Raw genomic sequence first — 576,716 nt, forward strand, 5'->3', positions numbered from 1 at the left:
AGAATAGAATAGAATAGAATAGAATAGAATAGAATAGAATAGAATAGAATAGAATAGAATGAAGGGAGAGAGAGAGAGAGAGAGAAAGAAAGAAAGAAAGAAAGAAAGAAAGAAAGAAAGAAAGAAAGAAAGAAAGAAAGAAAGAAAGAAAGAAAGAAAGAAAGAAAGAAAGAAAGAAAGAAAGAAAGAAAGAAAGAAAGAAAGAAAGAAAGAAAGAAAAAAGAAAGACCCACCCAACACCCAAAACCAAACCCAGCTTTGTCACCTGCCCCCCTGAAGAAAAGCAAGGCACCTACATCAAGTGGTGATTCAGCTTTCCTTAACCCCCTTTCTCACCACCTCATGCATCCCAAACCATCACAAAGTGCCACTGTGCAGGACAAGAGATAACTCCCTCAATGGGGTGGGTCACTCTAAGGCCTTTCTAATACCTACATCAAGTATCTTGTAATACTGCCATAATAGGCTGCCTTGTCCCTGTGTTCCCTGAAAAGGAAATGGGGATCTGAAGAAAATGTCACTTTAGGTATCACTACCACAGTGAAGAATTTAGTTCACTGCAGAGCACTCCAGACACAGGTGTTCATTCAAAAACATAAGTCATGCGGCTTTTAACACAGAGCTTAGGGATTAGGTTTTTCTTCTTCTGTCTGCTACCTCCTCTAGGAATCACTCTCATACAGTCTGCTTTTAATGTATTGAATAAAATCCATAAAATGCATTGGATCTGAAGGGTATGACTCAGTATCGTGGCCAAGTTCTCACTTCAGTTTAGCACAGCATACAATTAGAATTCTTTCATTAGAAACTAAGAAAAATAAAACTGGAAGATTCCATCATTTTCTGCCAGTGTTCTTTAAAGCTGTAAAAAAGAGAAAACACATGAATACGACTTAATTTGTACTTGTTCATGCACAGCTCTTGCTGTCATCTAACAGATGACAAAATTGTGAAAGAGCATGAAAAAAAGACCGTTCTTGAATAAAGCTAACTAAAGGCATTGCTCTTTTGTTAACACTGAAAGTCAATTCAGAACAGCAGCTATCACACATGGAACCAGATTCTGCAGTCTATGTTAACTTTTCTGGGGTAAATGGATATTTGAGGGATAAAAACACTGTTCTAAGCAAACCAATGGTAGGCTATGAACAAGCTTTGAGTTCATTTTATAAGATCTATTGTAGTAAAAGTTTTGTCTTCAGGATACTTTTTACTGCCATAGGGGGACACCAAGAGCTGTAGTATTACAAGAATCATTGTAATATGATGTGTAATATGTGTAGGTGCCACAATATGACACTCATATGATGTTATGAAGGCATTTGCTTTGAAAGAGGAGCATGCAGAGGTTTTGGAAATGACAAAAAGTCTGGAAGACCTAATAATCCATAGAGTACTTTCAGGGAGGGAGCAAGACTCTAGAGTAAGTGGATTGTCACCATGTTAATTTTGATGAGAGGATGACTAAGATGTGGTGACTAAGGTGATTACTAAGAGATGAGAGAGAGAGTGGTATGTTACGGAAAGAAGCTCCCTGTTAAGAAGAAAATGCCTAGAAGATTTGGAAAACTGTCAGGTTATGGGGGCTGTTTGTATTGAAGCCCTATTTTAAGAGCTTTATCTGTTGCTGCTTGAAACTTAGATGTTTAAAAAAAAAAAACCCTTTACAGTTCTGACAAACACACATTTGATATTTCTGTCTCGAGTTAACCCAAGTATTTGATCAAAAGTGTATCTTTCCAAAGCAATTCAAAATCCCATGTTTTGGCTCCTTTCTTCTCCTTTGGAAGCAAGTGTTATTCCTGCAGTAGCTCATTAAGCATGCAAGTGTCTGTGCTTCAGTTATCCCACCTTACAGTGGAGAGCCTGGCACATAATTTCACTTCCCGTGAAGTGCAGTTCACCAGCTGAGCCATTCAGGATTCTTGGTTTTTAAAAGTATCTATAGACAGAGCTGGTATCTCCAATCTATTTAAGATTCCTGGAGTAGGAATCAGAAAATCATTGGTAGTTGTGACTATGTAGGGGCTGTCAGGAATACAGTAAAACTGAAGTGTTTGCCTGCATGCCTGGAGAGCCTGCTCTTTCACTGTGTTCCCAATGTATTGTGTTCCTGGGAGAGTGGGAAGTCATGCTCATCCTTTCTGAAATATTTTAGAATAGAGGGATTTAGTGTCCTTCTGTAAATAAATTGTCTAGGCTGGAAATCATAGGCCTCTTTGGCCCTCAGCCAGGTTAAACTGTGCATGTATACCTTAACATCAACCATCATCTTGGACACCAACAGATCCTGATGTTAAAAAAAGTGAATAAATCTTACTCTCAGTTTAATAAAACACAGATGGGAAAAGCAAACTAAACAGAGAGTTAACAGCTCCATTCACTAGTCTCCTGGGCTCCATGTAATTAAATCAGAGTTGGAGGGTATGTTCCTGCTGCTGCTGTTCTGGCCAGTGTCCGTAGGGGTGATGGCCAGCAAAGAAGAAGTATCCTGTCAGAGCTGCATGTCATTTGTCAAGCTGAGAAAGAGCAGTCATCTCACTGAACAGCAAGACTTCTGGCTATCCACAGTCCCAGCAAATACACTCCAGCTCTACAGCATGACACCCGTGCTGCAGGAATTTTGCTCAGCCATGGGAACAGGCTTTAAAACTGCCTCCCAGATCCACAACATTATTTCAGAATGCTGATCTTAGTAGTGTTTTCTGGTCTCTACAATTCCATCCTCTTACTTCATTCCAGATTAGAGGGAAACTCTCTAGTTCTACACATCAAGCCTCAGTACTCTCAATCACTGCCCTGTACTACACACAGGAAATTCAGACTTGGTTTTTTTTTGTTCCTGTTTTAGATATGCATTAATATTTGTAGAGGGATCAAAGACCTGCCTTAAAGAAGGTTATACATCCAGATAATGAGATGAAACATTCTAATGGCCTTTATAATTCAGAAATTGTTAAACTAGCTCCTCTGAAACAGTGTGACAGCCATAAAGTGATATAAACTTACTTATTTTGTAGATTTTTAAACCTACAACAGGGGATGGTTATCTGGTTTTGACAGCTACTACATATACTTTTTTTAAAATTCCTGTTAGGATACTTTCCATATCACAGGAGACAAGTAAAGATAGGATTAATGTGCCTGGGTTGCTTATTCTGACATTAAAGTTCCTTAAAATTATCCAGTAGCCTTTCTTCAGAACATTTTTCTTCTTTCTCATAGTTTTTAACATTCTAGGCTTCAATCTGTTGTTTCTATGAAACTTGGTCGACTTTGTTTAATTTCCAAAACAGATTTAATGCTTCCAGAGAGAGGAAAAGGATACCGTCTTTTTCCTGCAGCTGTGCCTAAAATCTCTCACAGAACATCTTTAGAAGTATGTTTTCTTTCAAAGTCCTCTGAGACTAAGTTAACTTGAGCTGGTTTTACTGCAAATTTCGTTGGGTTTTTTTTTTTTTTTTCTTCTGATTAGCTGTATTTATTTAACCACATTTATGTGTTTCTGCTATGGTAACAGCCATAAGAGGAGTACCTTATGACCTGTGCTTTAGAAGTCACTTGCTGTTTGGAAATAGCCAGTTTAAAGAGTCTGAGGTTTGCCTGTTTTGTCTTTTTTGTTTTGTTTTGTTTTGTTTTGTTTTGTTTTTGGTTTGTTTTTTGTTGGTGGTGGTGGTGGTGATTTGGTTTGGTTTTCACTGGATCTCCTTCCCTAATGGTTCACCCATTTTTGTGTAGTTTTATGCTTATTTTGTAGAGGAAAGGCAAGAACATGAGACTTTGTCAACAGTAAATAAAACTGACCACAGAAGACACATAGATCTACACAGAATATCCACAAGCAAGATCATGTGGCACAGCACATACTCCTCTGCAAAAAAAGATTCATTATTGCTCTAAATTTAAAAAAAAAAAATGCAAACAAAAAACCTTAATGAGAAACTTTGAAAAGCAGCTTAAATTTAAGAAGCAGAAGTTTTAAGTCCCAGGTGATCAAAACAGTGCTCCTTATTCATTATCACAAACCACAGAGCAGCCGTTGGCATTCACGCTTTCTCTCGTGCTCCAGGCGCTCCAGACACTGCTGGCTTCTCCTTTCCCACCCACCTGATCCAGGCCTGGCTGTGCCTGCCATTCCCACAGCCTTCCCAGGTGACACGTCTGCTTTCCCATTTGCAGAAAGTCACAGCAACCACCTTCCTGCATGTGCCTTCCCTGAGATAACTTGAGGTGTCTAATCAGGGTAAAACACCATGCTGGTGATGGAAAGAACACTCTCTCACTAATTACCATTTGAGTGTTCTAAAATCAAGTATTATTTATTAAACTGTTATGGCAAAGTGCTAGTACCAATCAGTGGGAACTGTGGCGGTCAAAACATTGAAGTAAGAAAATTTCCAGTCTGTGTGTGGTGTGGAGAATGATGCCTCTCCATTTTCGTTCTGAAAAGAAACTGCAACCAGATTAATTAAAAAGACCTAGAACTCCCTGAAAAGCTGCTCAGCAATCACATGCAAACCCTACAAACAGAAAATATGCCTCACTTTGTCTAGTTTGGTTGGGGTTTTTACTAAGAGAACAAAGAATAAGCATTCAAATAGGTAAGGCATGCATGCTTGGGAAAAAATGCTAATAAGGAATATTAAACTTTAGGCAGTGAATTCACAAGGGAATTAACTGCTGATATTGCTTGTGGGTAACAAATACAAACATGTATTTTCAAACTTCAGTAGACAGGAAACTTAAAGTCCGGAAAATAGTGACCAGCTACACAAGTCATCCTACTTCATGTGCACATGAAAGAACTGTTTGGGAATGAGTTCTTTTAGCAGAAGTAATCACAGTTCATTTGAATTTCATATAGTAACTAACAAGCTTGTGAAATTCAGGAAAACAACCATATTAGATGAGATAGAAGAAAATATTAAAGATTTAAGGCATCTAGGGCCAGATTCACTGTTGATTCAAGCCTCTTCACGCTGTTTCAATGAAGCAAAGCAGCTGTAAACCCAACTTAGCTGGCCTGCAGCCACTGCAACTCCTAACAGCTAAAAGAAAATGAATTTTCTGTGCATCAAACCTGGCAATGGAACTGTGGTCTGTCCTGCAGCCTATCGGCTAAAGGAGCAATCACTTGTGTTACTTTGGGAAAACATTTGTGCCCCTCTTGCTCATCTCTGCCCTGCTGCCCCATGGAACTGATTCTGAGAATCTGTGGGAAAGGAGGTTGCTCTTCAGTGCTGCACTCCAAGCTCCAGGGGAACAAAGAGAATTGGCAATTCCTCTTCAGCAACAGCACACAAAAATGAAAGACAAGAGGTCTGTAAACAAAAAAATTGAGTACTATTGTAGTAAAACTGCTTCTAGTGAAGTCATTTCTTGAAGTAATTTCTTTAGTACTCTCTCTAAGACTCATTTATTTGTGGCTCCATAAGAAAGCATTATGGAAAACAGATTCTTCTTGTAAAATCTTTAGTGTGTGTGTATGTACATGCATGGATATATAAGTGTAGAAAGTGAATACTTTTTTTTTGTTTGTTTTTCAGGATAGGAACTTACTCGGTCTTTTTGGTTCCCCTGAGTAGCAGGTATGATTAAGAATTCAAGGTAGCTGGCAGCAAGGAGGTTTGACCTAATCTATCTTGACTTGGCACTCTATGCATTTAAATGCAGCAAGTCTGTGTGGAACACACTGTAGTTCACTGGGTACAGCATATCTAATTTAGTCGCATGCATGCACTGAAATGGCTGTGTGCACATGGAGATCACTTCTTTTTTTTTCAGTTTTTAGCCAAATTAGAGGATCAAAGCCATGTAAAACCTTTTGTAATGAAACTTGAAGCCACATGTAATGAAACCAGATAGTTCTTCCTTTCTGATGTAAAGTCTTTCCTGTTTTCAGACATTACTATAAACCTACATCTTGGTCCAGTCTGTAACTTGGTCCAGCTTGGATTAGCTTTGCAAACAGTTTGATGAATCTGGGATGATTTATAGCTGGAGGTAGAAACAAAATAAACAAAGAACCTAAAGTTTGGCCTGCTTTACTCTCAAAATTAAGTGTAACCGTCTACTGACTCCTTTTGGATTTTTTTGTCTGTTCAAATCCCCGAAGGAAAGCACCCCACTGTATCCTGGATCCAGCACGAAAAAGATACTGCAGTGGTAAATGTACAAGTAAGCTTCACGAATATCCTTCCCTTTTGTAGAAAATTTCCATTTAGACTTAAATGAGGGATTTATACAGAAGGAGATTGAGGAAAATATTTCCTCCTTAGTACCAAGAGCTGAATGCACTCATCTTTGTTCAGAAGACAAGAAGTACATCTATCAAAGAGCACTTTATCCATGCTATCCACTAACTTGCTCATTCACTTTTAATTCCCCTTAAAAGGAAGAAGACAAATATCAGCAGGGATCTGTTTAGCTAAAGGAAGTGTGACATTCAGAAAAATCAATAGGGGTTTGAAAAGAGAGCGTGGCTTAAACTTAGCAGTGAAAAGAATGTGAGTTATAGAAGCTCTAAGAGTTCCCATTTCCTACCTACTTCTAAGTCTAATGAGTCTAAATTCAAGATATGTCTTCAGGGAATAAGGTGATATTTGTGAATATCCTACACCTTTATTTCATAACATGGATTTTTCAAAAATGCTTCTTCACTGGGCCATATTTTTGTTCAAAAATCATGCTGGCTCTTGGTATTTCTACCTGTTGCTGCTGCACTTGCACCAGGTGACACTCTTATCTGGGCCAGGCCATCTTTGCCTTCAGCATCAGCAAGCAGAAGGGGAGCAAACCAGTCCCACAAGAACAGCTGTGCAAAATATGCCTTAAGCAAAATCTGAATGAGCAGATGCTCTGCTCCTCTGGACCGGTGTGGGTAACACTCTGTCTCACTTAAGGGAGAAGCTCAAATGAAGAACTGATTGAAGTTGTTTGTGTATTCCAGTATTTGGCCAGAAGGAATGGAATATTTGTCTTGACACACCTTCATTCCCATATAACTAGAAAATAAAAGTATAAACAGTCACAAATCTTTAAAAACATAATACTGAAGGTATCTCTGATTCTTGATTAAAAAAAAGAGTATTTTATGAATACAAATAAGATCACAGAAACGTGGCCCTACACAAATCTAAACCCACAATTCTTTCTGTTATCAAAATTTTACTCCTGAGCTAACAGGATTTCAATCTGTATCATATTACAATGCATTCAACATTTTAAATATCTTTTTTATTTAAAGGTATCCTAAGCAAGAGATCAGTGCTTATTTTACAACAGGTCATGTTTCCTATTATTATCAACAGTGTTCACTTTCAAAGGACAGATGGACAGTTGAGGCTCAGTAACATTGCCATGAAATCTATCCACACCTTGTGTAAGGTCAACCATGCACAAACCCATTTAACCAATCTTTAAAATTCACATGAATCCTTTAATTCATTCTAGATAAAAATGCTGGTTTTCATCCACTTGAGGCATGAAAATGTATATAATGGATTCAGAAAAATTCCACATAATTATCCTGGCTGGATGTGAAATTTCCTTCAATCTTTGATCTATAATGTAGTAATGTGTCAGCTCGACCAGAGTAGTTTTATGTGCAGGAAATAAGACAAGCTGAGTAGCTTCATGGTTAATTGATTAAAAGGTTCTAAAGAAGGTGCAAGATCAAAGAGCAACCTAATGGTTTTATGTTACTCTAGAGAACTGTTGGTCCACTTGTCTGACAAGACTGACCTTGGGCAATGAAGTAACAGGCAATTAAAAAAAATTGCAAAACACAGATCATATTTATCTAGTTCAGCATCCTTATTTCTGTTAGCAAGTATTAGAGGGCACACCCCAGTTCTCTTAAGACAGCTTCATTTTGTTAGCATTTTATGCTATGTGGTCTAAATATTAAGTGCATAATAAAAACAACAACAAAATGACACAAAATAAAACAAACCAAAAATCAGAAAAAAAGCCTCAGAAAGTCAGAATCATGGAATGCCATGCCATTGATTAAAAATCTATTAAGACAAACAAATATCAAACTATAGCTGAAGGAAAATTCCATGTAGAGTCCCTGGTCTGTGGAATCACTGAGTTTCCTCAGTGTCATCACTGGCACTGGGAATTGATGACACCTCGTAGCTTGCAAGATTGGCTCATCTTGAGAAGTACATTAGGGAATGGGAGCTGCTCTGAAGTAATATAATTGCTTAAAATAAAGGAGATTAAAAAAGAAATAAATAATGCATTGACTCTTATAGAATAATTTAAGAGGGCCATTCTCTAAATGACACTTTAAATGACTATACTTTCTGGTTAGGCTGTCATCACTGGGCCTTTCAAAACTCTCATGAGCACAGTTTGGTTTATGTCTCCTGAATAGGAGCACTAGAATTACATTGAGGTAAAAGAGAAATACGGAGAAAATCAGGGAGATAATGGCAAGAACTGCACACAAAAAGATTTCCACAAGCACCATAACCAGAATACAAATTTTTCTCAGTTCTGATACAGTGTGGTATTTTCTAGCCACAACCGGATAATATTTTGCTTTAATTGAACAATCAGTTTAGACACCAACACTAGTAAGAATGGATTAGGCTCAATCTGGCCCTCTATTATATTTCAGTCTGCAGTGCTTGGGCTTCTGGAAAACAGTAGTGCTTGCAAGACAGATGCGGCCTCCCCTTCATGGAGAGATGGCTTCACAAGTCAAACGCACAGTTACACTAAAAACCTCACATTTTTCTCTTCTTCTGTATCAATCTTGCTCTCCCCAAAACCAAGATACTCTTACATGTTTTCCCATGCATTTTTTAATGTGTCTATGGATAATCTTGTCTCTCCCCAGCAAATTCTCACCTCATTACAGCGAAGAAGGCCCCGTCCTCAGGCAGCACTGCCACTCTTTCCACCTTAGCAAAAAAAGAGAACTTATTCTCCGGGTATTTATCTTTCCTTCAATATCATCAGGAGACCTTGGACATGTGGCTAGAGGTATCACAAGATGCCCACCACTAGGAGCAAAATTATGAAGGCATCACTGAATCTGAAAACAACTTCTCTTGAAGGAAAACTACTCTTTTAAGAGAGACCTAGAAAAGTACTTGGATAATCTGAACTATTAGAAAGAGAGTCACAGGAAATGTCACGACACACAGCATCTTGGGGAGACTCTTCTCATCTGTAATAATAAATTAATTAACACATCTGACCAATGTGTTAATGACACCGTTCTATGCTCTACCATTAATGTCTTCTATTTACAGAACATGACTTTCAGGTCAATGATGTAGAAGTTCCCTGTTGCTCTATTTACTTAAAACAAACAAACAAACCCCTACTACTGCTCCTGCTGGCCTGCTTCACTTCACAAAGCAGAATATCCCACTTGAGCTGACCAGCTGACAGCTCTGCTAAGTGCCTGATAAGCTGCTGGTCCTGGGTCACCACTGAGTGGGAACTTCGGAGCCATGTAATGGGATTAGCTTTCCCACACCATTCCCAGAGAGCCCATTGTTGAAAGACGAATAGTTTTATTCATGGCAACAAGTCAAACACAAACCCTTGGCAAGTCAAAATAAAAAAAAATAAACAAACAAATGGAGTTTTGGCAGAATCTGGGATTTGCCCTATTTGAAATTTCTTATTAAGCTGATTAAGAAGTTGACTGATCTGGAATGGGCCACTACATTTATAATAGAGCTAAAGAGTAACCCATTAAAGACTCTTCTTTTGTTTTGATAAATGATCTTTCATTACCTCAAAGAGCTTTCTTTCTCAAAGATCCTAAATAAAAATCCCAACCCAGCAACACATACTTGGGATGAGAGGGAAAAATACTAATTGCTAAATTTCTGTGGAGGAGTCTTGAATTAGTCATTTTGTAGCTTTGCAAGTACAAAATGCAGGGATTTTTGTGATTTAAGGACATAATAATTTTCAATGTTCAAATTCCCTTTATTGGAGTATAAATGGTGCCTTGAGGGCATATAATAGCATTGAATTGGGCCTGGCAGAATCAGTTTTATTGTATTCTACTGTGTAGAAACTATTCTTTCAGTAAAATTGTCAAATGACATTTTTCAGCCTGCTCAAGTTCAGTCTTGTTATTGTAAATTACTCTGTAGTTGAGAGGTATATCCAAACATCTGTACTTAATACTGTCTTGAACCTTTTATTTTATAATCTAAAACTCCTCTTTTTGTTTTTCTCTAGCCACTTTTGTGGCTCATATTTCCAGCATAAGCACTTTTCACAACTCTTGTCTAAATCTCAATTTCATTTTCCAAATGATTAACAATACTCCAAAGAGACTTATTGGAAATGGTACTTCCTGATTTGTTTTTCTAAGTCTTCTGTGGAACTCATGTGTTCCCAGTGTCTTGTTACCAACAGATTGTAACTGAAGAGTTGATTGTCTCCTCTGCTTTTTTGGTGCTTCTATTTTTCACAGTGAATCTGTTGCCACATTTATAGTTAAAATCCTTGTACATGTGCTTTTGGACCTTACACCTCTTCAGCGTGGTGAACCTCTTACAGCTGTTAGTGGTTATGGTATCTTCACATGTTTTTTTTATGCACCAACTAAGCACCTGGGGAAATAGGACATCATGTGGAGTCTTAAAACTTCCCAAACTGAGAGACTGGGTAAACATTGCTAGAGCAGAGGCATTACTGTAGGGATTAGCAAAAAGGTTACGCTGTGAAGACATACCACTCAGCTGGAATTTAATTTGGGAAAGCTCATACAACATAGTGTGATTTTAAGTCTGAAATATCTCAGGATCTTGCAAAAATAAGAAATTTCTCTTACTAAAATATCCATTGAACTTTCAGATTGCAGAGGATTTCTTGTACCTACAGCCCACACACCAGGAACTGAAGAAATGTGGTGCTGAGCTGCAGTTAATAAGCCCAGTCAGACCTTGATGGAAGCTAATGAACTCCTACAGCTTCTCGCTGACTGGGTGGCACCATGGAGCTTTCTTGCCATCCTTTTTTTAATCATTTTGGGTCCAGGGGTGCAGTGTTGGGTAGTTGCTGGCATGAGTCCACAGGCCTTATTAACACCAGAGCTCCTGCTCAGGGCAGTGCAGGCGCACAGTGCCTCTGGACCCATGTTGGCTCTAGAAGCACTATGACATTTGGAGCTGCTCTATACCAAATTTCACAGGCTCCCAAGCACAGCTGATGCTCAAAACCCATCTCCCAGGGTTTGCTCTACTAAGTGGTCAGGAAACAGCTGTAAGACTGAAAAGGTCATAATTGCCTCAGTGTTAAGATCACCAAAGGACTTTGATGAATTGTGTATGAATGCCCACTATGACAAATTGTGTAAAGAAGAAACTGCTCATCTGTGACAACCAAACACACCCCATTCTGAATATGTCCCAGTGAATTCCTGGATTTTTGGGCATTAAGTTGAGCTACCTGACTGGAACTTGAGATGAGAGAAAGGTGGACTATTGTCTGATTAGCTCAAATTAGGAAGAGGTAAACAAGCTGGGGGAGCACTGATTATGAACATAAAGAATCCGCAAAGAAAGCCAACTCAGCAACTGTGCTGAAATCAGCTCTGATTGAGTCCAGCAGGGAGAGGACACGGCCCACTGACTCAAAAGAAGAGGACTGAGCATGGGATCAATTAGCATTAGAAACAAGGGAATCATTTAACCAATAGAATAAGAGAACTGTGTACCCAATGAGAATTAATTCCTTTGTTTGCTAAAATTTATCAGTGGGGAGAAGTTTAGAGTGACCTCATCCCCACCACTAAGAACAGAAAACCAATGAGATACTGCCTGGATCCATGGGTGGTGGTATTTTTCTATTGAGTCCCTTCACTTTTTCTATTTCCTTCTATCTCTCTCCACCTCATATTAGCTTAACTAAAATCCATACTATTGACTTCAGCTGAGTTTGCACCTTAATTTGAGTAGAAACATCTCTCTAAAAATCATAATAATCAGATCTTAACAGCAGCACTCCAGAAAATTGTATTTGTACCTGTAGAACTGAAGGAAATTGTAATATACAAAGATTTTAAAAAGTGCACACATGAAAGCTAGAATATGTCGATATGTTTGGGTCTAACAGATTCAGATAAAGAGATTTTTCTTAGCAATAAAATATCTGGTGCTTGCTTGTCAAAACAGTGGACTAATCTTTTTTTCATTTTCCTTGTGACAAGGTCCAGTGTCTGAGAGTCCTAAGAAATTAAATGCTACTGGCTGACATGTTGTTGTAAGTAAAAGACCAGTAAAACAACAAAAACTAAAGAGTAGGTTTAAATGGTCGTTGCCTCTTCAATTTAAGAACAAACTATTAAACAAATTCCTAACTACTACTATCACTATCTAAAGCCAAAACATTAAAACAATTGAGTATAAAATCACACTTTAGTGAAGAAGGTTGGTATAAAATATTATTATTTGCATCAAAGAAACAGTGTAAGTTCTGAATAGCCTCTCATGCAGCACTTATTGCCCCTGATGGATAATTAGTATTCAGCAAAACCCACAGGGCATTAAAATATTTATTCAAACTAGAATGTATCTAATCAGAATAAACAAAACAAACCAACCAACCAAAAAACCTCCTGTTTGTTACCTAATCTTCTCCCACAACTTTTCTCCACTGCTTGGGGAATGCACGCAATATTTGTCCTAACAGATACAGTCCTTTTGGGACTGTGCAAGGACACCAGTGCATTTACCACTATTTGTACCTCATTGATTGTTTTGCTTTCCAAAATTATAACACCACTGCTTTCTCAAGTCATCTTTAGAACACTGTACTAGATTGCAAGATTGAATTCCACATGAGAAGTGCTCATATACTATGAGCATTCATAGTATATATGCTAAATAATATTTTAGCACAGATGGATGCACAGAAAGGAATAATGCTGCAGGACTGAGTCTGCATTGCTCTCAAGAATCTGTTATAGCAATATATTCAGTGGGCACTGCGCTTCCTAGATTGGGCTGGTAGTGGATATGGTGACATTTCAGTTCTGTGGATGAAATTCTACACAACCAGTGGCTTATGGGAGCATTTGAGAGTCAGCCTAGAGCAGGAAACAGACTGAAATGGCCTGAAAATAGACTATAGTCCTGAAAGTTGCACCTATTTTCAGAACCAGAAAAGAAGTAAATAAATAAAGGAAATAGTAATGAAGGAGGATAACAGGAGAAAACATGGTGGGGTCTTCCATGTGGAGTCAAATTCCCATGTATAGTGTGAATCAGCTGACAGTTACAAAGCAGACTCTGGCCCACTGCAGACTGAAGTGCTTTGTATTACAGTTTAGAAAAATTGCCACAATTTAAACTAACTGCAGCTTCACAGAATGTCTAGAAAAGTTAAAACTTAAATAAGTTTGGGGCCTTAGGAACAAAGAGATGGTACTGAGACTCTGAGAAGTGACATTGTATTTTTCATTATCCAGTCAAAAAAAGCTAAAATATATGGAATGAAATAAACTTGTGCTGCTCATGATGCAACCTTGAAAAATCGTGAGCATAAGAACTATTTGACAAGAAATAAAATTAGTTAATAGCAAATACTCAACCGTCATATACATATCCTCTCAAGGTGAGGGTGAGCTGCAAGACTCCTTGTCAGGCTACTGTGAATACTAATAGTCTCCTGAGGTTCAGCAGGAGAACTCCCCATGACAGAAATCCATTGAAAACTTCTGAATATGCTGCAGTCATCCCTGGCTCGGGATGTTACTGAATGGCAAAAGGCTGAAAGCTGGGAGAAGACTCATGAGAAGTGTTATGTACAGTTGCCTCATTTTGTGTAGTCTTTCCTAAACACTCTCTTCAGCTCTCTCAGACTGAACACTCAATGAACAGACAGTATGATGCATTAATCTTTGATTTTCCCAGTGTTAACTTCAACAAAAGTTAGAATGTGCATTAGTTTTGAAATTATATTTTCTGTGAGACGGCAAGTTCACAGAATTTAAATACACAGTTCTTTTGTGAACAAAATTAACTTTCAGACTTGAAGCTGATAGGAAATGTTGTACTGGCCACTTGTCCATGCCTTGTCTCATGGCAAATAACTGACCTGGCAGGCTCTTGGGAAATTCCCTCTTTTGCCTACCATTGTGTGTATCTGTTAGTGTTTATCCTACAGAATCTACCAAATTTCCAGGCTCTTGCATTCTTATCCTTTCTGATAACACCACTACTCTTTTCAATCTACTCTTGAGGTTAGTTTCACATCCACAAGGGCATCAGCTTGAGATTCTCCAGTCAACCCACACAGGGAGCACTGCCTATGTTGGCATCCAGCAACAGCAGGGCAGCCTGTAGATGAACAGTGCAGTGAGGTACTCATTCCCCACATTTCCCTTTCCCATCCTTTCCTTTCTCTTCCTCAAAAATACACATGCTCATATTCTACTGTTTCAAGTACAGTCCACAGAGGTGTACTAAGTTGAGCAAAAGCTTTCCTCCCTTTCCCCTTGCCCCTCTTTTCCTCTATTTAATTGTGCAGTTTCTGTAGCCTCTAGTTTCTCTTACCCAGCCTCTTCTCATATCAAAATGTAGAACTATGGAAAACCAAAATGATGTCTGAATTACAGGAACTACAATCCATGAAGTCTAAAAGACATGAGTTTGAAAACATTGCTGTGCTCTGCTTACATGTCACCTCCAATAATCTCATTTGTAATTCTCCCCCCAACCTTCTACATTCACTGCATTCTTTCTCGCTGCAACTCCAGTGCACTGTCCCCACTGTCCCCTCTCCTCCCCCTACCCTACCTCCCAACTCCTTTTTTTTTTTTTCTATTACAGAGATGTTTCAATTCATCCTCTTCCAAAATCCAGTGTCAGAGCAAGAGACAGCAGGGCAGCCTTCCTCCCCAGCTTGCTACTCCTGTGTGGGCAGGGATAGAGGGGATGTTGCTGAGCCACTTTCTGAAAGCAGAAACTATGAAAACTGTTCACCACTACCTTCAATTCTATCCTCATTATTTAGTCATGGCTGTTGCCACAGCTCACCACCATCTCTACAGCCAGTACTTCTGGGCTATTACTAGTTCTGAGACACCGACTTGAATTGAGTCTTATGAACCTTAAGCCTGTCTTTCAAAACTTCTCTGCATCTTAAGCAAAGATATTTTTCCTCCCATGCCTGGACTTGTTATCTCAAGTGCCAGCTTTGCCTGCTGTGTGGGAGACATGAAATGCTTTTGTGATGCAGCGCTCCCAAGCTGTGTGTGCCTCGGAGCCTGATGCCCTCTGCAGCTCTCTGCTACGTCTGATCCAGCAAAGGGAACCTCATGGACTCTGGCAAAAGCTGAAAGTCTGTAAATGATGTGAAAGACCACCTTGCACCTAGCTACAGTTTCTGCAGAGATACATTTGGTGAGCCAGCACAGGTAGACCTCTTCCCCAGTATGTTCCCTGCAGAGCAAGCAGTACCAAGTACATTGGTTTGTTCCTGCTGTTGGGAAGAAAAAACAAACAAACAAACAAACAAAAAAGGAAGAAAGAAAATAGAAGACAATTAAGGGTGGAAATAGTCTTGTGATACCTTGTAAATTTGCTGAGGACTTTTTTGCCTTTATTCTTATTTGCATTATTCTGTCAAGGGCTATAAAGCCCAGTAAACTTGCTAAACTTGCTCGTAATTAATACTTTACATACTGCTACTGATCTATGCCCTAGAGTGGAATAAAACTGGTAAAAAATTTCCTATCAAAGAACACATTTTCTCTGACAAGTGAACTATAAAATACATTTTCATTTAACAAACTCCTCTATTTTGCCATCTTTGATAACTGAACTGAAGGAAAACTATGATTTTTCCCTTGTTTTTGTTCCTCTGAATGGAGGCTACAGAATGCAGAGCAGCTGCTATCTGAGAGGAAGCACAGAACGGAAGGAAAGAGAGGGAATCATTGCCACCGAGTGGGAAAACACAAAACTGCAGCCTGTGCCTCAACTACTTCTGGGTTTTTTTCTCTATTCAACTCTGATGAGAAAAACATGTCAATCAGCCCTCACAGCAGCACCCTGAAAATTAGGTGCAAGTTTTCAGCTTCACTTAATTATTTCCCTCAGCAAAATTTAAAGTATATTTATCCTCCTTAGAAATTCAGTAGGAAGGGGTTTTTTCAAATAATTATAGAAAAGTAATCTAGTGACTACAGTTAGAACTCATTCATGTCTGTCTTGCATTTAAGTAACATTATTCAATGAGAACGTTTTTTATTTTTCTTTAAATCAAATTCCAAGCTCACAAAAATCAGTAGGAAGAGAATAATGGCATTCTCTGCAGGGCGAAGAGAAAGGTCACACTACCAATCTTTTTTTTATTTGCATGGGGTGGCATGTATCATATTAGATAAAAGTACCTGCACTATAAAATAGTGGTGAACATTTCCCAATGCTTCCCAATGTTGTGATAAAGTAATTATCTTTTAATATCCAGCCAGTTTTTAAAAGGTAGATTCTGATTTATAACAAGAACCTTTTTTTTCTAGTTCTTTCATTTTTCTGTGATGTTGGGTACTACTTCATCTTCAGGATTACTATGTTCACAGATACATCCTTTCGTTCTGTTTCAACTTAAAAATTCTTCCACCGTTTAGTGAAGAACATAGTTAATAAAAATTTGTACTCTGGGAAAATTTAGAATATCATTGTTATGCCCTAAAGCAATAGAGAATAATATTTGGATATATCACCATGTGTTTGTCACTTTTGAGAGGCAGCAGAGCCTGGGTTCACGTCTGTACAAATCAGGCAAAAGAAGACTTTCCAAAACCCAGTGAGCCTTCTAGAGCCACTTTCAAAACATTTTGTTAGCTTTGAAATCTTGGACAATTGTGAAATTCAGAGAAGAATTCACAAATATATATCCAACTCCCCCTTTTCTTTCCCCAGTTGTTCGTCAACTACTTTTCTCTGAAACAGCAGCTTTTTCCTAAAGATTTTCGGTGAGTTAGTGGTGGTCAGCACCAGGTCATCTTTGGTACTTTTTTTGAATCTTCTTCTTAGCTGTTTAACTATTAAAATGCTCTGATTAAGACTCCTGAGAAAAATTAGGAATGAAGATTCCAGTGAACAGCAGGGAGGCAGGAAATCAAGTATCACAAAACTCTGAATTAGAGACTCAAAGAAGTGGAGGTTCCTAATTTAATTTTTGACTATACTTGTGGGAATGGATCTCTCTCCTGTAAAAAAGCAAAGTACTGTTACAGAAGTAGCTGTGCTTTTGCCAGCATGTGGGTGATGCAATGGAATAAATTGTCCTTCCTGAGCAATTGGCATCACTACAAAAAGCAAATTCAAACTGCCATTATTGATGGTGATATGAAAAGTTAGAAGAATTAGGAAAAACCGAAATCCTGACATGTCTCATTTTAATCCTAATTTCATTTCTTAAGTAGTACAGCTCACTGAAGGATGGGTACAATTGGCCTACTTTGACTCCTGGTAGTACTAGCTATCTACAGGAGACAGGAGCATTGGTTGTGTGTGGCCATGGGTAAAAGATGAATGCAAGTATAACTGAGTCATTGCAGAGCAGCTTTAAACACTTCAATACATAAAGAAAAGTGGAGGAATGATGAGTCAGCATCTTTACATCTATATGGACATAAATTTCTCATTCAATTTTCATGGAAAAACCTGAATTTCCTAATAATTTCAGATCAGCGGGATATCCTTGAGAGCAATCAAAAAACCTGGGGTAGAATTTAATTGCAGTTGTCTGTGCAACTACTTGATTATGCTCAGCCTTGCACCCTCATTCACAAATCACACCCAAAGCAGCATGTCTGCACACTGACAGTACTCTGTACCCTGTACTCTGGGATACCCACTAGGAAGCTCATTAGGTTTGTAAATTTGGGGGTCATACCTGTATGAATTTTTGTTACTCTGAAACATCAAAACCTGACCTGTGGGTCAGTCTGTTTCTTGGGACCTTGCCTCTGAGTTTTATGCAGGACTTTGATCTGCTAATCCTAGCACTTAATAATAGGCAATCAAATAACTTCTGGTGTATTACAGAAAAAAAGTAAGCAATCCAGTAGAATCAATGGGCTGTTATCCAGAATTGCTCAACTGAAGTGAGCTGTTTCACACCAATTTTCACTGAAGATAAAAGGGCAGATTCACAGGTCCATCAACTTGACAGGCACTGAACAAATCATCAGATGCAATGCTTCTCAATGAAAGTGCCTGGAGCACTCAATCTTTGCAGACAAACCTGCAAATTACAATTAGGTGTCTACAATCTGCTCTGTAGCTCACATTTATTGCCAAACACTGTAAAGTAACTCCTCTTTTATAGAGGACTATTTATAAAGGGGCAGAGTGGTTAAGTCAGGATAAAAGCTTTGTGGAATGATATTTGAAGATATCTAAGTAACACACTCCTAGAATTCAGTTTAAACTTGCATTTTTTGAGAGACCAGAGAGAATTTCTAAATTTTCTGGAGAAATGAAAGGAATTACCATATACATTGAGGAAACATGTTTTGTTCTTTTACTGCTCTTACTAGGTTGCAAGTTGCTGGCCCCCAGCTGTGGTTAAAATTGCACTTGGTTTATTAACTTCTAAAATAATCTCAAATGAAAATATATGTTTGTGTGTTATTACGTGAATATTTAGGACTATAGTAAGATGTAAAATGAGTCAATTTTAATTTTGTTGTTAATCTCTTTCTTGTATTTAGAAAAATATAACAAACAAATCAGCATAAACCACTTATTGTCTAGCAGAAAAGCTGCTACAAATAGAGAGGGAAACATTGACAATGCAAATTAATTAAATTATGACCAAAAAATAAAGTATCAACTCCCTTTCTTCTCTATTCAAAAGCCTGCACTTGTCAAGACATATTCTCCCCACAATTTCTCAACTGGCTCTGGTAACATGCCGAGTCTAAACCATGCCAAATGAATTAGCTTAACAAAGGTGTAAATATGTTCAGACAAAAAGATCTATCACGTGACTGGTTTATGAGATGTTCTTTCAATTAGCCATATTCCAATAAGCCTCAGTTTTAACTTCATAAGCCTTAGAATTCATTTGGCATTGGTGAATTCTCCTCCCCCTCAGTAATTACCTATTTAGCTGTGACTAATGAAAAAAAGAAGTCAAATTGCATATTGGTTTTATCAGAAGTTATAGGTAATTAATTAATCATTGGTTTTATTTAAACTGGTTATTATTATGAAAAAGTAAGTAATCAATGCTGAGTTAGCTTTCATTGTCATGTTCTATATGTTCAACTGAACACACAAATATAAAAGTTTCTTCTCATGACAAATACTCTTTGGAAATTATTCATATTTTTTTCTTTAGTTATTTTCAAGCATTTAGGAAGGTTTGTGGCAGTTAAATTAAAAAGAAACTTTAAATGCATAAAGAAGAAACTCATAATAACTGGAGCTGATGCTACACAAATGTACAGTAATAAACAGTGGGTCATTATACACTATTTTACATTACAAACTGGTATCATCATGATGAAGAAAAATGCTAAAATTTGTCATGTTTTGTTGATCCATACTGTGATCATACAGTATTTTTCCTCCTAAATTGTCCATCCACCAAGTATGTTTAAAATGTCACAGACTATTTCCCATTACAACTACCCGAATCAGTAGTATGAAAAGCATTTTATTGTAAATAAATATGTTTTATTATAAGTATTTTGACCCATCTTCCCTATGTCTGTAGTGAAGGAGAAAATCCAAGGCCAGTTATAATAATGAAGAAGCTACTTAAGGAGCAGGTTATCTGCAAATGGATGGGACAAGTGTAATAAACACCATTTTAAGATCGTACTGTAGGAATCAGAAGGGACTGAATGGGTGTTTAACTTTAGGACTTCTCTTTTCCTAACTCTTAAAATATCATGCCAGTTATAAAAAATATATATAAGGATATAGTTTCATCCTATTCTACTCCATGAATTTAGGATCGTTTTAGTCTGTATTTCTGCCATGTGGGAGGATCAGGGCCACCCAGAACACCAGGCTGCCTGCACTCAGGAGGCTGAGCCTTGCACACATCCAACACCCCAAGAACAGCAGGACCATTCACACTGCAGGACCTGACACTCTCTTATTTTGCACTTTTCAAGAAAATGATTGGATTCTGAACTAAGCCCTGCTCTTGCACAGAGCCTGGAGTGTTCCTTGTCCTTTTACAGCCCAGTTGTTTCTGTGCTGCCGCGAGCTCAGGGGGAGCTGCTGACTCCACGGAGCTGATCAGTGGGGTTTTCTCCGAGCTGCACAGCAGTTCATACCTCCTACTGACTTAGGAGTTGTACTACTGTCTTCCCTTGCTGTGGTCTGGTCTGTACTCACAAAACAGCCATTACAGATACATGGATAAAACGATACTAAAACATTGAACTAAAAATAAACCTTAATCAAAAATAGCAGATTTTTTTTTCTCATCCTGGAAATGATCATGCTGATTTGCATTTTTTTAGTGTGATTTGCAAAGTTCTCATGGTTTGCTTTACAATATTGGATTTTTTTCTGAGATCACTTATCAGTCCATAAAATTTTTAATAAAAAGACATCCATTTTTCTATTGCTCTCAGTATTGAGGAACAGTAAAATAATTCTGGTAAAGTGCTATGATGTCTCTTGAGTTTAGTTAAAAACACTTAGGAAAAAAAAATCCTCCTTTCTCCAATATTATTTATAGATATTTTCTTTCTGCATTTCCAAATAGTCTCTTGCCTCTTGCACTAATGCATTTCAATGGCAGGCAATTATGCAGCCCTAACTCTGCAGATGTCCTCACTTTTGACTCACCATTATTGGCAGATATAAAGTATTTATGTTGGATAAAACCAATTATGAATGCCTTCATTGCCCAAAATCTAATGCCAATGGCATTTTTCAAATAGTCTATGACTACTTTTTACCATTGTCAGTGCATTTTTTTTTTCCTGTGGAAAATCATGAGACTACTCTCACTTATCCACATTCAGTTCTGCAGTAGAAATGACAGAAGTGAGAAAGAATGTAATGGTGGAAAGCTTCCATCCCAACCAGTTTAAGCAAACCGAGGAAACATTTTGCTTGAAGATTTATTTTTGTGTGCACAAATGAATATACACATTTATAGAGGAAAGCAAGAAAGCACTCTCGTAGTTAAGTGAAAAAGTAGCCTTTTACCCAAAAGCTCATTTACCACAGTCAGATGTGCTGCTGTGTTTCCAGTGGAACTTTCAGTATTGTAGGAGTGGATTGTATACTTGGGAAGGTATTTAAAAAGTGGATAAAACCGAGTGGCTGTGTCACCTGAAAATTCACCGTTCTTATTTTAATCACAGCATACAAAGTAGGCTGAAAAAAAATTTTAAAAATTTAAAAATTAAAAAAAGAAATTAAATTAAAAAATCGATTTTTCAATCTCCTTGTCTCTCCGTCTGCAGCAAGCACGGAGGCAGTTTGAGCTGCCGGCGGCCCGTAGTTCCCCTGGCAACCGGCAGGAAGCGTCGGCGGCTCCGGGGCCCGCGGGGAGCGGGGACGGCGCTGTCCGGACCCCGGCCTGCCCGGAGTGCCCGGAGCCCGGCGCTGCCCGGATCCCGGCGCTGTCCGGCGTGCCCGGGGCCCGGCGTGCCCGGGGCCCGGCGCTGCCCGGAGCCCGGCGCTGCCCGGAGTGCCCGGAGCCCGGCGCTGCCCGGATCCCGGCGCTGTCCGGCGTGCCCGGGGCCCGGCGCTGCCCGGAGCCCGGCGCTGCCCGGAGTGCCCGGAGTGCCCGGAGCCCGGCGCTGTCCGGAGCCCGGCGCTGCCCGGCGTGCCTGGAGTGCCCGGAGTGGCCGGAGCCCGGCGTGCCCAGGCAGCGGGAGCCGGGGCCGGGACAGGGCCCAGGGCAGCGGGCGGCCCCCTCGTGCTCCCGCGGGGTCCCTGGTGTCCCACGGCGCTGCAGAGAGCCGGGCCGGGCCGGGGGCTCTGTGGGAACTCGCCGGAGCTTCTCTGCCCGAGCCTCCCGGCGGTGACGGCGCTCGACGCCCCTCATGTGTTTCTGCCCCTGCACTCCGGGAGAGCTGGCACTCAGCAGGGTAAGGGAGCAAGCTCGCCTTTCAGATCCTGCTGACCTCCATTCCGCCTGCCTTAAGTGACTTCTAGATCCCGAACTCAGGGCTGCGCTTTTCCTCCTTTGAAAGATGTCTCTTAAAAGTGCTTCTCCTATTTCTGTTTAAAGTGTCGCTCCTTTATTTGAAATCTGTCATCTGCCAGTAGATGGGTCACTTCTGTATCAAACCTCCCTTGTTTGATTCACGGCTGTGCTTCACCTGTCAGATCTCTCTACAAAACCGTGTGACCCTTCCAGCTCCGCACTGCGTGAGAGCATTCATCTCTGAAGAGTGAGACCTCCTCGTGGAAAGTACTTTTTCTGGTCAGTGCTATCTAATGTACCTTAGCATGTATTTTCATTACTTGGAAAATAGAAAAAAAAATTTAAAACATCTCAATTACTTCTAAACACTTTCCTAAGAAAAATATTTATACAAGTATTAGCAAGCCGACTGTATTATTTGTACATTTCAAAGTCTGATACAGGAAGCACTGCTTTGTGATTCATGCTGCTACTGTCAAGAACTTATCTGGTGCTTTTATAGTATGAAACGATTTTGATTCTTAATTTTCTGACAGTTAAAAATCTGTCTTCTAATGCTAATGTGAATAGAACTTTATGATAGTAAATGGACATACAAAATCACAACAAGTAATATTTCTATATTAATGTTTTCCATTTGACTTCCATTTTACAGCAAGAATAGTTCCCATAACTGTCATGTAAGTTCCTGTGAGTTCTGAAGAGATTTAATTGACTAATTGTGGTGTATTATTTCTTTCAAAAAGACTTTCAGTGGAGGCAGGCCACATTCTGGAAATGGTGGGAAAGAGAAAACAAAATGTACAGTAGGTGAAGTGATTTGAAGTACTAGATCTGATTAAATCATCAGTAAAGAAGTATTGATTTAAAGTTTCAGTTTTAGTTTTGCTTTGTATTTTAGCTGATTTGCTAATCATTATTATGTGTTGTTTCACAGCATTCAGTAAAACTTGGACACTTCATTTAATTCTTTTCACAAGTCATAGAGACAGCATATCTACACATGTGCTGGGACCTTATCACTTACCAGAAACAGAAGCAATCCTAAAGATTTCATAACGTAGATGATGACAAAGGTACCTGACTGGAAATCCTGCTCAGAGGGAAGAATTAGAATATCCAAGCTAAACAAGGAGTGCATGTGCAAGAGTATGGCAGAGATTAGGGCAGGTGGCTGACAGAGCTGAGGGTGAGAGAGTAGCATGGCAGTTCTGTCTCTCATTCATCCTGATCTCAGTATTGGCACTTAATAACATTTTTAACTAAAACAGGTGTCACCAAGAGTGATGGCTGGACAGCAAGCACACTGCTCATCCCTGAGGCAATGTTTGTTTCTGTGTGGGCTTCCTATTATTTTACTACACCATCTCTATTATACTACACCATCTCTATATGGTGTAATTGCTTTTTCACAATAGGAATCTAATGTCTTGTTTACTAATTTTTTTTCCATGCAGAATACACCACAGCAAAAATTACTGAACATTATAATATTCAAAACCAGGGTTTTCACTATTTATATTTTTATTAATATTTGAAATCTTGTAATCTCCCAGGAATCATTTATATTATTCATCATAATATCAGACTTGGTATGATAAATAAGTAAAGAACTATTATTTTTATTAGGGACACGTCAACCCAATTACGTACATTTGTAGTGATATATTGACTTACAGAAGATGTGTACTTAAATCAGTATAAAATGATGTAGACAAAGTTATTTTTGCAGTCTTTAAAAAAAAAGTGCTTTCATTCTTTCATTCTTCTTAGTGGAATTGGAATTCATTTTCTGTGTTCTTTTTTTTTTTTTTTTACATTTCTGTTCTCATCTCTTATTGATTGTGGTTTGGGTTTTGTGTCTTGAATGTACTTGCTTCATTCCTTCATCCTGGGCCTTCCACAATTGTTGCCTTCTTCTGATGTAACTGTGCCCATTTGACTCTGGGCTCTTCTGCTGAGGCCTGTGCTGCTGCTCATATTTTTGTAGGCTACTCTAAAAGTAGACTGTACCTAATTCACTTTTGCTGCAGGTCTCAAAGAACACAAGTAAAGAAGAGCAGGTTAGGAAATGTGTGCATTTGAAATATGGAGTGACAGGACTATGACAATTGTCCCATGCACTGTGTCCAATATATAAGAACGACCATCTGTTTCCTAGTGCACTTATTCAGATTTACTTGGTTGGTTGATCATGTCAGTCTTTGGGCCTGGGGATTCTAACCCTTCGTATTCTGTCTTATAGGAATGGAAATTATTTAATGTCTTTAATTTTTTTTTTTGTAGGAAGCAATGTTCTAAGAATGTCATCAGGCATCCAAATAAAAACAAAGTCTGCAGCCCAGAAAAGCAAGACATGTTCTCCAGAATCACAGCCGAAGCCTAGTGCCAAGCTGAATCCTAAAACTATTGATCCAGTATGTGTAGGTGGTGGTGGTTTTGTTTGGTTCAAATCCATCTGTGGTTTGAAGAGTGCTCCTTACTTTATGAAATGACATGCAGGACATGCTTCTTCTGGTCCTATTTTTTAAACTTTTATTAAACTTTTATTAAACTTTTTATTAATCATGCATACCTTATCTTCTTAGCTCAAATGCCTGAAGGCATTGTTTATTACATTTCTATAAAAGTGTATTTTGGTACAGTTGTGGCTTGGATGGTAACTGTTATTTTTTATGTACTATTGCCCTAAAAAGAGATTTAGAGCTAAGCATTAAAAAGAGTTGTTTTTTTCTTACTTCTAAGCTTTGGCACCTGCTGCTTTAGAGAAACTTATTTCAGTTATGCAATGAAACCAAGAATCAGGTGGCACACATTGAAGGTATTCAAGGTCTCATAAAATCTGGCAAATTAATTGCTGGTGAGCATTATTTGAAACTCACAGTTAGTGTGACTGTGTAATCCTTCAGGAAAAACTTGTGTTCTTGGGAGAGTAGTAATGAAAGGAGTTGTTTATTTCCTGGAAGACCCCGTGCCTGGAGAACTAGCATTGAATGCATGGATTATAGTTCACCACTGGGCCATAGAATTTGGCAATTAGTAGTGTCACAGGCTTTTCGGAAAGTGAATGAAATGCAGAGGTACTCTACTGATAAACAGAAGCTGAATACTTTAATGTGGGCATCTTTTTTACTTGAAATCTCTTTGCAAGTAGCTCAATGACCAAAATTAAGCCATGAACAAAATTCTGCTAATCTTAATGTAGGTTTAAACACTCAAAAGATAACAATTGAGATTTCATGGTATTTCCTTCTGAATGCTTTGTGATAAGGTGTATTATTTGGGAAGCAGCATTAAGGATCATGCTAATAAATAATATAATAGTTCATATGCATAAGAAACATATATATTATAAAAAACAAATTTGTGCAGTTTTTCCTTGCATGAAGGTCCTATTTTCCTTCTCCAGTGTGTCCTTCCTAGATTCTCACCCAGTATGAACTTCCCTGTGCATTTGCAGTGCCCTCCCACCATCTTGCCCAATATTTGGGGTTTCTCCCACATCTTGCCATCATATACTTTTGTTTATACTCAGATCAAGATGGAATTGCAGTAAAACTGCCTTCTGCATGTTACCAATATAACAACAAGAGCTTCAGGGAAGTGGGAGCTCCTTGCTCTGCTTAGGAAAGAACCTGTAAGACTTTAATATTACTATTTGCAAGAAAAAAATAGAAAAATAAAGTGATTCCATCAGGAGACCACTGATTGTACATTTTTATTCATTTTAACAACTCCCCAGACCGATGAGTCTTAAAAGCAGTTTTCAGATAAGTGTATCACTTACATGTTTTCCACTTCATAGCTGCAGTTCTTTTTTTTTGATTTGTTTTGTAATCATATGATTAAGTTAATTTTTTGGTAAACTTCAGTTTTAACACATTCATAATAGCTATAAAACATTACTGTTATAAATAAATAATGCTTTTTTTTTTCTGTCCTTGCAGTTTCGTGCTTATTCTCAACCACCATCTGCATTTGCTGCTACATATGCTAGAGGTGGCATTCCGTGCAGGTATGTTTGGTTTGGTTTTTATTTTTACTAAATATATTATGAAATACATCTCTTCATGTTTCCTCTTTTAGTTAGGTTGTTTAATTCCATTCAATTCTGGAGAAATTTCCAATACTTAACTCTTTTCAGAGCAGAAAGCAACTTTCCATGCCTTTGAAATTGTCTTCTTTTGGTTCTTTTTTTGTGCTGTATTAATATCAAAGCCACATTTTTAAAGAATAGTTAAGTATGTGCACATTTGGTTTCCTAAGCATCTTTCACAAAATATTTTTTCAGGTAATTGTATTTACTTATCCCTTCTAACAAAGATAATAAAATTAGTGCTGTTTTAATAGGTAGACCTTTCACAGCCTTAGTAGTATGATGTGTTATTGAATTTCCTATTCTGCAGTTTTCAGGCATATCAAATATTAACAGAACTACTTGCCAGTAAGTTTAGGGTATTTTAAGTTACTTAGTTATATACTTGCCTAGACAATAAACATTCTGGTGCTTTGTCACATGGATGCAGAATTTACAAAAATTTAAGCCATCATTAATAAGAAGTATATGTATATAATTGTATCAAATAATCATTAATACATAGTATTAATACATTTATTTGCATCTTAGGAGTAAATAGTAAATTCCAGTATGATTTTCCTTAAGTTTCAACTGCTTTACCTTACCCATTGCTATTTGAGGAAAAAGATTCCTTGATATACTTATCAAAATAAGTAACTTTGGAAAATGAGTATCTTCTGTGCTGGCATGAGAGGCTTCTATAATTTTTATAACTTCTATTTGCTGATTTCTTTGTGATTAGGAGCAGAATTTTGAAAACTGCCATATTATGGGATTTTAGTATAATTGCACTGTTAACCATTATACATACACACAGGTTGGACTCCATGATCCCAGAGATCTTTGCCAACTTAGTTGGTTCTGTGATCCTCTAATTTCACTAAGGAGAGCATAATGTATTGAGATGGTGTATGTAGTGTAGGAATACAACAAACCAATTGGTGATACATTTAAAGCAAATAGTGTTAGCAATAAATAATGTGTTATATATGTTATTTTGTTAAAACTTCATTCCTCATATAGGTTAGTGCATGGATCAGTAAAGCACAAACTGCAGTGGGAATGCCCTCCTGAAACTGTTCCTTTTGATCCTCTTCTTTTAACATTGGCAGAGGTAAACTCAATTTCTTGCAACATTAAGCACACAACCATTTCCTATTTGCAAATGTCATTTTTTAACAATCAAAGTTAGCTAGTTTAGGCTCAGCTTCTAGAGAAATATAAAAAAAAAAACTCCACTTGTGAGGATGTTGAATGAATGAAAATGGTCAAGAACATTGCTATTTGTAGTTCTTTAGTTAGAGCTTTCTGGGAGAGCCAGGTAGAGCTGTGTAATCTTCAAGATACTGGTCCAATGCAAGACCGCATCTCAGATGCCCATCTCTTGAATGAAATTAGTGGTTTTGCAGATTCTTTTGTAAACTAAATTGTTTTGCTTATTTTTGTGTATAACACCTACCTTTTGAAGTAAGAATGCTCTCCTCAATAGATTGAATTGGTACAGTGGAAATAGGATCCTGTAAGTAAGTGGGAGTACTATACAGTATGTTGAGGCTTCTGTTTTCTCAGAACCTTCTGTGACATTTATTACCAAATATGTTCCAGGTGTCTAAATAAATGCTGAATCCAATGTTGCAGGTAGAATAAAGTGTAAATACTGAGATGGCTTACATTATTTTTTTTCTTTTTTCCCCTGTTGTTTTCTTTTTATTTTCTTTATTTTTTCCCCTTTGTTTCTTTTTTTTCTTTTTTTTTTTAAATTCTAAACACAACTGTGAATTCCTAAAAAACTTCTTTTATGTTAAGAAAAAAGGCTTCAGACGCATGGCTTTAAATCTTTGAGTTTTGCCAGTCAGACCTTCTCTAGATGTGCATCTTTGTGCTATCTACAAATTTTTAGTGTTGCATAGAGAGGTATGTGGTGTGGGGTGTCTTTCCTTCCATAGCTCACCTTCTGTTCTTTTTTGCTTTCAGGGTACAAAACCCCTATACAGATATAGCCTGTTCTAGTTTGTGTTCTCATTGAAAAAATACTTTGGGTTGTTAGATTAAAGGTAGTGAGGTACAAATATTGATTGAATTGGCAGTATTCATAATGTAAATTTTAATATTTAATATTCTAAAAGAAAAATGAATGAGAATATTCTGTGAGCAGAGTTGTACCCAGTGGCTCCACATGGTGGAGTTAGTGTACTTTTTGTTTTGAACTGATCTGACAAAATCTAAACATGGTCTTGCTGCTGTATGGAACTTTTAAAACATGTTTTTGTTTAAAAGAAGGCTCACTATTAAGAAAACCATGTTTTACATTTGCAACAGGGACTAAGAGAGACAAAACATCCCTACACTTTTGTTTCCAAGGAGGGTTTTAAAGAATTACTTCTGGTTGAAGGTGCTGCTGAAAAAGTTATTCCCTTGTTGCCTCGTCTAGTTCCAGTCTTAAAGGCTGCATTGGTATGTCTTACTCATTATGCAGAGATTTTAATGGGTTTGATTTTTTTTTTCCTGCTGCTGGTGGGAACTACGTGGGTAATATTAATGTAATAAATCTATCGCATGGGCTTTTGGTTTGGGGGGTAGGAATGATTTCTCTTTCTGTTGTTAACTCTGCCTTGATTTATTAGCTAAATATGTCTGTAAATATAAATTAAGATGAGCAACTCCTTGTATAACTATGTGACAGCATCTATAGGAAAATTTTATGAAACTGTTCTCTTAAAGGTTTTAATATAAGCAGAAATAAATTATGTATTTGTGGGCTTTTTTATATATCCACTCAATAATGCACAAAAAATAAAAATTAGGTGAAGTAAAATGGATATGCAGGAATAAATACTCATCTATTACATGTAACAATTCCAAACATGCTACAAAGGTAAAATAGAATCACAAAGTAAGAGACCCACAAGGATCATTGGGTCCAATTCCCAGCCCTGCACAGCACCATCTCCAGAATATGTCAATGAGGAAAAAGGAAGAATACATTTATAGTGTTTGAGGTCATATTCTTAATTTTAAAAAATGTTTTTAACTCTTCTACACCATCAGAAAATAAAGTGAGATATTGGCTTTGAAGGTTATTTCTTTTGGATCTCTTTCATGTCTTTGAGAGCCCTTTTCTGGTACAGTGAGTAGCTGTCCCTTAATCTAGCTGTGTTTCAGTTCTGATTTAACAGAGATGTCTTGAAGTTTGAAAATTAATTATGATCTCAAATCAGAGATGTAACAGAAGTTCATAATTGTGTGTTATCACTATCTTTGGATAAGCTTAAAGGCAAAATTAGAAAAATTATTCTTGTCTCTTCCTCCAATTAACATTACTTTTCTGATTTTTATTGTTGCACTATTTTGGTATTATGTCTTGTTAAATCTTCTACTAGACAAGCAGTCCATGATTTCTAGTTAAAAAGAAAATGTTCAGGGCCTGGATGCTGGAGAGGAAAAATAGTTGTTTAAATAAACTTATAATTTAGTATGAGATCAAAATAAGTTGTTATGAGTTTATTTCTCTGCTAAAGGAAAAGCAGCATAACTAAACCATTAGAGAAGTCAGGTACAGAAGAACCTTCCCATGGGAGAAAAAAAGATGACAAAGAACCATAGAAGTAGATAAGATCCTGATAACTGCTGGCAGATGTAGTTGGCAAGGGACTAAAATAATTGAGGCAAAAAGTCATTGACTCCTCTGTTTGTCCAACAAAGAAAGTTATTATTATGAATTACATAGAAATTACCCAGAATTCATAACATTTTTAACTAAAATGGTGTCTCTCAATTTCAGCGTATTAGCATTTGAAAGGTTATTTCTAATATGCTGTGAAATACTGAAATTTTCATTGTAGCAAGCTTTTCTGCATGCCACATTTCTTATTTCAGCAATAGTAAATTATTAGTTTTGTTGTCTCAGAAGAAATGCAAGAGTTTTGTGGAAATTTCATGGATGCTTTGTTTTCCACTTTAAAAATATGCCTTGCCTTTAAATTTGGCATCTAGAGACTAATATTCAGTCATATTGTACTTCTGTTTCTAAACTTGTATCATTATAGCAATTAGCAATTGCTATAATGAGTTTCAGTGTTTAAAACTCCTCCATACAATCATAATGCAGAGATTGCAGTTTAGAAAAACTTACTTTGTCTGAATCTTACTCACAAGATTTCCTTTCTTTCTTCCCCTTCTAAAGGCCCATGCAGATGATGAAGTATTTGGAAGGGGATTGGATGCTTTAGTGCAATTGAGTGCTGTTGTTGGCCCATCTCTTAATGACCATCTTAAACTTCTACTCACAAATGTAAGTTTTAAATGCTGTAATAAAAAATCATTTGTATTTTCATGGCATTCTTATTGAGATGTTACTGTACTATCTGCACAGATACAGTGGAGGATACAGCAGTTCCATGAAAAGCATTATTTCATACAGTCCCCAGTGTGAGTCCTTGTTCTTTTATAATATGGTGACTTACAAAGTTCTAGCAAGGTCCAAAAACTGTTGTTAATGTAAACTGGAGAGTAATGGAAGTCTTCTCTCTACAATTTATGAAAACATGCAGATGCTTTGTTTTGGAGCAAAATTTATTGCAAAATGAGTTTTTAATTTTAAGTCTGAATATCTTAGCAAAACCATGAATGTTTCAATACATTAACAGAAGCAAATATTCCCATTCCTTTCAGATGGGAATTCTGCACAAGGAAGTTATCATTAAATAACTTTGAGTGGGATTATGAGAAGTATTTTTATTTCAAGTTATTCTGAGGACATCCTTCCTCTGTCAAACAAGCTTTTCATGGTGCCTTTTAACCTGCTTGCAAAGTATACTTTTACAGCAAAATAAAAGGACCTTTTTTGACAATCAATACAGAAGAGAGAAATTGCAGCAGGTTTTTTTTAAGAATTCTACTACAATAAATCTCTTCCAATGCACATGGAAAAAAAGTTAACTTTTCCTGTGGACAACTCTTTAAGAATTACTTTTTTTTAAGGTGGATTTTTTTTCAAATTTGTTTGGTAAAAGGAAAAGAAATATTTTTGTGGGTTAACAGGTCAGTTTCGTTTGAATTTAAGTTTCTCTTTAGTTAACTTTTTATTCCATTTGCTTTTATTGATTTCCATACTTTGACATCAGTTACAAGTTATGAAGTTATGTTTCTTTGTGGCTTCAATTTTGCAAAGGTAAGATGGAATAAAGTAACAAATATTGCCTCTTTGCATATATTGTACTATATTGTGCAACAAACCTTTTTGTTTTACTTTTCCAATAGCTTTTAAAGAGATTAATGGACAAGAAATATAGAGAAGAAGTTACTGTTGCTTTACAAAAGTTGGAGCACTGTGGTGGAAAGGTGACTTGATCAGATGTTTATTCACTAATCTACACTTTTGAATACAATTGTGTCAGAAAAGCTTTCATCTCTGGTTTTGTTGCCATGTTCTTGCTTCAGTATGACGGGGATACATACTTGGTGTTCCATTTTCTGGGACTAAATGTGTTTCTCAACAAGATTTTTACTCTTGCAAAAAGTTACTTTTTGCTGTTATTGATGATGCCTGCCTGTTCCCACTAATAGTTTATTGTTTATGCTATTTCTTGAGGGAGTGTGACACTCACATTCCAGCCCACCCTGGTTAACCCAGAGTTTGGATCTGCAATGGCTATAAATCAAAAAGATGCTTTAAGTAATAGATTGCAGAGGTTTCTTCTGTTGAACATTATTTTGACAAATGTGCTGTACATTGTGCACAAAGGAGAAAAGGAGAAAAAAATGAGGACTACTGACGTAGATGTTCTTCTAGAAGAGAAAATATTTGCTTTCTTGACTCTATGAACAGTTGTATGTGTTATATTAAATGGTAATTCATAAAGAGTAGGAATAACTTGAGGAGCAGGGACCATACAGGCAGGCCTAGCAGTACTGAGCTTGTGTGCCTTAGCCTGTAGGTGCCCAAATAATCAGTAGTTGCCTCTTCATTTTTGTGTGTGTGCTCATGTTCATTTAAGAGCAGTAGCAGTGTTTGTATTACAGACTTGAAAAACATCATGAAAAATGAAGGAGGATGAGAGTGCTTTATTTGTATAAAGTGAGACAAGAAAAGGAAAATTATGGCTTGTCTTAATGTTCTGAAAATTTAGATCTAGATAATATAATTAATCCAGTGAGTTATTAACCTCTAATTCTTCTGTCAATCCCCTGATTTCTTGTAGTCTTACCTGTTTTGTGAGTAGGTCTTTCTGTATATCTTTTAAAAATACCATAATAAGATAAAGTAAAAAAACCTGGAAATAAACTAAGTTGTGGTTACAATCAATATAATGTAATCCAACCAATTAATTTATCAAATTTATTTTCTAAATTAGTTATAAAGTATATGATTCTTACTTTTGTTGGAAATCCCTTCCAGAACATCATTCCTCTACATAAAAGTCCTTATTATTTCATATATATATTTGTGCACCCCTTTAAGGTGTGAGTTTACATGTCCCTTATTTTGGATGTTTACTCCCCATCATTAGTTATCACAATGGTGCATTTTCTCAGTTCATTATTTTCAGCCCTTTTGACAGTAAATTTCTCAGCAAATACTAACTTTTAATGTTTTTACTCTTTCTACTCTTTCTACTCTTTCTACTCTTTCTACAGTTTGATAATAGCAAAGATAACTAAGTAAAAGTTGTGAATTATGCAATTTATAAAGACTGTATGAGCACTGTCATATGTTGTAATAGTGCCCCTTATTTTGTTTAAATTTGCTTTGTTCTCTTCAACAGGCAACTGTGGCGATCATCAAATCTAAAATTCCAACCTATTGTTCTATCTACTCTTGAGCAAGGAAACTGTAGTGATATATACTGTAAGGTGAAGTCTGGAAAGAAGCTGTCTGTAAATATCACTGACGTTTATTTGGGGTGTGATATATTCTCTTAAAATAATAATTATTCCTCAGTATGATGGAGAGCAGGAGTTTGTGAATATGTAATTATGGAAGACTTCTCTTTGTATATTTGTATATGCATTTGGCTTACAATGACACTGATTAATGTGCTTTTATTTTAACAGGAGAATAAATATTGATTCTTATTTAGTTTTTAATTACAAGTTCATTTATTATATCTGCAGTGCTTAATATGTTTTGTATATTTGTGTGATGCAAAATAATTTTGTTGTAATTCCTTAAATAAAATCTAACTTGGTGCTAAATCACATATGTATAGCTGCTTTTGAAATACATAACTTCTTTTGTGACAGCACAGATGGACAGATTTAGGTTCATCGGGACGAGGTTAGACATAGAACTGTGAGCCCTCTCAGACTTCTTCAGAGTCAGCTTTTAAAGGCATGAAGCTGAACCCAGTAAACAGGAAGCATGTGGTCCAAAGCTGAACTTGCTCTGTGGATTCTCAGCATGTTGTTTTGAGAGCCTGGAGAGGCTCTGGAGAATACAGTGTAGAGGCATCAGGTTGCTTCACAGAGCCACAGCTGAGGTTTTGCTCAGCTAATTAGTAACTGTTAATTTTGAGCCTACTGAATGGGAGCTGGATGGAGGAGGCAACTTTGGAGTAGTTACACTGTGCTCCCTTCGCATTGAGTTCAGTAGCATTACAGATATGCTTGGGATTTGCTTGTGAATTCAGGTCCAGACAAGTTAATAAACTTCTGAACATGGAAGCTACGAAAAATATAAGTTAAAGACAAAAAGAAGATTGCACAATCCAGCTTACCTGGCTGTCAAGCTTTGGAGGGTACAGCATTTGTCCATTAATGTATTTGAATGCAAAATAATTCCCAATTGATTCTTGTAATAAATACTGTTCAGGGACATGTAGTATTTGTGTACACTGTCAGGGAGAGTTAACTGAAGTAACAAAATTTGCACAGAATGTTTTCCCCTAAGGAATATTCAATTCTGGCATTTAAAGTTGTTGGAAAGGATGTTTTTTGTCATAAGAAGATGCTGGTGCATAGAGTATTAATGAAAGTCTGTCATGTGAAAGCAATTTCAGAATTTTCTTTTAAATTACCACAGCCTGACTAAAATTCACTTCAGGACCGATCTCTGCCAAGATCAGAACTGTGCTAAGTCAAGATAAATGTATTTATGTTTTAAAAAAACAAAGTATTTCTTCAATAAGCATTTTTGCCAGCAGGTATTTAACAGCTCAAAAAATTGATCATGGTCCTTTTTTTCTTCATGTTTACTTTATTTTTTTTTTCTTACAAAATGTGCACATGTAGTTTACACAAACACGCTACAGCAGATTTCAGGTGTACATGTATTGTACTACTCTTATCCTACACTGGTGATAGCAGAGCAGCCTTCAACATGCCTCTAACATCCCATCTCTACACCAGAATAGATACCTGATTTATTTTTACAAAATAATTCTTGTAACTTTCTTTCTACTTCAGTAATCCCCTTTCACACTTTCTGCAGCAATGTCACAATGAAGGTTGGCCTATCTCTGATAGCATTTCACCTATTTTGAAGTATTGGCGTAGACTCTGTGGACAATATATCTTAAAAATTACATGGATGGAGGGGCAGTGTTATATTTTATATGCATACTTTCTTAGAAGAATCTTTCTAGGTTCAGAATTAAGTAGCTCCAATCTTAATGAAGAAATGATCTTAAAAAATGTAAAGCATTTATCACATATAGATGATATATAGCTGAAGTTTTCATAGTTTTCCTGGTTCTGTCTCATAGTTAAAGGTATTACAAAAAGATGAAATAGATGTTAGCCTCTAGCAGTCATTATTAGTGGAGGTTACTATGCAGTGATGTTCATTCTCAGCACTAAAGTGGGATGGCAGTTTTCAAAATTTCATTACTTTTTCTTCATTAAAGGCGGAAAGACACATACTTAGGAAAGCAGTGTTAGGATCCAGTTAAGGTTTCTTCATGAAAAATTGGAAGTCAGAAGATCCTTAATTTTAAGCAAAGAACTTCTCATACACATCCAAGAAGAATTAAAAATACAGTATGTAGGACTTCTGATATTCATGTCATGATAAATGAAGTGCAGACTTATTAGGTGAGATTGAGAGAAGCTTACTCATATTTTTTTAGGGAATAAGAATACCCATAAGCAACTTGTTTGTTTGTTTATTTGTTTGTTTTGTTTTATAACAGTTCTTGCTCTCAAGTTACCTGTTTAGTTATGTTTGGGTTTTGGTTTTTTTTTTTTTCTGAAGAGAAAAACAAGTCAAAGTTAGAAGGCAATTATAGCAACATGTGCATCGCACATTTATTATAGCATTTTAACTCAAAATATTATTCAAAAATTAGCACTACACTATAGAAATATGGGAAGAAAATGTAATGCTTCTGCATAAATTAGAAGCTAGAGATTTAAGAAGTATGTTTTAACACCTGGAGCTTAGTCCAGTACAAATGAGTAGCAAAACTAAGAATATTTATTTAATATCTGTATGATTGTATCTATTTTAACTGGGGGTTGGAATGATAAAAAAGGTGCATAATGTCAGTTGTATTTTGAGTTTGTAAGAACCTGATTTTTCAGTACAGTCCTGTTAACTCAATAGCCACTGTGGAAGTGCTAGATTTTATGTATAATTTAGAAAGGGTTTTTTTGTTGGGAAGGGTTTATAACAAAAAATTTACTTGCATAATACATTTCTCAGTGTAAAGCTGAGTAACTTTATTTATGATAAAGTGGGAAATCCATTTTTTTTAGATAATGTTGCAGAATAGCTCATATTTGTCCATTAGTTGTAGACCTAATGTCTTCATTAAATCACATTTTCAAAGAGCTGCATGGATCGCATTATATTCTCATCCTGTAAAAAAAGACAACACATAACCAAAAATCACACAGCATTACAGAGGTAGTTGGTGGATATCTATACTGAAATGTGGTAGAACATTCTAGTTAATTGCAATATTTTTTTCAGCTTGTTTGGAGAAATAGTTAGAAGAAAAAGGCTGTTTATGGGTCCATGCTTAAATAAGTTTTTCTGTATATTAATGAAACCAAAACTATTCCTATACTATGTCAAGATACAATAGCATATTAAGGAAATTAGATCTGTAACATTTCTGAGGTTATCAGTTTATATACAGGGTAACAGAATACACCTAGACCATAAATACTGATGGAATAGTTGTATCAAGTGGGAATCTGTACATGCAATTGCTAGTCCTGTGCACAGTACACAGGATCATTTTTGCAATTCTTAGGCTTGTGCTTCATAGTTAGGGTGACTAAGAAAAATGGACTGAAGTGTGCACGATTGCTGAGCCAAAATCAGTCAGTTTGACAAGCATGACCACAGCACTCTTCAGCTCCTCAATTCAGATTTTCTGTGTGTTCACACTGAAAGATGGTGACTGCTTCTAAATGCTACTTCTGCTTTCTGATTGCTTTGCATTAGGTAATTTTTTAACAAAATATTCATCTTTCCAGTTCTATATTATACCGAGGCATCACTCTCTGCTCCAGATTTTATCAGTAGGTAACTCTCAGCACAGCAATTAGCAAAAAATATTTTTCTTTTTAAGCTTTACCTTTTAGTGTATAGAAGAAAGAGTTACTTGCAGTAGCCCACATTTGTTGGCGTTTCTGGATCAACAGTTACTAGCACAAAACTATATATATATATATATATATATATATATATACACACACACACACACACATATATATATATATACACACAATACAAGAGTTTACATGCTTATTTAGCATTTGCTGGTCTCCACTGTAATGATCCCTTTCTTTAGTACTTTCTTCAGAAATGATATAGCCATCTTTAATTTTAATGAATAAAAAGACTGAATTATAGATTATTTTTGGATGTTTCATGAAAAATGTGCATCAAAAGCCCTCTTCTTAGAAAGGTTATCTCAATAGTATTCTCCACTACTGATAAATATGTGAGATTTCTGTACATTAATCTTCCAGTAACACGTGTTCAGTATCAATTTCCAATTAAATTAGTCACTGTTAAGTCTAGTGTGGTATTTGCTTTGTAGAAAATGACAAGTCTGAGTAATTAGCTTAATTTATGTTATGAAACATGCACAGTGGGGTTTTTTATCTTTGATTCTGTATGCCATCTGAAGTGATGCTGCTGTAAGGAATTATCTGTGTGCTATTTTGTACAATAAAATAACTTAAAGAAGCAATGATATTTAATTTCAAAAATGCACTATATAGGCTAATGCTTGAAAATTTTGTATAGCAAAGCTACTATATTAAATTACTGAAAGTTAAAATAAATGATCCTTTAGCTCACTGCATTGCTTTGAAACATCAATAAACTAGTGAATGTCACTGATGTAAGGTTAACAGTTTGTTTAACTTAAGTCACTTGTCATGTAATTGGTACAAATGTTTCTGTATATGCATTAGCAACTAAGCTCAGTAAATGTGCAAGCAAACAACATGCTCTGAATCTGTGAATTGTTTTGACACTTCCTAACAATTTTACTACATATGTATTATCATGAATGAAACTGGTAGTTTTCTAAAATCAACTCCATTTTTCTGAGGCTGGCTGTTTCTCTACAGAAGTCTTCCAATGCCACTCCCTTAGTCAGTCAAATTAGAAGAGTCTTCACAAGAAAATACAGGCTTGTCATAATATTTAGAACATGATAAGTTTTAGTAGCTTTTTTTGCCATCTTTAAAAAAATACCAAAAAACCAGAAAAACCCCAGATGCTTGCACTGAAATTCTTTGGCAAGTGTATCTTTTTCATTTGCCTCTTTTTTCAGTACATTTTCTACACAAATTTTCATATTAGACTTGTTAAACAGTTCCTAATTCAAGAAAAAAGGAGGTGTTAGTGCATATGAAGCATTGTCCATATGAAGCACAAACCTGGATCAATGAACTCTGGCAGACCTGACCTAAATGGTCAGGTTTATATGTTTTTTGTGGGCTGGAAATGGTTTCTTTGCTGTTTTCAGGATAGCGCTAACCATCAACACTGAGTATGGAAAGGGTTACTCCTGCAGAAAACACCTGTGCCAGGAGCCTTTTTGTCATTATCAGCAGGACCTATGTCACTCACCCTGACAGTCACCCATGCACTGTGGGTACCTTGACTGTTCTTTGTGGTGCTGCTGTGGATATGAGGCAATGCCCGAGTCAGACCATTTCCCACCAGCACCGATCAGTGAAAGGAGGCAAGTCAGGAACTGGGAAGTGCCTAGCTCTTGAGGTACCCCCACTCCTGTTTCTCAAGAATTAGATCTGCTCTTTGGTAATTTATATGAAGCCAGACAAACAGCCACCACTTTCTGGGACTCAGTGTGTCTTATCTAGGGCAGCATAGTCCATTTCTCCTGCAGAAGCAGAGACATTGCTGGAGTCTGGATGGCAGACTGACATTCAAACACGTTTGGGGTAGGGAGGGCAGGGAAATGAGGTCATACACATTCCCTGTCTAAGATAGAGGGAGAATGAGGGGAAGCACCATTCTACTCCAATCCTTCTACCCAGTGTCCAGAGAAGACAGTGCTCAAAGCCTGAATATATATATATATATAATATATATTTAATTTCCTACATAATGGTTTCAACACTTTTTGAATGGACAGGCCATTCTTTGCAATGGGACTGTGGATTAAGAGCCTTGAACCACCTGTATACCTCAGGCTATACATACAGTGCCACTGCACTGATAGCTGTGCCAAACAAGTGCTCAGCACAACAGCACAATTTTTTTAGAAAGGCAAATATGTGCAAAATGAGTATTTACGAACACAGAATCTCTTGATGCTACAAAAAAAATCTCAGGAACATACCCCAGGAACCTGAAGTAGAACCTCTGTTCAGAGATGTTTTGCTGTGTTCCTTCTTGCTTGTAAAGTAAGCATGCCACGTTTCCTTTAGTTATTGCAAAACAGGAATAAAAGGGATATACTTCTGCAACTCACTAAGTTGGAAACTCAAAGTAGAGGAATGCCAGTTCTCAGAGACTGGCAAATCTTGCCTGAGATAACCTTCAAAGAAGAGGCTCCTGCAGCCTTTTCCTGGCAGAACACACTTCAGGTCTATTTAAAGATTCAGACCTTACCTTTTTAGATCTCATACCTATCAGAATGTTAACAAAAGGTTTTCTTGCAGGTGTGTTTTAAAAGCAGCAGCCATGTTCCTTTGTAAAATATGTAATCCTGAAAAGAGTGAAGCCACATGAACTCCAGAACTGAGTTTCTTGAAGGATTTTGATTCAAACCCAGTCACTGGTGGGGTTCTGCAGGGCTCATCCTCAACCAATTCTCTTCAATAATGACCTGCATGCAGGACTCAAAGGGATACTAAGTAAATGTATGGACAGCACTAAACTAGGAGGAACTCTCAATTCACTCAAGGTCAGGGAGACCCTGCAGAGAGACCTGGACAAAACAGAGAGATGAGTGAATGACACCGTTTAGGTTTTGCCTTTTTTTCTATGTTCTCTGTATTCTTCACACACATATTTGTAGCTCTGTAGTCTATTGTATTAGAGACTGTTTTCCCAGTACTTTTCCATGTCCCTTCCCTAAGCAGAAAGACAAAACAAATTCCAGAGCTCCAAGCCCTGGGGGGTACAAGGTCCCAATCCTATTTTGGTTCTTCCTGGGAATCAAGGCTGAGAACAACTCTGTGATCCATGGAAAAAGATTCTCATTGACAAAGTACAGCTAGTGCTGAAGAGGGGGCTCCAGAGAAGGGGCTTGACCTGGGGGGGAATTGCATCACCACTTGTTCCTAATTGGTGCCTTTTACCAATTATGCTAATTTCCTAAAACCTATAAAAACTTACCCCAGGGAGGGGGAGAGGAAGGGCTTTGTGGACATCTTTCCATAACTGCTCCCGAAGGCCTTAAAATAAAGATCCCCTTTTATATTACCTCCTTACTAAAATTGTCTTGAGTTTCATTCCCAGGTTGGGCAAAACACAATCACCAACTATATGAAGTTTAACAAGGGCCAGTCCTGGAACAGAGCATTCCTGCTTGTCTGAATAGAGGGGGGAAGGTGAAGCTGGAGATGTGCACTGTGGAAAGGGACCTGGGGCTCCTGGTCAATGGGAAGTTGAACATGAGCCAGCAGTGCCCTGGCAGCCAGCTGGGCCAGCCCTGTCCTGGGGGGCATCAGGCACACCATGGCCAGCAGGGCAAGAGAGGGGATTGTCCTGCTCTGCTCTGAGCCAGGGCAGCCCCACCTTGAAAACTGCAGTTTTGCGTGCCACAGTATAAGAAAGACATAAAGATATTAGAGAGCATCCAAAGGAGCCCATGAGGATGGTGAAGGCTCTGCAGGAGAAGCTGTATGAGGAGCAGCTGAGGTCACTTGTTTTGTTCAGCCTGGAGAAGAGGAGATTGAGGGGTGATTCCACAGCAGTTACAACTTCCTGTGAGGGGAAGAGGAGCAGTAGACACTGATCTCTGCTCTGTCCACTGACAGGACCTGAGGGAATGGCCTGAAGTTGTATCAGGGAAGTTTAGGTTGGATCTTAGGAAAAGGTTCTTCACACAGAGGGTGGTTGAGCACTGGAACAGGATCCCCAGGGCAGTGGTCACAGCACCAAGACTGACAGAGTTCAAGAAGTTTGGACAATGTTCTCAGGCACATGGTGTGATTCTTGGGATATCCTACACAGGGCCAGGAATTGGACTTTATCCTGATGGGTCTCTTCCAACTCAGTATATTCTATGATTCTATGAATCCCAACCCCAAACCTCATTTCTAAAACCAAATCTCAATATAAACATGAATTACACGGTTTGAAGCACAGAAGTCTTAAAAGAAGAACAGCCTTAATTAGAAGAGAGACAAAAATCTACGTAGCAAGATACTTTTTGTGCCAAAAAAACCATAGCCACCATTGAAGTTAAAAGAAAGGGAAGGTGAGATAAGTAGCATGATGACAATTGTAGCATTCTGTAGCATTCATTGTGTCTCCATCATGTCCCAGTTTAGAGAGCATCACTCTCATGTGTATTCTGAATACTTAGAACAGGTAAATAAATCTTCTAACAGGCTTGAGAGATTGAATTCCACTGGATAAGGAGAGCAGGCAATTCCTTACTGAAGGTATTAATTTACTGTTTAAATGAATCATTCAGCCCATCACTGTAATTGCTGTCAAATGCAGATTAATGTGTCATTTAACTTCCAGAATGCTACAGACTTCAGCTGGGAAATGAATCTCATCTCTGTTTCTGATGATCACAGAGTGTTAGCAGAGGAAATGACTTTTGTTGGTATCGAACAAGACTGACAAGCTGGAACCACGGTCAGTGCAACAGAGCACTGCTGACAGATGAGACACTGCCCAGTGCCTGTTGCTAAGGATACACAGAACAGCCACAGTTGAGCTCTTGGCTGTCTTTCATCACCCAAAATCAGTGGATTAAAATCAAACAAAGTATTTCTTACTAGGTAGCTGCAATCAAAAAAGCAACTCCAATGAATAGCTACAGATGCACATAAAAATAGACTGTTTCTAGAGCATCTTTGAGCATCTAGAGATTTCTCTATTCCAAATAGGTAAAAAACTAAAAAATGCATTAAATGCATTTATCTTTACAGTGTTGTTATCTTCTGTCTCTTTATTACTCTGTTCTTGATATGGTAGATAAGAATCAATAAGCAGGGGTTAATTTGCTGGTCTCTATCAGCTTTGTATCAGTCAGTCTGCTGGGCAAGATATCAGTAGACCACTAAGACTTCTTAAATGTGTCACTGTAACAAATAGTATCAGGCTTATTGGCCACATCAATTTACATAATGTAATCAGGCCTATCATAGTCACTATGTCTAATGACGCTTTACTATACACAACAATCTTGATCTTGGGGTGTCCTGTGTAGAGACAAGAATTGGACTCAATGATCCTGGTGGGTGCCTTCCAACTGAGCCTATTCTATAATTCCATGAACCTCTTATCACGCCAAAGGCTAGTCATTCTTATTTTGTGCTCTATCATTTTTATTTCCCCTGCAAATTTTTACCTGAAATATTAACAGAATTTCCTTAAATTTATGAAAGAGCAACTTATCTTCATACCATCTACTGGTCTGAGAACAAGCTGATTTCTGAAGAGCAGAGGAGTGAAAACAGTCTTTTACTCCAGCTTCAGAAGTTCCCCATCCTGGCTCTGGGGGCCAGAAGCTGCTGGAAGAATTTCTTTCTTGTTGTCAAGAAATTGACAGCTGCTTGGGTAGCATAAAGTCTTGTGGCTGATCATAACAACCAGCGCACACCCTTGCCTTGAGAAAACTTGTCTGTCTTAACTCCTGCCATCCAACACCTTGCAAGCCTCTTACACTCTCTTTTAAGAAGGCTTCACTGCTTATAAGCACATCACAACTCACTGAGAAACCCACCGAGAAACTCACCCATGGGTGATAAATTTTCAGGCAATATTATTATTGCCATGATTATGTGCCAGTTGTGACAGAATTGTGTGGCCCAGCATAGGCAGAAGATAGAAATAAATATTTAGCTGAATGTAAAGGAACTTTTTTCCACCAAGTGTAAACAATACACTACTAAAGAGAGAAAGGATATTGGCAAAGCTGTCTAATAAGCAGTGACAGCTTGTATATAACAGCTCTTCTGCAGATTCAGGCCACAGATTTATTTACACTGTTCAGTGTTTCTGTGTAATGGTGTACATAGATACTCTACCTTGGGAAAATGCTGTCTCTGGTATTAAGATCACCCTCAGTGACTCTCCAGAAATCTGTAAACAGCTGTGATAGAAATAGCCAACAGATACACATTCAGTACTTAACACTGAATACTTACTTTCTGGCAGCTCTCGATAAATTCATCTATGGTAACTACTCCATCTTTGTTCTTGTCCATTTTCTGTATTAAAAAAAAGAAAAAGAAAAAAAACGTATGGAAGTTGGGTTTGTGTGGCCAAGCTTTGGTAGCAGGAGAGCTACAGGGCTGGCTTCTGTGAGCTGCCAGAGACTTCCCTCATGCGCAGCAGAGCCAATGCCAGCCAGCTCCAGGACCTGCTGCTGGCCAAGGCTGAGCAATCAGGAATGATAACCTCCTCAGCCCTTTGTTAGATTTTCTCTCCCCTGTTCATTTGAGGCAGGGAGTGAGAGAAACACTTTGGTGGGTGCCTGGCATCTAGACGGGGTCAACCCACCACAATATGTTTCTCCTCCCAAATTCCTGTGTGAAACAAGTCCTTTTCATTGTTCATTTCAGTTATATGTCAGCCTAGGAACAACCAGTCCAAAAGTCATAGTAAGTGGACTATGCTTAAAGAGCTTTTCTTGAAAAAACAGGGTAGGTCTGGGAAACTTGGAATGGAACCACAGAGAATAGAATGTATTACAGAATTGGAAGAATTCTCATATGTTATGAGAATGAAAATCTTTATCTGCTCACAGAGCAGTCTTTTTATCTTCTGTGTTATGTGACCTACCTGGAAAAATGTCTCCACATGTTGTCTAGGTGCATCTTCTTTGAGAACAGGATAGGTGCATTTCCCCATCATATCGTATATTGCTTTCATGATATCAAGCATTTCCTGAAGAGGAAAAAATTATATTTCTGCAATGTAATGCACATTTTCCCACCAACTCAGAAAAACTTGCACCATTTGGTGAATCCTCAGATGAGCCTCCCAGGGTGAGGGGGGCAAGGACCTGCTGACAGTGTGGGCACCCATCACCCTGAAGGGCTCCTGCACTGCCCCTTCCCTGGCCTCTTTTCCAGATGCTCTCCTACTTCTTAGACACAGCAGTGCTGCTCTTTGACTTCTGGAATGTCCACTGCTTTAACTCAGAACATAAATATTTTTTAGGATTTGCATTTTAGAATAAAATTTTGGAATTTGCCTAGTTTTTTTTTTTTTTTTTTTTTGTCTGAACAGATTCAAGAAGGAACGATTTAATTCTTAGAAATTCTAGCATCTGATTTCAGCTTTCATAGATGTATGAGTTCAATTTTAAATTATTTAAAATATGTGCAAGTTCATGGATTGTGGGAAGAATCTCCCAATATCTTATGAATAAAAAAAAGAGAAAAGAAATTGTGTAAGAGCAAGTGATTGGGAAAGCAAATCACCCCCTTACAACTTATTTTCCCTAAAGAAAATAAAAACACCCATGCACACACCTGCACTTATGCAGAGTCCTCCTTTTATATCAAAATCTTTGAATTTTGAGTGGCTTGTGAAATTTTAAATAATTATTTTAAAAGTCAATGGTAGTATGCTAAGAAATTATTCTATACATCACTCTTCTATAATGATCCTGAAGTGTTTTCTAAAGGTGTAAATTATAAGTGCAATTTATACTTTGAATCCTTGCAGGATAAAAGATGTAGAAATCTTTCTTTATAAATTCTGTTTCAAGTAAAAAATATTAGAAGCAGATTCATAAAATAAGTAACAATTATTGCCCACATACTTAATTAAATTTTGTCCAAATATCCTACCAATCTATTCTAGGAACAGTATGGGCAAATACATAGGCATAAGTTGAAGCCAACTATTTCTGTTCCTATTATGCTCAGAAATGTAATTTTTGAAGAATTCTGAACTTTTGCAATTTCTATAAAGATTTTTCCTTTTCAATGTTCAAAAATGCCTTTAAAATGAGACAATTACTTTAAGTTTTAGTGTGTCTAACTTGATAATATCTGATAACTTGTTAACACATTTAATTTGACAACGAAACCATTCTCTGAATGCAGGACTTAGCTAACAACCTTTACTTTCAGTCATTGCAGTAAGAAGTGGATCTTACCTCTTTAGTTATATATCCATCCTTATTTATATCATACAAGTTGAAAGCCCAGTTCAGTTTTTCCTGTACTGTCCCTCGGAGTAAAATTGAGAGACCCATAACAAAATCCTAAATAGACAAAAGGTCTTGGTTAGTTTGGAAATGAGCAGTTTTCCTCAAAAACTCAGAAATCCAGAATAATGCATTTATCAGAAGTGTGGAAATATGTCTTGTTTCAAATATTTTTGCTTCACTGTGAGTGCTAATGATTTCTGGATTAGCAATCTGGGAACCTTTTCCTACACTCGTAATTAATAAGTAAATTGAGTAATTTTCTATCAAGTAAACATAGTTTTCTATTAGTGGTTGTATCCTCTGAAAAGCCTAATGTCTCACATAAGCAGTTCCCGTTGAAGTGAATACCAGGAAAAAGCCATCCTCGTAGTTTAATGGTCCAAGAAAAGCTTAAATGGTAGTTAGATTAATCTAAGCACAGGAGACCAATTTGGGGAGAACTATGTCCTAAGGAACATTAAATTCTCATTAAATCTTTACCTTGTTAAAGTGGAATATGTGGTTCCCAGACTTCTTAAATCAATCTGCTACAGTCATTATTTCAAACCTCATGTATGACACTGCACACCTCAATTCTTATTATTTTTATTGGAAGTATGATAGGGAATAATAAATATATTACATGTCCATGTGCCATTTTAATGTTTTTGAGACCCACCAATGCTCTATTGCTGCAAAGCTATTCCACAGAAATGAATCAGAAGGCTTTTGAGATTATTCATATGTAGTATTTGGTTATAGATTTTTGTTTCATATTAAATACTCTCTTGACAGCACAAACCTCATAAATATTTAGTGAACATCATCCAGATTGGAGAAAATATCAACTCCCATCACCTCTCTTCTGTATTTCTCAGCATGTTAATATTTTCTAAACAGCAGCTTTTTTTTTTCCTTAATCATCTCCTCCACCTCTTTTTATTTGATAAGCAAATGAACCCATAAATTTGTGAAACTGCCTTCATAATACATTGAGCAGAATATGGCAATTGTGCACATTTAAATGTGACTTTCCACACTGCTTGCAATGACATACAGGAAGTGTTAGAGTAACCTTAAAGTAGAGACAATAAAAGCAAAAATATTTCTTATTTGCACCAGCAAGGTTTTGCACTTTGGAACAGGAACAACGGAAAAGATTACACTGAGGTTGGACATAAATTTAAAAGGCCTGGTGTACCACAAAGTCAAATAAATATACCTGATACACTGAAGTATACACAGGTATCATGGACTCAGGTTGTCTAGTAGGCACAGACAACTCTTCTGATAGCTTCAGTTTTTTTAACAATTCAATTGGCATGCTCTGAGTTTTCTTAGTCTGTCAAAAATTTCTGTCTTATTGGTATATGTGCCCTTTGGGGAAAGTGGATACATGAATCTTGAAAGAATTGTGCTCATCTTGTCTACATCTCAATGACTAATCTAGGGTCACAGGGTTAAATCTCCAAACAGTTATTTAACAATGTACTATTAAACATTAAATTGTTCAAGAAATTCAGAACAGATTTGATCACATTACAGCATTAGCAATTAACCTTTTTAATTCAGTACCATGTCTTCAAATCTTTTCTGCACAGTTTTACATTCTTGATGTAGCTTCTCCTTAAGTCCTTTGTGAAGGTCCTCAGTTGCATGATTTTTTTTTATTATATGTAAGAATTGTGAATTTATTTTGGCACAGCAACATTTAAAAATTCATTTTATCTAAAATAAATCCATTTTTCTTTTCTTGTTCAATTCTCTTTGCTCCTTTCTGTGATGCACCCCCTCTGTTGGCTGGCTTCTCAGAATTATTTCTACCCCCATTTCCAGGGCTACCCTTCTATCATCAGTTAAAAAAAAAAAAAACACCTTGACTTTATATTGTTTTTCGTGGGATAGGGATTTGTTAAAAAGCAGAGACAACTCAAAAACCTTCCAGGTATGTGCTCTAAGCATCGCAGCAGTGGGTCATCTCCTTCCATATTGCATCAACATGTTTTGGGATCACACATATTCAGAAGCATTGCTTTTGTCTGAGTGTTGTGCAGGAGTCATCTCAGGAACTAAAGAAAGGATTTTTCATAATAAGAAGTTGTGATGAGCTGGATAAGGACCAGCTAGGATGGGATGTCTTTTCTACATACTTACTTTCAAGCAACTGAAGAGCGCAGTAATAGAATCATACAGAAATGGAGTATCTGATTCAGTGGATATAGGCCAAATCCACAGGGTATTTTGGGCTAGAGCCTTGAAAGGCAAAATGCCCTGCACGGTGGAGTGCAGTGTGTGTGTCAGGAGCAGTGCAGCCATTCTGGCTGTTAAGATAATAATCCAGCGCAGAAAGCCACAGTGAAGCAGCAGTGCAGAGGGAAGCTGCTGAACTCAGGGAGCAGCTGCCCATCTTTGTGCAGGTAACCAAGTCAGTGATGCACAAATCACACACACCATTTAGCAAAGAGCATGAATACAAGTCCCCATTGCAGTATTAGAGCACCCAGATGCTGTTTTCTGTCCTGGTTTAGACATGTAATTTCTAGGGAGAGAGGAATTCTACTTTTAGAACCTGTTTTTTTTTTAAGAAAATTTCCCCATACTTGGATCCATCCTCTGAGAAAGGATCCTCCTCTCATCCTCTGTCACTGCCCACTGAGAGGGATGGTCCTACTCAGCTAAGGACCCAGTGGGGAGAGGTGCATCTGATCTAGGGTGACAGAGGAGCCTAAAACAGGAAGTCTGAGCAGAGACAACTCTAGGTTGGGTCTTTCTTCAGTCTGTGACAGTGAAGTTAGAAACACAAAAGTCTCTGCATTGGTACTTGCCTTTACTCCTTTGCACAGCTTCCTGTTTGGAACTTGCCAGTTTCCTGCAGAGCATGCTAATACCTGTTAAGACCTCCTTCTGTGCCCAATTTTGATTCTTCAAGAAAGGGGGATGTCTCACTGAAGGGTTGCAAAATGCAGCATCACAGCACCTGTACCAGAGCCTCTGTGTACTCAGAGCCTGCTGACATTTCTGTCCTGCACTACAGCTGTAGAGAATCTGGTTGTGATCTGGGATGAGCTTGTATTTGTGGGGTTTTTTTCAGCAGTGATTAATTATCTCCGAGCAAGGTTGTTGATGACTTTCTGATTGCTTTATCTCTCAGTAAATCTTTGGGGATAATGACTTCATTAATAAATTAATTAACAAGCTTATTAATGTGCTGTCTCAAATCCATAGGAAAGCTTAAAATTATTCACCTGGTCATGTGTTCCTTTATGTCTTTTTCAAGGCCAGAAGTGGGTAGGTAGGAGCCTTAATCCATTTTTAAATTTAGATTTTAGGATTTTGAAAAGGAGTCAAGTGATGTCACAGAAGTGGTGCAGGCCTGGTGTTTGTAAAACAAAGGTCACAGAGAAGGAACTGCTCCTAAAAGGAAATGTATTTCTTTGTAGCTACTTTAAACCGGATGGTGTTAAAATGCTTTTGAGATCACCACTGTACTAAGAAAAATGAGCTCATTTCCTACATGACATGGACAAACCTTTTTGTGTTGAACCCACAGAATCATGCCTGTGAACCTCATGAAATTCAGTGAGGCCAAGTTCATGGAAAAAAGAACTTCACTAACATGTCCAAAGAGTTCTGCAATAGCTGGGTCATTGGGTCTTCTGAAACTCTGCCATATTAAAGCAAAACTAGTTCATAAAACAAATTAAATTACCTAATCTCAAAATTAATACAATCACGGGATAAGGAGAGAGAAATTCAAGCACCTAATTTTATAAATTTGGTTTTTATGCTATATAAATCCTTCATTTAGAGATCCTGGCTCATTACCAAAGAGCATATAGATTTAAGGATGACAAAACTCTAAGGACTCTAAGGACACAGCAATCTCACCAAGAAATGTCAGTTGGGGAGTGCATTTAAGTTGTGCTCAGATCTAACTTTTTGTTGTTGATGGTTGAAAATTTGAGGGAAAAAGGGCAAAAAGGTAAAGCAAATTCTCTTTTTTTACCCGCAACTCCAGCTACCACAGTTTCATGGGAAATTGAGAGTGCAACGCATTAAAAAAGTCATTCTTATCAACAAAATAATTTTGCTGCCATTTCAGATTTTGATAACCATTTTTTTATACAGAACATAGCCAGAGTGCTTTTATCATAGGTAATTATATTAAATTGTATTTACTCCTACACTTTGATATAAAAAGTACTTTGGAAAGAATGATTATTTTTTCTCCAAACTTCTAAACTACTCCTCTACCTTTTCAGCTGTTTACTTTTGTTTTTTTTCTAATGGAAATTAGAAAATTAGAATAAATATTGGAATAGAAAGAAAATGGCACAGGTGCACCTAGGATTAAAAAGAGCACGGAAAAAATGAGATTATTGTATTTTGCACATTTCACAGTATCTTCATCTACATTCTGCAGCTATTTTCATGTGATTAGGAAAAAAACCCATACATTTTTTACTTCAAGAGGATGCTTTTAGAATGGCCATCATGAAGTCTGGAAGTTTAATGTTATTATAAGGACACAGAAGCAAGAGTCTTTTGACAGCAGTAGAGTTATGCTGGATTCAAAATTAGTGCAGATAATATGGAAGTCTGGATCACTCATGTCTGCCCTGATATTGAACAAAAGTTCAGCACCTCTGCTTTTATTTTCCTGATTTATTTTATTCCAAAGCTCTTTTTTGTGCACAAACCTGCACTCTGAGATAATCAAAGTGCTCCAAATCCAGTGCATTTCTTAAGGCTTTCTGTCTGAAATAAAAGTGTCAACAAATTGACAGAAAAGGTACAAAAGATTTTTTTGTTCCCATTCTTTTTAAGGATAATTGCAGAAATACTTTTCAACCACTCATTCTAAACATAATTTTTCTCAATGCACCTGCTGTTGCTGTAGCTGAAAGAGGGGAAGTTTAAGTTAGATATACAAAAAAATTCTTTACTGGGAGGGTGGTGAGGCACTGGTGCAGGTAGCCCAGTGAAGTTGTGGATCCCCCATCCCTGGAAGGGCTCAGGGCCAGGTTGGATGAGGCAACTTGGTCTACTGGGAGGTGTCCCTGTCCATGGCAAGGGGTGATCTTTAAGATCCTTTCCAACGCAAAACCATTCTATGATTCTGTGATTAGATCAGAAGAATCCTTGCACATTTAGCCTCTGTAGGGAAGACATGAGTTAATCTTCCATTCCTGCTCCTAGTTTCACATAGATTGCACTGACTTCATCTGCCTAGCAAAAGGTAGATAGGGTTCATGGGTTTTTTTAAATAAATGCAAATAATGATAAAAGCAAATCTGATCATATTCTTAGTTTAGAGTATAGATTTCTGATCACTGCACCTGATTGGCAAGTCTTCTTCCTATTACATCAATTGATTATTTTCATATTAAAAAAATTTGGTATGACCTCACAACATCATTCATTAAAATAAATCATAAAAAAATGCGCACGACATTTCATTAAATTTGAAGTGAGTGTATTTATCACAATCCAATCAAAAATTATAAGGAAATTGGTTCATTGTAATCAAAACCAAAGAAAAGATGACAATACAAACATATCCTTTTAATCTGTCTTTCTTTTAAAAATTCTACAATTTAAAATATTATCTCCTTTGCAGTATTTTGTACACTCTGTTCTCATCTAGAGTATTGCAGTAAGGTCCCTTTTTTCCATATTATATTGTGTGGATGACATCAGCCTTACCAGGGAAAGGCAGAACTGGGAAAAAAAGATTGGGCAGTTAAATGGAGGAAGAACAAATTCCCAACTCTTGTGCTTTTAAAACATTTGCTTTAAAGCCTTTTTAGGTTAGCTAAAACTTTCTGGAAACTAAGAATGAAAAATCTGATTTTGGCTGAGTCATCCCCATAACATTAGCTGTAGTTCAGAGATCTCATCTTGCAAAGGCAGAGAGCAAGAACTATTTTAGGTAACTTGTGTATAAATTGGGTTACCTTTTAAATTGACAGATTTTTAAAAAAATTATGTAGTAGCACAGTCTGGGTTACCATTGTGGAATATACAACTTCAAAGTAATGACTTTTGTTATTACATTGGAAAAACTTGAAACTTGAGTCACATCAGCTAAATTTTCCCTAATGTGAGCCAGCCACCAACCTGGACTCCATTACAAGGAATGGCAAAGTATTCAATTTTATAGAAATAAGCAATGGCATCACTTACCTCAAAACTTACAGATCCATTGTGATCAGTGTCAAATGCATTAAACAGAAAATGTGCATATGTTGTGGAATCTAAGATTTAAAGCAGAAAAAAATTTCACAGTAAGTACATTTTATTTAATAAAATTTAATTTAATTCTATTCAAACTCTTTGATACTGAGATCTATTTTGATACCATAATTTCATAGCAAGACTAGATTTTCAATGAAATTTAAACTTTCTTTCCGGCAAGAGAGGAGGAATAAGCTATAAGTGCAAAGAAACCAAAAATGAAAAATTCTGTTCTGGAATATCTCTATTCATTTTTATTCTTGTGTTTGCTAATCACTGATACCTGAGCAAATAGCAAAGATGACATATTATTGTACTCTGAAACAGCCTGTTTTAACAGGAACACTGATTGTGACAGGGATCACATGCCTGCAATGAAGACTGTGTTCATTTGCTCCCATTAAATGAGGGAAGCAGACACTGCCCTCACTGCACCACGTGTGCTGGTTTTGCTCTGCACACAGATCTGCTCCCCAGGCTGAAGCTGATCATGTCAGAAAGTTGCTGCTGCTATTGGGTGCTGTGCTCACCCACAGCTGACAGGAAATCCTCTCCTGAGAAGCAGATTCTTAAAGCTGGCTTGCTGCTGAATTCCCACGATCGTGACATTAGGGCTTGGAAAAATTGGCTGTGACTCACTAAATGGTCAGTAAGACTCTGAAAGATGACCTTAAACAAATCATCTCTTCACTATTTGCATACTTTCCAAACCTCCTCCCCAGTGCATACTGACTCATTTCAGAAACACGAGACAGCATGAATATAAATCTGTCAAGACTGTAACTTTTGTAAAGATCCATCCTTGTATTTCCACTGAATGCCTTCTAAAAGGCATAACCTGCTCCAGGAGTAATATATTGTGAGGAGAGCACTTATCCAGAGACAGCCCTCTGGATGGGAGGTAGAAGCTGCTGGGTTAAGGGAAGTCAGCTGTCCTCAGTGTTTTTCCTTCCCTCAAAACCATGCAAATTAATGAAGGATGAGGGTTTGTTTACTTTTAATACTCACTTTTCCCTTTGTACCTCATATGTTTACAATAATTTTATGCTAATTAACATCAACCTCACAAATTTTTAATAAAGGGCAAAGTGTTATGAAATCAGCATCCCCTTTGCAGTACAAACTTCTCCCTCTCATGGAAAAACCTGATCAATTCTGAAATGCCATTTTCTGATTTCTTGGCACTAAACCATTTTATCTTTTCTATCAATCTGCAAACCTTTATTTTTCACAGCCCAAAATATTGTTTTGTACTAAACTGAGCAATAGTCTGGTGACACTCAGCTGAAATGACACCTTGACTCTGAGGAAACAGATACACCAAAACTGAAAGCTTTGTGCTTCACAGGTTCAGACCAGAAGAAAATTCTCTAGTCTTATTTCAATATGTTTATTTTGTGTGATATCAGATATTCATAACAAGAAAAAACTGCCATCTTTAAAACCTGTCTGTTAACAGATTTTCAGAGAATTAAATCCCCACCACCACTATTTGAGAGAGTTATTCATTCTTCCATGTGTCCAATAACCACTGTAATTGCTTAAGCACAGCTTGGCAGAAACATTCACACTTCAGCTGAAAAATGTGCATTTGTTGACTACAGTTTTTATTTAGCATTTCAATAGTCATATTTTCTATAATCTACTGAGACTTCTGTTGTGCAACAGAATATACTATGTAAATCATCTTCAGGGAAAAAATGTGTTCTAGAGGTATAATTACTGTAAAAGGAATTTTAAATACCTTACTATTCTCTTGGCACCCATTTCTTAAAAACATCTGAAATATTCCTGGTTATTTTCTGTAGATGTACAAAAAACAGAAAGGGATTTTAATTTTGTTGCCCATACATGATACAATACTTTTTTTTTTTTTTTTTTTTTTTTTTGTAGGATGGTATATGAAAAAAAGTCCCTAGTTAAAAATTATTTTTTCTGGTAACCCCTCTGAAAAAAAAAATCAGAAATCTTTTTCAGAATTGTTTGCTCAAGCAATTCTGGTCTGAAATTTTGCCTTCAAAACCAGAGCAGGATGAGGCATGCTAGTATTTTAATTAGAGCTACTTAGTCTAATTTCCCCCTCTCCCCCCTAAATCTTGAACATTATTCATTTTAGACAAAATTTTAACTTTTTAAATGAAATACAATTTCTTTCCAAGGATCTGATATCATAACTAGTAGGCTAATTTGCTATTTTAACAGGTTGAGGTAGAAACAGCTCTTAAATTAGAATTCCCTTGAAAAACACCATCAAAGCATTTTAAACATCAGAGGCAATAAACAGCAATCATTACACATGGAAGAGTATAACTTATCAAGCTACAAGCATGATCTAATTTGTTCAGAAGTGATAAAGGAGAGTAATAATTATTCAGTGTGTGGATTCTTATCCATGACGTGCTTGGCTGAAGAAAAAATCCCAACTTTCATTTCAGGCAATCCACTGCAAAAATGCAGGGGGCATATTCATTCACCTGTATGGCAGTGAATCCAAAAAGAGGTTCCTGGAGTGCCCTTTCTGGTATAGAGAGCTTTTTACAAAGCTACTTTTGCTTTTTAAAATACATTGCTTTTGCTGCAATCCAGGGTCATTTCCTTGCCTTTGTTACTCTTGAGGCACCTTGTCCTATTTGTAATGCTCCTGTACCTGTCCTGTCCTGTCTTGGACAGTCTTGGAACTTGCTTGAGGAAGTGACTTCCTCGATGGCATTGAAAAATTTCTTCAGTTGCCCTGAAGCTTAAAATCTCATAGTTTTGTTTGTTCAGATATGAATTATGTATTGAATACATGAATTGTCATAATGATACATCGTGTTGTACCTGGTTTTCCATCACACAGACAATTGGAGCACAGACCTAGATGTTTTAATTTGGGGAAATCTTTCAAGATTCTTCTTTCCTCTTTAATACTGGGATATACATAAAATCAATATTTAAAGGCCTCAGCTGGACACATTATTTTGACAAGACATTTGAAGATTTAAGAACTCAGTCGAATTTCTTAACTAGACATCCCAGTGCAGTTTTCACCTCGTCCTCCAAACAATGCCACTGCCCTAAATGCCAGAGGAGGATCAGCATTAACACCAGGAATAGGGGTAGAAATTAGACATTTTGTACATATCCATTTTAACTACATTAATAGTTTTTCTTCTCTGCAACAACCAGATCTAATAAAGGACTAATAAAGGTCAGTCTTTTAATATTACATTTACTCTCACAATATCTTTTGACTTCACTTTTAGAACAGGTGTGCTTTCTCTTTGCCCATAAAAAATTCTGGGTGTAACAATAGGAAGTATGATAGATTTTTTCTCTTAAGTATAGTAAAGGTGTAGTAAATCACAAAGAATTGTTTTCATTACCCAAGGGTAACTAGAAAATATGATATTTCAAACTGTAATTGTTAGCTTGGTCTAAAAGTTTACAAAGAGAAACAATCAGTAGGCAGGTCAACGCTTGTAGCCTTTTATTAATTTCTATTGAGTGTACCTACTTCCTAATGATTTCAGAGATGGTAATCTGCACTGAATGCTGCTCTTTACCTTCTAGGTCTTTATTCAAAATAAAACTAATGGGGAGATATTTTGTTCCTACCAACTAATATGGGTTTTAAATGAAAAATGAAAAGAAGGATTCCCAGAGAAATACACAAATCTCAAGAGCTCTGGGAGAAGCTGAAGAGGTGGGATTGAAGGAGTGTAGGAGAATATGAAGAGGGGTAACTGAATAGAAAATGCAAGAGGAAGAAAACAGAGGAAAAAAATTCAAATGGAAAGAAATCTTAGGTTCAAGGAAAAAAACCCTAAACAGTTACACATTTTTGTGTTACCTTCATTGCACTAAAATCTTCTTAGTGGAAATGGAAATAAAAAAATAACAAACCTCCTGGAAATCAGTTAATTGAAATCAAGCTTAGCATTTAAGAGAAATCCCATAGAATTAAAGGGGGGGTTCTGCTGTTGATATGAGAGGGTACTTGCAGTGCCTCCTACAGTTCCTCCTACTGTGAAAGGGTTTTTTGAGTAAAAGAGAATGGGAAAGAATTTTTAGAAAGCTTAAAGAAAAATAACCTACTCAGAGAAACTTGCTTTTTAATGGTACCCATCACAGGTAATAAGTTCATAACAGAAGACTGACTTCATGTAGATACCATTGCATTTCATTCAGAAATAGAGATTTTAAAATGCGTCCAACTATCAAGGAAGTACCCCTTGAGTTCAGACAGAGCTTGAGGGAGCAGTCTTGTTAATTTGAACAAGAGGCTCTTTTGTCAGACTTAGGAACTAGCAGACATACTGCAGTACTAATTACGTCTGCCAAGTACTTACCTCCCTGTGGAAAGAACTGAGAGTAAATCTCTTTGAAGGTTTCTTCATTGACAACACCACTGGGGCATTCCTGGAAAAAGTAAATGACAAGAAATGAATAACATCCAATCTGGTCCACTCAGCTCATATGTTCAGGAGACCATCCACAACATGTCTGTGACTGACACATTAAAATGCATGACTTTGCACTTTCAACCAATTATTAATGCACATTATCACGCTGAAGTATCTTCCTAAAGAATTCCCATTAGACAAAATTCCTTCTATGCCATGGATCTCAACTTCATCTGAGACCTGAGTGACACACGTGGGCAGCAAGCACGGGGCTGCTGCGATTGGAGCTGTTGTTGGAGCTGTTGTGTCACCTGTGGAGCTGCAATCAGCATTTGCATGGTATGGAAATCAAGCAGGAATGGAAACACTTTGGTATTGCTGATAGAACATGCAATCACACTCTACTGGAAGAGTTCTCTTCAATTAATTAAATAAACCCTGCCATTGAAGACCTTGTTTAAACCTTGCAGATCCTTTTGCCTCTTTACACCTTTCTTATAAATTGAAATATGTAGCACAGAATATGTAGGAAGTTTCTGAATAGAGTGACTACAAAGAAAATGAAAGGAAGTGAAAGGGAAGAATAAAGAGGGTTAAACCAATGACTTATGTAAAGAGGTAGGAAAAGCAGAAGGAATACTGTAATTGTTTACTAAGTCGAGCATAAATATCCAAGACCAGAGAGCTGATTTTGAGTCCTGATTTTGCCAGACTGAGCAGAAGACTTTGGGCAATGTACTTCATTCCTTCCATGTGTTAATTCCTTTGTTAATGCAAAAAGGGGGTAAAAAGCCACGTATGCTCTTTAAAAGAAACAAAGGGAAAAAAAAAAGAATGCAAATTTAGTTTTAAGGTTCACATATTTATTTTTGACTATTATCATGCTATTTGTACTGAGGACTCAAACATATGTGCCCCTAGTCCTAAACTCAGGAAATTAATAGCTGGAAATGTAGATCAAGAGTAGTGTAACATCTTTTACCAATGTAACAACAACTTTTCCTGTGAGAAAAAATAGTATTTCAATTAGATCAAATAAGAACTACTGAGTATTCATAGTTCTGGCACCTTCTGCTAAGAAACAAATAGTGTAATCCTTAATTGAGTGCCAAATGCATGGTCTGAGAAATGCATGTCAGATCTTTAGGTCTAGGATTATCATGCCTTTATGTCAATTATCCTTAGCTAAATCATCTTTTCATCATAACTAAGCACATGCAAACCTATAGTAAGAAAGAATTCTGTTTGATCCAAAACAGAAACAAACATCTGAGTCAGAGATACAAAATTATTCGTCCCTGTGCACAGAGGCTGTCACTGATGCAGGCAGAGCTAGAGCTCAAGTCTCAATAAGATTAAATAAATACGCTGAGCCACACTGCCCTTGGAACCAAAGCCTTTGGGGAATGGGAGGAACAGTGAAATGAGCCTCACCTTTCATTAGGTGAGGAGAAACCCATAACTGAGAAGGCATCTCCCTGTCTGTCACGTCTTTGGGTATGAGGGCATTCTAAAACATCTCTCTCTCTTACCAGCTGTCCAAAAAGACTCTAGTCAGCTAGGCCACTGTCTCTGTGGCTTCTAGCAGGTTTACAAGTAACTAACAATAGAACAGGAAAATGGCCTCAAGTTCCCCCAGGGGAAGTTCAGGTTGGATATAAGGGAAAATTTTGTCACTGAAAGGGTTATCAAGCATTGGAACAGGCTGCACAGGGAAGTGCTTGAGTCACCATCCCTGAAGATATTTAAAAGCGTGTAGGTGTGGCACTTGGGGACATGGTTGAGTTGTGGATTTGGCAGTGCTGGGATGATGGTTGGACTCGATGATCTCAGACATCTTTTCAACCTTGATGATTGTATGATGTTGTGATTCTACTCTGTGGCTTGTTTTTGGGAAGCCTTCAGGAGTTTTATAAGAGCCTGCAAAAGAGCAGTATTTTTACGTGGATTCAAAGCACAATAAAGAAAACATCAGTGAATTCTTCAGATACTCATTGAAATAATATTCTAGTTATTTAATGTAGAAAATGTAAAAAAAGTATTTTACAACCTTCCCTTCCAAGCTTATAATGGTATATATGATCCATGTCATTCCCATGTCATTCCATGTTATCCCAGGACAAAGAATAAACAGCCTTTACCCTGAGGTGGCTGTGAGTGTGAAAAAACAATGCAGCATTTCGAAATTTAGAAAAAGAAGCACTGGAATTTTTCTGTTCTGCAGGTGAATTTTTTCAGACAAGAAAAAAAAGAGCTGGGTGCATTTTGAAGGAATTAAAGAGAAAACCTGTATTTTTGAATTTGTACAGGTCAGATGTTGCATTTTTGAATTTTTTTTCCTCAGAAGAATAATAAATAATGGATAAAAATAAACAATGGACAAAATGCACATTTAAGATCATCTGACTCTATGGCTTATTAAAATGTAAAACAATTTTTCCCATTTCTTTGGCTGACAAAGACATTCAAGCGATACTAATTTTGCAAAGAATGCACTCCCCTTTTTTACAAGAAATGCCAACAACTCCAACTCTTTGAGTCCTTAGTCTGAAGCTTGGAAGACTTGTGTCCCATTTCCTGACTGCATTTAAATGCTGTGATGTTAGGGGAGAATTCAGGATACTTTGCAAAAATCAATATGATTTATTATTTTTTAGTTCAAAATAAGCTGGCAGCCTTTGTTATTAGAGAAATGCATGATCAACGTACCTCTTTTAAAGGCCATCCTTCTTTTTTTCTGTTGCTTAATAAGCTCTGGTTTCACAACACTGTTTGAAAGAGTCATTGCTTGAAAAGGCAACCTACTTTCAGGTTCAGAGAATTCTGTACTTCAGAGAACTATATTTTATCACAGCCAGGAATGACATTTTGAGTTTCTCTAGCTTGTCCCTCTGTAGTTGCCTCTGTTCTTTGCCACAGCGTTGCCAGTAACATTTTACCTTTTCCATCCTTGAAGGTCTGTAGAAATGGTGTCTTAAGGGACATCCATTAAAAATCCGAGATGCTGGCCAATTACATTTACCAGAAATATCAGCTCAAACTCTTCTTTCTTTAGCATGCACCTTTCCTCTGAGGCTCTACATGACAGGGAACACTTCTGATCTTGAATAATTTCATTCTAAAAATATATGTGGCCAACATGATTTACCTCCATGACTGTACTTTTCTTGACTCATAAATCTGGCTTTATTGTGTTTATCAGGAGATTTGTGCAGTTCAGGGAAAGAGATTAAATATTGTAATTGTTAAGTATGCCTCAAGGTTTTATGTCAAGCTATTGCTACTGTACCAACTATAATTAAAAAAATCTATCTAACCTTTCATTAAACCCTTATAAAAGAGAGGAAAATAGTTAAATAGTTTGAAAGAAAAATGTGAGGCTTATTTAAACAATTTCCTATATTTTCTCTTTCCTTGATCTGAATATAATTTATTTCCTAACAGCAAATTTCTGTTTGACAATCTTTTAAAATTGCATTAATGCATTAGATTTTCCTTCTGGAGAATAAAAAGGGGGGAATGTTCAACTTGAACTCAATCCAGTTCTCTGTCTTTTAAAGAGAAAATAATATAAACTGACAAACAGACAGAGAATAATAAATATGTTTCTGCCTTTTGATGACCTCTCTTGCTTGCAATTTCGCTGCTGGGAAATTACACCTCCAGCACACGGTCTTATGAACCACTTCAAACCCTGTAAGTTATTTAGCCTCATACTCTCTAAGACAACTCTCCTTCAGTATTTTTTAAAATACTGCAGTAGGTGATTCTTCTTTACTAGCAAATCAACATCCTTTTCAGACAAGAGGCAAACCAACAAGACACAAACCCAAAGAAATAGTGAAATGCAGAAAAGAGAATGAAGGAGAAACAAACTCAAAGCTCAGACTTTTGTCTGCGTAACAATTTTGAATGATGGATAAAGCTGGAGTTTTGGCAACTTTGAATGTCTTTCAGTCACAGAATTTTGCATGAAAAATTTCCCATCCCATGCTGCATCTGCTGTTTCAGTTTTCATACTGCTTCATTTTAGATACACGTTCATGTCCATTGATTTAAATATCTTCTCTTTTTGCATGTACTTATATGCTCTATGTGCATGTGCCTTCTAGGAACGTGCCTTCAGCCTCCTTCTCATTCATGCTGTTGAATCTGATCAGATACTTCCCCCTAAGAAATGTAATTACTTCATTGATTTGATTGAATAATTTTCTATAATTCAATACATTCATTCATGAGTATTGTAGCCACTTTACTTGGGAATACTTTTAGAATTAAAGATGTATTTGCTAAATACCAACAGGGCTAAACTGAAATTTTGACCAACCTTAGAGCTGTATGCTGAGAAAAAATAAATTTGTAGTTTATTGTAAATTAAAAACCAAATAATTTTGTAATTTTGTAACTAATTTCCTTGTAGTAAATATAAATAAACTTGTCCATGCTATATTAATCATAATAAAAACCACAGAACATATATCAGAAATTATCTTTGTGAAAAGGGACTGTGTGGCATTTCTGGAGTGCTGATCACACTGCTGGCCAACATAGAAGAAACACCAAGAGCAGGGTAAAAATCCTGCAGCAGCTAATAAAAGTTAACTTACTCTAGCAGGACTTCAAAGTAGATGATGCAAACAAAATGAGGTGTCTGGAGGAGAGAAGGTTTTGAAGTTGTTAAAAAGAAAACAAGTGTAGTATGAAAAATATCTCAAAAGGTATGCTTAAAAGAGACGCCGTGCACTAGCCTGTGAAGCAGTCTCAGAAACCTAACTCAGAGAAAAACCTCTCTCTTGAAATATTTGAAATGTGGCTGAACAAAGCACTAGAAATTAAGACTGGAAAAAATTTGGGAATAGTCGGACAGTTCAAAAGACTTTTTCTCATTAATACAGATTTTAAGTATTCATAGACAACCATATTTATGCTCCTTTTCTCTTTTCTTTAAATACTTCTACAAGAACAAAAACCAGAAGATTATGTGGGGAGAAGAGAGCTGCTGTTTTCCTGCCCTAGATGTCCCCAAGAGAGCAACAAATTCACAGAGGTGGGAATACAAGCTAAGTATTGTCCATTAGGTTTTGGTAAAATTTAAAGGGGTTGCTTCAACTGTGAACTAAAAGGAAAAGCCCCATGTCTTTGTATTCTATTTTAGACAGTAATTTTTCTCATCAGCTTCTGTGAACTAGTGCCTTCTGGACTGCTGCACTGTCAGTATTTGGGCTCCTGCATTTAAACACCTCTTTTTGAAACTACCTGAAAGACAGAAACACTTCGTTTCCTTTGTATAGATGTATCACTCAACATGTCAGCACATCAAATGAGAGATTTGAGGAAATTTTTAGGAAACCAGCACACATATGAGATAATTCCAGTGACTACAGAAGAGATCCCTGCCTTGGCTCCTTTGAGTAGGCAGTGACATTATTCACCCAACTCTGAGCTCTCCTTGAGCTTTGCTGTTTGCCTGCTGTAAAAGCCAGATTGTCAAAGCACTGCGAGGATGATTGGCAGGACAGTGTCTCAAACCACTCACAAAGGATGACAATTTGTTTTATTCTATCTTTACACCTATCATTTTGGGGTCTGCCCAGGTCTATGCTGTAATGGAACAAGTCCAGACCTTACCTGCCTTTCTTCTGAAAGGCTGCTGAAGGAGCTGCTGTTCATTAATAAGAAACATGCAGAGACAAGAGGAGAAGAGACTGCTGTGGAAGGGATGGGTAAAGGACAATTTTGAACACATGTGCATCAGATGCCCAGTCAAGAGTACTGGCTCAAAGCCTTTCCTACTTTGTAGGAGAGTTGAATCCCAGTATATTAACATGTGTAAGGCACATGAAGATACTAGAACAGAAATTGTAAAAGCTCAAAATAAAAGGTGGTATGAGGGTTTTAAATTTTTATTTATTACACTACTGGAAATTAGTTCTTATGAAAAATGTAAGGCCAGAATTAATATGCTTCTCATCTGTGGAATATTGTCCCTAATATGTATAACAATATATGTTATACATGTGAATATATTTATAATCATCTATTTCTAGTTCAATGGATTTTCACTTATTTTCTCTAATAAATAACCTAGGTTATTGAAAATCAACTCAATTATATGGAAACGCAATTATATTGAAAATCACTGGTGCTTTTAACTTCAATTTTCACTTCTATATTTTGTGTTATCAGGAAAGAGACAGGTAATAATTTAACTTCCTGTCTCCTGAAATGGAATTAGTTCTTGGTTTTCTTTTTTTTTTTTTTTTAATTTCATTTCTCATGCTAGTTTCCTCAGGAGTGGGCTATAAAATATCACTTTCAAAACACCTCTTCTTTAATGAAAAATATATTTTGTTCGCATTTTTAGAAATACTTCCATGCCATCATATAGAAAGATGTTGTAACAAAAAAAGTGATGAATGATGAAATATGTGTAACCAACATTATATCTTGGATCAGATTTATTTACTTCAGGAGGGCCCAAATATCTCTTTAAGACAGTTTGCTATTTTCATTTATAGCAGAATCAATCCTTATAGATCAGAATACAAAAGAACATACTCTAGTCTTGCATCCTTGAATACAGGTGTGAGCCTAGAGAGCTAGTAGTGATGGTGGGATAGAAATATTTTCTCCAGTTTTTATAGAAGCTGTATGGGACGAAAGACATACAGAGTAATGGTTAGGCAAATGGTTAGGAATGTTTAGGGACAGCTACCTCAGAAAGTCTTTTGTCCCTACTCTTAAATCTTCTGATGAATTTGCCTATTTGGTTACCAGAGTAAAGCTTAAGCTGTTTTATAAGACTCAAAAGAAAGAAGGCAGACCCAAACAGAGAGCACTAATTTTTGGGTCTAAAGGAACAACTTTCTTTTCAATCTTTCCTCTTTAACTTAAAGTACAGTAGGATTACTTCAGCTAAAGACTCACAGAGGGAACACCTCAGGTTGTTGCATTTTCATTTCTGTCACAGGAGCTGTAAACTCATTTTATAGCTAAGTGGCAACAGTCTACATTTCTAGGAATGTTGTGGCAGTTTTGATTTGACAGCATCTCCATTGACATCCATTGGTGAAATACATGTAAAAACTCTTTTCAGGCTTTGTCTCTTCAGGTAAAACACAAAACCTGCTTCTACTTAGCCACCCATAGAAGAGATACAATAATGTTTCCCTGTGGCACAGCAAAGATGTACCAACCACATTTTAAGCCTCCCACTGGAGGATACTCTAATGAACAAAAGCTTCTTTCCACCCCCTACTTGCTATGGCAGTTTCAGAGGAAAACAAGCAGAAATAAAGGAACTGGCTCACATCCAGCATGTGTGGCTTCGCACAGTAAATAACAATCAACATTTTGGCTGCTTCCACAACTCAGCAGGCGAGGTGCCAGCAAATGCTTTTAATCAGAGCCATTCTTTGTTTAGCAATGCCCACTAACTAGTGAAATTTTTAGACTCTTATTATTAGCACTAGCAGTAAAACAACAGTAAACAACACAGCTAAAGATTTGAACTTAAAAGCTCCCCCGAATGCCCAAAACACCAAACTTCATGGATGAGTCCCAGGCATCTGAGTGGTGCTTAGTGTTCCTGCTCTTACTTGTCACTGCAAGATGGCATTTTACAATCCTGACTTGACAAATAAGCAGGAAATATAATTAAACTAAATGCAGCAGAACCCATACTTCAGCAGTGCAGCTTGTTGTAAACACTTTGGCAAACACAAGGTGCTCAGCCTCTTGGGAAAAGCTGTTTTTAGGTGAGCACTGCTTCAGTGACTTGCCTTTCACACATTCCCAAGTGAGTTCTTTTAATCAAGTCCTTTCAAATCAGCTGAAATCCTAGGTGAGAGGAGCAAGAATAGCTCCATATGAGCAAGTGCTGGTCCCTTGGGTATATTTCATTAGACCCATTCAAGTGATTGTCTTGAGCAGAATGGAGAACATTACCCATCCCTAAAAGCAATATTTTAATATAGGTCAATTCCATTCTTTAAAACCATGGGGGCATTTATTTTGTTTTTCCTGCATGATGGTGCTTTGTTTATCCTAGAAGCTCCTTGTGTCCTTGAAGAGTGGAAGATTCACTGAGGAAGAAACTGTACTAACAACCTTCTGCTAAATGTTAGTGGACTTGCACCACAGCCATATCAGAACATGGAAAAGCCTGAATACAGCTCAAGATATTTATGAAGCAGAAACAGCATGTCAGGGTGAAAAAATATTCTACATCCTGTCTTAAATGCTTATCAATCAACTGCACCTTGATACTAAGTAGTGACATCAAACCTAGTTTTCATTTTAGTAATGAAGTAAGAACACTCAGTTTTGCATTCCTGAGACACATGACTGCATGAAAGATAGTCAGGTTGAAAGTGTGTCCTAAGTCATGCTATTCCAGTATTTTTCAGAGCAGTTGTTCTTTGTTTCTTTCAAAGATGTGCAATGGTAAAATCAGACAGGTCAATATTTGGTTAGTGCTAAATACAATGAAAATACCAAGGAATTTCAGCACCTACAGCTTGCAGAAATGGCAAAGAACATGAAATTCAATGGGGACTGGTTTAGACACTCAAAATCAAACACTGTGCTCATTATTTATATTTTATATGGTAATACATTTACCCTTTAACAAAGGTTTTTGCTTTCTCCAGTACTAACAACACTTTGTCTCAGGAGAAGGGCCCCAGCAGTGCAAACAGAAGAACAAATGTGCTTACCTGCATAAATATTTATAAAACTGAGCCTGACATTAGCATAAGTTGGAGCTGGTTCACCAAGTACAGTGGAGAAAATCAGCCACAATTGAGGCAATGACGTGAATTGAGGCTACTGTGGGTGGGTGAGAGAGATACGGTCTGTGGGAAGAAATGCCTCTTCCCTGTCCACACAGTGAGGGCAATATGCCTCATCCTAGAGGAACTCTGGCACTCAGTGCCTGAGACAGGGTCCTCTCCCCAAGTATCAAAACCTCACTGTCACTTCTGCGCTAGCCCAGTCCACCAGCACAGCACACTGACACTTTCATTCTGCTGCCCAAAGGTCTCCCAGAGTGCAGGTCCTTGATAAGGGGAAGACACTTGACCACAAGAGCTCTATTGCTCATGGAAGGAGCAGAGTGGGCTTTGTGGCCATACATCTAAATCCTTTTGAGAAGGAGGGGTAAGAGTTCCATGAGACAAGGGAGGATGTATCATTACTGCTTATAAAGGAGATATTATTCCTATAATTCAAGACATGAGAAAAGCATCAGAATGGAATTCGAAGTTTAGCAAGCCATACAAACTGATAATTATTTTAGCACAGTAAAATATCTAAATAAGCTACATGAATCTCCCTTGGAATGTTCTGGAGCTTTCCTTTCCTCATATGTAGGTACTCGATACATTGCTTTTGGCAATGTAAAATTTATGGCATAAGTCAAATCATTGGAACTGAATATTCAAATAAACCTATACAAATGGTGATTGGTATTTGCTGGCATATTTTCATGAAAACACGAACAGCATAGAGAAATTAAAAAGGAGAAGATATTTCTCAGTTAAAACAGGTAACAAGAAGAATAAAAAGAGGTAACTAGAGAATCAGATACATCTAAAAAAGTCATCTGTCAATCAGTTTGGGCTTAAAAACCAGATTTTTTTCCTCATAGTTGTATCATTTCTTATGGAGGTACAGTGAGGCTGAAATTGCTGGACATAAAAACCTCATGCACAGTCTGCTAAGTTTATGGCACATTAAATTTGTCTTTGTTCCATAACCACCAATTTTGAGAACAAAATAAGAAATTAAGACTGTTATAAATCATGCTCCATTACAGGGGTGGTACAATACCTCTTTTTCAGTAAGGTAGACTGTTGTCTTGGTAGCCTGTGCATGTAAATACAGTGCTTAATGCTGACATTTTAAATCACCAGAAAAATCCTAATCATTTTGTTGTTCTGAGATTTGTAATTGCTTATAGATAGTACGTCAGATACATATACTGCTATATTCAGTCACCGAGCATTCACTTTGGAAAGTTGTTCTTGGCACTTCTCTTTTGTGAGTCCACCATGAAGCTGACACTCATAGTGTCAGAGATGCATATGGAGTAAATAATTGTTAGAAATACATAAAGTGCACATAAAGTGCTTCCTAGATCAGTGTTTTTTTCAGGCATGAGTTTACTGTGATTTCTAGTTGACAGATATGGAGCCTGGCCATTGAGGGGTAAAGTATCTCCCTCAAATACACTGCCCACACATTTCTCTCTTAATACCGAGGAATTCAGTGTTCATTTTTTCTCTCCTCTAGGGATGAACTTTGCTATCTCCAGCCCCTGGGAAAGTTCAGTTTCCCACAGCCACCAGCCCCCCCACTGGTACTCCCCACTTTGTTCCCAAGACGTGTTTGAGGAGGCTTTGATCAATGGCTGAGAAGCAATCTCTCAGATAGCCAGGGACCCTCTGAAAGGTTTTGGCTGTCAGACCAGAGACATTAAATTAGGCAGCTGTCAATGTGGAGCCCACGCAGGCCCTGAAGCACTGGTATAATGGTCTCAGGCAACCCAGACAGCTTTTTAGTGTGATAGTTAAGGCTTTTAAAGGTGTGTGGCAGTTAATAAGCCAGACAGAGAGCCAAAAGGTTGGAGTCTTTAGACTTCTAGTTTCATGCTGTGTTTACTGAATGATGCTGTCTTCTGAGTTATTGGCTCCTCTTTCTTCTCTGACACTAACCATATCTAAGATCTTTCAAGAATATTTCACAATGGAATTCATTGGGTTGAATAAATTCCATTACTTGAAAGCTAATATGAGAATCATTCACATAACTGAAGTGTAACTGCACAAATGTCCAGCTGATCTAAAGAATACAGGCTCTGTCAGACACTTTCACTCAAAGGTAAATGCAGGTTGACCCAAGACTTGTAATAAACTTCCCTGACACTGAAAGACTTGACCTTGAAGCTTTGTCACTTGTGATTTGCTATTTCATTTGAAGATTTACTAGTGTTTATTTTTAGCATAGATGTTGATCTAAAGACATTTGTAAACAGAAATTAATTCTGTTGAAATAAAGGAAGGACTTTCATCTGTTTCACTTATTTCTGACAAAACTTTTATGTTGCTAATTTGTTCACATTGATCAGAAACTTAAAAGATAAAAAAATGCAAAGATCCAAAATCATTTGGAAATTCCTGGGATCCATGACAGATACCTCAGCCCAGCACAAATAAGATTTATCTACCAAGTCTATCCAAAAGATTGAACTGCACCGTCAAGAAGTTTCACCAGAAGGTATATTTATTTCCTCTCCCCTCATTTTGCAGGCTTAGGATCCCCACTTAAAAATACATGTGCCCACATGCTGCATCCAAATTGGAGGGGAACAGAGAGACAAATTAGTACAAGATTAAATAAAGAATTATAACATTTTGTACACAAATTCTTTGAAAGTAAGAAAATTGGTAGCAAGAAAGCCAGGTAGAGGGATTTTTGAATGCTGCTGTCTCGACTAATAAATATTTTCACAGAAAAATTCTACATTAAGTTGTGTATTATAAAGTACAATGTTTATAGTAGTTACAGTTAATATGCATTGCAGCTCATGAAGAAAAGGGGATGAGCAGAGAAAGGAGAGTAAGAGGTGTCTCCTTACTAAATTTTTAAATTACAACATTATCAGAGCTGCATTGCACCAAAAGTTACTTCTCTAATGTTGGTGATTACCCAGAAACCAAAATCCAACCACTGCACATAACTCAAATACCAGGCTCTGTAGTGCTTAGCCCAGATGCTGCAAAAAAGCAACTGCAGTGAGCTGTAGCCAAAGAGGACATTTGGCCGCTCGTATTCCAGTACATAAACATTTATATTCCAAACTGAGGCACATAAAAGCTCATGTGGTAGCAAACAGCTCTTCCAGCAGATGAGTTACACTGAGCATCTGGCTGGTACAGCAGAAGGTCTGCACTGTGCTTCAAGTGTCAGCCTGGCACTTGTGAGCCCCAGGGAGAGCACACCAGAGCACAGGACAGGGTACTGCCAATGCCAAATAGGAGGGGCTCACACAAACATACAGAATAATAAAATTCCACTAAAATCTAATGCGGACTTTTTTTTTTTTTTTTTTACCAAGAAGAACTTTAGAGGCATTTGGTGCTCTGGACTGACTAGTGCTATTGGGTATTTAAGTCACAATATTTTTGTACATTTCTTAATCAGAGATTTTGCATCTACCTTTTTTAGAGATAATTCATGACCAAGCAGCCATTATTATGAAGACAGTCCTTGGTAAGCTAGATGACATTTTTTCCCTAGTGAGCATGACGTGAAGTGTCTCGTGCAAGCCATGAGATGAATAGAATTGTAGGGACTGAGGTCATTATTAACTTTCAGAAAGAAGATTTCAATCTCTGCTAGTAGCTGTGAGACTAATTGAAGCAAATATCTCTGCTGAACACCCTAAGATCTGTAAATTTGTGACGGCTGACAACTATACTCTAGGTCTGTCAAACTGTACTTCCAAATTATTTTACTTGAAAACTTTTTGAAATGTTTCAAATCTATTTACTAACACTCAAAATAAATATATGATGAATGTAAGAATTATTTATTGCTCAGATTGTTGAAAGATTTTCACATAGCCTTGTTAGAAATATGGAAGAGTTCCCTCTAAGTGCCTAACAAATGAATGCCAAATGAATGAATAATAACAAAATGCTTCCTTGGCAAGGGCTGGTTATTTTAAAGTTATTCTTCAGTCATCTAAATTTGATAAAACAATTGATCTAAGCACAACTGGAAAACAAGAACTCAACTTTAAAAAAGGGAGATTTGAACTATGTGCATTATATATGTCTACTGAAGACAGAGAAAAAAAGATTTACAGAAATTTGTCTATTGACACACAAGGTATCTAGCTTCTAGGTTTACTTGCTTGAGCTTAATTATACTGTTGTCTATAGTTTAGTTTATTAAGACAAACAAGTCACAGGAGTTTTCTAACATAGGGGAATGTTAATTTTCAGTTTGAATTACTACTATCTGATTTTCTTGTAAGATTTAGAACTTCCATTCACTTCTTTTTCCATTTTATTGGCATTTCTATGCTCAAAGTTCAGCAGCTTTGTATGCTTGAGGCACAACCTGTTCAGCTGTCATCATTATGTCTATCTGAAAAGACAAGTTGTTGGTACTTTGTATGGACAACCTCTGCATGTCCACAACACTGGTGTTCAAGCACTGCTTTGTGCAGAAGGGTCAGCACCTCTGCAGAAGCTTTCAGCACAATGGGAACATCTCATGCACTGATGCCCAGTAGAGCATCCCCTGCTTGATATTCAGAGTCACAGAGGGATGTAGCTCAAATGGTTTTAGTATTGATTCATGTTAGCCAAGAAAACCAGGTAGAAACCTTTAACTGATCTATATTTTTGTTCTAGGCTCTCTTCTGCTGGGTCAGAAATTCTGCATCTGGAAAAATCTTGCTAAGACTGCATGCTGTGAAGCCCTAAGACTTGTACAGACAGTCATCAAATCTCAAAGAAAAGCAACTGCACCGACTGCTGGTCAAATGAAAAATCTTCCTTGCTGTCCTAGGGCTCCACATGGGAGGTTGAAAAGCATATTTAAGCTCTAAGCTATTTCCCTAAGCTACAAGAACAAACTTTAGAGGACTGATGTCAGGGGCAAAATACTCTTGCATTAGCACCATTTCCACCACTCATGTTCAGTTTGGGGTTTTCCCTCTCTGTTCTGGTCTGTATTAATCTTGAGTCTGCATTTACTCATTGCAATACAAACATACAGGTTCAGTATAGAGCTGAATGTGATCACAACAAACTGAAGATCAATCTGAACTGAACTGAACAATCCTATTTTCTCTGTGAGATAGGTGACATGGCCAGTTCAGAGAAAGCTGATCCAACCTAAAATATTACTTCTTGTGGCATGAAAGCCTCTGTTTCATAATATACAATGTTCCAGAGATATAAACTAAGAGGATTATGTTGTCTTTGTCCCTTGTCATGCTTTAGAGCAGGTGGAAAAGGTTAAGTAAGAAAGCAAGGAAAATGGAATGGAGATTCAAAATCTCTGTTTTGGATCATCACAGAGGTGTTTTAACTCTTTTCAATGCCCATTTTTTCATCTCTTTAATAGTCAAATGTCTATGTTCCCTGTCAGTACAAGATTTCAATTTGTACTAAATAATTTCTAGTCAAGACATTGATTATCTTAGAAACTACATCTGAAAGACAGAAGTGAAATACAGAACTGTACATCTCTATTAGCCATAGGTCAGAGGCTGTGCAAATAGCACAGCCAAAAAGGTAAAAGTCATCCATGTGTAGGACACTGAGATACATTTCTCATACCTTCTTCCTCACCAAGTATGTTCCAATTGCAGTGAAAAAAACAAATGTATATAGTGTTCCTAGAATATCATGCATACAAATATTTAGGAAAAGTTTAATCATTCTGAAAACTTTAACTTTGGTACTCAAAATGACATTGAGATGTTTCAGCTTTTGCACAAGTTAGTTCATATCCTGCAAAATGAGTATTGTACACCCAAATTTCATCTTCATTGTTAAGCAAAAGATTGCAGGAGTAGAAAAATTATTTATACAGTGAAAATTATTTGTATTCCAGGTACTAATTCAATTCTGCTCTTCTAAATCTCAATTACTTTCACAAAATTTATAATTTTTCTTTTGTTATTTAAAAATCTAATATAAATGGGAAAATGTTCAAACACAAAACTCAAGTGCTTCAGAAAATCAATAAATTAGCTTTATCACCTCTGAAACTAGCTTCCATTAAACTTTCTGTGAGACTCACAAATGCAACACACGGTGATACAATGCTTCCATCAAATCATAACTGAAATAAAAAAATCTCTGAATAAATGATCATATTTCAACTTACGCACATAGATGGGTAGTGTGATGAGGGAACCGATCTTTGAGCTGTAACATTGTCAGATTTATTTTCTTACTATCATTCTTTGTCTCATTTGCAAAAGGCAAGAAAAGTGTCTTAGAAATTCCCAATAAATGTCAAAGGTGTGCAGCTGCCTATTTAAAGATCCAGTATGTGTCCACAGACATTTTTATGCATTTATGACTTCAATTTACATTTTCTCTGACATACAGCCAGGTAAAATTAAGGTTTGTGAAAAATCCTTCCAGTTTTTCTGGAAAAGTCTAGGAGTTTCACAGCACAAAGCTGTACAAAAATTTTTACAAGAATGACCAACCAAAATGAAAATATTATTAACATTTTAATTTAGCATAGGAGCATCTTTTGTGCAGCAAAAGCATTATCTAGGTATTTTTAAAATTGACTTTTTTAAAACTGGGAGAGATCTATCAATGGACAGAAGAGAAAGAAAGACCACATGTTGAGTCCATGCTTGATAGTCTGTACAAGTTATTGTGAAGTACTACTTGTACTAGGACTGCCACAGAGCTGTTGGTTTGAAAGGTTAATGACTGCAGCAATCACAATTTCAATTTACAAGAAATGGGATGACAAGAAGCCAAATACAAATTGGAAACGTCCCACTGTGATGGCAGCTGAGAAACAATTCATCAAAAGCACAGGAATATTGTAAAGCCAGAGTGCTGGGGACAACCTTTTCAGCCTGAGAAGGATTCAGGCCTTATATTAAGCTCATTTTTCAGGGATTGCATAGAAGCTTAAAAATGGTTAAATTACCTAATATAGACATAAGTTCTCCCTTGATTATTTTCCATATAATAGTTGTTAGGTCATCTGAAGGTGCTTATCCCACCTCCTCACATTTCCTTTAGTGTATATCCCCTTTCATTTTAAATGTTGACTTTGAGTTCTACCAAAACAGCCATTGTCCCAAAGGCAATCCAATCATCTTTGAGCATTCCCTGCAATTACACTCTACCTCTTGCTTACTCAGAGCATCAGCTCTACTACAATGTGACCTGAGACTTTCTAAAGCTTTCATGCGTTCTTTCTAAAGCTTTCAGGGTTCTGTGATTCTGTGTGTGCCCTGGTGGCCAAGAAGGCCAGTGGCATCCAGCGGTATCAGGAATAGTGTGGCCAGCAGGAGCAGGGAGGTCATTCTCCCTCTGTACTCAGCACAGGTGAGGCCACACCTTGAGCGCTGTGTCCAGTTCTGGCCCCTCAGTTTGGGAAAGACGTTGAGACGCTCGAGCACATCCAGAGGAGGCAAGGAGACTGGAGAGGGGCTGGGAACACAAACCCTGTGAGGAATGACTGAGGGAGCTGGGGGTGTTTAGCCTGGAGAAAAGGAGACTCAGGGGTGACCTTATCATTCTCTACAACTTCCTGAAAGGTGGCTGTAGTCAGGTGGGGTTGGTCTCTTTCTCCAGGCAGCAATTGACAGAATGAGAGGTCACAGTCTTAAGCTGTGCCAAGGGAAGTTTAGGTTCGATATTAGGAAAAGGTTTTTTACAGAAAGGGTGAAAAAGTATTGCAATGGTTTGCCCAGGGAGGTGGTGGAGTCACCATCCCTGGATGTGTTTAAAAAAACGTTGGATGTGGCACTCAGTGCCATGGTTTAGTTGAAGTGTTAGGGCTGGGTTGGACTTTATAATCTTGAAGGTCTCTTCCAACCTGGTTATTCTGTGTTTACGTACACACAAAGATGCTCTGTGACACCCTGTGCTCCTTCTGCCTGGATTTTTGCATGTAATTTTGTTCAGTGGAAAATCAAATTAATGATAATAAATCAAACTTTGTAATCATCAACACCTACAGAAATGCAGGCGTATTTCACTGCTTTCTCATCTGAAGTCAGAACTTTGTGTAAGCAATTTGAAGTCAGAAATTACAAATAACAGGAGGTAAGCAGTGGAAAGTTCTGTTCATCCCTATCTCAGAATAGACCTCTTAAAACTCAACAGAATTCAGGGAAATAAGCAGGCTGGAGTGAGATTCTATAGACAAAAGCTTTTCAATTAGTACAAATGTGCTGTAGGAGGCTGCTAATTTCATCTGACAGAACCACAACATCAGCAGAACTACTGTAACTTAAGCTCATGCTTTAATTTATCTTGCTTTATATACTTAAATTATCGAAGAGATAGTAAGATGGGCAAATATCAGGTGAAAAGCATAAAGCACAGAGGTAGATCTGCACAAAATTTTGATGACAACATGTTAAATATGTGTGTCTGTGTCTTTCATTAAATCTTTCCAGTAGTTTCCTTCTTAGTGGAACAAATAAATAGAATATCATAGACTCAGAGAATGTCTGGGATTGGAAGGGATCTCTGGAGATATCTGGTTGCACACTCCTGCTTATGTCCTGAAGAGGATCCCCAGGACCATGCTCAGAGAAGTAACTTTTGGATATCTTCAAGCAGGAAGATCACATAAACCAAGTGGGCAATCTGGGCTAGAGGTCAGTCACTCTCACAGTGAAAAAGTGTTTCCTGAGGTACAGAGGGAACATCCTGTGTTTCACTTTGTGCCTACTGCCTCTGGTCCTGGCACTGGGCACTACTGGTAAGAGCCTGGCTCCATCTTTACACTCCCTACTGAGCTTTCTCTTCTCCAGCCTGATCAGTCTCAGCTCTCCCAGCCTTTCCCCACAGTTCCTTAGACATGTTTGTGACCCTTTGCTGGACTCTCTCCAGTATGTCCATACTTTTGTTGCACTGGAGAGCCCAGAACAGGCTGCAGCACTTCAGATGTGGCCTCACCGGTGCTGAGTGAAGGGCTGGTGTGGCCTCCCAGGGCTCCCTGGATCTGCTGAAAATTCCTTACCTAAAGCAGAACTATTTATTCTGCATAAACAGACACATTTGCTGGCTCATGCCCAGCAAAGCAGTCAGTGCCCAGCTGGGTGGCACCCAGTGGATGTTGGTACACAAAGCAGACATGTGAAGCACACAGGCTTATGTGTGCTTGGAAATGCTGTCAGGGTAGCACTAAGCTGGGTAACAATGTGAGAAGGCAGGTGGCCTGTGGCAGGCAGAAGAGGATGATGGAGCACTGTAAGGGGGGGATGGTCTAAGCACAGACCATGGGAGGCATTGCAATGCCATTGTGGATCTGTGCTCACCAAAGCCACTCAAGATATATTCAATAAAAGGTAGATATGTGACAGGGAAGGTGAACTAATCAGCATAGACAAGATGCTCATAGAGCTGAGGCAAACAGGTCCTACCAGTTCTCTGAAGTGATTAGAGAACTGTGATCTAGCACTACATATTGCAGTAGAAACTGTTAATATGAGAAAGAAAATAAACTCTAACTCAACAAAAAACTTGAAATCATCCATTTCTGAAATCTAGTGCTTGGGCTAAAGAATACTTCTTTAAACTGATTCATCTTTATAAGAGTCACTAGCCCTGGGCATGATTTACAGCATTTTAGAACATAATTGATAAGTTTGCAATGATAACAATGCAATGCAATACACAAAACCACTGAAGTTCATGTCCATGAACTCTATCATCTAGTCAGATATGTTATACATGCAAGTCTTGAATTATCATGTACTGATAAGGAAATGAAAAATATGGATTAAAATGTATTACCATGTCTTACTATCAACATTCCTTTGATGTAAGTAGAACTTACATCTTGGAACAGAAAAGCATATGAAGAGCTGGAATTCTTCTTTTCAGAAAATGCTAAAAAAAGGTATCAATTAAAATACTTCCTTATAACATATTCTCGTTCTCCATTCTTCATTTTATGCAAAGAAATATCAAGCTTCTTAGTTTCTGAAACTCTAAAAAAATCATTCTTGGAGAAACAGACAGAAGGCTTATTTTATCCACTATACTTTGTACCTTTTTGCCTTAGATAATTAGGGACATTAGATCATGATTTGCAATGCCTGGAGAATATTGTCATTAACAGGGGAATGTTCTCTGGAACCCTGAGGAAATGAAAAGCTTTTAAGAGCAATCACTGTTAATCACTAACATGCCAACATTATATACTTGCTGGAACTGAGAATGATACAGACAGGACACATTAAGTGACTCTCTCTTGCTTGCATTTTAAGTTTTTGATAAAAATATGTGTTTAAAACATCCCTTTGCATGTCTTGCTTTCTTTATAGAATGCAGGAGAGCTAAGAACTGGAAGATTTACACTTGTACAAGCTATTGAAGACATCCTCTCTGATTCCATAATGGAGCTTCATTGTATTTTTATTAACTCATCTGAGTAGTAAATGCCATGGGCAAGAGATCGGCCCATGAGGGGTGAAAGCTAAACTACAAGGTGATAAATGCAATTAAATTCATCTTTAGCTTCAGCTTAGCAGGAGACATAGCATCTGCACAGTTTCAATACTTACAGCTGAAATTATAGATTAACATTAAACATTGAGGATTAAAAATTTGCTTTTATTAATTTTTAATATAATATTTCTTTAATATGTTCCATCCAATGTTAACTGCATTCAAAATTCCACATATTTTTTTATCAGGTAAAGGATAGTAAAATAAAGAGAGAAAAAGTATATTTTTAAGAAAACAGAGTTCAGTACTACTTACTAAAATCTTTTTGAGTTCTACTTCTCTTCTGTACTAGTCATGCATGCCTCACGAGCCAAAGCCAAGCCCAGCAGTACAGGGCAGTTGTGCACACTGGAAAATGAGTCAGACTACACCCATGTACTGGGGTCCTCAGCTGGGATCCCGGCCAAATAAAACATTGGACCTGCCACTACATCACACATTTTCGGGAGGGAAAAAAAAAATCACAATTACTCCTAGTAAAGTGATCTAAGAAGTTTATAGATTTGTGGAACTACTGAGAAGTGAGAACTGATGAAGTTATCTACAGCTGTTCACCAAATAAAAAATTCATATAGTGCAGTTGAAATCAATTACTTCTAGTGACAGCTCCTGTGAATACAAAAATCCAAATCTTTCTCCTTACTGACCAAATTTTTCAGGACTCTTCCTTTATTGCATCCTTAGACAAACAACTTCAATGCAACTTTTAATTTGTCTTTGAACAAAGTCCTACTATATAAGTTATTCTATTAAGAATAAGTAACTAACTTCTCCTACTAACTTATAATATTCTCTCCTTGGTGCTTTCTGTTTTATCTGCATCCTTTGTTCATTAAATTGTTTGATGACTTTAGACCAATGGTTTCAGAGTGATTGTTTCCTCATCTGATCAGATATGCAGTTTTAGCTACTGAAAATTATGAACTGCACTGCTAGTCACTCTTACACAGCTGAGATTGCAGTGGCACATCCCATAAACAGATTGCAAATTCAAAAAGGAAGTGCTTACATTCTTGAAACCTCTATATAGGATCTGAAGTTCCTTCTTTGTGAATTTACTCTGTGCTTCCAGGAGTTCAAGAGCTTCAGGTCTATGTCGTACTGTGGCCATTTCCATTTCATCTTCTACAGTGTCTGCAGAATACAAGAGACAGAGAAGGAAAGCTCAACAAGAAATACAGGAAGTAAAACACTTAACCCTTTCAACAAGACAGAGAAGAAAAAAGGAAAGAGGGAAGAGGGAAGGGAGGGGAGGGAAAGGGAAAGGGAAAGAAAAGAAAAAAGAAAATACATTCTCTTAAAGACTTGTTTTGCAGCTTTAATGACAAATGATGAGTCCATTTTGAACTCATGGGAAAAGGGTTTCTATCATCTGCTTCTGTGGCTGCAAAGAATAGTGAACAGCAGTGATGATCCAGTAGCCTGTGTACTATCTCATGAGTAGTAATAGCAATAAACTGCAAAGCCGACATCCTACGAGAGTATGCATGATACATTCAGTATGACTTTTCTGTTTATACAACTCTGTGACCAAAGGAAAGAATTTTATAAAACTTTAGTCCCTCCAGAAAACTGAAAATTTTCCTTCAGTTAGACAATGGATGTAAATTGACTGTATCAGGCTGGGATTTTTATTGTGAAGTTGTCTTCTGGAAAACATGTGAAATTGATGTTGCACTTCCAGCAGCAGGTCTTACTTCGAGTATCATACAACTGACCCTTTATGAGAAATATTAGTGAGGGTGAGCAGCCTAAGTGATAGTTTTAGGGAAGTAAGAATGTAGATACACACATTCAAGGTTTACAGTTGAGTGTAGACTTAAAACAATGAGGATTAGCAATGCATTTTTTCCTAGGTAGAGTTTTAAATGTGAAAATTCAATGAAACAGCTAAAGGAACTTACAATAGAGTGCCAGTCACTTGTGATCAAAAATACAAATGAGTGTGTCCATTTCTAAGTCCTGACAGCCTTAAATGTAACTTAGGTAGTACTCCAGATTAATTAGATGAAATTACTGTCTCATTTTGATTTAAGAGTTATAGGAACTACAGCAATATAACAATACAAATGCCTAATTGTCACTTCTACAATGTTGAGGATACATATTTTATTTCATTAGAATCTGGAACTCTTTATTCTCAGAATAAAGTTTTATTTGTTTCAATATTCCTAAACACATAGTATTAGAATACTCAATTAAAGTAGTATTAGGCATACATTTTCATGTATTTTGTTCTGCTATAATGTAGAAATAATAGCTTTCAGCTGCTTGGGAGAAATTTGGCATCAGAAGATACAGTTTAGCTAAACAAAAAATAAACAACCTTTAAAGAGATATTTAATAATATATAAACTATTTGGAAAAATCTTCACAAAATTTAGGGCTTTGTCCTTTCTCCTGTGAAAAATATGTTGCTGATAGCACTCTTCTCAGGAGGATGACCCCAGTGTGATGCAGGTAATTTTTTTTTTTTTTTGATAACCAAGATTCAACACTAGGTACTTAGACTAAATTGGCAAAAAAATCAACCTGAAAATAAATATAGTTGAAAGCTCACTTGTATTTTATACTGGAATGGTTACATTGGGTTTAAATGGATTTTGGTTTTAGACAGAAAAAGACTTGAAATGAGTTCTCTAAGCTCCCATTTGTAAAACATCTGGCTACCTAGAGAGACATCTACAAGCTTTTCTGGAAGCTAAATGAATACACAAAATAAATTTGAAGCTAGAGATAAAGGCCAGACCATGTGCTGAGCACAATATTTGGTACATCCTTAGTAGTAAACATTTTTATTGCCTTTAAATGATTCAGTAAGCATGTAGAAGACTGAAACAGGCTGATGATGTTAATGAAAAGTTCAGTATAACTCGACTTCTCTACTGTCTTCTAGATAGAAATAATAAAAATGCAAGATCATCATAAACTTCCTTAAAATTAGCCAGATGTGATAACTAAAATGCTATAGCATTCATGAGTCATTTGCAGGATTTTAATTTTTTCCTTTACAGTTCTAGCTACCAGGATGGAAAAGAAAAATCTATACTTTAAAATATTGGGAAAGTGTGTGAAAATCTATTTTTACTGTTTCTATTTTTATCGATTTCTAAACAATAATGATTTCTATGGCATTAGTTATTTCAGTTCTTTGGTTTATTCAGCCCAGATAAGTTAGTTACATTTTTCTTTCATAGAAATGAAATTTCATGTCAACTGAAGACCAGAAACAAGCTCACAATCCCTCATTAATGTACTAAACAAAATATTCTTACTGATTTCATTAATTAGTAGATTTCTTGTAGCTAAATAGCAAAGACATTTTTTAATATAAATATCATAGGAGATATGCTTTCAACCCTTCATTATTCATTAAAGAAAAGGATGGTAAAAACACAGCAAAAAGCAGATGTACTCTTCAAATAATTCATATCTGTAAAAAATTGTGCACATGCATTTCCCTGCACAAACTCCACATTATAATCTCCCTAGCTATTTAATAACTATTGAGCACATTTTTATTTTTCAAAACCATTGAGTTTAGTCCTACCCTAGTGTACTAGCACCTGCACATATCCAGGGAATGATGGTTTTAAGTTTAGACTTACTAGACTAGAGCACACAATGAAGTGTTCTCTTACATGCTTTTTCAATAGGAATGCTGAAATATGTTCAATACAAATGCTGAAACAGGATTTTACATTTTTATATAACCTCTGTAAGTACATATTGATAGAAGTGCAGAAATGCAAATTCAGGCTATGTATATTTCAATAAATTACTTGTTAAAAAAATATTTGCCTGATAATTTCTAAGGAATTCACATCATGTGATTGTTATTGCAAGTGGTGCTGTTTTCATTCCTAGGACATTATAATTTTGCTTCTTTCATGCTAGCAGAAATGAAATAGCACATGATATCAAAATAGAATATTAATAGTTTATATCTACAATGATAGTCTTATTCAAGATTTTCACTTGATATAATATTCTTACTTAATGTAGCACTTCATTATTGAGAGGATTACAGAGAAAATTATTGAATGCACCTTTTTTACCATTTGGTTCTCAAATAGGAAATATTTAACACTCATTTTAGTTCAACTTCTATTCTGGTTTATAGAATACTTTCAGTAAGGAAAATGTAAGTTTAACATGGTCAAGGTTGCTGAGGCTGACTCTAAATATATTTGGTTACCTGTGCATATGAAGAGCCTACATAGAAAGGTGGGAGGAATAAGGATGTGTCACTCTCCCAGCAACTTCAAACAAACAGATCAAACATTATATTAATTCTGTTTCCTTATACATATTAAGTCCATTTCCCATCCCTGGGGGTGTTCAGGTTGGATAGGACTTTGGGCAACATGGTCTTGTGCAGGAGAACTAGACTAGGTGATTTTAAAGGTCTCTCTCTTCCAACTCAAGCAAACCTGTGATTCTCTGATTCCTTTTATTGTCTAGGGCTATGTTGTTAAGATCATGCAGCTGAAAGTAACTTGTCCAGAAAGAGTTATTAACAAGTGCCCAACAGTAACTGCAGTTTTTAAGCTACCTTATTTTAAATTAAAACATATCAGCTAAAGACACCATGAAAAAAAAAAAAAAATCAGTGTAAAAAAAATCAGTGTACATCCAGAAATTTAGCCCTTTTCATCTCAAATACTTAAGAGGAAAGCAAGCACCAGAGTTTTCTCTACAGAGGAACATATGAAAGACAGTGAAGGGAGATAGCAAAAAGAAACCCTAAATCTATACCTGTGAAGCCTTGACATTTAGTAGGGGCCTGTATTTCTAGTCAAGTTGTCTTTGGTTGTCCCAGATTCACTAGACATGGGGAACTGCTCTTGCAGGCCTTTTATTTCCTGATATTGATTCATATGCTTTATCAGAAGAATATGCAGGAAGCACAGGTACAAGTCAGCTTCTAGTTTTAGGTGCTCATATTAGTGCCTAGAATTCAGTCCAATTAATCTAGATTTAATTGGATCCAGAGAGAAATTTTAAAATCTGCTATAGGAGTCAATTTATACAGGAAGGCATTGTAGTGTTATTATTATAATTAATCTCTACCTAGGAATATATTTGTATCTATGTATTGATATCTCTCTCACTCCTGCTGCCCCTCTATATTTATCTGTTACCTACTCTGGAGAGATTTTATCAAGACATTCAGTATAATATCAGTGTGCTTTTCCTGTATATCCACATTCACATTCTTTTCAATCTCATTATTGCTTTTTCTCTCAGACACCAACTTTAAGTCCTGTTCTCTAAATAGTCTGAAGTTCTGTATTCAAACCTGCAGGGCCAATCCTTTCCTCCCAGACCAGTTATAATGGTACCCCCTGTGTATTGGATAGCAAGCACACGCAGTCACATGCTTAAAAATGCCAAAAAGTTACCGCTTTCCAAATACATGGAGAGCAGGTATTAAATTTAACCCTGGAATCACTTGTCAACTAACTTGCTGATCATAAGTGCCAAGTGATAATCTTTGGTTGTCCTCTCTGCTGCAACTGCCAAGCTCCTGTGTGGCAGCCCGTGGCGCTGCTATCTTGCCATCCTACTTTGCATAGACAAATCTGTGCATCCCTAGATTTTAAACCTTGACAAACCATATGATTACTTCAGCAGATATCTTGCCTCTCAAACGAGCAGTTAATGAAAGTATAACTTCTGATGCATGCAAACCTAAAAAAAAAAAAATAAAATCAAACAAAAAAATGAAAAATAAAACTTGCTTTGAGTAACAGGAGATGTCGTTTTGGCAGCCGAGCAGGGCAAGAGCTTCATAAGTCGCTCTTTAATGCTGCGTTTGGTACTGTTCTGAGCGTAGAGGAAACCTAAAAAATATATTATCAGGACTGTTAACACAGGCTTGAGAACAATATCTGTACATGCTGCAGAGTTCATCATTAGAGCAGAATCCTGATGGGAAAAGGCCAAGCAGATTGCAGCCACCATGAATTGCAAAGGGCAACCAGAATTTTTGAACAGGACAACAAAATTGTTTTGTCTTTGTATCTTTCCAGCATCTTTCCAATACAGGGGATTTGTTTGTCTGTGTGCATCTCTTGTAATATTCTTATAACCCACCTTAAATCATCTAACAGAGAAGTGTCAGATTATTAATTTGAAAAAACAGAAGGTAAAAGAAGGCGTGTAAAAATTCAATGTTAAAATATTTTAAAGAATTTTAAGTCTATTTCATTTTGAATTTTTAGATGAAAAACAAAACCAAACCAAAATGAAATCTCAAAGATATCTTTTGTTGTCCTTTCTGGCAGACTTCTAATTCCATGGCTGAGCTTTCCCATATAATGAATTCAGCAATTGTGATAACCAATCTGGTACTTTTGCCTTTTCTGAGTAGTAAAATACCAACCATGATGTGTAGTCAGTCTTCCTTTAGTATTTGGCACTCTATATATATAAAATATAACTAATTTTTATACTCTCATTTTAAAGACTAATTTGGCTGAATAGCTAATGTTCATGTGCTCTAAAGCAGGTGAACAGCATCACCCTTATTTACTGTAATGGAAACTGCTGGAGTATCTTCTTGTGAGGCTGAACCAACCATCTTATAAAAAATAGGTGATATGAGCAAGAATTGCCTGGGTGGATATTTGCTGCAAATGGCAGACTTAACACCTGTAGAACAGCTCAGTACCTGATTTATGCTCCTGAGAGAGGCAGAGCTTGGCTGGGACATTTTGCAACTCCTGCACTTTTCATCTTGACTGCGTGCACGGAAACACTAACACTGCTCTATGATGGCTCTTGCCACAGCAGCCAGAGTGCAAAACAGATGGGGCAAAAGATGAAAGACACAACTGACAGGTCCTGTGCTAAGGGCACAGGCACCAGGATAATCTTTGGTTATCCCCCGTGCTGCAATTGCACTAAATCCTGGTGTTGGAGACATGATGTAGAACTGCTCCCAAGCCATCTTAAGTATGTGCTTGTATTTGGGAACAGCAAGCAAGAAACTTTAGGATATTAAACTTGGTAAATAAAAGGGAAAAAATATCAGTTTGTATATGAGTAAAACACTGAAGGAAATGAAAAAGACATGAGAAAAACCAGGGATGACTCAGCCACAGCCTGAAAAAAATCAACCAACTTTCCGCAGACAAATTCTGCTTCTGAGAGAGCAGCAGCTGTGGTGAATACAGAAAACAACCGTGTTTCAGCACAAGGTCAGATGGACCTAAATGACTATCTCAGGAAATGTCTAAACCTTTTAATACAAATAATAAGAATGAATACACTTTTATTCTGTAGCACCTAACCATCAGCTCAACTCAGAAACATAGTGCAGATAAATGCATAACATAGAATGCAATCTGGGATCTGATGGGATCTCAAACTTCCTATTTTTAGTTTGATCACCAAACCTGAGCCTTTAAATGGGTATCTTGCTGTCTCAGCTGGCAGTGTCTGCTGTACCACACTATGCCTGTACTGTATCTACCTGACCATGAAAGAAATCTTTTTATCTGAAAGATTTTTTAATTAGAAATTCTTCTAGCATAGACATGATGCAGAAATATCTACAGCTATATTATTTGTTTGAGTAAAGATTTGCAAAATTTACTGTACACTTATATAATTGCATAGGTCCACACCTGTGTAATTACTGATGATGTATACAATGCTTTAAAAAACCTAAAGGGATGTATTATTTCTAAATGGTTTGAAGCTAAATGACTTGAGTAAATAGACAATTTTGCTACTTTTAACACACAAAAAGCTCACGGAATTCAATGCAAACCATATGGGCTTTGCAGTAATATGATTAAGGTCAAAACCAAAATAATAGATATAGAAGAAAGTAATATCAGAAGAGTGAGTAACCGAGGAGAACAGTATAGCTCTATACTCACTTCTGGCAGCTAATTTAAAATTTTGACACTATGGTCAGGGCAGAGGTGAGAGGATTGGTTTATCTTCTCACAGTATGAGAAAACAGCATGGAAGCTTTTCATTCCCAGTGGCTGCAGTTAGTTTATTGTGCAGCTACTGCTGTTATGATCTCCTGTTCAGTACTGCAACTTTCAATGTGATTTTTCATGAGCTAAAATAAAAAAAAATACTTAATATAGAGAAAACATGCTGCACACTGAGCCTATGCTGCATCAAAACACTAAAGGTGATCATGAAGATGAAATATTTTAATAATTTCTGTGAATTCTGTACCTATTTGCCCAGTTTGAAACAGGGCAAAGGTTTTTCCTTAACCTCCAACATGAACAATAAGAAGCTAGTTAATCTAATAGATTAAAATTATTTACACAGTAGGAAACTCTTATTACCTGTCCTTTAGGTGGCTGGTCATGAAAAGAAGAGCTGTGAAGCATCAACACACTGCTAATGATTGACTGATGCTATTTCCTTCAAGCTTCTAGAATAGAATAATGGTAATTCTTAGCCTGAAAACAGATATGCAGGAGAAGCTGAATTTTGCAGATTATTTTTGTTTTTTGGTTTTGTTTTTTTTTTCTCTCGGTAATACATTGACTAGAAATGTCATCGCTCCTATTCCTAACCCAGTAAGGCACAAGGGGTCTGGGCTGGATGTGAAGGTTTTTCAAATTAAGGTTAGTTCACTGGTGCTGCTTGCTCATGGATTTAATAATCTGTTTCCCTGCAATGAAAATTAAACTGTGAGACACATTTTTCCTCAGAATTCACTGTGGGAGTGCCCTAGAACTCAACTCTGTATGACAGCACGTGGAATTGTGGGCAATTGTCCCCAGAGGCACTCATGTTTCACAAACAGTTCTGTAACTGGAGCACGGCTCACACATCCTCACATCTTGGTAGCCCTGTACTGCTACCTGTGCACAGACATGGGGCACACATCACCCTGTGGGAGTGCCTGCTATTTAGCATGATTTAGATCTGTAATTGCAACTGTTAAATTCACTAATGACTTCAACCTCCTGTACAGAGATACTTAAACTAGAGCACTGTAACTTATTAATCGAGGTTTAATATCAAAAGTACAACATGTACATTTGGCCAATGCAATCTTTTTCCAAACTGCTGCTTTTAAAAATTGTATTTGACCAAAAGCATCCAGGTTGTTGTCATGTGTCTGTCCTAGTCACTTTTTTATCACAGTGTTGGCACTGCTGGTTATCCAAAAATACAAATATATATATTTTTTTTATAAGCTAAAAATTATAAGTGATTAATAAATGATTGTATATTTCTAATCATATACATCTGCACCTAGACTATCTTAACTCAGTGTATTTAATTTTTTCAGATCCCAGCTTTAGAAAGACAGTACATATTACATATTGTCCTGTTGTTACAGAGACAGGTCAGACTACCCCAGGAAAGACCATCTAGAAAGGAGCTTTCAGAGGCAAAATATCTCCCTTCTTAAGTGTGATTGGTGTCTTTGAAAATTCTTTGTAGTCAGCATGAAAGCAAGGGCAGGTAGGCCACTTTTTGCAGCAGTGGTAGATAGATCAGAATGTCTATCTTAAACACCCACTAAGTGCACAGGATAGACCTTGCTGTTGCTGCCCTTGCCCCCAAAGCCATGCTCACCTTTCCTGCTTTCATCAAATACTCCCTGTTCAAACGAGTACCCACCTGCCTCATTGCTGCCTTCTTGTAATGGGATTTAGGTGATAAATATACACAAAAAGCATACTAGTCCAAGTCCCTAAAGGCTTTTGGGGCTGGTAATCATCCTATTTAGGAGGATGTTTCTAGTTCAAACAGTCGAAACAATTCTTCCAAAAATTTCCTCCTTGACTGTTAGTGAAGGACAAAAAAAATCACATGTAAACTATCTCTTTTTCCCCCCGCTCTTTTTTCTCTTCATGTTTTTTTTATTTCTGTTAAATTCTTTTTCTTCTCAAAGTCTCCCTCCTATATTTGGCAAAGTCAGCAGGTTAACTCACACTGTTTAAATCCAGCTCTGCTTTTGAGTCAGCAGCATTTACAATCCATGGGCCACCTCCAATGCCTTAACAGTACAGCTAAGGTCCCAGTAGAACTGAAATTTGGATTTTGTTCACCTACAGGATTTTATGTCTTCCCACGAAAAATGGGGGGAAATTCTCCTTTATATTAGTTCTGGATGTGATATTTTTGGAAGAGATTTATCATAAGACCCGAAATCTAGGCTGGACAGATAATTTTTTTTAAATACAAAATTTTGAGACAAAAGTGACAAGGACTCTGAAAACTGAAAGGGAAAAACATTAAGTGGTTTCTTGACATAATGATTTACGCTTAATTTCAGCTGTATGGTGGAATTTCTCTCAGGGCCTCAAAGGCTGGCAGCCCCACTAAACTGTTAATGGTTCATCACAGATGGAGTGGCAGGGGAAACAAAATGAAGAGCAGATTTCAAATTCACAGTTCAGGACTTGTGGAAGAGAGACAAATCAGGGTACATGTGCCTTCTGCGTAGGGAGCTTGGGAAAAGAATGAAATTATGTACAACATAAATATTTATAAGTCTCAGCCTCATTTCTTTGGAAGCACCTGCCAAGGAGCTGTGTGAGTTTTCAGTAGGCTACTTGGTAGATCATCAGCATTTTTTGTCAAGCCAGGAAAACATTTCTGACAATCTAATTTGTATGTTCACATTCATTTTATTGATTATTCCTCTACTGACCCATACTTCCTGTTTTCCATTGCAATATACACCTATCAACATCATTGACTACTAAAACCCTGTAGATCACATCAGATCACCCATGAAGGTACTGAGTTAAAAAAATGAATGGCAGCATTTTAGGGAATATCTTAGAACTCTAATTTAAAAGTCAGATTGCTCTCCTTCACTTTAAATTCTCTTGTACATACCGTTATAAATCAGTCTCCCAATGGCAGATGCAGATTAGGAACAGATAGTTACACTTCTCTACCAATAAATTAGAGATCAGAGCCAATTGGGAAGTCTGGAGGCAACAGGATTTGATTGAAAATGAAGGGCAGAGAACCAGTGATCTTGTCAAAACCAGTAACTACAGTTTGGCATTTGTAGGATTGTCAAAGGAAAAAGGATGAAAGAAGAGAGGATTAAGTAGCATCACTGGAGAGAAAAAATAGAGTAGATAAGAATCAAAGTATAAAAGTCATAAAGCAGAGAAATGGCCATACTTTCCTCCTGACAGTCTTCATTAAATTTCCCAGCTACAGCTTTATCATTCCAACCATGCCTTTCCATGATATATATGCAGCTTTTCAATCTGAAAAACTGCTTATGTTATGAACAGTTTCTATACAAATGTTCAATGTAAACACTATCTAAAACTGTTATAAACATCTCCAGGTGCATAAACACTGAAAATGGCAGAGAATTCTTCAGTGTAATACTTGAAAATGTACAAGTATGTCAAGATGTCTTAATTCATTTCATACCACTTAACACATTTGCACACACACTCTCTAAGTGTGTGTAAAATTAAGCTGTTCCCCTATGACATATTCATACCAGAATAAGGAACTCATTTAAAAGAGATCACTTGTTTTCTTTAGAAAAATCTCACTTTAAGTGGACCACGTGATCATATGAAAAAATGCACAGTAAATCAGATTTATTGCTGCATTGAACTGTGCAGTTTCCTTCCTTTCCCCCTCCCCTCTTTTGTTGTTTATTAGAAGTTTTTATCCATCTGTAAGGCATACAAATGTCACAGAACAACTTACATCAACAGAAAGTTACTTATCTTGTGGGGATCAGGAAAGAAGACAGATTGGAAGAGGTTTTTAAGACAGATGAGAGATAATTCTCTCTGTCTCTTCACAAGCAATTTGGTGCCACAGAAATAGCTAGTGATGCTGAGAAATAGCAAGTGATGCTGATGCATTGCAGATGGCTTCTGGATACAAGGAGTGAAGAAGGTGGAAACTTGAGCAGCAGTGAAATGGGCCCTAGCCCTGGGCAGACACTTCTGGACACCTCTATGGTGGTGTCCCTGGTCAGTGAAGAGCCTGAGGGCCTGGCACCAGAGATGGCACAGTGGGGGCAGTGAAAGGCCTCACCAAGCATTTAGCATTTAGCAGGTCACAAACAACAGCACAGAGCCATAAAGAAAAGCTGTGAAAGAGACTTAATTTCTACTAATTACTAGATGGAGGTTATGTGGTTTAGTGGAGATTCATTGAGTTTTCCACTGGAGGAAAACTCATTGATGCTTCAACTGAAATGAAGGATCTGTTCTAACCTGGAGGCTAAAAACCAATGGCACAGTGCCTGTGCTGTAAAATATGAAAGCAAAAAAGGAAAAACACCACTGTAAGAAGACTAGAGAAAGCAACTGAAAACAAAAAAACATTTAGTCTACCAAAAGTGAGTGACAGAAATCAAATGGATGATACGAGATCAGCTGGAATGAAAAAGTTCAGTAGAGAAAGAAGAAAAATAAAAAAGAGCAAAAAGGCTTAAGAGGAGTTAATAATTTGAATGAAAAAGTAAAGAAATTTAAATGAAAAAGAAAGAGACCTTTCAAATATTCATTACCTCTAAATTTAGCTTCTTATGTAAACTGTGTCAATGTCATTTGTGAACATGCTCAATGCTGGACTCAGACACTGACATTTGCCAAAGGGACAGCAGCTGGAGTCAGAGCAGGGATATAGGTGGCCCTGGTCTGTGGTGTCACTCTCTGGCTGCAGCCAGTGGGGTCTCTGTGCCACTCACTGCAGTGGGTGACAGTCCCAGCCACCAGGCTGGGCGCCTGTCCTGAGAAACACCTACAGCAGGCTCCAGGGTGAGTGGGAGGCTCAGTGCCAGGCTGCAGCAGACCCCAGGTGTCTGGTACCACCTGCAGGGGGGAGAAGCATCTGTGTCTCCTCCAAATCACATGTGTGGAGAGAGTTGTAACATCCCTTAACAAGCACACCAGTATTTTGTGGAGAGAAGTCTTTTCATGCTCATTAGGAAAGTTAAAGACCAAAGAGAGATACTTTTGATGAATAATTTGAGGAGGATACCTTCATAGTGTTCACACTATTATCTAATTAATATGAGTGGAAATAATTAACCTGCAGTGCTCCAGGCAGTCATTGTAATGTGCCTTTTAAATGTTTTATGGGAATTTAGGGAGAACTGCCACAAAATGGTGAAATTAAGCCAGCACACACTTTTCAGTTCTGCGGAACTAGTCAGTGAGTCAGCTATCACCTAGGTCAGTCAGGAACAGGTAATTTCCAAGCCTGCTGTCAAAGTCAACAGCAAATTTTCCATAGAATTCTGTAGGATTTCTCTGGAGTTCAAATTTTATATTCCATGCTTGAATTGCCAACATTTTTCTGCAAATTTTGTGGTTTAGCTAAAGCTGGTTTTGGCTGGGGCTGATGGTAATGTCACACCATCTTTGCACAGAAGACACCACACCTTTCTGCCATACTAAGAGTTTTCAGTTGCTAAGCTGCTAGCCTTAAGGTAAAGTGCTGCACTTTCCTGCTTTCAAAAAATTACCTTTTTGACTAAGACAAAAGGGCAGAAAAAAGTAATGAAGATGTTACTTTTCATTTTTGCAAAAAATCTAAAGAAAACAAAAGCTGTGCTACCCATTAAATGCTTCATTAAAATACTATAAACAAGAAATAGAAGAAATTGGTATCACTCCTTCCTCTTCAGCAACTAGCCTTAAAACCAAGTGTAACATTATGTTTACATTTACATTTCCTTTGTACAGAGGTGATTTTATTATAAATTATTTGATGAAGTTAGATGTAGTACACCCTACTAACAAAAAAAGTAAGAGTGGTGTTTTATTTCAAAATTTTTCTGGTTTCCTTAAGAGTGATGCAGCTACTTTTGTAGTTTTTACAACTGTGTGTACAGCTCCATGTTGAAAATCACTTCTAGGCACACAACAGACTGTCTAAATTGGTTAGAGTGTGGTGCTATAAACACCAAGGTTGTGGGTTCTTTGAATCTGTAATTAAAAACAGCTGGCATGTGAGCATGATGGATTTTAGTAAGACAGATTTGCAATCAGATTGACTATAAGTGAAAAATATATTCTTGTCAATTCCATCCCATAAGGACCATTGTGTAAAATGCAGAACTTCTAGTCAACCTTCTCATCCATCTTGACTACAGTTGCATTTGGAGACTATAATTAATTTCAGATAGGCTGAAGAATTAATGGTCTAGATAGCAGTGATCATATACTGTAACTTTTTCACTAGAGTTCTAAAATTATTAATTAAAGAAGTCTCTTTGAAGCAACAAAATTTTTAAGTGGTGAATATAAGAACACAACTGACAACAATTCCATATGCAGTTTAAAGTTTCATAAGAATCAGGAGTCATTTATTTGCTGATATATTATACACTATGATGCATTTGCACCACTTTGATATAATGTTTAAATCAGTTAAAAAAACACATTAATTTTTTTCCTCTGAGGAAAAATAAGACTTTGACTCGATGGCAGACTCCAATGAATCCCTGGCTGAGGGTCCCTAACCAGTCCTCTCTTCCTTTACACTGTTTCCCATGACTGCTTGAGAACATCTCTTTCCTTTGCAAAACTGGTTTTATTTCCTAATGCAGCTGAGAGCACGTTTCTGAAACTAATTCTTTCTCAATGCCTGGAGTAGTAATGTATTTGGGTGGGACTGAGAACAAATGCTTAACCTGGGCCAGTGGGAGCCTACCTTGCAGTCGAGTTCACATAACGCTGACGTGATCTTGTTTTCTATATCACATAGCTGGAGAGAAGGGGCAGTGTTATTAAAAGAAGAGAAAATAAGTTTTCCTGCTATTCCTTGCAAAAGAAAAAAGTTGGGGTATTCCAAGATACTTTCTGAGATGAGAAATTGCATTTATTGTCCTCTTTATTCAAGAATGTTTTGAAAGGCATCTATTCTATTTCAGCCAAAGGAGACCATGCATAGCAAAACCATGAAAAGATGAACTAGCAACAGCCTGAAAAATGTTAGATGATTATACACTACCATAACAATGAGATTTATCTAACATGTGAAATATATAAAAAAAAATCAAAAAATCTATTTCTTTTTGTATTTCTATGAATTACAAAGTTTCCAAGACTGGTTAATTCACAGATCATTATGAGGGCAATTGGAGAAAAGGCCTTTGGATGTCTCCTGCCAAAAATCCTAATAAATTACTTCCTTGAACAAGGAAATGTGAAATCTGGCTTAAATAAGGACTTTGAAACCTTTGCAAAAAACATCAGGAGAAAAGTTTCAACTGAAACTTTCCATCCTAAATGCTTTGCTAACTATTGTAAAGGACATAAAGAAGGACTAACACCGAAAGATAAAATAAACATCACTTACTGAACAAGAGTTTAAACTTTTAGGTTTTGGACAGCTCTTTAAAGATGCTCTTCTCCATGAACCAACAATTGCATGCACAGGCACAAACACAAACACTGACTGCAGCATGCTAATGCTGATAGCAAGTCTTCCCTGTAGCAATTCAGAACACAAGATAAAAGAAATACAATGCTGCAACAAGTCGTGTTTCGTTACTTCCTCCTGACCTTGTAACTATTAAAACATGCAGTTTCCTGTGGTTGAAATATTTTTTCAAGTGCTCAATTTCTTCTTTTTCCTGCAGCTCCAATTTCTCCATATGAACTTCATCATTTAGTTCTCATTCGTCTTGTATTGATTACATTCCTAGTTCTAGTATCTCCTGCACTCTGTTCAAAATCTGCTACAAAGATAAAATTCCTGCCGTGACACAAACGTTTCATTCTGACATGGAGTTAGTGCTTGCTGCTCTGTGACATAGATAGACATCTCTTCTAAACTTGTTCCTCCAGCAGTAATACTCCTTTCTCATCTTGAGGAAACTCTCCACACTTTAAATATATGTAACTCACTTAGAGTAGTTACCTTATTATAAGGTTGATGTCTTTGTTTGTTCTTTTAGCGATGAGTTTTTCATCACCCAATTCTCTGAATTTCTAGCTAAGACTTTCAGAATTTCTATTTATACCTGTGCATGCACAAGGAAATAAAAAACTGGACCATGTTCTACTCTTCCCCATCCCTTTAAACTCTTCTATTTGTGCACTGAGCTACAACTAGATCAAATTTTCAGAGAAAAGTAAAGAACTGTGGATGACATAAATAAGGGCATTTAAGGAATGCATTGCTTTGTATTTTACTTGTATTATATCTCTGCTTTTATCAATGACTCCTTATCTATCTACTTGTCACTTAGGTCCTGCTATGTGTGGGAGGACAAGAAATATTCACATGAGACTTACTGTAGTAAATCCAAGCTGACTCTGATCCCTAGGCAATAATCTCAAACAGGATGATTATAAAGCTTTTTTCAAAAGCTTGAAACAATCACTAGAAAGAACAAAAGAAAGATCTGCGGCAGCTACTGAACAGGAAGAAGTGCTTAATTTTAACTTCAGGCAAAGAGTCTTTGCAGTGCTCTGTCATGAGCTGCAAGAAGCAAATTCTTACACTGAGACTGAACTTTCAACTGCGCAGGAGGAACAAGTGCTGGGACCCCAGCTTTGATGGCTCTAATTCTTGTGCTTTGAGTCAGTTATTTCCAAGCAAGTTGTACTTTGATGATCCTTGTGGGTCTTTTCCAACTCAGGATATTTTTTGATTCAGCTTGTTGAAAAGGGTGTTGTATCTCATTTTTCTCTTGCTTACTTGATGTCAATTGGAAAGAAATATATCTAACTTTTGAATGTGAGAGATCCTGGTGTAAGTCAGCTGTGACTTATGTGCTGTACATAAAATCCCTATGTGTTTTTCATTTCCTATTCCTGAATGCCTTTCTAATTAGTATTCAAAATTTTTAGCTAAACCAGTGTAAACCATGTGTGACAACATGTGTTAACTTGTGCTGGAAGGAGTGACCAAAGGAACACCAATTGATGAGTCAATAAATGTGGGAGAAAGAGTAAGTAGGAAGTCCACTGAGTGCTGCAACACTCCCATACAGGAAACAAGGAGGCAAACTTCCAGTAGAGAAACCACCTGCCCCAAAGGTCCAATCATGAATAAAATAAAAAAAAATCTGCCAAGTCCCTTTAGAGCAAGGGTTATTGATTTGGGAGTTCTGCCAGGGCAACTCTGTTCAGTTCAGAGGCTCCCCAGAGATCTGACAAACCACACTCTTGCCATGCTAGAATAAATTGCCCTACTGGATACTGGTTTTTATCAGACTTAAAAGCACACAAATCTACTTGCTAAATTTTTTACAGAAGGCTCTGATAGGTGGTTGGGTTTTTTTTAGTTTCCTTTTCCAAACCACTTCCAATCTTGACTGCAATTAAATAAAATATTTTGGACATTTTTATTATCATAGTTTGGCAATTGTCCTCAAGCTGCTTTCTTGTCTTCCAATAGCCCATCCACACAGGGATATTGGCCATCTTGGGAATCTGGAAACTGTTGCCAGGAATAAACTGAAATTTCTTTTTTAGTTTCTCAAGACTTCAAATAATTTCTTTCCCAGTGGAACACAAAGAAGCTTTGTTTTAAAGAAACAATTTCAGATTATTTCTTCAGAATCTGTACAACATATCACTTCAGACTAATTGCCTTAGTGAACTCTTTAAAGTGCGAAATATGGAGACTTCCTAATAAGTCCCAGATAATGCAAATTAGGCAAAAACAAAAAAGGAGAGAAACAACAATATTCTTTATGGATTTTTACATAAGCATGCACAAACCCATACAGCACAGCTGTCTAATGCCAGTGTCTTGGAGCCTTGCTGTCCAAAATGATATATGCAAAATTTAGTGGTATTTGTTGCTCAATTTAAAATCAGGTGATCAGACAGAGATATAACCACATTCATATATGGATAAATATATATATAAATAGTTATATAAATTCTCAGAAAAAAATACATCATACTGAGAAAAATCTGGAATGACTACATATATTTTATTAATTTTTAACTGATACACTAATTAAGACATGACCAAATAAATATTATAGGTAGATATGCAAATATGTAGCAATTTCTTAAAAAGAACAAAATAGAAAGAATAACCTTACAGCCCTTGGCATAAAATTATGTTTGAATAAAGCTCTCATTTTTTGGTCTAAGCTAACTTCAGCAAAAGAAGTACTCCATTTCTTATTATGACCCTTAGATTTTCACGCAGTAAAAAGTACATTTCTTCTGAGAAGGTTCCTCAGTGCCTAACAGCTAAGAGGTGAAAATCTATGGAAGAAAGATATGAGCAGCAGTAAGCTGCTCAATTCTCAGTCCTTTCTGCTTGTGGAATTTAACTTCAAGGAACATCTAAATACAGAAAATAGTTCATTGTAGGTCTTGTTTTACACAGAATATGGTGTGATTTTAACTCAATGGAAAAAATCCTGAATTCTCTTGGACAGAATTCACATTCCAAAAGATTAACACACTATTAGAGGCCATTTGCTTTGGTGTTCTGTACTAGCAGTCATTCATCAAACCGTGGTCGGTTAGTGTAGAGCCTGGAATGCATTAATTCCTGTGTCAAAGTTCTGTAACTAAAAAGGCCCATAAGCACTGAACAGTCCAAAAACAAATCAGTAATAGAGTGTCTCAAGGTGTTCCATTTTGTGATCCAATGCATAAGCTGATAAATTAATATATATTGTTGATCTATTGAAATGAAGTAAAATAGATAAGAGGTGGATTTTAGAAATGAGCTAAAATCAGAAGCAATGACTTGGCAAACCAGAGTACAGAAAATGAGCTATGAATAGAGTAAGTAGCTTGTAAAAATTTACAGAGACAGCTTTGGAAGAGAAACACTAGAACTAGTATCAATGATTAAAGAATGGGAAGCAGAGATAAAACAAGAGAGTAGAGAAAAATGTGCATAAAAAGTATCTTTTCATTTCTAGTGTTGAACACATATTGCCAAAATTATGTTTCTGAATTTTTAATACAGAGCGCTACCAATACTTACAGGAATACCAACAATTCTCATTTTATCTAATGGGAATTAAGAATAATGAAAGCAATTTGGTGAAAGAAGCAGTGGGAAGGGAAGGACCCTTTTCAAATTCCTTCTCAAAAGCCCATGTACATCCAATTAATGCAAATTTATTTACAGACAGAATTTAAAAGAGAAATCCATAATTAATCAGAATTCCTTCCCATGATTTTAGAATAATATTGAGCTAGAAAGCACATTCCCAATTGCAGCATTTTTTGCAAAAGTTTCTGTCTCTTTTGGTAACCGGCTTCAAGAGAGCAGCTTCTCTAGGCTGGATTTCTCTACTTTTAAATAAAAGTACCCACCTGAGTATTTATTTTTAAAAGAGAAAAAGTTATATTAGGTATTTAAAAAATATAACAGGCACAAAACCACAAACTCATATTTTCTAAAAAATGGCTAATTCAACAGTTTTCAAAGGTCTGCTAGGAGATAAAGAAGAAAATGCTGTTGTTTGCCTATAGAATTAGGACACTGGGGACACAGAAAAAGAAACAGATTTATTTAGAAAGGAACAGGAATAATTTCAGATATTATTTCAGATATTATTTCTAATATAAGTATTTAATGATAGTTTTTTTCTAATATAAGTATTTAATGATAATTTTTGTGACTTACATGCACATTTTCTTATTAAGAAATCAAAAACTAGTCTCCACTAGTTTTGGCATCCTCAGAAGTGAGAAAAAAAAACCAATAAAAGCAGTAATAAAAACCACAGAATAAACATACTGAAAGAGGAAAAAAAATTGAACAAAGCAAGCTGATCTTTTTATATATAAGTGGAATTTTTAAATTGATGCTGTTAACCATAGGCTGTTACACCAGGAATGTTTGAATGAAAGCCTTATCCTCTGAATAGGACAGGAATCTCTCAGAAAATGCCTGTTTGGGTGACCTGTGCCACAAAGATATTTATTTTAGCCAGCTCAGAAAAGTAGAGCAGCACTCTCACTCTTCATTTTCTTTCAGATCACTTAGGCTTGGGGAAGAAGATTTGGGGGAATTGTCACTCTGCACAGTCAAACTGATTTGAGTGGCTGCACTCCACTAGGCAGTGACACAGAGGCTGGTACCATTCTGTCTGCAATTACCTGAAGAAAATCTGTGCTCTGAAACTTCAGGAAATTATTGAGTTTCAGGAAGAGGGACAGCAGGAAGATTTTTCTTTGAGATCTCTTAATAAAAACACTTGGACTGACTGAGAAAAAAGGATACCTAATGAACCATCAGCAATATTTTTGGTGACTGTTTGGAATAAATGTTTAATGATGGATATATTAGTGACAGCTAATTAAGCTTTTTAAGAAAAAATCTGTAGGCATTTGGTATTGCTTTTGTTTTAGCCATGTAACAATCTTCTTCAAAATTTCATTTCTATTTATAATTAGTCATTTTTAGAAGATCTTTAGACTCTTTAATACGGTATTCGCAACCTATAGAACTTTTATTATTGCTACCTAAATTAAAAAAATAAATTAAAAATAAAGAGGGAACAGGACAAAGAACATTGAGAAAGCAACCTGATGATCCATTGTTCAGTATCTCAGAATCAATAAGCACTTTACTACAGCCACTCTGTTACAGTATAGCTTAATGTGTTCTTGAGATCAAACCTGGCTATTTTCAGGGTGCAATATACTGCAAATTAGCATCTGCCATTTTCTTTCTCTCCTTGAGTAGCCAGTGACACAACCATTATGGCAGTTAATTCAGAAATAAAACCTCATTACTCAACACATGTATATATCTTTAGACATGTGAACAAAATGCTATTGAAACTGTTTTTATTAGTGCGGTTTGTTTTTGAGACTGAAATAATAGATGTGAGGGGACAATAACCACCCCAGAATGAAAAATGTCTGTAAGAAAGCAGTGGATAACAATCTCCCCTGCTGGCAAAGCTGTAGCCAGAAGTGATGGAGCCTTTAGGGTCCTGCTGATATTGGGGTTGTTACAGGTTCTTCTGACAGACAGGACCACTGCCTGATAAACTTAAAATAGATATGTGATAATTTCTTTACTTAAAGAGTTGTTAAATATTAAAACAGGCTGCCCAGAGAAGTGTTGGAGTCACCATCCCTGGAGGGATTCAGGACATGTAAACGTGGCTCTTAGGGACACAGTTTAGTGCTGGACCTAGCAGTGCTGGATGGACTCAATGTTCTTGGAGGAGTTCTATGATTTGGTTAGCAGATAGAAAATACTTGCACTGAAGTGAACAAGTATTTAGATTTATATACAGAAAATTCATTTCTAATGTCTCCTCAGTTCTGAGTCAACCATTTTTTGAAACCACCCTGTTCAGAAGAATATTTAGCTTTTAATTATGACTGCAGGGCAGCTGTATCAAAGGAATAAAAGCTTATTTTTAAATGAAACCATTTTTACTGGTGTATTTTGAAGTTGGAATGCAATTTTTCTATGTGTGATTTTTTTAATATACATATTCTTTAAAATATTTTTAAAATATTCACCTGGTGAATTAATTAACACAGACTTTGTAAAAGCATTATTTGCTGTAGTTGTTAAACATTCCTTATACAAATTTGTGTAACTAAAATATATCATTTGGCATTTGCTATTTTCATCTCATCCCTTCAGACAATGATGCTACTAAACAAGATGTTGCATCACTTGCATAAAAACCTTTCCTAAAGTGTCTTTAGGATACAATATACACTAAGGGAATTCATAACAATAGCAAAAATGTTATTTTTTCCCTCAAATTAGTGGTTCATAGCTTTTAGACTGTGAGCTTTTTTAGAGTGGCAAAAACTTTGTCATTTCACTTATATGCTGCAGGGCTCATTACAGCTGAATAAATGAAATTCTTAGAACTGCTTAATTAAAACTGTCTTCACTGCACAGTGTGTGTCTAAAAGGGCTCCACTGCATTCTTTAAGAGGTGGTTCCAACTGAAAACACTGTATTTCAAAAAAAGTCAGTAATTATTTCAAAATAATTAGTTAAGAAAAAATTACGCACAAGCTTATCTTAGAGATGGAGATTCCACCTCTTGGAAGGCACATTTAACACTTGCTACAACAGAAGCCCAAGCCTAATACAATCCTCTGAAATATTGTCAGGATTAGTTGAAACCTCTCATAGTATGAAGTCTGTAGCAATGCTCTGACCTTAATGAAGAACCATTCAAGAATAAATCAAAACCTGCAAGTAGCACACATGGCTCCTTCCCTTATGATGTTTTCCCAAAAACAACAGTAATGCGAGGAGCATAAAGCCAACAGTGGCAACAGCAGAAAGTGAATGAATGAATGAATGAATGAATGAATGAATGAATGAATGAATGAATGAATGAATGAATGAAAGAAAGAAAGAACTGGCAGTTACTTCTACTATGGAAGAGATACATCAAAGTATTGCTCTTTAGCTAAAAGTTACTCTTTAGCATTATGGTCCTTCAGAGCACACTCAAACTCTCCACAAACACAGCACAAGGTTCTTCACCAGGTTGTGCTGATTCTACTCAATCAGAAGAGCTAGACCATCCTAGGACACTTCAGGATAAATTTGTTTGAATAGTTTTGACAGAAGTGGACACAGGAAAGATAGAAATTAAGGGAGCAGCAGTCCTGTTCCTTCATGGAAATAGTTGGGATAAAAAAAAAAAAAAAAACAGTTCTGAATTAAACCTTATGAGGATAATCATGGTTCTGTACATATGAACAACTGAACTGAAAAATGTTTCAATTGATTTGATGAAACTATCAATCTAATGACATTCAAAAAACTCAAAGATGATGTGTATGTATAGGCTAAAAGGAATGCTGAATATTACCCAGACCACTCATGATAAACTCAGTGAAAATCATGTCAAGGATTAAAACATACTTTTTTCCTGAAGAAGTAAACAAATACTTGAATTTTATAAATTCAATCTCATACAAGGCAGAAATATTGTCTTGCTGGCTTGGGGGCAGAATGCACATTGCCTTTTAGGATTAAGGTCTGGGTTGGTAATGAGATCTCACCTTCCTTTTGACCTTAAAATTGGAAAGACATCAGGAAATATATTCTGGAAATTTAGGCCAGTTAGCCATGTTATTCTCTAGCCTCTTCCTTGTCAACTGAGCATTACTATTTATCTATCCATATTTCTTCAGAAAGATACTGAAATCTGCTGGCACAGATTCTGGTCTTATTGAAATGTTTTTTACTCTATTTACTGTTAGTTCCTTCCAGATAGCAAATCCAGGGGAATATATGTTGAGGTATGTGGAAAGCTATCCTGGTCCTCTTTTATTGCTGGCTATTTGGAATACACACTGTGTTTTGAGAACAGAACTATTTCCAGTCTAAACCTCCCTTATGAAAGCTGCAATCCAATAATCAAAACCACCTGCAGCTGTGTTTTTTTTCAGTAACACCACTGTGCAGAAAGAAACACAGCAGGAAAATGTTTTACCTTTTGTAAAAGGTAACCTTTTATATTACCTTTACCTTTGTTGCAACCAAAAGAGAGAAAGAACCTACATGCCATATGCACATATTAGCAGTATTGTGCTACTTAAAATTGAAAGGCCCATCCTGGAAGATCCTCCATGCTTACCTAAAACAGCTTCTTTTCCCAGACAGAATACCAAATTAGTCTAAATTATTTCATTAAAAATGTCAAAATGGGACTCTGATAGACTTTGAACCCTCCACAGAAAAATTTTGCCTTTCAGATTGCTCCTGGGTGTTTTCCATTACATTTCTTTCTGTACTCCAATACGAATCACACTAATGATCTGAAATGAAAATTCGTCCCAGGGAACATCTGATTAAAATGTCAAATATTGAGGAACAATGATTCATCAGCAATCATAAATTTATAATACTGATGGCAGATGAAATGGTATCATTTTCCAGAAAGCAATATAATCTCCAAGAACAGGTGGATTTGAAGGCATTCCTAAGATTGAATTATGTGGACAGAAACTATATGGGAGAGCACGTGGAAGTGACCTTTGTTCTGATTGACTTTTATGTTACACAAAAAAGTTCATGGAGAATGAGTCATCTTCACTGACTTGGTAGATTATCATCATCTGGGCATCACCATTACATATCCTTGTCTGTGTAACAGAAATTGCTGAAATCACTCCTAACAACTACAAGTTGCATAAAAAATGTGCAGGTGCTGGGCAGATATGAACTACTGCAGTTACAATGAAGTTACCAAGGCTATGCTAGTTTGGATTTGGTTGCTAAAATGCAGTTACATTAGAGAATTGAAACTATATCATGCTTGAGCAGTGGATAAAAAAGGAAGCAAAAAGAGCATTCCAAGATGCATAAAATAACATTTTCATTGTGGAGATTTTGCTTTAGCTGCTCAAACATGATAGCTAGTAAGGTAGTTTTGCAAGTCATTTAATACCACTTACAAGATAAATCATTTGCATTTTTGTGCAAATAATAATGCAGGCATTTGTTTTAGCACTTCTGCTGAAAAAATGTTGATGAAGAAAGACTGCAAAAAAAAAAAACCAAAAACCAAATATTCATTATGTGTCATTAATATTGTAAATACTTCTGTGCTGAGTTTATTGATGATATCCAAAAAAGGGGGTCAAAATATAACTTTCTATATGGCATAAATGATTGATCTTGGTAAGATTAAAAGGCTTTTCTGTCCAAAATCTACTTGTGAAAATCACATCCTAACACCTGCAAGTTACATGAAATAATCTCACAGATCGCAAGATCAAAATAACTGTTCTAATGAAAGGTTTGGGAAGAACTGTGAGCACACTGGAGACAGGATTAGAACTCAAAGAGATTTTGACAGGCCAGAGGAAAAACAAATTCTGTTGAGAGAAGAGCAAGGTGCTCCCTGAAGAAAGAATGACCTGGCAAAATCAGTAAAACTTCAAGTATGGCTTTAGAGCAATGGCAGAGAACAGCTTTTCAAGGACACAGACCTGTAGAAGTGAGTTCACAATGAGCATCAGGAGTGAAATGGCCTCTGATAGAAGGACCTTGGAAAAGCAGGGTGTTTTTTTTCCTCTAAGGAGGATAAGACTGAAGGGAACCTATACAACAATCTTCACTCTGTGCAAAGTTGTCACAAAACCCAGAAGCATATTCTAATGCCTGTTGGGTCACAACAGCATGTAATAATCTTAAATTTTAGAAAAGATATATAGTAAGGGTTGGGACTTTTTTAAATCATTCTATTATAAGCAATCAGATTTCTTAGGCATATTATGGACTCAACATAGCTTTAATTGTTCCAAAACATTTGTCAGAAATGGCTAAAACCTTAAACTAGGTAACAGAATAAATGATCACCTGACAGCATCACCACCTTTGTTTCTATAATAAGTGACAGTTCCCTATGGAGAGAAAATGACCCCCCATAAATAATAAATCCCTTTCCTTCTTTAAGTACAGCTTATCAAGGAGCTTCAGTTGGCTGAAGCCAAAACCACACAACTATGAATCATGTCAATCTTCACCTACATCAGATAATTTATTATTTGAGCCTAATCTAATTAACACTTGCCTAAAGATCCTGTTACCAAAAGCTGTCTAAAATTAAAATATTTCTGGTTTTTCTTCTCATTTTGGGTGTCTTCCTAATCAGCATCAGGAAAAAAAAAAGTGTTAACAACCCAAATGAAGACAAAAAGACACATTTTGGTAACTGCATTTTAAAAGTCTGTACACTATTTTCTTCAGTATGTATTTCTGTGCCTCTGTAAAGAATAGCCACTTAGGAATCAGAACTGCCTGTAAGTCTGATGAGGCAGAAGATCTGTGGCAAGATCAAGTGTGCAGTTTCAATTATTAAAACAACATTCCTTCTGGCTTGTAGCAACATTAGTGCTGCCTCCTCCAGGGTAAAGGATAGAAAAAGCAGCTATTTACTGGTGTTTGAGCTCTGTAATGTTTCTCTTTGGCACTTAAAAAATCTAATTTCCTGTGAGTGGGTCTTATGTTATCATCCATCACAACCCTTTTGTTTTGGCTCCTCACTAATATTGCCCATAACAGCTTGGACTGATGACTGTGGTCCTTCCCAAGTACAGAGGCTTGGACCCAAATCAGGACAGACACTGGTCTAACAGCATGCTTTAGGGCAGAGCCAGCAACACAGCCATTTTCTCTCCTCAGTTCTCAGGCTTTAGTGACAGATCTTCTTTATCTAATTTTAGGGCACCTGGAGTGTAACTCTACTGCTGTCACCAGACTTTATCATTAGTAATTCAAAAGCACTGAAAACTGAATAAAAGCATCTTTCAACTGAACTTTAAAATCACCCAGTTATTTGATTGTTTGGACACATTCATGGGGAAGTATACACCAGAAATGTTGTGTTTATAATAGGCAGAGATACTATTTTTTCACTTGTCTTCCTATACATTTCTTACGACTCACAATCGGCGTTTTGATATGAGATCTGTGCTCAGAAAAATAAGAAAAAGATGAGCAAAACTATGAAGAGTTTAAGTACAAAATGCATGCAAACCCAGTCAATTCTACTTAGTTCTGAAAGATGAGCCCAGATACACATAAAATTTATTTCATCAAAAAGGTATTCAAAAAAATGTTTGGTACCACTAGTGCTTGTTTTAAGTCAGCAGAACAAAACACTGCTTTCAGAAGCAGTATCTATTCTACATTAAAAGTAGTGGTATCTATTCTACATTAAAACAAGTCTGAACCCTAAATTTATTTGCAGTAGAAACTGTCCCCTATAATATCTAATGAGAACTAATGGAAGAAGGTAAGGCATCTGAGCTAGCACTATCAGAAGTCACATGCCAAGATAAACATTTTCACTGTGGGATAATCAGTGTTTCTGTTAATAAGCTCTTCCTAGTAACTATATGTCTCATACAAAGCCCCAAAGTAATAAATTTCAATCAATATGTCTCTGCAACTTCAAGCTTTTCTCAGCTCTGAGATAATTACAACTCTCTGCTCCTTTAGAAAGAACATTTCTTGAGAAAAAACAATTTCACTCAGAATGTGGCCCTTGTGATCTAAGAAATCCTAAATCATCTGGGCAGCAAATATGTGAAAGAAAAAAAGCAAAACAAAATATTGCAAAAGTGCTGCCATGGGAGCTTTATGATTTACATTAAAGCTTTGCTATCAAATTCACACCTGGTGTGTAACACAAAATGGATACCTAAAGATGATGAGGCATTCGGATATGAAACACACTTAAACAATTCAGCTTTATGCCTCTGCTTTTCTGCATAAAAAGCAAGCTCCTATACTCATCAACAACCAAAGCTTAAAATACACAGGGATTGAGCTATATTCAGGCAGAGGTTACCTAAAATATTATCCTACTCATTTTACAATTTTGAGAACTAAGCAACAGAAATTATGAATCATGCCTTTAAAGAGAAACTTAATTGAATGGAAAAAAACTTGTGTGCTGCAGGAGGTTCTTACAATGTACTCTCCACAAACTCTCCCAACTGTAAAGAGGTGATAAACACATTGATCAGGCATAGTTAGGTGAATTGAAATTTGGGTGGCAGCCCATGCATTTGTTTCAAATACCCAATTAATTGCATGTTGGAGAGAAAATAGGAGTAAGTTAAGCGATAATGAAAAGGCTACAGGTGCATGGATTTGGTCAACTAACAGATCTAAGAAGTTTTGGCATAAAAACACCTGTGGCAACTTCTTTAATGGCTGTTGCCGGGGAGACACAAAAAAAGAAAGGGGAACAATTTTGGGGTATTAAAAAAGATGAAAGCAGTATATGTGACTGCCACTCTGCAGTTACCATCTCGGTAGTTGAGAGCCAAGTTTATAAGAATAACAACAAGCCAGAATGTTTCTGAGATCTGTGTGAAAAAGCAACCCTTTCTTTGTTCTTACAGGTCCCTTCTTGTCGGGCAGGAAAGACAAACAGATGTTTCACTGGAGCCTATGAAGGTCATTCAAGAATAGAACAACTCATTATGTTAAGAAGGGGGTATATGATGCTTTCCTTTTGTTGTTTTTATTAGCAGCATTAAGACATTTAACCAGGAAAATAATACTTCTTCATGGTATACTTGCAAATGTTGCAGTCATTTGACATTTAGATTAACCAACTATCTGAGTTTCTGAAACTTCCTGCTCACAAAGACAGTATCAGATTAACAGACATCCTTATCAAGGATGTTTATATTTATGTCTCTCCTTCTTCTCCATCACAATTTTTTGAACCAATTGTTTTAACTCTTTTAATGTGCAAATTTTTCTTCACAGCTCTTCATATGAGTACTGAGACAATACCTTGTAGCAAATATTACCATCAAAATAACAAGGCTTTTACAAAATATTCTGATGCAATAAACAGTAGCAGTCTAAATAACCTAACAACAGGAAAGGTGATCGGGACAAAGGATCTCCTTATTTTGAAGTGACAAAGAAAGTAAAAATCTGCATGTATTACTTGATCATAAAATGGCCATCAGCAATTGATCTGAAAGTGATCACGACAGAAGAATGATTTAGAAAAAGTTTAAAAAAGTTTTTGGTATCAAGCAGAAACACTCAATGATAGAATGCAAAATTCTGCTCAGTCATGTGTGTCAAAGATGCACTGAAGATGGAATAGTGGAAGACAAAAATTCTCAGGATAACCTGAACTTGTTTAGCACAGTTAAAGCAATACCAAGAAAGAATATGTCTCTTGTCAGCAAATATATCAAAAATGCAAACTTGAGAACTGGAAATAATGCTCTGTGAGCCAAAGAATATTAGAACAAATGCATACGAAATGACTGCAAACACGTTGAAGCTGGATACTAACAAAATTTTTATGTACCATGAAACCTGGACTCCTTCAACTGCTCTAGGAAGCTCAGGAATATATCTAGTTTCAAGGTAAATGTTTGGTGACACAGCACAAAAGATTATATGATTCAGTGACTGAGTATTTACCCAGGTTTTTATTTCCACTTGTGCTTGGTTTAACTGGCAAGGCTGTGACAGCAGTGCAGTGGCAGCAGGACCCTATGCCTGAGCAGGAGGATATTTCCTGAAGGAAGCTTCAGCCTGTGGAGAGACCAAGCTGGAGGTGCAGATCACAGGAAGGAGACCCAGAAAAGGGAGGAGCACAGAAAAAGTGTGAGGAGGAAGGAGCTAGAAAGGGAAACTGTTATGGACTGACTGCAACCCCTCATTCCCCTTCTCCCTGTGCTGCTGCCATGGAAGAGGAAGTAATAAAAAAGCCAGCGTCCTGTCTTTATGTTTTCCCATGAGCTTTTCCATCACATTTTCCCTCCATTCTGTTAAACGGACACTCCTAACAAATTACTGATCATTGGATCTCACTAGGCATTTCCAACTACATGTTCTTTTATGTAACAAAGTGACTGCTTGGTTATTGATCAGTAACAGCTCTACAACTGTTTTCCTTCGGCTACTTGCTCCATCACAGACTGCTTTTAGACTGCACAGAAGTCTAAAACGTCATTAGTTATGTAAGTGCAGAACACCAACAGTTTAGACTGAGGTGTCCGGAGGTATATGGAAGATTAGAGAAATAAAGGAAAGGGAAGGGAAACACTGCTCATAAGTCAGCCTGAAATAAGATGAGAGTGATGTGAATGAAGTCATCTTCCCTTGGTATGCTCTATTTCACTTTTAAGAAAGAGAAAAGCAACCCTTTATCTCATCTTGCTGTTAGGGGAGGAACCATGAAATTTGATACGCTGGGCCAGAAACAACAAAGTATTGGTTAGGAAATCAGAATGCAAACTACAGTATGGTCTGAGCTGGAAAAACCATGCTGTAGCACTGCAGCAAACCAGAGCTTCTAAAAATCTCTGTTTAGTTCTTGTAGAATGTGTAAGGAAACATTGCTTAGGGAATCCAGGAGATTCAGTCTTGTAGTTATAGAAAATAATCACTGGTTCTACAAGAAAATATGCAAAGATGAGTACCATAACTTATAAGTCAAGGGTTTGTATCTCTTGCCTAAAGTTTTGCCTCTGGAAAGGAATCAACAAATAATCCTCCTGAATCTCTCCTAATATCCTCCATTGATTTTTTAGTGCAAGTTCTATCAGGATTATATTTAAGAGAGGATAAAAGCAGCCAGCCAGAACCAAATCCTATCATAACTGCTTGAGGATTTGTTGAAGCACCTGAACGCTGTTCTCTCCTAACACCCCAGGAGACCACATTATGAGCATTAAGTTCCTTTAGAAAGTGTTGATGTTATAAAAAAATTCTGAAATACCAGCTAACTTAAAAGAATATTTCATCTTCCTATTTCATTTGGTTGACTTTTATAGCCAGCAATCATCACAGTTTTGGTACATCTCCCTTTGCTGATAACTCCTTAAGCTGTTATTTTTGGCTTACTTACCAAAAAACATTGTTAAAATGTAAATCTGGTTTTCAGTCTCCAGATGCTGTCTCAGGATAATGTTCACCAGACAGTGAGCATTAGTAGTGAGAGGTAAGGTCTCCCACAGCCTGGTTTCCTAGGCCTTATGACCAAAGCAAAGTCTCCCAAAAGCCTCAATTGCTAAACCTCTACCATTTTCCAGGGCACTAGTTTGACCAGCATTTTGGTTTACAATTAACCTCCTCTGGATTAAACAACAGTTACAGCATGTAGTATGTGCCACCTGTAAAAACCTCCAATACACTTTATCCTGTCTCTAGGTATCTCATCAAATATTTTTTTAAAAAGTGAAAAATTATTTCTTCAACAAAAAATTTTTCCTTTCTACTTGAATCAGAGTTGTGGGAATAATGCATGGTTCTTATTTTCTCTCTGATATTAATTTTTACCCCTCAACAAAATCTGTCTCATCCACTCTCCCTCTACAAAACACTGGATCTAAAAACATCTTTTACAACTTTCACTCACGTTCATCAGATATCTTTCTCAGATGATCAAAGATTACATGTGGCAACACTCAAAATTGTTCAAAAATACTTTCACATTAATAAGTTGAATCAAAGCGTGACCATCCTTTGTTAGCTTGTTTCCCAATATGGAGGTAGAAAGTGGAGTACAAATGGAGTTTTCAGTCTGACACAGTTACAAGTAAAGAGTTCAAATTCTCAAAGTGAGTTTGGAAATTATACATAGTTATATTCCCTAAATCACCATGGTAATTATTGTGACCCAGAACAAGTACCTTAATTTTAAAGTAATTTTAATTATGAACATTGGTGAATTGCAGAGGTTTGGGAGAGAAACTGGGGCAAAGCTTTGCCATCTCCCTGGTGCAATGCAGGTGCTCCAGAAGAATTCTGTTAGAATGTGTCAGGACAGGAGTCTTTCTTAAGTCTTGGTGTCTTGGGGTATATTGTCCAGTTAGCACTTTGCAACATTTACAAATCCTTTAGCACCTTTCAGTGAACTTGATTCACTAAAGCACAGTGTTGGATTATGGTTTGGCCAAAATATGGTTTGTCAAAATAACCTATTGTTTGTAAAAATGTCTAACTAAGAACTTGCTGGGTCTAAATACTCACACAAAGTGATACTATCGTTATGGGTATGTAAAGTCCTGAGGTAATACCAGACAAAGTACTTAGCAAACAACAAAAGTTGACCTTTTTTTTCTTTTTTTGTAACTACTTTTACTTATATTTAATTTTACATACTGTTGGGTTTTTTCCACTGGCTGTTTTTGAAAGTTGTACATCTACTGCAGCTTCATTTCAGCCAAAAATGTGTACATTATGCTGAGGCTTTAGCTTTTAAATTGTTGGTTAGCTGAACTGACGGTCTAAGAGGAACTCTTTGGCTGTCTCGTTAGATGTAAATAGGACTTTGAGGATGTAGGTTTCCTGTTATAACTTCAAATTTGTTTATCTAAGCAGCTTTTCCTTTTAGTTAGGGAACATAACTCAAATACCTTTTAGGAAAAAGCACATGTCATAAACCTGTTGAAAATATAATAAAGACTGTGTCCCTTACATCTATCCTGTGTTATGTTTAACTAATATTCAGATTATTTTTCCACAATTAAACTGAGCAGTTTAGTGTAGTGGTCTTGTTAATAATGAATGAACTCTTCAGTAAAAGAAATCCTTGAGAGTTACAGTTCAGTTTGCACATTTTTGGGGGAGTTTAGCATCCCATCCCATTTCTTGTCTTAGTGGTGATACAAAACATGTCTATCTACCAACAAAGGATTCACTCCTATCTTTCCTCATTAGCAGAGGATTTCTATTCAAATCCTTACAGAATTAAAAGAAAAAAAATAGATAACCATCTCATATTTCCATGAACATATAATGTAGTAAAACATGCAGAGGGGTATTTACCAAAGAACCAGTGATACACAGTTACACATCACTCCTATCTCCAGAACCTCAGCCTCACACAGTAGGCATAAGACACTGCTTAATTACACAGCCCAACAGCCCAGCCTCTCTTCACACTGTCTTTTTTATTCCAGCTTGACTGGGAGGTTTTCTCCCAGTTTTTATTGTACCATCTACTTTGAAATTTCAGAGATTCATTGTGTCTCTGGCCCTGACTGAAAATCTTCTGTCTCAATAAGCCATACACTCAGAGTACTCTGCTTTTACCAGTCAGATACAAATGGAGCACAAGATAACCTACAAGGAATCTGCTCTGCTCTGCTCTGGCATCAGGATATCAGCTATGAAACCACATAAAACAGACACAATGAAAAAATCTCCTTCCAGCTTGTGTGAAGATAAGCATAACAGACGTGCCGGAAATTACAGTAATACAGAATATTCCTGATTGTATCTTTCACCTGCAGGAACAGGTATCCCAAACACTGGGAAATAAAGGATAAATTTCTTGCATCATCACTGACTTTGACAGTGATCTTGGTGAAACATCACTCCTTGAGTTTTATAAGAGATATACATGAGAATAATAAGCGACACTCCATTTGTCTGCTGTGTCTGTTGTTTTAAAGCAAAGAATACAGAGGTGAACATATTAGAAAATCAAATCAGTAGGCACCTGCCAGTCAGTAAAAAACAGTAATTAAAAAGAAGTCAGTAATAAAAAGAAGTCAGTAGTAAAGCCAGTGAGGATCTTGGAATGAAAGACAGTAGGAGTGGTAAAAATTAATGCTAAGAAAACTCTGTGTCTAACTTTTACTGAGGAATGCAGTTAACTTGACAAATATTTTATAAAATCTAAAATGGCTCAAAAAATCACACATCCAACTTAGTAAACAAGTCAAGAGAAACAATATTTACAATTTTCTTACTGGCATGAGGGTACAGCGCTGTCAGTAGAAATCTGTCTCATTTTAGTCCTACCATGCCCTGGAACACAGTTTACATCTGCAGTAACTTAACAGGGCATTAGAATTTATGTGAGCCCTATGTGTCTTTTCTCTTATACTAGAAAAAAAAAAAAATCCCCTGCTAAAAACCCCAAAAATTCCACCATCAACAAAAAGCCCAGACAAAAAGCTGTCTGATCTGAGAGCAGACAGCAATTCTGGCATGAGGTGAAGAAGGGAAATTGGAAATGACAGTTTTCATTAGACCAAGTCAGAAAAAAATTAAATTGCTCATGATATAAAAATTAAATGACTGAGGTAATTTAAAGCAAGAGAACAAATTTGCAAAAAATTAGAGTAGAGCTACAGAAAGTTTCTCACTGGCCACAGATAAAGTCCTTATTAACACAGCAATGGGTGAGAAGGCTGTGAACCTACAAAAATCTCCTCCACAACTACAGAGATCCAAGAAAGCACCAGTAACATTGACCACCATTTCCAGTGAGGAATTTCAAGAAGACATGACACCTTCAAGTTTAAAAGAGATGACCTAAAGGAATTTTTACATAGAAAGTGAGGACTGGTGTTTATGGTAGAAGAGGGTGGGAATTTCTCTACTAGAAATGGAGAAACACAAAAGGTTAAATTCAAATTTAAGTCATAGAGGCTCAGAGAGGGAGCAGGTTATCGATCTCAAGTTACAGAACAGGGGGAGAAGGGAAGTTTTACATCATTTTTTTGTACAATGGATTGTATGGATAAATGAACCAATAAACATTAAATCATCCCAACAAGGTAAGTGACAAAATCCATGCAAGTAGAGATGATAAAGTTCATATGACTGAATTTTACATATAGTTGTATCAAGAGGTTCTGAACCCAATAGGTGCTAAGATTAATACACTATTTTGTAACAGGCTGTTAATGAAGCTGTTTCCAAGGGAACCAGACTAAATATTGAAATTACTTTACATTATCAGTTATTTCCCTTTGAAATAGAACATGAGATGTAATTGCTACTCCAAAAAGTCTGAAAAGTAGATGTAACGTTTTAGTGAATGAGCTGAAATTTTATAGAAATATATTACTTTCTATGATATCTCTGATAGGCAGCTGAAGAGAGAGTATTGCAAAAACCCAAGGTTACTAATCAAATGCTGACACCAAAGCATTTTTTTATGTTTTAAGAAATGCATATTGCCATGCAGAATAGGACCTGTGTAAAGGCTAGGAGATGCATTGTAATATGTTTTGGATAATCTGCTTGCTGGAGTAATGGGATACAATGTTAGCATGGCACACTGAAAGAAGCCACCTTCAGAATAAACAGTGGATAAATTAAATTGTCTGGGATTTGTTTGGGATGGAATCTAAGGAAATTAAGCAGTTCAGAGAAGGAGTTTTTTTCCCCTATGAAAAACTCAGTTGTCTCCAAAACTGTGGCATACTCAGATGTATGCCAGGCAGTCTGGCACTTCTATCAGAGCTTTGTGGAGTTCTGCTTCCATTGCAGAAGGGTTATTTCCCCATGTAGAACTCAAGCCCCTTTATGGGAACATAAAACCCTTTCAGAGTGTTGAATGTAATCTTCAGGATTTCTAAATCTGAGAAAGTATCTTGTGACTCCCACATCAGTATTTTCTTCTAAAACACCATTCTAACAGAAGCCAATGACAATATAGCAACATAAAAATACAAAGCCTTGAGGGATGGCTAATTATAGCAAGTTTATATTTTATTTAGGTGGGGTTTTTGTATTTATATACAATTCGGCCTTAAAATAATGTTTCATTCATGTACTCATGCCTCATAATTCCCAGTTAGTTTGGATTATTACATTTTAATAATGAATTTAAGGGGGTTTTTATCTCTGATCAGTAATATTAAGATTATAAGTAGTTAATAGGATAATATTACAGAGAACTACAAGACTGGGTATTTTACAACTTGCAGAATTGAAGGAAAAATTGTTGGAAAGGTAAGTCTTCAAGTTGACTATAGAAATTCTGATGAAATTACATTGGGAAAAAAAAAAGAGTGGCAAGCTAGAAGTCATTTCCTTGAATAATTTGTTGTCAGAGATGCCAAAACTGCTTAAGGTTCTGCCAAATACAAGATTACCCACGTTGAATTTCAACAGTTGTCCTCAGCTGCTGAGAACCAAGAAATGATGTGCTCATGCTCCTTCTCAGTCTCACCAGATGGAACTGTTTAATTAAGTTTTGAGGAAAAAAAAGGGGTTTTGGTTTGCCAAGGATATGAAATGGAATAAGGCCTTATCTAGATGAAGGCTCCCTTTGGCACAGACTGATATGACATTGTCATGAACTTCTGAGGCTGCCAAAATATTAGTGACAATACCACAAATACCAGAGTGATATTTTTGAAAGATCAGACTGACAAATATCTATTATTTTCAGTGAACCTTCATTAACCTTGAATATATATATATGTAGAACACATTCTTTTATTCATCCCAGCATTTATGAAATCATTGTCATTAAGCCTTTAAGTACAACCAAATGCTGCAAGTAATTTTTAGGATGAGAGATTTCTATGAATCTTCCACAAGTGAAAAGGAAAGTTTAGATTCAGAAAAAAAAATATATATAGTAGGAGAGAAATTTCAGAAGTGATGAAAAAGTAGCACCTCAAAAACACCTAGTAATTGCTCACACCTGCTCCAGAGGTGATAATAGTTCTTTTTAAGCACTCCTTAGGCTGTCAGAGTGACTCACAAAAAAGCCAGGAGCCATTCTGAAGGCATTCCTTACTTTTCTCCCTAGCTCTACAGCAGAACACAGCTATACAGAGCTCAAATAATTTATTACATTCTCTAACAGGAAGAATCACCTCAGTTAGACAGCATTTGTGTACCAACAAGAGAAAAATAGTAACCCACAACAATTCCATTACCTAATTTGATTTTTACTATGGAAGAGCCAGTCTGACTCTGCATATTAATACAGTGCATTTTTAACATGGTTTGTTGGAGATCCATAAATTTCCTCAGCAATCCAGCCATTACCTCATCGCTAGCGCAGCCATGTGCTCAGAGTTCTGCAGGATTTATTTATGTTTTTCAACTCAGAAATAGCAAGGATGGATTTGCAGAGCTTCTTTTTGCATCCATGAAACAACAGCAGGGTCCATATATCACTCTGGTAATTGTTGGGAAAGGTTGATTTTATAATGATGACTAATGTACATTTCTGGGTACACTGGAAGTGGCATCAGACTGGGTTTAAATACGAGGTTTCTTATAATCAATGTGTCTTGCAAACTTCCCTTACTTTTTGTGCCATAATACAGGGACACCACATGCTACTGATGAGAAGTCTCTGAGTTGATTTTCACTTATGCTTATTCATACCTGTCATCTTCACTACTGATCATTTTCTAGGTAAACCCAAGACAACACCATAAATCAGATTGAATGGCTAATCATGTATTTGACCCTACCAGGTAATAATTTCTCTCATTCTATTCTAGCTTTCAGTTTTTCTAACTTTAAACAAAGTTCACTCAACTGATTTTTAAGTGTTGAGACTTTAATGGAAATAATTGTCTTTTAATTTACACATTCCTGTGATTGTTTTTCTGGAAAGAGGAAATGCGCCTAGCACCCTGCAGCATGAAAGTCTTTGTAAATTATATATTTAGAAATCTAATGGTCAGGAATTTTCAAGCGAGGAAGTTTTAAACCCCTAAAAAGGATCTAAGTCAGAGCTGAGGCATAATATTACCAACACCAGTGCCATGGGAAAACCTTTGTTATCAGTTTTTAGGACAGACAATGTTACAGTCTCATTTGGCAGTAAAAGTTCAAGCAAAATATTTTTATAAAGACCGGTCAGAAAAGCATATGTAATTTCATGTTTGGTTTACTCTGGTCCCAACTGAAAATGTCAGTCTGACATCCAGCTTTTCTCCTTCAACAAGGGTTTTTTTAAGTATACAGGAAGAACAATGCTGGAAAATTATACAGTTCTACTCTCTACATCAGTCTCCAACACTTTCTCAATCTCTAACACCAGTCTTTGCAGGCATAATAGATCTGTGGAGATCAGACCAATTTCACAAAGCCAGGAGCTGGACAGGAGTCCTAGTGTTGGTTTATTCTTTTCTACACTGATTCCTGTAATGTAATAGAAATGCGTAAGATGCCAACTCTTTAGTGCAATTAGGCAACTTGTGAGGAGAAAAGGTAGAGTTTACTGTCTTTGAAAAGCTGGATAATGGTGAACATCTGCTTGTTTACCAAAAGGGATCTAAACACAAGGGAATTATGATGGCTTCACATTCTAAAGCTTGATAAAGCTTCTTTTAGTAAGTTAGGTTGGAACCTTTGGCTACAAGAAAATTCCAAAGTTTAGTTGACTCTGAATGAGGGTAACTGAGTTCTCTCTCAAATAGATGAGCTTTCTCTTGCTCACTGACAAATATTACTGATAAACATCTTCTTTTTAGAAAAGAACTGAAAGCCTGGCAGTCAAGATAACTTTTACCTTGGCAGCTGTAGCTAGAGTAACCTCCAGGCCTGAAAAATACCCATTGCTTCAGAAGAATTGCTCATATTCCTTTTCCTCTCAGCAATTTTGTACAGCTTTTTCACCATTTATCTTGGAAACAATAGGAACTTATTCCAAGGGAAAAGTTTGTTTCTTGGTAAATCAATCAATTTTGCTGGCCTTTCTCAAAGAAGAACTTCTAAAATATACTACTTTTCAATTTTTCACTGTTATAAGTGTTTGTATAAAAATATGTATCATATATTCATTTATCTCTGTTATTTATGGAGATAGTCAAAGTTGCACCACACATAATTACCACAATATTGTAAATTTCCTTGAATAATTTTTTCAATGAACAGCACCTATAAATAAATTGGAAAAATTAGCTTCATCTGTATAATTACCAGTAAATCTATCAATATTTTAAAGAAGGTAAATATTTGTGCCTTGGTCAGCAACTTTACTTACTCATTTTTTAAACAAACAAAAAATCCAACATTACCTTACCACAGAAGACTGTGAGGTTTCATAATAAGAAATAAAGTATTGAATAAATGTAAAGCACTACAGCTCAGTCAACTCATAGATAACCTTGAAAAACACATTTCTATGTGCTTTCAGTGCAGCAGACAATCATCATTCTGAGATAATAATTTCCTTCGAGCAGTAGGTAACAGTCCAAGTACTACATAAGGTCTCCAGACCATTCCTCTCCTGGGAATGGAGACATCACTCCTTTACTGTGGCAGAGAGGGTGCCAAAACCAGCTGCCTTTGCTGAGATATTCTTCTCTGCTAGCATGTGATCAAGGAAAGCTTAAAGATTGCAGAATGAGCCTAGAGGTGATTTTACTACAAATGAATTGCCCAGAAAGGTAGATTTCTTCACAACTATTAAAATAGTCAGCCACTGTGATGCAGCAGTTTGCCTACGGGATTTGCTTCAACCAAAGATGTCTTTCAATACATGTGCCTGTAAAAAAACCCAGCAAGCAAACAAAACCATGCAAAGCAAAATGAAAAACATAATCAAAACAAAATGGCAAATAATATTTTGCGCCTCATTCTAATAATGCAATTTTTGCAATGGATAAATTTGTGCATCATCTGAAAAGGAGACTGAAAGTCCTTTGACATTTGATTTTTTTCTCCTAGCCAAAAAATTCTATATTATTATTAATAGGTCTTATTAAACTAACAGTAGCAAGCAGACAATTTCACTCTGCAAAGAACAGAGAGGTAGATGCTGACCTTTCTACTCTTTGAAAAACAGTAATTTATCCATATTGCCTGAAGATCACTGTTTTGCTGATAGCAATAGGAAGGGCACATTCTGAATTTCTTATGTATTCTAAACACCTGATAGCTTTAACTATAAAGAATATAATCAAGGTTCTTCATGAAGAAATGGAAATTGGCAGAAAATGAAGGACAAGCCCTGAGTAGCTATACATTATAAATGTATTCTGTGAACTCTCACAACTGTGTGCTCTTGTCAAAAATAGCTTTCACATGAAATAGGTATTCAGAAAAATAACCAGCATATGGTTCACTGCTTTCATTTGAATGTGACAGGCAAAATGCCTCAGCGTGTATTAACCTAATTTAAAATATTGTTGAAGAAGGAATAATAAGAGAGAGGTTTTTTAGCCTGAAGTTCATTTCGATTACACTGAAAATATTATTCATAGTCTCTGCTGTCTGAAATTTGCTTTGCTGATGATGTGTACATTGCACTGAGTGTATTTTAAATACGCATAGGGAAAGGGGAGAAAAGAGGTTGTCTGTCTCCAGAGCAACATGCCCTGCTAACACGCCAAGCACAGTCATAGCCACAGCTCCCAGGCCAGTGGTCTGGTAGATGACTGTCCCATGGAGCCAGTATCAGACCACAGGTTAAAGTGAGGTCAGATGGAGCTTTAAATGAGGACAGGGCTGCTGTGTCCATCCAGCCTGTGAACACAGCTATCAGAAGGCAAGGCACCACCACTGCAGTACCCAACTTAGAGAAAACAGGAAGATCTAATCCAATAAATATTGGCAGAAATTGTACCTTTTAGTTTGCTTTGACAGTTACCATTATTTTTCAATTAATTACACCAGTTTAGTTGTGGAGATTAACAATTAGTCATAGTTTCTTTCCTTCCTTTTTAATTAGAGTCCCTAGAGGTGTTTCAAGAATTTGTGGGCAAATATTGTCTTGGTGGCTAACATTTACAATACTTAGATCATTCTTGCTCTAGGAAGTGTTTCATTATTACAATGTACAACCACAAAATAAATCACCATTAAAGAGCTCTGCAGGCAACCTTCAAATCATTTTGACTCAACTTCATTTTAAACAGATTTTTGAAATATAGTCTTAAATATGGGACTGTCATGTGATATTTTTGACATACACTTGACAAACAGTCCTGCTTTCCTTCTTTAAGCCTATTACACATCCACTGCATATCACAAATTCACACCTTCATAATCCAGTATCTTATCATATAGTCATAATAATTTTGAAGGAGAATCACTTTAGTTAATCCCAGCCAGTCCTTCTCATGAATCTGTCCCCTTCAGCAATGGTTGTAAATCACAAAAGTTTGAATTCATTTTTGCTATTTAATTTTTAATGTCCTACTACTTCTAGGAGGGTAAGGGAAAAAAATTAAAACATGTAGCATCAAAGAACAGTATTTTATTCATTGATTGAAATAAAACACTATCTATTACCATAACATCAAGAAATGCATTTTTAAAAGTTAAAATTAACTCTCACTTTAGCATAACTACTTGGTCTGTAACGTGTTGGTTAATGCAGAAGACAAGAAATAAGGCAACACCGAGCCACTCAGAGGTTGCTCCCATTCTCCTCTCACTCCAAGAGACAAACACAGCATTGCTGAGGATTGCAGGATGACAGATGTGGTGATTGAAGTGAAAAAAATCTAAGCTTTCAATTCTAATTTAAAATAGCATTTTCAGAGATACTTCCTATCCTGTTGAAAGACAAATATCTGACTGGTGTCAAACACACCAACTGACAGACTCTAAGAGAAATACAGTTATTGAAATGCTCAGTTATTGAGCATTTAGTGCTGGCTGATCTTCCACAAAACAAGCTGAATCAGCTGAAAATATGGTCACATACCGGCCTTTTTGGTGGTGGGGAACTAAGGGTGTGAAGTATGTGTGTGCAGGAAAATTTGCAATTAAAATAAAAAAATTTTTGCAGACGAAAACAGTTTTTGGAAAATCCCAACATCTACTGCAAGAAAATAATCACAGTACTATGAAAAGCAAATACGTAGTATATTTGCCTTCTTCATTACACACAGAGCATGACCACCTTAATTTGTTAAATATATCATTTTACATGATTAATTTTCCACACCTAATGGACATTTGCACATCTAAAGATATGATAATTCAAGGAAGATTAATGATTTCCCCAAAGCATACCCAGTCTGGAGCCCATTTTAATTATCATGAAACCACCATAGATACAAATAACTCAGGTTGCCCTCTGTTGTCATTGTAAAGCAATGTTTTGGAAATAGGATGTTTACTACCTGGAAAAGTAGATGTGCCAGAAGAAACATAGACATATCTGTCAGTATGAAAAACCAGAGTGCAACGTCCTTATAGAAGGACAGGAAATTCAGATACCCAACTTTTATCTACTTTGAGGCCTTAAACATCCCTCTGTGTCTTAACATATGTACTAGCTTAGCAGAATTCTTTTAAAAGAGCTTTCTGCCCTACTAAAATATTAAGGCAGAGAGACATGGGTGAAAATTTCAAAAGAGATGGGTTATCACATGAATGGTTTTCAGTGACAATGTGTCCACTATTGAGCTTCTCTGGATCCCAGCTTTAAGAGAGCTTGGCACTTTTGTCTGCTTTTAAACCTTCCACGCACTCTTGAAAAGTGCAAACTACTTTGGATGACAAGAAGATACATTTAGGGTAAGAATATAGAGATTTACTCCTTTTTTTTTGCAAGCATTGGGAATGAACAACATGATTCAAGTGTAAAATATTTATCAAATAGTAAAATGGGTATTAAAAAAGATAATCAGAAAGCATCAAGTCAGGTGAAGGCTTACTATATTCCATCAGTTCACATTCCAATCAGCCCATGAATTCCTGAGTTTTAGTTCCATGAAAAGTTTGTGTTTTCAGTTTCTCCGCACAACCATAAAAGAAAAATAAGCAAAACCTCAATTCTAACTTGTTAGCTTTCTTCTGCTTTCTGCTTTGCATAATGAACCAAGAAGACCTTTAGCAAAAATCCTCTATATGATTTTTCAGGAACTAAGGTTTCAGCTTAGAGAAATGTTTAGCAAAAAGACCACAAGTGAAAAGAAAGCAACAGAAAATATGAATATTACTTTTCTTTTAAAATGTACAGCTAGAGATAACACAGGGTTCCAACAATTTTCAAAATTACACTCCCTTAACCATTCTCAAATACATTGCAAAGCAAGAATTTATGAACTCAATTATCATGGGATTAAAGTAATAAAACTATTATTAAGTTAATTTTTCCTCAGAAATATACAACTGTGTAGTACAGTAGTAACACACTGTGAATCACTTGGTGTTAAATAATGCTTCATACTTCCTGCAGGGTAAGACTAGTCTTTATTGAAACATGAATGAGGGAGATTGTTCATAAACCAAGACTATAAAAACTGTTCTCTCAGTGTGAAGTAATTTATTGTACTTTCCAAGCAGCTTCCTGGATATCTGAGTGTGCTACACTTCACATCAAACCATGTGACTTAGACATGTCTGGATTCATCTCCATGAAGAGATTGATTATGCAACTTAAAAACATAAAATCACATCAAAAAGTAAAGGATTTTATGTTGAGGATAAACAGCATGCAAAGAATCACTAGTGCTTAAACAACATTATCAAATGAAGGTGTCTAAACTGGGTCACAAAGATCAATATCAAGGAACTGAATCGATGTGGCCTAATTTGCTGACAAGTTTCCTCTGAGATCTGCCCCAAAACTCATAGTTCAAGTCTTCTAAAATACAGAGCATCTTCATTTGTAATCCTCCTTTACCAGGCTTCCTTGTTTGAAACCAGTTGGTTTTCAAGCATTCCCTTATCATCCAATACAGTGAATAACTATACTTCCCTGGATAAATGGCAAGCACAGAAAATCCTAAATGTTTAAATTTTTGATATTGTATCTGCCCTCCCCATCTCATGTTTGTTCTTGTTTTTATCCACTCTTAAAAGGCTGCTAACATCATCAGGTCCTCAACAAACCGTGCTGCGATTAACAAATTAACCTATTATAGTTCTAAGCCCTCCTTAAAAATGTGCATCCATTGCAATGTTTCTGGGCATGGCTGACCTATTTGTACAGCACAAACTCTCATGCTTAGTCATGTTGTTGCACTCAACATTTGCCACCTCCTCAACACTCAAGAAGACTGGAGAACCCACTCTGTTCTGCTTCCAATTCACGTGGGCATTGCACTGAATCTCCCCTCTCTCCCAGCCATCAGAGACCCCAGACTGGGATGCCATGCAGAGTGCAGAAAGTACGAGCTGCCATAAACATTTACCTGCTGCTACTTGCTCCTTCCCAGCAGCAGAGAACTCTAAATAAGACTGCTGCTCCCTGTGTTGCCAGCCTTTTCTCTGGCTGCTTCTGAAGTGGTATAAAGAGAAATAGCCCTGAACTGTAAATCCTCTAAGCATAAAATTTAATTTTTAAAATAATAACCAATAGAATTGTTGCAACTACTCTATCTTGTTATACAAATAACACAAAATTGCACCATTTAAAAAAATTAAGAAGAGCAAGAATTTGCTACTCAGGATTTTACTTAATTATAATACCTCAGATACTTCTATTCAAGCATTCATCTAAGAGATACATACAAGTTTTACCTAGCATGGATAAAAGAGATCTGAATAAAAACTTTTAATGACATTATTTTCAGCAATTTTGTCTCCATTCAGAAAAAAAGCTGGAAGCACAAATTCATGGTAATATATGGGTACACAATGAAGCATCCATTTATTGGTAATACACAGAAGTTCTCTGCTTCTATAAAAACAGCCTACACTTTTGTGTTGGTTGCTCCATTTGGAACGATGTTTTGTGCTCAGTATTCTGAGAGAGTAAACTGATGGGCATATGTAAATCTGTTATACACTTGAAGCTCTATATTTGCTATCATCCATTTGACTTCTTTGACTGAGAAAAACAAGTAGAAAAGTCACAGTTTTCGGATCTACCCAAGGATCAGGGCTGAATCCAATCCCAAAATGATTATTGCAAGTTAACTGATTTGGCTCCATTTAGTGACTTCAGTAATGAGGACAAAAGACTGCCCAGAGGGAGAAATAACTGAAGCAATGTAAGGCATATACTTATTATTGAAATATAAAAGAGAAAAATTTATTTGCAGAGCATCATTACTGAAATATAACAAGAAAAACCCTATATACAACATTAAACTAAGAAAAAAAAATCTTCCAAACTATTTATAATTTATTTTACAATTTTAAATTCAAATTAATTATATTTCTTATGTATGGGAAAAATTGAATCCATAGGAAAATGCCACACTTTAATAACAAAAAAGCACCTCATGCTGAAATTAAAAATGCATTTTATTACAAATTTGTTTTATTTAAAAACTGTTCACATGAGTAAGAGACTGAGAAATAAGCCCTGTATTTGAAATATTTCAAACAACCATCTACGGTATTTTTTAAATTTTCAGCCTGTGAAATATGGCAAATTCATCTACCTGCACTTAGTACACCATAAATTTAAATCTAAAATTATTTCCCATACATATTTCATTGCATATATGAATAAATGCATTCTATGCACTATGTATCTCATAAAGGAGTGTATACTTCTCTATACATATACACATATGAGTTCAAAGAAATACATTACTCATAATAAACAAAGAAGAAACAACAAGGTTTGTATTAAGAAGAACAGGTAATATGAAGCATTTGTAACTGCAGGTTGTGTATAAGAGTACAACATAAGGTACTCACTGTGCTACAGTCAAAATCTTATTGTAATTTATTCTAAACCAGCTTTTTATTGGAATATGAAATGAGACGACCTGCTTTCTCAACAAGAAAATACATGTTATTACTAGTAAAAAACAAGGCTCGGATACTGACTTATGCAAACACCTTTCTATCTAGATTCAGAGTGATTTGTGGTTTAAAATGTCTCAACAGTTTGAAGCTATTATCACTCACCATGTTCAAGTTTCAAACCTGGGTTTTGACAATGAAATTAAGAGAAATCTGTTGATGCCTGTCTCTCAATACTAATCATATGGCCTCACCACTTTAGCACTGGATGCCACTTTTTCAACCTACTCATTCTCACAACAACCTGTGAGTTAACCAGTATAATTTTTACCATTTTCTACATTTTTTAAGGTTAAAAAGGAAAGAATTCACAATGAGAGTTCCTGAATGCCAGCCCAGCTATTTATTTATGATTCTTTTAATTATATAATTGCAGTTACTGACAATTGGTACCTGTCTGACAGGGAAATAATAAAGAAACTTATAAGCAATTCAAACTACAGAAGAAATATAGGGCAATGCTGATTGCAGATTAGCTAACAGTCTAAGGATATTAATCACAAGTATTCTTATAAAAAGGAACTAGCAGAAAGTATGTCAATATAAAGAATACCACTGCTCTACCACTTGTAGAAAGTGATACCTTTCTCCAGGAGTGTTATTTCACATCAAGTGGGATGTTCATCTGTTACTGTCTTAAAGGAAGAAATTCAGATAATTTCTTCATAAATATAAATTTGCCAGACAAATGTTAACATACACATTTTGCCTTAGCTCAAATTTCACCATGACATGTAAAACCCAGAACAGTCTTTTACTGAGAAACAAAGAAATATAAAATATTTACAGTACAGGAAGGATTCAGATCAAACTGCTAAGACACAGGTTAAACATTATTGTTGCATTTTTCAGATATATGTAGGCTGACACTAGCCCCTCTGTCACTATGACTATCTGAACAATCACAGCTTAGTAAGGTGTTCCCATTAGTTCACCCAGAAATTCAGAATTCAGCTTTGAGCAGGGAATGCTACATTTCCTCTCCTTGCTCAGCAGTACACTCTCAAATGTAACATGATTGACATACAACATACAGAAATCTAAAATTTCTAAATTTCTCCAGTTCCACTCTGCCACTTCAAGCCCAACAGTTTTAGCTGCAAGGAACAAGCCTCCTTTGGGAGCATCACAAACCAGTCACTAAAGTGTTGCATTTTGTTTTGGTTTGACTCATTTCAGTGATCAATATCCTTCCTCCTAATTTATGAAATCTGTGTTGTCTAAGCAAGGATTTTTTTTTCATTATGATGTAACTTATTCTTTCTTGAGTGATTAGTGGAAGACTGGAAATGTTCTCAAAATAAGGGCAGATATCTATCAGAAATAGTCAAGGTCTCTTCATCTATATATAGTCAAAAATCGGTCAAATGCACATATGGAATCTATAAACCTACTTACAAGCAATTATAAATTAATCAATCTCAACTGCATCCGACCATTTTAACATGAAAATATACATTATTTAGCACTAGCATAATTTACAGACATTGATCAGTAATAGCTTTTTAAAAAAGAAACATTAAATTGACCTATTTGTACCTATGTCAGACCTTCTATGTTATAATTGTTTTCTTGAGTTATCTTCTCTGTTAAAAATTACTTGCTGTCAAAATTTTGTACACAAAGTATTTTATTTTGATTATTCCTCTTTCTTCATGAAATATACACAAATGCATACACACATGCAATCAAACTATTATTGGCCTATTTCTAAAAGTTCACCAACTAGACTTTGGAAGGGCATATTTCACTTCTATAAACAGAATGGTCTCATTTGTGCTTCTTCATACTGTTCTAGTAACATGAAGCAGATATACAGATGAGACTGCAAAATGAGATTTATGGCTGCTTTTGCAGTTTTTCCCCAAGGTAATTCTGTAAGTATTTTCATTATGAGCTAAAATGCATACTAGACAATAAAATTGTAGCAGAATATCTCCAAATTATGCAATCATTTTTGCATTACATAGAACAGATGCAGTTGCTTTGTAAATTTCAATGTTTCAAATAGGTCTACACATAATCAGATACAAAAGTCCTTACAAAATCACTGAGTATTTTAAATATCTCATTAATATAAAAGGCCAAAGAATTTTGATCAAAAAAATGCATCAAAAATGGAACAAATAATTTAAGATTCCAAAGACCAAAGATGACTGCATTATTTCTAATCAGTACATTATTATGGATTTTTTTTTCATTCGGTCATTCCATCATTGTGTATATTGAATCTTGTTCTACAGATTTTTAGGCAATGATTATGCCTGTCTGCAAATATCTTATTCCAACAGCAAGGCCTTCTAGATTCTCAGCACTGAAGTACATTAGAGAGTAGGCAATGCTTTTCTCTCCACACCTATATTCAGCTGAACAGAAGCATATTTTGTCATATCAAATTTTTGTTATCTTAAAATGAATTATTTTATCCAGAGCTACATTTTAAAAGCAGCTTGGGCATGGAGCAGTGGCAGAGTGCACAGGGAAAATGCTTAATGTGGGCATTCTGTGGGAAGCTCCTGGTGTCCATACTCAGAGATGCGAGGTGGTTAGATGCAGGCTTTGCTGCAGGTACCAAATATATGTCAGCAACCTTTATTTTGGGTGCCTGTATTTAGATTCTGGGAGAAGTACCTCCATTCCTTTCAAAATACATGGATTTTGGCCAGAAACAGCCAAGACATATCTGGAAAAATAACTTCCTTCAGATGAATACTCAGAATTATAGAGGCTTCAAATGATGCTTAAAAGTAACTGTACCTCTGCAAAGATGAATACAAGGGGAAATTTCTCTACGTGCACATAGTCAGTCTAAAATGACTATTAGTATGAATACTTTCTAGAAAAAAAAATCAAGACTGCAAAGCAGAGGATCTAATGAAGGGAAGGCTTCTCCTAGAACAGTGTAGCCAAAAGGAGCCCCACCCAAGTTAGAAGGCAAATATCCTGTATGAGCCTGAACCAGAGAGGGTCTGTGAACTCCCACATGAAGAGATAGGTCATATGTTATCCTTACAGAAATATTTCTGGCAATATTTGTATCAGCTCTTAAGTATTTCTCACCATTTTTCACACAGCATCTAGATTTTTAATTCACACTGATGTGGATCTAAAGTGACCTATTCCACAGTGATTTAGTTGATCTGGATGTTAAAATTCCCTGAAGATGTCCATGGAAAGCAGCTGATTAAAAGATCTTCATTAACCAACAGGTCCTTCCTCAAAACTTTTACATAAATTGTCCCATTTCATTCCTGATAAAAGCTTGATTTCTCTAATTTTGACATGAAAGAATGATTTTTGCTGTTCTTTACCAAGCACATTACTTTACACTTTTATGTGATTCGCACATCATGTCATTAGGTCCAGGTAGAAAAACCACTGAACTAAAAGGAAAGCAAAACAAAGTCAAAAATTCACTTTCAATATAATAATGTTAAGGTTAATCAAGACATTGCTTTCCAAACACAACCATTCTCCCAAGCCTGGAGAAGTCTACTTTTTGAGGATAGGTGAAAAGTAAATAGAACATCATCTACTACCCTGAGGCTGGGTATTAACATGGTCTCAAGTTTCACTAAGTTTCACAGCCTGTTTTGCATTCAACATAAGCATAGAGAAATGTATTGATATAAATGAGCATATTGAAATTCACACCTCAGTTTTCACATCTGTTTGGATCAAGGTTGGATTTAAAGCAGCAACTCAATGCAGTTTCACACCTGGTCTTCTGAAATAACTCTTCTTCTGAAATAACTCTCTGAAATAACTCTTCTCTGCTGTGCAATCTATCTATACTTCTACAGACTGACTCTCCTTTAGAGACTGTGCATCCAGAATGTCTATCAAGGTTTACAAGGAGACCTGGGTTACTCAGAATAAAGTAGTTCTGTCAATTCTGCATTGTCTGGAGATGAAAAAATACAATCAGGAGGTGGTCATTTCACCACATGTTAACTGAACATCTTTCTCTGTTATAAGCAGCTGCTGAGGAAAGGCAATGGGACAGGTACTGCTGCATGGCATATTTTTGCCATTCTGTTTATTGTGGAATTATGCTACATTGCACCCCGTTTGGCTGAGAGAAGTTATACAGGAGAGGGAGCAGCATAGGAGACTGTTGGAAGCTGGACTTGTAACAACACAGCTTTAAGTGGATGGAGAGGACGTTCAAATTAGGATCATTCATGTCAGCCACATGCAGAGAAGGAGAAGACTCCCATGATTTTTAGTGTTCTTTTCCTTAGAAAATATGATGCAATAGAGACTTTCTCAGCAGCATGTCTTTCCCTATATCATACGGGTGAGAGTCATACTGCACTTGAGAAAATATTTTAAACCTTACTGGTTTTGCTAAGCTGTAAGGGTAACTAACAGTATGTTAACACAGATGGTTGCAGACAGACCAAACATCATCTCTGTGCTTTTAAGTATCTGAACTATGAAAGAGGCCACATTTTAGCAGTTTGTGTGACAGAACAGATAAATTCACTAACATGATTTTTGGACTGGAGGTGACTTCTGTCCATCCAGATTAGATAAAATAGAAAAAGAAGATCTCTCTTTACCTGCATAGAGCAGATATATCCTAAGGCAGTAAACTACCTCTATTAAAAACTACCTCTATTTACCCCCTGAACCGATTTCCACTTTGTAGCTAAAGCAACAAATTACTTACTCACAAAGCTGACTTTGCAACCCAATATGTTCATTGATAACAGCAAGTGAACTGGTCCTTTCTTTGCATCACAGCAGGCGAAACTAAGGATCAAATATTTTTACCTACTCTTGATAGCCTATTGAGTTTAAAGACATACAGACACCAGTGAGTCCTACTAACCAAAAAACATGGAGTTCACAGGATATTCACATGCCAAACATGACATTTATATCTGAATAAGCACTTGAAAGATAACAACAAGCTCTGGAGACTGTAAGAGATTAGTGTAAGGCATGAGAAATGAATAAAGGAGTCTAAAAAGATTGCAACAATGGCTGATTCTATTCAGACATAAAAGAACAACATTTCTGTAAGAGACATTATTTCAAGATACAATCAGTGCATGATGTAGGAAAAGGAATAGAGTTTGTCCTTTCAGAGACTTTGACTTATGCAGTTCCCTGACTTTTTAAAAGTTGCTCACACATGTTTAGATAATCTCTCTGCATAGCTACTACTTAAGAGCTGTTCTGGACACAGAAATGCAAAGTGAATCCTTCATTTTGCCTTCTCTCACCTCCAAGTTTCTGGTGGATGAATTCCCTCTAAGCCTGGCCCTGTTCTGATCCATTGCCTCAGTTTGATCTCCCTCCTCTCCTCCCCAAGATAATGGTCAGTGTCAAACCACTCTCAAAGTAATGGAAGGAGGGGAAAAGGGAGTTTCAATCTCTCCTAGCAAAAGTTGTATTGATTCAATTCTGTCCTTTTAACTGAAATAGCTGGCTGCCTCCAGTGAAGCCAGTTTTATCTTCATTCTGGTCTGTTTTCTACTTATTGGAAAGTAGAGAATGGATGAATCAGAGTAACCTAGTCCCTAGTTTGAGACAAAGGATAAAATCAGCTTTCTCTCTGTCCTGCCAATTGTTGAACACTGTAATGATATAGGTTAGGCTCAATGATGTCAAAGGTCTTTTCCAACCTAGTTAATTCTGTTTATTCAGTAAAACTCAGTTTATTCAGTAAAACTAAGCAGATTGACTGGGCTCTCCTGTTTTGTCATGGAGATGAGGGCAAGTCAGGCTCTTCTTCACCATAACTGCACTAAAATCAGTGGACCTGCAGCAAGTTAGGAGCAAAGGATTTGTCCTTTATCTGTCTTCTCTGCCCTGCAATGGCAAACATCAGGCATGCTGTCATTTCTTTCACTGATATTTGCAGCATAAGTCAATGTATCAGGGATGTTTAGACAAGCATGTTAAGAAACCAGAAAGCTTAATGATGGGAACAGATTTGTTTCAGCATATGACCCATGACCTGCCTGCACGTGGTAGATGGGAAAGACTCATTGCTTATTTTGGTTTCCAGACCAACGCTGGCATTTAAATGTGCTCCTCCTTGGATATGAACAGAAAACCTTTCCTTGCATTCAGTAGGTGAACAACAAATCATTAGTTCTGAATACACCATAAAAAATACTCTTTAACCATTGGGGGCAGAATTGTTCTTTAATGTAGTGGTGGTACCCAAACATGGAAAAGTTGACCAACACATAGCCTCAGGGGAACTGGAAATCCCTCAAGTCACCAGAGTTACTCACACTGCAATTATAAATAAATCAGCTACCTCATAAAGTTTAATCTTTTAACATAAAGGGATTGGTTTATGTTGCTGGGTACTTTTGAGTGAAATTATTATCATGTGAGGAAATGCCATGACACTAATGGGTGCATTTGAACAAAAAGGTGTGCTTTAATTGATAGATCATCTTGAAATTATTATTATTATTAAAATTGGTGTAATTTGTACCAGGAGGATTTTTTAAAAAGTGATCTAATAGAGCTGAAATCACATAAAATATTTTCCCACAAACTAAATGGCAATACCAGTGAGAAATCAGGAAAAGGCTCGAACTCTACATATGATAAAAAACCCAATATTGCATTTCAATATTTTTTCTCTATTTGTTACCATATGTAATAAAACTGAAGTTAATCCATAACCATGATGATTTTTACATGTTGCAAATGTTACACATCCAGAGTATTAAAAAACCCAAAAGTGAGCACTGCTATGAGAAGTAAATTATTCATTGTTTAGAACTGAAAAAGTAATTTCATAACCAATGCATTCTATAGTAACAAAGCAAATATATATTCTCACCATATACAGTTTGAAAGATGATTTATTTCAGTAGTTCAGTAACTATATAAGTGCTAAAGATTTCAAATTTTATCAGCACTCTGAACAATTTTATGAGGCGATTATGTGAATCTACATCCATCAAAGATCCTATTCTATGATGAAAAGTTAATGATTCAGAGAACTGGAGTGCTCCCCTTGGCTGTGTGATTCTGACCAAAAGCAGTTACCCAGCAAAAAGGATTGGTTTGGGCTGACATGAGCAAACATAATGACAAAAGCAAGTATTTTTTGAGCAAGGGCTTCAGTGACTGAGTAGACATTTTGTGCAAAACTTGAAAAGTTGACAGCAAAAAATCTCAGTTATAACTGACCTGAAATAGCTTATTTCTATAAAACGTGAAAACCCCCTCATTTTTATAGAAATAAAAGTCCTAATACGTGAATGTGAAGCCCTCTTTGGGAGTAGATGAAATGATATGACCCATAAAATAGAGAGCAGACAAGATAGTGAGCAAGCAACAGGAATTTTAAAACATATATTAATGATATATATTTTAAATACATTTTATGTTGGCATCTATGCTTTTTTTTAAAGATGTAGAGCAGGCTTGATCCTAAAGCTCATCCTGTAATAACAGTGTCTTGCATTTATCTGTGAAACAGACTTTTAAAACACAGATACTTACACAGAAGAAAACTCTAATTGCATCATAAATCAGAAGAGCAAAGCAGTTTTTAAACATGAACTGAACTAAAATCTATCAAGTTCAGTAGCAATGAACAGCTTTCAGAGAAAACTGACAGGTGTTTTGTTCACTATTTTAGTCTTTTTTAATGAACATCCTCTCACAGTTGTAAATTCATTGCAAAATAAAAATCTTACGCTAGCATCTACTTCTATTTTCAATAACAAAGCAAAAGCAACAGAAGCAAACCAGGGTTTTTGGTCTGTTACTTTTACTTTTTTCATTTCACAGTTTTTATAGCTGAAGCTCTCTATTTTAGCAGATCAGACACCAAACCTACTAACAGCACAAACTGTGAGCGACCACTTTACCTTCTGAAAAATCAATCAGTCCCAGCAAATGAAGCAGCTTCAGAGATGCAAAAATAATCACAACAATACCCACTGTTTGTAGTCCCTCCGACTCCCACTCGAGAGTCAACATTCTTCCAACAGGCAAATCATTCCAGTCTTCACACGGGTTTGCAATCAGAGGGAAATTAGAGGATTTTACCAAGAGTTTGCTTTGAAGAAATTTGCAGTGGTGTAAAGCACCACTATACCAAGCAGTGGCAGCTCAGCAGCCACTCTAGCTGAGATAAAATATCAGATAAAGCCCCGCATCTCATGCTTCTCTGAGCATTTGCTTTCATCAGTAGCGAGTCCTCCTAGAAGGCAGAGGTGGACCACGAACCTCTGGGTATGACATTGTATCCGTGGAGCAGCGTTACTGAGAGCTGCTGGAGGAACATCTGAGCCGAGGAGGGGACTTGGCTGTGTCAGTGCCAAGAAGAAAAGCTCTCTGGAAACTTGCACGAGGGAGCACGCTGCTCTCAGCGCTCCCAGACCCAGATGCTGCAATTCTGCCCAGCTCCACAGCCTGTCCCCAGCTCCTCTCTGCACCGTGTTTGTTAAGTTTGAGAAATGACAGCTTGCTAAAGACAGACATCTGTTTTCACGTGCTGAATGCTGCATGTCAGAAAACTACCGCCCTCTGCATTAGAAAGAACAACGATCAGAGAAACGCTGCCCCTTCCTCCTCTTCTTAAGCATCACCAGAGTGTAATTAAATCTTCACTGAAAGTGAAAAGAGAAATTAAAGAAATACACATAGCATGATCTGTGCCGCCAGCTAGCAAAATACAGTGCTGTCAAGGAGACATGCACTGCCCAAACTCCTGATCTATAGCCAGGAAGAATGCATTCTTTATTGATTAAGAAACAAAACAGTGCTTTTCTGTTTCAGGACATGAACCTAGAAGTGCTGAACCCCAAACTCTGATATACATTAATGGGTATTCAGCATTTTCCTGGGAAGATCTTACCCAGGCTACACATCAGGGGAAACGAATCCCAGCTGATATATTAGAGAGTTTGTATAAAACTAATTGTCCTGTGTATTGATGTGATTACCAAGAGGATACCCAGTGTGAAGAATACACTCTAAAGAATATTTATACAGCACATGCATAAACAAGGTGATGCCAAAATGCTTACCCTTGTGCACATCCTAAAAATTTAAATAAATCCTGTCCCTTGCTATACAAAGCACAACAATAAGGTGAAGGGAAGGCTCAGAAAAAAAGGTATTTTAGACATTATTAATAATTAAAATATATGTTCTAGCACTAAAAAAATTACATAAATGATGTCAAGTATCAACTACTCAGGTTATTAAGGTCTTTTGACTAGAAAAAAAATTTGCTAACTATCAAGAAGTTTAGGTATTTCTATTTTTGTCCAAAAAGTCAATATAACTTTAAATTAGCATAGCAAGTTGTAACATTAACAATCTATTTTTTATGGGCCGCCATGTAGAGAAACAAAAATGTAATCTACAGTTTATTATCAGCTTTTGTTTTTGGTTTTCTTTGAAGGCTGTACACATTGAAGGACAATATAAACGGAACTCTAGAAGTTATATATTTTTATTCATTCAAAAGTGCATGTGTGAGCTTCAGTTAATTTTAAGTTATATCTGGTCAATGTATTTGCAAGAATATTCTTTGATTTTACACTTCTGGGTATTTATTACTAGAATGTTGTGAGTTCTGTATTGTTTATATATGCTTTCAGTCTGAGTGTCAGTTCACTTTCCCATTAACCTGTAAAACTAAAACAGGGTCTTAAGAGGAAAGCACAGTAAAAATAAATCAAACCAAATAAACTATCCCACATTTGCACCTTCCATATATGTCACTATTTTTTACCTCATATTCCATATTAATGATTCAATAAATTTTCCTGTTAAGTTCTTCTCCTCTTAAAAGTAAAGTAATTTTTTTTTTCCTCTTTACAATTTCTAGGTACTCCATATAACCTCCTTTTAAGGCTCTGACATGTTAATCTTGACCTCATTCTCATCTCTGGTTTCTATTTTTTCCTTGAGGTTATTCCTACTTAGGCTTTTCTTTTTCTCAAATTTGTGTTCTTTTGCTTCAATGACAAAGCATGAACAAATGTTTACAATATTGCAGAAAAAATAATCCTAATATAATGCCACACTCACACTACAGCAGTGAAAGAGGCCTTGTTATCTCTAGTAAATGGTCTCAGGCAAATAATTAAAATGGTGACATCTGTCAGTCCACATTCCCCTTTCATGCATTAGGTTCAGGCTACCTTGTGTTCTTGAGCTGTCCACTTTGGGAGCAGAGGCCCTTCTACTCCACCCATGAAGGTGCCAACCCACTTAGAAGTGAAAGCCACCCAGCAAGATGTGGTCCCTGACATAGCCAAGGTTTTGTTCTCTGCTTTTACACAAGAAGAAAAGCCTGGACCTCTTAAAAAAGATGAAAGAGAGAAAAATCATGAATTTGATGAGTTTTAGGGGCCAATTCTACCTGCACAGCAAATGAGTTACAGAACAATATTTAAATTTTAAAAAAAGGAAAAAGAAAAAAAAAAGCTGAGAACAACCACTTGAATTAATGTAACTGATTACTGACTTCAGAGAATACCTCCTTAAAAAAGGAAATAGATTTTCCTGTTGTTTCTCATGATAGTTCTCTAAGTTAGGGGAACCATACACTGAATTTGTGAGTCTCCAAGCCATAACCTAGAAAGTAAAGCAGCAAGGATAAGAAACAATGTGGAAAGGAGAAGGAAGTGATACATGGAATCTTTCCTGCAATATGACATGCAACAGATAAAAACATCAATATTACTGAGAGATGTGAATTCTTCTGGAAGAAGTTCAATTTAAAAAATTCTATGCCCCAAAACCTTTGAAAATTTAATCAATCTTGAATAAGGAGATAATAACATTCTGTTATACATACAGCAACTCTTTGCATGCTTATCCTTCCAAATTTAAACTCCATTGCAATTTCTCCTACACACTTTTTTTTTTTTTATAATTTGAAAAGAAATTTTTGTCTGACACATTCTTATGTGCTGCCTGTATTGCCTGTACAAACAAATTTTAAAAGTTGTTGAAAGGAAAAGAATTTTTCCATTACGTATCCCTCCTAGATACGAATGGAAATACCATTTTTTACATAAAATTGATACCTTAAATTATCCAAGCACTGCTCTGGCTTGTTCTCTTTCCCTAAATCCAGCTTTCATTTTTGACTTTGCAAGGCATTCTGCTGGTGATTGCGCAATACATTTAAGTTTGCAGAAACTTCCTTGTGATTCTTCACTAGGTTGCATGGAGGGAAAAAGAAAAGTACTAGAATTTTTTATGAAGCTATCCCATCTAAACATTGCATCTTCCACTGTCCTTAAATTCTTCTCCATTAAGATTTGAAGCAGACAATGAAGGAGATGCAGTGAGGTGGCCCTGTATGTTAGGGAGAGTCTTGATTATCTAGAGTTTAATGATGATGACAATTGGTGGACTGTTTATGGGTGTGAATCAGGGGAAAGGCTAGGAGGGTAGTTACCATGGTGAGAGTCTGCTACAGACCTCCTTAGGATGAAGGTCTAAGGTCTTAGGATCAGGATGAAGAGACACACAAAATATTCTGTAAGCAGCTGGGAGAAGTACTGTGATTGCTAGCCCTTGTTCTCATGGAGGACCTTAACTTGCCAAATGTCTCCTGGAAATACAACACAGCAGCGAGCAGACAGTCTAGAAGGCTCCTGGTGTCTGGCAGATAACTTCCTGACACAGCTGGTGAGGAAGCTGATGAGGGCAGATGTCCCACTGGACCTGCTGAGTAATGGGGTGCTTGCAGGCCATCTCAGGGACAGCAATTGTGAAAGAGAAATTCTCATAAAACAATTTCCAAAATTGTGAAATTCTCAGAAAACTCTGGAGGACCCTCAGCAGAAAAGCCATCTTGGACTTCTGGACAGACACTGGCTTGATAAGGTTGAGAAAATCCTGTTGGAGGCAGTCCTAAAGGGCAAAGGAGTCCAGGGAGGCTGGAAGTGCCCTAAGCAAGCACTATCACAGTCACAGGAGTAGGCTGCTCCCTATGTGCTAAAAGATGAGCCAGGGGAAAGATGATTGCCTTAGTTGAGCAGAGAGCTTCAGCTGGAACTCAAGACCCCTGCATAAAAACAAGTACAAATTTTTCTCTCCTAAGGAAATATGCAAGAGGAACCTGTGCTAAAGTGCTGTAGGAGACATACATTACTTGGAAGCACAGACCTCAAGTGAGTTTTTAACTGGACAGAGTAGATATGTCTACACTAGTGGCATCTACAAGAATGATCCAGTTCTGGAGTCCCAACATTTTTCCACAAACAATCCCAACTAATTACTGGCTACTCTAATAATTTTAAATAGAATCACTTATGTGGGGAATGCAAATAATATAAAAAGGACACCTTAAATAAGACAGTGTATTATGCACTAAGTACATTTTGTAATAGACTGCCACATGCTGGTAGAATACCATCAATTTTCCCTAAGAAAAAAAACACTGAAAAATATTATTTATAAAGCTAAGATATAGGAAATTAAATTTTATTAATTTCAAAGTTGACTAAGAACAGAGAAAATCTGCCATTTAAAAACAACCAATTCCATCTAATGTAACACATCAAAAGAAGTAGCACATGCTTAAGAATAACAACAGAATGCTAAGAACTGAACAACCAAGGAATAAAACAATTTTAAATTCTAAAAATACTTAAATAATACTCAAATAAGAATTCAATTACTAGCAAATAAGGATATAAAATTTTCCTACAACTTCATATGGTTACCTAGTCCTTTCAAAATTATCTGCTATTATCACATTTCTTTTATACCAATCCCAGTCAGTACCTGGTTTTGGATTATACCTGTCATTGTAATTAGCACAATGTAAATGTAGTAAAATGACATACATTTTCTTTTAATTCCCATAATTATCTTCCTTAATTCTCTTAAATAACTTTTATTTTAATGTTGACAATAAATTTTTACTGGAATTTTTTTCAAATTTCTTTCTTTCTTCTTTCATCTTTTCAAATTTCTTTTGACTCTTACAGAGATCCTACCTTATCCCTAGTACACTGAAATATTTAATGTCTTTTCACTACATTTTCTTTTTAACATCTGCTTGTAAACAGTATCAATCTTTTCAGACTTTTCTCTTTATACTGAGAATGATTTTCATTTCTGTGCAGACATTCTGGATTTGCAGTTGTCTAATGTACAGTGGGGCTGACCAAAACTGAACCATTTTCAAGGCAAGGATGTATTACTATTCATTAATTGAATCTAAACATTGCATCTTCCACTGTCCTTAAATTCTTCTCCATTAAGATTTGAAGCAGACAATGAAGGAGATGCAGTGAGGTGGCCCTGTTTTTTTTATTAATTGACTTGAATTTCACTGCCTTCCTAGGTGTTAAAATTGGCACAGTGTTACAATTAATGTGTGTGTGTGTGTGTCTTAATTGGCTGGGAGTAATAGTTCATTAGACTCTATTTGATATTTTCCCCTAATGTATCTGAAAAGGGAAACTGCAGATGAGTTAGAAATAGAAACAAAATTTGGAAGTAATAATTAGCTGCCCTTCTTTCCATCTTCTTTCCATACTCTCTTCTTCCAGAGGGACATGTTAGACATCCAGAAGAGAATGAAATGGTCAAATAAACACAGAAAGGGCACCTACAAACAGGTCAGATAAACGGCATATCTTCAGCTTCTTGTTCATGCCAAATCTGAGCTTATTAGAAAAGTTATCTGGTGGATAATGAACTTAATCCTCCTATTATTAAGCCAGTGAGAAATTCACTCACAGGCAATAAACTGTCGTTTTCTACACAGAAAAGTTTCTATCTTTGATCTGCAGAAGAAAACTATGTCTCCTAGAAAGCATTTCAAGAACCAGGAGAAGGAATCAATTTACACATACCTTTTTAAGAATTAGTCTCAGGGTAAAATAATTTTGAGTGTAACACCTCCTTTGTAGGCTGCTACAGCTAATCACAGAACATCATGTAACTTTCATAAAATGTTTAGAAAAAATGAAGCTAATGTATGGAATCACATTGTTCATCTCACCAGCGCTGCAGCTGCTCAGGAGCCCAATATTGCACCAGCAGATTACTAATCCAGGCAGAATTGCAGGGAAACATTTGCTAGCTAGAAGAGCAAGGTAGAGTCTAATTATGAAAGATTAAATTTGTCAGGCTTCATATATCATCTTTAATATTTACACTAAGTGCACTAGATCTTTAATGACTGCTAGTGAATACAGGCTGAGAAAGGAAAAATTCAAAATCTGAACAGGCCAGATAAATTTCACTGGTTTGTAATCAAGGAAGAAAATATGACATCCAAGCTTCTAAAGGTTCAGTCTCAGAAGTAAATTACACTAATACAATATTGTAGTTATAGCTGTATAAAGGTTGTAGGCTATGGCAGGGGATTTCATTTCTTTTTTTCCTCTCTTCATTTTCACCTTATGACTCTCACTTGCTTCTAAGCTTTTGTTCTTGCTTTGATCTATATCAAAGGGCTGCTGCCATTACTGATCTGAAAACAGGAGCTGCAAGGAATGCCACGAGAAAACCATTGCCAAGTCCCTTCCTAACATAGCACAGGTGGATTTATTTGTCAAAAAATCTAATTGATACAGCATGTTTTACAAATATGTATAAAATACTTAGTGTACAAGTGGATGTAAATTAAATGGAATTTCCATGGGAGCAACAGTAGCATTTTAATTTATTAAGCTTTAGCAAAGAATTACAGAGCAGCTGTATGTTTCCTAAATGAGGTTAAATTACATTTAGTAATAGTTTGTAATCAAATTCTGGTTTGTTTTATTGCAAAGCCCACTGGCTTGTTTGACAAATGAAATTACCTCTAAATTATGCAACTGTGTCTTCAGCCTACAGACCTGGGGTTTTTTTTATATTAAATCATAATTGCTGCAGCAGGAATGGCCACTACCAAATTTCTAAGCACAAACGTATATCTACACAGGAGAAGTGCAATATAATGGAACTTCTAAGGGCCAATCACACCCAACTACTTTGCTAGCTATAGAAACCCACCTTCCTCTAAGATATGCTTTTCCTGCTTAAAAGAAAACTTTTTTTTTTTCCGGTACAACCCTTGTCTTCTCCAGTCTTTTCAAATTTGGAACAAACATGACAAGTCATGTCTAACTTGCTGAGTTTCTTTCACTAGTATTTTTGTAATTATACATTGAAGCAAGAGGGCACCATTATCAATCACTTCATTCATGCAAATAAAAAACTACTGAGAGACCAACAGATCAAGCTGGTAGAAATGATGGAACAGAGTAGCAGCATTCACAGCTCCATATTCAGTCATTTTCTGTTAGCCAAATTATGACTATATCCACTCACGTGTGCCCATACATCTAGGAAGCCATGTACTTATGGGCTGTGCAGTTTGATGACCTCAGATGAGTTCCTAAGGAAAGAGAAGGTGTTTTCTGTGGTGATGAATGAGAAAATAAATGAACCATGTATGCCAGTAATAAAAGCTGATATTCTAGTAACAAACAGGAATATTCATCACCAAGCCTCCAACTCAACTATCAATTTAAAATCGTCAACCTATCCTCTGCAACACCTCTGTTTCAAAACAGATGTTTCTGGCTCTCTATGGTTCAGTGAATGGTTAGCAACTACACCAAAGGGGAAAAATAATACTATAAAGGAAAAAAAAAAACAAAAAACAAACCCACAATCATAAGAACATTACTATTGTGCAGCTGGTTTTTTTTTTGTATTGCACCTTTCTCTGACATAAAATAACCCATGCACAATAAATGTTCTATTTCTCTCCTTGGCTTTTCCAAAGGTGAAGCACTGTATTTCACCATAGCAACCAGAAAGTATTATAAATTAAGGCTGAAGAGGCTGACATATTTCCACATTTGATGTACTTGTTTAAAAAATGAGTGTATTTGTCCTGTAAAGATGAGCTATTACATGGTTGCAGCACATTAAAGAAATGTCTGTAATCCTGATTTAGTCCTTTAGCTCTATATAGACTTGTACCACAGATTAAATATGCACAGCTTTGACTACAGCTCTGCAACACATGGTTACCATTCCAAATTATGCAATATTCAGAATTAGTCCATATCACCTTGTGAGAGACTGGAATGTTAATGGTTAATGACTCAAAACTATTGACCTTTTGCAAAAAGTGCAGAGTGCTTTGCTGACCATATGCAAAGTAGCCACCCCTGTGCAGAGGGGTGCACACCCACCCACCACCGGAGGATGGCCATGACAAACTGACCTTTGTTAGCAACAGCTGGGTTTTGAGCCAGGAATAGGAAGAGACCAATGAGAAGGTCCTGCAAGGCTAGTTACTGCTTTTTATCATGTTGGTGTCCTCCCTTTCACAAATTACTCAGAAGTGAAAAATCCTATCCAGGGAGGTACCAGGACATTAACACTTAGACCTGAGGGTATTCATCCCTTCCGATGGGGCATTGCTGGCTCAGCCAGACATGGGAGCTGTCCTGTCTTGGAAGGTGCCATAAACCATCAGTGACACCCGAAGTGCCCTGTGATCCACAGTGTTACATCAGACAGTGCAAAACATTCCCACCTGACCCTGAGTGTACATTAACCCACTGAAATTTGTGTTCTGCAGGCTTCCCCCATCTCCAATGGATCAAGACTTGGACCATCACTTCAACCAACAGGCATCAAAATTGCAACAATCAAATCTCAGTCATGGATCCAGCTGTGGTAATATCTGTCTATTCTCATACTTTCTTTTAACTTCTACATTTTCTTAAATTTTATTTTTAAGATGTTATATTACCATTATTATTATAACCAAAATGACTACATAGCTCCTTTCCATTACAGCCAAATTGTTCTAAAAAAAACCCTACATACATTTATTTATAAATATACATATAGTCAGTTTTGTTTCACTCTAATAAATTCCAAGAGATATATTAACAAGAACATGGGTTATCCTTGCCTTCTGTGGTGGGTTGTAACATGGACACTGAAGACTTTTTCTTTTCTTTAGTGTAGGGCCTGAAATTCACCTACATACAGGTGACTTCTGATAAACAGGTTTACTCCTGATAAATGGTAGTAGGAGAAAGAAAAAGAAATGGATGAGGATACAGGGATATACATGCATATAATTTCCACATTGAAAGGTAAAGGAACTTTTATTTTCTTTTTTTATTCCCTCTTTTTAAAATTTCTGATCTTTTTCTTTTCATTCAGAGCTTTCACTCTGAATCTCAAAAGCTTCTTAAGCCTTTTAATTCTGCCATTAAAAGTATAAGTAAGGCAGAGTACTAACAGCTCAGGAAATTGAAAGCTTTTGTGAACTGGACTCCCATTATTCCACAAAAGAGAGAGAGTAAAAAAAAACATCGTATGGCGAAGGGGTTGAAAGAAATGGCATAACTTGATGTTTTTCAGCACATAACACAGTGGCTCACAGCCCTATTCCAATGCAGGAACATACAATGATATTTGAGGATCCATAGAATGCAATGGAAATTTTTCTGCTGCAGCAATTTTGCTGTTCTGGTAAACTGGAAAGCAGCTTTAGGATAAAACCAAACCCTGAAAGGAACATTGAGCTTACAATGACTTATCATTCAGTAAGTTAAAGGAAGGTTGCAGATATTCCCTGAGGAATCATTATAATGCCCAACTAAGCACAGCCCCCCCATGAGACTCCTGTAGATGCTGAAATGAGGGAAACAACAAAATACAGAAACACACAATCTTGAAACATACAGAAACTTTCAACAAAACTTCAGACACCACTTTTGATGGTTTTATGCTGCTGCAGGGATCAAATTTTTCTTTAGTAGCTTTTCAGGGTTTACTGCACCTTCTATACAATCCATGCTTATAGCTTAGATAGGCAGATATTCCACTATGTTCAGCAAATTTTTGGCTCAAATGAGAAATTCATTTCCACATGCTTCTTGACAAGCACACGGTGAAACCCAAATGCCATAAACTAGATGCCTTCGTGTCTTCCTCCTGATAAACAAACATGATTTGGAGCTGGCTGGATTTCTACTTCTCTGCCATTTTTAAGATGAAGAATATTTTTACTGTCATTAATACTTCAGGAATCATTCTCCCCCCCCAATAATCATCTGCACACCAGGCTATGAATTTTAATTCCTTTAATCTCCTCAGAAGCAATTTCCGTAGCTTCCAAACACGTTGCTCTTTTCTGAACTCATTCTAATTAGGCAAAACAGTTATATAGAAAAAATTTAGTAACTAGTTTTTAGGTATTCAATTAGTGATGAACAACATTCTATAATGACAGGCCAACCACAGCCTTAGCATTTCATTAACAACCTCTCCTCATGAAAATAATATGAATTATTTAAAAACATCATGTCTTGTTTATCCCTCAAAAGCAAATAAACTTGAGCATCCCTTCACTTTCAGAAGCTGGAATTTCAGCTGAGGTACCCCAGAAGTGTGCCCAGACCTCAGCCCATTCCCTCGCTGCAACTGGTGTTTGTTTTGGGCAATGTGTATTTTCAAACTTATTCTTTGCCAATAGGACAGTGACACATGCTGTCTTCCACTGGAGCACACTGAGAATAATTAGGCTGCTCTGGGGCTGCTTGAACAGGTCTGACAGTTTGCTGCCCTGGACCCAGCATGCTGTCACTTCTGTGCTTGCTTTGGTGCTTAGCTGATACTGCGTGAGCTTTCAAGGATAATCTTAAATGAGACAAAATACAAATTGACAGAAAAACCCCAAACAAACAAAAATCAGAGCTTTTGTCCCAAATTACCTTGCAAGCAGTGCTCATTTCACTTTTGAGTACTGATCTCATGGTTGTAGCAATGCTACAACTGGCACTGCTGTGCAGGCTCAAGACAAAAGCCACACTCTAATGGTGAAAGACCAAGCAAGTAAGGAAATGAATCCTGGGAGGGTCTTAACTGACATAATCAGCACAAAGATATTGCCAGAAGTAATCAAAACTTGCTGTCACATCAGACACGCGCCCAGAGGTGCAGCAGTCAAGCAGCAGCAGCATTTCTTCCTGGGTGGGAGTCAGTGAGAAACACAGTCCCTGAGCTCACAGACAGTATCAAAACACAGTTCAGTCCAGCTCTGCATGTTTAATGTGGTTTGTGATCAATTCTGATTTACAATTCTTACCATAAGTATACAGGATGTGCTCACAGAACCAGTACCTCTGAAAGATACTCCTTAGATTTTCTGATTTGGATCCCAGCTGAAGGAATAAGTTAATATTATTTTATATGATGTTCAGCCAACTGGTAAATTCCCTTGGTGAATTCAAGTCTAGTACATTTTTCCTTCCTAGTGAATTACACCATCTAACACACCAGAAGAGATACACGAGGTATCTGCTCTGAGGCACAAACCAACAGAATGCACTGGCTGTCTGGCTCCCTCACTGCCAGAAGATTGTTTTCGTTCACTTTTAATTGTTTGGGGGAAAGGGAATGCAACTGCAATAAAGGTTAAGCAACACTTGCTGCCTTATTTGTTGAACTGAGTTTCTCTTTTAGCAGAGTGAGGGAATTACTGATCCCCAAAGAAGTTTCTCAGTGGTATTAAGTTAAGAACTATAAATCTTTTTTTTGTAGCTGGAGAAGAAAATTTAAAATAGTTAAACAATTTGAATAAATACAGTCATTTCTCCCCATTCCAAATTCCACTATACAATGGACTGTATTGGAAGACATTCTCTATGGATAATTAAGTTTAAGAAACATATTTCTCAAGATTTTTCTCAAAAAGATTCCTTACTCATTCAAGATACTGTCTATTTTTCCCCAAGGTACTATTTAAACAGTGTATCTCTGAAGGAGGTAAGGAATAAAAGGATGGGATGGCAAAAAACTAAGGTAGTTCTTTATTCTTCAGGGACATATAGCAGCAAAAGGCCACTTGAAAAAAGCAAAACACAGAAGTAAAGGAACAGTCACCACAACCTCAGCCTCTCTGCAACTGCCAATCTCCAGTGAAAACCAACTTAACATACTCTAGGCACAAAGGAATGGTGTTCAGCTCACTTCTGCATTTCTAAACTTCCTGGTGGTTAAATCAGTATATTTGAGAATATGCCTTGTGCTGACAGCAGTAAGTGTGAGTAGAAATTCTCAGACAGGATGACAAATTTTATCCCACTTATGGAAGAGGAAAAGAGTCATGGACATGCTCAAGAGTCTGGCAATCCAGCTGCCAGACCCTAGCTGCATCCCTATCCCCAGTCTTAATCATTTGTTCAATGATCTCTGCAGTACAGCTTTCCTGAAGCAAATGAAGAAAAGGCAGTACCACCACACAGGAACGTCTAAGGCTTTAGGGCAATCTGTAGCATTTTACAGCAAGAGCTGTTTTGCAAAGAATAAATACATTTAAATGAGACATGCAGTCACAGGCATAGTTGCACATTTCTCTATGCACATTTGTCAAGTGTCTCCCCCAGACAGGAATTTAAGCTGCCTGTGCTCAAGGCCAGCCTGCTGGGGGAATGAGAACTGCTTGGGAAGCTGTGACTACTCATGAGGATGCTTAAGACCTGGAAGAAATCACACTCTTTCTCTCAGCAGTTGCATTTACACTGACACAGGTGCTCATGCTCCCATTCAAGGCTAAATTGTAACAAAAAAAAAAAAAAAATCTTCTACAAAAAAGTTTACACATGGAATACATGAAAATATCTTCTACTTCATAATAACCTTTAATACAGAAACAAATAGGTCATGAATGTTTGAGAAGGGAGATCTAAGCCCTATTAACCAACAGCTGTGCTTATAAGGTGAACACAAACTACTTGCACACAACTCGCAGTCTGTTTGTACATACCATAACAGACAGAAGCTAATAAATACCCTTTTCATTTTTGGAATGCTGGTCTACTGCAGAATAAATACCAAAGAAGATTTATATTGCTATTTCACTGCAATATCTTGAGAACTTAGGTCTATAAAATATTACACCACTTTCATCAGTCTGCCATCTTTTATCTATTGTTTTCTTTTCCTTCAGAGCTAAGAACAGCCGTTTCCATGCAGCTGTAATCATTCTAGCTGTGCATCCAGGACTCTATAAAACTTATATTCTACATCTGTTAAATCTCTTTATATTGCCTCCCAAGTTGCAAATAAATAGCAAATACCAATGATTCTAAATTCAATGGCACAGAAACACCACTGTGTTTGGTTTTTCTTCCTTCTACCACCACTCTTTCTTTTATCTGTTTGCAGACCACAATCCCCCCCAATTAAATCCTTTTTATGTTAATAGTTAAAACCGGTTTGGTTTCCAATTCTGTACATTTGTGGACAAATCAGACACCCCTGCTGACCCATCAGCAGTTCTGCTTGTGCTTTTTTAATTCTGTTGTTCCGTTCTGCTGGTTAGCAAACTAAAAGTGATTATGCTTTACAATGTAGTACTGCAGGAAAGTAACAGAAAAACAGCTTAAAGAAGTTCAGCTGAAAAACCTCCAACAGACTAGCACAAACCAATGAAGATCATGCAACTTTGTAATATTTGGTGATCTTACTTTTATTTTAAAAAACATTGATTGTGCTCACCCTCTGGAATTGCTAAGTATAAGTGAAGCATATCCTACCCTTTTCAATAGTCTCTTTCTCATTTGTCAGTACCTGCCGTGATGGACAGTTGACGAAACTCTTTAAGTAAAAAAAATTAAAATAGAAGCCCTTTCTTCTTAGTTACCAGAGTTACTAAATTTTGTCTCTAGACAATTAGCTTACAAATCCCACAAATGTGATAGTTTGTCTACCTAAAATCAGCGTGTACATATTGAAGCATATATAAATCCAATATTGAGTCAGCAATGTTTACTAGCACTGCAGTAAACTCAAACTCTAAACTCACTAGCTCTGCAGTAGCACTGCACTATCCTCTTCCAGTGATGAGCTACTGCTATTCTTCTTCTGAATAAACTCTGACTCCAGAACGTACCACTTGCCAGTGTGGAAAATTGACATTGACCCTCCTATAAGGGGGGCTTATAAAGTTATAGAGGACCTCCTATAAAGTAGTTTTTTCCTTAAGGGGTCTTTGCAATAAAGAAGAATCAATCTGTCTAAAAAGACAGACAAAATCAAGTTAGTTTCTCAGCCATGCTTCATCTGTCACTGCCTTGGTTGGTTTTCACAGCTTTGCACAGTGAAGACTGCAGCACAGAGTCTAAAATTCTCACTTCAAATAGAACTAGCAGAAGAAAGTAAGATTTCCTCTTTACTTGGAAGATGAAACAGCTTTAATTAAGTAAAAAAAAAAAAAAAGCTAAGAGGCCTTATTCTAATCTAGTTTGTTTCATATTAATAAAGCAAAGTAAGGAAAACCCAGGTGTGGTTTTACATCTTATTCTGTACATGTTCATCTCTGCTAAGATAGCTGCAGTGCAGTTGTGGCTTTAGGGCTATCTGTAGCATTTTACAGCATGAGCTGTTTAGCAAAGACAGAAGTATTAAGCCATTGTGTCAAGGCATTATGTCCTTCCCAGTTCATATATTCTGCTAGGCAAGTACTGCAACAGCAAAGAAGTTTTGTTTGGTACTTTATTAGCCACCTGCTAATAAGAAAATTAGTTCTATATGTAGCAAGGTGCTGTTGCTGAATACCAGTTCTGAGAATGGTATTTCTGCTGCTACTCCCAAAGATAACTGATAGGAAAAAGAATAACTGTTTTTTTGTTTTACTCTTGCATACAGAATATTACAATGAGGATCCTTTGATGCTATGCTGTTTCAAACATTAAATACAAATTAGGAAATACCAGCTTGCGTTGCTAATACATGGGCAGAGTGAACCAGGCAGCCAGTAATTGCTGACTGAAGACTGTTGGAAAATGATGCAAAAAGTAAAAAAAATAAAAATAAAAGCTCTTCTCCTAGAGATTTGTCACCTTCCCCAGGGCATTCACTATTCCACTGGGGATGAAAACTGCTTTTCTCCCTTAACAGAAGCAGTGGGAAACAAGTGGTATCTGGACTAATTTCACCCTCCCATCAAGTACAATTATGGTGGGTCACTGATTTCTTACTGGCCCTCTCAGAAATAAAAAATAAAAAAGAAAGCTTAAATATACCAGGCTATTTCTGATAGCATTACTTGTTAATATTGATATACTCTCTGCCTTTTACTTCAACTAAGTATGGTTTGATCCAACTTTGTACTAATGTAAGGTCTCCAACTTCCAACCAAGAACATTCTTGCAGAGGTCTGGGCACAGCTGCTGATATATACAAAAGCACATTCAAAAGACAATTGTCTAATCAGCTGGAATTTTTTCTCATTAATATCCAATCTCCCAGCACATTTAGCATGCATCCTGGCATGTTTTATTAGGCTATTATTTCTTTTTCTAGTACGGTTATTTAAGTCCAGAATGCAGCATGGTCAATATAGTAGGAAAGATTATTTTCTATAATGGCTTAGTGGCTTTCTTTTATACACCCTTTCATCCATTCCAGCAAGTTTATTGCCAAACTGCCTTAAATTTTATGAGGCATTTAACTAAACAAAGGCAGAACAGAAACTTGATCATGGTGTTGTGAAGAGAAATCCTGCCCTGACCACTCACTCTACAAACACTGAACCAACCTGGAACTGTGCAAAGCTTTGAATACTCTTTTCCTTTTCTCTATATTCTTATTACTAATATAATTAAAGTGCAGTAACCCCAGCTGTTTTAGTAGCAGCATATCTATACTTAAAGAAATGCATTTTTTTCTGCTGCTGCATTATACTGACAATTTTCATAAATAATCATACATTTTTAAATAGCTTTATTTCACTGTCTTATGCAGTAGGAAAAATGAGCTTAAGAAAAATAAATATATTTTAAATTATGCATTACTTCTAATCATTCCCACTGCATCTTTATATCAAAACCAATTGCCAATGAATGAAATATCCCTGAGAAAATGTAATATATTTGATAAATAAAAAGAAAATCACAGTTATTAATAAATTCTATCTGAAAGGTTTTTTCAGCTGTTTAGCTGCATCTTATAATTCCTTTCTTGTAAGTGTTGATTGGTATCTTGCTGTAACCTGACATGTGAACATTCATAACCCTTTTCCTCTTTCAGACATACCCTGCCTGTGTGGATCATCCTTGTTCTGCTAAGTTTCATGCTGGGTACCACAGGCAGAGAAGCAGGATCGTTGCTATTGGTGCTCTCTTGAAAGCAGGTATGGTATGTTTGACTTGTTGATCTTTAGAAAAATCAAAGTTTTCAAACACTGCTTTTTGCTCAGAGCCCACTCCAGAGTTCTCATCACGTCATTTTGAACCTCAGGACTTCTCTGCTCAATTGCCTCAAAATTGGAGACAGCACTAAGATACATTTAGGATGATAAATGGGACATGATAGAAAAGCTCAAAAAGTTATTCTGATTAAAAGTGTAAAAAGTGCGAGCAATCCAACTCTGAGGGCATTTATTTCCCTATTTCATTTTTCTGAATATCTCAAAGAAAATCTTTAAAGTGTATGAATTCCTGCACATCAGTAAGCATCAGAAATGACTTTGCTATTGTTTCAATTGAATTAATGTTTTTACCTGCTTCAGTTAAATATTGTGCCATCAACACATATCTTCACAAAACACATGCTTATATGGGCTGTATGAATTAGTTTCTGATTATTAACAAAAGCTTGGTATCTAATTAATTTAAATATCATGAATTTGTAATCTAGTGTATATCTCCAGATACCAACAAATCTGAAATAAATTTTAACCATAATAATATCTAAATTAATTAATATGGTATTGATGATTTAAATGACAATGCTGAAATGTTTCATCTGTCTCTTAAAAGATCTTTTGGCTGTTACTGTAAATTATTTATTAATATTCTAATAAAAAATAAACAGTATTATTATTCATTGACTACATAATGTATGAGTCCTATCTCCTAATGAAACTTTATGTTCACTCTGAACTTTTGCTATGCCAACTATGGAATGCATCTTAAATTCAGGTTCTCATATGAGATAAGAATAGTTTCCTCCCAGTAAATTGCATAATTTATATAGTTTTAAAAGACAGTTATAAATAGAAATTACCTGACTGACCAGAGAACATCTATAATAGATGTGTTGATATTTTAGCAAGAAATACAAGATTTCCAATACACAGGCAGAATTGGCAGAGAGGCCTGTCATCTCTGTAATAACATGGAAACTATTTTTTACCCACTGGAACAAGAGAAGAACGCGTGCACCCATCTCTATTCTGGGTTATGATTTCCTTCAGTAATCAATTACAATGTTTTCTAATGGTTCATCTTTGGTTAATATTACTCAGAAGTGTAGTGATTTGAAACAGCATTTCTTATTTAAACAAAAAGACGACCTTTTTCCAAAGAAAACATTACTGATATTCTGTTAAAGATTTTCTTGCAATCCAGTAGCACTCTCTCAATGTTGTCTGAGAGCAGATGCATTAAATTTCAGATGAGCATTTTGCTGAGGGAAGGGGAAAAGAAAATTTGCTGTTGAAAAGGGCTTCAGGTAGAGTGCCATAGCTTATGAATAGTGATCTGCAGCACTGGTCGTTGTGGTGGGAGCTGTCAAGAAGTTCCTCAGAGGAAAAAGCAGTATCCAAAAAGATTATATGGTTTACTAGAACTTCAATAGGTAAAAGAAAGAAACTTAAAAATGTCATGATTAATGATACTGAAAGTTGCAGATAAATCTGAACGTATGAGTACCTTTGAAATTTATTGCCTATATAAACTAACTTGCCTCAAAGGAAAAGCATAGCATATCAGCCTGACACAAGAGTAGGAATGATTTTAAGAAATTGCAATGATGTGTTGTTATCACAACTGACTTGATAGTGAGAAAAGAAAGGAGACAGCTTTAGTGGCTGCAATAGGATCTTCTAACTGATGTGAAACACACACCTAACCTTCAACATGACAAGGTGTTAATGAAGACCACAAATCTCTCTTGATCTTTATGACATACCAGGAGACTCACAAATCCATGCCAAAACCTTAGACTGTCTCATCAGCGAAGCCAAATGATTATCCAATATATACGACAAGCCAAAGTAAGTATACTTCATAACTCTCCTTCTGATACTTACTGTGATTTTTAAAAAGCCAGTCAGGATCCAATTAACCCTATTTATTAGTAAAATAATTATAAAGAGTAAATTTGGGGACTCTCTGGCAGCAAGAAGCCAGACACAAGCAAAACTTAAAGTATCATTGTTCACATGACTTCAAGTAATTGACAGGTGCTTTGACTGACTCCAATAATGCATAAGGCACCAGGAGTCTCTTTGTCTCCACAGAGGATGGAAAAAGTCAATCACTAAAATTTCCTTTAATTGGGTATTACAGTAGTCAAGCAGTCCAGCTGAAAATCATGATAATACACTATGTACATTGCTTTTATTTGTACATTGTTTTTTTTCACCATGATGTTGAGGGGAAATCTTGCTGAAAAACAAAGCCAAAATATCTAATGATCAAAATGTACAATTCATCAAGTGAAAGTACATTATACCCCTATGCATTCAATACTCATTCATAAAAAAATAGTTGTAGTTTGAGTTACTTCAATGGAGTGCATCATGACTTTATTTTTTCAAGGCAAGGGCTGTGCTTGCTACATATCTAGCCATTGAACCCTCCTGCTGGATTATGAACTAAAAGAACGTTTCAAACCTGCCATCTGTGCTTTGACCTTACAAAGTTCCCACCATTAACCTGCTTTCCTTGTTGAAACTTAGCAGTTCCCTTGGAAGGTGCCACTGCAGGAGCCACAGCAGGACAGGAGCATCACCACCGGAGGCCGCTCCTGGCAGCCACTGAAGCCTTTTGTACAGTTATGGGTGTGAAACCAGCATCCTGCAGAGTTTTGTCACATGCTACAGCACAGCTACAGATTCACAACTGAACAAAATTAAATAGCCCAAACAACATAACTAATTAGGGTGATTAATTAACAGCACAGAGCCAGGCTCATAAGTGCACTTTAAGGCTTTGATGGCCTCACCTGGGATGTCCCACCCAATTCCATGGGTCCAACAGGTCCAGTTCAGCTCAAGCTAGGGCATCTTGCCTGAAGTGCATCATTGGAGTACCCGTATCTGTCCTCATCTCCTACCTGTTAGAAATGTCCCTGTCTCTCTCTCTCCTCCAGTTCATGACTGGACTTCCTGGGTTGACCTCCTAAACCTGACTCATTACATCAGCTTCTTTGGTGACATGTGGATGGTTGACAGTGACTTTTTCATCAGCACCTCCCCTGTTCAGCACCTGTTGGAACATGATCCATTCCATTAGAGCACTGCCCATGCTGGGAATAGCATCTGCTCCTGGCTTACCTCCTTTATGGAAGCAGCCCATCCCTTTCAATCCCTGATGCTTGTTTGAACTTCCTTTTCATAGTGCCAAAACTGCTTCCTACCACCCCACTTATTTTTAGGAAAAAAAAAAAAAAAGAAAGAAAAAAGTGAGTTCTCTCTGGTAAACCCATCAGCTCACGTCTGCAAAACCAGAGATTGATGAAGAATGAAAAATTTAAGTCTATTAATGGAAAGTAGTTAAGAAGCAACACTTCCTACAGTCACAGGCCAGCTTTATTTTTCTGTAAGAAGTATGAGATATGAAGTTAATGTCCTGAAAACATGAAGGAAAATGGAGGCTTAAAAGCACACATACAGTTTCTTGCTGTTACAATACAGAGGTGAGATTTTGGAGAATAATCCTACAACACATCTCTTTATACTGGTATTGTAGACCATAAAAATTTACACCTGTAAATTCATTAACACCCTCAGGAGATGCTAGCACACTTTGAACAAAGTAAATTTCCCTAGGAAACCCCAAAACACTCCATATCAAACCCATCTCATTATGAATAGATGCCTGTGAGGTAACACCATTCTTTCCTCTCTGCAGTTCATTGGCATTCTCTACCACCCACAGACCACTCTTTCTGCTCTCTTGATCAAGCAAAGCTGCTTCTGCCTATTCCTGCTGTCAAACACAGCTCTTCAGCTTGCACTCAGTCAAACCAAAACACACTAACAGCTTCATAGACTCAGCTTGCAGGAATGCATGCTGACATGCTTCAAAACACATCCTATGCTGCTCAAGAGATAGAAGGGTATTAAATACAGTTTCTGAACAGTCTCTGTCCACACCAGCCCTCAGGCTAGAAAAGCTTTCCCTGTGCCAAGGGTGGTATGAAGACAGTGGGGCTGTTATGAGCAGCTCTGATCTACCAGAAGAAACACCAGCAGAGAGAGCACAGGTGACACCAAGGGGTGCTGGTAATGGTTGGATGCTGGAGGTCAGCTTCTGCTACAGAATTAAGGGCAGCATCCAGGGCCATTGATCTCAGAAAGTGCTGGTTGCTAAATTAACTGCCAAACTTGACAACAGCAAGTATGTTTTGCTAGTTTCCTACAACTGCACGTAAAATCCTCTTCTAAATGAATACAAGAGAATTAATTAATGATGAAATTCATTTTACCCAGTGAAAAGCAGAATTGTCTCACATTTAGAGTATGAACACAATTAAGTTTAAACAGAACTTTCAAAATTCATTCTTATGAAACAAGACACTAGAAATTATGTTGGCTGCTGTGAAGAATGGAGATATGTTTCTGCTTTGTACTAGCAAAATGAGTCTAGATTCTATCAGAAGTTTGCATGTTACGAAAATATTAAGAAACAAATACACCAGTTCCCTACCAGATTAAGGGTCTCCACTGTGCTCACTTCTGTTATCAGTTCCTTGTACTAGAGGATCCAACACCGGATGCAGCACTCTAGATACAGTGTAATGAAGCTAACAGTCATGTTCCTCAATCTACTGACTGGCTGTGACCCTTCCTGTGAATGCCCCCAGCCCAGACTTACTCATCAGCAATGAACCAGTCAGCACATTCAGCTTGCTGCATACCAGGACCTCCAGATGCTCTCCAGCAGAGCTGTTCCACAGATTCCTTCTTAAGCACAGGATTTGACATTTCTCTTAATTGCATTTCATGAAACTCCTGCTGGGCCATTCCTCCAGCCTGTGCAGGTCTCTCTGGAGAGTGTCTCTCCCAGTTTTGGCATCACCTGCAATCCTGTTGAGAGCACATGTCTTTGCAGGTTATTGATAGAGCTGTGAAACAGGACAGGTTTCAGGAGAGACTCTTGACTCTCCTTGCCATCAGCCTCCAGGCAGAGCACAACCCATTTTATCCACTAAGCCTACTGATCCAAATAGGCTTTTTGTTCATCCAGCTCACTGTCCACCAAACTGTGATTTCCTTGATAAAATATTTCATGTGCAAGCACACTTTCAGATACAGTTACCTACAGACAGAAAGGAGCAGAAATACAGAGCTGCTGAATTCTGTGCCTGGCTGCATTGTTAGAAGTTTAAGTGCAACTTGGAGAATGTCACAGTGATGCATTACTGCCTGAAGACCTGCAGGATCAAGGGTTTATCTGAAAAATCTGACAAAGTCCTTCAGTAGAAAGTGTTTCCAAGACCATTCCCCTAAGCTGTGTTTTTCTGCAATCTACATAATAAGTCCTAGTCCAAGATGCAGTTTTTGTTAGAAAAAACCTTCTAATTTTCAAAGAAATTCACAATCACTCTATTTTTTTTAATTACAGCTCTCTTATTGACATGTTTTACAATGATCTTTGGAGATCAGCTACATTACAGGAGGATAAAAGAGAAGTGGGACCTAATGTTTCATTATACTTAAAGTACTTCTAGAGGTTCAAGATACATGAACAGAATAATTTCCATTCCACAGAGTAGCACGATGAAGTAATTTGCTGCTGAGTAAATTAAGTATGTGACTGAAACTCCCAAAATATTAAAAAGAATCATGATCAAAACAGACCAAAATCAAAAGCACATATTAATGAGGCAAGATATTTATATATTTGGAAATGCTACAAAAGATGCTAGCTAATTATATTTAATCCAAAATTTTAAAGTTTAAAATTACAAAAGCAAAGTTATTATCAATTCATGTAAAGATGAAACTAATCGCCACTCCCACAAATCAACTGTAGTTGATAAAAAAATTATGTTAGAAAATTAAAAGTATAGCAAAGAATATATTTTTCACTTGTTGAAGGCTATTACCTAAAAAAAAAATTGTTGTTCTAACTTGTTTTGAACTTTGTTTACCATGCAATGTAAAAAAAAATCTCTCCTATTCACTGCCATGAGAGGTTCTGTTTGTGACTCATAACCCCTTCTTGTCATTGCCCTAGTTTAAGAAGAATAAAATTAAAAAATGAATTTATTTCTTCCTTTGTTATTTTCCCAAGCTGAGTCCTTTCTCTGAAGTACCGAAGGAGTCTATGCCTACCAATTTTTAACACATCAGTCTTCTTTTCTCTGACAGCATTTTTTTCTGTCTGCTTTTGCTTTTAGTTTATTGACTCTTCTCAAAATCTCAAGAACGATATGTTGAAGACTGATGGTGCAAGACTGGTAGCTTTCTGTTCCACATTTTTTCCCTACAAATTTCCACATTATTTCCATAAAGCTGCTTAACACTGCAGTGCTTATCTATTAACCACAGGATGTGTGAGGTACATGCACATCTCTAACAAGTGATGTAGAAGCACCTGGTTCTGGTATTGCTAAGCAAAAAGAGTACAGAGCATGATAACTGTCTCTTTGTTACATCCCTCCAAAAACACCTTCAAGAGAAATAGCCAAGCCGACTTTTAAAATGCACAAGGGTTTCCAACAAGATTGTCCATTTGGGGAAAAAATACACTCCAAATAGTTTAGTTGTGTCTGCTCTTTTAATTCTTAGTCCACGGCTAATGTTACATGAATAAGAAGAATGGGCACAGATTCTGTAACACTGATTAACTGAACAAATAAAGTCAACTCCTTTTATCAATTATGTAGATTCATTGATTGTCAGTGTTAGTCAAGAGAAGATTGTGGCTCAGTCTTTTCCTCATTTTTATTTTCCCAGTGAACACATAGCAAAACAGAGCATGGAGTACAGACTCCAGTAAAAAAGTAAGATTTACTTTTCCAAGTGACTCAGCTGGTCATAGTTTTAGAAACTATAATCAGCACCACAAAAGAATCAAATCTACAGATCCCCAAAGGCCATTTACGTGTAAGCATTACTCATATAATGGGACATTTGAATAGAGTGTAGACTGGCTTTTCTCCCTTAAGACTGCAAGATGTAAGATGCAAGACTGCAATTAAGACTAAAAAGAGAAATAAACCCAAAACCATTTTAACATTTAAACATTACAAAATCTTAATGCAATTGATCCAAATTATGAGCTAAGACAAGACTAATGGCAAGAGTCATAAGACAAATACAAATATATAAAAATTCATATTACATTGCATTAGCTGAAGGGATTTAAATAGCAGTATCAAATAACTGCATTCCCCAATTCCTTGTCTTCTTATCTTGCCATTAAAAATAGCCTTTATTCTCACTCCAAAAATGATCCAAAGGACATAATAATAGTAATATTTTGCAATCATTGTTTCAGAACATACTCTAGTATGCTTTCAGTTACATCCACAGAAGCTATAGCATGTGTTTATTATTTGCAAAATCCTGGTCCTAACACTATTACAAAAAAAAAGAAAAAAAAAAAAGAAAAAGAAAAAAAATTGAGCTTCCCCATAATGGCAGGAAACAGTTACCATTTATAAGCTTGAAAGAGGAAAGCTTTCTTATTTATCTCAAGTGCTTAATTAACAGTAGAGTAAATAAATAGTAAGAAACAGTAATTCAGGAAAACTTGGTTTCAACTGACTGAAACCCCACAACACATTGAAAAAAATAATTCAAATACAATCTTAGCTTTTCAACATACAAAAAGTCTCCAATTTCTTCATCAATTTGTTTTAGCTTAAGCTAAGTTTCCCCTTTAGTGTTCTGTTGGATTAGGAAGAGACATGCCTATAGACTGAAAGCTGTTCCTAGTTTTATACAACTTTGAACTTGAGGCTTGCAAACTATCAGAATAGTGATTTGTTTTTACAAACTAAAATGTCCCAAGCATCAGATTTGTTTTTCCTTTTAGGACAGATAAAATTTATTAAATCATCATGCCTAGCATGAAGTTTATTAAAATTAGGAATTTGATTGAATACCACTCTTCAAGTATCTTGCTTTATTGTATCAGTGTTCAGAGAAAACAGGTTTAGAGCCATAATAGCAGCCTAGGTAGTCCCACACTATCACATGTGAGCTGCAGGAGCAGCAGTGAAGGTACTGAGTATGATCTAGCTACAGATTTTTAATCTGCAAGTATCACCATCAAACTGTTTAAACTCCTCCCCACAGCCTCAAGGAAGCAGCGTGTGGCAGCCTTAGAATGATGGTTGCCAACTTCTCCTGTGGTGTAATTTCTTTCTTTTCATCATTGTCAGATCAACATTTTCCCAAGTGAACAGTATGGCTTAAACAAAAAAAAAAAAAAAAAAAAAAAAAAAAAAAAAAAAAAAATAGCTCAGCTGAGCCAGAATTTTCTTTCTTTTTCTTTCATTATTACATTTTTACATAGGCAGACAACTACTAAAGACCAACTTTATGCAAAATAAAATCATTCAGTACTACTGTATATCCTCTTTGCTTCAGAAAACCAGAAAAAAGAGAAGGACATACCTGACATAGGTGAGTTATAAAACTAAATGGGAAACTTCCAAATATTTGGCGAAGCATTTTTTTCTAAGAAAAGTATTAAAAAAGGGAAGAGATCATCAGAATAGGATTCTCCATCAGGGATGATTGCTCATGGAGTAAAATACAGCTTTTATACTGTTAAATCCCTCATCATCAAAAGATTAAAAACTAGTTACAAAATTATTGACTTCAAAATTCAGAGAAATGTAGCACCAAAGTAAGCATCGTTCATTGCCACCACATGCTCAACAATCCTTTTAATGAATTGAAGAAACTCCTCCTTAAAAATTTGGGATTTATTTTTTTCCTGCCTTTTTTAGAAAACTGTCTTGAAACTTCACTTCCCAGCATAAGCCCTCACGGAGAGTTTAACCTATTATTTGTACCAGCTTACCTCAGACACATCAGACACATTTTTTTTTCCTCTTTTGGTCTCATCTCAGTCCTGCTTTCTGTTCTGCTGTGCTAGCTTCCAGAAGAGAGTTCTCCATCTCCCCTGCTGTCCAAGTACCTTCATTACACTTCTGCCACTTTGAATTCACCTCTCAATCTCTATCCCCATAAGCAGCATGACATAAATCAAAATGAGCTGTCACAGGCTCTGATCCTTGCATGAAGCAGGCCCCATGCCCAATAGGCACAGCCTCAGATATAAAAGGGCAGGAGTTATACCCACAAGTCTTACAAATTCAGCAGGAACACCAACCCTTCAAAGCCTTCCTCATCCCTCACTTCAGCAGCAGCTGAAGTGTAGCTGCAGCTACACTTGTCATGCCAGCATGCACTTCAGTCAAGTTCACCTCAGTTTGAGTATTAATGTAAAACTAAAAAAAAAACCAAACTAACCCCCCCCAAAAAAACCAAAAACAACCTCACCAGCCAAAAAAATAAACCAACCAACCCAGAATACCAGTAATTGAAATACCTAATAGTGCTTGTCAACTTGTACAAAATAACCCATTCTCATAGAGATTGTGGTACTACAGTTTTGAAACCAGGATGCTCCCTATCTCTTTTCTGCCTCTATTGCTGCAGCTTACCAGTCACTTCAAGGGGAGAGACCTGCTTTCAAACCCAACCAGTATTTCAGGCAAAGCAAGGATCACCTTCAGGCCACCTACCATACTGACATGCAAATTTTAGGATGCCTGCCTGCTGTTCATCTTCCTTTCTGCACTTAAGGCACCCCAAACCAACAAAAACAAGGTACACAATGCCCCTCAGAATTTATTAGGTCAGAAAAAAAAATAAGTAAGTGAGACATAAATTCATAGGCACTAGGTTGTTTAAATATTGTAAGTTTTTCTAGACTGGATGTGAAACTGCCTTCCACCTGGGCTGTGAACAGTGCTAATTTGAAGCAAAACACACCCACAAAACACACCCCTTACCCCCACACCCTCCTTCCCCAAGCAAACAGAAAAGAGAATTACCCAACACATTTTGGAGATTCTTGGGGAAAAGTAAAATGATTTTGAGAGGTCTGTCGCACAAATGCAGAGTCTGGCAAAGACTGAGGAAAGCTACTGAGGAAAGCTGTTTAGAACTCAAATGTTTTTGCCTTTTCAATCCAATATTCCCGTGGTTTTGAGCATGACTGTAATAGGCAGGATACATCTGCTCACTATCATCTGTAGTATTTCCTATTCATGGCAAGAACAGATGGAGCCTCAGTAATCCTCAGAAGATCTTATTGATCTATGTTTTGGAATAACATCAAAACCAGAATACACAGTATTTCATTGATGGAAAAAACCTCAGTTACTGACAAAAACAAAAGACCAAGACACAGAAGACAGTTTTAAAAGAACTTCATCTTTTTCTGCAGTTATTTATCCCACTAGGGTCTAAAACTTTATTGAAAGAATTTTACATTTTATTTCTAGGGGTTTTTTTAACACAGTTATTTGAGTTTGAGGTTTTTTTTCTTGGATGGTTTATGTTACAGCTGTACAACAGCAGGGCAGGCAACTAACCACCTTCAGAGCACATTACTATTTTTAAATAGAAATGGTTAACCAAAGCAGAGAATAATCTCCTTTGCTTAGTATTTGTAGGTTTATGCCCTTCACTTTCTGTCACTTACTGACATCAGCAAATACTTTTTTTCCAAGCAGCTTAGATATAAGTTATCCCTAGAGCAGTTCAGGGAATGAAGTGCAATCCAACCCACCTGAACTCTTCTGCCTCCTTTCTGCCCTTTTTTTTTTTCAGAAGTCACTTTTCCCCAGCACAGTACTTTCATCTCCCACAAATTAATGAGCTAAGTGAAGGAGAAACCATTTCTGCCCTCAAGTCCCGTATATGGGAGCACCAGGTTGCCAATTTACCATCTGCCCATTGCAGATTCTACATTTTCCAAGCAAGAGAAACACACAGCCTGTGTTTAGACATAGAACCCAGCTAAATAAATTATCATTCTGCCAATGCATACCAGCAAACCTCCAAGCAGAGCCTGCTGACTGTGTCTCATAATATGTTCCTAAGAGCCTTGCTACAGTCAATAAAAGGCACGTGAAGAACGATGACTATGTTTCCACTGAGAGAAATTTATAAATGATAGTCAGTAAAATTTCAACCCAGCATTTATGGTAACCTTTAAAGATAATCTAGGATATCAATTTCCTATAGAGTCACAAGTCAGAATGCAAGCACTTAGCTTAGATGTAATATTTAAGCAAACCCTGCTTCGAGTTTTCTACTTTGTGAACCTATATAGAATAAACAGCATATATTCTGAAATGCATAATTGGAAGAAAAGTTGGAATTTCTGGCTTTTGTTCAGTAACTGTTCCTGTTGCTCAGATGAAATAGCAGATATAGCTTGCCTACGGAAAACAGCTTTCCAAAGTATCAAGGTTCTTAACAAAGTACAAGCTAAGTAGAGTCTTGAAAGTAGCTACCACTAGACAGAGAAACATAAAAAAAGAAATCTTTAAATAACAGAGTACATATTTAATGGTTCTGCAATCAGGAATTCATGAACAGGTCATTTACTTAGAATGTAAACTTGGATGCCACATCACATAAATACACCACAAAGGCCAAGATCATTCCTTAGGGATAAAAATTTTGAAAATCCAAAGCCAGAGTGAAATAGCTGCTCATCTCTTTTTACTGAAAGCACTGAAGAAGCACATACTGATAGAAAGTTATCTATCTGCCCAAGGTTTTCCCCAGTCCTTTACTTAATTCCTAATCCAAGACTGAAAGAGCTGAAACTTCCAATGTCTAACTCTATCAGTCTATCCTAGATAAGTTAGAACCCTTTCTTTAAAGGTGAGCAGGATTTGCTACCCATAGAAGCATAGTACCCATAGTTGCATCTCCTTTCAACAAAACCTCTCCATGCTGTTCACAAGCAACTGCACATAAATCTTCATCCACTGCACTTCCCAAGTCACCCTTCACTCCCCCATTTTGCTCATGTCTGTTTTCAGGTTTTGGGAAAACTGATTTAGAGTTTTGTTTAGTTCTTGCTGTTTAACATCAAGAAGCTGTTAAAAGCATAGGGATCATTGGTTGCAACTCAGTTACTACTTCCCATTTTATCACACAGTAGTTAAAATGGATTTTGCAATTTTCAGAGTTCCCTGTATGTTTGCATACACAGAAATCTTTTTAGTATTAGCCTTGAACTATGCAAAGTAATTTTTATTAACTCATAAACAATGATTCCTGGGAAGACTTGAGTCCTATTGAGACTTTTCTTTCTGAGTCTTAAGTAACTTCAAAAATGGAAACAAGCTTACATAAAAAGGTGCTATCTAACAATTTAAGAAAATATTAGGCTCTAAAATTTAGATACAAGTTAGTTGTGTTTCAAAATGCTTTGTGCTTACTTCATGGGATGATCTGGCTTGCTTCATCTCTGAGGATGTGAACAAACACCACCACCAAATCAGCTATAAATGTGGTACCCAGAATAATGAACACTTTTAGAAAGATTCTTTCTGTACTCTGAGATGAGCTTTTTTCAATACTACAATAGCTATTAAAATTTAAGAACCTGGCCTTTCAAATAAACAATACTTGCAGGAATTGTACATAGGCCTTCCAAGTAGTGTATTAATCTAAGTAGCAACCAATAGCCACAGTTAACAACAGCTACTGTTCCCAGAAGCATGAAAAATATAATCCTATAGAAATCTATTCAAAAGGCAAGAAGTATGCTTTGCCACTGCCTTTATTGCTATAAGAAAACACATGTTGACAATTATTACTCTCCAAAGGCTTTTCAACAATCTTTATGAAGCTAGCTGATCTCAGTCAAATTATTAGTTAACAAATCCATTTATTAAAAGAAAAAAAAAAAGAAAAGAGAGAGAGAAAAGCAAAAGAGCAAAAGTCACTATGTAAATCATAATTAATGGGTTTGGAGGCTTATTTGCTGCTTCATTTTGAATCCAGTCCAGGATCTACTAAATGAACAAGTATCTCTGTCCTCAAAAGATTTTGAGTCAGAACATCTATCTCTGCTCTGGCCTACCCTAGCAAGGTCCAAGGAGAGAAGCCCAGGATGTTTTCTTCTCCTCTTTATCTTTTTACCTGACAAACGTGTCAGTTCCATCTAATTAATGAGGACTTCTTAAAAATAGGTACTCTGGAATATGCAAGGACCCAGGGCTCTTCCTTCCATTTCAGTGACACTTTCACTAGACCAGCACCATGTCTTTGTTCATCTTTCTTCTTCTGGTCTAGCAAGTCTGACAATTTGGGCTGCACCAACCAACCCCTTTACTGTCAGCCCTCGAGTTTAAGCATCTGTGGGATGCAGGAGATTCCACAGCATACACAGTACAACTGGGCAGAAGTACCCACAGCCTGAAACGGAAAGAATTCCAAGTCTCAATTTGAACTGCCTTTCGTCTCCAACTGACACCATAAAGCATCTAATGGGTAGCATTATAGATCTGAAAATGAGATCCATGAATGTTCTGCATGTCATTAATAAAATAAAAAATATGTGTGTGTGTGTGTGCTTATCCACATGCATCCAATCTCCTTTTCTAAGGTGACATGTGAAGCCCACATGCAAGGTTTAGAAGTTGAGTTTTGCACAGACGCATCTGCATGTGCCCAGGTCTCTTGTTGGATCAGAGTTATCACTGATCTTTTTATTTTTTTCCCTCTGCAGTTTCAGTTAAATTAGACAACCATCTAAATACCACATTGTATAACTACAATTTCCCAAAAAAAAAAAAAAACCAAAAAAAAACCCCAAAATACCTAAAAGGAATTTATTATCATGAGCAAGCTCATTGACATCTCCTGTAAGAGAGTATGAAATTAAAGAAAATATTAAATATGTCTTACTTTAGTGACAAAGACCCAGCAAAAAATTAAGCTTGTTTCTGTCAATATTAATTGCACTTCTTTCACATGTTGGCACTTGTTTAAAAACTGCGACTCTCGGGTCAACAGTGCAGTCTGGTATGTTTTAGAGCTATTCTTAAGAATTTCCAGACATCTCATGGTTAGTACAAGAAAGCACATAATAATTACAGTAATTTCCCATAGAAAAAGAGAGGCTTCTGTCTAACAGAAATTCTACCACACAGTACAGATTTGCACCCTACTGCAGTTTGAAACTTCATTTCTATAAAGTATTTGGAGTTTCAATTTCTTTTTCTCCAGATACCAACAGCATCAGGGAGTTGTTTTGTAGAAGGGCCAAAAGAAAAAGCACTTCTTCCTTCCTTTTTTTTTTTTTTCAGCTAGGGCTTCCTTTACACATGTGCAGAACACCTAGTATTCCTCACTAATATTGGTTACAAGTCAGGTGAGCAGATGAAAATTTCGAGCATGCAAACAACAACAAACTCATTCCATTTATCCAGAGAGAATAGTACAAGCTTAAAGACTCAGCTTTTTAAAACAACTTAAAATACAAAAATATAAAATTCACATTGCAATTTCCTCACTTTCAGTACCACTTAAAACATTGGCTTTGTCCAATAAGCAATTGATACTTTTTTTGACTTAAAAAAAAATGCTTTAGCAAAAAAAGATAAAATCCCAGAGAAATTATTTTCATTTAAAATTATCTTCAGTGGAGCATCTGCCTGATTTAAAAGAAATAATTCTCATATATTTAACTTAGTATTTGGGAAACACTATCTATTGAAACTGAGTGCAGGCTTTCGGCTTAGAACTGAATGAAGCTGGCTGCAGTAGTTGTTTGATTCCCCTCTACCCACAGAGAGACATGTTTTTTGTTCTTGGTTTTTGTTTGTAATCCCAGAAAATAAAAATAATTCTGGATAGCAACCCAGTCTTTAGCTCCTTCTTATTTTGCAACCAGAAAATTTGTGCTGTTCCATATTGTTTTTGCTTCATCCTTCAAACGAAAAATGAGATGTTGGAACCCTCCTGCCTCCCGCTTCCCATGAGAATACTCCTCCTCTTTCCAGTTGGCTGCAGCATTCCTTTCAGTAGCCAGCATGTTCCACAGATAGCTATAAATTTTAACTGGAAATACTTAGTCCCAAACAAATTTATATCAAATGACTTTTGCATAATTAGACTTCCTCAGGCACACATCCAAATAAGCAAATGGGAATAAATCAAGTAATTCCATTTTCCCCAAACTGAAATACAATCGTTTTCATAAACTGAAGTTATTAATTCCTTAATGCAATAATATAAAACTTAATTTTAGTCATCTGTGATTGTTTCAAGTATATATTATATCTTTACTACTACAGATTGAATGAGATTCATTTAATCTTCATTGTTACAATCCCAAGTCATTAACCTAAACTAGGAAGGTGTGAAATTAATGTTGCAACAGCCTCAAATTTCAGTATGCTGAGGGACTTTTTTAAAAGCAGCAGAGCATAGGTTAATTGCTTCAAGAGAGTTGAAAAAATATATTTAGCCAGATTACTCAACGATCTTTTTATTTTAAAAAATAGTGTCATTTAATCCAGTTATTCAACTTTTGCCAACAATTTCACAGTTTAGCATAAAATTTGCAATTTAATTAAATGCTAATAAAATACATCACTCGCATCACCTGCAGACTAGGATGTGGGTGTCTCAATTACTTCAGTATTTACAGCTCACTGAGTTGTGAAGGACAAATGGAAACTTTTTCCCATTACTAAACAGCACTATTTGAGAACTAGAACTGGAGGAAGATATGAATGTTCCAAAATTGGAATAATAAACAGAGGCAGAATGAATATATCATTGTTCTCTTATGATAAAGGGAAAGAAAAAAAACCCCAACAACTCCGTTCTCATTAATCATTAGGACATATTTTAAATTGAGAAAGTGAGCATTTTAAGAAAAAGAAAACCTGATTTTTGTTGTGCTATTAATCAGTTCATGTCCCATACAGATCTTAATCTCCTATTTCTTCCAATTTTTACACACTTTTGTAAGGCAACCTGTAGGTGGCCTGTTAGAATTATTAATGGCTTTCCTTGCCCAGGTTTATTACTATTTTTTTTTGTCACTAAAATATACAATAGCTCATCAGTAGCCTGATGAAGTTCACAGGTATCCTTGGCATTTTTCCTTCAAGGTCTGAGAAGGTATGAGAAAAGCCTGTTCTATACCAAAATATCTTCAATGTCCACTAAATTAATGAAAAAAATCAGGAAGGCTGCAGTCCAAGGTTCATGCTTTACCCATGTAATCTTCCTTCTTTTGCTCTGATGACAGCAGTTTATAGTTTCTACAGCTACAGATACCAGTATCTGCATTCAATGGTAGTAATTTGGGATATTATTTCATTCAGTCTGAGTTCATCATGCATATCCTGGGCATTACTTTTCTTTATTCACTATCTCAAAAGACAACATGTATTCTTAAACAGCTACCACTTCAGAAAACAGAGTTTAAGCACTGCTTTCTCCAGCTGCAAGGACCAGACATTGGCCATTGGCATGGCAAGCACATGATGGATGGCACAGCCCCACAGGAAGGGCTTGAGGCTGCTGTCAAGCCAATCTCACTATCCTAGGGCCCCTCTGAGGGGGCTCAAGCATGGCTGAATGAGCCAGAGACCACAAGGTGATGCAACTGCAGGTAGTTTGCACCATGTCTGCTTCTGGCTGCTATTCAAGTGGCCAACAGTGTAATGTAACTGAAGCAATTATGGTTTAGAGTTATTTCTCTAAACTGGCTTTCCTAGTACACAGGACTGCTCTAACAACAGACCAGGTTAGTCCTCTGTACAGTGTCTAGAGGAGGGGAGGTGTCTGGAATGTTCAGAGAAGTCAGGGAGCTGCAGGCCAATGGGCACATGAGCTGCAGGTCAGTTGTGACAGGAACAGAAGAAAATGCTGCAGCAGACTGATGTGTCTACATGGGGCAGGGCAGCAGTTGCAGAGGAAGTTCAAAATAAAGAAATCATAAACCAGAAAGACAGCAATAACCTTGTAGGTATTTATGGACATCCTTCCAAGGTGTTAAGCCAACACAGGGAAAAATACCCATAACGCTTGCATGTTAAATAAAAAGAAAAGTAGAGAAGAAAAATTAACAAGCAAAACCCCACTGATCTCTCTTAAAAAAAAATCTTTATTTTTATGTAAGCATGTGTAAGGTATTACTTGTGCGTCTGCATCCAGCCTGGGAAAAACACTTCACCAAAGTCAAAGAGGCTTTGCCCCCAGTTCTTTGTACTAATGACCAGTGTACTTCAGATCAGCTGAACAGCAGCTGTTGGCAAGACTTTAGAAGAGATCTGAGCTTTTATGTAGAGCTGCAAGAAAAATCCTTAAACACCACCTTATTTGTATAGAACTTGGGATCTTCCTAAAACCTATGAAATACTTTCTGTTGTTGACTCATTACCCAAGTGCTGCACTTAGCTGAAGCAGGGGCGTGTAATGCACAGTTAAAGCTGTCCCTACCAGGCTGCCGTTACAGCTCAGTTTTGAAGCCCATCTTGACCAATATTCATTGTACTTTCTCTTCTCTCTGCTGTACTTTCTATACATCCCTACTTGAACAAGTTCCTCAACTTCTCTTTGGAAACAGGCTCATTCTCAAAGCCCATATCTATGCTAGTATCTAAAAAAAAAAAAAAAAAGATCAGTAGATCAGAATTCCACAGGTTTGATAATGTTAAAAGGAAAGCACAGGAGATAAAGTCAGAATTTTTTTCATTCTTCATGTGACAAGAGACTAAAATGGCAAGACAATGATATAAAAATGACTGCTTAACAATAAATAATGGACAAACATCACAGTGCACTATCTACTGCTCCTCCAAGTGATTTGGGTGCTATTAGAACTCTTCAGGCTAGTTCGATTTTTCAGTATCTGATGGCACATAAAGGGCACAAATTGAACCTTTATCCCAGAGAAAGAAAACAGTTCAGTAGTCCGATGACTGGAAGAAGACACTAAGGAAATGGCAACTGGGAACTTTCAAGGAGACAAAGGGAAGCAAATAGTTTATGTATATTCCCAGAGAAGAGTACTTTAATAAGCAAATTAAGCATTCAAAAAATGGGTAGAATAATGATCAGAAAATGGAGACTAGAACAGGGCATTGTAGACATAGCACTGAGAAAAAACATAAAAACAAAAGCTGTATAAATATACCACAGAGATTAAAACAGTGAGACAGCATACAAGAAAATAGAAAATAAATATAGATTTTTTTTTTGTATTTTTACCTAGTCTGGCTAGTAATATTAAGTTGTTTTTTTTTATTCTTAACCCTTTTTACTCCTTCCCTTTTCCCTTGGTTTGCAATCAAACAAGACAAGAGCATGAACAAAATCTGATGCGCTTACATACTTCTATTTTTGTGGAAGAAGAAAAAGTGCATTTTCTTCACAGGTTTTTCATATGGCTTTTCCCAACTGGGAAACATGAACTACAAGGATCAGATTTTGATCTCTATGGCTTCACATGAAAAATGGAAGAATCAGAAAAAAAAAAAATCATTATTTAAAGTTGAAGTATAGTGTCCCATTCCCTCTTTTTCACAGCATTTTTCAGCTTCCATGTTAAAATGTGTTTGAAGGCTCTACATTGTCAGACTGCAAAGGTTTTATCACCATACATGCACACAGTCCATGACATCCCATGACAGAGATGTCTATCCTAGCATGCTACGTGAGAATGCAATGCACAGAATGGATGACAGAGGAGAAAGCCAAACAGGCTGGAGGATGATGATTTCCACTCAGGAGCAAATTCCAGTAAATAAGCACAGAAATATGTAACAACTGCAACAGTAGGAACAACAGATTGTGATAAACAAGTTGATTTCTTCCTTATGCCACTACTACTCTAAACAATGATTCAGACCGTTTTTTAATAAATATTTGTAAAATAAATTATTTCTAAGGTTTTATTCTGATTAAATTATCCCAAAAATCTTGGACCATCAATTTTGCATGAGCTTGACAGTAACTCATAAGATATTCATATGTATGTTTTCATTAGTTAATTGAGCTTATCATAAGGGAGAAAATATTAAAATTTAATAGAAACTACAGTGTGGCAAAGTCAAGGCAGAGCAGAAAGTGTTACAGCTATGGAATCAAACTCTTTCAGAAAGACTACGTTTTTATCTGAAAAAAAGTATCACTCATATGCTTAAAAAATTTAAGACAAGGAGAAATCTTTTACCTTGAGGAGTTCTCACGGCAGTAGAGTCAGTAAATCTGAAGACAAAGCATGCAAAAATTGCAAGGGCAATTTTATGGACCGAGCTGTGCAGCAGGAAGACATAATAATCTCTGAATAAGGTCAAACCAGGATATTTCTGCCACGTAAAACTTATGCCCTGCTAATCTCTTGAATATTTAAAATAAGTCAATAAAACAGTGGTATGGGGACAAAAAGGAGCAATTAAAATAAAATCCCAGCCTTATGGAGTCTTTAATATTTCAGAATAATTAGATTAATATCAAAAATTTAAAAAATTGAGAAGAATTAGTTATCAATTCCAAGATTTTTACATATAACACTGCAGAAGTCATGATTGGTAGTATATCTGAGATTATTATATCTGTTAAAATGTCCTATTTAGAAGTGAAAAAAGGCTAAAGTGAGCTTCAGTTTGTTTTGTTTTCCCTTGGTAAAATCTCTAGGCAAGAAACCTGTGTGGCCAGTAAGAATTTTATTGAATATATTTAAAAATTTTATTTATTGTGACTTATCTTGCAAATACCAGTTTTATTTTCAAGGATTTTCTGAAAACCAACAAGCAATAAAATATCAGCATTAAAAAAAAAGCTATTAAAACATTTGCATTAAGTAACCAAAATTGAATAATTAAGGTCACAAAAGAAGATTGACTCAATAAATCAATGTATTAAAAATTATTTAATTACGCCCCAAATCAACACATTCTACATCAATCTTGGGGTCAAGAGAAGAACGAATTACATAACATTAATAAGGATTAAAAAACTGAAGCATTGTTTTCCTTTAATCTAAAATCCCAGACAGTATTCTAGCCAGAGCAGTAATCCTGACCTAAAGGACACAAACTGCCTTTCTATTTCTTTTGCTCAAGTGTGGTTTCCCAGAGCAAGCAGTGTAATCAATTAAGCTGGTCTTAAAGCACCCAAAATAGCTATTCCAGCTCAGCACTTCAGAACTTTCTGCTCACATTTCTGCTCAGGAATGAATAATCTCTTGCTTCCCCTTGTACACTGCAACGCTAAGCACATATGAAGGACTCACCTGGGGTGACAAATAAACTACCCTTGAAGTATAATATGTCAGATTTTAGGGATTTTCCTTTAACTTTTATCGTGATTAATGACTTTCAAGTGTCAGTTGTGAGCTTTCTGGGAGATATTCAAGCTGTAACATAAATTATGTACCTATATTTCCATAATTGGTTGTAACATCAAAGACATCAAATGAACCTGATACCCCTGACAGACCTCTGTCCTGACACATATGAGTCACAGGAATTTGAAGTAACCTCAAGGGTTAACCAGGCAGCATCACTATTTACTTCTTCTCAGTAGTTTTATCAATGTTTCAATAAATGTATGGAGTGGCTGCTGTATGGAGTATGTATGTACCCAGTGCCTTGGTTGTGCACAGAATTAAAAATAATCATCTAAGGAAATAGCTGTAGGACCTTACCTACATGAAAGTATTTTACAACACAAAATGCATTCTTTTGGGTAAAAATCCAATTTTCTCTGGGGTCACAGTTTCCTCTTTCCTGCTAAAAGCAGCATTTCAATAAGCAGATTGTATTGTGAGATGCTATTTCCTCTGTTTCACATCCTCAGCTTTTGCAGTAGGGATCATGAACATTTCTGGCAGTAGGAGGAAACCCAAAGGCTTACAGGGACTATCAGCAAGACTTATATACATACATACATGTGTATACGTGTATTGTATATGTGTGTGTGTATGTGTGCGTGTGTGTGTGTTTAGAAAAGAAGAGGAAGGGTGCAGGAGGATTCCTGGTCCAAAGAGCTTGCAATTTAGATGTTATACTTGACCACCCAAACGGGTTTTGCTCCTGCAGCTGGACGGTGCCCAGCCCTGCCACAGCAGGGCAGCTGTTCTGCTCCAGCACCAGTCACAGCTCGCTTCTCAAGCAAAGCAGTGCAACAGATGCCATGGTAATGATTTTTTGCAGCACAGCTGTGTAGGCCAAGCTCATCTACCTCTAACTTTGCTGTACATGACTCTGTAAAATCCAGTCATGGTGAGAAATGTATGCAGCTAAAAAAATATATTGTAGAAAACAAAAGGAAACAGTGACAGAATTATAAAAGCAGATTAATACAGTAGAAGTCATGTGACTTGCCAGCTGGTTACTCAAATATGATGTGGCCACGACACAAAAGATAAGACTTCCTTCCCAAAGGGGAGCTTTGAAGAGGTTTTACAGATTATCTTCAAATCAGGAGTTAGAATATTCAGTAAAATAAGAAATACATAGGAAATCAGTTCCTAGAGTCCTTTACTGCAATTTCCAAAGAGAGTTGCAGTTCATAGAGTTGTTTTAGCTATGGTGACCTTGCACTATGTGTAATGCTTCAGCAAAAACCATTCTAGACATTTTCCCAGAAATAAATTAAATTCTTTCTGATCTAAAAAGCACCTAAGATATGGAAAAAGTTTGGAGATGCTAAAGGGTGGTATCTTTTCCTTAAAGTCTTGCTGGTTTTTCAAAAAATAAAAAAAAACAATTCAGTGAGAACAGAGATTTTTAGGCACAGATTTAAAGGCATAGTATCTCTGGCAGTTTGTAATCTCCTGGTGAGGAAGCTTAATTTTCCACTCTGAGTATCACACATTCTTCAAAGGAGTAATATATGCCTAAACCTTAAATTTCATCACGGTGATAACAATATTTGTCAGAGCCACGTACAATTATATATAGTATTTAATACAAAGTGACACTGGGCTTATTCTCCTGGTGATTATAGATGGAATGTTTTGTTAGAAAGTACTGATTAGCACAAGTTTGAAGTGCAGTGCTTTCTGGAAAACAGGCTGAACTTAAGATTCACTAGCAGTTGTATTTAAGTTTTTTAAAGTATAAAAATAGATGAAAAACATAAAATAGGAAAACGGGAAAAAACAACACCAACAAGTTTCACATGGAGCTTTGACAAGTGAAACATCTGCAATTTTAGTTTAAAATGCTTCTTATATATTTCAGGTATAAACATCTCATTTTCCGTATGCATGATTAGCACTCAAGGCTGTGATATGAAAAATTGGCAAAAAGTTAAAAAAAAACACAGCAAGTTGTACTTCTTCATGCATTATACAGTTACGTTGTAGAACTCCTTGTCAAAAAACAGTTGTACAGATTAAAAAGTTACAAAAGATTAGAAAAAGCAACCCTCCAGGCACATTAAATGCAGAGAGATGGTATTTTCTGACTTTTGAATTCCCATGATATCCAGTATTCCAGTCCCAAACTGGAATATGTGAGTGCCAGAAAGATAATTTTTGTGGTTTTCTTACACCTTCCTTAAACACTGCCAAGGCCACTCACAGAGACTGGATTCAAAGTGACAGGAATCTTAGACATTAACTCCTATAATACCCCCTATATTCCTAAATGAAACCTAAAACCAGGACTAATTAAATTATTGTTTTCTATGCATTATGTGTTCACAATAGGATGGTAAATGTTAAAGATATTTGCAAGCTTAATTTCAAGATGCAGAAAAGATAGATTTAGGTAACAGAAAACTAGGATCCCCTTGTGGAAAAGAGAGAGAACACCTGGAGTCAGATCATATCTGTACCCTCAGTCTGACCTTTTCATCTTAAGCTTTTCATCAAATTTTCATATTTTTAGATGATCTCTTTACCAGCTCCAAATTTCCTACGGAGAAGAACAGTGGGAAAACAGCCAGCTTTTACTTGGTTTATGACTTCACCTTTCTAATCTGATCTTTTCCCTTGGTATTGTCTTTAGAAAAAATATTCTGAAGGGTTAAGCAATTCTTAAATGCAAAAGCATCTCTCCTTCTACTCAAGAATAGATGTAACAAGTCAAAAATACGATAGAGTGAAAATACACTTGTGATCTATAGGATAGTATCCAGATTGCCCAGCTCAGTTGTCACAACAAATTTGATGTGTAAATTCAAGACACTAATTAGAGTCTCTGCACTGCAAAAGAGCTGATTAAGTGGTTCTGCTGCACTTAATTCTGCTGCAAAAAAGCTATTGCCATTCCTCCCCCTCTTCTCCCTGTGTGACCCTACCTGCTCTCTGTTATTAGCTCTGGCATTGTAGAGTAAACTTATTTAACCATCAAGACAAAGGGGGTGAGGAGGAGAAGAAAAAGAAAAATCACTTCACTGTGCTATTGCAATGGGCCTTGCTAAAACAGGCAAGAGCCTCATCTCTGGTAGAGTAGGAAAAAGTTGATTATAAAAAGAAACTTACATTTTTTTGAATATACATTTAAAAATACTCCACTGAAGAGTCTAGCAGGCATATTTTAGAGACATTTGAACAGAAGACTCATTAGAGAGGGTGAGTTCAGATCAGAGGCCTCAGACAAGTACATGACTGACAAAGAAATGAGTCAGTAGTCACTGAGAATAACTAAAAAGTCCCTTAAAAACAAGTGCAATAAATCCTATTAATAAAAGTATGCTATGATACATTCAAACATATTCTTACTTGAATTGCTTGCAAATACATATAAAAATGATCATTAAAATAAATAAAAATAAAACTAATCACTACTTTATTAATCCTGTGGATTTATTACTCTTAGTTGGGAAGATTTTCCCCTCATAATATTTTTACTACTGTCAATGTAATGTTAATTCTATTTTCTAATCTATTTTTAAAAAGATCCATAAATTAAATGTTTAGTAGTGTCTTAGAAAATTTTATATTTTTGGAAAAAAAAAATCTTAAAAAATCTATTACTTCTGAATCCCTATTGTTTCACCAAAAGATATTCTACAAGAAAGTTTCATACTTAACATTTAAAGGGCAAAATGTCACAAGTCCTTCAAAAGCATACACATTTAAGGAAAAATAGATAAGAAAATAAAAGGCCAAGTAGCAGAACTGCAGAGAAGGTTCCAAAAAGCAGATTGAACTATGCACTGCACAAACTGACCCCACTCTGTCAACTGTGACGAGCTGTGGGAGAATTCCCTACTGGATTACTCTGACAAGCTTTAGTCAAATAAAGACAGAGAGAAAATTAGGCCAAGCTGAGAGTATGACAAGAAAATTAGTAAGCTCAGAAAGTATGATGTGTGATCAAGGCTGGGCTTAAGGAGAGAAAAAAGAAGATATGTGGAAACCAGCTTGAATACTGCTCCCATATCTAAGGGACTGTGAGAAGTAATTGGTTTACTCTTCAGTAAAGAAAACCTGGTTTAGGTACTGGGAACCTGCCTACCCTGTGAGCTATTCAATTAATCCAGGGCAAGGAAAACACATAAACCAGGGAAAGTGTTGAACTGTGAGCAAGCAAGGCTCTGAAAACCAGATATTATTCTTGATACTCCTCTGCACAAGTACTGTCCACCAGTCTCGAAACTACACAACAATCCTTTCTGCTTTTCTTGACAATGACTCCAGCCACAGAGTTCTGATGTTCTAAACTGAAACTGTCCTAATAGTCTAGAGTTACCTCAAGAAAGTCAAAAGAATTGAGGAAGGATGGGGAAATCAAAGCCTCTTCATAAAGAAAAGCATTCATTATGAAAAAGAGAGTAGTAGAAATGTATTAAAAAAAATTAAATGTATTAAAAAAAATTAAAAAACCTGCATTTCCAGATGAGTATTAGAAGACAAATTTTAGATTCCTCTATTCTTACATGTGTCTCACTTCATGTCCAGCATATTGGAGAGAAACATATTGTAACATATTTCAATTTCCAATGCATCTTTGTTTTCTTCAAAAGAGAATCAATAGGTTATAGCCACTTTTATTAATAATTTACCATGCCGCTCTTCACAGGGACTGTTATTATCCTCTTTTCAATTTCAGTGGCCAAACAGACTTCAAGTGAAATTTGACTGATGAAAAAATCCACAAAACTTTACATGTATTGTTTCATAATATGTTCTGTGGTCATCTTGAGAACAACTTCCAGCTAAGAACTCAAATTAAAAATCAAGGAACAAGTTTTAATAATAGATAATAAGCATCAGCCTTTTGTCTACAGAGATAAACACATCTTTATCCTGGAATAAAACAAGGAGTCATGAAATAAACCAGTTCTTCCATCATAGCCACCAGCTGTGAACCCGGGAATGACGAATTTCTGCAGGAAAAATCTTCAGGTTAAATAGTGGGGAAAAAAATAAATCCTGGCAGCAATGAATTCCCAAGTCTATTGAAAACTTGCACTGATTCTATAGAATCACAGAATGCCTTGGGTTAGAAGTGACCTTAAAGATCATCCATTTCCCTTCCCCCTGCCATGGATATGGACACCTTCCACTAGTCCAGGTTGCTCAAAGCAATCCAACCTGGCCTTGAACACTTCTAAAGTTGGGGCAGCTACAACTCCTCTGGGCAGCCTGTTCCAGTGCCTCGCCACCAACAGAGTGAAGAATTTCTTCCATGTACCCAGTATAAATCTGCTCTCTTTCAGACATTATCCCTTGTTTTATAACTACACACCCTTGAAAAAGTCTCCCTCCAGCTTTCAACTCAATAAAGTCTTTATAAGGCTCCACTTGTTTAATCCTAAGGTAGTTTATAATACTTCACTGAAAGGTAAAATAAAGTTAAGAAATTTTAAGATCTCTGCAACTGTAACAGCTACTTTTATTTCTGCATTGTCAAATTTTAAAACACTATATTGCTTCTGTAGATATTTTTTCACAAATTATGCACATCTGTGTAGTTGACCAAAAAAAAAAATCAAAACTAAAGAGCAAGATCATTCTTAGTCTTCTGTGGGAGTCCAAGAGGATTAAGGGGATTTATTGAGAAGAAAGAGGCAGCTGCAGCTCTGATGCCCATTCAGACAGGGAAAGACAGGGAGCCCAGAGCAAAGTGCACCTTGCTCTCAGAAAGGTCCACAAGCTGAGACCCCAGCTATAAATGTCTCTGCCTTATGCAGCAGAACTGCTGTCTGATTTTTCTTAAGGGCAATGCACACTTACAAAACCAAAATTAAGTTGTGACATTGCTCAGTATTTACTTCACTGAGCATTGAGGCGGTTTTATTCCCTTTCTGAGTGATTAACAGAGAAGCCATTAATTGTGAAGGACAATAAGAATTGCACACCTGAGCCCATGATTACAGGGCTACAATGCCCGGCACCGATACACATGATGAGAATTTTTAACTACTGATACTTTACTACCTTTAAAATAGTTTAACATTTTTCTAAGGTGATCCAAAGCCTTAGTAAGTACTTCTGAGAATACAACAACAATGACCCCTGCAACAGTATGAAACCTCACAGCTAAATGACAAAGAAGAAAGGCAAATAAACTGTACTGCATCTGTTTGATGTTGAATGGGAGACTACTGATCATCCTTTTAAGGGATCAGACCAATTGTTTGGGTTGCAATGTATTATTCTCTGAGTATCTGAAATGTTACAGAATATTTTAAAAAAGAAGGTCTAATCTTGAAGTAATTTTTCCAAAGAGGAATACAAGCATATTTTAGGCTTTTCTTACATGAAGGAAGAGTGTAACTTGCTCACAACAGACAATGAATTAGTAAAAAACTAATATCCCAGACTAAGTTGTCAGATCCCATCCGATTTTGCATGTTCCATCACATGCTATAATTCTTGTTTCTTTTTGCTATGAATGGTGTACAACCTGGAGGTTTTCAGACAGCTAGATGCATCTTGCCACTAGGCAAGGTGTTCGTATGGAATTCTAAAACTCTGCATTGGTTGAGCAGCACAGCAACATCCCTGATGTTCAAATTGCAAATAGTCTGCCTTTTTTTTTTTTTTTTTCTTTAAATCTGAGCTAGGAGTCTTTTCTTTGTTCGTCTCAAGCCATACTTTTTTTTACTAGGGGAAAAAAGAAACAAGCTCCAGCTTTTCATACATAATTAAACAGTCAAAATCAGAAATTCTGAGGCTGCTCCTTTCTGTTAGATGGTTTCCATCTCAGAACCACTGCCAGCTCTTTGCTACACTCTTGACAGTCAACCTTGCACACCTTCTTGGCAAGAACAGGGGAAATACATACACTTCCTTCTAGCCCTTTGATCTGATAATTCTAGCAAAAGAAATTTTAACCCTCCATTACACACAAGGTACAAAATATCTAAAAACTTGTTCATTGTGTAAATCCAGTTTAGTACACAAGATTGAAACAATTTTAACGTAAAATGTGTCATGGCTGGCACATGAGAAATTCTTATTATGCTGCATATAATGACTTCTCCCAGCTGACTACTCACATATGGAACACCTATGGAAATGATAATGTAATTAAATGTATTTAAAATGCTTCTAGAACAATGTTAACTAATATAAGTGTGCTTTTTACTTGGCAATTACAATATAATAAAAGCATACACACTCCCAGATAAGATCTTAGCTAAAACTGACAACTTAAGAAGACATAATCTGTTTATAGGTGAAATTTATACACTAACCAAAACAATATAAACAATGTAAACAGATATTTTCTGAAGAACATTTGTTGTACTCCAATTAAATCCTTTTAAAGAAGATTTAAATTTAATTAGAGCAGCCTGAGCATGCAAACAAATATTCTGATATTTTAACATTTTCTTAAGAACTAGAAAAAAGTAGAAAAACTAGCAAAAATCAGGTAAAGAAGCAAATTCTTGGAGTATTTCTAGTTCACACACACCCAGCTGCAGCACAGCAAGTTATTCTTCCTTCCTCCCTCCCACAGCTCCACCATCAATGCTCTCTACAGCCTTGCTTCTGAATTGCCAGCTCTACTTCCTTTTCACCAAATGACTTCTCTGCCACAACAACTCAAATTATTTCCATATATTAAACTTCTGAGAATACTTGGTTTGAAGCCAGAGTACTGAAACCCACATTTCTTATGTATTCAGAATCTGCTGCATTTTGAGACCAGGGGGAGGTTTTTAAACCTGAGTTGCCCTGGTATCCACCAAGACAAGTCACATAAAGCCAGAGAATCACACTGAACACTCAGGTTCACTAAGCTGAGTCAAAGTTTAGCTGAACAGTCCAACACCAAGAACTGAAGAGGAAATATTTCCAATCCTATCCTTCTTCAGGGCTCAAGGCATTAGCAAGATGCCATACAGATGGCTGCAGCCTGAATAGCTGCTCCATACAATACATGTTTATATAAACTGTTCCATTAGAAGGTAATACAGAGGTTACTTCTTTTTTTTTTTCCCATGGGAGATTTAGCCCATCCCACCCTTCCCCAATGCATACTAATAAGGAGCAAGATTTGAGAGCTGCAGAGTATCATCTTTTCCTCTACAGCAAAAATTCAAGCCTATTTTACCCATTTTCCAAAAACATGACAACTTCTGGCAGGACTCAGCCAACCTCTGGTCCAGCCACAGACTGAAAAATGCACCAATTTCACTCACCTCAGACACTGGAGGACTCTCTCCTGCCTCTGTGCAGCACTGTGCCTGGCTGAAGCCAGGCTGGCCCCTGCAGACTGCTGGGATCCCCAGACACCAGAGCACACCTGTGAGCCACAACCCCAGCCCAGGTGCAGCCCAGAGCAAAGCATGAATCAGGCAGCAGGTGCTCCCAGTTGTCCTCTGATACACCTGTTGACTCTCAGCATTGTCTGCTTCATACAGCACAAAGAAAAAGATTTTTTCAGAGTAACTTTTGCATTTTTCCCCCCTAAATTATCACTGATTGTAAGAGTAACAGGGAAAAAGTATTTTTTTTCTTTCATTGCAAAGAAGTGTCTGGTAACATTGAGATTCCTAAATTTCACTAGAATTGCTTACAGCATTTTTGTTCCAAAAATATTCAATATGGATGTAATGGATTCCCACTGATGTCTATGACTGAAAGAAATAAATAGTTAGGCCCAAGAATATTCCTAGATGCCTATACTAGAAGGTTTTAAAAGCTTTCCAAAGCCTTCTCTAAACTTTCCTGTATTCTTTCTTGCCATATCCTACCTGTAATACAGAAATTGCTTTGAAAAGTGTTATTGGTAGTGTTGGGTTTTTTCCCCACAGATCTCTCATTGGAACTGTCACTTATAATTCTGTTGGGTTTTCTTAACACATGATACATCCAATCCTTTTTAAATTAAACTTAAAATTCCCATTCAGTTTTCCTAGAAAGGAATGAATTCTTGATTTAAAAATTTAAATCTGGGAGAATGTCCCTCTTTCAAATTTAAATACAATAAACAGTGACTTTCTTCACATCTTCCTTTATGCTGAAACCTTCCCCATGCTGCTAATAATTTCTATTACCCTTCACTGACTATTTATTTTCCTGCTACCATCTCATAGTTTTACTATTTTCACCAATATCTTCTTGTAACATTCTAACAAAGCCATATGAAAATGATGCCTGTACTCTGGGGAACAAGTTCAAATTCTTATTATCCTCCCTTCAACAAATATTTACCAGACAAAGAAGAAAGAAATTCTAAAAAGAAATCCTACTACAATTTAGTTGCAATCATATTTCATTTTAAAAAATTAAAGATTTTTAAAGAAACATAGATTTGCCTCTGCTTAAATTTGATCTTCAAGTGCAAGATTTAATAGGCTCAAGATTCAATTAAATCATGGTATTTTGCTCATTCTTTTGCATTCTGAAGAGCGGCGAGGAGGAACTGAAACATGATATAAAAACAAATGGCAAAATCAGTTTGTGAAGGCAGATTAAGAAAAAGTATAAGTGTAAGAAAGAGTAAGTTATAAGCTATTCAAAAGGAAAATAATTATAGTATTATTTTTATATATTTCTCAACAGATATATGTGAAATATAATCTAAAAAGAACAGTATTTTTTTTGTGGAGAGTACAAAAATTCCCCAGAATTTATTTACAATATTATAGCAATATTTATTTTATTTACAACTAATAAGAAACACACAATCTACTAATAATTATAGCTAAAATAATTGCATCCATTAAAATTAATATAGATATGAATTATGATAAGCAATGTGTTTCAGAAAGTAGATGCATAGAATTATCAAGGCTATCCTCACAGTTCTTTTTCTAGTAATACATTTGAAAAAAAGTATTAACTAGTATTAGAAAAAATCTTTAAAGCACTGTCCATGTAAACACATGGACAATGGAGATCCTGATGTGAAGGCATTTAAAATAAAACAGATGCAAACAAATCACCAATATCTTTAAAAAATATCCTACTAAAAAGTGACATGTCGATCCTTGACCCCAAACCACAGAATTCCCGACTTCCAGGGTTCCAGGGCAGTTTTCACAGATTTCATTCATCAGAATCTAGATTTAGACATGTCATTTTAAAATCAAGCTGAAATATGTATTCAGACCAGGCCAAAATAATAATAATAATAATAATAATAATAATAATAATAATAATAATAATAATAATAATAAAGGTATGCAAATCTGATTAGAGAACTTTGTGAGAGGTTTCAATTACTTCAGAGTATCTGCACAAAGAGCAGGCACACAGCACCTCACTGCAGGCTGACATTCCATTTCTGGGTAAACCTCAGAGGTGTCTAGGCAGGTGAAAAAGCAGAGAAGCAAGGAGAAGACAGGGCAGTCTGGAGCAGTCAGGGTCTTGACACTGGGTGTGGAGAAAGCTCATTTTAGGTGCTGTATTAGTTATTGCTTCATTCATGCTGAGAAAGCCACGTACAGTGCTGTGGCAGTCTCTGCTTATGACCACTGGTGTCTCTCTCCCTGTCACCTCCTCAACAGGCTCATTTGCTCAAAACAATAAACAAAAATAATTTTTAAAAAATGCTCTGTCTGAAACGTAGGGGAGGTTTTCACAGCTGCCTGAAGCTGACACCAGTGAGGTCCCCAAGGCAGTAATTAGCTGGGGGATGTAGAGGGTAGCAAGATCTGCACACAGAGACTGTCCAAGGCAGACATCGGAGAAGCCAGCCCCAGCACTCTGGTATCCTGGCAAGGCAGAAATTGAAATGATACAGGCAACAGCCCTATTTATTTCATTAATGCCTGAAAAACATGGAAAGTGAGAAGTAAACAAGGTGGTTTCATGTTTAATCATCCCCTCATCTGTATTGTTATTCATATCACACTGGGGGTTTGCAAAAAAATTTGCATGCAGAATCTTGCACTAGTAGCAGACTGTAGCAAATGTGGGCATTTTAACTTCTTCTTTTAAGAGAATTTTATTTTTACAGTCTGTATTAATAAATTTGAAATAAAATGTTAATCAGAGCTTGAAGAGACAAGAAAGTAATTTCAAAACCATACAGACATTTAAGTTTACAAAAGATGCTGAAGAATAATCTTTTCCCTGTTAACTCTCTTTGTGCTGAGGACTATCTGCTCCCATTCCCTCATTCACTCTCTGGTGACCCACCATACTCTCCCCTTATCCAGTGTTTAACAGGCTTGTTCATCTTATTTTTCCTTCAAGAAATCCTATATAGCTAAGTCTTTCTGCACAGAACTCTGCCTAGAAATACAGTTAATTAAAGGAAAATCCACAGTCAGAATGAACATGACATTTACACACACCTCTTTCTTTTATTAGCCTCCATTTTTAATGTCTCCTTTTTTATAGTTGTCCTTGCTATATGTAAAGGCAGCAATCTCCCCTTGTCTGGGACTGTAGCTCATTCTATCAGTGTATTCTCCCTAGAAAAGCAAGAATGTGCTATTGGTTCAATACAAATACTGCTGTGACAATAGTTATGACCATGACAGGAATATACTCTTATTTAATATGTTAAGATGAATGGACAGCTGAATAATGAAATGGTTCTTTTTTTTTAAATAACACTCCAAATAATTAAATATAAATAAATAAATAGCAAGAATTATAATTTAATCAAAATTAAACCTCTTCCACCTCTAATTTACATGCATTACAGTAAAATAATATGTTTAAAGAATACTACATAGGCTGCAGTATCATGCATTCATGTGATGAAGTGTCAGAATTAAATCTCCCATAGAACTCTAAGGCAGGTACTTTGGGCATATGAGTGCTGATACAATCTTTAATTACAAGATTTCATTATTTGCTTTCATGACCTTTTTCATTACATTTACAGAAAGGATGATACTCATTAAATGAAGAGTTATATAATGTTTTCTTTCCCCATGTTTATCCAGTCTATGGTCTCACAACTAATTTGTTGCACACTATTTAAGGCCTGCTCTGAAGGAGGAGAGCAATGTTTCCCTCATTAGTTTGTGTAGAGTTCATCATGTTAGGACCTCAGTGCTTCATAAACATCACCAAACTTACTTTTATAAAATCTCTATGACAAAATTGCTCCTATTTTGCAATAGAAACACTGAAGCAAAGGGAACTTCATACCGACTAACCATCAAAAAAGGGGACAGCTAGTGCCATTCACATTGGATTATGGCTCTCCAGCATTGTAATCTGAACTCAAGCAGCATTTCCAATCTAGACCTCAGAGTTTGCTGCACACCAGTATTCAGACAGCAAGAGAGAGCTGATTCAGTCTAGGCAGGGCAGTGCTGCTGCCCCCCAACTGAAACCGCTGCTCCTCTGAAAGTTGTGAGTGAGCACGAAGCAGCCTGGACTCCCTCACCCCGAGTGGCCTCAGCTTGGTGCAGCAGGGGTGGATCTGGATGGCAGAACACTTGGTGCCAAGTGGATGTTGTTCCTGGGCACAACTTCATTCATGTGTTTGACAGGATTTTTACTCTGAACTACACGCAGCATTTCCCAGAACTGAATATTCATTCGTGTCAGGAATACATATTTTACTTACACACGTCTGAGAGCAATACAGCTGTGAAAGCAAAACTGCTCCATGGGGAAGCAGGAATAGAAGGTTCACTCCTGAACCACAGTCCTGATTTGAGCTAAAATGCTACTGTATACACAACATGTAGATAACACTGGGACAACCAACAGAAATCCCACTTTCTTTCCAAAAGTGACACCAGTGGCATTGTTCATACTCTTTCCTACTTTGCAAAGTAGTCCCATTAGAAGATGGGACTCTCTTCTTTTTTTTTTTTTTTTTTCCCATTTTCAAGGTAAAGCAAAAAGCTTGAGAAAAAAGGGTTGTTTTAATCTGTTCTGGAGTAGTGCCACACAATCAAACATAGAAGAGCCACAGAGGGAGAACAGGAAAGATGAATCTCTAACAGCATTGTCAGAATGCTCTAGCAGAAGCAAAAGAGGTTCTCATTCTTACTATGCAGTGCCTATAAAATTGCACAAGTATCTTTCTGAACAGACAGCAAAAGAAAACTGAAATACATAGAGTTTTTCCCCCTATCTTATTAATCTCTTTATAATGAAATTTAAATATATATGTCACAAGAATGGTGAAACCCTTCCTCTAAGTCAGTGGAAAAAAATTCCTATTGACAATTATGGGGCCAAAATTTAACTGCAAGATTAAAATATGGACAACGCCCAACACAATCAGTGAAACTCCAGAGTAAATCTTCAGATCAATGTGAAAACAATCACCTAAGAACTAGGATGACTTACACAGTTCAAGTAATAAATCTTTGTAACTTTCATACAGACAAGAAATTAAACAGAAAGTATTTTCAATTAATTTCAATTTTCTATAAAAGAATTAAATTAAATAAGGGCATATTTTTCCTATTGTTGCTTTAATTTCAGCAGATGTTTTCTCATAAATCAGGAAAATCATACACAATATTATCTATCACTCATGCTAGTAATAGGATTTTGCAAGGGCTGGCTGAAGCCCTTATAAAGTATATCATTGCTGCTCTCTGCTGGTCAAGGAAACTATTCCTTTATTTAAAACCTTGTAGAGGAAATTCTTCAGTGAATTGCAATGGAAACATATCACATGAATAGGAAGAACTTTTATGGCATTTAAAATAACCATCTCGGTTATCACAATGATTTGTTTTCATTGTTTGTATTCCTGAGGCCACCAAAATTGGTAATAAACTCCACCTTCAAAGGCATTTCAATTCATAGGTGTACACATCTCAAGTGACTTTTGCTTGTGCTCCTGAAGGGTGATGAATGGAACAGCACAGAGTGTTTGTGGTGCAAGATGTGAAGAGAGCAAAGGAAACATTTAAGACCACTGGAAGATTATGCCTATTTAACAAAATATATTACCCAGCATGTAGCTAACACACGAGCAAATGTCCTATCAAAACCCACCTTAATTCTTTGCCTCAGCTAAAGTGGGAAAGGATTTTATGAATAAAAAACCCAAACACATGTAAGTTTCCTACAGTTTCTAGTTTCAAGCACCATTAAGACTTTACTGGACTGCTTAATTTCTATTTGAATTATGATATAAATAGAAGTCTCACTTTTGGAGATCTGAGCCAGGTAGTCCTTAATTAAGTGGTCCCACTGGGTAACTATGGTTTAATATGAATTGAGGTTTCAAAAGCTGCTCCAAAATAAACAACATCAATTTACCATATTGTGAAAATAATTTTCTCCTTTCATAAAGATGTATTACATGGTAGGCGACATTAATTTTAAAATTTGCTCAGCTATGAGATGAAAATTATACCAAATCAGTATACAAAAAAGTATCTTTTCCCAAATCACATCAAACAGTACTTAGCAAGAAACACAATCCAGTTTGTTCAGTTTATCAAACAATTTATTTAGCAAAATACAGCAATATGAATAATTTATTTGTTCTGATTGAAAACTCATGTTTTCCTCAATGAATTATTTCAGCATTTTTACATAGAGACATTTAGCCATAATCTGGGATCACAAAAATTGAATCAGCTTGGAACATAGAACATTAAAAGAAAATTCTAGCTAAAGAATTTATTTCCAAACAGCTTAGAGAGCTTTACTTGAGGTCAATGCACTTCATTTTGTGACAACATAAATAAGATGGAGAAAAAAAAAAAATTCTGTGTCTCCTTTCTAAAACTAAGTAGCTTACAAAACCTACTGAAGCAACAGTCCAATACATTGCTGCAGAAAGAAATCTCAGGGCTTTTTGTACAAACACATATGCATAGTATAAAAACCTATCTATTCCAGAAACATTAACAGCAGACAGCACAGAAATCAAAATATATTAATGATGTCTCTAAAGACAGAAACAATCTGGGACCCACGACTAAAGAAATGATGTCTCTCTTTGTAGCCTTACAGCTGAAACCAGCCAGAGATGTTAATTCAGGCGCCTCGACCCATGCATACAGATACCTTCACATCCAACTAATAAACAAGTGATATTTTACTACCAAGCTTTACTCCTCATGACATTTGCCATTCTACCTCTCACCTCAAGCTGATAAACCATTTTGTCTCACTGAAGTCTGAGCTCAGTGTGAAGCAGAAAGATGAACAAATTGCACTGTGCTCTGGGTTAGACTCAGTAGTTTTAAATGAGTACTCCAGGAGACATAATGAAAGAACTCAAATGCTTTTGCTATTATCACTATCTGTAATGATTTACTTTGTGACTGATTATCTCCATCTTATTCAGAGGTATGGTAACCATTTCAAATTTATGTGTGGAGAGAATGAAAGTATGCTGAGATGAGAAATGTAACTAAAGGGAATTGAAAAAAGAGGGAAAGCTTGCTGTCGTGCTGTTAAGTGTTATTTATCATATGTTCCCAGGGTGTCTTTGGGATAAAAATACAAAGCTCTCAGTGGAAATTCAATTCCTCCAAACATTATAAACAAAAGTTTAAAACTTCCAGGGTGCCTGGGGTGAAACAGTGATAAGCTGAAGCTTCAGTAGGGATCTCAGACACCTTTGATATCCTCTCTGCTCCAACACACTTAGGACATTGCCTAGGGTGAGAACAAAGTGACAGTGAGTGACAATGGGCTTTCCTTGCTCCTTTCTAGGAGCCAAGCACTTGCCCAGAGAAATACACTTTGCACAAAGGGGCACCCTGGCATTTCCTATCCCTCCACACCCACTGCTGATGTAAGGCTCGTGAGGTTTTGCACAAGTTTTGAAGGACTTAGCAGACTCTGGTGAGAGACTCTGAACTTAGGGTCAACTTATCAAAGGTACACTCAGCACTGGCCATGAAGGAATCCACTGCTGGCAGCCAAGGGATATGTGCAGATTGCTTCAGGACCAAGCACAAACATGTCAAGGGCTCCCAACAACACTGATCTCACCAGCGACCCTTGGGCAGGGAGGAAGTTTCCTTGAGTGAAATTGGTGAGGATGCAAAAAGTAATCAAATGGCTTGTATGCACAGCAGTCCTGTGACTGTGATTGGCAATATGGATGTGAATTGTCTCTTACAACCTGCAAAATATGAACACAAACCGTTCCATATCACTTGACCTCACTGCTCAGGCAATCAAGATGGTCTAAGCCTGAAATTTCTGAACTGTTTTACTGTATACTGCTATTATGGTCAAGATGCGCTACCCTGGCTAAGTTAAAAGACTTAAAATTTAATAACTTAAATGTCAAGTGTTCTACTTAAAGATACCAAAGAAGAGAACATAGCAATGTTTGCAACACATAACATGAGACTTATAATACTGGGGTAGACAAAACCATCTTGCCTCTAAATGTAAGTTCCCACAGGGTAATGCTCACTTTATCTTATGTGCTGGTACTGCAAGGAAAAAAAATACATAAGATGTCATTTTATTTACATCTGCAATTGTTTCTGGCTTATCTGCAAGAGAACAAACAGAACTGTACAACTGCTGCAGGTTAGGGCTGAAAAGCCTCAAGTGCTCTAATACGCTGTAACTCTCAGCACACTCTCTTTAACAGATGATACCAAAAGTGAAGAAATAACATGCTGCAAATTTTCTCTCCACCTCAGCCCTCACTACAATGTAGAAATTAAGGGTTTTTTTGACATTTTCCATCTTTTAACACTATCTGAACTTAAGACTTTGAAAAATGCAACTTAGAAAAACACTGAGCTAAAAATGGGAGCTTTTCTCTAATGCATTCTCTTCTTTTCTCTCTGAGGACAAACCAGCTGGGTTATTCACTTAATATCCCAATAAACTCAGACTTCTAACACTGCAGCTAAGAAAAACCATTTGGATGCAGTGGCTTTTATCCCAATGCATCATTTTAAGCCAAAAAAGCAAACTACACATCATACCTTCCTTTAAGAAAAAAACCTTTGGAAGTGGCCTATAACTCCAATTCTTCGTTCTACTGGTGAGAAATGAACCACCAGAGAAGCCCTGCAGACTGAGGGGCAGAAGGTGAATTCTTGCTACCTACAAGGCACAGAAAAACTATTTTCCCTTTGACTGAAACAGCACAAGAAACAAAAAACTGACCAATAAATTTAAGAGTAGTCAGTAAAAACATGACAGCCACTGGCCTACCTTGATATGAAAATTGGCTGAGTCTCACCAACAAAAGCAGTCCTGGATGTGGTGCTCAGAAGCTGTTAATATTTTGCAACAGCTATCAGAATGTATTAGTGTAAAAGTCATGTAGACAGGGATTATACTAAGGTTAGTAACTAGAAAGTAAGTAACTTGAATTATATGCATTAATTCCAACACACAAAGAGATGTTTAAAAAAATTTGCCATTGAACGGACTATGTATTTATTTCTTCCTTCATGATGTTTTCACAGTGTGATTTTTAAGATTCAGTGATGTTAGTAAGGCATTTTTCTTTTATCTGTTCTCTGAGGTTCCTTAGCACATCAGAGAAAATAATGAGAGTTTTTTGGTATTGTTTCTTGTTAGTATTACACATACCTGTTTCCTTCCTCAATTTTAGCCTCTTTGTGTAAAATTAAAGCAAAAATATCACAGAGAAAAGAAACAAACAGAAGAACAAAGAATTGAGGAGCTATCTGGCATAAATAACTCCTACACAGTTATGGTACTACTGGCAAAGACTGTGGGTTGCTGCAGCTCAGATGTGATAGGATGAAGCTGTGCATTCACACAGTGTTATGTGATGCAGGCCCCAGCTGCTGTTTATGGAAAAGCTAAAGCTGCCTTACCCTTCTCTGGCTCAATAAATCAGAGCCTGAGTTAGACTTATAAAAAAGAAAAAAAATATTTTTGAGGCAGCAGGCATAGTTACACAGCAAGTTCGCCAAGTCTTCAAGTCTAAAAGGAATAAACAATGAGAAACTCTTCCCCAAGAACATTTGTTTTAACCCTTTTTATCTGATTGTGTAGCAATTCGACACTTATAATACTTATAAAAGTCCTGTCCTTTACCATCTCAGCATTCATTTCACTCCATACACTTGTAAACTGAGGAGGTTGTGTTTTAAAACATACTGACTTTTGCAGTGCCAGGTTCTCAAAATTCTGTTTAAGAAATAATATTTGATTAAAAAATATATAATCATTTCTACAAGATTCTCAAGCACTGCAGGAATCCAAAATCAAAAGAAAACCTCATGCTCCATACATGTATAAAGAGGCTTGCTTTTATATAATTAGTGTGAACATCTATTACTTTGGATTGAGCAATGTTTTCAATATTGATTACTTCTTTTTCTCATTTTAACTTTTCAATAAATAACTTTAGTAGTTTCCCTGAGCCTGGGAGCTTTAACAATAAAAAAATTTAAAACACTAAAAATGAGAAATACTAAAATTGTTACCTCAGAAACAGAGTCCTGAGTATATTTCACAGGATAGAGAAAAGTTTACACTCTTTCCACAGACATTAGCATTCACAGAGCAAACTTTAAATGTTCAGCTTTCCTTTCCATCCAGTTCTTGGCTTCTGTACTGAAGATGACAACATTTCTAGTTAGGAAACAGGTGTCCATTTGGAGTTGGACTGACAATGCCACTGCTTTCACATGGGCAACTGCAAATATTTTATGTATTCAAGTGCTTCTAAAATATAAGATTGCAACTAACCCACTTCATTTTCAAGCCTTTCTGTCTTTAATTGCTATTAGCATGATAAGCATGTGCCTTTTGAGAGACATTTAGCAGTCAAGCACTGGAGATCAAGAGCTTGTTCTTGCTGCTTGTGTCTGCCCCAGCCTTTAAGAAAGGCTGACCTTCAGTGCCTGCACCCCTGCTGGCTCCCAGCCTCCCTCACACCTGGGCTGCAGGACAGCCCAAGACCAGTTAGACCTCAGTCAATCTTCCCTCTTAAACCTAGTAGCAGGGAATCATCCCTTTAGGTGGAAAAAATTATGTTGGTTTTATGTAAAACTTCTGTACTGCATTCACCTGAGCAAAGCAAGAGCTGGATCAGATCCACTTGCTCAGCTGAAAAACAATTAGAGTGCTGCAGTTCTCTCCCTCAAGCTGCAAAAAGAGCTCATTTTCATTCCAATCTCTACAGTGGTGCTTTAATTGTTCCTAACTTACTGTAAAATTGTTCCTAACTTACTGTAAAAGTCAGTAGAAAATGTTGTACTACTGTAACTAAATATAAAATCTTTTAAATGAGCAACTACCAAACTATATACTTTAGGGTGTATCACTTTCTGCAGTATTTCTTGGCTCCATATCTTTAGCTTAGGGCAATATGTACATTTTCTTATGGTTCAGCTTCCTGCAAGATGGCAAACAGTAACTCATTTATTTTGTTAAAGCTCCAAGCGACAGCTCTGCCAAGACCAATAAAGAGCACACTTACAGTTAATATGTTTTTCTGTGTTATCTATAAATGTTGTCTATATTGCAGCCTTTGCAGTGCCATAAATAAGTGATTCTCTATTAAAAATGTATCCTGCCAGATCTTGAAAGTTTTCTTCTAATTAAAAGAATAACAAGTCTAAGAAAATACTAATGCTTCTGACTTTGAATGCATGGCTGTACAGAGAAAATAGGTCTAAGACTTGCTAGCTAATTTGTTTTCCTAAAGGAAAAGAATTCAAATTGCAATGTGAAAAAAAATGCCATGGTTATAAAGCCCTCACACTACTGTAGAGGGATATGAATTAATATATAGCCTAAAGACAAAACCTTTTATTGCCTTAATTGCACAGAAACGAGTAAGATTCACTTTAAAATGTGCCTTAGGGCTCCTGTAAGTCTTGGTCTTACAAAATCAACCCTAATCACAAAACCAGAACATTTTGCTCTCCACCAAAATACCGAAGCTTTATGGAAAGACAAAACAATTTGTAATCATTCAAGGCTTTCAAATCCAAGTCAACTTCAGGAAGTAAATACACAACAGAAAAGTTAAACTACAAAGGCGCTGGAGAGCTTATAAGGAGTAGTGTTCTAGAGAAATTAATCTTCAAGCTTTTTAGTTTCTGAGGAAAACCTGCACTCATTCAAAGCCATTGACTTCAAGGTTCACTTTAAGCGAATTGTGTCCTTGTCTTGTAATCAGGGATGAGCCGTGCATGGTTTTCCTGACATGAAATATTTCTTAGAACTGTATCAAAAGTGATGCCTTGTTCAGATTACCTGTATGAATACTTAACATATTAACATTCTGCTGTTCAGCAGTGAGCTGAATATCAAAAGGACATTCTCTAGAGAGACTGGGTGCAATTTAGAAATGTGCATCTTCTAGTAGATTAGAAAACATGTTGTCTTCAGTAGAGATAAAACAAATAAATTTCTTTGAAGTCTCTATTAAGAATAAATTTTGAATTCAATTGCATGAAAAATTTTTATATTTGAGAGATATTTTCTCATTATTTTGCTTTTTAGAAGCTAAAAATCAGACAGGAGGTGAACTGTTTTTAATAAAGTGTAGATAAGTCTTTTAAAATCTGAACCTCAATGGCTTTTAGCAAGGGAGACACTTTTTTATATTCTTTTGCGCCCAAAATAATTTTGTGAAAATTAAAAGTATAATTAAAGTGTTGACTTTTCTATTAAATTCAGCTTAATTTGAAATTCTTTATATGAGATCTATGAGTGAAAAAAAGATTTTGGAAAGACAAGGCTGGGGTTTTCTCACCAGAAATCCTTCCCTAGATAGAAAAAAAAAATATATATATATATAAAAATATATAAATATATGAATAAGAGAATTATTGTTTATGAATGTAAAAAATATAGTAATTCTTCAAAGATTACCAGTATAATTTATCCCTGCATCCATTCCTTTCTTCATCATTTAGTATACCTGGAAGCAAAGCTGCTCTAAGGAGACAATACAAAACAAGTGGAAAGAGTTTATATAAAGAGAAACTTATGATACAGATATGGAAGTAGAACATTTATAAGTTACTTGCTCTGCAGCTCAGTTTTAGGGATTTATGTAACTGTGACTTCAAATCAATTCTACCTGGCTTTGAAACACAAAGAAACTAATGTTTGGTTTTTGATGTTTTGATTCTTTTTCCTAACTAAAATTTATTTCCTCATTCAACACCCTCTATCCCCCAGGTCCAGCAGGGATCATGGACAAATATACACCAAGAAGAGCATGTTAAAGATGTTAAAAATGGAGGTGATCAGGATTAGTACTAAGGGTGACAGAAGCATTTTACATCTGTGTAAAACACAGTGAAGTCAGACTCATGGTCTAATGGTACTTATTCCTCCATTAAATACCTTATTTTTCTTTTCAGATGTCATTCAAGGAATGGCAGGTCACTGATAATTAAGCTAGTATTTGATTTAAAACACTGAAGTGAGTGACTATCAGAAAGAGTTCTTGATATTGAAAAGGTTCCAGTTAATTGCCGCAGATGACCTGTGCTTCACAAGAAACATCTGATGCTGGCACAAGAATGGGAATGGTCTGGTGCTACAGGAATGTGAAAGGTTATGAAAAGTTCTCGTAGCTACCACTTAATTCTCCTTTCTAACACAGTTCTCTGAGAAGGAAAACAGCTCAATAAATCAAATTAGCAAGTTCTTCATTATTTGTACTTCACTGATCTTCTATTTATTGTCCCTACATACTATCAGATGAAAAAGAATTTTAACACATTTCATAATTACAGAATGTAGACAATGAATGCTACAGTTTGTGTAGCATTTATTATTGTGTGGAATTGTGGTTAATTAAAGTACAAAATATGTCCACAGATCCATATGAATGTAGCTGAAAGATAATCTGATGGATCAAATATAATTTCATTTAATGAATTATAAAATCAATTTACATGTTGGTAATTTCTGACTCTATTTCTTTAAAATCCCCTTTAAGCAGTGGGATGCTGTCTGTGGGTAAGATACAATAATTGCTCCTTCTCTTAATCTATAATACCATTTTAGCTCTAATATTAGTTCCAAGAAAGTTGTTGACAGCTTGAAGAGAGATTGGAAGACAGCAAGAATATGTATGGCTTAGAAGAAGATTTAAGGACTATGAAGTTTGACCTAGCAGGAAACACTAAAGTACTGGATAACCTAGAAAAGATATTGGAAGGACACTGGGTTGGTATTAAAAAAAAAAATTGCCATTGGGGGTGTATGAAAAAAAAAAAATCGGCATGTAAACCAAGGGCATTCTTTAAATCCTAAATCATAACAAAAGAAACACTTGCCTTAGAGCTGAACATGTAAAAGCTCAGTTTTCACAATACAGACTAATTTTCTAAAGTCAAACATAGTGAGTCACTAGGACTGCTGAATCTTTACACAATCATTTCCCTGGAAAGAGGCAAGAGCATTGTCTTATCCTTCCCTTTATTCTCTAGTTCACCTGGTTTTGTTGAACAGTAATCAGCAGTATAATTTCAACTAGGGTCACAGTTGTATTAAACTAGTTCTTAAAGAAACTCTGCAATTTTGTAGATACAGATGAAAATGTGCCTGAATTTTCAAATATTGTCAACAGAAGTCTGCAAAAGAAGGATGCAAGTGAAAAACTTGTATGACCTTACTTGTCTTAAAAAATTGCTCTGGCTGTCACTGTCATGGATCTTTAGATTAACAAAGATGTTTATTCTAGAATGATGACCTAATGCAACCCAATTCTTTTATAAATCCATTTACTAACAGCTTGCTATTCGAAAGTATTAAATGTTGTACTGTTTTCTCCCTTCCCTCTTGTCTTCTTGTCTATCCTTTTTTTTTTTTTTTGTAATGTGTAGTAAAGCTGGACTCATGAGCCAAAAATGATTGCTGTGAAATTCCAAAACAATATAATATGAAGGATCTAATGACCTTGTCAGCAGCATGATTTGAATGACATTTTCTCTAAGTAATATTTATATGCAGCTGGATAGAGACTACTAAAGAAGTCACAGAAGCCATCACAATTCATGCAGATGATTATATCTTGACAGGTGTAATCATTCAGCCTTGCTTGCTCTCTTCTCAGGCTAAGCTCATCACCACTGCAGTTTCCCTGCTACCAGAATGCAGGCAAACATCCCTGCATACACTGTCCTGTGCAAGTGTGGCTGTAACACCTTGCTCAAAAGTATACTGGGTATTCTTAGTACTCTGAAAAGTCAAAAAGAGTCCATGAAACCCGGGGGAGGAAAAAGTTTAAATAGCTTCATGCACTTCTCCACAGTTTGGATTGAGGTTGATTTTGATAGTGGACATGTCAAATAGAGAAGAAAAGCTCCTTATGTAATACCTTCCAGTGATTTTATTGGTAACACAAGAAAAGTCTCTAAAACATCAGTTTGTGAAATTTCACGTGTAAGAGCTTCAGTCAACGTAAAGAATAATGAAAATTTCATTAAGCAACTCAGTAAGCAGCAGTGCAACCTGAGCTTTATATTTACTAGACATTTTTACTAATATCAATGAAATTTCATTGTTCCAAAGCATATTACTGCAGCTCAGATGTACTATTGAACAGCTGCATTACATCTTGTTGGAGTAATTATAGAAAACTGTCCTTATCAATGTGTGATGTTCAGCTTAGTAAACATATACCAGTGTGATTTCACACAGCAGATGCAGCTTTGCAAACACGTAGTTAAGTCAGCCTTGAAAATATGTCAGTAAACTTTTTCCTACACAATGCAGACACATTTGAAAGCATATTTTAACACAAGGATTAAAGTAATTTTAAAATTGTTGTAAAATAAATTATGTTCTAGGAAGTGTATCTACAAAACACAAAGATGCAGGACTTTCCTAGTTTTCAAAATCACCTCTATTCAAGATGTCTTTCTCATGCCTTCAATTATTTTTCTTTACCAACAGGAGCCTGGAATACTTGAGACCCTTAATGCTGCAGATTTAACTTTGTGAAACCTGATCAACTTGTGACTCCTCTTATTTTTTCCTGCATAAATGTCAGTTCTCAACAACTGCATCTCTGGGGTCAGTAGGTCATACACAATGAAACTGTTTCAAAAAACAGACAACAGATGCCAGATAATGGTAGAGTGGGGATGAAATAGTAGGGGATTTAGCAATCAACCCCTATCAAAACTATTCAAGCATCCCCTGAGATCATACCTGTTGCAGCTTCAGTTTTCATACAGGTTATAGCTCTAAATAAAGAATGGGGGGCAAGTGAATTAGTGTGATTTGTCAAAGAGCATCAGTTGATAAAACAAAACCCTTTGAATTAAAAATCCTTTTGAGTTTTGTAAGTCAGACACTCAGGTAGAATAAATGAATGCAGAAAACTATAGTAAAACATAGCTAATTGATGAATTCTTGACAATGAAGAGTTCCCACAAATATAAGTATGTTGAGAACATGACCTTTAAGGCCAATATTGTACAGCAAAACAGTTGCAAAATTCTGGTATTCATGGAAACCCACCTCTTTTGCAGTGCAGAGCTAAGTACAAAATACTTGGAGGTAAAACACACAAATATATGCTAGGATTTTAAACTACGTCAGAATTTGCAAATCTTCATATTAGAAATGTATTTAAGTATTGATGCTGAATGGAAATTTACTGATAACACTGCTAATAAAATTAGAACGGTGGCTTTCTAAAGATTATCATTATTTAAAGAACTTGATTAAAAATTTTTTACTTCTCTGCGCTTTCTGTGTTCAGATCAAAGTCATTAATGCTGCTTCCACTTTAAAAGAATGTTGTAAAGAATAGTTAATGTCCATAAACAAAATCGAAAAATCTTTGTAATTTCCAACCATAAAACTGATCCTTGTGGTAATGACAAAGATGAAAACTTGAGTTACTCAGTACCTTCTTTGTCTTGGTGTTTCCTGATCCCATCTGTTCAATGGCCCTATGGTCCCAGGGGCCAGTGCCAAAGTGAAGTTTACAGCTCACGACAGAAGACATGCAGTCCAGAGGGAAGCTAATGAATCTAACCTCCATTGCATCACTCCATGGAATTGCCTGGGAAGTTTCCAAAGCTAAGCTAAGGAGAAGCTGAAAGCACTGCTTTTATTCAGTCTGAAGCAGAAAAGGCGAAGGAGAGCATAACTGAAGCCTTCAATTGCCCAGTGGGTGCCAAGAAAGGACGAGAGCTAACTGATGCGGTGGTCTTCAGGGCGGTCAGGACAAGGGTGAAGGCAAGGAGAAATCTTGACTCTATGTTTCAGAAGGCTGGTTTATTATATTATGATATATATTATATTAAAAAAGACCATACTAAAACTATACTAAAAAAACAGAGAAAAAAGACGCATCAGAAGGCGAAACAGGAATAGAATAGAATGAATAACAAAATTCTGAGACTCCCAGAGAGTCCGAGAGCTGCTGCTTCCTTGATTGGTCAGCAAATAGAAACGTCTCACATTGACCGATCAAGAAAGCACCTGCTACATTCCACACTAACAAATAACAATTTGTTTACACTTGAAGCTGAAGCCCTTCAGCTTCTCAGGAGAAGAAAATCCTAACAAAGGGATTTTCATAAAATATTATAACTACAGCTTACAAGGTGTAACAAGGAAAATTCTGATTGCTTGGAAGGAAAAAATTGTCCACTATGAGGCTGCTCTGACACTGAGACAGACAGCCCAGAGGGGTTTGGACGTACTCAGACCTTAACTGAACAAGGTCCCAACCAACTTTGTTTTAGGAAGCTGGTCCAATATTGAGCATCAGGTTGGACAAGATAATCTCTAGAGGCTCTGTCCAACCAAAGATGTTCTATGATTCTCAGATTTTATGAAATGCAAGCTTAGCTACTGCCCCATTTTTCTAGGACAAAAGGTTACACAAAAAATCAATAGGGTTTTTTTTTTTTTTAAATGATGTATTGGTTTCAGCTGAATAACAGTATAACAGTTGTGTCTCCTGTGTAAAAAAATTCAAATGCAAATTTCAGTTTGTGAAGCTTCTGGTTCATCTGGAAGAGAGCTTCTGTTCTACAGCTGTTAAGTCAGGAAGTTCTGCTCCTGAAGTGTTGCACATGTGGTCAACTACTCCAATATTAAAAGAAACTTGATCCCTTTCAGTCCATGTTTTTATTATTCACACTGCCTTTACCCAGAGTGTACATACATAAATAAGTAGAAGAAGCCAAGGTCTGGTAGGGGCAAGCAAAAGATCAGATTAAAACAAGAAACAGTCAATAAATTGAAAAAAATCTTAAAGAGCAAGCTGTCACAATGTGCTTGCTCATAGTAGGAAGAGGAAAATAACATCTGCTTAACAGTAAAGCATCTCTAAATAAAGCTTTTGGGTAGCTCAGTTGGCAGCTGATGTGAGCCCTGACATCTTAAGCACCAAGACATGGTGCAGCAGTGTAAATGGACTGATTGCGTGTGTAATTATCTCAGATGGATACAATAATGCTGCAAAATTCTTTTACTTTGGAGACCTCAAAGTCACTCATTTTTACATCTATTGAACAGACCATACCAGTTTGGCATCTCTGTGCTTCAGTATGGACAACCCTAATTTTCTTTGCTCTGAAACCTGTAGTAAAAAATAGCTATGGTGATGTTCAGATTAGCAGTATAAAGGAGGCAGAAGGGCCTGGACTGTACTTGTATCTAAAAACCAAATATCTTTTGATATTTAACTTTGGCTTTGACTAAGGACCAAAGGGAAAGCTTTTAGTGACTAGTAATGAATCCATATTAGGAGCATAAAGTTAACTCTGTGGCTTTTTAAGATATTTCTGATTATTTTTCATATTCCCCCAAAACATAAAATACCTTAAATTTCTCCTATTTGCCATTTGCATGGCTTCCTTTTACAGAGCTGTATATATCTGAGTTTCTCAGGGTACTGTCTTGTTTCTCTGGAAAGAATTTTTATCTATGTACAAATTAAGGATAATGTCCCCATGTTCTAGAAAGACTTGTAATGAAGCTGGAGCATGAAAAGTCACTCTGACCATCGAGGATTGCTGGGCACCTCACACTCCTGCATGGGCTTGTGTCAGCTTGGCAGAGCACTTACAGTTAGTTCAGAGGTTTGTAAAAATGTGGATGATGCAGAACATGCACTTCAGTTCTACAGACACTGCAGCTTCACTCAGGGAGGAGTTTCCTACTTACCTCTGTATGAAGTGCTCTGTCAGGTCATATGACTGCCAAGAGGTGAAAACACTTCAAACTGATCAATCAATGCAATACTGAAAAGCATGAAAAACGTGATAGAACTTAAAGAAATAGTAGCAATAAAATTATGTGAAATGGTCTTAAAAAAAAGCTGAACACATCCAGGATGCTGTGAGGAAAATTAGGTCCAGATTTCTTTGGTCAAATAATTAAATCAAAGCTTAAGTACAAAAGAAGTTCCATGAAAGAGGAGATAGACCAACAGTGTCCAATATAATTTAAAAATTTCTGGCTTCCTTATCCATGAGAAATTCCATAAGTAACTGAATATTTTTCTCAAGAGCATTAAAATCTAATTTCCATTGATATTGTACAACCAAGTCACAAAACAATCACTAATCAATACTATTAAAACTGCACTTCATTTTCTGTTTTAAAGCACTAACAACTAAGCAGTTGTATGAAAAGGGAATTAATGTTCAGAAAGTTTAAGCTTCTTGGAGCTTCACCAGCAAAGTAGAAGTGTCAGAATACCACAAAATCCCATAAGGATTTGCAATTAGTATATGCTGGACATTATGGTGACACATTTGAATATTAGGAGGTGTTTACAATTTAGAAGGGTCTCAAAGCCCTCAGATATTTACTGGTGACTACATACACTTCAGTACAGAGTACATGTGTGGTTTTGACTTGTCAGTAGATGCATGGGAGAGATGTATCTAAACTCCACCAGATCTGAATGAATTCAACAGTATAAAGAAGAAGAGATGAATGTTAACTTGGAACTAATGCCCAGGAGACTAAAAATAAAACAAAGCAGAGACCAAGGTCAGAATAAATGGAGCAATATCCTTGATTTAAACTCTATTGAAAAGTCCCCCAGCCACAAACAATTTTGATTGATTAACAATATCTAATCTACTGGAGGTCAGCCACTTAGCTAGTTAATTTTATTTATCTGTATTTGCCACTAGAATAAAGTGTTTGTGACATCCAACATGCTTTAAGCAAAAGTCTGTCTTTACCAACTTGAAGGTAAGGCCATCTTGAAAACTGAAAGCCCAAATGTAACTATTATGGGTGGAGGGGCTGTATGAAATGAAAAACTTTCTGTAATAGGAGCACCTATTCTAAAGGCTACAGGTGGATATCAATAATGTGAACGGAGAGAGCTCAGACCAAAGGAATATCCAGTCACATACAACCAGCAGAGTTAAAAAGTTTGAACACTTACCTCTTGGAACTAAAGAAAATGTTTGGTGGTAAAATACTTGATGTAACCACATAAGCAATTTTTGAAGTTTGAAGAATAAAACAAAAGAAGTAGTGAGGAGAAAGAGCAACACTGAATGAATACAGGAAAAGATGACACAAGCAGAGCAGGCAGCTGCAATATGAGTAAATGTAACAAAATAGAGAAATGGCTTTGAGAGAACAAAGAAGAAAAATTTGATATTATCTGAAAAAGCCAAGTAAACCTCTTTTCAAAAGAGCAGAAATAGTAACTTCCTTAGAGTCAGTTGAGGAAAGGCAGTTTTCCACAGAGATGTCACCGCTACAATTTCAAGTATGAAGCAAGAAATGAGGAAACAAGTCACATTGTTCTATTTTCAGTTGCATCTCGGAACACGGACACATTTAGGGAACAATTCCCATACTAATGCCTTCAGGGAAAGCAAGTTGTACAAATTGTTCAGATTAAGCAGTAGGAAGTCAGAGTTTCAATGTACAACTCGATGCTTCACATCACTACACACGTGCGAGGATGACACTTGACATGGCATTTAAGGAGGACAAAACCTGGCTGCATTAAGCCAATCTGTCTTGCCAAGACTACATCTTTATATAAATCTAGTCAATTGATATTGACTGACTCATCAGAAAAGTAAGTCACACACTTCCCAGGTACGTGACTTTCCACTGGCTGTGGGAGAGAAAGGTGAGTCTCCTCTGAGCGCTGGTACATCTGCTTCCCCAATTTAATGATCAGTGTCTCCACAGATGCTCACAGACCTGTTTAAGGAAGCCACTGGTAAGAAAATGACTCAGTCTTGCATTCCTTACCCAGACCAAACAAATCCAGGGTACTCAACAAATGAAAAAAGGGCCAAAAATGAGTCAAGGAAGGAAATTATTTTCCTAACTGGAAGACTTTTGGATGTTTTACTATTTATGCTTAGATATTTAAAAAACTAGATTTGTGGGCCCTAACTCTTTGTAGCATCTTCTCCTCCCTCCAAATTAATAAAATTATAAGTCTATGATCTATCTTTTTCAATATGCCTAAATGACATACTGAAAAACTACATTGACCTCACAATTACCCATAATGATTTATGATTTTGTTTTCATTTCAAAGAACATTAATCTACTTCAGTTATAGGATATCCAGATTATCTGGAATTAAGTTTAGCTTTTAAATGTCACATGGACTTCTGCCATACATTTTAGTATTTGACTCTTGAGCTTTAGTTCCTGTGTACTGCAAGGAACACACTGTACAAACACTAACTGCTGAGAGGTTTCTAAGTTTTTTAAATACAAGAGTCAAAATCAGAGATGTAATGCAAGTCATGAATGTATGCAAGGTATTTTCTCTTCTTCCTGACAGTCAATAAGCATACTTCTAATACCTGTTTTAAGTCAACAGTCATATGTTCATAAAGGACTTTGCGCTTTGCTTGTTTTCTTGTTCTACTCATGAGCTTCTCCAGCTGCTACCCACACTGCACAGCTGGCCACTGGCCTCAGTGTGCCAGACCAACAGCCGTGAAGGCAATATTATTCATAACCATATTCACCAGAAATAAAAATTGTCTTGAAATTGAACTACAATGTCCTATATGTAAGGCTTACAATTATAACTACATTTCTAAAAGCAGATGAAACCTCTGAACATCTTAATTACAATTATTAGAAGGTCCCATTGAAGGGAAGTTTTTTGAGCTCTGAGAAACTTTGGTGCAGATGAAGTTTGAATGACATGATTCCTGATAAAATATTGTGCAGAGAAATAAATTTTTCACAGTGTTGCAGACATAATCTACATATTTCTTCAGAATTTGTCCCCTTTACATAAAAAGTTGTTAGGTACATGGCTGCAGAGGCAGATCATTTTAGTTGCATAGATTTTCTGTAAAAGGATTTGCTAGCTAATAGATCTGGCTAATTAAGCACTGTCAAATATGCCATGGGTCAAGGACACAGTTGTAAAAATATCCTAGCCTAGAACCATCTATGAATTTACTCCAATGTGCATTAGGTCAGTAATATTTTGTTGACATAACATAAAATAAACCATGAAATGATGCGAAAAAGAGGAAAACAGATGGTTAACAATGGATTGCTGGTCACAAAATCCAACAGCTTGACAGATGACATATTGTATGTATCCTGCCAATTTGGGAATATTGCCTGGACTGGTGCTAAAACTGTTCATGGCTTGGGATATTTTATTCCTTTTGCTTTGCTTTCTCCTTTTTTGTCACTTGGAAACTGACTGAAATTCTTGACATAGAAGAAAGAGAAGCACAAACAAAATAGATACACAGCATCTCACTTGTGCAAGATCATTATACAGTCAACAGTATTCTATCATTTACAAGAAATTTAGGAATCCCAAAGTTCTTGCAGGAAAAATTCATGAGGAAAAGTTCATGGTCAAAGATCCAGCCTGACTTTAAGGGGTAGATGAGATCAGAGTTACTAGTGAGTTAAGATATAGATTTCTGAAAATCAAAAGAACTTTCTTCCTTTTTTTTAATGACTATTTTTTAATTTAGTTATTGATGTTGAAGAGAAGCAGGAAGCATTTCAGTCCAATCTCCTTGAAATTTTTCTCTTGAATAGGTCCCAAATTGTTATTCAACCTAGAAAAGTTCAGACTGCATTTCAGAAAAACTGGTGCAGTGAGTGTATCAGTCTGTTGGTCTGAAGGGAAATTGGTTGAGATCCAGATTCAGTTTACAAAGGATGAAAAAAGAATTCCTATTCCTCCATTTGATTTGTGAAAAGTAAGCAATTTTTCCAGCACAGCATTGTATATTTGGTTACATTTTCCCAAGCCATCTTTCATACCTGATACTTCATCAATTCTGTTACCAGTAGAGGTAAAAGAATACAAACATTAAAACCTAGCAAAACAATGCTCTCTATAAACACCAAAATCTCTATCTTGTACAACTAAAAATATTATTTCAGCTTCCTAGCAGCTCAACTCTGGAATTTTAATCCTACCATAAGGTTGACTATCTCTGAATCAAAAAATACCCCTTTTTATGTGCCATGTGATTCTCAGGTTCAGGTTTATTTGAGCTGATTAACAGATAATTAGCACTTGGCACAAATGCTTGATTAAGACTCGCAACCATCCAAAGTTGGATATGCAGAGCTAAATGTTCACTCCTGTCATCAGATTCTATTTACTACCAACCAAATGCTGTGGTTTATATATGATGCATATGGATGGATTTGGTATTGACTCTGTAAAGCGAGTTCAGCATTGAAATAAGAGGGGCTAATGTAGAATAATGGAAACTTGTGTATCAGAAATTGGTAGACCATAGAAAAAACACACCAAATTAAACCTAAATAGGTCATGTGGAATATGCCCTATCTATTGCTGATTTCAAAGAGAGGAAAACACATGCATGCATAATTTCATGCACTTTTTAATAAGGAAAAAAGAACAAAATATACAATTTTTAATAAACTGAATTCTAAACTTTTTATTACTAGGATGTTCTTTTATAGCCTTAGTTATTGGCCTAGCTATTGGCTATAACTTAGTTATAGCCTTAGTTATTTTATAGCCTTATTATCTACACAGGAATTTGAATAGCTTATGTTTTCCCTTCAAGACTTTGCTGCATTTTGCTTTGTTTTTGTATTAAATCCATTATGAAATATTACATAAAGCTGACTTTGCCACCAATTTTAAATCTTCAATTATACACTTAAATCTTCCAAATTAAAAATAAAATGCTAACAACAAATAGTTACTCATTTGTTACCACATTTCATTCCGTATCCATATTTGGAAAACCAAACACAGATTTTATGAATAATAAAATCATTAAAAAATAAAATTGAACTTAGGACAACCTTTCTGCCAAATATAATCTAAATGAGGAAAAATTCAGGAAAACATAACAAACATAAAAAGGTTTCAACTTATGAGGTAGTATTTGGTGTTCTTGAGACGTTCTTGAAAACAATAGGGTTGCATTTCTTGGGACCATCTAAGTACACATGCATTTAGAGCTCCTGGATAAACTATCTAAAAATAGCAAAGTAGATAGCCAGTCAGCAAGGCATTAACTCTTGTTCAATTCCTTCTAATATTTATAGCTTTTGAATTGGAAAGGGCACAACAAGAATTGTGTTCCTATAGTCACCTTTTCTTTTGTTCCTTTTCCTTGTGTATGTTGACATTCCTTTCCAAAACAGCAACTTCCTTCAAATAAAAGAAGCACTTTCAATTTCTTTGCATGTTTCCAATTTTCAGTAACAATTTCCTTCAGCTTTATCCAAACCCATATGAAAGATACACTAAGTTAAGCCTTAAGCTGCACTTTCTGAATTATTGAGTAAAATATCCCACATAAAAGACCCATGGAGAGCTGCATAACAGCAATTAATGAGAGAGGTTTTTCTTTATATGGTTCAGTGGCCCCCAAGATTTAGTATTTCTTCTAGACACAGTAGAATAGTTTCTGCTGCAGACTATGGCTCCAAAATAGTAACTACATTATTTCTGGAATAAAAACTAAAATGTCAAATTGACATGAACTGTAATCATATTTTACTATATTTCACATTTTTGTCTCAACAAAATATACTTCATTTAGCATATGCAAACACTACAATAATAAATACAAAGCACAGGATTTAGGAGTCCGTGCATGAAGAACTCAATATGACAAATATTATATTCAACAGCTTTAGCAGCCAGTAATGTGTACCTCCTACCTAATACCTACAAAATATCTATAATATTAGGAACATCATTTGTTTCCTCAAGAGAATATTGAAAGGCTTCATGGGAAAAAGATAATTCTGAAGGACCTCTCACATCCTAACCAGAATTTTTGTCCTTTATTTGCACTGAAATATATATTTGTCTACAAATCAGTATTGAACATATGAGATTAGTAAACCATAACATTTAGAAATCTTTCTGTGCTGAAAAAAGTAGCCCACTGTGTAAAGAATTAGCAGGTATGCATTTAAACTGTGGGACTGCTACTGCAATTCTTTTATATGATCAGGTCTCTTTGGTTTAGCGTTTTTCTGTTCAGACAAGACAAGTACAAACACTTGTGCTTAACAAAATATGATTTTTCCTAGTACACATTTTGCCATCCATATCATACTGTCATGTTAAATCACATTTTTCTCCTTTCCGATGCAATCTCAAACTGGTTATATTGCTTTTAGTTTTAAACTTAGAGTCACTGTTTAAGCAGAGTGGGAAAATAATCCCAGGATATAGAGTATCAGGCTAAATTTACCAAAGGATTTTGCCTTTGCTTTTTATTTAGAAAATATTCATTTAGTCACAGAAAATTAAAGACAGTGAAATTCTGGATTTTCTACCTTCCACCTTCTTACTTTCCTCTCTCTATACTGTTCACAGGTACACCAAGTCATTCCAGGCTGATAAGAACAAATACTGAAAGAATTCCCAACTTCAGAACAGTGCTATCAATGGCACTGGGAACACAGTGACATTTTCTGCAACCTAGAACAGATACACTTAAGAAGGAAGAAAAAATACTGTGCTTGTCTTAATTGTGTACAAGTCCAAAATACACACTTTTATCTGAAGATGTCAATAAATCTATTATTTAGAACTAAAATTGTGCTGCACTTTAGAAACTGCTTTTGGAAGGGGCATGATATATGCAACCAAAAAAACTGTCAAAAAACCCAGAGATGTCTTTTTAGTTTAAAGGGCCATGAAAATAAGAGACAGGCTACAACTTGTTTTGTTCTACAAGCTTGCTGAATCTTCATAAAGCTGAATACATGAGAAAAATGCTAATTGTCAGTTAGACTAAACTGCTGAAAAAATTTTCTGTGCTTTAAGGTAGAAAACAGCCCAAAATCAGATCATGCAAACAAGAAATATATAATGGTTGTGCCAAGAGAAGACAGATGAAAATTAGCTATTAAAAACCAAATGGGATTGTTGGGCAACAGAAGAAGATTGACATATGCAGTCCAGCAATTGCATTTCAATTTCTGTAATGGATAATTATATGTTAGGCTCTAAAGGAGCTTCCTTTATAAAACAATCTCTTTATAATCCATTATGTATACCTCACAAGGCATACAAGGAAAAAACTCTCCTTTTTCTTGCAACGACTCAGCAATTACCTCTATATAGATATCCTGGAATTAAAATACTGCTCCACACAGTGGAGCCCTTATCAGTTTTTATTTCAGTCAGTCATAATTTACTATGACATCTTTGAAAACTGCATTAGCTTTAAATAACAGTCACACGTGTTGAGATTTTAACTGGAATGCTGAATGCTGAAAACAAACTAGTAACTCCAAAGTTACAATCACCACCCCCAAAATTTTGGTGGCATTTTTGCATTTTCATATCCATTTCTTCTTCCTGAAATAGAACTGCCAGGAACAGAACCTCAGTGGACATGTATTTGCTTCCCAGAAAGGGTACTTAGAGTAAATTCTAGGGGAAGTCCTGGCTTAACTTCTTCTGTTGATGGTGGTAAATCAGAGCTGCTGGATATCTTCTGCTCCTAAGACCACCCTCATCTACAGTCTTCCCAGGATCCAGTTTGGCTCTATTAACTTGTTTAATTCAAAGCCCTGCCTTTGAACACCCTTAAAGGAAATATCTAACTAGCTAAGGGGCTGCAATCAGATCAAAACCTTAAAAAGGAGGAAGTTTTCCAAAGAGTTTCCATGTGTATGCCTGTTACATGCAAAATGCACAGCCCATCCTGTTACAGTGCACAACAAGCTGTTGGGAAACCACAATGTCAGAATTTGCTCATACAAATTCTTTTGGGGACAAACTTAACATTATTTACTTCTGCCATGAAAAAAATGCTTCCTATGAGAAATAATTGACTTTTGCAGCTGCTGTAGTCCCACTGTCCCAGGTGATCTACTAAAGACTCCAAAAAGCCAACATGTGAACTGCTTACATTTCTACACTAGAAAAGCCTGGGCAGTTATAAATTCCTCTCCAATTCTGCTTGGGAGAACAGTTCCAAGCTGTCCAACAAAAAATAATTAATCCCAGTGTAAATACTGACAACTAATAACAATGCTGCTGCTGTTGTAAAATACTGTCCAAAAATATAACTAGCAAAGGTCTAATCCAGAGATGAAAGTAAAAGAGACTTGCTAGCCAGGTGTAGTCAGCCAGAGCTGACTCTGTATTGCAGTGCTGCTGCTGGACAGCAGCAGGAATTGGTGAGGAATGGAAAGCAGAGACCTCGTGGCTTGGATTACCTTGGCAGTTTCATCTCCACATCTGGTTTGCCACATCAGCACCATGCTTTCCTGGTATCACCTCACTGCTGCTTTGTACTGATGGAAAAGGACACATAGCACATTTTAAACAGAACAGGATTACAAATAGTTACATTAATTCAGAAGAAGTTAAAAAGTATCCTATGCTGAACTAGCTACTCAAAAAGGATGAATTGGATATTGCATATTCAAGCAAAGAACAGTCTGAATTCAGATGGCACCTCAGTAAAAAAGGAATTATAACAATAGAACAACTGAATTGTAGCAGATTATAGCAAGAAGGATTATGTCCCTTAAGTTCAAAATGTAGTGGGAACTCTGGTATGATATTAGAAAATCTATACTCTCTATGGCATGTTTCCTATCCAGACAAATGGAAGGCAGCAAATGCAGCACCAACTCCTAAGACAAGCCTGGAGAATTAGTAATACCAGCATATACTGCTTCTCTGAGCTCTGTACACCACTGCCAGAGACAGGCTCCCAGCCAAGAGGGTTCTTCACAGTGACACAAATACTAGTTTTGAGTATAACTGTTTTTCTCATTGAAAGCCTGAGTTCAAATTCTCTCCTTCCTAATGCTTGCTTGGCATGGTTTGAAAGTTATGCTTTTTTCCTGCTGAGACTGATAAGCAGACTGTGAAAAGGAAACCTGTTCTGCCTATGCACTCCATCACCAGCGTGTGTTCTACAGACAGTAGCTCCCAGACGACAAACTGTGGGCTATAGTCCTGTCACTAAGCACTTATTCCCAAATTCTTGGCAATCATTGCCCAAAATAAATGTCAGAGGTAAACACAAGTTTAAACGGCCATGAAAACAAAAAAGACCATTACATCTCTAAGGTGTCCAGTGATCATATTCATGAGTCTGCGGCTGCAAATCCACAACATTTGAGGTCATCTCAGAATAAAATTAATCAAACCCTGTATTAGAAAAGGATTTGTGCTTGGATCACATCCGCTGTTGTAAAAGGCTGTAGACAATGTGAATTGAATTGAGGACTGTGGGATTTGAAAACTGGTAAGTCATGTTCCACAAGTGTTATTTAAACTGGGCAGCCAGTACAGATGTGATTTAAGGCAAAGTCCATCAAGATTTATACTATAGAACTAGAATTTCAAAGGAAAGCATGGGAAGAACACGAATACCCACAGATATAAACAAAAAAACCCTGTATAATGCAACAGATAATAAAGAAGTCTCAGAGGAGACTGGAATTTGCAAAGGCATATCTCATCTCAAAGTTACTTAGTTGCTCTGAGCAGTAGGTATACAAAACTATTATACTAAATGTAACTATTTGGGATGTAGGTAAGAGTATTCCCAAATGGATTATGGATGTCATTATCTATATTCTTAATGTCTTTGCACACTGAAGAGAGAGCCATAGGCTTACAGATAAATACTGGACACTAATTCAGTAAGCTGTGTCCCTAAAGCCATCTGCTTGTTATACCTTGGGAGATCTCTAGCTGAAGCTCAATTACAACTTCATATGTTTGAGGAATAAAAACTTTTCACTTGCTAACTTTTACCTTTCATTTGCTGCTAAACAATCTTCCATTCTCTTTAAAGGAATTGTCAGGACACAAATTCACTGCAGGGTATAGAGCATAAACTTGGAATATGCTGCAGTACAATGCCATAACAAAGAATTTCTTCATGGAAAGGATTGTCAAGGATTGGAACAGGCTGCCCAGGGAAGTGATGGAGTCATCATCCCTGGAACTGTTCAAAAACAACTGGATGAGGCTTTTAGTACTATGGTTTAGTTGATATGGTGGTATTCAGTCAAAGATTGGACTCAATGATCTTGGAGGTCTTCTCCAACCTTAATGATTCTATGACTCTATAAAACTAGCTAAGCCACTACCATCCTGATATTCCTCAATGTCTTAGGATCTTTCAGCATCTGAAAGCAGTCCCAAGAAAGATGGCACCTAGCAGTTGGAAAGTTCATGAAGCAATCTTAGTAGTAATATTATAGTAATACTAACACAGAGAATTCCTTTTGCCCTTCACCGGGAAACTGTTAACTGCTTCCATCTGAGTTGCACTACCAGGACACTGGTGAGGGACACCTGGCGATATGGAAAACTCAAATGATCAGACACATCATAAAATGGAGGTATTTCCTAAACTTACACTACAACATATTTCCTAAACTTATATTACAACATATATTGTAAGTTAGAAAAGAAGTTCATGTAGTAAAACAAATTCATTCTTCAAGAAATGAACCATTAACTACCAATTAATAAAAATAAATAGTGTAAATAAAATATTGGTCCTCTTTAGGGTCAAGGTGGATGCTGTTTGACACCTGAGAGTGTGTACTGTAAATGTCTGCTTCCTCTTGAAGTGTGCTCCCTCTTGGTTCCTACCAGGAATATTAACTACTTCCTGGTTAGGGAATCTTCCCCAGAGAGAACTAGCACAGTCTGGAGAAATACCAAAGTACACACTTTCATTTCAGTGGCATATTGCACACACTTTCCTTAACCTCAAAGCAAGATGTCACAGGACTGAAAAAGAGATATACTGCTTCCATGAGCACAAGGACTCTATAACAATGATCTGTCCTTAAAAGCATGGCATTACAAAACACAGCTGCAGGCAAGATGGATTCACTACCTGTTGAATTGTGCCATTCACTAGGATGGCTCCTCACAGCCACGTCTGCTGCTGAAAAATATATGAGTCTAAAGCAGGTCAGGTGGTGGACTCGGAGCGAGGCAATCATTCCCTTCAATGATTATTTGAGAAAAGGCCTGGAACTGACAAACTATCTGATGGATGAGGGGGGATGCCTTTCACCTTTTATCTTCCCAGCAAGGGCACTGCTCAAGGACTTGAATTACTTGCCAATTATAGCTCACTTTCAAGAAACAGGCTGAGGTCAAGACTCTAAACAGCTTCAGCTGGGTTCAAATAACAGTGTACTTGGTTACTGAGACCATCATATTTTAAACAATGGAAAATACTACCAAAATAACTAAAGAGTTTCATTATTGTTCTTCAATTATAATAGAAAATCCCTCCATTCACAAGAAAAACAAAAAAATGAAATTTGCTTTAGTCCAAATAGTGATACTGACAGTGTTGAACATGGTACTTGGAACTCCAGTCCTACACTTTCTTATTCTATGCATCCACATAACAAAGAGATATCCAAAAGTTTTAGTGAATATAGAAAATATACCAGTATTGAATGTGGTACATTACCACTTCCATAAATATTCACTAGAGAGATTTAGAAAAATAAAAATCTGTGAACGAAAAGTTCCACTTTATAATTTTTCCTGACTGCAAAATCTCTCTTTACAAACTAAGAGTTGTGATACTGCAGGTTTATAACCAGAAGGAAAATATCCAGATTACTGGAACAAAGTAAAAATAAAAATAAAAGAGATAAAAATGGGAGGAAGATCCAAACATGAAAAAAACAGTGTACATCTTTATACTCACCTATATGCATAAAGGCAAGCAACTACAGATAATTGTTTTCTAAATGTTAGTTTGATAACTTCAAACCAAATGGAACAGTTCTGAAGCAGCACTCTTAATCCAACATGTTTTTATTATTTTATGGTAGGAAAATTTAAGATTAATAAAACCGCAGGAGATGATGCACTTGTATTAATCCATATCAGACCTCACAACAGAAGGTCACATCTTTAGTATGGTTATTTCAAATGTAAAAAAAAAAAAAAAAAAAAAAAACTACCAAAGTTTTTCCAATGTGCTCTTCCAAAAAAAAAAAAACAACCAAAAAAACCACAAAAACTACCAGAAAACCACCAAAATCAAAACAAAAAAGTGCAAATAATTTCACCCATATCTTTATTTCTGTGTAGAATCATTGATGTGAATATCTCTATTTTGCAAAAAAAGAATAAGATGGGCTAATTATTGTTCAGCTCTATTAATGGTAAAATATCAAGTATGGGCAAGGCAGGGACATTGTCTTACCTCTCATCTGTCAGAGATCAATCTTGAGTTCTCTGCTCAGTCTGAATATCAATTCCCCAAGAAAATTTTTTAAAAATTAAAAAGATTTGGAAAGAGCCACAAAACATTCTGAATGTAGAAAACAAATGGTACAAGTGCTAAAGTAGCTTTACTTAGTTTCTGAAAGAAAAAAGTGAAGTTCCTAAACACAGATTAAGTTAATCTACAAAGGATATTGTGAGTAATCTTTAGCTTGGGTTTTTACTATGAGATTTACCTTTTAAATAGGAATGTTTTGAGGCTAACAATTTTTGGCTTAGTCCAAAAAATCTAGTATTCAAAAAGTGAGTTTATTATAATAATCCTGTAAGATAATGGTAAGGAAGCAAATAGAAACATTAGTAGCATTTAAAGTATAACTTTTAACAGATTATGACAATTTTTGTAATAATGACTCAAAGGTGAGCCATGTTCTCACTGAATGGGTCAGCAATAGAGTTGACTGAGAATACTTTCCTGTCTTAATGACTTCTTCATTATCGCTGAACTAATAAATCAAATTTTATTGTGAGCAAGTGAACTACATTTTGTCATATCTCAATTGTCAACTTGCAAACCAACAATTTCAGCATCCTATTCTTCCTTCCATTATACCCTTTTACTCCTGAGAATAATTACTCTTGTTCTGGTAACCTGATTCATCTCAGACTACTTATCTAGCCATAAAATTGGCCAGAATGTGAACTCTGAGCTCTGTGCTGAGTAAGGGACAAACTAATGCAATTTAGATTGAAGTTGAATAAATATACCTAATGAACAGAATAATTTTTGTCTGAATGTATTAAAAAATTAGAAAAATCAAACTGTGCATAATTCCTTTTATCATCAGCTGCAGGTTACAAGTGAAGTAATGCAGACCTCTGATGGACCTCTTATCAGGGATCTTATTAGGTGTTCAGTGGCAAACTTGATATTTGAAGGTAAGGTACTCTCACTGTCTTGCAAACATAAATTTAAATCTCAGGCTTCAAAGTAGGTAACCCAGATGGCATAATAATATAATTCCAAAATTTACCATGTATATCCTCAGGCTAAATAAAATTTGACTCAGTATGGAAAAAAAAAAGTTCTTTCTAATGAAAAAGTAGTCAAGGACTTTACTGAGATGATAGATTACTTTCCATGAGGACAGACTACATTCTCCTATAGAGAAGAACATGGTCTTATTCTCCAAGGGATGCAATACTCATTGCACTTGAATATTATGGATTATCTGCAGAAATTCTGGCTTTCCAGAAATATCAAGTTCACTAAACAAGATAAATGTCTGTCTGCTTTTTAGGTGCAGCTGTTAAGAATGGGATGTCACCATCAGAGAAATTTCTGCAGGCAGCATGTTGGTTCTGTTGTTATTCAAAGTTCCTCAGACACAGACAAGAAGTGGCTGTATATAGATTACTTTTTTCCACCAGCAGAAACTGTCTTTTTTGGTTATCTAGAGACACCCCATCACTTTGTAGAGAGGCTGTTAGAAAAAAATGCTGAGTATGAGCTTCTAGTACCAAAAAAATAGATCAAATAGTGGATGTACAAAAGTCTTTTCTGATGTACCTGCAGCAGCTGGTGAGCATTGCTGACATAATATCATAATGCTTCTGACCAATAAAGGAATTGTCCTTAATGTTCAACACAACTCACTTCTCTGGTAATCCTTTTTCTTTTCTATTTCAGATGTTTGGTTTATTCTCTGTATTAGAATTTGGTTTTAGTAATGAGAGTTAAACTGATAATCACATTTCTTCTGATTAAAATTAGACAGTATTCCCTACAATAACTGGTAAAACCACTGATAAATAAATACCTGATTAATAAACATGTATTTATCTGATCTCCTCTCCTTTTCTTTCGTTATCTCACATCATCAACAATAAGAAAATAGTTCTTGCAGTCCACTTTGCATGATTGAAATTTTGTCTGTTTACAGAAGAACATTTTTTTGACCATTGATCCAATAAAGAAACCGTGCTTAGAGAACCACATACCTCTAGAAATACCTCTGGGAAAAAAGACTGCAGAAAGGAAAAACAGAGTTGGTGTGTCTGATTAAATCATCTGCCTCGTTAGATCTAGGCAGCATTCAGTCTGGCTGAACTGAACTTTTTATCAGGTGCTGAACAATTAATCACCAGAGAAATAGGTCAGATAACTAAAGGAAGAACTCTCCCATAAAAAAAAAATAAACAAAATAACAATGGCTAAACCACAAGAACTTCTCTAAACTTCAAGAAGATGTACAATTACTTTGCATGCAAAAGAGACTGACATTCTACAGCTGACGAATATTTTGAGTGAAGATTACTGAAGGTAAAACCAGCCAAAAACATAAAATAAAAATTAGAAATTCTGTAGGAAGATGCATTAGATAGCCAAAATGTTGCAAGCTTGCAATAAAGAGAGAAGCTTACATTAAAAACTCACTTTTCTTCAGTGGTATAATATCTACATTACTTATAAATGTGAGAGCAAGAGTGAACATATTGAAAAAAGGGAAATAACAAAATGAATTGACACACTTAAAACTCCCATAGGAAACTAATACTTTTTTAATGCTAATTATAAAATGCTAAGTTTACAAAAAAGCACTGTATTGATAACTCAGAGTGTAGGACTCCATCCATCTATTTCTTTGGCATCCTTTCAATTACATCATTTATCTGCTTTGGTCTCTGTAGATGTAAAGCACTAGACATGCACATTATTATTGAGTGTGACTGTCAGTGTTGAGAAAAAACACTCTTCAGACACTGACCCGGGAACACCAGGTTTTTCAGCAACAATGGACCCGAAGCCTTCAGAAGATGACTCAGAGATGACAGGGCATCTCAGAGATGGGCAGGCATCCAAATGCTGAAGGCACCTATAAAAAATTCTCATGGCTAGCAAGTTGCTTTTCTTTACTGACTATGTCTCATTTTTCTAAGACTGTTTACAGTTGAAGTTGAAGCTTCTAGTATGAAAAATGGGAAGAGCTTTTCTCTTATTCCTTCTGCCCAGTAGTGGCTTGGTGACCAGTCATGCAGGATGCACAACCTGGTCAGATGCTCACTTGCACATAATTCCAAGCAAACTACAGTACATGCTGCTGTCTACAAATGACTTGCTAGTGCTGCTTGAACTACATATTTAATCAAGAAAAAGTTCACTGGAGCTTTGTGTTAAAGATTTCTATTTACTGCTCACTCATCCCCATATGAGAAGTTGTTCCAACAACTGTTTTGATTCAGTTTATCTCGTAATTTATGAAGACTTAATTGAACAATTACTTCTAAGAAATGCCTGAAATTATCAATATTAAAATTTCTATCATATTTTTGCTTTTTGCCCACTGTCAGCTCTGACTAATCATTTCACATGAGTCCATGTTTGCTTCCATACTTCACAATTATGTGCATAACTCTCTTTGACATCCAGACAGATTTAAGAAAAGAAAAATGGCATAAAAGCCCCTATGTTTATTACATGCTATTTGCTGGATGAAATGCCAGTCATTATGAATCTTCTGAAATGAATATCAAAGAAAATCTTGACAGAGCACTGCAACGAGCTGCTCAGAGAGCTCAAGGAGTCTCCTTCATTGGAAGTGGTCAAAGACTGCCTGCATGTGACCCCATGCAACTTTCCCCATGTGAACCTGCTTAGCAGGGGGTTGGACTAAATGATCTCCAGAGGCTCCTTCCAACCCAACCTTTCTGTGATTCTGAGATATTACTCCTTTTCCATCCATGAAGAACAGTGTGAGGAGGGACATCACTGTGGAAATGCTGACATTCCCAGCAGATCATAGCCTAGATGGCAAAACCACTCCAGAGGCTGCTGTAGTTTCAGAGCAACCACAAGTAACTCCCACTTCATTTCCAGTCATATACAGTCCTTGTCAAAAATTGTTATAAATATCACAAGCAACTACCTTTGTGTCTGTGGTTTTGCTTCTTTTCCCAGCTGATGAATGGGAAGTTGTTAATAGCCAAGGTTACTAAAATGGGATTAGAAGCTGCTTTGATGAGGAGGAATCAAGTGTTTCAGTAACTTAGCTCGATTATTGCAATTTTAGCTGCAAAGTTCTACTGCTGCCACCCTAGGACTCCTAACCAAGGATTTTAGATAGAGACCAATAACAGAGATATGGAACCCACATTTTACAGTAATATATATGGCCACTTCCATGCCATTCTTTTCTATTATATGTTCTAACTGCAGTTAGACATTTCCTAAAAAGCAAGGTATTCCTATTGAAATATTTTTGATCAGTCATCAAATTCAGATTTCTTCTCTGAACCTTATTCCTAATGGTGTAGGTTTCAATGCATACCTTGACGAAGAGGAGTCCATTTTTCTGTTTATTTAATTAATAAGTGATTTAGGTCTTGAAAAGCGATCCAGGTTTTCCAAGAAACTTTAGGACAAAGTCATTTTAACTTAGGAATGGGGCTGATAACTTAACTTAGGAATAGGTTTATGATGCCTGAACCTCTCTGTCCCCAACACTTTACCCAGAGAAACAGACATAGAAGGAAGATACTCAAAAAGAAAACTTCTTCCATTTCTTCTTCAAGTTCATATAATCCTTATACATGTAGATCTCAAAGTACCTTTCAGAAAAGTACTAAAAATATACTGAAATCCTATAAATCAATATCTTGACTATGACATAATCTCAATATGGTAACCTCTTGTACATATAGCTACTCAATTCTTGTATCTCACTGTGCTTATGAATGACTTTAGGAAAAACTTGCCTTACAAGAAAAACTAATTTTAAATTAATATTAAGGCATATCAAAGAAAAAAAAAATCCTGATTAGGTATCAATGCATTACTCTTTACACCTAATAAATTATTGTTTTAAAAAAACAGTAAAGTTTATCAAGAAGAACATAACCTAATTCATGAAGAGTTAAACATTTAACCTAGGGACAAAGCCTGTGCAATCCACAGCCCATGAGAGTGAATAAATCTATTCTGCTACTCATCACTTCAGGAGCTGTCATACAATATTCAAAACAACTATTTGAAAATACTTCTCTAACAACAGTAAAGCCACTCAGCAGTTAAAGGCAACTGGGCAAAACCACAGAAAGCATACTGCAATCTAAGTGAGTGCAATGCATCATAAAATAATGTTTAACTGAGAGATAAAGTCTCTGGAACCCACAACCTACTAAAGTGTATAAATCTGTTCTGCTACTTATCACTTTTAGAGCTGTCATACAATATTAAAAACATCTATTTGAAAATACTTCTTCTACAACAACACAATCACTCAGCAGTTGGAGGCAATTGGACAAAACCACAGAAAGCATACTGTTATCTGAGTGACTGCAGCAGAACTACAAGCAAGTATATAAAATATTTACTCTGGAAATACTTTATTATTTTAAAAAAGAATGAAAATAATTGCATACTATTATTATGATAAACATCATCTCAACTGAAGAGTCTGAAGGAAGCAGAATATTTCTTACACTAGTTATTATGACAGTGAACAGAGTGCTCTTGATTTACATCATTGCACCTGATTCTTCTAAATTCACAAAATGTCACCAAGTTCAGAATCATGGCAATTCAGTGTAATGTCAGTTATCTTCAGGTTCTTGTTACCATGACAGGGACATAACAGGACTCTGAAATCTCAGTATCTACCAAAGCTTCAGAATGACTTTTAGCATCCTGTATTGGGTGCACTGTGTTAGAGATTATTACTGACTCTGGACTCCAGGTATATATAGGATGCATTTTATATCCCGCAAACTATTAAATTGTGGAAAAAAAAAAAAGGTTTTGTTGGGACATATTAACCTCTGTGAAAAAGAAAGAAGGGATATAGAAGGGATATAAAACACCCAAACTCAGAAAACTACAAGTTTCCTTATAAAACCCAACATTTTCAGAAAGCTGAGACCAACTTCCTCACTGATTTCCAGAAAAGTACATGGATAGCCTGACTATACTTGATTTTTTAGCATTCTTTTTAAAAACTTCTCTAACGTTTACACACTTTCACAATGTATACATTTTCCCTTCAAGAGTGGAAATTAATAGCCTTGATAATTATTAACATAATAAAAAGTTCTTCAATTCTTTAGTAAAAGTATAAAAATCTTCCTTTTTTTCTTATTTGAATCAGTTGAGATCTTTAAATCACAAGTTTAAGGAAAAAAATGGGGAAGAAATCTGCACTGGTCCTGAACTAAGAGGAAAAAAAAATTCTTCAGTCTGTGAAATTCAGCTAACTCCCATTAACACACACCATTATTTATATCTGTTACTTGATTCTCATGCAACATGCCTTTTATGTCATTCACAGAAGTAGAACATCACAGAGGAATGGGGCATATATGTCTCCCAGTGGTTTCCTCTAGCTGGCATGCTGGAAACCTGTCCTGCACTAGGCAGGAAGAAACTTTCAGACTCTGTTCACACACAGACTCCCAGACTTCTGGTGACTGAGGCAGGCAAAACAGAAATTTTTCTTACAGAATTAATACAACCACCTTCAGACATCTTCACTATATTTTGAATTCTCTTTCCATTATCAGCTTCTCCAGCCACAGCAACAAGTAGAGACAACGATCAAATTAGGTATTTTAGAGGGAACCCAAACAGATGTGGCAATCAGACTCGACAGAGCACACCCAAGCGTGCCAAAAAACCTAAACTGTAAATATAGATCTCTTCCCTCCCCCCCCCCCCGCCCCCCAGTCTTTGCAGCCTCTAATGCTGGAAATAACTTTTATGATAACATTTATCTTGTTAATTGGCATTTCCATTTAAAACTTCAATTTAAACAAAGAACAAAAAGAAAATCAAAAGTACATACATTTAAGGGAATCTCTATGTTGTTATTTAAACTGGATATAATGTACTCGAACACAGACATAAAACCTTTATAAAAGTGCACTTGATCTCTGCAGGGCTTTAAGATCCTATAACAAGATTCTAGCAAGTCCATGCAAGACAGCAACACAGGCAGAGAAACAGCTGTATCTTCCTCATTTAAAATCACTTGAAAGGAAGACTGTGTTTCTTGAAATGGTTACATAAACAGGACTACTTCAGACGTTTTCATAGGAGAAAATTTTGCTTAACCATAATTTTTGTTACGAAACCATAATTAGTGAACAAAGTTGTCCTTTTCACAGGTGTATGTACATATACTGTATGCAAATGCCAGCCTACAGGAAGATTTGAGAATACAATATTCTTTCAACAGTTGAGAAACAGACCCCTTCAGACAGTAAACTAATAAAACACCAGGATGTAATGATTGTCATTACCTTATCAACCATACTGCAAGTGCTGCTTTTTTTAGTCTAACTCATATGGTAAGAATAACAGCTCTCTTAGAAATAAGGTAAAAATAATCAATATTCCACTATTCCACATGTAAAAAGCACATGTAAAATAAAGTCATCTTGCTTTTAATTTTTACTGTTTTATAAAGAAACAATAGTGCTAATAGAGGGGGGGATCTGTCTAAGAAAAACAAAGCATCAAACAATAAAATTTGCACAATTGCTCTTAGTGAATGTTAAGTTGTTTAGTTTGAATCTGAGGATTGTAGCTCTTCCTCAAGCACAGTTTAAAATGTTAACAGTAAATTAAACATTCAACAGGTTTTTAAATACTATAAAAGAGGTATCTTGATCTTATAACAATTCTAGTAGAGATGATGCTAACGTGAATACATGACAAAACAATTCTGATTACAAGACAGTTTGAAGGCAATATGATCACCTGTAATCATACTAAAATCTGCTTTACCCTCCACTACTTTAAATGAGCAGATTTAGAACAGGACAAAGAGATTCAGACTTTAACCCCTAAGTTTATACTGGCAGTTCTCTGGACACCAGTTTATTTCTCCTACAAAATTAAACCACCACAACCAACATCCACAACAGACAGCCACTGATGTGCACGTCGCTCTCGAGGTGATTCGGGTAGTGCCTCACATCAGTTCACAGGTGCTCCTGCCTCGCTGCAAGAGAATAACCAGAACAGAAAAATGACGAGCCGCTGAAAAGCACTCCCTTACCTTCTAAACCCGCTTCAATCAGCCCAAACTGTTCCAACACTTTTACAAAAAGCACAATCACGATCAACACCGCTATCATTTCGAGCCCTTCCAAGTTCATGGTGAGTTAGGTCATGGTCTGACCACCGCCACCGAGGAAAGTGTTCTTCTGCCCGGCTTTCTTTGCAAAGCCATTAAACTAGGCGCGGAAGGCTCCTGCGAGGGAAGGGGGCGAGTGGGAGGGGAGCGGCAGGGAGCACATCCCGGCTGCCCCAGCGGAGCCAGGGGAGGCGGGCGGCTCAGCTCCGGCCTGCCGGCGCTGCCCGGCTCGGCACGGCCCGGCTCGGCACGGCCATGCGGGCAGCGGGGCCGGCCGGCGGACACACCCCGGCAGCGCCCGGCAAAGGGCCCCGCGAGAGGCCGGCGCTGCCCGGCTCGGCCCGGCGGGAGAGCCGCTCCGGGCTGGCGGCGCTGCCGGCGGCGGGCGCGGAGCCGTTGCTGCGGTAACGCGGGGAGCGGGGCGAGCCGGGCACGGACACGGACACGGGAACTGGCACAGCCCCGAGCACGGACACAGCCCCGGACACTGGCACAGCCCCGGGCACGGACACAACCCCGGGCACTGACACGGGCACGGACACAGCCCCGGACACGGACACGGGCACGGACACAGCCCCGGACACGGGCACAGCCCTGGGCAAGGGCACAGCCCCAGGCACTGACACGGGCACAGCCCCGGGCACGGGCACAGCCCCGGGCAAGGGCACAGCCCCAGGCACTGACACGGGCAGGGGCACAGCCCCGGGCACTGACACGGGCAGGGGCACAGCCCCGGGCACTGACACGGGCACGGACACAGCTCGGCGCTGGAGCGGGCTCGGGGTGGCACCGCTGCCTCTGGAAGGGGCGGGACAGGCAGCGAGGGCACGAGTCCCATCCCCGCTCCCAGCTGTGGCCAGCTCCGGCCGGAGGATGTGTCTGTGGGGCACTTGCCAAATTCTGTCAGTTCCTCCGGGTAAAACAGCTGCCTCGGCAGGATGACATTCCACCTGTTGCATGAGGCAAGTAATACACAAACATTGTATATGTAACAGCAAGCTAGGAATCCTTTTTTTTTTTTTTTGTTGTTCTTGTTGTTTGGTTTGTTGGGGGAGTTGTAATTATAGCAAAAAAAAAAAACAACAAAACAAGCTGTCTCTTTAAGGCTTATTCTTTAAGCTGATTCTTTAAGGCTTATTCTGTGGGCTGATTCGGAAAACAAAAATTGAAAAGAAAACTAAAGAATCATAGTCTGAACCACAGAATGGTTTGGTTTGGAAGGGACCTTAAAGATCATCTAGTTCCAGTCTCCTCACCACAAGCAAGGGAGCACCTACTACCAGACCAGATTGTTCAAAGCCTCACCCAGCATGGCTGTGAACATTTCCAGGGATGGGGCAAGAAAAAGGAGAAGCAAGCTAATTTTTTATTGTTTCTCACTTCAGTAATATTTTCTAAACAAAGTCCTTTCCATGGAAAACATTCCCAGTGAAATACAGGAATGCTGACCACAGGACTGAAATGGTATCTTGTACCGCTAACAGCCACTGGCCTATCTGCAACAGTCTGCAGTTCTGGCATTGTCACATGCAGTGTATTCATGGTTAAGGATCTACTCTTTAAATCCCTTAAAAATTTAACATCTAAGAAGAAATTTACAATAGAAAAACAGCACCTCTATTGCAGCAAAAACTGAGCAGAGGAACAATTGCAACTAATTTAATCCTGTCTGGTAAAGCACTGTCCCCCTCATGGTTGAAATCAATTACTGCCGAGAGCTCAGTTTTCTTTCTTTCCTTAGATAAGATTAAAAAAAATTCATTGTGTTATGTGAGAACTGGCAGAAACTTCTAGGTCCCCCAGGTATACTTGCATTATAATGGGTGTTGTCATTACTGAAAACAGTGGAATGAACTGAGAGTAATGGCACTAACAGATAGACTGTAGGTACCATTTTTTTGTACAGTGGATAGATAAAACCTTACAGCGTAATGTTCACATGTAACTATTCTATGATTTTACTCAGGATTGGGCTCCCTGAAGCTGGTTAAACTCTTTCTGTCATAAAATCTATGTTTCACCACTCCATCCTAAATATTTCAGCTCTGCAGTCAGCTTTTCCTTAGGAATCTTTGCTTTTACTTGCTCCAAACTTTCTCCTTATGCTCTTTTTTTTTTTTTTTCTCTCATTCAATATTCGTTCCAAACAAGGCTAAATGTCTTCTCCCTCTAAGCCATCTTATCAATCACTGTGAGGAAAGTAGGTCCAGCTTTCCTTCAATGTGGAACTAAAATAGACTATCAGCATCAGGAACACAACATCTGCAATCTTGTATGCCTTCACCCAAAAGGTGGATACAACTTGGGTTTGGGTACGTGCAGCTTCATCACCTGAAAGGACACACTCCTTTTAATTAATAGGTTTTGGTAATATTGGTCTGCTGAAAATTTAAAAATGAAAACACTTTTTAAAGGACTTTTTTAAAGGTACTTTGTGACAGTTCCACTTACTCAGGGCTGAAAGCGAAGAAGTGGAAAGCAGAGCTTGTGGTGGCGGTGCTGCAAAGCTGGCAGCTGCCATTGCCCTGCAGACTGGAACCCCATGGCTGGCAGTGACCAGACAAACACACGTGTCAGGGATCTGCCTCCTCAGGTATCAGCAAACTGCAGAGTGTTTCTCAGAGGTGTAGGTGTACTGAACCTATGGCCAATTATGACTCTTCTTCCAAGAAACAGAGGAGAAATGAGGAATTAGTATGATGGCTACAGTTTTACAGGTAGATGCCGAAGCACAGTAAGAATGATAATCTCCAGGGAAGGCAAGGTTTTTGCAAGAAAGCTGTGACTAAACTTCTGTTTCTCAAGTGCTCTGAACCAGCCATGATGATGCTTTTTTCCTCTCCTTTTTGATATGACTGTAGGTAATCTAATGAGGAGTTTAATTCACCTTCGCTCATTAAGTCATTGCTTTTGAGAAAAACAAAATGTTTTTATAGGACCTTACAGTAGTTCTCCTGTAGGAACACAAAACAGCATAGAGCTATCTCTCATCTTCACCTTCTTACCTGCTTAAAAATGGACCTGACTCAATGATAGGTAGGGTTACAAACTTCTTGACATTATTTCTCTCTCCAAGTACCTTGCCAAAATCAGTGATGTGGCGTATTGTTTTATTTTTTGCTCTCCATAGAGACAAAAAAAAAAAGTGATCTCATTTTACCTATACAGTTCTATCTAAACATGACAGGAAGAATGAAGCTAACAATTGTAAGTATTGACACCCCTTTTTTTTTTTTCTTCTCTTGCCTAACTACAAAAACTGTAATGTATTGTAGAATTAGGCTTTAAAAAAGTGTATTACTAGGAATGCAGGAAATAGAAATGGGAGGAGAGATACTAAGTCATAAATTACATGCTGTATAGGTTTTTATACACAAGAGCATGAAGGCTTGTTTTTCTTATGTGTAACTACAAATTAAAGGTTTCAGTCTTAAAGTATTATAAATGCTGTCTCCTTTTCATCAAAGCATTTTGCAGCATTATATTTTACTGTGAGAGTAAATATATTAAATTGAAGTCATTGGTTATTTTTTTCAGCTAGGAGCATATCTAAATGGTCACTTCTCATCTTGTGATGGAGCTATAAACCACAACACAATGACTCCATTTACTTTACCATGACTAAGATCCTTGATACCATTAATCTTAACTGCTATTGCTTAATACTATATATCATGAAATGTTAATGTTAAAAAAAAGACCCAATCCATTTAAACTGAAAATGATGAGTTGGTCTACAGATGGAGTCCCTGTAATGGTTACATTTCTTCCCAACACTTCATTTTCTTACACTCTAGTGTTCATTTGGATGCTGGTAAACCACTCCCAGATTTTCACCATGGCTTCCAGGAGGACAATCACTAATCTCTGATATTCCTTACCACCTCTCAAAATAGTTTATGGGAGTCTGGCCTGCAGAAATCAAAGTCCATTGGATTTTGTTTAAAACATAAAAGATTAGTGATCAGAGCTAAACTTGATGGCCTTGGATAAAGCAGTGGGGGCTGCACATGTGCAATACCAGATTTGGGAAAGGCTATAATTAGTGGGGGAAAGTTAATGATAGAGTTAATTGGCAGAGCTGGGTGGAGAAGTCAATGCACTGCAAGAGAAAAATAAAAAGGATTACCAGTGTGTCTCCCATGCCACATATAAAGTCTGAGAACAAAACCTGAGATAGAGGACACAATTTCTTGGTTTTGATCAGGAAAAACTTAAATAATACTTCCTTTTAATGGTAAAAATCATGATGTAAAGCCAGAGCAATCTAATGATTCCTTTATAAGCAATGTCCCTCCAACTTATTATGAAGATTGATAATATTTTTGCTTATTTTTAATAAGAACAGCTTTGAATAAATATTCCAACATCCAATAGAATCATTAAAATATGTATTCCATGTACATACATTTAAAAGAAGATCATAGTTTTTTAATCCTAAAAGGGGAAAATGCACTCTTTCTTTCCAAAGAAGAAAATGGACTGGAAAATCTCAATGTATCATAAATTCAAATACTTTATTATCTTAGCAGCTAGCTGTTATTACACTGTAGTCTCCCTTTTTCTCACTCTTTTAAATTTACTACTAGCAATATAAATTAAGAGAATGAACTAAGACATTATTTTTTAAAATTAAAAATATAAAACCTAGTAAATCTTCCAGCTCATCAAATCACTGAAAAAAACCAGAAATAAGGTACAAACTTGTCTCTTTTAATTTAACACTTTTTCTTAGTAATTATTTAATGAATCTGAAAAACAGTGAGAAAATGCTATGATGTATTCAGCCACTCTAAATGTTAACTCTGATAAGGGCCAACACTGCAACTTTCCCTATAGGCATTAAGCCAGCATGACTTCAATAGTTTTCCCAGATTATACACAGGTAAAAAAAGATCACAGCATTCTGACATCACAGTGCCTTATTTCTACCTTTTCACAGCTTTTATCTGAGTTTACATCCTGAACTGTGTCCAATGTTTTCCAGCTGTCACAATGCAAGGAGCTGCCACAGTTGTATTGACGATGTTTATGTCATGTCAGAAGATTGCTTCCCCGTCCCACACAGGCAGCCGTAGTTACTGAGCTGCCCCTAAAGCAGCTCAGACCCTAAAGCAGGCTCAGACCCCTAAAGCAGGTCAGACCCATGGCAGCAGGCAGCAATAATTCCATGGGCTGGCATGGAGGTTGTATCTCATGAAAATTGTCTCCCTTGGTGGGAGCAGGGCGGGGCATGATGTAGTCATGGAGCAGAAGTTCTGTCTCCTCACACTGGGTGCATAGTTAGATGGCAATACAAAAATCCTGTGCTTTTACAGAACTGATTGAAATAGAAAAAGTTATGCACAGCAATTACTCACAAGCAGGCTTTTCAAAGACTGGCAGAAAACATCTTTACATGCTGACTGAGATGTAGTTCCAGTGAAAAAGTATACCAGAAGATCTAGATAATATCATAACATCACTCCAGTTTTGGGTTGCTATAAATGTCAGAAGCAGCACAAAATCTGTCAATACATCACTTATTCTTTAGAATTTTTAGAATATTATGTGGGTATTCTGGAGCCCTTAATATGGAATTATGTTTCAAGTTTATCCTTTTCCATGCACTGAAAATATGGCTCCCTGAATCTGGTAGTGTATATTTCTGGAAACTATAACACTCACTGTGACCATGAACAATGTCATTGGAAGACAGAAATTTTCTCATCACATACCATTCTGGTAACTCCATCTTTGCTACAGGGGTTTAAACCTCATTAAAAATAAAAAAAAAAAACTTCAGAAATTTTCAATGCCCTAAAAATGTCACACAACTGTATTTTAAAGCTGTCTGTGGAAAATGAGGATGAAAAATACTTGGCTATTGCAATTCCAACAGTTCAACTGTTTCTTGTGATTTGTTTGTGCTACTTCTTTATTAACAAGAAATTTTTTCAAGTGTTTGCACTTGAGGGAACATACTGATCATTTTCCAAACTACAGAAAAATTCCTAGACTTTCAAAGTCACACAGAATGACAGGAGAGTTACCAATTGACATTTGTAACACTCTGATGCATCTTCAACAAAGAACTAATGTGGGCAGCTTAATTCTGATTTTTGAGATAGTCACAGCACGTCAAGCGATGGTGCTTTATGAAACTGTGCCACTCACAGCTGTGGGATGCCTGCACAGGTGGTAGCAGGCCTCCAGCAGCTTATTTCACCATGGTCCATCAGGCCTGGTGGTACACACAACCCACACGTGCGGTGCACTTCAGAGATTGTGTAATTCTGCCAAGGTGTAAGCGTGTGAGTTAACACTCATGACAGAAGTGCTTTCATTGAAACATTCCTAGACATGTCAGTCCTGCAGTCTTGTAACCTGGGTAGCACCTCTTACTCAATTCTCCCTTCCTACTTAAAAGTCTAGTGTATATTTAATGCCTTCAGAGCAACAGCTCTCAGATTCAGAGTTTCTTCCCTGCCCAGCAACTAAAACTTTAATGCAGGCTTCATGGGTTTGCTCCTCAGCTATTGTGACCTTCTCTTTCTGTCTTTGTCCAGTGCTGTCTTGCTCCTCTTTATCCACTTAGGATACTGCCACAAAATTAGTCTTTCTTGCTTACTACTCCAACAATTTCAGTCTTCCCTTTGCATTTCTAGTGGATCCATTTCACATGCAAAATATCTGCTGTCACCTTCAAGGCCAGTCTTAACATACTACTGCCATACCTAGTCACTGTTGACTTTTAGAGAATATTGAACTTTTAATCCACCCAAGTAATCATTTTAACCTTACTTGTTCATAAATTAGACCTTATTCATAAGAAATGTTTCTGCCTTTAATACAGTCCCTTAATATTCTGAAACATTTTTATAACTGCATGTGGATGCTGACATTTTTGAAGCCACAGCTATGGAAAGGGGGTGAGAAATTAATGAGAAAATGTAGTAAAATTTTCATCCAGATAGCAAAGGGAGAACACACATCTTAAATAATTAGAAATATCATTAATAATTAGAAATAAATTCTGTGGTTTGCTATCTCTTTTGCTACAGTTTATTGGAAAACTGTCAGGCTTTCTGCAGACTTTAGCAGTGAACATTACATAAGTTGACTTTATCACAAATATGATTAGGAAATTTATCTGTAGCCTTAAAATAAAGAGACAGAAGAGTTCCTCCAGTTCAGCTGATGCAGCATGTGGATGTTCTCCAGACTTTTCCTCCTAATCCCTTGCTGGTTCATTAGCAGCTCACTGCAGACAAGAGACTTACGCCAATCAACAGTAAAAGTCCCAGGAAAGCCTAGCTCATATGTCCATGGAAAACAACTTGAGAGTTTGGAGAAAGCATTTTTCATAGTTCTGCTTTTAAAAACCCAGAGAACCACAAAACAAGACAGAACCAACAAGCCAGGGAAATCTGAAGCCGATGTGTATAGAACCCTTCAGGCTGACTTAAACCCTAGAGTGCTGTTAGTCCGAAGAGCAAGCTCCTACTTTGCCCAGAAGTTTTTATTAAGACAAATGACAGAACAAAAGAGTGACGAGTTCTTTTTGTTTGTTTGTTTTTCAGACAGGTTATACTAAGCCAACCATCATATATTAAATAAATAAGGCAAGCTGACAGACACTCAGTTTCCAGTTCTGCCCTATTACCTACTTGGAGCACTATGAAGGACACCAACAAGCTTCTTCCTAACAATTTGGCAGTCTTTAAATTTATCTCCTGCAGATCTCTACCATGTATAAAGCTGATACAGAGATATCCACGTGTCTAAGCAAAGCCTGTTTTAGGTTCAGTCACAATTTTGCTGGGAGTGTTGGTTTGGGAGGGAGGTGATGCTAAGCCATCTTATTACAGAGACTCACGAGGGGTGCATTAGGGTGCCTGAAGCACCATGGGGGATTGCAACATTTTTCTCATGGCCAATAAAATACTTAACTATATCAACCATATATTAATAGGATTCTTTACCTCATTGATAGTTCATGACTATTAATGATTGTTTTAAACCATCTGATGAGGACACATGGATGGACTTTTTGTGTGAAGAGCTACACAGAAACACACACTTGGGTGAGCTGTCTCAGCACACAGTCCAAACTACATCAGTGGCATGTGTGGTCTTTACAGCACACATTTGAAGAACATTAGTGCAGCAATCCAGAAAGACATAAAGCACTGACATTTTTAAATTAAAAGAACAGAAGATTTCTGTGCATTGAGCATTGAGACTTAAATGTTGCTAAATTCAGCAGAAATAGTCTTAAATTAACAGGCAGGGAATTCTTCTTGTTATTTAATTTTTTTCTCCCTTGCCTGTCTTTATGCAGTATAAATGCCTGTATCACCACTTTGTTCCTCCTTATTGCACTATTTTGTTTCCAGGGAATATTTTTCTTTATAAAGTGGTCATTTGCATATAAAAATGTGTATTATTACAGATTCATAATTCCATTGGTTCTTTAGTCCTCATTTCTTTACTCCTCTGTGCTATTTGAAAGGTACTTTTATTTAAATTCATATTTGCTGCACTGGAAAGATTAGGTCTTGATTTAAGCCTTCTCCACTTCAGTCTGTAAGGTGAATGTGTTTATGTGAGAGCCAGTAACCTTCCAAAATGGTCTGAAAATTTCTGGAGCAAAGACAAACCCAGTGGAGACACAAAGAACAAACAAGACACTGAAATTTATTTACGTATTAATTTTTGTATGCATCAAGAGACGGTTGCTGTTTAATTTTAATCTCTTACAAGAATTTCTCTAAAAGGTCCTTTGTTTATAAGCAATATATAATGAAGAGAGCTTTGAATGTTCCAGGGAGTTCAGCAATGTAAAATAACATGAAATACGACATGTAACCCATCTCATTTGTCAAAACAAACAAAAACCAAGTGGGACACATGCAAAGCTTCACTACAGTTAGGTATTTATTTCTTTTGCTTTCTCTGAATACCTCATTGATTATTTGATAGATGGCCAATCCCCACTGAGTAAAAGAGCCCACATTTTCTCCTCGTCTTTTGAAAACATAAAAGGCCTTACTCAAGTAGCAAGGTTGAGCACCTTAAGGACAGGCATCAGAGGATGCATCAGGTGCATGATGGCCCAGTAAAAATCTTTCATGCAGCTGTACATCAGTTTACATGACAGAGAAAGGATTCATTTCCACAGGCTTTCAGGTGATTAAAATATTCTGCAGAGTAAAACAAACAAACAAAATTGATTGCTTCCCTTCATATTGAAGATTTAAAAATGTAATTGACGCAAGTAGACTGTGTCTGTGTTCTCTGTCTGGAAAAGTACTAATGCTAAAATTGTGCTAGATGGGTTAAAACCAAAATAATTTAAAGACTTCTAGACAAATCTTTTGAGATCACCTTCAAAACCAGTAAAGTCTGAAACTAAATGGCAATGAAGGAAGAGCAGTATGGAAGGAAAGAAGGAAAAGAGATTCTGAAACACTTTCTTTTCCTCAAGCTTGGAACCAGATAAAATTGAAATGGCATCCTAAGATTGCAACATGGAAATTAATTGTAGAATGTAAATTAGACTTATCCATGAATATCAGAAGTTCTCCCGTCAGAGGACAGGAGAATTGTGCAATGAAATACATGCATACAATGTGGTAGTGGCTGGAGGTATACGTCTTATATTCCCTTTGCATTATCTGTATGCTCCTCCTTTGTCACTTCAGGTTGGGTTTCTTCCCTCTGAGAAATATCCCTCTGATCTGTTTGCAGTGTTTTGCATCAGAAAAGAAAACCTGAGCTCTGTATTCAAAGCAAACAGCAGGGTCTGGCAAAGGAAACCCTTGAGAGCAGAGGTACTTGTCAGTAGAAGACTTTTCCACAGAAATGCAATGCAGCAACACTGATGGCTGGAGGCAGTCCACAACTTCTTTTCAGTCTTGCTACATATGAGGAAGGCAGACCATAGAAAGATGGCAAGATGAGTTTGTTTCTGTTTCCCAGCATCCACCTGCTCCACAATGTAGGCTAGACTTCCTCAGGGAAAGTAGGGACCCCACAGTATCCAAATGTGTATATTCCACCTCCCGGGAATAGAATCAGGCTCTGGATTTTTCCCATGGTTCTATCTCTAGAAATGTTACAAATCTAAAGCCATGACTTTTTGGTGCGTGTTTTGAAATCTACCTGACGTGGCCTGTGTACTTACTGTATTTAATTGCTGGAGGAGTTTCAGGTCTCTAGTTTCAGAGCAGTATTTTCATCTCATTGCTTGCAGAACTATTCATTTAAGTATAATTTCTCTTGATGTCCTCTGGCTTTCTGTATCCTTGCCTATTTTGTCCTGCCATTTCCAGTCACTAACATCGTGCGTAATTCCATAGCTTCCTCTTTTGAACAAAGTTCTCACTGCTGTCCTTTGTCCCCAGCACTAGCAAATTGAAACATGAACATCAAATTACAAAGAGAAAGTTTGCTTCTTCCAGTTTCTATTCTGCACTGTTACTACACTAGAGACTACCTTGCAGTTGAGCCACAGATCACCGTGTTTTGACAATCCAGTTGTGTGTCAAATGAGTTATCTCAAACCAGTTCTTTATCCATGTCACCATGTATCCATTTAAACTACCTCTTCCCATCTCATATCTCATTACAAAAGTGAAATATCCGTGTAATCTTTTCTATACTGTCAAACCAGAAATACTGGTACAGTAAAACAAAGCATCCTCTTTGAATTTATCAAAATACAGAAACATACATTTACTTCTCAGTGAATAACATTGGTATGAAATGCATGTGGTGTTCTACCCAGTCAGTATTGGGATTCTGTTCTACTGTCTATGCTCCACTATATTTCCATGTATCATCCTCAACACATGACCTGTGAAAGCCCAACAAAAATCTTTGCTGTGCCTTTCAGCCATGACCTATTTTAAGAGTTCTGTCATTTCTACATAGGGACGTACAATATGGTGGTTTTGACTACAGGAAAAACTGAACTTCCAGCATGGGGTTTTTTCACAGATCCACATATCCTTCTAGATTGTATCCTTCCTAGGTGGTCTTCCAACATGCTAGTTAAGACTAGAAAGCACAGGATAAAACACTTCTAACAAGAAAGCCCAGGAGGTAGCTTTTTTGCTTAATAATAGATTTAACCCACCTGCCAACCCCTGTAAACATAATGGAGTAATTTGTCTGATAAATGGAGGTAAAATACCAAAAAAGTATTTGATGAACTCTTCACAAAGGACCCAGAATTACTTTTAAAACTATGTTATATTCCCTATAACTTCTAAGCCATGAATCATAGGTACAAAAGTCTGTGGAGTCTTGGAGTATGATCTAAATATTTATGTGTCTATACTAACAATATTAAGTTTGTGATGTCAGAGTAATGCTGATCCTTCTCCTCAATGAGATGTTAATTAACGTACTTAATAGTTGCTTAATATTAGTGGCTTTCAAAAGTCATCACTAGGCATTTCACAGCTTGTAATTTGAAAAAAAACCAATAAATTAACAGTAAAGGAACAAAACTTTTGTTTAAGACCCAATAATTAATGAAGTATGAAAACTTTTGAGATAGGCCTACAAACTGATGTTCTGCAGACTGGGAAGGTGTAGTGGGTAACCCAAAATGTCATTGCATTCCATAGCTGTGTGTGCTTAAAATTGCTATAGCCTCTCTAGGACACTGGCAAAGGTAAAGGAAGTGGGGTGGTACCACAGGCTAAGCTTTGAAGGCTGCTTGGGCAGGCAGCTCGTGCCCCTCTCCCACAAGCTTTTTACCTCACTGGGCTCTTGGTCTTTGCTTTGGCAGAGCTCTCTGGCCACATGGTTTGGCTCTGGGTTTCTTGCTGTAGGCCAAGGCACTGCTTTTCCTTTTTGGGTTCTTTTTTCATTGGTTTCGTCCCACTTTGAGAGACTGCAGTTCTGGGGTTTGAGCTGCTTGCACCCCCACTCCAACTTGCCATCAGCCCCCACTCCAGGGGAGAATAATTCCCCAGCCCAGCCACCTTGCCTTGCCTGCTCCTGTTGTCTCCAAGTTGCCACAAGGACAGCGAATCCCTTCTGAGGGTTTCTAGTCCTTGGCCTGGAGAATACCAGTCGGAGCTCCAGCTGGGAAGAGGGCAGAGCTGAATGAAAGAGTGACACCTTCTCTCCCTTTGTCCTTGGACCCGCACCCTTGGCTGAGGAGCACGATCCTGGCAGGGGATGTGCCTGGTGGGTTTGGGTCTCTGCTCTGGGGAGTCCGCCAGACTCAGCAGTTTTGTATCTGGTGGTTATCTCTTGACTCTTGCTGTTCTTTATAATGGTAAACTGTTATTTTTTTCACTGACATCTACTTGTTTTTTTTTTTTTCCTTTTTGGTGGAAAGGAATTGGTTGAACCTATAAAGAGAGGCAACTCAGTCCAGAGCTGTCCTTTAAATTGTCTTAAACTAAGACAGAAGATTATCAGACTGTCCTTGGCTTGATGTTTTTTATATATATGGGGAGAATTTTCAATGATCCAGAATAAATTCTTAGACATTTTGAAAAACTGCGAGATTTGCAGAGTTGTTCCTCATTCTGATGACTTACATTGGTGAAACTTGTTCTGTGCAGGAAGCTTTGAATCTGTCCTATTCCCAAATGACTACTTCATATTGTTACAAAGTAGTGGAAGTGTTAAGCTAAAGATTTAATGTAATAGTTATCTGAAACTAGAGCTGTATTTTAGCAATCACTATCAGAGGTTCTGCCGAGAGTTACATTCATACAGAACTTACACTTCAAGGTCCACAATCAGGATCACTGCAGCTGAATGAACCCATCGAAAACATGGCCTATCCTAGACAACAATAACACCACTCCCCCATATTTACCTGCCATATAGAAGACTTAAAATATAGCAAAAAATGTTACGTGGGAAGCATCAACTAAAAAAAATGTCAAAGATTTTTTTCCAAGAATGGAGACCCAGTTGTACAATTTTCAGAGATCTTAGAAATCCACCTTGTCCAGTCTCTTGCATTGCGATTTAGTGATTTTTTAAATTTAAAAAAAATTTAAAAATTAGAGCACACACCCCTGAACTCTAATACTTTATCACTCTCTAGAAATTGAACTCAACACCAACCCAGTGTTTTCCCCATTATTTTTTCTTCCATTTGATCCAACTTAATTCTTGTCTATTCATACTTCTCTGTGAACCAATTCCTCACAGAAGCAGATCTGGGGTAAAAAAATTAAACTGAAGCTACTAGAATTCTTTGAAGCATCATTTAATTTTCATATTTTCATATTATCCTACATATGATGCTTGGGTATATTTAAATATTTTTAACTAGAAAACTGAATATCTAAGATGTTCTTTTTCTTTTTAAAACAGTTTTTTTTAAAAAAATGGAAAACAAAACAAACAAAAAAGTGTTTGGGAAATGCATTTTCCTTACATAAAAATATAGAATTTCAGAACCATCCAGCATAATTTCTAAATTATTCCACAGCTGTGGGAAACTTAACTTTCATTCACACTGACTATTGACTACTTTGCTTTTATAATATACTTTTATAATGTACTCCTTCTTCATTTCAGTTAGGGCTTCCCTAGGCATTGACTGTGTTTTTATATACATTCAGAATGTCATCCCAGGTGTATGATATCCTAACTGATAAAATAACACAAAACATCTAAGCTTTATAACTAAATGAAGTATGATTGAACTGAAAAATCTGGTGTGCATATGATTTCTATTTAATCAGGAAACCATTGAATACCACTTTTTCTATAAACTCATTTGGCCCTTCAAATTCAGATCAGCTTCAGCCAGAAAAAATCATCCAAGGTGTACAGTGCTTAGTCCAGATCAGCATATATCCCAGACTCATGAATGCACACTATGGTGATGTCCACTGAAAAAAAAAAAATTTAAAAAGCAGTGTCTGGAGACTCACAGGCTGTTTGTCCATGAACTGGGAAAGAAAGTCCTGCCAGAAACCTTGCAAATACCAAGAATGTCTGCACAACAGTTTTGTTTTTCAAGCACTGCACTTACTGAAAGATAAATGAAATTAGATGTAGCCATAGAGTTTCTGACTTGCTAAAACAATTATATTTTTAATAAATACACATTTATATTGTTAACTGAAAACAAGCCAGTGCTTGCTGTATGAAAAAAATATAGCATTGATATGCCAGTTTTGGCTGGACAATCAACTTATTCTGTAAAAGATGTTTAGGACAAGATCCATTTCAGGGAATTTTGATCAGAAATACATATTTCTGACCTAAAGAACTCTTTTGGAGAAATTCTTCATCCCAGTAGATAAACTGTGTTGCACAGAGGGAGCTGATGCCAAATATTGGACAAATAAATTATTTTGTTCTTGAATGTGTTGATACTTTGGCAGAGCCCTAAATAACTGTCTCATTGAATGCTAATAGTTCATATGGCTGGCTTTCAATTCTGTGTACTTTTCTAAACACTAGAGAGCTTTATTACAAGGTTCAGGATAAATTAAATGAAAATCAAGTACAAATGAAGCATGGGTCATCCATGAGCAGAATTCAGTGACACTGGAAAGCAGGACAGCATCTGTTACAGGATCTAAAAAGACAGATGGATTTCCAGTGCATCTGTTTGTAGAAAATAAAATGGTTTGGCTGAGGTTTGGCTGTGTTTCATTTGAAAAGAAGAAAGATGTCTTAATAAATTGGGCTAAGACTCACCTGGACACATTTTTGGTTCTGCCTTAGTGTAGACACAATCCCCTTTAGAGTAGGTGAAAGAATGAGAAAACATGAGATTTCACAGAGATGAGAGGAATAATCTGTGGGATGATGTCTCTCTTCTCCTAATTGAAGGAACTCAGCTAAAACCAAGCAAACAACCAAAAAAAGCAAAACCCCCATGCAATCTGCAACACAATCAGTGAGCAAAAAGATCGAAATAAGCCAGTGGTCCCAAAGGTACTGGACCTAATTTGCTATTGATTTGTAATATACAGTCTCTTACAAAAGTACAAAATGGGTGTGAAATGGTTCCAGCTTAAAGTGCTACATGGCATTTATTTTGTACTGGAGTACTAAACAGCATGGTGACACACTTGTATTCAGTATTTAACATGAGTGTGCCAGCATTAGAAAGGTGACCAGGGTCAGCTGGAGACTGCAAAGCAAGACTTTTTTTTTTTTTGTTTTCAAGTTGATGCTTACAATTTTAGCCTCAAGATTTATGTTTGACACTACTAACTGAAAATGAAAGTGTAAGTATAGAATGAGGTATTCTGCACTTTTCCTCTCCAGTTGTGTTATGTCCTTGCAGCCTGTTGGCTGTGCTTTTGGAGAGTATATGGCAACATGGAAATTTTCTCTGAGGAGCACTTGTATTGCTAGAGCCAGAACATGGGGAACTGCTTAGTCTTGTTACAATTACTACAAATTCCTGTGCAACTAGTTGTGAACTGATGCAAGGCACAGCTGGGTATTAAGTTGTCTCTACTTACTAACTAGTTTGTAATTCATATCTTAAATTACACAGGGAACAGCTACACTTTTAACCTACTCTCACAGCTTGTGTGATGAGGGGAGAGAGAGGATTCTCAGCTGCTAGAATCCACCTGGGGCAGCAAAGCCCACAGTGGCAAGTTTGCTTGTCATAATTTTATTTTTTGCAAAAAAAGCTAACCAATGAACTTCCTTTAAGGGAAAAGCTTTTAGTCATTCTGAAAACAGAGCTTGTATTCTGGATAACTAGTTAAATTAAAACTTTATCTTACTAAAATGTGACTCAGTTCTTAAAAAAAAATCACAAACATAACACCCCTCCATCCCCCCCCACCCTCCCCAAAAAACAACTTTTATTGAAACACAGTGCCTTATTTAGGCCATGATGTTTGATGTGCCAGATAATATCAAATAAAGGACACTCACAATAAAATTCAGCTCAATATTTCTGTGTGCTTTAACACAGACTGATGGAGAGCCTTAGACTGTCATTACCTTTTTAAAAATAGAAGGTACATGAATAGGCATGCACCTCAGGTTTTTTAGAGGAATGAGTCACAGCTTTTCAATTATGTTTCTTTTCTTGCATTCTTTATTTTCAATTTAAGAAAAATACCTTATTTGTAAATCCTATTGCATCCTTTTCAAAATCCTGTGAACACAGTTAATCTCACCTCATGTGATTGGGATAACAGCAATAATAGCACTGTGAAAAGCAATAGGCCTGTGGTTTATTGAAGCAGATAATGAGATCTGGTGGGTTACCTTGAGAGGAATATTGACAAGTAGTACTTTACTCTGTAAATATTCTTGTCTATGAGTCAGATCCTATGCAAAGAAAAATTCAGTTTCTACTATGAATTCAACTTCACCAATATATAAGTGTATTCTGGGAAGTGCTTCATTTCTGTTTATATGGGCTCTTCCCAACCAATAGTACACAGAATTTGATGTCTTCTCCAAAAGCTCAAAGTATTTGTCAAAAGTCTTTTGTGGGAATATTTGTTGCTGACATTTAGATAGGGAAACAAACTAAGAGGTAGAGAGCTGCTTTTCATAACACAGTGAAAGAGCCAAAAGTATACTCTGCATATCCTGTTGTCCATCCTGGTATTCAGTCTGTCTGCTGTAATAAAGCTTAAAGTACCTATAGCACTCTAATTTTGTTGTTGCAATTACTGTAATTGTTTTAAGTATGCTATGCTGCTGTGAAAGATTGAAAAAGAAAGGCAGAGTACAGCTCTGGCTGTGAAAAAAAACTAATTTAGAAAAGGGAGAAGCAGACTTTTACTTTATAAAGTAACATCTGACTATGGGGTCAAGATTAAAGAGTCTCCAAAATTCTTTGAAATTTTCTTCTTAAAGTAAAGAGTTTCTTCCTCAGAAGTCTCAACTATAATGGTTTAAAAAGTTGTTGAAGCTCACAAACCCTCTGAAATCCAAAGTGTGCAAAATGTTCTGGATGAAATGGCATAGGATGCTACCTATGCTACATAGAGGCTTCTGGAAATCCTGCAGCTAAAAATAATCAGGAATGCTAGAACTTAGCTTAGCAGTACCTTAGTTCAAATCTTTTCCCAAAGTAACATCAAATCTTGATCTAAGCAATGTGAGGAACAAGTGGAAGACGTACCAGAACAAAGGAGCTGAATTCACTGCCATTTTTCCTCATTTAGCACATTTGGGCTAGAAAAAGCATTGGAGTTGACAAACTTTAGTTTTTTTATATTCTGGGAATAAGGAGCAGATAATTCAACACAATTTCTCACTTGATATGATATCATAATCCAAACCTCCTTTCATATTTCTTTACAAATGTTAAGTGGGAGAAAGGAAAACTGGGAAGCACTTAGAAATAACACGGTGATAAAAGTTCTCATGGCTTATAGCTGTGATGGGTTTTGATTTGAACACCTTCTAGACAGTGCATAACACACACCCAAAAATGTATTCAGCTAGTGAAAAAACTTCTGGATTTTGACATTCCCCATATGTGACCCATGATCACATATACAGTGAGAACAGACTGCTGGGACATGCCCTACCTGCCTGGTCTGTGTTGAGAGCCCCTCAGAGTTGGCACAGAGCTGTTTGCAGTGTTTGTTTTGTTCTGTTTGCACAGAACATCACAGTCATATGGCAGGGGGGCCTAGTGAGGACCAGCTGCCAAAAAAACTCACCTGAGCTTATCTGGTAGCCATATATTAAGCTGCCAGCCTGTATGAAGTATATCTTTACATGAGCTGCCTGGTGTTTAGGAGATTCCAAGAGATTGCTGTATACATGATAAAACTTTCGGATTATCCATGGTACTCTGTAAACTCTGGGAGCTCAAAAAAAAAAAAAATCCCAGATTCCTGATTTTTTTTTTCAGGCAAAGAGAGACCCCTTAACTCAAAAGAACACATTCAACTCAGAGAAAGACAAGACCATTCTACCTAGATGTGGTTGTTATACTTCAGTTAAAATTACGGCACTGACTGCCATAAGGAACAGATATAACCACTATATATGTAAACCATGAAAAACAGAATGAATATTCATTTATTAGGTTGAAATCAAAGTGGGATGTGCATTTCTGAGACTGTAGCTAAAGAAAAATTAAGTATTGATTTGAACCCCAGGCATTTATTTGAAAACCTGCAGTAAATGTGTGAGAAAACAAAATGTTGGATTATGGCAGAAGAAAATTCCAAGGCAGAGAGAGACACTGTAACGGATTCATCTTTGTACTATTAGAAAGGTCAAAGAGAATCTGATTGTTTTACCTATCCTATTTGGGTTCCACACAACAGAAATAAAGAGAAAAGGAATATTCCTTTGGGCCTTAAATACTGAGAAAAGAAAGAAAATTATTTTTCCCAGAAATGAGACACTCTAAATACTGCCATTTACCTACCTGTTGATATGGCTTTTTCTTAAAATCTGAGTTTAATGAAATAAAATAGGGCAGGCTCACCACAGCTCCTGTGAGGCTTCTTTGTTGTCAGAAAATGGGAAGGTAAAAAAGAAAAAGCTTCCTATCACTACATCCACTCAGGGTATCAACAATTGGGAAAGCACAGTATTTTAAGCCTTGAAAGCCATTATATTCTCCGCACACTGCCTGTGAAGATGAAAGATGGAGTTCAATGTTGGTATATGGAAGAAACTGAGGAGTGGTTTCAGCAGGAAGCTTTGTAGTGAATGCAACAAGGAGGCTTTTAAATACTGTATACAGCTGAAGGTAAAAAATATATTGAAATGATAGAAAAGGAAGAAAGGTTCAGAGTTATGAGGATACTATAAGGATTGGTTGAACTGAAGGGTGGTGAACTCCTGGCTTGCAGGCCAAAAAGAAATGGGTTGAAGAGACTTAGGTAAGAGATTTCATTTTTCCACCTGTCTTTAATTTTTCTCTTCCTTTTTTGTTTCATCACTGGGGATCTTTTCCTTATATTCTCACTATGTAAATATATCTACCTTTACATAAATGACCATTTATTTACATTTCAAATTTGAATGCCTACTCTTGTTTAGCCTCAAGACCTTGGCAGTGGTACCTCTATTCTCCCATGAGAATTTATGGAATATACACAGGTCCCTAAATCATGTCTGACAGCTCCAGTTGATGTGGGCAGGTAGATTTTACTCTATGAAATACGCTTCATCCATAACAATTAAAGTGTGCTGCACAAGTTATGTGAGCAAGAGATGGAGGGAGTGGAAAGAGTTAAAGCTTCCATGGTAACCTCAGCAGTGAGGATGCAATTGGTTCATTTGGTCCCTTCTGTCACGTCTTGATTCCATGCCAACAAATCATGAACTGTCCATCATTTACACATCTATTTTTAGAGCATCCTCAGCTGCTTCCAATGAAATGATAAATGATGCATGTTTACAGAGGGCTTGTTCTGGTCATAGGAAGGGCTGTTTCCATCTGAAATGCAAGGCTGGAGCTCTGGGGCAGAGCAACAGGACAAAGGTACTGACCTACAGTAAAATCAGATTAGAGGTTTTGCTAAAACTGCCCTTTGCTTTTCTGAGCAGCAACCTGTTCCTAACTAAAGGCAAACTAAATCTATGCCAACAATGATCAAATATGCTTGTTGCTAATAAGGGAATTGTTTCAAAAGGCTGGTTTACCTGCAGAGTCACTCTCAAGTGAGAGACATTTAGTAATTACCTCATCTATACTGGAGTAGCTCTTTTGTACTTTAAACAGCAAGGCATGCTAAAAATGTTTAAATATTGATATATGACCACTGCAAACACAGACTCTTTAATAATGCATTTCTTTAGGAGACACCTCGACTCATGCAGGATGCCCAATTAATACAGCCAAACAATGAACACAAACTGCTTATGTTGTACCAGCACTTCATTGGCATGTCTGCACTACAAAAATAACAAAAAGGCAGAATATATGTAGACAAATGGGGGAGAGACGCTTTGTAGCAGAAAAAAACATGAAAATAAAGTCCTTGGGTAATCAGAAGTGCACCAGCAGAAGTCATATCATACCATGGCATGGAAACTCAAGAGAAAAATTTCCTACAGACAACAATGCCCTAAAGAAATAAAGCAATTCCTCAGTGTTGTAAGTTTGCTTCTCTCTTTTTGTTGACCTTTACCAAATTTTTCCTTATTCTGAATACTCTGCACTCAGTTTTCCTTGCTCCAATTCCACACTTGCTAGACTCATGAAGTATCTCCTAAGGTTTCAAGCCAAGTTTCACATACAAACTCAGGTTTCTGTTTTATTTAATAATATATCCTGAAGACACATAGCTACATTATGTATAAGCACAGGGAATTAACTCAATATTTTGCAGGTTACACATACTGATCAGCAACTAATTTTGAACTACTGCATATTTCCATTAACTGTATATAATTTAAAATATAGACTGAAAGGACTTTTTGTACAAGAGACTGTAGATTTTGACAGCTGTAATCAGTCACAAACTACCAAAATTCACTCTTAAAATTTTTTATATGTTAAGTCAATTTGATTTTAGTGTTCAAACGTTTTTTAGATGCATACCAATGTACTGCAGGCTAGCAAACTGCAGTTATCAGATGGTTTTCCTGACTGACAGAATATATTCTGAAAAATCAGAACAGTAATATTTATTTCAATACCTCCATTTCGTTTGCTGATCTGCCTTTTTTCCATGACAGCAGAGAGCCTTTTCATACTAGCAGGTAAATTCCTATTTTAATGCATTTTATTACTTCAGAAGCAAAAAAAAAAGTGCTCATTTTTAATATTTCCTTTTCTATATACTCTTTGTCTGAAAGCAGTCAAAATATTGATATTTAAGGTTTGAAATAATACTTTTTAAATCACCATTAGTTTTTCACAAAAGGACAGGTAAAATTTCAATGCTGATTTTGTCAGAAGTTCCTAAGAAAACCACAGAATTGTTGCTTCATCAATATTATTTTCTTGTTCTTCTACAAAAGAAGTCTTCCTCAGGTGTGAATGGGACTCATTTTAACATTTAAGAAAAATCATTTTTGTTTACATGCTACTGGGAAGCACTGAAATTAGACACGATTAAGAATGGTTCAGTTGCAGCTATCTCATTCAAGACTTTTTCCATGTACTTTGTTATAAAAATCACTCATAAACTTAAGATTTTTTAAAAACAAATGAAAAAAACCAACCAAATCCACAAAGAAAAAATAATCTGAAAACACCCTATCAAAAGTCAGCCAAACACATTTATAAAATCAGCTTTATTAGCTTAAAAAAAAGCTAATTATTAATGTGCTCAAGTGCAATATTCTCTTAGCTCATACCTGAGCAAAATTGCATCAAATTGCTTTTCTCTCAGTCATTCCACATTCATTTTCAAAGCTCATTAAAACTTTTAGGATTTTTTCAGTCTTGCAAAGCCCCTTAGTATTAAGCTGACATAAGTAAACAGCAAAATAAGCACCCAGCTCATTAGAAAGATCAGCAAGCAGAGAGGCACTTTCACCACATTCATAAACACCACGTTTACACTTCAAAGAGCCACAACCATTGGGGAAACCATTGCAGAGCCCAGGTAGGCATAAAAGGGCCATCTCCTGGGATGTGCCATGGCATCAGCTGGAACAAAATGTACTCCTGCAACTCCTCGTTAGGGTAAGTTGGAGTATGCTGAGTGGATGCTTTGATCACACAACATCTTCCTTCACAAGGATGTAGTTAATTGTTCTCTCTGTCACTGCCAATGCTCTAAAAGGAGGCAAGTGAAGAAAGGGAGAGAGGAAGAAAACAGAGACCTGGTCACAGGCCAGGGAAGAGTCACCTGGGTCTGCTCAGAACTCTCTGCTCCTGCCTGCCCTCCACTCAGGTACCTCCTTCTCTGGACAGGGGAAGGGTTGTCTGTCCTCCTTCCAGTCCCTTATGGATCATCAATGAACATAAACAAAACTGAAGGGAAACAACCAGTCAGTCTTTTAAAACCAGATATTTCATAGATTTTTTTTCTACTATTTTCTCCTTATTAATTCAATGCAAATAGAATAATTTGTGATTAAAAATATACATAAATAAATAATCACTTAGCTGCATGCTGGTCATTCTGTCAGCACTGCTTATTTTGTGTGCCACCCCAAAGTATTATTTGAAGATACTGATGTAGAACTGATTGAGGTGTTGATTTATGTATTATTGACACAGCACATATGTATAATTTGAATTCACAGACATTTATTCTATGCTCCTCAAAACATCTAGATTTATTAGCAGAATAAGTTTTTGCTCCATGTAAACAAGACTGGTTACATGAGGCTTTTAGAAAAATATTTTCTTGAAAAAGAAACAGATAAACATGACCCTATATATGCTATTGTTAATAATTTGAATTATTTGCATAAATGTGAGCAAAGATGGATGACTTTAAACAAGTCACTAATTAAGAGACTGAAAGAAACAAAGGATTAATAATACCTTATAACCCAAGATAAGCATATTAGCATACTGTATCTCATATCATTGTGGTAATGTCAGAAAGACAAATCATCCTGGTTATACCTGGAGCAGTACTGTAAATAATGCAATCAGTCACAGCAAGGGACCTTTGCTTGCTGCTGATTTTTTACATGAACTCTGTTTTTTAAATTAGGTTTGTCACTGAAATATATATATGTATGAAAATGAATAAAATTTTTTGCAATAATATGCTAAAGGATCTCCCTGCAACTGATTTACTAGCTGCCATTTCTTAAAGGTAGCAAATGCTTATGCACACTTCAATCCAACTCATACTGCTGAAAGAGAATGGCAGCTCATTAGTAAAGTCAATTTTTCAGATTTATCACCAGAAAAACTGCTTGCTTTTACATGACAACAAAATCTTTTCCAACGGAACATTTGTGGATTTTTTTTTTAATTAGCCAAAAGCTAAAAAATCACTCACAAGGAAGTACTAAAATGTCATTTAACTTCAGTTAGTGCTGGTTAGTGCTAATTTATGTGTTGCAGCTATTTTGCATTATATGCTTTGGGACATGTGCTGTGTTAAGTCCTGAAAACTAGCAGAGGGCACAGATTATATTTAAATATTTTGATGATTTTTCTTTGTATGAGCCTCTAAAAAGCAGTGGTCCCACTTTTCAAAGACTTCTTAAAACTAAGCCTCTCTCATAACCTAACCCTGAACTTATTGAACAATGCTGTCACCACATTTCCCACACACAATTAATGTCACCTACTGTTCTTAATAACAATCTACAGTAATCTAGTCCCTTCTGACCTTCTGAGCACAGTTATTGTGGTACTTGAAGGATTAATTAATTTTTCTCTCATTAAAACTTAAGCTTTAATGTTAGGTCTCCTATGCAGATGCGGGGGGGGGGGGGGGGGGGGGTAGATGGTGGGAAAAATGAGAACAAGATTCAAAAATGTCTTCAAGAATGTCTTTTTTCTGGATCTCTCAGTTTTCCAGTGCCCATTCAGGATACCTTGGGAAGTTAATTGTCATTTTCTCTGTACATCCATGCCTTGTCCTGGAATTTGGCTGGGCTTTGGAAATCACTGCATCTAGTAAAAACAAACCAAAGTGCATACATTAATTGCTGATTTTGCTGTTTGGAGTAGAAGGTGGGGACATCCATTTCTCAAGCTTTCCAGACTATGCTTTGAGCAGGTCCCTGGACCTCTGTATTGACAGCACTCTTTCCTGATTGAGGAGAGACCATGTCAGCTGTGCAGCAAGGTGGTGCTGTAGTAATAAAAAATTGTTTCTTCTGTAATAGATGCATGTAAATAAAAAAGATGAGTAAGGCTCTTAAGGTAAATTCTTCTTGGAAATCTGGAGAAAACACATGCTAGCAATGTGACAATAAGACAGGAGCATTCAAGGATACTTTTTATTGCATCTCGGACAATGTTAACACCAAAATTTAAGGCTACTCTGATTTCTTTCTACCTCTTAAAAACATTTTATATCAAACATATTTGACCTGTGCTGCATGCTTATGTAGGTAGGTACATATGAGTAACAGCAGAAATCTTGTTCTTTAATTCATTATACTAATATAGGTGGTTAGAAAGATTTCTTTATTTTAGTGTAATTTTTTACAGTAGGTTTAATATTGAAATGTGCCCATGATCAAATACAGACAAAGAAATTATTTATTTATGAAAATGCCTTATTTCAGATGACTGTTAATGACTTAATTTTATACTGTGTAGAAACAAAATATTAGTTTGATTTCACATCAATGACTGAGAGACAGATTCAAGTTTAAAGTTCAGTTGTTCCATTTTATAAGTGTCCTAGCCTCAAAACCAGAGAGGAGGCAGCTCAAAGCAATTCATGGGTTTTGGAGGCCAGAGAAAAAGAGTGGTATTTTGTGGGTGCTTGGTGACAAATATTCCCAGAATGATGACATAAGCGTACAACCGGAGGTGAGTGGAGATTTGCACTGCAGGTTCTGCCTAGAAAGTGCAGAAATAAAACCCTCTACTGTTTCAGTTCTCAGTTTACCTGTCCATAGCCATGACATTTAAAAAAACAAACAAACAAAAAACCAACCAAACAAAAAAACCCAAACCCAAAGTAACAAAAACCACCCCAAATAAACAAATTTAAAAACCCAGAAGATATAGAGCAAGCACTACTATCTGGAATCCCCAAAAATGTTCTCTTGCTCCAGAAAGCCAGATATTACCCAGATATTACATGTTAAAATGTTCAGCAAACACTGGAAACAGGAGTTTAGGTTAATACATCACTACTTTTTCTTGAACTGACTCTTGCCAGGAAAAACTGAAATGCCTATGACAGCTCCATCTTATATTTGACAACAGTGCCTAGCAGTGGCATCTGGCATATTTGCATTGGTTCTGAGTAATGCCAGCACACCCTGAGTATACATATGAAAAGCAAGAACCAATCTGACTTCAAATCAAAGGAATTTTTTCTAGCTGAGAGACTTACAAAAGAGAGCTATTTATGGATCAGCTGAAATTCCAGAATTTATAGAGAGGTTCATCACAACCACACAAACCTCCCTCTCAAGTATTTCTGCTCATTCTCTGCACTTCAGCACAAGAGTGTGCAATTACCCAAGCTGCTGGCACTTCTGGGGCTCTCCATGTGCTTGTTAGCACAAGTATTTGGAAATGCAGGGACCTGAGAGAAAAGCTGATCCTTTCCTCACTCCTAGATCAAAGAATCAAAGAAAATAAGGACTCTGCTCTGCTTCCTCTCACTTTCTCCATACATGTAGTTAGCACCATCTCTGACAGAAAAAAAGAAAATATGCAGGGCTGCATCTCCTGCTGCTCCCTATTACCTTCTGAATTGAAGGAAGGAGAGAGAACCCTCCAGCTCAGCATCCTGTTTCTTCATATCTATGTGGCTTGTGCTGTGCCAGGTAAAAAAGGGATGATACCCAGTTCTCTTCCATTACTTATTTAACAACTTCTATAGAAACAAACTCAGTAGAGAAAAATGGTCCAGCTTCTACTGTGTCTCCCTTCTCAAAAATGTAATTATAAAACTCTTTTTCACATAAAGCAAGTGTAGTTCAAAAGACAGCAAAGCCTTGTCTCTCCTCCCCAATACTGAAATCAGTTTATACAAGAAAGAAGACTGTGCCTGCTGTTTTGGGAGTAGGAAGGAAAAATCTTTTGAGAAAAGTGGTGATAATGAATCCATCCATGCTTCAAATCACCTCTCTTCTGCAGCTCTCAATCATTTCTGCCTCTGTTTCATCTCTGCTCTTCCTTCAGTTATTAGGACTCTGCTTTCTTCCCTCCCAGGCCATAAAATCTCTAGGAAACTGTGAAGCTAAAGGTTTATTGTTTAATAAATACTGACTAACTCTTGTATGGGCACTTGTGATGAGAAGATGGATACATGGTTTTATTCTCCCTCAGTACTGATTTGATACTTCTGTTAGGACCCCGCCCAGTTAGAAAGAGGTAATTTTTTTTTACTGTGCTATACTGACCAGCACCGTGCAGAATGAAGAGCAAAAAAGCTATTGTTAACTGAAGAGTAGTAAGACTACTTTCAACCTCTTTTCCTTGCCGTATGCATTTCAGCTAATGTCCATAAAACACAGAACATAAGGCAGTTCTTTTCTTGAACGATTTGTCAGAATTTCAGCCATGACTTTCTTTTCTCTGAAGGGCTCTTTTCTATCAAAAACTGTTTTATTTTGTTTCTACAATGGCAAGGACTGTTTAAAATGAGGAAGTTCACAACAAGAAGTTTTTAAACAACTTTGTAACTACACATCAGGGACCAATGAAAAACTTGGATGGAAAAAATAATGACAGAAAACTTACCAACTTATGCGTAGCAGTAGAAATAAACTTTTTACCAAATTTGTGATAATTCATAGATTTAAAGAGCAGTCTCATCAACCTTCTTCTGCAAGAGTAATTTTTTGCTAGAGGGTAGAAAATGTTCAAGTAACACCTAAGATAGTTAAGACAGTGCTGTACCCTTGAAGATCCAATTATCTACTTTGTTTGCTGACTTGTTCAAATTAATTGTAAGAAGTGGCTCTGTATGTTACTAGCTTCTTGGGGATAAACTATTCTTGGTTATCTCATAAGAACTTACCATTTAGGTTTTGACTGTAGTCTATAACATTTATTAATGGATTAGTAATGCAGGTGAGATGCACTCAGATATTTTTTCCTTGAAGGCTGAATCTTCATGTTGACAGCCATGAAAGAATAAATCCTTTCAGAGCCATTCCTATGGGATCACTGGCATATTCAAGGTTAAGCATATACACAGAAATAATACAAAAGTCATAGTTTTAAATGAGTTACTAAAATCAAAATACACAGAATAAAATGCTAGTAAGCACCGTGAGTAATATGGTAAGAAAAGTGTATGAATTTAGTGATATTTCATTTGGGAAAAACCTCTTTTCATTTCGTTTGCACAGGATTCTTAGCCGAGGTCAGTGGAGTTCATGGAGCTACAAGGTCCTTTCAAATACTTAGTGAAAAATCATAATTTAATGTAAATCATGAGTTGATACTATACAAGCACTGTACAATTAAAATCATTAATTGATACTGTACAAGGACTCTCAGCAAATTCTAAATTTGCTTCCAATAATATTTATGAAGATGAAGGGTTCAGAAGCTCTGCCCATAGTTCCCATAAAAAAAAAAAAAAAAAAAAACAAACTTGTGAAAGCATTACCCTTGCAAAAAATAGTGCAAGAAGATATATTAGAGGAGAAACTCACAGACAAGAAGAAAGTATAAACATCATGGAATGCTTGCCAAGGTGGTGAAGAATCCTGGAAACTATGCTAAGGTTTGTGAAAAATGAGGAAGTAACTGGTGACAGCCAACTAAAAAGTGATGGCTTTACTACAGGCAAATGGTGCCTGGCAAATGTGGTGGCCTTCTGTGAAGAGGTTACAGCATTGGTAGATAAGGAAAGAACAACTGGACCTGTGCAAAGCACTTGACAGTGTCCTGCAGGACATCATTGTCTCTTAACTGGAGAAACATCTATTTCACTGATGACCACCTGGTATAAAGAATTAGCTGGATGGTGGCAATCAAAGAGTTCTTGTCAACAGCTCAGTGTCCAAGAGACCAGTGATGACTGGTGCTCCTCTGGTGTCAGTACTGGCACTGCTGCCGTGTAACTCTGTGTCAGCGACAAGGACAGTGGGATTGAGATAACTCTCAACCCATTTGCCAACACCAGGCTGTGTGGCACAGTTAACACACACAAGGGAAGGGATGCCATCCTGAAGGACCTGGACAGGTTTGAGAGGCGGGCCTGTGCTAACCTATTGAAGTTCAAGAAAGCCAAGTGCAAGGTCCTGCACCTGGGTTGGGAAAACTCCCATTATCAAAACAGGCAGGAGGATGAATAAAATGAATTAAACCCTTCCAAGAAGGACTTGGATATGTTTGTGGATGACAATCTCAACATGACCCATCAATGTGCACTTGCAGGCCAGAAAGCCAACAGCATCCTGGGCTGCATCAAAAGCAGCTGTGGTCAGCAGGCCAAGGGAATTGATTCTGGTCCTCTACTCCACTCTTGTGACACCCCAGCTGGAGTGGAGGCTGCATCTGGCCCTGGGGCCCTCAATATAAGAAGGACATGGACCTGCAGATGCATGTGCAGAGGAAGCCCACAAAGATGGTCATAGGGCTGGATCACCCCTCTTGTAGAGAGCAACTGGGAGAGTTGAGATGGTTTTAGGGAGAAAAGGGTGCAGGAAAAAAAGGGTCTGTGAAGACCTTAGAACAGCCTCACAGTACTTAAATGGTGTCTCCAAGAGGGCCAGAGAGAGACTTTTTACATGGGCAGGTAGAGACAGGACTAGGGCTGTCCTTAAGCTGAAAGAGAACTGGTTTAGATTTGATATAAAGAAAAAATTCTTCATTGTGAAGGTGGGAAGGCACTGGAAGAGGCGGACCAGAGAAGCTGTGGAAGCTCCATCCCTGGAAGTGTTCAAGGCCATATTGGACAGGGCTCTGAGTAACCTGGTCTAGTGGAAGGCGTCCCTGCCCATGGCAGGGGGGCTGAAACAAGAAGATCTTTAATGTTAATTCCAACCCAAACCATTCTATGATCCTAGGAATGAGAAGTTAACAGGCTGTAATATCAAAACAAGTACACATCTCTGTCCTATTAAATCCACAAAAAATTAGCTTGAACGGTGTCAGAGTAGGTGAAGAGGACTTCACTTTTCTTTGAAATCCTGGTATTTTCCATGAAGAAACAGACATTGCAGACTTCCCTTTGTGAGAGGTCAGGAAAGGTTGGCTTGCTTGTTATAGCAAAATGATGGATAAAGATACTAACTCTGGCAATAGCTGAATGAAGATGATAAATACAGGGGAGAGAGATAAGCTGTTAAACTGAAGGAGGAAATAATGATTAAACTGCTCAAGAATAAGTTTAGGCAGGAAATCAGAAAATTTACTTAGAGATGCTGAAGACTCAGACATACTTCTTTTCTTGGCATTTTTCTCCTATTTTTCCCCCTTCAGTAGATTTCAGTTTAAACTGTCATCTTGCAAGCTTTCTACCTTTGATAGCTATTAAATTAGGTTTTACCTCTTTGGTTCCGTCCAGGTTAAATACATTTAAAGCAGAGCATGACCCAATGAGACAAAGGAGCCAATGGCATTTACATTGTCTGGTTTTGTCTTCTACATGGTTATCCATCATTTAAATACTGAAAATAAATAAAAGAGTTTGGAAAAAACCTAAACCTCTGGGCAGAAACTACTTGTTCACTCAAACAATTAAACCAAAAAGAGATATACAGGGTCTGAAAATCTGGCAGTACATAAACATGCTACTTTACAGTACTATAGAGCCAATTTGAGAAATGGAAAAACTAGCTTTTCTTTTCTCAGACAGCAGAAGAATGAGTACATCTATGGACAGAAATGGTTGTCTGAGGTGATGACAGAAAACATTTAAAAAGTAAAACAGACCTCATTCTTCTGTTGAATCTTCCCTTTTGTGATAAGATCCAAAGCCTCACTTTAAATTAGAAGCTTTTAGTACTGTGATTTATAGCACTGATGGTAGACTTGGTGGGCCTAAATCTCTACTGAAACACATACACACACAAAGCCTTCAAAAGCCATTTAAAATAATTCTCTGATAACTGTTCTGTGTGCATTTTTAGACTGAGATTTGCTTGCATGGCAGTGCTTTTACAGATCTAGGTCTTGCTGTGAGTTAACTTTTTGACAGAGGCATCAAGAGGACATTTCTCTTCCACAATAAAGCTGTGATAATTTTAGGTATTTGCTGTTGACAAGTCAGAATGCTTTTATGTTCAATCCTGAAGACTTTGTTTACTTGTGATAAAAATCACAGGGCGAGTCAAATCTTGTCGCTCTTGACTATGTCACAAATATATCTCTGCTCTGTAATTTTTAAGTTGGTTATTTTCCCCCTAGCTTTACTGGCTTTTACATGTACTGCTTTTTACAACTAAGGCATCTACTGGATATCTGGGAGCCTACAGGGATGAGCATTAAATCACAGCAGGTGTTCAAGCAAATTGGATACATGGGTGTTCTGCTGAAAGTGGGAATCATCTTTCTAAAATTTTGGTGTGATGTGCATTATCTGGAGAAGAAGTATCATAATAATGTGTAATTCCTACCTTACTGATCATAGGGGATTATTTGATCAAAGTAAAAATGAGTGTTTCATATTTAGCTGGGAGCTTTGGCAGTCTTCTACCTGCCAGCAAAAATCACAGGGTGTGTGCTAAGGCTATCCACCAGGCAGTTTCACTGAAAAGAAAAGAGAAATTTCACCTTACCCTGCACAGGGTTCTGCCCCTGACACTGCCAGGCCCCACCACCCCTGTTAGGTCCAGGTATTCAAAGGTGTGCTGAGTGGCCCAGAAACCAACCTGTCCTCAGTTATAGCTGTGTTTCAACTCAATATTTTAATAGTTTAAATCTAAAAATCTGGGACTCTGCACTCTCTGCAGGAGCTTTTAACCCTTTCTGTTATGTGCCAGCACTGAATCCAAGCCTGGTGCTACAAAAGAAGGAGCAAGGAGCATTTGCTCCCTGAATTCAAAAGTAATATTTTCTACATACTAGATGTAGAACACCCCTTCAGTACTGAGCACAGACTATCAGTTCTGCCCAACAGCATCCATTACAAAAGGCATTTAGTACAAAAAGCCAAAATAAAGACTCCGTGTCCCTTTTTTAAAAGCTGCTTTTCAGCTCATAACTTCTGACTTCTAACCAAAAATAAACCAGAAAAAAAAAAGACCTATAGTGTACCCCTCCCCTTATTTAAATTCCTACATTAAATTATACTTTGTTACTGCCTTGAATGGAAATATTTCTGATAGCTCACATGCAGGAGGAAATTCCACATACCTATAAGACAGATTTTCAGGCAATCTAAATAAAGAGTCCAGTAGATTGACTTTAAACCAGGGTAAACTTCCCCTGCAATATTCTCACTCAAAGTGCAGTAGTTTAGAACTTGAGTTTATTCCTCTTTTTTTTTTTTTTCAGGCATATTTAGGCATGTGAATTGAAACACTAATGCTGAAAGAATTTCAGAATATCAAAAGCTTCTAATTGATAGTAAAATGTGAGCTCATATTTCATGTGAAACCTCTGTACTGTATTCATTGTTGAAATATTGGTAATCATTTTCTTTGTGACATTCTCTTCAGGAATTTTAAACAAAAGCCTTCCATAATTGCTTAGTTATTTCAGACCTTCCTAGTAATTTTCCACTGTATTAAAAGGCATTTGTTACTGAGAGTGATGGAAAAAATGTACATGTCTGCAGGATGGAGCTTTTACTTATTTTCAGTCAACATAATTACCTTTATTAACACACCTGGTATCTGAACAAAGGCATACTTTTTATATAAATGACTAATATTTTCCTAGGTTCATATCTGTAGGATATCTATTCCCTTTCAATTATAGTGAACAAACAAGATTGGTTATGTGCGAAATACAATGTTTTTGATTTTTCGGGGAAAAAAAAAACAACCAAAATCTTACTCACAATAAAACAATGCTGTTTAAGAGGGAAACTTAATACAACAAACTAAATTTTGAAGCAACATTTGCAAGAACAAAACAGAAACAGGAAAACAGTTTTTGTAAGACATATTCTGGTGACTTTGTAAGGTAAGCAATATTTTAAAGGGTATTTATTATTTAGATATTGGAGTATTAAATGATAGACCTAAAAGTCACCTATAGCACTAATTATTATTTGATTGTCATAGTTTAACCCCAGCCAGCAACTAAGCCTCACACAGCCATTCACTCACTGATCCCCTCAGTGAGATCACAGAGAGAATCAGAAATGTAAGAGTGAGGAAACTTGTGGGTGGAGATAAAGGTAGTTAAACATGTACAGACAGCAAAATGCACACATGCAACCAAGGAAAACAAGGAAACGATTCACCATTCTGCAGGGAAAGGCTGATGGTCAGCCATCTCCAAGAAAGCAGGGCTCCATCACACCAAACAGTGTTTTGGGAAGACACCATCACTCTAAACATCATCCCGTTCTCCTTCTTCCCCCAGCTGGATATGCTGAGCATGGTGCCCTGTGGTATGGAATATCCCTTGGGTCAGGCAGTAGGGGTCAGCTGTCCTGGTTGTGTCACCCCACAACTCCTTTGCACCCACAGCTTCCTCGTGGGTGGAGTGCTGTGATGGGTAGAAAAAGCCTGGGCTTTGTGTCAGTACTGCTCAGCAACAGCTGAAACATCCCTGAGCTAGCTACACTGTTTTCAGCACAAATCCAAAACATAGCCCCCAGCCCAGCCAAAACCAGCAGAGTTATGTCATTTATTCCACTTATCAAACTGATTTTCCAACAGTGCAATGACAGCTAATGCCTGTTCAATACTTTTGGGAACCTGCACCCAATGTAGGAATTACAAGGTCAAATGGGAGAGCAGCAGCTGTGACACAGGACCCCACCAGGGTGTGCTCCAACAAACAAAGTGGGTCCTTGTACTTTCAGCCACCCATGGCTTCACTGACTATGAAATAAGTCCTGTGATGTGTACTGAGGCTCCACAATAGCAGAGGGCTTTTGCACCCATTGCTGTTGGTGACCAGGTTGTAAGGGCTGCTGCCATGTTTCCATGGCTCAAAGACATCCTGATCACCATCCTGCTCCCTCCTGCCCCTAGTAAGAAACCCAGGATGACCCTTACAAGAACACACTGAAGTGGTTCCTGCTTTTCTCACTGCTTCTTATCTCTTTTGTGCAATGACAAATGCTTAGTCTGCAAAGATTTGGGGTCTCCTGTAAGGCACTGATTCCAAAGCCCCCCCAGGCAGTGAGTAAAGCTGCCAGACCAGCTGCTAGCAGGTGAGCAGAGCAGGTGGTGGGGCTGTAACCATCTCCTTCAACAAGGTTTTAGATACCACAAGCACAAGCAGTATTCTCACACAGTTTTAGGTAAGAGCACAGTTTGCAGCTCTAGCAGCCCAATTCCAGCCTCAACCTTACACTGATGTCTGCATGCTACTTCAGCATCTTGCTGTGGTCTGGCCCAAACCACCTTATCTGGAACAATGCAGGGAGCAGAATGCCATTTAATTACATTTATTGAATGCTCAAACACTGTCCCTTAACATATTACTTATTTAGGAGTATTAAAGCACAATTTCAAACTACAAACAGTACTACTAAAGAAGGAACATTAAAAAATTGATTAAAATATTGTCAGAAAATTCCTTTCCCTTAGTAATTTAACAGATAAAAATATAATAATTTTATTCCTGAATTTGAATGCAACTTTTATAGGCTCATTTATCATTTTACTCTAAACTTTGGAGCTATAGATAACTTAGCGCTTCTTTTATATTATTCTAAAACAACAAAAAATAAGTAAAAAAACACTCTAAATCAACAACGAACAATTTTTTCAGTCAATATGACCAGAAGAAACTATTTACCATGAGATGCATTTGTATGATAGGTGCATTATACTTCTTGTATTCAACATCTCATTTAAAGTATATGCATTTTATGAGGACATGAAAAACATACCCAGGAAAGGTAGTTCCTTATTTCTCAACATTAAGTTTTTCTTTTCATTTTTTCTTCTCCCCCTGTAAGTTCAAATTTTAGAATTACCATGCTTTTTTACTGTGTAGAAGAAAAATCCAAATTCTAGTCTGTTCTATTCTAACTATTTTTTGGGTCAGTTTCTCTTTCTCTAAAATAATTTTTGTTTTTTCCTGATTAGTGTTTTTTAACACAAATACAAGTTTCCCAAAACTGCAGTGAAAAGCAAGGTTCACTTTATTGTACAGCTGTTCTAAAGATGCAGCATCAGACAAGGCATGATACACAAGCAGCATCAGAAGAGAAAGCAGAGAGGGATTGTTAAACATTAACTGAAACATTTAATTGAAACATTAAAGTGTCAACTAAAGTTGCAAAAAGTTTAAAAATTTAAAAAAATGTTTAAAATTTTAAAAATAAGGTATTTAAAACTAATTTATCATAGGTGTGTCTCAGTCTAATCAGTGATAGTAAATTGAAAATACTGTGTGAGTTTAAGAATAATGTCAATGGTTTAAGAAATGTACAGCTGTAAGTTTTAATAAGATACTGAAACAAGAGTGCTGGCACAGAAGGAAATTAGAAGCAGAGGGAGCACTTCATTGAGCCAGCTCAAGTCTGATGGGTTGTTCTCCTATGGTGCAGCATTTTTCAGGACTGAGGTCACTAAAAGCTCTTTCCTAATAGTAAAATAACACCTTAGAGTACCTTACCTTGTTTTGAAATATACTACCCTGTCAACTTCGGTAACCATAATTTCATTTATATTCATTTATATTCATTCATTTATATTCTGAGCCTCGTACTGAAACTGGACAAAGAAGAAATTATGTCATTTTCACAGAGAAAAACCCAGCCTAATGATTTAAGCACTGCCTCTGTCCAGAGGTAAATTTGTGTTAAAATAGTGCATCACAGGAGATGCTCATGCTTGTAAAAAGCAGTTTGATTGCCCAAGCCAGGAGGCACTTTAAACCTGTTGGATTCTCCATGTGGGAGTGCAGGAAACCCAGCAAGCTCAGCTGTGGTTTGGAAGGGTGTGGAAAAAGCTTCATCCACTCACAGCTGGAGACAGAATCCAGCACAGTACTCCACTTTCACCTGACTTTCCAAGCACAGGATGGAGGGAGAAGAAAAGGAGCAGGTTTGTTTTGCACAGTAACTGATTTGATTAGGCAGCGATCCAGGAAAAGATGGGTAATTTCCATTTGGCAGTTTGCAGCTCCTTTATGATGGGGCCTTAATTGCCAGGCTAAGAATGGCATTTTGGCAGAGCATTTCTCATCTGCCTGTTGAATCAGACCTCAGTTCAGGACAGCAAAAGCCACCCTGTTAAACAGCAGAGAGCACGGTGTCCAAAAGTCTTCCTGCAATAGCGAACCTTGGGGGTCGGGTCTCTCTTCAGAGCATTACTATTTTTTTCAACAACTTTTCAGTGAGGCTGTAAGTCATTTTGTTTTTCATTCAGCATGACTATAAGGCAAACAGTGTTGTTTGACTGTATTCCAGAAATCCTATTATTGATAATAGGCAGCAGGAAGAGGACTCTGTCAGTAGAAAAACACATTTTCAGGAATGTTCTGTCAATTAGCTTTGTAATCATCATTTCTCAGTCACTTTATAATATCAATCTTTCCACTGAAAGTGGTTATTAGTTTATATTTCTTTCCTAATAAAAATGGTTTCAGTTCTAGGAGTTTCTTTGCTGCCCTCTTAAGCCTGTTGCTTGAACAGCAGAGCTGAACAAGAAAATGTTCAGCAATGTGCTTTAAACAATTTCTGCTTTGACTCTATTTCACAGAACATACATATTTTTCTGATTATATAAAAAAATAAAATTTGCTTAGGTTTTCAAATCATATTGTACATCATTGTAATATATCAGCATTATTTTGTATTGTATTATTATATATTGCTACTATAATCTTTCTAGTATTAACTGTTATACAGTACAGTAGTGCTAAAAAATAATATGGACAAAAAAGAAAAATTTCTGTGGGCTTTTTTTTAACACTCTCTTCACATATATACCAAGGTTGTATGTCAATTTTAATTTTTGGTCTTCTTTTTAATCTCTTCCACACATTTCTTTCTTAGTATGTCTTCCTAGAGTAAACCAGGTTCAAATAACTTTTTAAACCTTTCTCAGGAAAGACAAAAATTATGGATCTACTGATTTTACATTTTTTAATGCCATGAAAACCTATATACTTGCTAACAGCACAGAGGAAAAGAATACTGCAAATATTAGCAAAAAAGGTGTCAAAGCAGGCTTTATCCTAAAATTGAAAAAAAATAATAATTGATTCTATCGTCTTCTCTATTAACTAGATGTTATAATTAAGTCACTGTAGCCTCCAGCCTTAAAATAACTTTTTATTGAACAAAACCTAAACCCACTTATTTTAGCATGCAAATTTCCCTGCCTGCTTTCAAATATTCACTTTGGATGCCAATCCAAAGATCAGAGGGAGAGGGAATAGGAGAGGGAGAGAAAATTCCTATTCTCTTTTTTCTCATGCCTTTTCCAGTTAAATCCTATCTGCTCTTTTGACCTCTTGTATACTCTTTCAAAATAGTTTTTGACTCTCAGCTCTTCCAAAAGCAGTCTTCATTTACAGTTACATTTGTTACTGCTGAGCATGTAGGCAAAGGGAGATACCAAGGCAGATTTGTACATATTCAAATATCACCTCAAGCATGGACAACAAGTGATTCATTGTAATCCAGCTGTCCAAAGGCCTTATCTCTGGCTCTCTGGCTGCTGAGGAGGGTACCACTGGAGAAACAGAAAAAGCAGGCAGTGAATATCAGAGTAACACAGTCAGGATCATGGAGCAACCCAGGCTGCTAACACCTCCTTCTGAGTTTTAAACTAAGAGAGAAGCAGCTGATGCAGCAGCATGAAACCCAGAGCTTCTTGAATTGCTCCAGGCTAACTCGTGGGACAGACAAGACAATGGCAGGTCTGACCTGTGTTTCCCTCAAAACACAGAACAAATGTATTGCAATACAAAACTATTTTAGTTTTCTCATCCCCATTTTCACAGACATCGTATCACAGTGTAAGGAACTGCCAACACACACAGAGAGACATTTCACCACTTACAAGCATATTTTTGCACCTGAAATTTGGTTTTATTTAGAAAATAAATGCTATTCAGCTCCAAAACGAAGATAGAAAAAAATACTCTATGTTTAATGAATCTCTGTAAGACAATTAAGAACAAATATTGCCCAAATCACTGGGCCTGTAAGAATACTGGATACTTCTGAAGGAAGTGTTTTATGCACTTCATAACTATGTGTGCAAAAGACTGATAGAATGGTACATGATCACACCAGTCTAAGAAGATTACAAAATCCAGTTTATAAAACCTGAAGACTTCTTGTTAGCAGTGCAGTTTTATTGATGCCAGCTTTTGGTCTGGTGGCACAAGATGCTAGGTGGCACAAGCATGCTATAAATCTGTAGGATAATTCTGAATTCCACTTCTGTGCTTTGCTTGAGTGACTTTGAATCAAGTTAACATTGAATTGAAAGAAATCCACTTTGCATGAGAGAATGTGTCTTTTAAAAAATTAAGCAGCGACACATTAGAAGGTTAGAGAAACCAAGGGAAGAACTGTGTTTATACACCATAGTGATGGGAGGAGATGGGACTTTGTGACACATGCCAGAAGGTCTGTCATCATGGGTAAACAGACTTCAGCTGGCATCAAGAAACAAATGAACTGCCCTGGGAAGATGTGCTAAAGCACATAGGAGCATCAGCTATGGAGGAAAGCCCATTTCCTAGAAGGAGTACAAAGTAAGAACTTGACAAGTGAGTTGCCTTAAATGTTACTATTTTCCTTATTTCAATGACTATTAAGAGAATAAGTTTTATGTCTCCTCTTTGTTGACACAACTCCTCACTGGGACATGAATGATTTCTTTCACACTGATGGGAAAAAAAAGAAAAAACCCCAGAAGTCCTTCAAGGAAAAGTGGTGTGGAATTAAAGTGTTTAAAGATGAAAACAGCAAGAGTAGGTATGATGATCCTGCTGGATCTTTAGAAAAAAATTGTGGAGAACCTAGTTAGAGCTTTCCTGAAGAAGAGAAACTGAAAATGGCAATCTTTACAGCATTCCTTTAGGGCCATGTATAGTATAGTAATTATATATTTAACTCTAAATGGTAGTTGGCTGTCTTTCTCTGCTTTTCTACTAACTAAGCTATGTCTGTTTAAAGCTTTATGCTTTTGCCACTTGGAATGGATCACTAAGAAAGAGATGGGATAAACCCTCTTGAAGTGACAGATGCAATGTATTTAATTTATCACTTACTAATTTTTATGAAATGGTGTAATTTTTGAGGCTTGTACTTAAAGCTTTAGATTTTTATGACATTGTAGGAACAAAATGATAAAGATTCAGGAAGTCATGTGTTTCACAGAGCATAGTATCTGTGCTGTAACAATGTAGTTTGTATTATATTAATTTAAACAACATTACATTTATATTCTTAATTAAAATAGAGTAACAAATAAACTGGAAAATAATAAATATAAATTGATCATAACTTTAATGTCATACAATGGATTAAATTCAGTGTTTTAAAATCACATTAGAGAGGATGTGAAAATAATTTTCGCTTTTCCAGGCTTTAATATCACGCATTTAAACACTTTAATTAAAATGCAAATTCATCTACAGAACAGATGTAAAGAGAAAAGCTTTGGTGAATATAGAATATCTGAGAAATCATTAACCAACATCACAGAACATCATAGAACATTAGATGCCTGCTACTGAATTGGAAATATGTTCACCGTGATGAAAAGATTATAAATTAAATCAGATGGCTGCACCACCTAGTGTTTTAATTTCCGGAAACCTCATTCAGAAACACTTTCTCACTCTGAATAATAACTTCCATCATCATCAAAGGACTATTAAATCCTTAGCTCTTCACCAAAGTAGTTTTTCTTATGTCACGTTCTGTCATCTGGTAAGCAGTGTAATGCAATGCTGTTGATGTGCCATATAAATGCTTACATAAATAAATTAATGTGAGAAAAGTAAAACAGAACCTCATGGAGATGAAGGGGATGAAGTGATGGACTTGGGGATGTATTGGCTTTAAACAGATTTCATTAATTAAATAGTTTTTAGCCTTGAATAAGAGGTCTACAAACCAAACAAAAGTATGGTATTTCTGTACAGATGTGCACACAGGTCAGCACCCATTGCTGCCCACAGCTGCGGGAGCTACCCCAGCTGTGTTCATGCAGCTCAGACCACACTGGTGATACCCAGCCTACAAGGTGCTGAGGTCCTTACAGTCAATGCTTCTTTGCCACATTGCTTTGCCTTGTTCTCTAAACAGGCATCTTAAATGGTAATAGTTAAATATGAATATTCCTGTGCTTTTATCTGTATTTATGAAGACAACATAAGTCGGTGACATGGCTGTGCTTCTGCAGGTGACATCTAAGCAACACCTCACACTTGGTCACCTATCTGTACCCACCACTACATCTCTCTTGCGTGCAAGGACAACTGCTTGTGACTTGCAGTCAACCAAACTGGGAATTGTTCCAGTTCCCAAAATAAACTGGGAACTGATCCAGTTCCCAAAATAAACTGCCATTCTAGGGAAGGTTTTGTTAAGTCTTGCTGCCAGGCAAGCTGTGTTTCCTAAGGCACCTGAGCCTGTTTGCATGGCAGGGCACAAGGCCTGCTCTCCCACAATTCTGTCAAACATGCCTGGTACTCATTATGACTTAGAAGTTCCATACAATAACAAGTGTAGCCAGACGTTCCAAGTTATCTTCAAAGTGTAAGCAACTTTCTTTGGAAGTTTATAATAAGGCAATACCAAAGCCTGTAATAACGTTTCTGTATATGTGACCACAAGCACAGGCACGAATTGTTAGTGTTTGGATTAAGCTGAGTGTTGAGCACATTTAGTTTCTACTACTAAACTCTGGAGTGCTCATTAATTCACGGCATCATCTGACGCTTAGAAGCACAACATAACACACTGTCTGCTGTAGGGAAACACAGCCTTGTGTTACATCCCACAGACAAGATGAGCAATTCAAGTGTAAATGCCAAGATTCGCTGGGTTGTTTTGGTTTGTCTTTTTTTTTCTCATGAATGAGCATGTCAATCTCAATCACCTTACAAGTTTTATTTAGAAAGTTAAGATCAGTATAAGATGTGAGCAGTATTTTTCCAGACATAAAAGTGGCAGATGAAATATATCTCAGCAGAGCGGTTCTAGTTTTCATGGCCCACTCTGTCTTTGCTGACAAGGGCAGACTTTGTGACAATAAACAAGAGCATCATTTGTGACAATATTAGCTGTATACTGCAGGAAGATTTCAAAGGGTTTTCTTTAGTCATATTTTATAGAGCTATTACCTAATAAAATATTTGATACACTACTGACATCAGCTGGATATAAGGAGACTTTACACTTAAAATCTATTGTAAAGTAAAAATAATTCTTTAATTCATTAGTCTAGGATATTGTACCCTCTATGAACTAATATAGCTGTTACCCCCATACAAATTTGGACTATCATAAAGCAACCAATCACAACCTCTTCACTCCTAAAGCTGTTCTGGTGTTAGCATCTTTTGATTCCCTACTTTCTTGTCCTGAGTCAATTCTCAGCCTCCCATCCTCCCTGTCCACTCTCCTGGCACAAGACTTCATGTAGTGGATGGCCCAGGGATGGTCCAGATGGAAAACAATTTTCCCCCTCCTTATTTTTCAGAAGCACTGGCTGCCTGACCTAGACCACCACTGTGCACGTGGCCGTGCAATGGAGTACAAGCACAGAAATCTGCAGGCCAAATATGGGGTAGAAATTGAAAAGCTTGCTCTGAACTTCCCTTAATTTTCTGACTTTCCCTCCTTCAGATCTACAGCAACCTAGGCTGCTGGGTACATATTCCATCCCATCTGCTGTACAGCAACACTGGCTGCCATGACTGCCTTATGAAGTGGAACAGAGGATTCAGATGAAAAAAATAATGGCTGTGAAAAAGACTTATAAGAACCTTTGGTGTTTTTCATGGATGGAATAAAACTAACCCCACCTGGATTTAAAAAAATACTCAAAAGATAATTTCAGGAAAGATTTTCTCTGCCATAAACATGGGCCACAAGACTACTATTTCTAAGTCTATAATTTTCTAAAGGAGACTGTAAAAACCAAATATAAAATGCTAAATACTTAAAAGAATTTTTTAAAATAGTAGAATTATTAAAAATGGACATTTATTTTATTTTCCCTGAAATTAAGCCCTATTTGTGCAGAAAAGATTTGATAATGATGATGATGATGATGACTATCTTAAAAAGAGAAGGGAGGTTTGAAACCATCACCTTGCTATTTTGTACTACCCATATTGAATGGAAAATTTAAAAGGAAAGAAAATCTTATAAGTCTTAATTCATCTGAAATATTCAGTGAAAAACTCAAGATTTTCTGTCAGGGGCTGAGCACTGACAATTATTTTCCGTACTGCTTGGGTTTTTTGTTAAGTCTTGCACATTTGTTATAAAGCAATTGTATGTATAAATAGAATCAAGTACTCGATACCAACAATTGACCTAGACATGTAAAAATTCTCAGTTAAAGGTGCTCAAGCATGCTCATTTGGAATGTAAAAAAGCAGGTGGAAATGTAACCTTTGAGGAATTTAACCTCCACCAAATGTGAATGAAATTAGGGGGCTTTTTAACATTATCAAGTCAAAGATATGCCCCACACAATGCACACATGCATCCAATTAGAGATGTGTAGTGTAAAAATACTAGGCACTTAATTTCTATAGGAAACAAATTTAACTGGATTTCACTTAAAAGCTTGACCAGAGCTGAGCACCATCAGACAAGGTGTGATCAGAACATGAGAACTGAAAATTTTAAAATCATCTACCTCTCTTTTATTTTTTGAACTTAAAAAATGAAGCCCATTAAAAATTCTCTTTATGGATGTTCTAAGGATTCAAGAATATCTCTCTTTCCATTTGCACACAGTCCCTGCAAACTTTGCTAAATTATTTTACCATGCAAATTTGCTATTTCTCTTTAAACTGACAAGAAGATGATGTAAAACATATGATGCCCCATATGGCTTGATAGTTTGTAAAAAAATCCTGTTTCTAAAATCACCATATTTCAATGTCTTTAGAGCTGTGAAAGGCTTTTCTGTCTGCCTGTTTTCTATACCATTATTACAATCCTGAAGCAGTGTTTATCACTGGAGGATACCACCTGCTTCTCAGAACTGTATGCTATTCTTCCACGTTTCCCTCCATGCATCACCTGCCAACAAATCACCAAGGAAACTCATTACCAAATGCACAAACTCCACAGCTGACTGCCAGCAGATAGTGTTATTTGCTGGATCACTCAAGCATGTTATTTCTTCAAATGCTGCACTTCTGTCATGTTGAATGGCTCTGCTACGCTGCTTCTCATTCTCCTTCGTTATTTAATTTTAATCTCATCTGACTTGCTGGTGTCAGTACAATGTCTGAGCTGCTATCAGAAAGTCTGTGTGAGGCTATTTTTACTGCTATGAAAAGAAAAAACACGCTCCTCGTTCTTTTCATTTGTCTTTTCTATTGAAGCATTTGCTATTTCATTAGCTCAGCTTAGTCATATCATGTTCTGGATGAATAAAGAAGAAAGTGAGCCCTTCTTTCCCACAGCTCAGTGCTTACCTGCAGTTCACGTCAGGCTGTGATTTTCCTATTTTCCCACTGTCAGTTTCCAGAAAGGTTCAGGGACTGCTTCAGATAAAATGCAAAGATCATGACTCATCTAGATCTCATTCTAAAGCTCAAGCTGTGACCTGAGTGCCTGCCAATGTCAGGTATATATTTTCAGTGACAGCTTGAATACTTCCGGAATACAATCTTTTAATGTTCGGCTCAAATTTTGCCTTTCTTTCTGTCATGATTTCAGCTGGGATAAAGCTAATTTTATTTTATCTTGTGCTTTGCTGTGTTCTGGATTGAGTATGAGAATAATGTCAGTAACACACTTGATGTTTTAGTTATTGCTATGTTGAGCTGACTCTAAATCAAAGACTTTTCAGTGTCTCCTGCTCTTCCAGCTAGCAGGTGCACATGAAGGCACATGAGGGATCATGGCCAGGAGAGCTGACACAAACTGGCCAGAGAGATATTCCATTCCAAAGAACACCATGCTCTGTATTGAAACTATGGCGACTTAGCTGGAAGGGGGCCTGATCACTGCTGGGGGCTGGGCATCAATCAGTGAGTAATGAGCAATAGTATTGTGCATCGCTTCTCTCCCATTTTCTTTACAATTATTTTTAATATTATTAATTGTTGTTATGATTATCCTAATTATTTACATTTTATTTTGTTTCTATTATACAACTGTTCTCAATTCAACCCACAAGTTTTATTTTTCTCCCTGGTTCTCCTTTGCACAGGGGAAGGCTGAGAGGGAGGCAGTGAGCAGCTGCATGGTAGTTAGTTGCCAGCTGGGTTAAACCATGACACTCACCTACTCTCTAGAAATTCCAGTTTTCAGTCCTTGTGTTTTGGACATCCACTTGTGTGGATTTTCCCAGGGACTCTACTGGTTGGGTGTCCTGGCCAGCCTATCTGTAATGTCCTACTGTGGTTTATTTCTCTTTATCAAACTTGAGAAATGAGAAACACCTCATTTATCCCCATATTTAAGGCAGAGGCTTCTTCTTCTCATTACAAGTGCTGTACCCATTAGCCAGTGTTCCTTTACTCACCAGAGCTCACAGTTCATCAGTTCACAGCTGATCCAACCAGGTATTTTAAACCCCTGAATGTCACTGCTTCATAATTTTACTGTGCACAGAATCTTCCACAGACAGTCTGGTGACCTTTCATTCTGGTGAAGCTCTGAATGGCTCCATGAACTCCTTTCCTACTTAAATGGATCTATCATATTAGTGCAATAACTTCATTCGGGTTAAAGTCCCAAGATTCCAAAATATAAATTAAAGAAAATTTCTTTTTTTTTATTACAGCTACTTTTCTCTTAGTCCAAAACCAACCAGAACTTTTTATTTGAAAACCACAGACTCAGATATCAATGGTACGTTTTATTTTTCAGGTTTTACCTTTCTCCATTTCTATATTTATGTAGGGTAATTTACTACATCTTTGCTTAAGGATGCCAACTTTATCTCTTTTGCAGTGCAGTTGTGGATACTAATGGAAGCAATTTAAATGAGGATAAAATTGGAGTAAAAAGTGAAAGCTAAAATGGCTGAGCTATATTTTAACTCTGAGATATTCAGTGACCTGAAAAGCGTGGCAGAGCTACAGAGATAAAAATCTATTTAATCTATTGATAGATGAAAAATGCGGATAATAATTATCAATCACCACAGATTTTTAATAGTTTTGAAGAAGTGAAGGGTGGATTTAGATTATGGTAGCATTAGAAATAACAGTATTCTTATTTGGAGTGTGCATTTACGCTGACTAATATCTGACAAGATACAGAGATTCTGATGAAAGTCATGTCACCATCATATTTCAAACTATCATCACTTTTATTCAGAGACTGTTCTTGGTGAATACTTAAATTTGGCATAAAATGAAGCAACTGTTTGTTATTTTTCCTATTATCCATTAAAAAAAGAGCTAGTTGAAAGTATATTTAAATTTATGGAAAATCAGTCTTCACTATAAAAATGTATAAGGCTTAAGCTCTTCCTCAGTAGAAGATTTGATACAGAATTTATTGCTTCCAGTTAAAATAAGAGAAAATACTTGTTTTCACTCTTTGGTTGGGCACTGAATTTAAGAGATTGAAAAAAATTATACCTAGGACTAAGGTGGTAAGGCTTAACCTAGGACAGAATGGTTGTTAAAAGATATAATGCAGCCTTATTACACCAAGTGCCAAAATTTCTACTGATTTTTATGTAGGCACTGAGGTCATAAAATACTGCCTTCCCTCACATTTAGCCTCTTTCATTTCTGTAGGTCTGTTTAGGTAGATAAATTTTGATTCATCTGTCTGGCTAACAAAAATATAATAATGACAAATAAACAGTGTGGAGTGTCACTGTTGAAAGCCAGATCTGCAGCATTTATTTTGAGAGGAACATCCTCCCAGGACTGCAAGTTTAAAATTGCATTCGAGAGGAATAAGAATTGACACAAATTCAAGAAATAAACAGAAGAACCTGGCATGAAGTGCTTGTTTGGAACAAAGTGGAAAGCTTTGATTCTGAGGCCGAGAATATTGTATGAGAGCCATTAAGTTAGAGGAGTTTGGGAAAAACGTTGAATAATTTTGAAGTATTATTAGTCACTTCAAAGACTATGGAAAGTCTGAAATTAGCTGAGCTAAAGGAGCATTATACTTTAATCTTTGCAATCTTCTTTTTTTCCTAGTTAAAAAAGGATCCTTATATTTATCTCTCTACTCAATACTGAGTACTACTTTTTTCCTCATACATGTTACAATGGGTTTTCACTGCATAAGTAAGAATGTATTTTAAGACAAACTGATGTGAAATATGGTGTAATGGTGGCAATCTCTTGACATTTGTCAAGACTGCTTTATTTCTTAATTCATTTACTAAAAAAAAAAAAAAAAAAAATTAGAAATCTGCCAGACTGAATTGACACTCTCATCTGTAAGTAAGATTATATGCCCTCATCACTTTTGGGTTTTATCACAACAGATTTAATCTAATTTCAGATATCCCAGGTAGCACAAGGGTGACGGGGAAAACATACAGCCTAAATCCAGATTGGCTAAATAGCCATAATATAATCACAAACCAAAGTCTGATCAAGGCCAGTCTGGTATTGCTGAGTAGCACAGGAGGGCTGATATTGCCAACATGAAGCTATGCCTGCCAGCAACTGAGCTCAGATGCCATTAAAGACTTACCAGTACAACATCCAAAATTCTTTGAAAGTTATGTTTCCTGGTGTTAGTTAAGTGCAAAGTTTGATTTTTACTACAAATATTGTATTGTCATGTATTTTAGAGCAGGGAAAAGCTCCTTTCTCATTCTTTCCCTCCAACCTTTTGCATTCAGCCATGAATGTAAAAGATGTGCTATTTACAGAGAATGAATGTCAGCTATTTTAGGATTCATTCCTTCAGTGCCCATACCACTATTTAGTTAACACCTTTTCCTGTGCTTCACTTATTTAAGCTACTTTCTTATTATTGAGAAACCTAACTTAGATTCCTATTCATTTTGAGGTGATTTATGTCACTGTCTCAGATTTATGCTGACAAATCAGTAGTAAAACAAATTTCTGAAACATAAAGCTCTAAAAGGCAGCAATGTTGCTTAAACAGGAAAAGAGAACATTCTGATAGCTTGTCTTTCATTTAACCTAAATTTTCTAGAAGTGTATGATACTGAAATCTGCTTTATCATAGCACAACCTTTTAATCTCTTAAGAAATGACCCAAATGCTGTGGTAGTTCTTGATCCACTTGGCTGCACAGCAGCAAAGATTATAAATGTAAAAACAATTGTTAGCAGAAAAAAATAGCAGGCTAAAACCACTAAAAAGGACAGAAATCATTAAAATCTCTATATTTTGAAAAAACACTCTAAGAGCAGGGAAAAGACAATGTCTGCACTAAGATATCAGTAGAAGCCACCAAAGGTACCTGAGAATCCTCTTCAACAGTTGAATGTGACCTTAATGCGGGGCTGTGTTTGCACATCTTCTGAAAACTTGAGGTTTCATAGATTATTTACTCTTTCAAACATGTCTCTGGGAAAGCTGTGTCCTTGGAAGGTGAAGTCCTAACACAGAATAGAAATTTTCCTGTTACCTACAGTAATTATTTTCTCATTCTGTGAGTTTCAGAATGAGAAACTCAGCTGCTGAGTTTCTATAAATTACCAAAACACAAATAACTCCTCACTAGAGTTCTTCCTGAATTATCCCCTCTCTGGCCACATACATATAGGCACATGTACATCCACTTCAGCCTATATATTGATGAGACATACTTGGAAACATTTCAGTATCTGACCTGTGAAACATTCTCTGGAATGCCTTCATTTTTAAAGTTTCCTTTTTTCTTTGCTTTAACTTGTGCTTTTTAAATGAAAGCTTTTCCATCATGCTGTGATATAACAGGAATATTTACTGCTGTAGGCATGATGAATAGTCCAGCCCAAACTGCTGGTCATGAAGCACAGGGTGTGACAAGGACATCTGATTGCCTGCAACCAGAGCCCTGGCAGCCGTGGCTGTGTCTGTAATTCCCTGCTGGAGTGCCCTTCAGCATACTGCTGAAGTCAGTTTTGCTGCTACTTCCTATCAGTTATAACTTTATAAACAGCAAAGTCAAAACTGAGGAAATCTCCTTGCTGAATGAGAAGCCTTAAACCCAGAATCATAGCTTCCTAAAACTACAAGCAAAATATAAGCAGCATCATGGAGTCAACTTTCCTTTCCTGGACCTTGGCAGAGAGGAGCAAAATTGTTGTGAATAATTTACACAATACACTGGAGTATTTTGATCTTTTCAATATCCTCTGCAGATACCTATTTTATTTGCTTATCCTCAAAATAAAACCAAACAATAATTTGATTAAATACATAATTATAGGTCACAAAGAATTTTGAAGTTTAGCTTGATACACACAGCACATATGTATGCATATGTAAAAGTCATAATATATGTTAATATAATATTATAAAAAGTTACAATATAACTTATATGTGTAAATTAAAATAATCCACGCAGTTGCAGACAATGCTTATATGCTTCCACACGTGACATGGAAACAGGCTGATAGCTCCACTGAATCTCCCTCATTTAATAAACCAGAAAAACTCCTAATTGTAACACTTCACCTGCTGTTCAACAACTGTTTCTTGATACTCATTTACTGCATTAGGGATCATCTATCCTGCAGTGTATAGAAAATTAGATGGGAATATGAAAAAAAACCCAAAGAATAACTCATGTTGCCACCCAACTTCTGTGAGCACACATCTCTTTACAATTTAAGTATTAGCATGCTGGCCTCTGTTCAGATTTTCTAGCTCGATATACATAGTCAGAAATATGAGACGTTTCAGTGGAAGAGCTTGAATACCACACGACAAAACATCCTCAGCATCTGAATTAATTGCTTCATGCCCCTTTACCTGCACACTTCTTCAAATATGAGTTCAAGTATTCTGAAAATATAAATAGAAAAAGATGTTTATAAGTACTTGGATAAAGTGTATCATATGCTAAAATTAAGTAAAGAGGAATAGATTGTGATGTAGCATTGGATAGAAAAATGGAAAATCCATTTCTCTTCCTGGTAAAAGTTCCTGGGTAAAAAAGTTTAAAGAAAATTAGTATTTTTGAAACTCTTTTTTTTCTGAATTTCATATTGGCTCACAAAACTGAAATTTGCTGATATTCTAATCCTTGTCTTTTGATGCTTCTTAAAAATAAAATTCAGCAATTGTCAAATTCCTTTGCCCATAATTTCTGTGGAGCTGAGTTCATAACTCCCATTAAAACTAACAGAGCTCCATCAATTCTAAGAAATTAACCCATTGGAAATAATACAACTTGATCAATTATTTAATAAAAGAATTCAGCAAATATAAAATCCATGGTCCCATCTCCCTAGAAACAAATGTCCATCTAGCTGAATTTGTGCTAGTTATCACTGATGCAATATGCTACTTTTCAGGTGAGTCTGAGAATTATGACAGAGGAATTAAGAAAAAAGTGTTCAAAAATTTCCTCCTTAGGACCTTGCTTTCAAACAGAGTAATTCATGGCAAGGTCTAAGCATTTCTGGCTTTCATCTTTAACAGTACTGCTCTATAACACATAATTATTAAAATTACTTTGCAGGAAAAAAAATTACCCTCAAATCATAGACCACAGGGAGGAAATGCTTGATGATTTTTAATTGTCTTAGAACTTCATAGAAAAACAATTTTTTGAAACAAAATTAATTCACTCTAGAGCTCTGAAGCTGTGTCATTACCTTGCTCCTCATGATTTTAAAGCTCTTGGTTTAGAGAGAGATTATACATTCAACATGCTTGCTCCACAGAACTGATGTACAACTAAACTTTGTAGAGCTCTTTTTTCTGCTAAAGAAACTTTAGTGTGAGACTGGCCATGCATTGAAATTATATGAAATGCAAATAGAGGCAGGGAGAAACAGCTGTTTTCCCAATATAGCAAATTCTTTTGGGAAATTTGTGCAGAAGGAAGCAATAAATGCATCAGCAAGCACTGACACACTGATAATTACTGCAAAGCAAAAGAACATCTGCATGCAAGAAGGAATAAAAACAACACTACAGCTAATGAAAAGAAAAATTAAAAGCAACATTTTGATGAGGAATGGAAGAAAAAAAAATTCTTCTTTTCCTGAAAAGATCCCATATTAGAGAATTTTATCCTGACACATTTTTGTTGCTTGATAGTTTGTGCTTTTTTTTTTGACTAAAATAGTTTTTGCTTCATTGAGTAACAGAAGCTTCCCTACTCCTTAAAAAAAAACCAAAAAAAACCCCCAAAAAATAAAACAAAACAAACCCAAAAAAACCCAAACAACCAACCCAAAAAAACCCCCATAAAAACAACACTCCAAAAAACAATCAGGACCTGTGATATACAGAGGAGTTATTTACCACCCAGCATCAATTCCTGGGCAAGTCAAATTCACCTACATTTTATTTAAATCAAATGAGCATTGTAGATTCATCCTAAGAGAGGACATGAAAATATTATGCAAAAAAGCAAATCAGTAAGTACTAATATGCCATATTATCTATCTGAATAACTCTCTGAAAGTTCACAGGGGAATGTAAAACAGTAACTTATGGTCCATGTTGGAAGGTTTGAAAACCAGCTGGCTTATGAAGTTTTTCTCAGAAAGATAATTAAACTTTTCAGTTGTAGTTTGGTTATGGAAAAAATGCCCAGCTAGCTTCTGTGACATCTTTCAGTTTTGTCTTTCCCAAAGAAAATAGAACCAAAGGACATGAAATGGATTATTCTGGATGTGAGCCTCTGTTGTAGCAACTCCTCATTTTTCATTATTTCTGGCTGCCATTAGCCACCTAAATACCCCAAAAGAGTTTTCTTATTTTTTCTAAGCTATTTCTACCAATATGTTTTGGGGTTGGTATTTTTGGGATTTATTTGTTTGTTTAAAGTCCATAAGGTGCAATTAAGTACTTTTAGAGGGGGTTTCAAAATTGTCAGTAGTTTTCCATATTTTATGTCATTGTGAACTGTACAGAACTGGACTGTAACCTCATCCTATGTCTACTTTGGACTTCTTAGGATTTTATTCTCTGCATAATTTTTTTTTCCACTTAAAAAATCTAAAAAAATAATGGTTATAAAATCTAAAAGTTATACTGGAGGTATAGGTAGTGTTTATGATCCAGAGAAATTTAAACATTTCTATTAGGAATGTGTGAAGAGCAGAAATAAGTCATACAAAAAGAAGAGAAAAAGAAGAAACCATCATGTTCATAGCTATAACATAAAGTCTATGCTCTGAAAACATGATTCAGAGTGAATGGTGATGACAGTATCAATTTAACCAACGAATGAAATGCTAATACTTTATAAAGGTTTTTTGCTTCAATCAGTGGGTATTTTTCTTTCCACGAGAAAAAGGATCATGCATAATTTTGATTTTAGATTGCCCTTGGAATTCTACATTTTTTAGATAATTTGCCTCTCTTTTATACAGACAACACTGTCAGTCTGGAATTTTAATTTCCATGAGCCAGAGATAGGATAATATCACCTCCAGAGCCTTGAAAATCAAGGGGAAAAGAGTGAGATTTCCTGCAAGCCAGCTGACTACTTTTCTTGTCTCTTTGCTGTTTATTATGGCAGTTCTTTGCCTGGTTCCTCAATACTTGCAAAGACTGAATCCTGGTGTTAGCTGCCAGGCACTGCTGTAAGAAGTATGATTAGCACTCTTGCAAACATCAACTAGATTCTTTTAAGCTGTAACAGCTCAGCTATATACTGCAGGTTCAGTGAGTGCATACCTGGGGATTATGCTGATCTTCACCTCAGGACCCAAAGGCTGTCTGCTATGAACCCAAGGAATGATGAGGCTGTTATATTGATGGGAAATGCAGCAGGAAGGAATGCACATGTTTTATAAAACACTCAAATCCATGTTAAGAAGTTTGTCACAAATCTGCATAAGTCCCCAATACAACTTTAAGATGAAGTTCTACTTATGTTAAATTCCTCAAAAAAAAAATTATCCACTGTTGAACTTTTGAACTTTGGTGCACTCTCACATCCTGTCCACAGCCCTGTACTACTGTCCCAAAACTGCACCAACACCGAGTTTTTAAAGAGCATTAAAGTGTGCATTTGAGGTATAGCATGAATTTAGTCATTTGTGTTAAATGTCATTTAAATTGGTTCTTTTAATCACATTTTCTTAATGTACTCAGCACACCTTAATTTCAAGATAGTGGAATGAGAAATTAAGCACAGTATTGATCACGTTGATTAATACAGGAGATGATGAATACCTTTCCTGCCACTTCAAAGTCAGTTCAGATATACTTCAGATGCAAATATTCTCAGTCAGGCTCTTCTCTCCATGCATCTTGTTGATTTGTTAATTTCTCTCTAGTCATCACCTCCTGTGCTTCCAAAAAACACTAGGTAATGGCAGTCTTCAGGCCAAAAAAAGGGAACACAGCAATGGCAGACAGCAACGAAAACACAGAGCATGTGCCAACATGATTTCTCCATATTAGAGGTAAATGGAACCTTTCCAGAAAATAAAACCGCCAAATTCCTGCAATATTCTCCTCCTGCTGCTACATCTTGCAAGTGAGCTTCCAATTATTCAAACAAAATCTGAGTAAAGCACGACTGACACCTCTGGCAATTCATTTGGTGAGGGAGTAAGATCGATCAAGGAAAATTAAAAAGCCAGTTGTACAGCTGGAACATGCAGCCATATCAACACTCATAGGTAACCTGCATTGAATACTCTAATTACACAGGCTACCCTAAGCACCAAGAGCTTTAGGAAATGCAAACTAATACTGTTTTTGAAATAGTTTTCAAGCAAATTTCATCAATGTGTGTGGACTGAAGGACAAAGCTTCTGCCATGCTTCTTTTATTTCTTATTTGTCCAATGTTAATTAAAGGGTCACAGGGATGCTCTATAACTACGTATTCATAAGCTGCTAATGAGGCCTTAGAGTGGAATTACTTGTAAGAGCTGAGTTTTCTTCTCTCCACTTCTTCCACCTGGTGGAAGAACAGTGAAGCAGAACACTGTCATTGTTTTAGTGCTGGAGATTAATCCCAGACTGACTGACTAAAATGCTTTATAAGGCTTTAGAAATTACCTTGTACTTTCACATTACAGGATGTACACGAATATTTCTGGAATTAGTTACTAAGACAATTAAAACAATTATTAAATATGACATGCTCTAATGACAAGGTTATAATTTGTCCAGCTAGAAAGTTTTAATTTTATGATTTATTTCAGTAATGCCAGCTAATAATTGAGCCATTCACTTTTTTCACCTTACATGGTATTGAAGAAAGAATTCATGCAGAAGATTCCTTTGTCCCAGAAAATCCCATCAGATTTCTAGGGTTTTTTTCCATGTAAAATCCATCTTATTTCCAAAACTAACATTACCCCTGTCTTTGCAGGTAGGGCAATGTGTTTCTATACACTTTAAAAGTACAGACTAGTCACGAGATACAGAACCAGAAAAATTCATCAAAACAGCAGCTGATTAACTGACAAATACCTTCTGTTGCAAACCTCTTTGGATAGAAAATCTAACCTTAAGGGAAGCATGTGAAAAGTGCACTTATTGCATCCTAGTGTCTCTCACATGCTCACAGTAAACAAAGATTAATGTTATTTTTACCTTTTCTAACTACAGAGAAGTGAGTTGAATCCCTTTGGTAGCTAAATTAACACCACTTCAGGTTTTTTTCTTTTTGCTTTTTAATGAGCGTGCATACTGAGATACACAAATTACTACTCCAAATGTTTCCCTTAGCTTTTGCCATCAAAAATCTGCATTTAAAAAAAGCTTCTCATGAACTCTTTCTGTATCTTAATATTATCACTTAATATTACACTAGATATCAAGTAAGTTTTATGTTTAGTAATATAGTGGACAACTTTTCTGAATCAATCAGTTTTCTTAAGTTTATTTTGTTCAGAAGATAGTTAAACTTATTCTACTTTTAAACATGGACACCAAGGAGCTTTGTGAAAATTCTAGTTAAAAAAAAAAAAGGAAAGAAAAGAAAATTAGGTAAGATGGGTATTTTTAGAAATTTCATTTTAATTAGCTATGAGATTTTTTAATTTAAGTGGCCAAATCTGGTTTCAACATTTCCAGTCTCAGAAATAAAATACATTATTATTTAAGTATATGAAACCTCAGTTATTTAATTGTATGTTTATCTCTTTCTAAACCAAGGTGTTTAGAATGTGCCTAGATTTACCAGGTTTGAGAATCCAGACATTTATCTCATAATTTATAATACAAAACCACACCATTGTTTTGTATTATTCTTCTGTGTTTTCATGTATTTAATGCCTGTGTTAAGAACTCCTGGGACAGTGTAGATACCAATGACTTGAAAATATTATGAATTAATACAATTCAACTGTGTCATCTTCAGCTTCACCTGTTTACTGTGTCTCAGCCTATGATTAATGGAGCCAATCCTTGCTGGAAGTCTGAAAGCTATTTTTTATTAATTTTCACTTTCACGTCATGCACTGAGGAACATCATACTGCCTGAAGTGCAGTCCTCCTCTCCTCTTTTGCTAAGCCAGGAAGTTCAATTTAAAAAATGACTGTAAAAGTAACTAGAAGACAGAAAATAGTATCTGTAGAAAGTAAGAAAAAACAACATGTAAAATGAAAGATGCAATAAGGGCAACAAGAAAAATGTATTAAGAACAATCTTTTTTTCATAAGTTTAAAGTCTAATATTTATTCATGGCAGGAGTAGCTGCACTGCCTACGGCCCTCTCACATAACTTTCTCCATCAACTTCCCATGTAAAATGAATATAGTATTTTTAAATTAAGGAAATAGAGAACATCCTAAGCTCGACTGGTAAGATGATTTAGTGCTGACATCCCAGCTTCCAAGGGCAGGTGTGCTGGTGGGAGAGCACTGCCATGGAGAAGGTGATGACAGGGGGTAACCTGAGCAGGGTGCAGGGCTGCTCCATCCCACCCACTCCTCCAGCTGAGCACGGCTGCAGGCAGCTCCCACCTGGCACCAGAATTACACCACCTGCCTGTGCCTGTGCTTACCTTGGTGTGAAGCAGCATGTTCTCATGGAAACATCTGCTGCCAGTAGAAATGGTGCATGGAATTGCTCCCTGCTAGAAAAATTCCATCCAAGTGCTTAAGGCACAAATGATGTGCTGAATTTTTCCCATCAGTCCATCTGAAAGGGCTGCAAGAGTATCTGCACTATGGTCCTTTCTCCTCTAGTGTTAGCACTAATGAATGGCATTTTCATTCAATACTTCATGAGTCTTGAGTGCCTTTTGTAGTGAAATCTGTTTCAAGCACTTGCCTGGTGCATTACACCAGGCCAGCATCCTGGGCATTAAAGTTTTGAAAATTAAATGGCAGTCTAGAAAATAAAACAAGAAACAAAACAAATTTAAAAAAAAAACCCAACCAAAACAACAACAAAAAAAAAACCCCAAACAGAAACCAAAACCAAATAAAAAAAAAACAAAAAAAAACCCAAACAAGCAAAACCAAAAAAAAAAAGAAAAAAAAAAACAAACCAAAAAAAAAACCCAAGAAAAAACCAACTCAACCCATGGTGAATTCATTCTTTCAGACACGCTTTACATTGCTCGTAGAGAAGTAAGTGTCTTGGCTCATTGAAAGCAGAAATCAATCCAGACTGGAAAAAAGAAAAAATAGAAACATGAATTCAAGAGTCATATCTGAAAACTTCTTTTGGTTTTATTTCTTTTTTTTTAACTTATTTTTAGCTTGTTAATATCTGCAATGACAGTGACTTTGGATATAGCTTCTTTTGTAAAATTGTATTTTTGGACCTGTCATTTTTAAATAGGAAGAATCATTTTGTTGATTTCCATCAGTCCTTTATTAAAATAATATCTTAGAATGTTATTACCATTGTGTTTCTGCCTTAGAATATGCAACTAAGGTCAAAGCTGAAACTGAAACTCGATTGTTAACCATCCCACCATGGTATTTTTATTTTTCATTTCTTTGGCTGTCTTTTTTGAGAGGTGGGCTGTATGCTAGGAGAGACAGGAACTCAGCTGATGTGTTATTTGTAACAGTAGTTAAAACAGAATAATTTTTTTTCCACAGTGTGGCAGCAAAGCCTTTTAAGAGGAAGAACTGACTTGTCTCAAGAAGATCTTGCTAAGTCAGTTGAAAATTCTGAACAGCTGAAATCAGAGTTGTCCTTGTCCCCAGTGAACTGGATTCTGTTTGGAAGACTAATTCTCTGCTTCAGAATTCCAAATCACTGCAGATTTTTTTGGGGGGTTTGTTTCTGGGGGTTTGTTTTGTTGTGTTTTTGTTTACCACAGTTACTTCTGTTTAAAATTCCTTTTTTCTATAATAAAAGTGCTGAAATACCTAACAGTTCACCAAAATGTTGAATGATGCTTTGCTGTGTTATAAAACCATTCTGCAGACCCACAGGCAAAGATGTGAAAGAAATTCTGTGCTGTCATGCCTGGTAGGGAGAACTTAGCAATGTGCAGGCAGGCAGTAAGTGTTCTGCAGTTCAGCAAATGAATCAGATATAGAAATGGCACAGAACACTCAAAAGCAAATTATGTTGATTTTTTTACTTCCCAGTGCCTTGCATCTGTGTCTGTGTGTGAGCAAATGATCAAGAGAGAAAGCAAATACAATGAAATCTAATTCCTGAAGAATTATATGTGACAAAAACATCCACAACCCACTCTGCAATCCTCCATATTCAGAATCACTCCTTAAATAAGGAGAATCATCACCACATTTCTGTTAGCTATGGCTAAACCCTCCTGACTGCAGCAATGTTCCACACCCATTTTTCCTCCCATTTCAAATAAATTAAGGAACCAAGCATTTTTCCTGCCTTCCATTCTCTACCCCTTCTTACTGGGTACCACTTTTCTTCTAACCACATTCAGCTTGTCCAGCTTTGAACAGAGCAGGTCTATTTTCCTCATCATTTCACTCTGCACTTTCTCCTAACACTACTTATTCTTTTATGCTTGAAGTCAAAGGCTGAAATTCTTTCTTATAGTTTCTTAAAGGCTTAAGAGAAAATTGTTGCTATTTTGGAAAAGGCAAGACCTACTTTTTCTAGGGAAATTATTTGTTTAAATACATCTCAAAGGATTAATCAAGAAAAATACTTTTTCTAGTCATTAAAATAATCAAAGATTTAATTAGGGCTATACCAACTAAGCAAAGCTAAGCAGTTCATTTTTGGTTGATTTATTTTCTGCAATAGACAATGAAAAAATAATTACATTTTAGGAAATTATGTCTAATGTGAAGATGTCTGAAAACATAGTAGTGTTTGCATTGTAATCATTTAATTAGAACTACTGATGTAGATTATCCTGTGTGACAGGATCTGGATCATTGAGACATCTGACTAACCCTATGTCTATAGGGTAGCTCAATAATGGAATTACTGGAGGATCTCTTAAAACATTTGTGTACCAATATAAACACACATGTATGTACTTTTATCCTGCATCTGTGGTGAGAACCTAAATCTTATTATGCTAAATTTGGGTATATAGACTATCAGACAAGCCAGAAATGGATAAGAAGTATCCCATTAGAGAGTTCATTTCTCCTGTGGGACTTGCTGATTCATGATTTAAATATACAGTGATAAATTACTTCTGTGAAAGAGTCTAATGGTGTGTATCAAAAAGAAGAAGCTATTAAATTCTAATATTATATCTGTGGGAGGAAATAAATATTTGGCTACATCAAAACAGTCTCTAGAAAATATGAAGAGTTTTTTTCTAATTAAAAAATAGCAATTTATTTCATCTTTTATTATCAGCAATGTCTGTACACAGAGAATGATTCACAATATCAATCTTTTAAAAATTATTTTATTGTTATTGTCATATACAGGTAAATCAGTATTGACTTCCTGGCTTGTCATCCTGCTTTATCTTTGATAATTGAAGAGTTATTTTATCAGTATAAATCAAATTTATCTGTGCTTTGCTATGGATGACTTTAAATTCATTTACTATGAAACCAATCGTACAAGGTAACCTATAATCATCTCTTAACTTCAATATATTGTAAAATATTTCAAATTAATTTCAGAAATGCTTAATGAAAGCAATTAAAGGAACAGAGCTGCCCATGAGCTGCCTGCAGCTATGACATGACCTATGGATTTTAAAGCAAGGTACTACCTATATTCAAAAGTTCATTATTAATGTCAGAAATTCATGGTTATTTAGCATAATTTAAAATAGACATTTTTAGCTAACAATCTTTTAGGTTTATTGTAAGCTAAACTCTGTTAAATCTTTGAATTTACCAGGAATGATGAAGAATATATAGCCAGTGTCATACAAGGATACCACTGATAGCTCCTACTGCTTACAGAAGAGAGTGGTAACAATAGAGACAAACACACAGATAAACCAGCTACATGGGTACCTATATTTCACAAACAAAAGCTGGACTGATTGATTGATTTATTGATTGATCATTTCCTGAGTCCACTAAATGCTGCTTCATTTTGCTGAAGTAAAGGAGACTAATCTTTCCTAACTTCCTGAAAGTACTAGAAGTGATCCTAAAAATACATCAAAGAAAATGTATGAGAGAAAATGTAATATGGCCATGCCAAAATTCTATATGCAGTAGACTATTTCACTGCAAAAATAATTCACAGAAATTAAAAAAAAAAAAACAAAAAAACCCTAAAATCAGTGTTTCAGTAATTACCTAGCTTGGTCACAGAGCTGATTATCAAGTGCTCAACATGTATGGGCCACTGAAGTGGAAACTGCTTGAACTTAATGAGCAGTTAGAATAGGCCAGAGTCAAAATTGGATTTCTGTTTGGCTTAGAACCATGTAGCAGCATCTTTTATGGCTACTGCTTTTAGTTTCCACTCTCCAGGAAGGCAAACTGAAGCTGGCCCTGAAATAAAGTGAGGCAGGTACGACAGCAATGCAAGCTCATTAGGAAAGTGAACTAATTGATGTCACAGAGCTCCATGCTCTTGCAACTGGTTTATGAGAAGCCAGCTATTTTCACACTGTAACAGAGTCACCAGGATAAACATTCCTATCCCTGCATTGTCTTCAACCACGTTGTCCCTCTTATGCTTCCAGTGAGTGTCAGCGAACCTGTGCATCATAACCAACCACAGGCTCTGCTGAGCCCTTCCTTGTCACACAGGGGAACATCAGCACAGTGTATCCTTTACAGATCATCTTCAGTATCCTCAACAATCAATACAGAAATACACACAAATATAAGAACCAGATTTTGCTGTTTAGGTGAGGCCTAAATTTTTGCTTTCCTTCCTATCCACTAAAAGATTTGTGATTACTTATCACAGAGTAGGGAAGTTCAATGAAAAAAAAAATACTTCTGTTTAAAATGTATAGATTAAATTTACTTAATGAAAAATGGGTTTAGCTTGCATAAGAAAGAATTAAAGTCTACCTAGAGAGAAAGAAACTAACAGATTTTTAGGATCTTGAAAAAAATTATAATACTTCTAGAAAGGGAAAAAAGCTCCACAAAGGGGATGTGACGTCTTAATGAATTTCAAAACATTTTTATATATATATGCATATATATATAACTTATCTGTTTGCACACAAACACATAATATAATTTTCCTTAGTCACCTGATGCTGTAGCACAAACAAGTATTAAAAAAAAATACCCAGCTATGATTTATAGATCTATTATAATTTTCTAACCAGAATTTCACATCTTGCAAAATAAATTATGGAATTGCATAAAATTTAAAAGCAAGAGAAATATTTTGAGAGAGAGAATTAGAGAAAATTTTAAACACAAAGCTGTAGTTCATGAGCTATTACTGAGCTAGACCTGTTTATCTAGAAACATTACTAGACATACATATGTGCACTCTCTATATATGTAATATGTATGCACTCTCCATATGTATGTATTGTATTTGCAATAATATCTTTCTGTTATATGGGCTTAGTTTTGGTCTCATATGTAATGTCATTATTAGTTTGTTCCTAACTGCACAGTTAATCCATCTCCACAGAAGAAATAAGGACATTTTATTTTAACCATATTTAGTTAGCTGTCCCTGCCTTGTTTTCTATATACCCTTGAGGGACGTGATGGATCCAAACCCATCATCCCATGGGGCCTTTTCTGATGGCTCTCATAGCTCCAGTGGTCCAGTGGTTCCCAGACACTGCTGAACATGCCTTTATATATTAATCTCATGGAGTAAATGATGACTTGGCCTGTCAATATAGTGTTTGGAGGTTGAAAATCAGATTAGTTATAAGAAGAACAAATGTTCATGAGTCAAAAATGTACTTAAGACATACCCAGCAAAATTAATGCTTTTACTCCTGAAAAAACTCCTGAAATTCATACACATCTGTAATTACAGAGATGCTACTTTGTAGAAAACTAGAACATAACCTTCAAACATTCATTTCATTCATGGCAGCATATCCATACATGGTTAAAAACTCCAGTTTCTTACAGATGTTTACTTCACAGTCATTGAGGAGATAAGAGCACACAAATGGGATATTACTATGTTTACTGATTTTCTGATATTTTATCTCTTAGAAAAATCTAATGAGATTTATTTATTTGTTTGTTTTTGTAAGAGGAAATGAACAGTGAATACTTCAAAAAATAAAGGTCTGTGTTCATCCTCTATTAATAGAACAGTGAAGTTCATGAAGGCCAGGAATATGCATGGGTTTTGTGAATTTGGAGAGGGGAAAGGTACTGTTAGTACATTGGAAAGCAAAAGAATAAGCATGCCAAACATTAATTAGTACCTTCATGCTCAAAGAGGAAATAAGCCATAAAAGAAATTAAGTAGTTTGCTACAGCTGTGCCAAGGCTTTTGAAGAATTCACAGTACCTGTGATATTCAAAATACACATCCAATTCTGGCAGAAGATTACTTGGGGCTGCAATGTGGCCTCCAGCTGAGGTTAAGGATGCTTACCCCTTGGAAATCAAGCTCCATGTGACCTGGATGAGAACCATGACCTGGATGAACCATGCAGACACTTCAGTTTCTCCATGTCATATTACAGATTTCCAGGGGTTTATTAAAAAGCAGGTATTCATCTCAATGGGCTGTGACACACCAACACCCACTGGCTCATCACCAGCTCCCCTGCAGCCCCCCTGCCTCAGATTAAATGTCTGTTTTGATCCCATGGCAGATGTGCTTCCAGACACATGAAGACCACTCCCACAGGAAAAAAGGGAAGCTGGGAAGGACCTGCAGGTCACTGGAGTGACTCATCCAGCTTCGTCCCTTGCCCCTTCTCCAGCACTGAGCAAACCCGACATGGACAGCCCACCTGTCTCCTCTGAAGTGTAACAGCCAAGCTATTTTCATGCTGTGTTAGGAAACAATACCAGAGAGGACAGGTATTGATAAAGTATTTGCAGCTCCAATACCACAAGTATGCTATCAGAAGAGGCACACTCACTTATTTCACATTTATTCTGGTTTAAGAGAGTTTAACTCCCAAATACCTGTATTACCTTATGAATACTAATGCATATTAGTGAAAATAGCTAAAACATCCTTCTCAGAAAACCATGATTTCTTCTGCAGACATTCACAGTTAATCCATATTTATTTTATCCTTCTCAGCTTCTGACATTCAGAGCAGACCATTTGCCACAGGCTTGTGACAGCACAGACCCAGTCACGCCACCTTCATTTGAGGCAAGGAGTGCAGGGTACTCCATTGCTTTAAAGAGTTTTTAGTCTAGAGCTGATCACAGTGCTGTCAAGAAAGTGCTTTATTTATAGCAGGCTGCTGATTCTGTCTGAAATTATTCCTATCTCACAAATTATGCTCTGTGACTGGCTTTGTTTTGGGAAAACATGTCTGCATAATTGATAGTGGAATGCAGGAAGGTGCTAACTATCAATTTCTGGTGTCAAAAAGCAGCTGAGGTTGAAACATGCTGCTTAATGTACTGGCAAGATTATCTGATACATAAAAAATTTTTTCTAAAATCCTAACATGCATCAAATAAACGATATAGTTAGAAATATGATTCCATATTATAACTGGTAGAAGAAATTAAAATTATTAGTAGCTTTGATCCAATGAATGTTTAAATAGGGATATTTCAAACTCAATCTTTCACACACTGAATACTTCTTTAATAGTAGGGGCCTTATCTTTTTCTGCAAAGATACAGGAAACTTCACTTTTGAATTATTAAATGCTGTTTGAATGCAGCTGAGATTCACAAGCCTGACAGTCTGATGAATCTTGTGACTATGTTGCATTACCACAAGACTAAAGATCCTTGGCTGTTTGATAAAAAATGAATTGCTTTTTCTACCAAGCAGAAGGACAAAACCTGGCAAAAAATTAGATAAATGAGTAATTGTTAATGTTTCCATTTTTTCATGTGGATTTTTATTCTGCAGCAATTAGCACCCTCTAATACCTAAGGTACAAACTAGCATTATCTGTGGATTTTGAATTCAAAAACTAATCTACATTAATGACTCTAAATTAACTCATATAACAGAAAGGCATATGATAAAGGCCCCTAATTTCATCATTTCAAGAACTGAAAAAATGTTTTACAGTTACTACCAGACAGTAATTTTCTGACAATTTATACTGAGGGAATTACTGTTCTTTCCACAATGAAAATAATTTTAGTGTCAATGTTGTACATGTAGCTGCTACACTGCAGATAGACTTGCCAGTATGGCCACATACTGCTCAAAACATTCTGGTTAGGAACTGTTTTTATATGTGTACTTTCATTATTTTGAAATAAAATTCTCTTTATTGAGCTTAAGAAACTTCTGTGTTTGTGACTGACTCCACATGTAGATCTATCTGTAATTTTGTAGCAAGATCCAAGCCCCACTCACTATTTTATCTTGCCTTCTATGGTAGAAGAGCTGCTCTGGCAGAGACCTCTGGCCTCTCTTCTCCAGTTTATTCAGGGTTTTATTCTGCTAGGAGATGGAAAAGGGCTTCCAATTTATCTGTCCTTTCATGTAGAATTGCAGCTACTTCTTTTCACTTTATTTTTCACTTCTTCACTTTTTACTTTTCAGGTAGAGTCTTTTATTTACACTGAGTGTTCTTACTTCGTTTATGAGTAAAAAGTCCTATGTATCAGAAGTGGGTGTGCTTCAAGGGGAAAAGACAATGTTATAGTGGAAAATAAATGGATCAGCAGCCCAGAAATATATGGGAGCTTGCCAATTTTTAATTGGCTGTGAGGACACAAGTGGGGGTAATGTGAGAGTTAATTACAGTCTCATTGGAAAAAAGAGAACAAAAAATAAGAGAAGAGGGTAGAATTAAACAGAGGGAAAATGAAATCAAGAAAGCTAAGTGTTTGAAGTTTGGAACTTACTGCCCAGGTTGTTTTTTTATTAAGTATTAGACATATATTTATCAGTATGGGATAGAAGTTCATGGTATTAATGTCATTCTATTCCAAAACATGTACTCACTAGCAAAGAACAAAACAGCTGAGAAAACATTTGTAGATGCCTTAAACCTTTGGAAGGAGTCTATAAATACTGCAGAGAGCTGAGTGAAAGCACCCAGCACTTTCACAACCTAGAAACATTGCTGCCACCTTAACAGAACATTGAAATAACTCTGGGAAGGTCAAGTGTCTACAGGTTACAGACACAGAAGAGAAGAAAGGGAACAACAGAGGGAAGAACAAACCAACCAATGAACTGACTATTTGGCCTTGTAGAGACCCAAAATTTTAAACAAGTATGTAAAAACTGAGAAATTTCTTAGCACACAAGGTGAAATGTTGTTGGGAGGACAGCTAAAGAACTGTGCCTCATGCATTGAGTTCTGATAGCTTTCTGCAGACAAAAAACTGGATTGTGTACTCTTGAAATTCTCTTTATGAGAGTGTTCTACTCAGTTTTCAGACTGAAAATTTGCAGGAAACTAAGTTTTTGATGGATGAAAGACTTACAAAAATTACTTTTTGATCAGGAAAGTTGAAAGGCACAAGTAGAGGCTGTGATTGGAAGACCAGAGCTCTTGAGTTACAGCTAAATGCACACCAATACTACATTATATCCAGAAGTAAAAGGTACTTTGCAAAAAGCTCACTGTGCATGGCATGGCCAAGTAACAACTAGGCTGACATTGTAAGCAACAGGAATAGCAGAACAATGATCCTAATGTAGCCAAGTCAGATGCCTGACATCTGTTACTTGATGGTATTGCAGGGAGGTCCTAATAGCTGCAAAAGTTACTTAAAACTCTGCAAGAATGCAACTTATTTGTCAAATGTCAGAGTGACTAAGTTTCTTCAGGCATGCAGAGAGAATGGCATGACAGCCTGGTGAACATGAGCTGGAAGACAGCAAAAAGAACGAGATATTATTCCACAAGTGAAGACATAAGCGGTACAGCAGAGCTTTATGAGGCAAATCACTGGACTGCATTATTGGTGCGGAACAGTCACTTGCTTAGCAAGCTCTTCCAGTGGAATAAAAAGACAAATGTTGTCCTTAGTTTCAAGAACACTTATAAATGCTATGAAGTAGAGAAAATTAAAAAATGGGTTTGTTGAAACTCTTGGGGAGTGGGTACAAACCAAAAAAAGGAAAAGAGCAAATGTGCTAAACTGAGCCAGAAAGTGAGGATTACATCTCTTTCTTTTGGCAGAAAGTGTTTGTTTTTGTGAATGAGAAACCTGAAAATCCTACAAAGGAGATACAACAGGACTTTAAATACTTAGATACCACATGTTAAAGATAAGACTTGTCTGAATATCACACTGGAAACAAACTGTAATTTCAGAGTGATTAAGTTACTAGGGAGAGGTTATTTTAGTTTTGGTGCTATCTAAGAGGAAAGAATGGATTAACAATGTCTTCTGGTAAATGCAGTTAAACTGATTTTTTAGAAAAATGAGATGCAACAGCTACAGAAATAAAACAGAAACACCCTCCAATCACACCATCACCATCAAACTCAACAGATTTCAGCAAACTCTTGAGAGTGGTTAAAGGTTGTTTAGAAAGATGATTGAAGATAAACATGTGCAATATGCTGGCGGTTTATAAAGGAAAGTTACATTAAATGCACAAATTGTACCAAAGGACGGGAAGAAGAGCCCACTGCACTTGGAAACCTTCAATGATTGGCTGTCAAGAAATAACCCTACAAAAAAACCACAAAACCAACAAAACAAAAAACCCAAGGTCATATAACTAAGGAAGAATATAGAGAAAAAACATAAAAAACAGAATGGAAGCATAAAGTGGGTTTCAAATGGCAAGAAACAAAATGAACAAAAAGAATTTTAAAATAGCCAATAAATAAATTAAAAGAAAAAAAAGCAGATCAGTGGTAGCAGAAAGGGAGAGAAAACAATGCAGAGAAAGGTAAAATGTCATATCCCCTTCACACCAGCCTTCAAAAACTGGTAAATCTTGACAAGCCATTCAAAACCACTTAAGAGAAAAAAAAATGGATTGCAAGCTGAAGTATATAAAGAATATGTTATGAATATTTAGGTAAGATGGATGTATTCAAATTGTCTGGTCTCAATTAAATTCACCTTAGAGAAACCAGACAGTGATTTCTGAATCACTAAAATTATCTTTATGAGCTTCTGGAGGACAGGGGAGGTCTCAGATGACCAGAGAAGGGCAAATATAGCATTTGTCTCTTCACAAAAAAGGAGTCCTGATGGAATAAGAGACCAATCAGCCTAAGTTTGATTAATGGAGAAATTCTGCAACTACTCAACTACACTAGAAGTATCCACATAATTTTCAGAATGGATCCCTCTTACTGCAGACTATAATCCTAAAGAGAAAAACAAAGTCATAAAAACTAAAAACACCAGAACATATTTGTTTGTCAAAATGGTACCAAAAAATGTTACAGGGTAGATGGCCTGTGGCATAGAGAAGGTATGGCAGTTCACAAACCACAAAAGTAAAATATGTGCTTCTTTCATTTATGTGCCAGGGGAGATAAACAGGCTCACTATTCTTCAACAGAAAACACATACATGAGAAAATGGTAGTATTCTATGGGAAGTAATTTTTAAACTGACCAGAGAAATGCCGTAATTGCTAAGAAGAGACAGAAGTTAGAGAATAAAAGGGTTTTCCCCCTAATAACAAACAAACTTTATAGATTGATTTAAAGTCACAAAATGACTGCATATTCTCTGCAGGACACAAAGGACCTTGGATGGGCTCACACAATTTTAATGCTTGGACAGAAACCTTTGGAAATTATCTAGTCCAGTCTCGTACTGGAAAAAGAACCAGTTTCAAAGATTAATTCATCTTCAAAGTTAGGTCAGGCCACTCAGGGCTGGTCCAGACAAGTTCTGAAAATCTCTCAGGATGAATATGTCAGTCTCTCTGGGCCACTTACTCCAGCATTTGATCACCCTCAGGGCTGAGAAGTTTTCTTGTGATGACACAGAATTTTCCTTGCTGTAGCTTTGGAAGATGCACAAGTTGTGCTCCATCTCTCTCTAACCAGCCCCTAGGTTGTACAAGTTCCCCTTCAGCTTTCTCTTCTTCAGGCAAAAAAAGGCCTCTCAGCTCTCTGAGCTGCAATCCAGCCCCTTAAACACCTGCTTTTTCTCAGCTGAACTTACTCAGGTTTTCCATCCTCTCTATTGCACTGCAAAAGCTGAGCACAGCCATGGGCACCACTCATCCTCTGTTCTCACAGAGAAGGGGGAGCTCTGCTACAAGACAAAGGACCTGAAACACAGGACAAGCCAAGTTTTTCTCACATTATTACACCTGACTGCAGGTGCTCTTAAGATGAACTTGTTCCCAACCCCATATGCACTCACAGGCTACAAGGTGGGAAATCACTTCCAGTTTTACTGGAAGTTCCCCTGAGGGGACCAACATCACAAATATTCATAAATTCAGCAAATGCATTTTTGAGTGGTGAAGGAAATCACTATGAGTTTTAATCACCATATTGTCCCTTGTGTTGCTCTGGACAAGCACAAAAGAAGCTGTCTCAGATAAACTGTGGATTCCAATCTTTTTCTTCTTTCTCATGTTCACAAAAATAAAAATATCACACAATAAAACCAGCCTCTCTCTTGTACTGCCTCAGACAAAGCAGTGCAGCAAACATCTAGTAAATTCCCAGGTCAGCACAAAGAAGTCAAGCGAGACAAGTTCTGCTTGCAAAGTGTGTCCCACAGTAGGTCTGTTGAGTGGCAATGAGCCTTCCTTCAGCTGCCAAAGGACTGAATTGACAGTAACCTTTATACATATATGGTTGAAGTATTAAAGCTCACGGTGCATGACTAAAGGAAAACCAACTAGTACCTATTTTTAGACTCTGTCTCAGAGGTTCTGCCTATATTCTTCCATCTACATTTTAAACTATTTTGGTGCTAAAATGCATGATTGTTGGCAGAGAAACAAGACAAGGTGAAAACATCACTAAATATTAGCCATGCATCTTAACAAGTCATGACCCATGTAAGCACTCTTAATACTGCATAAACCATGGAAACAAATTCTTTGCAGTTCCTTTGTAAAAGCCAAGGAAAGAAATCTAGAAAAGCCATAAGGATTTGGAACCTTCATGGTCTGAAAACCCCACACTCCAAGACACAATCAAAGCAGTCAGCTTTGCCCTTTCTCCAAAAATTTTCAAGCTGGACAATTCAGCCCAATGATATTTTATAGAGGAACAGAAAATTATTTAAATTCTTTGTGTTCATCTCCTAGCACAGACTGCAGAAGCTGTAATCAGGTTTATATCCAGTTTCTAAGATGGCTATGCCTCCTCTATCCATGACTTCAGAGCCAGAAGAGGCCAAGTCAACAACTTAAGAACTTTTGCATTGCGGCAGGGCAAATACACCTCCAATTTAGTATCCTGTAGATCCCTGGAGAAGACGAAAAAACTGGTATTTCCTTTAAGATAACCTTGATGTCTTCAGCCAGGGCTTTCTATAGTAGAGGTAAATTTCCTGCATAGTTGCCTTTTTGGATTTATCCTTCATGAATTTGTAAAAGAGCTTTTTTGAATCCTTCTAAGCTTCGGCCAAAATCAGTATCATTTGCAAGCTGACTATATCCACTGTGATAGGTACACCCCTGGCACGTTCTGAATCTGCCACAGGATAATTTCACTCCTCATACCTTAATAATGAGAAACACTGAACCTCTTTATGTCCCTTCATGACACTCACTTTTATAACCTCCTATCTCCTCTCCTGTCTTTCCCCTCATTAGTCATTTTTTTCTAGGCTGAAGAGTCCTGATCTACTTAGACATGTCCTTGTACTAAACCCCTTCCGTACCTTTGATCATTCATGCTGGTTTTTTTCTGTACCTTTTCTAGCTTTGTTTTGTCCTTTTTGAGACACTGGAACAGCACACAGGAATCAAGATAAAGGCAATAGTTTCATACAGAGATATAATGATGTTTGCTTTTGTTCTCTTTTCCTTTCCTAATAATTCTTAATGTCATATTTGCTGTTTTGATAGCTACTCAGCACAGAAGTGACATTTTCAGAGCACACCCTATTATGATTCGCAGATCTCTTTCTCGAGCGATAAAAGCAGGAACACGGCACACCACTGTGGATATAATGGCAGGACTGTGTTTTACATGCACATTGCTTCACATTTATGACTACTGACACCTTATAACACATTCATTCAACACTTTTCTGCAAGTCTTCAGTGTTGCCCTTTTGCCCTAAAGGGAACTTCTCTCTTGCCCACTCCCTCTTTTCTGGGATTGTTATAGCAGCAATGAGGAGGAGATTTAGATTTAAGGAGGTCACTGGAAAAAACCCAGTAGTTATAATCCCTACACATGAACCTTGGGAACCACTCTAGTTTTTTGGGTAATATGAGATATTTTTCCACCATTTGCATTTGTAAATTAAAGTATAAAAAGTAGTTTTTGGGCTTTTTTAATTAAAGACAAAAAGAAATATCTGAAAAGAGAGATAGGCAGGTCAATGAAGACCTCCATAACTATAACTACCTCAGTGATGTTTCACAGGCTTTTCCTATAGAGAGTTGGCTATATGTGAACTGTTCTCTACTTCTGTAGAATAATTTAATCAATGCCTAAGTCTTACTGGTAGAAAAGTGCTTTAAAGATCATTTGATCCACTAATTTAACTTGTATGAGGAAGGCCCCTCTGCCTGCTGCTCCTGTTAGCCCAAACATGCACCTCTCTATCTAACAATTTCTCCTGCTCACCATGCTTTGAACTGTGATTTGCTTTGATAATCTTTCCCATTTAGTTAATTCCAGCACTTTTGACAATGCTGCCATTTCAGTTCTTTGAATATGGCGTGCAGTGTAAGACATCCAACAGATTCTCATTTAACAGGAGGTATTAAGAAGGTTTTACTGTTCCCCTAGAAAGGACTACCCTGCAGGTCTTTCCAGTCTTTGCTCTCCCATGCTAAATGACATTGCCTAGGTTTAAGGAGATGTATCAATACGATTTCTTTTCATCCTACTGTAAGGACAAAATTTTTTGATGATATACCTTCTTTTAAAAACAAAACAAACAAAAAACCCAGGTCTACTTTTCCTGTAGATCTTCTGTAAGGCTTTCTGTTGCTTATAACAGGAAAAAATCTTTTCATCATTTTTTCTTACGCCTTTATCCAATTATTTTTCATAATTTGATTGGAATACCCTGATATTTTTACAGTTAGGCAAAGTGTGTACATTTTTCTAGTTTCCTTTCTTGGACCTTCTGAATACTGATTTCCCAATTAGTAATACATTTGACCCTTCAATTTAATGACACCTTTTATTTCCTCATTGAAATCTGTTTTGATATTGTAGTGTGAATTTTCACTGAAACTCTAATTTGATGTTTCAAAATTAAAATTATCCCCATTACATCCAAATGTACTTTACCCTTACGAATGGTTCTTTCAATTTCCTTAGTTTGAACTCCTCATTTTAACATAGACGATTTTTTCAATTTAGGCAGTAATATAATGAATTCTGCTATTCTTATCAGAATATTGAATCTAATTACATTACAGTGACCTAAAGACTTGGACAGTAGCTTTTTGACAGCAATATTTTGAACTGGATCCTGTCCACTCTTGCAAACCAACTCAAAAATTCCTTCATTTCTTCTCTCTCCCTGTGCAGCTGTTGCATTTAACAACTGCCTGTGGATTTAAAAAATTTATATTTGAAATCACATTTAACCTATCTGCAAAGGGGATAATGACATTTTTCCATTATAATTGTGTTTTTTAAGTGGCATGTTCTAGGATATACTTTTCTGAATAAGTTTCTAAGATTCAAATCATAAATTATTACATTTATAGACAAATTCTAATAAATACAAGGAATTACTATTTAAAAATTGTTCTTCAATATGTCTCATATCTTTAAAAATGGATGGAAGAGGAATAAGGCATAATGAAATAGTAGCATATCTTTTTCTTTAAATTCAAAACACCTTTTAAAACTCTCACAGTACAGTTCAATGTTTTCATTTCTTCTTTTTTTCCTTTGTCCCAGTCTCTTTCTGCCTTTTTCAGCCACCATTCTACTTTTAATTCTTTTAGTTTGAAGTTTGATTTTCATATTCCCATTAATTAAACCAGAAGTAAAGCAAGACAACTCAGAGGAAGGCCAAAGCACTAAGCAGCCTATATCCACAGGCAGCTTGTACCAGCAGGGACAGCTGTACTGACAGAAAAAAAGAAATTCTATATTTTATAGTATTCTATAAAAATACTTTGTTTGAAAGACACATTCTTTGACAAACATTCTGATCTGTTTAACAGTGCTTTTTGAGAGAATGCCACTTTCCTGTAAAAAAACCAAAACACCTAGAGGACAAAACCACATTTTTTAAGGTACATGGAAAACCTGTCTCCTCTTTTCTTTTTCCTTCATTAGTGAAAGAGACCTAATTTTATCCAAGTAGGTCATTATATGATACATTGAGAGTCATGGCATGAAAAATGTCGGTACAAAATTATCACAGACCTCATTCCTATTTGTTGCTTTTAGGACACACAGAAAGGGAAGGTTTGAAAGAGTTTAGTGTTAGTAACTTAAGGCGTTTTCCATTAAATGCTCCATGAAATAAACTCCTTGGTAAACAAGGAAAGTATTATGTATTGAAAGTTATATAAACAGTGTTAAAATGTGGCAAATCAGCATATAATTTTGCTTTAAGTATGATTTGCATGCTTCAAAAACAAAAATCTCAAAAAAAGGTTTCAGAATGGTAAAAATACAGACTCCTAGTCGTATTTTTCTCATATTATCCTTTACAATTCTGTTTCAGCACTTTTATATAGGCTGGTGAATGAAGGCATAGTTGTAACCATCGCTGGGACTGAGTAACGTACCCAGGGACAGGAGAAGTAGAGGTTCAGATCTCCATTCTCCCAAGATTTCAGCCCATGCCATTTTAATTCAAGTCATTTCCACCTCCTGTTACACAAGGGTTAAAAAACTGATGGCAGTGTTTGGCAGTGAAACCTCTTTTGCACAGAAAAGCAATGAATGCACATCCCTCATTCTGGGATATGGTTCAGAGACTTTTGGAAAAAAAATGCCAACAGCAGCTCCTCACTCTTGTAAAGGCTTGTGAATTTAAGCCAGGTTTTTTGTTTTTTTTTCCTGATGTATAAAAGAGAAGTCCTGCTATTTGAACATGCATACTCATTCATTGAAAAGGCTAAAACCCTTTCTACATCTGCTTGATTTGATTCAGGTGCTGGTCAAACTAAAAATATACATTAAAAATTATTTCAATCCCAAAATATGTTTATCACAGCAACGAGGGCTGGAGATGCAGCTGTAAATGACACGACAGATTTATATAATCTTAGAAGCCTAATCTGTCAGTGCTCACTTGGTATATCCATAACTGATGCTTTGAAGGAAGAAAGCACTGTGCTCCCCTTAACTCCAAAAAGCCATAGACCCATTTGTCTGTGTGATCCCACAGGTAAAGAAGATAAGAAGGTAAGAAGGTAAAAATAAACAAGTATCATTTTAGTCTAACAAAAATGTTAAAATATCCAGTTGAATAAAATATTTATAAGACATTGAAGTTTAGCTCACAAAGGGTTATAAATCTCAATTTTTTCACTTCAGAGAACCCTTATGTGTAATGAAAATGTATACTTCTGTCTCATCTCTCAACATGTCTCTGGAGTTATGGAAAATGTAAAACAGTCTAACCTCACTCAAAATAAATAAATAGATCATATGACTTAAATGCTCTTGAGGGATGAATAACAACATCACTGAAGAGCCAACTAGACACCATAAAGAGATGAAGTTGCAAACAGGACTTACGGTTTACCCTTAATAATGACTGAAAAAAGAGGAAATATATGAAGAAATCTGCTCTTCAGCATAACTTTTCCTTGCAAAAAATATTGTACTAAACCAAAAAACCTAAACCAAACCACAGTAAATTTTATTTTAATGAATGGGATTTTTAAACTATAGAATCATAGAATGGATTGTGTTAGAAAAGACCTTTCGGGGTCATCTAGTCCAAGCCCCTTGCAATCAGCAGGGACACCTTCAAGCAGATCAGATTGTTCAGAGCCTCGTCCAACCTGACCTTGGATGTTTCCAGGGATGAGGCTTCACTGGGTAACCTGTGCCAATGTCTCATGTGCTCAACATAAAAAATTCCTTCCAAGTATCTTGTCGGACTCTGTCTTCTTTCAGGTCAAAACCTTGCCTTGCCCTGTTGCTACAGGCCCTATAATATTTGCACTTATATATCAATATATGAACACACACACACACACACACACACACACAGAGATGATTTCAAATTTGAACAGCCATTTATCTTTTAAAAGGCAAATGAGCTTGAAAAATTTAAAAAAAAAGGCTCAAAACCTAGAAAACAAATTTTAAACACAATTGTCCCAATAGATACAGGAATAAATGCAAAATAAAACTTAAGGCAAATAATGTCTACAGTTTCAATATATAGCAGAAATAGAAGAAGGATAGAGAAGAGCAAGGAACACGATCAAAGGCAAGGAATAGATTTCTGCACAAAATGTAACAAAAAATAAAATTAGAGAACAGTAGCTCAGTAGCACTTCCAGCTGTAATACTAGAGGAAATGTAATGAAACTAGCAGGTGAACAAAGAAATATCTTCTTCACACACTGCACAGTTAAGATGTAACTTTTTTTAATATATAGAATGCTGCAGAATCCAAAAATATTCATCCTAAAAACCCCTACTTTTAAAAATTAATGTTTTAGAAATATATAAATAACTAATAAATGAAATGTCATTATCTCCTGTTTGGGAAATTCTTCAATTGTAAATTGCTAGGAATCAAAGAATATTCCTAGGACATCTCAATATATGCTTTTCTTATTTATTACCTTCTTTAAACGCGTTGACCTTTGACAAACCAATATAGAAGCTAAACGAACTTCACTCTGACCTACAAGAGATTTTTATGTTTTGTATTGCCATTTATATGCCCATAAACCCTCATGAACACTTCAAAGAGTACAGTAATTTTCACTGCAGATAAAATGACCAAATAAAGCTATACTGCCTAACAAAACTAATTCTTCTTGACAGGAAAAGTTTGGAACAAACTATAATGTACTTAGGGCAAAGTTATGCATGTCTATCACATTTTGCAACCTGCAGTATGTCAATATCATGCAATACTAACATGTGCTACAATTTAATCTCTCTCTATAACTTATCTGTATTATTCATGATAAATAGTTCCCATTTCTATGCACAATATTGATATTCTGCTAACATGACACAGGCTGACAAGAAAGTGGAAAAAAAATGGGTAGAGGGCCTTACTATGTCTGGAGGCATTTTTCTATCAGCAACCAAGCAGGGAGCAGAAATAAAGAATCCTCTCGCCTTCCTAGAGCTGCTGAAATGAGCTGTTTATTTGACTAGCAAGTCATGGTGTAGACTGTGAAGCCCAACAAACAAACAAGTTTAACACAGCCTCCCAGACAAGTAGGTCACCTCCTTTTCAAGGAAGCAATGTAAACAAAAACAGAAACCTCCTAAGAGACAGATAGACACCTTTGCAACCTGGGTAAGATTAGATGCTGAAAGACTGTGGATACCTCAGCCTCTTTTCATCAGATATTGACAATACCTTGTATAGTTACAACTGGATTGCTTTTGCTTGCTTGTAAAAAGAGTTTATGCATTGCATGGCATTGAATAATATTATGTGGTGTGATAATCAACCTTATTTATTTTCTGAATGAAAAGAATATATTTGTTTAACACTTCTTGCTTATCCTGCAGCTCAGCTATGCCAACATAGCAAAAAACTGTTCCTTCATCACTGCCTCAGAGAGTTTATTCTCAAGAATGTGTTAGCTGGAGTTTTTAGGAGAAACTTATTTGACACAGTAGTCCCTGTCATAGTATTACAGTTTTATAAATGCATATTCTTTACAAAATTCCACTCAAATAATTTGTTAAATATTATTTTCATTTATTGTTTACAAAAGCAAACATTGTGCACTGTAACCTGATGTTTCCTGGGTTTAGGTTTTAACCTGTACTATCTGCATCTCCCTGATCATAGTTGAATCTTTTTTTTGTGACTTTCCCTCTACAAAGAGAAGTAGACAAGCTTTTCATGGGTTTTAATCTTAAAAAAATATGAATCAGCTTATTGTTACTCATAAACCTAATGTGAGATTTGTAGAGTTACCACCATCAAGCTACTCTCACAATTAACTGAATAACAAAATGATGAAATAATAGTGCAAAAAAACTGTTTGAAGAATCAAAATTCTCAGCCAGGAATCCTGTAATTATGTCTCAGTTGGGTTTTGTCCAACAGAAAACACAGGAATATGAAGGCTGAAATAATAAATCCATTATTAACATACTGAGCATAAAAAGGAACAGTTATTTTATTCACAGTGACTTACTTACATCCATTCAGAAGTGATTCAGGGGTCAGCTATCAGAAGATATCAGCACAGTGATTAACAGAGGTAAAACCACAAATTCACTGTTAGAAACTGTTGGGAAAGGACAAAAAACAGAAGGGCATCACTGTGCTTTTATACACTGCATCCAACTCCTGAATACTGTGCACAGTGATGGTTCTCCAATCTTCAAATATAAAGCAAAAAGAAACTTTAAAAGGAGAGGACAGCAAGGATGGTCATGCATACAAAGTGATTTCTGGAAAAGACATACCCATGGGGAAATGGGTATGTCAAACCATAGTACATCCCATGAAAATATGACGTAGCAATTTTTAAACAAAGGGATGGGACTTTTTCCCCTACCTACCATATAATTAACTGTGGCATTCATTGCCATAGGGTGTTGTGAGGTCAAAAGTCTATACAGGACCAAAGGAAAAAAAAAAAAATGAAAAGTGCTAAAAAATGGCAAAAGAATGGAATAGTCATTGTGACTACTGTTATTAATGAAAAGTTCTTAAAAGTCTTCTTTCTGAAGCCTAAAAAGCCATGACAAGGAAAGATCACATTAAATTTACCCTCAATTTCTCCTATGCTTTTCATGACTAGTCAATGTATGAATTTCACTGAACACTTGACTGATACAACTGTTGTTATGTTTTCTTTTCATTATTTTGTCATAATTATACTTTAAAATATTTTTTGCCCTTCTCATTGCTATATCGTGATATTTATTCTGAAGGTTTGGCTGAGGTTTTTAGTATATTCTCTTTTTAGTTAGACATATTTTCTTTTTCCTGATCTAAAAAGCAAGAATTTCTGAAAAGAACTACAGTAAAAAACAGTATTTCTGAAATCCTCTTCTGACCTTCACCCCACTCACACTGCATGTCCTCCTTTTCTACTTAGCACTTTTTTCTTACAGTTCTTCTTTCCTTGCAAATCATTCATGCAAAAAATTTAAGTGACAGCTATCCTCCATTAGAAGATTAACTCTGTTTGAAAATTATTCCTTGTTAAGAAGTACTGTGTCACACTAGAATTAGATGCTTGAATTAACACTGCAAAATTTAGAAACATGATTACTGTATTATTATCATTTAATGATTTTCATTTTACAGCTTACTTTTTTATAAGAAAGCCATTTCTCCATCTTGTGCTCACAGTGTGCCTACTCACTTAGAACTATACATCTAACTATTGCGGAACAAAAATAGCATAAAAAAAGCTGCTCAGAAATAGAAATTACCATATTCATGACTTTCTAGATAAACTTTTCAAAACACAGTAGAAGATAGAAACCGAACCAGAAAAGTTATTGTCAAGTTTCCTGATTAAACAGACAGCTCCACAAAATAGCTGAACTTGTCAAAAAATATAAAGAAACATTTATTTAAAAGCAATGACATAAAATTAAAGATTCAATAGGTCTAAAATGCACTAGTCTAGTTCATTAAAGCCAACAAGGAATAAAAAATAAATATGTGTATTAGAAAAGCAAAGTAGACAATGAAAAGCTATTTTCCGAGGACATAAACCTAATCATTAAAAGATAATTTAGATACAAGTGTGCTGAAGTAGTAGGGTGTAAAGGAAGCAACTGAGCAATACAAACTATTTGGCTTTTTGAAGCACCACCTTTTTGCCCTCCTTCATGTTTCTGTTTGAAAGTGTCTCTATTCTGAGAGCAAAGAAAAGCCATGTCCCAGAGCTAATTCACAGAAGGCTAGCATATATTTCAGACTATGCTATGGCTTAAACATCTACTCAGAGTTTGAGCTACTCAGTTTCTGCACAATGAGGTAGTTGCAAGAACATCCTTGAGCATTCTGATTCCATTTTCTAACATTGTCTGGTCAGTATCTTCCAGAAAACAGCTACAGTGGAAAAAGTTCATTCTTTTTAGGTCTGAAATATTTTTAATAACGCAAAAAATCCAAAGAATAAAATAACAAAATACACCTTTAATAGGGATTACAGCAGAGACTTTAAAAACCTTCTTCAACATTACCCTTATTTTAACAGCCTAAATTTCACCATGTAAATCTGAAGCTTGTTTTACCTAATCACAGGTGAGAAACATACTAAAGAGAACATTTGTTCTCCTTGGGACTAAGCACTCGTACCTACTTGAAAAAAAAATAGGTTTGTTACTTGGTAACAAAGAAGGTTTTTGCACCACAGCAGTTATTTTGGCACGGGTTCTCACCTGTGGATACAAGAACACCATTTCTTCACAACATCTGATTTTGGTTGCATTTACTCCTGCCAAGTGGGAAACTGTTTTTTCTTAGTATCTTAAAAATGAAAACATTTCAGTATTAACTTATTGTTCTTAAGTCCATTAAATCTCTTGAATGTTCTGATTCTTCTGATTGAGTTATGTTTGCAGTGCAACAACTGGAAGAGGGGGTATTTAGAGTTTTACGATGGAACAATAATTTTGAACAATGACAGTTAGGCCTCTTCTCAGTATTTAATGGACCATGCATGACTTATTTGGCAAGGAAAGAAAAAAAAGAATATGATTATCCAATTAGACTAAGATCAATTGAAACAGCATCAGGTAGACAGATAACTATGAAATAAAGTCTATTTCAGGAGAGCCCATGTCTATCCTTAAATCCTTTAGAAGCAGCCTGATGTATGTGGGAAGCAGAAAGCAATTTTTTTAAGGGCAGACAGTAATTTTTTCATGACAAAAGTCTCAACGAACATTGCTTTACTTATTCCTTTTACACTAACCCTGTTCTTTTTGCCATTGAGATAAACACAGAATGAAAAGTGAACTGCAACGTATCAGTGTCTCAATTTTTGTATTTAATAAAAAGTGAAACTGATAAACCACCTTTTAAAAGGGTGCCAGTCATCTTGGAGAATGATTCAATTCACTGAACATGGTTATTAGTTTAACAAAAAAACCTGATATTCTCTCAAGCTGAATTTATGTACTATCTCTACAGTATCTTTTCAATTGATTCTTTATCTAGCACATTATACTCTCACTTCACTTGCAGACATACAATATAAACCCATGGAGTGAATCAAGCTTCATAAATACCTTTTAAAAAGTCAGGATTCTAGATGGAAACTGAAGCCCTCAAAAACTGTGGAAATGTTGAATTTTGCAGAATCTTCAAAATCTATTACATCCAAATCTATTGTCTAAACTGACATAGCTCCCTCAGATTTTCAGAATGCATTCTTTTTGGTCATATACACATACACACATTTTTGAGATGTTTCACTGCAATAATGAACTAAATATTCTACTGGGCTTGTGGCCTTTCAAGAAGTCACAAGAGTTGAAGGCAACTATAGATGCTCTTCTCGCAGTGTCACAGTTAAGCCTGGAACTTAAAATACATTAATTACCTTCCTACTGTTACTATGTTCCTTGGCAAACTCAGTAATTAGTAAATCATACCTTAAACTAAAGACAAAGTAAACATCAGAATGTTGAAAATTAGAGTAATGTAAGGGATTTTTGCAACACAGCACTGACACACTGAAAAGATGCTGACAGAATCTAAATCTCTCTCCTTCAGGAATTTGCAGCCATCTGTCCACAATATCCAATTCCTCCCTGTAGAGCCACTTTCACAACTGCCTAGCATCCTGAGGTATGAAAGTGCTCAGATCTTCCCACGAAATCCTTGCTGTTCCCCTGGGAAAAAAGCTATCAAGCAGTAGGGCATATAACATCAAAGATGTTCTCAGCTGACCAGGCTGGGATCCTCTGAGTGATGGAGATTTGCCAGCCTTAGGCAGGGAGACCATGACCACTACCACAGGAGAGAGTGTTTCACAGAAACACAGGTCCAGCACAAAATGGGGTATGTATGGGGTACCCCATTAAGCTATTCATTTTCTCTTCTCCTCAGCTGGTTCCAGAACACCGTAGTCACCCAAGAAACTGGCCTCAAACCTTTATACATCCTTAAAAAGATGGCAACCAACAAGAGGAAAACCCATTTCTTCTATCCAGGCATTTACTCTCAATTGTGTTTCCTATTCAGTAGTGAAATTAGACATCTCTAAACAAACATGCTGGCATTAAAAAGCAATAAAACATGCTTAGAGTAGAAAATGTCCATGCATTAGATAATTCTGTCTACCTTGCATGAAATAATACTTTCAGGTCTTGCATTTCCCTGGTTAAACCTGGGGAGGGGAGTGCAAGAAACAACTCCTAGTAAAATAAGATGATGCTTACATTCCTTAGAAAGGGAACCTGCCCTTTAATTAGGAAGGGCCAGACTACCTGTCAGTATAGAGCAGGTAGAGGGGTTTACAGGTGAAAAACAAAGCAAGCCTGTAACAGCTGAAATTGGTGAGCAGTTACAAAGTAACCAACTAACAGCAAAAATTAAACTTCGTGCTAGGTCTGAAATAGAACTACACCTTGTCTTTAGAGGAGCAGCAAGGCAGACAAACAAGAGCAACAAATACCTTGTTAACTCCAACCTTGGTGCAATTTAAGCATAGTTGTTCTGCTATAATAACTTGTAACTGTGCTGTCTACTCATATTTTACTGTCACCTGAAATAGCTCTCCCTGGGTTTAACAAACCTGACATGTCTCTAAGTGGGATTCTGTGTCATCTTTACAAGTACTCCATTCCCAGTACCTGCTGTGCAGTGGCTGAAATGTTGTCAGAGGGAGGTTTCATGTGAACTGCAGGCCAGGCAGAGAGTTCCATAGTAGGAGCAGCTCAGGTCAGAGCATTCATGTTATTTTTTGGGGTACTGCTATGTGCTAAGATTTCCAGGTATGCACACAAACACCCAGACTCTAAAGAAAATGTTATCAGTGAATAAGAATAGATTAAGAATAAGAATAGATTAAGAATAAAAAGTATTTAGTTGCTGTGAAATATTTTCTTAGACCATTACACTATGAATACTGGTAAAGAACATATTTAACAACTGAGATGCAATATCAGGCAAATATTTACATCACCAGAATGTGAAAAACAGATAAAACCTTACAGTTGGCTACCTTTGCATTGTTCTAAGCTGTTAGAATACTCTTCTTGGCTACTGAATTGGAGAGTAAAGATCAGGCTAATTACAGCTCAAGCTTCCTCATTATCCAACACATAATGATGACCTGTTTGCATGGTGAGAGGATAGAAGTCTCTTTGTTTATCATATAAAGTGAAATTTACCACTAAAATTCTGAAGAAAAATATTTAAGTATAAATGTATTTAAGTAGCTAGAAAATAGGACTTAATAAAATGTTACATGCATTCACTAATGTATACTGCTTCATTAATTACAGCTCCATTCAAGAGATCGTCTCTATACCTTAAAAATAGCCATCCATATAATATTATACATTTTGAAATACTATATAGACACTTTATATTTGTTCCCTTCAGAAAAGCCACAAAGAATGAGAAGAGCTTTTCTTTCTGGTGTTTCAACTACATTTCAACATTTTTAGACCTAAATATGGTAAACAAAAAGCCATGTGCACAACTAGAAGAGCTATGGTGGTAAAGTTTTAACTGCATAAAGTTTAATTTTGTATGATGAACTTTACCATAATTCAAACTCTACTGACCTAAAAAAAAAAAAAAATGTTTTTTCTATAGATGAGATTCCCAATAAATATTACAATCTACTGCACAAATAATTCATAATAGAAACAACAAATAATACCATAGCAGGTAAATAATAATGGGAAAGCCTTGTACTTTTAAGCAAGTTTTTTAAAGTTTTTTTCAATTCACTGTGTCACAGTACCTACATATCCTTCTTGGGCTACACCCATGCACCAAACCATGGCCTCTGGTGGATGAGTGTCATTCTCCCAGAGGAAACCACAGAATAAGCTGAGTTGGAAGGGACCCACAAAGATCACTGAGTGCAGCTCCTGGCCCTGCACAGGACTATCTCCAAGAGTCACACCATATGCCCAGGAGTGTTGTCCAAAAACATCTTGAACTCTGTCAGGCTCGGTGCTGTAATACCTAAATGCTGGGAGCCACCTGACAATCATTTCAATGATAGCATTAAAAAGCTGTGAAAAATGCTACAAAGACCTTCTAAAATACAACCACCTCAAAACAAAATCTATTGCCACTTAAAGTCCACTGGCAACTGAGTGCCTGAGGTTCTGCATACTCCTCTTTACTGCATAAAATTGTGGGAACAGTGAACCCTGGTGTCTATATTAATATTTATAAATCTAGGGGAGCAAACAACCTTTAGCTAAGATAATGTCAGCAAGGACATGTGATGATTTATTATCACAAGAGACTCACTGCTAAAAGTGAGAGCCTCAGTGGAAAGACACTTAACAGCTGCAATTTCTTGAGTCAAAATCCAATAGAAGAAGCACTGGGACACTTTCACTGGTATCTCACAACTTCCAGATTCAAAAGGAGTAATATAGTTTAAGCAACAGGTGATGCAAATAATCTTTGTAGGAACTCAGCTGCAAGCCTGGCAAGCTACACAGCATTTCAGCATAAAGGGACGCATGCTGTTTTTATTAATATTATTCTTATCAATATCCTTTTTGGTATTCCAAGGTCTTAATTTTAGCTTGCAATCTGAAAGCAAAAGTTGCCCAGTCTTCTGAAAATCAAAGATGAGTTTTTCTTTGTCCTATCAGTGGTATCTTCAAAATATTACAGACATAACTGTCCCTAATTGAATTAATGCATTTTCCTTGAATAATTATTTCCTTTCCATAAAACTTAAATGACCATTAGTTTCCATCAATCATTAATACCCAAAATTAGCTCAATTTAAAAGTGGCATAAAACTACTGTGATTTCAGATAGTTGAAAGACCATCCTAACATTGGTATCTGAAGAAGAGCAGAAGAATCAAAACCACCCTCTTTCTTCGGACACTGTGCCTATCGGGCAACCAAGAATTAAAAAAAGGATGACACAATTAATACTACTTCTTCATGTATATGGGATTGAAATAATGCCATTTTCATTCCAGCTTTCAAATCTGTGTCCTGAAACCTGCAGGACATCAAACATCATCAACTGGTGTGGATTTGTCCCCGCCTTGTGTACACTGTTTTGTATGATTCTTTCTGGCCCTGATCTTCAGTACCAGCTGATAAAGTCACTTAAATGAGATCTTCTGGTGCTTCAGTGCTAACCAATTTAGAGAATCCCTGAAGTCTTAGTGTAACCAGGAGAACTTAATCCAGTTCATTGTACCTACAGAAATGAAATTATTCTGCCTGTGGCTCCTTTTTGCAGCCTACAACATTGTTTGGGTAATCACAGGGTATCAATGCTACCACACTGCTTTCATATAAACATTTCAGGCTTGATCTAGGATCACTGTATCCAGGGGAGCTGCATGAAACCTTGAATGCAAAAATTAAGAGCATATTTAAACTATAAATACCTGCTTGACAAAGAAATAGTGCAAGAAAATATTCATACTGCAGTTGCTAACACCTGTTTCTTTTTTTGCATTGTAGATGAGATCCAACATTACTCTGTGTCCTACAAATCCTGGTACCATTTAATATGTTTCAAAGTGCAAATAAAACAGTGCTATCTTAAAACCACACTTAGAATCTTTCTAAAAATAGGAAAGTGCTGGAGGTCATTGTGTAGTGGTGGGAATACACAGTAGAAGAGCCTAAGTTATTTAAAAGGATACTTGGGAGTCTGGTTTTAACATTAAATTTGCTCCAAATCAGTGTTTTTCTTCCACTTTTTGTATGCATTCCTTAAACAGTGTAAAGGATATTTGAGAAACTGAGTCTGATAAATAAGGCATAACACTTGAGAAGAAAATTTATTATTGCATTTAAATAATTTTTACAAAGCAAAACTTAAAGATCTGTAAGAAAATGGAGTGATGAAAGAGGTACATTGTATATAGCAGTAGGCTAATTGAAAATTAATTACAGAGGTTTCTTTATTCTCTTTCTATACCTACACTTCAATATAGTAATGGAGCTCCCTGAGGAGTTAAAAATAAGGCAGGATTGATTGTGTCTGGACAATTCTGCTCAATTTACATGCAAGGTCAGACCTAAACCTATGGCTTGGTGGGTGGGTTCTTGTCTCTACCACTGATTTACAATTAAGACCTTAGTTAAATTTTATTTCCTCTCTTCAGTAACTTACTATTTAATCCACTTGGTTTGAATTGATCTTGTAAATTTCAAATCTCACTGTGAATCACAGAATATTTGTGTGTTGGAAAATAAATACAAGGAACACTGAAGTAACTGAAAACTGGAGAGCAGGCTGGTGGGTAAATACAAAACAAAGCAGAGTTATACTCATGATACAGGCTTCTGCTCCTCAGAGGATGCTCCTTCTTCAAATGCAAGGCATTTGATATCCCTGAAGAACATTACTCTCCTGTTTACTGCTTCTCTTTTTTTAGAAGCAGTGTGCCTCTGGGGAAGCCATTCACTTGCATCTGCATTTGGGGTGGTTTGCAGTTATGATAGCAGCTGGCTTAGAAAAGCAGATAAAGATTGCAGTGACATAAGAAAACGTGTCCTGGGCAAATAACATCCTCCGAAGAGAAGCCAAAAATGTGATCTGATTGCAAGGTTGTATCACAATTGCTGTAATTCATAATTTCTTACAACACTATTGTTGTAAGAAGAAATTGAGCAATTTCAGTATTTTTACCTCTTTTTTTTCCTTAAAGATGCCTATGACTCTCTCATGGAAGAACTTCCTCTTATTGATATATTCAAACCATTCAGATCCTAATATGGAGTTAAAAACAAAAATTGGGGACATTTTGCAAAGATATTGCACAGAAATAAGTCTTAGGGGAAAACAAACCCCCACAAAATGTAATTATCTTTTGTGGCAGTTAAACTCCAACATCTATGAAGTATGAAAGGTCCTCACAGCCCAGCCCCTATCAGTGAGATGCCAGGGTTCTAAAGTGCCTAGGTCCTGTGAAACACACCCAATAACCAAAGGTATGTAACTGGGAAGTACAATGTCACATTAAGATGGCATCACTGTGAATGGGCGTTTAAACAACTCAACCACATTCCCTCCCTTTTGGGGAAATACGGGAGCCCTCCTACCCTCCTTACCCCCTGCAAGTGCCCGATGATGTCACTCTCTTAACAAGCTACGTAGAGTCTCCACATTTCAACCCTGCCTTCTCCTTCAGGAAATTCAGCCAATTCCATCAACTACTGTGCCCAAGCCTGCACGTTTCATTTGCTGTAATAGCAATGAACCAATTCCAGAATATTGCTAGATTCACTTTCATATTTAAACAGCTTCGTAAACAAATTCAAGTGGCAAGATTATACTGCATAGTCTCTATTTAGTATCATTTGCCTGGTAAAAAAATTAGCCATTTTTATGTGATAAATTTAATTGTGTCCTCAGAACTGTCCTCTAGTTAAAGTCTACTAAGTCATTCCTCACCACATGCAATATTTCCTGAAATAATTTAATTTTAGATGTTCTGCTTTCATTGATATTGTTAATTCTTACATTAGACAAACAGTGTTAATCTGATGGCTGTGTTTTAGTAAGCATCTTCTGAAATTCAGAGAATGTATTCTGTAGTTCAAGAGCTAAACCCCAAAAGGAAAATAATCCAATGACAGAGAGAATTTGAAGAATCCAAACATTCACTAGCCATGTAAATTTCTCTACCAATACAAATTCCAAGAGAACGAATGAATAAAATTAAATCAGCATTATCCAACAAAACGGACTGTTACCATCACTGTTCCTGAAGATACTAGTGTGAAATATTCTAAATCCATATCCATGCTTTGTGTTTTGGTACCTGCACACCACCATCTAGTCGACTTATTAAAAAAGGCCATCTGACCAAATGTGCTAACATATAAACCAAAATTACTTTGACAACCTGTAGATTTTCTGTGGGTGCATTCCTAGGGCTGCAACACACTGAAAGTATCAAGTTCAAAGCAGTTAACACAGTATTTGAAAATATATCCTTCAAGGGAATTCACTATCCTTTCTTAGCTATGACAGAAGTGAAATACACTTTTTTTCATCACATAAAATATGAGATGTCTCCCACATGATTCCTATTGCCAGAAAGAATCATTCCTTAGAAAGTAGGGCAATATATATACTGACATCTTCTATACCAATAAGAACAGCTTAGTTTACCACAGTGAAAGGGCTAAACCAGATAAATTGAAAGTGAAAGGCTAGGACAATTATGCAAAAAATGTAATAGGAAAACAAACTGACAGATGAATTATTCCTAAATCTTGGCTGTAGACAGTTTTGCTACCATAATTCTGGATAGGACCAAGACTCTGCCATGAAGGGGAAAATGAACAAGGTTCATTTGTTTGTGGTGTATCTCCAGAACATTATTTTCTATCTACCTACATTCAAATGGTACATGTCAGCAAGGAAACCATTCCTGAAGTGAGGTTCATAGACTTTTGAAATTCTAATAGCTTGAAAATGTGCCCCAGCAGATACTGCTGTGTGATGAAACAGTTTATCAGTAGGAGATACTATTTTTATCTCTAATCAAGCAGGTATAAGTGTATGTAATCTAGTCTTTCAACTATCCCATCCCCCCTCCAAAAAAAGCTCATCCAGAGCACATTACCATAATTGCAAATGTCTTTTTCAACTTTGCAGGAGGGAAAAAAAAGAGAGTTTTTCAATGCATACTACATCTAACTCCAAGGCTTAAATGGAAAACCTTCATATTTTTATGCCTTCAAAAAAATAAAAATGGATTAATCTCAACAGGCAGTTGTCTCCCATGGATTATTAGGTCTCTCAAGAAAGCTTATATAACCCACATAGGTCTTATGATTATCTTGAAAACCCAAGGAAACATATTATTATCCTCTTAAAAGTAAAGGGCCATATTTGCAACAGGGGTTTGAAGATAAAAGTTATTCCAAGTTTTTCCTATTTCAACATTGGTTTTTTTTACTTCAAAAATTCTTTTAACTCCAGCATGTGCAGAAAATTGTTAATGGGGGTGCAGAAAGCACGACCTGTAGTACCAGATAGAAGAGGCTGCTGTAACTGAGCTGGAACTTTTGCTATGGAAAGTCTTTACATAAAAATGAAAACCTGAAAATTTCAACTGATGAGCCCAGGTGAATGACCAAACTTATTCGGTCACCTGTGCTAATTGAAATAAACAGAACAGTTCAAATGGAAAAGAGCATTCTTTATGATGAAGGACCTAGTTCCTAAAGTGTGGATTTTGGGTACAGTCATACAAAAGAAAAAAGGGTGCAAGTTACAGGACTTTATTTATCTGAAAAGTCAAACTGGATCCCCTTTTCTACATTGTATGTCTTTCCCACTTTTATTTCTTTCTGGTTTTTGTTTGTTTTTGGTTTTTTTACTTGCATATTTTTGTCTTTACCAGGACATCCTTTCTGCATCTGGTGTTATTTTGTTGCTCTTGCTTTCTCTCTCTTTTTCCACCCCTAGATTCTTTAGCCTTGGAAAGCGCCCTAATCCTCTCAGCCTCTTCTTCTTCTTTCATTGCTAAAAAAGTCAGCTCGTTTAAATCGCACATACATGCAATTCAGATGCTGGGAAGTGTATGGGGAACTAAGCTACATGTGAAGATGGAGGGCCTTTTAAAGATCCTCAGGAAATGCCAAAACCAGGAGAAACCAGGGGAATTTCAGTTCCCTTTGTCAGTATCCTTTGAGAAACTGTCTTGTGTCCTGCCAGATCTTCACAAATGCAGTCATGCTGAAATGACTAACAACAGCAAAAAGAACATTTTTTCTGACTTAGACTGATTACTAGATGGAAAAGGAAGAAAAATATCTTCCAGCCAAGACAGTAAACAAATGCTGTTTCAGCTAAGTAAGGAAAAAAATAAACACTAAGAGCAAAGTTGAAAGTCAAGTGGAAAGCAGAGAGCAGTGTCCTGTGTTGACACTAGGATGGAGCCATGACAGCATAATTTCCACTCCAGAGAGGCAGGTCACTGGACCCTCCTCAGTGCAGAAAGGCAGGGGAGCTGATTCCCGCCCAGAAAGCCAAATTTCTCTTTTTAACAGTTCAGCTGTTAAAGACCTGTAGGTCTTGAAACCTACTTTGTATCTGAATGTGTGCATGCACAAAACAGTGATGTGTGTGCATCAAAATTTTCTGTCCAATGACTGCTCAACTTCATGCTGGAATGTAACAGCCTAAAGCAGTCAAACAGCCTACATTGTTGAATATTTCAAATGTTAACCAGACATACATTCATCATGTAAGCTCTTAGACATCTCCAGCCTCCTAGATAGCAGGTGGAAATTTGGCCCCTTGTGCAAGCCACACAAGATCAATGGAGTGATTAAGGATGACACAGTTCTGAAATCCTGAAGGAAATACTATGCCTGTAATCAAAAGACGTGCAAAGTGACCCCTTTGTGCAACTCAACTCTCTCATCAGAGGTTTGGCCACAGTGAAGACAGTGGAACTGCCAATTCTGTGGACCACGGCCTTTAATATTACTCAAAAGAATGCACTGCAAGATCTATGAAATGTTAAATATTCTGAAAAGTGACTGAAATTATCAGAGGACTTAAAATACTATTTATTATCTTTGACTTGCTAGACTTGGATAATCCTCAGTGACACTTGTAATTTCCATAAGCAAACAAACAAAAATCCTTCTAGTTTGAAAAATAAGTCAATTCATGTGAAACTAATGTACATTTCCCGATCAAAAGTGGCTCAAGGCAGTTCTGCAGTTTTCTTTTTTGCAGGCAATAATCTACCAGATGCTGTCATCTTAATTTCTGTGAAGTGATTTTATCCTAACTTGGGTATTGCACATTGCCTCTAAGCCTTTTAACTGAGCTTTCTGGGAGTTCTAGTGAGGAGGAGTCAGTATTGCTGCCAAACCAACTGTTAAGTGCAAGAAAATAATTGTTCATCTTTTCACTGGATAAATTCTATGACAGCATCTGTGCTTGATTATATTACCAGCAAATTGTACAGATGCTAAATGCTCAATGTATAAATGTTGCATATGTCTTTACAACTACAGAGACAAACACATTTGCTAGTGCACCGTCATTGGGATTCATAAATAATACTAATAACAGATAAGTAAGATGGATTTTTTTACATTAAGTCAGAAAATAATAACGTGCTTTTTGAAAACCAACTGCAGAGTAATTAATAGACCTGATCTTACACTTTATGATAGAATTCACCTTGGACGAAGTGGCTTCCCATATAGGACTATGAAGTCATCTTACAAGACATTAATACAAAAAAATAGACATTAATATAAAAAAATAAAATGTGGTTTCCAAATTTTTGTAAGTCATGTATTCTGCTCCAAGGAACACAGTAATCTTACCTCAAAGGCTCCATGGAGGAGATGAATTCTGTTGGTCTTTATCTGCTAACCAACTAAATATCAGAAAGGCTGAAATATTGCCACAGCTGACCCTCAGATTTCCTTTTCCTTATCAAATAAAACAAATTTCCTAGAGGAGAAAGCGAGAAAGATAATTCATATTTTTCTAGGAAGAGGGTAAAAAGGACAAAGTGACTGCAGTGCTTAAAAAAAAAAAAAAAAAAGAAGAAGAGAAAGAAAATGTAAATACACCCAAACACGCAAATCCTACCCCAAAACTTTCTTAGGTTAATGGAAATTATTGTTTTTGCAGTGTATGCTCTTCCAGAACTCATCCTTCAATATCAGCAGGCTAAAGGGAGTGCATTTATAAGAATTATATTGCCAGGAGTTAGCAGTTCAAGCCACAATCAATTCAAGGAAAAAAAGAAAAAAAATTAAGGCACAGAGCAGTATTTTTCTATACTGTTCAATTTTTCATTACTTTTCAAGAAAAATCTGCTGAAATTCTTTTACCACTTTCCACAAGAATAAGAAAAAAAAAATTGCCTGAGATTTTTGTTAGCTTATGCATGCATACCTATGTGAATGTGGTCTCACATGCTATCAAAAAAGCCTGCTGTGACACATCTGCTAGAATGGTTATGAACCACATAACCCCAACCACAAAAGCACGAGCTGGCCACAAACTGAATTTGCCATCCATGTGCTCCCAGTTGCTTACCCTCCCTTTCCAAGCAGAGAAAAGTAAAGTTGCCTAAAGAATGACTGCACATAAAGATGCAAAGTTGCTTCTAGTTTTCTTAAGTGTCAGCCATGCATGCAAGGAATTGAAAAACCAAAAAGGCCAGAATTACCCCCTCTCTTGTACCACTATAACGAATGCACATAAGCTTAGAACCCACAGCTGAGTTCAAGACGAGAGCAACATTTAAAATAATCCACTCCAAAAGAAATTGCTGGACAATATAAAGATACTACCTGATATTTATATCCTATTATTTTATTTAACTTTAAGGATAAACAAGTGAAAACTGATCCGCAGCTATACTGTGCCATACACTAACAGAGGCTAATACAAGGTCTGAGAAAATGCAAAGTTGGGCTGTTACTCTTCATTTCACTAGCCGAAAGAGTAAAACTAGAATCCTCTAAGATGAAGAAAAAAAATGAAAAAGGGGAAAAAAATCAAAATTCATTACCAAAATATCCTATATAGAAGCTACAGCTATACAGATATAATATAAATACAGATAAACTAGGCCTGACTGAATTACGGCAATTTCTGTAAAACCACTCTGCTGGGTTTTCTGCATATCTATTATTTTATTAAAATGGGTTTTTTTTCCTAAAAGGATATCTTTGGGTTGCTCTGACAGGTTTATCTTCATGATATATGATCCCCCTGCCCTATTTTGCATAGTACAAATGAGACTATAGAGGAAAATTAAAATGAGCAAAACCAGCTTTAACCCATATTATTGAGCCATTCGTTCACTGATATATGTGGTATATATTTTAAGATAAAGACTCTGCAGAGAAAAACATGGGCACAGAAGAAATAAACTTAATTTGCCATTAAAGATTAATTAAGACAAAACATGATGAGGGTGAAAATTAAAAATTATATTTATATAACTGCAGGTAGGAACAGCAAACCGTCTTCTGTGTGTCCCTCATCAAAGCAGAGGAGTGATTAGGGGATGGAAGACTCTGCAAGCAAAGTAGCAGACTTCTTTCAAGAAGCTTCTTTCCACAGCACCTGAGAAGCACAGGTTTTTAATCCAATTGAACTCATCACTGAGAAGATTGACTAATAGCAGCAAGCATCTCTGTGGAGGCTGCGTGTCTCTGAACCTGCTCTTATCTACAGTCTCCAGCAGAACTCAGCCAGATTCCTGGCTGGAAATCAGAGCCAAGCACACACAGCCTAAGATCCCCTCTGGAAAGTTACTGCACAGATTCACATCCATCATAACTGTTTCCTTTGCTGAGGTGGAAAAAGAAACAGCAGTACATGGAGAATGCCCTAGAGTATCCAAAAATTTATTCAAAAGTTATGAGTGCTGGAAAAAAGACAATGTTGAGCAGTTCTTGACTTTAAAATCTAAATTTGTTTCTAAACTATTCAGGAACTGGGACATGCAGATAAACTATTTTTTTACCCATTATGGATCTGAGAACTCCCCAGGAAAACTGGCCATTGCTTGCAACTTCTCCTGGTATTTACAGAAGTTTTCCTGCTCACATAATGGAATTAACTGTTTTCCTACCTCAACTATGTTGTATAACTATTTACTATGAAGGCTTAAATTATATAACTCTTTTTAATACACAATATTTAATATGGGAAGGATACAGAAACAAAATTTTGCCAATTTGCCTATGAAAATGCAAGTAAATATTTTATTAAGGAGAAATTAAGATTGTAGAATCATAGAAGGCTTTGGGTTGGAAGATACCAACCCCAGGGCTACCTTCCACTAGAATGATTTTACTTGTTAATTACTGGTATAGAAAACAGCTACTGAGCAATGAGAGCATGGGGAGAAACCTGAAAACAGTGCATTGGAAGCAGCAAAAACAAAACAAAACACTTGAGAATCCATTCCGATGTGGTTTTTACATTCTCAGTGATCAGTTCAGAAAGCAATAGATCCCACTGTAAATGATCTGCTGCAGCTGACCAAGGCATTCTTTCAAAAAAAATGCAATGCAGAAGTTTGCCCTTTTTTCAGTCCTACTTACTATTCTATTCTAGCCGGCAAAGTAAGAATTCAACCACAGGGTTACAATTTGCTTTACAAACGCATTAGTGGTCAGTTCTTGCTTCCCTATTCAATGCAGCAAGCCTTTGCATATACTTTGTGACTTAATTCTTGAATGTCCCTTTTCTTCACATATGATTTGACTTGTATATCTTCAGGGCAGGAACAAAATTTTCTGTTTTCTTGAATCTTAATAAATCCTTGTTCTCCTCGATGTTCTCTCAAAGCAGTCTAATGAAATTCACAGGTTATCTTGGAATTTTCTTTTTGCTTAAATAACAGTACTACGAGTCCATTGCATGTAGAGATCCTCCCAAGGATCTACTCAACCATCCACTTGCTTGGGCTTTTTTTCTATTGGACCTTATCAGCCTCATTCTTTACCACATTTCTGAGAAGTTGTCATTTCCTGCTTCTCCAAAACAAACCACAGGTTCTTCTTTAACAGTTCCCTGACATTTTTCAGTCAACACAAAGAAGCATCTCTTCTCCTTGGCTTATAATTGCTATTCTTTCACTTTACATATAAATAGTATAAAAAGTAATACTATTTACTTAAAAGCCCTGAGCTCCAGGACACTCTTCACATTTTTCTTCACTCACATTTTTCCTCCAGTCTTTTCTATCATGTCTCATTCATCATTTTTGTTAGACTTACAATAGATCATAAGGTAAACCTTGTAACTTACTTGCATTAATCTTGTATTTGCAGGTTGTGGTTGAAACAACTTTTGATGCATTTTGAATTGTATTGTCAAACTGAAGGTTATTGTCTAGGATACTCAAAAGTCTATTTCTAAAGGAAAGTAATTTTTTTCTTTTTATAAAATATAGAAGAAATATTTTTTTCTGGCTAATAGCTAAATTCTTTCAGACATTTTCCTGCAACCATTGCTCTCTCTTTACATCTCAAATGAGAAATAAGGATATGTGGCTGGAATAATTTTATAGGGCAAAAAAAGGGGGAAAAAGATGTACATTCTACAGTGAAAAATCATAACTATTTTAAGCCCCTTCTTAGAGACATTTTATTTCTTACAGCTGAGACTGTCCTCCTTCCTGTTTCCTCAGAAATGTTGAACTACTTGTTAAAGGATAGCATGGTGTCTTTAAGAAGGGGCTTGAAATAATGATAATTTTTGACAGTAAAATGTACCTCTTTATTCCCCTTTCTTTCCCCATAAAATCATTCCAGTGACATATCCTTATTTCTCATATGAGATGGAGAGAGAGAATTGTATTTTTATCTGTACCAGCTAAACATGAAGCTACACTTGAACTCAGTAGCACCAGCTGTCTCAAGTCTTTCCCCTGTGCTTGTTTCAACATGACTGTGTTCTGACGGCTCAGACAGAACACAGGAATCCCATGGCAATCCATTCAAAAACACACTGTGTGCTGGTATCAAGCACGGGTTTTAAATCAGTGATGGCCAAACCTTGAGCTGTTCTTAAACTACACTGTACAACCAGAACCAATGTCCCCACTCCTGCATGCAAACCACTGCAGCACTGTTGCTTAATGTATATACCAGTTCAGAAGGCTAAGCAGGCAAATTACATAAATTCAAATAGCACAGGGGAAGCAAAGATTTGTGGAAGTATATATGTGAAAAAGAAAAGAAAAAAAAAATATTGAAAAAGCAGTAGTAGCCTCAAAGTGAAAGGATATGCTAATTCAAGTTATCCTTAAAATGACACAGAACAGATGTACAGTTCACCTTACAGAAATGGCCACAGCATCTACTCAATTAACTGAATGGCTCAAATGGTGCCCTCATTAACCATGACATCCTCTGTGGATTTGATGGAATGTGGAAGACACCTTGACAAATTCATTTCCTAAAACAATAAACTTTGGTTAAAGTAAGAAGCATTAAAACTACTTAAAGTCCTAATTTAGCAGAGATTGTGAAACAATGGCAAAATATCTTACTAATGAAATTTTAATCAAATACTGGGAAAGTAATTAAATAATAACGCCATTACCACAAGCAGGTCACAAAATTTTGGCACTTTTTCTCTGGATTTTCACTATGCTGCCTTATTAAAAAACTACTTGGAAATATTTTGTTTTCAGTTTTAATTTTTTTCCCTTAAATCCCTCAGTCTTACATGATTGCTGAGTCCCATATTCAATTTTATATTACAATAATTGTCTTGATATGATGTGATAAGGTTCTCTAGTATTGTAAAAAAAGTGGTTTTCCTGATAAAAATTATTGTTTTAATAGTGGGGATTTCACAACACCAAGGAGACTGGCAGTTCTCAACCCAACAGAATCAGAGTTTTCCAATTGCTGAACTAAGCTACAGACACCAATTTCTAGACACAGGCAGAAATAAATCTCTTGTTTTTTATCACATTCAGGAAACAACCTGACACCTTCCCTGAGATGCTGTTAAATGTGATAGGGTTGCTTTATTCCTAGGAGCCTGTAGAAACACCCAGTCTATAAAGCCATAAGTGTGCTTTGTTTTCCAAAACAAGGGGTAGGCAGCATTCACGCTCCAAAATTTTCAAACAGAAGCATGAGGCAAAAACAAATTCCTGATTCCAGTGGCACTAGGAGCAAGAGTCTGTATACTTCTTTTATTATGTTCTTCCCTCACACCTTCCACATCCATTTGCATCCACAGTTTGCATGAAAGGACAGCTATGGCCAAAGCACTTTTATCAACTGTTCTGCTTTGAAAGATGCAAAAGTTCTAACGTATTCTCACCATCTAGCTTTTCATCAACAAAGCAAGTTTCTTTATCCAAAATTCAGAGGAGTTAGAGGCCTAAATTATAAACTAGCAAAAATCTCAAGCCTGTTAACTTTCAAAGTATTTGCAAGAAGACCTGCTGTTTATGTCAGGCTTTTCAGAAATGTAAGAATGGCTTGTTGATTAAGACACATAATTAAAAAAGAAGAAAGAAAAAAGAAAAAAAAACAAAAAAGAAAAAAAGAAGCAGGGCAACCAAACTGAGAAATTTGACATAATCATGTGGAAGCATCTTCTACAGAACTTCCAATTACCCAGTGTGGGTTACCTAAAAGGCAGAATGGAGGAGGCTACTGTAAGTCTACTTGGCTCAGAAGGATTTCTAAATAGCATTTATTATTAAAAATGAAACTAATGAAGTAAACAAAAGCAATTCTCATAAGTGAAATAATGAAATGTCATTTCTGTGGAGCCAGAAAAGAGAGCCACAGAGTGCTCCCACATACTTATCTTTAAGTCAAAAAGCCTGTAGCCAAAGCTCAACACCAATAGAAAAAAAATTAAGTTAGCAATTTCAGCGATCCTCTACAATAAAACGCTACAATTTGAGGCAAATAATGCTTCATATACACAATCTTTCATGACTTATAGAGTCACAGAAATGTTGGAAAAAACCTCCAAGATCATGAAGTCCAACCTTTATGTCCAAATTGCTTCTTTTAGAAGGATTACTTTGTAAGATTTTACAAAAGGGTCATTGAACAATTGTCATTCCAGTCTGGACTATCAATCAGTGTTGCTTGTGATAACAACCTGAAAGCAAATGTGGTATTTAAGTGGTCTGAATTTACAAGCCTAAAGGAGCAAGAGGAAAGCAGTGAAGGGTCAGGAAATTAAACTCATGATTCGCAGGCACTGGCTAAGGAATATGTGAATTTAATGTATGACTAATTACAAACTGGAAAGACAAAACCACTGCTGTATTAAAAAGCAAAGTAAACCTTTTACTCCATCGAGTAACTGCTTGCATCGCAGGGGCAAGAGAATGAAAAGGTAAGTAATGTGAAGAGCTTGTCAGGTAAAAGAGCTCTTGAATGAAGATGGCAGAGATCTGCTGAACTTCACTCAGAGGCAAAGCCCAGAGCAGTGAAGGACTGAACCCTTCATCTCTATTTAACATTAAACAACAAACATACTAGATGGAAACTGAACAGTCTCTTTAAGAAAAGATACTTCTGGGGTGAAAGCAGATTAACATATTTATACAGTATCTCAGCAGAGTCCTTCAAGGACATTCTGCAAACATGCTGCTTGGATATATTTTGAAACCCTTCTTTAAGAATTGTTTGTTGGATATACTTTGAAACTTTTTTCCAAAGTTGTTTAGCAATTTTTTTTTCTTTTTTTTTTAGAATTCTTTGTTCAATTCTATTTCTTAACTGAGTAGAAACCAGGGGCTGTAGGTCTTCTTTTGAAAATATAGATATCACTATACAGGACCTGTGGAAATTAGATGTATACTACAAAACCATTGGAATAGAGCACAAGGAAATCTGCATCCAATTTTTCTCCTTGCACTAACTTAGAGAAGTATTCCACAAGAGCATTATATATATATATATATATATATATATATATATATATATATATATATATTTAGGAATAAAACCTTAATAAAGTGTTTGGAATGTTAATGAGATAATTAAAGAAACTCCATGCCTGAGCTTTCCTATCAGCAAATACACAACTACTTCCATAGCCTATAGCATGCTGGAGACATTTCTAATGAAACATTTTAAGTATGTTTAAAATACATTCTTTGCATTTTTCCTAGTATGAACTTTACTTAACTCCTTGAATTTTCTCCTAAAACCGATTTATCTAATGAATACAGAAATAAGTTAGCATAAAAAAAGAACTTTTAATTCAGCAAGTTGAAGAAAAAAAAGAAAAAAAAATACTGATACCATTTCCTACCATTGAAACCCTTTTTCTCTATAACATAAAGAAACAGTTTCCAGGAGAAAACCCTTACTATACATCATAAGAGATATCAAACAAAAAAACAGTCACCAGTTTTGACAGCTTACATACTTTTTATATCAGTAATTGACATCCATTTGGGGACCTATTCTTTGGGTTTTGAAAATAATTCTCTTCCCTGCTGTCTAATTATGTGTTTGAGAGCAGGAACAGTCTGTTATTTTAACATCAAGCAGGAACAAACTGTTATTTTAACATCACTTCATACCTTGACATAGAAAAAAAAAAAAAAGCAGAAACCACAGCCAAATTCACATGTTCTTAAGAAGACCAAGAAATAAACAAAGAGTGGAGTACAAAAGGGCCTTCATGGGAAATATTTTTCAGATTTTTTTTTTCCCACTGCAGTTCAGCACTGCCTTTCTATAGAAATGGAAACATCAGAACACTGATCTTGAGTTCAGGGCCATGCACTTCAACTTGTCCACTCTATCTACAGTGACAAAGGGGTTTGCCTTCTGGAATCCCAGTCTGCACTACAACAGCTCAGCAGCATGAAGGACAGCTGTGACCAGCTGGAAACCAAAGGGGCATTCACAGGCATCAGTGTGAGAGGTGGATGCCCTCTTGTCAGCAGCACTGTAAAATAAAACAAGCAAACAAACAAAAATACAAACAAGTAAAAAACAAAACCAAAAAATCCGCAAACACCAAAACCAACACCTGGTTTACTGCAATTTCTATAGTTGACTTCGTAAACTCTTAAAGGATGGGCAGAATTCTTCACATTTGCTATTTTCTTGAAAATTATTTTTCAAATTTTGATGCATAATGAAATAGCTTAAAATACAACTTGAAAAGAAAAATACAAAGCAGAGTAAATATTATCTAGTAAAATCAATGACCTAAGTGCAACGGGTGCTTAAAAAAAAATCATGACTTCTAGAATAATTTTTTTTTTCTTTTAAATGGTACAGAGTCAAACAAATTAAATTTTATAAACTTCCATCTGGGATTCAGGACGTTTGATTGCATTTTTATGACCGACTGAAATGAAAATGAGTAGTTTAGTTTGGCAGTTGGTACAGTTCCATGCCTGGAAATTTATCATACTTTGCCATGTAATTTAAGCACTCAATTTCCAACAGCTACTGCTCTCAGTCTGGGGAGGCAGCAAGGAAAAAAAATCTACAACAAATTACACATGATGAATTTTTAGTAGCCCCAGTAGGGGGTTTTTTGTGTCACTAGGAGACAGGATACTGTGCAACAGACTGCCTGAGAGAAGAGGTTAACAAATTGGGTTGTAAAAAGAATCTATGTGGAAGGTGACCTTCCGAGAAAGGTATTCCAGCCTCTGGCTGGGATGAGGAAAGGCTATGACTGCTGTAGAATTATATTAAAGCAGCTTATCATTCCCTTCTGAAAGAGAGTTGTCCAGGCAACTTTTCTCTGTATTGAGTCATGTGCTACTGCACTTTTGCATTTGTATGCCTTTGACGTATTTTCTTGATTGGACTTTTCAGGAATCCAGTGCTGGAATGCTAAGTCTTTAATCCTACATCATAAGGCAGATACCAAGCTACTTAATTGTACCAGAATGACTTCTGCCCCAGGACTGGAAAGGATCAAAGCACAGGCAGCAGTTTTATACAGTTTTCTTGGACTTCAGCAGAATGTAGGCACCAAGGTCCCATCGTACTTACCCATGAGCTGAACCAGCTTGTCCTTGTCAGGGAATTGGTGGTGAAACAATCAGTCTCAAATCAGTTTCACATTCTATCTACTCAACTAAGTGCTGTTTTAGAATGACAGATCTTAATGATTGCCAGTAGCACCCACGGAAGAATCTCTTGAAAGGCATTACTGAGTCTCACAAAGCACTGGAGCAACAGTCATTCCTCTTGTTCTGTTTAGAAGAAATTCACAGTGGCTTACATAGATGCACTGGTAATGTGTTTTAATACCTTGTTATTCTAGTAGAAAGCAAAGAGAAAAGGTCAAAAAATCCCAAGAGTTTTAAATTCATTTAAACAAATGAGTGGCAGCTGCCACTGGTTGTAAGGAGAACACTGATCTTTTGAGGCGGGTCTCAGGCATTAGTTCCCCGTCAGGATGTGTAGGACCTCTTGATATGGATGCACTACTTTTAGGAGTCTACCAGTCTTTAATGATACATTAAAAAAAAAAAAAGGACAAAGGCAGGAAATGCAGTAGTTACAGGCAGTGACATCACATCAGAGGAAAGTTATTGTGAAGGAGTCCCTAGAAGGCAAATGCCAAAGCTCCAAATGTTCAGCATATTCACAAGGGTCCCGAAAGACAGGACGAATAAAGAAGGCAGAAAAATCCACTGGTGATATTCAGTGAAGGGTTAGTGGAAGAACTGCAGAAGGACCACATGGAACTGAGTGACCAGGGATGAAGCGATCAAAGACAGCAGGCAGATGAAACAAACCAGCCAACTTAATATAAGGCAGGTAGGAAAACCAAATTTACCTCACACCATAGGGTGATGAATCAAGTACTACAAGTACTGAAAAATGGAAACATACTCTTGTAATTCATAGGTCTAAGAAAACATTAGCTTAGCAGCAGATCCACAAAAAAGCAAACAAAATGTTTTGAATTATTACAGAAATATAAAAAATAATTGAAGAGCAATCATACTGAACTGTTATAGTAGGGGGGCTGTACATTTTTGAGTACTACAAGACCTAAATTTCCTAGACTATAAAGGACTTACCAGAAAGTAGCAAAAGCAAAGCTATATATATAGGTGCTACTGTGAAGAAAAGATTTATTTTCAAGATTATTGTTAAAAAATCTTTTCAAAAAAAAATTGAAATTTTAGTACATAGCATCAGTTTTGCAAGTACAAACCTACCCTGCAAGGAGACAAAATAAGTGATGTTTAAATGCATAATTTGGAAAAATCTAGGCTGACCTCTACTAATCTCCTAACTACTGACCTTCAGCATTGCTTCCTATGCCATATTCAATCTGCAGGGAGCTGTAAGTGCAGTAAGGATCTTCCACACTACTTCAGCCTGTAAGTGGGCAGAAACACAAAACAGGATATTTCCACTAGCCATCACGTCCCCAGTGCCCTCTAGACACAATTATATGTGTTTGAAGGCTTCTTCCTTCAAATTCTGCTCCTCCATGGCCCAGCTGGCTAAAGCTCCAGCATTGCATATTCTCCTTTACAGCTCCCAAATCCACAGGCACACCATGATGTTTTACTTCATTTTTTTCAATTCACTGTGGTGCAACCATTTCTGCCTCTCATCCTCTGCCCTGTCAGATTTTAAAGCCAATGCACCTCCAGGTAAGGTATAGATGTAGTTACAGTGCTCAGTCTATTAAAGTGTGGAATGTCTCATGCCCAGGTATACACTTTGGTGGTATGTCTTAAGCAGTTGTGGTGCAATACAGATCTGGTATTTGATGCAGATTAACTAAATCTGAAAAAAAGTAGTAGTACAGAATAGAAACTAAAATGCTGCATTGTTTGGAAAGAACAGTATTGTAAACATTTATTATTGTTGTTGTTGTTAATACAGTCATACAAACAATGCCACAGTATATGTTTATCTCACAAGTAAGCCGTAGTAGAGAGAATATCTCAAACCTACATTTTCTGACTTTGATCAGCAGCAATACAGCTAAAAGTAAACAGTCAATATAAAAGCACTGAAAAGTGTAAACCCTCTATTTTCTATCATTACATGGCTCTCTTTACTGATGAACTCTACCTGGTAAGATAGGAGATAAGAGTAGTACTACTAATTTTGTAAATGGAGGGGGACACACATAGCAAACTGCCTAATTAAACTGTTAAGGTGGATCACAGAATGGATCAGGTTGGGAGGGACCACACTGGGCCATCTGTTCTAACCTCCCTGCACAACAGGGCCATCCCAGAGCACATGGCACAGGACTGTGTCCAGACAGTTCTTGAGTATCTCCAGTGAGGGAGACTCCACAACCTCTCTGGGCAGCCTGTTCCATGTGCAGTCACACAGACAGTAAGTCCTTCCTCATATTCAGATGGATTTTCCTGGGCATCAGCTGCTGCCCATTGCCTCTTGTCCTATTTCTTGGCTCCACTGAGCAGAGCCTGGCTCCATGCTCCTGTATCTCTCCCTTATAGACATTGATGAGATCCCCTCTCAATTGTCTCTTTTTGAGGCTGCACAGGCCCAGCTCCCCAGTCATTGCTCATAAGAGAGATGCTCCACTCCCTTAATCATCTTTGTCACCCTCAGCCGGACCCACTCCAGGATATTTACAAGAATTCTATTGCTTTTTGAAGGGTAGTTTCCTCCTTGATGAAAAAGGATATCTTTTTACTATATGGTACAACTTGATTGATGTAAACATCTCAGCAGACTACTCATGGAAGGACTGGCCTTAGTCCTATACTGTCTCAAGAGGCTGACATTTCAATTACTGTCACAGTAAGATACTATACAGACAACAGGTAGGTAATTTAATAGATCAGTCCAGATCTTCCTGTAAGCAATACATACAATCCAATTAGTTTCTCACAATAGACTACAGCAGTTATTTGAGGAGCTTCAAGCACTTCATCTGGTAAGTCTTCACAGGGCAGGAATGCCCTGCTGTTTCTATTCCCATCTGCCACTCAGCATTAAAGTTTCAGAGCACTATGAATGCGAACGTAGGGGATGTTGCAGCACTTAAATTCACCTGTGTGTGGCAAGAGGGAGAGTGCCTGAATAGCAATAAACTTCCAAAGCCAGCAGTCAGGCTAACAGATACATCAAACTGAAAGTGAGTAGTGACTGTCAGCCCCCATCACCTCTGTTTTCCCCAACATGCATTCTAGTTACTGTTGTAACTCACAGGACTCCAAAATCAGTCCCATTTTGAAGGAATCAATATTTCCACAATGTAAAAATTTTGCCTTCAACACTAGAGGTTCAGAGTGCTGAGAGTGAAGAAATGACACCATGCTGTTCACTAAATATTTCTCTCAGACCAAACTCTTCATTGGTACAGATTTGCCTGCAGCTTTACACCAAGGATGAATCTGATACACAATAAAATAGAGGTATCGGAGGCTGTGCATAAATGTACATTTTTGTTTACTAGTGTCACTTGGGCTCTTCTTTCTCCTCCATCCTCTCTCCTTACCCTCAGCCTTAATTTTCCTTACAGTCTTATTTTGTATTTTCTGTTCTCTTGACATTAAGTTGTATCTAATTTTCTTCATTTGGTTACATTTTTAAAAGTTAGTAGCTGATTGAATAAATTAAAATTTTTCTTATCATCAGTAAAAAGCCTTTATGCCTTTTCAGGAATCCTGAGGAGCTGTACACATAGGCTACTCAAGGAAGTTAATTATTAATTATCAGTTAGGTGGAATAGTTAAGATTAATTCAGTCACTGCTGAGACCCACTCATTCAGAATTAAAATGGAATTTAGTTTCATTTCCTTGAGAAATGAATTATGCTAAATTAAAATGAGGTCACTTCAGTTCTGATTTTTCTGCAATGTAACAGTTTTACTTAATTTCAATTAAATCTTCCCACTAAGACAATTCCATACATTTCTCTCATGTTTTAACTCCTTTTCTGAAGCAGTAATGGAAGCAGTTTACAAAAACTTGTGTTAGGCTGCAGTACAGCAATTCAAAAGCAGCTTATCATTGTTGCTTAATATTTGTTTGTCTGGGAACAAACATATGATAATTTGGGAAAATTGACTAAATATATATAATCATTAGCCTCACACTGACAGTAATGAAGCAATTTCAGATGCATTTTCTACAGAAGGCTCTGCAGATTTTACTGTTGTGGATTCCATAGGCATCACTGATAGTGAATTAGATGGTAAGAGCACTGATTGTACCTGAGAGATGCTGACAAGAGCACATTTAAAACTCGGAAGTGAAAATTAACATTGCAGAGAAGAGGGATTTATTTAAAACTGGGTGTACTTATAAATTTTAAATATATATTTTTATAAAGGTAAAAATCATAATTTGTACATAATCCAAGATAATTTAAATAATCAACAACAGTTGATTGTCCCAGGTGTATGTACCCATACTATGTGTACTCTAATTGATTAGAAATGAACCCAATTTTTTGGGCCCCAAGCTGGATGCATCTGTGTGTGTCAGCACCAATTTGACCAGCAACTCTCAGTTTTTAAGTGCTGAAGAAACCAGAGCCCCCAAATCACATCATGCCCTTTTCCCAGGGAAACCATCTGAGGAGAAAACCTGACCTGGCATTTTTAAAGAAATTCTTCAACTAATGTAATGAAATGTAGTGATTAGAATAAAGAATCTATGGACAAACTTTTGAGAAGTAAATGATACAAGAGCCTATTTCCTAATTTTAGAGTTGACTAAGGAATGTATTTTCTGCTGACCTTTACAAGTGTTACTATAAATCAAATACAAATGATCAACTGTCACTTTTTCCCTGAAATTAAATGAAGTTTACAATAGCTGTCACGGAAAGGTCTTCACTGCACAAATTCTAAATGTTGTTTGACTTTATTCACACGCCTCATAAAGGGTATTTAAAAAATTACAATTATGCTGACAAAAACCAGACTAACAGACACAAAATCTAGTACCTCTTTTCATATTTATTCAATTTCTTAAACTAATGGAGTATGGCTGTTGATGAAAACAGACTTTTTTCCTCTCCATCCCAAACACTTTTATATTTAAAATTAATCACACTGCCTAAATGGGGACTCCATAAAAAAGCTCAAGAGGGTAAATCAAATTGTTACCAGTTTGAAAAACTAAAGAGCCTTTTTGACACACACACACACCATGTACTGTACATGCTTACTTTAAGTTTATGTATTCTGAAGAAACACTAATGACAAACCTAATTTATAAAACTATGGCATCTATATTATTTGGAATAGAACTTCTAATGTAGAATTAAAACAAGTCAGAGTTCAATACTGCAGGAATCTAATAATAATCAATATATGTTGTATGTTCAAAATGTTCAATATTAGCAGAAACCCTCATTAGCAGGACCCCCTAGACTACCTGCTGTGGCTTTAAAAAGGAAGTTTACAAAATAAAATATTTTTTTAATTTTTTTAAACATTTCAGGGAAGTGAACCCCCTAGCTCCAAGTGTATACATATTTGCACCATGATACAGATTTCAGTTAAAAAGACAAAGACATACATTTGCACTTAAAAATAGAATACAAAGGTAAAATCTTATTTAATATTTAAAAAAAAATAATTGACCCAATTTTGACAGCTTTTTGCAGTGAAAAGTTAAGGAGTTTCATTTCAGAGAGTTTTTCATTTATTTTAAATTACTTCAAAAGTCAGTATTTCAATTTTGGAAATGAAAGAAGTATTGGAGTGAATTGCACTGTCTTCTATGACAGGCTGTCATCATGAAGAGACAGGAGGCAAGTGAAGAGTTCACCTGAGTCAATATCCAAACCAATTCAGAGACATAAAAATCTAAAAGTGGAATTCAAATGAACTGGGTTATACACAGAAAATATAAATGTTACGAATTAATTGGGTGTGAAAACACAGTAAAGCAAGTAAACACCATCCCACCACACCAGGAAAGAGAACAGTGGTGGTGTGACAACTGGGGTCACTGTTATTGCCATAAACAGGGGACTGCCAGAGTAATGGGACACAAGTTTGGCATTCACCAGCCACAGAGCACCATTAAGTTTTATCAGTTCTACTCCTTCTGTTTGGCTGTATCAGAGCCAGTCACACAGAATCACCAGCTAAAGACTGAAGTGCTGTTAGCAGGTAGTCCAAGCCACCATATCACTGCTATTTTCCAGCCTGGCCATTAACTTTACATCCAAACATGGTATTGAACTGGCCATTATCTGCATCTAATGTTCTTAGAGAATTCAAATATCAAACAAATGAAGAAAATATATTCTGCTAATACAGCCTCAGGTTTAAGAGAGCCCTTGCAGACTGTTAAGTATGAGCATGTGGTTATCCCAGCTTGGAAGACAGGGACATTCATGAACTAAAAGTTAAAATACACACTATTACTGCGGTCATTAAATGTACATACATATATCATCCTATTTGGGTGAATGAGATTGTCATGGTTTCTTATTTTTATTCCCAGCTTGCATCTTTCCCTTAACTGCCACAAATAAAACTATGAAGCAGGCCCATAAATACCGGGTTTTTAAAACCTGCATTAGAATGATCAGCAATTGACACTGCTACTGATAGGATGCACCCATCTTCCCTACCTAGCCCTGCTTTACATGTTACATACTCATTTTTATTCACATCACTACAGTTTCTAATCCCTTTTCAGAGTATTTAATACTACAGAAAAAAAAAAAGTATATCCATATACACTTTCCTTTGGACTAGTTCATAGAACTTATCCTAAGGCTACTCCATATGTGAAGCCTAACAAACACAAGATATTAGAAAACCATGAAGTGATTCCTATTAGCAATCTGTAAAAACACTGTCTGAAAAACTATTTCAGTTGACTTAATATTCAGTTTATAACTTCATTTAAACTATCTGCTTTAAACTTCTGGCAATTGCAGGAAGGTGCTCAGGTGAGATCACTTAGTTGAGAACAAAAAGAGTCAGAATTACAGCTGCTGAACTGTGGTACTACACCATTGAAACAGTGAAAACATCCTAACCCTAGAGAAATTTATTTTGACTTTTGTGATTGGGTTTTCATTTGTTTGTTTTTAAATACCAAGACTGATGAAATTGGCGTAAAGTAGAATTTATCAAAAGCTTCATATTTATCTTAAGCAAAAAAAAACCCCTAACCTAAATTAATGAATGCAGGTTGTACTTTCAGATGGCATGTTCTTTGATAAAACAGATTACCACAGGTAGTCTCTAGTCCTCCATTTTGCCTTTTTATTTTTGGAACAGAAATGCTTCCTGACCTACTGCCAAGAGGAATATATCATCTGAGCACAGGTTTGGGAAGCCTCACAACTGTACTCCTCTGCCTGTCCTATTTCATGTGCCAATCATTGCCAGAAGTCCAAGACTGTTCAGGACAGTAGCTTATTCTGAACTCTTTCAAGGGCTGCTCCTTGGTAAATCCAGGAATCACCTTTTTGGAATGCAGGTTAGCAATATAAAAACAGAGGAACTACCATATTGGTTTAGATTGAGGATCCATCTAGCTCAGTATCCTGTCTTCACCAACAGCTGTCAGTGTCTGCCCAGTGAAAACAAGAAACAGAAAAAGCACTTAGAACATTTTCCCCTAACACTTTCATAGCCATGGGCTACTTTCATCTCAGGGAAATTCTTACACCTTTAATCTAGATAGTGTCTCCCAACAGGTTTTTTTCCCAACTCTTTACCCAGCTGGTCCCTCTGGACTCCTGCAGAACTTTTTGCACTAACAACACCCTTTAGTAAGGAGTCTCACAGGTTTATGAGTCCCAGGGTTTCATTCCTGGCCAGTAACAGCTCACTGCCTATCCATTCAGACATAAAGCTCATTTTGTCCAGCACGTACCACTTCATTTTACCTTACAATGAATTTTATCTGTCATTTCAGTGTCTCTGAGAATCATTGTACAATGTCTGTCTGCAGTAAAAAGTCCTTATAAAAGGATCAAAAACATAACAACCAAAAAAACGGTCTGCGCATTCCAAGATTGAGTTTTAGTTTGCACCCAAATTTCTAATCTAAATCTATCCTTCTCCTTGCTGCTTCTATACTCCAAGCTACTCTGTGCAATGGTAAAATGAAAAGTTCACACACAATGAACTGTATTATATTGTACAAGGCTGAGACTGTCCTGATGCTGCCATTTCCCAACATTTCGTCTGCGGGATTTGGTAACTTTTAAAAAGTTCCTTTAAGAGTATTTTTAAACATATTATCAAGTGCTGTGCCTTATGTACAGCTGAATTTTTAATACTAGATTTATAAATGACATCAGTAGTTTGGACTCTTACAAGAACAGTACAGAACACAGGATTTCCAAAGGGAATATGGTTAATGATGACTACAGGATGCTCTGCAATGTGTCATTTGCAAGAGAAGATGAACTGTATCTTTCATTTTAATTAAGATTCAGACTTGAAATGAGAGAGTAAAACCTCAATTTTTTCAACAGAAAGGGTATGCAGCATGCTAACTTTGTCCTTTTCCAATTAAAACACCATAAGAAGCCCTAAGACTTCAGTGAGGGCTCTTTTGGAACGATCTGGAAAAAAATCTTCTTTAAATAGGTTATATGATGTTAATGCCTGAAAAACATGGGACATTTGAGTCAAATATTTAAAAATATTCAGGAGAACATATTTAAAGATAAGGGTACCTTTAGATGCCCCACTTCAAGGTATCCACTACTGCTTCATGCATCTGTGAAGTTCAGTCTATCTCAAATGTGCAGGATTATAGAACTCCAAGCTGAAACATTTTGCACAACACTGAATTGCAAATCAGGAAGAGCAAAGGCAGTCTATGTAGGCCCATTTCTGATGAGGGAAAAATGTATAATTTTTGAGCGCTTAAATGTAATTTATTATAACACATTTTGAAACAAATTATACTACTTGAAATCTGAGCAATTTTCTACAAAATTGCTGAAAGTTCACAGTAAAACTGCAGCAGATGAGGGGCATATAGGTAGGATTGATTTTTTGAGGGAACAAACCAAATATTTTTATTTTTTTCCAATTTGAAGCAGAATGCATTTTACGTACCTTAAGTTAAGGCATTCTCAGCTTTTCCCAGAATATATTTCACATTGCCAGCAACTAAACTCAATACATCTTGGTCTTTTGTCTCAGAGCACTGTCTGTACTACAGCCTATTCTAAACAAAATGCCTATTGGAGTGATAATGCCTAGAGGGATAGTGTAACATAAATTGATTTCAAAAGCCAGGTACTCAACAATGCAATAAATGAAAAATCCTAGAAACATTACAGGAGAACTTGGGCAAAATTCACCTAATGTTTTAACAAGAGCTAACAACAACAACAACAACAACAAAAACCCAAATAAACAGCAAAAAAAATTGAGGGAGTTTTTGATTGGTTCGTTGGTTGGTTGGTGGTTTTTTTTCAGGTATTTTTCTTTCAAAGTCTGATATATTATGCTCAGACACCTCTGTCAGGTAGTACATGAAACCTACTCAAAATCCCACTGTGCTGACATTCAGTACACACCACACCCTTCCACTGAAGGGATTTCCCTCAGAGGGAGATGAATACCAGGACAGCACCTACAAAAGCTGCCAGTCCTAATCAGGAAATTGAGCAAGCATAAAGCAGAATGCAGATTTTCAAATGAAATCTGGAATGGTTTCTTTTAAATTAATGAGACTGCTTTCCCTAAACAGGACATGGCAAATATTTCACTCTTGCACATTGGAACTTGTGAAATTATCTACAGAGAGAACATTGCACCTCTGTATAGGAAAAGTTTCTGAAACCCCAGAGGTTCAAACTACCTCATAGGCAACAGCCAAGAGATTCCAACCTTAAATCTGGAATTCTTTCTTATTAAAAATAAATGAAAAAGACTAATTAGGTTCATGAATAATACTGATTTGTTATTAAAAAAAAAGAAATATGTCAGCAATAAAAAAAGGCATTTGGAAACACATTAAACCTGTTTTACCATGGATGTTGACATTTTAGGTTTTCCAAAACATATTCAAGGTGAAAGGTCTTTTGAAAATAATTTTATGTTATATCCTGTTTGCATAAAAAAGGGAACAGTCTTTTTATCTGCTCTCTTTGTCTCATATTTTTTAAGATTATTTCAATATATTTGCATTGTTTTTGTCTTTTAATTTATTTTACTTCTCATATTATGCACCATAGAAGTTAAGGGAATCTGGTAACCTGTATTCAAAAAAAGGTGATCCCTCTTGGATTTACCAAGGAGTAGCCCATGAAGGAATTCAGAATAAGCTACTGTCCTGAACAGTCTCAGACTTCTGGCAGAGATAGGCATATGAAACAGGACAGGCAGAGGAGTACAGTTGTGAGGCCTCCCACAGCTTCAGAGCTATGCTCAGATGATATATTCCTCTTGGCAGAAGGCCAGGAAACGTTTCTGTTCCAAAAAAAAAGGCAAAATGAAGGACTAGTAACTGGTAATCTGTTTTATCAAAGAACACATCATCAGAAAGTACAACCTGCACTCACTAATTGGTTTGCTTTTTTTTACCTATGAAAAATATGAAGCTTTTGATAAATACTACTTTACGCCAATTTCATCAACCTGGAGATTCAAAAACAAAGAAACAAACAAAATCTCCAGAAAATCTAAAGAAGTCAAAAAACCCACATCAATCCCTAACCTCTACAAAAGCCTAGAAGAGTGAGGTAACTTCAGTTTGTGGGAGAGAGTACAATTTCACAGCCAGGGTTGTTCCCCACTTCATTCCCTGTATACATATATTCAAGTGGGAACTTCAATCTGTCCTGCAAAACCTGGCCTTCTATATGAATAGGTCATATCAGAGATTTATTAAAAACATGCCTGAAAGGGATGTAATTGAGAAAATCTACCACTGAATTCAATGGCAGTTTTGATTCTATCATCTCTTTAATCTTTCATCAGTTGTGACAGTTAAGAAAAATTTCATGGCCATTACTCTAAAATCACTTCTTTTCTCCATTTTAAAAAAATCTGTTACCTACTTCTTGATCTCAAACATATTTATTTTGTTATTTATAATATAAAAATCCATGTTGTATCCAAAAACTAAAACATTCTCAAGAGCAGTGCCAAGATTTTATGACAGTGTTTCAAAGAGCAGGTGCTTGCAAGTCAAGAGGCAGGAGGCACCAAAGTAGGGATTGGTATGATATTTGGTTTGCCATCTTCAATGAGGGAATATGTTTCACTTGGGGAAACACATCAACTCACTATATAACAGAAATAATGGGAAATCAAAAACTTTGTTTAAAAGACTATTTATTTTCACTACATTTTCCTATCAATCATAGTGACTTGCTGTAAAAAAAAACCTGAGAGAGATCTGGATATATTCATGCAGAGAGTGCCACTTAAACCCATTGTAAAGATTTATACAGCATTTGCCTTCAAGCAAGGGGGTAGTTTCATTAATATTGGTTCCAGCTGAGTGGACTATGAAGTACAAATCCATGCTTATGTATTATTACAGACAGCTATATGAGACCATTTTTATTTTAAACATTTAGATTCACCACAGAAACAGGTCTGTAGTGCTAGAAATAGTTATGAAACACAAGCTATAGAACCAGTAACCAAGTGACTCCTTAGCCAGGCCCATAGCCAGTAAACCCAGTCTCCCGCCTATATTATTTTGTTTTGTTTTCTGATCAATGTAATCACAGCAGCTGCAGCACAGCTTGTACAAATGTGTAGATTACGTATATATTCAACATGCCTACCCATACAGGAAGAAGGGATGGATTAGACAAAGTGCAAGTACTTTCAAGAATGTGTAGTTCCAAACTATTAAATATTATTTAAATATTAAGAAACAACTGAAAAAGAAACTAGAAGCCAAATCATATCAACATATAAATTAAATTACATTCACCACTGTGCTTCTTAGTAAACATTTACACTTTTGGATTGATTGGCCATTTGGGTGAGGAGATTGCCTGCTTCTAAGAAGTTAAATAAGCACACTTCTTTGTTTCTTATATCTATCCTAAATTTCTGAATGCTCAAGATAGAAACAGCAGTACCCTTAGTATACAAAGTATAACTTTCTAACACTTTCAACTAGGCTTTCTCATTCATCTTCATTAATTATTGACTAATTATCAACAGAATAAATTATGCATTAGATTTTTCAGGCTGAACGGTAACTGGTTTGCAACAGTTGAGGTTACTGAGCAGGACTGGGCTATACAAGAGCTTAACAGTGGAGCTCTACCTCCCTTGGCATTTCAAGGACTATCACATTATCCTGATCTCATTTGCCACATCATTTGAACATGATGAAGTCTATTAACTTAATAAGAGTAGTAAGATACCATTACCTGTAGTAAAAACAAACTGAAAATCTCCTCAGAAGTATCTCAGCTCTTCCTGAGAGTGGGAATTTTTTGCTTGCTTGCTTGCTTGCCTTTAAGGAAACACATCTGAGACCAATCCACTTGGCTTTTTATCATTGAATATGTGCTGCTTACTTGTAAAAAAAATAACTTCTTTTAGTGACAGCATATGAATCAGTATCCACAGCAAGTCTTGGAAATGGTTTTGAATTGTGAGCTCAGAAAGGCTGCAGCACAAATGTCAATCTGAAAAATAGAGTAGTGTGTGCATCATTCACTAGATAGGAAAGGAAAAGCTTGGATGACTTTGTGAAAAGAGCATTGCTATGAATTTCTAACACATCTTTCTTCTTACATCATATATTATTTAATTTCCATAGCAACCCACAGGAGCAGGAAGCCAGTGTTTTCAGAAAAAAATGAAGTGATAAAGTTCACAAAAGAGAGACTACGGAAGACTAGGAATGATAGAGGAAATAAATTCAGGGAAATTCTGTTGCCAGACACTCAAAGTTATTAAAAAGCTGTGTCCGATTTCCGAAAGCTACAAGCATACTATGAAATACACATTGTCAGTGTTTGTGCTATGACTTTTATAGCATTGTAATCCCAAATCTGATTCATTGCATGCATCAATTCTTCCAATTATTGCTAAAGAGTCAACTTTGCTCTCAAATCTTTTCATCAGTGCCAAAACAAAAAACACAAATAGCCAACACACCACCACCACCAAATAACCAGCTGAAAATTTCAGATGACTTTAAATAAATGGCTTTTAATTCTCAACAATCATGTTAGCATAATTTGATATTATCTGCTGACGCTAGACTTGCAACTCTGCAAGGGAAAAAAAACTGAAGTCTAGAGAGAAGCACAATTATATTTTATAAATATAGAATGACATCATGTAAGTTATCATATTTGTCAGCTGTTGAGAACAGCCACAGAAAATGCTGAATTGTGAGAAAAGTATATTTTCCAAAGTGATAAGAAAACTACAGCATCTGCTCAGTCTAGCTTAGAAACCTTCCCTGGTACTGCACACTTAGTCCAAGGTTACAGAAAAAAAATTACCTAAGGAAAGCTGACAAGCACTATGTTTCAAATTCCTTAAGGGCAAAGCACAAGTGTTATTCACCATTTCCTACAAGATACCACAACACCCCATTGACAGATTGCAGCTGATTTACATCTCTAGATAAGCAAAACCAAGCCTCCGAGAAAGAGGATGTAGTGCTCTTGTCAAAGAATATCAGTCCAAGAAACAGTGAAAATAAAAACCGTAAGATTCATCCTTTATGACCAATGTGTCTTCTCTGCAGTACTGCTAACACATGCAGGTGGACAGGTGGAACCGTGTACACTCACATCCCAATCTGGGTTCGTGTGTGTAAAGGCTTAGAGAATGTCAGACTGCCTAAAAACCGTAACATCAGATCACGCGCTGTTTTCATTATGCTCAGCCACAAAGTAGTTCACAGATCTTCTTTTATTATTATTTATAAGATGAAAGGAACGATAATATAAAACAATGACAACCCTGTATTATCTCTAGGCAATTCTCTCGTTATCATGCTGAACAGCTCGGCTACAGAGAAAAAGAGTCATTACCTGTGTGAAGAGAACCTGTGATTAGCCTGAGAAGGTACTGGGCAAATTTCATTATTTCCCGCTTACACCGCTTCCTACAGCCACTCATCTTAGGCAACGGGGTATTCCTCTGAGGAGAGCCTGACGACTTTGCCAATAAAGGGAACAGTTTCTGCCAGCAAACTTCTGGGGCACTTCAGAGCCTCACACTGCCTCGCCGCCTCCTCACGGCCGAGCAAACTCCGCCGATCTACCTCAGGTGGCTGCGCAAGGGAGCCCGCGGCGGCCGGCGGTGCCACGGCACAGCGCGGTGCGGCACGGCACGGCTCGGCTCGTCTGGGCAGGACACGACACGACACGGCACGGCACGGCACGGCACAGCACAGCACGGCACGGCACGGCACGGCTCGGCTCGGCTCGGCTCGGTTTGGCTCGGCGCGCTGCAGGCACAGGCGCGGCCACCGGCGCCCCCGCCGCGGCCGGACCCGCGGCAGGCGCTGGCCGCGGGCGGCTCCGCGGGCGCGCAGCCCGGCGGGCGGGGCGGTGCCGGTGCCCGCCCCACGCAGGCGGCACGGCACGGCACAGAACGGAACGGCGCGGCCCGGCCCAGCACAGCACGGCACGGCACAGCACAGCACCGCCCCCGGGAGCCGGTCCGCTCTGCGCTCCTCCCGCGAGCAGCGGGCGGGCAGGTGGCAGCCGGCCGAGGCTCGGCACCGCTCCGTTCCCCTGGTGCCGGGCGGAGGCGAGCCCAGCCCAGAGCAGAGCCCCGCCCGGGTTCCGCGCACGCCGGGCCCGAGGGGACGGTGCTGGCCCTGCCTGACCTGCGGGAGTGTGACCGAGGTGTGAGCAGGCGGGGCTCCCCTCACCTGCACTCTGCACCTCGGCCTCGGGCCCCACAGCCTGCCTGAAGGTCATGCAAACGCCAGGGCACTGCGCACCTGTACCGCGGGAAGAAGGAAGCAGAAAGCCTGCAGGTACCTCTGTGCGGGGAGCTGCCAGAGCTGCTTTCCAGCCTCTGACCTGCGGCAGCTGGCAAACAGGCTCTGGCACAGTTGGCATTCTGTGGTTAGAATGTCTCCAAGAAAGTCTCGTCAGGAAGCTACCTGTACTCCTTACTATTCTATTATAAATTCATTGTTTTCCAACTTGCTGAGAAGTATTTCTTATTAATAAAAATTATCTTCTGTAGTCAACATCCAGGACCACAGAACCCAAAGAATATGTTTTTGTTTCTCTTGGAGTACTTCCCTCATAGAGAACAGCTCTATTGCATTAGAGGGTGATGCAATATGTAATGCTTAATACAGTTTAAAAAAAAGAAAAAAAAGGAAAGATAACCCATTAAGGAAAAGCTTAACAGAAGAAAATCATCAACTGATCTAATTTTACGACAGCACTGACCATAAAACATTTTGGCAAATGCCTTTAAAAAAATTACAATAAACACAAATGCACATCTTCAAGCTATTGTCTATATTATGCAGTGAGCAGAGATAAATACATTATGGACACAATACATCAAAGCATTATCAAAGTTGCAGTTAGATGACACAGTTTCTGTGTCTGCTATCTGAAACACAAGCAAGCTATCTTAAGCTTCCAGAGAAGCTACACAGATAATGGAAAGAACCAAAATGAAACAGCTCACAGAAGCCCCCAGGTTACTCCAACACAGGGATTAGTCTAAGAAGGATGTGGGCAAATTCCAGTATTTCATGTTTGCACTACTTCCTACAGCCACTCATCTTAAGCAGGAACTAATTTCTTGGCACAGTTTTTTTCTGAAAAGACACAATACAGTTTGACCAATGAAAACCATCCAAAAAAAGACTCCCCAAACCAAAAAAAAACTCCTACAAAAACCTACAAACAAACCAACCAACCAACCAACGAAATTACCAAACCCCATACCCCTCCAACAGAACTCATCAAATTCTGAGCTAATGGAGATGCCAGTGTGCCTTACCAATTTCTGAACTCCTCCGCTCTCTGAAAGGAAAGCTCCATAAATAGCTGGTAGGGATGAAGAGATGCCAAAAGCATAAGCCTGTGTCTCTTCTTTAGAAGAGGACTGAAGAGTCCAATACAAATGGTTCTGAGCTGGAATCCTTGACCTTTTTAATCCTTTGACATCACCAATTGTTTTATAGAATTTTCACTGGTAGTGTTACTTCAAAATAAGGAACTGAAAATGCCTAAACAACCTTAAACAACTGAAACACTGGTTTTCTAAAGCCGTAAGCAAGAATCACCCACACCATGGGTTGCTCTTCCTCCACCCAAAAAACCCCTCCAATAAACCTGTACCAGTTCTGACACTGTTTGACACTTTCCTAAGCCTTTATGTTTCAATACAGCAATAACAGTAATTGCTACCTAAGGAAGATGGAAGATTTCATGAAAGGTTTTTGACTAGTTTCACCAAGATATTTTTTAACAATCAGTGCAGTATTTTGATAGCACTGGATCTAAATCCATCTCCCAATATTTCTCTGGTCAGCAGGAAAGACTGACTAAGATTAAAGGGTTTTTTTCCCCAAATCAAGAGAGCAGATCAGAGAAAAGGGGGCAGAAAAGTCAGAATAGAAAACTGTAATAAAACCACCATGGTTCTTTTGAAAAATATAGTAAAATAATATGAAGGACAGTTGGACAATATCAACTTCTATATATTGGTAATATACTTTTTAAATCTTTTTTTAATTGATGGGACACACTAAGGTCCTCAGACAGAGCCAGTCTCTTTGCACTGAGGTAAAAAAATACTTTTTATATCTACAAGCTAGGTCCATCCCTAATAATTCATAATCCATAGAGCTGAAGTAAAGCCCTCTGAAAAAAGATCCTCTTAATGTCAGAAGAGTCTGCATCAGTTCCTAGAAACTCTGACTTTGGAACCAGGTACTTAGAAAAAACACAATTTGAGTAAAATGGAGGAAGAATAAAACACATGCATACATAACAGAAGTTCCTTTTAGATATTAGGAAAAACAAATGGAAGGAAAAAGTGAAAACTCTTTGTAAACTGGATTTTCGAATCGTTTCACCAAGTCCAGCTCATAGAATAACATAAAATACAAAATTACTTTGTTTTGGAGTGCTTGGCAAGAATGAAATGACTAGGGAGGAAACATATGCAGTTTTTGTAAAAGACTGTCAACAGCTGCAGTCAAGTCTAAAAGCAAAATGGAAACATTTCCCCGAATGTACAAAGCCTACTATAGTACAGTCAGGACAAATTAATTGATAATAATAAAATATTTTCTTTCTGTGAGGATTTCTACACAAAGCTACAAGACAAATCTTAAAAATCTTTGTCACCATGTCAAGAAAGCAATGCAAAACCAAAAATGTATGAAATTAAATTCTATTCAGTCCAAAGATGAAATTCCACATGCATTTTTATAACTTGAATTAAGGTCTCAGCACCACAGGTCTATGCCCCAGGCATCAGTTGACAACTGAAGTGCAACCTAACCATCCTTAGAGGAGGGTACACACTGACAGCTTTAGTCTAACACTACAAAAGAAAAAAACTACACCAGTGTTGTAGTTCAGAGATGGTTACTATTGGCAGGTATGTATCAGTCTTGCTTTACTTCTTCCTGTGTAGGAATAGTATTTCACTATAAAAACATAAACAAAACCAAAAGAGAATACATTAACAGGAACATGAAAACACATTCTAAAATAATCAAAGAAAATAAATGATTCTTAGATTGCTTAGGTTTCTGGGATCATGTGGATGACTCTTCTTTCAAAAAAGAAAAAAACAGAAACCCCAAAAGCATTGCATGTCTCAGAACTGACCACTGTAACAGATTGGTATAAAATGGTGAATTAGCTTGCATTATAGTTATGTTTTGAGAGAGAAAAAGTTACTAAATACAGATTTTATTTAGTAAAAAAGATAGAAAAAAAATCTCTTAAAACATTTCAAAAGAAATTAAATGTGGCTCTTGTCATATTAAGTAACAACGGCAAAGACTCAAATGCCAAAAGCACATATAAGAGTTTAGGGAGAGAAAAATAAAAACCATCACATATATTTGATGAGAAGAAACCCATAGAAAAAGGATGACAGTGCATGCCAAATATAAATTTGCTAGTCTGGGAATAAAATCTCCAGCAGAAGCTGAAGTGACATATACAGAGCACAAGCTGATTGGCTTCTTGCAGGCAATTTGCCTTGTAAACCTCTTTCATTTGCACACAATCCTCTGACTTCCAAAAACAAAATCTCCTCCTGAATGAGCCCTTGCTATTGACTAATAGCAAATTGAAATCTTACAACAAAAATCAACTCAATTAAGTGCTTCAACCTCATCAGAAAGGGTAACCACAGGAAGTTATCCAGGAGCACAGAAAACCTGTACAGAGTTTCCTCGATGTAGACTCCAGAGGCTTGTAAGAGCTTTTTTTTTTCTTAATGTAAATACTGAATTCAATAACTGGATTTTTTTAAATCAAAGGATTATTAACCTTTTTATTTCAAACAGCAGTGATATTTACAACCTAAGCACATGGCAAGCAATAACAGATGGGCAGAAACAAACAGATGGGAGAGCACAAGGTAACAGCAAGATGTTTACAACAGAGCATAATAAACAGCTGCCATAAGTAGATGACCATCGTCAGATCTCTCTTCAGTTGCTCCTTGCCTGTCATAAAAGTAAGGGTCCTCTTAAATCACAGTCCCTACTGTATTTATTTTAATAGCTCTTCTGTGGACTTGTACTTCTTGACTTGACAGTATTGTGCACTGAGGTGTCCCAAGTTCGCCATCATTATTCAAGTGGATGCAGCAGGATGAGAGTCATTCATCACAGAAGTCACTGGAAACCGCAGAAGTAATTCCAAATTATTCATGATGTCCATGAAAATATCAGCTACCACTTTTAGCCACAGCCAGTGAATAGCAACAAAAATTCTCTTGTACGTCACTTGCTCAAATTTAGTCTTGGATATTAACACAGACCAGAGATGGTTATATGATAGAAGATGAGCTGGGGAAGCAGAGATGCGGGCATATGTTCCCTTCCTAACTGATTAGCAGTAACATGCTAGCTAAATTTGCTTAGATTAAAATGGTTATTGTTCTTGTTTTCTGTCCTGAATGTTATAGTGACAACAAGGAACACGAAACTGTTTCTTGCTTTCCATGCATTCCATATTAAAATGGATGTCTACATCAGATGTGGATATAATCTGGCTCTGTCTTCTAGAAACAATAACTTCCACAGAGCCCAGGACAGAGAGTGAGGGGACTGCCAGTGTCCCTGGTTATGAATACAGACTTATTTACCTCCTTTAATTTTTTTATACTCTTCATAGCAGAATTAAAACCCTCCTATTAGCCCAACTCTTACTTATCCAAACTGCATGCAATGTTTTTAAATGTGGAAGACAAAATAGTAAGAAATCTTTATCCTGGCCTGTGCTACTGAAAATTAATACAGTCTTCCTGCTTTTGTTTTTAGTCTTTAATTTCTCCCGAAAGCTTGCTAAGAATAATATCTTCAAACAGCTCTGTTGCTGTGTTTAAAATAAGACTACAGAGAAATGACTGCTACTTCACACTGTTTGCATAATATCAACAAATTATACATGTGCTCTAGTCTGATAGCTAATACCTGCATAAAATAAATTACTTTCATTGCTGGTATACTCCCAGACTCTATAGGTGCAAACTGAATTTTCTAATACATTAATGTAAACTAATAAAACATGTTGGCTTAGCCCACCAGAATCTTTGACCAGCATAACAGAAATACTTAAAACATCTATCTCTATTATTCCCACCTTCCCTGAGGTAGCTGCTCTCAGAATGCCTCTTTTTACCTACTCAGTGTCCTTGAAGCTTACCCCAAGGATTCATTTTCACACAACACTCTAAGATGATACTGCAGACAGTCAACCAGGAGCTACAGCTGCCTCAACCTCCCCCACGGGTCCACACTTGCCTAATTAAATATTCATCACTCCCAAAAGCTGCAGTGTCAAACATGAGCAACTTCCCAGCCTGACCTCCTACAGCCAGCCCATGCTTTGTGCTAGAGAATAAACAAGACTGGGATCTACCTGCTGGAACATAAAGTGGCATAATGCAGTTTTCATGTTGCACATTAACTTCTGTGCATGCACTGTAAAATTCTCACTGCAGAAGCCAGAGTACTAACTTTTAATGTTCAATAAACTAAAATATTATCTTCCTTACAATACAGATCCTGTTTTATATGTATGGTCATACCTTTTAACTTAAAAATATATTATTTCTGAGTATTCTCAAAAAAAATATATACTAATATCAAGTGTATGAGGGTGGTTTGTTTGTTTGTTTGTTTGTTTTTTGGTGGCTTTGGATTCTTATCTTAGTTCCACTTACAGGAAAGTTGGGGGTTGCCTCCAAAAGAAAAGAGAAAAGTTCTTATAACTCATTTAATTGTATCAGACTCTGCACATATTTATATTTATATCTATACTTAATGGAAGAGAAATCTGAACAGAAAAAAAGAGAAGGAATCATCTTACCTGTTAGAGAAGCCATAGCTGTAATAGTCTATAAGTTCCATAAATCTTTGAGATTCAATATAACTAAAACATATCCATATCATGTCCATACAAAATAAAAATAGCATAAAGGTTGTGTTTTGACCCCAAAACCTACATTAACCTGTTAAAGAGAGAAGTATCAGAAACTGGCTGCAAACCAGACAATACTGGGTATGCAGCATTCTTAAGACAATAGAAAAAGCATTGCACCAAATCAGCCATGAGAATTCTGTAAGTATAATTACTACAGCTTTGGCCAGTAAGTAAATATATTCTGAGGAAGCTTTTTTTCACTGCATATATGTAGTTATGTATGTGTATATCTATATCTATATATATATATATATATATATACACACACACATACATACATACATACATAACTACATATATGCAGTGAAGTCTACCTTTTTTAAACTATATATATTTGTATGTATATATATATGTGTATATATATATATATATATATATATATATATATACACACATAGAGTTTAACAAAGGTAGACTTCATAGCTTCACTAACTACCTGTTGCAACTTATTGCAACTTATTTGCCTCTAGGTTATTGCAACTTATTTGCCTCTAGGATGTCCAATTAATGGTCAAACCCCAGATTTCTTCTTCTAAGTCAAGGGCTTCCCCACTTCCCCATAGTTTTCAAGCATTCTTTCCCCTTTTATGCTAATTATGGCTTGATGCTCTAATTAAAATGCTCTGAAAATTAAGATTGAAAAGTACAAATCTTAAAGTTTTCACATCCTCAATCTGGCATGAATTGCAATGTATTTCAGTGAATATACTGCAGCTACTACCTCAGGGAGGCGAAAGACAGAAGGGAGATACCAAAGTCCAAACATTTCTTCAAAGCAGACATCTTGGTTGAAGCAATTTTGCAACAGTTCTCCTTCATCCAAAATTTGATTCTGTTAATTATTAAATATGAAGTACCAGTGTTGAGAGCAAGTTAAATTACCACACTGCTAGGTCTGTGGTCTGTTTTCCCTCCTGGCAGGGTCCTGCAGATATTGAGAAGAAAAACACTTTATCAGCATTCCTCTGGAATCCTTCAGTAATGCTCTGTAGTTACCAGTCTACTCCAGAATTTCCAGAAGAGTTGTCATTGTAATAAGGACCCCTAGATCTTCTTCCCACATAATACAGCTGATGAGCTGTCACTCAAAGTATATAAAATTTGACTCTGACATAGAGGAAAACCATTTAAAACAGACTTAGAATTGATCGGATCATATCTATGGTTTGATAAACCTGAGATGAACCTTGCTCATGAGCAAGAAGAAAGGTTTATATGCACTCAAAACTCTACCACTCTAAACTACATAATAATTTTTCTACTCTGCACTCTTACTTTCATTACAGGCAAAAAATAAATACATTGGAAAAAATATTTTATTATAATTTCCAGGCAACTGGAAATTTATCTAGGCTTCATGATACAGATTAAGCCTGAAGAAGCTACCCACTGTGTGCTTCAGGCAGGAAATGGTCATCAGGGATATGAATCACAGGGTATTACACCCGTTTAGCGTTGCTGGACCTGTGAAGGAAACATCTGAGTCTGTGTTAGGGTCCTGAAGTTGCACACTACATACAGTGGGTAGATTTTACAGGCCTTATTCTCTATCTATTTAGTATCATTTGTTTCCCTACCTTCTACCACATATTCTTCTGCAACCATAAAGCCATTTCTCTGACAAGTATGGCCACAACTACCTGTGGCTTTGTGCAAACCTCCCTCATCTGCCCTTATCATACCCCTTTAATCACTCCCTAGGAACCAGTGATGAAAAGAGGCAGAGTCAAAGTAAATCTTCAAGATTAAAAGCAGGAAAACAGAGCAACCAGGGAATTCAGTCTCACATGTGACCCAAAGGCATCAGTGAAAGACAATTTTTGGCTCCCAGGTGGGAACACTTATTTAGTGGTAAGGCAGGTAGTTGGGACCATGTGCATGAGACCTCAGAAAACTGCATGTGATCAAATAAAGGCCTTAAGCATAAACACAAACTGCTTTTCAGTTCTATAGCCTCAGGAAGTGAAGCAGTGTGATTATGAACTCAGCTACTATAAAGTTTCAAGTCAGTGACAATGATAATAACCTGAATAGGGTCAAGATGAGTAAAGAATAACTTCACCAATTGCCAGTAAATAAATATCTGACTCTGAAGCCTGGAACAAGAAGAGAAGTAGAAGGCTGGTAATGAGACTCCAAACTCTACAGATCAGTACAGAGCATAATAATTTTGATATAATACCCATATACATTATATAATCAACACTGATACTCAGGAATATAAAGATACAGAGGAATACCCCTGCTTGTATCTCTCATTGTGAGGAGAAGAAATATTACTAGAAGAAGACAACATCTGTACACTAGGAAAAACGATGGTAACCTTTAAACTTTATAGGGTCTTATATAGGGTCTTATATGGTGGATATGAATACTACTTCTCTTTAAGCCCTGCAGAAATTTCCTAGTTCATATCAGCTGGTCTGTGCCTCAGCATAGACCTTCAGTCACCAAATAGAAATCATGCTTTATTTTACAGAAATTATGACATCAAACCTTTCCCCATCAGAACAGGACAGCTATCTTTACTGTAGGAAGTGTATTAAAAATGGAAGAGATAAGCTCTTCAGTCAGAAAAAAAAAAAAACTATTAAATTTTTCTTGTGTCCAAAGAACAAGACTGAGGGGAGGGGGGAAAAACCCCACAAAAACTCCCAACCATTCCTCACAATATCCAGTACACAGCTAACTTGTCAGGTATCAGTATCTTAATAGCAAAGATGCCCTTAGTAATTTTTTTCAAGTGTTTATGGAGTGTCATACAGTTTTCAGTCCTTTCTATTAGGTAAATCTACTCTCAACCTCAGGTTCATTTTGATTTCATAATCACATTTTATTGCACATTATTTTAACTTATCATTATCTAGACTTCATATGATATCTTCAGAGATAATTTGGATAGGTCACATTTTAATACCTGTCTCTTTGGTTTTCCACCCAATGAAAGAACAAAAAAAGATTAAAATACATGGGTAGTAGGCATTTTAACACGTTGATTTTTCTTGAAGGCAAAACATTAATCTGAAACCAGTCATAAGATTTCCTCACTATGTTAGTAGATATTGCTTTGCCTTCTTTGGAACATTTCCTCTTTCAAGGTAGAAAACCACCAGGGGGGAAAAGCCATGAGTGGTTTGTGTGACTGCCTTGCAAGTGATCTATAAAAGCAGAATAGTATCAATACGAGGGCAGCTTATTTCAAAACGTCCTACAGTCTCAGGGAAGATTGCAATACTATCTAGGGGGGGATGATATGCAAGCCAAATTTTTCCTGAATGTCTCTAGTCATGAAGTTGTCACACTATGATATTCCATATCCATATGTGCTGTTGATATTACCACAATTAATTTTTTAAAATTATATTTACACTATTAATATTTTTAAAAAGCTAAAAAGAAGTCATGGCTTTGTGAACATATGGATCAGGTTAAGCATATTTCCTCTCTTGTCCATAGAAAGATTTCATGCATAAAACTTTCTCTTACTGTATGAATCTGTTTGCAGTTTACCTTCCTGACTGTGACTTTTCAACAAAAGTTGGTGTCATGATCATCATTTAAGAGCAATGCCAACTTCTGAACTTGCTCAGCAGTGTGAGAACAATTTCCCAGAGCTTCACCCATTGTGAACTTGTAGTTCACACAGGTCACCAAAATGCACATACTTGCCCATAGACAAAAGGTAAATCAATATTCACTTTAAATCATGCAAGACATTGCTATGACTGAAGTAGTTAAGGTATGTGAATGGGGGAAAACAGACAGTTTTTGTATCAGTCCTTAGCTCTTAAAGGTAAACTGCTGGGCTGGGCTCTTCAGAGCAGGACAAGATGATTGGGGATAAAAGCATCATATAGTCAACCCAGGACATTCTGCCTCATTCTGAACCTCCTGTCATGGTTCTTTTTCCAGAATGAGAACTTTCTGAACACTCTCATCCGTTGCAACACAGACCTAGTTTACTTCTGTGGACATGTCCAGACCTCATTTACTTCTCCGAAGAGGAGTTAAAAAAATTTCACTTTCTTAGGTCCTTTACTAGATAATCTAGTGCGTAGTTATTACCATCTGATATCAAAAATAAAATTAAAATAAAAAAATCTGGTCTGCCAGGAGCAATTTCTTTTCCTTTTCCAGCAGTGCTTTATTTAAAAAGAAAGTGATCAAATTTTAATGATCTTCTTTTGTTAGCTTAAACCAAGTGCAAAAATTCCTCCTGCCACTTCCCTTGGGTTTGAAGGGTATCATTTCAAATGGCACAAAGATTTTGGTGGTGAAAATTCAGATACTGTGTTTTTAAAAAGAAATTATAAAAGTTGTAACAAAAATGTTACAGAAAACAAAAGCATAAACAATCAAACCATTAATGCCAAGACATTTTTCCAGCAAAAAATGTAAGGACCCTTTAGAAAGCAACATTGAATCTTTGGTGTTTTTCTAGCAATTTTATTTTGTTCTGTATACTAAATACTTGCTCTATTCTGCACTTAAGGCTGGGGAGGAAGGTCAAAGTCAAACATGATTATGACTCCTTGTAAACATGTGCAGAATCTGAGAACTCTAATTCTAACAACAAAGACTTCTAACAAAACCCAGGATTGCAGGAATAATTCATATTGAAGAACAGATGATTTTTAAAACAGCTGGGACTGTGTGAGTGAGGCTGGTAAGAAAAACAACCTTGAAATAATTTGCCTAGAAAAACACTTATGCCGCCCTGGCTATCAGAGAGTGCATATCAGGATAATGCTTTAAATTTCAATTAAATTGCAGTGGATATCCCCTGCAAAAATTTAAAAACAAACAAACAAACACAAAACACCCAGCTTTTTTTCTGAATCTCAGAGACAAAACAATAGTCACCCTAGAAAATAAAATTTGATCTACCAAAAATTTCGTGGCACAGACTCCTTGGCAAAACAAATTTTTATTGTCAGTCTTGCAATTTGAATGTCCCATCAAACTGGAAAAAATAAAATGCTTATTTCCTGCATTTATGCATACAATAGACAGATTTTTCCTTCTATTTTGGGGTTTAAATAGCTTCCCATATTTTAGAATTGTAATAACAAGTTGCAGTAAAAAAATTAGATGCCCCATCATTTGGAAGAGGAGACCAAAAATTATTTTCTGCTTTTTTTCCTTTTTTCCTTTTTTCTTTTTGATAACTCAGTGGGCAAGTTTAGTGGTAGAGTTTAAAGGTACAATGATGTGCCAAAAGCAATAATAATTTTTAAAAAGTTGTTGCAGTAGAGCTGTGTAATGAAGCTGTGGCTTATAGAATAAAAAACACTCCACAATTTTTAGAGAGGTTTTGTGGTTTGGATATTTTTCTTCTTTACCTGTAGGAGAACACCCAGTAATATTAGACTGTAGTGAAATCCTACTAACCAGGAAACATGATGTGTAAAGCTTCTAAATTTGAGGACTAAGTGGCAGAGATTCTTGGTTACACTGAAAAGCATGGCTGGGACAAGCACATAACAGAGCTTCAGAAATGTCTATTTTCTCTGGCAAATGTTTTAACTTCCATCACAACACAATTCCATTTCTGGTTGTAAACTATTACTCTTTACTGTGCTATTAGCTGTTAAAAAGACCATCAGCTCCATCTGAGCTTCTGAAGGTCTGAAGTCCTGTTTGTTTGCAGTTGTAATCTTGACTCACAACCACAAACCCCTGCTGGCATGGCCCCTGGCTCTGAGACACAGAACCAAAATGCTTGCTGATGTCTCATGCAGAAGCTTCTGGGGATATAAAACAAACAAAATCCCCAGCCTAAGAGCAACAACCAAAACAAACCCCTCTGATTATGCTGTAACTGGAGAGGATAATTTCCTCCAAGATCCCAACAATTATTAGACCATCAACTTCACAACCATTTGCACATACAAGTAGAAACTGAGTGAGATGTATAGATAGAAATCCTGGCATTTGAAGCCAGAACAGTTAAATTGGAAACAGAGAGCTGAAAAAGGACTTTCTGGGATATCCACTCTCATTTGTGACTAAGGTGACTTGGACCTCTTAATCCAAATAATTTGTGTAGCTTGTTCAAACCAATTTGCTATTAGTGTCATCCTTGCTGCTAAATTTCAGTAAAGCACTTCCTACCTCTCTCTCTCCCAACCCTGCCCATCACCACTTCCAAGTCCCGGACCTATAGTGGAATGGAGACAGGAGGAGACCATCCTTCTCTGCACTTCTCCCCAGTCAGGTTTTCATTTGAATTCTGTGGCCAGAAATGAAAGCAACGAGATCTGCAGCAAACAAAATATGTATTTTATCGATGCTGTAGGCCTTTATTTTGCTGTATGAGACAACTGCATCAGCTTTTCTTCTCCCTCCCACCCTTTTCAAGAGGGTTTTAAATTAGATAAAATTGCACATTAAGAAAACAAAAGACTCTATAAGACAAGAGAGAGTGTTTCCCATTCCATGACAGTATGGTCACAAGCTACTGGAGCAGAGAATCATAATTGACAGTATATCAGGAGTGACCCCAGAATGTTATGTAAGTGTTCATGCCAGCTTCAAAAGAAGAGCTCTGAAATTCAGGGAAAATATCATGTATTGAAATTGTATAAAATGGATATGCAAAAATTACTGAGAGCATTTAATTTACCTTTCCAGATATCAAACATGGAGGTGGGGAGAACCAAACAACAAAAAACTCAGCAGGACTTACAAACTGTGACCAATCCAGAAATGAAATTTCAAGTCTTAGGAAACAGCCATAAAGACACAGAAGTGTTTATTTCCACCTAGATTAGTTGTAGCATTTGAAAATTGGGTGCAAAGAAGAATAAGAAGTGCATCAAACAAGAAAAGAGAGGATTGCTTTGAAAAAACCACTTATCTCAATTATTATTGCATTTTATCTTATTCAATCCAGCCTGTGGAGAAGGAAGGACTCTCATGCTGTTCAAAGTATTCCTACTGGAAATTCATTTTTCTAACCTGCAATCAATACAATTTTATTTCAGCATATAGTTTAACAAATCTTATGTGTATTTCCAAATTCGAGGAGAATTTGAAAACTAAGCAAGAATGCTGATGTGTAAGCTTTGTGAAATTACACTTCAGCCTGTGATAAAAGCAAGCAGTAGCCAGAAGATGGCAACTGGAGACACAATGGACAGAGACTCCTAAGCCGAGTCTCAGAACACAATGCTAAAAGAAACAGCTGATTGAAAGAGAAGACAAGAGATAAATATTCATTCAATAATTAGCTTAAATTGCAGGTCCAAGACTTATTTTTCAGAGCATTCTAAGTTAGAATCCTATTTGAGATTTCTTTTTAATGAATGTGTCATAGTTCACAATTTATATTAGCTCAGCTAGCTCATCTATTCCCTCAGGATCCTATTCCTACTGAGAACTACAGATGCCTTCAGTATTCAACCTTGATCTTTTATGTTTGTGCCTCTCATAGTGCAAATATTCCCACATTTCAGGAAAAGTATATAAAGCCAGAAAATGAAATTATGTCCCAAGAGACATTCTGAGTATTAAACTCGGAATAAAATATTAGAATAAAATATTTAACAGCTGAAGGGTTCCAAAATTCCAATTTGGGCTACCTGTCCTTGATTACCTGTCCTGTCACTGTTCCCCAGAGCTGCTACATGGTATGAAAAACCTGTAAGCTGATAACCTACCAAGGTATTCTCTTTTTTGGTCATTGTAAGTAAAAACAAGTATCAACGGGGTCTCAAGCAACATTTGACAAAGTACTTGATTCTGATATACAATCCACTTACAAATTCTGTATGTTCTTACGTTCCCATTGCATTTTTATTCATAATTCCATCTGAGTTTGATATTACTTTCTACCTCTGTAAGATATCACAACAGAAATTTACTGAGAGTTACTGAAATTGACTGGCAGTCTGGTCCATCCTATCTACTCACCAGCTTTGCACTTAGCACCAGCTCAGTCTCCTACTCCACTTCTTCAGCATTGCAGACTTCCCTCAGTTTCCCTGAACGCTCTCCAGCATACTGAACCTTGATTTTCAGTTCTCACCATGTAAGCATTTTACTGTCTCTCCACAAGAAATACTCTGAGCTTTTTCAGAACATTTTATTCACAGATAACACATATTCTGGTGCATTCTATTACTCTTTGATGGAGGCATAGGCTTTTTTTTGGTAGCGGCCAAAAATGTATTGGTAATTTGATAATCTACCTTGATCAATTTTATAAAACAACAAAGAATACACACCTTTGGTAGAGTAAAACAATGCTGTGTGCTTAAGAACATGGGCACAATTAACAGATAACTCTCCCTGTGTATTCCTATATGTACAATATCTGTGTAGGCCCCTTCAGCATCTGGATGGAGGAAGCAGAAGGATGTGCCTTCTGAATATAAGTTTCATTAGGAATTAGAATCATCAAAACCCCTGTTCATGTACTGATTAGAGACCTAAAGCAAGAATGGAAAGGGAAGCTCACAGGGAAACAGTTTCAGTTCCTTCATAGCATCCAGGAATTTATTGGTACAAGAAGAAACAAAGTAGTTTAAAACAAATACAACCTTCCACAAACCTTAATGTGCATCAGACCTCAAAGATCAGTTCTTGAATCAGCATAGGTATTTATGCATTATCAGCGCCCTCTGCAAGCTTCTTTACCTCTGTGGGATTTTCTGATAGAAATATTAAGTTCAGAGATAATTTTTACCTCCATCCTTGCTTTGACATTTACAACACTTTAGAAATGCATTTCCTCTTCAAGGATATTTTCATCTATTAAAGAATATTTATGAGTGCATCTTCAAAGAAAACAACTGGAATAAGAATTCAAGAAAAAAAAAAGAAAAAAAAAAGAAGAAGATTTGCATTTGCAACTGTTACTACACTAACTCCTAGCAAGACAAAAAGTGACACCTAAAATGTAAACCTAAAAACTTAGGTTAAATAAGGTACTAGTGCACAAATTATATTCTCTTATCTGTTCAGTGCTTCTGCTTCAATGTTTCATACAGAAGTACACCTAGAGAGCACATAAAAAGCTTTAGATGGGACTACAATTTAAGTGGCAGGAAAATAACCTACAAAGCAACTAAACTGAAGACAACTGAAGGAGGGTGCCCAGCAGGTCAAAGGAGGCGAGTAAAGTACAGGTCTCCCCCTGTATTTTGCTCTTGGGAATACCACTTACACTTCTGGTGCCCCCAAAAAGGGCATGGAAATGTTGAAGCAAGTCCAGAGGAGGACCATGGAGCTGGTAAGAGGACTGGAGCACCTCCCCTATGATGACAGGCTGTGAAGGTTTGGGCTGTTCATCTTGGACAAGATTCTGTGGAGACCTCATGACAACCTTCCAGTATCTGAATGGACCTGCAGGGAAGCCAGAGAGGGACTTTTCATCAGGAGCTGTAGTGATGGGACAGGGAGTAATGGGCACAAATTGAAAGAGGAGAAATTTAGGTTTACTGTGAGACACTGGAACAGGCTGCCCAGGGAGGTTGTGGATGCTCTAACCCTGGCATTTTTCAAAGACAGGCTGGATAAGGCCTTGAGCAACCTGCTCTGGTGGGAGGTGTCCATGGTGGAGGGGGGATGGGACTAGATGACCTCTAAGTAGATTTTGTGAAGTAAAGCTACTATGAATTTTCACACAAGCCTCAAAACTGGTTGGGAAGCTTTATAAATGTGGTCTTTGGATCCAAATTCCTTTGGATCGCTAGCATTCACTTCCAGAGTAAAACTGTCCTTTAAAAATGCTAAATTGAATAAAGAGTTCATACCCTGGAAGTCAGGGCAGCACCTGAAATTTTGTCTTACAGGGGACACACAGCATACAAACTCCCAAGCCTCAGAAACCAGATGGATCATCTGATGACAGTATCCAAAAATTCTACTTCATTTACTCTGGTTCTTGTCACAAAAATCCCCATTATCGTTGATACACTGGCTCTGGGGCTCCAAGGTATTAGCTGCACCTCTTTGTCCCAAGCAAAAGAACAGTAAGCACTAATGGGATAGGTTTAAGTTTTCAAGAGTAGGGAGATTATTATTTAAAAACCAGAGCCCAATCTTGACATTATTAGCAGTACCATAGTGCACTTCCTTTTTTTTTCCCCTCCAAAAAATAATTGCACAAAAACCCCCTACTTTCCATGCAAGACTGCACTCATTAGAAGTTTGGGCAGGAAAATCAGGCTCCTAAAAACACCATCTGTTTGTAAATGCACAAACCTGCTTCAAAAACATTCAGGAATTTCAGATGTTCAGATTTTTGTTTAAAAACAGAAGGGAAACACAGTAAATGCTGGATTGTACACTTGTGGATATTTATGTAAGGGTTTAAGAATTGCATAAAAAGCACTTATTTTGAAAGTTTTAATGAGAAGTTTTGTAGAGAGTAACAAGACAAATACACGAATTACTAAAACAGGAGTCACATTTATCTAACTATTCCTAGTGAAGCTTGGAAGCCAATGGGGTCTCAAAAGAGCATTTTTGGCTTAGCTTGCTTAGCTTATGCTTGAAAGATGGCAACATTTGTATCGTGAAACTCAGCAGCTTTCTGAACAGTTGGTGCACTGACATTTTAATGCCAACTCCAAGAACACCATTTCCAGCAATGGCATTTCTAGGGAAATTGTTACAACTTCCCACATTCAGAGGCAGGTACCATCAGTTGTTTCCCAAGCAACTTAAAGAATCAACTTATCAGCCAAAATAAAAGTGAAAAAGTGGTTGATTATAAAAGCCTTTGTCACAGACCTCTACTGAATGATAATTCTGAACAGTCTTTACTACAGCTCAGAAGGCAACAGTATTTTCATTGAAACAAGACTGTGACATCAAATTAAAACAGCATTAAATATCACGTCTTCTTAATTATGACATCCTTTATTTACCAACATCAAAACTATGTTTCCCCCAAAGAAAGGTCAGTTCCTAGTATCTTTATTTAGATATTTGCTTACTAATATTTGAATTCAGGAAATTGCTGAAATGTCCTCAGTATTTGAAAAATGTATCAAGCTTTCATTTTGATAAACTTCATTTTTTTTAAGTCTTGCAGTCGTAAATCTGTAGTTGTTCCAAGTACTTTCATGAACTAAAAGGCTTTGATTTCTCCTATCTAGCACAATATCCTTTGCAACAATCAGAAACCCATTAAATATTTTGCAAGTATAATTGCTTCTAATAAAACAATGACAGAAATGCAAAAACATACAGGACTCAGACACTGAGAAAAAGGTACTTGAGGAAACTCATATATTTAATAATTATTTTATTGTATCTTATTCAGGATGGAGTGGCTTACTCACATAAAAATCACTTTTCTAATAAGGGCAAACTGATGTAGACAGTCCCACTAGAGCCAACTACAATGAGGGCTTCACCCCGTTTATTACTGGGAGAGGTAAAATGGTTTATTGGGGGTTACAGAAGACAAAAAGCCGAACAATTTCTGCCAATTGTTCAGCAAAAAGCCGAACAATTTCAACAAGTTTTGAGTAAAGTTCTACCACCCTTATTTATTAAAGTTTCTGTGTATGTTCCAGGGCACTATGTATTTTTCAATCATTAAAACAGGGGGACAATTAACCAGTCTGAAGAACTTGTGTTCTGGAAGAGTCTAATCAGACAAATGGGACTTAAGGCAAATAAGCACATTAGACTGAGTAAATTTATATGTTATGTGTGGCCAAATGAGGTGTAAAATCCATGTTGTAAAATTGTATGACCTTTGCTGTCCCAACCAGCCAAGCAGCCAGTATTCCCAAATTGTTTTATGCCATTATCTGTATCAATTATTACAGGTATTTGACCTACGAATTATATTTAACAAACATTATGCTTTCTGTGGCATCAAAAGACATTTCATAGAAAGCCAAATAAAGCCAAGGTAAGAAACACTTGCTGTATTTTAGAAAGGGGGAACTTCAGATAGAATCATATATATATATATATATATATATATATATATATATATATATGTATATATGTGTATATATGTGTATATACAAATATATATAAATCTCAGAGACTGTTGAGTAATAAAAATAAACAATTAGTTCCCAGAGTATCACTACTCTCTCAAGTTGCAAAGAGAAAGGTGTTCACATGAAAAGTATTTTTCAGAATTTTTCAGCAAATTAGTTTTATGGCTCTAAAAATTTGTCCATATGAGAGTTTACAAGATTTTACTCAAATACAATTTCTCTTTTAGTAAGAAAAAAACCTTCACAGTTCAAACAATAAGGACGACATATGGGAAGATTTGGCTTCTTGGGTGATACCTGTTCTTTAAATGTTTTTTCTTTGCTTTTGCAAGGCACAGGTATGACTAGACAACTTTAAAGGTTAGCTTTTGAATTCTCCTAGCTGTTCCAGTCAGAGAGAATCAGGAAAAGTAACTTCATCTATAATTTAGTATTTACTCTTCAGTTTTATGTGTCTATATTACACAACATTTGCATTTCAAAGGCCAAATCTCAAATTCCTAGATCATCAAAAATCCAAGTATTGGCAGAGGTGATTTTGGTCCCACACAAGCTTCAGTCAATATACACATGGCAATACAAGTTGTGTAGCTGTCATGTAAATAACCTAGAATTAACTTCTCTTATGACAGCAAAGTTAAATTCTTTACAAATTAATTGATTTCCCAATATATAAACATTAAGAAGATAAATTTTTAATGGTGACCTTAGTTTTTGAGACTATAATTTGAGAAAAATGAGTTGCCCATAAAACATTCTATTATTAACAAAACCAAAACACAGTTTCATTTCACCACCACACAATTAACTTAAAAGAGAACGTATATTTTTGCACACAATTTGAGCAAAGACACAGCTTTTAAGAAAATATGACTTGAGTAATAAGTGTCACTTGCTATCAGAGGTAGAGACCGTGACAAGCTCCAGAAAAGGGCACTGCTAAAGGCTTTTATTACTTTTTATGTACCATCACCCAACTGTTGTTACAGAAATTGAATTACCATTTGAAAGGTCATTTATCCAAATTATTCAGTGCTATAAAAGAAATCTAACGTGCAAACAATTTAGATAAGGAATCCTACTGATCTAGTACCTCAAGTTGCCTGCAATTTGTCAACTGGATTCAACTTTTACAGGTAAGTGTTCATTATCTGTAGAAAAAATAATTAAAGCATGTAAATACCATAAGAAAAAGAAAAAAAAACTAAAAGGTGAATACTGTACACTGCACTATACTTTGGTTCCCCCCTCAAACTTGGACAAATAATTTTTTTACTTCAAGTATATGTATTTATACATTTATATACATTTATATATATATATATGTACACAGAGACATAAAAATACACTTAACAAATATTATTTTAATAACTGACCTGGTTATTGAGGCATGTCTGCCCATAGCAAATATATTCTCTGCACATGCACAGAAGTAGTTTAAATTTATCTTTTGAGTTCTCAAGATCTCATCCTTCACCTAATTTCTCACTGAAAAAGCCACAATTATGGAACATTCTATAACACACCATCACTCTGGGACCAAATTCGACCAATTTTGACCAAGGCAGATGAGCCATCTTCTTCAGGGCTTAACCCAGAAAGGAACATACAGAAATAGTTCATGCCATGACAGGGGAAAACCCCAGGGCAGGGTTTTATTGAGCTCAGCAATGATCCCTCAGCGGGAAGGGCACAGTGAACACTCTGAGCAGGATGTTAGAGGAGACGACCACCAAAAATCCTTTCCAGCCTAAATCATGTGCAGGGTTTTGGATGCTGATGAAGTAGCAAGAGGCAACAGCATCAGCTGATTGCCCAGGCAGCACAGGGAAATCCAAATACAGCATGTCATCTCTTGTAATTTCCTTCCTAGTAATTTCCTTTTTGTCATTAATACAAACAATAACTTACGGATCAGTTTCCTGATCTGTAAATGAAAGTGAAGTTCATTTCTCTTGAGAGTCCTCATATGTTCACATTCAAGCACATTCTTAAGTGAAGTGAAGAAAAGAAAGTCTTAAATCTGAGGAACTGACCACATTTGCAATGAGGACATAATTTACTCTGACACTCTGTTGGTTAAAATAAACTGAATATCTAAAAAAACTCAAGTTTGGTTTCCAAGAAGACTTAAAATCTTTTACAGAGACTTAAAAGACTTTTACAGTAAACTAAGCGTAAATTAGAGTTTTCCTTTTACATGAACTTTTTTAAAAAATAAAATAATTTAAAGTAAAAAATGTTACAGCATAAATATTTAAATCTTAATTAGCAAACTCAAGGTAGCCTGGATATGCCATCTGTTTTATTGGAGCAAATGTTGGAAAGAAAGCATTGACTAAAATCCAAATAATTGTAACAAAGCCTACTCTTCACATACAAGTGAAGATACTTACCCATGGAATTTTTTTCTGGCATTTCTCAATATTAAAACACAAATATCAAATTATCAGTGATTCTAAGGAGTCAGGAGTAGTACAGTAATAATTATTCTCAAAAAGAGCCACACTTAGTAGTAAATTCTGAAGAGTATATTTAGGGAGTTATAAAGAAGCTGTATTTGTTTACACGTCATTGACAGCATATTCTAACTTACAAACAAATAATTTTGTAAGAGGAATACTTACAAAAGTAATGTCCAAAAGGTATTGGCAAAATATTAGACAAAGAAATGGCTGCTTTCAAAACCAGGCATTCAGTACTACAATATGCAATGTTAAATATGTTTGTATATCTTAGCTGTATTTATACCTAAAAGATAAAGGTTTCTGCCAAGTTCAGGAAACAACCTTGGAGACATTCCTGGATCAAAACCTATTTTTAATTTTACCCAAAAATGCATACATATGCAAAAAAATTGCATTGGTACCTAGAGCAGAGTGCCTGCAATGTATTTGCTCAGCTGAAGGACACGCAGTTTGACAGGAGCTGTGTGCATGCTTGGGTTGAAAGGGCAAATTTGTTCAGCCAGAGAATACACAGAGGATGAGAGATGGAGGAGTTGCACATTACGATGACATTTGCAAAATGATGGCCAAACAAGTCTCACTGGTGCAAGTGTTTCATGTTTTGTCAGTGAACTGACAAGGCAGCTATGCCACTTTACCCACAGAGTACTCAGCAAACAAGCTGATGGGAAAAAAAGCTCAGCATTTCCATGGCCACTTCCTTAATACGCCAGTTAAAGTGTGTCTCCTACCAAAATTTATCTTTCTGTGACATAGGTATAAACTCAGTCTTGTCTCACAGGGCTTTTGTAAGTATTATTCATCCCATAATATGTCTTAGGTCCTTGAAGAAGGACCAGTAATTTGGAATTTCATGGAGAGTTAGTAATCTTATATATTAGTAACACAAAACCTATTTAAACCATTTTCCTCATAATATGAGAATAATTTTTTAAGAAGAATATAAGATCCTTCTCCATTTCAAAATATGACAATAAGCTATGGTTTCATTGTAACAAACTACTAACTTATTTTCCTGTTTTAAATTGAAAGCAAAGATCACTGGATGTCACTTTTCTATCAATTGCTATGCCTACACTCTCAGCTATCTCTGCTTTTGACAATGTGACACAAGCATGATTTGTTCTGGTACTAAATACATTATCTTTTTAGCAGCTAAACTTACTATATGGTCTTCTAGAGATAAAGATGGCAGAAGAACACAAACTTTTTTTGTGCCTTTTTAAAATAAACATGTTTACATGTTCATTCATTCTATAAATACTATGAATACTTTAAACTCATTTTTCTTTCCTGTTTTTACTCTTTTTAGCTACAAGTTCTTTAAATTACACCCAAATCACACAGATGATTACACACAAGCATTCCTTACAGATTTTACTGCGGTACCAGTTAATCTCAGAATATATCAGCCTCAGATTTCTTGTGCTGCATGTCATAATATCATAAGCATCTCTTCTGGACTGCAGAACCTCTGGCAGCTGCTTGAGTCAGTAAGAAGTCTGTTGGTTCATGGTATGAGCAGTCACAGCAGTGTCAGCATCCTGCTAACCTCAACTTCTACCAGAAAACCCAGCTTGTGTCATTGCTTTCATAGTTTAATAAATCACCTTGGTTCCACACGGCACCAGCACACAAACCACTCTAAAAGATCCTGCAAAGTAATGGCCAATGCCCAAAACAGCTCTTGTCAGGGTTGTGCTTCTCAAAGGGAGGAGCCAGAAGCCTGTCCCCACCTGGTCCTTAAAAGGGACCACGTTCCTTTCAGCAACATTCCAAAGCAATTTTAGATAAGAGTGATGCTTTTATGGTCTAGAAATAGACTTTCAAAAAATCTGAAAAATCTCATAGGATTTTCTGAAAGCTGAGATCCAGATGAGAGATTCACAAATAAATCTATGGAGCATAGTACAATATAAACAAAAATAATCAAACCAGGAACAGAAAGCAGATAAATGCATGTGGCCTGTCAGCTTTAAACAGCAGCTGCCCACAAAGCTGCCAGAGAAGTAAACAAAACCTACCGAGTTGAGGACTAAGCTATCCAACAAAAGACAAGAAACTGATTATTGTGAAGTCTGTTTACAGGGTTCTGCCTACTACAACCCAACAAGACAACAAACCAATACACACCAGTCCCTGATGCACCTCAGCAAACAGCCTATGAAGATATCATTTCTGCAACAGTGGGGTGCATTTTCTCCTCAAACCAAGGATGCATCAGCTGTATAATGCTCAAACAAACCAGACCACAGAGTTAGTAACATCCTAAGAACAAATATTTCCTCATACATTTAAGAGACATGGAATACTGACCTTTACAGATCCACATTCACCAGCTTTGCTCATTGTCTTATAAAAGAATGGGGGCTGACACAGGGGAGCAGAAACTGAAATTATCTTGAAGATATCCAAAAGTGCTATTGATTTGCTTTTTTATTCCAGTGCATGCTCAATGAGAAAATTAGATTAAATTAGTCAGCTAAATATATTCTCAGAACCAAGTTGATGGGTTTAGCTATTAGAAAAATAGGAAGGGAAGCAAAACAGAAAAAAATAAGCTGCATTTTATAATATCAGCCTTACCTTGGATAGTTTGTGAGATCTAATTTTTACTTTGGAAGCAGTGGAGATTCACTACTTTTGCTGTGAGGCTGTGTTGGCTTCATCTGATGTTATTGCAATAATAGGTAATTGCCTATTTTGATTAACTCTAACAAAAACCAAAACAAAACAAAAATGAAAAACAAAACATTTTTATTTGGTATTTTTTGTATATTTTCATAAGGCAACTGGTGGGATAATTTCCTGCAGAAGTTTAGAGAAGGGTGTCATTAATTAAGAAGGCCTCTGAAGTTACCTGTGTATAGAACTATTCTCCACTCAATTCATATGCAAATAGACAAATTCATTCAAAATACAGAGCACTATAAAGCCACCTACTTACTCATCAATGGTGATGGATATCACAAAGTGGAATTGACTAGCCATTATCCTACCCACAACCTCTCTTTCAAATGAAAGAGATCAACAAGCAATGAAGTAAACAAACCCCAACCCTTGCCAATCTGTCTAGAACTGCAGACCCTAGTGCACTTGCAAATCAGATTCTGGAACCCATTTCACTCATTTGTACAGAACTTGGTGGATGACTTCTTCACCTACATTGAATATATCTGAATAGGTTTCACATACTAGCTGACACTTGCAAAAGACATCCTCCTTATCCTTTAATTAAGAAATACTTGGAAGACTTTTTAGATGGATTTTGCATTGAATTCTTTCTGATTATCTGGGATATTCATTAGACTGAAACTTTTTGCATGCATCTAAAATTTATCTTCCATGCTTTTTCAGGTCCCAAGAGATTCAATTAAAGCATAGTTCTAGTATAGTAGTAACAACACTTTTTTTTTGTGAAACTTTTTTCCAATCAAAACATTCAAACTCAGCCAACTTCTGGAAAAATTGACTCCTTTAGATGGAAATCTGTGTAACTAATCTGCTTGTTTCCTCAAGTCTCTAGAAGTTCACCCTGTAAATTTCTATGCTGTTCTAGACCTGTGTTTCCAAGCAGTTTGCATGTTTCCCAGGACCAGCTCAGCATCTCCCAGGACTCATGGGATGCCAGAATTCACTGCATCTCCTGTTGAATCTTCTGGCCATCCAGGGCAGCCAGGGTGCAAGATTCTGGCTTTCACTGACACTCTCCACAGAAAAGCAGAGCAGACCCATTGCACAGCAGGGGTGAACTCCTTCACAGGACTCCCAACTTCAGATCTCACAGCTAAAATATGTTAAGATTCACTGTTGCCACACGGCTGCTTTGGACATCTGTAAATTTGGGCTTGCAGGATATTTCCACAGCAGGAGAAGTGCTGGCAAGCACAAGCTGGCGTACTTTCAAATGTAACATAATTTCTCAGTACCTTGCCAAGGGTTTTGTCAAGTATAATTTAAAGCCTTACAAATAACCTGGCTTTTAGCACTTCCTTGGGGAAGCAAATCCAGAGCCTATTTTATTTCACTGACGACCACCCAGCATGAGATTCGGACATTCCAACACCCCAGGACTCACTCAGAGAAGATAAAATCCAAGGACTTCCCTGAAACTTCCCCATAGCAGATACATTATTTCCTCATCTCTCAAAAGAGCTGCAGATTTTATCCATTTGCTCAGTCCCTTCAGACACTCACACACACATGCCATTCACAACCCTTCTTTGTGCCTTCACCATTGAAAGCTGTACTACAACTGCTATAGACTGGACAGGGGATCTGTTTCCACATATGTGTTCCCAGGAAAAGAAACCCCAATGATCACCTCATATGCTGAAGACACTTGTATTTTGCTGCTACACATTTGGGGATGTGTAAGAAAACAAATGAGCAGCAGCATCCAAAGCCAAATGAACAGTTTCTCTTTGCTACATCCCACTGGGCAGAAATGCAGTAAAAACTCTTCTGCAGAGATTAAGGAAAGGACAACCCTTTGTCTGCACACAGAGCCATAAAACAGGTCCTGTAACTGTGTCACCATAAATGAATTTAATGTTGTTTGGCACAGATTTAGGAATTGTGGTACTGAAGATTTACAAGCCATGCCATTAGGAACAGACACTTAAATTCACAAACAACAGATGAACATTAAACATGTTTATAATACTATATACAATGTTCCCTACATGACAAAGCTGGAGAAGTTGCTGTAACTCACCTTCATACTGGTATATCCTACAGCATGCATATATATCATATGGATAGGTATTACTTTCCCTACTGCTACTATAATGCAACTTTTTCTTTCTTTTTATTTTTTTTTTGATCACAGATGCCACCAAAATATAAAAGCATTTCACACAGAGAAACACAGAGAATGTGTATTTTTTTAAGTTCTAACAGAACTTGAAACTCTACAATCAGCATTTCAAAACCTAACATTAGACCTCTTCATTATTAGATAGCAGTAATGAGCCCTTTTTGTTATTTCATGGTTGGATTATTAAACTACATTGGGCTTTTGCCAGACTTTTAGACTCTTACTTGAAGCTGCAAGGAAATACTTAATGACTTCAAACCGAAAACTAAATGAGATACTATCTGAGAAATATGCAGTCTGTTGAGACAATGGAACTAAATCTCAGAGGACAGTCATGTTTTGTGGTTATTTCTGCAATCTATTATAATAAGCCTTGGGCAATCTATTAACAAGTTAAAGGATTAATTATTTTCAAAAAAAAAAGTGAAGCATAGTTTATCACCCTGAAACTATGTTTTGAGAAATTAACATTTTTCCTTGGAAATCTAAAAGAGTGGCTTTTAACAAAAACAGCAGGAAATTTTCAGAAATACCTTTTTGATATGGGAATGACTATTTTAAAGATACAACATTGAAATATTTGTTGAAACAGAATGTTTGAAACATTAAATGTTGACTGATAAAACATTGAAATCCTGGTATGGAAAACCACAATGACAACTTTTTACATTTACTAGTGCACAGTTTCAGAGGATCCTATTTACTGGCACAAATGAAGCCATTTCTGGTGCCTGACTGCCACCATGACCACTTAAAAATTCAGTGAATGGTCTTTGTATTTCTGAATGATCTCTGGGACAGCTGCCAAGGCCTTTAGATGAAGAACTAAACTTCTGGATCTGGTCAGCAAAAGCTGGCAATATATTTCATCAGCAAAAAAAAACACCACTTAATTGAATGATATTTACTTAAATCTAAATGTTCAGTGGGCAATCTAACTTTTTCTTAGAAGATAGTATATAACACAACCAGAAATGTACCTCAAATTCAGCTCTGTGCTTGGGCTTTTTTCCTTTGGACAAACTGTTCAGGGGCATCCAAGAGGTCCCAGAGTGTGGGAAGGTTGTTCACCTGGGGAGCCTCTCCTTTGATGCACACAGTCCTTGGAGAAGTGATACAGATGTCTGTGCCAGCACTTCTCTTACAGCCCACTGCAATCATCAGACTGCAGAAAGCTTCCACCCTCCTCAAAATCTCTGCTGCCTTGACCCACAAGCCTGGGTAGGAAAACTGTTTGTACACCAGACACTCATCCACAGCACTGAGTGACAGCTGTTGTTTATGCTGCAGAAGCTGGCAGAGCGGAAGGGACAGTGCTATTCTGGCCCTTGAATAATAACTACTTTTTCTAAACTCTGGGATTTGACATTGAGGCACTGTGCTCAGCAATGAAATCATGATGACATTATGGCACATGAAACTGCACTGCATTATTACTAGGGTGATTTTCTAATGCAACAATTTAAAATGTATCATTTATACTCAGTTGAGCACATTTGCACTACAATTTGACATGTAAAAATATAAAACTAGCATCTGAACACATAAGCAGGGAGGTAGGAGTGCAGAATATTGCAAAATTGTTTCCACTGTATTCATTCTAGAACAGCTCTGGAAATTTAACTTGAGTAACATATTAGCCACAATAAGAATGAGGTATTTTGGCTAAGCTATCTAAGGTACTGAGGGCACCCTCAGCAAGTTTGCAGATGACACAAAGATGAGTGGTGCAGGGGATGCAACAGAAGGACAGGATGCCACCCAGGGGACCTGGACAAGTTTGAGAGGCAGGACCATGGGAACCTGCTGAAGTTTAACATGTTCAGTGTGCTGCACCTGGGTCAGGACAACCCCAGAGATGAGCACAGACTGTGAGAAGAACCCATTGACAGCAGCCCTGTGGAGGAGGACTTGGGGGATTCTTGTAGATGAAAAGCTGGATCTTAGCCAACAGTGTGCACTCACAGCCCAGAAGGCCAACTATTTCCGGGGCTGAACTCAAAGCAGTGTGGCCAGCAAGGGGGGGATTCTGCCCCTTTACTCCACCACGAGACCCCACCTGAGGTGCTGCATCCAGTTGTGGGGTCCTCAGCACAAGAAAGACCTGGACCTATTGAATCCGTTCCAGAGGAGGCCACAAAGATGATCAGAGGGCTTTTAAAACTCCCCTAGGAAAACAGGCTGGGAGTTGGGATTGTTCAGCGAAGAGAAGAGAAGAGAAGAGAAGAGAAGAGAAGAGAAGAGAAGAGAAGAGAAGAGAAGAGAAGAGAAGAGAAGAGAAGAGAAGAGAAGAGAAGAGAAGAGAAGAGAAGAGAAGAGAGAACGGTTTGGGGAGACCTCATTGCGGCCTTCCAGTATTTGAAGAGACCATATAAAAAAGAGGGAGAGCAACTTTGTATATGGGCAGATAGTGACAGGACAAGGGGGAATAAGACTAAACTAAATCTAAACTAAATAAGAGAAATTCAGGCGAGATGTTAGTGAGAAACTCTGAAGGTGGTGAGGCACTGGAACAGGTTGCTCTGACAAGATGTGGAGGCCCCATTCCTGGAAGTGTTTAAGGTCAGGTTGGATAAGGCTGACAATGGCAGAGGAGTTAAAACTCAATGTTCTTTATGGTCCCAAACCATTTCTGTTCTATGACAAACAATTAAAAAAAACTTTAAAAAAAAAAAAAATTTTTGCAAAGACTTAGAAATGCAAAGCTCTAGGCTAGCTCTTCCTCACCGTTCTTTTTTTACCCTAGGTGGAATCCTGTGCTCTGTATCTGTCTGCCTATCTCTCTATCATCCTTCTAAAATAAATAAGGAAAGGAAGAGAGATAAAAAGGGAATTTTCATTAAGAAGGAAATAAGAGGGCAAGCAATCTCCCTAGACAGCATCTGTTTTGAATAGGTGCTCACTGTCTGAATTCCAGCATCTGCCAATACCCTGTAATAAAATGTCATGAATCAAATCCTAACAAAGTAGATTAAAAGAATTTTCTATATGCCTTTGTATTCTTTAATCCTTAAGAATTCACAAGTTGGTTTTAGGGAAGTCTTAGCAATTTAAAACAACAAAATAATATATATAAATGCAATACTATATTTACCAGAATTCAGTGGTTTGTTTTAAAACCACAGTCTAGTGTTGTTAGCATCTTCTTGTGTTTTACCTACTAATAGTCAGATTTCAGAAGTTTCTAACCTTAGTCTACCAAAGTGTCCAGTTCATAAAGATCTAAATTGAAATCCGATACAAAGGACAAAAGGAGTTGATAGCAAGTGTAGCTGATGATGAGATAACCCATTTTTTCTGCCTATCCTGTTCTCCTTTAAGCACTTGTTTCCTATTGTCAGTGTTGTGACAGGCAGCAGTTAAAGAACATTTAACAGATAATGAGAGCTTTGAGTGGTTTGAATACTAAACCATAACAAAGTTTATAGAAATCAATGAAATCTGACAGCTTCTGTGCTGTGCTCCATTTCTCAAGGATGGGGAGGAGAGAGAGAGAAAATGATGCATAGGTCATACAGTCACCAGAAAGACAAGGCAGTTTCTAAGTTGCACTTAAATGAAAACCCTTGGAATCCAGCAAAGTCTTCTCAATTCCCTATCAGCTGCTCCTGTGTGTTCCTCAAGTAAGTGTGGCTCTTTAACATCCAGTCACTCAAAACATGCACTTTCTTAGGCTCAAGACAGTTACCTCATGAGTGGCAGACTGTTCTTTCAAATTTCCTTTCTCTATTACCTATTCCTGAGGAATCCAGTTTTCTGAAAGCTGTTTGAATAATATACTTAGCATCCAAGCCAACCTATAAACTTTTAATTATATCTTGAGCAAATACTAAATAAATAAAAGTAATTGAAATCCCAAAAGACATAAACAGAGAAAATGTTCCACAATAAGGTGTAAAATCTGTGCAACTTGAATAAGCAGGAAACTTCTTGAAAAACCTTTAACTATACCAAAGGCTAAACAATGTCCACTATTTAAAATTGTTAGCACAGGGCTCTAACATTTTAAAGAGCTGTACTTCAGCTACAGCCTGTCCAAGTCTCCAATATTTCTACAATGTGAAGGGAGTTGCTACGTGCAAAAATTAAGCATAACCATCAAACTTTAAAAATAAAGCAATCCAGTCAAGTAATGGCTAAAACAATTTTTTTCAATTTTTTTCAAATTATAAGTGAACAAAAAACCTATTTTTCTATACCCATGTAGTGATAGAATCCAAGAGAACTGGCCTAAATCAGAGCCATCTAATGGGACCCAAAATTCCACAATTCTGAGCAGCCAAAAATTAAGCTGGATGTCATCAGACCTAATATTTCCAAAGACTAAAATGGTAAAGTTTGCAAATGCATATTTTTGATGCCAATTAGACTTAACAATTATAAGTAGCATTAATGAGCAATTTGTATACTGGTCTGTTTTAAATAATTTCACATTATATACTTACACAGGCTTACATTTTGTCTTTAGATGAGTCTGCATCTGAGAACCTTTGAGGTTTGCACACTATGTGCCTGCTAAACACTTTTGAGAAAACCATGGATGCATTTCAGATGGCTACTTCATTTTGTTAGGTAAGAAACATGAGAATCATTTGCCTTTGTTTTCTCCTAGCATTGCCACAGAACAGGCTGTCCATAACTAAATCACCTGGGCTTTGTGGTGTGTCAGTATTAGTGCTCCTCTCTGCAAACAGCCTGTGTGTCACCCTGCAGTCACAGCAAAACACAGGAAGCAAAGACTATACTGTGAGAAAGTACCAGTCCTGCACCTACACTTTGTGGTAGGTATTTTATTTTTTCTTTTTAAATTGCTATTTTTAGCTATATGTCTCTTCCCTTCCTGTGTTCCCATAAAACTTCCAAGAACTTGGAGGATTGTGGTGGGTGGAAATCTGAGAGATGCACTGTGCTCATTTAGGGACTACCCACAAATAAGCAAATATTCATTGCTCATTTATGGACAGGCTCAAGTTGGGCTTTGGGAGTAATCTAACTTTTTTAATGGATTTCAAGGGAACTGAAATTATGTGTCAGCTAGGGGTTTACTCAAGGTCAGTGAAAAGCCAGCCAGTATATTTGCCTCTGTAACAAAATGCATGTTCTCTTAACAGTCTTTATCATCAAGGAATGAAAATAATTTTCAAGGTTCATGCAATAAAATGTCATTATGAATAACAGTTATGAGCTGGCCTAGTTATTTTGAGAGTGGCAATAAAGACTTTCTTTTTCGTATTGCATTTTTTATTTCATTTTTTGGTTGCAGAGGAGTTAAGATTCACATTAAAAAATATATTAAAAAAATCCTCATGTGTCCTTTCCTAATTATCGCTTGAAAATATGAGGGTGTCCTGAACATCTTTTCTCTTGAATAACTAAAGTCTTATTATGAAAATAAGTTATTATGTGCAAATTTTTTTTCATAGAAAAATAAAGTAAAGCCATACTAAAAGAGATAGCTAGGATATAAACAGGCTAGTATATGCAGCCTCAGCTAGGGGCTGCACTCCCCAAGCACAACAGGCCTGCAGATGTTGCCAGCTGCAGGCAAGGTGCTTGGATGTATTAAAAGGGTTTTAAAGCCACATATTTGAACTCATAGCCTTTCTAGCAATTTATGGTCACAACCATCTTTATTTAATTGCTCTGTAAAATGATTAAAATTTAACACTTTATGCAGCAGCCAAAGTCAATCATTTGTTCTATGTTTTCCTTCTGTTTTTTTTTTTTTTCAGGCAAATAAATCTGGAGAAAGCAAAACACCAAGCAGGGCAGGGAGTGTCAAGAGCTTGCAGGATATATGCTAATTCCCACACATTGCTGCCAACACAGCAGGAAGTGCTAATTGAGGCCAATGTCAGCAGAAATCTAAAATATACAATTTGGGAGCCCACAGTTGCAGGCTACTCTACATTGACAGGGTTTTAAGGCCTTGGTGAATATGACCATCCATCTGAGGAGATGCTGCTAAGATCACAACTCTTAACCCTGCCGCTACACCCATGGAAAGCTCAATGCTATGATGATATTTTGGGGCTGTTATCTCCAAACATACTGAGATACACAACACAGACTGGTAGCTATTCAAGTGTATAGCAGAAATCTTCAACTGGAACCCCTTTCCTGGACCTGAACAAATTCATAAGCAAACAGAAGGTCACTTGCAAGAGAAAGTAAGCACATCTATGCTGAAAATATCAAGAATTATATAAATTAGAGATACTTGATCAAAGATTTTCATGTAAGTTTTCAAATGAGAAATCAGGGCAAATAAAGAGCATTACTTCTTGAATAGCTTTCCATCATCAGTTATCTGTGCCTAAAGGGTAAGCAGAGCATCAGTAAATCACCACATTTCTCAGTACTACTTAATGTATTTTTCTTACTTTAACTTCTCAAATGGCTTTTGAAGTTATCAGTAAAATTGTTAGCAGAAGTGAAATCCTATATTTAATTAAGCATTTGTGAAAAACTATTTATGTCTGGCACTTAATACTTTCACTAGTTATTCCCTGACTTGTCCATCCTTGGGAAGACTTGGACAACCTTCTCTATTTGTTTTCCTTGCTCCATTTACATGCCAGTGTCCATTAATTATCTTGGTATTTGTTTTCCAAAAGTATTCTGAAGTTTTTAATTTCTCCTCACAAGAACGCTATCCCATTCCAAAAAACAAACAAACAAACAACAAACAAAAAAAACAAAAAAACCCCCACATTTGCCCTTTCTGAAACAAGACAGAGAATTTATGAAGAGTATCAGCAATATTTTGTTACATATTTCCTTCCCATCCAGGTTCCCAAGGGTATGTATGCAAACAGGACTAGGAGTATCTAATTCTGAATACATACATTACTCATTTGCATAATCTACATTTATTAATAGCAATTTTATTCCTTTTCTAAAACATTTTAATTATTAAGACATGCAATTATCTGCCAGTATATCCACTGAGTTTTAGATTTAAATATGGTGATTAACTTGGGGAACTTTTACAAAATTGTTACTTTACCATTAAAATATCCTCTCAAGTAATTTATTAATGCAAAAAAATAAATCTCTTCCCATCTCTCCCTATTAATTTTTATCCCTTTTTTTCTTTTATTTAGTCCCTTGCCAGTCTAGAAGTTCACCTTTCCTGAACCTATTTAGTCAGAAGATTTATCTAAAATTTCTTCAAGTGTTTATTGTACTTCCATCAATTCTAGGGAGTTTACCTGAAAGCCTAGCCTAGATTCTACTCTAATTAATGCCCTAGGGTGCAACTTCTTTCTACGAAAGTAACATTTATTCTTTCCTTTTGCAACGCTATTTTATTGATGTAATCACTTCCCCATTTTTCTTCTATACATCAGATTTATTAGTCTGTAATTTCGGAAATGTTTTTAAAGACCACTTTTACTTTCTCTCATTTCTTTGGCTCTGGGGTCAGTTTTAAGCAAGAAGTTATGCACCATACTGAGCAGTCTGGCAACTTCACAACGTTGCAGTTTGGCAGGTTTGGAGACTTCACTGATTCCAGCAATTTGTTACTATTCATTTTAAGAACTTATTTTGTTTTATAGAGGCATGAATTGGAAGAATTAAAAATGTGTAGGAACATCAAGGAGCTCTTCTGTAAGAGGCAAGCATACCAATGGCTATATGGGAGATAGACTTAAAATATCACTTCTCTGCCTCCTTTGGACAATGTCAGTCCACATTGCTTCCACATAAGCAAAATCTTTAGCCATAAAATTATCAGGCTGCTTTGGAGAGTCATTCATTCTCTCTAATTCAAATTATTCCATTTTTCACAATAAGTATTGCACTGGGGCTGAGCACAAGAGAGATCAGAGTGGATGGAGTATTGGTCTCCAGTATAATGACCTCTGATACCTCATGTACAGAAAGAGAAACCTACTGATGCTTTCTTTAGAAATTCTGATTAAACACACCCTACATTTTTAGAATTTTATATATTTTGATGTTTTGAATGCAAGATAAGAAGTTTGTTGCTATCAATTTGATGTTCTCTATTTAATAGTGTTTGTTTCGCCATTTTTCTCAGAATACAAGGTAAAAAAAATTATCCTTTTATTTGTGTGCACTGCCATGTTATAAATCTACAACAAAAATAATAATAAAATGAATACAGCTCAACTCCACAACTTCTCCACATTTCAGTTACTATTAGGCTGCAGTCTTTTGAAAGCTTTTGTTTTGCTCCAACACACCTATGAAACTCCTGTGCATTTTTTACACCATACCTATGACCTCAGTTTTCACAAAATTTTTTACTCTTACTGTGCAGTTTTACATGAGGAAGAGCTATGACTGGGATAAAATCAAGGAGGAGCTACATCCATTTTTCTGTACTAAGACCATTATGATGCCTGTCAGTGACCATGGAGGAACACCACTATGCATAGAGCATTAACACATTAAGGCATTAATGACTCCTTTAAAACTACTTCTGTCTGACTTTTTGATTTCTACTGAAGAAGCCCATCATGCATATTAACAAGATTACCCAAATTGTTATATCTACAGAGGTGTCATTACTCAGACTCTTGACTACATGAGTACATCATTTAAAAAACTCTCCCAAAGTCAGAGTGCTGTAGCAAACTATGACTCTTCTGGAATAAAAATGAAGCAATGGGCAAAACCTCAGTCTACAAAGGCTCACAGGACATATTAATGCTCAAAATCCCCTTAAAGTGAAATGAAAGGTAATGATACAGAGATTGAAGGGGTTGGGTCTTAATGTTACTGCTCTCATGGGTTGAGCAAGAACAGAAGGCAGGAGCCATGATTGCCTGGGACTGCTCCTGCCAATATCTGCTTCTCCCTATTCCACCTCATCTCAGTCATCCAACTCCCAAATCAGTCCTGTCAATGGGTCAAACATGCAGCTTTCAAAATTCTCCCCAGATGCAGAAAAAGAAGCCAGTTTTTCAGGAAGTGAGTGCCTCAAGGTCTGTCACCACGATGGGAGGGGAGACAAAGATAATGTTTTGGGAACTTCTTGGTGCCTGTGAATGTGATTCTGAAGCAGGACCCACTTGGGAGAACAGAAAACTTGAGGATGATTTGAGGAGAGGGGAAAGGACAGTACTTCCATTGAGATGGGCTGTACCCTTCCTCCAAGGCTTTTTGGATTGGCTGCAGAAGTCAAGGCTACAGAATTTTCTAATGAAGTGTACATGCAATAAACTAACAGTACCACAGTTCCTGCACGTGCTAAGTCTCTAGTCTATGAATATATTTGGTATGTAAGAAAGAGGTGTGAGTCTGAACTTGAGTGCACACTTGGGAAAACTGTAATAAAAATATGCAGAAGGATGTTTTTCCTGCCTCACTTCCACAGGATGGGTTTCTCCATTCTGGAAAAATGATGGCTGCTTATGCAAACACACATCACTGCCTAGCACCAGGTACTCACAGGAGCACAGGAACACTAGGTTCATAGTTGGATGCCTCCTTGGCAGCTGTCACATGCTGTTTGGATTGTGCTGTATCATAAAACAGTGCCTAACAACTGATATTTGGTGTCTCATAAGGTACTAAAGTGAGGCTTCGTTCTGGAGTGGGAGGAAAACAACAAACGGAACCACTGAATTGTGTCAGTGGTTGGAGCTTTGCAGTGGAGAAACAAGAAAAACCATAAAAACACAAAACAGAGTAACGGTTATCTGCCAAACCATCCCACAACCACTGAATAAATACAACTTAAAGCCAAGCAGCTGATGAGGCATATAATCTCTGTTCTTGAGGCTATTATTCATAAATATCTGCTGCTGTGTATAGTCTAGTGTACAAGGATTTAAGCAAAAGGCAGCTTTATTTGGTTAATACCTGGCTATTTCAGCAAAGCAGTGAAAAATACCATGAAAATAATAAAACTCTCTGTAAAAACCTCTATGTGATTCTAAGCAGTTCTTCATGCTGCTGAATTTCAAGAGGCTAGCAATGAAGAAAAACCACTGAAAGCTTAGGGGAAAAAAAACCAAAAAAAACCCCACAGGGGAAAAAGTAAAAATAAATTTCATATCAAATACTGAAGCCAACTTAATTGTGGAAAAAATATCCAAATAAAAATAAATGGGATTTAGGGCTCAAGGGGCTAGCAATCTCATGCACTCCATCATCATTGCTTAGAAATTAATATTAAAAGATACCTTCATAAATTAAGTCGTAATTGTCTTTATAAAAATAATCTGTGTTCTGAATAAAGATTTTTATTTTCAACTTTTTTTTTTTAATTCTACTCACAAAGGCTGGAAGGTTCCTATAAAGTTATCATCATACATTGCCAGAACCTCATTTTGCTTATCAGAAAATGAACAGTAGGCTTTTAATCAATGCAATTTATTTAATACTTCTGCACATACAATAAACACAGTTTGTGTTTACTAGACTTTTGGTGGGTTTAAATACATGAGAGTCATATATCTATGTACCTGTAAGGGCACATACTGTTAAGTCCCAAGTGTCCAAGTTTGTTATTAGTTATGGATCCCAGCCAGGTCCAGATGGAGTTTACTCAACAGAGCCTAAAAAAGGATGATCATGTACAATCCTGTTGGAGATCTTTTCACAACAGCTGGTCCTTCAAAGAAAAATGTCACCCTAAATATTCACTGGCCCAAGACATTCCAACAATCTCTCCAGTAAAAACAATGTTTAAGTTGTAAGAAATCTCACCTTTCTTTTCAGGAAAAAGTGAGACCTAACAGACATGTATTAAAATAATTAGCTCCTTGGGGAGCAAAGGAAATAGAACTCCAGAGTACCGAAAGCATCAAAAGTGCCAACACAAGCCTTATTCATGGTTATCAATGAAGAACTTCTGGGACTTGGTAGAATACCACTTGCTTTCTTTCTCCTGAAGAACTCTGAAAAGGCTTCTTTCTCACTCTTATGGATTACCCTCTTCAGGGGATATTCCACCCTTCTACCAGGCACATGAGGATCCCACCTCAAACCCTGATGGCCTCAAAAAACCCTGCTGCAAGCTGAAAATTGGTGGAGAAGGGGAATAGGTAATAAGTTAAAATAAAATTGCAAGAGTGATTTCTCATGGATAGGGTGTCGAGGTGCCAAGCATTTTAAATATTAAGGCATTGTCTGGACAAAAATAAGACCACGTTTGGGCTCAACAGATAACATAAGAACACAAAACATCTCAATACCAGCAAACCATGTTCTTCCAATCAGCTTGAAGGTCTTGCTTGCTATAAAAAGCAATTAAAACCAAAAAAAAAAAAAGGTTTTAATTGCTTTGCATTCACAGTTTCAATTTGGTTTAAAAATCAAACACATCTCTCTTTCGAAAAAAAGTCATGAGACTGGGTTTTCCTCTCCATCATAAGAGCTCAGAAGCAACAGTAGTTAAAAGCATTGGTGTGAACACGGTGCTTTCTAGGCAAAGGTTAGATTTATTTGAGGATTTCGGCAGCTTGGATGTCACTTATCACACTTTGGGCTGACAGATTACACAACCAACATTTGTTGTGAAAACTCATATAATCACTAAGAAGATCAAAAAATGAGAGCAGCAGACCAGACAGTTACCCTTAAGGACACCTTTTCACTTGATACATCAGATGGAATTACAGCAATTCCAATAGGAGAGTTTGCTAAAAGGCGCCACCTAAAGGGCTTTTATCATATGCTGACCTAAATTTGTGCTCTGTTTCCAGAACCAAGAACATTCACTTGATCATTTGTTTTGAGAAAGTATGTTCCTGTATGCAAACCCATTAATTAATAAAATATTTCTGAGAATTAGAAGTTCAGTCATGGAATGCTGTTTTAGTCATTAACTCTTACCTCTGAACCTGCAGTCTTTCACTGAATACTTGCAATCTCATATAAATAGCTCTCTCCCTCTTAGGACTCATAACATTCAGGAGTGAGACCTCCTGACTCTTCCCTGTTTGATTGCTCATGAGTGGGTTCCAACTTTGAGAAAGAACGTGGGGTACTGCCAATATAATTTATGACTACATCAGTAACCATCACATGTGGCCTGTTTGCATTCTTACAGCTTGCCATTTGTAAATTAATTCCTTTCAGTGTGATGAATTAATTTCAGTGTGATGGAGAAAGGCTCTTCTACTATACAGATCCTTCTATCATTTAGACACATACCTTTCACTATCAGTGCCATAAGGCAGACTGAACACAGGAGATGTCAATAAAGCTGCCCCACTGGGTTCTTGAGGCAGATTTACAAGTGTACAACAGGGCCTTGAGAGGCATCACAGAGCAGGAGAAAGAGCTCAGGAGACTATAAAGATGTGGCAAACATGGTGGGATGCAGCTGATAGTTATATTTCTATTATTTTGGTTAAAGAAACAGAAAAATAGAGAAAGGATCCATTTAGGTTGATCGAAGGAGAACAAAGCAATTCAAATGCGTAGTCAGCACATGACAATGTTCATAGAGTCACAGAATGGTTTGGGCTGGAAGGGACATTAAAGATCATCTAGTTCCAGCTCCTGTGCCATGGGTAGGAACACCTTCCCACTAGACCAGGCTGGGTCCCCCTAGGGCCCCTGCCAATCTGGCCTTGAACTCTTCCAAGAATGGGGCATCCAGAGCTTCTCTGGGCAACCTGTTCCAGTGCCTCACCACTGCCACAGTAAAGAATTTACTCTGCATATTAAAGTTCCACTCTTTCAGCTTCCATCCATTACTTCTTATCCTATCACTGCAGTTCCTGATGAAAGTTCCTGATGCTGAGGGGAAAAAAAAACTAGGAGTAAGACTACCCTGTAATATCAAGAGGTCCAAACAGTAATGCAACATTATTGATACCTGGATCCAAATGAGAGTTAAAATGCTTCCTGAAATTAAAACAAACAAAAAAAAAATTAATCCACTTCTTCCTGCCTTCAGTATGATGTCAAGCCACCACTGGTGTCTCCAGCAGGCACAAACATGTCTTGTCTTCATCTGCTCCCTGCTGACTGTGTGTATCAGCACAGTCTGGTTCCCTCTGAGGGGAAATGCAGTGTGATGTCACTGGTACATGAGAAGCACCTCCCATGGTGAGACACACACCCATGTGCACAGCCATGTGCCAAAACACATTTTGCTACATCTTCCAATTCCCACTTTGCAGCATGACAGCAGATAAAGCTCTCAAAAGACGGAAGGGTATCCTAATCCATTCAATATCTAAGACATTAAAGAACAACGTATCATTTTAAAACATTACAATCCCTTCATATTTGTAATCAGTACTAGAAAAAGAAAGTGAGGAGGGCAGAGATAAAGACCACATTATACCATTTTGTCTAAACTAGCAACATACAACTGGATTTCAACTGAAAAACTTCATTAGATATGCAGAAGAAATAATTTCAGACATAGTAAACAGATTTTATCTTATCCTCTTTTTTTTTAGTTTTCCAAAACACTACTGGATTTGATGAAACCATCACCTAGAGAATACTGGTAATTTTAAAGTAAAAAAAAAAAAGAATTTGGTATTAGTCTTCCTCATCAACGTAAAGACTTTTGTTCAGAAAAAGAATCTCAAGTGGATTACATTGAAAACCTTAAGAGGTGTCTAACCAAACAGCCACAGGTTTATTCACTGCTGATAAGTCTAAAATTCAGAGCAAAGAGTCAGAAAAGGAAAGTCACCCTTCCCAAAAATGCAGCCAAAAAGTACTCAGTCTAATAATGCAGCAAAACATCTTTTTGACACACAGAGCAATTTCTAGTCAACAAAACAACTTCTGAGCGGAATATAATTTTATATTCACATTTGCCAAAAATTATGATAACTATTTTCAGTTGTTTTGTGAGCTCAGTCAGTGCACTTGGACAATAATCTGCTCTTTCTCACTTTTTTATTAGGTAAATTCACATCTATGTAACCTATCTGAATATTTACATAACAATATATGGATTTACATTAAAAATCTAACAATAAAATTGAAAGAAAAACAACATATATGAATTTTTGTAAATCAGTTATGTTCTAAAAACTTAATTCAGTTTAAAGCAGCTAATATCTTTCACCAATATTTCTATTTTTCTCAAAGAACTTATAAAAAGAGATTAGAGACCACATTTCTTCTGGTTCACAGCAGCCATCCCAGTATTTAAGATGCTAAAAGAAACAATATCTCACTTTCAGAAATGTACAAAAAGGGAAAATAAAGCATTCAAGTTTTGACAGGCACTATAAAAAAGCAGAAGCCTTTCCAAAAAGGCACTATGCACACTCTTTGGGGAACAGGAAACACAATCAGGGTTGACATAAACATGGAAAAATTGTCAATCAGTGCTACACTTCTAGTTTGACCAGTTCACTAAGACAGTGCCCAAGGACACTTCTGGATGCTGCTAAGTTACAACTGGAAGTGATTTTTATTAAAAAGTGAAAGTGTTTTTTAAGCAATGTATCAAATGCATATTCATCAAACACAATATATATATAATCAATTCAGTGGAGAGTAGTTATAAAATGTAGTTAGCTGCATTTAAAAAAAAACCCCTTTTGACCCCATATAAAATAAACATCACCTCCCTTTAAACATCAACAATCCATCAAAAATCCAGGCAAGAATAATAAAATGGTGCACTAGCTAATTACACCTACAAGCAATACTTTATAGAGAGAAATTATTAACTAACTACTCCTTAACAAGATATCATACAATATAAAAAAATTAAACTGGTAAGGGACTACTGCCATGTTTATTAACTTGTTTTCTATCAAAGTTCGTCAGTCTTGCTTCTGCATATTCCACAACATCAATGAAAGCACAACAAATAAAAATACTTGAAGAAATTTCCAGGGGCTGCTGTTACTATTTCCCTATTACCACTAGGTGGTGATAGCTTGACACGGATCAGCTTTCATTCTGGTAAAATCAGTGTAAACTGCAACCGGACAGCATCATTTCCTACAAAATTTAAAGATCCTCTCTGTGTACTAAAAAGAGAAACACTTAATCCTTTTAACTACATAAACTGCTGTAGCAAAGACTTACCTGCTTCAGTCACATCCTTTCACCCTGTTCTTATCCACTAAAACACTTAGAGATGCCTTGAAGAAAACCCAGATCATACACTCAAAACAGCCTTTCACCTTGTTTCTGGCTGAGTCACACAGCTCTTGTGTGCTCTATAGCCTTTTTGTAGCAGATGCCTCTATAAAATTGTGACAGTTCTATCTTTAAATCCTTTTTCCACAGCACTACTTGTAAAGCTGCTTCCACGAGTCTATTAAGGCCCTCAAAGGTGAGGCTGCTGCTTTTTATTTGCCTCAAACCCTTGTCTAGACTCCTAGGGCAGCTGAAATAGATTGCTTTTAGATAATACCCATGCCACTACACTTTTTTCTCAGAAGGTTCAAGTCATCACTTTCCCCTAAGTTCACTGAGCCACAAAACTGAATCACAAGTCCCCCCATCCACAAGTAGTTAAGCAAAGGTCAGGACAAAATCACTTCTGTCGAAAGGCTTGTCCACCAGGCACACCCGAGCCCTGGCAGCCTCCCTGGCTGCAGCTGTAAAACCCTGCTTGGTCTGGATGGGGATGGCATGCCTGTGTGCAAGTCATTTGTTAACATAATGTGTTCTCTAGTAAAGTTGTTCCTCTTTAACTCACACCCAGCTGCTGCCCTGTGGTTTATAGCTCTGTGCAAATAAACAGTTTGGAATGAACTAAGTATAATTTATGCCAAGGAAATGGGGATAAAGCATATAACAAGTACATTAGTTAACAGCATGGCTTAAATAGGTTTCAAACTAAAGCTGAGAAACTTGTACTTAAACCATAAGCAATCCAACATAAAAAAATAGGAAATCAGAGTTACAAAGCAGTAAAATACATGGATCATTTCCCAAAAGAGATAGGCTTTCTCACTAGACTGAGATCCCATGCGGTTTCCAAATCTGCATCAGGCTCTCATTAAAGAGCACATAAGAGAATGATAAACTCATGAAAAAAAAAGAAAACCAACCCAAATCCTTAATTAAATAACTTAATCCCTAAAAATCTGCTCTTTCTTAAGTAACCTATAAAATCATCTGCCAGTTCTTAACGCTTTCCTGATAGTTCCACCTTGCCCCATGGTTCAAGCTGGTGCCTCTTCCATGAGGAAGAATTCATGCCACGCAGGGCATGAACTGTACTGTACTGGTGTGTCACATGTAAGGCCTCTCAGATTTTCACCTGGATGCAAAAATTGTTTAAGCTAGCAGAAGACTGAGACCATGGCCCCAGTTCTGTCCCGTAACAAGGAATTCCATGGATCAGTTATGGCTTATATAAAAACAAAACCAAAATACTATGACAAAATTCAACCCACAAGTCAGTCTTGTATTATTAAAAAAAAAATGGTGCACAAAGTAAAATCTGGTTTTGTTCAGTGCTTGATCTGTTTCCTTTCAATTCACAGATTTTCTTCTTGGCCTTGTGCTGATCTAAAAACTACTGAAGTTAATAGTGGTAGCAAAGTTAAAACACTGTGAAGAATGAGAAATTAGAAACATTCAACATGAGTCTGCACCATTCAGCACCTGGAAAAGCCTCTAGTATCTGTCAGTAATCCTTAGTTTCGGAAGCACTGCTCAGATTCCATGGGAAGCTTTCCACACAGCTAACCATTTTCACTAGACATGTTTCTACTGCATTTCTATAGGATCCTGTTCCAGAGATGAGGTTTATGTTGGTATCATCTTTGCTGACACCTGTCATGCTTCTTTAAGTCATTTTGAAAACTGAAATGGGGGCCAAGTCTCATCCCTTCAGGCTTCAAGAAATATGGGTCCTTTTCTGGGTTTGTATGATACAGATTTTCTTCCACTGAATTAAACTCCCAGTAAAGTCACCTAATGTAAATGAGAAAGTGAAAAGGACTGCATCCCAACCAGCATCCCAACCACAAAATAAATGCTTGAATAATATTCTCAAAGGTCATTTCAAAAAAAAAACCACCAGCAAACAAACAAACCCATAAGGGAAAATAATAATAACCTCAGGCAATGTCCACAGTGAATTCCAAAGTATAAATAGCTCAGTTAAAAGCAGAACAAAAGTTGGGTTGTGTTATCATGCAGCTGAGCCAAAAATAAAGCTTCTTTGAAAATGCTTTAGAGAATCTCATAATTCTTACAAATCTTAATGCCTTAATCTTTCCCTTTAACCTTTCTCCAGCTAGATAAAAGGAATTAAAATAAAGCTTCTGATTCTGAGGAACAGAATGTTTGGTATCTATTGTTGATAAAAAAAAAGACTAATAAGCCTTTGGACATTGCTTGACCTCTCCCTTTGTATCAACCTAAAGATAGCATTTTTGTAGGTATTACATAATTTCAGTTCTAAAGTACAAAAATTCTGCAACAGGTATTTTCCTTCGGACATTTTTCTACAGTAATTAATGCCAAAAAAAGCCAAAGGTATGAAATAAAAGATATATTTGATTATTTTACTATTTACCTTGAATTTCAGGTGCTAAACAAGTCAAATTCAAACTACTGAAGTCTTAAGGAAGCCACAAGTAAAAAAGACAATACAGAACATCTTTTCATTCATTAACCAGGCCTGCTTTTCTCTCTGTCCTTTCTGAAAACCAGATAGCAGAAGATTTTTAGTAATATAATACCAAGATATACAGGATATAAATGATAAAGAATCTAATATCTCCATGTAAGTTTATATTAGTCCATGAAGTGCTCTGAAAAACACAACCTGATACGATGCCTGATTGATTCTTAAATTAGTCATTTCATGAACAATGCAAGATGGAATTTATTACCAAAATCAAAGAATGCTTATACAAGAGCATCTCCTCAACAACTGTGTACTCATTCTTCATCCAGGAAATGCAAAATGACTCAGCTCCAAAAAGCTGATATTCCTGAAGTGGAGTATTTCAGAAGGGACAATTCTTACTGCATTTTCAGAGTTGAAAAGGCTCTCCTTTGCCAAACAAGAAACCCGTTTTTCCTTGTTCAGAACTAACATGTGCAAGATTTCCATAAAAACTTCAGTTATCATCTTAGAGCTGTTGGTAAGAGATAAGCAGATAGTTTTCTGTGGGAGAGGATGACATTGGAGACACAGAGGACACCCCTTAGTGACAGCACTAAAGCCGTGGAGCTTCAGTCAAATGACATAGAGAGCCTTTGAGATGGTGGGACCTTCTGTCAAAACCTGAGAGTTGTTTTAGGCCAAAAGGCACTGTCTGAGTACTTCCCATTGCTTTTTTAGTTTGCAGAATGAGTTTTTCCCAAGTGAATAACTTTCTGTATAAATTGTGTATACAACTACTTGCTGATTTTATGGCATTTTAAATGTGTGCTCTGTGGGGTGCCACTCGAAAAAGAAAAGCAAGGTAAATAAGTTATTAATCATAATTTGCATCCATTTATTTCTTTCCAAAATCACTGACCAGATGAAAAATGTGCCAGAGCTTTTCTGAAGATGATAAATTAACTACAACTCAGTAAAAAAAGCACTGTGTATGATATTCATTAAGGGAGGCATTAACATCATGATAGACTTAAGTACAAAGAAGAAGAATTTTTAATTATCTCTTCTAAGCACGGTTTACCCTGAATAGCTGCAGTTTTGGTACTCCTACCACCTACTCATTACAACTGCTCCAAAACAGCTTCTAAGAATGTTTTCCTTTCTTAGAGAAACTGACTCCCACAGCTGGAAAAAAAATATCTAGAATATTTTTCACCTTACAATTATTATTTAGTTCAACTGAAAGATTTTGTGGTACTGTATCAACATCAGTTAATCTTTCTTACTATACAGGAACCCAAATTACTCTATTTGAAGTTCTTACCTTTTTAACTCATATTTTGTACTAAACATCAATTTTCCTAGCTGTTCAAAATATAAAAGAAAAAAAAATCATAGAATGTTTCAGGTTGGAAGGGACCTTAAAAAGCCTCTAGTTCCAGCCCTTCTATCATCAGGGTGCTAGACCAGGGTGCTCAGAGCCCCATTCAACCTGGCCTAGAACACTTCCAGGGATGAGCCTTCCACAACTTCTCTGGGCAACTTGGCCCAGTGCCTCACTATCTTTAGAATAAAAAAATTTCTTCCTTTTTTCTCATTTAAACATAGTCTCAGTTTAAAGCTATTCTCCCTTGTCCTATCAATACATGCCCATGTAAAAAGTTCTCCTCCAGCTTTCTTGTAGCCCACTCAGGTACTGGAAGGCTGCTTCTTCATGGTCTCAGCTCCCACTGCCTGTCTCCATAGCAGGGGTGCTACATCCCTCTGTTCATCTTTGTGGCTCTCCTCTGGACTCCTTCCAACAGGTCCGTGTCTTTCTTATGTTGGGGTCTCCCTGAGATGGATGCAGCACTCCAGGTGGGGGTTCATCAGAGAGAAGCAGAGCAGCAGAATCTCCTCCCTGGACCTTCTGGCTGGGCAGCTTTTGATGCAGCCAGGATGCAGTTGGGCTGCAAGTGCACATTACTGGGTCATGTTGAATTTCTTGTCAACCAATGCTCCCAAGTACTTTCCTCAGGGCTGCTCTCAATCCATTTTCCTTGCAGCCTCATCTTTTGCTTCAGATTGCCCTGATCTAGTTGCAGGACAGATTCACAAAACCACAGAGCAGGTCTGACTGAAAGGGACCACAGTGGGTCATATGGCCCATTCTCTGTTCAAGCAAGGCCATCCCAGAGCACAGGACACAGGATTGTGTCCAGACACTTCTTGAACATCTCCAGTGAATGGAGACTCCACAACCTCTCTGGGCAACCTTGCATTCGGCCTTGTTGAACTTCATGACATTCATATCACACACTTGGTGTCATAGGCAACATCTTTGGAGCGCATTAAGCATTTCTCTCAATCTCAAACCATGCTTTTCCTGTAACTTTGGATCAACCACCAGAACTAATATCTGGCTATTTTCAGACCTCTACTCACACCAGCAAAGTTGCTACTAATGTCTCAGTAATGGCATTTATATTAAAAGAATGAGATTTCCTTGGAGTTGTGGTGTCTTTATTTCCAAATTTGTAGGGAGATATCCACTTTTAGAGACGACAGGAAAGAAAACAGATTGCTCACACTCACTGAGCAAGTGGCAGCCTGGCAGATCTGCCACAGAGGCCAATCTCAGCAGCCTATGACTGAGACTCAGCCCATAGGTGAAAGAAACTCGATGCCATTTGTCTCTTTTATGTTTCTCCTGTTTGAAGCAGCCTTCTTTCTCTGCACTCCAGGGGGGAGCTAGATGCATGCAGTTCACTCTGAATAAGCGGTGAGAAGTTCACAGTTCCCAAAAATAGCATTGTGCACAGGCAGTAGCTGTGTCTCAGCAGCAGTGCAGCTCTGCTTACATGGCACAATGCCTGCTATAGGTAGCGTTGCTCAGCTGGCTAATTAGCCAAGTGGAGGTCCTGCATGAGCACTTGCATATCATTTCCCACTGCAGAGTTAACTCAGCCTTGGTATCTCTGCATAATTTATCACTGTCCACAGAAAGAGCTGGATTCCTGCTATGCCTGTATGGGGATGATCAAGCAGACAACTAACTACAGTCTACACATCCACCTCTGTGGTTTGACCCACATTTCGCTCCCAAGCTGATCAAGTTAAAGAAGAAATTCTGCTATTAGTTTGCGTATTTCAGGGAAACATACTGAATATTTTACCTTAAAAACATCAGAACATATACTTACACATTACAAAAAAAAAAAAAGTTTGCTTATTACAGATTCATAAACTTTTATTGTCCCTTTTCCATATATTTTTATAGTCCTAAACCAACTACTGTGTTTTAAGTAAGTCATTACAGCAGAAGCTACTGCAAAATTGAAAGAATATTTTTATTATAGGGTAAGAAAAAAATATAAATGGAACCATTGAACTTTGCCAAATTTAGGGCTCTGATACTTTTAACTTATGTAATTAATTCAAATATGACTGCTTTATTACATCCTTTTGACATTTATTTTATTTTATTTATTTAATTATTTTACTTATTTATTTAATTTACTAAAATAGTATATTATAATGATCCTAAAATATTATTTGGGGGAAATATTTAATCATCTTACCAATGTAAGTGAGCATTTTTTTTCCTTTAGGAATGACTGCTGTTTATGGAATAATTATAAATAAAGGAATGTATGAATTCATGCAGTATTTTGATAATCAATTTTTTACTTGGAAGAAAATCTTTTTTTACTTGGAAGAAAAAAAATTACAACAGTTACTAAATTAATGAAAAATAAGTACATAAAACTTCTTACCTGGAAAATTTTGATAAAACTTGAAATTAAGATAACTAAAAATGATTAGAAAATTCACCCTGAGGATCCTATAGAGCATTGCTAGGTGTTTAGAAAAGCTGAGAGATTCAATGTCTATGAAATGCAGCAGGTCCATTTCCCACAGCCTTTTCCTTAGTGAAGTACTTTATTTCTGGCATAAAGAGGGGTTTAAATGTTATTTCTCAATTGGCAGATGTTTTACTCAATTTCCAGAAGTGCATCTTATTACAGAAAGTGAAAGGCAACAAAGAACGGAACTCAAGCTCTGTTGTGCAGCAGGCAGAGGCAAGAACAAAGGCATCTGCACTTCTTTAAGGAAGGTTAGGAATATTTCTAAAACTGACATTAAGCAAAAAGAATAAATAATTTCCTGCACAATTCTCCAAATGCCTAATGCAATGAAAGAAAGGCAGCTGACAATCAGACTTCTGCTCTGACGACAGGTGCCACATTCTATGGTTAACATCAAATTATTTTATGAGCTATTGAAACACACTGATGTATTTCCCTGCTCTGCAAAAATTCAGTAAGTTTTCAATTTTACTTCTAGTTCAGCTTGAGTTAGGGAAGATCAAACCTAAAAATTGCTCAAAAAAAATTCATATGTATCTTGTCCTTAGCAGCAGGACTATGGTACCCTGGTGGTACTGTAAACTGAAAGTTAACCACTCAGTTTGAGATGTCATGCTGAAGGTGACTCCTCAGCATGAGGAGTGGACCAGTGGATAAATGGACTTCATAATACTGAAAGAAGGCAAGAAAATTCTCCTTTTTGTGTTAGAACTTAGAGGAGTTGTGAGAAAGCCATATTTTGGATACGTCTCCTTTCATGGCCAGTTGAGGAATGCTGCAGTTCCAGATCAGTCAGGAACCCTGCAGAGTCTGCCCTGTCCTGAGCCATGGTTTTCCTTCACAAGCTTTCCCTTGGGGCTTTAAGCTATACAATTTTTCTTCTGGATTGGTGACTGAATGCAGCAATTTGTTATCCCAACCAAGTAGCATTGCTAGCTTTGTTTCAACCACAAGATCCATGATCTGATGTGAAAGAGCAGCAAATATGTTCTATCATGACTTTTGCATGGCTTTCATCACTGTCTCTCACAACACTGTCACAGATAAACTCAGGAATTGTGGACTGGGTGAGTGGACAGTGGGATGAATTGAAAACTGTCTGAACTGCAGATCCCAGAGCTGTAATCAGTGGCATGGGATTTAGTTGGAGGCCTGTCACAGGTGGTGTCCCCCAAGGTTCAACACTGGGCCCAGACTGTTTAATTAGTCATCAATTACTTGGGTAAAGGTCCAGATGCCTCCTGAGCAAGTTCATGGATAACACAAAGCTGGGAGGACTGGCCAACACCCCTGAGTGCTGTACATCCCATCAGAAGGACCTGGGCAGGTTGGAGAGATGGGCAGGAAGGGACCATTTGAAACTCAAGAAAGGCAAATGCAGGATCCTGCACCCGGGGAGGAATAGGTGCAGGCACCAGCAAAGAAAAGCAGCTCCGCAGAGGACTTGAGCCAGCAGTGCCCTTGTGGCTAGGAGGGCCAGTGGTACCCTGGGGTACATTAGGGAGACCATTGCCAGCAGGTTGAGGGAGATGATCCTGCCCCTCTGCTCAGCCCTGGTGAGGTGCATCTGGAGTGCTGTGTCCAGTTCTGGGCTCCTCAGTACAGGGGAGACAGGGAGCTCCTGGAACAGGCCCAGAGGAGGGTGACAAAGATGATGAAGGGACTGTAACATCTCTGTTATGAGGACAGGCTGAGGGAGCTGGGCCTGTTCAGCCTTGAGAAGACACAACTGAGAGGGGAGCTCATCAATGTCTGTCAGTACCTGAAGGGAGGGTGGCAGGAGGATGGAGCCAGGCTCTGCTCAGTGGAGCCAAGCAACAGGACAAGACTGTTCACTGCCAATACCATTATCATGCTTCTTGCCATGTCTATACCGATATAAAAGCTCGTGGAATAAAACCTTTATGAGGGATTCAGATCTTTCCACAAATTTATCCATTAAACCCATCAGGTAAGCTAAATAATATCAAACTTGCTTTGCAATTCTTTCTTTCAAACCACCTTGTTTAATAAGTTGTTGTCTACTATGGCATATGAGATTTTCCAGAACAACCTAAGGTTATACTGATATCATTGACTGCAAAGTATTAATCCTAGTATTTACCCAATTTGTGGAATACAAATGTATCAATTGTGTATCAATTAAAATTACACTGCTTAGACATTTTATAATGAGAAAGGAAAATCACATGTTCATATACTCAACTTTCTTTGTGCCAACACATTATCTTTGTCTCATTAAAGAGCTTTATGCCATCTGTACCATCTGTGATACCAGCTGGTACATTGGTCCAAAAATATCTCTTCAATTATAGTATACTGATTAATTTTTATATAGATTCAATTGTAGCTTAACTGAAATATAAAAATAAATTTATATTGGGGCTTTTTTCCCATTTCTGTGATTTGATTTCAGTAACAAAAATTCTAAAACTTCCTGTTCTTTTCTCAAGATTTGGAGACTTCATAGTTTGAAGCATAGAAATGAAGTAAAGAAATAGTTAAAATGAGGTTATATGTTAAGTAAGTTAGGTACTGACACCAGGTTCAAAATGAGACGCCAAACATTTCTAACAAAAAATGAAATATGATTTTGTTATTATTTGTTTTTCAAAAAGCACAGAATCAACAGCAACAAAAAATATTTTTCCCCAAATGTTCATTCTAAACAAATACTATATTTATTAAAAAGGTAATTTTACTAAGCTGAAAGTTGGGTGATATTTTGTTTTCCTACATAAAGATTTAACTTACCAGAATAGGATTATTTATATAAAGCAATTGAGTGAAATTCCTTTTAGAGTGAGACTTAATGGCAAGATTCTCATTCATTCCAGCAAGCCAAAATTTAGCATCATACAATTAAGGGAAAGGTGCACATCCTTCTGTACCACTCATTTCTTGTAATAGGGATTGATACTTAGATCAATCACATTACCCCTGCTTTCAAGCTGTACTACAAGCAAAGATCTGAGTTTTATGTTATGAATACTTTCCACACAGAAATTCTGGTATATATATTAATTACATAGGAAGTATACATCAAAAGAACTGTACTGTGATCATCAATCCTAACAGCATTAGTTCAGCCCCTTTCTACATATGCATTGTGGTGCAACCTTTTAATGACATGATGATGCGCTTTAATTTGAACAGGAGCTTCTTTTGATAAGTTAATTTAATTCACAGATATTAGTATTTACCAAATTCATAACTTCACACTTGCCTCATTTTGTGCCCCCATAACTTACTTATCAAATATTATTGAAAATCTGAACTGAAAACAGACTTCTTTTTGATGTTCCTCAATGCAGTGTCTGAGTGCTTCACAAGCATTACTACATTTACATTCAAAATATCCTTGTGAGATGAGAGGTTATTATTATACTTACTTTATGCAGAACAGAGGCACAGTGAGATTAAGATCAAAGGTATTGACTAATTTGGGCGCTTGGTAGGAAACTCATGGAAACTCATTTTCACAATGCCCAATACACAGCCTTTCATATATGTTCAAAGCCTAGTTAGTAACGGTGTAAGTGTTCAATTCTGCAAGTCAAACCCCAAGGATTCACTCAGAAAACAAGAACACACATTGCCAATACCTAATATTTGTCATAACTGACTCCTTTCATGTCACATCAGGAGGTTTAGGTTAGACATCAGGTTATGAGGGAAAGGTTCTTCACCCAGAGAGTGTTTGGGCACTGTGAGCAGGCTCCTCGGGAAAGGGGTCACAGCACAAAGCCTAACAGTTCAAGTGTTTGAACAACACTTTTGGGCACACAGTGTGTGATTCTTGGGGTGTGATTCACAGGGCCAGGAGTTGGACTCGATGATCTTGATGGGTCCCCCCCAACTCAGCATATTCTATGATTCTATGACACAAGGGCTCTGTGGGAGAAGAAATCTGGTTCTTCAGCATAAATTAACCATATGGACCTCTTTTCTTTTTTGTATCCTGTTTTGTTAACTATTTTCTAAATTGCTCACTGAACAATTATGGAACTGCACTGTTTTTGTACTAAAAGTAGAGGGGTTTTGATTTCAGACAAATTTACAGGTAGGAAAGAGATAAACAGCTGCAGTAAAGTTACTATGTCCCCATATAATTCAAAACTAGAAGGAGATGGAGTAACTTCTGTGTTTTCTCACAGCAGGGGATATTGAGATTCAGAAACACAAGAATGAATTCTATGTAACTGTGGGGACATACTGTGATGACTGACTTACTCCATCTAGGTTTGATTTTTCTCACTGGTCATTTTTCATCTCAGTTTCTTCAGAAGTGGTATGAATGAAAGGCCGTAGTTTAAGCAGTGAAACTATCACAGCTTGGAAAGGGTAGCTCTTGTCAACTGAATTGTCTTCAGTTAAAATATTTTGCCTCTCAACCAGCAAAGACAAACACAGACGTACAAAGATAAACATAGAGAAATTTGTAACAGCTCAGCTGATAGATGCTACAGTCAAAAGCTGTAGTATTTTACTGGCTTTAAAAATATGTATATGCAATAAGTATAAAAAGAAAGTCAGATGTAGTGATGCTAATTCTATTCAGAGGAACTTGGTGATGTGAGCTGACAGAGGTTTAACTACCATGTATTCTTGCTGGCAGTCCTTGCTGTTACATTCAAGACTTCTTGAACCTATGCACATGCTTAGGCCAGCAGGAGGTGATGAAACCAGTTTCACCTTACTATTGCCCTAGACCTTGAGTTCTCTTATTGTCAGAATAGGTTTTCTCTACCACTGAGAATGGTAAGTCCAACCCTTTAAAGTACCTTGCCTTCACAAGACCAAAGATAACACAAATTAAAGGATGTTTTAGAAAAGGACTTTATTACAGGAAATAAAATTTTTCAACTTTTTCATCTATTATAATTTTCCTTTTCCCACCCCATATAACAAAGAAATCAGGCTGGCCTCAGACATAGAAGGTTGCAGAGAACAGTGCAGAAAGCACACAGGTAGCTCAGTATTTCTTGAACCATTTTCTGTGACATATGTGAAGCCAAGTACGACTTCTGCTTTCCTACACAGTATAGGCTTGCTGGCATTTGGCTGGGGTGATCTGGAAAATTCAGTTGCACTGTTGCCACATATGACTAATGCTGTCATTGAGCCCACTACACATTTAGATGGCTTGGTGAAAAACTTCACCTCCTTATTGACTTTTCATTAGTTTCTTGCACACTGAAAGGATGAGTAAGAAAATTTAAGAATAACAGAGATTACATCTCCTTGCCAAGAAGATGATGCTACTGGGAGGAACAGCAGGGAGGTGCCAGCAGGACAGCATTACTGCAACAGTGACAAGCCCCATATCCTCCCAGTTACCCCTCTTGGGCTGAAAGAAGGGCACATCTACCCTATTAGAACTGTTGTGTGCCAGAACTACTGAGACCACACTGCAGACTCCCATAGAAACAAGAATTTAAATTAAAGGGGGGGAGGGATAGCAGGAGCAAACAAAGCAACATGCAATTTTGTCATTTCCTACTGTTTTTCCCTCGTTTCTTCTGCCCTAACTTTTCACTTCTGAGATATGCTGGTTTTCCTTTTATTTTGATCTTTTGCAAAAAGTTATCCAGTCATAATGATTCAGCATGATAAAAACAAAACAACACCAAAAAGCCCTGGTTTTGCATACTTCTTTTAAGAAGCTGCTTGTGTCAGCTACCCTGATCTGCAATAGAAGTGCTCCTTCCAGCCACAGGATTTTTTCCAGGGACAGACACTTGCAAATGCAGTTGTGTTATACTGCACTAATATCCAGTAAATTCGGTAAACAAAACGCCGATCTTACCAACCACCACAGCAAACTCGGTTCTTTATTAGCCATACCATTTATAAAAAGACATTCAGAGCTCTCATTTAATCTGGAATACTATCAGTATGTTTAGTCATTTAAATTGCTGGAATAATGCCCAGATGGAAAGTGGCAAGATATTTAAAGATTTATTCCATTTTCTAAGTATGCCATGAATATAAAAGTCCTTCCACTTAATCTAATATGCTTCTTTGGCCTATTAGTTTTGAATTGATAAAATGTTTTTAAATAAAAAATCAGCAGTTGGCAGACAGGGTAAAAATCAAAGATACTGTAGGAAGAGAGACTTAATAGGAATATATATTGGTTTCTTACAGGATATATTTAAGTTTCCAAAAGTAGCAAACCTCTACCATTTATTCTATTCCAAACCTTCCTAGATTGCTAGAACTTGATTTTTAGGTAGCAGGTTTTAAATAAATTAGCAACTTCTCTTTTTTTTTTCTTTTTAAAAATGGGACACTGACCTTTATGTAAAAATGAAAGACAACATGGGGAAACAAAATTAGACATCAGATTCTCCAACTGAGAGGTCAGAACGTCATAGCTTGCTTTCATCTTCAGAGAACGTAATTTCTATATTGTAGTGCAATGAATAGTTTTCAAATATCTGCATAAAATTCAACCAGTAACTCCAATTTTGCTAAAGAAACAAGAAAAATTAGAGAAAATTATATTTCTGGTATAACTAGCTGATTAAAAAGTAGTTAATCAGCTATTCCTTACATTCTTCAGCCCAATTGAAGAAGATTGTGTTTTAATAGTTTAAACTGACTGAACAATAAGTTGATCATTGGTAAGTAGGATTAATGGATCTCAAAAAAAAAAAAAATTAAATTTCACTATGCAGAGTCCAGAGTGACATTTCTGGAAAGGTTCCAGCCAGCTTGATGGTTCCTTGAGCTTTTTATATGAAAAGAAAACACACATTTGTGATGACTAATCAAAAACTAAATGATTTATAAGATGGGTCTGTTCATAGCTCTTAATTAGAGCTAATTTAAAATTCTGCATTCTTAGGACACTGATGCAAACAGCTTTATGCTAATACTGGACAGTAGGAAGAGAAAAAGCCACAAAGAGCAAAAAATCTCATAAATTCAAGGTAGTGCTCTGAAAATGCAGAGTTTTAGGCAGCAACGTGCCATGAATTAAGGCTTCATCTTCCAGCATCCTGTCCCTCCTGATAATGGCAACACTGGAATTAGAAAGGTGGCAATTGCAGGAGACCATAAAAATCCATTCTGACATGAAGGAAGCAAACCTCCGAGAGAAAAGGAGAGGCCTTTTTGTGTAATGTTTATATATCCAGGGAAGCATAAAGCAGAAACTCCATGGATACACCCACCTCTTTCTGAGCCTTATTTCTCAGGGGTTAATTGTGGAGCATGTTTTACCCTTTGAATGTCAAACCCTAAGGAAATCTGATTTCCACAGAATATTATTCTCCTTACATAACAGGCACATTCACTCTAAGGAGAACTGACTTCATAATCTGCACTTTGCAAATTGCTATCTTTGTGTCAAGCATCTCTAAAAACTTAGTTATGGATAATACTTACTTTTATAGGCACTAATAACTGTTTCAAGTGCTGTAAAGACACAGGTATGAATTCTCCCCAGACTACAAACTAGTGGCTATTACAAGAGTTCGGCCACTTCATTTGAAAGTTTGGAAATGTTTTAAAACCTTTTAAGTACAGAGTAAAGCTGCAAGATTTTTCATAATGACTGTGACCTCTAACTAATAATTTTAAAACTTTAAGAAGAATCAAAAGCTTCACAAGATGCATGTTCATGGGGTGCTTCTTGTAAGAAACAAAGGAGAATGACTATTAAACTGTCTTAATCCAAAAATGAGGTGACATAATTTTATACATACCTAAGTGTGTGTCAGAGACTCACATTTTGATTTGCTACATGCAATGCTCAGTTTAACAAATCTCTACAAAACTACACAGTAAAACCCTTTCCAAAAGATTAATCTGGAATGATTCTAATATGAGAATAGATGTTTTTCCAATTCCCATTTTAATGCTCTGAAAGACTGCAAGAATTCCTAAATAGTACACCTTCCTGTTAATTTGTGACATTAACTATTACTGCTGCCCTGAAGAGAGTATTAGAAGTCTTACTGAGATTAGATCTCTCCGTGCTAAAAATTTAAAAGAAAATTACATTTACCAGGGAGAGCCTCCAATTTTATTGCCATGATTTGCCTTTCAGTTAGCATTTGGGCAAGAAGGGAACAAACTACAAGGTGCTCCTTTTTGCCAGGTAACTTAATACAAACTCCTTCATCTGAGATTATAATGAGTGAACAGGCTTTCAAGTAAAGCAAAAAAAAAAAAAAAATTAAAAAATATATTATTACCCTCATCTTTTTTCTTTTCTTAGTATTTTTAAAACAGCTTCTTCATACTCAATAAATATATACATCTGCATTTTTATTCTAAGTGAAGAATTATTTATCTAAGAATAGAATCCTATATTGATTTCAAGGAAAAAAAAATTAAAATAAATAAAAATATCCGCTTAACACAACTTTTATATTTAAATGGATTATATTCACATTTTCCATCCAGTTCATTGAGTTGAAAAATATGCATATACAATTTATTCAATATTTGTTCAGAATGTAAAACTTTCATAACACAAAATGGATCATTTGCACAGAGAGCCAGGAGGTATAAGGCAACATGAAACCTTGATTTACTAGAGACAAATAAGAAAACAGTGCTAATTCACACTTCACTGTAATAAAAGAAATATGCAAAGCAATATTGAGCAATGTTAATTAATTGTGAAAAAAATATCATTCAAAGACACAAAATGAAAAAGCTTTTCACCCTTTACGTTTTCCTGCGTCTATGATCTGGGTAGCAAATTCACTTCAGAATAACATGTACACCAAGAGCAGCAGCATCAAATTCTAAAACATTCTAATATATATTTCAATAGATGAAGTGGGCTAAACACTGCTTGTGTTGAATTCCCAAGCAAACTTCTTTTTGTAGTTTTTACAAAATAAAGATTTCTGTATTGCCTAAAACTATTAAAGGTTCCATTTTTAAATGGGTTTCTGTGTTTGTGTTCAGAGCATAAAATCTCAGATATGTTAATCTCTTCAGTCATTAATACATGCAGTAATAGACTGCAAAGACTCCTTTTTCAGCATTCAAGAAATATTGCAAATGGTTATGATCTAATTATTTACATGCTCAGCACCTAGAATGGAAAGGAGAAGTTTGGCAAGGGACACAGTAATCAGTCTCCCCACAATTTCTCTCTCAATATCCCTTTCTCAATCCCTACTTCTTTTTCTTCCCTCTTCCTACCCCACCTCTTTTTTTTTTCCTCTTTGAGGCTTTCAGACACAAAACTACAAAGCCATGTGAACAGCAGCTCTAAAGGGACATAGGAAAATGGTTTCCTAGTGCCCATAAAAAGGTCCTCTCATGTAAATCTGTGATTTCAACAGAAACCAAACAATGCTCAAAGCATCTATGAGAAAGCTGAGGGGGAAAAAAAAGAACCACGAAAACTACAGGATGTAGTTTGAAATGACAGGAAATAGAAAATGACACATCTGACAGGCCATAAAAATTCAATTACTGGACAAGTTAACATCTGAACTGTATTTCAGCCATGGTTTAGGAGAGGACTGTTAGTTAAGAGCAGCTACTGGGACAAGGGAATGAAGTCAGGAGTATATGGTATTCCTGACACTGAAGATTTATTATTTATTGTTTATTTCTGACACTTTTATCTACACCATTTATTTCATATTTTTCCTGTAGGGAAGGTTAATTAGGACCATGAAGCTTTCAGGAACTATCACTCCATGCACAAGCAAACAAAAAAGATATTTTTGCTACAGTAATCAAGTTAGGAAAAAGAATCCTGTTTCATGAGTCATGATGCTTTCTAATTAAGGCAGTTGAGGGCTTTGATAGTGGAATGCAAATCCTGCATGTAATCCTGATGTCATCACTTTCTACCTTACATGCTGTCTTTGCCTCATCACTTCACTGCTCAAAAGAAAAGCACACAGCAGGTAATGCTGAGAAACACTGGAAAATATTTTAGTCCTAAGGACCCCTATCCTACATGAATAAACGTTTTTGTTTATTTTTAACAACTAGGGAAAAAGATTTTCATGGTCTTTGAGAGACCTGAGATGTGACTAGATTTCAAAGCAATGGTCAACTTATTTGCATAGGACAAGCAAAGGCAAATGAGCCACAGAAGATAAACTACTACCCTGTTCACATGAAGTCCATATTTAAAAACCTAGTACTGACAATCTTCAGCAGGAATTTTTTGAGCTATTTAAGGTCTGAGACGGTATGAAGTATCCTAGGCAGAGCAGAATTTTAACTAGCTCTGAAATAACTTGGGCTATTTTTTTCCATATATACTTTGTCAAATGTACTGTTTGACAGGGAAAAACACATACAACGACTGACAGCTTGGGATTATTCCTAAAGCACTCATACCTCAACTCATAAATATGTGATGATGAAAAACAAACAATGTAAAAAACATAAATAAACAGTTTATCATTTATAATATTTTCAGCAGTATGAAATACAGAGTCAGCACTACAATGCCTCCAAATTTATCTTCATGACAGACAACTTGCTGTCTCCTTGGTGTCTCTCATTTGCATTTTACAAAATCTGCAGCAAATGCATATTCATGGCATAGAATGGTTGTGAAAGACTCATAACTGCCCTAGGTTAGCTGAGGAGGCTGCCAATTTAGTGAGAGAATACCTTAGGGCTGCCCATTTTTGAAATTGAGTGGTTTAAATCGAAAGTTTTTCAACATGTCCTTTAAACTTGGGCTCAGAGTTTATTGAGTTTATTGCAGCATCAAGCTCCCACTGATGCACTCCTGACACTGCCACAGTCTGTTCCTCTGGTCTCAGTTACAAGATACTTGCTCTCTAAAACTACTGTCTGATGGAATTAATCAAATTACCGAGCCTTGAGCATTGATTAAGATACTGGGTTTAGTATGAAAATGTTTCCTATTGACAACCATGTTATTCTATTTACTTTTCTTTGAAATACAAGAAAGAGCTTTTTTTTTTAAATTCTCTTCATTATCCTTTTGAGGATGCACTCGTGCATTGAATCCATGCTGTTTAAATTCTACAGCAAAAAGGGTTGAGTATAATTATCTTTCGGGTACTTATGAAATAACATTCTTCTTATTCCCAGATTTTGAAACAGGAAGAGCAGAAGACATCCCCAGTGTGACAATTTTCTAAAATGTTATCATAAGATAGAAGATCTTCCATCTTGAATCATCCCAACACTGCAGTAAATCAAATATTTATTTTCCTGCTCCAAATTCATAAATGGAAATTGTTTCTGAAAGAATAATTAATTCTATGAAGATAAAACATGTTGACAAACTCAGCTGCAAGATTATACAAATAAACTAAAATGTGAAAAATTAATTTTAGGGAGAAACGGTATCTCTTTTAAAAGAAAGATCAAACAGCCATTACTGTCCAGCATTTCCAGCGACAAACTGTTACAACTGAGTTACCAAATGAACTGGTATTTAAAGCTATCGTGATTTTTTTAGAAATACAAACAAAAAATTCCAGTTATTTTTTTCAATACTAAATTGCAAGCCTCAACTGCCTAACGACTATTTTTATACCTCTTCACCAGTGTAATTTAGATTAGGATAACCAATGGGGAATCTCATTTCTGTAAAAGAACATCTAAGTGGGAATGAGCCAGCACAATGTCATTTGCAAACCCACTCTGATTCTTCCCACAGAAAACAGAAGGCATTGAGCAAGCAGCTCTGTGGCCAATGCCCTTAGCTCCTACAGCACTGTCATGAGTACTACGAATGCTCTATCATTGCAGTCCAACAGAACCTATTTGGCCTTGGACAACAGCAAGTACTGAAGAAAGTACCTCAGAATGTCTGTCTTCTTGATCCTGACAAATATTCAAATCTTCTTGTAAAGGTATACCTGTGGGAATACGCTTTCTATCATTTGGTACTGCGTAAAGCAAAATTAATGGCTTCATTTTGAGTTAACTATGTGTCAGATTCTGATCCTGTCACTGACAGAGTAAAACTAAGCCGAATTTTACAGCAATTCATCTGTTGGCTAATTCACTTTACCAAAATAAAATAAATCCTTAACTCTATCATCACCTATTGACTGTTTTAAGACCCATTTTGGAGGTGTAAATTATTAGCCAGTTTGAAGGTATTGAAGAATCAGACCTATAAACTTCAATGCAATCTGCTTTAGATTCACCCATCATTTCTAGAAAGGTGATTGCTTCAAGCTACTGAGATTGATGATAAATAATCCAATGGAAAAAAATCTAAAAATTCGCATGAACAGAAGGATGAGTGTTCTGAAAGAGTTACAGAAAACCTATTTTTGCCTCATTAGCGCAAATGTAACAATACCAAAAAAAATAAAGTGCAGCAAATTATACATACAACCTGATACAATAATAGGAAATCAAATATATATTTAGCAAGCCATAATATGCATGTGATTAAAGCAGCCATTTGTTGAAAAAATGAACTTAAACTTTTAAAAATGAGTGGCTGAGAATAGATAAATGTTTATGCTTAGATTAAAAAGCATATGAAGTACTTATTTACTTGGACAATGCAGAGATCAGCGCAGTTTAAAACCAAAGGTAGCTCATATTTAACCAGAATATTGTGTCTAAAAGCTGGAACTAAGCTACTAGAGCATAGCCTTTAAAATAAATGTGTAAATAAAGTAACATATCACACACTCAGGTTATGGTGCCTTAGCTCTTCTTGGCAAAGCAATGTTATGCATTTCTTTTCATTCTGTTTGACACAAATTGGATATATTGAGGACCTGGTTTGGGGTTTGTTTGTTTGTTTCTGTCACAAACTGTGTACGAGAGAATGAAAAATGCTGCCAAAATGCAAAAGAATTGTTTCGGGCAGTGTTTTTCTCCTGTTTTTACAAAATACTGCAAAGTACAAATACAATTGTAAAAAGAGGAATCTGGTGAATAAAATTCTTAACTGTTTGTATGTTCCTGAAGGAAACACGAAGCAGATTAACCATCATTTCAGGACAGTTGCTGTTTAATTTATTATTCATAAAAGAGTTCAACTTTCAATGGTGAGATATTTCACAGACAACTTCTAATCTAAAAAAGAAGCATTTCTTTTAGTATTTATTAATAAATATAGTACATAACATCATTATGTATAAATGTGACAGAATGTTACCTTTCTTCATTTCCTCAAAGACAAAGGGATTGATCATGTAATTTCCATGCAAATATACTCTGACAACAATGAAAGGAGATTTTACTCATCAAAATAGAATTTTGGGTTGGGCCCTGATAAATTATTACATCTAATTGCTGGGATTTTACATTTACTCATTTATCTTCTGACTGAAGAATTTTTTTTTCTGCAGACCATGTATTTTTATGTGCTGCAAAATGAATACTCCTGCAGTACAATTATTTTTATCACATTATGATAAAGCACCTCAATCAAAGCTGTACCATTTTTAATCTCCTTGCACAATAGACTCAAGACAGCAGAGACTTTTTGTACCTGTAACTTGACTGATGTAAAATTCAGTAATACCATTGTAAGAAAAATTCAGAATTCTTGGAAGGACAACAATTTCTCCTACACTACAATTTTCAATAGAAAAGGTACCTTTAGAGCTCAAACTTTTCCAGGCAAAAATTCGCTTTATCAAGCAGCAATTCCTAAGCATTTTCTTACAGCTTGCAGTCTTCTGAGGATACTGTTGCAAATCTTCATTCTCATCATGTCTTTTCTTCTCAGGGGCTAACACTTCCATCCTAAACAAAAACTTGACCTTTAGTTTTCCTGCAGGATATATACACAAATTCAAAGACTATGGATAAGGAAGATGGGGGGGAGAAGAGAGGAAATGGACTGGGGATAAAGGGAAAATATTTAGAATTTCATTAACCATTCTTAGCTCATACATTTCTAGTATAAATTACCTGGAATTAGTGTATTAATATTCCTTTGGTTTTACTATTTATCTGGAACATTGATGTATTTGTAAAATCTGATGATTGGATAAAATCAGATTTTATCTTTTTTTTTTTTTAACTCTGATTTTAATTTAAATGATAAAAAATATGTAATATCTCTAGATGGCAAATAAATATTTACCTCTTACCTTATTCAGTTGTTTAGGTAAAGGAAATAATATAATCCACTAAGCATGAACCTATTATCCTTCCTATCTTAGCTTGTCTGACATCAGTGTCATAGAGGAGAGCTGCATTCCTCTAGCTGTTACTGAAAGACAGCTGCTCTACCCAGAAAGGATGAATAGTTGGGATTCTGTGCTGCCTTAATGCCACTGTCACTCAAATGCAGAAAAGCAGCTGAGCCACTTACAGCCAGTTGTACACTTGGGGACCATTTCTCTACGCTCCCTTCTCACCCACAGAGGAGAGCAATAAATTTCCACATGGCATTATTTTGCTTTCTAGACTGACACTTTGAAGAAGCCAGAGGCCGTTACAACTGCCAGCACTGACCAGGACCTAGCCAAATCTCTGCTCTGGGGCTACAAACCAAAGGAAAGGAACCTACCCAGCGTTCCAGGACTTGGGTGCCACTCCAAGGTCACGCAGGAGCCCCCAGCAGCATTCCCGTCTGCTCCTCAGCCAGCTCCAGCCGGAGGTGCTGAGGAGATGAGCGCTGCTGAGGGCAGAGCCACGCTGCCAGCCGCAGCAGCCCTGTGCCAGGAGCCATGGACTGCACCAGGGAGCCCTCTGATTGCAAACAGAAGCTGTGCCCAGCCTGTGGCAGGACACCAAAGTAGCCCCTTATTCACTCCCCCCTTTTTCCCCCTCACTGTGCTCTCACACACAGTCTGCATCTAACAACACTAAACATGATTTTTAGAGGCAATATGTAGGAAAGAGTCAAAAGAAAAAAAAATGGCACTGTACACACCAGAGTTTGATAAACAAGCTGACTTTTCAATTGTAAACCTACTGTTTCCTAAAGACAGCAAGCATAATGGAACACAGCATCTCACTGCCTCCACTTCCATTAGGAGTTCCTACTGATTATGCAAAACAATCAAAGGATGCAAAGGAACAAGTATCCACTTTCTGCAATTTATCTTTTACAAGATACTGGAACTCAAAAGTTTTTTTAATCAGTCAGCTTCCCTTTGAACTGAATTAATCTTCATGCCAATTACACAGATTTGCAACTTTTACATTAATGAAGTTTCCTGTGGTCATTTGAACTATGGCTTAAGTACATTGCTTTGTGCAACATGTTACACATAAAACCCCATACCTATCCATAACAACTGGAGACATCTCAGGTCTATCCACTCAGGCAAGGACAATAATTCCACCTCTGGAAACAGCCTATCAATCAGCTGTAAGAAGAAAGCTGTCAGTAAATTCTGTCCATAACAACAGAAAAGCACTTGCCTCAACAACAGATTTTTAGGTTGCCAAAGTAAAGGGAAGCACTTCCACTCAGATTCACATCTAGGGACATACTTCAGGCCCACTGATACTTAGAACTGAACAATGCTTGAATAAGCACTGTTGGAACAACACTTGCTGGTATAAGGTCCTTTGAGTCCTTAGCATGACACAGCACTCCAAACATGGCAGTATTCCCACCACAAACCACTACCAAAGTAAGCTGAATTTCAATATGATAACAGAGTTTCTGAAACTTCAGCAGAAAACCTTCCAGTTTAAGCATATTTCACAGATTTTTTTATCTTATATTTTTCAGAAGTGTCATTCTGCAAATAAATATTAATTTTACATTTGTGTTTACTGTGCTAAGAAATACATTTTCACCACACAATATTCTGTCGGGATTTCCAGATGATTACTGGAACAGAATTTTGATTTGTGAGAACAAAACATGAGTGTTAGCTATTACACAGAAAGAATAGCTCTTTTTAAAAGAGAATGTTCTCAACTACTCCTAAATCCCATTTTTGAATTAAATTAATGTACTCTACTAACTAGAGTTCATCCCTTTGAACAGTGGAGGTTCTCTTCTGATCAGTCTGTGCAAGCAGAAAGTCAGCAGCATCAGCAGAAAGTCACCCATCTTCTCTGGTGGAACACATCTCTATTGCTCCTGTTCAGTGCAAGGAGAAAACCAATCCTGTGCCCATGAGCACTGGCATATAGCACAAGGTAGTACAGCTCCAAACAGCTAAAACTTCAAAATGTTGTTAACGGAATTCAAGTTCAAGCTTCCTGGACAAAAACCTTTAGAGAAACTGCCTGCCCATGTAACAGCCAGCTATAAAATCCTTGAGGTCCCAGCTCAAAGGCCAGCTCTCACAACACATTGCCATACTTCCCAGAGGGCCTCATCTCAGAGATTCATTAATCCACAGGGAGTGTGAATGGGAACCAGTCACAGGAGAAGGGACAAGCCTCTGGGAGAATGATTCCCATGATGGGATAATAAACAGGAATGTGTACTGCCTAGACATGGAGCAACTGCTCACATGCAATGGCAGAGGGTCATTGGATATGCTCCCACATCAGTATCTCAATAAAGTCTTCACGAGGTACAAGAACACAGAGGAGTTTTGCCAAAGATGGGATGTATAAATGCAGAAATGTGTAACACTACTCAAGAGGGAATAGAGAGGCAGAATCCTTGCTGAAATCTTCAGGGTTTGCTTTTATGTACCTGAAAAACGGGTCTTACTTGCCACATATATGAAGAGATAAATCTTGATCTCTAGAAGGACATACTTTTTCTAAAACTGGTTCAGAAGATGTCAAGATGTTCAGATTGCACTGTATCTGTTTCCTTACTTCAACCCTTAATCAAGTCCACAGCAATTTTCATCTATAATAGAAGTATAGATGAATCAGAAGTTCTGTGTGATACTAATCATCGTGCTATAATTTTGTAGTGAGTTTAAAATAAGCTTAAAATGTAGAACACTAAATTTCAAGGTACCACTGAATTTTTTCAAACAAGTGATGCTGTACTTCATATAATCATAATAATTATTTAGAAAAGGAATTATCATCACGCTTCTGAAGCTGTGCATTTGATTTACCTCCTTCTTCTCTTCAGATTGTGTACTCTGACTTTTGATGAAAGAAAATGGATTGACAATGAATTCCACATTTACAAACCCAAGGACTGTAAAAAATATATTACACCCTATGTTAGAGAAAAACTGGTCATATAGTAAGTAGCATGAGAAAAGCATGTGTGAAAAATATATCAATCTAGGCTACACAGGATCCTTCCTTTCCCAAAATACAGTTAATCATTTCATAATTTAGGTGAAATGAAAAAGTAATTTAAAGAGCACTCACAGAACCTGAGCAACTTCAGGATCTGGGAATGGGGAGATCCTTCAACTGGGAGTGAGCAGTGAAACAGGCCAGAAGGATAATAAACAGACCTATGCACTAGTGGGAGTACCAACAACAAGACAAACGTGGAGCAGCAATTTGCAAAAAACCTGAAATACCTTTGGTCTGAGCCCATACATGTTGCTGCAGCAGTTCCAAGACCCTGCACTCTTCCTGAGCACATGCAAGGTAGGAAAGGCAAACTGTTTACTGCAGCTGTGACAGTGCACAGAGACAGGCACTGCCTAAACAAAGCAGGATTTCATTATTTCATGTTATTGGATTTTAGCTGTAATCAATTACACACAAAAGTAAAGCTGGGGTTTTTGTGTAATTTTTTTATATTTCCTATTGATGGTTAAATAACTATTTTTATGAGTGATCTAAACCATACAAGCTAAACACTCCAGAGAGTCACAAGCCAATGAATCATATAAGGTCTGTGTGATGCCACGTGGCTACAGATATTTTGAGCAACACTTACTTGAACTACAAGGAAATGTCTTCTAGCTGGGTGTAAGTGGACATGGGTGTAGGAAGGTTGTCTTAATATTGCTTGATCAGATTTGATCCTTGGAAAATGAAACTGAACTTTATAGGGATTCATGGAAAACTGTATAATTCTTCCCTCAATAATAAAATAGCAGCTTGAAAGAGCAGAGGTATCATTATAGAGTGAGAAATACCTCAGGAACATTCCAGATTAAACAGTCAAGACTGGCATCTGTATGGAATTTGGGAGGAATCTTTACAGAACTATCTAGTTGCATTAGCTGACTACTCTAGCACAAGTATTTCAAGAACTTTCACTGATAACTGTAAAGAAATTGTTTAACTTCAAGAAAGCTAGATTAAACCAGTGAAGTCCGCTGAAAACTTTGGGCCACTAGAGATTGCAGCTATAAGTTGTGAAATGAATACTGAAAAATAGGACAAGCTTACAGAATCCAGTTCTGCATGAATGTGTGGGTGACTGCTGACATATTAAGGAATATTACAGTGAGATGTTTCAGAGAAAAAGCAGGGTTTGCTTTGATTTTGTTTTTCTCAGCAGAGGCAAGTTTCAATAGTATTTTATGATACCTGATTTCGGTAGATAAAGGAAAGGATTTGTGAGTGGAAAGGAAAATTTCATTCTCTTTCTGTAGAATGAAAAATCAAACAGAAAAACATATCAGCAAAAATATATTAGTTATTTATTTACTCCCACTGTATATTGCTCTCTAAGGTTTTGCTGTTGCATTAACTTGAACTTTGTTTACATATTTTTTTCTTTTTCATCATTTGTTTGTCTATTTATAGGGGAAAAAAAGGCAGTTGGATAAATACCAGGTAACAAAACCCTCCAGTATGCTTCAACATTGGCTAAAATTTGGTGTTCTACTTTTGCCAAAAGAAAACAGGTAAATTTTAAATTGTCTAGAACACAGGGAAAAGCTGAGCAGTGCTAGTCTCTCTGGAAACTGTGGGAAGCACTTGGAAATAGTACACAAGTATAGGGGAAACCACTCTTTGGTTTTTTTCTCATCTCATAAAGGTCATCATCTTTCACATATAAAATGTCTATAGGTTTTGCCTGTTCATGCACAGTGAATCTCTGTATTGTAAACGAGGAGAAAAGAAAAGAAATAGGAATAGTGGGGCAGACTGCTGCAGAATTCTTTTGGTTTGTTTTAACTCTGAACATTTTTCTGGGACAATATATGTTAATGATTGATTTCAGGTTGTATTCAGGACTTCTGGCTTAGAAGGAAAACATCTGTGTTCACACATGTTATCTCACAGCGCTGCGTGGGTTACAGAACACCTGGTGATACCTGCAACAACGAACTGACTGCATCAACAATGAGCAACATAACCAAGACCAAACATTGGTGGGTGGGAATTCCAGAGGGCTCCTTCACTGTGCCAGAGGAATTTCATGTCATAATGAGCCCTCTTGGTGTTATAGGTATACAGGGCTGAGCTCTCATCGGATGATTCAGTAGCCAAACTAAACTGAGAGAAAAGGTTAGATTAAGGTGATATGAGACATGACAGTGGCTGTGATATGAGTAGAAAGGATTTTAATGTTAATCCATTTTTAATGCCAATTAAAACATTCCTGCTTGTTATTACCCGTTCTCCAGAGTACCTATGTCTACTCCCCCTGGTTAAAGTGGCAGGGAGTTTTAGATTTTCAGTTTTAATAAACATTTCTCAGCAAAGAGAAATATAATCTATTTACTGGTGAAAAATTAGGGTTTTATGGCTGTGAAGAAGCTCTCTTGTCAATATGTCAAAGACTGAATTCTTACAAGACTTGTTACAGGTACAGAGTAACATTTCATTTTCCAAAATTACAGGAGGAAATTGAGCTAATGAGAGGGAATAAAAAGGATATGCAAGCCCTAAGAACTTTTTGGGTATTTCTAAAAGTTTTTTCATAGGTGACTTAGCAAATTTGAACAATCACATGCCATTACTAGTTACTAGTTTTTTTAAAAAACTATTCAGTAAAATCCCATAGTTGAGAAGACTCCCTGGGCTGGGTATTCCAAAGCTGAAAAGGTCCATCCTCTGCCACTGAGAGGGACTGGGGCAGAGGGAGGTCAGAGAGACAGCTCAAGTAAGGCAAATGTGCCAGGACTGATCCATTTTCCTTGTGAGAATGGTCTGCTCTGACAGGGTAGCAATCTACCAGAAAACACTATCAATGTCATACCTCATGAAGAATTAATGAGTTTATTGGACTGTTTAAATTCCCAAACAAAGATTTTTTATCTCAGAGTCACAGGATGAATACACCCAAGACCCATATGACTCCAAACAAATAGGTACTTTTGTTTCCTACATCTGTATATCATCATGCTTCAACAAGAAAAATGAAACAGATGAGAAAAAAGCTTTATGAGACTTATGAAATAATGATTTCTGTACCAAAAGTAGTATTGTAAGAGTATAACATTGGGAAGGATGGACAAAAAGCAGAGGAAATGAATACAAGTAAATTATTGGATTAACTTCTGTCAATGGAAAACCTATGGAAATGCCAACAAATTCTAAAGAGAAAGTTCCACTAGAATTTGTTGGAAATTATTTGCTCTTGGCTTAAATTGGTTTTTTTACAGGTTTTACAAGCACCCATATTTAGCAGTAGCAGTATTAATCCTATTTTATGCTTTGTAGTAATGATAAAATTGTAAACACAGTTCCATAATATTTAAGGCACATGCTTTGCTTCATAACAGTAAGAGGTATTCATTTTTAAACTTGTCTCAAGCTTATTATATGGACAAGATACACTTCCTTCCTGCAACTGCCTTTACTTCATTTATGGCTCTACATCTATTGTGCTCAAAAACATTGACATAAATAGTAGAAGGCTCCCAGTTGACTCATAACTATCAAAAGTGCATTTCAGATGATCACGGCTTTGGAAAATGCTTCATTTTACTTTTGCTCAGGCCGCTAATTAGCCCAATATTAGGCAAAATATCTCTAGAAACAAACTAGAATTTCCTTTCTCTGTGCATCTTTATTATTTACATATCATTTATACCTAAAGAAACATGAATCAAACTGTCCATTCTTACTTTGTGGCACAGAGTTTCCAAAGAGCAGCAAGAATAAATTTGTCCAGGACACATAAACAATCATGCTTTTTTTCCAGATCACCCAGTACAGGACAGAGAAATTATGTTCAATTCTCACATATGCATTAAACTAATTTTTTATAATGCCATAGAATTAAGAACATATGCAGTAAACCTCACAGGGATTATGACTTATTTATGAACATCCAAGTAGTTTTGGAAGCAGTGAAAAACACTTACTATTGGCACAGCACTGGTAACAGAAAGGGTTCATTACCATCAACTCTTGTCCCAAAAAAAGCTGCTTATCAGAGACTGACCTACAGATGGGGCAGCTCTAACAAATGAAGCTAATTGAACAGCAGCAAAACATTTCCATGACACCTTTTTTTTTACCTCCTTGTTTATATAAACAATTTATTAGTATAATCTGAAATTATTATTTATACAGTATGCTTTCCTTAATCAGAGGTATTTTCACAGGTAAACAGCTTAGAATAAGAAAATGTTACAATAAATCATCTACAAAATTAGTTTCTTACTGCTACAAAGCAATCATCATTGCTGTCTTTTATTCACCGAGGAACAGGAACAAAATCTGAATTATTTCAAATGCTGTAATGCCTTGTTGATAGGTACAGTCCTTTAAATGGTTAAAGAAGAGAGAGGAAAAGGGGTGCAGCTGATCCCCCCTTTTGGAGTGGCTGAAATGAGAAGCCGCTAAAAATTTATTTGGCTATGAGAAGTATTTAACCATAAGATGATCACTGAAGAAGGAGCTCGAAGAAATAGAAGAATGCTTCTGCACAATATGCTTGGGAAGAGAAGCCAGAAAGGTCTGATTTTGCATTTTGGTTTTGAATAAAATTGATTATAAACCAGGAGAAGTTTTATGATTTCATATTTCAGTAGAACATAACTCATACATTTCCTCCAAAAAGACACAGAAGCCTCATTTACCAGGGACATATACATTGCTTGGAGACAGAATCCATGAATCAGTATGAACATATTTGTCATCTGGATCCCTGATGAAGTATCAGCTAAACTTTGAAATGATCTTCCATATTCAGAGAAAGCAATGCAGACTGGATACAAACCTGCATTTTTAGGCTGACACATAAGGTTGCACTAAATAAAATCACATTGAAAATTATAATCTCATTAACTTCATGCTTGTTCCCTTATGCGTAGCAAAATGATGATAAACATCTCAGAGAAAATGAAATAGAAGGTAAAAGAAAAGGCATTTCCAAATAGAATTGAAAGCTGTGTTTATTCGGATATACATGCAAAGACAACAAAGTTATGAAGAAGATGAAATAAAAGTACTGGAAAATTCTGAATTTTAATACAGGCTTTTATATGTTTTTATAACATTTTATTCTTATTAAACTGTTTGCAAATATTTTATATTTTCCTATATACAAACAGCCTCAAAGATTGAACAGAGGTTGAGAGAATATAAATTCAGAATATAATCAACTGCACTATACTGAACTCACATCATTAACGCCTGATTTTGTGATATGCTGAGCATTTCCAGCTCTTACAGTGGATAGGAGAGTCATGTAGTATCCAGCTGTTTCCAAGATCAGACTCAGGTGATTATCAAACACTGAAAAATTATAATTTGAAACTATTTTATCTTTTTTCCATCTATTATTTCTTCCTCAATGAGTCTGGAGTGAGACCAAAAACGATAGCGCATTGAAATTCACATTGTGGTAAGATGAGAGGAACTCAGGAAGCAGAAAAAATGCTGGCAAGCCAGGAAGTTATTTATTATTTAAAAATGTAATAGGAGGAGTCTTTTTATGCAATTTTTGGGTGACTACATTCTATATAGGGTATTTAATCACACTACCATTTAATAAGTTCAATTACTAAGTGGCATGTCTTTGCTGCCTCATGTCAATAATTTACCTGAATTATTTTATCTGTTAACAGACAGCAAGTTAAAACTGTCTCTTCAGAAACACGCAGTAGCTTTCCCTACTTCCAGGGCTGTCCAGCAATGTTTAGCCTTCCCTACATTAGACAACATGAACAGTGGTCAAAACTAGTTGCATGTGCCATGGCCATTAAGACAAGCATGCCGGTTGTTTCTAAGTATCTACAGGCCAAGCTGATCAATACTTGCAATTCAGGTTCAAGCTGCACCACCATCAGGTAGGCTGAGTGCCCCCACCACCAACCATTTGGGCCACCTATAGAATTTATAATGATTACTTTATAAAGACTTAGTGTGTGTTGAGAATATACCTGACAGCAATGGGAACTTCTAAATGTCTAACAGGAGAGAACAATGAGACAGTTAATTAGAAAAACTTCCAGTTGTATCGTCTTTTGTGGCTGCAGTTTCTCAGAGAAAATGAAAAGAAAACACACAAAATGAGTTACCAAACAAATAAAACTACATTAAAAGAGATGGCTTTACTCATTAATTAGCACACAGAATATCAGCAGCTAAAGAAAAACCCTTTAATAGCCAGGTTCAAGTTATTGATTTTCTCCAAGGGCCTAATGATCCTTATGCACACTAAATGTGTGGATAAAACTGTGCCATAGGAGCTCCTCATCAATTTATTAAACCCCATCTCCAAAACACACATAGGAATACTCTTTTTTTTAAGTACAGAAATGCTGCCTTACATACTTATGTAAGTGTACACTTATGCACTTACATAAATGCACTTATACACTTGCATAAGACTGTATTTTTGTACTTCTAGCCACCTAAAATTTCCTCCAGGGCACAGGGTAACCAAATTGTACATCACAGACTATCTACAGTAGCCAGCACTTTCCAGAATTCTCATAACTGGAACACCTGAGAGCATTTTCTTCCTCAAAATAATCTTGAAATATTGAATCAGAACTTTTCATTACAGAAAGAACTTTATCAGCATGGGCCTTAATCTAGTCATACATTTACATAAGATCACATCAGGGAAAACCTGATTATTTATATATCTTATATATATATATATTATGTATAGCTGGGGGGGGCGGGGGGAGGACGACCAGCTTTTTAAAGTGGTTTAGCAGGCCAGCACTATTTAAAATTGAAAGATTGTCACTCGAGAGCATTCAAGGCATGGTGCTATCTTTGATTAGGTACTGTCAACATTTGTTAAATGCCTGTCCACATAGAGCAGTGACAGTGCTTTTACAGTGTTACAGTGAAATCCTCAAAGGGAACAGTGATACAGGTACTCAGAAACTACAGAAGCAGATTCACCAACAGCATGCCTTATTCCAACACTTCCAGATGACAGAAAGCACTCTGCAAACTTCCACCTCTACCTGTCAGAAAATCAAAGTTGTCACTTCCTAGTGAACTAGTAAACTTTCAGGAATCTCCATATTGTGTTGTTACTGCAGAGTAGTAGTGCAGGAAAGAAACAGAAAAGCTGTGATTTAATAATCTCACACTTTTTCAATGCAGCAGATTACATATAAATTGGAAGACATATTTGAAAAACAACAAGGAGTCTCATTTTTATCTATATTTGTTAAATGAGAGAAAACTCGTATTTCTCATAGTTAATGAACAAGAACTATCATTTCTCATTTTCCTCTTTAGGCAAATACATACACAAAACAAACTCACATTTACAAAAAGTGAGTAGGAGTTAGATTATGCTAATAAAGGATGAAAAACCCATGAAATTTCATGTATTTCTATACTGCTTATGAAGGCAGCACAGCTGGAGCTGTTCATCTTGGACGAATTGTAATAAACTTTATATTCAGTAACTGCACATTTTGACAGCTGAGTAGCATACACTTGGTTTTTTATTTAACACGAGGAGCCTGAGAAGATACCAGGGAGTTATAACTGTTACCTGTCTTAGACATGGGTATTTTTCTGTGTCTTCTCAATCAAGTGACATCAAGGTGTCTGACACAGTACCTCAGCTACATGCTCTGTTGTCACTAGTGTGATCCATGGCAGGGGGCTTGGAACTAGATGATCTTTAGGATCCCTTCCAACCCAGGCCATTCAGTTATTCCATGACATCCACCAGCTTTCATGTCTTTCAGCTACGTCTCTGTTCATGAAGTTTTACTGTGTCATAGGTAGATGTTATTAAACATGAGTGGTAGGGGTCACTCATTAATGAGAACACTTCTATAAATGGAGAAGGGATTGGCTCTTGGCCCAACTTGTCAATTATTTTATCAGCAATTTAAAAGATGCTATTAATTTCTGATAATGGGCAAATGCAAAGATTGATGAACAAATAACCAGAAGGACATTTTATTGTTATAGGATGAACTCAGCAATTTTTTTTTCAGTTCAGCAAAATGCAAAACCATACTTCTAGGAGCAAAGAATAAAGAGATTTTATCTTTGTTCAAACACAAAAACCCCTCAGCCCCTCAGATGAGCATTCTGGTTTAGAGTGCAAACTTCCAAAGAGATCAGAAAACAGAGGAGTAACTTCAAAGAATGACTGCAAAGTAAAGGGAGTAAAGGGATTACTACGTCTCTGTGAGGACACTCATCAGTGACAAAGAAATCTGAATATGGAAAACTTTTGTAGCTGAGGAATATGAAGCAATTATGATTGAAAAGTTAAAAACTCAACCTAGAAAAATCTGAAAATAAGATAAAATTTTAAAGTAATTACGTATGTGTGGGGGATCTCTTTATTGGTTCATTTTGTTAAAAAAAAATCATATTTGAAATACAAGTTATGATCCAATTCCTGAGAAAAGACCTCTGCCTGAGGAAGGTCAGCTTAGAAGATTACTGTGATCAACTCTGGATTTAAAAATAAAATGCTTTTTTTTGCAGATTAAAAGAAAGAGCACTATGCTGGTCTCTCCTCATTTCGCACGTTGTTTGCAAGGTAACCTTCATCATCATAAAAAGCTGCAAATATAAGTGTAAAATTAGGAATATAGAACACAGCTCTATCTAGCAATTCTATCAGATTTTCAGATAAATTCAAGAGGTTACAATGCTTCTAACACCACCTAAATTCTAGCATGTGAGTTCAAGATTAATCAGTTTCTTACAGATGAAGTGATTTTTTTGCATCTGCCTATGTTATCCTTCAGCATAGAAGACTGTCAGAGCTCCACACATATCTATCTGTATGTAATCAGATGATTATAATTTAGCACTATGTTAAATGCCCAAGTGATTAAAACAATGAATAATTGAATGGATTCCTAATGGATTAATTACAATAATGTTCTTTAGTATATCCCCATTTTCATAGCTTTAGGCAACATCAAATGGTCGAAATTAATAAATCAACTCATAGATCACATGATTTTCTAGGACTTACAGCTCAGCCCTTGAAGCTATTGGTTAGGAAGGAAGCCATAAACAGTGCAAATAATAATAATAATGAGATTTTTGACCTTCCACTGTCATGTAAACTGATGTGTGCCTGGCATAGGCCAACTTCACATCTAAACTCTAAAGCTTTCAGCTTTGTCATTGTCCCCATCTTTTAACTGGATTTTAACTCTAAAAACTTTAAGAGTTTTAACTCTAAAAGGGACTAAAATAGAGGAGCAAAAGCAAGGAACAGAGTTAGGAAGAAATTAATATCCTTTTTCAAAAAATATACACATACTGAGTTCCTGTAAAAGAAAAAATATTAAATACTTTACAGGAAATGAAGATTTATGCCACATGCTGACAATTAATGTATAGAGAACTGTAATACAGGTTATTCCTGAGTACCCAGCTTTTCAGATTGTAAAAATTAAGTCAAATAAATGAGAAATAGACATTCATACCCCTTATTTGACCTTTTTCTTTCAAGCTTTGCCTCTGATACACTGATTTTCTTTCTTTCTTTTCCATTATAACTTCTATTTATATTTCATTCATTTCTGAGTGAGTATTCCAGGTAATCTTTTCTGGCAGTGCCAAGTACCTGGGGTCCACCAGCTGAAATACTGTGATTCTCACACTTTGGTAAAGCCATATTCTGTGTATATGACTACTATGTATATTACTATGTTTATGACCACTTCTGTCATATACTGTGTAATGGTCAAGCAAAACAAAGCTAATTTATCTTTTGCAATGATGTCTGAGCATATTTTAACTGCAGAGTTGAGCAAGCTATACAGAGTTGGTTAAGCACCATTAATGTCCCATACTACAGATCAGAAAATCAGAGATCAAATGAAGTGACTAACTGAGAAATATCGCCAGACTTGGAGGGACAACAGTAAGCAAAGAAAAATGCTAAAAATGTGCACTGGTTATAATAAAAAAGCAGGTCCTACAAGGTGTGCCACGTGCTCCTGACAGGGTCACCACAGTGTGCATGTTCAGGACAGCGAGCATGTCTGAATCACCAGCAGTGATGCCACACACTGACACCAACAGGCCCTGGGGACACTGCTGCATTCTGCAGTACAATGCAGTGATGTCTATCTATCTGTATGTATCAAACAATAACACAAAAATCACTGCAATATAAAAAGCAAAATGAAATTTAAAGAAACTCCTGACTGTGATTTTGTAATGAGGGATGGAGATTGAAATGAGTTCAAGAAGAGGACGGAGAAGGAAGGGGAAAGGGAAAAAAAACGTTGCTGCATTAGGATCTTCCATACCATACCCTTCTTTTTAAAATGAAAATTCAATTTGCAATGCAATACCAATGCTGAAAATGAGAGCTACAGTTTCAGGACACATGGCATTATCAAATTTATTTTTAATTTCCCTATATAGAAATACTGATAAATGTGAACACTACCAGTCCATGTAAGTAATATGACAGTTGTCCTACAATGCCCCAAACTCTTCTTCAGTCATTGCTTATCATCCAAGAAGATAAATACTAAAAGTTCAGCACGTATTTCGAGATATTAGCACTTTGCAGAAGGATGAAAGCGTGACTTAGCATCCAGATACTTCTCACAGACCTAATTCTGTACCACATTAGTATTGCTAAGTATTCTGTGAAGTTCTGATTACTTAGGATAGTTAAGTACCACGCCATTAACTATAATATCTTGGTCATTATCACAAACAAATTCTAATTTAGGTGACTGTCTATGACTTTCCTATGTTCCTTTGACAATCCACGAAAACTACATTGTAGCACTTCATGAGGATGTTTTCAAATAACCATCACACATCCAAGGGGAGGGGTTGCTACTTAAAACCTTTATAATGATACCAAAAAGCAAGATTTTATGATGTCTGAACTTCCAGCAAAGGATGAAAAACATTGTAATTCAGTTCATCTTCATGAGACAGCACATTAATTTTCATCTTACCACACTAATACCTACTACTTTCTACTAATTCAAAATGGTCAAATTCATCTAAAAAGGAGAAATACTTGCACTACTGAATAATCTCCAACCTTGCTAAATTCCTGTCAAAATAATTCATGTTCTCATTTTCATTTTAAGTGATGCATTAAAATTTGAGTACACACAAGTTTTTACACCATGACAAATTATTTCTTTCCAGATACTAATTTCACTCACACTCTGTATTAAAAGATTGAGTCAGAAGACTTTCAGAGAGTGTTTCCATGTAAAAACTGTTTAGCTGAAAACATCATTACACACCCCAGGTATTTATAAATTGCTGGTTTTCATAATGGCTGCAAAGTTTTTATGATGGAAAAAGATACATTAATAAGATAAAAACCCTAAACATTGCTGGGTTAGAGAGAAGCAAAGAGTAGATAAGTCATCTGACTTTTAGCACTCAACTTCCCTCCTTAAACTGAGCAGGTAAATTCCATCAATTCAATCTACAGTCCTACAGAGAGATGCTGGAACAGAGGGCAATCCAGAATTGCTGCATGTTCTGCCCCAAATTGTCCTGTTCTGGCAACATTTTCAACCTGATTAAATGCCCAGAGTTAGGCAGCATGAATGTATTTCGTTATGTCCACTCAATCTCTATCAAGTCCTAACATTCATAGGCACTGTGGGATCATGAAATGCAAAAGAGCCATAAAATTGAAAGTTATATTTCTAGCAGGGCAATGGAAGCCATTAAAAAGCCATTACCTATCAATAGTTGATGTACTCTGGCTACTTATAATGCCCTGCTGTGAGGGTGTTTGTGAGTCAAGGGGTTGGGCAGGATGGAGGAACTCAAACAATAACACCTCGGGGTGGGAAGTACTGACAGCACTAATTCTTTACAGCAACCACAATATGGTAACCTAACACTAAAATGTATAATCTGCCAAAAAGGCAAGGAGAAAGTTCTACACTATTTCACAACTGGTCTGAGGCAGATTGCATATCCATTTCACAGAACACACATCCCAAATGCTCCTGCCCAGAGGCTGTCATCCCTTACTGTATTATGGAAGTACCTAATGGCTCCAGTATATTACGTACTACACTAACACATATTAAGAAATATTTATTTTTCCTATGAACAACAATAAAAATAGGCAAAATGAAGGCCAGGTATCAGGTTGCATTGATTTTCTCCATTTGACAGATGGGGAATGGAAGTCCAGTGAGAGTGAATGATTTGCCTGAGGCAGCATGCAGCAAAGACAGGAATTTGACCTAGACAGCTCAAGTTCCAGACCAGCGCCTTCTCTCATTATTATCTGCTTCTTTATGCATTTTTTTGGCCATAATCTAGGAAAAGAAGGAGCACTGCTCTGGCCCAGGTTTAATAGGATCACAGTGTTAAAATGATACTCAGGAGTCAGAAACTTCAAAACTCAGATGATAAATTTTAAGCTGTATTGATTTCAGTTTCTTCCCTCACCTTCCATGTTCTTTAAACCCTCTCCAGTAATTTGATTCAGGAGTGGAAGGAAGTCCTTTGAGAGCATATGAAACAGTATTTCAGTTTAACCACTAATGTGATTTTTCATCAATCAAATACTAAATACTTGAAGAGAAAATAAACTTGAACTATAAGAAATGTTTCTGACGGCAGTTCAAAAGATGTACATCTGTATAGTTCTGCAAATAGACAACAGATTCATTTTAGTGTCGCAACAATGATTATCTTTCGTGCCTCATACATCCATCTCCTGAACGATGAGAAATTAAAACAACAGTAAACACAGATAAAACAAAAGTACTGTCTTAGATGAGATAGCTGCAGACAGCATTTGAACAAGAGGTTTCTCTATCATTTGTTGCAAGGCAAAAAGTCACATACACAAACAGTAATGGTCGAATTTCAAAGTTTTTGGAGAATCAGTACTTTATTAAGTTCTAAGCCTATCCACCGTAATGAATTATATATTTTTGAGCTTTGTTTAACCGAAAGAAAAAGAAAGAGATTTAAAATAATAAATTAAAGGTCAATGTGCCAAATATTCACTGGAGATAATCACTAGAACTGGGGGAGTAAGGAAACAAAACTCACAAATAAAACAGTAGACTAGTTGTTGATAGACTGTTATGTAAATACTCACAAGATAATAAAATCATGACATGTGCCGAAAATGTGACCTAGAATATTTTTGTTTTAAGAATAGTATTGTTTCTCTGAGTCTTGGGAAATGCAGTCTGAAGTCCTATTTCTGGGGTAACTGGAAAATTATATCCTCATCTGAAAAAAAGCAGCGATGTAAGAAGCAGGGAAAATAAGGCAGCAAAAATAGAGAGGTTACACAATCTCCTAGGTGTCTACTGATTTCCATAAGCAAGTCCTCAAAATTTGATCCTACTTACTGCAAGTTAATCATCCACACCACTTGGAATATGGAAAAAACAAGTCATTACCATTGCAAAAGGAGTCAAGAAACTTTGAAAAGTAAATATTGAATGCAAATATAGTACAAATGATGAGCAAATGTATAAATTTTAAAAAATTGAGAGAAAGGAGTCTGATAATAAACCCCCAAAATATGAGGAAAAAGTAATAATCTTCTACATTCTAATTTTATCACTGCCAGAAAAGGCCTTGTGGCAAAAGGTGTCAATCCCAAAGCCACAGCTTTGCCACTCTGACACCTCCTGTAAAACCTAAAAATTAATTTTGAGGCTACTTAAAGCAAGAATCTAGGCACTTGAGTGAAAGACTGAATAATGTTGATATAATGTTGGTATAATAATTGGCTGCGAGAAATATTTCTCAAAGCTTTTGGACAATTTACAGAGCATAATTACCCATGAATAAAAGTACCTCCTGCCTAAACAGCTCCAAATAGGAAAATAATAGTCATCCGCATATTATTCACTGTTTTGTTTGGGCTTTTTTCTTCTAACAATGAATACATTAAGAACCATGCAGCCTTCCAGGGAAAAGTTAAGGAACCGTCACTGTGGGAGGAAATCAACACATATATTCCTGTCTCCTGAATAACTCTCATCACTGTCATACTTTTTCCTTGCTCACACAGATGGTTTATTCCTCGTATACCTGAATACTCAAAGGTAGAAACTAAGCGTGTTCAGATCTAGGCTGTCTATGTGGTTGGAGGGCAGTCTGTAAGAGCAGCTTGGGAGTAATTGATGCTTCCAGCCTACTAGCAGTAAGAACACGTGGCTCTTTCCTCGGAGTTGTGGGGTTTCCAGCTGGAGACATCAGCAGAGCACTAGAAAGTTCTCTGCTGAAGAGCTGGGTCTCACATGCACTGTCATCAACGAGACCATTCAGAATCAAACCTTCTCTGCACAGCAAAAATGTGTAGTGAAAGCTAACCTCGACCTATTTCCACTGGGAAACTCAAATATTCATAACTAAAAGGACATTTTTTCTAGACAAGTTTCAACTTTTTATCTTAATTGCATGGCAAAGTTTTCTTTTTAATAATAAGGAAAAAGTCCCTCTCCACGCTTCGTGACAAAGGTTGAACATTTCTCCCCTACATGAAGACCTTTAAAGTTTCATCCCAGTGCAATCAAGATTAAGGGAGTTATAAGTAAAAATTAAACATCTGCAGATAAGCATTACAGTTCATCAGTTGCAGTAGCAGATGTAGCTGATTACTGGAATTTGAAAATAGAAAATGTAATGGCAAAGCTTTAGATTAAAGTAATTATACTGCAATAATTATATGGAATTGAGTTTATTATATTACAAGGTAGTTTAACATCTGAGCCAGTTAAAATATATGCTGGCTAGTACTGAAGTTGAAATCTCCCTCAGATGCAATATAAAAAGCAGATTAAACAAGCATTCTAAAAGTGTATCTGTGAGACAGAGTCTGTTTTTCAACCCAGTTAAAGGCAAAGTTACTCTATTGCACTCATATCAAAGAAATTTAAAGTAGATTGCATTAAACCAATTGAAATATATTTAGGAAACTATTTAATCACATTATGGACTAAAATCAAAATATTACAGAATTATTACTCAAATTAATGGAAAAAGGCACCAGGCTTTTTTCCCATTATTTTATTTTCCTGCAAGTTTAGTAATGATTATGACAGAAAGACATAGTTTTTATCACAACAGCTTTTGGAGGATATTGAATTCAAGTGTTATACTCCTGTTAAGACTTCTAATTCTTAGTGTTTATTAAACTCCATCACCAAGTGTTGATTTTGAGCTCTTTTTTGGTTTGGTTTGGTTTTGGAAGGGAGCTAAACTTTTCAATAGTATGTAAAGAAAATTTAAGCCTCTTCTGAAAAGTGTAAGCTCATACCAGAAACAGACCCAAATGAATCCTCTCCACCCTCTGCATTTTACAGCTGCTCCTCTGGTCCAAGGCTTCACATCCAATTCCTCCACACCTTCACTGCTCAGAGGTTATAATGACTTTGAGTCAGTAAAATATCTCTATGTAGAAAAAAACTCGATTCCAAGACTCAGCAAATGCTTAATCCCCACAGATGACAGTCTAGAAGAAACACTTTTCTAAATGTGACCTGAGGCAAAGTGAAAGGGAGACTGAACATTTTCATTATTCTTCAACACTTCTTTGAAAAATGGCCTAATTTGAAAGTGGATTGACTTTATATACTTGAATGCTTGAGGAACTGCAGTTTGATGGTACCTAGAAAACCTGAAAAGATAGGAACCAAGCAGAGGGACACTTTTTGGCTTTGGTATAATCAGCTCTGAGCACAGAAAATTTCTGAACCATAATTAGCATTCAGTTAACTTTGTGTGAGCTGCCTGATGCTGGCACCTTTTAACTAACTGATAAAGGGAGAGAGGTAGGTTTAATGCAGCAGAACTTCAGAACACTTATAAAAAGAAGAAATTAAAGTTCAAAGAAAAATCATTTATATAATCTCCAGCAGAGCACATTATTAAAAGCTATTCATATACTGTGCAATGGATGGCTACTGAATTCTCTGGCTTAATTTGCACTCAAATTACCACAGCAGTAAGCCTCAAAAGAGGAAGACGGCAGAAATACAGTAATCTACTGCTTTAAAACAATCCAGGACATGGATATACCAGATGGTAACAGGAAATCCAAGAACCAAGCAACAAAGGAAGCACAGGAGTCTCTTCATGTGTGATCTGACATGGCTTTTCTGGCTCCTCAGAAAGCACCTGTGGCAGCTCTCCTGCAGTCTTTAAATGGTTTTAAGAATCAGATCTTTGGTTCTAAGGGAGTTCTGGAAACTGAATGTCTTTCCTTGCTGTTTACAAAAAGCTCTATCTTTTGTTTGCATGTCATAAGACTAGACATGTCTCCCATCTTTTCTAAGAAAATAAGTAGCTTTTCTTCTTCATCTAGACTAAACCTTTTCCTTTCTTTTCCCATATTTGCATGTAAAAATCAGGGATATTTTATTCTATACCCATTGCAAAATGAAACAACCATTTCTGTAGTAAAACCCAGAGAGTTTTAATTTTACTTGCACAGGAAATAGGAAATATCCCATTTCGTTATCCTAGGTATTGATTCAAATATCAATGTATCCAACAATATTTTTCCAATTATATTGGGGAAAGAAATAAACAATGTTGAAAAAATATCCGACATTTGCATTTTTTCTATGCTACTTCTTACTATTTAAACAATCTAGAAAAATCAGGATACAGTTCTAAATACAAGTATTTGCTCCATTTCAAAATATTACATTTTGGGCATCAAATCTAATTTGCTGTTCATTTTTGATCAATAAAAAATAGATAAAAAAAATAAAACAGGGCAACATTTGTGCAGTAACTTTATACCCTTTTATTAGCTTGTCACTCCCCTGGATTATTAGAAAGTTTTTGAAGACTTTAGTATTTGGATAGTAAAATAACCAAAATCTTCGGTTGTTCTAAAAATTCATTGGAAAAAAAAAAGGCATAAATGCGCAAGAATTGCATCTCTTTATGTCAGCAGTTCTGCTAAATTTAACAGTCACAAAATATGCAACAGCAGATTTTTTTTATACATGAAAATTATGTACTATCATTTTTAACCAATCCTGAACTTGTTCATAAATGTACTTGATATTTAAAATAATAAGCAGGATAAAAATACGCAGAAGTATTAAATAAATTTCCAAGGCCCTCAAATCCACTAAAATCTCCATTTATAGATTTCCAAGCTGTTTGAGAAGGCATTTTCAACTACTGAAAGGAGGGTAAATCAGTAATCACTGGTGTTCTCCAAAAGTCAATACTAAAAGGCATCGTCAGGTTTATCAGACTTTTCTAAACAGTGGGCACATCCAGGAAGCACCCAGACCATTGCAAAGCCACATAATATGAAGAAACTACTTAAAAATTGAACACAGGGGTCATTTCAGTCTTTTTGTAAGACATCCAGTACTACCCAGTTATCACATGGCTAGAAAATTGTAGAAGAAACTTCTGAATTCTGCATTTTTAGTTCCTTGAGGGATCCATCCAATGACAGCCAGAACATGTAGGCACTAATGGTTACAATGCAATCACTTTTTCTAAAAATCTCAAGACTTGAGGGTTGATAGCAGTGCTCTCAGTGGTGTGAAAGCGAGCACTGTAAAACATTGTTGGTCATCTGAGGAGGATCCAAGCTGAGGTACAAATGCTCTGGAGCAGTCCCCTCCTCAGCTTGGCATGAGGCTTGGTCATGGGAGAGGGGAACAAGGAGCAGGTGCCCCCAGGCAGCAGCAGGGGCACAGGAGGGGCGATTGCTGTGCACGTCACCAGGGCCCTTGATTGCCCACAACCTGCAACTGGGCTGCTCAACTGCCAAAGCTTCTGGTCCAATGTGGTGCAGTTTATAGCTTCTCCCCACAGACTCAACCCTAAATTTTGTGTAAATTTTAAACCATCTGCTTGACTGAAAAAGGTTCTGATGAATTCTGCTGTGAACAGTGATCTTCTTAGTAGTATAATTAGCATCACTTCCTAAAAACTGCACATTGTCAGGGCTGTTAACATATTTATAGTTCTCCTAAACTGTGGTGTTTATCAGTGATCTGTATGAACTGGGCAGAATATTTTTGCTTTGTTGTGTCCAAAAAGCATGCAAGCAAAGGAAAAACATCAGATTATTTTAGCATTCAAGCCAAAACAGTGTATTTCAGTTTAGTCAGAAAATTATATCAATGATGGCCATCTCTTACTTCTATCAAAATTTCAGAATAGTTCTTCCTTCATGTAATGTACATATTTAATATTCTTCTGAGCCTTTAAAAGAAGCAGGCCAAGCAATGGCTATCATGTAGAAATAGGACGTTTATATTAGTGGCAATTTTCTACCTCCAAAAGTTGTTAAAGAAACCCCAATTCCTTTATGCAGAAGGCTGAACCTGTCATGACTATAAAAATAATAATGAGCCCAACAAAATAAAACAATGTGAATAGATGGTTTTCAAATTGTCACAAGTATTTCCTAAGAAGCAAAATCAAAAGGTAATGAAAGATTTTCTACCATTAAATTAGAAATAACTAGATGAGACTAGAGTTAGGTAAACTTGTCATAATGCTGTGATTTGACTAGAAAAAAAAGCTAATTTATTTCTTCCTTCTATTATCATTATCCAGTCTGAAAGCATTTAATATACATGGCAAACAACATTTCGCTGAATGCTACATTTGCCAAAACCCCATATATTGGTGTGAAGTGCTGCTGCAGGTCTCAGTCATAAAAAACCCCATAAAAACTCTTTTGTTGCTCTTGTCAGGACAATCTTTATTTTATTTGAAATTCATCTTACAAAATAGCTAATAATCTCAGAATTTAGTCTCAATCTTCTTTTTATAGAGGGACAACTCACAGGAGGATTTAGGACCCTGTAGTGCACTTTGAACAGTACAATTGTATTTTAGAACAACTGTTATTCTCTGCAGAACCCTTGAAATTTGATGTCAGCAAAAAACAGCAATTATACTTGAAGATTTCCACAGAGAGAAGCAAAGGATTCAGAATACTACTCTCCCTTCCAATGCCTACAAATTTTATTCTCCCTTTCCTTTTTGCTGTTTAAGTAAATTACTGACATTCAGAATAGGAAGAAAAATGTCTCCAAAAATTGAATTAATCATCAAGGGAAGTTAATGCCATTGAACATGAGTCAACCTAACCCACTTCATTAGAGTTTGCTAAATTGCAAACGGCTTTAGTAAGTCTATGTTTGCAAGTCCTCAAGGGTGCAGAACTCCTATAGGAATCCATAAGAACTCTATGAATAGACAATCTGTAAGGGGAGGACCTAACATCAATATTTGATTTTTTTTTTTTGTGAAAGGTTGAATTATAATTTGAATAGAACAGCAAAGCATCTAGGTTATTCCATCAAACATGCTGAACTGCAGTCTTTATTACTTACAGAAACCTAAACTTTGCCAGCCTATGGAAAGAAAGGTCTTAGGCTGATTGAACAGAAGCATAAACCAGGCAGCCAGGTGACTGCCACCTTGGTTTTAATACCCTATTATGCATGGGCTGTGCAACATCAAACCCATCCTCTTGCTGTGTGGTTTCTCCTCTCATGGTAAAGGGAGTTACAAGCACAGCGTAAACAAACAGCTGCATCATACATTTTAAAGAGTAAGTCATAAAGACATCTAGTCATGATAACTACTTCTGATCAAAAAAACGTTGGCAACAATGGGAAGACAGACAAGATCTCCGCCTCTTTTTCTTCTCTCCCATTCATTTTTCTATTTTCTGTTTGAATACAGATCTAATACTACTGCATGGTGCAATGTAACTTCAGACATATTTAAATGTACAGAAAGGAAAAGCATGAAAATTATCCATTGTTTTCAGAACTTTAAAGCATCAAATGTGCTTTAAGCAAGTGTTTATAGCACTCAAAAGATAGAAGAGCTTTTATAAAATAATCACACAAAACCACAAGAAGTGGCTCTTCAGTAAAAACAATTTTAAATGAGCTTCCCCTATTACTGGTTTTGAGAATACTTTCCTAGATTAATCACAGGATAGTATCTACGCCTTCTATCATCCATATCAAAGTAATTAGAGGCTCATTAACTTCAACTTTAATAAACACAATGTTTAAAAAAAAAGTATGTTTAAAAAAAAAAAACTTTCAGTATCATCTATGTCCCAACCTGAAAAGCTAAACTTGATTGCAAGACAGAAGAAACAATTTAAAAAGAATAAATTACTTCACTAATTCTCTCGTTAAAATCACTGATAGTGTAGTAATTCCAGAGCTTTATAACTGAACCAAAGTGATTTTATTTTCTAAAGGTGATGCCTACATACAGTGCTTAGCAGTAGCTTTAATTAAGGTTTCATTTATCCTTAGGTTGCCCCAAGCTACCATTAATAGTCATCATACTTAGGGAATGCAGGAACCATGGTGTTGAAGGTGTTCTACATTAACTTGGTAAAAGGCAGCAAACTAATATAACCAGGCTCTTCTGAATCCCTTTTTCTTGCAATCTAGAGCATGGATTACCATCTTCAGTAGTGATAACTGAGCCATGGAGCTTGAAGAAGCAGAGTAAGGCTCTCTCCTGATCAAAAATACCTTTAATTTTCAAGCATAAGTTCAGTTGGATTTTATGACTTCCCTCTCCCATGGATAGCTCTACATCACCAAATAAAGGTGTTAATAGCAAAGGAGCTCCAAAAGTCCCCTCTACCACTTTGTGGCAGTCATTAGAGTTTTCCAGAAACAAATCATTTTATGCAGCTTGGTCTCTGCAATTCCACCTACACTGTGCTCTGCATTTACAACTTTGTGAGTTTGAATATGAAACCTGTCCCAGGAAATTGCATTTCTCCCTGCAAAATACCAACACCACTTCTTCTGTCCTTGGCTATACATTCCTTGAGACTTCACCAAGCAGCACCACAAAGCTCTCTGCTGCAAATGCAGCACGTTCCCAGAACGTGGGGCTTGTGGAGAAGCTGTTTTCTGATAGTCTGTTACCTGTAGGAGGTTTGGTCACCAAATGCCAATTGCTTTCCTAGTGTGGAAGGGTATGAACATCCATGATGTAGTTATGATGTTCAAAAAAAAATCTGTGAAAAAGTGGAAGCATTTTGAGCATAATTTGTATCTAAAAAAGAAAATCAATCATAACCAAATGGATACTTACTGTGTTCAAATTTAGTCCAACATTTTTAGCCAAAAGGTAGTATAAGAATAGCAGATCTAGTATAGGTAGGTGGGATGCACTGAAAAGCTCAAGCATAGTAGTTGAAGTAGTTCCTGAAAGTTCTTTACATTGTTTTAGTTACTTTAAATTTGGTGGTTTGTTTCAGGTGCAGCTTGTAGCCATGTTTTATTATATGGAAATTCTAATTTTCATTTCTGAAAATTAAGGATTTGGTTTTTATTTTCACTTTGAAAAATGTAGGGGAGTATAATAAGCAAATTATTGATCGAACTGTCTTCTCTCTACTAAAATAACTGGTATAATATTGACAAGGTGCCATAGATTATATTTTCAGAACAGAAAGATACCTTGACCAAATGTCCCACTGGAGTCTTTTGTACAACACATGTAGAATGAAGGCATTCATTGAAGTCTGTCTTGCCTCAGAACTGTTAGAGAGCTAACGTGCCCATCAGAACTATCTCAGAGTACTAAATTCCTTTTAAACTCCCGTGAGTTTGTAAAATCTAATGGGTAATTTTGCTATGTGTGCCTTCAACGCAAAATATAATCTGATAATCAAAATTTTAAAGTCAAACTATTTGTAAAGTTTTTAAAGATTGGGGCTTTTTCTGTGTTGGGGTTTTTGCTTAATTTTAGCAAAATGTAACAAATGCTAGTAAAGCAGGGTAAATTGATAGTGTGTTTTAAGAATGAACAAGTATTACCTAAGACCATTCATTTTTAACAAGAAGAGTTATGGAAAGCACAAACATTTCAGCTCATGCTTTTGCCTCCAACATTTTAATGTGTTTTTCATTAAAACAATAGTTTTTAGTAATAAAGTTTAAGAACTAAAGAGTCATTTTTCCATCAGCATTAAAAAAAAAAAAAAGAAAAAAGAAAGAGAAACAAACTCATAATTGTGATATCTGTATCTCACCTGGCATTAATGACAAAACCTCAGGTTAGGTGAAAATGTCCTGTATTTTCAAATAATGATAAAGAGTATCTGGTTTATATTATGATACAATCACCAAACATTCTTCTTCACAAAATAGGCTAGTATTGACCTGAGTTCAGCTGAGCAACTCCCTGTATTCAACAAGTAACAGCAAAATTCTTTGACCTGACTGCATACATTTTCTCTATGTGAGTTAAAGCAGAGTCTTACAGCATCTGTTCTGAATGCATTTCTTAAGTGGGTCATTATGTAATTTCTAGATGCTGCTGCTGTGGGCTATAACACATAAGAAACTTTCAAAATCACTTCAAGTGAAAAATATGAAAGAACTACAGAAGCCCTAACCTAGTTTACATTTTCCTTGAGAAAAAAAAATGACACCTTAGTACACATCCAGGACTTGGGTTTGGAAACATTCTGCAAAACCCAGTATCTTCACTTTACTCCACACCAGCATTTTTATTTCTCTGCTCAGTTCTTTTACAAATACTATAGATGTAAAACACTATCAAGTACCATACACACCAACACAATGAAACAGAAAATTCAATTATTTTTGATTCTTTTCATGCTCTATGTGTGTATGTATACAGATCCAACATTTTCACACTAATGACTCAAATTTCCAGCTATTTATGCTCTCTGAAGGGGCTTCACAAAAACAGATACCAACAAAGTTGAACAGACAGATCTAGAGAAATGTTCTAAAGAAACGGCAGAAGGAACAGATCCTATTTTAAAGCACACAAAACTAGCAGGAGTCTTAACAGAAAAGAAAATTATATTGACACAACAGTCCATTCTCAAAAATCAGTTTCAGATAGATCATGGCTATAATATGCAATGCTTGAGTGCTTACATGTTGGAGCCCATGTTAAAGAACACTGGGGGATTTGATGTGTCGATGCAGTGCTCTGAGAACTGAATTACCTAACTTTGAACATCATTTCCAACCCATGCTGGTTAAGTGCATCTTACACTGCAGAACCATTCTTTCAATTTCATATGCAACTGCAATCTTCCCTGTCATTTGCTGAAAAATATACAACCAGTTTTCTCTTCTCTTCAGTGAGAACCATCCCCGAAATAACTTTTATACATAAAACTGTGGACAGAAAAGTGAGCAAAGATGAAAACTACAAAGAAAATCCCATAAGCATCCCAAGAGATTTATTTATAATTAATGTACTCTTTAAAAAAAAGTGTTGTCCTTTTCAGTCCCAGCATCATGTAATAATTGAGGTGAGAGGTACCTTCAGAGGTGATCTGGTCTCACCTTCCCTATTCAAGCAGGGCTACCTAATGCAGGTTTGCCCAGGACCATCTGAAGATGGCTTTGGAGAATCTCCAAGGAGGGAGACTGCACAACCTCCAAGGGTAATTTGTGCCCAGCGCTTGGTCACTCCCCCATTCCTCATGTTCAGAGAAACCCCCTCTGTTTGTGCCCCTTGGCTCTGCTCTTGTCACTGGGCCCTGCTGAAAAGAGCTTCACCCTCTTTGCTCCTCCCTTCAGTATTGATTTACACTGATGCCATTTTCCCTGAGCATTCTTTCCTCCAGGCCACACAGTCCTAGGCCTTTCCTTACAGGACAGATGCTCCAGTTCATTCATCACCTTAATGGACCTTTGGTGGATTCCCTCCACTATGCCCATGTGTGTGCCCATGTGTCCTTTGTACTGGTGAGCCCAGAAATGGACACAGGATGCCCTCCTGGTGTCACCTCACCAGTGCTGAACAGAAAGTTTCAGCCACTTTCAAACTTCAAGAAATTAGCATTAATAATTTCTATTTTTAGCTTCCATTATGGAAAGCCTTTCCATTATAAAATTCTGGGAAAAATAAACCTGTGTGATTTTTTCATAAGTTAACTGAATACGGGAGACAAGTCTGCACATATTTGAGATTTCAAAGATCTTTTGCAGTAGGCTGAGAAGGTACTCACACGAGCTAAGAATAAATCTGGTAGTTGCATCATCTTTGAAATAATTTGATTTAGAAGCAATTTAGTAACATTTAAAGAAGTATAATCATTCTGAATGTAAATTTGATTCCTTAACATAGCAAGAAATTGTGAGGTGTAGTTATTCAGCATGAAAATTTGACAAACATAAAATTAAGTTAATTTGGCTTTGTGGCAATTTCTATAGCAAACAATCTAATCTAATATTAGATTTCAAAGCCAGGGTGTTCAAGGAAAACTCTACCCAATGCATATGTTCAAACTCTAAAAGTACTTGAAAACAGTCTTGAAATATTCAACAAGCTGTACTTTGGCCCACTGTTCTAAAAGTTCCGAATCCAGTGTCACAGCAAACTAATGTAATTTATAAAAACAGCCAAACTTCATGCAGGGTTACACTCTTTGCAGTACCATTGACTTAATTTTCTTTCTCAGTTTTTACTGAACTTTTATATTCTCTCTGGTCAAGCAACAGCATCCTGAAACACAGAAATCACAGCAAATTACCAAGGTGTGTTGCATCCAGTTGCAGAACTGTCTGCAAACAGCCAGTGTAAGATAGTGTATTGACCAAGTCCAGCACTGAAACTCTAGCACACATGTATTCTGCTGTTAAACTCTATGATGTTTATTTTTGACACAGTTATACATTTGCCTGTTGAAGAAGACATCTCGCTGATGGCAGGTCTGTAATATGTTCTGCACATGTGCTGTTCCAGTTCACAGCTAAACAAGCAGCCTGAATACCCACAATAAGAATTAATTGCAAATTGTCAATCAGGCAAGTGATAGCAGAAACGCTATCAGAAATCATTCTCTATCAGAAAATGAGAAGTAGCTTCTGCATAATGATGATGATGCTTGATGACAGTGATTAGATGTTAAGAAAATCTCAGAAAATTTGATTCTAAAAAGACACAATTTTAGAGGTATTAATATAGTAAATTCTAAAATAAGTAGGCCTAATCTTGAAAAAGAATCCCTAAAATATCAGCATGATTTCCTAATAATTGCCTGAGATAGAAAGGATCATATTTGAATTCTGCCAAAGAGATAAAAATGTTCAAACAAGCTCACACAACTTCTGGGCCCCATAGATTGGGAAAGCTCCCAGAGTGCTGTCTGACATGTGGACCCATTCACTTTTCCACCCAGATCAGAGACGAGCTTTCCAAGTCACCTCATGGTTCCCACCATGGAACACACTTGGAATACACAGATTATTCTAGGTGATACTAAGTGGGAAGATGTTCTAGGAGCTCACTTAATGCACTACAATATTAGCAGGCATTTAGTCAATTGAACTAGACTAGAATTAGTCTGAAGTGGAACTCTGTAGGAAGAGATGGGATGGAGCTGTGCTGCGGGATGTGGGACGCGACCACAGAGGCACGCGGTGGCACAGAGGGGCACACGAGGGGACAGGAGCACGTGGCAGCCCAGGGGGACACACGGCAGCACAGGAGGGGACAAGGGGGCTTGTCTCCACCTGACCCTGGGTGCAGGAGGTGCCATGTGGCAGAGCCTCTGGAGAGGAGCCTGCTGGAAGCTGACAGACGGGTGAACAGTGCATCATCACCCCACAGAAGGACATTTAGAACGCGTGTTGCTGACGTGACAATATGGGACAGGTCACGTAGTGAGAATTACCATATAAAGGAATACTGTACCCTGAAAAGTGTATATAATCAGCTCGTTTCTTTTGAATAAACCATTCAGATTCCCTGCCAGTCTGAGTCCGTGTCTTGGTCACTCAGGGAACTCTGTAAAAATTCTTACTTGTTATTACTCAATCACCCAGTTTCCCCCTGTTATTCTGAGCTACTGTTTCCTATATGAAGGCATAGTCCATCCCATATGAAGGCATAGTCCAAATGCCTACACTGACAAAGTAACAATTTTTCCCACAAGACTTCTCAATTTCATTTCTCTATCACTTATAAATTATACTTCAAGACTTCAGAAAGTGTCCAGTAATTTAAGATGGTGACAATTCGGATCAAAAAGCACTGTGATCCTATCATCCAAGAATAATGTAGTTCTCTCCATCACAGTACTATCAAAGGTACGTTATTACTGGCTTAATAGTTTCATAAAAGACTTATGAGTAGACTAATAAAAAGTTACCCAGAAACAGATACAACAAATAGAACTCACTACACACTTTATTTCCAGCTAAGGTCAACCATCTAACAAAATTGTTCTGAAGGAAAAGGGCAGTGCTAGAATTGTATACTTGTAGAACACTTAACATAAAATTCAGAGGGAGAATAAATGATGTGAAGACAAAGATGCACAATGTATACAATAGATTAGTTGTGATGGATGTTAACAAAGTAACTGTCAATGAAAGCACTGAAGTTCCCAAAGTATACAGAAAATAAGATGATGTTATATATTCATATACAAATCAAGTGTAACATTTTCCCAGCAAAGCCAAAGCAAGGAATGCTGACTGGTATAAAGCCAGAGCACCAGCTCCCTGCCCCCAGAGGACTGCCTGATAAAAGCTTTTGCCTGGGCTCGTTAAAACAGCATTATCACATCTCAAAACCGAAGTCAAACACAGTTTAATTTACTAACATCCACAGACCAGCTATCACAAAACTCTCCTGGAGCTACAACCTTACAGAACCATATCCCTAAACTATCAGAGTATAAAAATGAATTTGGGAAAGACAGATAATAAATTCTCTATGGTCATTTGTATGCAAGTGCTATTCTAATGGTGGTGGACAAAAGTTAAATACTTTTGGAGTGTGCACACCAAAAATCATAACTAGAAAAGCTTAAACTGGTATAAAAGTTAAAATATATGACATCTTCTTGATTAAAGCCTCCTAGATACATCAGTCTTGAAAAATGAGAGAGGAATGAGCACACCCTGTTTTATCATTATAATAGCATTTAGTAAAGACACTCATAAAAGCAGAGGCACATCTTATCAAGTGTGAGATGGTACAGCACTGATAAAAATAATCTGAATAAGAAGTGCTTGAAACATCAAAAGCTTTGCTATTGCCTGTGACATTGACTTTTCATGTTAAAAATTTGTTTAAAGTAACTGTCTTCAGTTTTTATTTATGGAAGAGAGAACTAAGTTCATGCTACATATCAAATGTTCAAGAGATAAAATATTCTTAGAAAAGATAGAGTTCATAAAAGGGTCACTGACAAAGTTTTCTTTCTGAAGATCCAAATGCAATAAATATCTGGAAAACAGTGCAAGTTAAAGCTGTGCTTCTTTATTTGTTTGGAATATCTGTTCAGATCATAAAAGAGTTCTAGAGGCCCTTGAGAATCCACACAGCTTTCCATCAAGCTTCCCATAGAGACAAGGAAAAGTTGATGGTTGCTATTTCTTGCAAGACAATGATTCCTATCTCATTCCTACCCCATTCTTGAGAAATTATTCATACAAAGAGTTGAGCACTGCAAGGGCATACCTTACTCCCAACACAAACTGGGAGCAGCTGATCTCATCTCCATGGAAGTAGTAACCTACAGAGCTCTTGTAGGATGAGAAAAACTACCATCAACAGGGGCAAGCTGAAATCTGTCATTTGTGATAGGCAGATAAGTTGAAATCTTTACCCTACTTTTAATTTTCCAATTTCAAGCACTGTAGTCAGTAAGCTTCCAACAAGTTTGAAAGTTAGAAAATAAAAAGCAACACTCAAAACCAGTTATCATTTGTAAAGGATAATTTAGAATATATCAAGCAAACTTCCAGAGAAATGATCTTTCTTGTTGAAACAGAATGGAGAAAAACTATTTAGGTGACAACTGGGAAGTTGTCTGGGAAGTCTACCACTGCTGAACATGTTAAATCACAGGCTGAGGATAGGTGGAAGGCTGCTGTGGAAGGTACAGCAGTTCAGACTTAAAATTATAAACAAGACAAAAATCTAAGACATACCAAAGAAAGCTTTTGTCCTATTCAGTACTATAAAACCTTGGCTACATATTTCATCCATTTTGGGTACCAGGCTTTAAACGTAAGAAGATTCACTTTAGGACTAGGAAACAGTTTGTATCAGGAAAGATAAATTCTGGAATAGATTAACCAGCAATGTCATAAAGCACCCAGTAGCAGTGAATTTTAAGTACATGGAGGAAAAAGCCATCTGAACCACAATATGAATATTTGATCCTGCCTTGGGGAATCAGGAGAAACAGGAAGACTTCTCAATTTCTGTTCCAAAACATTTTTCTGTGATTCCATGAGTTTTTATTGCTTTTATCTCAAAATTACAAATGAAATCCAATGTAATAGAATTTTTTAACTGGATTTAGTATCAGGTTTTTTGCCTTGAGCAGGCTGTACGGATTACACACAATTGTATGCAGTCAGCCTGGATAGTCACTGTCTGCCTAGCATTCAGAGACAAACACAAACACGTAAACTTGACTGAGTGTATATCTACTTCTCTTGTCCTCAGCCAGAAAAGTCACAACTCTGTCAACAGTAGGATTTCTTTCTTATAATGAAAGTTCTTCAAATGAAGATATTACACAAAAATCTCAGCATTCCTTGAGGAAGTTTTGTTTGCCAGAAAGCAAATAATTGACTCTTAAAAGTTGCAGATTTGGTGATTTGGATTAGAAATGCCCTCATTATTTTGAATAGGTAAACAGGTTCTCTTTTGATATCTCTATTTACTTCCCACATTCTCATATTCTTTTGCATTATATTAGCATGATAAGATTGTATTAGCATTAAAGAGTGTATTGTCAATATAGTTGGGTACCCACTACAGCCCCAGTTTTGGCTTATGAAATTATGGAGTATGCAGGAAGAGACTAAAGCTTTGTTTCTTCTCTTCTCTGTAAGACGTTTCAGAATCTGAAGGACTAAAGTCAACTGTTCAAACAGTTATGAGTAAATGCCTTTCTTAAGTATAACAGGATGATCCTCAGTTATAAACACTGCACTGAAGTGCAACTGCTGCAAGATCAGGCTTTCAGTCATAATGAAACAGGCACTGATGGATCCAGAAGATCTACATTAATTGTTTAAGTGCAAAGTGCATTTAATCAATACACATCCTTCTTGGAACACAAAACATTCTGTGTTATTGCAAGAAGAAACTACCTAATGAGCTGTGTGTTCACTATTGCATACTCCTTTATTCTAACCCTACACCTGCAGAATGGGAAGTAGACCATCTCCACAGCCAGCACTGTGAGTTGCTACCTACCAAAGAGTGGCTTGATAACGCCGTAAACGTTTTCTTGTTCATTTTCATGGAGGAATTAGTCACTTAACTGACAGCATTTCTGTGTGTATTCTTTGTGAAAAGGCTTACATGAAAACACATCATTAATGCTTTGGGTTCTTTAAAGGAAAAGAAAAACACACCCAAAAAAGCCTACTTTCTTCTAAATTGTTCAGTTGAAAAAGTCCTAACAGATTGTCAGCCTAGCAGTAACTTAAGTGCCGTTGATTAAAGAAACTGCTGATAAAACACTGCTTAATAAGACATTAGAAATTTACTGACACCTTTTAGATAGTTTTACCATCTAAACAGGTCAAAATATTCCTACTTTTGCATTTCTAAGTATAAGCAGTCATTTTTGAACTCTGGCAAAGTATAACAAGCTAAATTAAAAGTAGAGGTTTGGTTTTTTTTAGTACAACATGGGATTTTAGCTGAACACCTCCCATATTTTCAAGAACAAGAAAACGTACTGATTCTCAAGTCTGAGGTGGCTCAAGGACTTTACATACAAGAAGTCTAGCAGTCTTTATAAGTCTATATTGAAACACAGAATTGCTTCATTCTAGTTTAGTGTGAGAAAAGTAGCCGAACGCAAACAGAAGGTGTAACTGACAAAAGTATTTTTATGAGTCAAAATAATGTCTAAATATTGTCCAACCCTGCAAGGTAAGCAATAAACAGGGTGTGTAAGTCTGTCTAATTCTAAGTCCTGCTAGTTCATATTTTTAGTAAAGATTTAAGGGACTGGAAGAAACTTGATAGCAGGTGTGCCATGTAAAGAACTATGTCACTACACCCTCAGTCATGTCTGTTTCCTCCTCACTTAAACCTCCAGTGCTATTTTTTCTCCAGTCTATCAGAATTCTGCTTTATAAAACATGCATTAGAGACCACCAGTTCCACTGGACGCATCACCTACTCTCCCTTCTTTTGACTGACAATCAACCAGCCAAGAAAGAAGCATGTAACCTAAAAATAACATCCCTCTGAGGAAAAAGATTATGCAAAAAAAGGTCAGCAAGTGCCCACTTAGCTGAGGGATTCACATGTGCTTCCAAGTGACAAATAGACAGAAGCAGGAGCCATTGCTTGAGAGAGTTGGAGGTGTCAATCTCCTGCAAAGAGGTTCGTAGTCATCATCATGTAAAAGAAGGCAGAAAGGGCAACACTATCACCGGGCTACCAAACCCATCCTGCTCTCTGACCTCCTCTTTCCCATCTACCAGGCAGAGAAGGCTGGAAGCAACATCTTTGAAGCAAACAACATAGTGGGTAGATAGATCCTAGACAGAGAAGTACTCCTCTCATTTACCCACTTCTGGAAGGTAGGCTGGGCTGATAATGCACAATACGGCTTATTCAAAAAAAAAAAAAAAAAAGAAACTGGGAAACCCCACTTCATCATCACCACAAAGATCAATGAACAATGCAGAAATAAAGTAGATCTAGTTACTGAAACAATACCATGAAGTTCTCTGTATTTTAATCATATTGCATATCCTCACAACTTGCATATCTACTTTGTTTATTTTTCTTTTTCCTAGATATCTTGGATTTGGTAGACTGGCTGTGCATAAATCAGGGCATCACCTAAGTGTGTGTGTATGTCAATTACAGCACCTTTGTAAAAATAACAACAAATTTTTATGTATACTTGTTTCAGTTACCAGCAGGTGGATGCTGCCACCACACAGTACCTCAAACAAACAGTCTAGATTTATCTTTCTTTACTGATAGAATTACAACAGGTGATACTTTTTATGATGTCACATCAGAAAACACAACAGCCTCAAATGTCCATAAATCAACATGGAAAATAATACACAGAATAGAAAGAGTGAATCAGATCTGCAGTACACAACTCACTTACTGAGCACTGGAATATAAGTCAGCAGTCAGAATGATTAAAGACATCTGGGTATCCTGTGTTAAAACCAGCTACACTGTCAAAACTCAAGACCTACGGTGATCTGAGGAAACACCTCTCATACTGCTACCAGCACACAATGAAGCAAAACATGAATCTATGGTTGCATATCCCTGATATACATCTGTTATGTTGCTCCAATGGACTATTCTTCAGGACTTTTCTCCTCTTTTTAAGACAGGATCTGTTAAAACAGGATTCAATTATCTCTAAAGGTAACAGAACAGCAGATCCCCAAGTCCACTCGCTCAGACAGCACTAAAGCCACACACATAAAAGGCATTTCTTGGTCTTTGTCCTCTCCTTTCTTTTAACTGCCCAGGTAGGGACTGTAATCCCGCAGTGCACTTTTCATTCTCCCCACTGCCCAGGAAAGCACAGGGAAAGAATGTGCACAGACAGGGATGTTCCTGCCAGCCATGGTGCTAACTCTGTGTGTCTGTCTGTGTGTGTGCACAAGGGCTTCCCCTGACCCCTCTCAGTGGACAGGGAGGGAGCACCTCCTGCTGCAAAATGCCAAGGAGCAGTTGGTGCAACATGCTTTGGCACGCTCTAAAACAATCTCAAAAAGGGTCAATCTCTCTTGAGTGTCCTTTGAAACTATGAGCTGCAACATTTATGGAAAAAAAGCAGAGGTGCAGGGATTTTGAAAATGTGATTATAGATTGCTAATTTATAGTGCTTAGCATCTACACATACATCTCTACATATTATAAAATCCCAAACCTCAATTCAGTTCAGTTGCAATAGGGCTTGTATCTGACAGATGTTATATACTGCGACTTTCAAAAGATCACCATTTCAAGTTGCACCATGTACCCATGTAAAATTATTTTTTTTTTAAATCAAATTTTTTGTCTCTTTTTCAATTTACTGCAAATATTTTGGATAGATCTTTTCTTCATATAATGTTTATCTTTTGGCACAAACTTGTTTTTCAATGTGTTTTTATTATAATACGCACTGTAATATCACTGAAATTTCTAAGTCAAACAACTACATTTAATTTAAAAAATCCTTATTCATTGCAATTATTCCCACCAGTATCAAAGGGTTTAGGAATAGTCACAATAATCAAATTACTTACTGTGATGACATGCTGTTCTGGTTGTTCCCACTGTGAAGAATCAGACCCATCATCACACTTCATGGCTACTGCTTACCTTTCTAATAAATCCTAAATGTTCCTTCTGGATTATTAATAAAAGTTTGATTCAAAAAATAAGATTTTCTCTACTAAAGCCTAATAACTACAGCAATATTCACAATATATCTCTCTGGAGACACAGAGAGGTAACTGAAAATTGTGAGAACAAGAAAATATTCTCAGTAAAACTGGGGGGCTTTTTACCTGTCAATAAAATAGCAAACCTTTTCTTACTGACTGCATGATATAGAGCAACCACCTTGAAGTCTATGTCTTAGGCCATTCAGAGTTGGAGTATTTCTTTTTATGCTGTCACCACTTAGCACCTTTGTGGCATATGGGTATAATGTGCTGTGTAGTGCTCAGCATTTAACTGTGCTCGGGGATTATTCATTATCTGGTGAAAAATACCTGGTAGACAAACAAAGATATTATCTCCTACAATATAATCCAAACATTTAAATGCATCCTTTTTCTGAATAAGGCAAAACATCTATATTTTAGAATTTTCTATTATCATGCCTTCCACCTGTAGTTCATTTCTCCAGTGGACACATAAGAATCTGTGACCTTCAGACCACTGTTTGTGTTACTGCAGTATAGATTATAAACATAAAACAGGGGATCACAACTATAAAGTGCACCTCTAAAGAAATTTGCTTTATAGGTGAAAAAGAATATAAAAGAGAAACACTATATTTATTTTCAGACCTCTGACAGAGAGCTCCTTTTAATACCATATTAAGTCTCTGCTGGGCTGCCAGAAATAAAACACAGTATGAGCTCAGATATACAGCTTTTATTCTGTGTTTGGGTTTATTCTTAGAGGCGAATGGATTCAATATATTTTCAACCCAACCACATATTTTAAACTGCTGCCAGTTTATTGCAGTCTACAGATCTCCCAAATTCAGAGAAATAAATCTAGAGCCCAACCTCCTCTGCTGCTGCATGCATGAAGGTGATAACAGAAACGCTCTCTCCTGGAGTGTGTGAGAATGGAAAATGATGAAGAAAAAAAAAAAATCAAACCATGATCTATATGATCCTAAGACTCCTGTAACACAATTATGAACTAATAATTAAGAACATTACAGAATAGCTGGAGTCCATGCTTTCCATAGTTCTATAAGCTCCAAAACACATACATTTCATACACTTTCACTTTTTTTCCTCATTCTGCCTGGTGTATCCAGTGGGAAACACACGCCAAACACTACTTAGCCATCAAAGCAATGGAAAGCAAAGCTCTTGACAGAGAAACCAAGATTCTGAAAAAGACAGCGACTATCAAAAAAGAAATGCCTATGTCAAACTGTTGTCCATTTGCTTTTGATGCAGCCACACAGTTCAGGCCAAACATTATGGAGACAAACCATCCATTAACCACCTCCACCTGCACTGCCACACTGTGCTCCAAATAATGAAGGTTTGGTATCTGCACTTCTTAAGTCCCAGAAATGTGTGTCAATAAAGAAGGGAATCCTACTTGGTTCAGACTGTGTTGACTACAGCAACTGAAATTTGGATCCTCGTCTTCCAAGACCACAACTGTTTGCTAATGTTTTCTCTCTCATCTCAAACAGGACTAATGGTCTCTCCTCATAGGAGACAACAAACGGCCAGAATCTGTTTGGCAAGGAAGAGATCAAATACAGTCTATTTTGGTACCTGAAAGAAAGAGAGGACAAGCAGATTTGGGGAGGGGGATGAGGAGATGATAGCAGGAGAGCCTGGCAGGAATGCACATATCTATGAAATAGTGAAGCAAACAGGCGTTGTATTTTTAGATACTTTCTTTTTCAAGTGCCAAAGATTCTGAATAAATCACAATGGCAAACTGAGAGACTGAGATGGGATAGATTACAGCTGAATGCTGCACAGGTCTAATATTCAGTTCCTAGCCAAAGTCCTAAGTGCTTATCTGATACACTGTAAAAGCTTTCCATGACATACACCAGCTACTTCTTTGATGGCTACACTTACTGTTAGGTGCCAAATCTGCCTCTATACATTTTAAAATGTCTAAAAACCCCAGGAAAGCATAAATTCTCTAAGCCAAGTATACCTGAAGCTTGTCCAGATGTTCAGTTATTTATATACCAACTCTCCAAGCATAGGCAGTAATCTTGACAGACAGAAAAATTAAGAAGAAAGCTGTATTTTGTAAAAATTGATAATTACATGATCTAAAATTTTTATTGATGGAAAGCCTTTATTTTCAGCATTCATGTCAAATATGACTCTCTGTAACAGAATTCTGCATATAATTACTTCTTTATACTCATTGAACAGAGGAACTGGATATAGAGGCAGAACTCAAATTTTATACAGAGGCTTATGCCGCAGTGTGTGTTCTCTCAAGTGTCAATTGTTTTCTCCACCCTGCAGGAGTAGATTGTATATTTTACTCTGAAAATATTTGCATCTCCTTGCACATCCATCACACATATATACATCCATTATTAGTTCATGGGTCCATTTAATTTATTCCTTCCCTTATGTATCTGCAGATTTCACAGAAAAAGCATTGCATTTGGAAGCAGCACTTCTAGCACAGTCTAGACAAGACGGCCCAGCACCCTGTCCATCTGAATCTTAAAAGTGTCCAATGATGAAGTGTCTGGAGACAACAGATCATTAGTAAAAATAGTGATGCTGACTCTTGACTGACAGCACGTTCTTCAGATGGAGCTCCCAGACAAACCAACTGATCGCACTGATATGAATATTGGTGCAAATCACTTGGAAAGTCACTGCCTGCTTTTCATTGTGTCAGATGAATCTCAACTGGGATATAAAGAATATCTCAGTGCGCGAGATAGAAAATCTGTTTCCTCCTTTCCCTCCTCCCACCTCTTCTTTTTTTTCCTGTAATTGTTTCCCAGTATATTTTTAAATAACTGTCTTACTTTTTCTTAGCATCCATTTTCCTAACTTCCTACTTTCAGCTTATTCAATATGTAATTTTTTGTCCTTTTAGTACTATTTCTTTTGTCTTCTAAAAAGGCCCCAAGCAACAAGAACAAGTCATTCATTAAAAGGAAAAGTGAGTACTAGTGCACAAGGATCTCTCAGAGGTATGGCAGAGATTATTTAACTCTAAGTAAACTTAAAGCTGGATAAACACTGCTTAATAATACTGTTTGGTCCATTGTGGTACTTCTGCCCACAACGTAGAAATTACAACCTTTTTCGTAATATGAATAATTTGCAACTCCCTTGTCTAATAACTGAAACTCTTCAAAACTTGTCATAAATGATGCCATGGCTTTCATATATATTTATGCTTTTTGAATAAGCATGGTCACACTGGTCAGCACAATGCCCATTCTGAATTCATCACACCCTAAAGCAAAGCAACCAGTTGCTATGATAATGTCTTATTCATATTAGTATTCCCAACAGCTTAAGTGTGTCCTAGATATTGAACCCACAGGACATTTTGTGATTAAACTTGTTCTTACCCACACAAACTTTTACTGATAATCTCCCTCTGCCCTTCTCATTTTGCTAAGACACTGCACGCCTTTACCCAGCAGCAGATGAGTTTTGACTATCACTAGCACATGCAGCTTTCTGACAGATAAAACATTGATAAAGACAATCTCATGAGGCAGAGGAATGAAACAGTTCATCCTTACAATGGCTAAGTATTCCACAGAGGAAACAGTCTCATACTTCAACAACTCTCAGTGGTGCTTCAATTGACATTAATTTGAATGCCCTTGAATCAGAAGATGCCCTGCAAGGTGGAAGATTAAACATAAGGAGAGGATCAGCTTAAGGCAGTCACTACCTGTTAAAAGGCTCAAAATGTTGCCTTTTTCATTAATAATTCTCAATATTCAAGCTGCCTGTGCACTATTTGGGTTTTATTTCACTTGGAAAAATGAAATTGAGGAACAGTCGCACTTTTGTTGGGTTTCATTTTCTGACTCTCGTGCACTAACATCAAATCCCGGTAACAACTCTTCTGCAGGCATTACCATTTAAAAATTACTAACGTTTGAAGCTATGATTCTATTTGAAGAGAATTAATGAGAAAAAATCCACCTTCCTTGTTAAAAATGCAACAGACAGGTACATTCAGAAATGCTGATGGCACTGAAAATGAGTTGAACCTTTAAGAGCCTGGAGGGAGACAGATAGAGAGAAGTGTAAAGGAAAGTTTAGACAAAAAAGGGCCAAAACTGTGGGAAGATGAAAATAAATGGGCTCTCTCACATGAGAAGAAAGCCCAGAGGAGTGAAGCTAGACACTTGTTAGCTTCACATCACATCACACTGGTGATGAGATACCTGTTGAGTAATGTGTGCCATTCTCCAGAAGAAAGGTGGTATTTCCTTTTAGCTCTGTCGTTTTTTTCTTTCCATATTCTTTTTTGGGCATAAAAAACTTACTTTTGAGAAATGCTTTTCCCACAGTAAGTCATGTTTCAGTCAGATTTTGCTTGCTCTAAAAGAGTGCAAAAGTGTAACTTCTTTTCACCATCACAAGCTTGAAGTGAATTAAAGCTGTCATTAATTTTTAAAAGCTACTATGCATGCATATCAAGAGAACCAAAAGAGAAAACACATCTAATACACGGCTCAACTGAAGGCGATTTCCATAAAAACATAATCTGGGTATTTCCTATTGCATGCATGAAATGGAGTCAGATCATATTTCCCCATTTTTTGTATAGACACTTTCCTGCTACTGCGAACTATACCTCTAAGAAAAAAACATTAAGCTTTAAACTCCCTTTATGCTTCAATGCCTACATTAATGATCCACAAACCAAATAATTCCTCAACAGCAGCTTTACAAATCCACTGTGCCTAAATCATGACCTCAGTTTTGTTTAGCCTGAACAGTCCTGCATGGCGGTTGCACAGGTAGAGAAGAGCCTGCTCGGCATTTGTCTCTCATGATGTATGTGTTATGGAAAAACAGTTTGACTTTCAGACCTCTGAGAGGCTAGAGCTGGAAGGCTGAAGTGGTATGTGGAGGGAAAAGCCTAAATTAAAACTTAGGGGGATTGGATTTGAAAAGTAGTGAGAAGTATGACAACACCATTTAAGTGACCATGTTCCTTGTTGGATAATTATAATGACTATACATTTTTTCCCAAAACTTTAGTGACGTGCAAAGACGGATTTACAACTGAGCTGACAGCACAGTCAAACACAAAAGTTCCCTATCCCCAATGAAATGATCTGGTATCCTACATGAAAGGCTACACATTCTAAAACATTAAAAAAGCTGGGACGTAAAGAAAAGAGAAAAAACAGGTACAATCCAGCAGGGAACACATGGCTGTGAACCTCTTCAAGCAAGCAGAAGATGCATTCTGAAGCATTAGAAATGAAGCAAATGGTGGGCTTGCACTGAGTCTTTCAAACAACTTGTTGGTAAGGCTACTATTCTACACTGGCATTACAGTTCACGAGAAATCTTGCACAGCAAGAAACAGCTTTTCTAAGAAAAGAAGTTTTCCCAGTTTTTGACTGCCTGTTTTGCAAAGTTTTTCATTAACTGTCCAACTATCCTCTGCTTATCCAGCTGGCTTGAGCTGAACACCTTTGTCGGCAACACTTACGCACACTGCACCCAAGAAGCTTCATTTTTAAATAACTGGGAAAAAAAACTCTTAACACTCCAGGAGTCAAAAATCCCTGTGGAGGATAGCAAGGCATGTTTTTTCCTCCCTAAAATTCAAGTTATCCTGTAGCCTTTCTCAGGTGAATGTGTAATTGCAATTTGAGGTACAGAGAACGAAAGGCACCAAAGAAGGCTTACCAGAAGAAGCTGGTCCCCATCAAATAGCTGCCACTTAGGCATCAGAGAGGCGCAATGGAGACCAAAGCAGGGAGGTGTAAGGGGGCCTGACCAAAATTACCTCCTGAGAGTTGGTAACTAGAGAGGATGTGCCCTGGAGGTTCATTCCCAGCCCCAAGTCGTTTCAGCAAAGGCAAAAGTACCAGTTAGGTCAGAGCAGGCATCTTAGGGCGGGATTCGCGAAGCCCCTAAACGCTTCTTATCCCGAGATCGCAGGCATTAAGCGTTTGTTTACTGTCCCCACAGACACACACACATTTGCCTACGGGCGCGTTCGCCCCTCGCAAGCGGGCAGGCAGCTCCCCCTCCCCGCCCCACGGCAAGTTGCCAGACTTGCTGCCCAGAGGAGAGGGGGCGAGACCCCAGATCAACTCCGAGAAGCAGCCTCGCGTCCCCGCGCTGCCCGGCTCCTACCGCCTGTGGAGCTGGCCTCCTCCAGCTGCGCCGAGATGCTCTCCACTCTCCTCACGTCCATGCCGGGGGGCGGGAGGCGCCCGGAGCCGCGGCGGGAAAGCGGCAGCACCGCCGCGCCGGGGCCGCGGGAGCTGCAGCGGGGCCGGGAGCGGCGGAGCGGAGCGGGATGGGAGCGGGGCTGGGAGCGGCGGAACGGAGAGGGATGGGAGCGGGGCTGGGAGCGGCGGAGTGGAGCGGGATCGGGATCACGGCCCCGCCTCGGCGGCGGCGCCTCCCTCGCCACCCGCGCGGCGCGGGGCGGGCTCGGCGCGGGGCTCCGGCGCGCCCGCGGCCGCGACCCCTTCCCTGCCGGGACAGGGAGGGCTTGGGCTCGCTTACCTCCCCGCCCCGAGCTCCCCCGGGGCCGCTGCCGCCGCGGGGCTGCCCCGAGCCGGAGTCGGGCAGGGCCGGGCCGCCCGCCCCGCTCCGCTCCGCGGTGCCGCCGCACGCAGGTGCTGCCCGCATCACCTGTTAGCCGCAGGCTGCCCGGACACCGACCGGCACTGAGCGCAGGGGAGCTCCCATCGCAGCTGCGCCTCTCGAACACCTCTGTTGGGCTAGCACAGGCTGGGAGCACTCCCTGAGCCCCAGCGAATATTTTGGAAGGGATTGGAAAGGGCATTTTAAGACACCTTCATAACACCTGTAATTTATCAAAGTCTACTATGACACATGACATACCATTAGAAAATGCTTCAATAGTGATAGTTCTCCCGGTTCAATTTTACACCGTTAATTTTTCAGTCTTTACGATTCCGTCTATCCTTGCATGAATAATGACGTATTTCAGAAATCCCAGTCCTCCTTCTCAATGTGTTCAGCCTCAAAAAATTATAGTAATTTTTTTCAAGTCACATAAGGGTTATAGGCTTAGCTACCTAATACCTTATTTTTGACATCTTATTTCATATTATTCCTTGAACCTTGTATTATTAAGATTTGTATAAGCTGAAAGATAAAGGAGTAATTACTATGCCACATTGCCAACTAATGCTTTAGGAAAGGACTTAAACCTCCTTTTATTTAATGGGACAAACATATGTCTGATTTGACCCTAAAATGATGGAATGATTGAAGTCTCAAATGGACAGAGAAACCACAGTGTAGTGTAATGCTTGCCAAGAGCAACACAATGTCGAGTAGCTTTTGCCAAGTGTAATTTTTTGACAAAAATACATTCATTGATGGAGGTTGAGGTAAGGCTGTGGAGAGACAGGATTCAGAGCACTGTATTTGTCATATACCCTCAAAATATTTCCCTTCTATAAGGTGAATCCTCAAGTAGCCAGGAAAGGGCTCTTCTCATCAAAGAAATTCAAAGTAGTGAGAACAGAGATCAGGATTTCATGTTATTATCAGGATTTGAGCTTACTTTGAAGCTAACTTTACAGAAAACACTAATTTATCACAATTCAGAGTGAACCCTTCTCATTACATATACACAGTTTTCAGAGTGAAGCAATTCAGACTTACAATAGTCACGTCCCTTTGCTCTACACCAGCATTGTATCAGAACTCTGTGAGTTCCAAGAAAACCTCTAAATATATGGGAGCAGCTGGCCATAACAGATTGAACTAAGGCAGGAATGCTAGCAATACATCAAGAATGCCTATGCATTCATCTTGTGTCTTAGAATGAATTACAGGTATACAGCACAACATGAAACAGAAGTGGCAGAAGTGCCTACCAGGTTTTTACAGCTAAGGTGGTGTGTATCAATTCAAAGATGAATTGTGTCTGAGGCAAAGGAAAAAGAAAGCGACCCAAATAAACTGAACTGTCTCCATAAATCTGCATGTTTCTCTCAATCTCACCTGCTTTATTTTTATGCTTGCTCTCCTTGTTTCCATCCATTTGCTCTTTGTCTCCTGTTCTTCTTGATGGGCGTGGGTCCAAGTAATTTCCTCTGCATACTCCTTCCTTCTTGTTCTCTTGAGTTTTAAATATTTCTCTTATAAAAACTTGTGTCATTTTGATATTCTATGTAAAACAAAGTGTTCATGTCAGAATGGGGCATTTTTCCAAATTTGCTTTAAAGGGCAAATTCTTTATTGTTTACCAAACCTGATTAAGTTTCCTCCAATTAGCATGTCAAGCCCATGTATCTGCTCTATATAACATCCAGTAAAAATTGACATCAGCTGTGATTTCATCCCTTCTATATAATTACATTTCAACATGTAATTGTATTTCTACAAATACAGAGTTTCATTCTAGTTTCTACTTTTCAAAATATATAACGACTTCCTTTCTTTCTCATTTGTTTCAAATATATCTTTTGGAGCTAAATACTAATAATACCTTGAGCATGTATTACTGATACATGATAGCTGAAAATTTTTTCCAGTGCCTTGTGATAAAATTTTAATTTCTTCTTGAAGTAGTTAATGTAGTTTCTATCTAATTTTTAAATTAGAATCTGGATAAGCATATTCCTGTTTGCCTCAAATGTAAACTAACTGGAAAAACTTAACATAATTGTGATTTAGTGTGTCCAAATTAAGTTCAGATTTCCACATCTGTTTAAAAGATGTAATATGTGAAATTAAGTGTTAAATCATGATGCTAAAAAATGATAAAGGAGGCATTTTCTTCCAAAAGAGAAAATCAAATCACTGGTGAGTAAAAAATAACTAGCAGGCTTTCTAGTGGTAGCATGTTCCTAACAGGGAGGACTTGGGTTTTTTCCTGCCTTTTGGTGTGGATGAGAAAAGGCTCAGACCCAGAAAATGTACAGCAATATCCAAATATTCAGTCCTTTTAGTCCATTCTGCTCCCCCACTCATCTTGGAACACCTGCAAAGGTTAGCACAGTAGTTCAGCTACTCAAATTGTATCAGCACTAAGAAACTGAATAATATATAATTAAAAACTTGAATAGAACAAATATAAGCCACAAAATATCCAACACATCCATGTTACTTTCTAGGCCTCCAGAGAACCCATTTATTTTGGCTTCCTCTGCTAGAGAATGGCTCTCCAGGTGGGAGCATTCTTGATGCCCAGAAGAATTCATCATTAGGTTATACTTTGTGACTGCATGTCACTTACAATGTTTTTCAAAAGGAAAAAGGACCAAACAGCTAAATCTGTCACTTACTTCTAGGAAAAATATTCTTCCTTCTCAAAAAAGTGATAAAAGTTCATTTTGCTATTTTTTTATTCAGGAATGAGAAATAAACTGTTCTTCACTCTATGATACATTTTAAGAGTATTTTTGTTTCTCTACAGAAGTGTATTTTGTTTAGTTTTAAGTCATTCAGTGTAATAACATCCTCTAAAAATTGTGTGTATTCTATATCACAAAAAAGGAACAGTAATTTGGCTGTACTCAAATATTTTGTGTCTGTGATAAAGTACTTGGGAAAAATGAGAAGTGTCTGAAGCTGTGGGAGCGCTCTGTCCCCCTGCTGAGGGGTGTGCACTGGGTGTCAGAGCCAAGCTGTTGTGGCAGGGGTGCAGGCTGGCCTTTGTGCCAGGCAGCTGGCTCCAGACAATGTCCCAGAAGATCCACCACGTGCCACAGCTGAGCCCACCAGCCAGCTCAGTGGCACCTCAAGGGAAATATATTTAAGGAAGGGCACAAAATGCTGAAGAAGGGGGAATGAGAGTGGCAGTGGCAAAGTCAGAGGAAAGGGGAGGTGCTCCCTGGTGGAGCCCTCCCAAAGGAACTGAGGCCCATGGAGGACCCATGCTGGAGGACATGCACCATGACACACCGTGACACACCATGATACACCATCATACACTGCCATACAACATGATACACCACCATACACCATCATACACCATCATACACCATGACACACCATGATACACCACCACACACCATCATACACTGCCATACACCATGATACACCACCATACACCATCACACACCATCATACACCATGACACACCATGATACACCACCATACACCATCATACACCATCATACACCATGACACACCATGATACACCACCATACACCATCATACACCACCATACACCATGATACACCATCACACACTGTCATACACCATCTTGCTGCCCATGGATAAACCCAGGCCAGAACAGAAGAAACAAATAGGAATAAAGGAGCAGCTCTTGAAGGGAGAGTGTTCACTACCTGCAGTATGAACGAAGAAGGGAAAGAAGTGACTGGAGTAAATTTGAGCCGGAAAAGGGGGAGAAAATGCTTTCCTTATTAGATGTTTTACTTCTTTACTTCACAATGCCCAAGTCAGTAATTAAAGTTTTCAATAAATCAAGATAAACTCTCCAAGTCTGTTTTGGCCAAGACAGTAACTGCTGAATGATTTTTCTCTATTTCTTTTGATCCACAAGTTCTTGTGATTTTCTCCCCTGTCCCACTAGGTGTGGGGGGTAAGCAAGCAGCTCTGCAGATACTTGGCTCCAGCAGGGGCTGACCGAGCACAGGGTATATATGGGAGAATTCAAAATACAAAAAGAAATTGTAGGTGTAGGAAAAGGGGCACAGAGTACTAACAAACTATGCTTCCCTAAAACACTGGGGCTTCGATAGTCAGGGTTTCCTACTTGTGCAGTCTAGTTTTAGAGAGCTTTCAGAAAGAGTAATCTTGAATATTCCGATTTTTCTGCCTATTGAACCTTAAGAAGGATAATTCTTCAAAGGAACATTGTGCACCATGTATCCTCATCCTTATACAGAAATTAATATCAAGCAACAATGAAGGCCAACCCTTGAACTTGTCAAAACCTAGCTTTTAGTATTGCTAGAACTTGTTACTAAATAAGTAAGAAGAATAAGTGAGAGCTTCTTTTCCTTGAAACTTAATTTGGTTTTTATAATACATTTTGTAGCAAGTTTTGTGAGGATTAGAAGCAATTTGATTTACTGTAAATGAGTAACACATCAGAATCCATATGTGGCAGCAAAAAAAGAAGATAACATTATTTAGCAACATTGTAAAAGAAGATAAAAACATTATTTATTCCAATTTTAATATAATCTCCATATGTCAAAAAGTCAAGATATGGCTTAATTTCTTTGTTGGGGCATTTAAAAAATCCTCAGGGGAGTAAGTAGGGGCTCACCATTCATTCAGTGTTGGTGGGAAATAAGTACCTTTTATTCCTTCAGAACTAAGATCCTAAGATCCACCTATTTTTTCCCCCTCTGTTTTTCTACTGAATAATCTTTCTTTGCTGGCTTCACTTCAGTGTGATGCAGGTGATGGGAGTGGCTTCATTGCTAAATGCCAGTATTTAGACGTTTGAGATTTCATTTGTGAGACTGTTGTGGGTTTATATCTCATTTCAACTGTGAATCATGGTTTATAATAGCCACACTGCAGATATTTTAGAAGAAAGTCATTACAAACTAAGACAAGGTTATATTGAAAAAAAACACATGTAATATTCAACACAACTTTGATGTGCTGCTTGAAGACTTCCTAGACATAATCTGTATCATTTAATCTAAATTGTTGTCTAATTGTTTGTTGTCATTATTAGACTGTCACTAAAGTTCTCTCATTTTTAAACCCGAGTAAATATAAGGTTTTGTATTTACATCAACTTCACATTAAAAAATAGCTTTGTAGTTTTTAAGACTAGAAGAGTATTGGGAGCAAATTCACCTGCTGCTGAAATGTAGCCAACTGCAGAAGACGCAGCTGAAAAACAATGCATTAGACAAGTGTAGGTTGAAGAAAAATATTGGGTAATTACATTGCATCTAATCTATATTCTTGTGGGGGAAATCTATAGTGTTTTATATAATATAGATCAGAGATAGGCTTTACAATCTAATGTGAAATACCTGCACAGTGATCTGTCCTAGGCTCCAAAGAGACAGACAAAAGAAAAACCTAAACAAAAAATAGCAACACAACCCCCTGAGCTGGCCCTGGTGTAGGAAAGTGCCCAAACAGCCAGTTTATGGCAGAATGATTTCTCAACACTTTTTCTGGCAGTTTTACATTCAGCTGTATGTTGGCTTCCTGTGGCTTTTCGTCCTCCATTCTCATCAGGTAGTTCTGCACTTTGCTCCAGTAAATCCTTATTCCCCTCCACTTCTCTGTCTCCCCTCTATTTCCTTTTCCCTTTCCTATTTACCTCACCCATAGTTTCTCATGAACAACTGAGTAACAGCAGGAAGGATAATGGCTTTTATGTTCAGCCTGTGAGATCACAGAGCTGTAGTGCTCAGTACAGCCAACGACAGGATCTAAATGAATACAGTTTTTCATATTTCCCATTTTTAAATCCACATCCACCAAGTTTCTAGATGACAGGGCTTTAAGAACAAAAGTGCAGGGAGTCTTAGCTAACTCAAAAGCCAGTCCATAGAATATCAAACAATAATTACCAACACAAAATTTAAAAATTTCAGAATGTTTTAAAACATTTTGTTCCTATGATATTTTGTCTAGATTTCTGGCACTAGTGATTCATTGATGGATATATGGAAAGACAGTAATCTCATCTATTGTTAGTGCATCTAAATACAGAGATAAAGGCCAAATTCTCTCTTTAATGGCAACAATATTCTTTTTTGAAAGAGCCCAATGTATATGGGGAGACCAAAAGAGATCATTCATCCTCATACAAAAAGGTCCAAGAGGGATATGGATGCTATATAAATACATCAGACAGGTAAAAAAAGTGAAAGAATAAAAAAGCTCTTTCAGCTAAATGTCAATGCGGGAGGCAGAGCAAATTGTATAATCTATAAATTTAGGTTGTATATTTTACGAAAGTTGCTAAGCATTAAAGAATTCAAGTACTGGGATGCCCTTCCAAAACGGATGGGAGGAAAGGCAAAATCAATGTTTTGAGGCAAAGCTTGATAACTCTGATGGGATGCCTGTGATAACAGAGCTCTATGAATATAAATCATATATATATGATTTTCTTCTATTAACAAGTAAAGCTCTTGAATAGAAGACCAAATTCATAATACAGCATGAGTCACAGGAAAAGAGCTACAATGGTTATGCAGAGACTACATAACACAATATATATAATAATAGGAACCTCTACAGTCTACATTTATCCCTGTATATATTATTATGAAAACTTGGAAGACATGATAGAAGTCCTTCACATTTAAATGGTTGCTCCAAGGAAGACAGTGATCAGTTGTTCTCCATGGCTAAGGGCAGTTCTGCAGAAGAAAGACACTTAGGAAGGAGCAAAGAAGTAATCAAAATTTAGGGAAAATTTTCTGACCTCTAATGCTGGCAAATAGAACAGTTTCATGAAGCAGTCAGTGGAATGTTCATCATTAAAGTGTTTGTTTTAGCTGTTTCATAGATAACTGCTGAAGACAGTCTAAAGCTTTTGATCCTGTCACAGCACAACATTATTGTAAACCTTGAGGTATATTCTCTCCATATATATTCTTATTGCTGTATGATTAAAAGAATAGTATTGATTTATTTGAGAGGGGAATTTTGCCAGAAATGGCCCTACTTTCTCAGCTCTCTATCCCCATTTCCCCTACAGAACTCGTGCTTCTAAATTGTGCAGGTTTTATTCTATGAAACAGAGATGTATTTCCTGATTATTTTCTAAGATGCTTTGTTTTTTTAATTTGCATACCTGAGTATTCTGTTGTCATGGAAATCTCTCCTCTGAAGCCCTTGAAGACCAGCTCTCTTGCTTCAATTCTGTTTCAAATTTTCTGCATCAACTAACCTTAATTCTTACTCCAAGTTTTCTACATATTGTTGTCACATCTAAATGACACAGTACTAGAGTTCCTTGGCTCAAAACCTTATCCATAAGAATGCAAGGTTCACTTCAAACAAGTGTACTAGGTCTAGTAAAAAGGCATTTTTGACTCATTTTATTTGTTGGCTATTTTTAGTACTTTCACTGAAGGACCATATACATTAAGAGATGTTTATCAGCTCAACAAACAAGAAAGAAATTATTAAAAAAGGATATATCTGTAATGAAATTCAAATAGAATTGTCTGAATAGTCACAGTATAAATTTTTTGTCCACACCTGTCCTCTTACATAGATGGAGAGAGTCTTACAATGTGTCCTGAAAGCTGAAATACTTGATTAATGACAAAGATTAATCGCATCAGTTTTCCTTCCAAGTAAAAACTGGCCTACCAGTCTCTTAAATTCCAGTAGCCAAAATATATTCAGATGCCTTCACTGATCACAGATAAAAATATTGAAGAGATTCATGAAGGTCAGGTTAGGACATTCATGTTCAATGATGACTTCATTCCACTAAATATTTCTGAAAACTTGAGAATAATGTCATTCAAAAAAAAAAAAATTATATACCTACAGGAAATAGGCAGCTGAATGAAGAATATGGCCACCAAAATAACAAGCTTTAGTTTCTGGAGGGATTTTAGAAGATAATTCCTGTCAAGTTCATCATATCATCAATGGAAGTTTTATATCAAAAAGAAATAGTCTGAGCACCAGAGAAAGGTGCTTTTGCAGCTTAGTGTTCAAGAAGCTGCTAAAGTCAACCTTACAACCAATGACCTAAATCAGCTAAGGGCAGACATACATCCTGGATGAAAGATGCAGAAATATATCTACCTTACTGTCCACTTGTTTCTGCAGTTAGCTCACACAATGTCATCTTGATTTTCAGCCAAATTGCATTTATTTGTGTCACAGCTCCTGCCAAAAGAGAACAATGTAATCTTCTTTCATCTGGATTTGGAGATGCAGATATAAAACTGTGTGTTGTATTCATGCTGAAGCAGAACCTGTTTGCTTATTTTTTTCTACAGCCTCCCATATGTGCTTGATGAATTAATGACAGAAGTAGAGTATAAAGTAGTGTCACTGATCATATCTGTATTTATTATTAAATTTATAGGGCAGGCTTTGGTCTCTTAACTTCTGTTATTAGCTTTCCCATCCACCAGACTAGGCTAAAAGCTAGAATTCTCTCTCTTGATTACTTTTTTCTTTTTCTGTAGAATTCTAATTGCTGCAGATTAGGTCAGTGCATTGGTAATAGATACTTCATTTTGTTTTGTAATTTAAAAAAAATCAAATTTGACTCAAGATTGTGAGTCTGTATGTTCTGAATTGGAGCCATTGTCATGCAGCACGCTAGTAAGTCAGTTTAAATTGTTGTACTTATGAAGTTGTACCCATTTTAAGCACTTTATTCCTCCATTACATGTATTTTACAGGCTACCATCAGTTTGCTTACCCTATAGCATCAAATTCTTACTCATATTACCCTTTCTGGCTTTCAGTAATTATGTATGCATCATATTTTTCCTTGGTTTGGATCTTAAGACTAAAAAGTAAATTCTCAAATATGCTATTCCTGCCCCAGTGAGTTCATTTATAAATGAATGCTGAATGTCAAGTAATTAATGCGAACATTATGAATTTAGTAATAAGTACTGCCATTCTGGACATCCAAAAATATGAGGTTATTACCTCCTTTCTGTCAACAATGTGTGGCAATGTCTGAAACACTGTAAGCTTGAAACTCATTTTTGTTTCCACTTGGACATCCTTATTGTAGAAAGAAATAATGTTTTCATACTTTCATGCTCTTCTCAACAACTGTAACAGATAGTAACCTTCATTTTTAATAAGTAAAAGATAAAATTGATCTGAATATAAAGATGTTGCTGAAAGAAAGAGTATCATGACCTCTATGACATAGTTTATGAGAATACTGTGGCGCTGCTTTCTTCTTCTAAGATTTGAGATTCATTAGCATCCATGAATCTTTACATTTCTGCAAGATGCAAAAGAAGAGAAGCAATTAGATTGTTATGCCTTTGAATCCCAGTTATTCCTCCTACAATGTTGAGCTGACTGAATTGCATGTACAAGGTACAGTTATAGGTGGTGCTGAAGAAAATCAATTTATCCAAGAGTTAGCTTGGAAGATCCAGTAGATGTAGACTTTCCTCACTGCTTCTTGTTTTGGGAAGTCTCTACAAAGAAGGTTCATAAGCCCCATTCTCTATCAGTTACTCAACTGGGATCAGCTCCCCCAGCTCCAGATTCACACTCTTTTAGTGTAAGAATCACACTTAATCCTAAATTGACAGTTTTAACACTTAGGCATCCTTTGCTCTTGGAAATACCAGGGCTTGATGATCTGGGATTTACACCACTCCATATGAGGTCTTTCTTTTTAGTGATCACACAGAATAATTTTCCTACACATCGTCATTTTCCTACATGAGAAAATTGGGGCTGGGGATTATGCAGCAGTGCAATTGTTTTTTCTGCAATACAATTCCCATTTAATTATTAAAGAGGCAGATTTGTACAGTAAATGATTCATTGAGTCAGTCGAGTGACTAACTGCTTTCAACCTAGGCTAGTTTCAACAAGATAAGGCCATATATTGACTGAAGAAATGCAAAGGATCCACACAATAATTCCCAGAAGTGACAGAGACCCTGGTAGGAGCAAGGGATGCAAAACCAGGGGACCATAGAAAAACTCAGGAAACCAGAGCTAGGAAAGGACCACAGCAATTTCCCAATTCCTGAAATCATGTGTAAAGGTTATGTGAACAATCTAATTAACTAATCAGAATTATTAGAGACGAATTCATTCTTTGCCCTTTCAAATAGTACAAAAGCAGACAGCCTTAGCTCCTGACAACTTTCCAACATTTCTATGCTCTATTACTCCCAGCTTTAAGGGGAAGCTACCATAGAAAGAGAATCCCTACTTTCAGCTTCTGTCTGGCTTTGAGGGATGTCAGCAAGGGGCAGACCACAAAGACAGTTCACTTCTGATTCACTTCCCTCCCACTAAGTTAGTTAAAACACTCTGGAAATCATGTCAGGCTTCATTTTCAGAGGAACCAGCAAGAAAACCCATACCTTCAGAATCAAGAGGGAGTATGGATGACCACATATATACCAAGTGGTTCTTTAGCAGGACTTGACCCATGCACCTAGGCCTATCTTAGGTTATATAGTGGAAATATTAACTGGTTCATTAGCATGAAAGTTAATCCTTGTTAACTTCATAGTATTATTTTCTCATTTGAGCCTGAAGGCACATGATTAGTCATCACATCTTCTTGTCACACTAAGTACCTCAGTTCTGTCACAAAAGTAACTACCAGTCTCTAGAAAAAGCAAGTATTTTTCCATAAGGCAGATTTTGGGACTTCTTCTGAGTACCACCCAACAAAGCCTGGTTTAGGAATGATAGTGATATAAAAAAATACTGCCTCTTACTTGTTAGGGATAACCTGATCTAAACTACCTACTATATATGACTTTTTTTTTCTTTAATGGAGAGAGGTTATGACTGAACTGTTGAATCAGAAATTACATTACTGGTTTGTGTTCTTTAAAATTTGTTAGAACATATTGTCTCCTCAATCCTATTTTAGCAGGAGAAACAGAAGGACAGATTACAGAATAAATAACTTTTTAAATGGCATATGCATAAATTTAATACTGTTAGGGCACAAACTGACAAAAAAAAGGAATCAGAAATGGAGATGGGAAGCTGTGATCATGGCCATGGCAAGTAAGGTCAGGAGAGGGGGAACAAATTGATTCCACAAAGTCAAAGGTCCACGCAGCAAATGCTGCCAGGCACTGTGCCAATTTCTAGAAAAGCAAAGATTAGATGGGGAGATCAGAACAAGCACCAGGCAACAGAATTTTGCAAGACATAAATTTAGCTAGTAAACAACTTTTATATACAATGGCAACCTGTGTATTAGGCTTGAAAATCAGCAAGTTGGTGGTAAACTAGCAACTAGGCTCTCAGGTCCATCTTCAGCTGCCAGGTTTTGTCAAGCTTTCGTCCTCCCGTGGTACTGACTAACTGGCAAAGACAAAAAGGCTGTCTGGCCACATGGATCTTGATGTATTTAGAGAGTTTATCAGCAAACCAGTAGAAGAGCAGGCCACAAGCTCATTCTGGCTACACAGCAGCACAGCTTTTAAAGTCACAAAACTACCCCCAAGTATATTGCTACTACAGGACCTACCTGACGCCTCAGCTGGGGAAGGGGCTGTGTTACAATCTTTCTGCATGGCATCACACTGTACCTTACAGAGCTCAAACTACCTTTACTAAATCACTAGAAAAAAAGTGCTATAATGTTCAGAAGAAAATTAAGAATTCTTGTATATGTGCAAATTTAACTTAGACACCTAACAAGAGAGATAGTATTTTTCATTCCAAAACAATGAATTTATAAGATAGATAATTGGAAGACTATATGTTACAAACTGGCATTACTAAGAGTTCCTGATGCTTTATTCTTTAACCTTTGTTATGTATTACAATATTCTAAAATTCACATATTCAGATTCTGTGTTCAATTTTCACTTTGAAGTAACAGTCTTGGTATTTTTGTGATAGCTGACTGGTAGATATGAAACTGCCAATGACAGTAAGGAAAGGCAGAATATGCTTGAAGGCTTTTTTTGTTAGTTGGATTTTTTTACTCATATTCAGGGACATATTCTCAGTAGTCTTTCATACTGTGATTACAGCAGAGGAAACACAGAGCATCATCTACCATAGTACTGTCATTACACTAAAGTCACCAAACCTGAAAATCACAGGGAAAATGGTCTAGACAAGACAATGGCAAAAATGCAATGCTGAAAAGAAGTGTATTTCCTAATATCATCCCCTGAACCTCAAACACTAATAAGGTAGCTAGTGTCAATTCCAAGCTTCTTACCTGAGTAGCAAATTATGCATGAACTTTCTCATTCAGCAAACTTCCAGTCCTTCAGATGTCTCCAAACAGTGGATGACATTAATCTGCTAATTAGCCTTCATCCAATGCCCACCTTTAACCAAATATTTCATAATTCAGGTGTATCATAGGTGACAGATGGAGGTTGTATTTCACTAATAAACAAAAAGTGTCAAGTACCTGGATTCATGACATTAGGAAACAGTCTAAAAAAGTTAGAAGGAGCTCTAGCTCACAGTCATTCCATCTCCAAAAGACTGCAGCATTTCAAAAATGTATGAGACAGACAACAGATCTTAAAAAATAGCATGAAATTTAGTATTTGTTGTTTAGCAAGATTGTCAAACATAAAAGCACAGGTGTCAGAATCCTGCTTGAGAGGGAAGTTTTGATGCAGCCTCCTGAAGGGAAGACCTAATAGTGTCCATCAATTACTGAGCCAGAGATCCACAATGCACCTTCCAGTCAGTTCAGAGAAGGCAATAGGAACTCTTTGAAAAATTACTTTATGCTAAGAGCAGATTCAGTATGTGTTTAAGATATGTCTCTGTGCCACAGAAACATACAGCATAAGCTAAGTCCATGAAAAGAAATCACTATCCAGTAAGAAAAATCTTCATTACCATCGTATCTGATTATGTTCTTATAGTTAAAAAAAAAAAAACAGAAAATAAACCATAAGTTCAATACAAAAGATTTCCTTTTAAACAGCACTTTTCTGTGTGAAAAAAATTAATAGAGCTAATAAAAATAAAGGTGTTATTGTTTTTTATACTATGAAAGATATTCAGTGAAACTTGTTATCTTCATATTAATTTTACAGGCTCCAAGATTAACTACATCTTTTTTCTTAAAAAAGATGCATGCAGGTTTTTCTTTTCTCTTTTTTTTTTTTTTTGTTTTGTTTTTGTTTGGGTTTTTTGTTGTTATTGTTGCATTTTTTTGTTTTTTAGTTATTTTTTTTGCTTCAAGTTGTCTAGAGTTGTCACTGAAAAGGAAGCTAAAAACCCCTCTGGTTTCAGTACTCAAATCCTGTTTTAGGCATTTAACACACTACTAAGAAAATGGAGCATAGATATTAATCTCAATTCAGCTTCAGTCACAGGTAATGTGTTGCCATAACTGCCTGCAATATGCTGATTCAAGCTTGGAACATCATTATAGTTGTGCATTATCATGTATTTTCGAAGAAATTGAATTCTGGAATAGGTGTAAAAGTTTAACAACCCATGAAGTCACATATACATTAACACATAGCAGAGAATGCAGTAAAATCTTCATTTATGTCGGATGTATCAGTAATAGGTATTGAAATTACAAGTAATTTTAGGTCTAAATGCACTGGGAAATTACATCTCTGTAACAGTAATACTCAAATCAGCAAAATTATTGCTTTTTTCTTTCTGAATATTGCTTTTTACCTGGATTACTCACTATCAAAATATGTCTTATTAATTCACCAAAAGTAAACAGATACCTTGCTTATATTTGCATATCTTACTAATTAAGTCCTCTGACTAACAAAATTATAATCCAACAGTGCTACAGTTCCAATCTGGACTCATTTACTAATTTCTATAGTGAACTCTGACAAGTCTTACCTGCTGTGTTTCCTTATCTGTGAAATGAGGCTAATTTGCTTGTATGCAGAAAAACACTTATAAATTCCTATTGGAACATTCCTGTTGGATGTACTTGAATATTTAGAGAGCAACATGACACAAAAAAAGGTTGTTAGGCTTCCGGAATACAGCACAGAGGATATGTCACAAAATGACAGCAAGGCAAAGCCAGCTATACCTTTTCCAAATAAATTGCTTTTAACAGTGTTTAGTTATTCAAATCATTCAATAAGAACCAATTATTTGTTTCATATGAGAGCAGAAGTCCTTCTGCTTCAAGTAGATGAATTGGCTTGCCTAAATTCTGTAAGTTTTGACTCACTATTGAAAAAAAAACCAAAACAGAATGAGGCCATCATTTTTAGTACTTATAGTAATCTGGTTCAGGCCAAACAAAAAGAAAACGAATGAAATCAATTTGTTATCCTGAAAATACATCTTGAATGGAAAACATGGTCTAGCTGCCTATAACCATAGAGAAAATTTTAAGGCATTTCTATTAACTTGAATGTTTTTTGAAGTAACCAAAAGAGAGTGCAAAACCCATCGTAATATCTATGTATTCATTTATTCTGTCTTTGGAGAAAGAATACTAAATTTTTGTTCTAGCTCAAGGAAAAATAATTTTCCAGAGGGACTCTAAGGTGTAAATGGAAAATTCCACTTCCAAGGCACTTTGAACTGTGGTGAGATGATGTGGAAATTCTGAAGGGTTGCAGTGGGATTGATTGTTTTCCTGCATATCAATACACAGGAGTGAGATCCAAAATAAACAGCACAGACTGATGCCTTTGCCACAGTATGGAATACTGGTCAATAAAGGAAAATTAGAATAAAAGCAGAGACATCTGTACACACAAGGCAGCAATATCCATGTTACGTCTCTGTGAATGAGCTATAACTCTACCTAATTTCAGGTATGACAAGCTTCTAGAGCGTATGCACATTTCACATGCAAGGGCAGATAAATCAGTTTCATTTGCAGCTCTGCTCGTGAAATAGGTAATTTGATATTATATCACTGCTTCCAGGACTTGGGCTATTTTTATTTTGTTCCAATGCAAGAATTGCACTCTTCAAAGTTTATAGACTCAAATAATAGTTTGAGTTGGAAGGGGCCTTTCAAAGATCATCTAGTCTACTCCCTAACCTGAGCAGGAACATCTTCAACTCTATTGGGTTGCACAGAGCTCCATCAGACCTGACCTTGAATGTTTCCAGGGATGGGGAATCAGCCACCTCTCTGAATGACTCAGTCCTGTGCTTGACCACTCTTATTGGGATAAAATGTCATTCTTATATCTAATCTAAATCAACACTCCTTCAGCTTAAAAACATTATCCCTTTTCATATCACAACAGGCTCTGCTATGAAGTTTGTCCCCATCTTTCTTACACCCCTTAAGTACTGAAAGGCAGCAAAAGGTCTTTCCAGAGCCTTCTCTTCTCCTGGCCAAATAACCCCAATCCTCTCAGCCTTTTCTCCTTTCCTTCTAGGAGAGGTTCTCCATCCTTCTAATCAGCTTGGCAGCCTCCTCTGGACTTTCTCCAACCAGTCCATGTCCTTCCTCTGCTAGGGACCGCAGAGCTGAACAGAGCACTCCAGGCAGGGGCTAACTAGAGCAGAGCAGAGGAGCAGAATCCTCTCCCTTGCCCTGGTGGCCACACTGCTTTGGATGCAGCCCAGGACAGAGCTGGCTTTGTGGGCTGTGAGTGCACACTGCCAGCTTTTTTCCACCCTTTCATCCATGAGCATCCCCAAGTCCTTCTCTGCAGTGCTGCTCTCAATCCATTCATCCCATCCCCCAGCCTGACAGCAGGGATTGCTCCAACCCAGCATAGCACCTTGCACTCAGCTTTGTTAAACCTCATGGAGGTCCCATGGGCCCACTTCTCAAGCTTGTCAAGGTCCCTCTAGATCACATTCCATTCTTCAGGTGTGTCAAGAGCACCACCCAGCTTGGTGTTAACAGCAGATTTTCGGAGACCACACTAAATTTCCGTGTCTAAATGTCTATGTCACTGAGGAAGACATAAAACACCACTGGTCCCAAGGACCCCTGGGAGGACACCAATGTCATTGATGTCCATTAGGACATTGTCTGCTACCCTCTGGATTCAGCTGTCCAAGCAACTCCTCATCCACCAAACAAATCCATCTCTCTCCAATATAGAGTGAAGGATGTCGTGGGAGCCCATGTCAAAGGCTTTACAGCAACCCAGATAAATGACATCTGTAGCTCTTCCTTTGTCAACTGATGTAGTCACTCCATCATAAAATCCCCTCAGGTTGGTTAGGCTGGATTTTTCCTTACACAGTAAAATTTCTAATGAAGTGAAATTAAGATGTCAAACTAAATGTTCTATTTTGTTAGCATATTTGTATAGGCTATCATGCATTAGCCAGAGTATTTTATTAGATTTATAAGGTGTATGCTGCTGAATCTATAGTTCTAAATTGGGTTAAGATGCTGTCAGAGACTGAAGGAATTGATATCTCGAGATATTTTAGGATGCCTTTGTGGGAGGGAAGGGGCAGGTCTGGCATTGCCCTGGTGAGACAGGGAACTGCCCCACACCCCAAGTAGAGCCCATATCCCATCCTGGCCAAGCTGCCAATCACTGGCACACCAGGAGCAGTGCTCCACTCTGCCCCAACCCAGCCCTAGACAGGCCAAATGACCAGAAGTCACACCTGGGGGGAGGGCCCAGAGAGGCCACTGACTATTTAAGGCCAAGGAGGAAGTCAGCACACTTCTAAATCCTATCTCACTCTGGAGTTTCTGTCTGAACACTGCTGGAACCCAGGAGCTGGTAGCCACATGTGTGCTTTTGTGACTTTTTTGTGTCTTTCTTGTTCTGACTCCCTTGTCTTGGAACATTTTGAGTAACATAGCATCAAAAAATATTTGCTAAGTAAAATAGGCTAAATTAATTCTGTGAGAAATGTTTCATGTTGTTTGGATATTGTACTATATCTTTTGCCAAAGTTCCTTGATTTTTCTAAATTTTAACACTAAACTTTTGTGTTGTTTTGACCTCTTGAGAATATCTGACTGGTGTTTTTTCTGTGCATCCAACACAGAGTACGTGAACCACTGGAAAGTCTTTTTATTGGGGCCTTACCTTTACACATTTGACTGGAAATTTTGCTGGAGAAGGGACTGCACAACTGTATAATTTTCCTCCTACGATGATTTTGTAGAACTGCCTTGGTCAGTAGCAAACTATTTAAGGGATAATTCGTATATTCCAGAGACTGTGACTTTTATGATCACAGCCTACTTGAGGGAAGCCATATGAGGAGCAGCTGAGGTCCCTTGGTCTGTTGAGACTGGAGGAGAGGGGATCAAGGGGAGATATCACTGCAGTTACAGCTTCCTCATGAGAGGAAGAGGAGGGCAGGCACTGGTCTCTGCTCTGTGGGGGCCAGTGACAGGACCTGAGGGAATGGCCTGCAGTTGTGCAGGGGAGGTTTAGGTTGGATATTAGGAAAAGATTCTTCACTCACAGGCTGGTCAGGCACTGGAACAGGGCAGTGGTCAGAGCACCAAGCCTGACAGAGTTCAAGAATTGTTTTTCAACACTCTCACACGCAGGGTGTGATTTTGCAGGATGGTCTTGTGCTGGGCTAGGAGTTGGAATCAATGATCTTTGTGGGTCCTTTTCCAACTCAGTATCTTCTGTGATTCTGTGAAAACTGAAGCATTTTTTGTGGGAGTATAATATGGGAAAATATAACATGGGAAACCTTTAAACAAATACTATGAAGCAGTCGATAATTTTCATACCTTGGCCTTCTGCAGAAGTTGTCTAGGAACTTGTCAAGAATTTTACCTAGCCTGTCTATTGATATACAAGACGAAATTTCTAGGAAACTTTGAAAATGGAGTAATGAACTTAATTGCCCAAGGCAATTTTAACAGTAACCTCTATCGCATTATCTATAACTATAGAGATTGTAAATTTTTGAACATTCTTCTTTCCTTCTCTCTGACATCATTGAGATTTCTCTGGGTAGCTGACAGTGTTTCTGGGATCTCAGAACTCCAATTTCTCTTTTCCACTAGAAAAAATCTTGAGGTAAAATTAAAATAATGTTCATTTCACATGACAGTGCAGCAGAGCACAACTGTTAACCAACTGTGCTTTAGTGTAATAGATGTGTATAGAAATCAGTGCTTGCAGTTACTATGTTAGTTATTTTTTAGTTTAGATACTTTAGTCAATCGCATTCCAGGATTTATGTCTAGAATAAATTAAGAATAGAAAGAAAAAAAAATTTCCAGCTCTTTGGTATCTCCCCATTCTTTATTCCCATTGTGCCCCACTTGTCTCAGTGTTGTCTGTGGAATAAAGGGTCAAAGTTTAATAGCCAGTGCAGCAGAATTAACAAAAATTGCAGGGGCATCTAATGGTGGTAATGTTTGACAGCTCAAATTTATAATTTTCATGTTAGCATTGTGCTAGAATTTTGTTTTGCCTGTATTTAAGCAAAAACCACAGAAACAAAACATTCCCATGATAAGTGTTTTTGAAAGAAAAACAAACCTGAGGTGAAGCACATGCACTTCACCTTTGGTTGGGTCACCGAAGGTGAGGCTGCTGTGCTGCTCAGAGAAAAAGCCCAGTGTGCATCCACTCACTGCCTTAGCTGCAGGCTGGGAGAGGTGGGGGAGCACATCTGGGTGATTGTGTCAGGCAGTGGGAAGGATGGGCCTCACAAGAAAAAAATTACATCTCAGTTTTTTGATGGAACATGAGGGGAAGCAGTTTCTAAAAGGCTGGATGGAATAGTTAACATATAGCTATATAAATCAAGGGGAAAAAAATACCATTTTTTTGTATGTATTGAAATGCTTCATGGACATATTCTTTGCAGCAGTTGTGACAAAAGATAACTTTTCAGCTTTTGCACGCTACATGTCATATTGTTTTCCTACACTCAATGCACATATTAAAGTCAATGCTCTTGACTGTTTATCATTTCGTAATAGCTTACCAGTCATGCACAAGTGGAAATAATATTGAGGAGAGAAAGAAAATACACTAGTAGAGGGTTTCTACAAGCTGCCCACCAAGATAAGAAACTCTGCTAACCTTCTGAGAAAAAATCTGTACTTTCAGAAAGTAGATCTGTGTAATATTGTTTCTTCTGAATGATGGGAGTGGTAAAATGTATCTCATCTAACAGTTTTGCCAAATTCCAGGCCCTTCTGACCACATTGGGACATTTTTGCTATGAAAATCAGTGTGAATAGGCCATAGTAACAGATATGCTCACATGTGAAAATTTGAGATGGGTATTGTCTGCTTTTAAAGTGCATAAAAAGGTATTATTAACATTTACTCAAATAAAAAATTACTTTCCTTACTAGTTAAAAACAAAACCAAAAGAAATGGAAAAGAATCACAGAAGCTGGTGAAATGTTACTAGAGAAGATTCCTGCACTAATATCATAAGTGTAGATCTTTCTGCCAGATAAAAGCTTTGTTCAAGCAGGATAAGAAGAAATGGATCAAAGTAAAATTCCCCATATTCACCACTTCCTTGTTCCAGGAAATTTGAATTCCTACTGCAGAAAGTAATAAATTATGTTCTTCTGCTTTTCTTGAATATTGCATAATGTCTATACTTAGTGTGTGGAAACAGTATCTAGAAAAAGTTAAAAGTTAAGAGCACAGTAATTTTGGTACCCATTTTTCATTCTACTCTTACATAATCTATGCAATTTGGGTTTAAAAAAATTAATACAATAGTGCTTATCTACTCTTGTAATGTACTTCTTTACCATAGAAAATTGTCCATTATCTTTAATAATGAGTTGCATTCTGAAATCTAAAGTTCTTATCTGTCTCTAGAAAATTGTTCATTTGAGCACAAATTAACAGACAAAATTTGAAGCAGATTACAAGAAGTATTAAATTAAAATTATGTTAGAAAATGCTGTGAACAGATTTCTTTTAATAACTTAGTACCTTCAGTCTTGGGCACAGTTCTTTTACCTACATTAAAAATAATAATTTTTCCTCTCTGTGTTTATCCAATAAACCAGCGTTCTACCTATTATTACTATTGCTTGTTTTAAACTGAACTCAAAAGGCAACTGGATATTATTAGGGTGAATGACAAAACAAAAATGGGTATTTGTTGGAAGTACTTGGACTGAAATGAAAATATATTCTATCCCTGTTTTCCTGGTGGTCATTGACTCTACACCTGTGTAGAATAATCAAACATATACAATCAAATAATAAACATAATCTTAACGTACACGTTTCCACTCTTTAATCTCACAGCTGCTAATATAAATGTGTTAGAAATTCCTAGACCATGGATTGAAATCCTGGCCCCTGGTTTTGTAGCCAAATATTTCCTAGCAGCTGTTTGAACACACCCACTGCTTTGACCTGCGTGCCTCTTGGCTTCTTGCTGCAGTGCGCCTTGACATCAGTGGTAGAAGTGGATCATTATATTTGTTTTATTGCTTGAGCATATGTTATGATTTCTTGTGAATCCTCCTCAGCTGTTGGTGATCTGTGCTGATGGTGATCAGAACATTCAGAGGAAACACATGGGTTGAAGTCCTCTGGAGGAGGAAACAGAATTCAGTTCTGCTTCTTGATGCTCTGCCGGGTATGCAATTACTGAAAAGGTCACCTTCTCCCCTAGCATTTTAAAATGAAAAGTTAGCACTGCTTAGGTGCTACAAGAGTAGCTGTAGATACATGTGCTCATGAAATAATTGCAGATACCACCCTTGCTTGGCTGAGTTATCTTTACAAGCAACATAGAAATCCAAGAATCAAATTTTACTTTGGGCTCGTTTATATTGTTTCTGTAGCTTAACTTGCAAAAATCCTACAAGATTTATTATCTAAAGGCCTTCCATGGCTACAGGAATCCTGTACGTTGACATATTTGTAGGAGTCAAGATGCATGATTTCAGAGGGGTCAACCCATTGAATCCATAGCCAAACAGGGCCACAGGTCCATGCTGGTGATTAGCTCTCCCTGAAATGATTGGGGGGGATCTTTTGTGAGCCTGCAGTTTTCAAACAAAGAGAGCAATGACTTTAATGCATCTCAGTATCATTACTCTAATGTGGCATATTTCTTGTCACTTTCATCCTTATGTTCCTTCTTTCCAGCTCATTGCAGCTTCTTTCCAGCTTGCCATCACTTCAGCTTTGTTCATATTTCTGCTGTTTCTGCAAAGACAGCACTTCCAGGATGAGTTCTGTTGGTTTCAACACATTTCTCATTCAGAGCAAAATGTTCACTCATACCATGAATCCGTAGTTTGTCGTCTTTTTCTCTCCTTTATGCAGTAACTAAATTCAATAAAAGTAGAGTGTCTTGTTCTCAGCTGTGCTTTCTTGGTAATGAATATAGCACCATTTATTACAGATTAGTTTAGGAAAAACGCAAAACAGAGCTAAATTGACATGACACTTGAAATATTAGATGAGAATGCATTGGTTCCTCCTCTGATGTTTTTTTGACATTATTCATTACTTGTTCCTTATACACTTCCCAGAAAAAAAAAAATCATAGAATCATGGAATGGGTTGGAATGAATCTTAAATGTCATATAATTCCATCCCCCGGGCTGTGGACAGGGACACCTTCCATTCCACCAGGTTGCTCAGAGCCCTATCCAACCTGGCCTTGAACACTTCCAGGGATCTACAACTTCTCTGGACAACCTGTTCCAGTGTCTCACTACCCTCACAGCAAAAAATTTCTCCCTAATATCTAAAGCTTCCTAAAGCTACTGTCTTTCTATTTGAATCTATTCCTCCTGCCCTGTCACTGCATGCCCTTGCATATAGTAATTCTTAAAAGGTTAAGATGATGCTTAGGTATGTAAGCAAGTTAAATTCCTTTTCTGTTTATTTAGTTATCCAAAGGACTAAATTGATATTAAACAAGAAAGAAATGCCTATATCCTTCCACTGAAACCACATTAAAATGAATGGAGACAATGCTGGCAGTACTAGCTTTTGGTGATAAGGTTAAAGTTGTCAGAAACCTCTCAGCATGTGACAATTCTGTGTCCTATTACATCTTGGAAGTAAGTGCTGCAGCAAGACTTGCCTCTGCCAGTTTCCCCTTCCACCAGACCACCATGAGCTGCAGGCTGTTTATATTACTGAGTCCTGGTTTACGCTGTGTGACATGTATCCCATCCCTATCAATAGGATGAATTAATAATTAATAGAAATAATTCTCACCTGAATGTCAGGTGATAAAAATCAGCAAAAGCCCCTTTGGAAACCAGTTTGCTGTGCTAGTACTAGTGTAGAATTTGATTGGAAAATTTACTTAATTTTACTACTATAAGAGGTATTTAACAACAACAACAACAAAAGTATATTTTTGTAAATCAGCCTACTTACTGCAGGAAAAGTTACTTTATTTTCTGGATCAATCAAATTTATTTCTCAAGCAATATTTGGTGCTGAAGGGGAACATGCAAGCAAAACCTTAAAACACTGTCCTAAGCTTAATTGTTTCACTTTCTTCTCCCCAGTTATTACTGTTTACAGGCTCCCTACTGCATAAAACAAGTTAACATTAAAAGACATTCACATTTGAAATGTCTAATTTTAGCTAGAAATTAAACTAGATAACACAGAGAAATCGATATAATTTTGACCCAACATACCTGAAGGTAATATAGGTTTACTGCTAGTGAAATAATACACATTCTGTAATTAATATTTATGAATAAATATCACATATCATTCATGAGTATTTTATAGATAAATTTATTTCAATAAATATTTCTTTCAATTAACTTGAGAAAACAAATAGTTACTTTAAGTGCTGCATGACTAGAAGAGTCTAGACTTCTGCAGTGCTTCTCACATAAGCTGTTAAATATGCACTTAGTGCTACTCAGAGTATGTTGAGTTATTCTGCTATGACATCAGATTTTACTGCCATTCTGTACTCTAGCTGGAATTCCCAAAGCCAATAGATAGAAAAGCCTCTTTTTCAAAGTTAAAAAGCCTATAGCTTTTGCTATGCTCTGTTTCAGTTCCCTTCTTTCTCTCTTTTAATTGCTTAAGGAGATTAGCAAAAGTAGCCCAAAACCCATTCTGCAGTGCTTCAGAGTGCTCTCAGTTCTTAGTCATGTAGCCAAATTGACTTTAGCAATAAGTCTACTTTCTACATGTTCTGATCCTATATAGCCTCCAAATTTATGATTCAATTTGACTTTATTTGGCTCCTATTCTTAAAGGGATCATAAATTTGCCATTAGTCTTTGATTGTATTCCATCTGTCTCAAGGTGACTTCTGTTGCCTCATGAGGTACATACTACTGAGCTACCTGCCAAACAATCTTTCTGCTTTGAGGCTGTGTGTTTTCCAGGAATATTTGTATCTGGACATTTCATTCTTGTTTCAAAAGCTGATTGCCAACAGCACAGGTAATGAATAACATTCAATTCATTTGAAGCATTATATTACTGATTTAGAAAGTGCTTTCAACTTCCATTTTCTTACAGATTGACTTGGTCCAGTATCCAAGATTCCTGTCACTGAAGAAACTGTACATATTCCCTAGTGTAGAATTTAAATCTTTGTTTCTGGTCTCTAGTGTAGAAATTTCCCCGGGACTGTTAGTTACTGAACAGTAACTTCCTGTGTGTGTGCTCATTCATCCACAGCAGAAGGCACACTGAGGTGTGGGAGAGTGAGACATGCAGGACTCCCGGTGGCTTTTCAAAATGCAGTTTATTACATCCCAGATGTTACAGCAGTCCAGGGTTGTGGGCAACAGAGCCTGTGCCTACAGCTGTCAGCTCCAGCTGCAGGCAAGCCAGGAGACCCTTAGTTTAAGTTACAAATGCACTATATACTTTTCTTTGCAGACCATCTTAATACAGTAGAACCAATCTATATCTTAACTTTTATCTATAGCCTATCACAACTACTATAATTACCATGTTCATGTTACTGTTCTCTAATTACTAAAAGTTAGTACATTACTGCTTAAGCTAGAAGTTGTTTTTCAGTTTTCTTGCAGTAGAAAATTCTGAGACCTTTTTTCTACTTGCAACATGAGCAGGCTTGTTTACCTGTGCTGTCTTTCTGCTTGGTAAAAACATCTTCTTGTTTGAGGTGGGTTTATCCTCTGCTCTAAGTCATAAAAACCCTTTCTAACAAACATACACTTTGCCTCCTTGGTTTTCCAGTAAGTCTGGCTCAGCAATTCTTTTCTTCTATATCGAAACTATTTTTGATATAGAATTTCATTTCATTTCATTTTTAGAATTTCATTTCCATTCCTTCTTCAGATTCTACATTCAAAAATCTTTCTGCCAAGCATACATATCCATGAGACTTTCATGTCAAACTTTCATCTTTCCCAACAGGTGAGACTGTCTTCCTGTAGTTGTAATCCAAACCCTAACCTTGCCAACAGTCTTTCAAAGCATTCCACTCAGGGAAGTGGCACAGCACTAACAATGGATGAAAAAAGCACTGACACTGAGGGGTGATTTGCTTATAGAACTGATTTGCTTAATGAACTGATATTCAGCAGTTAGTAAACAGACTTTCTAGACCCTTCACATCAGTCTTTAGGCTTCCACGTGGGCTTTCACAGCTTGCCATACAAGCCGGATAAGAATGGCTCTCCTACAAGTTGACAGAAGTGTTTGGTTTTCTAAGTATGAACTTATTTTGATTCAACAATCTGGAACCCAGTCCTAACCCTAATTCTATACCTACTATTTCAGGTGAGCTAGAACACTGAAAACTGCAAGGAAGTTTCTTCTGGACACAGTTTTATAGTCATCACTGACTTTTTCTGAATAGGTAAGCCTAATTTTCTGAAGTTTTACAGAGAAAAAAAGCTTTGAATCCAGCCACAATCTGAGCTCCAGCTTTCCAGCTAGGCAAGGTTCTCAGGATTTGTGAATTGAGAAAAGAAATTACTCAGATGAACCAGCTCTAGTTCATCATTGACCTCTTTGACCTTAACAGTTTTAAAACAAAACTTGCACAAGGACCACATTCTATGTAAACAAAACACTTGAGCTATTACTGGGCTCATCCATAGGAAAAGGTTTCTGAACACCTTGAAAACTGAGAATTGGACGTTTTTTATCACCCTCTAACAACTCTCTCTATTCACATGCCTGGCCTACTTCTATTAAAATAACAGCTCCTAGTCCTCAGGATTTTAAACCCAACTATAATCCTAAATAATATCTTCCAGATGGGTAGAAAACCCATGACTACTAGAAAATTAATGGGAAATGAGTCACAGCTGCAGGTAGCATCTCCCAAATGATATCTTCCAGCCCATATGAATTTATTGAATTCACTTTAGCAGCTACATTAACTCTACAGAATTCTCTGTAACTACATTACAGCCATAACCCTGTTCTTCAAAAAGAGAAAGTTGCTTCCAGCTCCTTGGAATTCTGGAAGAAATTGTTTACAATAACTGAGAATAACCTGTCTTCAAACTCTGTGTTGGCATGTGGCTTTGCAGATCCTTTGTGCAACTTCGTTGTACTTCAGCAGATACCCAGAATGTTGTGAAGGTCGGGTGGGTAATCTTGTGCCACCTATTGCTTGCTTCAGGCACTATTGCTGTTTGACAGCTGGCATGTCTCTCTACCGTTAACCATAGACACTCAGAGAAGGGTGTTAATCAGAAATGGGTGAAAACTTAGGAGAAAATAATTCCCAAAGGCTGAGAGCAGCTGTGCTGTGGATCAGACCTGGTAAGGAGAACATGGGTCAGGTACAGCCCCGGGCATCGGGTGCTGTCCTGGGGACAGGAGCAGGCCAGGCCAGGCCACAGGGCTCTGCAGGGACCTGGCCCTTGGCTGTGGGGGCTGGAGACCAGCCCTGCTGCAAACACCCCGGGGCAGGCACCGACAGACCTGGGACAGGGGTCAAAATGGGGTCCTGGGCCCACCCTGACCAGGGTAAGGGAGACCCAGGGGCGTTCCATGGACAGCCAGGGTGGGCAATGCTCTGAAGGTCTGCACAGCCAGCTACCTAAACACCAAGAGGTTGGTTATATCCACTCTTCTATTTGCTGTCAGGCAGCAGGGTGCTCATAAACATCACTGACATCCTCATTACAAAAGTTCCTGACTGTAATCATACTGATCTGGTCTTCTACCAGTGGGTGCTTGGAATCCTTTTGCTGATTGCTATGTTTTCTTCCTGTTCCTTCTGTCTTCTATTTCTGCTCTAAATCTATACAACTATAACTTACATAACCTATTGAATTCGGTTGTCTTTAGATCAAATTACATCATTTGCTCAAGTGTCTAGTCCAAAGTCCATTTTATTTAGTGGGCAGTTTCCCAAAGATATGGTCTCTCCATAAAGCAAAGAGCCAATCCAAGGCATCACTTGGCCATGCCCTCAGAGGTAACTTTCCATGATGTTACAGACTTTGATGGCTTTGAGTGTTCAGAACAACAGTTTAATTCCCTCCAAGAGAGCAGTGCCTCTTACCAAATGATGTTCTGCACTTCAGCTTGGGCACGGCTGAGCAAAGAGGAATAATGACCATATTTGACTGTATTTAAATCCAGGATCAGCTGGATGTTCCAGTTTAGTTTCTCACCTACTCCTCTACCCAGTCTCCATTTGTTTAACTCAGCATTGTACTCTTGCTGTGGCATTATCTTTTTGTACCTGAAAACACTAATCATGCATAAATCCTCCTGGAAAGGAGTATGCAATGTAAAATTTTTGTTACATTGAAACACAAAAATTAAAACAGGATCAGTTGCTGATTAAAAGAAAAGATTCTTTCTGAATAGAAGGTTCTTGTAATTGCATTTGCCCTTTTTTCTTATATATAGTTACATTCTATGCAATACCCACAGATATAATAGAAATGGTTTCCTTAGCAACCTTTAGATTCTGAAGAAAAACAGAAATACATTATTTCTAAGTAGAATTAACAGACAAAACCAATTCATTCCAGAATATTAATTTCCACCTATTTTAAAATTATTAGAAACTATTCAAAAATGAATTGCAGTATACTTTATTATCCTTCAGAGGATGAATCTCTCTCCAAATTACTTTAGTACATTTTCCAAATTAGTTCAGAAAATTAAATGAAAATAATTTGCATATAGTTGGTAGTAAACAACTTTCTGCTTTATATCTACTTATTGCAGCATTTTAAATTTTAATATTTTAAACATAATCAAAACCTAATAATGGTAACCAAATCATTTGTGTGTTGCTAAAGCAGCATTTGCCAGTGTTTTTCTCATAAGGAACAGAAGCAGACAAAAAAGCTGGGTTACAACCTCACTTTGCTCATTCCACTAACTTGAATTTATAAAAATTCAATATAACACTGCTGATTTCCATCTATGTGGAGATAAACTTTAAAAAGGGAATTGAATGTGTCATTTATGATGAGATTTTCCTGAGTGTGCAAACAAAGAGGATGAAACAATACCTGTTCAAAACTTTCTCAGTCTAAACTTTTGACTTTGAAGCCAAGAGCAACAGATTTGCTAACTGCAAAGTTTAGAAATCTGAGGAGTTTATTGAATTTAGAGAACACCTTTTCAGTTTTGTATTAGGTAAAGGAAATTACAGTATTCTGATTTGTTAAATAAAGATTTTCCTTTTTTTTCCTTTTCCCCTGCCACCCTTTAATCAAAACCTGGTCATTTGCTGCAGGAATTTGCTTCATAACTCATAAAAATAAAATGCATAGCTTTGGTTTGTATGACAGCTACAGCTTGATGTGCTGAGTTAAAATTTGACAGTATGTTTTAGACCACTTTTTGAAGAATTAAAGGATTCTCCCCCCTCTCTCCTCATCTTCAGATGATTTCATGAATCTGACATTTTTCTGAAATGAAAAAACAGGCTTATATAATTTAAATACAGCTGATAAATGTTGATTTATCTCTGTATCAGATATGTGTGGGATGGAAGGAGGGGCCGTGAAACTTGTTGCACATCTGCTCAACTCAGTTTTTATTAATTTAATACTACAGACAAGACCATACTTCATCCAATAACATAAAATTTCAGGAAATCCATACTGATTGAAGATGAAACAAATTAGTTACTTTGCCATACTTGCTTTTTCCTAGAAAAACCTTTCCTATCTTCACATACTGTTGGGTATGGCCCCTAAGTTCAGCTGCTGTCCAAACACTCATTTGTGTGAGCAGCAAGAGGAATTCACATCTGCACTGAAACAATTCTCCAGTGGCCTTCTCTAAATGTTATAAATCCAGTTTGCCCTGCCTGCAATCCAGCATGAGCTCCCAGTCACACCTCCTGAGTGAAGGCCAATGGCTTACACAGATAAAGGTCCTTTTTGTACAGTCAGTAGCTAGAAAACTGGCATTCAGTCCTTGTGTGGCAGATGATATCTTATCAATGGTAATATTAGAAGCACTAAATATTAACAAAGTCATAATTTTTGCAGGTATAGAAGCGTTCACTTTTTTCCCATCTTAAATCCTGAACAGCTTACACAGCTAGACAAGGATTTTTAGTAAAGGTAATTACCAATTTTTTCAAACTTTACAGAAGACTTCATTCTGACAATCACAGAGCAGAGAGTGGGCAAAATGTCATTTCTATTTGTACAAAACCTCATAATTTCTAATCTCATAACAAAAAGAAGATGCCAGGGGAAAAAAGACAGAATTAGGTCACTCTTCACAATGGTGCAACAAAATGTGATGATGTGGTGGATGCTAACTGGTTTAGCATTAGGAAAATAAGGTTAGTGGCTATTTTTACTGCACCTGGCTACATATATCATTTAATACATGTGTAGTTCACAAAAACTCATTATTTCTGGCAGTAATGAAGGTATATAACATTCTGAAATATTTTGTGTAAAATAACACATTGAGCTGTTCCCAGTCATAGGAGGAATGTTTCAGTAGATCTCTACATTTTTCCCAAGGTACCAGGACTCTATGAAAGAGCTAATGCAACAGCTGTAATTAATTTTCCTTTGTTCAAAACCAAATTAAACAGTACTTAATCAGTGGATGCCAGAATATAGACCCTCAAAGAACTTTGATATGATACAGATACTTAAAAATTGCAGAGGAGCAAGAAGAAACCTTTCTTTGTAGGATAAAATTAAGTCGAATTAATTATATGAGGACTGAAGTAAAATTGGCCCAATTGTTAACTCTTGCCCCCACATATTTGCAAAGAGGTATCAACTCAAATCTCTGCTTATGCTTTCAATTGCACAAAAATATCTCTGGAATCTCTCCTTTCTTGTGTTTGATATTACTGAGTACAGTTTTTCAGAAAAAAAAAGCTTGTGTTCCACAAAAATAATTTTACTTGACCTACTTTCTGCAGAAAATATCAACTTTGCCTTTTTTAATGAAAAAGTGAAAAATACCAGATTTTAAAACTATTTGTATAAAATCACAGGCAAATTTGCTAATTTTTCTGTAGTGTCTGAAAATCATAAGTAGCAAGAATTAAGATTCCTGGTGGCATAAAACAAAATGTCAGTGAAAAACTGTTCTGTTCCCAGCCCTTTCATCCACTAAAGTGTGTCATTTTATTTATCCACCTCTGTTCATGGGCCTGGGTTATAGGAAAGGAAAACCAACACAGAAGTGTAAAATGTAAACTTCACATCCCACAGCAGGTATGGCTTCCCAGCAAAACACTCTTCTTCAGAGTCATACCTTAAAATTTTTATTTACTAGTGTGACAAATAGAGGTTAAGAGGAGCTTGGAACCTGTTTATGAAAGAGAATTGTCACTGAGTACTTCTACATACCTGAAATTAGAGCGATAGTAAATTAATTTCTTGGGTATTTATGATGAGCATGAAAGATTGACAGACTCCTTCTCATGACTCCTGTATCTCCTTTACATAATATTTAATAACTGAAACTGTTATTTAAATTAAACTGTATTTAATAACATTTCAACATTCTCACAAAGTCACTATCATTATTCTGCTTAAAGAGTGATAATATTTCACTCTTTATTATTTTCTTTCTTTTCCCCTATTTTTTTCTGTATCAGAGAAATTATTTCAGAAGCAGATATTCTCTTACTCTAGGATGGGTACAGACCAAGAGAGACCAGCTTATGGAAATATAACATCTGTTTGTTTTTTTTCCTGAATTTTGGTCATGCACAAGTGGGCCCCATTAGGCTGACATGAAATGGCTTCCCAGAGTGCAGGGCAGAAGTTAATGATTCACTTTACATTAACTCATTCACAAAGAAAAAAATTAAAAGTAATCAGAAATACCCAATGCCAAAAAAAAAATCTTTTTAAAATTTTGGTTTTTCTCCTAATTGTAATAAAGCCTAAGGGCAATAATGCTATTTATTGTACAAGCCATTAATTCATATTGTTTTTCTGCAATACTTGGTAACACTTTGGGAAAGATTAATTTTATCATTCTTCTTCATTTTTATGTTAAATACTAGGAAAGCAGTAATTCATCAGAAGCTAAAAGGAGAAAGAAATAATTTTTATGAAAGTGTACAGAAAGGGAAAAGGACATGTACAAAGTTTCCTGGAGATTTAGGTAAGGTTAAAAAGATTTGCACTAATACAAGATTCAAGGCACTATTAGGCAGTTACCTGAAAGAGTGTGTACCATTCTGATCACGTTCACACGGCAGAAAATGAAGGATATTAACTTATCTGTTGTCTGCAAACCATTTGGGGGATAAAAATATGAAAGAGGGAGCTAAACTGGAGGTCAAGGATAAAGCTGGCACAGGAACATAAGTGTGTGAATCACACATTAGTAAAACTGAAGTTGAAATAAGAAGGTACCAAAATTATCAAATTTGCTGAAGAAGAGATTTGCTGAAATAGAAATTTGCTTCTTAATAGGCAAAAGTTGTAAGCTTTTTGAATTTGAACAGAATTATGGAATAAAGTTGAATGTGACAGGCAATTCCTTTCCCTGTTTCTTGTGATCTTATGTACATATGTTATGCAACTTCAGTTTAATAATATCCATTCATAAAAGCAACGTTGTATATCGCTGCTCCATACTTTATTTCCAAATGGATTCAGTTTATTAACTTGCATTTATAAATATTTATAACAAATATAACATGACTGACTTGACAAGAACAAAACAGAGTAGCATATCAAGTTGTAAATATGGTGAGATGGTTAAAACATTAAATTGAACAGCATTTTGCCATTGAATTCAGCGAGGACAAGGATCAGACTTCAAAGCATGGCAAGACTAGAAGAGCTGAATATGGCTTTATAATAGTTCTCAACTATTTTAAAAGCGCTATCAAAGTGCAGAAAAACAGCAGTATTGCAGTGCTTTCAAAGGACTGGGGTTCTGCTGGCAATTGGCCAGATGCTGTCATGGTGACAGAACTACACTGTGTCACCTTCTCAAGCTGATACACGGTTGTTCCTATCTGGAATCCTCTCCATGTCTATCTAGTTTATTGCCAAGATTTTCTGGGAGGAATCACTGCCATCTTTTTGTTTGGATAGGTATTCTGCCTCAGGACTGAAGTTAGCTCTCCTCACAGCAGTGTTGTGGTGCTGTGATACAGATTTGTAGGTAAAAGTGTTGAATATGCTACTGAATAATGAAAGAATAATGCCACAGCTCCCAGCAAGTGAGCTGGGGTTGGGCAAGAACCTGGGGGTTGAGACAGCTGAGCTGAGCTGAACAAAGGCATGATGTGCTCTGCCATAAAAGCTAGAGAAAGGAGAAGGAAAGGGGAATGTTTATGGCTCTGGCATTTGTCTTTCTAGCTTATCAGGCATGGTAAGGCCCTGCTTGCCAGGAAGTGTCTGGACATTTGCCTGCCCATGGAAGTAGTGAATAAATTCCTTAGTCTTCTTTGCTTGTGCATGCAGCTTTTGCTTCACTTGTTGAACTTTCACGTAAGCCTTCTCTCCCTCCTCCTAATTTCTGCCCAGAGGAGAGGGAGTAAGCAAGTGTCTGTGCTTGACTGCTGGCCAACATCAGCACACCACAGAGGAACAGAGTCTGCAAGGCTGCTCAAGCTACTGCTGTACTTGGTATCTGTGTCAGAGAATCCTCTGTAAGGTTAAATTAATCTGCTAAATCACACTTTAAATACTTTACTATACAGAAGTAAACTGACGTTCTAAATCGTTTTAATGCCAAATAATGTGATTGTTCTCTTCAGTTCTGTAGTCCAGTTCCATACTCATTTAGTAACTCTTCTACAGGAAACAGATAATATTGCTGAAAAAATTTCAAAAGGAGGTGGAAAGTGTAAGTCGTGGTACGTGTCTGTTCAGGAGAGATGACAAAGCAATATTCTACAGTCTCAGTTACCCTTATTCAAATGGGCCCTCAAACACATTTGGTGGGCCACAACAAAAGAAATTTTCTCCCTTTTCTTATTAGATAGCAAGGAAGTGGCCACAGGACATAGCAAGTGAAGTCGTGGGCTACCTCACCTTCAATTAGACTAAATGATCCCCATCCCTGGGCTCAGCATTTCCCCTGATGCATACCATAGGTTACCCAAATGATTCTTGGGCCATGTGGCTACCAGGTAGGATGGGCACCAACAAACTGCAGAGGTATTAAGACAAAACTGTGTGATAGCTGTGTCATATAGGAGTTTTCTGCCTGCCTTGAAATATGTGAGTTTGTGGCTATATGGCAGAAAGTCAGCAAAAGCATCTGTGCATTTATTTTATGAAGTAAAGCAAATAGCTGTTTAGGAAAAAATTATTAAAATATCCTGTAAGCACCCTACTCACAACAACCTTTACAACCTTTTGCTTTTAACATTCATATTGTTGACATTTTCTGGACTAACCTTACTAAACATATTTTTAAATCCATTAAAAGCCTTAGCTTCAGGTTTTGCATGAAATACCAATACTATTGATTCATGCTTTTTCTCTCCTCAGGGCATGGTTTAATTTCACATCAATTTGTATAATGAAAAAATGAGTGAATCTGCCAGAAATGAATGCTATAAAAATCAATTAAAACACCTTATCAGCTACAAGGATAGTCATATCCTTTTACTAATGAAGGAAGATATATTGCAACATAGAAAATCAGAGTTAACCTGATACCTGTGTCCACTAGCTGTTTTGTGCTTCAGTTGGCTACAATGGTTTATGCAGATGTATTTGAATTTAATTTTCCCAATATCAGCATTAAATTAATGGAAGATTAAGTAGACAACTCACTTCAGTGGAATGAAAATTTCATTATAAAATTGAATAATAAAAAATCTTTTTATCCCTTAGTGTCTTGCTAGGTGTTTATTTTTGTTTTATCAGCATAAACCATTTGTACACTATGACTTCTACTCACAGGAAAATAATATATATGTGTATATATGTGTGTGTGTGTGTGTGTGTGTGTGTGTATATAATACATATAGATACCCCAGAAATCTATTTTAAGAAAAGGTACTTTCTTTTCCTTAGAATAAAATCTTGCTCTTGAATAACCCTTGAGAGACTTGCCATTGAATTTGGTAGTGACAGGAGTTTACCCCATGAAATATACATGAAAATGTATTCTTCCTGTAGAATCAAAGACAGGTTGGCTGGAAGGAGCTTGCAGCCCAAATTTCCACCTGATGTAGTATCACTTGTCTAGTCAAGTATTGAAAGCTTCCAAGGCTGACATTTTTACAGTCTCCATGGGTTGCTTAGAGTGCTGTAGCATCAAAGTGAGACTGTTTAAAGTCTGACATTCAGGACCTTTAACGCTGGAAATTTACATGGAGGACATTAAGTGGTTATCCCTTCTCAGACCCAGATCCTTCTTGTCCTCAGAGATTTAAGTTCTACATTTTTCAGTTTCATTCTTTCTATTTCTTTAACATGTGGGTTGCTGTTGTGATTGGAGCACCTTTGGGGGGATGAAGGACAATGTTGGTCTGCCCGGCACAATGGAACATGGTGAAACATGTTGCATGGGAACATTGCCCAGCGCCAGGACACACTGTGTTGCCAAATACCAACATCATAAATGTAAATTAGTATTTCCCTAGGGTCTAGGAAAAGAATCTAAGTGTTGGTTATTATGCCTCCACCAACCTCTTCTACCTAGATGATGGGTAGCTGAGATCTTAAATTATATTCTGTTGGCTGGGACCTTGACAAGATTTTGGTTAAGAACAAGTTTCCCTATGGAGGTTTTCTGTATAATTTCAGAAGTTAATTTTCATCTCATATAATGTGGTGTATCTTAAGTTGTCACTGATTTTTACCCCTACTTAAAAGGTTCTGAGTGAGAAAAGATCGCTAATTATATGTATGTTCTGATTGTCACGTTTTATCTATGTAAGGCAAGGAACATTAATATTTCAGTATAACATGTGCTTTTATTAAATCAATAGCCAAAGCTTTTGAGAACTTACTTTTACTTGCTTTTAAAAATAAATGTTGAAGTTTTTATTCCCTTCTGCTGTAGCCTTTATGAACACTAATGCTCCAGACCTTTATTCTCTTAAATACAAGCTGCTAGTGTATCAAAATGGAGGCCAGTAGTGCACAAGAAGATAAGCTTTTACAGTGGCAATTCCAGAATTCTATTAAGTAAAATTATTAAGGATTTTAAAATAAATGGGCAATTTATCTTAGGCTATGAGGTTTGTGCCAATTTCATTAAGCAAGAAATATACTCGGTAGTCCACCCTTATAGTTGCCATAAAATGCTGCATTTTAAGATTTTTAAAAACTTTTGAAGATGCAGATCATCTGTCTGTGGTATTTTCAAGATTACAATAACAGATTTGACGTACAGTGTGTATGAAAATCCCAGCAGAACCTGCTGACAGCTGTTGATTATCTAATCCCAGCAGCCTGTCTGCCTCACGTACAGCAGCAGTGAACTATCACTGAGTAGCAAAAGCATCTGCATGCCTTTTGTCCCTTACTATGTCTTTGCACCTTCCATTCATTCCCACAGGTCATCTACAAGGAAAACATCATCCCAAATCGAACGTTTAGCAGCAAATCATGAATACAAATGTACTTCAATGGAAGAAAGGCAGTTATGAAATTAAAAGGCAGACTTCTTTTTCTTTTCCCCTTTCTTTTCAAACTGGTATAGCTCCTTAGAGTTTAAAATCGGTATAAACTTTTACAAATATTTTTAGTGATCCCTGTATGACAGTCCTTAGGACCCTCCTGTGTTATCCAGTGGTGTCTTGAAGAAAGAAAGTAGTTTTCTGCCAAATGGTTTCGGCTCAGTTTTCTTCTTTGCTAAAACGGAGCCACTTTGTACAAATCTGTCCTGGGGGTAATATTCAGAAATATAATTAGTACATGATGCAAACAGCAATAAATTGGATTTATGGCCGTAAATGTTTGGCTATGAAGGCATGCAGATTGAAGCTAGAGGATATCCTAGAATAAAAAGAAAAATAAGGAATGGTAGAATTGTTTTTTATGATGAGAGTGCTGCTTCTTATGTTATGGATATTAATGTGATCCTCCTTCTTTTCTGCATTTATAATTAGATAATAAAGTATAAATAAAAATTGCTATCTGTATTCAGAATGTTTGGACTCATAACCAGGATTGAAAAATCTGTTTTGATTTCTGCATCTCTAAAGTTTGACAGTGAGTTAGAAACTGTAAGTGATTATACCTGCTTCTATAATTTCTGTGCACAAAGCTGGAATTATTCTGGTGATAACCTGAATGTATTTGATATATCCTTGACAAAGCAGTTTCAATGAGTCCACCAGGATGTTTTTATGGGACAGATGATGACAAGCCTTTCCTCTATTTTTAAAAGGGCTTGTTGAACAAGATCTATTGATAGATCATTAGGTTTCCCATTTTACAAACAGGACAACCCAAGCTAAGAAGCAGTATATTTACAAAATACCATAGACCATCCATTGGTCCTTCTTAGATGTTTTTGTCTTAAAGCCAAGATTCCCAGTTCCAGTTTTTTTCAAGCTTTTTATTTAGATTTGCCTTTGAAGTTTCCACTGACAGTAGCATAGACCTGATTTGTAAGTTATGAACCTGTGTTTGACAATTTGTTGGTTTGTCAACTTGAGACTATTGAAAAGCAGAATAACTCAATTAAAAAATATGTGGAAGTAAGTAATTATGGAATAAGTTTCTAAAATGCCAAGGAAATATAATTAGGGTACATGAGTATGCAAGTATAATTGTCATTTTATTATAAAATGCTATGTTTCCAAACAGCTAGAAATTGCAGATTAATATAGGGGAGCTCAGAGATCAACTGTAAGTTTACGTGATTAAAACCAGCAACAAAGAAGTGAGATTGGTAAGATGTTTCTGCTAGAAGCTATTGATTCAGCAGACTAAGTGTCTTTTGGAAGCAGTCTAAATTTACAAAAAAAAAAAAAACAAAAAACAATTGGCTGAGATTTTGCTGATGTATTTAATAACATCTCAGAAAGAAACCTGGAAACTGGCAGACAAAGGAATTCCTCAGAGTTTGCACTCTCCTTGACAACAGCTGACTCCAAGACAGTTCTCCATGTGGGCAGTACCAGAGCCAGAGTGCCAGTAATTCTTTCTTAGAGTTACAGCATTTTAGACAGAACAGAATAAGTTTTCCTGGTGCTGTTCTAAAAGTTATGTGGTTAGCCAGACATAAAGTTCAGGGATTCAAGTGGCAAAATCCCCTTGCATATACTGAGTCCAAACTAATGTGAAGATTAATTGCTGTCTAAATAAATATGAAAGACAGAAAATAATGTAGAAAGGGTGAAAGCAATAAATACAATGCTAGGGTTAAAATGAAGCAAAACCTTTGAATGTGAACATTTTGGGGTTATATTTGGTATGTTTTATTTTAGGAAGAGTTATGATTGTTTTCTTATCAAAAACACTAGTGAGACTAACAGCATGTTGGAATTAAATTTATCCTGTGTTGGCTGCCAACTTCCATTGAAATGCTTGAGAAACATAATACTAGTTTTAATGACAGATAAAGAGGAGTTATTTGTCTGACCCAAATAGCCTTAATTTATGCAATTTGATGGTTTACAAGCATTTAATCAAATCACACCCTTTTATTAAAAGATACTGCATTTGCATTATAACATAAGTCTTACATCAGAAATATTTAAGTTTTAAAATGAGGGATTTAACTCATGAAAAAACCAAGAGTGAATGCAGAGGGTTACTCATATATACCTACAGCATATCTATATGTCTGAGAGACAGAGACTCAGAAATTCATAGAAAATGCAATTTCTTTTCAGCATACAGAATAAAAAAAGTCAACAAATGCAACTTGCTTAGGGGCTACTTGCTTACACGGAGCCAAACTCTCTCTAAAATTCCACCTTCTGCATAGTATATTCAGCAGAAGAACTCAGCAATTCAGTCAAGGTCCATGTGCAGTAACCTGCAAGTGTGAAAGCCTGCTATCTTTGGAAAAGCCAAGAATGAGAGCGTTTTTTAAAGTAGGTTTGTACTGCACACTAATGCATGAAGCACATATTAAAGTAGGAAGCTTATGTTTCCATCCTCTGCATGAGGAGAATGAAACCCCTGTCTACTGTTTCCTGGAAGAATACTCAGACTTTCAAACCATAGGATTTTTCTGTGCTTTTTCCTGAGATTGTGCCAAAGGCACGAAAACGAGAGACTCATTAAGCACAGATGAGAACCTTCTTGTACCTTTGAGCTGCCTCATTTTTCACCTTGAAGAATAGATCCTCCTATTCTGGTTTCTGAAGGAAAAGCAGTTTGTGTAATTTAAAGCAAGAATCTTTAACCACTAAACTATTAAATAAAGGGCATTTGAGATTAGATGGCAGTTCTGGGTTTTTTTGAGGACTTCAGGATTTAATTAAGACCAAGTACCAAATCTTCCTACTTCTATCTTCTAACAGATGATAGATACCAGCAGATCATCAGCAAATATCTTTGAGGGTTTGTCATAATGCAAAGCAGTAATGACTAATGATTCAAAGATGGTCCTTATATTTTCTCATGCCACAACAATTTATTAGTAGATTAAAAGAGATTATAGAGCTAGTTTCTTAGCAGGTATTTATTAATTTAAATCTGAATTAATGGTTGTCTTATTTCATACTTTTATAATGAAAACTGCAGTGATTTCCCCATTTATTATCAACTTTAATGGATGTACCTAATTAAATTGCAGTATGATTAATAGATATTTGAATATAGAAGTAAGATATTTACAAATATTGTCTGTTTTCTGCTTTATTAAAATGGCATGTGTTTGGCATTGCTTCATTTCATTTTTAATGACCAAGGCTTAGGACGTACTCTGCTGAAAATAATGAAAGATAGAAGCTTGAGGCTTCTTACTGAATTAAGTTAGGAGAGTTTCAGTGTCCTGTTCAGTGTCCAAATTTCACTCCAAGATCAACTCCAACAAAAAAATAACTTCTGAACTTCCACTTCTTGCAAATGTCCAGAGTTTCTCTTGATTTTGTCTTTCAGTCTCAGAAAGTAAAATATCTTCCATTCTTTTTCAATACCTGCAAACCTCTTTATTAGGATTATAAATAAATAAATCATACTTTTAAACAAAGCATTTAATAATGCTTTAAAATAAAGGAAAAAACACACAACACAAACTAGACACAATCCTTCAAGAACAGATAAATCCTGACTGCTGCTGAAAACCCAGTTTTAGCAGCAGCTGGTTTTTGGATGTCTGACAGAGTGCAAGTTTTAAGCTAGATTCCTAGAGAATGAAAAAGATTAAATTAGATATGCTCCCTTCCAGCAGTTGTGGGATTTAAAGTGTCACTATACTTTGGTTGATTTAGCTCCTTAAATTGCTGTCTTTTGGAGATTTTCTTCTCAGAACAGTGTCTAATCCCCACCTCTCCCTAATCCCTCCTACAGCTCCTATTGTCTAAGGAATTTCCATGTGCTTAGCTCCATGATTTTTATTAAGATCTTTCCAAAGCACAGGGGACCTTTTGAATGCAAACCCAATTTACAATGTTTGTGTTCAGCTGTGTGGAAATTCACCTAAACCAGCCAGTAGGTTAAAATTGACATGGAAGATTCCAGTAGCTTTCATTATTTTCATTAATCTTATTAAAGAAAAACATGTCAATATGGTTTCTTTAACTCTTAATGCTTTTGACAATTATGAAATACTCTGCAAAAAACTAAATGATGGTCTAGTTGCTACAAATCAGCCACACACCACTGGATAATTTAATTCAGCTGCATGGTTGTATGCATCTATGGAGGCTCTTACTCCTGTACAGTGGTTTTCTCATACCCAAGGTCGACAGATTTGCAGTAAGAGGGACCCAAAGCACAGAATAAATAAACATGTCAGTTGGGACTGTGGGGTTTTGCAGGGGGGGGAGCTATTTCTAGTTTGAGCTCTCAAATAACTTTTCCTTCTTGGCTTACGTCAGTGATGCTAAACAGATCAGCTGGCTGTTGAGCCGATAAAATTATGACAGACAAACAGATAAAGTTGTGGCTTTATCATAGTGAAAATTGATTGCAAATTTTAGCTCAATAAAGTAAACATCTCAGACAGAAAGAACCAGTATTTTTCTTTTCTTTTCTTTTCTTTTCTTTTCTTTTCTTTTCTTTTCTTTTCTTTTCTTTTCTTTTCTTTTCTTTTCTTTTCTTTTCTTTTCTTTTCTTTTCTTTTCTTTTCTTTTCTTTTCTTTTCTTCTTTTTTCTTTTCTTCTGTAATGAAAGCTCCAGTTCCCACTAATATAAAACATTGTCTAGGTCAGCAAGATTTCCAGGGGAAGATCTGACAAACAGTTCACCCACTCTGCTATGGGGCAGATTCCCAACACATTGGAAATTGTCTGATACATGTGACAAAAGCTGACATTTCTGGTCCTTCTTCATATAGCTCGGGACAGAAGAGGCCTTTGAATGGTCCCATCCCTAAACTCCCCAGTTTTCTCTGCTAAGGGAACCTTTTGTCCTGCTGTCTCATTTCAAGTGAGGATTTGCTGCTAAGCTGCAGGCAGCTCTCTCCCCCTATCTCCACCTGTTCTCATGGGATGGCAGGAAAAATGCTCTTCAGCCACTGCAGTTCTGCTGTGATCTGCTGGCAAGAACACTCATCATCTGACCTTGGCAGCCCAGGGAAGCTCCCTCTTGATCTCCCTCCATGTGTGGGTGCAATGAAGTGCCTGTTGACATGAGGTGTCTGCCTGAGGTGTGATGACCTGGAGTGACTCACAGACAAGTATGCTCTGGGAGGAACATTTTAGCCTCCTATCCAGATACATCCTGGCTTCTCCTTTACCAATTAAACACAGGTAAACCTATTGTTCTTCACATAATTTCCAAGGACTGAGGGAAGTATGTGATCTTTACTCTTGTCAGATTTTATTAGGGTAGGTACTCCTGCAAAACATGCCATTTGTTTCTTCAGAAAGGTAATTAAACTAGCAGGGAAAAAATGGTTAATGTGGTAGCTAGTGCAGAAACTGTTCTATCACCACCCTGCTACTCAGATTTCCCATTTTAAAAATCTTGACGCATCTGTAAATCAATGAGCTATTTTTGTTTGTTTACCTGGTCATAAGCTGGGGAAACTGAATATATTTATAAATGCCAGTATCTCCTGTATTAAGAATTGCGAGTTCAGTACAAAGCACACCTGAGCCCTCTGAATTTTGTCAGATATTTATGTCATTTCATTATCTAAGTTTTCAGATTATTTCACCTCATTTCCGGTTTCTTAATGAAAAACAGTCATTTCTCCTGCTGTTCTGATTTAGTATTTTACTGAATTTCATACTTATTTATTTGTAAAATAAAATCTGTTTTGTTACATCTCCCCTCAACTCTTAAGAGGATTTTTTTCAAAAGGTTATGCCAATATTGCTTTCTGTATAGCCGAAGAATTTAACAATTGATGGACCTAAACTAGGACATTAAGTTGTTTATTCTTTGTATTTTTAATCCATGAAGATGCAGTGCATATTTTAATCAAAACAATGTAGAATTAAACATAGATTTGTGTAATGATTACTTCATCTTATGCTATTCTTTCCCTTAAATATAAGCGTAAGCAAAGTTAAAACAAAAGTACAGTTATTCCTGGGAAATCACCACGATTCATATATTCTAAGTTTATTTTCAAGAAATAAATGGATGTTTTGGGACAACTTGGTACAAGTAGCCTGTTGTTCATTCCAGTGAAGTTTTAAGCCTGAGAGAATGCCTGGAGCTAGACAGTAGCTTCCCCTTGGCACAGCCAAAGTACCTGAGTTATTCAGTGGAGCAGAGAGGTGCTGGATTGCTTCAGTTGCTTGTTGCTGGTGGAAGATCTCTTGGATACAAGGCAGAGTGTGTATTTGGTGCAGACTCCATGGCAGTTTAGATTGAAACCCCTGTCTCAGGGAATTTCAGTACAGGGTAAAGACATTTTGGAAGAAGAGCCTGTCAACTCCTTTTAAAGATCTGGTTTCTGGGATTAGCTTTTTTGTCTTCTTGGTGGCGCACCTACACATGCTCTCCTCAAACCCTGACACACACACTGGAACATGCACGTGTGCTCATGTGGCAGAACTTCCTAAAGACAATGTTGGACTGCAGCACATCTAAGTACAAAGATTTTTATGAGGGCAGTTTCATTTTTTTGAAATGGGTTAACTCCCTGCCCAAAGCATTATTTTTATTATTTGTTTAACAGCCTGGGCTAGCTCCAAGCTCTGTGTCCCACAAGCTTTGAGGCTTTCTTTATCTTGCCTTAGTTTCTTTCCACAAAAAGGGGAATGTGCTACATCCAGCTACAGCATGTTGTAAGCAGTTCTCAATTCCTCCTCCTGCAAGATTCCTGCAGCTGACATCTTCTCTATATCCTGCTTTGAGCTCTATGCCAGCCAGCCCACACTGCACCCAGCATGACATAAGAAGTTGCAGCAGTCCTCTTGTTTCTCTACTGTAAAAGTTCTTCACCTTCTCTGTTTTCTGACAGTTTGCCCTTGCTCTGTCTCCTGCCTTCTCACAGTGCAATGTCACAGCCTGCCAAAGATGGTGTGCCAAGAAAGGGGAGCACATCTGCTTCCACATCCTGGCTAGGTCAGCACAAAGAGAATTGATTTAATAAAATTTATTTTTGGAGATTCTACCTTTCCTGATCCAATATAATTGAATCAATAGTGAAATAACTCCTAAACTGGCAATTTTTTCCTTAAATGCTTGAAACCATAACACAAGTTAATTCTCAGTTCTTCCTGATATGGATTAAAAACACACTAACTAAAATAAATCTTAAGGCACTTTGGAATTGAATTAATATTATCTGTAACTGGTTAAAAAATTGCAGCTGGATTTAGAAGAACTAGTAAGACTTAACAAGACTATAGTCAGGAACAAGACTTAGTATTTGAGTCTTGGGTGAAATAGATTTCACCCAAGCAGTCTTTTATTTCCACCAACAGAGATAGACCAAGTCCTAATACTCTAGAAAATGCTACCCTTTGCCTTTATACAGTAATAAAGACTTGATGGTTTTTTATATGGAGTTTATATCAGCTGAGTAAGAGGCAGCTGGGGTTTGTCTGGTAATAAGAGTTAGAATTCATAACCACTGGTAGGCAAATGAACACAATAAATTATAAAACCAAATAAAATTGTCAAGATGCATTTTTGGAAACTCAGTAAGTTTTCAAAAATGTTTTCTGTACCTTTCACAGTGATGAGATGTGACCGGTCCAGAAAATAAAGGTACTAATTGGGACTGCCTGGGCAGCTACAGAAATTAACAATAAATTTGTGTTCACTGGATAGGAAAAAAATACAGACTGTTGTTGGAACCCAGGACACCCCTCTGGGTGCCCTGGATGGCCCGAGCCCCTGGCAGGGGGCTCTGAAACCCTGGCATGCAGCCAAAGACACACGTGGGGTTTCGATCTTAGCCCATGGAGCAAATTACCAACTCTGTATGAAGAATTACAAGCCACACAAGTTTAGGTAGCATAGTAGAGATAATCACAAAGTGAAGGGAAAAATTTCTGAGTGCTGTACTGGGGGTTTTGACCTCTGTACAGTGGGGTTTGGATTTTGTACATGGGGGTCTGAGGCTCCAAGATGGAGGAATCAGGGCATGCCTTGTCTTTCTTCCTTCTTCTTCTTAGCCTCCACGATTTGGGTGATGTTGGCACTTTTAGATTGGTTTAGAATAGAAGCTGACTGTCCAACATAGGTGATAGCTATTGGAACGGAATTATAAATACAGTACACGTAGTTTTTAGTATAAAAGATAGCACTAGCCTCGGGAGCGGGCAGAGAGTGTGCAGAGTGTGCCTCTGGCTGACCTGCTGAGCAGACCGCAGCAGCCCAGAAGAAAATATTTTAGATAACTTACAATAAACAACCTTGAGACTGGACGATTGAGGACTACTGAGTCTTTCTTTGAAGGCACGTGTTGGAGCAGAGACTTTTCCACCTTTCAGGGTCACCCTGACATGGGGGAGACTCCGACAGACTGTCCTGAGGGGGGAAGGAAGTCTCACTGCACAGAACAAAACTGCAGGTTAGGGACAGTGTTCAAGAGTTAGAGGAAGAAGCTTGCACCAGTAAAGACAAAGCCTGGAAAACCATTGGCAAACTTCATGTTTGAGCTTCATATTTTAGCTAGTTTTTATTTTGATTATTTATTAGCTTGAGTGATTACATTGAGTCAGAAGACACACAGCACCACTGTTAATTTACTTCTGAACTTCTGCTCTGACAGCTTCTCAACAAGTCTGGTAACCCTACTTCGAGTCATGTTCACCTGCAAAGGTCCCTAAGATGAGGTAACCAGGGAATGTTCAAGAAACTGGTGTTTGGGTACAAGAAAATGTCAATTCAAAAAGGAGCATCCTGCATCTCAGGATGGGGTGGTGCCTGCTGCAGTGTATGGCACAGCTTTACATGCAGCAGTGTCACAGGATCTTATACTTCATGGGTCTTTCTCTGTTAGTTTGCACACGTATGTTATACACAAATAGAATCATTAAAATAGCCCTTCATGACTAATACAGGGATAATGATCAAGCAAATTCATAAAACACAGACCACAGTTTTTCTAGTTATTTCTAGGAACTTAAATATCTTCCTTAAATTCAGATCTTCATGGACAGAGTAGCTTTTTATAGTCAATGGAAAACACCTGAGAAGGATTTGGCCCATTGAAGGGTCAAATCATCTTCTGGAGAAACTTGATCTACTTTCCACTGAAGATGGCTAATTCTGTCAATTACATAAGAAGTCCAGAGCAACTATGCACCTGGAAACCTCAATTAAATACCTAAAATTTGTCAGAGTAACATGGCCCCAGGAAAATGGTTCCAAATACTTCAAATGCACCAGGCTGTGTTGTAATTCAGTTAACAGACTTCCAAATTAGTCAGGAAATGTGATCAAAGCATCACATTAAGGCACTATTAAGAGGAATACGCTTTGATCATGACTAATGAGGTGCAAAGGCAGGAAAAAAAACCAAACTTCTGTGGAATAAAAAGATAATTAAATGTAGAAACTAATCTGCCTCCATACTGTCTTATTGACAGGGCAGAGGTTAATATCAGTGCATATTTAGGCAGACCTTATTATCTAATTCTCTAGCCAGTTCTTTTCATGAAAGCTGAGGGTAATTGTGCTGAGAGTAAAAAGGGTTAAATAAAAAAAAAAACTAGATTATAAATGGGTGGCTCTAATGTATTTTTTTCATACTATTTAAGAACTCAAGTCCGAATTCTAAATTCCAGCGATGAATAATGGGCCTTATATTCAAATAAAAGATAACAAAACCAAACATGTTTGTGAGTGTGGGAAGTGGAAATGCTTCTAAAGTATGAATTAGAATTACCCTGTAGAGCATATTGCCAAAATGGAAGAGCTGATAGCTAGATACTCCTGTAGGTAACTGTGGAATCAATAGAGCCATTCCCTATTAAGAACTAGGAGAGGCACATCACATCTTCTGCATTCCTGCTCTCCTCCACCTCAGAAAGAAAGGGTGATAAACCCAGTCTGGTGATGCTATCTGCTTTTGTTTACAAAGAGGTTCTTCAGGCTGGAGGCATCATCCTTACATTTGCATTCCCTCTCTTTGAAAAGTCTCTGTGTGCACTCTCATTTTTAACCAGATATTGGAATCTTCCTGAAATCTAAGTTAGACTAAAAAGTCTATCTTCTTAGTTGCATCTATGTTATGGGAGTTGTATTAGCTTCTCTTCATTGCCCAGTGTTCCCTTTGGTTACCCACTGTTCTCATCCTTTTACGTGGGCTCCAGCAGCTAAAATGTACACCTTTAGTCTTGAAACTGTCTCTGTTTTAAGCTGCTTTATCAAATGGAAAAGAAAGATTATTTACTGAAACACTGGGCTTTTTGGTAAGTCAATAAATAAAACATCAAAATTACTGCATTAATTGACTAAAGCAGCAGCTGGTTCCTATGCCAAGTTATCAATGAATTTCTCACTTCTTATTAAAATGTGTTGTGGAGCATATAATTTTTAAAAAAGCAGACAAGTAAAAACCAATTAGTATTTGTTTATAATGCTGATCAAAGTGTCTAATAACTGTTGCTAGCATTTCCATGAGAAATTTTTTTCAGTATTTTTAATTTAATAAATTTCTCTTTGGCCACATAGTTTATGATTGACAGATGGTGGCTGCACAATGTATTTTGGAATAAATGCAGCTGACAGACTTTAGGTGGGTAGTATATTGAGCTGGCCAATCTCAGCTTTCTGTCCACATGTAAATAACACAGTTTATTAGGTGATTTTTTTTTTGTTTTGTTTCTGTCCTGTCATTGAAAATACAATTAAATACTCTGAGTACAGAAATTTAAAAAAAAAAAAAAGTACTTCAGATAAAATTGTGTCTACTTGCCTGATCAAGCGTGGAGCTAACAGAAACCTGTTGATTTAGATAACTGAGGATGTGACCACTAGTGCATGTATCAGGAGTCACTGAAAGATATAAAGAAACTCTATTGCATTTGTAAAGATTTAGCACTTTGTCTTCTCCACACAGAATTAATGGAATATTCTATTGGTTTTACCCATCAGCTTCAGAAAAATGTATTCTGTGACTAGACTCTGCAAGATGCACTCATAACATAAATAAACCTGGATTTTTATTGCAAAAGCACCAACAGGCTATCAGAAAGTGAGAAATGTGCTGTAGAGCAATTAAAGCTTGGGGGAAAAAAAATGTTTTGTCAAGTTCTGCTTTTGATCAGGAGCCAAAACCAAGACATTTTCTCACATACCCCGACAGAAGGCTTCATTGTACTCATATTTGAGTAAAGTTTTAGAAAAAACAGGGACAGAAGTTTAAGGGATTCTAATTTATACAAATTTGATTTCTTATATACAAACTACAAGAATGTGAATATTTGCTGATAATTCTCATCCTAATCAAACTACAGTCTACCTGTCTGTAACAGGGTAGTTTGCCTCATAAGATCCAAAAGCTCCATCAGTGTTGTTCAGCTGCCCCATCTAACCAATTCATGCTGAAGAGGAAAAAGGCAGGTTCTGTTAGAGCCTGGGTGAAAAAAGGACTGCCAGACTGTGATCTGAAGATGGAGCGGAGCCAGTTGGTGTCCAATGCAATGATCAAATGAGTGGTAAGATGCTGAAGATGGTTTTGGTCTTGACTTCTTCCAAAGGCCTTGGCTTTCCTGATGTGCTGAGAGGTCATGAACAGGTGGCAGTTATGAATAGAGTCTTTGTGAAGAGAAGAAGCAGAAAGAGAAGTGCTGTTCTATAGCTGGGAGCAGAAAAGGGCTGTTAAAAAGAATGTGGTCACCAAGACACCATGAAGGAAAATGTGGCAAGTTTATAAGGAGAACGTCCAGGCAGGAACTGTGCTGAATGCAGAAGACATAAAGCTAGTTGTGAGATCAGAGTGTTCCATGTTGGGAAAGTGCTAAAAGGTGCTGGCAGAAGGGCAAAAGGCAGGAGAAACATGCATATTCTAGCACTTGGAGTAGATTGGGAAGCAAAATTGGGAAGGTGTCTGAATCCTTCTGAATCAGCAGGTGGAGGAAATGAAGCAAGCATGGAAGAGAAGGGTAACAAATTTTCCCTTCATTCAAGTAAATTTTGAAAGCAGACTGTTGTGCAGGGTAACAGAAAATGCTTAGCAGCAAAGGACGAAATATAGAAAATTTTATCTCAGGAACTGGCAATAAAAATGGGCCCCTGAATTTCTACAGACACCTTCAATGGGTGCCAGATATTTAACTACAGAAAGAACCTGGGAGATGTGTTTTGTAATTAACAGGTATGAGGTAAAATTGGCTGCTGTAGATGAAAACTGATGGGAGACCTTAAAGTAAGGTGCTACCTGTAATCAGTTTTACTGTGCCAGGTGGGTACATTGGTAGATGATTCTCATTAAACTCTGTCCCTGGTTAGCTCATGTGTGAGATGAGCTCCAGGAGACAGGGGTCAAATAAGGGAGCAGCTGAGGGTCTGGACACCATCTGACAAGGAATGAAGGAAGAAATATGTTGTATTGCAGGAGTTGGCCTGTCTTTGAAAAAGACTTTTAAGGTATGTGTACAATAGCTAGCTAGATTCTCTGTGGGTTATGAGGTCTCAAGCAACATATTTGTACTACTTCACTACTGATCCCGAGAGATGAAACCAGGCAGTAAATGGCTGGCGGGTAGTTGGGGGATGATGAAAATCTCCAGACATTTTGCATACAGTCTGTCTGGAGCTCATCATATGCCATGCTGTTCTGAGGTATACTGCTGCCATATGGTGTTCTGCAAGATGTGGCTGCCACACACAATGAAACAGTTGAAAAATGTCCCCATTTGATGTTGTTTGCAGCGAACAATGTCTCTGCATGCATCTCCATAACTGGAGCGCAATCCAACAGCAATAAGAAGTGGCCACACTATTTACCATGATGATGATGATGATTAATGTCAATGTTTTAACTTTTTTTGTTCCAGATAAAAGCTTGTGATTCACTTCTCCTCTTGTACAATTAGATCAAGGCTATCACATCATTTACTGAGTTCATCAAATTCACCATGTACATAAAGAGATTGACATGGTTCTTCCTTCTTTCAGTCAAATACAAAAAGTCCAGGAAATATGGCTGAAAGCAATGACATTAATGGCCAAATATGTTTCATAATTGCTTAGTTTTTCTGATTGTAATGGTAATTTAACTTTTTCTAAAAAGCACTGAAGCTTTAATGGATTAAATAATCTATGGCAGATATCTCTTGACTTTTGACTTAACCAGCTGCAACGACCCCAGCATTCTAAAGAATCCTTGTGATACAGCTACAAAATACCATGGTTGAGCCTTTCCTTTGGAGATGTATTGAACAGAAACTTATGCCTAGGGAACAAGCAGGGAACAGCTTGTTTTTGTATTGATCTTAACACTGAGATTACCATGGCAATTCTCCAGGACATGATGCAGGTAGAGAGGTGTGACTTGCTATGTTTACAGATGTCTGTTAGAGCTTAGTTAGTTCTTGAGATGTCTCTATAAAGAATATCATGGATGTATTCATCTCAGTGAATTGGTACTATGCAAATATTAAGTAATTTCACTAATGTCTTTTTTTTTGTCTCTAAATATCACAATGTTAGGAAGAGAAAAATATTTACTGGGGCACTGAATAAGAAAGCTTTTATTTGAACAGTGCTTGTCTGAAATTTGATAAAGATAAGAAAGGGAGAAAAAAAATCTGTGCATCACTGTCACATACATAGACAATGAAGGGAAATGAAAACCACAGGTGAGAGTAGCTAACTGCAAGAGGATGCATGAGTAGAAACCAGAAGGATGAAATTAGGAGTAATTACAAGATCAATGACAAACTACAATGTTATAACTGTACATGGGGGGAAGGAGACAGTTCTTTTCAGGACACTCAGATGTTTTTTTCCTTAAAGGAAAGTTGTAATGTTTTTTGACAGTTATGTAAAGAAAGACAACAATCATAGTTGTTTTAGCAATGTATTTCTAGAAGTGTATGTGTTTGTGAAGAGCTTAAGAGACAGTAATAGGGGAACTGAATTGTTTGTGAGAGTTTATTAATAACATGCTTCATGTTGAGAAGGAGAGAGGCAATACAAATGTTTGGAAGCATGTGGGAACTTATTAAGGTTCACTTTTAAAGAAAAAAGATATTAAAATCTGTATCTAAAATGAATGGCTTTTCAGTGCCAAATCTTTCGGAGATATCTAGTGGTAGTTACACATAGACATTAAAGGAAAGAGCTGGCATTTCCTTTGAGGGTAGAGAATGACCATTGGCATTTCAGGTGTGGTATTTATCCTGAGTTCTGCTGGATAAAATTGCTGTGGAGCAAACCTCTTCTAATGAGTTGAAGTTATGCATTTTACCTGATTACTTATTTTATCTAGTTTTATGCCTTGTTTAGAAGTCTGCCCCTTCCTTGTTGTACCTAGCTATATCTAATATTTAATTTGTAGTACTGTGCTGTGGTGTTATCAATGCTGTGAGTAAATAAATAGCTGGAATTTGGAGTAAGGTCAGTTATTTATTCTGACCAAACAAGTTGCTTGAGTGTAGCTCTTTGAATCCCAGACTACATGTAGAGGTAAGCTCTTCTGTAACTACCAATGTGCAGACTCAGCCTGGGATATGGCAATTGTGCCATGATTTTCTTTCCCTTCCCTCCTTCATCACCTGGCGCAGAGTCTGCAAGTCAAACTGATCTTATGATCCATGCTTGTGGATAACTGGAAAAATATTTCTGAAATATGTTTCAATAAATTTCTTGTTATGAGTGAACTTGCCCTCAACTTACCCCTTTTTGCACTACAATGGCTTCAAAAAATTCTTGTTTAAAATGGTTGGAAAAAATGGTTGTTTAAAATGTCAAATTAAATAATTCACTGCACAAAAAGTAAGGGGTTTTTTGGGTACAAAAGTGCTATTTCAGAAAGTTCAGTTGAAAATCAATTTGAATACTAAGGAATTCAAGGAAGATTGTATAGAACAGAAGGATTTGACACTTTAAATTGAGTACTCACTAGACAACTTCTAAACTAAATCAACGTGACAGGCTCTTTAAAAAAAGAAAACGAATGCTTGCATATTAATGAGGAGCATATTAGAATATTTTCTTCTAGATAATAGAATGTTTCTACCTGGAAACAAATAGCTGTGAGAGATATAACAGCTGGTATGGGAATTAGTAACATTCTTAACTTACAGATGCTGGCTAATGGCTCCTTGTGTAATGTGTGAATGAGTATACCTAAAGGGTCATAAACCTCAGGAAGTTCCCCAAATACTCAATAGTGAAAGGGGGCATCATGTCTGTTTTTCCAGAAAAGCTGTTTTGCTGATCCCTAATGTTAGGAAAAGTTCTATCATGTGGGCTAAACAGCCTGGGTATGGTTTTCCTGCTCCTGGTTCTGCCAGTTGAATGAAGTTCACCACAGTGTCTCAAAAAGACTTTGAGGTCAGGTCCCTTTAAAACATAATATATGAATTTAACTGTTGGATTCAATAAACAAATGCTAAGGATAAGATGGTGCTGATCATCAGAACAAACAGTGATGCAAATAGTATGTAGTAGTGCAATTATACTACTTGTTTACTCAAGTACAAGAAAAGTTTGCTTCTCACTCACCCTTTGTAATTAAATTAATATGACCCGTGTGGTGTTTTTATAGTTACTGAATGTATCCAGACATGGAAACCTCCACTTTTCTTGACAGCCTTTGGGAAGTGTTGCTTCAATAAGTATTGGAAAGGGCTTAATGATCTTCACAGTTCAAATGTTCACTGAAGTGAACTGTGGAAAGATTTCATTAACTTTATGATGTTTTGAACCAGCCCTGAGACTTTTCTTTTGCATATTAGACTTCTCAAACCAAGAGTCAAACAAGGCGTTTGAACTACAGGTACCAACACATCATGAGTGTCAGAAGGAAATGCCTCCAGCATCACACAAATAAACATTCAGCTTGGATGATCATCTTCTTTTCTGGCAGCTCAACTACCTTTTGTAGGTGACAGAGAAGACCCTGTACCTAAATTGGCATGCTTAGGAAGTGCTCAAGTGCTTTCTGTGCTTTGTTTTTCTCTGATCATGGATATCCTTTCCTTAGACATCTTATTCAGATTGTGAATTGAGCAAGAAATCTTAGTTCTAAGCTTGACACTGATGCATGACCCTGGACACTGCAAAGGGCTAATTACTTCTGACAATTATCCCAAGTGCCTTGTACAGTAATCAAACAGAAATACTGTGCTAATACTGTAAATGGAGCAAAGGTCTCTTGAGTCTGAGTCTTAACTGCAAGAATTTTTCTGATGATTGGGGGAACTTTCTGCACTTGAACTGATGAAACATGGCTTTATGATGATTTTCACTTAATCAAAACCAATTTTTTTCAGTGGATTTTTTTAGTCATAAAGGTCAAAAGCTTTTCATATGCTTTCTATCCTTATTTCAGTCTCTAACAGAATTTATTACTGAATACGTGTCTCTTACAGAATGAGATATGCACCATAAATTATATTTGACAATTCTTTGTGTATTTCTGAATAAAACAACAAATCTGAGATCTGATACAGGAGGAGTACTGGGCAGACCTGAACAAAAAAGCTGCTAGAGAAGGACAAATTAGCCAGAGAGAAAGGGAAGACAGACAAACAGAGAATGAGAAGACAGAAAAATGCCCTGAAAATATACTCTAACTCCATTATTTAAATGTTTTCATGTAATTACTGGATGTTCAGTACATGTGTTTTTAGGCATTATTGGCCAAAGTGGATGGCAGGTACTTCAAATATTCAAATTAGATATGAAGCCCTGCTCTCCTTTCCTTGTGATGTCTGAATGTGTTGACAGAAGCCTAAATTACAGTCTGTTTCAAGGTGGCTACATTTGAAACATCACACCAGTTTATAAATCTCAAATTGCTGTGACCCAATTCATCAATACCTGTCTTTACTTCTTACTCTGTTTCAACTCCTTTTTCTTGCATATTTAGGACTGGAAACAAACAAACAAAAATACCTTTTTAATCCATCTTATGTAGCTTTGGTATCTGTGAAATCAAGAAGATAATCTGACTTTTGGAAAATATGCTGAACATGGTATGTAATAGATCACATACCTGAAATGTTATTTTCCATTGCTTTGTGCCTCAAGGTGTTTATTTTTTAAGCCAGAAAATCACAGTACAAACTTTCATATGGTGATGAAAAATTTGAAGTAAGCTTGAGGGACAGTAAATCAGTGGTTTGCATGTTAAAGCACAGGCTCTATAACATGTTAGGAATGATGAAGATCCATACCACTTAGCTATGTACTTCCATGATTGGCTTGGGGGCTTGGCCACCTCAATTTAGTGGGAGATGTTTCACTTCTCTCTGAGTCTTGAAAGACTCGCATCACAGAGCAAGCTGGTGGGTATCCCAGAGTTTCAGAAAAGCTTGATTAGCTTTGGGAACATTGAGAAATGCTTCCCCATGCCCCTCTAGCTCTGCTTACTGCTGCAGATTTCCTTTCATGCGCGCACAGATGTGTCGTTCACGGCAGTGTCTGTTCCCAAGAGGAGCGGACAGCTGCACCCCCACTTTCAGTTGATTCACCAAGGTATGAAAGACACAGAGATCACTCCAAAGTGATACAAAGAGAGCAGACATTTACCAATAGGATGGGAAATGCTGGATAACTAGAGTCAGGACTACTCTGGGTACTGGAGCTGCAAAATGGAATTTGGGTGAGAAAGCACAGGTTGGAAGAGACACCAGCATGCCTTGGAAATGTGTCCAGCAATAGCTGGACAGCATCCTTTCAGGTAATAACCTAACAGATGGCAAATCAAAGACCTGTGTGAAGGGGCAGATAGAATTCTGAAGGGAAAACAAGCATCATGCAGCACAAGAGGTGTGGTAGTGAACTGGGAGAAACCAGGCAAGCAAGCAAGTGTCCTTTTTGTTAATGGAACTCTGGATTTCAAGGCGCAATGGAATAGCTGATCTGGTATAATAAAATGATTTATGTGCTTGGAGATGTGATTTTTTTGCAGGCATGAATGGAAAGCTGCTTTGGCAGATCTGGTTGCTTACTGAGAAATCTTTAATTCTGTTTGTGAGATCTGTGTGCTCTGGGTTATGTTTACTAACGTTGTTTTTGCATCTTTGACAGTCTTTATGTACTGTGTTACCATAGATGTCTAATTGAGCAAGAGGAGGGACAGGGAGGGTGTAAAGGTTTGCTGGGGTGTTATGTGCCTTAGATCAAGCAGAACAGAACTTGTTCCTTTGGCAAGCAGTTCTTCTCCTGAAGTGCAGATAAATACCAGATGGGGACTTGCTTTTTTGGCTCACATTTTTTGTTTTGAAATGTGTTGAAACATTTTATGAGAAGGACATGGTGCCATCCAGAATTTCTGTCAATCTTGCCTCATTTGTTTGACTAGATGTATGCCTTAGCTATAGATTTACTCAGGAAATTTTGTGGTTTTAGCACTCATTTCTCAGCTTTAGTATATGAACTGGAGAATGCAGTGCTGCTTCTTGCCCTTGATGTCATAATTTTTCTGCAAAGTGTTAGATATGTACATACAGAAAATTGATACATGATCTGTTGTCTAAATCTGAAAACATCCTTTAGGAATGGGGACACCTGCCTTAATTTAGGAAATTCTGAGCTTCCTGCTCCTTGATTACTGCAATGGTCTGAACCATTCTGTGGTAACTTATTACAGAAAGTTTGATCAGCTTTACAGTATTCTTCCTATATGTTATCACAAATACTCAATTTTTGCCGACCTCTGACCATCCAAATCCTAAATTAACACAAAAAAACCCCTGGGTAAAGGCACCCAAGTTGAGCCATTGTGTTGTGGATGTACAGTGTTTTCCAGAAAAACCTAATGGTGCAGTAGGGATGACTTCTGAGGTAGTGAACCTCACATGGTTTCACCATGAGAGTAAATTAATGAAATGTGAAGTCCTTATCAGTTGTAATAACTGGCTCTTCTCTTGAATATCGTTCCTGACCTTCCCAATACTGAACATAGTAAGGGAACTTTGTGGCTAGGCTCATTGACATTTCCTTTAAAAGTGAGTAAAATAAATGCACAGCCAAGAACACTCACGTATTGCTTGGTGTTTATTTTACATTCCATCCTTGCCCCTTATCCAGTGTTTGCTTGTCTGTAGATTGCTAACTCTCTTCACCTGTTCATAAATCACTTGCATTGTTTTCTGGGTGTGGAGGAGAGAAAAAGGGAGAGATTGTGGAGAAAATGGGGAAGAGAGGTAGATAGCTTAAGTGAACAGCAAAGAGTTAGAAACAAAAGAGGTTCTCAGTTTCCTTGGTATTTTTGGACTCTTGTGCTGCTTTTTTTCTTTTTTTTTTTTCCATGCTGAAGAGTTTGATAACTAAGAGAAACAAACTACAGCTTTGAGAAGGGCTCGCTGATGAGGACTTATTTTGGTCACTACAGCAACAGCAGGTTTCTCTGCACAGAAAATTCTTGTCAAAATGCAAGGAGCTTGCAACGAGAACAAAACAACGGATGATTGGTGTGCGGGTGGACAGGAGATGGCCAGAAAAGATCAGCCCCTCTAAGCTTCAAGAAGCAATTCAAAACATTTGTGGCAACTTTTGGGGCATGGAACCTGAAATGTAAGCATATTTGTGGTTTGTCTTGTTAGTGGTTTTGGTAGAAACTTGCCTGCAAGGTTTTAGGATGTGTTTGCATGGTCCACAGCTCTGCCCCTTGTGACTTACAGGGCTGGAGCTGGGCACACCAGCAAGAATCAGCTTCAGCCAGAATGTGTTTGTGTCCTTCCTTTTTTTCTACCTTTTAAAGTTTAGGCTTTCAAGCTCAGAATAGGACACTTTGATGCAATGTCACTTATTTTCAGAGGTCATTATCAGATGCTTCCTGTAACTTCCTCAAACACAGATACTGGTACTGCAAACAGTTTAAGAAATGTCCACTATTGTCCGTTAATGCATAACTTTGGGCAGTGTTGCACTCAAACAACATTCAGTTACTTTCATCTTGTGAACCCTCCTATCAGGATTTGCATCTTTTCCCCTTGTTTCATTGAATATCTGTATTATATAGGCAGTGTAGAACTGTTCATTTCAAATCATTGTTATAAATAATTCAATATATCTCCAACGTGCCAATGTGCCAGCACTGTAAATCTTCTTTTGTCCAGAAATCCACAAATTTTGGAAAAAATAGTATTTTTGTGTTAGTTTATAATGACACATTCTGACCTTCATAAGAGAAAACTATTAGGATTAAATTAAAATAAATGTCAGTATTTCAGCCAGTGTTCTTCAGCTGGCTTATTATATTTTTTTTTCCTCCTTTGGTTTCTGCTACTTAATACAAAAGAGAATCACTGCCCTTATAAGAAGACTGACAAATCCTATTGCAAAACTCACTTAAATAATTTTAAACAGCATATATCCTCTTATCTACCCTGTTCAATTCTGAAAGTAGCAAGCTGGGAAATTCATAGGAAACAACTAGTGTCAAAACCAGCTTAAGCTTTGTCTCTGGCCTCTGAACCTTGTGATTCTACCCTTACTTGCTCAACTCAATTACTTTTCCCAGATGATGGTCTCTATTAATGAGGTTTTTCCTCATATGCAACATATATGATGAGCTAATTGCCTTCTAAAGAGAGGAAAATTCTTCTCTTCTTCATGATAGCTAAAATAAGCAATAGTGATCCCAGCCTAAGCCATGTAGAAAGAACTTAGTGAGAATTAAAGTGAGGAGAGAAAAAGGGATACTCTTGAAGTGGTCTTCATGTCCAGAGCTGTGTGACAGTGATGGATATTGCAATAAAAGCAGGGCTGGGTAAAGCCCTGATTGCCATATCTGTGTGAAATATTAAGTATTCCTCATGGGGTTTTGGACAGAGTCCAAGGAAAGCCTGAGATATCTATCTTTCAGAAAGCTCCATTGGGAGAAACCAGCATTGATTTGGGAGTGAAGATGTGATGTGTATTCTTTGTAAGGAAATCAAATGAACCAAAGAAATCCCAGATCCCTTTCAGATTCATCTAGTTGATGGAAATAACCTGTTGAAGGTTATTCCACCTCTGTTAGGTCTGAGGGGTCAAAACGAACATGGTCAGTATCCATTTGGATGGCAAAAGCAAAAGGCTTATCAATATAGAGCAAAATTATATTGTAAGGCAGAAATTACTTCCATGGAGTCAACATATGTGATTTCAAACATTTATTTTGGGTATTTGGATATTTAAGCTTGGGATCTGTAGTCTCCAATCCAAACATACACAGAACTCCATAAATTAAAAAGAATTTACTGTAATCAAGACTTGCATCATTATTATATATTATTTTGTATCTCACAGCATAGAGCTGTCACTTGTGAACAAATTATTTGAAGACAAGATTTACAACAATCAGTATGCAAAGAAAAGAAATGCAGAACTATTATTAATAAAAAGAGCAGCCACTGTTTTTACTGTGTTTGCTAAATCAGAAACTGAAAGGTTAGGGTACCTTTCCACAAGAACAAAACCTTAGTCATGAGAAAGCCATACTGCTCTGAAACAATGTTCTTTTTTGGGGGTTTTTGTTTGTTTGTTTCTTTCTTTCTTTCTTTGTTTTGGGGTTTTGAGGTTTTTTACTGTTTGTTTTGTTTTGTTTTACTTTGTTTTTTGGGTGGGTTGTTTTGTTTTGTTTTTAGATTTAATTTTGCTTTTCAAAGTTCAATACTTTCAGCAGAGGGGAGTTGAGCATGTGTTAATGTAGTGCAGCAGGAAAACAGGAGTGTGTGTTTTGCCTTGCTAGGAACATGAGGGAATGAAACAGATCTGCCACATCTGTGTTTCATACAGTCACTCACTGAACAAAAGGACTCCTTTGTGACCAAGATTAGTTTTTGAAAGGAAGAAACAGAATCTTGTGGGATTTGGTCCAGTATGGTAGATTCACTTTGGGAGTTGCCTGGAGGAGGAGTTAGCTAAGAATACAGGGGAAATGTCTCAGCTGTGAGGTCTCAACAAGGTGTAGGTCTACCACTATTGAAAAAGGTTTGGAATCTTTGGTTTTGTACTACATGCTGTGCTGCCATGGTTGCAAAACTGAGATTGCATTGCTCACAGACTAAATGGTAAATGAATAAAAGATTCTCAAGTTATCTCCAAGGAACCAAGTTCATTTTTGGAACTGTATTATCAAATACTGCCTCTATGTGAGTTTTAAGAGAGACACACTAAGCAGCAAGCAGGATTAGTACTCATTTATGCATGGACTTAATCCACTCTTTACTTAAAATAATATGTCCTGCTCTAGTGTATTCTGCAGGCACAGCCACTATAAACTGCAAATAGCAGAGGAACAATGGTATCTTTATGATATCTTTAATAAAGTGTAATGGTTAACAAAAGATAATGTCATAAAACAATCTTATCACTTTCCAAATGAAAGTGATTTTCCCATCTATGATCTCTAAATAGTATCTGGAATCCATATAAATGATATAATGTTTAATCAGATTGTAGTATAAAAATCTATTGACTCTCCTTAAGAGATTTTTTTAAATTACAGCGTGTGCTCTGTTAATCAAGCTCCTTGTTGCTGAGAGCAGGAGTCACTGTCCTCTCAGGAACAGGTTTCTGTGCCCATTTAATGCAGGAAATTACAATGTACACTAATCTTGCTAATTGGTAGAGATCATGTGACTTAATGCTTTTACTTTCTAAAACTCAAACTTTCCAAGAGAAATTAACTGTCTTGTTCAGTCCTGTGCAAGACATGTAACTAAATCTGCCAATGAAATCAGCAGATGTTCAAAGCTCCACAAGCTACCAGCCATGATGAAACTATTTCACACCCAGCTCATTACACGTGGTTTAGAGCATGTCTTGAAGTACAGTAACAGCGAGTGACATCTAATACCCCTTGGAAGCAAGATTTGAAAGAGTTTCCCAATCTGGACAGTGTTCAGTTTTCCTTGTGATATTCCACAAAATGTATTAAAAAGGAAAGACACGCTTCTTGGCCAGGTTAGGGCTGACTGAGAATGTCACCAACTCTAAAGCTGTCATCACTTAAATACACCTGATGAAACATCTGTAGGATGTGCCTGCTTATATGCTATTTCCTTTTACCTGTTCCTCCAAATCCTATGTCTGGCCGCCATCCTGTCAGTTTTGTGAGCTAATTGTGTTGTATATTCAGCTGGGAAAATGGTATTCAAGAATAATCGGGAAAATGCTGATTTTAATCTTTAAATGAAACAACCAATAGAATTCAAGCTGCAACAGAAGAAACAATTACTGAATAAAGGTTTTCTAATATTCCTTTTATTAGATCAGATTATTAATAACAATGGCTTGTTATTTTTGTAGAAAAATATAACAGCAGCAGGAAATTGATTCTTTGAAATAATCATGAAGTTCTGCCTGACAGCAAAAAAGATATGTTTCTCTTCAGCTAAGATGACTTCGAATTTATGAATTATTTCTATGCTCCACCCATACCACATTAGTATTAACACCTAGCTATAAACACCACACCCATAAATATTTGATACATTTAAGCCCATAGGAATACACTATCAAATTTTGAAAGCAAATCTCAAGTCATGTTGCACATATTTGGAGCTGGGATAATAATAGTCAGCCAGCAGGAAAGAAAGATTTAATAAGTTTTAGAATTAAAACCAAAGAACACAATATAAATTCAGCATTCTGTTCAAGAAAACATTACCATTTTACAGGTCTGTGGTCTTGTTTTCCATTTGCTCAGTTTAGGCTCCAGGCAGTGCAGGATGTTTGATTTATGCCAATTACATGTGATTGCCTTGTGTACTCTGTAATGCTTGGAACAATAAGGGGATGTAAACATCTCTGTTTCTGAAGCAATAATAGGTTTCATTTCAAATATGTTCATTATACAGCACATACTTTGAAAGATAGATAAATCTGATTATTTTTTGTTTACATCCAACTTACAAGGTAGGACATTGCTTGCCTCTTAGCACTCTGGTTGTGGATTCTTGACAAGGGAAAAATCAAAGAACAACAAAGCTCTGACAGGTTTTTCTTTTTTTTTTAAATATCAGAGATATAACCCAGTCAATAAAATACTCCATTTATCTGGTAGTGAATGTGTTCATCTAAGCAAAATCCAACATTAACAGTGTTGTAAGAATGGGCTATGCACCAGGCTAATGCTGCTGCAATGACTCTTCAATTCAATCTATTCCTCTATTAGCTGGTAAAGAGGTCCATGTTATTTAGGTATTTATTTATTATTTAGATATTTATATAAAATCTACCTTTATTTTTAATCTTCTTATTATAAATGAAGGATTTGTATTTTGCTTTTTTAACACCAAATCCCTTCTTGACTGGGTCTCCTGAAACTGATTTTTTGTGCTCTCTGGAAAAGCAGAAATTGGACCTGTATCTCTGCTAATCTTGCTCCCATTTGTGGTCTTGGTGCCTCCCCAGCTCAATCATATTCCTTAAAACTATTCCCTCTTCTTCACACTCCCTGCCCATGCACACACTTCGCCCCCACCTCTTTGTAAAAAAAATAAAAGAAAAAAATGTCTCAGCCCTGTCCTTGCCTCCCATTCCTGGTGCAGGCTGGTGTGTGCCATGGCAGGGACACACACACAGCCTGGCCCCTCATCTCCTCTGCCCAGCAAGGAGAAGTGAAAAGCACCTTAAAGTAACATCCAAACCAACTTCTAGAGCTTTCAAGACAGGAAACATGAGTACAGCAATCTCTGAAATCCCTTCCTTTCTCAGAATAGAGGTGCTCGATACAGTGGTCCTGTGAGAGATCTCTGTCCTTAGGAATAATTGTTCCTAGAACTAAGTGGATACCTGCTTATCTCAAAACCTTTCTGGGTTATGGAGGCAAGGAAAGGACAGCAAAAGGGAGTCTTCTTTTGTCATTTCTTAATGAAGTTTCTCCAGTGCTTTGTCTGGTAGGGAGACACAGTTTAATTTGCCAGGTCTGCATGGAAATAGACTGTTATCGTCCTCCTTGAGCAGTGCTGGAAATGCCAGGCTTTGAGTGTGAGCCATTATCTGTCTCTGCTATGTGGCTGTGGGGTCCTACCCTGGCAGTGTGTGTCAGAATGTGCAAGATGAAGCATGGAGATGCTGTTCTTGCTGCTCAGAGCATGCTCGTGCAGCAGCGGGGAGCACCAGCGAGGACCGCGTTTCTGAGCTGTACAGAGGTTCCAGAGGTAGAGCTCACAGCAGAACCATGGAGGTCTGCCCAGAATTGCACTTACCAATGCTTTTCATTGTACTATGTTCCCTTGTGTACCTTCTCCTCTGCTTTCTTGTGCTTGGTTGATCTTGGGTTCCTTTTTCTCTGGCCGCAGGGAGGGAGGGCTCCCTCTCTGAGCACAGAAGCTTTATCCCTCCAAGTGGTGAGGATTTGAACACCTCAGCCTGAGGGTAGGGACTGAACACAGCATTCTGCTTCCTTACACTCTGCTCTTACAGAGGACATTGCTGCTTCTGTCCAAAATACAACAGCCACAACTGTTTTCTGTGTGTAATATGTCTTCTCTGTAAATATGGTGCGTGCTCTGAGGACACACAGTATTTGACATCCCAGCCCAAAAACAACTACTAATTTGTATGAGTATGGACTGTACAACAGCAAGGAATTCCAGAAACTTTTATACACTGCAGTATTGTTATTGAAGCAGTAGCTGGAAAGAAGAGGATCAGAAAAGCAGAAGAAGGAGTGAGGCCATGTATGTACCAAACCCCTCAGATACTTACAAGGGTAGACCATGGACTGAGGAAGGGGGCAAGGGCTGGTGAACTTAAGAGAACAGGTCAGCCACATGGCAACCTCCTGACTCCCTAATAACTTGAGGACTTGCTTTTTCACAAGTCTTATAAATGAATAAAATCCCCTTTTACGTGCATAACTCCAGGCTATTTGATTTGAAAATATTTTATTTTCACCTGAATTTTCTTTTCAGTACCAGAGGTATAAGGCCTTTGGAACACATCCACTTGTATATGACTACCAAGTTTATTCTTTGCAGAAACAAAGATGTTCTGAACAGAATTAACTTTAGGAATTATTAATAGTGACTCATACTATCTCATAGTCACAAGGAAAATGAAATTGATTGAGAAAATAAATACTCCGCATAAGGGTTTATAAGAGCAGGGAGGGACTAGGACACAGCCTTTGTCACTTCATTTCAGATAGTTTCTTAGCAAAAAGTGCATTGAGACTCTAGCTTGTTTTTAAGAGATTAAGTTAAAATACTTTTATGCAATTCATCAAGAGGAATTTTCAAAGGTCAGATGGCCAGCTGGAAAAAAAAGTAGATCTTTTCTCTGAGCAGAAAAATAGTTCTGTCTAGCTAATCCATTAGTGATTTTCTTTTTGTGCTCCACAGCACTTAGGCTGATTTTATTCAGCCTGTGTTTCTAAATGTCTGCAAATATGGAAATAAATTGTATGGTTTTTTATAAAGGGAAACTTAGTATTATAATCATTCACATTTACCAAAGTGTATCAGCGTGGTTCATGGCATTTCCCTTTCCTCTCATTTCTCTCTGTTCCACAAAGCTACTCAATTACTTAATTTAAATAATCACTAGCTTCTCATTAATAATGTACAAGTTTCCCAAACACTAAATTGTCCTTGTTGAAAATATTAGAAACAGGTTAATATCAAAATTTCAAATGCTTAAAGGTCAAGAGCCCCAAGTGTTGCCACCAGTGTTGGTGACTGTCACCAACTTCCCCACAATGCAGACCGAAAGCACCTGCTGCTCCTTCTCCCTTTGGTAGCAGCTTCTGGTTTGTTTGCATTGCCTGTTTTCCACTGGCCATTCTCTGTCCTGACTGCACTGCAGGCATTGGCAGTGGGATTATATCCTCACACTTCCTGCAGGGCTCACGTGGGGTGAGATTAGTGGTGCTCTGTCATTGCTCCTCAACAACTACTTCTGGCTACTGAGGCTGCTCTGGTGCTCTCTGATTCCTCTGGACACAGCAGGTTCTGTTCATCCCATCCTAGGTCAGGCTGTTAGTTTGCTGTGATAAAAGAGATGGCATTAACTTTCAATTTCTACATTTCCTGATTATCAGGCAATCCTTAAAGGCTACTGAATGACATGTGCTAACGATGACTTCTTCACACATACCAAGAATTTATTGTGTAGGAGTCTTGTGACAGTAATGAACAGAACAAGCACTCATTCCAGCTCTTTTTCTGTATTTTTGACATTATAGTTTCTACTTCTTTTTTTTTTTTTTTTCCTGAAAATAACATCTGGAGACTGCAGATTTAACTGTTGCTCAGTGTTTCATCATCATGACAAGTGTCTAAATTAAACAAAACTGACTTAAGGAGAAGCATTGAAGCAAATTCCATGACAGAATTTGGCTTAGAAACCTGACTGTCTAATGCTTAAATTGTGTGAAAGAGATTTCAGTACTGAAAAACCTTTTGTGTCTAGAAGTGTATCCTGAAGGTTTAAACTTGGAGAACTCTGTTTTAAGTATTAGTAGAGTGTTCATTCTGTGCATTTAGTCACATGATTCATTGTTACCCTTGCATTGCTTTGAAAGGGTCATGAAGATGACTTTCAGCAATACAAACCACATACCAAAATCTATCTTCATATTTTAATTAATATGCAATTCACATTCTTTCTAAGAAAACTTTTGGCTAGCATTCCAGAGACTGGATTTGAAATTAATCATACTTTTATGAGTTTTGAAACAAGGAAAAATGGAAATTGCCTGCAATGCAACTATTTTCTTTAATAGTCCTCAGAAACAGAAGTATTAATAACCCAGGCTGCAAAGTAAAGCAAAGGGACAGAATGTTTTTAAGGATCAGTGAGGAGGACATTAAATTCTCTGTTCTGGTGCTGCCTCCAGGGTGCTATAGGGTCATCGTATCTAGTACAGAGTACCAAGTGCTGTGCTACAGAAGCCATCAGGAAGAAGATTTTGAGTTATCCTGAGTCAGATGTGAACTGCCCAGCAAGAGGCACCCCTGCAAGGTGCCCACTGCAGTGACAAGAGGGAAATCTCTGAAGGCATGTCTGGCTCTGGGTCAGTCGGTCGAGCCTTCTCAGGCAGCCAATAATCCATTGCCATGAGACTTACAGATAACAAAGAGGGTTTAGAGTTGTAACCTGTTGGTCAGCTTCTCTGCGTTGAGTTCTAAACACACCTTTTTGAAACAAAATGAGAATTGTATTAATTTGTTTGGAGAATAGCCTCATCATTCACCTAGATGCAAAATTATTATTATTATTATTATTATTATTATTATTATTATTATTATTATTATTATTATTATTATTATTTATTGCATATGAGGTACAAATTTATATATTCATCTATAATGCAAACCATATCCACCCTGACTTCTGCAGTACAAAATAAACCTGTAGCAGTTCTACTGAATGAATTCACCGCACAGTTTCTTTCAATGCAGTTTTTGTAATGATAATAAATCCTAGAATTGACATTGTTGTTCTTAGGAAAATTAAAATGAGAAGCTGACCCAATAAAAAACCAACAAATTTAAGGGAAAGTTTTAACTGTTGCTATTTTACTTTAATTCATATATTCTCTGACCTGATATTTTGGTCCAGCTAGCTTAGTGCCAGCTCTTTTCTTGGGGCAATTCAGTTTGAGACAATAGAGCATGATCATATTTTTGTCTTCTTGGGCATGGGCCAGAGGTAGAGAAAAGCAAAATTTTGCCAAAATACATTGTTCCTCTCCTCGTTGCTGCTTTTTCTTAGCCAAGTAATAGGATTTGGTAATTTGGTAGTTACATTTTGGTAATTGCTCATGGGTGAGAGGTATAAAAATATTTTAATTAAACAATGAATCAAATTTTGGATGGCAGCCTTCCTCTCACCAAGATTAATATGAGACTTCGCAGTGTTTCACCAAGGATTGGTGCTGACTTGAGAGAGAGCACCTCTTCATGCCACCTCACAGAGAGGGGAAGACAAGCTCAGGCAGTGATTGTGGGGGGAGCAGAGCTGCCCTTGCCATAGGTTACCCCCACATTGTGCTCAGATTCACTGACTGTGGTGTTTGCAGTAAGGCTACTGGGACAAAACAAAGAACTGTGGTCTAGGAAATATTTGCATATTCCTCTAGCTCAGCTCCCTGCAACGTATCACAGATGAAAGGATTTTATGCTGCTGTACAGAAAAAGTACACCCTGCAATACAGCCTTCAGAGCCATCTTCTGGGGGGAAAATGGACATCTGCCAATGTATTAAATATTATTTTATAAACAAAAAAGCAGCAGCAGCAAATGAAACTTTGATGACTCCTTAAAAAATATAAATACAAGAATGCAATATGGGATTTTGCAGTGTGGGTTTCGATTCAAAAGCAAAAATCTCCATGATCATTGTGGAAGTAATTTATTAGCTCATAAATCATCTGGGATCTTCTGAAAATATCCATAGGAACTTTTACATTCTTTAATTAACTACCCGGGGATATTTGAAAGAGGGTGAAGCTGATACATTTTGTACACACACCACACACATACTTGCATGCACACAACCGCTCTTTTAACTTGCAACAAATCCTAAGCAATTAGCAAAAACTATAGAATGAGTAGAATTATCCAGAGAATACCTGTTCAGTTCCAAAATCAACAAACACAGGCTTTAGTCTAGACCCAAATTTCTGTTCTTATTCTTAGCCCAAACAAGCTTCTGTTCAGCTACCAACAAAACCAGCAACACTTCCTTGATATAGGTGACTGCTTTATTTTTTGTTTTTAGCTCTGTGCGTCACTGCTTATTTTTTATCTTAAGTTTCAGTGGCTTTTAAGGACACCTGAATATGTTTTCACCACTGCTGTCAGATCTGGAGAGCCACTGGAGACTATCACATGTACAACTTTGTCATGACTTACCTGAGAAGGGTATGCCAAACATAGATGCAATTTTTATTGCAATTAATTGCATTAATTGCATTAATTGCAATTAATGAGCAATTGTTGCAAAACTGTTGTTAGGTATTATTTGTGCGACAAATACTTGAAATGTCTGGTTTCATGCTTTAGGTGACTTAACATCAGTTGACAGTATATTTCTTGTATCTTGAAAGAAGTTTGTGTGGTAAAATTTGCAGTAATTGTCTGACTGCATAGGCTTCAAGATGACATTACTTGGCTCAGCTGGGTGCCTTCACCAGCAAATAATCCCATTAAATTGGCAGGACAACTCAAGACACAGGACACTCCTAAACAGAACTTAGAATTCACTCTTCTAGCTCATGCAAGATCGTAGGTACACAGTTTGTGGGAATTGGGAGTGGGGCTGGTCCCAGCCTCATTCCCAGTGGGCACAGCTGTGAGCAGCAGGTGAGCAGCATTGAGGGCAATGAGCCATGGAGTGCCCAGGAGCACTGACCAAGCTCCAAAGGGAACAGAGGGCACACAGGTGCAATGCATCAACATAAGGGGTATAAAAGGTTGGGCTAGAGAACAAGAAGGGCAGACCCTTGAAGCTTTCTGATATGATATTATTCTGTATGGGTGAACACCTGAAGCCCTCTGCAGTGGTAAGGTATTACCCTCTATGGGTTGAAGCCTTCTGATATTGTATGGTGACACTCCGTGTATCATGGCTGTCTTGACTGTGGCACATGCTGTGACACAAGATGTGTCTATATGTGTCAAAATCCATTGTTTCCTGAGATGGTCTAAGGGAAGTTTTGGTTTCCTGGTGTTTCTTGATACCTTTATGACCATTTCACCATTTTAGACAGAGTTTTAAAGAATGCTGTACTTGTGTAAAAATGACCAGGAAAAGCCCAGAAGAAGAAATTTGTTATGGTGTGGATTTTATGACAAGGGTTTTGTTATGGTTGCATCTCTTCTGAGATTGAAAGGTGAATATTTCAGTACTGTGCTCCTTCAGGGGCGCTGAGTTTCACTGAGATGGACATATTCCCGTCCCTAGCTTTGAAATTATTTCAGAATCAGTGTCATTATGTTGCAGTTAATAACATAAAAGAATGTCTTTCATCTCCAGAAGCAATTTACAGCTTACAATAAAGTGGCACATAAACTCTTCAGAAAGATCACTTTGGGCATTAACTTCTGGCGCACCTTGGAAGTCCATTTAATCATGAGTCAAAATGTTTTTCTGAGCAGGCATTAGAGCCTGTGGTTCTTTGATTAAACTTATCACATCGTAGAGTGAATGTTAGCATATAATACAGGTGCAGCACACCAAAAATACAGGTTATGCACACTGTAATTTTGAGGGAAAGCTTTGATTTTTGTTAATCTGATAATACAAGAATAGCATATGAGGGGTTATTTTGCTTTTTGCTGGTATTAACATTGGAACCAAAGTTAAGCTTTAATACCAAGGCCAGCTGTTATCTCTTTCCTTACAGCTTTAAATGCAGTGTTTTTCTCATACATTTTAGGGAATACTGATTTTTATTGATTATGGATCACTTTATTTAATTCTCTGGCTCAATTCTTAAGAGAAGATGCACATGCAAGATACAGATGTCAATTACCATAAATCAAGTTCCTTAATGCAAGTGCTGTCTTGGGCAGGGCTGGGCAAGTAAGGTTGTTTTCTGTGTCTGGGATTCATAACTAGACCTTTTAAGTATTTGGGGTTTATTGTTCACTTGCTTCATAGGAGATCAGTGAAAGCATCAAAGTAATTGAATACATTACGTAAAACATAATACAATTATTGATTTGGGAATATGTGTACGTTGTTGTTCTAAGAGGATTTCTGTAAGAACCCAAAAGCTAAGACTGGGAGTTTCGGTGGAGGTCACTGACGTTTTTTCTAACTTTCTTTTCCTTCTATTGCATCGGGTTCAGAATAGGTTTTCAGGGGTTGGTAGTGCAGGATTTTGCAGAGCTAGTAACGATATAAGGGCCAGAAAACAATTACTGCGAAATCACACTATTAAAAGTAAAAATAATAATATGATTTATGAATGCAGTATTACTTGCCAGTTTTCTCTTTCTAATCACAGCTGCGTTCCCCTCACTCTTTTTCTCTGCCACCTCTATCACTGAAGTAGGCTTTCATTTCTGGAGATGATCTTGAGGAGTGTGTTCACATTTGGGAACCTTTTCCATTTTAATGTGCCTGCAGGCAACTTTGAAAGACTGCTCCCTGTTGAAATCTGTGGTAATGCTCTCTCCATGACTGAAACTGTCTGACAGGCTTGCATTGCCTCCTTACCCTTCTGTTGTTACTCACATTGCTACTTCATATTATTTATTTATTATTATTATGTCCTGTCCATGTGTTTGTGATGAGTTTCCAGTAATTTATTTTGCCCATGACTGATATAAGTGGCATGTCACTAGCAACATAGCAATATATTTAGAACTTTTTCTAAATACATTTTCTCCTCTATTCTTTCTTCTCAAATCTTCCTGGGATCTTTCAGGCCCTTGAAGTTATTTCTGCAGCTGTGTCCCTTAGGAGGTGTGGGAGGACTGGGAGAACAGCGGGCAGTGGAGGCTGGTCCTATTAACTGCAGAACCCTGTCATAAATGGAAAATCTTTCTATAAACCACATTTCTTTCACATGTTCTTCTTCCATTCAGACTTCATCTATCCTTTTCTGTTTCTTTGCTTCCTGCTCTTTTTTGCATTAATAAGTGGAGCACAGTTCTAGGAACTTTTTCTCTCCCCCCTATCAAATAGATTTGGTTGTAATGCTGCTGAAAAGCATAAGCATTATTTAAGCCTGAACAAAGGGAATGTCACACAACTTGTAACTTGAAGCATACCAACTTTAATTTTGTCCTTGAAATGAAGAGGGAAATCTTCTCATTATTAAAGACTGATTTTTGGTTGTTCTTTTTTTTTTTTAATAGCAAGTTTCCTTAAAACAAAGGCTGTACATAGAGAACTAAACATTTCCCAATACTCTTCCTTCAATTCTTTACTCTTTGAAAGTATGAAGCCACTGGAGCTTATACTTCTGGGAGAACATAGGAGAGCTGAGACAGATGGAACACTGTACTCTGCATCTTATGCCCATTATATGGAAAGGAGATGAATTTTCTTCCTGCTGAATTTTTAGCAGGCTGTTCTTGGTGAGCAATACCTTACAGGTAGCAGGCAACTCTGACTGCTGAGGCTGGATTTGATCATGGCTAGTGTGAGACAGTGGATCACTGAGATTCTACACCTGTGAAATGAGCTGGGGCCTCATTATCACAAGGCACATGGTACCAGCAGCTCCCTTCCAAAATGCCTGCCTGACAGCACCCTGACTTCAGCTTCATCTGTACAGAACATGCAATGGAAATGGTAGAGCACAGGAGGCAAGATGTGAGCATTAAAAAGCATTCTTTACAGCTTTGTACTTCTGGACATCTGTTTTGTAATTGAAAAAAAGAAATTGAAAAACTTGCCCTTATGCAAAAATGCACTGTAACAGTAACTTGAATCTTTTCAGCAGGCGCAGTTTGAAAAGAACCAATTTCCTTATGGAGGTTTGTGTATTTTCTTTTTTTTTTTTTTTAATAGTGCTATATAAACAGCCTATTATGAATTATGTTGGCAAGTAGGCACATATTTAGAATTTCTGTCATGTGCTTTCAGAAATAAAAGGTTGAGCTTTTTATTTTCTCTAGGTGTTCTTCTGTGCATTAAGAATGATGATATACTATTTGCTCAAGACAAGGCTAAGATGATACTTGTCAAAAAGCAGAAACACCTAAGAAAAGTAACAGGAATAATATAGCAGGTCTTAGAAACACTTCCAGACAATCTCTTACATTTCTAGTCCAGACTCATAATGATACCATGCTACCACAGAGCTCATCATCTTTACACAGGTGAATAGTTGTCTCACAGAAGAAATACTGTGGCATTGCAGAAATTTATCATCCCTGCTTTAATTTCAATAGTAGTGAATAAAGCTTTAGAAAATGCTTCTCAGTTACATAAAGCCAACTTGCAGCAGAAGCCAGGATTCCAGGGGGAAGGGGAAGAGTGTGCAGGGGACTTGGGGTGGGCTTCTTGGGTTTGGCTCATTAGAATACACATCTTTAGGAAAAAATATGCATATTGGGGACTCAGAAAATTTGCCATTAGGAAAAATACATGACATATGTGTTTGACAAGCTGAGTTAACTTGCTGAGTTAACAGCTGTTACCTGTTAACTTCATGGGGGTGGGGAAGGGAAGACGACCTCCAAGTAGGCAAATTTAAGATGAGCATAAGCTGTTCAGCAGCAGGAACAAAGTAATTTTACCCTGGTCCTAGGATGGTGGTAATTACACTGTTCGAAACCACGGTGTTTTGGGAACACAGATCACCCCTTGGATGGCTTTGGCCATTAAGTGCTGTGGTAGTTCTGGCACATAGCCTTATTCTGAGTAATTTTTTCATGACACTCCTGGGTCTGCCTGCATGGTTGCAGACAAAGCTTCAAAAAGACATTGGTAGGGGCTGAATTAAAACAGTCAGATGTCAGCCATTAAACTCCAGCATTATCACCATGTCTAGACACTAGGCACTCCTAGGGCACCTCAGAGCAGCTTCATCTCTTGATCTTTTCCACACTGAAGACATTTTTACCTACTAAGCAGCATTAAGATTTTGATCTTGTTACCCAAGGTTTCCTTTGTACATGAGGATACTTAGGACTTCTTTACAAGACTAATGAAGAAGACTTAAACTGGCTTTTGTTCCTGTTCTTGAATCCAGGAACACTGACTATAAGGTGGTAAATGTAACAGGCAAGAGGAACCACACCAGTTGAGCTGGTATCTTTAATGAATTAAACTTGCCAAGCAGCTACCTTACCTAAAAAGAAGATGAGAAAAATCTGTAAGTATAGACCAGTTTTATCAAAAAGGTGGCTGTTGAAGGTGACAGGAAAGCTGAGCCATGAACTGTAAGGAGCAGCTGACACTACGTGCTGTTATCATTGTGCAGCTGCCTGCATTTTACATGGAAAGATGCATTTCTTGGAAACCAGTAACATACAACTGTTCTAACTCTGAATGAGGCTTTTTTTCAAAGCTTGCTGCCCTTGTCCACAAGGTTCAGATAAAACTGCAGCTATGGGATAACCAGATGACATTACTTTCCAGGATAAGACAATGTAAGTCACCATCAGGGATGTGTCCATTGTCTGATGATGGTTCCCACATCCAGCTCATCTTTCAGCTGAGAGGTACTGGCCAGCCGTGTATGTCACTCCAAAATGACAGCATTTTAGGGCAATCTTTTGGATTGCTCATTACCCATATATGGAAGGAGCAAAGTACTGGTGATTGCACTCATTTTAGTTTATCAGATCTTGAGACTGTACTAGTCTGTCAAGATATTTTTACATCTGCAACTGCATTTAATAAAGGTGTCCTTTCAAGTATCCTCTTCTACTTCATATCAAAATCTTCCCTGCAAACACTACATGCCTTGTAGTTACCAAGCCATAACTAAACTCAAGTACAGTTTCACTTGAAATTTGTAATAGTAGCACAGCTCCAGCCCATAAGAGCTGAAAATTAAACTGTGGCCGGACCCAGCTAAGTGCTATGTGTCAACAGAATTGACAAGTTCATGTATCACAGCTCCTCTAAGAGCCTGTCAAAGTTGCGTGTCTGGCACCCTTAGAGATGAGCCTTTTCATAGTTAGATGTATGCTACACCCATATATTTATTTTAAATATCTTGCTCAGCAGCTCCAAATGTTACCAAGAATGCCTCCTTCCCTAGGAAGGAAACTGTCCTTTCTACATGTTTCTATTTCACCAGTTGTATCCAATACAAACACCATCAGCTAACAGATGAAACAGTCCCTGCATATTGCAGATTTTGCTGTTCAGGTTTGGATTCTGCCTTGTAAGAACAACTAACTCATTTGTGAACTAAAGGGAAATTGCTGCAAAAAATTCAGAAAGCTACTCCACAGTGTCACAATGCGGAAAGCTGTTGGGGAGGGCAGAAGACAATCTGTGTTGATTTGTAGCTGGCAACAGATAGGGAAAAAGGCTGCAGGAGGAATATTTGATGAAACAGAATGATCATAGAATCATCAGAAACAGAATGATCATAGGCAGCAAACAGAAACTTTTAAGTGGATGAAGTGAAAATGTCAGGTGTGTATTGTAAGAAAGGGTTCATCCTATCAAGAATTACATAGTGATTCACACTTTAAGCCCTTTAGGCTCTCCAATTGAGCTGAAGTCCTCCTCCTCTAGGTGAAAGCTCAAATTTACACTTGGAAGATAAAACATTTATATGAAAGGTAAAAAAAAAATGTATCTTTAGTCATTTTAGGAACAGTATGTCTCTGAAACAATCTCTAGAATTAAGTTCTAAAAATTAATCTGTACTAACATTTAGCATTCTCTTTCATTTACATAATTACTGGATTTGAGGCTATTTAGCCATGTCCCACTTGAAGAGGTATACCAAACTCTTACTATATGCAGCAATTAAGTATCAGATGCAAAATTTCAAGAATCTTCATCTAATAGAAATTAAAAATTTATTCTCGGTTTTATCTCACTAATAGCTCGTCTTGCCTCATCTATTTCATTACAAAGCTTAAAGAATGTAAGAATTAGAGGTATTATTCTGCTGAGTAAATGCTGACTTCAGAGAAAATGCCATGTTCAGCTAAGCACTTAATTTACATACTCAAATTGTATACTTTGGGATTACAGTTGTTTAAAGGTTGTTTGGCTTTTTCATGATAAAGTCACATTAGACATGTAATCAGCTGGCTGAGAGTCATGCTTTGAGAATGTCAGCAAGCCCATTTCAGCACTGACCTTTTAGTTTCTGTCTTTCAGCTCTCTAGAGCCATCCTCCACAATTCCATATTTTGTCTACAATGCATGGGGGAGCCACAACCTCAGCCAGCAGAGAAGCTGCTGTGAGCTCTGTGAGGGCTTTTCGGAAGTGGCCAGGTGAGTGGAGCAGGCAGATGGCTGCTCTCCTCACCTCTAGCCAAGGACTGCCATTCTCTACCTGCTTACCCAGAGGCAAGTTTCAGCTGTGATGTTGATGGGCTTGTCATACTTACAATCTTACTAATTTAACAGTTTTCAAAACTTGACTCTTCTCTATAAAATAAATTGTACATCTGCATTCATTCACCACGTAATTTCCTCCTCCATCTCCCCAAACGTCCATATTCAACCAATCTGGGAAGAACAGGTATATAAACCTCACTCCTACAACACAACAGGTTCCCCTTTTTTTGAAAGCAGGAATTAAAAATTCAGTATGCTCATTTAAATAAGATGCTTTTTTCATGTTTTATGTTAATCTTGAACTCCAAGGAGAACAGTACTTTGCACAGATGTCTATGCTATTAATCTCTGTAAGACCTGGATACAATGACCCAATGAAACCAATGCAAACTGATCCTTCACTTTGCTCAGTGAAAAGGCAGCAATACAAGACACCAACAGCTTCAGCAAGCAGCACAGTGCTAACAGAGCAGTGGTTAAAATGTAATTAAGTAAAAATGAAAGAACTTAATAAAAAAGCCACTGTTTCTTCCAACATCTGAAATATTTCTTAACCTACACAATGCTTAAATTATTAGCATTGAAGGTGTTCTGATAATGGGTGAGATCCAAATAACAAGAAATGCCTCTGCCCAAATTAAGGTGCAAATGAGACCATATGCCAAGTCAAAAATGCATTTAACAATGAACGTGAGGCAGAAAGATAGAAGATTCTGTGTAGACTTCATAGCACCTTCCAGATCTGCAGGGGCTTACAGGGAAGTCAGAGAGGGACTCATTATCAGGAATTGTAGTGACAACACTACAGAGTAGTGTTGGAGTAAGGGGCACTAATTGGAAGGGGAGAAATTCAGGTTACATGTTAGTAAAATTGTTTACTCTAAGGGTGGTTGAGATACTGAAACAGGATGCCCAGGGAAGCTGTGGATGCTCCATCCCTGACAGTGTTCAAGGCCAGGCTGGACATGGCCTCGTGTAACCTGGTCTAGTGGGAGGTGCCACTGCCCATGGCAAGGGCAGTTGAAACTCAATTACCTTTAAGGTCCCTTCCAACCCTTAACATTCTATGATAAAACAACCAAAACTTTTTTAGCCATAAACAGGGTGTGCTTATACCCTTTTCCACTATACCCATGATGCTTTTCAAAGTCTGCTTCTGCCAGTGGTATGACTGCACAAATGTATTCACTTTTATCATGGAGGCAACCAGCCCTCACTACTGTTTCTAGTCTTTCCATTTTTTTGTAGACAACACAAACTGCCCCCACTTTGTATTATCTGCTTTCCTTTATACATCTGATTAATGATTGTAGAAGCTCTCTCATTGATCCACTTCCCATTAAGAGGGCCAAAATAAGCTTTTTGTAGTTTTGTTTTGGGGTTGCTTTTTTTTTTCTTTTGCATTGGAGTGATTTAGGTGGTTTTTCATGCAAAGATGCATTACAATTCTGAAAATAAGCTTGCTTTACATTATTAGGAAAGTATTAAAAAGCCTTAAGATTTTCTAATTTTTCTAATAAGACACTATATTGAATATGCCCCCTTTTAGAGAGTCTAATAACCTGCCTTCCATGTTTCATTTACAGAAATTCTTTCATTTTAAGATTCTTCATGAAAAATGCAGCAGATGAGAGTATCATTGTGTTTGTCAAGACTGTATTAGAGAACAATGTCTTAATTGATCACCTGAGCCAAAGCACTTGTTAGATGAAAAGCAAATGTAGCTATGTATACAGCAGTGAGTGAACTAAGCATGTTTATTAGAGTTTATCAGAGTGATGATTTAAGAAATATTTTACATGAATGACCCTGTATGTACCAAGGTTAGTCAGAGTTTATTAGGTACTAAGAGAAAAGCTTTTTTATCTCATCAAAACAGGGCAAACTATCAAGCTATGCACAAGTATTACACATAGAATTAATTTTAAAGGTGGGTTTCAAGAAATACTAAACTGATGTTTCTAATACTAAACTGATGTTTGGATCCAAGCAAACCTATGAAAAGGGGGTAAGTGCTAAAAGCAATGGGAAAGATTTTAAAGGATAACTGATCTTATCCTCAGTCCCTATCATATACCTTGTTCAGATAATAAATAATCTATGGACTGTTTGGATACTTTCATGTATAATAATACATGAATTACATTTTTCCAGCACTATAATTTTTAAGATAAAAAGTAGGCTTAAATAATTTGCATGAGTACATACATTTGTTACTATAAAAAAAACCCACAGTACCAACACTTGATTAAATATACTCTAAGACTAACTCAGTTTGAGCTACAGACTGTGAATTGCTCCTAGCTGTGTAATATACAAATTCATCTCAAGAGATGACTGTTTCTCTTGGCACATGCCCTTACTCTCTGCAGTTCAGTTTTCCTGACTTGCAGCATTTGGAATTGACTAGGATCAAGTTGCTGGTTTTGACTTCTAGATCCAAAACTGCATTTCTGCCACCAAAAGGAACCCTCACCCTCCTGTACCAAATAACAACCCATAAACAGCAATTACAAAGCAGTCAGTTGTCTAGGATGTGTAGATACCTTATCAAATAGATTTAAAACAGATATTATATATTTTCATATTTAGTTAAAATTCTTTTCTTTGGTAATACCCATAAGCTCCTTTTTTTCTGAGAGTCTATCCTTATGGTAGCTGTAAGGTTGGATACAAGCTAAAAGCCACCTCTCCTGAAACCAGGAAAATAGAATAGCAATGAAAACTGAGTCATACACTTGTCAAAATGTTCCTGAAAGAGTTCTTAAATGGTAACTACCCACAAGAAGTAAAAATAGAACCCAAACTCTGACAACACTGTCCTACTGAAGAGGTTTGTACAAGAGGTTTGTACAAACTAATCAAAGATTAGCTCACACTGTCAGACTACTAGAGGCTGCAGTAAATCAGGCAAGCAGTAATTAAACATATCTGAACAAGTTTATAAATTATTTAACACAGTACTTGAGTAGGGACAATGTTAGATCTGTATCATAACTCAGATACACTTAAGTAAAACACCCAAAAGAGGCAAGTCTGAAGTGAGTAACCAGCTAACCAAGCATATACAATCCAATTCCACTTGCTGCCTAAAGGCTGAGTTGTGGTATAATCAGTACTCAATTATACAGAAGCATTTTTTGCTATTTAATACAGATAGCTTTAGCTAAATGTGTAAAAGTGCTGGAAACAGGTACAACCTCAAGCACCACTCTGCAACTACAACTTCAAATTGGTCACAGCAACAGAATGATACAAAATATTATCTTGCTTACACTGAGGTGTCAGCAATTTAAGTGTAGAAAACTGTAACTTCAGTATTTCATTGGTAATGGAGGCTCCTAAGTTTCAGATAATGAAACAGTAAAATCAATATGACATTCAGTGCAGCAGTATTTTAAAAACCCAATAAAGGAGTGCAACTTTGGGCTGCTGGGGAAAATACTATTTATTATACATTTAAATACAAATTTGAAATGTGTTGTGGACACATCTGCAGGGTTTCAGGTAAAAAAAAAAAATCTACAAAGTTGTGTTCTGCATCTCTCAAGACTGACACTTCAAAAAATTTCACAAAATACCAAGCAAGAGTTCATCTTTGTAACAACAGCAAAAGTAATAATGCATAAAATGTTTTGCTTGGCATATTATCTTTGTTCCCTCCCTGCATTAAGTACCTACAGTTTGTAAACAGTCTTTAAAAGTGTTAATAGCTTTAAGGAATGTGTAATCACAGTTTATATGGATTCATCGCACAAAGAATTATAATGCTACACAGTAGTTTCGTGTTTCCATAACCCAGTTCTAATATTACCAGTACTGTCTGCAGTGAGCAATGGCCCATCCTGTCCACTGCTTTTAAGTGGCCCATTCTGGCTGGCTAAATTTAAGCCATAAGATTTTTGTTGGTTTTCAAGTTCAGCTGCTATTGGTTTCCTTAGAATATCTTTTTTGTTGTTGGTAGCTATTGTTTTCTCAGTATTTCTGCTACTTTTTGGAAGCGTGCTGCAAGCATCACTGCTTTCTTGCTGGGACTGGTTATACTGACGTTCCCGGTATGCCAGATAGGCCCTTCGGCTCCTGGAGTGCCCTTCGCTGTTGCTCTGGCGAGTTTTGGGTAAGCCATTTTGCACACTTCCTTCCACACTGGTGGGGACATCGTAGGCATACTCCCTCAGCACCGCAAGCCTGCTGGCACGATGGCCCTTGCTCCTGTTCTTATGGTGCCGGCTCGGGTGTCCGTTTGTCCGGAACTGTACCTCTAACGGAGCTACGTGCATTTTGATATCATTATCTACTGAATGTTCAGTCAGACTGTTATCAAGTTGAGGACCTGTGTTCAATGGCAGAGAAGTAGGGTGGCACTGAGCTGCTGCAGCTTGTAAGTTAGTTAGTTTACAACCATGAGACGAATTTTTCAGGCTTGAGGCACTTTTATTTGTGCATGAGGATTCTGCACTACTGTTGGTGCATTTTGGGGCCTCTCCATTGGTTCCACTGGAACTAGAGGGAGGCACATTTACTTGCACTGAATATGTACTCCTTCCTGGGCAGCAAGTTGTTATCCAAGCATGCCTGACATCTTCCCTGTTAATGCAATGGTGCACCATAAGAAAGGCACTGAGGCTTAAGCATGTCGCCCCAAAAAAACAGCTGAAGATCAGGTCCATAGGATAATACAGGGAGACGGACAGAGCTCCAAAGATCCACAGCGTAACGTACAAAACCAAAGTAAGGCCCACTCCCAAAAGCTGTGCTGGAAAACTGTGCTCGTTCTCCAAAGCAGACGTGGACACCAGGGACACTGACAAGGAATCCTGATGGGCCAGTTCCCCGTGCTCGTTGGTGGCCAGACGCTGCTGCTCCTCAATGGGTTCCTTCAGCTCGTATTTGCGTTCAGGGTGACGCTTTAGCTGTATGAATATGCTGAGGAAATACATACAGTTTATGAAAATTATAAAACTAGCAGGTCCATAAAATGCTCCTAAGCTAGGCTCCCAAGCCATCCAGCAACTGCAAAAGAAACAAACCAAAGAATAAATTACCATCTTGCACAAGTCACCTATGCTTTTTCAGTTCATTGACATGATCTTGTCTGTGCTACGTTTTCAGGAACAATCAGAATTAACTGCAACAAGTATTCAGAGAAAAGCAAGCCTAAGAAATCTTAGGACAAAGCTCTCACTTATAAGGTACTTACTAAGGTGCATTAGGTCTGCTGCCATAATTTCGGATGTTTGCTGCAGCTGTTATTCCACAAACTATGATAGGGATCCCTCCACCAATAAGGTAGAACCTAAAAAAAAAAAAAACAACTTATTAGCAGCTACTTAAATGCAATGGATTTTTTTAAGTCACCATGAGGGAAATTAGAGCTTTCCAGGATTTGGGAAGCATACGAGCTCTTTATGAAACTAAATAGGGTGAATCAGGTTTGGGCTTTGGCAGTATCAATCGTTTTCTAAGTCTTCCTCACTACAGGTTTTCTCCTCCTGCTGTAAGCTGCCTCTCTCTCCCAAAGCTGCTCACTCCCAGCTCCCACTCGCAGACACTGAACAAAAGTATACAGTGTTAGGAGGAAGAAGCAAAAGCACTCAGTCTGGAAAAGAATAAGGAAACTTACAATGAAAATACTAAGTGGTATGTCCCATGTTCCAGAGATGAACTTGCCTAATATTATATACACTGTTAGCTGAAATTTTTTTGGGTGCAGGGGTTCAGCAGATGGCAGATTATTTGGGTTTTTTAAATTTATTTTTAATGGATTCTGTAGTTTTATAGTTTATACTTCCCGCTTTCCTCTGGCAGTATTGATGAGAACCCTACACTTTCAAGAAGAAAAAGGGCCTATGTTGTTAGAATATCTCACTTTTCATTCTGATATCTATGAATTCACATTGCATTCATTAGTGGCAGATCAGTAATTACTGATCAGCAGTCAAATTAACAGCACTCAGTCCTGCAGCTTATACTAACCCAGTCCAAGTTCAGATCAGAACACAAAAGTGAAAACTCTTACTGTGACATGCAGGCAAGCGTTTGGTTTTTTTCAACAGGGGACACCTATTATGGTGGTCCTGGACTTTTCCACTGCATTTCTGATAATTCACCAGAAATCACTCTTGTCTCACTTGAGACACCAAACAACAGTCTAAAGCAAATTATGACTTTCTTGGAAATCAAGATACACTGAATTTATTATTTACTTGATGAACCCTCCAAAGATCAGATTCTGACATCGGTTTATTTTGTATCTTGATGCAGCAATCAGGAGCTGGCCAGACAAAACAGATCTTTGTACAGGTACTACATTAATAGTAGTTTTATTTTGAACCTAAGTTTAAAAGACAACTGAAAAAAAATAATCCTTCTGTGGCCTTTCCATACAAAAACATCTCACATCTATCTGATTGAGGAAATTCCTGATTGACAGGAAGTTGGACACTGAGAAAGTCTGAAAAATATAAAACCTGTTTTCTCCATTCTTCTTTTGGATACTTGCCTCCAGAACCACTGCCACTGTCAGAGATGAAGTGTTCAGACCTGAAATGGCATGTTCATGTCTGTGCAGAGCTGAGCCTGTGAGTCTGGCAATTTTACTGCAATGTTTTCCAAAGCGGGAACGACGTAATAAATAGTAAGGGATAAAAAAATACTTGTATGTAGTACTGAAAATGTTACTTGAAAATAATCAGAAAAGTACTTCTGTTTTTCTGCAGTCTCTGTACTTTCACAATCAAGTTCTTTAAATATTTGCCTGTAACTAATCAAAGTTAATCAACTTCTGCCACCTTGTGGAGAATTTCACAGTAGCAGTTTTTAATTAATATCCAGAAGCTGAGGAGGCAACATGAACAAGGTACGTCAATATTTTCTAGTAAGAATATTGCACATATGTGAATTTAACACAGAATTAGTTTGTCTCATTTCTGGGATTTCAGAAATGAAAATTCTAGGAGGAACATCACACGAAGAACACTATTTTCATTTGATAATGAGTGACACTCCTATTTTTCAAATAATTTGGCAATTAATTTTTGGAAAATTTATTTAACTGTATTTGCTCAAACTGCAGTGTTTAATTGTGTTAACAGTTCTACACATTCTTTCTTCTGACAGTTCAATGGGTTGTGTTTCTATCTAAAATCCTAATCAAACCGTCAGTGGTGATGCTGAAACACTACTGATTTTTGATTTACCAATCCGCAACCCAGCATTGCATCTGTAATACACTAAGACCAATAGTCTTTCAGCTGATCCTCCCTAACATAACATTGAGGAACAACAAAATCTAAAGGAACTTTACAGACCTGGAGAGAACACAGGGGCAGTGACTTTTTACATTTTCTGGTGAGAATATAAGTGTATATAACCTAGGAAATAAGGAGCCACAGAAACAAACAACTCACCTCAGCATTGGCCTGGGTGGGGGAGGTGGCTCATCAGGATCTTGACACCTTTTTGCTTTTTTGGTTACCTGCTTGTAAATATTACGAGATGTCACTCCCAGCCACAGTACTGTTGCAAGAGTGGAATAATGGAGAATTATCCCAACCTTAAAACAAAAATAGACAACAAAAAAATAATTAACCCCCAAATATTTCCTTTCTACTAAGTTTATACATAATCATTACTCACAACTCACTATAAACCTGAAATTTTCAAAACCTCAATTCAAGAGAAAAAAACTCTCATGCTTTATATGACCACTCTAAGCATCAAGTCATTATAGTTTAAAACAAAGTATGTAATGCAAACCCATGCATGGAAAACATAATAATGGGAAAAAAAATTCAGAAGTGTACGTATCAATCATACACTTTAGGAAACTATATTTTACAAGAGATTTAATTTAAAATGTCCTGTGTTACAGATATTATTCAAATTGAAACAAGTAAGGGAACAGCAAACTCCTGATACTGTGATAAGTATGGAGCAGATGGCAAAATACAGACAGCCAACACTCATCAGCAATTTTAACATAATACAAGGATAAAGTGCATTAGACATTTAACCTGCCAAACCTTAATGCAATCTGCTTCACCGTGGAATCTCCTTATTCTCTATTGCCTTACTGACAAGCCAACACTGCCATGATAGCACATGCACGAAGAAGAGGCAACACTTCAGTTCCAACTAAGCTGACTACAAGTGGGTTTTTTGCCTTTTTCAGTCACCAGTAAAAACACACAACTCTCAAACAGCCTATCTGTATCACAAGGTTTCTTCTGGAGTATTTCTGTCTCCAGGAAGCTAAAAAAAAAGGTGTGTGTATGTGTGCACACACATAGGAGAAAGATCAGGGATGTATTTTACTGCAACACTTTGAACCGTCAACGTAATAACTCCAGTAAATTCAAACAAAAAGCATTATGGAATATTATAGTGAGGGACATGAAAATTTTTGTAATCACTGGATTAAAAAAATTTTTAAAATTCACTACCATTTTTCAAAAGCAGCAACTGGTGTTATAATGAAACACTGCAACTGATTTGAGATGGCCAAATTTTAGAAGGGTAAATCATTAAAAAGAAGGAGTCTCAATAAAGCATAAAGGCTTGAAACACTTCTCTCCCCTCCCCTTCAGTTGTACTGAGCAAATGGAAATAGGTATTTTAATACCTGTGAAAATCAGATCTCACATGGCCTGTAAAGGCCACATACAGACCTATAAAATATTTTCATAGTAAGTCAGTCTCAAAACCAGAAATAATCAATAAAACTTAGTTTCTGTGGTAGCATTTTGGGAAAAAATATCAGTTGCACATTTTACAAGTTTATGTAGTGATAGGAGGAATGACTTTAAAATTAAAGACTGATGATTTCTATTAGATGTAAGAAAGTTAGGTTTTTACAATGAGGCTGGCAAAACACAGGCACAGGTTGCCCAGAGAGGTATTAGATGCCCAACATCTGGAAATATTGCAGGTCAGGTTGGATGGGGCTCCGAGCAATCTGATCTAGTTGAAGATGTCCGTCTTTACTGCAGGGGTGTTGGACTAGATGACTTAAAAGCAAAACATTCTTCTTTTTCCCTAGATTTTATATTTTGATGAATGCCTATACAGCATTAGAGTTCTGTAAGTGGCAAGGGGAGCATATTCATATACAGGAGTACAGAACCAGTAACAGAGTTTTACTTACTGCTTGGCAAATACTGGCATTCCTGGTCTGAGTTATGCCTCCAATAAACACCACACATGTCAGGAAAATATGAAAGCTCAAGTTAACTAACATATGCCAGCTTTTAACACTGATCCTGATCACACTGTTAAAAGAAACAAATTAGACAATATAAAACACAGCTAAATTACTGTTTTCAGAAACTAGCAAAATATTCTTGTGATAAACGACATATAATTCCTGTTAATGATTGTTTGCCTACCACATACTTTGTAGTCAAATATGATCTTAAATTAAAACACCCTCCTATTACCAGCTTTATACATCTATTTGGGGCCTGAGTTAAAAATTTTAGGATTCAAGCTTTCACATCAACAGAAATGCAAAAGGCTGAACAGTTTGTTAAAGGCTAACAGTTTGATCGACCATTATTATTGAATGGCCTCTTCTTTCATCATGAAGCAAAATGAAGAATTAAAGGAGAGACATGGTTACGACAGCTAAATTATCATACTCAAGAAAGATGAAATAGCTACTTGCATAACTGATAGTTTGCATCAACAAATTTTATAGGGAAAAAACACTGAAAGCATATTACTATATCATGCTCTTATAAAACAGAGAAGGTAGTCCTAAGTGTGATCAAACTCATTTTTTTAGGCTGGTAATTTTGATTCCTACCTGTGATGGTATATATAACTGACCATGATCATCAACAGGCACATCAGCAAAACCATGGCAGTGGCATAAATTACTGGATGCAGAAGGTCAGCTGGCTGTGTATATAATTCAGCTCCAGTCAAGTCCTGACAACAAAACCAAAAATAACATTAGCCCACTGTATCTATTTTTTGAGGGTGGGGCAATGACAAAGGGAACACAAGAAGGAACAGACACTTTCTAGATGAAATGTCTTCCTTCCTTTCCCACTGGTCCCAAAACAACTCTCCAATTATTTATTTGTTATTTCTGGATTTCTTCTGCAATTATCTGCTATTCTGGCTGACCTCTACAAATGCAGTCACAATTCTTATAGAACAGTTCAACTTTATATATTTTTGAAGATACAGAGAGGTCAACAGCTTACAGAAACACACCATTTTCTTCATCTTAAAATATTTCTATGTACAGATGTGGAATAACTGTGTGTTTCAGTTGTGATTATCTTCTTTAACAACCCAAAGAACACCACAGACAGGAAAATCTGGATCTGCATCTGGAATGGAATAACCCCATGCACATAAAAACAGAGGATGGGCATTGGACTGATTAGAAAACAATCTGAGGTAGTGGTAGACAAAAGGCAACCACAAGTCAGCAATGTCACCTTGTAGCCCAAGTCCACACTTTGCTATGTGAGCACTGACACAGCACGTGGGTGAGCTGATCCTTCCCTTCTGCTAGCTCTGAGAGACCACTCTGCAGAACTTGCAGTTTGAGGCTCCCCAGCACAAGAAAGACACTGACATACTGGATGGAGCAAGTCTAAGAGATCACCAGGATGATTAGCAGGCTGAAGCATACAGTGTCTGAGGCTGAAGAAGATGCCTTTCTTCAAGAAGAAAAGGAAGAGGGGAGACATCTCATTACTATATTGAACTACCTACTGGGATGGTATAAAGAAGACCAAGTCAAACTCTTCTTGGAGCTGAACCATCCATTAATGAAAGGAAACTGACAGTATCAGCAACACAGAAAATTCTGATTAGATACAGGAGAAAAATTCTGAAGTGGTCACATACTGCCCAGAGAGACTGTGTCCCTGGAGATACTCAAAGCTTGACTGAATATGGTCGGGAGCAGTAAGATTTGACTTTAAAGGCAGTCAAACTTTGAGCAGGTTAACTGGACCAAATGGCACAGATGTTCCTACCAGACTGTTATTCTATGATAACTGTTTGACCAGAATAGATAGTTGATAACTCTAACAGAATTCAACAGCTCTACAGCATTAATTAAATTTCTTGAATCCACCCAGATTTTCATTTACTCAGAAGAATAATTCTGTTTGGAAGCAGTTAAAATTTCCTAGAGTTCCAGGAGTGGGGAGGGGACATAGACATGACAGACAACTCAAAAGAAACTGTAGTCCCCAGCACAAAATACTTAACCTGAAGTAAATTTACTTAACTATGATTAGTGAAAAAGATCTATTAAAAGTAATTTTTTGGAAAGGACAGGATACAGAAAAATCTCTCCCTTATAATTCTGAGTGATTTACTCTTAAACTTCTGGAGTTGGCAAAGTTCAAAAGTGTCCTGAGGAAAAGGAGAAAAAACTTAGCATTAAGAAAGAACGGTAAAAGATTAGGAAGAAGTTTCAGTCTTTTTTGAGAAAAAGCAGTGATATTTTTAAGCTTAAGATCAGTAATCTGATTTCATGGACAGGAAAAGAGTTTTTGAATTGAGGCTTACAATTAAATTAGAGTCAGCAGTCTCTTCACCATACCTTCAATTGTTCTTTCATCAGAATATAAATTCGTTATTCCTAAGTAACTCAACAACCTCATTTCAAACTAATTTAATCAGGTTGTCAGTTTGATTCTTATCTATTTGGTTTTCTTTGGCACCTGGCAAAGGATCATAAGAATTTATGCCTCAGGCAGCCAGTGTCATCTGATTTCAACACTACCCATGGCCTGGTTGTTATGCAGCTGGGGATCCCTGAGAACTCACTGCTGTTACAAGCATGAGCTAATGTTTTGTCACACCCGGCCCATGAGTACCAGGCAACAGAAACTACAGGGCAATTCTGCTTGCTGCTTCCAGACTGGTGTCAGGTAACAAGATCTCATGTGTGTATTGGTGTGAATTTCAAGAATGAGAGCTACAAAACTGCAAGACTTACAGTAATCTTCTAAAACATCTGAGGAAACTCAGTATATGCCTTGCCCAGATAGCTGAGGCCTTGGCCTAATAACCAATGAAATAAAGCAATGGAATTCTTTATCCATTGCACTGTCATTTTTCATCAGACCTAGTAAAAAGAGTAAGGGGAGCTAGAAATGTTATTTCTGAGCTAAACTGATCCCAAATTATTACTGAGTAAAAAAGAATGACAGTATAGTAACAGTAGAGATGGCATTAAGAATACTGGGGAGTTTATAGTTAATTAGTAGAACTCTTGTTTCTTCTCAACCACTATTGCTGGGTTTTTTTCTTCTGTTCAGTCTGTAATAATGAGTTTTCAGCTGAGCCTTCTGCTTATCTCTTCTATTATTAAACAGTGGTGAAGATAGTCTCCAAAAACATACAAAGTTTTTACAGCTGCATCTTCCTAAATCACTAGATCAGAAAACCAGGCAATCAGTGATGCATTTCCTTATCAGAGGACTTCACATTATGTTCTGAAATGTATGAAGAGGGTCAGTACACTACAAAGTCCTTTCTTCTACACATACTTAAGTAAAGTAGATCAAAATAGAGTGAAATAGCTCTGGTTAAGTCATTCACCATCCAGCCAGGATGATGAAACCACCATGTTCAGGTCCCTCCTGCCTCTGCTGTTTCACATATTTGATGTTAATGACAACTGCTGGATTAAAGAGCAAACTTCTAAAACTGAACCCAAAAGAACTTCCTCTGAGCCTGAGACCAGAGCCCAGACTTGCACAACATGATGGGAGTCTAGAAATGAAATAGGCTATTATGGCTTTTTTGGTTAGTACATGGAAAAGCATTATGAAAAGCTTTTTTAGCAGCACATAGACATCCAGAGTTTCTGCAGTGTATTATCTGTGTGCAAAGAACATCTGTCAGATGAGTGTTATTCTGGGCCCCTCCACCTACCCCGTCCTCTCCAGTCTCTACAGCCTAATATTTTGGTAAGTGGCTTAATATTTAAAGAATACCAGTTTTGAGCAAGTATACAACAAAAGCTACTGACAGAAAAGGAAGAAAGCTGTCCCTTTCTTTAACTTGATTTCTGATTGTCAACAGTTCCCTCTACAATTCACAAGAGGATATTCATACAATCTTACCATGTGTTAATTCAGAACTAGTCTTTACAGAAGCAGATTGAGCATGCTTTTCATTTTTCTTCCTCCAGGTGACAGAAATGTGACCAATTTAAAGCATAATCTCTCTTTACATGCATATTACACATACAAATGAATTTTATTTGTTTTAACAAATGCATCTAAATTTTATGAAATTATTATATATTTTAAAAATATCAAAGAAAGAAACATTACTTGTAAAAGTTTATTTGATTGCAGAAGTTTAAAGTAATTTAAAACACTACCCTCAAAGGTAAATTGAAAAGTTGCTCTGAGCTCTTTTAAAAAGCTTGGCATGTAAATCAATTTTATGTAAGTTTAGCCTGGTAAGTACCATTTAATTCTCTTCAGAGGAAGATTTTTGAAAATCTGAGTTGCTAAAGAAAAATATCAACTTCTAATCCACTAATCATCATAAAAGAAAGCTCTTTCTTCCATGTATGATTACATAAAAATAAATATTTCATTCCACATGGAACACATCAACTGCCACAAAAGCCATACCAAATTTACATTTAACAGTATTTCCTAAATCTCATAATATTTTGCTCAGCTTACTACCAGTCCATCTTATTAATGTATCACATTTTATAATTTAGCATCTGTAAGGATTACTGATGAGCAGGGTAGCAGCCACCATCTATAAAAAGGGAAGTTTCCCAGGCCAGACTTGAAAATTAAGAATTCTGAGAACAGACGAAGAAATTCAACTTCCCAAGTGAGGAGCACTAAAAGAAAGTGTCACCATGCTTCAGAACTAGTTAACCATTTTATTGATATCAATATGCTTAGACTAAATAACGTTCTTTGGTTATGGGTCACAGAAAAAATACCTGGGAAACACTCCTGGTCAACTGACAAAGTCAACAAACCTAATCTAACACAGAGATGATAGTTTAAAATAAAGAGCAGTAAGAGTTGAAGATAATATGTCATTCATAGACTAAAGTTCATGAAAGTTCATGAATTTGATTAAGTAACTCATTAAAATGTCTTCCTAGAATATAGTACTTTGCATATGAAAATTCTTTTTTTCCTAGTATATCCAGTTGTTCAATAATTATTTATTACCCAATTAATTACATTTTGATAGATTTCCGCTTAAACTTCATCTAACCTCAACATTTACATCAACAAAAGCCAAAACTAAAGACGTATTTATTATGTCTAGTTTTATATGAAATGGGAATGCTTGTTTTCCTTAACACAAGAAAAAACCAAACAGAATTGTATCTTGAAGCATTTTTAAGTTCCAGAAAGAAATTAACTTCCTAAGTGTCATACCATTAAAACAGCATAGTTGCTGAGGGAGTAGCACTGAATGGTGGTAATATTTTCATCAGACAGAAGGATGCGACAGCCATCAGATTTCCATCCCCCTTGTCCGTTCAGGAGATCGAAGTCCCACTGAGCTGCAACAGCATCTGCTCCGTGTGCAATGCGCCGCAGTGTCACGTTGATAGGAGCGTGGTGACTGGCTACATTTAATCCATCTGTTACACAAAAAATGCATTTCCACATCAATTTCTCAGCATGTAACACATTTGATGCTAAAACTTTCTACGAGATACACACTAATCAAAATAAGGGAGTCAAAACTGTTTACTAAAGATCATAAAAAAGTAATGATAAAAACAAACCTATCTTGGTAAGAATAACTGGAGTTACAACTGTACGACGTTTCCCATCGTCAGCCAGGCTTGTGGAATTTCCTGTTGCTGGGAAAAGCTTTCCATTGCGAAATGCAATAAGCTGAAGCTTGTAGACAGATTCATCTGCTGGTCTGATTTCTCTTTTTTGTTTTTGGGTGAAAAGGGAAGCTGGCAACTGGATAGAGGCCTCTATAATTGTGTTCTAGAAACAAACAGATTTTTTAATTTCGAAAGAGAAAATTATGTTCTTTACAGAGATTAAGTTAGCAACTCCTCTACATGTACAGAGTCAGAGACGAATGCATTTAGCAGACTATGCATCGTGACCAACCTTTTTGACAGTGTTTTCAAGTAATCCAGGATAAAATAGCTTAATCAGGTTATTAAAGCCTTTAAACACTTTAAAAAATTAAGATTCTGCAGTTACCTTACTTGTTACAGAGAGTAAGTTGGCATCAGTAAAGTATCACGAGAGTTCTTCAAGACTAGACTATTAGCAACTAGAAGCAGCAACCCATGCAAGCACAGAGAAATGCTGCAATTGTGCACTAGTACCATTCAAAACAAAATGCTGTATACAAACAGGGTGGTTTTACTTGTATATAAATGAGTGAGAAGAATGCATATAATTTCACGGAATTACACAAGCATAAATTGTAATATACATCCTGCAGTGACATTCAAGCAAATTACGTGCTAAAAACAAATGGGTAAGTTGGGGAATGTAACTGAAAAAAATACTTTATGGAATATGAGGAAGTGTTTCCATTTTACACACACCCATATAAAGATGTAATACAGATAAGTATGTGTGTGTATATGCACATGCATACACAAAACTATCCTCTCAGGTCCATCTTCTACTTCATGCTTAATTACAGTATTACTCTGAGCAGAATATTTCACATTTTTAAGGTGACTGCTAATATCTGATATAATACGTAATTAAGGTGAAAATACAGAAAAATAAAGATGTATTATTACAAACTAAGAAGCATGTCAATTTCCATACTTATGAAAAAGTCTGAAAAGATCTTTCAACTTATGAAGTTACAATGAAGAGAACCACACCTAATTATCAAAATCTGTGTCCATTAAAATAACTATTTTATAATCGAGCTTTATTATCCTTTATCCCTTTAATTCTTCTCACAGTCATTTTGGATTACACAAAAATTCTAATTTAACCTTAGAAATTAGTAACAATAACCTTGCTTGCCAAATTACACACATATATTGTTACAAAATCAGTAGAGAAACAAAGAACATCCCACCTTTAAAGCCAGGCTTGACAATGTATTTGAAACATTGCACTTAAAGCTTAATTGTTTATCTAGATTTCCATCTGGGTCTCTTCTCCCATAATCACTGAGTCCTGTACGGTCTGATGTAGCCACTTTCTGAAATACGGTGCAAGTCATCCCAGTGAAACCAGCAGCCTTTATTACATAGGCCTCAAGAGCAATATTTGGAGAATACTGTGACAACAAAAATCAAACATGAAATGATTTTACACACCACAGACAGGATAATAAATAATCTGAAAGGGATTCTCTGTCTTCACAGAAAAACACATCTAGAAAACCATCTCAGTTTATCTGGCTGGTATAAATCTTTTCAGAGTATTGCTCTACTCCCTTCAGAAATAGTAGGCATTTCAGATAATACCAGCCTCTATTAAGAAAAATAAAAAGCTATTCAAATTCAAGAGCGAGCAAAATCTCTTCTAAACAAATAAAAAAATTCATGCTTACAGTAGAATAAACTTGAGCTCCATTTGCAAGCCGATACATAGCAATTTTCTGTAGACACTGTACAATTCTGGTGCAAGCCTTGGCTTCCCTTTGTGCCATCCACAGAACACGTTCATCAGCCAACATAATATTACTTGCTATGTCCACCATGACGTCGCCAAGCTAACATGGAAGAGAAATAAGACTCTTTTGTAGGTATGAAATCATTCAGCAGCTAGGGTCATTATCAGAAAATACAAAGTGAGTTGGCAGCACAAAAAGCACAAAGAAAATGGTTGCTCCTATTTCAATCACCTCATCACATTGAGATACTGAAACAGTTTGACTCGGACACTTGCTCCCACTGAAGAAAAGTGTAGTGCCAATAGAATGTGTCTGTTTATACAGTACTTAGTTTTTTCCTAAGTATTAATAAGTATAAATATTTTATTAAAAGGAAAGGGTGCAATACTCTACCTTCTACTGTACTAATTGCTTAAGAGGACCATTTACAATCAACTTGGAAACCAAAACTATAAATCAACTATAATACAGTTTGCATGTATGATAGAAGATAATAGGAAAAGAGTAAAACAGGCAAAAATTAGCATACAACCCTTCTGTTTTGCTTCCTTTTAGCAGATCAAACTTTTTGTTATTGCTTTCTTGTTTGCCTTCAAATTTGATTTAGGTCACAGGTTTACATGAGAGAGATAGCAAATACCCATAGGCACCAGTGCTCCTTTCAAACCATCAATTACATTGTTTTAAGTTCACAGTCCTTACCCTGCCTTCTGTATGAAAAACAAATACAAACTATAAAGGGAACTTACTTATTTAGGCCACTCTACCAAAAATAATCAGCACCTACATTGACAACATTGACAGATTTTCACATTTAAGGAGCAGTGACAAATACTGGACCAAAATCAAAGATGGGTATTATTTTTAGTTAAATTGACCAAAATGCAATTGACAGTGCCAAAATTTAGGGACTGGAATTTTCAGCTTGAAGAGACAAAGGGTAGGGTGAGGAAGGTATCTCCTTCCCAATTTTTTTCTTCAGATTACTAATAAGGAGAGAACACAGTAATTTGCTCTTCTTTTTTAAAATCTTTAAATATAAAGGCAAGAATTGGAATGAAAAAGTATTTGTTATTTTGAGAACTGGCTCTCTGAGAAACAGATTTTTCAATCAGTAAAAATTCTTGTATAACACAGAGCCTTAAGTAGCATTTGCAAGCTGTAGTCCTTTCATTAAATCTTCAATAACAAAGTAAAATTAACTGAAAGTGTATATCATGACTTATTACCACTTGAGAAATGGTAACAAGTTTTACACATCAACAAATAGTGATTTTAGAATAAACCAGCAGAATTTGCAGAATTAAAGTTGCTTCATGCTTTTAAAATATATTACACATTATTCTTTCTCCTATTTATCGAGGTATGAACAAGTTTTTCCAGCTGTATTCTAAATTAAGACAATCTGCTAAGAACTTTCTGAACAATTGTCTTGTTGTATCTGATATGAAAGAGCTAATAAATTGTCATTTATTGTACTAATCTTTCAGAATAGCCCCTTTAGCACAAACTAGGGAATGAATAAGAAGATGGTGTAAGTGAATCAATATGAATAACAGTGTCAAGAACAAGTTCATAGAGTAACAACCTGAGAAGAAATCAAGCCTTATTAATAGCTACTAAAATTTTTACATGAAATTGTACTCATGTTCTTTAAAAATACCAGCAAATCACAGGCTGGCTTCACAACAAATCCACTGAGAAAAAAAAACCAATTGTCTAAGATGAAAATCCTCTAAGGAGTTCTGCAAAGGATGTAGAACCAGCATTTATGGTTTGCTGGGGGGTGGACAGGGAAAATTTGGCTATTTTTTTTTTTATGCACGAGTTTAAACTCGAGGCATTGTGGTCTCCAACTTCCCAACATGCACTGTACAGTGAGATCAATATAACCTCTGTTCAGCAGTGAAACAGAGAGTTTCTACCCACTGGTGGGACTATTCAGCTACTTGCATTTTTCTCCCCAATGAGCATTCTCTAAGATTTTGTTTTAATGTCTTATGTTACATCCTGCAAGACAGAGGAGTACTGAAAACCTTAGAGATATGGCTCAATATTGAATAAAGACAGTCTATCACGGCGGAAGGGGAGAAGATAAGTCTTGTTTTATTCATTATTGAGAGGATCTCTGAGGCTTTCATTATTTGTGTTTTTAGATAAGAACATACCAATGAAAACCTGTGTGACCCACTCCATATTAAATAAAAACAGACTTACTGTACCTATCTCCCTGCTCCAGTGCTGACCAGAGGTGTTACTCACATTACAGGTCCAGTGAATGCTGGATCATCTCAGCGCGAATGCAAAGTCTGTGACCATGGGTCAGCAACTTCAGGGACCTACTAAACAAACAAAAACACGGAATAGAATCTGACAATCCACTAACTCAATGCCTGCATCTAGTGTTGGGAAGATTTCACTGCTCTGAATACTTAAAGACAAACACTTTAGTTATCTTTAAAGTGATGGCAAATTATCCAGTTACCTCTTTATATTTTTCAGCAAATCTTCCAAATTTCTCTATCATTTCAGCCACAAAAATAACATCCATTTTATCAGAAAAATTTGCTGCTTCAACTGTGTAAGCCAAGAGCTGTCTTGCTGTTGCCACTGCATTAGTGAGGTTGAGCGGCATCTAAATAGAGAACAAACGTGAGCCTTTGAAAAAGAACAAGACAGAGACAACACTTCACCAATTAATAAATAAGCATTGATCCAAAGAGGAGAGCAATTCCCAGAGGGGTCACAGTGTTTTGTGCAGCTAAGGACCACCTCCTTATCTGTAAGCAAAAACATTTCCTACAAGCCAGAGAGCTACTGTTTGTACTGGCAGCCAGCAACTGGGTTGTGTGCCGTTGTCCTAGAAGGGAGAGAGGTATTACACCAAAAAAAAAGGAGAAAAATCCCCCAAAACAGTATTGTCAACTGCTTGTTTTCGTTTTCACCAAAGCCAAGGCATGAAAACACAAAGCTCTTTAAATATAGCATTTTACAGCAAGAGAAGCCAAAACCAATTCAAACACACCACTGCCACAGCATTCACTCTCAATTCTGTAATTATAGGAAGCATTTGGAATGGCATACACACACAAAAAAACAAGACAGATCTCACCATGACAAAGGTCATGATTTCACTCCTGAAACAAACCCCATGCTGGAAAATTCTTCACTACATAATACACAACATCCACATGCCTGAGCCAGCAGGAATCAAAAATGGGAAATTTTACACAGTACACTGGAAAGCTGTGCTAATGTTATCAGCTTATGTTCAGATGCTGTTTATCCACGATAATCCAAACTACAGAGGCTCTCTCTCTGGTTTTTGGTGTGGAGATATCTAGTCTGCCCTACTGAATTTGAAAAGTGCCACCTAAGCACAACTGTGTATTTGTCCTTGCCAGTCTTAGCACTTGTACATAAATTTCAATGTGAGTAATGGAGGTTATTTTTTGTCAATATGCTAAAAGTTATGCATTCAAAGTGCAAATAAAGTTCAAAGTCATAACACATACTGAACAAAGTCAACTTTTAAATTCAGACACTCTTTATTATTTCTTTGAACTTTTTCTTTAATCATAATTTTTTGTCACCTAAAACTGCACTTGTTCAATACACAAAAAAGAACAGCAGAATATGAATGCTCTTGTAGAATGTTATAAAGGTTTCATTTTATTTTACATGTGAACCTTTACTTGATTTAAAATGTTTGGCGAAGTTCTGATGTTCAAAACAGCTCAACTACATTTGTTCAAAGGCTATAAACATGCTTGCAATATGATTACATTTAACCTTAGTCTCAGAGACAAGAAACTTCTGTGCAGAATATTGCTAAAAATTCCAGGCCTACTACACATCAAAAGAAGGCAACTTTCATAAGTAAAAACAACTCCCAAACCCAAAATATTCCCCTTCTCCCTTAAAAAAAAATTCAGCATAGAATACCTGTGTACGCTTATTTTTGAGTACATAATAGGAGGTCATCTACTTCAAACATGAAGATTATTCTTCTGCTTTTCTGAAGATACCAGTCTGATGCTTACACTTTAAACTTCCTAACACAAAGCTGGCAATGTTCTTCCACAACCTGAAAAATGTTGGCTAACCAAAAGCAGCTATAACAACCTTAAGCTATCTAGGCTCTTGAGCATCTGGGCTTTGGTAAATAGGCAGGAATGGCATTGAGGTGTCACAGACCTTGCAGAAAAATGTGAATTCCCAGGTGAGAAAAAAGCAAACCAGCAGCATTGAAGCTCTGTTCAAACTAACACTCTACCTTTCTGTGTCCCAGAAAAGGACAAAGTGATCCCCAGCATCATCTCTCTCCTTTTAACCAGTCAAAAAGAAAGAACATCTGAGCCCTAAAACCTGTTTCATGTGACCAAACCACGGCATGCACCTCTAGTGCTAGGAATATAAAGCTGTAAAGCAGAATAGTTATGTAAACCTCTAAGTTTTTATTGGGCCAGAGCAGGCATTCCCTTTTTTTCCTTCTCACCCCTGCCATTTTGTTGGCCAGCACTCAGGCATCCTCAGAACCAGAGAAGGAGAACAAAAAGCTGTGTCAGCATTATTAAGTACCTGAACACAGAGGGAGCAAGTCAGCGCATCTTAACACAACAGGCAGTACAAATCTTTTGCCTCAAACTGCAGCTAGCCAAATCAACTAGACATCAAGACCTCACTATAATGAAAAGAGCTAAAGAGCTGTTCTCCTTACAGATTAAGCCTGCCGTGTTTCTTTATAGCATGTGGGCAGAACAGGGCATCCAGCTGACAAAAATAATCATGACAAGCCATTGTCTTATGCTTTAGATAAGTACAAAGAATAAAATCTTCCTTGCACTTTCAATCTAGGGGCACTCAAAACAGATACTAAACCAAGCTTTTAACCTAAACTACAAGTTTCAGTATTGTACTCAGAGGCAGGTTATGATGGACACACATCTAGACCACCAGTATTTCCAGCTTGGAGAAGGATAAAGGGTCTTTTTATTTTCATTAATTAGATTTCCATAATTTGGTTTTACAGAAACGCACAAATTACCTGATTGAACATATAAAGAACTCGAGTCACATCATTTGCATACTGGCACCTGGAGTAGTCCTCGTCTGCCCAGTATCCTCCCCTGTCGCATCTGCGCCAGGCTCTTCTCTCATCTTGTGAGTTGCCAGGATATATCCCACTGCCAGCAGAATAACGTGTGCACAGCAGGTATGCTGTGATGCCTGCCAATGTTCTGGGCCACCTGGGGAGTCAAAAGGAAAAAAAAAAACCCTCACATTTAGACAAATTTACATGACAAGCAAATAAAAGGATTAAGCACTACAACATGAAATAAAGAGACACTCAAAACTAAGCATCTCTAAACTATTTAAAGGGCCACCTTGGCTCATCTTCAGCATTTTCAAGCTGTTCATATTTCTGTCTATTAACAAAATGAGTTCTAATGCTAGCATGCTTTTTTGAAGTCTTTCATGAGGTTTCAGGCAGAGAGAAGAAGGTGCTTATAAAACAACTAAAAACAGTATACAATTTTTTTGATAAAAAACCTTGCCTACTTCATGAAAAATTCCCTGTTAACACTATAAAAACAAACTGATGCTTGCTTTCTATTTGTCCTCTACACATGCATCAATACAACTTTCAAACAACTGCCTTCATATTCATACCAAACTGCAGATATGAACAGAAGATTACATTTGCAGTATTCAAGAAACACAGTGGTACAACCACTCTGACCAGTTTTGCAAACAAAATATCAAATAGAATTAATCGGAAAAAATTTGTTCTTAATGCCAAGAAAGGAGAAAATAATTTCTCTCACTTAAGGTATGTGAAACTATGCCCTTCTTAAAAAAACTCCTAACATTCTCTCCACTTTGTCCTCTAATTTTACTGCATATTATCTGTACAAACAAACACAGCCCCAGAAAATAAACTGCAATACATCTTTAATACACTGATCATTCATTAGAGCAGAACTGATCCAAGGAAAAAAAAATAAGAATAGAAGAAAATCATCTCTGAATTAAGGTGCAATGACAGAATGACAGAAGGGACAAGGACAAGGAACGGCAGCCAGTCTACCTGCCCCTGCTTCTGCCTCTCTACCCTGTTATATGCATAAGTACTATTTTATCATTCAGAACACTAATTCTTAAATTTTAGAAGCAAAAAGCATACATACTTAAATTGCAGGATGCTCAGTATCTCAAATTTAACAATCCAACATGTAAGCTTTAACTAAAACTGAGAGCAAGTGAGCTTCACTGATTCATCCCAGGCTTTCTGTAGTCTCATTTTGTCAAGCTCCTTTAAGAGTCTTTAGAGCTAACATAGCTTTTATAAATTTTAAGTATTTCAAAGGGCTTTGTACAAAGCAGTTGAGTCCAAAAATTGGAACTGGTCAAACAAAAAATTTTGGTGGATTACACTGTGATTTTAAAGTTTGCTTGTGTATCTGGACACTTATTCACTACTATCATCTAAATTAAGAAATGCTATGAACATATTGATATTTGAAAAAAAAAAAATTATCTGTTTGCAGGAAGATGGAAGTAAACATCTTGAAGGATGTTCCATTCCAGGAAATTAAAAATTTAAGTTATATTGTCAACACAAAGAAACTGAAGAAGTCGGCACCATTTTCCCTCCTTATTCATCAGTTAAGTAACTCCTCTTACTGAAGATGCTAGAATTTATCACAGTTCTTTCTGAAAGTAGAAAATTAGCTCCAGGGATGGACTAAGGCAAAAAGCTACACTTCTCAATTATATTAAGTGATAGAAGACATGAACCTTTTAGGGTGTACTAGAAGTCTTCTCTATCTCTACAATTGTAACATGTTCAGTAATGGAAGAGAGAAACTTAGTTAAAGCCATTTTGACTATTACTTTAATTTGGGCAAGAAGTAGCAAAAAGATAGTTGCTGGTGGCATCCCAGTATTACAAAGGTCACTTCAACAAACATAAAAGAACTCTCAGTCAGTAAGAGAACTAATGCAAAAGACTAGATGATAAATACAACAAACTAAACTAGGAAACAAAACAAGGACTTAAATTTAACTACCTTTTATAACAGCTTTGACATTACAGATCAGCTCTCCAAACTGCTCTCCACTGCACTGTAGTGACATAATTTCATTAAGAAATGGAGATTGTTATTATGGCCATTACTAAAGTATTTGAATACTAGAAGAGACAGAAGATTATTTGGGCATCCAGCAGAGCTTCATCCAGCCCAGCAAATATTCATTCACTCACACTCAGAGCCTCAGCAGCCACTTGAAGTAATTAAGAGAAATGTCACCAACAACCAATACCAGAAAGGAAAACTTATACCAGATTTGGTGACAATGGAGGTAGATAAAAGAAAGAAGAAAAAAATTTAAAAATAATTAGTACAGATTTTAAATGTCTGGAATCATCTTGAGGTTTTTCAGAGAATGTAAATTAATTAAAAGAACAGCTAGAGATTCTGCAATGGTAAGAAAAGGGTTTTAACATCTTTTTAACTGTAAAGAAGGCAAAAGAAAGGACAAAAATCTTCCTCAGAAAAAAAATTACAACAGTATTGTTGTGAATTGCCACAATTCAAGTAGCAGCCTTAGTGCAATGTTACACACACCTCAGCAAGATAACAAAATATCAGACTGGATCTTCTCTGGCCAACTCTGATCATGGAGAGCACAAGTTATGCACATGCTGGGAAGGGAGGGAGGGACAGCAGGATACAATACATGTACACTTATCCAAGTCCCTGAAATGTCAGTAGCAACAAATTGAAACAAACTCTGATTCAACACAGACTGGAAAAACAAGTACAAGGATGAAATACTTCTGTGCTCCAAATTTTTATGTATTTATAATAAGCCTTCAGAGAACCAAGCCAAAAAGAAAACAGGCAGATGAGGACAACTAATAAATCAGCTGGCACAGCTGTTACAAGACATTCAGGCCCACTAATACCTTGCATAATACACTCAAACCTCCACTCCTAGAATGCAAAAGTCAGGTTTCCAGAAACACTGCCACTGGAGTACCAGAACATAATTTCCAGAACCATTCATCAATGCTGAAATTTTTATATTAAGTTTCGACATCAAAGATGCCACTTTGAAAGGGGTATTTGTCCCTTTCTTTACAGTTTTCCAGAAGTTGTATTTTTCCAAAGCATTTTCAGCAGAAGTGTGGTCAGCTCAGTTTTCATTGAATGTATCACCTTACAGACTGAGTGTCACATGGCCTTGGAATAATTTAAATTCTGTGGTCCTGACAGACATTTTATGACACAACCTCCAAGACAAATATTTTAACTGAAACATGGCACATGCTGTTCCTTTTCTCACTATTCACATCTAGTGCTAAAGAAGTAGAAAAAGACAAAACAGAGCTTCTCTCTGGTTTCTCAGACTAGGACTCAAATGTAAAATGGGTTTTTCAGGAGAGCTTTAATCACTATGCTTTTAAACAACTATTATTTCTAAGCTATATATGTATCTTCTAGAACTCCTATAGCCATCTAACAGAAAAAAAGTGAGACCACTACTTCAAAGGTTATTAGATTATCACAAGGTTATTTGCCTTTTCTCCCTCTTATCTCCACTTTCCCTATTTTTATTACCCCTCTCTTTCATTATTGTCCTTTCATTCTCCCTGAGCTTACTTTGCATTCATGCTCCTACACAGCATTTTATGATCTTTTGCCATGATCTTCTCAAAAGAATATAAGCAATGTCAGACAGTCTTAGAGTCTACGCTACCTTTAGAACAAATTTAGATATGTACAGAAACATTTTACTGTTAACACTAATGTATTATTTGTATAATGATTTAGAAAGCTTTCTACTAAACCGGACATAAAAGATGGGCAATTTAAAACTCAACAGTTCTGTGCCATAATCTCACATCACAAAAACAACACAAATGCACAGCACCATGGAGAGAAACACTTTCAACCAACAGCGTCCCTTAGCCTCTTTCCTCTCCCACGCACAAAAGCCCTTGCATAGGTACAAGTTTCTTTGCAGCCCAGTGGTGAATGAGAGAGGGGAACTGATTTTAGCTTTAACTACATTTCCCTTATTCCTTAGTTTTGCTAAATGAATGTTAAGCTGTACCATTCTCAGTCATGAACTGTTTCTTCCCAATACCTGTATGCAATGAATTAAAGAGGCATTCTCCAGTTTCCATCCTTCCAGCAGAGCTCAAAAGGTGATTAATGGCATGAAATTCTTACCATGCAAACAAAGGATATGTAAGTTTGTATTCTTAATTTCTTGCGAGCCTAAACTTGAATATCTTTCACAGTTCACCCAACTGCTAGCAGAAGTGCAAACCTGGGCTGCATTAACACTCTTATTTCATTACTCTGTATAATTAGGTGCTCAAAATTTATCACATATACATGAGTGTAGACAGCCGTGGGGGGGAAAGATGGTTCATTTACGTTTAAGCACTTTAATTTCATTTTGGGGGAAAGAAAAAGGCAGACCATGACATTATAAAAGAATCTTTTCTTTCATACATACATTAATTATGTTTTGAAAGCACTCATTTCTTTAAATGAACAGTAGCTTTCAGTTACAAAGTTACAATGAGTTTTTTTTGTCATAATTTCATTGGTTTACAGATAGTCCTGTCTCTTTTTACTACATCTGAGTAAATCTCTAAATTCAGCATGATAATTACAGTTTTAAAATATATTATGTCCAATGAGCAACACTTCTCAAAAACTTAATTCTTCTACTTAAAAAAAGAATTCTATCAACTACCAGCAAAAAGTTATACTAAGCACAACAGTAAAGGATTTACTGAAGTGGAAGTATTTTAACATGCAAACTATATTTTCAATTTAATCATTGATTGTAAAATATTCAGGGAGATTATCCGAGTAAGACTTAGAATATTTAATTTAAAGAAAACAGATTCCAGGATGAAGTTTTTGCCTAACCTTTGCAAACTTATGCTGAACTTATACTGAGCCAAAGACACTGAATACAAACACCCTTCTTTGATACTCTCTGCTATCCCATCTCTGCAGGAATAAAAATCTAGATGCCAGTTTTGAAACACCATCAAAGCTAAAATGACTAACCAGTTCCAACTAAAAAAAACCTATAAAATCAAATACACCTAGGATCATTTACAGCCATCTGCTCAGAATCATTTTCTCACTAGTCAAAGCCTTATTTCCAGATGCTCTCAAAGGTGAAAAATTACTCTTTATTATTACTCTACCCTAGCTACAAGAGGAAGTCAGTTATAGTGAACCCAGGCACAGTGAACTTTTTGATAAGCTGAACATTTCCTGAAATCTTATTTCTTTCTACTGAATTCCAGAGGGGGTAAATCCTATTACACTGAACAGTCACTGAACAGCACAGGTTAATTTAATGGAAAACACTTTGAAATAAGCCTTTACCATCTGTTTTCACCTCTAATGGCAAATCAAAGAAGAACAATTCACACTTGTATCATAAAAAAATGCATAAGTGATTTAAATAGATGTGTTCTTTGATGAATACAACCTGCGTCTGTTTGGCTTTCTTTGCCTTTTATCTAATGCAGGAAGTTCTCCTTCTCTAATGTAATGCTTATCCCTGCAGTTGAAACCACCACAGTGCAAAAAGAGAACATGCACAAAGTTACTTATATAAATAATTCCTTACAATGTGGAAGTGAACTTCTTCAGTAATTCTAAATTGCCTCTGTGCAGCAAGTGATCTTAACACTAATTCCCTTACTAATAATTCCTCATACTCAACCCTTCTCAAATTGTCAAAGTGATGAACATAAAGGAGATCAACTTGGAAATAATGCTCTCAGACAGGACTTTAGGTGAATTTTTGCTACAACTGGAGGTCTTCTGCAGTTGGCTTGTTTTTCCCTCCCCCCAAAAACAATGTCCCTGAAAGTAAGTGGTTGAACTTACTTTCCATTTCTTAATATAAAAGATACATGGTCTCAGATCAGCTATATACAAAGAGCATGACTTTAAAAACTCTAATGCACACGGGGAAAGGAAAAGTTTCTAACTGTAAACAAAAGACCAAGCAGAAGATCAACACAGCCAAGCAGCATAAGAAAAGTGAAATGAGTGGATAAAAGCAGTTTATACAACATTAAGAAACCCTATGCACGATAGTGAACACAATGCTATTGCAGACACTAATTCTCAGTAGGAACTACTGCAGGGAGGTAAAACACAGAGTAGTCATAAAGGGAATTACCTTACATATAGAGAATCTACACAGAAGCTATCTGTTACAGCTGGCACCTCCAGGAGTAACGTGTTGTTAAGAGTGACCAGCAGCAGAAAGATCAGAAAAGGGAAAACAGGTGAAGAGGTAAGAACAAAAGATAAAATACTCTGCAATACTCAACACAATGGAATATCACAGCTACCACTACAGTCCCAATAATCATTAAAAGAAAGCAGAACCATTCTAATTGTTTACTCTAATACTCTTGGGGGGGGGGGGAAGATCCAAACTATGTTGCATATTTCTTAAATAGTTGCATATTTTGTCATATGGGAGCAGAAGGCTTTTAAAAAGAGAATGATAAGCTGGCAGAAATCCCCCTGTCAGAATGTGGTCTAACTCAATCTTAGGGTAATCTACAGAACTTTAACTATTTAAATAATTTCATTTATATATTTCAAGTATCATAGGTTAGTTTCAGTATCTTTCAAGGATGTGCTACCAGGCTCAGAGTTTAACATTTCATAGTGTAATTTCTTGCACTTCTATCAACACACAGCAATTCAGAACAGATAAAAATCTATTACACACCATTTACAAGCAAGCATCCACATAGGAGCCTCTAATGCATGAAGTCTTAGAAGCAAAATTAAAGGGACTTTTTTTTACTCTGAAAAAAACTGAGGTTACTAACCTGAAATCTCCTTTATTGTTGACAACCCTCTCTGGAGGGCAGTACTGTGCAGAACTTTCTAACACCACAATGTCTACTGTCCTTGTGTTATTCCCACGTCTGGTTTGTACATGACAACCCCAGTTTCCTGTGGAGCCAGCCTGAATGTTTGAGATTGTCAGCGCACTGGAAAGATAAAATAAAAGAATAAATCAAAACAGTATTGCAATAACATTTATATAAGCTTTTACCAAAAGATTAATTAAGTACAGAAAGACAATGGACAAAAAGTCTAATTACATACAGTCATGAGTCATCTTATAAAACCAGAGCTATTTACATCTCAAAGTACTGTAATTAACAGAGAAATATTTACTATACTTCGGGCTTTTAATTTTGCCAAGGTAGGAAACAAAAAGAACAGCCATAGGGAAAAGTCCCCAGACTTCAGAAAGAAGAGATGAGAAGTCCAAATTCCCCATGTGTTATCAGCTATTCAAGACAAAATTTTTAGTTGTTTAGAAAGGCCAAACAAAAATAAATTCCCAAATGCATAATTTGTTATAAACATTGATGCTCTAATTTACTAATACAATTACAGGATATATAACCACTCAGCAGATGCTGAGTAAGTCAACAATCTGCTGCAGGCAGAATAAATTACAGATCTCTACTGGTTAACAATATTAACAACTGTGGTGTGCTCAAAAGGAAGAGTAAAGAATCCATGAGCAATTCAGTTAAATGACTTGTTTCCAACATTTTCATAATTTTAACATTCCATGAAAACAAACGTATCCTACCACAAACATATTTTAAATTAATACATTGGGTGAAACTTGCAGAAAATTAAAACCCAAATGCAACTTCCTCTAGCTAATCCTATTTTAAGCATGTAGGTTTGACCTACCAAATCTCTAGACCTCCTTCCTCCAACTTTATTGTTAATAGGAGACGTGTGAAGGTTACTTCCCTACTAGGGATGTTTCTGTGTGCATGATCACTCAGTGAGGATATGAGAGGGCCTTACTGGTAATGGTAATAGTCACTAAATCAGAGCAGAAAATAAGAAGCAGGAAATAAACTTTCTCACTATGGATTCACCTTGCAATCAATGAGCAGTTATGAATCATGTTTTTTTCAACAAAAATACCCTGGGACTCATCAGTTTCCACTATCTTGCCATCCTGATACCACAAGACTTGCATGTCTTGATCAATATATGAAGCCATACATTGGAAGGGTAGACTGTCTCCTTCAAAGACCACCTGACGATGAGATGGAGTCATGTAGAAAGATGGTAATTCAAGAGGTGGTTCTAGAATTCAAGACATAAAACCACAATTAACAGCAAGAATCTGTTACAGACCTAATTTTCAAAAGAGGAGAAAGATATATAAATGATTGAGACTCATTTAGTGTATCAATATAAAGTTGCATCTGGTGAGAAGGATATAAAAGCTACATTTATTGCATCAGATATTCAAAAATACAAAGTATCATCATATTCCTTTTCAAAATGAGAATTCCTTTAATGTAATATATTTCAAGACTCTTTTGCTAGCCCATATCAAAGAGTGGAAAATGCAAATTTGAAGGAAAAACATAATTATGCATTTTAGTTCTTCCCAGTTTTTCACTTAGACTCCAAAATCACAATAACATATGAGTTTTTATTTTTACAGTTGGAATAATTCCAATATAAAAAAAGAAGTTACACAAGGTGGTCATGGTTTTGTCACAAAAAGGAGGCTAATCAAGAATAGAATCACCACACAGGAAAGCAACCCATAAAATTAAGATTTTTTTTGACTTTAGAAATTTGGGGTTAGAATAATTGAAATATCTGAAATCACACAGCTAGACCTAGGAAAGAAATTATCAGTTTCTGATTCCTCTTGTGACGTTTAGGTAAAGATCTCTGAAAAATACAGATTAGCAGGAAAAAGGAGTTTATCGAGAGAGTTACTTATCCTTTGTTTCTACAAACTAACATCCACCATCATCAATTTACTTGTTTATTTCCAAAAGCAAGCAACAATGAATCACAACTCAAGAACAACCTTTGAAAAGTAGTCACTTTTACCGCTGTCATTTAACTGTAGAATTTTAGGGAAATGAAATAAAGCAAAAAAGTCTGTTCACTAACATTAACAGAACATGGAATGCACTAGAAAACAAGTATCAGTTGCCTGGAGTGCTTACCACAGGTGAGAAGCTCCTGTTTAACACCAGTCACTGTCTGTGACTGAAGTGACTTGGGATAGGCACATTTAGTCTCACGTACAGTTATGTTTCTTTCCTTTAACCACTGATGCATCCACAGTATGTTGCAATCACAAAGAAGATAATCAGTTTGAAATTCTCTGCAACGAAACACAGGCATTTACAGTGACAAACTGCAGAATTCCAAGGTCTGAAAGCTTGACTTTAACAGTTATGCCATGCCTCTCATTGTCACCAGGAAGGCAACAAGCAAAGTCTAGACTATCGTGGATTTGCCTACCTCTACCTACTGGAAGTTACTCTAATCCTCTGCAAACTGTACTCTGAGAACAAAAGGACATACTCCCTCAGAAAAGGAATCCTCTCCATAAATATGAGGAATATCTAATACCAGTACATGAAAATAATTCCAGTAATTTCTTTCATGGAAAGTGTACATTCTACTTCAAGTGAGCAATAAGAAAGAATTGCTTAAATGTGCACAATCATAACCTAAGAAGACACTTCATTGCTTCACTGTAGCTATCAAATGCTTTAGCAGTAAAATCAACAGCAATAAAAATAGCTCCTCATAGCTTCTCTTTTCTGAACAGCTAGTCACACAATTTTATTCTGCTTTTCATGAAAATCATAAGGCTTTTAATTGACTCATTTTTCTCTATATAATTCAGTAATTTCTAGTAAAAAGGCATACTAAATCCATCATAGATGTTTTCTGAAGTCAGCTAAATTAACGGATTAATAAATTAATTTTATCTGTTTAGAAACAGGTAAAAATGTAGCAAAACATATGGCTATGTCTACACTGTTTTTTACCTCTTGTGAAAACACTTTCTTTTTCTTTTTGCATATGTCTAGAGGAAAACAGAATATCGCAGGCAGAACACGACAAACACTAAATCAACATTCCTATGAAACCCCATTTGGTGTTCGTTCACATAAATTCCTCCAGATATCATTTTAATTCCTCCCCCCATTATTTTAATAACAACCATTATATCCAGGTTCTCTGGTCACATCTGTGGTGCTGTTGGACAGCAACCTTTATGCAGACAACTAGAATATCAGGAATAACACCTTATGAACAATTAAAGGGATGGAGGAGGGAAAGAAACACTCTCCTTTATAAATATAAACAAGACATTAACTCAAACTCAGAAACCAAAGCTTTTAATTAAGTCCCAGAACAGTGAAACAATTGTCATGACAACCAAGGAAAAGGATAAGCTAGTCATCAGCACTTTTTTTTTCATTTACTTTCTTTCTTACACAACATTACAACTCAAGAAACCAAGAGAGAGCAAAGGAACATGAGGCTGTTATTTACCCACTGTTATGTGTAACAAAACCACACTGTTCATCAAGGACTAAGATCTTGCTTAGAAGTAATTGGTTCTTTTGTTATAATAGTGCAAAATGCTATTTATTTACTATAAATTAATAAATGATACATATAAAATAAAACTTTTGGAAGCCCAGATGAGAAAATGGCTTTGTTTTTTTCAGAATAATGTAGGACTATATGCAGCAAATACTTACAGAGACTTTAGTGAACCAAGATGATCAAATGTTCCCTGTGTAAGTGTAGAAAACAGATTTCCAGAAAGATTCCTGAGGAATAAAAGTATGTTCATGATTTGAACTCATCCTCAGACAAGTGACATGTGAAATAAAAAAAACAAACAACTTCTCTTCAATATAACTATGTTTAAAGTTACAAGGTACTATTTTGACACTGTAATTAGTTCACAAGACTATAAGAATAATAATCAGGTCTCAGTAGCCTAGCAGAAATCTCCAAATAAACTGTTCTCTAATACTCCTGCTTTAGGTGAAGAATTTTAAGATTGGAAAAAAAAAGTAAATGCAGAGACTTTACTTTTATTTAAAGCAACAACTGGCAGATGTTGAGCAGAGATTTCAAGAAGTGGAAAATTAATTTTGTTGTTCACAGTGAACTGCTATCTTCCTATTAACATGCTCTAAGAACCACGTTCAATCTATCAGAATGTTTTTTTAAAATATTATCCATACCACTTTCTATATATAAGTGAAAGCACTGCGTGTAAGAAACTAACAACCAGGGCAAAGAAATATTTCATAATCTTACATGTTATGCTCTTGAAATAAATGAAGGACTTCAAAACATGCAAGACTGCCAGCAAAACAGACTGACAGCAATGCCACTGTAGAAGGCATGGATACTGAAAGAGTCTACCAGGCTGAAATATTTTTTTAAAGAAAATATTTTGCACTGTCTCCTAGTCTCCATCCCAGCTACACATTCTAAGAAACTGGAAAACAGTTGCAAGGCGAACAGCTCACTGAATAGCGCGGTTTGGGTTGGCCCCAGCACTTGTTTTTAGGCTTGCTACTGAGTAACAAACCACAACCGTAGGCACTGGCCGTCTTTCAAGAGCACACTTAAATAAACTACTCCCCTTGAAACAAAGAAGGTCAACTTACACAAGGCTAAAACTTAAGTATATTTATATAGGACAAATTATACTTACAATCTAATAAGGTTTACAAGTCCTCTAAATATATCTGCATTCAGGCAGCCTATTCGGTTATTAGTTAAGTCTCTATAAAAAGAAAAAAGGAAAAATTGGAACAAGCTGGTTTATTTCCAAATGACATACAGTCTGCTAACAGAAGAATTTGAACAAAAATTCATGAGTAACAGATTGCTCCACACGCATATTTGGTCTTTTTCAGGAAAACCCACAAGGTACTGCTATATGGGTGTCTACACATGCACGCAGACTCCTTAATCCATCTCTTAACTAATTACAGTTTGTCCACATACAATTCAACAAGTCTAGACTTACCAATAAATTCCCTTAAACAAGCTTAGCTTACATCCCTACCTAGCAAATTTTCATATTTGTGCAGTATTTATATATGTGCATGTATAAATATATATACATACACACAGAGAGTACATCACTTAATTTTTAACATGTCAGAGACCTATAATAGTGTGTTTATTACACATAAGACCATTTCTATAATTATACTTCAAAAAATACTTAACAGTTATATTTTTCAGTATAGGTCTTGAATCAAATTACCAAAAATTCTTAAAGTAATAAAAATTAAGCTAGCAAGTAATAACGATCCAGAATTGGCCCTTCAGTTTTACTTTTAAGGTTTTCAGAAGTGTAATTACCAACACACTTTTTTTTTAAGTGAGCCAGATATCTGATCAGTTACAAATTAACATATATACTCTAAAAATTTAAGAAAGAAACAGGGCGGGGGAGGTACTATCAGAAATCACTAACACTTAAAAGGTGTAACAATATTACAAAAATCTGAAGAGGGTTTTAAAAAAAGAAAAAAAGAAAAAAAAAGCAATAGCGCTGAGTTTTTGTTTTTCAAGTTTGATCTGGTACAGAACTTTTACAGCCAGAGCATAAATTTCCCAAAAATATGTTAATGGGAATGTTGGCAAAACCTTATATAAAGCAGCATTAATAGTGCTGTAACTTAGTGTAGTATTAATAGAAAGGGACTCTGTGTTCCAATGTGACCTTTGGAAAAGAAAAATCACGAGTTTAACATTCAACAAAACAAGACTTGATGGAATCAAAGCTCTGAACAAATGTCCACCCAGCGAGGTTTCAAGCCACTCAAGTACAAAAAAAAAAGGAATAATACAAGCAACTGTCAGAACAAGGGAGGCTGCCAAGCCGCAAGCAGCGGATGTTCTTCAGTCATAAGACTGAAAGCAGACTTTGTTTTACACGTGTGTGATATAAAAAACACGTATGTCTACAAAAATACAGAATTTCAGAAGCATATAATCCACTTAGGCGGGTAGAGGGAAACAGAAATATATATAGCTTATTTTGCAAGTTTGTAAAAGTAGAAAAAGCAATTTGTAACAGAACACATAGGAATGTAACTTGTTAGGTAGAAACAACTTGTAACAGAACACATAAGAATACAGTTGCTAGGTTAAGGCCATAAAGGTAAGATAAATATATTGTGAAAACTCAGCAAAGCAACACTCAAGTATTGTAGAAAACTGATAAAGCAGAACCTTTTACTTAAGGAGCCAGCAAAAACCAGGTTACTGGTTTTGGCCAGGACAAACTGACCTGAGAGTCAGCCAAACCTGCACTGCACCTGCCCAGAGATGAGATCAAAAAGCAATACCTGAGGAAGACCTCTTACTTCATCAGAAAACCCCTGCCCATGAGCACCAGGAGGCACCACAGAAGACTAATTACAGAAGGAAGTGCAAAGAGGCGGAGAATGGGTGTGGAATGGGCAGGCAGGGAAGTGGGAGCTTGTGGGATCAATGTGTAGTTAAACCTGGCACCTATCTCACCAGGTACACATGTATGGTGGAAATATCCCCCATGCATCCCAGCTAGAAATAAAACATACCTGCTTTACAATTTTAATTGTAAAGTCCTTATTCTGCAACACAGGTATATATTAGACAGCATATATATATATATATATATATATATATATATTCAACTTTTAATATATAATAACTTTGCTGTCTAAACTTCCAGAAGCTAAGACTTACTTTCTCTGAGAAGTTTCTTACTGGTTTTGTTTAAAGTGACTAGCTAGATATACTACTTACAGCCTTTTCAAAGATGAAAGCCCCAGAAAAGCTCCTGGATCTATGGTACTAATAAGATTGTTCTTAAGATCCCTGTGGAGAAAAATTAAGACACAGCATTTACCAAAAAGTACACTTTAAAACAGAGATTTGTAAAGATACAAGTAACTTGTCTCAATTTGCTTGAGAACCTCAAAAAAACCCCCACCCAAACCAAACTGCCCTCCCATAATCAACCCAAAACCAGCCAAACCACCCCCCAAAAAAATTCAAAACAAAACACCAAACAAAAAACCCAACAACACATTTTTACTTTCTCTAACACAGCATCTTTCAAAATTGGAAAAATCTATATTTTAGCTACAAGGAGGAACAGAAACAGCACATGTATTCCATTAAACATTTTATCAGTTGGTATCATATGAAATGATACAGCCTCAAAGATACTTTGCCACAGTGTGAACAGTTTACAGCTATGCAGGGTGAGACACCTGTTTATTACACAGCATGATACTGTCTAGCACATGTTGTCTTCTGTAGCCTATCCAATTTTTAATACTTCAGTAGTACCCAACATCTACCAAAAAAAAAGCAAAATATGATCTTAAAAATACATCGAAGACCCAACACTGAATTTTTCCACCTATGTTGCTAGCACAATTGCAAAGCCCACATTGAAAATCCCAAATACAGCCGGTAAAAAAATTTCAGAGCAAATTTCTAAATCTTAAGTTTCCAGAGACTGTAAGGAGAAATGTAAAGTAATCATTAAATTAAACTGCTAATTAATTGTACAAGTGATATAGGAGTTTTAACTCCTAACTTGAGATATTCTGCAGATACAGCTTAATTTCAAAGGTCACAGAAAGCAGCTGATCGCACCAATACAGTTGTGAACAAACTTTATCATTGCATGAATGCTAAAATTACTTCCACCTCCCTAGTCACACTAGATTTTTACTTTACTACTATCTGAAACTTCACAGATGCTTATTACTATATGTAAAGTTTCTCACTCCTTGGTCCTATCCAAACATTCTAGATTTGAAAAGAAAAATAGTACTTTCATTCAAAACCAGTGCTTAAATTTGCAAGAGTAGAAAAAAGATCTCCTACATCTACCACAACATTAATAATTCTGCTCCAAAGAGAACTGTACAAGAGAATTACATCTACCATCACACACATATGTACGAGTAAAAATTTAATTAATCCCAAGATTTCACAACAGCATTTCCTGCAGACAGATTAACAACTCGTGGTACAACAGACAGCAATCATGGCACATGGATCACACTTGAACACTCTACCTAAACATTTGAAATACTTGAAAAACATTAAATTCACCTTGCAGTAAACTAATTTTCATATACACACTTCTCTTAACTTTATTTAGTTCCCTTGCTATGGCAGCAGGAACTGCCAAATACTTCCAGCACAGCAGTACCAAGAGCCTGAAGAACTGGCTCTTTCAGGTATATAAACACCCTGGTATACCAGATCATGGCAAATCTGAGACTAATAAAAGGTATTCATCACTCATTTACCACCATCAATCTTTGAAGACGGGAAGAAAAATTACACTTACTGTTCATATTTCAATTTTTTATTTAAAATCATGTAACTCCCACTTAAAACCTCACTGTTGAAACCACTGAGGGAGAAAAACCTTCACAACATGCCTTGGAAATCCACTAGTCTAGACTACCACGGATCTTTGATTTCACTCCATAAACTCAAAGAGTACTCCCTGATACCCCTCTTTCATAAATCCACTGCAATGGATTAATATCAATAAATGTCCAAGGTGTTAAGACTTTTCTCAGCCTGCAACTACAACAGATGGGGAGTCTCTGTTTGGTTGGGGTTTTTACCCTTTGCAGTGGCAGTCCTTGGGTAGGCACTATCTGTATATCAATCTACCAAAAAGTATTTGCAGAGGAAAGCTGTGAAACAAGAGAGATACTAAAGGATCTCAAAATTAACAGTGCTGACATGTCTAGCAGCTCTTCAGAAACAGTGAAAGATGTTAATGCAACACAGGCTGGTACAACTACCAGGATTGCAGCATGTAGGACAGTCTTTAAATGAAGAAATGACAGTGGTAGTTAAACCAACAGACTTGCATTTCTCACATAAAAGGGAGGTGGAGGAGACAACCTTACTAGAAAGTTGTGTTTGGCTATAATGTTTTTGCTGGTTTTAACACCAATGAATACATTTATATAAACTATATTTTAGCTTTAGCAAGAGGAAATTAATAATTTCAGATGTTGATTTTTCTTTATCAACTAACAAGATGTATCTATAGATACATATTTGTCCAAATGGAAGAAAATCTCTACAAAAAAAATGCAAAAAAAGATTTTCATATTATACTAACTTTATCTTCCACCATCAAGAATCCTTCTAAAAAATAAAACAAGGAAAACAAACAAAAAAAAAACCAAAAAAACAACAAAACAACAAAAACCCCCACACCCCAAAACCAACCAAGCAACCAAAAAACCCCCCAAAAAACCAAACAAAAAACCCTACCCCCACAGCAACTCAAATCACAAACCAGGCAGTAGAGCCATCTTACACTGAGAATCTATTAAAAGATTCTTAATTTTCTCCTAAATCTAAATAACACTGTAAATATGGGTACCCCATATTCATCAATGAAGGCCACTAACAGATGTTAGGATAGCAGAAAAAAACTTAGGTTTCAAGAGATGTGTTGAGGTCAGTCTTGTACTCCAAATTCTGGCTCAAATTACAACTAAATCAGATCAACTGCCCCACTGTTACATCCAATAAAGGCCTGAAAACCTCACAGGATGCAGATTCTACCATCATACAACTCTGTTTAACCACACTCATGACAGAAGACACTGCTGTGTCAAATTGGAACAGCCCTTTATCAAAGCCAATAATAAGTGGAAAAATAGCAACTCACCAACAATTTTTAGTGCCTTATGTTCTTGTTGAGATGTAAAAAGTACCTTAATGAAACCATACCCTCTAAAACACTGCTATCCCAGCTCACTTTAAATGCTCAAAACTTGATGCCAGCCTTGCTGCTTTCTTTTCCTTTTCATGAAAGAAGGTATTAAAATAACCTAAAAAAACCTTACAAATGACAGGAGTTAAATGGAAGAAAGCTGCATTCTTATGATTTTAAAGAAAATAAGGATTTGGATTCATGAAGAAAACTTAAATCATTATCTCAAACTAACTAGAGTTTCAAGTATTTCCTGTCTGAAAATTGTAATGAGTTTCAACAAATAACAACCATCAGCAGATGCCTTTATTACCTAATCAAATGGCATCACTGCTGATAACCTTGCTGCTTTGGCACAGCAACTTACTTCTACAATAAAGCTCATCTGCCAGTGAAAAGATGCTTTCTTCTGGTACATGGGAGAGGGAATGGTAGAAGTGTTTGAATTTATTTAGGTCAGGTGACTGGGATTGGAGCCTTCGAGTTTTAGAGGAAGAATAAAACACTTTTAATTCCCTGAAGCCAAAAGTTGTTTGGAACTCTTCCTAGATGCTGTGAGATGATTATGAAACTGGCTACTTTCCCAGTCAAATGGCCTAGAAAAATCCTTATCTCTAAAGTTTATGCTTGCCCCAGGTAGATCAACCTGCCAATCCTGATCTTCTACCAGCTGGAAAAAGGCTGACTGTAATAGAATCTACAATGCTGCCTCTTATCTCATAGGCAATGTATCATCTGCAAGGAAAGTGAAAACAGGAAGCAAAAGATACCCAAGAAGTTACTCCCATCAGACTCACTCCCATCCTCCTGTATCTTTGGCATATACCAAAGCTGTGAAGTAAGCAGTAAAACTCTCAAAATAAATGTCAACAACAAATCTTTAATAAATCCAGTCTCTCTTAGGGGCTCTAATACATATGTTTCTCCTGCAAATATACTTTGCAACTGTTCAATAAATGGTTTGACACTTAAGAAATTAAAGAAGTAATTTTCCTTGTAACACAGTGTTTGAATAATAAAACACCAACAAAACAAATTCAGCCACCATAGCATTCCAGTAAAATTCCCACTGAAACTGACCTCTCACCTGCACATGAGATTATCCCTTTTTTGCTGTTATTTATACTATTGAATAATTAATTCATTCATATTAAGAGAACACTTAGCTATGTTAACTCTTCAATCACAAAAAACTACATCAAAACAAAGAACAGATCCCTTATTTAAGACAGTCTGTTCTCAGAATTATTAATGAAACAAATAGTATATGACTTGATTTTTAAAGTGAAAATAGCTTTTCAAAAAGTACTTACAATCTTTCAAGAAGGTGTAATCCAGAGAAGGAACCATTCTTCAATTCTGTTATTTTATTGTTACTCAAAATCCTGTAAACAAAACCAATCAAGAACAATGTATTATATTTTTGGTAACATTTTTTTTGCTACAGCTTACACTTCTTTTGTAACTCTTTTTGTTTAACAGCCTGTATCAAACTACAATGCCTAGCTCATTTTCTTGAGGTGCATACAACAGCACTGCTTAAATATTATGAAGGAGAAAAAGAAGGTTTTGTATGTCATCTGTTTTAAGTACCATACAAGCCTACATATATAACATCTGAAAGGAAGTACACCCATCTAGGATTATCCTAATAAGACCCAGAAGTGGTGTAGTAGAAATTAGGTATTAAAGAAAAAATCAGTACATGTTGTGATGCACTGTATAGGTATTTAGATGTTCTGCACTGGGTGTTATGTTATACAAATGTTTCCCCCCTTTCCTCAGATGATGTATCCCTCAGATACACCTGAGGTCTTGTACCTGTGGTCTTGTCCCTTGAAGCCCCTCCCTTCGCCCCTCCCCACTGGTGTGGCCTTCCGTCCCCGCCTCCCATTCTGCGGGTATAAATGTCCCTTGAGTTGGGCTTCGGTCTCTCTTCTCCACCTGGAAACCCTACGATGCAGATGTCCCCTTCCAGCTAATAAACAGGACATCAGAACCACGTGGAGAAAGAGCGCTTCTCGTCCTTTACTTCGTCCATGTAGGATCCGTGCGGGCGTAAATCCCAAGCTAGCCGGGGGGATTTACAGCCCGAAACCCACGGGTTCCTTCAAGTACATTCAACATTCTTGTCTTCTGCACCCATTTTGGTTTTCCAAACCAAGCAGTATCTTGCCTGCTTCCCATTTCCTCTGCTCCCCTTTTTAGCCCCCCCCCCCCCCCCCCCCCCACACACACGCACTTCACCCAGACTGTACCACCTTTCCCAGCCATCCTTCACACATTCATCCTATTCCTCAATGCAATCTTTTTAAAACATCTGCAAATAAGTTCAGCGAGCACTCATCTATCCTTTCTTCTCCTAAAGGACAACACAACCACAAATTCCTTCTTCCATTGAAATAACTGGATCAGGCCTATCTTGCCAAGCACCTCCAATCACAGCCATCTGCACAGATCACAGCAGATGCTAATTATCCTCAAGGTAGGAAATTCTTTGTATGGCTGATATTTCCTTACTTAGAAGGACCTGCAGCTCTCTGTTGGACAAAAAAACCCAAACCAAAACAAAATAGCCTATTTACATTTTGAATCATGTCAAATTTTGGCATCTGCAATACTCCTTACAAAAGGGTTCATAGTACAACTCTCCAATCCATAAAAAATGCTTCATTTCACTTGTTTTGCAAACACCTCCTGTCAGCTTTATTTAATGTTCCCCACTTCTAGAAAGTGAAACACACAGTAATCAATCCACTTACCCTCTTTTTACTATGTGCAATTATGTACAAAACTAGATGTCTTTTTTCCATTTGTAAAATCCATGTTTTACTTAATTACTCATTACACAAAAGCCATTTGCGCCACCTTAGGAATTCCTGACTTCTTTCCAGCTTTATTACACTAAAACAATTGTGAGGTAAGACCACCAGACCTGAAATGGTATGCAACACACAGACAAGTCACAAATCTACATACTCGAATAATGACGTTCTGTTCCCTACAATTTCCCTAGCAATTCCTAACATATAATCTGTCTTTATCACTTGTGCTAAGAATCTAAGATTTCTAGTCAGCTCAATGCCCATCATCTTATGTAAGACAGCAGTGGTTTTGTCCCCAATAAATTTTTCAATTTTTTACAGTGTGCTGCTGCTGCTGCCATTTTATTGCCCAATTACTTTCACAAACTTCTTCCAAAATTCTTCACTTTATCCCCATCCTTATTACATCAATCAACTCACTCAACTATGTCAACCCCTTACTCACACTGTTTTACAGGTCATTAGGAAATAAGTTGTGCATTACAGTTCTCTATGACTCCCCTCCACTGAGAAGGATTTACTTCCACACCCTCTTCTTATCCTTTAGCAAGTCAGCTGCTCATCTGATGATCCTCCATTTAAGACTGACGTACTTTTTTATCAAATGCCTTTGGCAAGGGACAGACACACCTTGTAGAAAATTATGTTTCATTATAACAGCTGGATCAACCTTGTAAATATTTTGCTGACTCTGAAGAACTCCAAAGGACTGTGAGGAAGCGCTTCTCATTACAGAAGGTGTAAATTTTCCACAGTACCTTTATCCAGGTATCCAATATATTTATTGTAAGTTCTACTGATTTTTCAACTCAAACATCAGACTTGGAACCATGTAAATGGTGATGCACTTTTAAAAATGAGCATTTGCTGTCCTCCAGTCCTCAAAAATCATGTTCATTCTAAGCAAGACTCCAGAAATTGCATCCCCTAGTTCTTCTAAAAGCTCTTCAGTCACACCATCTTGTCCTGGAAATTTATTCACTGTCAGATTATTCCACAACTTCTGCTACAGTCACTTCACTTTCAGACAGATCCTCTATCAAACGCATACTTCATATCCAACATGTCCCCACACTTCTTCACTTACACCAATTACATCTTCAGGCTGCGTAACTACTTCTGCACTCAAAGGTGCCACACTATGAGATTTCTTTCCAGCCCACTACATCTTTCAGATGTCCTTTAAAACAGCCATAAACCAAACACACACACACACATCTCCCTCTTTCCTCCAGTGCATAAAATTTACTATGTAATGACAAGGATTAATACTTCAAAACACACAATGAATAAGATAAAACTAAAATACAGATATAGCAATCTACAAAAACAGCATCATTTTGACACAACTGTATATTACATTACATAGTTTTCTTCTCCAGGTTTCTCAAAGATTGTCTAACCTATAGAGACTTGAGGTAAACACAGAGGAAGCATTTTTTTTGTCAAAAATTCTGGCTGACTCAATCTCTCTCTCTCATCTCACATACACAAAGTCAAGATAGCTGAACAAACTCTGAAAATCCTTTCATTTCCAGCCTGATGGTAAGAAGGTTTGAAAATTCTTGAAGTTAACCTTAAATCATTCAACAAAGGTAACATGTTGTGATGCTAAAATGAGGAGATGCCATTCCTTCTCACCTTCCAATCATACCACGTATTTCTGCAGCTCATCTCAACCCATCCCTGGTGCCCATTGCTCCACAAGCATTTATCCAGGGCAACTCCCAGGAGATTGATTTAAATGTCAACAATCACAACAGCGTGATCAACCTAGTATCCTATATAGTCAGATAACACCAGGTGAAGACTGATCACAAGAATGGTGGAAAGGAAGAAGGGGAAAAAATACTTAAAAGTATACTGAGAAATTGCTATTGTATTGCTATAATGCCTGTAACACCTACTAGTGTCAGTGAAGAGCATTTGCTCTGGTGAAAACATAGTTCTGTAGTCCAATACATTAAGCTACCTCACAGGAAGAAAATAAGGAAAATTTTCTCTTGCCTGCAGCTGTGATAAACTAGATCAACAAAAGAAACAGTGCTGGTTTTTAAAAACACACATAGAAACCAAGGAAGCCCAGGTACTCTTAAAAATGTACATTTATTTCAACTACTCTTTCCATCAAGAACGGCACAACATTTAACACAAAACCACTACACACATTTGCAAGAGAGCAAGTTTAGTGGTAATAATAACAATCATCATCTACAAATTGGAATGCCCACAAAACTAGTAAAATTTAACCTGAAGCATTGAAATTACACATCTTAAAGTCTTTGAAACTACTTCCCCTTCTACTCAAAGAGAAAAAGGTTTCAACCTAAGGTTAGGTTTCAACCTAAATAACACATATTATTTGTAAAAATGGTAGGTACCAGATACATTCACCAGTAAACCAAGTAAACTACACCTCTAACTTAACATCCTTCCTGGTTTCAGAAATGTATGCATGAAGAAAAATAGTAATAATATATAAAGAAGTAAATGAAGGAGCTTATAAAAATCAATAATAGTTAATACAAACTGAACATAAGGCATAACAGCAGCAGCAAGAAAAAAATGCATACAAATTCCAGACTTCAGGAGAAATTAAGGAAAAAAAACCCAATGATGTTCACAAGCAAACATTGTTCTAAATCAACACAAGCAAGCAAATTACAATCCTTGGTAGAACAGAAATTAAATTGCATCTTAGTTACAATTTACTTCATCTAAAGATTTATTGATACATCTGTGTTTTTTCCAGAAAAATAAGTTGTTCAAAATGGAGCTGGAACCACTTGAAAAGTAGCTATAACTGACTGAACTAAATTTAGACTAAATAAAAATAACAGTTCTGTAAGTAAAAAAAAAGTTTTTCTGGCATTGCCTATAAAAAACCAGGCCTGACGTAGATGCCTCTGAATATCTGGGTACAAGGTAAATTTCTCTCTTGAGTGTGATTTACAAATTACAGTCAGACTGATTAAGTATTTTCTCTGCAGAGGCTGTTAGTTGTTCAGCCATAAAGGTTTAGTAGAATAAATGATAGATTTTACAAGAGTCCATATAATTTAAAACACTTCATCACCCAAAAATGTTGTGTAATCTTAAAAAAATGCAGTTTTAAACTTGCTATTAATACATAGTCTATACATTATTGGAAGTATTAAGAGATGTGGCATAAGAAGACAAAATGTAATAAAGCATCCACCTCGAAGTAGATGTTTTATAGTCACTTTCACAGTTTCTGTGCACTAGTGTACAATGAAATGATGGACTATTATGTACCACTTAGGTAGAGGATATTATTTGTGATCAATAATAATTCTAAGTTACTAGTTTAAGACCATAATTTTTTCCAAAGAGGCAAGTAATTCTAAAAATATGCTAACTTTTCCATCATTAAGAAGTCTGAAGAAAAAACAGTAGAGAGCTACCATTGAGATGAGAGCTGCACTCATCCCCAGCTTATTCAACTCTTTAACAAATGACTTGGAAACATAAATGATGTCACTGAAGATTCACGAAGGAGTTGCCACAGCCCAACATCACTGTTGCTCCCTATTTCCTATGAGCTCCATATGAGATTTCTATTTTCTTTTCTTTTAAATAATCAACAACATCTGATTGGAACAAATGCATTTTGCTTGTCCAACACTTATATATCAGAAAATAAAATGTGAAACTAGCACAGGCAATGATAGTTCCTGTGTTAAAAAAAGCATGGCTATGGGAATTAACACTAAAAAAACCTGGAAGAAAAAGCAGCTGAAAAATAGGTTCTAGAAAGAATTATGGACATCTCAAGTCACCTTACAAGAAAGCATTTCCCTCTTCCTCTGAGCAGAAGGTCTGAGAGACCAAGAAGTAATCTGAAACAATGTACCTCAAGAAAAGAAATGCACCAAACCCCTCAAACCCCCTCAACTCTCCCCAGCTTTTCACCTATTCCAAGAACATTGCTGAAATGTTTCTTTGTTGAATATAGCTTGGATCAAAATCCCATTTTCCATTTTGCTCCATAAACTGGCAGACAACTTCAGCAAAACTGCAAAGAAACTCAACTATGACTATTAACTTATTGGCGAGAGCTTTAGCAGTAGATGCTCAGCATGCAAAACATAAATGCAGTCAAACCCAAAGTCTGTTCTTTGTACTATGAGGAATTTTAGCAATAGGTTCCAAAGATGATGGATTAACTATCCTTCCTCATAATGAGGGGGAACAAAATCATGGCTGGTTCCATTTCTACCATTAGAATGCACTGAGTAGAAAAGGTTTTGTTCTGTGAAACCATTTTGGCTTGTCAGCTATAAAACAACTATCACTAGGACAGCAGTCAATTAGACAGTGATTTAGAATGCACCTCCTAACATCACAAATGAATACTGATCCAGAGAATATTATTGAAACACACACACATCCATTAACACTATTACCAAACAGTCAAAATGACCACCAAGAAGCCTGTATGAAGCCTGGGCAACAGTGTAACTGCTAGCTGAACACTGAAGTAGCTTCCAAAACACATTTTAAAAGACTCAAATGGAAAGCCAGGAAATAGATAATAAATCAGATCAATTTATGGTGACTGCATACTCTAAGAACTGGGAAAGTGGCCACCAGCAAGAGTCAGATTAAAATAACCATCTGCAAACAACCAAGAAAAAGGCTTTCTGCTGAAAGTCGTGAACATGAAAAAAGAAACACATTTCTCAAAGTTTATCTTGTAGAAACTGTGATTTAACAAGGATATAAACCCAGTATTTTTCAACAGTTAGTATTTTGCCTTTTAGTGAGTTACTGATATTAAAGCAAAAGAAACCCTGAAACCTAGACTGAACAGAACATGAACAGTACTTGCTTAAAAGTAACTCTGAAATGAAAGCACTCCATAAGCTTTATACAGAGAAAGACCTATTAATAATTCCAAAACTCTAACAAAAAGAGACAATATTTTCCAATTTAACAAAAACATTATAATTAAAGAAGCTTAGCAATGAAACAGTTGCAAAATAGAAGTTTGCAACAGATAAAAGATTTCCTGAAATATTTCATTATTATGCAGATTAAAGGTTATTAAAATTGTAAACTAAACCTCTCCGAAGTAATGAAATTACAGAATTAAAACTCTGTCTACTTATACTGTTCCATTTTTAACTGGTAAAGTGCTAAATTTATATAATCTAATGAGGAATCTAATTTTTCCTACACAATCCCTGGATCGTTCAAGCAGCGATACTCACTGTGCAGTGCCATTAAAGAATTTTTTCCTTGATATTCAGTATGCAGCAACACGCTTTATTTATTGCTTTTCATTAAAAACAAACTGTTCTTAAGGACAGAAATTATTTCTAGTGAAATAGAGTGCCAATCACTGGAACAACACAGCAAGTTTTCTATGTAAAAGCACCAAAAAAAAAAAAACCATCTTAGAAAAGGACGGAACAGAGGGGCAAACCAGAATGCAAAAATGAGCAGCAGCGTTGCTGAAAATCATAATAATTTCAAAATAAATTCTTGTGAAATTACAAAATTACAAAATTACAAAATTACCAACCAAATTTTACTTTCTTTCTTATACTTATGCCAGGTTTAAAAGCCTACCAAGGACAAAATTCAGAGGACACAGCTATGCCCTATCTCTTCCAACATTAACTCTGCGTCGCCATTTCTAAAGCAAATAGAAAGCACTGGAAATCTAACCCTTGTAACCACTTCATTCTAGAAAGCTCCCTCCAAGCCTCTCGCCCCACTGGTCAGATCTGTACCACCTGCATTATTTTAAGATATCATGATCAACTTTTTCTGTAATAACTGTCTTGGTTTACTAACTTCAGCTCCCTCCTGATTTTCCCACTTAGCCATCAGCTGCATAATTTTTAGGATTACCATTGATTTGCAGTTCAGTACCTGACCCCAAAAAAATCCATCCATACATGCAAGAATAACTTACTTCACACAAAACACCACACAGGGATGCCTTGCCAGCCACTTCTAACTTTAGCTGCTATGGCAAATAAATTAATATGGCAAATAAATTAATCTGTGTCATACCACAGTAATACTAATTAGAACATAGACTGTCACACCCAGTCTCTCATGTATTCACATTTCCTACCAGGCGTACCTGCTCTCTATGAAAGTGCTTTGTCTAGACACGTTAACAAGCACTTCCTGTCAGCTGCTGGCACACAAAGATACATTTACAAAAATTTATATCCTAATCCTACAGAAGTAAACAGTTTTTGGATCGCTTAGCTCCCTGAACTGACTAGGCATGGAGCCAGACAAATGCTAGTACTGCAGCCAGGGAGGGGAGGGAAAAAACCCACAAACATCCCAGCTCCAGTTTAGGCTACGGTTTTACCGACAGCTGGATGCTGATGCAACCTTCCCCACACAGAGGGGGAGATCTTCTTTCCTCAGCCCTTGCATCTCATCATGCCTGTGTCAGAAGCAGGAAGAGAGGTTGAAGGGGATCTGCAGCACACAGCCATAACTCAGGTCACTGCAACCCACAGAAACATCAATGAGCCAATCAGCACACAAATAATTTGAGAATTGCTTAAAAGTCCTGTTAACACCAGAGGCTGTTATCCTAAAACAACAGTCTTGAGTATTGGAATAAATTGTCCAGAATGTCTGGCAGGACACTTTTAGAAACCTAAGCGTAACTTGCAAAACCTCTGTCTGATACTCAGTTTCAAGGTAAAACATACTCTATAACAACATGGGAAAGCTAATAAGGAGCTGCTGTATCTGACAGAAACAGCTCAGATGGAAACAGCACATCATGTGGACAGCACCAGAACTTTCCTGGACCGTGTTATACCACTACCATGCCTTATATGACCCATCTTTTCTTACTGGCATAGAGATATCAATCATGTCTAGTGATTTTGGGGGTAGCTGCTGAATTTCCAAGAATGTTGCTGATCTCACATCAAGCCAGTTTACACTCAGCCTTCAGTACCTTATTTGCTCTGCCTTTATTCCCTCTTAAGTTTTCTGGTTTCCCACCTCCATAACTGACACATCCATTCAGAGAAACCCACACTTCCATCCCAACTCCCAGCAATAGCCTCCACCTCTTAATCCAATCTTTCTATGTTTATTCACTCTAGACTCCAACCTCCCTCCCCCTACCTCAAAGCACCTTCTTTCCCTAGACCAAAGTGATGTAGCAGAGGGCACAGATTGTACTTTTAGACAAAACACCCAAACACAGCACAGCCCTCAGCCACCTGGAGTCTGGATGAATCCTAGAACACACTGTCCAGTGCAGAAAGAACTGTGGAATTAAGCTGCCTATTTCTGCAACGTCTTTCATCAGTTTGCATCCATTATGTTTGTGTTTCTTCCCTCCCCACAAAAAGCTTTTGGTCTGTCTTACCAAAAAGGTTAAGTTCCTACTCCAGAAGTGAAAACTGCAGCCCAGCCAAAAATGGCTGACCAGCTTGGATCACACACAAAACCAAAGCAGGCAGTCTGCTCCCTGGGGATCCAAAAGCTCTGCACTGCAGTGCCCTGGCCCCAGGGCAGCCTGGAGATCTGTGGGACAGCGCTGTCCCCACCTCGGGACATGCCCTGTGGCAGAGCACAAGGATCAGCCACAACACAGTGATCCACATAAACAGTAATTAGTACTGGGGATAGGATCTCTAGCACTCTAAGAGCCACAAGGCATTGCATGTTTCACTGCCTAACACCCAAACAGTGAACACAAGGGGAAAATTAAATTCTCAGCTGTATACTAGGTAAAGACTAGAGACATTTCATAGATTATATAATTTAAAAAAATAAATTTAAAATTCATTATTTATCTAACTACAGAAAGCAAAACTCACAAAAACATACTTTATGTGACTGACGTTCTTGAACGGTTTATCACTGATGAAAAGACATGCTCAACTGTTTTTACTCTTCATGGATTAACTAATAGTACAAAAAAATGCATTTAAACCAAGCAGATTCAAAAATTATAGACTGTAATGGTGAAGATGGACTATATAAGGCAGTAATGACAAGTCCATGAACCTGCAACATATCTGGCCCATGCAAAGTACATATGGGAACCATTAAATTCTGAAAAAATCTAAACTTGCACATCCATAGTTGTTTTAAATTTCAAAAATAACCTCTGAAAAATGAGCAAACTCCAGGCATAGAGACATAAGAAGTTATTCGTTCTTCATCACTGCAGCACAAATTCTAGTTCAATTCTTTTACTCTTGGCATTAAATAAAACCAAAAAAATTGCAGTATTTTGCAGTTCTGAAGCAAACCCAAGAATAATACCGATCAAAAAAAGACAACAATAAAATAAAAAAGTATTAATTATGAAGATTCAAATCTGTCTTCTTGAGGCTAGAAACAGCATAACACATTCAACATTTAATAGTCATTTTAGGGCTAATTGAAGGGCTAATGAACACATGAAGAGCATTGCTAAAATGGGTATCTACTTAGGAACAAAGGTATTGGGCAATTTTACATTAATTTGGTAGCTCCAAGAATTAAAAAAAAAAAAAAAGTTCCACTACAAAAACTTACATTTGCTCTCCAGAGTTATGCAGAACTTAGCTCTGTCCTTCTTCCTTATTTTCAATTCTACAGTAACCAATACATAGCTCTGATGCAAAACCTGAGCCCCAGGCTTGTAACAACTGCTACAGTTCTATCTGTGGTACAGAAGCCGTATTTATAATTATCTCATGTATTTAATCAAAAGTAAAATAATCTCATTGAGAAAGGCACATAAAAGAATTTTAAAATGCTTATACAGAAGAGTACTTTTTTATTAAAAAGAAATATGAATCAATATAATAATTGAATACAAGATCGCATGAAGACTATTGCCAGTTACAAAACCACCATGTATGTTAAAGTCATTACTGCAGCACTTCTTGAAATAGGAAAACACTATTCAATCTTGGCAGTGTATCCCAGTGGACACATATAAACCATGCAACATGATGTCTTCCAAAGCTGAATAATTTTTCAGATAGAACTAAATATGGCAATTTAGAAGAAAACACTGTTCATATTGTGACATGAGAATTTTCTTGCAATACTCAAATACATACAAAAGTGCACATAATAAGAGAATATTACGTGTACTCAATATCCTACAACAAGCACACAGCAACAAATCCATGTTGGAAAAGTGCATACAGAAAAGCACGAAATTAGTTCTCTTCTGAACAAGGTAAAAGATACACAAAATCTGACAGAAGTATAGAACACGAGCCTATCAGTAAATTACACATCAAGGATTTTTAGGAGTCAGATGTCACTGATAAAGAGGCATGTACATGTACTTGTGAATTAGTACACTGTGGCTACAGTTCTCACGAACTATCTCTGTACTGCCTTGTGTTCATAAGTAAGATGCATTTTGCACAGCCTGTGTATCCACTGGTCAAAGAAAATTTTAAGTTTTAATGGGGATTATTTAGTACCTCGTACCTTCAAAAATGTTATCACTGCCCAAATTATTAGTACTGAGCACTTTAGCAGTCTAAAATTCAGTATTCCAAAAAAAAAAACCAACAAACTAACAACAAAACCAAACCCAAACCAATAGCTACCAAGAGTACTGTCAAGTTAGTAAATAGAAATGTACATTAAAAGAGACACACTTCCACAGAGGATATTTAAATTACATGACTCAGACACAATGTAATAACACACTGCAATACAAATGGCTTCTTGCAATATCAGTGACATTTTGCTTTGAAACTTTTGAAATTTAAATTGGTGTCATAAATCGAAAAAATGCACAGATATGTGGAAGTCCAAGTACGTATGCATATGAGCTTAATGGATGTAATTTGATGTGATTTAATTTAGGAGCTGGATGAAAGCTGTAACATTTTAAGATGTTTCCTAACAGCAATCCAGTTAAACATATCTTTGAAAAGCTCTGAACATTAACCCAGGCAAATACTCTGGCTTGTAAATCCTAACACTTTAAGTGCAAACACTGATACTCCTATGCTCCTATAAGGATATGTGCTTAAGCAAAGTTGTTTGCAGAGCAGTAAGCCTCCTGATCCAGAAATGCAATTCTTTACTGAGTACATATGCTTTTCCTTTGTTTATTTAGATTCCTGTTCTAACAACACATGTAACAGGTAAATAATATTCTCAACAAATAAGTTTCATGGGCTGGTCTTCAGTGGACACATTCTCTTCCAAAAAAGAAAGTAATGGCTAATAGCCAATAAGTTCAAACAAGTATCCACCATCATCATTTGAATTTGCACCAAGAAACACAACAGCAACAGATATTTTATCTCAGGTTTCTTTCTATTACAAGAGTACAGTGCATTCCTCACTTAAATGTCCAACATGGCAATGGCTTCAATACCTACTGAAATAAAGAGCATGGCAGACAAACCACAGTTACATTCACCCTGTTTTGGTATATTCAAACCAAAAGCATCTCATCTGTGTGCTTAACCTACAAACGTCAAAGCAAGCAATGGTGTTCATGTAGATACACCCTTCATTTGCATCCAAATCAGGTGTTATTATATAATGCTAAGAAAAAAAGTCTCTTCCTTAGAAACAAATGAACTTGAATTCACCTTGGAATTTGACCTAAGTGCCCCATAAAGCAACAGCTAGTTCTACCTGAATCGTAAAGGAAAACCAATTTACAGTACTGCCAGAAATTCTACACATTACTTACTCTCCCATAAACATGGTTCCATTCTTTAATATGTCTGCTTTTCTTCCTCAATCATGAAACAACCGTGTCTGCTTTTCTTCCTCAGTCATGAAAAAAACTTACATTATCTCTTACCAGTTGAAATCAAATAAGGATTTTTTTTTCTGAATTGTCTGAAGATTCTCAGCATACTGACCTAAATTACTGGGACAATAACATGTTTTGTGGCAAATACAAATTAAGTGACCTTGCCCAACTTGTAAATTAAGTGACCTTGCCCAACGTGTATCATCATAAACCACTAACTACAGTGGTGTGCAAGAATGAAGGAACCTGGCCAGCATCCTCAGATGCTACTCGCTTACCCTAACTTCCACCATTTCTCAATTATTCTCTCACTTTCTAGAGACTATTGTCCTCAAAAGTATTTCACTGGGAAAAAAGAAATGGTAAATGCTAAAGGCATAGTAGCTAATCTGATGAAAATCTAAGAACTTGACCAGTGATAAGGAACAAATCAGTATTTCCAAAATGCATATAATCACTTTATTTACATCATTTCTAAATCATTCAAAAAAGAAGTTATATAAAACTATATAGGTCGTTATATTTAAAACGGGTTTGTGCAAAATATAAAACATAAAAGAAAATTAACTGAATTAAAATGCAGCTGTTATACACAAAAGTGATCTATTTTCAGCTACATATCTCTGCAGTGATCCAATAATCCAAAAAGATCTAACAGAAGTAGTACTTATCTTAATAGATGAATCCCACAAGAATCAAGATAACTCAGGGCAGTTTGACTCTAATCAGTCAATTGTTCACCAAGTGCTGCAATTTTAAGTATCAGCTTGGGGAAAAAAAACATTTTTGGCAAAAGATCAGGTAGCAATTAATCCAGTCACTACTAATCAACATGTTAGTGAAGTGGCATTTGGTGACAAACCCCACACATCACCAACACTTTCAATCTATGTTAACATGGGTTTGGTAATAATAATTAAAAAAAAAAAAAACCAAACCAGAACAAAACAAAAAACTTCTGAGAGAATGGAGAGCCATGCCTCAAGAGTCAACAAACATGCAAGATTCTGAACCTGAACACAACAGCTAGGTTTGGGAAAAGAAGGTAACTGGTTTAATAATCCTTGGTTAATATTTAAGCAAAATTTTGAAGTTTATGAATCATTAAATTGTATCAACACAGTTATGATATTTCCTACAAATAACAATGAAAAATGACACTGTTTCTTGCTATGTCTACTAGAAAGTTCAAATCAGAAAAATGTTTCAGAAGTTGTTATAAACTTCAAAGGCTGGTTAATTGAAAACTACTAATTAGTGTATGAAGATATGCTCTAGATATTGAAGGAGTATGAAAATCAAGATGAAAGATGAACCATTCTTCCAAATTCTTCTGTCACTACAATGATGATGATGAAAAAAGATCCACTCACAGCAAGGCTGCTGTGTTTGGTATCTGCTTGTCTTTCACAGCAATCATAGCTGTGATCCAAGTTTTTTGAACCAAAAGAACCCTACAGTGAACTTCAGCACATCAACCATACTAACATCTACTTATATATCAAAATTTTTATGGATAATACCATACTCATAACATTTAATCAGCTGCAAAGCATTTGAGGCTAACAAAAGACTAAAAGAGATTTGTTGATCAAACTACCACCACTTCTACTTTTTGTCTTGTTTTCTACTTCAGAAACTTCAAGTAGGAACATTTATAATCATTTCTCACAAGTAACTTGGAATTATTGTCTGAACCCTCGCAGCCATTCAAGTAAGAACAACTACTTTAGCCTTATTTAGCTCCCATTTTTTGCTTTCCCTTTTCTCACAGGTCCAGGTCCATGCATCTGCTGGGTTCACACCTCGCTAAGACTCCTGGAAGAACACCGTTCCTTGGTGTTTCAGTGCTGGCCGTGTTCACAAAAGCAGCAGATTGTTCTCATGACAGCACATTCTGTACTTTTTAAATGTCGGGTTCTGGGTAGATCTTTCAAACCTGCGATTTCCAGTTAAGTAGATAAATATCTTGAACTAGACCCCGTATTTCAGTTCCTTTTCACTGACTTTCTTGCACACTACTTGGTTTCACTCGAGTCTTCCCATGGCAGCACAGGCACAATAAGCCTCTCTAAAGAAAGGGCAAGGGTTTCTTTCACTTTTGGGACCACCCACGGATGAGATCCGGTGCTGAGCGATCTTACCCATGCCAGAGGGATTGGATCAGCTGATCTGGAGATCTCCCTTCCAATCCAAACCATTTTATGAACTTCTTTGCTAGAGTCATGTCCCAGGAAGGAAAACAACTTGCAAAGCCTCTCTTTACACGTGCACACTTATGTCTAAAGTAAGTGGCAACATACTTTTTACTTTGGATTAAGTTGCATATCCTGTTTGAAACTTGTTATTCAAATGGATAAGCAGGAATTGCCGCTGCACAGAAACAGCCCGCCTACTGAGGGATGAAGGAGGGAGAGCTGGGGATGCTGTCCCGCGGGGTGAGCGCCACGGGACGGTGCCTCCCCACCGGTGAGTTACGGGACACTTGGCCCCCTTCAAAAATGACCACCCCGGGAAACTACCGGAAAGCATGAAAATTACATCCGCTCCCGGGGCTTACTCCAGCAGTCGAAGGGAGGCACCTACTCTCCCACTCCCCCCCAGCTCACCCCATTTTACCCCAGACCGGCGCTCCCACTCCCCCTCCGCCCCGTCCACGTCGCACCGAGGCTGCCCACCCCCCCGCGGGGACGGTACTCACAGGGTGACCGTGCGGTTGGGCAGCGCCTCGGGAGGCAGGACCTGAGCGAGTTCCAGGTTGCTACAAACTACCTTCACCTCCGCCGGGCCGCCGGCCGCCGCTTTGCCGGCGCTCTTGGGACGCCCGTCGTACTTGCAGCCCGGAGGCAGCGCGGCCCCGCCGCCGCCCAGCACCGCCAGCAGCAGCAGCAGCGCGGGCACGAACCGCGCCGTGCGGCGGCGGCGGCGCGGCGGGCGGCAGAGAGCGCGGCGGCCCGGGGGCAGCATGGCGGGGCCGCGCCGGACCCTGCTCCGCTCCTCCGGACCGGGCGGGAGAAGCCGGAGAGAGGGAGGGAAGGAGGGGGCTCCGGTCCGCCCGGGCCTAGCCTCGCGGGGGCGGCGCCGCCGCCATGCGGAGCCGAGGGAGCGGCGGGCGGGCGGGAGCCGAGCGGCCGCGGCCGCCTTTGTGTGGCGCGGGTCGGGCCGAGCGCGGCGGCAGCAGCGCCGCCTCCCGCCGGGGCCGGACCCCGCGGCACCGCGCGCGCCCGCCGGGCCGCGGCCCCACTGCGCAAGCGCTGCGCTGGCTGCCGTGCCCCTGCGCATGCGCCGCGCAGGGCGGGGGCCGCGGCCGGGGGCGCCGGGTCGGGGGCGCTTCTGTGGTGGCCGTGCCCTCATGGACCCAGCGTGTGCGCTGTCGCTTGCTGCAGCCCTGTGGGCTCTGGGACTCTCCGTGACCCCTGTCCTCCTCCATAAAACGCTTTGGATTCCCTCTCCTCTGCATCCATGGCTTGGCTCTTGTCCTCCTGCTCCCAGTTCCTTAGTCTTGCAAGGAGGACTTGCTGTTCTTGCTTCATTGAGGAAAGATAATCCCCTGCCTAGGTGCCGAATGGCTTCAAAATTCATAACACCAAGCAAATAGTACTTAAAAACATTTTCCCTCAAATTGGCCCTGTAAGATGAGGTAACCAGTTATTCCCACTTGATAGCCAAAAGTTATTTGAATATAATTTATCTCAACTATAAAAAAACCCAAACACACAGACACACACACAAAACTCCACCTACCTACAATGTGTGTTTTCATAGCACACTTGAAACTACTTTCCTGAGAGTAATTAGGTCATGTTCCCACATTTCTTTGCTGCCGGGACAGTCAGGCACAAAAACTTTTGTGCCAATGACAGCTGAAATTCTCAGTATGTTCTCAGTATCCATCTCTGGTGGATGTGAGGATAATAAAATAACTGCTACCTAACAATCAAATTACCTACTTTTAAAATTTTAAGACAGATTTTGCAGAACCCAAAGGAAGTTCTGGGAACTAACCAAGAACTCACAGTGCCCCATCCTTTGAGAAGAGAACTGGCAAATGGCACCCTGCAAACTACCTGCTATTACACAGAAACGTCATTCTAGATACTGTCAGTAACAGCTGCCAAAATGATTCTTACGAAATCTCTAACCTAAGATATCCTTGAATAATGCTGAACACTCAGACTGTAACTCAGTTTTAAATGTAACCTAACAAAAGATTCTGGCAAATCGTTGGAATTGTGGATTGGAGCAAAAGGAACAAGATTATGGTAAAAACTTCACGGTCATCCTTTACTCCTAGACTCTGTGTCCTCTTACAAATGAAGATGAAACATGTTCTAAGTACTGAAATTGTTGACCAAAGTGCAGAGAAACGCTGGTCCCTGAGCTTTAATATGATGTTTGTGTGCCATTGAGTCACTCAACAGGACCAACCTGATCTGGGTGAGATGTGAGGCCACTTGTGTTACACTTGAACTAAATTAGGCCAGACACAGAATGCAAAGTTGACAATGCCTTTTTGCTCTTATGCTCCGTACTGTAAGAGAAGAGAGTTCTAATTAGCATGAAATTCACCAGTGTACAGATAATTCTTTCATTTTGGGCTCTGTTTTAAACAAATTCAAATTGTTAGTCTCTTAATTTGCGTTGGATAGGTGCTTTTTATCATAGAAGTTTATCATTTTTGATCTGGCACCAGGACTTGTAAAGCTAGATTAACAAAATCAAACCTAGGCCCAAGATATGTTTTCCCTCAGAAGTGGTGCTGGGTTAAACAGTTCCTCCCTTTGGCCACCTTCTTCCCAGAATTTTTACCTACATCAATAACATGACCCAATTCTCTGCATAGCCACATGAAAAGTTTGTGCTGGGTGGTGGATCAACATGGAAATAGGGCATAAAACTGCCTCTTCTGGCAGTGAGGGCAGTAAACACCAGTTTAGACTATTGATCCAGCCAGAATTTTGGTCTGGCATCACCACAGTTTCAGCAGAGCTAATCAAGAGATTGCACTTCAGTGCTACTGAAAGAAACATTCTCGTATTTTTCTCAAGCTACTTGCTTCTCAAGCTTGTCTTGTGTTTGTGGCAATGCATGTTTTGATCAGTTGTATCAGTGAGATGATCCATGTGGTCACATAATCTAAAGATGATGATGATGATGGAAATGGTGAACTGTTGCTTCTGGTGTCTGTGAGCCCTTTGTAATTTTCCATTTTCCTAAAGTCCTGGAGAGAAAAATTTCTTGTTACTGCTTTTCATCTTAATGTCATGTCCAATTCCTTTCTAATGTACAGATTTGTGTATTACTTGCCCTTGTTTCTGAACGATTTGCTCTGTTCTTTCATCTCTGCTGAAACCACTCCTACTAAACTTCTCTTACTCCTACATATCTCACTATGGGTGCCAGTTGCAAAACTATGATTTTAAATTATGCCTCTGTTTAAACTGCTACTATGGAAACATACAAGTCTTGCTCTCTGTTGATTTTTCTTCTTAGTTTGACTACTTCTGTGGTGACTCTAATTCCACTCTTCTTCACCTGTATTCAAAAATCTTGAAGGCCTCAAGCACAAGCCTCTTCTTGAAGGCTTATCCTTGTCCCTTCATCTTTCCTCTTTCATGCAAATTACTGCAAATTCCATTCTGTGCCAAATATTTGAAAATGTTTTTTCTTACATTTACTCAGGAAAGCCCTTAATCCAAAACATATGTCCCACAGTCACTTAACAAACTTAATGCAAGGGTTTGGGGTTTTTTGAACTGCAGTATACCTATGTCGAGTTTATTAGGTCACTACTTTTATTGTAGTTGTTGTGGTCTAAGAATATAAGAAAAAAGCTACATAGTATAGATGCTTCAAAAACCAGAAAGTCCTATTGCTTCTACCTTTCCAACTACCTTTACCTTTAGGATATATGCCCTTACTTTTGCTCTGCGTGCTGTAATTACCTGATTGTTCAACAAACCAATTTAACAACAAAGTTTTTTTGTATTTAGTTTTCTGCCAGGTTATTGAGTTGGGTCAAGGCAGGAAAGGGTTAAAAGGATGTCAGAGCTGAAGAGGGGGGTGGGAAGAGAGTGAAACCTCCCACCTGGGCAGCAAAGTAAGTCATCCTATGTAACTTTAAGAAAGACAAGGTTTGTAGGAGAAGGAAATACCTTTTATTATAATAGCTGATATAGGTACAAAAAGGAAAGCAAGTTGCTCCCAAAGCTTACTGGCTATAGCTGGGGTAGCAGCTACTTTAAAATATCACTTCTTTCTGCAATTCTTGCTTCTTTTTCTGCACTGAAAAATCTCCAAATGTTCTTTCCCTCATTCCCCTCATTCTCCACCAGTATTGGTGATATTGTTGGTGCTGATGATGCTTTCTTTGCAGTGAACCATGTAATTTGAACTTTTTTTGAATGTGTTTTGCTTTTGGATTGCCAACAAGCACACTTTGTCCAGTTCTGTGGCTTCACTTCCCTCCATAAAATTTGCCGCTAATACATTCACTTTAAATTACTTTTCAAAATTGAATGTACTAATGGCAAATTTTATGAAGGGAAGGAAAACCACAGAAATGGACAATTTTTCCTCCCTTCTTTCTAGTCTAATAATTAGTAATTTTTTCTATACAGTATATATAGGAAGAAGGGTGTGGGAAAGAGGGCAAGGCAACTAAATTCTTATTGGTGTTTATGTGTAAACAAAGGTAGCCTTGGCAGCATTTCAAGTTCTTCATTTGTCCTCAGGTCAAAGAGGTAAATAGGAAATTTACATTATGTTTGTCTTTCATTCTGATTCTTTTCTTTGCTTACTCCTTTTTTTTATCATTTGTTCTTTTACATCCCTGCACATTTTCCTGGGCTATCATCACCTTCACTGACACGGTTACTCTCTAACTCTTCTCCCAAGGGACTCCCAGGCTACTTCTACCTTCATATCTTATGGGGGTTTTTTCTCAATGACACAGAGTTTTTTTTACCAACCACATTTCATGGATTGGGATATCATCAGTTACATTTTGTCTGCTACAGTAATTGTCAATAAAGAGGAAGCATTTGGTTGCCCTCAGCTATGTCTGCAATACTGTGGTTATTTGATATTCCAAATACAGGGAGGTGATGATAACTGCTGACACATGCTGGCTTGCTGTTGGTAATCACTAAATCTAAGCAGGCACAGAGTCACCTTTGTACAACTACTTAAAGCTGCAGGTTGTACTACTGCACCCCTGCCTCTGTCAGCCAGTTCTCTGAGTTACCCCAAGCTCCGCTGTGTGAAACACACAGGCATTCCCAGATGCTTGGCTAATGTTTTTCATGCTGGACATTCTCCTTTTGTTCTCAAACACAGAGATATTCTCTGCAGCCACTCTCCCCAGTTTGCAGCAGTCAAGGGTCAGAGACCTTCAGCTTTAGCAGTATAATGGGGAAAATGGAGTTTTTAGCCTCTGTTGGGAGTCTGAGGAGAAACATTATTTCCCTATACCTGGTTGTTCTTTAGGCAGACATATTTCAGCAATACTTTGGCAAAATACCAAGCATTCATTGACTTAGTTTGTATACTTCTTATGGAAAAATTTTTTTAAATGCTTGAAAGAAGAGTGCTCTCTAAGCTGCTGATTTAGAGATCTCTGGGTTTGGTAGTCAATAATCCCAAATTAAGTTAGAATTATACACTGAAATTGTATGCATTGGAACTTGAAGTACCACCAGATTCACTTCTGTGGAAAGGACAGTCAGTCCTTGAATATTTTCATGCTTGATTTTCAATTTCTTTGCCATGACTGAAGGACAAAACCCATTCTGTCTGGATTCAGCAGAATCATACAGGAATCTCACTCCTCTTCTGCTGTTTTAGCCTATAGTTATAGATGGAGCACTGACTTTGAAATACAGTTCCATCCCATAATTTTAGAGAGCAGTGTGAATGGCTCAAAAATATGTAAAATATATTGTACGAGGTTTCTTTTTTTTAACATACAAATTACATTAGCACTTTTGTGTATTTAGCCCTCAAATAATTGTTTCATCTAATTTTGAAACATTTTGACTTTCTATATATTTTACATAATTTCTCACAAAAATAAAGATAAAGCTATAAAAAATATATATATTTGCATGGAAGAGGAGGAGATAAATATAGTTTTCATACAACCAAGCATTAAAATTTTTCTAAAATGGGTAACGGTCATTCTAGTCCCTTTTGGAATATTTTCATCTGTTAGGGACATTACTCAGCATTAATGTACTTACAGGTTTCTAAGCAATAATCTACTAAAAAAATGGAAATAAAATAGTTTTCCTTCTACTCATTGTAATACTTTGTTATATACTTCAATAGAAGTTATAATGTAGGTAGGTTTCACTCAGAATTGTGAGGAAAACAAAACCTGGACTACTTCATTACTAACACAGCAGTGCTTATGGCTTAAAAGAAGGTGATGGTGTTCTAAGGTGGTGGTGGTGGTTATGTCTAGGTAGATAGATGGGTATTAGCACTGTTGTGTGAACAATGCATATGAAAGAAAAGCTGTCTGATGCTTAAGCAATTCAAATGGTTCAGAAGTTAAGCTTCCTTAAGAGGAATAGTTTGAAGTATTTCCTTCATTCCCAAATCTTTTCACCTTAGATTTTGCAGAACATTAGCCGTAGAAAAGTCCCAAATTTATTGGCTGTGTAATGTTGCCTGAGGCAAGAGATTCTCTTTTTCTTCCCTGCATGATATCTTGGACTCAGGGAGAAAACTTAGATGGAAAAACAGGAGGGAAAACGCTATTGTGATAAGAAAAATAAAGAAGACTAAACTGGCCAGAGGCAAGTGACAGCTGATTCACACACTGATACAGAACTGTAGCTTGGACAATATGCTGCAGGACTGAGCCAGGCCTGGGCAACAGTGAGAAAAGCAGAGAGGGAGGATGATAACAAGCTCCCCTGGACTCACAGGTGTACCCACAGCGATGGAGCAGGAGCCACGGGCACGCTGATGACAGTAAGTGAGATGCTGCCTGTGAAACAGGGGTTGGCATCCTTGCTGCCGGGTACCCAGGATGCATGTACGCTGTGTGTGGCGCACAGACACGTGGCACAGCCGCACCACGCAGAGATGCAAAAGGAGCAGTCAGTGGAGGGGAGAAGCGCCGTGCCTCTCTGTGGCACTCCTTCGGAACTCAAACCCATACCTTGCAGCAGGTGGAGCCACAGCAGTAGGTTAGAGCTGCCTGTCTGGTTGCAGAGCTGGATCATCAAAGTGATCTCTGTGGCACCCTCGATTTCTAAATAAAGCTACAATCTAAAAAATCTGCAGTGAGACTTGTACTGATTTTTTCTCCCGGTACATTTTATCCATAGGATTATTTATAGTTCTGGTAAACAATCACAAGGCATAAAAAGTAAAACAATAGGAAGCACAATAATAAATAGCAATTAATGCATCATTACAGATTTTCTTCCCAATACAGGAGGAAATGGAGAAAACAATGCATTTTGATGTCAACATCAGCAAAATTTCTGGATCCTGCTCTTTGAGTACTTAATCATCCTGACAGCTAGGCACTTCCATGGGAGTTTTGGCAGTGAAACTATTCAGGGAAAACTTTTTGTTCAAGCAGGCCCCTCAGATTGCTTACCTTTTTTTTTTTGTTTGTTTGTTTGTTTAATAAAGATGTGATTTTATCATGATAACACAGTAAACATATTTCAAATTGTGTCTTGTAGGCAATTGAGATTCAAGTACTAATTTAAACTTCATTAAAAAGTTATTATATATTAAACAAATAGCAGCTACATGCTAAAACATATTTGCAGAGTATTATGGCAATGCAATAGGTCCATATCAATTTCACTGTTATGACTCTATTACATAACTTTTAATCCTTGGTGAGTGTTTAATAATCAGTATTCATAAAACATACACTAACTGTCCTATTAAATCTAAATTAATTGTGGCTCAGGGAACATTAATTTAAAAGGTTGCCTATTTTCCCAGCAGATCTGATCTTTGTTTCATATTTTTTCCATTAAAATTAGTGTTAAAGACTGAGTTTGTTTCATTTAGAATCTATTTACTAGGTGCTCTGAGTACCTGTGAATTACATTCTGCTAAACTTCTCTGCTAATAGCAATAATAAAGATTCTCACCCATTTTCTTTCAGTGTAATTAGCATTATCTGGAGATAATAATGATAATAAAATATCACATATTTGTGTAGGAAAAGCAGTCCCTATTGGTTGAAGGAGCTGACATTCAGCAGTTCATTAAAACCAGCGAGTCAAAATTTGTCAGTGGGATTTGCATATTTCTAGTTTGCAAAATGACCAACTCTCAGGAACTGATGTCAGATTAAAAAATTTGAAATACTTTTCTTGTTTGAATGAATCATGATCCCCACAGTGATGACCTAAAAGTGATTCTATCCCTTGTTGTCCTCTGCAACAAATGTAAGAAGCTGCAATAACTCTGCCTGTAGACCTTGATGAAGACTGCATTGCTATGAGCAATAATTGGCATCAGAGTGTTTTGCTAAGAGAACTGAGGTATTTCTTCATTGGAGAAAGGTCAAGAATCCTTGAAATTAATGTCAGAAGAAACTGTTCAGTCATATAGTCTAACTTATAAGAAGCCATCACAAGTCCATATTGAACTCAGTGGATTGTAACTGATTCAAGCTCTCTATAAAGATATTTCTGAGAACATCCAGAGCTAGAGAATTCATTGCTTCTTTTATAAATCTATCTCCAGTGACTGTTCACCTTCAGTTTTAAAAATCGGTGGTGCTTTTTTAAAAAACCAGTAAATAAATAAACAAATAAATAAGTTTATTTTAAAATTTATTTATTATTACACATATTTATATAATAATTTATTATTTGCTTATTATAATATAGTAAGTAAATAATAAATAAATAAAGGCATTATTCAGTACTCTTTATGTAACTCACAGGAATTGTATCAATACACTGAAATCATAACACCTTGCAGTCTTTTTAAAGCCAAACCATCTCTGTCATACAAAGGTCTTCCCTTCACTGGATCTCTTCTTTACTACCTCCAGTTCCCAACCCCCAGCCCCCCCAAAAACAGTTGTCAAAACTGAATTCAGTATTCCAATACTAACCTCATCAATGCCATATAACTTCTTTGTTCCTGTTTACCGTTGTTTCCCATTACTGTGTTTTGTTTTTCTGCCACTGCACATTGAGAATCAGGAGCCCACTGAACTGTCTGTTAGTTTATAGATCTGCCTTCAGTTCTTCATGTTGTCTAGATACCATGCCCAGATATACCTGTACTGAAAACACAGGGATGTTTTAGCAATTGCTGAGCTATCCTTACACAGTGTCAAGGCCTTTTCTTCTCACTCTGCCCCATTAGTGAGGAGGCTGGGGGTGACAAGGACCCAGCAGGGGACATAGCCAGCACAGCTGACCCCAGCTGGCCCAAGGGATATTCCATGTCCTGTGGCATCATGCTCAGCATATACAGCTGTCGAGAGAAGGAGGAAGCGAGGCACGTTTGGAGTGATAGCCAGTGTTGATAGTGCCCTGCTGTCCTGGAGATGTCTAACTAAACATCTGTCTGCCCAAGGGAAGTGTGGAATTAATTCCTTGAGAAATGGTGAATGAATGCCTTGCTTTTTTTGGGTGGGCAGCTTTTCCATTAGACTGTCTTTATCTCAACCCATGAGGTTTCTCTTTTACCTTTCCTGTTTTCTCCCCTATCTTCCACCAGCGAGCAAGCAGTGGTGTGGGCCTTAGGTGGTGAGTGGGGTTGAACCATGACACTCACATAAAGCCAGAGATTACATAACTTTCGGCTCTTGCTACCTATTGCTTGCTATACAGCCTTAGCACTGATGTTGTAGTCCTAGCTCTAGTTTGGCTGAAGCAGTGAACTTTAATCTCAGCTGATTCATACCTGAAGATACTAAACAAACAACTGACAACATTTTTCTTCACTGTCCCTCATACCCTGAAGAAATACGCACTCACAGAGAACAAGAAGTACAGGAATTAAGAGAGGATATGGTCTTGTGAGCCAATGGTGGAAAGGACCTCACTACTCCTCTTTAAGCAGAACTTTCTCCTTTGTCCATTTCATCATTGGTTAATTGAGCTAGATTTTATTAGTTGTGCTATTGCTTACTGCTCAGTTTAATATCCATCTATGTTTCTTTGCCTCTGGAAACGAATGGGAAGCTAAAATTGTATTACAATTTAAAACAAGAGAAGAAGTGAGGGTTGAGGAAAAATTAAGAAGAATTATAGGCCACTTTTAAACTTCAATATCTGACAAATAACTAGAACAATTAGTAAAGCAAGAGCAATCAGTATGTAAACAGGTTGAGGAAAACTCAGTGATAAATCGGTAACACACTTGTAAAAAGCATAAATCAAGTGAAACCCAACTAATTGGTTTCTTCGATGAAGTAATGAATGCACAAAGCAAAAGTGGTAGACAGAGTTTCTTAATATTAGTAAAACACTGATCCTGGTTGCACATGGCATTCTCAAAAAGAAGTTCAGTTGGATTAAACAGAACCAGCACAAAATGAACACACAGGTAAATAAATCAAACACTGGAAAACGTTTCCAGTTGAGCTGATAGCTGGGAGTAGATCAAAACCAGTTGTACAATCAAACATCTTACACAGCTCAATTTAGACACGAAGGGATTTTTTTCTTAAGTCAAACTCCCCCCCACCATAAAACAGCATCTCATGTAAGAAATACCTAAATAAAGAAACTGAGCAGACCAGCAAAAATGACAGCCATTTTGGTTCTATGCCAGCACCAGAATAGCTTACATCAGCATCAGTTTTCTGCTACACAGCTGAGCTGCTTTATTTAGATGCATTAAATATTCCAAAGCATGTCTAAATAGAGCTTTGGTTGCTGTAGGATTATCTCAAATTTATTTATTGACGTTGCTTCTGTTGACTGGTATTTCTGTCCATTCATCTAAAATCACAGGATTCATGAAATGTTTATGCCTTTTTGTTTTGACTGAGTGAAAAAAAGATGTCTACTGGCACTACATGTCTTTGGGATATTTTGCTCTGTTTTCTTTATAAATGCTAATAAAGATTCATATGACTATTTATTTGTTTTCACCACAACAAATAGTCATTTTCACCACACCAAATAGTTGGCAGATATGGCCATGTGGTGTTTTTGCAATAGTTGATTTTTGATGAAGAGGAAAAAAGTCACCTATGGTTTTTGACAACTGAGGGAATGTTTTGGCTTTTAAGAATACAGAAATGTGTTCTTGTCCCAAAAGCTCATGTGCTAAGAGGCAATAGATGATAGAGATATAAGATCCCAAGATATCAATGAGAGGCTCTTTATGAGACTTACAGACAGCAATTTTAGCAGGAACATCAGCTCTCTCATCATTCTCAATACTTGTCATTGCAGTTAGAGGAAAGCAACATTTTTAGAAATTTTAAAGAATGATTATCAAGTTAGTTTTGCAGATTCTTATGAGACAACCTTTCCAAGTTAAGAAGGGTAACACACACCTGAACAGCAGGTGGGCTAATCAAATCTGACAATAAAACACAACAAATGTATTTTAGTGTTGGAATAAAAATATAATGGTGAAAGGAAACGTCAGTTGTAAAAAATAAAGACTGAAATGCAGAGCACAGAGAATAGGCAGATGTAATGAACAGTGTTTTATACAAGAAAAAGCAAATACTATTAATTGTTAAAGAGTTGATTTTGTCTGCACATAGATTTTATTTTAAAGTATAATGAATATATATATATATATATATATATATGCCACAAATAAAATCCTAGTCAGTAAAACTTTTGCCATGGTCATTTCTACACCCTTAATGTAATCCAGACTGCATTAAAGTTGAAAAAAAATGCAAAATTGCTTCTGACTTCCCCAGGAATGGCTTTGCACTCATAAGCAGTGAGCCTTCTCATTTCAGCCAAGTACCACACGACTTGAATAGTTAATTTTAAAAAGGGCAAGGATACAATATCATTAGATAGATTGGGGTTAAAAAGTTATGAACTTGTATTTTAAATAGTAGAAAATTACTTCACTGGGTTTTTTTCAGGGAAAGGATCACATGTAAAGATGCAAAGATGAAGGTAACTTTGTTTTCCCTCATAATGAATGCTACCTCTAAATGTGTGTACTAGTACAATCACAATATTGTCTTAGGATAAATTTAAGAGTTTAAAATACATAATTGAAATGGATGGATTTAGAGATTTTTCCCCTTATAACTCAATTTCTACTTAGACATGTTCACTTCATAGAAAATGGCAGCAGCCTTTAACAGCATACAAATACATAGTAGATTGCAAGCCTTGCTTGCTAAGAAAATAAAGGGTACATGCAATATACAGAGAGGAAATGTTGCTTATGATGGGTGGAATAGACAGCAAACAAGGGTGACTGTGGAGTTGCTGCTGTTGGAGGCCCACATGGCTGGAGTTGATGCAGTGTGAAAACAGAAGACATGAGATCTTTTAAGGTACTCTTAGCAGGCTGAAAGGGCATTTTAAGAAGCCCACACACCACTACCTCTTCTTCCAGTGGAAGCAATGTGCCAGGAACGCTTTCAAAAGTTGCTGGGAGTACTACACCCTATCTAATGTCCCAATTTTTACATCCCAGGTAATTGTCAGCCTTTTTCTAGAAGCTGCTTTTGGAGCAGCACAATGAAGGTACAGAGATTTACATAGCCTCCAAAGTTTAAAATTCTTTATAATGGATATAGATACTTCTACTATAGATACTTCTACTAATAGATACTTCTACTCTAAAACTGAAACCATTTGTTATAGCATACCTAAACAAATTTATTCATAAGTAACAATACTTTCACTTAAAAAAACCCACCTAACAGCTTGATATAGGGAGGTCTAATCAGAGCTTAAAATACATTTTTAGGAATGTTTCCTAGAAGATATGGAAGAGTAATTTTTTTTCCTTTTTTAATTGAGAAACTGTAATTTAAATATCTATGTAGAAACACATACAGATAAGTAGTTTTCAAAGTTTTAAAGTGTTTTTAGGATCTACCCCACAGAAGTGCATTAGATCACATACATGTAAGTAAGAATGCAAATAACAAATGTTAAGATGTGAAGATACATATGCCCTTTCTGAATGCCTTCAGAAAAAAAAAAAGAAAAAAACAAACAACTGTATAAGGAAATGGGCGCTGTGTGAGTCTCTGAAGGTGAGGAAATTTGAGTTACAGCTGTATAGGAAATTTCAGGCTCAGATCCTTATTGCTCATAGTTACTATTCTCCAATTGCAAGTCTACAATGAAAAGCAGAAGAGTTAATACTTTGAAGATTCTTAGCCAAATTATTGGCATAATTCATTTTCAAAAACATGCCTCCTAAAAATCTCTACCAACACATTTTTTTCAATCAAAGAGGTACAGCTTCTTCTGAGGCGTAGCACAGAGTACCATGCAATGGTCTGCATTGAAATTACCTAAACCAAGAATCAAAGACAATATCTGAATAAGACTAGATGGTGGGAGCAGGAAGATTTTAAAAATGCAGAATTGCATTACTGAATGACATTGAACCAAGGGAAATAGTACAGTTACTTATTTATAAATAGGAAGATTTTAGATAAATATAAAATATAAACAGGAACATTTTTAGAAGGCAGAATTACATTACTGGATGATATTTAACCAAGGGAAACAGTACAGTATATATTATCTCACTTTCCTTGAGTCTAGTCTAATAGCCATTTGCAACCTGGAAGACAGCTTTTGTAACATGACTATAGAGGGACATAAGGCTTCTTGTAGGACCTGTGTCCAAGATATGCCAAAACCCTGTAACACTAAAAAACCCTGTAATGCTTGCTCTTGCAGACACTGCCTGTAGGAGAGGCAATCTATAACACAGCTCTGTATAGTGATGTGGCCATGGCAGCACCAAGATCAGCACAAGCTTGCCACCCAAATAATTATGTGAGTCTAAAGTCAATTGCACAATTGCTATCAAACTAACAGTGCTAACAACACATCAACTAGCTAGCTGAAACTCAACCCCTGTAAGTACACAGAACTAATCACAGCCTTCATTACAGAATAAATTTTCTACTGAAAGGAAAAGCATCACTCCTGACAGGTTGAGATTCTGTGTTTCCCCAAAGTGCCTTTTGTTCAGTTACTCACTTTGCCTAATTTTAGATAGAGTGAACTGACTTCATGCAATTTTCAGCTTTCGTACAAAGTGCTTAAGACTTCTTCAGCCCTTGAGAGAAAGTTCATTTGCTCACTGGGAATTTGTGTGCATTCTTCTGAAGATACTGAATATTGCCACACACAGAATACTCACATAGTCGAATGCACTGAATCTATCCCAGTATATCATACCTTATGATCCTAGCTGATAAACAGGTTCCACTGAAAAAGTACCATGAAAATGCAAAGAGAAAGGGAAGGTGGGATGACCTTCTCAGGCCATGGCAGTAGGTGTAGGGAAGCAAAGCTGCATGAATTTCAATTAATTAATTCATTCATGACACTGAAAAAAAAAATGGTATTGAAAGTACCTGAAGCGACTTCAATTTATGATAAATTAAATTGTTCTATACTAGTATGCTAGGATCTTGCCATATGTTTTAACATAACGTTACCTTGTTTGTGTGCTATTGGGTAAGGTACACTTACCCAAATTTCACATAATTGTAAATCGGTAGTCTAATTTTACTAGGTTTACCTACTTTTTCCACTAGATGAAGCCCTTTATCATCCACTATGGAATTATGACCATGACTCTTCATTTTTGTAATATAAAGGGTAGCTCCTCCCACATGATTTTTGACAGCCTTGTGAAGTTGAGTTCACCTAATGCCCAGCCCTTGCTTTCTCAATACCTTACCCCACTACTTTAAGATGAAGTCAAATTTTATATGATTCTCTAAGGACATGAAGCATAGCGTTTGTATTCATACAGTTTGATTTAAGCTAAGAGCATAACCACATTTAATCCACTTCATGTTGAATGATCTAAACCTTTGTGATTTTGGAGCCAGGTAAAAGTGCTCTAAGTATTAGCAAGTTTATATTTTTGGTTTAAAATGCCTGGGCTACTTGAGCTGCACTGTGCATCTGCCTTGCTTAGGTAGCATTTGTCAATGAAAGACCCTCATTCTCAACATTTGTGCCTTAGATAGTTTGGCAAGTCACTGTATTTGTATCTTTGGAGTATGCTCCAGTTTTCCTAGGCTCTTTTCTGAATAGAGTATGTACTATCAGGAGAACTATTCTTTCTTCATAAAGGATACCCATGTTGATGACTGTCTTGTTTATAAAATTCACCTGTTTTATAGTCAAGCAGTATATCATATAAATGTGAAAATAAAATGCTTATTTTAGGGTCTTAAAGATGCACAGCTGAAGATCTTCTTCCTCTCCTAAATGCAAATGCTATTAAAATCACTTTTTCAGCAATTAAAGCGCATTAGGTAGACTTTCAGTTAAGATAAATTTACCTCAAAAATGTATTCATCGCTCTCTTCAGAAGTAAAGCCCCAAAGCAAAATACACATAGTTGCCAGGAGCTTTAGTCAAAGCTAAAATTAGCCATGCTGATTAAGTGGATTTTGCATAACCTTAACTATTAATCCCTCATATTGGTCTTCTTTTCTTTGAAAAATCTTTAAGTACCAATAACCTAAAGGTTTATAGAGTCACTTTTTAATACTACTTAGTTAAGATTTAATCCTTTGTATAACAGTTAACATTGGCACCATCTTTTAATAGTGCAAGATTTCTAACGTGCACTTGCTGAACAAAACAGACATTTTCCATTCCAGGGAAATAATGGCAGTACACATAGAGCAGAAGAACTTTGATTTAAAGAATTAAAAAATGTACTTACAAGAGATAAAATGGAACTAACAGTAAATTAATCTCTCAGTTTTCACCCTTTCCTTAAATAGTATTCTTTTCATGCTTAATTCTTTCCCTTTCTATTTTCTTTAACTCAGCTCCTTATTTTCTAACAGCTAGATTGCCTCCCATCTTACCTGGCTAAGCAAGACATAAATTACATTTTCCAGAAGACCAATAATGAATTTGACTCCAAATCTTTTTTTTGAAAGCAACCCCTGTTTTATAGACACTTCTGAAAAGGTAAGATAGTACTGAGTCCTGGATCATTCTATTGCTGTCAGAGGGAAATTAAATTACTGCCTTTAAAAGTTGAAATTGTTCCTATTTTCAGAGTAGGTCAAGGAGGAGTGAAGTAAGTTGTTCTTCATAAAGTGGTGTGCCTTTGCAAACTTTGACTCTTGTTTGGGGCCGTCCTGCTAACAGAGGGTGCTTTCTCTGGAGATTTATCCCTCACCTTTTGTTTCAGATTTGCTTCAGGCTAAGAGTGCAAATATCACTAGATACCCAAGCTCAGCCAACACCTGGAAACTCATTAGTTTACCATAACTCCTTTGTGTGCCCCAGCCCTGCCTCAGCATTTCATAGCATTTGCTCATCTGCCTGGTTTTTTACAAAAATTAATCAACCTTCACATTTTGTAATAATTTGCATTTTCTGATATTTATTTTTTTAACACCAATAATTTGAAAAGGGTTTGGCAGCACCAGTGACCTTGCTTCCTTCACTTTAGAAATAAACAGAAATCTAAAGGAAAAAAAAAAAGAAAAAGCTATTATAGGTAGCTGGTAGTTATAGATCACACTCCTGTTTTGCCAGTCAAACAATTAAAAAATCAATTATAAGGCAAATTAATTGAGTGGTAAATATTTTTGCTCTTTTATATCAGCTAAGGTTTTTTTAATCTGTGTTTGAGCATTAATTCATTAATTGTTTTAAACATCACTTCATCAGCAGTAAACTCAAAGCAGCTGACAGTTGTGTTTTGTTTATATATTTGATCAATACATCCAGCTGAAAACTTTCAGATCATTGATCATGTCATGTTCTGCTGAGTAATTGGCCAGTAGAGCTGGGTGTTTGGAAACTGATTCAAAGGTTCAAAGGTCATTCCAACTGAAGCTGGCTGAAACAGACTTTCTTTTCTTCTTTGTCTTACTCCTTTGCAGGTGGTCTTCTGGATGATCTGTGATCTCATTGCTAATCTTCATGAGACTTTTCCTCTTTTTTAAGACAGATTTTAAGACTTATTGTTGTTCCGTTGATCACCTTAGACTGCTGTCTGCACTGCATTGTAAAAGTACTAGCAATGGTATTCCAAATGAAGAGCATAGTGACATTTATAGGGTTTTTAAATGTTTCCTTTCTGTCCTTTTCAGCGATTTATGACTTTGTCGAACTTTCACCTCCACAGCTGAAATTTCTCAGACATGATCATTGACCAGAGGTCAGTTTTTTCCTAGTTCACTTATTAAGTTTGAGGGAAAAAAATATCATCCAGTTTTGTGATCTTAACAGGTAACAGTTTGCTTTTCCTTACATGAAGGGTTGTGGATTTTTTCTTACAGAGCTTTAAGCAAGACTCATACCTAAAGACTTTGAAATTTATCTTAGATGACACCTAGTATGGATACATTATTTTCAGTGCTTTTTTACCAATCTATTTCCCATTTGATAGATTTATACAGATTATCCTATTTAATTTTAATTGGTATGGACCTTGTTTAGAAAGAAATAGAGCCTTAAGAAACAAGTTAAATTATGAAATTGCCCATGTTTGGAAAATTGAATTATTTCCTCACCTCTTTAAGTGGTTCCTGTCTCAGAATAAGTACATGTAAGCATTTATCTCACCAAATGATGCAGTGACATTGCATGGGAGACAAGCAGCCAGAAGGGATTGCACTGTGGTCAAGGAATCACAGAGACACAGTGCCTGCAGAAGTGCCTGTCTGAGCAGAATGAATGAACTCATGGGAGGTTACATGTATCAAATGCTGTGATTGGGATAATGGCATTACTCCATAGAATTCCCTGAATTATTGTCAAATAACCAAACAATTTTTTCCCTTTTCCAGCCTTAAACAAAAATTTCCTTAATTTTCTCAGTGATGAACAACTATGCAAACATATAATTGAAGCTCTAATGATTGTTAAGAGGATAAATTTTAAAGTGCTTTAAGTGGGCAGTGACAGAGATAAGCCACAATGGAAAAGCATAGCAGTTTTTTGATGCTGTCCAATGGAAAAGCCATTGTTTTCAGATAGGTTTGTCACTTCTGTTAAAATTCTAGTCCCATAGTCAAATACTTATCCATCCTCTTAGTAGATTTTGATCACAACTCTCCTCAAAAGCAGCTATAATTATGTCTTTTATAAAATCACTTCTTTCCTTTACAGATTCACAGGAGAAATTTGAATGATAAAAAGGTAATCTTTAATATCATTACAGTGTTCCTATTTTAGTTAGTTGTGTACAGAACACATGCCTTTAATATTTCCTTCTCCACACAAGCTGAGATTCTATAGTATTGGCTTTAATAGGCAGTCATTCAACTTTTAAACTTTTAAGATGCAAAGTAAATTTAGTACAGGAAAGTTGCTATTGCAAAGTTGTGGATAAAAAGATATATTTCAGCATCCACTCAGCAGTACGTGCAGGTTACTGCAGAGAAGGGCAGAGCTGAGATACATGGGTTTGGGTTTCAGGTCTTGTTTCTGACATTTTAACATTTCAGTTACAAAGCTCGGTTAATGTCAGTTTTTGAGGGAACATATGAAGTTCCAAATTCTGTTGCACATTCCAACAGACATGCTTGCCAGAACAAAACAGAACTGTATATTTGCTTTCAGTGTATACCTCAATATGAAAGACAATTAAAGCTAACAAAAACCCTCTAGCTTTCCATTTTTATAGTTCTATATTGTGAACTAAACATCTATCTGCATGTTTCCTTAACTTTTCAGAAATGTGCTCGGTGCTCAGGTAATTCTGCAGTAGATATGAGAAGGTACAGATAGGTATTGTCCTCTGGAAAGGACATGTGCCTGACGAAGGATCTAGATGTTTCCTAATCCTGGTATTGATCTTTTGTGTGGCCTTTGAGAAATCATTTCTCTTTTCATTAGGGGCTCTTTTCTCCTGTGTAGTGTCTTTTCAGGGACAGAGAAAGATCTGTGTATACCAGCATTATAATCTTTTTGTACTGAATGCTTCCATGCTTCCAGTGCTGTGGCAGTAAAAAATTGGTATGAACATACTTTCTTTCTTCTTCTTTTTTATTTTTTTTATTTTAAGGATTCTTTCTCTTTTGGCAGTCTTATTCCCTATGGATTGTGTTCTCGTTCCGTTGTTTCATCTGTGAACACCTTTCATTTGAAAACTCAGCATACTCAAGGGAAAAAACCTGAAAAAGTTTCAACTTAGTACCACTTTATTTTTAAAGAGAGAAAAAAACAGTGCCTAGAGAAATTAATGGTTATAAAATATTCCAGAGTAATAAACAGGTATAGTGATAAACAGAATTTATAATAATCACAAGATCTTCTCTTAAGAAAGCATTCCCAGCTTGCTCTGTTATGCTGACATTCTCACTGAACTATTGTAGGAGAGCAAAGATATTGTTCATTTTAAACCTTCTCTTTGAATGGCAAAGGTATGGTTAAGGCACTAATCCAGCTGGATAACAATTGCCAGCTCTATAAGCAATAGCACATGACACAAAGCATGATGAATGATACATATTTTGGATCTGTTCTAAGCATCAATCCAGGGCTGTATTCTGTAACTGCAGGAAAAATACCAAACCTGCAGCCTTTAAAAAACCCTTGGAAATCTTATATATAGCATGAGGACTTGGCTAATCTTGAATAGGAGAAAGAGAGTGAAATAAAAAAATCCAAAACTCTTTTGCCATACCTATTAACATCCTATGACATAGTGGAAGTTCAGCCATTTTGTAAGAAGACTGCAAAAGTACCTTTAAATATATCAGTTTCAGTCATGTGAAAAAAATATTTTGATGGACAAAAATTTTTGATAATGTTCATATGTTATTTTCTCCTCTTTTTATTTTATTCCAGTTCTTTTTTTTTTTTTTTTTTTTTTTTGTGGTGAAAGCTAAGACTTAGTCTAACTGTCAATGACTAATGGAAAGCTTTTGTTGATTTTGTTTGTAGAGCCTGTCCATAGAGTGTCCATAGAGTGACTCCATATAGAGTCCAAAATGGAAACCTTTGGGTATTCTATTTGTGGAAATGTGATAGTTTGCATTTTTTCCACTTTATCCTGGGGAATTGCAGACTAAGTTGTTTAAAAGGAAGAAAACTATGAGTATTGAAAGATGAAGTCTAAAAAGAAATTACTATGACTTTTTATTCTTTTTTCCCTTACAGTTGAAAACTGAGATTTAGAACCAAGATATCTTGTCAGAATGCAGCATTGTGGTATACTTTTTTTTTCAAAAAGACATCCAGGATGCCAAGAAGAAGAAAAAAAAAAGAGGAATTTTTGGATTCAGCACAGGATAACCTATATGTGCTGCTTAAGACACTCATCTGGTCATTGAGAAATGCATATTCTATCCTGTCTCAGGTAAAACAAGAACCGGACCCTTGCAAAAAATTCATTTAAGATGTCTAATAACCATTGCATCTATTCTTCATTGTTTCAGGCCACAGGTCTGGCTGCCTTTTTCTTTTCAGTCTCCAGTTTATATGAGTGGTATGGATCAGAGGCATTTAAAGCATGAAATTTTTGCTGAAAGGAAAGAAGATAGCTTTAGCACTCTAGGCACTGACTGAGGAGTGAAAAAAAATTGCGACCCCAATGACAGATTCTTGTCAGCTTACCTCTCTTGCCATATCTATTAAGCTTCCATAAATTTGGACCCAGTGTAAGCCTTGGGAAGAAATACACATTATATAAGCTCAGTGGAGAACTTGTTAATGTTTGGTTGTGTAATCTGCCAAAGATTCTGTCTGCTTTGAGAATGCTTCAGCCCCCATCATCTTTTCATTAACTGGATTGGACTGCTCCTACAGAGCTGGAGCAGGTTCCATGCTAGAATTTGGAGGCCCAGCAAAAGTTCCCCTGTCATTCTCCTGCTGCTGCCAAAGGCTATGTTTTAAAAAACTGCAAAACGCAAACCAAAACAAAACTGAGGCTAAGATCATGAATGCAGGCCAGAAACAGAGTATAAAATAATTGGTAATCAGTAGAGCACAGTCTGCTGGAGAACTTGGAACTCAACGTAAAGTCACTCACTCTTTGGCAAGGAAACAAATAACTGCAACCAACGGCAAGGGCCACAACAGCTTTCTATTGCTACAACTTCTTGCCTTGGCTCAGACTGAGAGGAGAGTGATGTGGGTAGTAGCACACCATTGGACAGATTTTAAATACATTTAATAAGCTGCTCTATGTATTCTGCTAAATAGTGGTTATTCACAACATCTGCTTTTCAAAAGCTAGAAAATAAAAGGTTGCCTTTGTTCCCCTGCCCCAATCTATGCCAGAGATCATGATGTAGTCTTTTAATTACCTAAACAAAATTTTTTCTACATACTTCCATGGGAATGTGAGAAAACAGAAACATTTCTAAGAGCTCAGTATGGATGTGTGCCAAATATCCACATCCTCAGAACTCTCTAACTGTTGCCTCCTATGGGATGTTGATCACCCAGCAGCCAAAAATTTTCATACAACAACCATTACTAGTTCTATTCACCAGTTTAGTCTGAAGGGCAATTAAGAGAGAATCAAAGGAGCTTGATCTAAAAATAATCTTGCTTACCCATAAACTCCACTTTTTTTTTGTTGTCTGATTATCAAATTCTGGAGTATTTTGTCAGAAGGGGAAAAATGTGTTTGATTTCATCTACACTATGTCATAGTTCAGTTTACTCTGTGCCAAGCTAAAATATGAGGGAACACATAAAGAGCTTAAATTGAATGAGACACTGTATTTATCCAGTGTATTTATCTTTATTAAGGCAACAACTTTTGTGATGGTAAAAAAAGTCAGTGCTGCCTCATGATGCCTACCGTATCCTTCAATCTTTTTTTTTTTTAAATTTATGTGTTGAAATCAAGAAATAGAAAGCTATGTCAAACAGTTGTGTTGATTTTTTTTTCATTTTATTCTATTAGATTAGCTTCAGAGTCAGGTACATGTTTTGGGATATTTCCAGAATAACATAATCCTGAGATATCACTGCACGTCTGTAATACTGTTTGGAAGACTATATATGTGTGTGTATGTATGCATAAAACTCAAGTTGTTTGAAAAATAACCCATGTTTACTGAATTTCAAATAGGTATTTGAATTAATTTGTCAAATTAAAGTACTGTTGTACATCTCCTTTTCCAGGTGCAAGCAATAGTGCTCACTACTATTTTGCAGGTTGAAAAGGAGTACAATGGATAGTATTTCTTGCAAAAGGAAAAAAATATTTACAGGATAATGGAGTAGCACAAATCTTTTGGAAAGTAGTATCAACCACTGTCTCTTATAGTGTGCTGCCATTTAATAGCAGATTGTTCTATATTGCTGATACAGGGAAGAGAATTTTATGTAAATGCACTAATATAATGGGATTTCTTAATCCTGACTGGTGGAAGAAGCTTTTCAAGCATATTTGCTAAAGTCATAGTCAATGTCATTAGTCATAGTCAGTGACTTGAGAAACAGAATTTCTGGAAAAAAAGAAAATGAAAGAAAGATACTGTTTCAGTGCTGTATAAACTAGTTGCACTATTTCAAGCTAATTCTGAAAACAAACAGTGGGAGTCAGCAGAACTTTATGCATATTATAAATGTTGAAATAATTTTGTTTTGTCAACACATCCCCAATATAAAATTGGTCTGGGCAGAATCCTTTCCTAGTTTATTCTATGATTGTATTGAAATAACTAAAAACTATAAAAAAACCCCAAAAAACACATAAACAAAAAAACCCCACCACAACCCAAACATTGAAAGAAAAAAAAATTTTAAAAAGCAGTAAAAAGTGTTAAGAAATTTTAGGTTATTAGTGCTTTGGCGAGAAAACCTGCATATAAATGAAAAAAAAGTGTTTCTGTGATAATTCAGTTTTAAAAACAGGTTTATCTGGTGGTGTTGACCTTTTTGTGGTCTCATGGATGTTGCTTAAAGCATTTCCTGTAGTACCAGCCTGTGTAATGTCTCCTTCAAGTATATTCTCTGGTGCCTGGTACCTGCACCAGCTTTTCAGGCTTTCCACCGTGTTGCAGCACCAATATTTATTCAGCCATGTATTCTCACCAGTGTCAGTTTTCTTCCAAATTTGTTTGGCTCTTTTTAGTGATCTCCACTGATATTGTGCTTGTAAGTATTCAAACATCTCAGCAATGTTTTTACCCCCGTCATGTGATGTGATGTCAGCAGACGTCTTGTTGATGGCATGTGGGGTCAGAAGCAATTAAAAACATTCCTGTGCTAGGAAATATGTAAGTTGTGAATGTTAGAATGGGAGAATAATATAGATATCATATATATAATCTTTCAGCAATAAAAACCAAGTAATATGACAAGTCTCTAAGGGTAAATATGATTTACCTGTTAAGAAGGCAGACACTTCAGAAACAGCAAAACAAAAACATTTTCAAATCAGCTAAATTTGACTTCTTGTTTTAGGCACTTAAATTATGTTCCAGAGGATAAGTTGCTGGGATTTCAAAGTGTACCTAGTGTAAAACATGAGGCATACTGATTTTAAAGCAGAACTAAATATGCAGAAGATTCTATGTACATGATTTTGAAGATTTAGCTGTGTAGCAAAATAGCCTACAGATTCATGGCATAAACAGGGAAATTGTGTCACTCTCAAACATGTGTAAGACTTTGCCTTCCATTTAAAAAATGTTAACAAGTTTAGCTAAAATCATTCAGATATCTCTTTACAACCAGTTGCAGTCAAACTGATAAATTGCAGCAGATATTTTCCTGGAAAAATCATTTTAAGCATGTTTGCCAGTAGGTAGCTCTGCAAACATCTTGAAACTCTCAGTTTCTGGAAAATTTAGACAGCTGTCCCTGAAATACCAGTGAGAGGATGCTGTCTCAGAGTGCATTCAACTGAAGGCCTCCCTATACTTCTGGTATTCTTTGTGTTGTTTTTCATATATCTATCTCTTCCTTTTTTTTTTTTTATCCTGATATTTATGCATGATGGCTCATTGTTTTTAAGCTTGTTCACCTATAAGATGAGTGATCCAGAAGTATGGAACAGCAGGACTTGCCAAGACATAAATGAATAGAGCCTGGCTTTACATGAAAGGTTTTTGCCAGGTTTTCTACTGAAGTGTGCAAATTTAAAGCTGTGGATCAACGCCCTGCTCTGTTCACCCAGTGTTGTGTCACAATGCAGTGACAGTGACAAACTCCTGAGCAGACAAGTCCCTTTAAAATACTGTATGGAGGCACTCAGCAATAAAGGACAATTGCTTTCAACATCCAAGAACTATCAAGGACTTCTGAAGACTGATGACCAATATGGAATAGCACTTTACAAACTTACTATACATCCAAATGCTGTTGCCATGCTGAATTGCTGAGACTTCTTCTGGTTCAGGGAGTGATGTAACACTAGTTTGGCCCTCCACTATAGTTTGTGTAGAGTTATTCCCAGCAAGATTAATTTGTGTGAGCTCCCCAAATGCAGCTAACATGCTCACAACTAGCTTTAGGTCTCCAAGATATTGTGCCCATATATCTGGTATTGGAAAGCTCATAGCAGCTGGCAATCCATTGGCAGTTTCCTCAGGAATATAGAAAAATTCAAGCTGCATGATTCAATTACCAGAAGCAGTGGGAGAATATTTTATTTCTTCAGTCTTGGGCTTTTTTATGTTTTTTTAGCCAGTGGCTCACTGTTATGTCATTCACTTTATGAAGGACAACGCTGTTATAGGAATGGCTTACTTTTAAGTTTTCTTCCAAGAAAAAGTTCCATAGCTGTAAAATTGCTAACCATCTGACTGATAGTCTGTTTTTCCAGTGCCCATGCTGTACACAGAAGAGAACTGATGGTTGTAGAGCTGCTTTAAGATGAGTCATTATTTGTTTACTTATTCTTTAATAGTTTTGCCCGAATTTCACAGTTTATATCTACTGCTCAGTTACAGATTCCTGCCTAGATTTCCTGATGTTCTTAATTTTAAATCTCTTCCAGCATTACAGCTCTCCAGATTTTTACCTGTTACCATCTGTTGATTTTTTACCAAAATAATATTCATATGTTTTCTAAATGGAATCTCATTGCAATATTCTGCTGGTGTTTCTAATCTTCCCAAGAACCCTTGAATTATTTCTCTATTTTCAGCAGCGTGCTCAGCTCCTCCTAGTTTAATAGATCTGCAGATTTCATTAATGTACCATTTACTCCCTCTTCCAGCTCATTATTGAAGCTATTAAATGTGATCAGAAGTAATACTAATCTTTGTGTACTGAACTAAATGCCTCCCTTCAAAGTTATTGTTTATCATTAGCCTTCATTGTTTGTCATCACCCTTCATTTTGGTCAACATGATAGTTCATTTCCAATTTGATTTAAGTTTGGGAACAGAATTTTGACACATTGGTGATGGGGGAAGAAAGGCTAATCAACAATCCAGGAGAGGCTTCTAATTAAGGCTGAATTTAGTGAATCAAAGTTGTGAGTTCTCTACTGCAGCGACAGTGTAAGACAGTATGGTGTCTCCATAACTTGATTGAGAACACCTTGCTAAATCCCAGTGCTAAAATATCTTAAAGAATACAGTATATGGCTAAAAGTCAGACATATGACAGTATATCTTCTGTTCTCTATTCATTAGTTTTGTATTAGTATTTTAAAAAATCAAGATTGTCTGGCAGACTTCAAAGTGTTTTAGTAAATTTGTTTCTCAATAGCTGTTCTATTATGTTGCCAGAGATAGAAGCTAAATTTATGAATAGCAATTACAAAGAG

At 36.9% G+C, this 576,716-nt stretch overlaps 3 protein-coding genes across 16 annotated transcripts; 1 reads left to right on the forward strand and 2 right to left on the reverse strand.

The window, feature by feature from the left end:
• The first annotated feature begins 21,483 nt into the window (after window positions 1–21,483).
• Window positions 21,484–34,228, forward strand: PACRGL (parkin coregulated like). 5 transcript variants are annotated; one of them, XM_038134768.1, is made up of 10 exons: window positions 21,934–22,069; window positions 22,213–22,407; window positions 23,066–23,204; window positions 24,415–24,551; window positions 26,076–26,143; window positions 27,230–27,320; window positions 28,526–28,660; window positions 30,390–30,497; window positions 31,466–31,546; window positions 32,971–34,228. In XM_038134768.1, the coding sequence occupies exons 4-10, from the start codon at window positions 24,432–24,434 to the stop codon at window positions 33,025–33,027; spliced, it is 660 nt and encodes a 219-aa protein (XP_037990696.1). In that variant the 5' UTR covers window positions 21,934–22,069; window positions 22,213–22,407; window positions 23,066–23,204; window positions 24,415–24,431; the 3' UTR covers window positions 33,028–34,228. The 5 variants fall into 5 exon arrangements, with proteins under 5 accessions (XP_037990698.1, XP_037990696.1, XP_037990697.1 ...); XM_038134769.1 differs by having other exon boundaries at window positions 22,311–22,407; XM_038134767.1 differs by lacking the exon at window positions 23,066–23,204.
• A 152-nt stretch (window positions 34,229–34,380) lies between these two features.
• On the reverse strand, window positions 34,381–425,141 carry KCNIP4 (potassium voltage-gated channel interacting protein 4). Of its 10 annotated transcripts, XM_038134756.1 has the most exons (9): window positions 424,715–425,141; window positions 80,581–80,682; window positions 75,846–75,970; window positions 55,536–55,605; window positions 51,154–51,224; window positions 44,935–45,042; window positions 43,608–43,712; window positions 42,971–43,033; window positions 35,835–36,002 (listed from the first exon to the last, which is right to left on the reverse strand). In XM_038134756.1, the coding sequence occupies exons 1-9, from the start codon at window positions 424,773–424,775 to the stop codon at window positions 35,955–35,957; spliced, it is 753 nt and encodes a 250-aa protein (XP_037990684.1). In that variant the 5' UTR covers window positions 424,776–425,141; the 3' UTR covers window positions 35,835–35,954. The 10 variants fall into 10 exon arrangements, with proteins under 10 accessions (XP_037990690.1, XP_037990685.1, XP_037990689.1 ...); XM_038134762.1 differs by lacking the exon at window positions 80,581–80,682 and having other exon boundaries at window positions 34,381–36,002; XM_038134757.1 differs by lacking the exons at window positions 80,581–80,682; window positions 424,715–425,141 and adding an exon at window positions 382,585–389,158 and having other exon boundaries at window positions 34,381–36,002.
• Window positions 425,142–500,442: 75,301 nt separating this feature from the next.
• ADGRA3 (adhesion G protein-coupled receptor A3) lies at window positions 500,443–551,825 on the reverse strand. Its single transcript, XM_038135569.1, has 19 exons — window positions 551,560–551,825; window positions 536,594–536,665; window positions 532,316–532,387; window positions 530,223–530,294; window positions 529,249–529,320; window positions 527,689–527,849; window positions 526,588–526,801; window positions 525,505–525,669; window positions 518,650–518,851; window positions 516,088–516,237; window positions 513,540–513,701; window positions 513,060–513,263; window positions 511,774–511,987; window positions 511,418–511,626; window positions 506,818–506,942; window positions 506,158–506,281; window positions 504,422–504,567; window positions 502,213–502,308; window positions 500,443–502,025 (listed from the first exon to the last, which is right to left on the reverse strand). Exons 1-19 carry the CDS (start codon window positions 551,823–551,825, stop codon window positions 500,783–500,785), a joined length of 3,969 nt encoding a protein of 1,322 aa, XP_037991497.1. The 3' UTR covers window positions 500,443–500,782.
• Between the last annotated feature and the right edge of the window lie 24,891 nt (window positions 551,826–576,716).

Source organism: Motacilla alba, chromosome 4 (assembly GCF_015832195.1).
Source record: "Motacilla alba alba isolate MOTALB_02 chromosome 4, Motacilla_alba_V1.0_pri, whole genome shotgun sequence".
Lineage (NCBI taxonomy): Eukaryota > Metazoa > Chordata > Aves > Passeriformes > Motacillidae > Motacilla > Motacilla alba.

Excerpts from the sequence above, each read along its gene's own strand:
- KCNIP4 (XM_038134755.1), bottom strand. The coding sequence starts at position 153,860 with ATGTATCCTGCCTATTACAGTCATGCTCAAAACCACGGGAATATTGGA. Across the intron at positions 55,606-75,845 it reads TATATAGAGGTTTCAAGAAT|GAATGCCCCAGTGGTGTTGT; the intron begins GTAAGCACTTCC and ends TACTTTTTCCAG. Across the intron at positions 43,713-44,934 it reads ATGGATATATAACTAAAGAG|GAAATGCTTGATATCATGAA; the intron begins GTAAGATCCACT and ends TTTCCTCTTCAG.
- ADGRA3 (XM_038135569.1), bottom strand. The coding sequence starts at position 551,825 with ATGCTGCCCCCGGGCCGCCGCGCTCTCTGCCGCCCGCCGCGCCGCCGC. Across the intron at positions 529,321-530,222 it reads CTTGTAAACCTTATTAGATT|GAATCTTTCTGGAAATCTGT; the intron begins GTAAGTATAATT and ends TTTATTCCTCAG. Across the intron at positions 502,026-502,212 it reads AGCAGACCTAATGCACCTTA|TTGCTGGATGGCTTGGGAGC; the intron begins GTAAGTACCTTA and ends TTTCTTTTGCAG.
- PACRGL (XM_038134768.1), top strand. The coding sequence starts at position 24,432 with ATGTCATCAGGCATCCAAATAAAAACAAAGTCTGCAGCCCAGAAAAGC. Across the intron at positions 24,552-26,075 it reads AAACTATTGATCCAGTATGT|TTTCGTGCTTATTCTCAACC; the intron begins GTAGGTGGTGGT and ends CTGTCCTTGCAG. Across the intron at positions 27,321-28,525 it reads TTCTTTTAACATTGGCAGAG|GGACTAAGAGAGACAAAACA; the intron begins GTAAACTCAATT and ends CATTTGCAACAG.